The sequence below is a fragment of the Triturus cristatus genome, chromosome 4_1 (genome assembly GCF_964204655.1).
Source record: "Triturus cristatus chromosome 4_1, aTriCri1.1, whole genome shotgun sequence".
Classification (NCBI taxonomy): Eukaryota; Metazoa; Chordata; class Amphibia; order Caudata; family Salamandridae; genus Triturus; species Triturus cristatus.
The window spans coordinates 921,450,366-922,027,081 of NC_140585.1; the positions used below are offsets into that span (position 1 = coordinate 921,450,366).

The following is a 576,716-nucleotide window of genomic DNA, read 5'->3' on the forward strand; positions in this document are numbered from 1 at the left end:
AGACTACATGCCCGCACACCTGCTGAAGCACCTGGATACCCTCACAGGTGCACCATACAAATGGCCATAAGATAACGCTATTGCACAAATCATATTGAGTAGGTCCCCAGGACCTTACAGAATCCAATTGAGTTTAAATAAATGTCCTCCCGCCTCATTAACACAACCACTATTGGATATGTTTGATGAAGCTAGAGAACAGGGGAGGTATACGTCAGAACTTTGTGAGGTCCACATAGTGAACATTTTCAAACCTGTTGCCCCCCCAGACAGACGAGGCTCTTCCTGTCCAATATCATTAATTGATGTGGAGGTCAAAGTATTAGCAACTTATCATGTGACGGTGATCACTAATGCGATCAATCATTCCATGCCAGAGTGACTTTATGCCACATAGATGGATTAGACACAATATAAGATGTACATTTTACGCTTTGCATTTGGGCAGTAGGTTGCCTGCCCCGATGGCTTTGCTTTTTATAGATCTCAAAAAAGATTTGACTAGCGAATCTTTGTATTAATTGTTCATGCTACTAAAACACAGTGGAATTTGGTGCTTTTATACAAAGATCTGCGGGCACCGGTCACAGTAGTGGGGACATTGTTGTCTCCTTTCGACTTAGAAAGCGGGGAGTTAGACAGGGGTGCCCTTTGATTGCGATTGAACCATTAGCACTTAGGATTAGACAGGCTGAGCCAGCCAAAAGGTTCCGATGGTCAGACAAAACAAAAAGCTGTATGCTGATGATCTCCTTATCTGTACCAGTGATCCTGAGACATGGGGACCTGTAGTAATCGAGATCCTTGAAATATTTGGTCCTTATTCAGGTCTAGCCAGTTAAATGGTCCAAGTTGCAGCTCTTTCCCTTTATACCCGAGAGAACGGCTGGGAACATGGTTTGATGAACATGGGATTCAAGTTGCCACAAGCATTATCAAATACCTGGGAATCCAGCTCACTCATGATACCGTATAGCTAGGATTGATAACGTCGGCTCGATGCTGGAGTGTGTTCTTTGAGACACCCAAACATGGATGCCTCTCCCTCTCTCTATGATGGACCGAACAACATCATTGAAGATGGTCATGCTACTCAAAACTCTACATCAAAATTTCCCATTCCCTGTACCCCGTAGCTGCATGCACAAACTGACCTTGCTATTAAGATCCTTTTAAAGGTCACCTGTGAATCTCATTTGTTAATTGTTGTAAATCACAATTTGATGGAGGATTGGCAATAGTGGACCCTGAGCCACATTATTGTGCAGCACATTTAATACTGGTAAATGAGTGGATCTATTGCTCCAGCATGAGGGAGTGCCAGATACTGCAGAGCTGTGGGCTATGGAGGAGGGCTCTCCACTTTATTTCTTGTATGGTGGTGGACTTCCACCAGGGCCCACGCCGGTTAATCGGACGGTGTTAGTATCATGGAAAGCCTACAAAAAATGGATAGGTTGGCATGGTAAGCTCACACGTCAAACACGTTTATGGGTGGGAATGGTGCTTCCAGAAGTGACTTCACTGGAGGGATTTAGAGGGTGGAATATCCACATCAAGTGATGTGTGACGGGTAAGGCACTAAAAAACTTTTCAGAAATTAAAGATGTGTTTGGATTATTACATACACAATTTCCTAGGTGCTTCCAGTTGCAATATGCTAGTGGACCACATCTGCTAGACCACGAGGATGCACCCGAATATAACCCCATCTTGAGGCCAAGCTAACAATGTCCCCTCTCCCCTTTTTTTCTTTGTGGAGTTTTATAGAGCGCAAACTAGACCCGAAGGTATCAGAGCACTTTACATGAGCACCAGTTACATTACAGACGGACACATAAATTTTTGTTAGGTACGGGGAGAATAAGTGATTTGCCCAGAATCACAGAATGTTGAGTGTCCCTGCCGAGACTCGAACCTGGTTTCCCAGCTCCGAGGTCGTTCGCCCTAGCCGTTAGGCCACAGTCTCTCCCCTAATCTGGGGAAATATCTCACCTCTATAAAACTTTGATAGTTAATTCTTCAGATACATTTAACAAACTAAGGGAAAAGTGCTAGGTGGACATACACCCTCTGGAAGAGGAAGAATGGAGGTTTGTGCTCATGGCCCCGAAGGAGGCAGCAAACATGAACACACTGTGTCTGATACAATTCAAGTATCCCCACAGAGTCTACTTGACTCCCACACTTCTGTGGTGCTTCCAGAGAGGGCCTGGGCTTTAATGTCTGAAATGTGGGGCTGAGGTAGGGGATTTTATTCATATAACCTAGAACCAGTGTAGGAACTGAATAAAGACATTACGGTGAAATACTATAATAATGTCCTTGTTGAAGCTGTGTTGGGCTTGGTTAAAAAGTTGAAGCTAGCTAGGCTAGAGAACTGCCTTTGGACTGGCTGCTGGCCAAGGAACAGATAGCCATGTCTTGAAAGCCAGCTCACCGCCCTTCCCAAAGAGCCTTGATGAGAGAACTGCAGCAATGGATAGCGGTACAAGAAGATATTTATTTATTTATAAAGTTTTATATAGCGCGAACATGGCCCGTGAGGGTATCAGAGCGCTTTACAAGGGGCAGGAGTGAAAAACCAGTAAAGGCACAGTAATAAAACTTTGGCTGCCTTGCAGAGGCAAACCAGTGTAGTGGTGAATGTGTACAGGGATGTGACAGTTATTGTCTTAAAAAGCCAAGATGGATGAAAGACCACCTTGAGATGGAAGGCTTGGAAGTAGGCCAGGGCAATAAAGTGCACTAGAGAAGGGCATAAGGACCTGGATTACCTGCAAAGGAGACGTGTGTGGACGGAACAAGCTTCCATTTCTGCTGAATGTAACACTCTGATGTTGCTGGTGCAGTGGATAAGCTATCAAAATCAGAGCAGATAGATAAAGGAGACTTGTCAATGGGTTTCATAATAGGTGTGTTGGCCTACTTCAGACCGGAAATGTGTGTTAATCATATGTGAACTACCGCAGTTGTGTTGGTTAGGACAATATTTATGATGCTTTGCTAATTTCTTGATACCATAGTTTTATAGTTGGTTATTATTTTAGTATTTCTTGTTTCAAATCTGTTTATTGAGAATACAATTCAAATAAAACAATACAGCAATCAAGATTATCATGAAACATAAATTGTTTTAGTATTTCTATATATGTGCATCAACAATAAAATATCCCTTTTGTGAGACACACCCGCATGAATCCATCCTTAAACTCATCTTCTTATGAGAAAACACTCATCCATCTATAATTCGCACCATTATCTGCACACTGAGTCCAGAATGATGTAAAAATGTCTCCTTGCATTACCAAAAATAAGTCCTCAATTTGTAAAATGTTTTATGTATCACACTAAAATTGATACTCTTGTAATTTATTATTGACATTGCAGTGTGATATAAATTGTTACTCTTGGTATTTATTAGTGTTTTCATTGATATATTGTGTCTTAATTTTCCTTGTACTTCGAGGTGACAACTAGCATCGCAATGGTTTCCTTCTTGCGTTAATGATGAAAAAGTATCTGTTCAGTACGTTAGTGTCAAGAAGTCTATTGTGTGTTTGACACAATTAGAGAGGATTGTGTCTTTAATAATTTTTATGCTTTTTTATGTATTGTGACGATATATTGATTATGAATAATATTTTAAAGTATTTTTCTCTATGATACTGTAGATTCCTTTGGATCATTGTACTAAGCATATTTTTACGAATTGAGGACTTATTTTTGGTAATAAAAGAATACATTTTCGCATCATTCAGGAATCAGTGTGTAGATAATGGTGCGAATGATAGACGGATGAGTGTTTTCCCATAAGAAGATTAGTTTAACGATGGATTAATACGGCTGTGCCTCACAAAGGGGATCTTTTATTGTTGATGCATATTTAACCCTGTCCCTTTTTGCTAGAAGGGTATCTCCCTCATATTTGTTGGTTTCTATATATGTGAATAACATGACAATGTGCTGTTGAAACTGTCATGAAGGAAAATCAATAAAATACAAATGAATATTTAAAAAACACACAAATTCGACATGACTTACCTTTTCCAGGTTTCTTCCCCTGATAAGTTGCAGCACGTTTTACCTGCCAAAATCTGTAAGGAGAAAAGAGTGGAGTGTGATAATTATCACACACTCTAAAAGTGCCAACACCTGCACAAACTCCTGTTTCCATGGGGATAGAATTCTAGCCTTAGCTTGTAATTAAGGCCTAAATGTTTTGTTAGGTGTTGTGTAAGCGTTTTTCCAAACTTATATTTTTGTGCAATAAATACTAATTGTTAGACCTGGCACCATTGGCGTGGGTCACCGTTCCATTTTTCGCCGCTATCTGCTCTGTTTTTGCTGGTATTAGATGCTCTGGGCGCTGTGCCACTGCCATTCAGTGCCACAGCGCGAATGCTCCCTGTGTAAATATGACATGTGAATTGGTATATCCATGATTGGCTTATTTGGTTTACCTGTTAGTCCCTAGTAGCGTGGCCTGTGTGTGCCCAGGGCTGGTAAACCAAATGCTGTTGGTGGACCTGCAGCGCTGGTTTGCGCCACCCACAGAAGCAGCTTGTAAAGTGTGTCTCAGACCTGCCACTGCAGAGTCTGCGTGCAGTCCAGAACTGCCATCTTGGCTGTGAAGTGCACCCACTTCCCAGACCCTGAACCTTCCCTTGGCATCATGTGAGTCACCCCTATGGTAGGGTGCATTGTATGTGTAAGGCAGGACATGCTCTGATGTGTGTAGCATGTCCTCGTAGTGAATTACACCCAATTTCGTTTTTCACTACTGTAAGGCTACCTGTTCTCCATAGGCCAGAATGGGCAGTTTGACTATTACATTCTATAGTCCTAAACTGACCCAGAGAACATGGTAGAAAAACGAATTTAGTATGCCTGGACTCAGAATATTAAAATACATCTTTTAGTGAAATTTATTTTTAATTCTGTGTTTGAAAATACCACTTTTAGAAAGTAGGTATTTTCTTGCCTAAGCCTTCCAGTGTGCTCTGCTGTTATGTGTATTGGCTGTCTGGTTTTGGCGGGACAGGGAAGGCTGAGTCAGACCTGGGTTGAATAGAGAGATCTGCATTGGAGTATGGGGAGGGGTAGCTCCTTGACCTGAATAGGGCTGTGCCTGGCAAGGTGAATGCTGGCTCCACCTCCCACTGTGCATCTGATGGCAGACCCCCTCTTTCTGAAAGGAAGGATGCAGCCTGGTAAACAAACTGCTCCAGGGCTGGGCAGAACTGGTTCTGGCTGGGTTCAGTGACTTGTAGCTTCTGAAAACAAAGACTTTTGGGGTATAAATATCTGTGCTGAAACCCCTACAATTGGTATTGCTCCTGGACAACAAGAAGAACCTCTGTCCGTGTAACTGAAGGAATCTGCAGGAGGTGACTGTCCCTGTGCTTGTGCTGTTTCTTGGACTGGTCTGCAGTGGTTACTACTGGACTTGGAAGAAGAGGAAAAGGACTTTGAAGGAACTTTTATTTTATCTTGCTACAGCAATCACCCAAGGGCTAGAAGAGAGCTAGCCTCCTGCTGGAGTCTCAGGCACATCAGACTCCACCACCACCCTCCTGTTTACTCCCAGCGATGATTTCTATCTGCAGGTGAGGCTCCTGTGAGTTCCAGGGCCTCTAGTTCTACTGTGGAGAAGAGAGTGCTGAAAATCATCACTAACGCCCGTTTGCGAGCCGCCGCAGGTGAAGCGCATACGAAAAATCATCGCGCTGCTGCCGCTGGGTGCTCGCTACCGGAGATCATCGCATCACATGTTTGCGGGCTGCCAAATGCTCGCTGACCTCAAGATTATCACATCATCTGTTTGCGGGCTGCCAAAGGCTCGCTAACCAGAGATCATCGCATCGAGTTCATCGCTTCACGACATCGCAGCACGGATGCTGAGCGTCCGCCTTTTTCATCGCATCGCATCAGGATCGCCGCTCCCTCGCGGAGCGCCATTTCTTTTCATCGCAACAAGATCGCACACGCAACAGGCTTGGCGCATCATCCTCCCTTGCGGCAAGGATTTCAACGCATCGCCGGCTTAGCGTGGAGAAGTTTGTCGCTTTGTCCTGCATACAGATCAGCGCATCATCCTCCCTTGCGGCAAGGATTCAACGCATTGCTGGTCACGCGTGAGGAAAATCATCGCTACAGCTCCTTAGCGACATTTTGGTTGCTTTGCTACAGAATCCAGGTATTTTGTGAGTAAAAGGGTCGCAGAGACCACTGCCTTGAACTGAACTCCTCTTTGCACACTTTGAACTATTTTTGCAGCATTTCAAGAGTAACCCTATTTTTCTAGCATTGTGGATTTTTACTGTTATTGGTCTTGTGTTAAGTCTATATATAAAAATACTTATTTTTATAACTACTTGTGTGGTGTCCCTTTGTTGTGTTCCTCACTGTGTTACTATGTATGGTCATCAATGCTTCACACACTGCCTCTGAGATAAGCCTAACTGCTCGTGCTACATTACCACAGGGTTGAGCAGGGGTTATCAAAGGGTGTAACCCACTTACTCTGACTTAGGAAGAAGGGTCCCTACTTGGACAGTGGTCAGCCATTGCCAACTAGAGACCCCCATTTATAACACTAATGAACTGAAATCATTTTTATGTTGGATCCACTATGGAAATGAGGAGTTAATATGATTATAGTTGAAACAAGTTTAGTATGATGTATGGAAGTGCGTTTAATAATATTATTTACTTATGGCACATTTATATGGAAATGCCATCTTGGATAAAACGGATGCTGTTTCTGTCATTCACTTCTGCATTCACCCCCTCCCATCCTGTTCCCCTGAGCATTTTCCCTCCTCAAAAGCTCAGATGATGAGAAGACAGCTGATGCAATGCTTTATTCCTACTGTTATGAATACAAAGCTTTCAACGATTTTTTCTGTATTCTTTTAATGTTGCAACCTCCAAGTCCTTTCCACTGTAGTTCTGCTGCGTAGACCGGTTTTATTAATTTATGGGAAGTAATATTCATGAAATGTTTCATATTTTATTCGAACATCTCTGGATGGCAATAGCACGGGAGATGCTGGATGTGTTTTTAAAATGAGAAGGTGCTTATATGTTAAGATAAAGACATTCACATTGACCAAAAAAGAAAGGAATTTTCAGAAAAACACTTTTTGTCACAGTACCGCAAATTGTGAATGTCTCCGTTGTGTGTTCCCATCCCAGCCTTTCCATCACATTCTGTTTTCTAGGATCCTTTTTGAACTCTGATACCACACACATTACTGTTCTGTCAGGTGCACCAACTCATATTGATGGGCTCCTGCTACCATAAAGCTGTTTTCTGTAAAACATGCTTATTGGTGCGAGGTACATGATGTATCAAATCTCTATTTTGTGTTTTTTATTCGGCTCAATACACTCTTTGCAGGCCTAGTAGAGTCGAAAGGCTTAATCGTGTTCAGAACCACTCGCCAAGTCTTCATGCACGTCAAACTCAAGTCTAGAAATACCTTACCCTAAACTAAAGTTCACTGTTGTTGCCCATCCTGGCCAAACATGTGGGTAACCTCCACCTTATCCTTCGGCGGCCCTTGAAACACCTCACTTCCATCCTGCGCACACTCTAAAGTTGGTACCAGGCATTTATTCTCCAATGCCTCACATAACCAAAGCCTACAAGAAGCAAAGCCGCCTCCCACTTAATGGCTTCCCATTCCACGAGAGCATCATTGGCAAAAGACTCGGGGAATGGTTTATTGTGTCTTTCGTAGGAGAAATAACCACTTTTTTAATAATCTAGGGAAAATTAATGCAAGGGTATTACTTATTTGGGGGAAAAAATGCACGTTTGCTCATTTCGTTCTGGAAATCCAACGTAAATCTCTGATTTTTTTTCATGGTGTTTCTCTTATTTATGGGGGATACCCTTATGGCCTTAGCATGTTTCCCTTTAACCATTTTTTTCCATGCACCCTTTCTTATTTTTTCTACAGGGGAGTGCCCCAGTGTAGTTGTGTCTCACTTTTATCTTCTACTATCCTTTTTTTTTTAGTTCTTCTTTGGAGAAAGCTTTAGCGAGACTATTGTTTTAAAATAAAAATCATGCACACACAACATACATAGAGGGGCTTCTGGCTAGTTAGGCTTCAGCTATTGTTATGTTGAATTTTCATTCACATTTTGTTTCCGCCCACCACAGTATAGAGCATGTGGCGCTGGGTCAGCCCAACCAGTGACTCCCTGCACTTCAGTGGCACCACAAAGCTTTGGCTCAGTAGTCATCTCTGTTTTGGGTCCATTTGCTCGAATACAAATCTTTTCAATGCGTGCTTTTTCATTTTATTTTTCTATATTATTTTTTACAAAACGTGTTTTTGTCTGCACTTTAGGTGCCCACTCGGTTTGTGAATTATTTCCTCTTTTTTTAAGTTGCTGTTATAATATGTTTAAGTGACAGTGTAGCTGTGTTCAATTTTGTTGCAAACATATAGGCAACACATTTAGGTGGCTGCCTGTTTTTTACCCCCGTTTTATGGCATTGGCTTGCAATATCAAAAATGTAGGTAATAATAATAAGATTTGTAGCAGCGTGACTAGGCGAGACCTGTTGGTTTTGCCAATACTTTTATGTGGCCCAACCAGACTGCCTCTAAATCCACGTTTAACTCCTATCCCACCTCTGATCATCATTCCAATCCAGACAAGTGCTTCCATAGCACCCACCCGCTTGGTGGACCCCACCTGCTTTGGTTAGAACCAACTAGGCCCTATCACCCCAAGAAACAAAATATAATTGCTCCCGCTTGTTTATTTTACAAAAGAATGTAGTGTGTTCGGATGGCCACTCGCACCCGATCTTCCATAGAGTGACTTGTCATAAAAACACTCCCTTACGCCCCAGCCCGCCCCACTCAGACACGCACTCTTCAGCAGGTTGGAAATATGGAAGCTAGTTGGAGTAGGATATTTCACGCATACGCATGTGTGGCCTTCCTAAAATGGGGGCTTGGGGGGCAGCCGTGCATGGCGAGGTCTGCCCCCCGGGCAGATTGGGAGGGGGGGGAGTTGCCGGCTCGCGGCCATTTTGTATGATTTGGGCTACATTGGGAATAGCCCAAATGTAGCCCAATTTTCAGGATGTAGCCCAAGGGGTATGTAACGGTTTTTCGCGCCTCCCCAGCCACCATTTTAGGTTTGGTGACCTGGTGGCTGGGAGCGCTGTGTAGGACAGGTTTTTTGCAGGCCTAGTGGATCTTTTTGTTGGTGTAGTAGTCGGTGAATAGTGATTTTCGAAATGGCTGGTGCCGACTACCGTGTGTTGGAAGCACTGAGGCTTCTCAGTGAGGCCGGTCGTATGGATTTGGTGGTCGCGGATGTAGCAACGGCCTCGCGCCCGGTGAGGCACGCGTCGGACGGGGTGACGTCCGCCGTCGCGGCTTGCTCGCCCCCCCGGAAGGCTGGTGGTCCGCAGGTGAGTGTAAGGGGCCGCTCGTATGTCAGGAGCGCGGCCCCAGGGAGTAGGGGGGCGGCGGTCATAGTCGCGGGTGGCGCGGAAGGGGCACGCTGTGCGTGGGAAGGTCTCTGGGCGGGGGAGCACGTCGGGCGTCTCCCCGCCGCGTAGCCGATCCATTGGGGGCTGCTCATATGCCAGGAGAGCGGCCCCGGAGGCGGGAATAGGCGTGGCATTGCACGGTGTGGGCCGCGGGGATGTAAGCGGAGTGGCCCCCGTCATGTTGTCTGCGGTATTGGAGTCGGGCAGCGCGGTCCCGGTGAGTGCTGCCCGGAAGGCTGCGGGGAGGCGGGAGGGGCATGGAAAGGGTCTGGGGCTTTCTCATGTGGCGGGAGGGAGATGTCGGAGGGGGAGCGCGTCGGGTGGCTCCCCCCAAGGTCTCAAGCTGAGAGAGGCCGCTCCTCTACTAGGAGGGCGGCCCCCAGTAGTAAATCAGGGTTGGGAGGGCAGCGGGGGGTGAAGGGGGGGCTGCGCGGTACTGGTGAGGAGGATATGAGGGTCAGTGGGGTGGAGGTGTGCAGGCCTCCATGGTTGTGGGGAAGAAGGTTGGGGGCTTGGTGGGGTGCAGGCCCTGGGAGCAGGGGGGGTGGGCTCCACAGCTCAAGTGGGTATGGGGCTTACGTCGGAGCTGGGGGGTGGTGGTGTGTTGGGGGGATTCTCCTTTGTTGATAGAATCGGAAGGGAGTGAGTGGGACTGGGCAGGCCTGGACATTTTCGAGTCCTGGTCGGAAGGGGTGTCTGGGGTGCCTGGGGCGGGGGAGGAGTTTGGGGAGGTTGGGGGCTCCGGGGCAGTGGGGGGGAGGGGTGAAGTCCTTGCGGCGCGTTTCGCAAATACAGGGGTGCAGAGGGATTGGGGGTGTGATGCGGAGGATGCGGAGGCCGGGCAGAGCGTTCGGGGGGAGATGGGGCAGGGTTCTTTGAGTGGAGTGACGGGGAGTATGAGGCGGGTGACGAGGAAGAGGTGGTTGATCTGGGTGCAGTGGGTCGGGCTTGGGTAGCCAGTACGTTAGGCACAAGTAAGAGGGGATGGGATGGTAGGCAGAAGAGAGGTGGGCCCAGCACACCAGACCATTCCTTTTTGTTACAGGCGGTGGACCGACAACCTGACCTTCGCGGGGTGCCAGACTTGGTAGGGCTGGGAGCGGCCCAGTGGCACCAAGGAGAAGGGAGGGTGGAGCCTCGGACAGCCAGCCCAGTACCAGCGGGGGAACCGTGCGTGGCTGGCACAAGAAGGCCCGGGACGGGCTCGCCGGCCCCAACGCCCACGGGGTCGCAGCGCCCCGAGGGACAGCGCGGACGACGGAGCAACGCCGAAGAGGATTTTTTTGTCTTGCGTAGGGTTCAGTCTGCACCACCAGTGGGGAGCGCTGGGGGTGTGAGGCAGTAGGAGCTTGATTATGAAGAAGATAGTATGGAAGAGGGAGAGGTGCAGGATGTTGAGGAGGAAAGGGTGGAGGGGCCGAGTAATGTTGTGTCTAGTGTCTTACAGGTGTCACAACGCCAGGCGAGGCCCACGGGTCGGACATCGAGATGGGAGACCAGCTCGGCCCCTCGGCCAGGACACCGGGTGGAACGGTGGACAGAGTCCTTGGCGCCAGGTAAACGGTCTTTGCTTGGGCGCCCGGTGATGGTATCCGTGGGTGTGGGTGGGACTGACAGAGAAGGGAGGGTTGGGGGAGGTTGCGCAAGTGCGCTTAAGTGGTGGATGTGGGGGTAGGAACGGAGGACTCAGGTAAGGGCGAAGGGTCAGGTAAAGGGGCCAAGGCCATGGAGAGCATGACGGACAAGAAGGTGACGGTGGATGGCCAGACGGGGGAGGGGGAGACAAAATTGGAGAGTAAGGAGTTGAGAATAAAACGCTTGCCATACATGGGGGTGACCAAACCTTTAGGCGCGCATTTGATGCTGTCTACCAAGGAACGGATCTGGAAAGGGGAATATGTGGAGATGCTAAAGCTCCACCACAGGGAGGTGCGGGCAAAAGAGGGTTCGAAGGAAGAGGAGTTTGAGTTGGCTAAACGGCCTAAGGTGCCGTTGACGATTGAAAATTGGACGGCGACGTTCCTCATTTATGCTAGTGTGTATTGCGAAAAGTTCCCGGAGAGGTTCGTGGCCATGTTTAAATACATGGATGTGATACGGAAGGTGCAGATTACGGGGGATGGATATGTCTGGGCGCAATATGATGAAGAGTTCCGGGCGCGCATGGCGTGGGACCCGGAGGCGAAGTGGGGCGAGCTAGATACGGATTTGTGGCAGCATACGATGGGGCTAGCGGGGTCTGGAAAAACTATTTTCACGGCCAGCGGGCTCCCGCTCGTGTATCGGCCCTTTCGAGGAGGCCCGACCCACGCGGGGGTGGGGGGAGCAGGCAGGGGCAAAAGGGGCTTGCTGGGATTTTAATAAGGGACTGTGCGCCCGAGAGTACTGCCGTTTTCGTCACGATTGCTCCGGATGTGGCGGACGACATGCACTGGTCAACTGTTGGGGTGTCCAGAGTCAGTCGCAGGGATCACAGCAGTGGCAGTTGGGAGCAGGCAGGGGGTCAGCAGCAGCTGCCGGGAGGGGGGCGAGGGACTAAGGGGCCTGGGCCAAAGGGCTCGTACTCCGGTTAGGGTGGAGAATTTGCTGGAAGCCTTGCAAGGGTATCCAGAGAGGGAGGCTGCGTAGCGGTTATGACTGGGGTTTCTTGAGGGGTTCAGACTGGGGTACGAGGCTCCACGGGTGAGAAGGTGGGCAGACAATCTGAAATCGGCACGAGAGCACTCGCAGGTAGTGCAAGACAAGCTAGACAAGGAAGTGCATGAGGTCCGCATGGCAGGTCCCTTTCAGGAATGGCCGTGGCCAAATCTAATTGTGTCACCCATTGGAGTGGTGCCTAAAAAAGAGCAGGGTCAGTTTTGCCTCATTCAGCATTTGTCGTGGCTGGAAGGAGGGTCGGTGAATGATTTCATTGACGAATGGGAGGCCACTGTATCTTACTCATCTGTTGACGTAGCCATGTCACTAGTAGTGACCGCGGGCGCAACAGCAGAAATGGCAAAGTGCAACATAAAGTCAGCTTTCCGGCTGCTTCCAGTTCACCCTGATGACTGAGATCTTTTGGGCATCCAATTTGGCGGTCACTGGTACGTGGACAAAGCGTTGTCGATGGGCTACTCCATGTCATGCGTGCTTTTTGAATGTTTCAGCACGTTCCTACAATAGTTGTTTACGGAACGGACGGGTCACCAAGGAGTTACGCACTACCTGGATGACTTCTTTTTTGTGGGCACCTCAGGCTCCACGGACTGCCAGAGGGCTCTGGACAGTTTCAATGAGATCATGAGGGAACTGGGCGTGCCGTTGGCTCCAGAGAAAACGATTGGACCCAGTACGGCCCTTGCCTTTCTAGGAATTGAGTTGGATTCACGGTTGATGGAGGCACGCCTTCCTGCGGACAAAAAGCAGCAAATGGTGGGGCTGCTGGAAATCATTTTGGCAAAATCAAAGGTTACGGTAAAAGACATACAAGTTTTGCTGGGCCATCTCAATTTCGCCTGTCGGGTGGTCAAAGTAGGGAGGTCGTTTTGTAGGCGACTGTGTCGGGCATTGGCGGGGCAGAGGCCTCCACATCATCATGTACGTCTGTCGGCCGGGGTGAGGGAAGACTTGAGGATGTGCCAGTTTTTCTTGCAACATTTCAACGGGATACCTTTGATGAGGGAGGCAGACATGGTGTGGGACGTTCAGATTTTTTCGGACGCGGCAGGGAGTACTGGTTTTGGTCTTTACTGGCAAGGGAAGTGGTGTGCCGAACCCTGGCCGGAGGAATGGTTGGAAGGGGGCAGGAGCATTGCTTTTTTAGAGTTTTTCCCCCTGGTGGTGGCAATCACGCTGTGGGGGGCTCTGTTGGCGCACAAGAAGGTCACTTTCAGGATTGACAATATGGCAGTGGTGCACATTGTCAATCGACAGTCGGCTAGAGATGAACAGGTTCTGACATTTTTGAGGGTCTTCGTGTTGGGGTGCTTGAAGCATGATATTGCTTTTCGCGCGGTGCATGTGCCAGGTGTGGACAATGACATTGCGGATGCTTTGTCTCGTTCACAGTGAGGGAGATTCCGTGGGCTCGCCAAGGACGCGGACAGAACCCCGACCAGAATGCCGCACCAGCTGTGGTACGTAGGCAACACAGGATGTTGCAACTGGTTCTAGGCTCATTAGCCCACTCCACGAGGACAGCATATCGGGCGGCTTGGAAAGAATTTTTATGTTCCGGGGCACGGCGGCGGGCATCTGGGGTGGCTAGACAGGAGGATGTGATCCAGTTTATTTTGGACTTGGTGGAAAAGGGTCTTACGAAAGTCACGATTGTGGGCAAACTGGCAGGAATTGCTTTTGTCGGGAAATTGTTGTGGGGTTATGCCCCCTCCGCAGGGGAACTTGGGACACGGATTTTGGAGGGGTGGGCGCGGGAATGTGGGCGCGCTACCCGAGTGCGGAGGCCTTTGTCATGGGAACTGTTGGAAGGGGTGCGTGTTTTGATGTAGGGGAAACAACTCTTTTTTCCACGCTCATGTCCTGATGTTTTTCGGGGCCTTTAGGGTCTCAGAGTTGTTGGGGTCCAAGGGGGAGCGGGGTTTGTCTTGGGGGGAGGTTTCCTTCAGTGCAGAGGAGGTCCATATCTGGCTCAGGAAGGCTAAAACGGATCAGAGGGGCAAAGGGAAATGGGTATCTTTGAAAAAGGGGCGCACGTCGCCAACTTGTTCTTTCCGGTGGGGTTTGCGGCGGAGGTCCTTTTCAGGGGTGTGGGGAGGGTTGGTTTTTGCTCATGAGGATGGGCGGTGCGTCAAAGCTTCGCAGCTACTAGCGGTACTGCGGAAAGCGCTGGGGAGACTGGGGGTTGACGGAATGGAGTTTGGGACACATTCTTTTCGGATTGGGGCAGCTTCCGAGGCCCACTCTAGGGGCTGGGAACGAGGGGACATTAGACATTATGAGGCTGGGCAGGTGGTCCTCGGATTGCTATCAGCGTTATGTGCGTAGCGTCTCTGGGGGGGGTGATAGTTTAAGAAAAAAAAATATATATATTTTTTTTGTTTGTTGTTTCTTGTTGCTCATTCTTGTTTCTCATTGCAGGTTCGGTTATGGGTCCCTTCGCCAGGGAGATGTCCATCTGGATTGTGGGCCATTCTTTTGTGAAACGGGCGCAGGTCCAGGCCCGCTCAAGCTACTTTGGGGAAAGTTTGGGGTAAATATTTATTCTCGGTTGGTTGGTGGGGTAGGGGCGGTATGCGGTGGAAGGAGCTATTATCGGTGCTTAATGGGCTTTTGGTGGCTGGTAGGTGCCTGGATGTGTTGGTTGTACACCTAGGGGAAAACAACATGGTCAGGGAGACGGGCTTGGCGCTGATGCGGGCCATGAAAAGGGACTTGTCGTTGATAAAAGCTCGGTGGGCAGGGTGCTCCATTGTATGGACGAAGTTTGTCCCTCGTAGGGTTTGGAGAGGGGTGGTCAATCCTGGGGCAGTTGACAAAGCTAGGCGGAAGTTGAACACTGAGATGGTGGGATTTTGTCGGCAGTCAGGGATTTGCAGGATTGCCCATAGGGAGATTCGTTACGACACGCCGGATTTTTACAGAGATGATGGGGTCCACTTGTCTCGGCTTGGCATGGATCTGTATCTTTTGGAATTGCGGGAGGTGTTGGCTCGGTTGTTAGGTGTCTAACGCCGTTGATAGGAAAGGGGGACTGTTGGGGGGGCAGAAAAAGGGGGAGGCGGCGTATCCGCCTACACTCCCGCCTTTTTCTGTGTGGCGGGGTGTTTGACAGTTGGCCGGGATTGGCTGGAGTTTGTTGTTAAATGTTGGTAGTTTGTGAGCAGGAGCAGGGAAAGGGTAACCAGGTAGGATAAGTTTAGATTAGAGGTTGGTTAGTTACAGTAGCACAAAGGCAGGTAGGGATTACGGTCAGGGGAGGTTACGATTTGAAAAGGCTAGATTGTGTAGGATTGGGTTATATTATGGTTATGGAATGTTATGTTGTATTTGGTGGGGTGGGGGATCTTATGTGGGGATCGTAGGGGTGGGGGGGAGGAACAAGGGGTCAGGAAATTCTTGAATAGTGAGGTATTAGTTTTGTAAGGCAGTGGCCAAGGGATGAAATTGTGATATGCACCTGTTTCAATAAAGCGGCCTTTTTCACACACAATAAATTGGTCTTGTGTCGGCTCGCTCCCCCCCCTTATCTCCCAATGGGGGCTTGGGGGGCAGCCAAGCACGGCTAGGTCTGCCCCGGGCAGATTGGGAGGGGGGGGGGAGTGGCCAGCTCGTGGCCATTTTGTATGATTTGGGCTACATTGGGAATAAACCAAATGTAGCCCAATTTTCAGGATGTAGCCCAAGGGGTATGTAACGGTTTTTCGCGCCTCTCCAGCCACCATTTTAGGTTTGGTGACCTGGTGGCTGGGAGCGCTGTGTAGGACAGGTTTTTTGCCCCCTCCCGCCCTCCCTAGTTTTAGGTGTTGGGGGGGGTCTTTTTTGCTGTTTATCCTTTTTGCGTTGGGGGTTTTTGTGGGCGGCATTTGTTGGAACAGGTACATAGGAGGTATTTTGTTGTAATTGTCGCTTGGAACAGGTGCAGGCGGGGTGGTTGACAGTTGGCCGGGATTGGCTGGAGTTTGTTGTTATATGTTGGTAGTTTGTGAGCAGGAGCAGGGAAAGGGTAACCAGGTAGGATAAGTTTAGATTAGAGGTTGGTTAGTTACAGTAGCCTCAGGGGAGGTTACGATTTGGAAAGGCTAGATTGTGTAGGATTGGGTTATATTATGGTTCTGGAATGTTATGTTGTATTTGGTGGGGTGGGGGATCTGATGTGGGGATCGTAGGGGTGGGGGGAGGAACAAGGGGTCAGGAAATTCTTGTATAGTGAGGTTTTAGTTTTGTAAGGCAGTGGCCAAGGGATGAAATTGTGATATGCACCTGTTTCAATAAAGCGGCCTTTTTCACACACAATAAATTGGTCTTGTGTCGGCTCGATCCCCCCCCTTATCTCCCAAGGCCGGTCTGTTTGGGTGTGTTGCGGCATAATAATCAGAAGAATAGGCACACCCGGGCTGGCAGCTCAATCTATGCTCGGGTCGCGTGGTGGTTGCCAGCAATCATCTGCTTTTTGGCTCTAAAGGTCAGTGGCCATACATTCTCCGAATGGTAATAAGTCATTTTCGGGATTACTGTTAGGTACGTTTACATTTTCCATGCGTAACCTGTTGTGTATAATCACAGTGTGCGTCCTACCCTCTTCTTTCTCGTCAAGCCTGAGGACTGGAATGTGGTTCCGCCTTGGGCGAGTTTCTGATTCAACACAACTTTTGGCGCCTGTGTTTCATTCACAGGTTTTCAGAGTGTTTGCTCTTTTTCTAGAAGTCATTCTGCTTAGAGTATCGTTGGTAGTGTCTTTTTATTATTATTATTTTGAGAGCATATGTTGATGGTCCCATTTTTACGGAATCAAAAGTTATACACTTAGGGCGTTAAAGCACCCTAAATGGGCGCTAGTGGCTCACATTTCAGCTCCCAAAGGGCTTGAAGAGAGCTGGTCGTGTGCACCAGGCGCATAAACTCTGCTCTTTCACCTCTTGTATCCGGAAGGGAAGTTAGGAGGCTGCACGAGCCTTTGCTTCAGGGACACAGGTGTCTGATGTTGATTGGCATGTCAATGGGCTGGAGGCGGGACTGGGCTGGTGCCTTCCTTCTCGGCTTGCATCTGCTCTCTTTGCTGGGGAAGTGCAATGGCAGCAGCAACGACCTCGTCAGCACCATAATTTCACCAGCAACCCCTTTCTCCCACCCCAGCATTAAAACTGGACATCTTCGCAGGACAGGGATCCGGTACCACCATCCGAAGAGCCAGTAATATCACCTTTCAAAATGGCTGCCGCTACCGCTTCCACCTTGGAGGAGAGGTGGTTTGGAACTGGGAGAAAGTTATTGGCTCAGACGGAGGGGTGGCACAACTGGACTTCCAGTGCCTCAGGTTCACCCACAAGTGGGGCTTCGGAGCAGGTAAGAATCTCTGTCTTGGCGCACAGTTTTCAGGGATAGGCTTCTCAGTGGAGGGCACGTGTAAACCAGCGTGGTCAATTTACAAGTTTTGTTGGAAAGGACTTGTGCATGGGTTTCTATTGGTAAATAGCTACCACGGTTTGAATTACATCCGTACCAATGCAATCGGTACGTTGCAGGCCCAGTGTTCAGTCGCTGTTCTGTGTTTAATTTGCTCATTTATTGGGTACTGGGCACAGAAATGTGTGCGTGTCACTGTGGGGGAGCACGTTTTATTTCTGGACTGAAACCACCTGCATGTTTCAGAAACTATTCAACACAACCATGATTCAATAAAGCCGTGTCTAGATGCAGGCTTTGCAGAGCATTGGCATATAAAAGTATCTGTGGGCCACTAAAAATATTTAGGCATGTGCAGGGCAGTGGGCAGATACACGGTTCCGCAAGGAACTGTGCGCAGGCACATTTCTGTGGACGTTTGGCACATAAATAACTCCTCTCACTAGTGAGAGCTACAAGCCAATGAAGACATATATTTTTATATAGTTAGTGAGCACAAAGATGTCCTGCTGGTATTGAGGACGGTACAGACATATGGTTATATCGTCAGAAAGCACATACATGCTTCTGCTGGCATTGAACATAAAAATCATTTTACACAAAGAGTGCTTCAGGGAAGTAAAATCTCTTTGTTTACGTTGTCAGTAAGCACTTTCATAATTGTCATATATGCTGCTTTATGGGACTGTGTAGGCCTCCTTCTGCATAGCTTGTTTGAAACATAGTTAACACATGCATGTTTATGTGGGAATTGAGCACTTGGACATACGTGTTTTTGTGGACTTTCAACACATACATGTGTACCCAGGAATGCAGCATGTTCCTTCTGAGAAATTGGCAAATAAAGTGTTTCTTGTGGCCACACAGTATTCAATATTCCAGTATAATTTGCAGAGCATTTAACATATAGTGGTTTCTGTCCTTAGTGAGTCGCTGCAAATCAGATGCATACTTTGCATTATTCTGAGGTAAATGAAAAACAAATGTGCTGAACGGGTACTGGACAGCACCCATGTGTTTTTATCAGAAATGAGAACATGCATTTAGCTCTTGGCCCTGGGTGAGTGTTTCTGGCGGACAATCAGTGTACAGTGTTTCTGCTCTTCATATACATTTTCTGTTTGACCAATGATCCCCTTAGCATGTCTGCCAGAGCACTTCATTGTAACCCGCTCCATCGTTCTACACCTGTGAACCCTACCACCAACCAACCACAATAAAGAATTACAAAGAGACCCTGGTTGGAGAAAACAGGTCCCAGTTATATTAAATTCAGTTTTATAATAGCAAATCTCCCAGGAGACCATAAATCATGGTAAGCCAAAAATTATTCACAAGACCACAACTCATTGGCCGAGCCATAAATCACTAACAAAACCATTGCCAAGGTCCATAAATCACTGTCACCGTTTACTAGCGGAACTTCACTCTCTCCTCAGCATTCTCCTCGCCCGTGGGTTCAGCAATGCAGCTTCTAGGCTTCCCTTGTCTGACCTCGTAGGCCATTCAGGCCACGACTGCAAGTGCCATGTTTACTTTGAGACTCACTCAATTGCTTCTTTCCTTTTTTTGCTGTCTTGGTGTCCCTGCCGTAAGGCATCGCAAGGCCCACTGGTATAGCAACCATATCCTTTACTTCGGCCCTTCGGTCCCCTGTAGATGTTCCTTCGCCACCCCACCAACTTGAATGGGAGTGGAGATCTTGACTATGAGGCCCGCCAAAACCCATACTTCTCAAGTGTGGGAGGGACAACTTAGCCCAAAAAACGGTTCCGTTGCTACCCCACTGCTCGCCTTTTGTGCTTCCAAGCTCAGACACTTGCCCATCCTGACTGGCCCGTTTGAATGGCACAGCCAATCACGAGCCCAGGCTTTCACACACTTTTTATACCAGGGGGGCTGTGAAGGGGGTGACCTGTCCTTTAGTCACCATGCTTCCTCTAAAACCCCATTCCAGCCCTCCCACATTACTCCTTCATCCTCGCCTTGGTTATCCGCCCTTGTACTGGGTTACAAAGGTGTTTTACGTGTCTGTTGTCCTAGGGTGACGCCTGCAGCCACCATCTGTCCAGTTGGGCTACAGACCCATCACCGTGCATTAGGTTCGCTCTCTGAAGCTGGCGGTGCCAATGAGACCTGCTCTCCTTCTGTATGGCTCATGCATGTATCTGAGAGAAGTGGATGCAACACGTTTCGCCTCCAGAGATAAACTGTGTTCTTCTCTTGGACACATTTATTTACTCAAGGGCACGTGAATAATAAGAACCCCAATGATGATTGCCTGTTTCCTAATAATGGTATTCATTAACACCACTATAGTATTCTAGAAAGAAAACTGTCTGTGTTCGGTGTCTACAGGAGATATTAATCCCCAACTCAATGTGATTTATGAATCTCAGACTGATTCTTACTCATTTAACCATTATATGATAAAATAATTCTGTGAAGCGCCAGACAGGATAAAGATAAATAGTCCATAATTGCCTTAAGTGAAAGAGCTGAAGGGTTTATTCTCAGAAAAATAAACTCCAGCCACAGAAGTTAACAACTGGCAATCATTGTCTCAACTCAAACATAAACCTTTCATGAAGAACACTGAGGAGGATATACCATAAGTCTGTAGGGGGAGGGAATTAAGGTCAGGGGGAACAAACTAGGAGAAACGCTATGCTAAGAAAATATATACAAGATACCACACACCCACAAGAAAGGGGAGGGCCACCAGGTGTTGTGAGAACGAAAGGTGGTGGTGAGATATGTTGCATGATGAGTTGGAGTGCATGAAAATAAACAGAGAGAAATAAAGCAGAAGACGAGTAAAAGATACAAGGAAAAGTAAATAGATGACAACAACGAGGGATGAAAAATAGGAGAAGAAACAAAAAGGAAAAAATAAATGAATATAAAAAATTATTTAAAAAAGGAAATCTTAGTCTTAGTCTTTATTTGATCAACCAAAAGTAGATCATAAAAGATACACAAAAAGAAACAAACAAGTGAAGAAAGAAATATTAAAAACATCTACAATAACATTCATGAATTACTACATTCAGAGAAGTAGAAGATCTAAAAAATCAATAAAAGAATAACAGTGTATTGTTCAGATAAGCCTGCAACCCCGACAAGTGCTATAAGAGAGATAAAGTGCATTAATTCAGAAATTACATCATAGCAAAGAACCAAAAATTCATAATACATGTGGCTCTCTGTACAATAAAAATTAAAAGCATCATGCTCCTTCTTAGAGCTAAAGTGCACTAAAAAAAACACGCAACTAGGTGACATGTATCTCGATCATATATTTGTAATAAAAAGAATAGGGTAGCATTACACTTTGAAAATTCATGTCTGCGCAACAATGGTAATAAAAACCTCCTTGTGAATGGCAGATAATATCAACACAAAAGTAGAAAATGCTGTAAAGTTGGGCTAGAATGCTCATCGCATGGGCAAATACCAATGGTGACTGAGGAGTATTGGCCCAGCAGAAAGCATACTAACCAATGAAAGGAACCTAACATGAATCTAGCCAGTAAGGGTCTCTTGTACATGTTTTCCACGTATAATAAATAAGGGGCAATAGTTTGCAGTCTGAATGATGCAATAGTCTCTGACTGTGGGTTAAACCACTTCCATTAGATCCCTAGAAGCCTGCTTATGCTTGACAAAGCTATCCTGGACCCAATGTTTGTCCTTTTTAGGTCTCGGCTAGCGATGGCTGCGCGTGCGCAGTCTCGCTCGCGAGATTTAATGACTTGGAGAAGAGGGGCTTGAACCCGCCCCTCTTCTCTCCTTTTCTCCATTGGCTGGCCTCTTGAATGCTGGCCAGCCATTGGAGAAGAGGTTTGTCACTCCGAACAGGCCCCGTCCTTTTCGGATTCGGGGGCGTTTTTTTTGTTGCTTTTCACCCGGGCATGTTTTTCTCTCCTCCAGCCAATGGCAAGAGGAGAGAAAAGACAAACACGCCCCCGAATCCGAAACCGCCGCTGCCTTTCTCCGAGGCATTTCTGCTTCGCCTCGGAGAAAGGCAGTGGTGTGCTTTTTGTTGCCCACTTTGACTCCCAATTTAAGGCTCCCAGATTAAAGTTGTTTCAATTCCTGAACAATGATCCACGCGAATCCTCATATCACTTTCACTGCTGTTGAAATAAAAGTGTATTTTCCTTCCGCGATCTCGAAGGGATTTTTTCTGTCACACGGATTTTGATGACGAGATTACTTTTGTTGGGCCGGTGTTTCGAGGACAGAGGGCTATCTTCAACAACTCGGAAGGTCGTGCACTACATGACATGCGCGCCAGCCGTGTACACGGCCATGTGAACGAGACAAAATAAAACCCCTCATCCCTCCCACTGATCTCAAACAGGCCACCCAAACTCTGGTACTGTCAAGACTGGACTATGGGAACGCAGTCCTATCTGGAATTCCAAAATCGCACCTGGCTCCCCTCAAAACGACGCTGCATGCGGCAGCCAGAATGATCACCGGTATCAAGAAATTTGACCACATTTCTCCTGCACTCAGGGGACTTAAGTGGCTTCCGGTCGAAATGCGGATTAGCTTCAGAACAGCCTGCCTCACTCATAAAGCACTACATACCGGCAAACCCGAATATCTGGCAAAAAAACTCAAAAAAGCCGGTCAGGCTAGGAATCTCAGAAGCTCAAACTCCCTTCTACTCATCCCACCAAAAACTCGAAAACAAAAAACTGCAGATCGGTCCTTCGCCGGTAGCGCTCCAAAAATCTGGAACTCTATTCCCCCCCACATCAGAACGATTCCCTCCTTTGCAAAATTCAAAAGCCAACTCAAAATCTTGTTCCTCAACCGCTCCCTAGGGAGTGGATAGGATCAATCGGAGCAGCCAGCTGACACTGCGCTCTGCTCCAACGCCAAGGCTCCGAAGGACTACAAAAACTTAGTCTGTCTTGCACTGTTATTGTGTCACTCTACTGTTTTGTTTTGTTGAATCTATGCAATGTTTCCTGCTGTAAAGCGCTCCGATACCCTAGGGTCAGGCCAGCGCTATAAAAAACTTCTTAAATAAAATAATAAATAAAATAAATAAATAAAAACATGGCATGTGCCTGAGCGGGCTGCTGCCTGTCGGTCTGTCCGTTGGAGGGTGGGTCGCGGATCAAGGTTGCCTCCTCCTCCGCCTATCCCTGATGCCACCGGTGGTGGCAATAACAGAAGCACACCGTCCTAGAGGGGGAACGCGCTGGCCGCTGGTCCCAGACCGTGAGAGGAGAAGGTGGGCTCTGCCAGCTCCAAGGGAATGTACTCCCACTGCACTAACATGGCGGCCGCCTTGAGGAGCGTCGCCTTGAGGAGACTCAGCGAGCAGGGTAAGTCTGCCCTGCCTGGCGCGTGTGCTGCCCCGGTGGTGCTGCAACAAGCCTCGTGAGACAGACTGGTGGGCGTGCTGCTGCCTGCGTTTTACCTCTTCTGCGGTCATTCCTTCGGTTCACTTCTCTCTTACTCTGGGTAACCTGCTCGTAGTTGTCACGTGCGACACCTTTAGCCAGTCTTAGCTTTTTATAGCTAACAGGACATGGAATTCGGGGACTTGTAGTTTCACAGTAACATTATAAACGTGGACCTAAAAACGTGGGCTAAAAAGCAGGGCTGGTAGGAGTTGACACTTCTGACGCGGGCCCACTTGGCAGCTATGCTGGGGTACTGAGATGTGTGGTGGTTTGCTCTGTGATCTTCACAACTGCAGCTATTGGCTGCTGCTGCAGGGAATACAGCCTTATCTTTGTCACACGCTGTCCATCACAACATGCTTAGTGCCAAGTGTCCGCCTGTGAACTTAGCCGACGTTGCAAATAGCATAATTTGCATTTTGGGGTTTATAGTTAAGTTTCGCTTATTAGCTGTGTACCCAAAACGACCTACCAGGCTTAGTACTGTTGGTTAAATAAGGAGTGCCCGATTGTGTCCCGCATTAAAAAGGGACCCACCGCCTCCTAGTTAAGAATACATATTACCTGCATTTGAGAGTGATTAAGCTATTGATACTGTAAATAACAATGCAGTTTCTTTAAATGTTTTAAAAACAAAAACATAAACAAAAATAATGTCATGAGCAATGCCAATAGCTCTAACTTTAACAATGCCGAGACCATTGCATTGTAAATGCTTGTTCATGATAGTCTCCGGGTGCTCAAGCAGATGTGCACTGCCATAGGCTGAAAAGAAATCCTTCATATATTTTAGCCATGGAATAGCCAGCACACACTCACAAAATGAGCAATCTCTAATTACTACCCGATTGAGGCCAGCTTCCTTATTTGACCATAATGAGTATCAGAGAACCAAAGAGGAAGCATTAACGGTGTCCTGCATGTACTTCATGCCTCAATCCTGATGCAAGCTAAAATGTGGGGATGAAGGAGGGACGCCCAGTAGCCGACGACAAAATCTATTCTCCTCCAACTGCATGACACCCACAACCTTGCATCTCCAAATACCTATTCTGTAAGTTAAAATTGGCAGACGTTTCTGATTGTATATCTCCATATTCAGAGCAATATGTTTTTCATCAATAGTCATGGTGAGCAAAAAGGTAGTACCTACAGCTTGAGTATAATGAGAAATCCCATTGCTGGTGCAAGTGGACCAGGAACACCTCTTGTCGAAGTCCATACCCAGGTAAGAAAACAAGCTTACCCTATCTAATTTCTTGCCATCAATATTTAGGGTACGGGTTTTATTATTTCTGGGACCGCAGTCCACTGTAAAAGGTTTCTTCACGTTTGTCTTCAAATCCAGTCCTTTCAAAAAACTAATATAACTGGAAATTAAACCCTTGAGGCCATTGGCCGGCCTTGCAAGAATAACAGCATCTTCCCCGTATAAGAGCACAGGCACAGCCTTTTACTCAAAGTAGGGAACATCCGCCCGACAGATACCAATACTCTTTCCTGGTCATTAGCATAGAGCAAAAACGGAATCGTCGCAAGGTTACATCTCTGGCATAACCCATGCTCAACTCTAAATGGTTCTGTGCATTCACCAGCCTTACCAAATCTTACAGATGCGGTGAGATCTTAATGTAGCAGTCTCAGGAATGAAACCAAATCCCCATTGAAACCCATACTCTCTAAAACAGACCACAATTTGGATCTACATACACAATCGAAAGCTCTCAACAGATCCATAAATGCCAGGTATGTAGAGGCGTCCTTTGTATATTTATATTTTGCCACAATAAGATGGAGGTTAAGGCACTGTTCAATCGTCCCAAGACCCTCTCTAAACCCACAATGGGTTTGGGATAGAATGTTATTTTTATTTATCCAGACAAGAAGGCGATCCAAGACAACTCTCCCAATAATTTTTGCTACAGAGTCTAGGAGAGATATCGGGCGGTAGCACTTTACATCGTGGACATTTCCCTTTTTAAAAATAGGGATGATGACTGAGGTGCGCCACGATGTAGGTACACTCAAACAGCACACAGAATTAAATACACAACCAAGGACAGTGGTCGAAAACCCCAGGTTTTCCCTGAATAGATCGAGAGGGACGCTGTCCAGACCCGGCGACTTCTTGCACCGCCTGTCAACAATTGCCTTAAGCACCTCTTCCTCACTAAAATCAAGTTTTAGGCAAAAGAAGTCAGCCTTCGGCGCATCATCGGTAGGCCTGTGGTCAGTAGCATATATCCTGCAAAAATATACCAGCCAGGCCTCAGCCGCAATATGAACCGTTACTTTATCGTGGGGGGTCAAGGGAGATAAAATTGACCGCCATGCCTTCCAAAAGGCTTGAGAATCTTTGAGCTGACAGACTCTAACTATAGACTCCCTTTTCTCCTCCTTCATGGTCGACTTTCTTTTCTGTAGTGCCAGTTGATAAATGTTTCTGATTGTTACAAAAGGCACCTGGTCTCAGGGAGATTGTTTTAGGGCCCTTCGCAAAGATTCATTTGCCGCTCTACATTCCTTGTTAAACCAAGATTTAGCATAGGAATGAGTCTGAATACAGGGTCTAGATAACGTCCCTTTAATCCATGTTAAAAGGTCAATAAAATGGCTATGTGTAAGTGCTGAGTCTCCTATTTCTAGATTACAGTCATCTAGCAGTGCTGAACTTCTACAGACAACCTGGGACATAATGTGCTTCAGGTTCGCGGTTCGTCAAACCACCCTTCGTCCAGCATCCTTCACAGTTAGCGCTTGAGAAAGCAGGGTCTTAGGCTTATTTAACATTTGCCGGACTGCTATTTGCTTTGCGATGAGGTTGTGGTCGCTATCAATCTGAGCAAGCACCTCACTACTTATAATGGTTGATGACATACATCGGGAGGTAAAAATCTGGTCTAAAAAACTCCCAGCACTCCTTCCTATACAAGTTGGGAGATCTGAATCAGCAGAATTATGGATTTTGTTGACGAAATCTCGCTCAGCCAACAGGAAAAACAAAACATTCCCCCTAGCGTCCATATCCTTATGATCAACTTCTCGAGCAGATGGATCTAAAATGGTTGATGTCAGAGGGGGTGAATGCCCTAGTTTGGCGTTAAAATCTCCTGCCACCAGCAGGTTTAAGGGACATTCCGCCCGGACCTCCTTTTCTATTAACAGGTCAATAACAGAGAACAAACCCTGAAAATTACAATCGCCCTTCCTGGAAAAATTGTTATCATAAAAATTCATCATATAAATTCTATGATTACCTTTCCAGCAAAGGCAACACACCTGTGCCTCCTGCTGATCTAAAAGAAGGGGAGTAATAATACAGCCAATATTAACCTTAAACCAGGCTGATAGTCCCCCTTTAGCTCATCCAGAAGATGATGCTATCGCTGGCAGAGTGAAACATGTGTATCCGTTGAAGGCTACCTCTTTCAGATCCCAAGTTTCTTGCATAAAGACTATATAGTAATCAAGGATAAGGGATTGCCAGCCTACAATTTGGATTTTAGAGGCTAGGCCAGCAACATTCCAAATTAAAAGGTTAAGACAGGGAGAACATTCACCACCTCCAGTCTCTGGTATTCTAACTTCATGAATTTCTTGTAAAGTCGGGCAATTAACATGGACTAGCGCCCTAACCGGATTGGTAAAGAAGGGGGTATAGACAAGTGAGGGCCGGGTATCTCAGTAGTAAGCACACCTCCATTGTCCAAAGCGCCTGTACAGACACGTTCCTTGCAGTACAGTCAATCATTATCCTCCAATCCTGCAAGTGCTATATATCTATTTTTCAGGGGTACTGGTGGATGTAGCGAGGATCTAGGAAATTCTCTAATTGATGCAATGGGCCCTCTATACTGACATTGGGGGTAGCAAGATGCCTGTGAAAAAAAACACAAGTGGCAGGATCTTAAAAGGACTAGATTTAACCATTCCAGCCCTCAATAAGCCCAATATATTTTTTACAACAAAGGGGTTGCGGAAGTTCATCACAATATAATCACCATTGTACCGTTTGCCCAACCCACCAATCCCCCCACACGTCTTGCCTGCAAAATCTCTTTAGAAAAGTCCCAACGGGCACATACATTAGTGTTCAACCAGTGTATTGATTTGTTCATAAGGCCCCTTGTAGATTCCGAGCTATCAGCAGGGAAACTGGGATCATTAGCTAACACAATTACATAGGGAGAAGACCCAGGAGGGAGATCGATCACTGGAAGGGGGGCGAGCTTAGTTGGCAACTTCCAGCCCAGTTAACCACCTGCTTGGATATAAGAGGTTGCTCTTCATTTTGCCATGAGGCTCCATTTAGATCCAGACCATTGACAGCAGCAGAGTTTTGATTTACAATGAGCTGACCGCCCCTATTAGCGGGGGCTTGGGACAAAGGAGATGCTAGATGGTACTGGGTCCCCTGGGAGCAAGTTGTTACCCTAGCGGCTGATGACTCAGACAGTTTCGCCTCAATATAGGCGAGCCGAGCAATAATAATAATAGTTTAATATCCTAAATTACTGCTAAGGAGCTTCCATTATTCTTCTGTAATGGCAGATGGTTGTACAGGCAGTTACTCATTACAAGGCATTTTTGCGGAGCACAGGTGTTCCCTTGGCTATAGGAAATTTATTAGTCACAGTGCTCGCAGCTTTCCGCCCAAAATCAGGGTCATAGCCTTGGTCTGGGGCCTCCATACATGAAAAATTTGGCACATCTACTTCGCCTATGACTGAAGGATGTAAAGCACCACCCTAGCCAGCTGGCGTGGCAATGCTGGCTGGGCCTTTAACCCCAGGATCGGCCTCAGTAGTTGCCGATCCGAAGCTGTGGAACTTAATGCAGAAACAATAGGTAACCTCAAATAAGAAGACTCCAAAGGACCACCAGCGGCATTACAATTCACCTGGTTGAAGGGTCGGGCTGGTACGGAGTCCTCCTTAGGGAGGGAAAGTTGTTGCTCCGCCAACCTAATCTAATTTGAAACAATGTCCACGACCCGTGTCATGTAGTTGTCAATCGTGGAAGGAGTACATGAGGGAGGTGCTCTAGGTGTACCTGAAGTACCCTTCTTTTTTCCCATGTTCGCATGGCCAGTAGTGAGCTGATGTAATAAATAAGACAAGGGGAGACCCAGAGCTCCCAGGAGGCCGAAACAATCAAAACATATAAACACTACCTCTATTTAAGGGACTTTCTTGAAGATGACCCGGATCCCATATGCGAAACGTCAGGGAAATGGCCCAGCCTATTCTGGGCTTAGACGGGCCCGTCTCGGCCTGGTCTTGGCCTGAGCACATACTGTGCGTGTACAGCGTGCGTCCTGTGCAGTGGGATGGCTCCCATACTTTTAAGGCTCTCCGGCATCGAGCGGTGATGTTGAAGCCCCTCCTCCTGGGCCGGAGAAAGCAGCAACAGAACCTGGAGTCCCTGTGAACGATGCAGCAAGCATCCCACGCAGTGGGATGGCTCCCGTAGTTTTTAAAGGACAATCAATTGTGTGTCTTTGGCTTTCTCACCCTATGTGCGCCAGGTATGCCCAGACGTGGATCCTGGGCTCACTGTGCCACTGGAATCAAGCTATCCTGGCTGAAGAGGGGTGAAACCTCGAAACCTGTCCTAGGATGCTTGTTTCCGGTCCAGGGAGGACCTGGCTTGGCAGTTCGGGCTGGACTGTTCCAATGAGACACAGGGTCAAGACTGATTTGCATATGGCCAGGTCTAAACTGGGGTGGCATGGTGAGCAAAAGAATGATGGATTTAACCCAGATCTCTTGACTGGGGGTGAATGTTTTGATTTGTTCTGCAATCCGTCCATCAATTGTGTGTCTTTTGCTTTCTCGGCCTAAGTGCTCCAGGTATGCCGAGACGTGGGTCCTGGGCTCACTGTGCCACTGGAATCAAGCTATCCTGGCTAAAGAGGGGTGAAACCCCTCCTAGGAGGCTTGTTTCCAGTCCAGGGAGGACCTGGCTTTGCAGTTCAGGCTGGACTGTTTCCATGAGACACAGGGTCAAGACTGATTTGCATATGGCCAGGTCTGAACTGGGGTGGCATGGTGAGCAAAAGAATGATGGATTTAACCCAGATCTCTTGACTGGGGGTGAATGTTTTGATTTGTTCTGTATTCCGTCCATCAATTGTGTGTCTTTTGCTTTCTCGCCCAAAGTGTGCCAGGTATGCCCAGACGTGGTTTCTGGGCTTACTGTGCCACTGGAATCAAGCTATCCTGGCTGAAGACGGGTGAAACCCCGAAACCGGTCCTAGGATGCTTGTTTCTGGTCCAGGGAGGACCTTGTTTGGCAGTTCGGTCTGGACTGTTCCCATGAGGCACAGGGTCAAGACTGATTTGCATATGGCCAGGTCTAAACATGGGTGGCCTTGGTGAGCAAAAGAATGATGGATTTAACCGAGATCTCTTGACTGGTGGTAAATGTTATGATTTGTTCTGCATTCCGTCCACCAATTGTGTGTCTTTTGCTCCCATAGTTTTAAGGCGCTCCGGCTCCTAGCTGTGACATTTAGGCCCCTCCTCCTAGGCTGCAGAAAGCAGCAACAGGAACTGGAGTCCCGGTGAACAATGCGGCAAGCAAGGAAATCAACAGAAGTAACAAAAGGAATAAATTAGAATTATTGAAAGTTTTCCGATACACAAATTATTATCCTAAAATCCGTCTATGGAAGGAAAAGTTAGTTATTCGCTGAAAACTACGAAGCCCTTTCTTAATGTTAATGAGTTGAGTCAGAAAAAGAGTCCATATTCTCTGTTAGTGGTTGTGGAATGAGGCAGAGCCAGTCGGAGAAGCAACGTTGCAAACAGACAGAAAGCTGCTCGAGAAATGAAGACTAGATACAAAGGTAAAAATGTGTGCAGAGACATGACCCTCAAGTTGAGCATGTGCGGCAAGCCATCTGTGCGGGTGTATGGGCCCAACATACATAGGTAAGTGCATTTGGCTGGGAGGCTGATCACATGCGCTCGGGTTGAGCATACACGGCCAGCTGGTAACAATGGACGCTCAAGGGTGCAGGGGCTCAGTATAGGAAGATGAGAGCACGTTGGCAGGAAGCACGCGGTGAAAGGCGGGACTCCTCAGCTGCATGAGGGCGCTGTCATTCGCAGCAGCGGAGTAAAACATAAACAAAAGAACTGAAAGAAAAAAAAGGCAATAAAAAAATATCACAGGCTCCTCCGAGTGAAGTCCTGCGATACAAATTATCTACTGGCGGTCTCCAGTAGATAGTTATAGTTAGGACCGTGTTTCCATTGGAAATCCGCAACATTCTATTTTGAATAACTTTGGCGCCGATTGACGAATCCTCACGAAATTTTCAAAATAGGTGGGGCGTTCCGCTCCGCTCCTTCCCTGAAAGTCTCGGGGGGATTCGTCAAGCGGGGGCTGAGAAAAAGGGGGGGTCCCAAAACGCGTTTTCCCCATGCATTTTTCCATAGGACCTTTAGTCCAAGCTGCAGCCCGAACGGCTGAACAGAATTACTTGAAATTTGGCAGAGAGGTAGTCCTCAGGTCAGGCATGTGCCTTTTGCAGGTCTGGTGTAAATCTGTTCAGTATTTCCTGAGAAAATAGCATTTAAATCAATATATATATCTATAGGCGCGCACCGTGCGCGTACGGTAAACCTTACCGTACGCGCACGCTGACGTGGTTGTTAGATCTTAGTAAACATTCGAATCGGTCGAAACCAGGAAGTGTCGGCCGCCATTTTGTCTCTCACAGTCTGAGGGGGTGAAAAACTAAGGTGGATAACGTGAAAAGGGGGAAGGCTGGACAGTTCCTGACCCCCTAGCCTTGGTCACGGGGTCCCAGAAGGACCCCCAAGGGCAAAAATGTATTTTAATTTATTGACAAAAAATCGCGGAGTGCGCGTAGCGTACGCGCACGGTAGAAACGGAAAAATTCCGCGAACTACGTAACGTGGGCGCGCGGTGCGCTCACTGGGCGCGAAGCGCACCGCGCGCGCACGGTACGCGCACCGTGAAAAACCTTAAAAAATAAAAATAAATAAATACATAACTTAGCATTTAAAAAACCGTACAAATTCACTGAAAAAACCATAGGTTTCCCACACGTTATAGTTAGGAATTAGCATTTAAAAAACCTTGCAAATTCACTTAAAAACCGTAGGTTTCACACATGTTATAGTTAGCTGGGCATTTCACTCGTGAAAAACCATTGAAATTCCCACGTTATAGTTAGTGCAGGCAACTATAACTCACGCGACCGCAATCCTCTGCTGATGACGTCAGATATTACATCACTGATGACATATGTGTCTTTATGAAAAAAAAATATTTGTAATGTATGTATAGATAAAAATTCATGGAAGAAGACATGGGTAAATAAGTGTCTAAATACAGTATTAGCATCAGCAGAGGATTGCGGTCGCGTGAGTTATAGTTGCCTGCACTAACTATAACGTGGGAATTTCAATGGTTTTTCACGAGTGAAATGCCCAGCTAACTATAACATGTGTGAAACCTATGGTTTTTTAAGTGAATTAATAATATAGCCAGGCTCGAATTGGGATCACAATTTGGCAAGGACAGTGGACAAAAAAGTCATGGCATGCCCTTTCACGAATCATCATTTGGTTACTCTCAGAGGTCTAATTTGTAGAGAAATGTTTGGTAAATTAAGCATTATTTTTGTCAAAATGTTTTTATTGTACTTTTTCAAGGGTATCAACATAATACAACACATAGTATCAATTTAATAAGCCAAATACATTAGAATGCAGTAGGTAAGTTCAGCATGTCAAAAGGAACTCGGCATAACTCGGATGAAATATACCTAGCATTGAAGACTCCTTGCAATACATCACTTCTCATCATCATGTGCCCAGTGATAAAATTCGGTAAAAAAAGATAACAAAAAGTAAACAAAAAAAACCCCAGGTGAATACGAAAAACTTTGCAACTCACTTTGCATGTCAAGAGTAGGTGTGTGTAGATGGAAAATAACCTTTCTCCCTGCAGGGGGTGGAGGTGGACGGGAGAGCATAATGGTACAGCCATGGGGGGGAGGGGGGGATATATCTGGGGCGCATTGAGTGCCTATGGTAGCGACGCCAGTGGAGCAGAGTCTGGCTTTGTCTGAAAGAGGTGGAGTGCTCGTATTCGGGGCTGACAGGAGAAGAGAGGAAGTCCCTCTGACAAGGGACCCCATATATAGTATGAACTTTTCTGCGAGTCAGCCATAATATCCGTCATGCGTTCAAGCGCTAGGGCTAGCCACAGGGAGAGGGATGGGGCCTCCGGTTTCTTCCACACTGCGGCCACTGCCAATTTTGGTCGCCCCCAGACAACCCCACGTAATAGAGCAGTTACACAGTGTTTGATGCTTCAGACTGGGGTAATGCAGGCCCAGCAGGACATGCTCCGGGTTCTCTAATATTCCAATATCAATCTCCTATATCTCCCTAATCTGTGACAGGATTTCTTTCCAGAAAAATTGAATGGAGGGGCAGTCCCAGCATATGTGGCGGAAGTCTCCCAGCATCCCACAGCCTTTCCAGCACCAGTCTGATGTGTTTGGAAAAAGGTGTGCAGCCTCTTAGGGTATAGCTACCAATCGTATAAAATGTGTGGTGTGTTTCCCCTAAACTCACTGAATGGTTATACTTAGAAATATCTCAATAGAGTGTACACCACTGCTTATCTTGTATGGAAATGCCTAGTGTGGTTTCCCAAAAGAATACATGTTGGGGGCCAGAAGGGGTCTAGATGTGAGTAAGAGCACGTAGCGAAAGAATATGCAGCCCCTGGACGTACTTCCACTTAAATTAAGCTTTTTAAAGTTTATAGAGCCAGGTACATTGGTAACGACTAGGAGCACTGCACTTCTGAAAACTGAATACTTACTTGCAGCCTTAAGGTCCTGCACAATGTAGTTAGATACTCTTTCCCAACCAGCTATGTCCTTGACTCTGATCATCACATAAATCAGAAATTTAGTACAAAGTCAAGGGGAAAGAGTTAGACTGGAATCTCTGGGATTAGAACGTGTAATAACAAAAGTAGGCGGCCTTGGAGAATAGAACCTTTAATGACGAACAGTAAAGAAATACATTTTGCATATCAGCCATAAAAACATTTTGCAAAACGCTCAAAAGAAATGAAATCTAGCTCCCTCACATATTTTGCACTGTTCCCTGAATGTAAGTACCTTTTGCCGCCTTGTCCTACCTCCCCTCTTTCTTTGTGTGCACTACTCTGGCTACACAGTGATCACCAGTTCTGCTGGGTATTACCAATTGGTGGGCTGGGGAGAAAGAGCAGGTGAACAGAGAGGTAAAGAGACAGTATAATAAGAGAAGTGAAGTAGAACTAGAAATCAGATAGTGATAGGTGTGATGGGGAGAGACATAAGTTAAAGTCAGAAAGATCGGGTAGCCAGAAGAAAATGTACATAGCTATACAAAGAAGAAGAGGCCGGTGGATAAAAAGTGTAAGAGATATAAGTAATACTTTATGGTCATAGAAAAACACACCTTTTTCACGTTTCCAAAGAGAATATGTATAAATGCTACACATAATTCAGAAAAAGCAATACACACACTTTGTTCTCAGAATCACCGTTCAAGTGACCTGCAGATAATTAGTGATATTGGTTTAACTATTCCATCTGTGTAACAATCCCTCACAATTTTTCACATGCCCTCCATGTGTAAAACACTTGCTGTAGCACCAAATCTGAAACACGTTCTGTGGGCCACATGCATGATAACAAGACACAACTAACCAGAAAATGTTGTGCAATACCAAATGGGCCTCTTCTTGCAGGTAGAATAGATCCATATGTTTGGGCATACCAGGGCCTAAGCCCATAAACAGACCGGGTCAATTATCTTGCAGAAGAGCTCCTCAATGAATGGCAATAAACATGAAAAACATAGAAAATGAGCAAAACGGACATATAATCCCAACAGGCTAGAAAAGGCAATCCTGCTGCACAGAGAAAGAAGTGTGAAGTTTGCAATCTTGCTTAGGCCTCGAACATGGGCCTAGCTTAGAATAAGGCTCAAGCAGTTCTCTTTAGAGAAGGCACATTACACACATTCTTAAATATATCCTGAAATCAACACACACACACGTTGGCACATTCCAGCCTTGGACCTAAAACTGAGTCCAGTCAGGATGACCTACAAACTACAGCCAACAAACTGTAGTAAGGACTCCCTTAATACGTACATACATTGTTAAGTTAGCATAACCACGTTAGAAGTTAGAAAGCCATCTTGCTGCTTTTGCACACGACACTGCGTTCACATGTTATTGCTTAAACGAACTGCTGACTCGAGTTTTGCCTCACGCGAGAGCAATCTGTTGTTACCATCCCGAGCTCTGCGAAGCGACCTTGGTCTGCACACGATGTGACAAACAGTCTGAGTTGTTAGACAATGCATGTTTTCCACTCTAGGTTGATCGACCCACTATTTAGTCATAACACATACCTGAAAGTTGGTGCTTTTAATATCACGGACATCATGTTTATTATTCAGACCGAAGACGAGCCTTCCTGCGAGAAGTCTCCTGATGCTCCTGTGATGTGATTTCACTAAGCTGATCTTTGAGGTATGGGGTCCCCTATTCAAGCCTAAGAGACCTTCTGTTAGACTAATAATAATATTAGCTTCTTAGTAAAGGGAAAGTGGTAGTATCCACTGTCATTATAACATGATCACCCCTTTTATATTCTATGGAATTGTAACTATGTTAATGGTTTTGATTTTAATCATTTGTCTGCTTGTATTAGGCAAAGTACTGCATCTTAGGACACGTGGTCTATAAAAATAAACTCTTTTTATTTTCACCGTGTCTCTGTTGATTCTTGTTGTGGACTGATGTGAGAATAATATACGAACAGGTATTTCCGATTCCCACCATTCCTGAGTATGTACTGAGTCGCGTGTTCTGGGTTGTCTTTTCATTGGGACCGCCGAGCTAAATCTCGGATAACGAATGGGACACTTATGCTAGCCGGATACTGGGTTCTGGGTTCTGAGGTGAGTTTCTGGTACACCACAACTCACTGAGGTCCTGGGGTTCTACGCATAGTTCTGTGTATAAGCAGAATCCATGCAACATGGCGCACCTAACGTTTGGTCTATGAGTTGAAACGCCTTAGTAGTGCTCGCGTTTGTCCACAACACCCTCATTCTTGTTTCCGGATAACAAGTCTGACGAATTTAAACCTACCTAGGTCTATTGATATAGGTTCTTTCAAGCTTGATAATTAAAAAGGTTAGTGAACCCTTGTGCTACTGATAGTTTCACGTGTGTTGTCCTGATGTCGGTGGATATTGCGGCGCATAGCCGAGCGGCTCTAAAACGTCATTTGACGCAGTATGGGGTACCGGACACTGGTATGAACGTCATCTTTGTGGTAGGAGCCGATGCGGCTCATCCCTATGAGTTGTTCTACTCTTGGGTGACGATTCCAGCGGTGGGGGATGATGACACCTTTCATTCTTACACTGCCGCTGCAGTGCCGGCGAACTATACGCCGTATAGGACACAGGAAATACCAATATCTGCTTGGCAGCATCCCATGTGGTTATACCGCCGAGAATGGGCCCTTTGTCAATTGCAGGGGCCACTTGGCCGGTACTAGCCGGATTTACGCCTCATCCCCGTTACCTCACGGTGACGGTGGCTGAGTTGCGTGTACTACACACTGCCCTCATTACGGTATATAGGGCGTTGGTGCAGTATGTGTCGCGCAATATGCAGGCGGGGGCGCCTGCTGTTGCGGGGCAGCCTACTGATCATCACGCGGTGGTCATTAGTCCTGTTATGGTCAATTCTGTTATGGGCAAGCGCCCCCTAACTAGGGATGATTTCCCCTTTTGGCTTGCTGAGAAATTTGACCAAATAGAAGCGGTTTACCCGAATACTTCGCCTGTGGAGAAACACAGGATCCTCACCATTAGTTTGCCTAAGGACTTGGTCCCCCACATTGATGATTGTACAAATTGGGGCAAGGTCTTTGCAGCGACGTACGCGCAGTGCTATGGCACTCCGTCTATGTTGCAGCTGCCCTCCGTAATCAAAAGAGTTCAAGAGAACCATGGTGCGGAGTCTGCGATAGAGTTAGGGATGCGGCTCCTCGGGCAATTTGACCTGGCGGCTACCATGATAATTGGTAACCTGAAGGGTGATGCTTTGCATTTCCAGGTTCGTAATGAACTGAAACGAATTCCTGAGGAGGACAAACCGCAGGAATTTGCGAAAATAATCGCAGAGGCATATCGGGATTTGGGTCGTAGCTCTTTAGGAGTTAAGCCTGTCATAAAGAATCCCGATCTAAAGCAGCAGGGTAAGACAGAAACGTCTGGTAAGGACGACCGGCCCTTTTTTCCTAAACAAAAATGGCAGGTTAAACAACAGGGGAAGCAGCAGCAGCAGAAACAGGGCTCTCGGCCTGCCTCTCCCGTACAGTCTAGTAGTGAACGCACTTATGATCTGCGCGATCGTGCTGCTATAAAGTCTCCTGATCGATTTCAGGTTTCTGAACAGCGCTCTCCTCGTTCTTCACAGGAAACATCGGCTACACAGTCCGGTGGCGGAGGCGGTGGCAAAGGTCGGGGTGCTCCACAACAGCGTGACCAGCCCCGACAGACTGAGGGTAAAGGCAAGCAGGACGAATTTGCACGACAAAGACCCCCGTTTCAGAAGAAGAAAGTGGCGGCTCTGACGGCAAGGTATGCCTCAGATAGTGCGGACACAGCTTCGGAACCGGACATGGGCGCTGACGCTCCTGGACAGCGCAGCGGAAATTACCATAGTCCGTCAAGCTCTGCGTCCATTTCTGGCGGTGACAGCAACTGATATATCGGTTACTGTGGAAACAGCTGACACCAGAGTGGCTCCCCCTGATAGACTTTATGAAATAGTCTTATTAATTGAGGGTGACATACAACGTACAATAAAAGGGATTTTTTGGGATAATCTGACCACTACCTATGATATCCTCCTAGCGGAGGCAGATTGGCCCCCAGCTTTCATTTTAGAGGCTCCTAGAGGGGAGGAAGTAATCCTCCCGTCCTTTGCGCACACAGTGCCTAAGGACCAAGCTGAAGTGTATGCTGAGGAGTGGGCGCTTGCGCTTGCGCCGGCGGTGTATCGCACTCAGGTGGGATGGGACAGATTGTCCCCCTGCCATGAGATTCCATTGCGGTCTATGCCCCAGCCTCAACCCCAATATCCTATGCGTCGTGAAGCGAGACCTCACGTCGCGGCAATCCTTGAACAATTGGAATATCAGGGTGTTATTGAAACATGTGTGTCCCCTATGAATAACCCTTTATTCACTGTAACGAAGCCTGACGGCTCGTACCGTTTAGTTTTGGATTACCGGCACCTAAACTCCCACTGCCGGACCTGCGCGGTACAAAATACACATAGTTCGGCTTTGGTCGACAGTCTCGTGCGTAAAAGATTTAAAACGACACTTGACATTTCCAATGGCTTTTTTAGCCACAACCTGTCCACACTGAGTAGCCAGTGGACAGCGTTCACTTCGGGCGGAAAACAAAAACAGTTTACAAGATTAGCCATGGGTTACAAAAATAGCCCTGGCGTCTTTTCTGCTCGCGTGGTTTCTCTTTTAGAAAGAATAGACCCCGAAGCATACTCATATGTTGACGATATCTATCTTACGGATGATGAGCTGGTGCCGCATCTGTCTCGCGTTGACAATATTATCGTGAGTTTTGCAGACTATGGCTACAAATTCAATTTTGCGAAGTCACACATCGCAGAATATACGGTGTTGTTTTTGGGCTACGAGCTCAACAATGAAGGTAAGGGGTTGGCCCCCCACTTTCTGGAAAAGTGTGCACGCTTGAGTGCTCCTACGACACTGAAGAAATTACAATCTCTGCTGGGTTTTCTGAATTTCGGCCGTACGTATATTCCTGATTATGCCCAGCATATCAAGCCGCTTTACGCCTTGGTACAGCCTTCATTTTCGAAGTCTAGCTGGCAGCTAGAACACTCTGCTATTTTACAGTCTTTACAGGCTGACCTTCTTGCTTCACAATACTTGCTGACACGTGATAACCGCACTAACCTGGTGATAAGAATAGTACCAGGCGCAGTGGGGTTCACGTATTTGACGTTTAATGAGGGCGACACAGTCCCCATTGCGTACAAATCCCACTTGTACACCTCTGCTGAATTACGTTTTTCCACGGTCGAAAAAGTTTTGACCGCTGTGCAGATGGCGATCCTCAAGGAACGCGCACTGTCGCATGGGAAACAGATTCTGGTTGTAACACCATATCCTGCTTTAGAGGCAGTGACAAAAGCAAGTGTACCAAATTCTAAAGCTTTGCATCCACGGTGGATACAATGGGCTACAACACTGACGTCGCCAGACGTCACTTACATCTTTGATGCCTCATTACAGACTCAAGAGTACTTGCAGTATGAATTCGTTCATCCGGCACCTCTGTCTTTGCGCCCGCTCGAAGAATACCATTGTGTCATATACACTGATGGGTCTGCGCAACCCGCAATTGGATCGAAGCACGCTTATTCAGCGGCTTGCGCAATTGTCGTAGGTACATTCGTAAATGGTGAATTCCAATCTGATGCAGTGCATACGCAGTCATTGGGTGATTGTACCGCGCAATTGGCGGAGCTCCGGGCTCTAGTGCTTGCACTGGAGTTTGCTGATCCCCGAGTCACTACTCTTATAGTGAGTGACTCCTTCTACTGTGTCCAGTCCTACAATGACAATTTACACTTCTGGTCTCAGAATGATTACCGTGACACTAAAGGTAGCACAATTAAGCATAAAACGCTTTGGGTTCGAGTGGCAGACTTTAAAGAACGTCTCCCACTCGTAAGTGTTATACACACTCTTGGTCACCAGCGGCTTGGTGTCCATGCTGTCGGCAACAGCTTAGCTGACGAGGCAGCGAAAACAGCAGTGGCTACATACTTAGTGGCAGCAGTTACAAGATCCAAAAGTAAGATTGATGATGACATCTTGGCAGCTATTGCTGCTACAGAAAAGGGAGGAGATTACCCGAAGGGTTTTCCCTCTCGGTATATTTACCATTTAAGTCCTGATAACGTCCCGTTAGTGAGGATTAACGACGTTGGTGATAGAATAATTCCCAACGCGGACTGCAGACCAGCACTGATCTTGGCTGCACATGAGGGGTTGGCGTCTGCCCACGCCGGTGTGTCAGCTACAATATCTCTGCTACAACAACGTTACTGGTGGTTTGGTTTATATAAACAAGCGCGCGCTTATGTTCTTGATTGTGACATTTGCCAACAGATTAAACCTTCTACTGTTGCGCGCCCACCACAGACACAGCTGTACATCTCTAATAAGCCATTTGGTTGTGTTTATTTAGATCACTGCGGTCCTTTTTCTTCTGATACTGCGTACAAGTACATCTTGGTTGCAGTGGATTCGTGCACACGTTTTCTATGGGTGTGGCCACAAAGGAGTGCTGACTCGCGGACTGTCATCAGGGATTTGCGTGTCTTTGTGGGAACTTTTGCGTGTGGTACCTTCCATTCTGATCAAGGCCCTGCGTTCGCCTCTAAGGCTTACAAGGAGGCTATGAAAAATTTGGGGGTCCTTGTCAAATTTTCGTCTCCCTACCGACCTGAGGGTAATAGTGTGGTGGAGCGAATGAACCGTGACTTAAAGCAATCATTGACAGCACGTGTTTTAGGCACAGGCCGGAACTGGCTAGCCCATTTGTATAACGTTCAACGTGCACTAAATAATCTCCCTAGAAGGTCTCTGGGTGGGCGGACCCCGTACATGATGCTCTTCGGGATCAGAATGTTTGTTCCAGACCTTGATGGTCTAGACATTGCGGCGTCGACCGCACCCTTTGACGTAGATGATCACTGTGCTGTTTTGCAGACTCTACAAGAAGCCAGAGACTCTCTTTCGAAAGAACATTTGCCCTCCACGTCTGAAGCTGAGGTTCAGATTCCGGTAGTCGGCTGGCTACCCCGAGTTGGTGATCTGGTCCGTGAGAAGGTGGAGAACAAGAAGGAGTTCGGCCCCTCTTATCGTGCACCAGTTCCAGTGCTTGGAGTGCAGGGTACAAGAACAGTCATTTTACCTCCACTTCCTGGTCGCAAAGAAAACAGGTACATCTCTATTGACAATGTCAAACTTCAGCGAGTGGCCGATACTTCTTAGTATGACTCCGGCAGTTTCGTGCCAGACAATGCAAAGAAATTCAATGATGGTTCCTGCTACTACCACCTTGTCTGATGTTGCAATCGAGATGCATTCAGTTACCGATCCGTTGCTGATGCCACCGGCTGGTGGTTTGTCCGTTGAGACTGAGTATGCTTATCCTACACGTGGACCTTCGCCTGTTTTACAATCTACAGCACTTGGCCAGTCCCGTTTTTCCTTTGACACTAACTCTTTGCCCTCAACTCCCCCATCAAACATTGCTGTTTTTGTGAGCTGGTTTAAGAAACATTTTTTGATAGCTCCTTGGACATACATCTGGTTGATGCTTTTTGGTATTTTTTTGTTTATGTCCATTGGATTTGTTGTAGTTTTCTTCCGTTTGGTGGATGGCCATTATCTCAAAGAGAGATCGACAATTAGACTTATCAATGGAACTTTGGCCCCCCACTCCTCATCACACATCATGAAAAGGGACCAGACTTTTGTGAATATTACTGCCTGGCCCGTCATGGATGGAATCGCATGGGATGCTGTTAAATTTCAAATTCATGGGCCTACAGAGGTCATTAATGTGCCTAATGTATTTCGTGTTTCTATGGGTGATGTAGTTAAACAGAACATACGTTCTGATGATTGGGATGTACACGCCAGTGAAGCGCTGTTTTCAGATTTGAAATATTATGCCGCCTTTGATGCAGAGGATTTGTATGAAAATGCGGCTAATTATGCGGAACAGTATTGTTTTCAACATTATGGCAATCACTTCTTGCATAAATCAAATTCGTTTAGAAATTTTGTAAATTTTACCCAGTGGGAACATTGTCCCACCCCCTCGTTTGGCAGTTCACACACATTAGTTGATAAGTTTACTTATTTTACTGATTTCAGTGTTTCGGCCCCGGCATCCTTTTATTTTAAAGTTAAGCCTGAGTCTGCCTCCAAGGTTAGACTGACACACACCAAATTGCTATATTCTAAGTCCTTTATGGATGAGTTGTCAATCAAAGGTTATGATCTATGGAAGGCTACTATTGATCTTAAGTCGGTTTGGGGTTCCAAACCGTGGCAGGTTCAGGGAACTGAAGCTTTACACCGTGCCTGTCTAGTACCAAATCATATGTTGTTTTTAAATGCAACCATCTTCCAAACCACCTGTTTCGGATTGGCCACTTCTAAAAAACTAAATTCGCCTTCTGTGCCGGATCTGGGTGCTTACCCAAATTGGGATAATCACACAGGTCTGTCCCTTCCTGCTTTGCAGTTATTGGTTTCCAATTCGTCCTTCAACATTTCGAAATTTAATTGTGAGGGATGGTTAATTTGGCAAAGCAGTTCTGATACCTGTCAACGTCGTTTTCTAGGACTGAAACCGGGGTATACTCAAGATCGAGTGGACCCCCGGTTTGAGTCGTCACATACAGTAACTACATACTCTGTAGGGAAATTATGTCAGTCCTGGCTGCGACATTCCACCTTGGCATCTGTCAAAGTTCATTTATCAAAGTTACATGACAAAATAGATTTGAATGATTTTGTTAAAGGTCCTGTGGGTGGCAGATCCAAGAGATGGGCGTATGCTATTTACAACGAAGTATGGAAACTGTTGCAAATTGAGGCAGCTTCGAGATTGAGAGCTATTGACCAGGCTAATATGGAAAAAGTATTGGCAGTTATTGATAACAGCATTAACACTCTCTCTTCTCGCATTTATACATTAGATAATATAGTGTCTTCAATTGTTGATATTGTGCAGGATGATGTGTCTGTGTTGTATCATGGTCAAAACCAGTTGCGTTCTGTTATGCAGTTTGCTTGGACATTACAAACATTGAAGGCAGGGAAGGTCCCTTGGGACTATCTGAATACAACATCGTTATTTCTTCCTTTTAACCTTACTGACAAACAGCAGTTCATGTCCATGAAAGATGCTACATATTCCCTGCTCCATATTGAGAAATTGGAGCCGTTACCTTTTTCTGTTGCGGAAGTCGATTCCGCTGTGTGGCTCTTACACGGATTGATAAGTCTACCGTTTGCGCTTTTTAAGTTTACCTCTTGTATGAAACACTATGCTCTGGGTAGATATGAACAGCTGGGTACCGCTTTCATACATGAAGTCTGGTCCCTCCCCTTTACGGATAGATGTACAAGGGACGGTACTGAGGTTTATCTGAAGGGTGAAGAATGTACAACGTCACCTGATCATTCTGTTGTTTGTAGGCACATTCAATTGCACGGTGCATGTAATGTACACGCTCCGAATTTGGCCTGCGTCCTCAAGGGTATCCCAGTACCAGTGATTACGCCATCTTTCACGCTGCTTGCAAACGGTAGTTATTTAATTTTAAACCATGAAGCTTGCTGCGGGATGTTAGTAGGGATCCCGTATATAGTAACTGTAACACAGAGGGTTGTCTGCTGCAATAACGTCCTGTTTCCACCCCCACATGGGAGGCTGGATGCTTCTATCTGGCCTTCAATTCCAACCTTGAAAGCAGAGTTCGACAAAATGAGCAGAATAAGAGCGCTATTATCCCAAAAGGAGGTGCCATTGACTTCCTCCCGGGAAACATTTGTCCTTCACGTAGCAAATACGCGCACCGAGGTACAGGCGCTTTTGAATACTGACCTCCCCCTGCATTTTGGTGCTTTGATCCAAACAATTTTCAATGCCTCGTCCACGACTGGCCTGGCTCATTTTTTTAAACTTGTGGGCTCGGGCCTCGTGACCTCTTTCCAAACTATTTTTGGTGTGATTCCGGCATTTTTTCATTCTATTTTCTCCAGCGTCTTTGGAGGTGTCCCGTTAATTCTGGCTCTAGTGGCAGGTGTGCTACTTTTACTTTTCATCTTGCGGAATGGCTGCTCTTTCTGTGCCACACGTCAGCCTGTCCCGTCTGCAGTTTCTTCGTGACAGGATGCTTGCTAATTATGGTGTCCTGCCGTTGGCGACTTTGAGCCTGGCATATGGATTATCCTTCCGGTATTCCTACTTCACCTGTGTGCAACCTGTCTTCCACTGCCTAGATTGTCCCTTTGAATGGCCTATGGATTTGTGTTTAACCAACATGGTGTCTCCGGACCCGGATTTTGATCGGCTGATGAGGCCCTTAGTGTCTCACGAGTCTGCCTGTTCTGGAGTTCGGATTATGGCCTGCGGTGCGGCACATGGTATCCTGGGTAATTGGGACATCGTGAGAGCGGCATATGACTTCTTGAATATGAGTTACTTGGAAGTACACGATGGTTGCCCTCTGATGGTGCTAGAGGCTCCGCTGATAGAAGAACACGTATGTTCCTTTTCTTTACTTAACTGGATGGCTGAAACCTTCAGTGGCCGTGCCAATGATTTTCTGCTGGAAGCAGTGGCCACATATGCTGCATATACTTTTATGGATTAAGTGAACTTTCGTCCACAGTGTTTTCCTCACGTGTCTTGAACTGGCCCTGTACGTCTACACTTCTGCCCGGTGAGGCGTTTTTTCATTTTTTTCACCTCCCCGATTCCAGTTTGAATTTTTTTTGTTTTTCCTCTCTATTTTTGAGGTTTTTTCCTGTTCGAACTTTGCCTGAACTGACCAGTTCCTTTTTCAATTGGATACGCCTTGTTCTGCTCTGTCGTGCTTGAACTCTGCGTTCTCTCTTTTCTTGCATACTAAGTAGTGCTTCGATCAAGGGGGCATGTAGTAAGGACTCCCTTAATACGTACATACATTGTTAAGTTAGCATAACCACGTTAGAAGTTAGAAAGCCATCTTGCTGCTTTTGCACACGACACTGCGTTCACATGTTATTGCTTAAACGAACTGCTGACTCGAGTTTTGCCTCACACGAGAGCAATCTGTTATTACCATCCCGAGCTCTGCGAAGCGACCTTGGTCTGCACACGATGTGACAAACAGTCTGAGTTGTTAGACAATGCATGTTTTCCACTCTAGGTTGATCGACCCACTATTTAGTCATAACACACGAGCAGCTGCACATACCTGAAAGTTGGTGCTTTTAATATCACGGACATCATGTTTATTATTCAGACCGAAGACGAGCCTTCCTGCGAGAAGTCTCCTGATGCTCCTGTGATGTGATTTCACTAAGCTGATCTTTGAGGTATGGGGTCCCCTATTCAAGCCTAAGAGACCTTCTGTTAGACTAATAATAATATTAGCTTCTTAGTAAAGGGAAAGTGGTAGTATCCACTGTCATTATAACATGATCACCCATTTTATATTCTATGGAATTGTAACTATGTTAATGGTTTTGATTTTAATCATTTGTCTGCTTGTATTAGCCAAAGTACTGCATCTTAGGACACGTGGTCTATAAAAATAAACTCTTTTTATTTTCACCGTGTCTCTGTTGATTCTTGTTGTGGACTGATGTGAGAATAATATACGAACAGGTATTTCCGATTCCCACCATTCCTGAGTATGTACTGAGTCGCGTGTTCTGGGTTGTCTTTTCATTGGGACCGCCGAGCTAAATCTCGGATAACGAATGGGACACTTATGCTAGCCGGATACTGGGTTCTGGGTTCTGAGGTGAGTTTCTGGTACACCACAACTCACTGAGGTCCTGGGGTTCTACGCATAGTTCTGTGTATAAGCAGAATCCCTGCAACAAAACTACAAGTTACTAATTCATATTCCTGGCATATGGAGAAATAAGTCCATTGTCTGCATTTTGGGTGAGGCCTTCAAAATAGAGCTAAAAGGTTGACTGGCACACAAATGAATTAAGTTTAATTGTGCAAAACATTGCTTTAAAAATCCATAAAAATTGTTTCTACCTGTTCCTTCTTGCTACAGAGGAAGGGATCAGCTAGCAACACACTGCATGTCTGGGTGCTGGATGTGGTAAGTCAGTAAAGTTTTGGGGCAGACCTACTGCACTGAGCTTAGTGCAGGATTTTCTGGATGTGGTGAGACCGCGATTGAGGAGCTCTACATGTGGCTTTCAATATTGCTTTACTCAGCCTGCTTTGATTATCCCTGTGAAGAGTGGGGTGTCAAGGCGATTAGATGGCCCTCTTGAGTTGGAGCTTGGCCTTGTGGTACATCTGGTTAGATCAGTAACTGAATAGATAAGGCTGTAGTTCTGTGTGGGAGGGTGAGGACTGTCTTCTGCCTAAGACTTAAGAGTTGGACTGGGCCACTGAAGGCCTAAGAATGGATTCCTTCCTCCTGGGTAGGGAAGGAAAAGGCTGGGGCCTAAAGAGATGAAGATGTAGGCTTAAGCAGCAGCTAGTTGAAGCAGGTCTTCTGGGCTCATGAGAGCTGGGAAGGTCTTCGCTTTGACCTCCTGCTTCGCGACCTCTGGAAAATATCCTCCTGGTGGTGGGTGCTGTAGAGTCCAGCTTGAAGTTGTCTGATGCAAACTGCTGGCCAGCTGCATTTATGTCCCTCACCTGGCTGACGTGGGCGTGGTAATCAGGAGGCGGGAAGGAAATCTATGAATTCTCATCCCCACTCCAATCCAGAAACTGAATATTACTGGCTGACTGAGAAGGGGTGTGTGGTTGGAGCAGTGAGACAGAAACCTACAGGCCTGCTGGTTTTCCACTCGTGCAGGCAGTGAGGGAGGCATGTGGCCATATGGAGGTCAGGCAGGAAATTGTAGTGTCCCTTTCTGCTGGGGAGGGAAAGGAAAGCCACAAACATCACAAAAACAAAATCCCCCATCGCAGGCTGAGGAGGGAGTCACCAGAGAATATATGAACACAGCGAAATGTTATCTTATTGCAAGCTTAGATTTTCCCTGAATAACAAGAAGAACATAGAAGTAGAATGGTGCATCCAACAAGAGGCACAGAATGACTTGTGTCAGAGCGCAGCCTCAACAACATAGGAAATCCAGACAGTGAGGCACTAAAGGGAATTCAATGGAAATTTTGTATCAGTGTTCACGGAAACACTTAATTTGTCCCTATGTGAAAAATGAGACATTAATTACCTTTTGGTTAGGCAGGCGAGGTGAAATGGCCACAACACCTGATCTGGCTATCTTTACCACTTAGATGGTTTGTTACTGGAATGGCTGGTATTTTCATTTTCTGGCGGGTCCACAATGAACATAATCACCCAATCCGGTATTTTTTCAGTATGTACTTTGAACAGCAAACAAAAGGGAAAGCACCTAAAATGTGTTCTGAAGCTGCCTAAATGATCCATGACTGATAGTTAAACTAAACAAAGGCAAAAAAGCTGTGTTACCGCAGTGTGGCTGTGTTTTTAGGTTTCGCCTGGCGAAAGTAGCGCATGTGCTGCACTCGTCAGAGAGGACCTTTTGGAATCGATTCTCCCCGTGGGCTCATGCACGCGCCTGCATGGACAAAGATGGCTGCTCTCGCCATCTGTCCAAAGCAGACAGCATGCGCGGATCCGTGGGACAGTGGACAGTCCGCCGCCATCTTGTTCACGCCAGCTTCCTTCAACTCTGGCTCCGGCGTGCTTTCACTTTAAACAGTGCACGCTCGCACACGACGGACCCAAAGTTGAAGGAAGCCGGCGCGCAACAATTTACAGCCGAGCAATCCTCACTGTCAGTGTACATGCTGTGTAGATATGAAAGAACACACGCAAAGGTATTCGATCTACCCATGTGTCCTTCATCTATGCACTCAGATTGCTTTTCGCATTATCTACTTGTCTGTCTGACGGTCTGCATGGCTGTGAATCTCCACGCTTTATACTTTTACAATAACTATTGAAAGCGCTGCTCCCGGTGCCTCGAGGAACTTTACGTTTCATTTCTTTAAATATAGGTGCGCTTAAACCTGCGTGCATTTCACGCGAGATAACTCTACCGCGTTTTTCATTTCTTGTAAAATTGCGTTTATAAAGAGCGCTTAGTACCCCCCAAAAAGAGGGACATTTAGAAAATAAACGATAAACTGTAAGCAGTACATTAATTACAATAAAAAAGTCAATGGCTAGGTACGAAAATAGCGCCCAGAATACCCCGTGCTTTAAAGGACCGCTCTGCCGGGGGTGTTTTTTAAACATTACAGCGGCCGCCTTCCTGGACTCCAGAAGTTTGCAAATGGAACTCGCACGACGATGCCCATTGCGGGCTTCCGTACTTAGTACGGTAATGATGTGCTGTGCACTGTACATGGTCCGTCCTCAGAACATTTGTGGACACTGCTAAATTGGTCAATAACTACCAAATGTGAGAATGTATTATTTTTAGCAGACAAACATATTGTCCCTCGTTATGCGCCCTCGGAAAATATGGGGAAAATGAGCAGGCTCCCTCTTAATTAATATACATGTTACTAAAGCTGTTCTTATGTGCTGCAATACGGAGAAAAGCTAGGATACATTATTGTTTTCAACTATTCCACACATAGTAAATGTTTAAAGGCGCCTAATCTTGTATCACACCAGATTCACTTGAAAAAACAAAAACAAGTACTTAATGGATATTTAAGTTCGATATTATTTAAGTTTGATATTTAAGGAGAGTTCAGCTCACCTCACTTAAAATTAAATAAGTAATTATCAACTGTGTAGAGTGCAAAACAAAACGGTACAGCTCAGAACACAAACATAAATGCACACACGTTTGTAAAACGGAACACTCTTCTACGTGTACCTTAGACTGTGAAAGTGTGCTCGCTACACTGTAAAATTTTTATTAATTTCCGTCTTCCCGATTTAGAAACACATGCTAATGTGTAGGCCCCGTTTTAAAAGTTTTTTAATGGAACCATTAGATGCGTCCCCAGTTCGCTGTACTGAAAGGCTTTCTAAATAAATTAATTTACTCATGTCATCTCACCCCGAATGGGAACCCCAGTATATGTCTCCACGGCCCCTGTTGGCCAGGTGTGGTAAGGGCAGATGGGGAACAGTGCTGCCAGAAGAGGCGTGGCGTCACGCAGTTTACGTGCTAACCTCCCTCCAGGGAGTAATTGCGCTAAAGTTATTAGTGTTTGTAAATAGCTCTGGGCGCTAACCTCTATCTTCGCCCTGGTTTCCTCGATTCGTACACTCACACAGGAAAATGACACCATGTAGATATGCATACAAAGAAAACACAGTAACGTCAGTTGATTTCATTATATTGTATATTTGGTGGGAAACAATACTTAGTGCGACGCGCCAAAATATGGACGTGTTGAACATATGTAAAAACTAGTAGCACCCAAAAAAAAGCATAAACGCACAGAAAATACATACGCAGATGTTCCGAGTGTAATATGTTTTGAATTATTTACTCGATTTGTAGAGCGTTAAGTATGTCGCCAAAGCCGCTTCTCTGCACTATTTTTTTCTTTTTTTTTTTACGGGTCCAGGGATTGTTAGGCTGCTTCTCGTCTTCTTCAACAATTGAAAAACAAGCATTAAAAATGCAATAGGTCTCGCCTTTTATTAAGTTAAAGCCATTTGCTTTGCTATACCATACCATTAGCAAAGCAAATGGCTTTAACTTAACCAAAGGCGAGACCTGTTGCATTTTCAATGCTTGTTATAAAATGTCCTCTTTAATTATCATGTTCACTTTGCAGAATCATAAATCATGAACAAATGGTTATTTTTTATTGTTGTTCTTCTTTGACAGTTTTATAAAGTGTGAACTCAGCTGAAGGAAAAGGCTATTTGAGCGCTATTTAGGAGCACCAATTACAGGGCACAAGATCAGATGTTTTTTGTAAGGGCCTGGGAGATGAAGTGATTTGCCCAGAATCACAGGATGTTGAGAGCAGACGCCGGGACTCGAATCTGATCCTCCATCTGTGTAACTCTGACCTTCAGGCCTCATATTCTTATGCACACACAAGGCATGAAAGCCGTAGGATATTGTTTTTAGGAAGGACACTGGGGCCAAGGTGACAATGGCCTACAAGATGAGCAACTGGAAAACAGTGAGGCCCTTTCGATTACTAAATTACTCAAGCCCTCCCCAGCCCTCCACTGCCTCTGGGCTATGGTCTGGCAGGGGAGTAAATTAAGCATAAAACACTGCTGCTGGGCCAACCATAGGGGTGGGGGCTGAGGTGAAGATGGCCAAGTCCACAACATCACTTGGGCCCCACAGCGAGGCCCCAGCATAAGCCATGCCCTGAAGGAGAAGGGCCACTGGCAAAGTGTCAGATAAAAACACCATTTTTGGGCTGTGTGGGCCCCACGGGGGCCGGGGTGAGAATGGCTCAATGGCCTGAGCAACAGCTGGCCCCTAGAGGGGCCGATTCTCGCACAAATCTCCCGCGCCCCAGCCCACCATCAGAACTATTGCTTGGCAGGGGGTCTAGGAGAGGCCACAGCTGATGGTTCATTGCCCAATGGCATATCCCATAGCCCCCCAGCGAGGCTGCTTTACTCTCCCTGTCCAGTGCCCTCTGTGGGCAGGGAAAGAAGAAAAAGAAAACGTCCCACAGAGGGCACTGAGATGCCGGCCCTTTGGTCAATGCCCGACTACCTGCTATGCCAATACGTCCCTGAATATAGCGAGTAAGAAATACCTTATTGGTAGGTAAAGCCATACCTGTAGGTAAAGTCATCAATTGTAGAGTGCATCCACCGTTAGCAAAGTAGAGTAGCTGCCTAAGTCCAACTTCAAATCCAAATGTTTTTACGTTTCTATTCGCACGTGGGTGTGGCTGCTCGTGGCCAATGTGAAGCGCCAGACAGGATAAAGAAGAAAGAGTCCATAATCGCCTTAAGTGAAAAAAGCTGCAGGGTTTATTCCCAGAAATATAAACTCCAGCCACAGCAGTCAGCAAGAGACCTGGCAACTGGCACTTATTGTCTCAACTCAAACAAACATTCAAGAAGAACACTGAGGAAACTATACCATAAGTCTGGAGGGGGAGTGATAAAAGGGGGGGGGGGGTGGAACAAACCAAGAGAAACACTGTGCTAAGAAAATATATACAAGATGCCACAGTTTTTCATCATCAAATGTGCTCACGGGAGACTCCTGGGCATGACTGGATTTGAACTCGTGGCCTTCACAAGTTCACAGACCAGGCCTGGTTCTAGAGGGGGGCCCGGTGGGCCAGGCCCACCCAAACATGTGCCTGACCCACCCAAACTTAAACCTTGGCCCTCGCAAAGGCCAATCAGAATGGCATCTTTAATTTGAAACGTTCCTCCTAAGGTTGTTTTCCTTCATGTTCTGGGAGTTAAGTGATTGGGCCTGGGCTCTTTCTCACAGCCATCCCCAATCATCCAACTCCTTTTAGAAAGGTGGGCTGTGTCCTGCAGGAAAAATAGGGGTATGGCGAAGGGGAGAAATTCTTTATTTGGCACCGAGTAAGTTTTGCCTTCTGTCCTGCTGTGTGGATATTTCCTTTTCTGTTCATCGCTGGATAAAATAAGTTTGTTTATTCCTATTCACCTTTCCTGTCCCCTGTAGCTGCTTATCAGATGAGGCTGTGACACAGTTTGACTAACAGAGTAGGTAAGAGAATGTGTTACTATTTGTGTTTATGTTTTAAATCTGCACAGACCCCTCAAGGCACATACTTTGTGTATGCTTCATTTACATTGTTTTTATCATTATCATGGCCATGGATGCAAGACAACAATAAAAATGTCCAGATAACTGGTGATTAATGATCTTGCTGGAGAGCAATCCTTTGCCTGTTGGTAGTTTTGAAATGCAGATAAGCTGTATTTTATGTGGATAGCTCAGTGGGTTACTGCCTTTGTCACAGAGATTCTTTTGTAAAACGAGTTTGGGCCGATATACATTTTTATTAGTAAAGCCAACCCCCAACCACTGTGGTATGCTTTTAATCCTGAGTTTGTGCTTCCCCAGCCCAAACCCTCTTAAAATATACTGCCCACCAGTATGGATGACATTTGATTCCTACACCTTGTAATCCTCATTGGTTTATGTGGCATTCCCTATAACTGATTTACATACTTGTATGATTTATCGTCTCTGTATAATGTGTGCGTGGTGTAAAGTACTGCGACACCCTACACTGATATGAGCAGCGCTATACAACAAATGTAATGCATATGAGAGAGGGGCTTCGGAGAGATGAGGGGCACTGTTGGAGGCTGGCAGTGAGGAATCTGAGGAGGAGGTCATGGGGGGAGCTACGGAGAGATGAAGGGCACTGTTGGAGGGTGGTAGTAATGGTATCTGCGGAGATAGAGGTAATTGGTGGGGCGCCAAAAATGACTTTCGCATTAGCGCTAATACCGGCCCTGTCATGGCCTTTCTGGTTTTATTTAATTAGCAGTCAGGTTATTAGGGCAACTGTGGAACATATTAAAGTGTGTGCTAATTATATTTACTGCTATAGTCAATGTTTTAAGTTTGAAGGTGATTTTACTAATTTCTTTTGGGGGAATAAGCCAAGTGGAGGTGGATGGTGGCTGATATGGGGCTGGGGCCCAAGGTCAGCTGTGTGATAAGGTGCACAGGAGAGGGATGGTAGAAAAGTGGATAATCAGGCCTGGAAGCACTTGTGTTGAAACCTGGCCTGCTGGAATTTGAGGGTTTGCACTTAGGTCCAGACATTGCTCTTATTTTCAAATAACTCTCCACATGCTCTGTATACACACAGAATCGATCCATTGTATCATGGTGACTCTTTGCAAGTAGATATGATGACGTAATCTAGGGCTTATAGGCTACCACAAGAAGCAACAAATTGGGCCCTTAGTGGCCCACCCAAATGCATCCTTGGCCCACCCCAAAAAAAAATCCTGGAGCCGGGCCGGTCACAGACACACCCCCGCAGTGAGTGCCTGGGTCCACCGATACTCACAGACGCCACGTGGGTTCCAGCGTCATGGAGAGCTTGGAATGGGGGAGGGCGGCTGCTTTCGTGAGAACCGGCCCGTGCAATGCAGCTTTAAGAGTGCGTTTGCTGTGCGACTGACGGTGCGCCTCCGAGGCGGCATTTCTGGTTTTACTTGTAGGAAAAACAAACGGAAAGGCTGAAGTGGCTAGAGCGGTCTTTACGCAGGAATCCACTTCATTGTGCATTTCTTTCCTGCGGGGAGGAGTACTGGTTGGAAAGTGAACGCTCCTACGTAGCTAGCAGGGTACTCCTGTGTTTTAAATACCTCTTAACTGGCCGGCACTTCTTCACGGTGACATGCCAACTGACATTTCGAGCTCAGGAACAGGACCATTGTATTCAACCACATGAAAATAAACATTGGCAAAGCTATTAGGTCTCATCTTTGCGACCTGTTAGCTTTGGCAATGGTTTTAGCAAATATTACTGAGTATACAGTCTATAATTTACGTATTTGAAAAGATTCAAATTTGTTAACATTTGTAAACTATGATTTTGTGCAATTGTGTTTTGCAACTGGAATTTACTTTACTAAGCATTGGCAAAACCAAGAGGTCTGGTCTCTAAAATACTGAGCAGGTGAGTCTTCCAAGCCTTGTCTGGTACATGTGAGCGGGGTTGCATTTAGGTGTCCACGTGAATTCTGGTTGTGGGCTGGTGCTCATAATGGGGTATGATTGAGAGGTCTGGTACTAAGGATGAATGAATGCAGTGGGAGTCAGTCGGCCATGACAGTGTTCAGATTACGTGCTCATTCAATTCTTGGCCTCTCTCCAATGTGCATATTGTGCTGTTCACATCTGTACCATTTGTAATTACCAATTCTAATTATTTAAAAAAAAACATGTTATCCATTTATATCGAACTACTAGCAAGCACTTGCAATACTTGGCGAATCGAGAAGTGCTTAGAGGCCGCCAGCATAGATCACTACTGGACATCACATGTCATTATGCCAGTTTCGATCTTTTCAATTCTATGTTGTATTCTTCCAGAATAATTAAATATTTGTATCTTCTTTGGGGGGAAAAACATTACTAAAGGGAGCTCTTTTTCAGACTTTTTGCACTGTTACCTCTAACTCTGCAGCAAGGGGCAATATCCCTCTATAAGATGGAGCTGCAGCCCGTGCAGGTAAGAGCGGTGGGGCGGGGGGGATTTTGACAGGTGACAACGAGTGAAAATTAATTACTTACTTAATTTTCCTTCGTGGTCGTCTGTCGAATCCCCCCTTACCCGGCCCCACAGCTCTTACCTGCACGGGCCGCGGCAGATAAGATGGTAAAAGGAAAGCAGTAGATAATTGAAAATATATGATGAGCGATAATGATGAGCAACAGTGAACTCGCCACACAAGGACAGCAATTAGCAAAAATTCGAGATCACTTTGTGAGAAATGGAAGACAAAGAAAATTCCACTCAACATAGAAGGGGCAGAACTCAAAACAGCAGCACCAGAAGGAAGTTACATCAACAGACTTGTTCCATGAGAATGTGTTCAAGGAAATCATGTTAAAGTCAGTTTTGGTGGCATTTAACACAATGGTCAGCCTGCAAACCTCTGTGTGTACACCCACAGTAGAGTGAGATGCCACAGTGAAATGTCCCGTTGCAACGCCGCTGGGAGGGCAGGGGCACAGCTAGAATTAGCTGCCAGAGGGTGAATCCTACACTTCAGTGATAAAGGACAAGGCCTGATCTCCACAGTGGTACCCCAGGCTGTGACGATAGGTCCCTGGCTCTAGGACAAGGGCCTGATCTCCACAGTGGCACCCCAGGCTGTGACGATAGGTCCCGGGCTCTAGGACAAGGGCCTGATCTCCACAGTGGCACCCCAGGCTGTGACGATAGGTCCCGGGCTCTAGGACAAGGGCCTGATCTCCACAGTGGCACCCCAGGCTGTGATGGTAGGTCCCGGGCTCTAGGACAAGGGCCTGATCTCCACAGTGGCACCCCAGGCTGTGGTGGTAGGTCCCGGGCTCTAGAAAAAAGGCCTGATCTCCACAGTGGCACCCCAGGCTGTGATGGTATGTCCCGGGCTCTAGGACAAGGGCCTGATCTCCACAGTGGCACCCCAGGCTGTGATGGTAGGTCCCTGGCTCTAGGACAAGGGCCTGATCTCCACAGTGGCACCCAAGGCTGTGATGGTAAGTCCCGGGCTCTAGGACAAGGGCCTGATCTCCACAGTGGCACCCCAGGCTGTGACGATAGGTCCCGGGCTCTAGGACAAGGGCCTGATCTCCACAGTGGCACCCCAGGCTGTGACGACAGGTCCCGGGCTCTAGAAAAAAGGCCTGATCTCCACAGTGGCACCCCAGGCTGTGATGGTAGGTCCCGGGCTCTAGGACAAGGGCCTGATCTCCACAGTGGCACCCCAGGCTGTGATGGTAGGTCCCTGGCTCTAGGACAAGGGCCTGATCTCCACAGTGGCACCCAAGGCTGTGATGGTAAGTCCCGGGCTCTAGGACAAGGGCCTGATCTCCACAGTGGCACCCCAGGCTGTGATGGTAGGTCCCGGGCTCTAGGACAAGGGCCTGATCTCCACAGTGGCACCCCAGGCTGTGATGGTAGGTCCCGGGCTCTAGGACAAGGGCCTGATCTCCACAGTGGCACCCCAGGCTGTGGTGGTAGGTCCCGGGCTCTAGAAAAAAGGCCTGATCTCCACAGTGGCACCCCAGGCTGTGATGGTAGGTCCCGGGCTCTAGGACAAGGGCCTGATCTCCACAGTGGCACCCCAGGCTGTGATGGTAGGTCCCTGGCTCTAGGACAAGGGCCTGATCTCCACAGTGGCACCCAAGGCTGTGATGGTAAGTCCCGGGCTCTAGGACAAGGGCCTGATCTCCACAGTGGCACCCCAGGCTGTGATGGTAGGTCCCGGGCTCTAGGACAAGGGCCTGATCTCCACAGTGGCACCCCAGGCTGTGATGGTAGGTCCCGGGCTCTAGGACAAGGGCCTGATCTCCACAGTGGCACCCCAGGCTGTGGTGGTAGGTCCCGGGCTCTAGAAAAAAGGCCTGATCTCCACAGTGGCACCCCAGGCTGTGATGGTAGGTCCCAGGCTCTAGGACAAGGGCCTGATCTCCACAGTGGCACCCCAGGCTGTGATGGTAGGTCCCTGGCTCTAGGACAAGGGCGTGATCTCCACAGTGGCACCCAAGGCTGTGATGGTAGGTCCCTGGCTCTAGGACAAGGGCCTGATCTCCACAGTGGCACCTAAGGCTGTGATGGTAAGTCCCGGGCTCTAGGACAAGGGCCTGATCTCCACAGTGGCACCCCAGGCTGTGATGGTAGGTCCCGGGCTCTAGGACAAGGGCCTGATCTCCACAGTGGCACCCCAGGCTGTGATCGTTGGTCCCGGGCTCTTGGTGCCATTGCGCCCCTTTTGAAGTGGAGATGCATTATTCTTCCCCCATGAAGTTGATCCGAAAGTTGTGCAGGTCATTTGCTCCCTGACAAAGCAGATCCAAAAATTCTCAGGGAGTCAAGTGCAAAGGGAGAAAGGCGAGAGAAAAGCGGCAACATGGGCGCGAGGCTGCAGTAATATGGAGGGAGGAGGAAGAGGAAATCAATCGGAGTCTGGAAGCAACATGGGGGCACGCGTGGGGGAAGCAAAACAATATGGAAACACCGCAGTGTGGAGAATTGGGGGACAGGAACAATACAGAGGGCATGGGTGCTTAATCACAGAGGATGGGGGAAGAAACATGCGGGTGCAGGGGGCAAGTAATGCTGGAAAAGATGCAAATTGATTGGCAGAACGGCCAACATAGAGCAGGGGGAGGAAAAGTAAACAGTTGAGAGAGCAACGGGACCAGGCAGGGTGGAGAAACACATGGGCAAGAGAGAGTACAACACAGGGTGTGGGGGAACACACCAAGGAGACTCCTAGAAAACACTTAGACTCCTTTGAAGTCCTTAAATAAAAAGAGCACATTAGATGTTGAAAAGTGAAAAGTGGAACGACATAAGTAATGAGTGTATGCTCCAGGGGAGAGAAAACACAATAATAGGAAGGAAATCCCACACAAGTCAAGAAATAGGAAGCAATCTAAAAGAGTAACATAGAAGCCATCAAGTTGTAAGCAATGGGCAGAATCTAAAGCCCCTGTAATCTGACACTATGTCTTGCAACAGACAACGCGTGTGCTGTCTAATAGTCTTCAACCTAACAAAAACATACCAGAATAAGACTGGCATATATGAAGCATGGGACATTTGTCAACAGGTGGGCGCCTCTGAAAAGCTTGGAGGACTAGTAGAGTCAGCCCCTTCTTACACAAATCTGACATGGGACAAAGGACTCAAGCCGATATGACATTACAACTGGACTGAACTCTTGGGGAATTTTGTACTAAGCCATCGCAGTCGTCCTGGAGGGGCCCAGTGAAATAGTGCATGCGAGAAAACGAATTACCAAATTAAAAATATTCTTGACATTATTTTTGTTGCTAACAGTAGGCCTTTAAAATGTGCCCGACAAATACATGTGCACACGTTTCTTTCTCTCTGTGTAAAACACAAAAATATTGTGAATTCATTTTCATCTGCTGGTCTTGCTGGGCCGTGTCTCTTTACTTAGTGAATGTGTCCATTGTCTGTTATCTGCACTTCCTGTACCATGATAAGTGCGTAAGAATGGTGCAGCAAGAATGAAGGGACAATGTGCAAGAAATGAATACATGCAATGTGTTTTAAAGTCGTTATTTTACTTTTGGTGGAAGTATTATATGAATAATGAATGGACTACATAGAAATGAATAATGTGTTTTGTATTTTACCGATACATGTGACCAGACAGATATCAAGAGAAATCTTTTTTTCTTTTTGAAACATTTCGTTGCCTAAATCCATTACTGCCTAAATATGATGTCATTAAAATTGTTACAGTCTGTTTTGTAAACATGTATTGTTTGAAACTGTATAACTAGACTTCAGTTACTGTCGGTGGGGATTTTTCTGTTTTTTGTGGGGTTTCATTTTATGTCGATCTCTGTTGGTCTGCGCTATTTTGCTTTTTTCATATGGATCTATTTTTGCTAGGGCACTTCAGTTTTTGTACATTTACTCATATTTTTTATTTTTGCATTATTATTGTATTAGAGCCCTATTGATTGTAGGATCACTTTAACTTACTTGGTACTACTGCACTGTTGGCTTATTTTAACTTAATATCTAACTTGCTCAATAAGTGCACAACTTAATGGTGCTTTCTCTACGGGCACACGCTGTTATTTTTCCTTGTGGAGACCAATTGTTACTTATTTTAAATGACATAGTTATTTGATTAGGTCTTTTTATTCTGGACATGATATTGTTTCTTTAGACAATGTAAGTGCCAAGAACACAGCCGGATGTCTGATGTCTCTGGTTTACATATTTTAAGTTGTTAATGGTTACATTACATTAATACAGTATTTTCTCTATAGAGTTTTGATTTAAAGTTTTCATTTCTTTGTGTTGAATGATTGTTTTTCTATCTTTTGGGAACAATATTTATGAAAGCTTGATTGTAATTTTCTTTTCAAGATCATATCAATATTATTTTGATCCGTTGTCGCGGGGCCCCTAAAATGAGTGGGGCCCATAGGCCGGTGCCTGCCTTGCCTATTTGGTAATCCGGAACTGGCCACAAGCACACAACTGATTTTCATTTTTTTATTATTTTTGCTTACTGCGTTAATAAATCTAATGATAAAAATCCCAAATAAGAGCCTTTTGCTAAATTATTTTTGGCACAGTTTTGAATACACTTTGCCTCCTGCTAATCTTATGGATCGACCCTTTCTGATAGAAGGAAAGTGTCGACACATGCAGCCAGTCATCTCATTTATCCGAAGCCAGAAAACATGAAATGGAAACTTGCTGCAAAACCTTTTTTCATTCTTCTTCCCAAGGTGTTTTTAGCCTTGCTTTGCAGTTTCTCAGATCCACAAACCCTGCCGTAGGGTCTAATAGGCTTCTGTAGGAACTAACATCAATTGAAAGACGCAGTGTATTTCTTCATTAAAGATGACATTGTTAATCTGCACTTCGATGGTCTCTTCATCTGCACCGACCAGTTTAATGTCCTAACTCAGTTTGGGATTTCAGCCTATTTTTGTTAAGCCAGACTAATAAACTTTTTAGTCACTGGCAGCCAGGCACATTCATCGGGTACCATGAAAGACTTCCTAGTGTTCCCAGACGTTTTTCACAGTGTTTTAGCAGGATAAAGTTACTCTCCTGACAAGGCACTTTTTTCATAGTTTATTTTTCAGATTTTTACATTAACAAGTAAATATCACTGTCTTCTCTTTGTACCTTTTTTAGGATGCTGAGCGAGAATGTAGTCTTGATGTTAGGAGGGTGCACACATTTTGCCTGGCTCGATTAAATAAGTCTTAAGTCAGTCAGACAGCCTCTTTAGGTCTCACCTTAGATAGTCCATGCACTGTCTGTTGCGAGACATTTTGTTACCTTACAGCGGGCTTAGAGCCCACCCTTTGCTTACCATTGGTTGGTTTCATTTTTGCTCCCATTTGCTTGCTTTTAATTCAGCAGCACGTGTGGGCTTCGGTTCCTTGTTTTCTGTTTGCCCCTCCTCTGGAGCATAGACCTATTATTTCAGTCCTACCACTGCTCTGTTTGCAAGAGCATATTTTTTCTTTTTGTTTAATCACTCTATCAGAGTGCATGTATTTTCCTACTGTCTCCTTGTATAAATCTCCCCCTCCACCGTGCTCATAACATGTGTGTTACCCGCCTGACCTCATTTGCTTATCCCACCTTCCAAGTTGCTTTTTCACCAATTTGCTTCTCCCCCCTTCACTCTGCGCTCTCTCCCTCTCTCTCTGTTTTCTCTCCCCTCTGTTTTGCTTTCCCCAACCGAGTCCCCATCCTCTTGCTTTTCCCTCTCGCTGTTGTCCGCCTCGATGCTTCCGAGTCTCTAGCATTGATTTGCCCAACCCATCCTGTTGATTACCCCTCCTCAGTGTTGCTTCACCCCACTCTCCTATCCTATAAGGTAGCTGCCAAAGATCAATCTTTTGGTCTCCACTCAGACTCGATATAAAATAGAACATAACCTTGTAAATGGTCACGTTACAGCTCTAGTTCTCTATGGAGAAGCGTAGTCTTATCACACGTAGAAAATCTCCCTACTCTGCAAAGCAGTAGTTAATAAACCGATGTAAAAAGTACCTTTGCAAATGTTACGACTCACTCAGTAGCATAGAAAGTAAACATGTTGACAATGATGCACCTGAGGTGCTCGCTCCACACACCTTCGAGATTTGTGTCACCAGCTGGCAGGAGTGGCTCCTCCGCTAAGGCGGAGGAGTTTCATCCCACTACTCTCAGAGCAAATTAAAAAAAAAAAAAAAATGATAATAACCTTGTTATCATTTTATTTTCCTTTTCTACGGGGCGGGGTTAGGGCAGGAACCTAGGAGGAGTGGTGAGTGTACACTCTCAAAGTGTGCATGACGGTTTTGCCCATCCGTCTTGGCCCGACCAAACCGTCATGCTTACTTAGCATGTTCCCCACCAGGCTGCATTACAGAGCATGGTGGCGAACATGCCCAGGCTCCCTATCCCCGTCTGAGTGCCGAACCACAGCACTCAGACCAATCCCAATGCTGCATTTGCTGCATTGTGATTGATTTAGGGGAGTTCGGGTGCTTCCTGGTTCCGGACTTGCCAGGAAGAGAAGACTGAGAGATGGCAGCCTCGGAAAGTTAAGTGGGCTTTTTTGGTTGCTTTTGTTTCCCCAAATTCCCCCACCCCGTCAACTCCATTCCCCGCCAGCCACCACTGCCAGCTGGCCACAGGTTTGAACCCAGGGAAGGCAGCCCAAGTCATCATGCTTGTTATGTCGCTGAATGAGGAAGATTGAGTGGAGACAACAGTAGAATTTGTAAATATTTGTCTGCATCTCTTTCAGTCCATTTTCAATTGTGCTGCAGAAATATATTATTTTTTCATTAACCCAAGTGAATGAATATAGATGTTTTAGCGTGATATGCAATGTCTAAGGCTCCTATATTGTGTATTCAGGATGCTAAGCACAATGCTCTACTTCTGGAAGATTTCAATTTATATTCATGATTTTTTGGCTGCTGTTTCGAAACTCAGTCTTGAACACGCTTTTGAAACGGCTATTTAAAGCCATTTTTTAAAAAAATGGGCATATACTGACAGAAATAAATCAATAGTTTTCCATTCAATTTAATAAACGTGACATCTATGAAATTCTATACTATGCTCTTAAAACTAATTGTAGGAAAGTGCCCTTTTTGTATGGTCACACCGCACTTTTTTAGGTCGCGCCTAGTGCAGTGCGCATGCGCTGCCCTAGGAGATGACCTTTAGAAATCGGTCTGCACTTTTCAAGAACTCGTGCTTGTGGTGGCATCCACCTGGCGGGAGGAAGCAACGGCGCACAGGGGCCATCTGTTTGTAATTAACGTGGCCGCGCGCGCTTGTTTATATTTCTTTACTTTCCTTTCCACTGCCTGCCTCACCCTCCCTTGTCAAGCGGTTTCTTTTAAACAATTTTGTGGCTTTTTGATCTCTGCCAATTACTGTGCTACATATCTAGCAGCTGTACTTTGTTAAAAGTATCTGCTAGCATGTATTTTTGTATAATACATTAAAACAGGGGCTGCTATCTACACACACCATATAAACAAGCGCTCTCTCCTAGCACATGCTGCCTCTCTTCTCAAGTTATAGGAAGGATGAAACTTAGAGTCAGCCCTGCTTTCATTTGAACCTGTGGCTGCTGCATGTGCACAGATTTCTGGGGCCATCTACAATAACAACAGAAGTGCACAATACTGAAACATATCAATCTATGGATATTAGCAATGAACTTGTAATAGACAGGTTTATGATCAATACAGATGTGGAAAACTTATCAGATGCACTTATGCCATATTTACCGCAGACATGTGAAGTAATATTTCGCAATGGCATTATTACAAAAATATTAAAAGATATTGCAACAGAATGAATATATTTATAAAACATGTATAAATGTACATCATAAATATTTTTTTTCCCACTCAACTTTCTTTAAAGTACTAAAAATGTTCACTAAAAATGCAATAAAATTTAAACTAACAAACATTTGTCAGTTATTCCTGGACAAACCATTGCCAATATCTTTGGTTACACCCTTATAAGGTGCCAAAAAAAACCACATATTAGCAATGCCAATAGCTCAAAAATAAAATCTAAACTACCAAGCTCTAATTGGGTGTTTTATGTATGCTAAAAAAATATTACTGCACATTGCTCAGAAGGTATATTTTGTATTTTTAGCCTTCAGGCTACTTTAGCATTAAAACTAATTGTAAAGCTGTTCCACATTTGCTTTGTAAGCAAAAAAGCTAGAACAAGATTTTTCAGTAGAACACAATTCATTACTTTGTAGTAGTGTTTAGAAACATAGATATGCTATAAAAACATTGCCATAGCCAATACGTCTCGCCTTTCAGAACATACAAGTATTTAGTTATGCAGCACAATATCCTTGGTGCAACAACCTCAACTGTTGCATGTTGAAGCACTTATAAGGTCCCAAAGGCGAGACCTATTGGCTATGCCAATGCTTGTTCTCCAATGCCATGGTTTTGACCCTGAAAGTGCACTGGAGCCAGCTGCCCAAGCCCTAGTGCCAGTGATCGCTCCCTAAAATATGATGCATGTGAATTAGTAACCCAAATTTGCAAGAACTTTAACCCCCCTTATAAGTAAGTGGTACCGGTGGCACCCAGGGCATGGAAGCTAGGGTCACCAAGGCCTGCAGTACTCTTTGTGCCACCCTGTGTGACCCAAATAAAATGATGACAGCAGGCCCGCCATTTCAGAATGCAAGAGCAGTGTAAATTGCTCAAACTCAACTTTGCCCTCACCATGATTGGCAAGGTCACAGCATTACTTTAAATATATGTCAGTCACCTCTAAGGTAGACCTCCTGAGCCCAGGAGGCAGGGTGTATTATATTAAAGGTGTGGAAATATAAGTGCAAGTTTATATCTCCCCATCGTAGCCCCCTTCCATTAGGGGCGACTATAAGTGATCAGGGAACCAAAGGATAATGTGGGCAGGCACCTTGACATCCCGAGGTTGCCTGCTCCATTATGGTCCCACTGAAAAGTGTCATGCTTGGTATGGCAACAACTTTGTTGGTAACAACTTGTCACATCAAACCTGACTTGTTACCCATATTGTGTTTAATGTGGCATTCACCTGGGTGGCTACCTTAGAGATTGCAACACAAGAATTATACTTGAGGGTATTATTATGTCAGCCATATCCTATTTGGTTTACTGACTACTCTTAGATGTTGGTCATCAAAAGATTTTTGAGAAGTCATCTCACCCTCAACCTATCGAGGCATGCTTCATCATTTGACAACCTCTCACACCGGGGTAGGAGCAGTGTCGCCCGGCAGACTCCACTAGGGATAGCGAGTCTATCCCTAGGAGTTCTTATAAATCTCGGATCAGGACAGTACACTGGGTCCTGTTTTTTTAGGGGGAGAAAAAGTTAACATAAAATATACCTAGAGGTATACTCAAACTCTTATTTATTCTACAAGTACCTCTGGTATGTTTAAAAACCTTAAAAATTATTGGTTGTTAGGTGAAATGCAATGGATCACCTGACCTAGTAGTTACATGTTACCAACATGTTTCGACCTCTAGATACAGTGGCGGCCGGCATGGCTCGCGGGGGGCGGGCGGGGGGGAAGGGGGTGATTGCTCATTATAAAAAAAATGTAAAACAAATATAATTACCTTCCTGTTGGGTCCTGCATCTTTGCTCCTGCAGACCCTCCTGGTTTGCATGGAGAACGGGGAAAGTGCGCATGACTGGATTGGGTGGCCCCAGAGGGCCAACCTAACAGTCATTGCGCACTTAGGAATGGGCAAACCACTTGTTCCCTGCCCTGCACCGAGAGCAGAGCAGCCCCGCCTACCCACCCGTCTGCAAAGCAGCACAAACACAAAATGATAATAACTGAAAGTTATTATCATTTTATGTTTCTTCTTCTCGCAATGCTTGAAAGCAGTGGGGCGAGCTCCTCCGCCATAGCGGAGGAGCTGCCACTGTCTTTATAAGCCCAAAAGAGTCTGGGGTCTTCTTCAGGATAGAACAACTATAAGGCAATGGTGTGCATTCAAACCATACGAAAAAGGGAACAATTGCACCCTACCAGTCCCTCTTACGGTTCAGAGAATACCAGAAGGGAACAAAAGGAAGGAGGGAACGGGGTACGGAGAGATATAAATCAATGAGACTCATTTTTCTTCATTGGCGGCATATAATTGTAGCCCTAGGGAGTTTTGTTCCTCACAAAATATGCACATACTTTTCTCATGACATATTAATAAATAAAAGCCGCCTAGAGGTTAATTTAATATACAACATGATAGCTGTGGTTCTCACTATCTGTGGTGACTAACATTCAGCTATGTACCAATGCTATCTGTAGCATTTTTTAAAAAGAAACAACCGACGGGTGAGGGGTAGGGATGAGGGAATTGAAACAAATAATTATGGGGAAAAAGAGGTTAGTCGGCGTATAATACATGATGTCCAGTACACCACCTGACGCTTCTTGCGCATATGGCTTAGCGCTTTTACGTACCCCTGTCATATTAAACTGCGGGCTCCATAGCTAAATGTGGGGGTCGCCTCCTCCATAGTCACACACTAGTGGTACAAAATGGGTGTTACCAAGAAACAGAACAGTACACATTTATAACGTCATCCCAATCCCATGGTAGCATTCCTTATTTTTATAATTAGGTGGTACTGTGTTAACTTTCATTTTATTTCCCAAAGTTGCTTGTTTTGTAGTAAATTGCATACATTTATGGTCGGTTGGATATCAAAATGTTGGCGTAGGTCGCTGTATACTTGCTGAGACCAATGTACATTATGCTTAAAAGGATACCAAAAAACCAAGACAATAATACATACTGTGGAATGTGCCATTCATCCGTAATCACATTAAGCTGTCTACCAATTGAAACTTCATGTGTACAGTTGAGGTAATTTTTACGTAGAGGGGAAACCTCTACTAGATAGGTCTATCTCCATTCTATGGCACAGATGTGTGTCCCCCTGTGTGTGTGCTGATCATATGATGTGAAACAAAACAAAAGTGCAGCTGGCGGAGATTTGTATTGAAGTGCCCCGCCGCTGTTCACATACAGCTCCACTTACTTCGTCAAGAGATAGGCGAGGTGTAATCACTTATTACCCGGTCCACTGCTGTAATGTGAAGCTGGGGCCATGGGTTTGGGCTAGCAATAGCTGTTTGCCGGCGCGTTGAGTACGCGTCACTGTCGCCAGGATGCTTAGAACTACAGAGTGTGCTGGAATTTGTAGTTCTTTCTAGATTCTGCCGGGTATTTTGTTGACAACTCGGGATGTTTTTGTTATTCTCTCACCTAGAGAATATTGGATAGCTGAAGTTCATAGTTCTTATCGGTGCTTCCAAAATATGTATTTAAATTACTTATTTAATTTACTAAAATAACAACAGAGACCTCTTGTGAAATTACTCTCTTATTAGTCATGAGTCATGAGAGTCATATATTTGGTGTAATAGTATTGTAACAGTATTGTTGTTTTATAGCCGACACATACCCCGTAAGTGCACCGGACCTTGGGAGTATCATGAACTCCTTGTTTTTGCTGTTTCATAAGCGGTTTCCACCACCGCTTCCCAGTTGCACCCGCCGCGAGTTCGGCTGACCCTAGGTGGAATACTGTGTTTTGGACTCAATTTGGGCTGCTGAACCGCCGCTTACGAACTCTGTTGACCTGTTCAGGTTGTGGCTTATACAAAGCTAGAGTGCTTCACCATATGTGGGACACTCACAGTGTTTTCGTTTTTAATCCAGCGGCAGGCGAGGGGATGTACAAGCACAGTTATTACGGCTGCCAATACCATCTTTAGCGATGGGAGTGCCATAGACATTGCATCAGGCAATAAATAATGAAAACGGTGCCGCCCCATTGCTGACCCTTCATTGGCCAAGAATCCATCAACCATATGGCAGAACCGTTTAAATGACTGTCGTTTTATTGATGACTTTTCCGCACTGATGACGGCAAGAGCCAGAAACGCGTCTGCGGATGCTTTATAGCCGACACATACCCTGTGAGTGCACCGGACCTTGGGAGTATCATGAACTCTTTGTTTTTGCTATATATATATATGTGATCAAGGGCTCGTTGAAGCCAAAAACGTGTCATGGCGGCCAATGTACAAATAAAATAACAAGGCACAGAGGAAGTGGTGTCCGTTCCGTTTTTCTTTGGTGAATCAAGAAAAGGAGTATTCAATTATATATATATTCACTGAAAAAACCATAGGTTTCACACATGTTATAGTTAGCTGTACATTTCACTCGTAAAAAACCAATGAAATTCCCCCGTTATAGTTAGTGCAGGCAACTATAACTCACGCGACCGCAATCCTCTGCTGATGCTAATACTGTATTTAGACACTTATTTGCCCATGTCTTCTTCCATTAAATTTTAGCTATACATATATTACAAATATTTTTTTTTCATAAAGACACATATGTCATCAGCAGAAGATTGCGGTCGCGTGAGTTATAGTTGCCTGCACTAACTATAACGGGGGAATTTCATTGTTTTTTTACGAGTGAAATGTACAGCTAACTATAACATGTGTGAAACCTATGGTTTTTTCAGTGAATTTGCAAGGTTTTTTAAATGCTAATTCCTAACTATAACGTGTGTGAAACCTATGGTTTTTTCAGTGAATTTGTACGGTTTTTTAAATGCTAAGTTACTTTACGCCATTCGTGGCGTGCGCGCCCAGTTAACGCAGTTCGTTCCGTGCGCGCTCGGTGCGCTTTGCGCACCGTGCGCGCACAGTGAGCACGCGGTGTGCTTCGCGCACCGCGCGCCCACTTTACGCAGTTAGTGCCGTGCACGCACGGTGGTCACGCGGTGCGCTGCGCGCACCGCGTGCCCACGTTATGCGGGATGGGCCATGTACGCACGATGCGCTTCGCGCACCGTGCGCACATTTGTTAATTTCATAGCACTTATATGCCATGCACAAATGGTGCCCTTCGGGCACCATTTGCACACGGGGTGGGGAGAATGTGGATATTTTTTTTTTAAAAAATTTTTTACTGTACGTGTAATCGGCGATTTTCCGAAAAAAAAAAAAAATTTTTTTTGGGCTTGGGGGTTGTTTGGGGACCCCTATATCAATGCTGGGTGGTTAGGATCTCAAGAAACTGCCTCTTTAGACATTTTTGGGCTTCGTTTTTGCTGCCCAACTCAGAGAGCGAGAGAGAAAATGGCGGCCGCCGCTTCCTGGTTTCGACCGATTCGAATGTTTACTAAGATCTAAGAGGCAATCAAAATCGCGCTCGCGCACGCCACCGTACGCGTACGGTAAGCTTACGGTAAGCGCACCGTAAGCGCACCGTAAGCTGCCACAGATATATATATTGATTTAAAGGCTATTTTCTCAGAATCTACTGAACAGATTTACACCAAACCTACAAAAGGCACTTCCTTGACCTGAGGACTACCTCTCTGCCAAATTTCAAGTAATTCTGTTCAGCCGTTCGGGCTGTAGCTGTGTCTAAAGGTCCTATGGAAAAATGCATGGGAAAAACGCGTTTTGGGACCCCCCTTTTTTCTCAGCCCCCGCTTGACGAATCCCCCCGAGACTTTCAGGGTAGAAGCAGAGCGTAGCGCCCCACCTATTTTGAAAAATTCGCGAGGATTCGTCGACCGGCGCCAAAGTTATTCAAAATAGAATGTTGCGGATTTCCTATGGAAACGTGGTCCTAACTATAACTACCTACTGGCGACCGCCAGTAGGTAATATATATATATATATATATATATATATATATTCACTGAAAAAAACCATAGGTTTCATACATGTTATAGTTAGCTGGACATTTCACTCGTAAAAAACCATTGAAATTCCCCGTTATAGTTAGTTCAGCTAAATATAACTCGCGCGACCGCAATCCACTGCTGATGACGTCACATATTACATCACTTATGACATGGTCAGTGACATCACTCATGACATCACTGATGACATCTCAAATGACATCACTGATGACATCATCCAGTGAATATGTGTCTTTCTGAAAAATAAATATTTTTTATATATGTATATCTAAAGGTTAATGGAAGAATAAATGGGTAAATAAGTGTCTAAATGGATGTTTTTTTGGGTAAAATTATTTGTATAACTGACTTATTAACAGTATCTTAGTGAATACAGTTATGTAATATGTGTCATCATCAGCAGTGGATTGTAGTTGCGCAAGTTATATTTAGCTGAACTAACTATAACGGGGGAATTTCAATGGTTTTTTACGAGTGAAATGTCCAGCTAACTATAACATGTGTGAAACCTATGGTTTTTTAAGTGAATTTGCAAGGTTTTTTAAATGCTAATTTCTAACTATAACGTGTGTGAAACCTATGGTTTTTTAGTGAATTGGTAAGGTTTTTTAAATGCTAATTTATGTATGTATTATTATATTTTTTATATATTTATTTTACAATAAACTACCTATGTATATAGTTATAGATTGACTGTATCCTGTAATATGGAATGGCTCGTTTAAAATGTTTTGTTTTTTAAGGGTTTTTCACCGTGCGCGCACCCCGCGATTTTTTGAAAAAAAAATAAAATGTTTTTTTCACCCTTCGGGGTCCTTCAGGAACCCCCTGACAAAGGCTAGGGGGTCAGGAACTCTCTACCCTGCCCCCTTTTCACGTTCTCCACCTTTGTTTTTCACTGCCACACACAAAATGCCGTCCGACACTTCCTGATTTCGACCGATTCGAATGCTGACTGACATCTAACCACCAATCAGAATTACGCTCGCGCACGTCAACGTGCGCGCATATAGATATTTATGTACTTTTAACTGCAATTTTCTCAGGAACTACTGAACAGATTGACACCATATATGCAAAAGGCACATCCCTGACCTGAGGACTACCTCTTTGCCAAATTTCAAGAAATTCTGTTCAGCAGTTCAGGCTGTACCTTCGACTAAAGGTCCTATGGGAAAATGCATGGGGAAAACGCGTTTTGGGACCCCCCTTTTTTCTCAGCCCCCGCTTGACGAATCACCGCGAGACTTTCAGGGTAGGAGCTGAGCGGAGCGCCCCATTAGTTTTGAAAATTTCACGAAGATTAGTCAACCAGTGCCAAAGGTATTCAAAATAGAATTTTCAGATTTCCTATGGGAACTCGGTCCTAACTATAACTATCTACTGGTGACCGCCAGTAGATAATATATATATATATATATATATATATATATATATATATATATATATATATATATATATATATATATATATATATATATATATATATATATATATATATATATAATATATATATATATATATATTCACTGAAAAAACCATAGGTTTCAGGGGTGTTATAGTTAGCTGGACTTTTCACTTGTACAAAACCATTGAAATTCCCCCGTTATAGTTAGTTCAGCTAACTATAACTCGCGCGCCCGCAATGCACTGCTGATGGCGTCACATATTACATCACTCATGACATGGTCAGTGACATCACTCATGACATCACTGATGGGGCTAGTTAGACCCCAGGGGCCCTCAGTATTGAAGGAAAATTATATCCCCAATTTAAAACGTGCCATAGTGCGTGTTTGCACACGTCACCTCAGGCCCCGTCCCCTCCCTTCACCACTGTGTAAACGCGCCCTGTGGCTGTTCTAAGTTGAGAGATTAAGTCCCCTTGAATCCTAAGGGTCCCTAGGGTCAAACTAGACCACTAGGTACCTCCAGTAAGCGCCACAGAGCTGCGTTGCAGAGAGGTGTAAAAAGGGGCTTGGCCTCAGAACACCTGTCTGCAGCGCAGCTCCCTGGCGCATACTGGAGATGCCTGTTAGGCTAGTTGGCCCTCAGGGACCCTCAGTATTGAAGAGGAATTAATTCCCCAACTTACAACTCGCCAGGGGGCGCGTTTGCAGAGTGCTGCAAGGAGGGGGCATGGCCTCCGGCACGATGCCAGTCTTTTATTTATTTTCATTTTTTAAGAAGGGGGGCTGTGTGGTTCCCCTTCTTATTCTAATTTATTGGCCCTTATGACCCCATCCCCCAGGGCCTGGCTCCTAATTATATTTTTTTGACCCCAATCCCCAGGGCCGGCCACTGTTTTTTATTATTTTAAAAAAAAATATATATATAGACACACCTAGGACATGCTGGACAAACCGTACGTACCTATCACCATGACGATTTGCGTGATATTCATTAAAAGGCGACTATGCATACAATGAATACACGTGGAATGTATTTACACCACTAGTGAAGCTCTGACATGTCTGATGCCCTACCGTGCCTAATCCCGGTAGACACCCTTGTCGTTTATTTATACAAACATGGGTAGCTATTGAAGGTCACATTTAATACACATGCACACCAAGCCATTCAAAGGGGATTCGACAAAAATTCGACCAAAACTATGCAAGAAACCCCCCTCACGGTTAATAAAACACACATCCACTGCCGGATGTGTAATACTTTTTATTTTACTCTCTGGAAAGGGGACGAACATCACTTGAGAGTCACAGCGCACTCCTGGCAAAGCCCAATGCTGTGTTACACCCACCAGTGCCTGCTGAGTGCCACACACCTATGTGTTGTATTCCACTAGCTAGTGCATATGCTATGACACTCTCTAGCCCATGTGCACTGTAACACCACCCCGTGAATATGTCATGCCACACTTGTCTTCGCACGGGTTATTTTGCCCCATCTAACGTGCCTTCCTCGATGCCTATGTTATAACGCACAGTGCTATGCCATACATATTACAGTCTGGGATCCATATCTTTGTCACAGTGCATATGCAATGTTACACTCCCCAGCACATATTTTATATTACAACTTTAGAGACTAGTTAGGTTACACAACACTGCCCTGTGCATATTACACTCCAAGGCGCATATCGCATAGCACGCGCTAGTGCCTGTGCTATCTCGCGCTCTCCAATGAATCTGTCATTGCGCACAATGTATTGCATATTATATTTCACGCCCGGTTCATCTTATATCACACTTTTTGGTGCATAGTTTATACCATACACTATATCTAGTTTTCATTATCAATCATGCTTTCAGGACTATGTTCTATATAACACTGTGTTCACCTACCCTTTTCACGGACATTACATTTTGCGATACGGGGTGGAGGGTCAGGGGGTGTTTCTGCCAAGTGAGCCCGGAGTCACAGTCACAAACGTCCTCTTCTTCCTGAATAAAAGTGAGATTATGCTGCATACTTGTTCATATTTTAAGTAGTTCGCACAGACACACGTTTTAAAAACAATAAAGTTCCTAATACTCGCCTTCTCTGAACAGTTAGCTTGCTGCCCCATCCCCCTCCTCCCTATCCTCTGTTGTGTGAATCCATGGACTAGCCTCCTCCCTCCTGCCATGCATGGTCTGATGTGCTGCCACTGCCCTCAATTTAGTATGATGTACCAGTCCACTCCTCCTGCCCTCCATTGCCCAATTCTATGCCCCATTATTGACCTCCTGCTTAAACTCTGTGCTTAGCTTGCTGCCCCTATTCTCCTTCCCCCTGCCCTCCGATGTCTTTGTGCATGCCCCTGCTCCATCCTTTTTGCCCACCATGTTCCATGGACCTGCCACTCCTATCTACTCTGAGTGTTCTGTTGAGCTGCCACTCCCCTCCCACCTGCCTAGCATTGTCAGATGACTGTAACCTGTCCCTGCCACCTCCACCCTGCCTGTCCACATGCCATGCCCCTATCCTCTTCCTCCTGTCCTACATGGTCCATTGTACTGCCACACCCTTCTGCCCTCCCTGGTCTGTTGTGCTGCAACTGCTCCTCCTACCTGCCCCGTGCGGTCTGTTGTGAGGCTCCTTCCCCTGAACTTTTTTGTCTGTGCACAGGTCCTGACCCTCCCTTCTATCCTCCATCGTCCTTTGTGCATGCCCCTGCACCCTCCTTCTTGCCCATCATAGCCATTGTGCTGCCACTAACCTTCCCACTTGCCATGCATGGTCTTCTGTGCTGCCATGGCCCTCCCACCTTTCCTGTGTGGTCAGTTAGCTGCCCCTGAACCCCTCCCACCTTCCCTCCATGGTCTGTGTGTATGCCATCACAGTCTCACTGTTGCTCTTCATGGTGTGTCTTGCTTCTAGTGCCCATCCTGCCTGACCTCCATGGCTATCTTGCTGCTCCTGCCCTGCCCCCTTGCCCCCAGCCCTCTGTTTACATGTGCAGACCCCTACTCCCTCCCTCCTGGCTTGTCTGTTCCATTGTAATGCCCCTGATCCGTCCCTCCTGCCCTTTATGGTCTGTTATGCTGCAGCTTTCTCTCCTGTCTGTCCATTATGGTCAGCTAGCTACCATTGCCTCTTGCTCCTCTGTTCTCTGTTGTCCATGTGCATGGTCCTGTCCCCTCCTTCTTGCTTTCTATGGATTGTTGTGCTGCACTCCCGTCCCGCATGCCCTGTGTGGTGTATTGTGCTGCTGCAAACCCTGATGCCTGCCCTGCAGGGTCAGTTTGGTGCACTTCTCCATGTCCCTCCTGTCCTCTGTTATCCAAGTCCATGTCCCTACCCCATTTCCTTCCATGATCCAATGTACCATACTTGCGAACATTTTGAACTTGGTAAGAGGGAGATTTTGGAAAAAAACTGGGGTATTGATTTTCCCCTTTGAGTTACATTGAAAAAGAGGAGATTGTAGACAGGAGACAGATCAAATAAAGCCCATTTGAGCTTAAAAACATTGGACGTTTCCTGGCTGAATCGGGTCTGTTGGCATGTATGGTTGTACTACCATTGCCTCTTCCTTCTGCCCACAATGGTCTATTACATTGCCACAGCCTCTCTTGCAAGTCCTGTATTGTTGGTTTGTTGCCCCTGCCCCCCTTTCCACTGCCCTTCATAGTCTGTTGTGCTGCCACGGCACTTCCTGCCTGCTCAGTGTGGTTAAATTGTTGCCTTTGCACCCTCCTACCTGCCTTCAATTTTCAGAGTCCGTGCCCCTGGCCTCTGCCTCTCAACAGTATCCTAATGAACAACTACATTGCTAACATTCTATATTTATTAACAAAGTGTGGAACGCCTGACGTCATCTTGATATAATCAAAACTGTAATACCTAGAGCATTTCCTTTAGAAATTACATATATGAGAGGGTCTTATTGGCATCAAAATTATGGTTAGTGCTCTAAAAGACTAAAATAAGGACATATTTTCTGAGTTTTCAAATAGCGACAAAGCACTTTTAAATTATTTGTTACCATTATGTTTTTTTTATGCAGTTGACCACTTGATTAAATGTTGCACTTAGGGGAGAGGATGTGGTGTTACTTCCAGAACTGCAGACTTTGCAACTGGGGAACCAGGTTGGAGTTTCTGCTTCAGCTCGACATTCTGTGATTCTGGTCAAATCACTTAGTCTCCCCATGTCTACAACCAAAATGAATTTGTTCTTGTGTGATGTAACCAATGCTCATGTAAAGCACTCCAATACCTGACAAGTCTGCACTATATAACACTGCAAAAACATAAAATAATAAGTGTTTTGCACACTTCTGTCATTGGGCTATATTTGGGCTACATCTGGTTGATTTTGGGCTACATTTGGGCTCTTTTGTCTCCGGTGGCCATCTTGGGAGATTTATTTGTTATGAAGTTTCCTAATTTCCTCATGTACTGCAGTCTCCTCAGTAGGAAATGCTTTCAGTTTTTTACTTTGATTCCATCATGAAGGTATTCAGATATGTCACACATTTGCCATAAATTCTGAATGTTAGCACTCTAGTTGCTCATTAGATCACTGTAGTAAAACTACTGTTCACCATGGAAGTCTGCTCCTGGTATTAAAAGTGCATGTTTCAGTCTGCATGTCAGAATTTTTTAATGAAATAGAAAAGGATTTGAGAAGTCACTCAAAATGTGCCCTCATTTTCTTTCTTCAGCATTAATCATAATTTCTATGGCAAAATGAACCCCCTCATTGTGTTCCTTTTTAAATTAAATGTTTTAAGTGTTACCAGTTTATTCCAATCAAGATGGCTTCAGGTGTGCCATACTTTTGTCATAATGAAGACAGTAAGCGCTCTAGTTGTTTTTAAGAAGACTCTGGGACATTCTGTCATTGGGCTATACTTGGGCTACCTCTGGGTGATATTTGGGCTACATTTGGGCTCTTTTGTCTCTGGTGGCCATCTTGGGAGACTTATTTGTTATGAAGTTTCCTAATTTCCTCATTTACTGCAGTCTCCTCATTAGGAAATACTTTCAGTTTTTTACTTTGATTCCATCAAGAAGGCATTCAGATGTGTCACACATTTGCCATAAATTCAGAATGTTAGCACTCTTTTTGCTCATTAGATCACTGTAGTAAAGCTACTGCTCACCAGGGAAAACTGCTGCTGGTATTGAAAGTGCATGTTTCAGTCTGCATGTCAGAATTTTTTAATGAAATAGAAGAGGATTTGAGAAGTCACTCAAAATGTGCCCCAATTTTTCTTTCTGCAGCACTAATCAAACTTTTTATGGAAAAATGAACCCCCTCATTTTGTTCCTTTTTAAATTAAATGTTTTAAGAGTTACCACTTTAATCCAAGCAAGATGGCTTCAGGTGTGCCATACGTTTATCATAAGTAGGACTGTTAGCGCTCTAGTTGTTCTTTGGAACACTCTGGGAAGCTGCAATAGAACACAAAGGAATCAATTGACAGTCTCTGCCATTGTTGGATGTACATGTTTTACTGAGAATGTCAGACTTCATTCTCACATGACTGAGAAAGATAATGTGAATTTACAGAAAATAAGCTCTCAGTTTAGCTTATAGATCACCTTCCAAACCTCTGTGGGAAAAGCATGAGAAAATATTTTTCTCTCAATCATGATATCCCAGCAGAAGGCTTTTTCACATGGTGAAATCACCTTAGAACACACCACAATTCCTAAAATGAGTATGGTACCATCAACAAATGATTTATAATGTAACTAAAGTCTTAAAACCTTCTATTAACTGCAATGCTTTTTAATGAGGTGCTATCATGTATATTGGCCCCAAGATGGCTGCCAACACTTCTTGGATGAAGTGCTGACAGCCAATCAGATCTCAGGATGAGATGTGTGGTTAGGCTCCGCCCACATATGTATATGATTTTACTTTTGATTTTCTCAGGAACTACTGAACAGATTGACACCAGACCTGCAAAAGGCGCATCCCTGACCTGAGGACTACCTCTCTGCCAAATTTCAAGTAATTCTGTTCAGCCGTTCGGGCTGTACCTTGGACTAAAGGTCCCTATGGAAAATTGCATGGGTAAAACGTGTTTTGGGACCCCCCTTTTTTCTCAGCCCCCGCTTGACGAATCCCCCCGAGACTTTCAGGGTAGGAGCGGAGCGGAGCGCCCCACCTATTTTGAAACTTTCGCGAGGATTCGTCAACCGGCGCCAAAGTTATTCCAAATAGAATGTTGCGGATTTCCTATGGAAACACGGTCCTAACTATAGCTATCTACTGGCGACCGCCAGTAGATAATATATATATATATATATATATATATTATATATATATATATTCCTCTTCGATGACCCTTCTCCATGGGCCGCAAATGGGGCGCACACTTGGGGATTAAATTCTTACCAATTTATTTCAGCCACAAACAAACAACATCCGACAGACACGTTTCGGCTACACGCCTTTGTCAATGTAGGTAAGGTCAACATTACCATTCATTTTTTTAAATCAAATCATAGACATAGAAAGGGGAACCAGTTCATTCGAGTTGTGTATAGAAAGCAAAGAGGGGTTAGCAGTGTTTCATAGCAGGTCATAGGTTTTAGCGTCGGCCATCTTACGATGTTTTGTAAACCATACAATTCATTGACGCATACATATTATCTGCTGTGCATTATTTGGCTATACATTGCGGACATTTCTTCTATACAGCCTATATACAAATATTTACATTCTGTACAACTGATTATTCATTTTCTATATACATAAAACAAAAATACAAACAAAAAAAAAAAATATATATATATATATACATACCATATATACTGGGAGAGTGCAGCATGTGTATTGTGTTGGTGGAATATATATTATATATAAATATATTATATATATATATATATATATATATATATATTACCTACTGGCAGTCGCCAGTAGGTAGTTATAGTTAGGACCCTGTTTCCATAGGAAATCCGCAACATTCTATTTGGAATAACTTTGGCGCCGGTCGACGAATCCTCGCGAAATTTTCAAAATAGGTGGGGCGCTACGCTCCGCTCCTACCCTGAAAGTCTCGGGGGGATTCATCAAGCAGGGGCCGAGAAAAAAGGGGGGTCCCAAAACGCGTTTTCCCCATGCATTTTTCCATAGGACCTTTAGACACAGCCACAGCCCGAACGGCTGAACAGAATTACTTGAAATTTGGCAGAGAGGTAGCCATAAGGTCAAGGAAGTGCCTTTTGCAGGTCTGGTGTAAATCTGTTCAGTATTTCCTGAGAAAATAGCATTTAAAAGCATATATATATGTGGGCGGAGCCTAACCACACATCTCATCCTGAGATCTGATTGGCTGTCAGCACTTCATCCAAGAAGTGTTGGCAGCCATCTTGGGACCAATATACATGATAGCACCTCATTAAAAAGCATTGCAGTTAATAGAAGGTTTTAAGACTTTAGTTACATTATAAATCATTTGTTGATGGTACCATACTCATTTTAGGAATTGTGGTATGTTCTAAGGTGATTTCACCATGTGAAAAAGCCTTCTGCTGGGATATCATGATTGAGAGAAAAATATTTTCTCATGCTTTTACCACAGAGGTTTAGAAGGTGATCTATAGGCTAAACTGAGAGCTTATTTTCTGTAAATTCACATTATCTTTCTCAGTCATGTGAGAATGAAGTCTGACATTCTCAGTAAAACATGTACATCCAACAAGGGCAGAGACTGTCAGTTGATTCCTTTGTGTTCTACTGCAGCTTCCCAGAGTGTTCCAAAGAACTACTAGAGCGCTAACAGTCCTACTTATGATAAACGTATGGCACACCTGAAGCCATCTTGCTTGGATTAAAGTGGTAACTCTTAAAACATTTAATTTAAAAAGGAACAAAATGAGGGGGTTCATTTTTGCATAAAAAGTATGATTAGTGCTGCAGAAAGAAAAATTAGGGCACATTTTGAGTGACTTCTCAAATCCTCTTCTATTTCATTAAAAAATTCTGACATGCAGACTGAAACATGCACTTTCAATACCAGCAGCAGTTTTCCCTGGTGAGCAGTAGCTTTACTACAGTGATCTAATGAGCAAAAAGAGTGCTAACATTCTGAATTTATGGCAAATGTGTGACACATCTGAATGCCTTCTTGATGGAATCAAAGTAAAAAACTGAAAGTATTTCCTACTGAGGAGACTGCAGTAAATGAGGAAATTAGGAAACTTCATAACAAATAAGTCTCCCAAGATGGCCACCAGAGACAAAAGAGCCCAAATGTAGCCCAAATATCACCCAGATGTAGCCCAAGTATAGCCCAATGACGGAATGTCCCAGAATGTTCTTAAAAACAACTAGAGCGCTTACTGTCTTCATTATGACAAAAGTATGGCACACCTGAAGCCATCTTGATTGGAATAAACTGGTAACACTTAAAACATTTAATTTAAAAAGGAACACAATGAGGAGGTTCATTTTGCCATAGAAATTATGATTAATGCTGAAGAAAGAAAATGAGGGCACATTTTGAGTGACTTCTCAAATCCTCTTCTATTTCATTAAAAAATTCTGACATGCAGACTGAAACATGCGCTTTTAATACCAGGAGCAGACTTCCATGGTGCAGTAGTTTTACTACAGTGATCTAATGAGCAACTAGAGTGCTAACATTCAGAATTTATGGCAAATGTGTGACATATCTGAATACCTTCATGATGGAATCAAAGTAAAAAACTGAAAGCATTTCCTACTGAGGAGACTGCAGTACATGAGGAAATTAGGAAACTTCATAACAAATAAATCTCCCAAGATGGCCACCGGAGACAAAAGAGCCCAAATGTAGCCCAAAATCACCCAGATGTAGCCCAAATATAGCCCAATGACAGAAGTGTGCAAAACACTTATTATTTTGTGTTTTTGCAGTGTTATATAGTGCAGACTTGTCAGGTATTGGAGTGCTTTACATGAGCATTGGTTACATCACACAAGAACAAATTCATTTTGGTTGTAGACATGGGGAGACTAAGTGATTTGACCAGAATCACAGAATGTCGAGCTGAAGCAGAAACTTCAACCTGGTTCCCCAGTTGCAAAGTCTGCAGTTCTGGAAGTAACACCACATACTCTCCCCTAAGTGCAACATTTAATCAAGTGGTCAACTGGATAAAAAAACATAAAGATAACAAATAATTTAAAAGTGCTTTGTCGCTATTTGAAAACTCAGAAAATATGTCCTTATTTTAGTCTTTTAGAGCACTAACCATGATTTTGATGCCAATAAGACCCTCTCATATATGTAATTTCTAAAGGAAATGCTCTAGGTATTACAGTTTTGATTACATCAAGATGATGTCAGGCGTTCCACACTTTTGTAATAAATATAGAATGTTAGCAATCTAGTTGTTCATTAGGATACTGTTGAGAGGCAGAGGCCAGGGGCACGGACTCTGAAAATTGAAGGCAGGTAGGAGGGTGCAAAGGCAACAATTTAACCACACTGAGCAGGCAGGAAGGGCCGTGGAAGCACAACAGACTATGGAGGGCAGTGGAAAGGGGGGCAGGGGCAACAAACCAACAATACAGGACTTGCAAGAGAGGCTGTTGGAGGGAAGATCTATTACGGGTCAAGGAAGCTAGGGGCGGTCCCCAGATCCCCGGGAGCCACCACAGAACTGAGCAGGAGAGTGAGTCAGGGACAAAAGGGGCACCTTAATTTGAGCCGGGGTGCCTAGGAACGCTTGCTCCAAAAATGAAGAAAACAGACATATGAGACATGGAATTGGAGGCAGAATACAATGGCAGTTTAATGAGAAGATGCAACTTCAAAGAAACCGCAGAATAGAGACATAAAGTACAAAATACAGAATCCAGATAATCATACAGCTGTCATAATATTCTCTGTATCTCAATTAATGTACTGACAGAGAGAGAGAGAAAACACATCTATAAATGCATCATGGGAAACAAGTTACACCAAGGAAAATGTTACCTAGGAACACTCACGTTTACTCTTAGAGCAAGCATTCCTGCAATTACAATACAAAATCTTTTAAATGCAAAAGTAAAGAGAAGAATGGTTAAACATGACATGACATTTCATATAGGTAAAATAGAATAAGATACTTCAAGCAAAGCAGAGCAAGACATTTTAAGCAAAGGAAGACAAGAGCTCCCAGCTCTTGGGGAAAACCTGCACTGCCTGTTAACCTACATACAGACGGCGAGGTAGTCCGTCGATATCTGTGGGTGCTCCCTTTTTATATCATTTTGTGGGCTCCTTTGCACGCTACATCTACCTACGTATGCTACCCAAAAGCTTCGTCTGCAGATTTTACCAGACATTTCGTCATTTACCCACTTAATGCTGACAATGGACTGGGTGAAAAGGTCAGTCTCTCAGGCCAATCGCTTATCGTAAGTTCCATAGAGCAAGCAGAAAATAATGGGTATTGTACGGGAATTCAATATATTCATGTATAAAATCTCCTCAGTTCTCCTAACTTGACGCTCTGCGGTTGCCACTTCCTTAAAAGCGGGAAACCTGCCCAGGAAGCAAGTACCAGTCCAGGATGCAGCCTACTGTATGTCGACAGCTTCAGGGGGATGTTGAACTTTGATACCGAGCACGGAGCACTCGGGTAGGGTGGGGGCTACTAGTTTGGATCAGAAGGCCTCGCAGACCTGCCTTCAGACTGCTATACACTAAAATTGCAGAGCTATGGTCAATTTAACAAAGAGGCCTACATATTGAACAGAAGGGCCTACACAGGGGTTTTATGCTGGCTGAGTGGTAAGGATGTCTCAGGATAATTATATAGCAACACAGGACCCGCTGGTCAATTTAATACGGCCTACAAATGCAGCTGGCAGGGCAAGGACAAGGGTCTCATACTTCAGGTGTGAACAGAACGGGCCAGGGGCCCCCTGTGATACAAAATCTACCCTCCTTCAAGGCTGTGGCAATGTAATAGACCATTGTGGGCAGAAGGAAGAGGCAATGGTAGTACAACCATACATGCCAACAGACCCGATTCAGCCAGGAAACGTCCAATGTTTTTAAGCTCAAATGGGCTTTATTTGATCTGTCTCCTGTCTACAATATCCTCTTTTTCAATGTAACTCAAAGGGGAAAATCAATACCCCAGTTTTTTTTCAAAATCTCCCTCTTACCAAGTTCAAAATGTTCGCAAGTATGGTACATTGGATCATGGAAGGAAATGGGATAGGGACATGGACTTGGATAACAGAGGACAGGAGGGACATGGAGAGGTGCACCAAACTGACCCTGCAGGGCAGGCATCAGGGTTTGCAGCAGCACAATACACCACACAGGGCATGCAGGACGGGAGTGCAGCACAACAATCCATAGAAAGCAAGAGGGAGGGGACAGGACCATGCACATGGACAACAGAGAACAGAGGGGCAAGAGGCAATGGTAGCTAGCTGACCATAATGGACAGACAGGAGAGAAAACTGCAGCATAACAGACCATAAAGGGCAGGAGGGACGGATCAGGGGCATTACAATGGAACAGACAAGCCAGGAGGGAGGGAGTAGGGCTGGGGGCAAGGGGGCAGGGCAGGAGCAGCAAGATAGCCATGGAGGTCAGGCAGGACGGGCACTAGAAGCAAGACACACCATGAAGAGCAACAGTGAGACTGAGATGGCATACACACAGACCATGGAGGGAAGGTGGGAGGGGGTCAGGGGCAGCTAACTGACCACACAGGGAAGGTGGGAGGGGCCATGGCAGCACAGAAGACCATGCATGGCAAGTGGGAGGGTTAGTGGCAGCACAATGGCTATGATGGGCAAGAAGGAGGGTGGAGGGGCATGCACAAAGGACGATGGAGGATAGAAGGGAGGGTCAGGACCTGTGCACAGACAAGAAAGTTCAGGGGAAGGGACCTCACAACAGACCACACGGGGCAGGCAGGAGGAGCAGTTGCAGCACAACAGACCAGGGAGGGCAGAAGGGTGTGGCAGTACAATGGACCATGTAGGACAGGAGGAAGAGGATAGGGGCATGGCATGTGGACAGGCAGGGTGGAGGTGGCAGGGACAGGTTACAGTCATCTGACAATGCTAGGCAGGTGGGAGGGGAGTGGCAGCTCAACAGAACACTCAGAGTAGATAGGAGTGGCAGGTCCATGGGACATGGTGGGCAAAAAGGATGGAGCAGGGGCATGCACAAAGACATCGGAGGGCAGGGGGAAGGAGAATAGGGGCAGCAAGCTAAGCACAGAGTTTAAGCAGGAGGTCAATGATGGGGCATAGAATTGGGCAATGGAGGGCAGGAGGAGTGGACTGGTACATCATACTAAATTGAGGGCAGTGGCAGCACATCAGACCATGCATGGCAGGAGGGAGGAGGCTAGTCCATGGATTCACACAACAGAGGATAGGGAGGAAGGGGATGGGGCAGCAAGCTAACTGTTCAGAGAAGGCGGGTATTAGGAACTTTATTGTTTTTAAAACATTGTGTCTGTGCGAACTACTTAAAATATGAACAAGTATGCAGCATAATCTCACTTTTATTCAGGAAGAAGAGGACGTTTGTGACTGTGACTCCGGGCTCACTTGGCAGAAACACCCCCTGACCCTCCACCCCCTATCGCAAAATGTAATGCCCGTGAAAAGGGTAGGTGAACACAGTGTTATATAGAACATAGTCCTGAGAGCACGATTGAAAATGAAAACTAGATATAGTGTATGGTATAAACTATGCACCAAAAAGTGTGATATAAGATGAACCGGGCGTGAAATATAATATGCAATACATTGTGCGCAATGACAGATTCATTGGAGAGCGCGAGATAGCACAGGCACTAGCGCGTGCTGTGCGATATGCGCCTTGGAGTGTAATATGCACAGGGCAGTGTTGTGTAACCTAACTAGTCTCTAAAGTTGTAATATAAAATATGTGCTGGGGAGTGTAACGTTGCATATGCACTGTGACAAAGATATGGATCCCAGATTGTAATATGTATGGCATAGCACTGTGCGTTATAACATAGGCATTGAGAAAGGCCCGTTAGATGGGGCAATATAACCCGAGCGAAGACAAGTGTGGCATGACATATTCACGGGGTGGTGTTACAGTGCACATGGGCTAGAGAGTGTCATAGCATATGCACTAGCTAGTGGAATACAACACAGAGGTGTGTGGCACTCGGCAGGCAATGGTGGGTGTAACACAGCATTGGGCTCTGTCTGGAGCACGCTGTGACTCTCAAGTGATGTTCGTCCCCTTTCCAGAGAGTAAAATAAAAAGTATTACACATCCGGCAGTGGATGTGTGTTTTATTAACCGTGAGGGGGGTTTCTTGCATAGTTTTGGTCGAATTTTTGTCGAATCCCCTTTGAATGGCTTGGTGTGCATGTGTATTAAATGTGCCCGTCAATAGCTACCCATGTTTGTATAAATAAACGACAAGGGTGTCTACCAGGATTAGGCATGGTAGGGCATCAGACATGTCAGAGCTTCACTAGTGGTGTAAATACATTCCACGTGGATTCATTGCATGCATAGTCGCCTTTTAATGAATATCACGCAAATCGTCATGGTGATAGGTACGTACGGTTTGTCCAGCATGTCCTAGGTGTGTCTATAAATATATATTTTTTAAAAATAATAAAAAACAGTGGCCGGCCCTGGGGATTGGGGTCAAAAAAATATAATTAGGAGACTGGCCCTGGGGGATGGGGTCATCAGGGCCAATAAATTAGAATAAGAAGGGGAACCACACAGCCCCCCTTGTTAAAAAACTAAAATAAATAAAAGACTGGCATTGTGCCGGAGGCCATGCCCCCTCCGTGCAGCACTCTGCAAACGCGCCCCCTGGCGAGTTGTAAGTTGGGGAATTAATTCCTCTTCAATACTGAGGGTCCCTGAGGGCCAATTAGCCCAACAGGCATCTCCAGTATGCACCAGGGAGCTGCGCTGCAGACAGGTGTTCTGAGGCCAAGCCCCTTTTTACACCTCTCTGCAACGGGGGCTAACTAGCCCACCAAGTGCTTCCAGTAAGCGCCACTGAGCTGCATTGCAGAGAGGTGGTCCAGGCAGTGCCACTTTTTACACCTCTCTGCAACGCAGCTCTGTGGCACTTACTGGAGGTACCTAGTGGGCTAGTTGGACCCTAGGGACCCTCAGGATTCAAATGAACTTAATCTCCCAACTAAAAACGGACACAGGGGGTGTTTACACAGTGGTGAAGGGAGGGGACGGGGCCTGAGTTAACGTGTTCAAAAACGCCCTGTGGCCTGTTTTAAGAGGTAGTTTTAATCCCCCTGCCCTATTATATACTAGGGGCTTACAGAGGAGGTCATGCTAATCACAGGGGGACCCCAACGCATAATGTTCCCTAGTGTATGTAGGTGTTTTCACTGTATTCTAAGTGTCTTTTAACATAGCACTGGCTCTAGGACTGGTTAGTCAGACTCAGTTACCACCAGTATCCATCTGAAAAAGTTGAGGGTACAGGATGATTTTGCAACAAGGCTTTTTTCTGCTCTTCTTCTTGTTGTTCTTTCTGCACGTTATCCTTCTTCCTGCACTTTTCTTCGTCTTTGAGGACTACTGTTGCTTCTTTCTGCACTTCTTTTTTTTCTTTCTGTGCATTTTTTCTTCTTTCTTCACATGTCCTATCTCTGTAGGCATAGTTAGAAATTAGCATTTAAAAAACCTTTGAAATTCACAGAAAAAACCATAGGTTTCAGGCACGTTATAGTTAGGAATTAGCATTTAAAAAACCTCAGAAATTCACTGTAAAAACCATAGGTTTCAGGGGTGTTATAGTTAGCTGGACTTTTCACTTGTACAAAACCATTGAAATTCCCCCGTTATAGTTAGTTCAGCTAACTATAACTATAACTATAACTAGCACTTCATCCAAGAAGTGTTGGCAGCCATCTTGGGACCAATATACATGATAGCACCTCATTAAAAAGCATTGCAGTTAATAGAAGGTTTTAAGACTTTAGTTACATTATAAATCATTTGTCGATGGTACCATACTCATTTTAGGAATTGTGGTATGTTCTAAGGTGATTTCACCATGTGAAAAAGCCTTCTGCTGGGATATCATGATTGAGAGAAAAATATTTTCTCATGCTTTTACCACAGAGGTTTAGAAGGTGATCTATAGGCTAAACTGAGAGCTTATTTTCTGTAAATTCACATTATCTTTCTCAGTCATGTGAGAATGAAGTCTGACATTCTCAGTAAAACATGTACATCCAACAAGGGCAGAGACTGTCAGTTGATTCCTTTGTGTTCTACTGCAGCTTCCCAGAGTGTTCCAAAGAACTACTAGAGCGCTAACAGTCCTACTTATGATAAACGTATGGCACACCTGAAGCCATCTTGCTTGGATTAAAGTGGTTACTCTTAAAACATTTAATTTAAAAAGGAACAAAATGAGGGGGTTCATTTTTCCATAAAAAGTATGATTAGTGCTGCAGAAAGAAAAATTAGGGCACATTTTGAGTGACTTCTCAAATCCTCTTCTATTTCATTAAAAAATTCTGACATGCAGACTGAAACATGCACTTTCAATACCAGCAGCAGTTTTCCCTGGTGAGCAGTAGCTTTACTACAGTGATCTAATGAGCAAAAAGAGTGCTAACATTCTGAATTTATGGCAAATGTGTGACACATCTGAATGCCTTCTTGATGGAATCAAAGTAAAAAACTGAAAGTATTTCCTACTGAGGAGACTGCAGTAAATGAGGAAATTAGGAAACTTCATAACAAATAAGTCTCCCAAGATGGCCACCAGAGACAAAAGAGCCCAAATGTAGCCCAAATATCACCCAGATGTAGCCCAAGTATAGCCCAATGACAGAATGTCCCAGAATGTTCTTAAAAACAACTAGAGCGCTTACTGTCTTCATTATGACAAAAGTATGGCACACCTGAAGCCATCTTGATTGGAATAAACTGGTAACACTTAAAACATTTAATTTAAAAAGGAACACAATGAGGAGGTTCATTTTGCCATAGAAATTATGATTAATGCTGAAGAAAGAAAATGAGGGCACATTTTGAGTGACTTCTCAAATCCTCTTCTATTTCATTAAAAAATTCTGACATGCAGACTGAAACATGCGCTTTTAATACCAGGAGCAGACTTCCATGGTGCAGTAGTTTTACTACAGTGATCTAATGAGCAACTAGAGTGCTAACATTCAGAATTTATGGCAAATGTGTGACATATCTGAATACCTTCATGATGGAATCAAAGTAAAAAACTGAAAGCATTTCCTACTGAGGAGACTGCAGTACATGAGGAAATTAGGAAACTTCATAACAAATAAATCTCCCAAGATGGCCACCGGAGACAAAAGAGCCCAAATGTAGCCCAAAATCACCCAGATGTAGCCCAAATATAGCCCAATGACAGAAGTGTGCAAAACACTTATTATTTTGTGTTTTTGCAGTGTTATATAGTGCAGACTTGTCAGGTATTGGAGTGCTTTAGATGAGCATTGGTTACATCACACAAGAACAAATTCATTTTGGTTGTAGACATGGGGAGACTAAGTGATTTGACCAGAATCACAGAATGTCGAGCTGAAGCAGAAACTTCAACCTGGTTCCCCAGTTGCAAAGTCTGCAGTTCTGGAAGTAACACCACATCCTCTCCCCTAAGTGCAACATTTAATCAAGTGGTCAACTGGATAAAAAAACATAAAGATAACAAATAATTTAAAAGTGCTTTGTCGCTATTTGAAAACTCAGAAAATATGTCCTTATTTTAGTCTTTTAGAGCACTAACCATGATTTTGATGCCAATAAGACCCTCTCATATATGTAATTTCTAAAGGAAATGCTCTAGGTATTACAGTTTTGATTACATCAAGATGATGTCAGGCGTTCCACACTTTTGTAATAAATATAGAATGTTAGCAATCTAGTTGTTCATTAGGATACTGTTGAGAGGCAGAGGCCAGGGGCACGGACTCTGAAAATTGAAGGCAGGTAGGAGGGTGCAAAGGCAACAATTTAACCACACTGAGCAGGCAGGAAGGGCCGTGGAAGCACAACAGACTATGGAGGGCAGTGGAAAGGGGGGCAGGGGCAACAAACCAACAATACAGGACTTGCAAGAGAGGCTGTTGGAGGGAAGATCTATTACGGGTCAAGGAAGCTAGGGGCGGTCCCCAGATCCCCGGGAGCCACCACAGAACTGAGCAGGAGAGTGAGTCAGGGACAAAAGGGGCACCTTAATTTGAGCCGGGGTGCCTAGGAACGCTTGCTCCAAAAATGAAGAAAACAGACATATGAGACATGGAATTGGAGGCAGAATACAATGGCAGTTTAATGAGAAGATGCAACTTCAAAGAAACCGCAGAATAGAGACATAAAGTACAAAATACAGAATCCAGATAATCATACAGCTGTCATAATATTCTCTGTATCTCAATTAATGTACTGACAGAGAGAGAGAGAAAACACATCTATAAATGCATCATGGGAAACAAGTTACACCAAGGAAAATGTTACCTAGGAACACTCACGTTTACTCTTAGAGCAAGCATTCCTGCAATTACAATACAAAATCTTTTAAATGCAAAAGTAAAGAGAAGAATGGTTAAACATAACATGACATTTCATATAGGTAAAATAGAATAAGATACTTCAAGCAAAGCAGAGCAAGACATTTTAAGCAAAGGAAGACAAGAGCTCCCAGCTCTTGGGGAAAACCTGCACTGCCTGTTAACCTACATACAGACGGCGAGGTAGTCCGTCGATATCTGTGGGTGCTCCCTTTTTATATCATTTTGTGGGCTCCTTTGCACGCTACATCTACCTACGTATGCTACCCAAAAGCTTCGTCTGCAGATTTTACCAGACATTTCGTCATTTACCCACTTAATGCTGACAATGGACTGGGTGAAAAGGTCAGTCTCTCAGGCCAATCGCTTATCGTAAGTTCCATAGAGCAAGCAGAAAATAATGGGTATTGTACGGGAATTCAATATATTCATGTATAAAATCTCCTCAGTTCTCCTAACTTGACGCTCTGCGGTTGCCACTTCCTTAAAAGCGGGAAACCTGCCCAGGAAGCAAGTACCAGTCCAGGATGCAGCCTACTGTATGTCGACAGCTTCAGGGGGATGTTGAACTTTGATACCGAGCACGGAGCACTCGGGTAGGGTGGGGGCTACTAGTTTGGATCAGAAGGCCTCGCAGACCTGCCTTCAGACTGCTATACACTAAAATTGCAGAGCTATGGTCAATTTAACAAAGAGGCCTACATATTGAACAGAAGGGCCTACACAGGGGTTTTATGCTGGCTGAGTGGTAAGGATGTCTCAGGATAATTATATAGCAACACAGGACCCGCTGGTCAATTTAATACGGCCTACAAATGCAGCTGGCAGGGCAAGGACAAGGGTCTCATACTTCAGGTGTGAACAGAACGGGCCAGGGGCCCCCTGTGATACAAAATCTACCCTCCTTCAAGGCTGTGGCAATGTAATAGACCATTGTGGGCAGAAGGAAGAGGCAATGGTAGTACAACCATACATGCCAACAGACCCGATTCAGCCAGGAAACGTCCAATGTTTTTAAGCTCAAATGGGCTTTATTTGATCTGTCTCCTGTCTACAATATCCTCTTTCTCAATGTAACTCAAAGGGGAAAATCAATACCCCAGTTTTTTTTCAAAATCTCCCTCTTACCAAGTTCAAAATGTTCGCAAGTATGGTACATTGGATCATGGAAGGAAATGGGATAGGGACATGGACTTGGATAACAGAGGACAGGAGGGACATGGAGAGGTGCACCAAACTGACCCTGCAGGGCAGGCATCAGGGTTTGCAGCAGCACAATACACCACACAGGGCATGCAGGACGGGAGTGCAGCACAACAATCCATAGAAAGCAAGAGGGAGGGGACAGGACCATGCACATGGACAACAGAGAACAGAGGGGCAAGAGGCAATGGTAGCTAGCTGACCATAATGGACAGACAGGAGAGAAAACTGCAGCATAACAGACCATAAAGGGCAGGAGGGACGGATCAGGGGCATTACAATGGAACAGACAAGCCAGGAGGGAGGGAGTAGGGCTGGGGGCAAGGGGGCAGGGCAGGAGCAGCAAGATAGCCATGGAGGTCAGGCAGGACGGGCACTAGAAGCAAGACACACCATGAAGAGCAACAGTGAGACTGAGATGGCATACACACAGACCATGGAGGGAAGGTGGGAGGGGGTCAGGGGCAGCTAACTGACCACACAGGGAAGGTGGGAGGGGCCATGGCAGCACAGAAGACCATGCATGGCAAGTGGGAGGGTTAGTGGCAGCACAATGGCTATGATGGGCAAGAAGGAGGGTGGAGGGGCATGCACAAAGGACGATGGAGGATAGAAGGGAGGGTCAGGACCTGTGCACAGACAAGAAAGTTCAGGGGAAGGGACCTCACAACAGACCACACGGGGCAGGCAGGAGGAGCAGTTGCAGCACAACAGATCAGGGAGGGCAGAAGGGTGTGGCAGTACAATGGACCATGTAGGACAGGAGGAAGAGGATAGGGGCATGGCATGTGGACAGGCAGGGTGGAGGTGGCAGGGACAGGTTACAGTCATCTGACAATGCTAGGCAGGTGGGAGGGGAGTGGCAGCTCAACAGAACACTCAGAGTAGATAGGAGTGGCAGGTCCATGGGACATGGTGGGCAAAAAGGATGGAGCAGGGGCATGCACAAAGACATCGGAGGGCAGGGGGAAGGAGAATAGGGGCAGCAAGCTAAGCACAGAGTTTAAGCAGGAGGTCAATGATGGGGCATAGAATTGGGCAATGGAGGGCAGGAGGAGTGGACTGGTACATCATACTAAATTGAGGGCAGTGGCAGCACATCAGACCATGCATGGCAGGAGGGAGGAGGCTAGTCCATGGATTCACACAACAGAGGATAGGGAGGAAGGGGATGGGGCAGCAAGCTAACTGTTCAGAGAAGGCGGGTATTAGGAACTTTATTGTTTTTAAAACATTGTGTCTGTGCGAACTACTTAAAATATGAACAAGTATGCAGCATAATCTCACTTTTATTCAGGAAGAAGAGGACGTTTGTGACTGTGACTCCGGGCTCACTTGGCAGAAACACCCCCTGACCCTCCACCCCCTATCGCAAAATGTAATGCCCGTGAAAAGGGTAGGTGAACACAGTGTTATATAGAACATAGTCCTGAGAGCACGATTGAAAATGAAAACTAGATATAGTGTATGGTATAAACTATGCACCAAAAAGTGTGATATAAGATGAACCGGGCGTGAAATATAATATGCAATACATTGTGTGCAATGACAGATTCATTGGAGAGCGCGAGATAGCACAGGCACTAGCGCGTGCTGTGCGATATGCGCCTTGGAGTGTAATATGCACAGGGCAGTGTTGTGTAACCTAACTAGTCTCTAAAGTTGTAATTTAAAATATGTGCTGGGGAGTGTAACGTTGCATATGCACTGTGACAAAGATATGGATCCCAGATTGTAATATGTATGGCATAGCACTGTGCGTTATAACATAGGCATTGAGAAAGGCACGTTAGATGGGGCAATATAACCCGAGCGAAGACAAGTGTGGCATGACATATTCACGGGGTGGTGTTACAGTGCACATGGGCTAGAGAGTGTCATAGCATATGCACTAGCTAGTGGAATACAACACAGAGGTGTGTGGCACTCGGCAGGCAATGGTGGGTGTAACACAGCATTGGGCTCTGTCTGGAGCACGCTGTGACTCTCAAGTGATGTTCGTCCCCTTTCCAGAGAGTAAAATAAAAAGTATTACACATCCGGCAGTGGATGTGTGTTTTATTAACCGTGAGGGGGGTTTCTTGCATAGTTTTGGTCGAATTTTTGTCGAATCCCCTTTGAATGGCTTGGTGTGCATGTGTATTAAATGTGCCCGTCAATAGCTACCCATGTTTGTATAAATAAACGACAAGGGTGTCCACCAGGATTAGGCATGGTAGGGCATCAGACATGTCAGAGCTTCACTAGTGGTGTAAATACATTCCACGTGGATTCATTGCATGCATAGTCGCCTTTTAATGAATATCACGCAAATCGTCATGGTGATAGGTACGTACGGTTTGTCCAGCATGTCCTAGGTGTGTCTATAAATATATATTTTTTAAAAATAATAAAAAACAGTGGCCGGCCCTGGGGATTGGGGTCAAAAAAATATAATTAGGAGACTGGCCCTGGGGGATGGGGTCATCAGGGCCAATAAATTAGAATAAGAAGGGGAACCAAACAGCCCCCCTTGTTAAAAAACTAAAATAAATAAAAGACTGGCATCGTGCCGGAGGCCATGCCCCCTCCGTGCAGCACTCTGCAAACGCGCCCCCAACAGGCATCTCCAGTATGCGCCAGGGAGCTGCGCTGCAGCCAGGTGTTCTGAGGCCAAGCCCCTTTTTACACCTCTCTGCAACGCAGCTCTGTGGCGCTTACTGGAGGTACCTAGTGGTCTAGTTTGACCCTAGGGACCCTTAGGATTCAAGGGGACTTAATCTCTCAACTTAGAACAGCCACAGGGCGCGTTTACACAGTGGTGAAGGGAGGGGACGGGGCCTGAGGTGACGTGTGCAAACACGCACTATGGCACGTTTTAAATTGGGGATATCATTTCCCTTCAATACTGAGGGCCCCTGGGGGCTAACTAGCCCACCAAGTGATTCCAGTAAGCGCCACTGAGCTGCATTGCAGAGAGGTGGTCCAGGCCGTGCCACTTTTTACACCTCTCTGCAACGCAGCTCTGTGGCACTTACTGGAGGTACCTAGTGGGCTAGTTGGACCCTAGGGACCCTCAGGATTCAAATGAACTTAATCTCCCAACTAAAAATGGACACAGGGCGTGTTTACACAGTGGTGAATGGAGGGGACGGGGCCTGAGTTAACGTGTGCAAAAACGCCCTGTGGCCTGTTTTAAGAGGTAGTTTTAATCTCCATGCCCTATTATATACTAGGGGCTTACAGAGGAGGTCATGCTAATCACAGGGGGACCCCAACGCATAATGTTCCCTAGTGTATGTAGGTGTTTTCACTGTATTCTAAGTGTCTTTTAACATAGCACTGGCTCTAGGACTGGTTAGTCAGACTCAGTTACCACCAGTATCCGTCTGAAAAAGTTGAGGGTACAGGAGGATTTTGCAACAAGGCTTCTTTCTGCTCTTCTTTTTGTTCTTTCTGCACGTTATCCTTCTTCCTGCACTTATCTTCGTATTTGAGGACTTCTGTTGCTTCTTTCTGCACTTCTTTTGTTTCTTTCTGTGCATTTTTTCTTCTTTCTTCACATGTCCTATCTTTGTAGGCATAGTTAGAAATTAGCATTTAAAAAACCTTTGAAATTCACAGAAAAAACCATAGGTTTCAGGCACGTTATAGTTAGGAATTAGCATTTAAAAAACCTCAGAAATTCACTGAAAAAACCATAGGTTTCAGGGGTGTTATAGTTAGCTGGACTTTTCACTTGTACAAAACCATTGAAATTCCCCCGTTATAGTTAGTTCAGCTAACTATAACTTGCGCGCCCGCAATGCACTGCTGATGACGTCACATATTACATCACTCATGACATGGTCAGTGACATCACTCATGACATCACTGATGACATCTCAAATGACATCACTGATGACATCACTGATGACATCATCCTTGTGATAGAGTGGCAGACCTCCTCTCACCCTAATATAACCTTTGATACACACATTCAAAAATAGAGACTAAAATTTTCAAAACAATGGACATACCAATACCAGTTACAACAACCTCTTCAGTAATTCTAAGATCCACATACACATCCACTCATTCACCAACAGTCCTATACAGTCACTCATACATGTACTCACTCATCATATGTACTCATACACCTATACATCCTGTTACACAATGCCACTCATCCATAGAGTTACTCACACACATAGTCACTCATGCTAATAAAGAATCAAACATACATTTACTTGCATATACAGTTATACACACACCACCATACTTACTTCTACGGAAACTTACACATACTTAGTCTTTTAAACAATCACTTATAGAAACACATACTTATTCATACAGGAACTCTTTCAATCTCTCACTCTCACATATACTCACATATATACACCAATAGTCACATATACTAGTTTAAAACATATGTAGTTACTCATAAAGACACTATTGAGACAGTCATTCACTCACTAACACACCCATACACACACTCATCCACCCATACAGTCCTGCACACATGCTGTGTTCAACACATACAAACAGTGAGTCACTCATTCATGCACCTATGCACTACGTAATACCCCCCACCGAACCATGCAGACACTCAGACTGATACTCAAAAAACCAACTAATAACCTATATAGACACCCATGTAGCTACTCACCAACCCATGCAGCCACTTATACACAAAGTGAGAGACTGATACAGATATTTACATATTTAAACATTACTCACTAAGCCATGTATTCACTATGATACACTTAATCAGTCAGTTACTGTTAGACCTGTCAGCCCTTTGGGTGGTCCCTCCTCATCATTATTTATTTTGTCCCACTTTTGCCTCAAACCCTGTTTGAATTTTTCCTTTTTGGGAACCACCAGACTTTTTCGTGTTGCTGCAGATTCAGGGAGCCATTTTAGCTACCCCTGAAACTTCTGTCTGAGGGCCTGGAGCACAAAATGGTGGCCACCTGTGACATCACCAGCATCCACTGGAACCTACCAGCACCTTCCAGAACATTCCAGGAGATTCCAGAACTCTGTGACAGTTGGAGACCGTTTAGAATGTTGGGAGGATAAGAGAGGCAGTTGGCAGTTGGAGCTGGCAGTTGGCACCTGACTGGTGAAGAGAGAGCAGCACAACAGTGAAGGAGGAAGGAGTGAAGCAGCAGGGGTGGAAACTTGTGCCTGGAGTGGGGTCCATAAACCCACCCTTGATACTTGTCCCTACTGATGGATCCCAGCCTATAGCCCTGTGTGGGAAGAAGACAGAAGAAACTTATCCTAAGGACCTGGACAGCAGGAACAGGCCTTAGAACCAAGAAAGCAGCAAGATCCTGACCTGGAAACTGGTTTCCCTGGAGTCCGGCGTCGAGTAGCCTAAGACCTGGAGCCCGAGGTGGAGAAGCGGCGCTGACTGAAGTAGCAGACGTCGTACCCGGAGCCGCCTGAGGTCGTGAGAGGGCGCCGACGGAGGTCGTGAGGAATACCAGAGGTCGAGGAGGAAGTGAACCGAGGTCGAGCGAGCGGCGTCATCGGAGGAGTGAAGTCCGCCCTCCGGAGTCGTCGGAGACCGAGGTAGAGGAGCACCGGAGGTCGGGAGTGAGGATCGCACTCCGGAGTCGCCCGGAACCTGTGTGGAGGAGCACCGGAGGTCGGGGGTGAGGATCGCACCCCGGAGTCGCCGGAAGTCGACATCGAGGCCAGGCCGGCCGACGTCATCGGAGCCGAGAGCGCCATCGGACCGGAGCCGCCCGAAGTCGACATCGTGAAGAGACTGCCCGACGCCGTCGAATCGGAGGTCGAGATCGAACCGAGGCCACCGACATCGGACCGGAACCGCCTGCCGGCGTCGTCAAAGAACTGACATTGTGCCGAGGCCGCCGAGACCGAACCGGAACCGCCTCACGGCGTCGACACGACTCCAGCGGCGCCGGAACATCAGAAAAAGGGCAGTAAGTGGAGTAGAGGGCGCCTAAGGCCCTGTGGAGACCTGAGAGACTGCTCTAAGGGGCTAGGGAGGTGCTGAAACCCACCTGACTGTGCCTGGGGTGAACTGGGACTAACCTAGAGAGGTTGTGTGGAGAGAGAAAGCAGGGCACTGGTATACCCCCCTTGGATCTACCTCAGGTTAGGCCTCAGCCTTGTCCCAGCCAGGGAGTAGCCCCCCTCAAGCCTTCCACAACCCTACAAGCTGTGCCTGGGCAATATCAGCCCTTAAGAATTGAAGTGTCATCTGATTATATGAGGGTTGCGGTATACTTTTAATTATTTATTGGGGATACTGTATTTATTGAGTTTTTACCTATTTATTGCTGCACTATATTTATAGGTCCTCAGGACTTGATGGTGTACAATATTTATTGGTACAGTATTTATTGCCTCAAAGTATTTAATTGTCTGTATATATTGCACTTGTATTTATGCCCTGTTATTTATGATCACCCCTATTTATTTCATCAAACAGCCAGTATTTATTTGACCTGCACTAATTGAAACTTGTATATTGTGATTGACCTATTTATTTTTCCAATCAGCAACTAAGAGAAAAAGATAAAGAAAGAATATTTTCATAATTTTTACGGTGTAGAGTCGTTTTTGGAACGGATGCACGCATGGTTATTGTATGGGTATATTGTATGCTTAGCACTGTGCCTGTTTCCTGACCACTCGAGCCAAGCTACCACAGTGTGTTCGAGGAGTCCACCACCACCCTGCGGAGTGGGAGTGGGGCTGTTTCCAACATAAATTGGTGTTCAGCGGTGGGATAGAGCTGTGCCTACATATACTCAACAATAACTGTGGGTAGTCCATAGGCCTACACCGGGAGTTTTCTCACAGCGGCCTTCCTAATTGTGGGTTTTTGTTTTTTCCAAATTTACTCTGGTGGTGGGAGGAGGTATTACTAAAGGTACCACCCTACATTGTTACTGCACAAAACCTGTCCTCTAACCTGAGTGGGCAAGATGGAGTTTGTACTGGAAGATTTAGAAACGTACACTGTGGCCCAACTCAGGGAGTTTTGCCAGCGGGAGGGGGTGTACTGTCCCCCAGGAGCAAAGAAGGGTGCACTCCAAACCAGCTTAAGGGCTTGGGGGGAGGCACGCCGAGAAAGCAAGGCTGAGGAGGAAGACAGGGATGGAGAGCCTGACCCCGAGGGGGCTGAGATGTACCAACCTGAGGTGGGGAACCTGTCAGCAGGGCCCAGGACACTTTCTAGGAAGGGCAGCACTGTCTCTAGCGGGGGCTTATCCAGCGTGGAGTTAGCAGATCGGAGAGAGAAAAGACAGCTCACATGGGATTTAGCAAAGCTGGAGAAGGAGAAGGAGGAACAGAGGTTGGCTCATGAGACGGAGAAAGAGAGGATGGCTCATGAGATAAGACTGAAAGAGATAGAGCTTCAGATCTTAAGAATTGGGGCACCAACTGTTCCTAATGGTGGCAGCAAAGACCAAGAAATCACCAGGGAATCCAAACCTTACCTGCCAAAGGACATAGTAGCTAGCTATGGGGCGGGTGACGACATCGCCAAGTGGCTAGCCGCCTATGAGGTCTCGTTGAGGGCCCATGGGGTTCCAGTGAAGTATTGGGGAGGAGGATTGTATAGGTACATGCCTCCAGCTGGTAGGGATGCTTTATTGGCCCTCGAAGAGGATGAGCAGACCCACTACCCCACCATGAAACTGGCGCTCATCAGAAAGTTTGGACTAACACCTGAAAAGTACAGACAGAAGTTCAGGGGTAGTCACAAACTGGGCACACAGAATTGGGTGGACTTCCTGGACTATGCAAAGAAGGCACTGGAAGGTTGGATTCAGGGCAGTGAAGTAAGGAACTACGAGGAGCTGTTTGACCTAGTACTGAAGGAACACCTACTCGAGAAATGTTTCCCTGAACTGCGGCAACACCTGGTGGATAGCAAGCTGACCAGCCCCCGGAAGCTTGCTGAGGAGGCGGACATTTGGGCTAGTACCCGGGTGTCCACAAGGGGGACTGGAGGGGATACTCAAAAGGCCGGACAGGGCGCCCCCCAGAAGAAAGAAGGAGGGGAAAAGAAAAAGGAGTTCTCCAAAGGCCCCCAAAATAACTTCCAAGGGAAGGGAACAGGATTCACCTCTAAGGCTAACCCACCCAGAAACCCTAATCCTGGCCAGAGTCAGCAGCCAAGGGTTGTCCATTGCTATGAGTGCGGTGGCGTTGGACACTATAAAGGAGATCCGAAGTGTCAGAAACGATCACCCCCTCCCACTGGAGGAAAGCCCCCCGGAGTAGCTAGTGTAGTGCTCGGAGAGGAGATGCCCTTAACTAAGGGAAGGGAGTGGGCGGGTGTCACTTTAGTGTCCCTGGGAGAACGGGAGATGGTTCCTAAGATCCAGGTGCCCGCAAATACCGCAAAGTATGGGCAGTGGATCACCGTCAACGGCCAAAGAGGGGAGGCTCTGAGAGACACAGGAGCCAGTATGACTATGGTGCGTAGCCAACTGGTGTCTCCAGAGCAGGTAATTCCCGATGTACTCCACCCAGCCGCGATGGCTGACGGCAGAACAGGTCACTATCCCGTGGCCGAGGTTCCCTTTGAATGGGGGGGGGTTGCAGGTTCACTTCGAGTTGCCGTAAGCCCTGCCGTGCCAGTCGATTGTCTGCTGGGCAATGACATGGAGCACAACGCTTGGAAGGAGGTGGAATACCGGACTCACACCGAGATGCTGGGTACACCTGACTGGGCCTGTGTGAGCACAAGGTCCGAGACTACCCGAAGAGGGAGTTCATTCCGGCTGGAGCCTGGAACAAAGGCCCAGCCAGCTGCCAGTCAAGGGAAGAACCGAGGACAGGAGGAGCCTGCCTCGGCGTCTCCACCCCGTAGGACGGATAGGCCACCGGAGGTGGTGGGCCAGGAGTCTGCGGAGGGGGACGTTACCAACCTGGAGGACCTACCCATCCCGGCCGAGTGGCACGTGGAGGGAGGCCCGTCCAGGGAGGAATTCTGCCAGGGCCAGAGGGAGTGCCCTACCCTTGAGGGGCTGAGGCGACAGGCCGAAGCCCAGGCAGCAGGGAACGTTGAAGGGAACTACAGTGTTTACTGGGAGGATGGCCTCCTCTACAGTGAACCCAAGGCACCCCTACATGGATCGTCACGAGCCTTGGTAGTTCCTCAACGTTATCGAGCCTTCCTTCTGGAGTTGGCTCACGAGATACCATTGGCAGGACACCTGGGGCAAGACAAGACCTTCGCCCGTCTTGTCCCACACTTTTATTGGCCTCAGATGAAAGTGTCGTCCGATACCTACTGCCGGACATGTGTGTCTTGCCAAGCCAGTGGGAAAACAGGGGTGAAGCTGAAAGCTCCCCTGGAACCACTTCCTGTCGTTAGCACCCCCTTTGAAAGGGTGGGCATCGACATTGTGGGTCCATTAGATCCACCAACTACAGCTGGTCACAGGTTTATCCTGGTTCTGGTGGATCATGCCACACGGTACCCAGAGGCAATACCTCTGAGGACCATAACAGCACCTGTTGTGGCTAGGGCCCTGATGGGAATCTTTACCCGAGTGGGTTTTCCCAAGGAAGTTGTGTCCGACAGGGGGACCAACTTCATGTCAGCATATATGCGGGCAATGTGGAAGGAGTGTGGAGTGACCTACCGGTTCACAACTCCTTACCACCCCCAGACCAATGGTCTGGTGGAGAGGTTTAACAAAACCTTAAAAGGCATGATCAGAAGTCTGCCTGAAAGCCTGCGGAGGAAATGGGACGTCCTCCTACCCTGTTTACTTTTTTCATACAGGGAAGTGCCACAGAAGGGAGTGGGCTTCAGCCCCTTCGAGCTTCTGTATGGGCACCCTGTACGTGGACCTCTTAACCTGGTGAGAGACGGATGGGAAAGAACTCCCAGAAAGCTTCCCCAGGATGTGGTGAGCTACATGCTGGCCTTCCGGAGCCAAATGGCTAAGTTGTGGAAGCAAGCTTCTGACAACTTGGAAGCCAGCCAAGCAGTGATGAAGGCGTGGTATGACCACAACGCTCACCCGGTGGAGTTGGAGCCTGGCCAGAAGGTGTGGGTGATCGAACCAGGAGAGCTTAGTGCCCTCCAGGATCGCTGGTCAGGACCCTTTGAGGTGTTGGAGAAGAAGGGTAAGGCTACCTACTTGGTGGACCTGAAGACCCCTCGTCAGCCCCTGCGGGTGCTGCATGCCAACCGCCTCAAACCCCACCACGAGAGGCCCGAAGTCATCTTGATGATGGTGACTGACGGAGGAGAGGACGTGGAAAGCGAGCCTCTCCCTGATCTGTTTGCGTCTCAGGAAAAGGATGGGTCGGTGGAGGGAGTGATTCTCTCCCCATCTCTAACTCCTGAACAGCAGGAGGACTGTCGCCAGGCCCTGGGGCAGTACTCTGCGTTGTTCTCCCTTGTCCCGGGTAGGACTCACCTGTGCGTCCATGACGTGGACACAGGAGACAGCCCACCTGTGAAGTCCAAGATCTACCGGATGTCAGACAAGGTGAAGGCCAGCATTTATAGTGAAGTCACTAAGATGCTGGAGCTAGGAGTGATTGAACCTTCTAGCAGCCCCTGGTCCAGTCCGGTGGTGTTAGTACCGAAAGCTGCACCACCGGGTGCCCAACCAGAACTGAGGTTCTGTGTGGACTACCGGGGACTGAATTCAGTGACAAAAACTGATGCTCATCCGATCCCTAGGGCGGATGAATTGATTGACCGGCTGGGAGCTGCCCAATATCTAAGTACCTTTGACCTTACTTCGGGGTACTGGCAGATCTCTTTGACTGATGGAGCAAGGGAAAGGTCAGCCTTCTCCACGCCCAATGGCCACTACCAGTTCTGTGTGATGCCCTTTGGGCTCAAGAACGCACCTGCCACGTTTCAGCGCCTGGTAAACCAGATCCTCACCGGGATGGAGAGTTTCTCTGCTGCTTATCTGGATGACATAGCCGTCTTCAGTAACAGCTGGGAGGATCACTTGCGTCACCTGCAAGCTGTTCTCCAGGCCCTGAGACAAGCTGGATTGACGATCAAGGCCAGCAAGTGCCAGATCGGGCAGGGGTCGGTAGTGTACCTTGGACACTTGGTGGGTAGGGGAGCGGTGCAACCCCTCCAGGCGAAGATCGAGGCCATCATGGCCTGGGAACCCCCCAAGACACAGACTGAGGTCCGAGCATTTTTGGGCCTCACGGGATATTATCGCCGCTTCGTGAAGGGGTACGGTACCATCGTAGCCCCTCTCACGGAGCTTACGTCCAAGAAACAACCTCGACGGGTAGTCTGGACGGAGGCTTGTCAGCAAGCCTTTGAGAAATTGAAGAAAGCCATGTGCGAGGCCCCGGTCTTAAGGGCCCCAGACTTTTCCAAGAAGTTCATTGTCCAGACAGATGCATCAGAACATGGCATTGGGGCAGTGTTATCGCAACTCAACGAAGAGGGCCTGGATCAACCCGTGGTCTTCCTATCCAGGAGACTACTTCCCAGGGAACAGAAGTGGAGTGCAATAGAGCGTGAAGCCTTTGCAGTGGTATGGGCTCTGAAGAAGTTGCGGCCATACCTGTTTGGCTCGCACTTCCTGGTTCAGACCGACCACAGACCCCTTCGCTGGCTGATGCAGATGAAGGGGGAGAATCCCAAGTTGTTGAGGTGGTCTATTTCCCTACAGGGGATGGACTTTCAGGTGGAACATCGGCCTGGAGTGGACCACGCCAATGCAGACGGTCTCTCAAGGTATTTCCGCCTTAGTGATGAGAACTCCCAAGGGGTTGGGTAGCTCTCCCCACTTTCAGCTGGGGGGGACGCGTGTTAGACCTGTCAGCCCTTTGGGTGGTCCCTCCTCATCATTATTTATTTTGTCCCACTTTTGCCTCAAACCCTGTTTGAATTTTTCCTTTTTGGGAACCACCAGACTTTTTCGTGTTGCTGCAGATTCAGGGAGCCATTTTAGCTACCCCTGAAACTTCTGTCTGAGGGCCTGGAGCACAAAATGGTGGCCACCTGTGACATCACCAGCATCCACTGGAACCTACCAGCACCTTCCAGAACATTCCAGGAGATTCCAGAACTCTGTGACAGTTGGAGACCGTTTAGAATGTTGGGAGGATAAGAGAGGCAGTTGGCAGTTGGAGCTGGCAGTTGGCACCTGACTGGTGAAGAGAGAGCAGCACAACAGTGAAGGAGGAAGGAGTGAAGCAGCAGGGGTGGAAACTTGTGCCTGGAGTGGGGTCCATAAACCCACCCTTGATACTTGTCCCTACTGATGGATCCCAGCCTATAGCCCTGTGTGGGAAGAAGACAGAAGAAACTTATCCTAAGGACCTGGACAGCAGGAACAGGCCTTAGAACCAAGAAAGCAGCAAGATCCTGACCTGGAAACTGGTTTCCCTGGAGTCCGGCGTCGAGTAGCCTAAGACCTGGAGCCCGAGGTGGAGAAGCGGCGCTGACTGAAGTAGCAGACGTCGTACCCGGAGCCGCCTGAGGTCGTGAGAGGGCGCCGACGGAGGTCGTGAGGAATACCAGAGGTCGAGGAGGAAGTGAACCGAGGTCGAGCGAGCGGCGTCATCGGAGGAGTGAAGTCCGCCCTCCGGAGTCGTCGGAGACCGAGGTAGAGGAGCACCGGAGGTCGGGAGTGAGGATCGCACTCCGGAGTCGCCCGGAACCTGTGTGGAGGAGCACCGGAGGTCGGGGGTGAGGATCGCACCCCGGAGTCGCCGGAAGTCGACATCGAGGCCAGGCCGGCCGACGTCATCGGAGCCGAGAGCGCCATCGGACCGGAGCCGCCCGAAGTCGACATCGTGAAGAGACTGCCCGACGCCGTCGAATCGGAGGTCGAGATCGAACCGAGGCCACCGACATCGGACCGGAACCGCCTGCCGGCGTCGTCAAAGAACTGACATTGTGCCGAGGCCGCCGAGACCGAACCGGAACCGCCTCACGGCGTCGACACGACTCCAGCGGCGCCGGAACATCAGAAAAAGGGCAGTAAGTGGAGTAGAGGGCGCCTAAGCCCTGTGGAGACCTGAGAGACTGCTCTAAGGGGCTAGGGAGGTGCTGAAACCCACCTGACTGTGCCTGGGGTGAACTGGGACTAACCTAGAGAGGTTGTGTGGAGAGAGAAAGCAGGGCACTGGTATACCCCCCTTGGATCTACCTCAGGTTAGGCCTCAGCCTTGTCCCAGCCAGGGAGTAGCCCCCCTCAAGCCTTCCACAACCCTACAAGCTGTGCCTGGGCAATATCAGCCCTTAAGAATTGAAGTGTCATCTGATTATATGAGGGTTGCGGTATACTTTTAATTATTTATTGGGGATACTGTATTTATTGAGTTTTTACCTATTTATTGCTGCACTATATTTATAGGTCCTCAGGACTTGATGGTGTACAATATTTATTGGTACAGTATTTATTGCCTCAAAGTATTTAATTGTCTGTATATATTGCACTTGTATTTATGCCCTGTTATTTATGATCACCCCTATTTATTTCATCAAACAGCCAGTATTTATTTGACCTGCACTAATTGAAACTTGTATATTGTGATTGACCTATTTATTTTTCCAATCAGCAACTAAGAGAAAAAGATAAAGAAAGAATATTTTCATAATTTTTACGGTGTAGAGTCGTTTTTGGAACGGATGCACGCATGGTTATTGTATGGGTATATTGTATGCTTAGCACTGTGCCTGTTTCCTGACCACTCGAGCCAAGCTACCACAGTGTGTTCGAGGAGTCCACCACCACCCTGCGGAGTGGGAGTGGGGCTGTTTCCAACAGTTACACAATCAATTTTTCAAAAACAAATCATCCATTTAGACACTTATATACCCATTTATTCTTCCATCGACCTTGAGATATACATATATAAAACATATTTAATTTTCAGAAAAACACACATTCACTGGATGATGTCATCAGTGATGTCATTTGAGATGTCATTTGAGATGTCATCAGTGATGTCATGAGTGATGTCACTGACCATGTCATGAGTGATGTAATATGTGACGTCATCAGCAGTGCATTGCGGGCGCGCGACTTATAGTTAGCTGAACTAACTATAACGGGGGAATTTCAATGGTTTTGTACAAGTGAAAAGTCCAGCTAACTATAACACCCCTGAAACCTATGGTTTTTTCAGTGAATATATATATATATATATATATATATACATATATATATATATATATATATATATATATATATATATATATATATATATATATGAAAGCCAAAGTCCTGGAACAATCCATAATGGGATCCAACAAGCAGGTACGGACCACGATGTGGAGAGTAAATTCTTTTATTGAGTTAGCAGATTAAAGTGCATAGTGCATAAAAAGTCTCACGCAAGTGCTCAGCCTAAACATATATATATATATATATATAATATATATTTATATATAATATATATTCCACCAACACAATATATATGCTGCACTCTCCCAGGTGGAGAAGGAGTAAGGTGATGGCTTATTAAATAAATCTTTATTGAACCAACAAACCCTGGGAGAGTGCAGGGTGTATATTGTGTTGATGGAGTTCGAGGCTGGTCCAGCCTCGCCACGCGCACCAGCTGTGTAAAAGTGCTCCCTTCGTTTGAGACAGAATCGTTGGATTATATATATATATTTATATATATATATATATATATATATATATATATATATATATATATATATTCACTGAAAAAACCATAGGTTTCACACATGTTATAGTTAGCAGAAATTTTACTGATAAAAAACCAATGAAATTCCCCCGTTATAGTTAGTGCAGGAAACTATAACTCACGCGACCGCAATCTTCTGCTGATGACATATGTGTCTTTAATGAAAAAAAAATATTTGTAATATATGTATAGCTAAAAATTTATGGAAGAAGACATGGGCAAATAAGTGTCTAAATACAGTATTAGCATCAGCAGAGGATTGCGGTCGCGTGAGTTATAGTTTCCTGCACTGTGGATAATAGGTCCTAACTATAACTACCTACTGGCGACCGCTAGTAGGTTTTATATATATATATATATATATTCACTTAAAAAACCAGAGGTTTCACACACGTTATAGTTAGCTGGACATTTTACTCGTAAAAAACCAATGAAATTCCCCCGTTATAGTTAGTTCAGCTAACTATAACTCGCGCGCCCGCAATCCACTGCTGATGACGTCACATATTACATCACTCATGACATGGTCAGTGACATCACTGATGACATAAAGACACATATGTCATCAGCAAAAGATTGCGGTCGCGTGAGTTATAGTTTCCTGCACTAACTATAACGGGGGAATTTCATTGGTTTTTTATCAGTAAAATTTCCGCTAACTATAACATGTGTGAAACCTATGGTTTTTTCAGTGAATTTGCAAGGTTTTTTAAATGCTAATTCCTAACTATAACGTGTGTGAAACCTATGGTTTTTCAGTGAATTTGTACGGTTTTTGAAATGCTAAGTTACTTTACGCCGTTTGTGCCGTGCGCGCCCACTTCACGCAGTTCGTTCCGTGCGCGCACAGTGAGCACGCGGTGCGCTTCGCGCACCGCGCGTCCACTTTACGCAGTTAGTGCCGTGCACGCACGGTGGGCACGCGGTGCGCTACGCGCACCATGTGCCCACGTTACGCTAGATGGGCCATGTACGCACGATGCGCTTCGCGCACCGTGCGCACATGGAGGACGTATTATGCGCTTCCTTGTGATAGGTAATCTGTTGAAATTTTTTTGGGAAATGCTGTGCTCTTATATGCCATGCACAAATGGTGGCCTTCGGCCACCATTTGCACACGGGGTGGAGAGAGTGTGGATTTTTTTTTTTTAAATTTGTTTACCGTACGCGTACGGTAAGCGTAATCGGCGAAATTTTCGAAAATTAAAAAATTACCGTTTTTTGCCTTGGGGGATCTTTGAAGACTCAACTAACATGGTTATGTGCATGGGCGCTGTCTAAACAGCCCCTTTATATGTTTTTGGCATTTGTTTATCAGCTCCCCCCTCAGAGTGCGAGTGAGAAAATGTCGGCCGCCGCTTCCTGGTTTCGACCGATTCGAATGTTTACTAAGATCTAAGGGCCAATCAGAATCGCGCTCGCGCACGCCACCGTACGCGTACGGTAAGCGCACCGTAAGCTGGCTCAGATATATATATTGATTTAAAGGCTATTTTCTCAGAATCTACTGAACATATTTACACCAAACCAACAAAAGGCACTTCCTTGACCTGAGGACTACCTCTCTGCCAAATTTCAAGTAATTCTGTTCAGCCGTTCGGGCTGTAGCCCTGTCTAAAGGTCCTATGGAAAAATGCATGGGAAAAACGCGTTTTGGGACCCCCCTTTTATCTCAGCCCCCGCTTGACGAATCCCCCCTAGACTTTCAGGGTAGGAGCGGAGCGTAGCGCCCCACCTATTTTAAAAAATTCGCGAGGATTCGTCGACCGGCGCCAAAGTTATTCAAAATAGAATGTTGCGGATTTTCTATGGAAACGTGGTCCTAACTATAACTACCTACTGGCGACCGCCAGTAGGTAATATATACATATATATATATATATATATATTAACTGAAAAAACCATAGGTTTCAAGGGTGTTATAGTTAGCTGGACGTTTCACTTGTACAAAACCATTGAAATTCCCCCGTTATAGTTAGTTCAGCTAACTATAACTCGCGCGCCCGCAATGCACTGCTGATGACGTCACATATTACATCACTCATGACATGGTCAGTGACATCACTCATGACATCACTGATGACATCTCAAATGACATCACTGATGACATCATCCAGTGAATGTGTGTTTTTCTGAAAATTAAATATGTTTTATATATGTATATCTCAAGGTCGATGGAAGAATAAATGGGTATATAAGTGTCTAAATGGATGATTTGTTTTTGAAAAATTGATTGTGTAACTGACTGATTAAGGGTATCATAGTGAATACATGGCTTAGTGAGTAATGTTTAAATATGTAAATATCTGTATCAGTCACTCACTTTGTGTATAAGTGGCTGCATGGGTTGGTGAGTAGCTACATGGGTGTCTATATAGGTTATTAGTTGGTTTTTTGAGTATCAGTCTGAGTGTCTGCATGGTTCGGTGGGGGGTATTACGTAGTGCATAGGTGCATGAATGAGTGACTCACTCTTTGTATGTGTTGAAGACAGCATGTGTGCAGGACTGTATGGGTGGATGAGTGTGTGTATGGGTGTGTTAGTGAGTGAATGACTGTCTCAATAGTGTCTTTATGAGTAACTACATATGTTTTAAACTAGTATATGTGACTATTGGTGTATATAAGTGAGTATATGTGAGAGTGAGAGATTGAAAGAGTTCCTGTATGAATAAGTATGTGTTTCTATAAGTGATTGTTTAAAAGACTAAGTATGTGTAAGTTTCCGTAGAAGTAAGTGTGGTGGTGTGTGTATAACTGTATATGCAAATAAATGTATGTTTGATTCTTTATTAGCATGAGTGACTATGTGTGTGAGTAACTCTATGGATGAGTGGCATTGTGTAACAGGATGTATAGGTGTATGAGTACATATGATGAGTGAATACATGTATGAGTGACTGTATAGGACTGTTGGTGAATGAGTGGATGTGTATGTGGATCTTAGAATTACTGAAGAGGTTGTTGTAACTGGTATTGGTATGTCCATTGTTTTGAAAAGTTTAGTCTCTATTTTTGAATGTGTGTATCAAAGGTTATATTAGGGTGATGTCATCAGTGATGTCATCAGTGATGTCATTTGAGATGTCATCAGTGATGTCATGAGTGATGTCACTGACCATGTCATGAGTGATGTAATATGTGACGTCATCAGCAGTGCATTGCGGGCGCGCGAGTTATAGTTAGCTGAACTAACTATAACGGGGGAATTTCAATGGTTTTGTACAAGTGAAAAGTCCAGCTAACTATAACACCCCTGAAACCTATGGTTTTTACAGTGAATTTCTGAGGTTTTTTAAATGCTAATTCCTAACTATAACGTGCCTGAAACCTATGGTTTTTTCTGTGAATTTCAAAGGTTTTTTAAATGCTAATTTCTAACTATGCCTACAGAGATAGGACATGTGAAGAAAGAAGAAAAAATGCACAGAAAGAAAAAAAAGAAGTGCAGAAAGAAGCAACAGTAGTCCTCAAAGACGAAGAAAAGTGCAGGAAGAAGGATAACGTGCAGAAAGAACAACAAGAAGAAGAGCAGAAAAAAGCCTTGTTGCAAAATCATCCTGTACCCTCAACTTTTTCAGATGGATACTGGTGGTAACTGAGTCTGACTAACCAGTCCTAGAGCCAGTGCTATGTTAAAAGACACTTAGAATACAGTGAAAACACCTACATACACTAGGGAACATTATGCGTTGGGGTCCCCCTGTGATTAGCATGACCTCCTCTGTAAGCCCCTAGTATATAATAGGGCAGGGGGATTAAAACTACCTCTTAAAACAGGCCACAGGGCGTTTTTGCACACGTTAACTCAGGCCCCGTCCCCTCCCTTCACCACTGTGTAAACACCCCCTGTGTCCGTTTTTAGTTGGGAGATTAAGTTCATTTGAATCCTGAGGGTCCCTAGGGTCCAACTAGCCCACTAGGTACCTCCAGTAAGTGCCACAGAGCTGCGTTGCAGAGAGGTGTAAAAAGTGGCACTGCCTGGACCACCTCTCTGCAATGCAGCTCAGTGGCGCTTACTGGAAGCACTTGGTGGGCTAGTTAGCCCCCGTTGCAGAGAGGTGTAAAAAGGGGCTTGGCCTCAGAACACCTGTCTGCAGCGCAGCTCCCTGGTGCATACTGGAGATGCCTGTTGGGCTAATTGGCCCTCAGGGACCCTCAGTATTGAAGAGGAATTAATTCCCCAACTTACAACTCGCCAGGGGGCGCGTTTGCAGAGTGCTGCAAGGAGGGGGTGTGGCCTCCGGCACGATGCCAGTCTTTTATTTATTTTAATTTTTTAAGAAGGGGGGCTGTGTGGTTCCCCTTCTTATTCTAATTTATTGGCCCTGATGACCCCATCCCCCAGGGCCTGTCTCCTATATATATTTTTTTGACCCCAATCCCCAGGGCCGGCCACTGTTTTTTATTATTTTAAAAAAATATATATTTATAGACACACCTAGGACATGCTGGACAAACCGTACGTACCTATCACCATGACGATTTGCGTGATATCCATTAAAAGACGACTATGCATACAATGAATCCACGTGGAATGTATTTACACCACTAGTGAAGCTCTGACATGTCTGATGCCCTACCGTGTCTAATCCCGGTAGACACCCTTGTCGTTTATTTATACAAACATGGGTAGCTATTGACGGGCACATTTAATACACATGCACACCAAGCCATTCAAAGGGGATTCAACAAAAATTCGACCAAAACTATGCAAGAAACCCCCCTATCGGTTAATAAAACACACATCCACTGCCGGATGTGTAATACTTTTTATTTTACTCTCTGGAAAGGGGACGAACATCACTTGAGAGTCACAGCGCGCTCCTGGCAGAGCCCAATGCTGTGTTACACCCACCATTGTCTGCTGAGTGCCACACACCTCTGTGTTGTATTCCACTAGCTAGTGCATATGCTATAACACTCTCTAGCCCATGTGCACTGTAACACCACCCTGTGAATATGTCATGCCACACTTGTCTTCGCACGGGTTATATTGCCCCATCTAATGTGCCTTCCTCGATGCCTATGTTATAACGCACAGTGCTATGCCATACATATTACAATCCGGGATCCATATCTTTGTCACAGTGCATATGCAACGTTACACTCCCCAGCACATATTTTATATTACAACTTTAGAGACTAGTTAGGTTACACAACACTGTCCTGTGCATATTACACTCCAAGGCGCATATCGCATAGCACGCGCTAGTGCCTGTGCTATCTCGCGCTCTTCAATGAATCTGTCATTGCGCACAATGTATTGCATATTATATTTCACGCCCGGTTCATCTTATATCACACTTTTTGGTGCATAGTTTATACCATACACTATATCTAGTTTTCATTTTCAATCGTCCTCTCAGGACTATGTTCTATATAACACTGTGTTCACCTACCCTTTTCACGGGCATTACATTTTGCGATAGGGGATGGAGGGTCAGGGGGTGTTTCTGCCAAGTGAGCCCGGAGTCACAGTCACAAACGTCCTCTTCTTCCTGAATAAAAGTGAGATTATGCTGCATACTTGTTCATATTTTAAGTAGTTCGCACAGACACAGGTTTTAAAAACAATAAAGTTCATAATACCCGCCTTCTCTGAACAGTTAGCTTGCTGCCCCATCCCCCTCCTCCCTATCCTCTGTTGTGTGAATCCATGGACTAGCCTCCTCCCTCCTGCCATGCATGGTCTGAGGTGCTGCCACTGCCCTCAATTTAGTATGATGTACCAGTCCACTCCTCCTGCCCTCCATTGCCCAATTCTATGCCCCATCATTGACCTCCTGCTTAAACTCTGTGCTTAGCTTGCTGCCCCTATTCTCCTTCCCCCTGCCCTCCGATCTTTGTGTATGCCCCTGCTCCATCCTTTTTGCCCACCATGTTCCATGGACCTGCCACTCCTATCTACTCTGAGTGTTCTGTTGAGCTGCCACTCCCCTCCCACCTGCCTAGCATTGTCAGATGACTGTAACCTGTCCCTGCCACCTCCACCCTGCCTGTCCACATGCCATGCCCCTATCCTCTTCCTCCTGTCCTACATGGTCCATTGTACTGCCACACCCTTCTGCCCTCCCTGGTCTGTTGTGCTGCAACTGCTCCTCCTGCCTGCCCCGTGCGGTCTGTTGTGAGGCCCCTTCCCCTGAACTTTCTTGTCTGTGCACAGGTCCTGACCCTCCCTTCTATCCTCCATCGTCCTTTGTGCATGCCCCTGCACCATCCTTCTTGCCCATCATAGCCATTGTGCTACCACTAACCCTCCCACTTGCCATGCATGATCTTCTGTGCTGCCATGGCCCCTCCCACCTCCCTGTGTGGCCAGTTAGCTGCCCCTGAACCCCTCCCACCTTCCCTCCATGGTCTGTGTGTATGCCATCACAGTCTCACTGTTGCTCTTCATGGTGTGTCTTGCTTCTAGTGCCCATCCTGCCTGACCTCCATGGCTATCTTGCTGCTCCTGCCCTGCCCCCTTGCCCCCAGCCTTCTGTTTACATGTGCAGACCCCTACTCCCTCCCTCCTGGCTTGTCTGTTCCATTGTAATGCCCCTGATCCATCCCTCCTGCCCTTTCTGGTCTGTTATGCTGCAGCTTTCTCTCCTGTCTGTCCATTATGGTCCTGCCTCTTGCCACTCTGTTCTCTGTTGTCCATGTGCATGGTCCTGTCCCCTCCCTCTTGCTTTCTATGGATTGTTGTGCTGCACTCCCGTCCCGCATGCCCTGTGTGCCTTGTGCTGCTGCAAACCCTGATGCCTGCCCTGCAGGGTCAGTTTGGTGCACCTCTCCATGTCCCTCCTGTCCTCTGTTATCCAAGTCCATGTCCCTACCCCATTTCCTTCCATGATCCAATGTACCATACTTGCGAACATTTTGAACATTTTGAACTTGGTAGGAGGGAGATTTTGAAAAAAAACTGGGGTATTGATTTTCCCCTTTGAGTTACATTGAAAAAGAGGAGATTGTAGACAGGAGACAGATAAAATAAAGCCCATTTGAGCTTAAAAACATTGGACGTTTCCTGGCTGAATCGGGTCTGTTGGCATGTATGGTTGTACTACCATTGCCTCTTCCTTCTGCCCACAATGGTCTATTACATTGCCACAGCCTCTCTTGCAAGTCCTGTATTGTTGGTTTGTTGCCCCTGCCCCTCTTTCCACTGCCCTCCATAGTCTGTTGTGCTGCCACGGCCCTTCCTGCCTGCTCAGTGTGGTTAAATTGTTGCCTTTGCACCCTCCTACCTGCCTTCAATTTTCAGAGTCCGTGCCCCTGGCCTCTGCCTCTCAACAGTATCCTAATGAACAACTAGATTGCTAACATTCTATATTTATTACAAAAGTGTGGAACGCCTGACGTCATCTTGATGTAATCAAAACTGTAATACCTAGAGCATTTCCTTTAGAAATTACATATATGAGAGGGTCTTATTGGCATCAAAATTATGGTTAGTGCTCTAAAAGACTAAAATAAGGACATATTTTCTGAGTTTTCAAATAGCGAGAAAGCACTTTTAAATTATTTGTTACCTTTATGTTTTTTTATCCAGTTGACCACTTGATTAAATGTTGCACTTAGGGGAGAGGATGTGGTGTTACTTCCAGAACTGCAGACTTTGCAACTGGGGAACCAGGTTGGAGTTTCTGCTTCAGCTCGACATTCTGTGATTCTGGTCAAATCACTTAGTCTCCCCATGTCTACAACCAAAATGAATTTGTTCTTGTGTGATGTAACCAATGCTCATGTAAAGCACTCCAATACCTGACAAGTCTGCACTATATAACACTGCAAAAACACAAAATAATAAGTGTTTTGCACACTTCTGTAATTGGGCTATATTTGGGCTACATCTGGGTGATTTTGGGCTACATTTGGGCTCTTTTGTCTCTGGTGGCCATCTTGGGAGATTTATTTGTTATTAAGTTTCCTAATTTCCTCATGTACTGCAGTCTCCTCAGTAGGAAATGCTTTCAGTTTTTTACTTTGATTCCATCATGAAGGTATTCAGACATGTCACACATTTGCCATAAATTCTGAATGTTAGCACTCTAGTTGCTCATTAGATCACTGTAGTAAAACTACTGTTCACCGTGGAAGTCTGCTCCTGGTATTAAAAGTGCATGTTTCAGTCTGCATGTCAGAATTTTTTAATAAAATAGAAGAGGATTTGAGAAGTCACTCAAAATGTGCCCTCATTTTCTTTCTTCAGCATTAATCATAATTTCTATGGCAAAATGAACCCCCTCATTGTGTTCCTTTTTAAATTAAATGTTTTAAGTGTTACCAGTTTATTCCAATCAAGATGGCTTCAGGTGTGCCATACTTTTGTCATAATGAAGACAGTAAGCGCTCTAGTTGTTTTTAAGAACACTCTGGGACATTCTGTCATTGGGCTATACTTGGGCTACATCTGGGTGATATTTGGGCTACATTTGGGCTCTTTTGTCTCTGGTGGCCATCTTGGCAGACGCATTTTTTATGAAGTTTCCTAATTTCCTCATTTACTGCAGTCTCCTCAGTAGGAAATACTTTCAGTTTTTTACTTTGATTCCAAAGGCATTCAGATGTGTCACACATTTGCCATAAATTCAGAATGTTAGCACTCTTTTTGCTCATTAGATCACTGTAGTAAAGCTACTGCTCACCAGGGAAAAACTGCTGCTGGTATTGAAAGTGCATGTTTCAGTCTGCATGTCAGAATTTTTTAATGAAATAGAAGAGGATTTGAGAAGTCACTCAAAATGTGCCCTAATTTTTCTTTCTGCAGCACTAATCATACTGTTTATGGAAAAATGAACCCCCTCATTTTGTTCCTTTTTAAATTAAATGTTTTAAGAGTTACCACTTTAATCCAAGCAAGATGGCTTCAGGTGTGCCATACGTTTATCATAAGTAGGACTGTTAGCGCTCTAGTTGTTCTTTGGAACACTCTGGGAAGCTGCAGTAGAACACAAAGGAATCAACTGACAGTCTCTGCCCTTGTTGGATGTACATGTTTTACTGAGAATGTCAGACTTCATTCTCACATGACTGAGAAAGATAATGTGAATTTACAGAAAATAACCTCTCAGTTTAGCTTATAGATCACCTTCCAAACCTCTGTGGGAAAAGCATGAGAAAATAGTTTTCTCTCAATCATGATATCCCAGCAGAAGGCTTTTTCACATGGTGAAATCACCTTAGAACATACCACAATTCCTAAAATGAGTATGGTACCATCAACAAATGATTTATAATGTAACTAAAGTCTTAAAACCTTCTATTAACTGCAATGCTTTTTAATGAGGTGCTAACATGTATATTGGTCCCAAGATGGCTGCCAACACTTCTTGGATGAAGTGCTGACAGCCAATCAGATCTCAGGATGAGATGTGTGGTTAGGCTCCGCCCACATATATATATGATTTTACTTTTGATTTTCTCAGGAACTACTGAACAGATTAACACTAGACCTGCAAAAGGCACAACCCTGACCTGAGGACTACCACTCTGCCAAATTTCAAGTAATTCTGTTCAGCCGTTCGGGCTGTACCTTGGACTAAAGGTCCCTATGGAAAATTGCATGGGGAAAACGTGTTTTGGGACCCCCCATAATTCTCAGCCCCCGCTTGACGAATCCCCCCGAGACTTTCAGGGTAGGAGCGGAGCGGAGCGCCCCACCTATTTTGAAAATTTCGCGAGGATTTGACAACCGGCGCCAAAGTTATTCCAAATAGAATGTTGCGGATTTCCTATGGAAACACGGTCCTAACTATAACTATCTACTGGCGACCGACAGTAGATAAATATATATATATATATTACCTACTGGCGGTCGCCAGTAGGTAGTTATAGTTAGGACCACGATTCCATAGGAAATCCGCAACATTCTATTTTGAATAACTTTGGCGCCGGTTGACGAATCCTTGCGAATTTTTCAAAATAGGTGGGGCGCTACGCTCCGCTCCTACCCTGAAAGTCTCGGGGGGATTCGTCAAGCGGGGGCTGAGATAAAAGGGGGGTCCCAAAACGCGTTTTTCCCATGCATTTTTCCATAGGACCTTTAGACACAGCTACAGCCCGAACGGCTGAACAGAATTACTTGAAATTTGGCAGAGAGGTAGTCCTCAGGTCAAGGAAGTGCCTTTTGTAGGTTTGGTGTAAATCTGTTCAGTAGATTCTGAGAAAATAGCCTTTAAATCAAAATATATATCTGAGCCAGCTTACGGTGCGCTTACGGTGCGCTTACCGTACGCGTACGGTGGCGTGCGCGAGCGCGATTCTGATTGGCCCTTAGATCTTAGTAAACATTCGAATCGGTCGAAACCAGGAAGCGGCGGCCGCCATTTCGTGTGTTTCACTCAGAAAAAAAGAGTGATATCTTGAAAAGGGGGCAAGGGAGAGAGTTACAGACCCCCTAACATTTGTAAGGGGGTCAAAGAAGGACAGAAAAGTACAAAGAAAACATTTATTGATTTTAAAAAAAATCACGGGGTACGCGTACGGTAAGCTCAACGTACGCGTACGGTAGAAAAAAAAATAAAATAAAAGAAATTAAATGCAAATTTAAGAGTTTAGATATTAGGGGGCTCTAAAAAGAGCCGTTGTGTTTATGAAGTGATTTTTTAGTGGTACCTACAAGTAAGTACCGATGCAGAGTCTAAGGTTCAAGAGGAAGACTCTGTTCCCTTCATCATTGAAGTGCACACCATCTCCTCTATAAATGTCTTGCATGTCGTAACGCAAGTTGTTGTGGTAAATGGAACCCATACCATAGTCACGGAGGAAAGCAGAAACAGATTTGTTGACGTGCTTTCTTGCTTTGTCAATCTGCGGACAGAAATGATTGGACCAGTTCCATTTTTGCCTTTGGCATATGTTAGAAAACACAAAGGCAGTTTTAGGGAAAAGTGAAAACAGTTGTGCAAAGGTGTCCTTCATAAGCATTTCCAGACCTACCCCAGTCAAAGTGCCTAGGTCATTGCCACCACAGTGCACTATTATGAGGTCAGGGTGTTGGATTTGCATGAAGGATTTCACCAATGGCATCAATTGGTGCCACTTTAACCCTCTCTGACCAATCCATTTAATGTCTACATTTGGCAAAGCAAGGTCTCTCACCATATCTGTTTTCTCTGCATACTTTTCACTCCAGAAGATATAGCTGTGCCCTACAATCCACACTGTGAACATCTTCAAAGGAGAACTGGATGCACTCAGGAGGTGTAATTCAGTAGAATGGTGAAACGAAATGAAAGACAGTTTGGAAATGGAGGCATACATATTTTTTTTATAAAAAAAAGAACTGATTGGCTGTTTCATACCATTCTAGAATAAAAACTAGGCTGTATGTGTAAATTAATAGAAGCATGTTTTGTATTGGTACAGAAAAATGTGTTACCAAAGAACAGTACTATGGATTTGCTGTTAGGTTTGAAAAGTCAAGCACTCTTGCTCTGTGGAATTGAAACATTGTTTGGTGAACTTCTGACCTAACTCCACACAGCAGTGTTCCATGAGCTGTTGCTATGGTAGCCGCCAGAAGTCAAGTTGGGGGAAGGGTACTAGGCAGAAGTCAAGTTGGGGGAAGGGTACTTTTGGAAAAGGGTTGGTTTTCAACCAATAGAAATGTGTGATTACATTTGAAAAAAAGGGGGAAGCACTGAGATTTGAAATTAACATGTATATGTGTGGAAAAAGAGAGGGAAAGTTTGCCATTATCTGGTTCTGCTGAGAGGAGAGAGGTGTAAAGAACAGAGATCTTGGCTCTGATAATCTGCTGTTTGAGTGCCACATTTCTTTCACAGCTAACTAATTTTAAAGGTGAGTTTAGAGTTTGAGAGGGGATGTATATGGTAAATTAAGAAATGAATAATAGAAATGGAATTCCTTTTGTTGAAGTTGTGTTTATCATTTTCTGTTTTGGGAGAAATTTAAATGTGAGGAACATGTAAAATAATATGGACTATGTTTTCAAGATAAATTAAGGTGTACTGGTAAAAATAAGGAATACTTTAAGGGTTTGAGGTTGCACTCAGTAATGCAAATACATACAGCATCAGTAAGGCTGGTTGCCCTTGCTGGAGTGTAGGCAGTCACCCAGGTTACAAATGGTGCTGGTTTGAAAAAGCAGTTTGGACATGTGCTGTTTTCAGAATCTGAAAAGTGGATTCAAGATGTGTCAGTCTGTGAAAGTGTTTATCACTTGCCAAAAAAAAGAAAAGTAAGTGTGCTTTCAAATTGGCAAAGAAATTTCGTTTTGTGACTAATGTGAAAACATGACTCTGTGTGCAAAGAGGAATTACAGGCAGAGATTTATTGCGTATTGCTCTGGTGATTTCACAGTTGCATTAGATGGAAAGGGGGAGCCATTTTTTTGTGCAGAAACAGACTCTTAGCACACACCCAGCTGCTTATCCTGTGGAATCATGCACAGTATTCACAACCGAGTGGGGTTTGAGGTTTCAGTCAGTAATGCAAATACATTCAGCATCACTAAGGCTGGTTGCCCTTGCTGGAGTGTAGTCAGTCACCCAGGTTACACATGGTGCTGGTCTGAAAAAGCAGTTTGGACATGTGCTTTTTTAAGAATCTGAAAAGTGGATTCAAAATGTGTCAGTCTGTAAAAGTGTTTATCACTTGCCAAAAAAAAGAGTAGTAAGTGTGCTTTCAAATTGGCAAAGAAATTTCGTTTTGTGACTAATATGAAAACATGACTCTGTGTGCAAAGAGGAATTACAGGCAGAGATTTATTGCGTATTGCTCTGGTGATTTCACAGTTGCATTAGATGGAAAGGGGGAGCCATTTTTTTGTGCAGAAACAGACTCTTAGCACACACCCAGCTGCTTATCCTGTGGAATCATGCACAGTATTCACAACCGAGTGGGGTTTGAGGTTTCAGTCAGTAATGCAAATACATTCAGCATCACTAAGGCTGGTTGCCCTTGCTGGAGTGTAGTCAGTCACCCAGATAACACATGGTGCTGGTCTGAAAAAGCAGTTTGGACATGTGCTTTTTTAAGAATCTAAAAAGTGGATTCAAAATGTGTCAGTCTGTAAAAGTGTTTATCACTTGCCAAAAAAAAGAGTAGTAAGTGTGCTTTCAAATTGGCAAAGAAATTTCGTTTTGTGACTAATATGAAAACATGACTCTGTGTGCAAAGAGGAATTACAGGCAGAGATTTATTGCGTATTGCTCTGGTGATTTCACAGTTGCATTAGATGGAAAGGGGGAGCCATTTTTTTGTGCAGAAACAGACTCTTAGCACACACCCAGCTGCTTATCCTGTGGAATCATGCACAGTATTCACAACCGAGTGGGGTTTGAGGTTTCAGTCAGTAATGCAAATACATTCAGCATCACTAAGGCTGGTTGCCCTTGCTGGAGTGTAGTCAGTCACCCAGATAACACATGGTGCTGGTCTGAAAAAGCAGTTTGGACATGTGCTTTTTTAAGAATCTAAAAAGTGGATTCAAAATGTGTCAGTCTGTAAAAGTGTTTATCACTTGCCAAAAAAAAGAGTAGTAAGTGTGCTTTCAAATTGGCAAAGAAATTTCGTTTTGTGACTAATATGAAAACATGACTCTGTGTGCAAAGAGGAATTACAGGCAGAGATTTATTGCGTATTGCTCTGGTGATTTCACAGTTGCATTAGATGGAAAGGGGGAGCCATTTTTTGTGCAGAAACAGACTCTTAGCACACACCCAGCTGCTTATCCTGTGGAATCATGCACAGTATTCACAACCGAGTGGGGTTTGAGGTTTCAGTCAGTAATGCAAATACATTCAGCATCACTAAGGCTGGTTGCCCTTGCTGGAGTGTAGTCAGTCACCCAGGTTACACATGGTGCTGGTCTGAAAAAGCAGTTTGGACATGTGCTTTTTTAAGAATCTGAAAAGTGGATTCAAAATGTGTCAGTCTGTAAAAGTGTTTATCACTTGCCAAAAAAAAGAGTAGTAAGTGTGCTTTCAAATTGGCAAAGAAATTTCGTTTTGTGACTAATATGAAAACATGACTCTGTGTGCAAAGAGGAATTACAGGCAGAGATTTATTGCGTATTGCTCTGGTGATTTCACAGTTGCATTAGATGGAAAGGGGGAGCCATTTTTTTGTGCAGAAACAGACTCTTAGCACACACCCAGCTGCTTATCCTGTGGAATCATGCACAGTATTCACAACCGAGTGGGGTTTGAGGTTTCAGTCAGTAATGCAAATACATTCAGCATCACTAAGGCTGGTTGCCCTTGCTGGAGTGTAGTCAGTCACCCAGGTTACACATGGTGCTGGTCTGAAAAAGCAGTTTGGACATGTGCTTTTTTAAGAATCTGAAAAGTGGATTCAAAATGTGTCAGTCTGTAAAAGTGTTTATCACTTGCCAAAAAAAAGAGTAGTAAGTGTGCTTTCAAATTGGCAAAGAAATTTCGTTTTGTGACTAATATGAAAACATGACTCTGTGTGCAAAGAGGAATTACAGGCAGAGATTTATTGCGTATTGCTCTGGTGATTTCACAGTTGCATTAGATGGAAAGGGGGAGCCATTTTTTTGTGCAGAAACAGACTCTTAGCACACACCCAGCTGCTTATCCTGTGGAATCATGCACAGTATTCACAACCGAGTGGGGTTTTAGGTTTCAGTCAGTAATGCAAATACATTCAGCATCACTAAGGCTGGTTGCCCTTGCTGGAGTGTAGTCAGTCACCCAGATTACACATGGTGCTGGTCTGAAAAAGCAGTTTGGACATGTGCTTTTTTAAGAATCTGAAAAGTGGATTCAAAATGTGTCAGACTGTAAAAGTACTTTTCACTTGCCTAAAAAGTAGTAGAAAGTATGCTTTGCAATTGGCAAAGAAATTTCGTTTTCTGTCTAATTTCAAAGCATGACTTTGTGTGCACACAGGAATTATTTTTAGATATTTAATTTGTGAAGGTGTTATTGTGATTTTCATTTATAGGAAAGGGGTTTATAGTATTTTAAGATTTCTAAAGTACATAAAAAATGTAGTAATATATTTAAATAAAATAAAGGAATTTTTTTTTAGTTTTTTTCAGGTATTGCTGAAGAGCAGTGAACAAAATTTAAGATGCCTACAAAATCCAGAGTAAAGAAAGACCACAAAAAAAACCTATATTTGAAGACAACTGGAGGACCTAAGTTAGTTGGAGATGCTCATGTTGGGAAAAAGAAAAAATCTTCTGGTAAGCAGACAAAAGATTTTTTAAAGAACATATTCAAAAAAAGGAAAAATGTACAAAATGTCTGTACTGGAAAGAATGTTTTCAATAGAAAAGGACAGGAACAAATTGAGAATTTAGTTAATGCAAATATACCTTCTGCAACTATAAAGATTAATTTAAACAGAAAAACAGCGTTTAAAGAGATACGTAGAAAAATGTTTCAGAGAAGAGTTATGTCCAATTTGATAAAGGATGTGAAGAAATATAAGCAAAAGGCTAAATTTTACAAGAGAAAAAAAGACATTGAAGCCATTGCAGCAAAGGCATTAGAATTAAAAAGGAAACTATTCATTTTAATTTTGAATAGGATGCGTACATTAGATAAAATGGTTAATGTACTGAAATCACAAAGCAAAAGGAAAAGAGTAGTGAACAGAACAAACTTTTGTAAAGTGTTTTTAGGAAAATGGATGCATAGTTCAAGTAGTGAACCTTTTTTTAATGAAGAGAGCTATTTTCAAAGTAATAGTTTGCTGCATGCAGTTGACACCAGAGGTCGTGCTTACGAAGTGAAAAATGGTTGCATAATGGAGAAGGAGATAATGGTTCCAAGAGATGAGGTACAAGTGATGGCGGATGAGGCTATGGGGAGACGTCCTAAAGCCCCAGTGTACACTTGGAATTGTAGTAGTATTTGCACTGTGCGTCAGGAATCTATTGATAAATTTCGTGAGTTTCTAAGAGAATATAGTAAAAAAAGTGTAAAACAGAAGATTAAGGTGCTTCAAAGTCTAGATCCATGCAGAGTGAGAGAGAATACTGGTTTGCAGGGTCATTCTCTGGCTTGTCTATCTAGAAAAGTGTGTAATAGTGTTTTCCATCATTTTAGGATGCTGGCTGTTCATCATACTGAAATGAGAAAGTTTGTGAGACGGTTGTATTTTGCTAAAAGTCCAGCAATAAAGTTAGATGAATTGAATAGGGCTCTGTTCCGTGGATCGGTATCAGATGTAGAGAAGGTTGTTGATGAAATTCAGTTTTGTTACTTTGGTCCTGAACAAAACAGTGCAGAAAAGGACACAGTAAATGAGGAAGAAGTGGAAGAGAATGTAGAACCCTCTGTAAGTAAGACATTTAATGATCACATAACAAAATTTGCAATAATCTCTAATGAAAGACCAAATATTACTTGTATTTGTTGCCGCAGAACTCATTATAGGAAACAAACTAGGAATGTTGATCTCTACAGAAAGAGTGAAAATGAAGATAATTATAAGTGGAAGGATTTTGCCACATATATATTTCTTGAAAATTGTTTTGAATTGGGTGAAGATCAGCGTATTTGTAAATACTGTTACAACAAGTTAGAGGAAAATAGAATGCCGACCAGAGCTGTACATAATAATTTAGAATTGGATGCTATTCCTGCTGAACTTTCTGAATTAAATACATATGAGTCCATACTCATTCAATGTGTTCATCCGTTCCAGACCATAGTACGTATGGAGCCCAAAACTGGTAAATTACCTCCTTCAGATTTACTGAGAGGTTTAAAAGGTAGAGTGGTGTATTTGCCCTTGGATTTGAAAAACAATATGGAAACTATTGATGCGGATACTTTGGAAACTGAATCATTAAGTATTCTGGTTAATTGTGTACCTACAAAGAATAAGAAGATTTGGCAGGAGCTGGTAGATGTACGGAAAGTACAAAGAGCAAATTTGTATTTGAAAAGGAATAACAAATGGTATGAATCAATTTATATAGAAGAAGAAGAAGAAGAAGATTTACAAGAAGACACAGAAACACCAACTGGACAAATTGAAAAAGTGGACAAGTCAAAGGAAGAAGAAATTTATGAACATTTTAGCATACATCCTCTTCATTCAAAAGAAGTTATGGGAGACAATATTGATCTGTTTCAGATGAAGAAAGCAAAAGGAACTCCCGTGAGTGTATGGGAGGAGAGCTTGGAAGCTCGATGTTTTCCCCAGCTGTTTCCTAAAGGAAAAGGAGGACGATACGATGAACGTCCAGAACAGATTCCAGCTTCTGAGTATCGGACTACAAGACTATATGCTGAAGATCCCAGATTTCGACAAAGTATTCCTTATTTGTTCCATCTTTTATTTGAAAGCGACTTGTCTGCACTGTCTTATGCAGTAAATCACATTTTAAAAAGTGGAGTACATTTACAAAATGTGTCTGCTAAGGATTTTTTGGAGAAAGTGCAGCACCGAGATGATCATTTGGAAACACAACTGATCAATCTGATGGCTTGTCAGCGTGGGACAAATGAATATTGGTACCGACGCCATGGTGAATTAAAATGCATGTTACGGAATTTAGGAACACCAACATGGTTCCTTACCCTAAGCTGTGCTGAGTACGCTTGGGATGATTTACTGGATTTTCTACGAGAGGCAAATTCAAACATTAAAAACATCGAATACAAGACAGCAGGAGAACTGTGCTCATTGGATCCGGTTAATGTTTGCAGATATTTCAATCATAGATTTGAGGCTATGATGTCCTTCATCTGCAATAAAAAAAATCCACCTCTAGGAGAAGTAGTGGATTTCTTTTGGAGAAAAGAGTACCAGGCAAGAGGTGCTCCTCATATTCATATGCTGTTGTGGATCAAGGATGCCCCAAAGTTTGGAACAGATGCTGATGAAGCAGTGTTATCTTACATTGAAGAATATGCAACATGTGGTATACCAAAAAGCACAGAAGAGAAAAAGTTAAAGGAGCAAGTTTTACGTTTCCAAAGTCATCGGTGTGGAAAATACTGTCGACGGAAATACAAGAGCAAAGATAAATACTACACTAAATGTCGATTTGGATTTCCTAGACCTGTTCTTTCAAATGGAAGAGTAAACAGTTTTATGTCATCTGTGAGACATACTATCACAAGAAAATCACCTAAGAATACCTACAACCTTAAAAGAAAAGAAGAATCAAAAAATATAAATGACTACAACCCAGTCATTTTATCCATGTGGAATGCTAACATGGATATATAGTATGTAGCTGACAATTCCATTGCTGTTGCTCGATATGTAACGTCTTACATTACGAAATCAGAAAAAACAGAATTGAAGGAAATGTGGGAAGAGATTTCTCACGAGAAGACTGTCAGTAAGAAGCTGTACAGTTTCAGTTTAAAGATGTTATCGCATCAAGAAATTGGATCCTACGAATGTTCAGATAGGTTATCTTCTGCAAGTCTCTACTCGAAATCAAGAAGAATAATTTGGGCAAGTTTAGGCCTTGCAGCAATGAGAAATCGGGTACTGAAATCTGTTGGAGAAATTGAATATTTGGCCGAGAATGACCCAGAAAGTACAGATATTTTGAAATCAAACATGTTGGACACATATTATCCCAAGAGAAGTCATCATCTGGAGAACATGTGTCTCTATGAAGTGCTGCAGAACTACATTTATTCACGGAAAGCCGCAGAAGACATCAACAATGGAAAATATAAAGTCATTGGTGAGGAAGGATGTTTGGTGAAGCAAACAAAAGGAAGTTTGATAAATCACAGGAAGCTGAGTTGCGACAGTACTGACAAAAAGGAATTTTACTACTTGGCTCTTTTACAGCTGTTTAAACCATGGCGTACAGAGGATGAACTACTGGGAGAATTTCAAAGCTATGAAGATTCTTTTAATGCTTGCAAAGACAGCATACAATGCAGTACATTCTCAACTTATCTGCAAATGTTAAATGAAGAAATTGAACAGGAAACTACAATTGCAGCAGAAGTAGCTAGAGACAGTTCTCAGGACAGCCAAAGTTCAGGAACACTCAGTCAAAATCCCCTAGGACAACCAATCGTTGAAAATGAAGCATCAATAGCCATGAATGAAGTGGAAACGGCTATGAATCAAGCTCAAGAAGAATTTATAGACTTACAAAATTTGGAAAGACAACTGAACGAAGAGCAGCAACAAATTTATGAAGAGATCAGAAACAAAATTGATCACGGATTTCTACATGAAAAAAAAGAGTGCTCATGCACATCATTTCAACCAATCAGGATGTATGTAAGTGGACAAGCTGGAACTGGAAAAAGTTTCTTAATAAAAGTCATCAGAAACTACCTACAGCAAAAAACGGATTCTACTTTGTCTTGTGTGGTTACTGCTCCAACTGGGTTAGCAGCCTATAACATAAAAGGAATCACCTTACATCGTTTGCTAATGTTACCAGTGGAGCATGAGAACAAAATACAATACAACAAGCTAACTGGAGAAGCATGCTTGGAAGTTTCAAGAGTATTGAAGAAGATGCAAGTTCTCATTATTGATGAGGTGAGCATGGTATCAAACTTAATGCTTGCCTTTGTGCATTTAAGAATGCAGCAAATTCTAAGGACAGACTATGACGTGTTATTTGGTGGAAAACATGTCATAGTTTTTGGGGATCTTCTACAGCTTACTCCAGTTAAAGGACAACCAGTGTTTAATACTGTGACACATGAAGACACAAAGAAGTCATTGGGAAGCATTGGTAATGCAAATATTTGGTCCTTCTTTGAGTACAAGGAACTTACTACTAATATGAGGCAAGCAAACGATGAAGAATATGGAAGTATTCTGAAAGATATCAGAATTGGACTACTCACTGAAGCTGGCACAAAAGCATTACAGAGTCGGTTGCTACATAATTTATTTCCAAAGGAAGAAATAGTTGCAGAGAAGATATACAAGAACATTGCAGAAAAGAAAAGTGTCATCTGCTTAATGCCAACTCTACGTGAATGCTCAATATTCAATGAGGAGCTTTTGAAATTGGAAAAGGAAGATATCAGGAAATTGGAAGCAGTGGACAAAATTGAGGATGGAAGAATTACTATCACATTAACAGGCACACTGAAAAATAAATTGGATTCACTAGAGAAGAACATTTCCAAAACAGCTGGATTAGAAAAAAATCTATATGTTTGCATGAACTGTAGAGTATTTTTAAGGAGAAATTTGGATGTTGAAAAAGGTTTAGTTAATGGAGCTATGGGAAGAGTTGTGGGTTTTATTAATTATCAGAAAAAAGATGGAATTGAATGTTTAAAAATAAAATTTGATCAGATAGAAGAAGTTAAAGACATTTGTCGTTGTTCAGTTCGTTTCATGCTTGTGAAAGACTTATATGTACGTAGGAAGCAGTTTCCGTTTTCTCTAGCATATGCTGTAACTATTCACAAGTCTCAAGGATTGACTGTAGATTGTGCATTTGTGAACATTGGTTCAACTGTGTTCAAAGAAGGTATGGCATATGTTGCTTTGTCACGAGTGAAAACATTATCAGGTTTATTCATGATAGACTTTGATGACTCAAAAGTTAGTGCTGATACAAATTGTGTAAAGGAGTATAATAGATTAAGAAGAAGCTATGCTCCTCATTTAGGTCAGTATCCTGTGTTGGAGAAACGTGTAGTTTCTCGTAAAAGGAGAAATGAGAATATCTGTAATGAAGATGTAGAGAGGAGGAAAAAAAAGAGGAGTGATGTAATTGCAAGCAAAAAGAAAAAGGAAAATGAAGAACAGGTTGTAGGATGTCATTTTGAAAATAGCTCTGGTGTCAACTGCTACACTAATGTAGTGCTGAATGTTGCATTTTATCTGGAAAGTGTGCAAGAGCAGATAATAGTAAATCAGGGAAAAAGATTCTGTTCTGAGTTGAGTCTCCTTTTTCAAAAGCTGAGTAATGATAAAACTCAAATAGAAAGTGCTACTGAAATTAGAAAACTTTTAGATGTATGTTCAGGACGAACACAGTTTTCTCAAAATGTACAGCAAGACGCACAGGAATTCTTGATGTTTTTTCTTCAGGTACTGGAAGAAGAAGGGGTTCCCATTGAAAATGTATTTGGTCTCTCTTATAAATGGGAACATAGTTGTGAAAACTGTTATAATATATGTGGCTCTAATGTTGATTCTGAAAGGTTTATTTATTTAACATTGCCAGAAAGTAAAACAGTCACTTTTGCTAAATTAGTTAAAGATGCTAATCATAGCATGGAATGCAGTGAGTGTCAATCTGACATGTTTTCAACGTTAATTTTAAAGGAATACGGACAATATGTAATTTTAATGATGCAACGCTGTAAAGCTGATGGTTCAAAATTAGATACTTTAATAAAGAAGTTTACAGGACAGCAATTATCAATTTCAGGAAAAACTTTTGTAACAGTTGCAATAATTTTCCATGAAGGACCTACTGTAACTTCTGGACATTACACAGTTTATCTTAAATGTGAAAAAGGCTGGACACTGTGTAATGATTCCCAATTGATTTTCAAGCAACGTTTGCCTTTTGATTTAGCAAATTCCTATCTAATCTTCCTGAAACCTAAATTTTAGAGAGATTTGGCAACATCTGTACAAAACAATTTTACCATTTTATTGGATTACCATTGGAATTTTTAAAAAAAATGATTTTACAAATTATCATTTGGCCTAATGGAAAGGTAACCAATTGTAATGTGGACTTTTTCAATTTTTAATGAAACTTTGGAAAACCAAAAATTTAGACAAAATCGGTAACATCTGCACAATTTAAATTTTGGAATGTTATTGGATTGCCATTGGAAATTTATTCCAAAAAGATTTTTAAAATTACTATTTGGCCATGCGGAAAGGTAAACAATTCTATTGTGGACTTATTTAATTATTAATTAATCTTTTGGAAACCAAAATGTTACAGACAATCGGTGAGATCTGTACAATTTAAACTTTAGATTTTTATTGGATTACCATTGGAAATTTAATCAAAAAAGAATTTTAAAATTACTATTTGGCCTAAAGGAAATGGAACCAGATGTATTGTGGAGTTATTTGAGATATATTTTTCTGATTATACTTCTGAAACAAAAATATCAGACGGCATTTTAAAGAAATAAGTATTGATATTAGATGATATTTTTTAAGAATATTATGCATTTCTATAAAGTTATGTTTATGCAAAAAGAGATTGTGGGCTTTTTTAAAACAATCTTTGAGATTGTTAATTTTTTTTTTGCCCGCTGTTAAATGATGAATGCAATTGCTTTCACAATTTATAGTGAAATGCAATATATTCTGAAAACAGCAAAAAAAAGGCAATTTTTTTTTAAAAAAAATATGTAAATATGTGTACTGTATTATAAAATGTTTTATTAAATATTAATACTTTTTTCTTTTTTTTCAGATTGAGATAGAAAATTTTCGAAAACTAGAACCATTTTTAAAGCAAATAAAATTAAATTTAAATTAATAAATATTTTTTTCAGTGGGTATGGTAAGTCAAAAATGTCATGGTCCCTTTTTTCCACTTCTCCACAATCACATTTTCAGTTTTTCATTGTAGTCTCTCAAGGACCTTGTAATGTGATAATTGATTTTTAGTGTTTTTAAAAAAAAAAAAAAAAATACGCGTACCGTACGCGTACGGTAAAAAAAAAATTAAAAAAAGTTTTTAAAAATATATAAAAAAAAGTTAAAAGGTAAGGTTGGCTCTTAAAAGAGCCGTTGTGTTCATGCAGGGACAGAGGAAAGAAAGAATGGGAATATTAGTCGGTACGACAAATGTGCTGATCTATTTTAATGTTCACTAGGGAAATACTGGTCTCCCTATGACAAATTAGATCATGACAAGTGGCGCACCGTATTTCAACCCTCAGAAACCGAGGGTTGATTTCCAGAGGACGAGAAAAAGGAGATGCTCCCCCCACAGATGAAGGGCTCACCTGACCTGCCGAAGATGGACTCGGCCCTGCAGATGATGGACCAGGCTGAGCTGCTGTGGATGTGCTTGGTTGACTTACTGAAGGGTTACCTTCAGTATGTCGAGCATGTGTCCTTCCGTGTACATCTTTAAGGTGTCTCAACATGGTGTGATTCCCGAAGGAATACTTCTTGTTGGGATTCCCTCTTGAAAGTAAACGCTTGCACAGCTTACAAGTCACTAAGGGTGCATTTACCTTTTTCTTGTTCTCTGGAAAAGTAAAATACTCCCATATGAAAGAGGTCTTTTGTTTCCTCCTTCTCTGCCTCAAGGTAGTGCTGCTAGACTCACTCTCAGAAGAGCTCTGCTGTTCTGCCATCGTATCACAAAGACAACCCAGCTCCTTCTCCTAAGGGATCACAAGCAGAAATGAGGGGAATGGGTGTGGTGTAGGAGAGTTCTAGAACTGAAAGTAGTAAAAAGCAATCAAAAGTCTTGTTTCTTGATCACATGACCTACCGTGCGCGTACGTTATGCTTACGGTGCGCTTACGGCAAAAGTACGCATGCGCGTAAAAAAGACACGCCCCTTCACTTCCGCGTAACGTGCGCGTGCAGCGTACGCGTTACGCGCTGTGCGCGCGTGACGTGCGTCTACGCAAATTGCGTAAATGAACGCATACAGCGTAGAAATCTAACGTAATGAAAGCAAGACGTGCGCTTACCGTACGCGCACGTTAAAAAAAACAATAAAAAAAAAAAAATAAGGAAAAAAATAAAAATATGTTATACTAATAAATCTTACCTGTTTATTTTATAAAAATGGTAACAAAAAACATATTGTAGAATTTTTAAAATTTAACCATAGTCTTTAAAAAAGGATAGAAAATTAAAATAAAAATATGTTAAAAAAAAAGAAAAAAAAAAAAATTAGCATTTAAAAAACCTTGCAAATTCACTGAAAAAACCATGGGTATCACACATGTTATAGTTAGGAATTAGCATTTAAAAAACCTTGCAACTTCACTGAAAAAACCATGGGTTTCACACACGTTATAGTTAGGAATTAGCATTTAAAAAACCTTAGAAATTCAATGAAAAAACCAAAGGTTTCACACATGTTATAGTTAGCTGGACATTTCACTCGTAAAAAACCAATGAAATTTCCCCGATATAGTTAGTTCAGCTAACTATAACTCGCGCGCCCGCAATGCACTACTGATGACGTCACATATTACATCACTCATGACATGGTCACTGACATCACTCATGACATCACTGATGACATCTCAAATGACATCACTGATGACATCATCCAGTGATTGTGTGTTTTTCTGAAAATTAAATATGTTTTATATTTATGTATATCTCAAGGTCAATGGAAGAATAAATGGGTATATAAGTGTCTAAATGGATGCTTTTTTTTAAACATTTTTTTGTGTAACTGACTGATTAAGTGTATCATAGTGAATACATGGCTTACTGAGTAATGTTTAAATATGAAAATATCTGTATCAGTTTCTCACTTTGTGTATAAGTGGCTGCATGGGTTGGTGAGTAGCTTCATGGGTATCTATATAGGTAAATAGTTCTTTTTTAAGTATCAGTCTGAGTGTCTGTATGGTTCGGTGGGGGGTATTATGTAGTGCTTAGGTGCATGAATGAGTGATTCACTCTTTGTATGTGTTGAAGACAACATGTGTGCAGGACTGTATGGGTGGATGAGTGTGTGTATGAGTGTGTTAGTGAGTGAATGACTGTCTCAATAGTGTCTTTATGAGTAACTACATATCTATTAAACTAGTATATGTGACTATTGGTGTATATAAGTGAGTATATGTGAGAGTGAGAGATTGAAAGAGTTCCTGTATGAATAAGTATGTGTTTCTATAAGTGATTGTTTTTTAGACTAACTATGTGTAAGTTTCTGTAGAAGTAAGTGTGGTGGTGTGTGTATAACTGTATAAGCTAATAAATGTATGTTTGTTTCTTTATTAGCATGAGTGACTATGTGTGAGTAACTCTATGGATGAGTGGCATTGTGTAACAGGATGTATAGATGTATGAGTACATATGATGAGTGAGTGCATGTATGAGTGACTGTATAGGAATGTTGGTGAATAACTGTATGTGTATGTGGTTCTTAGAATTACTGAATAGGTTGTTGTAACTGATATTGGTATGTTCATTATTTTGAACATTTTAGTTTCTATTTTTGTATGTGTGTATCAAAGGTTATATTAGGGGAAGAGGAGGTCTGCCACTCTATCACAAGGATGATGTCATCAGTGATGTCATCAGTGATGTCATTTGAGATATCATCAGTGATGTCATGAGTGATGTCAGTGACTATGTCATGAGTGATGTAATATGTGACGTCATCAGTAGTGCATTGCGGGCGCGCGAGTTATAGTTAGCTGAACTAACTATAACGGGGAAATTTCATTGGTTTTTTACGAGTGAAATGTCCAGCTAACTATAACATGTGTGAAACCTTTGGTTTTTTCATTGAATTTCTAAGGTTTTTTTAAATGCTAATTCCTAACTATAACGTGTGTGAAACCCATGGTTTTTTCAGTGAATATATATATATATATATATATATATATATATATATATATATATATATATATATATATATATATTGTAGCAGTCCTGTCTTTAAACGTGCAAAACAGGCGCTGACTCCGTCGGACGTAGTTTATCAAAGAAAAATGTTTATTTCATATCGAACACCTAGACGCGTTTCGGCGGACAAATCCACCTTGCTCACTACATCTGGCTTCTCTTGGGTGTACTGCTTATATCTTACATGCCTGTGGCACAAACGAGAGTGGTTGTCACAGCAACCAAGAATTTCCAATGAACATAGAAAAGTTTTAAATACAAGACATGAAAAACAATTTGTGAAACACCCAACACTAATTCACCCATGTGACTTAATATTCTTAATGCACAACATAACCAATTTGAACTGCGTGCTATGTACATTTTGTGGAGGAGTATGCTAGAGGTTAAGCCACTGCGAATTAATTACTAACGTAGAGAATAACGAGAGGAAGCATGTTACCATCTCATGACAGAGGAGACTAAGAAGAGTCACTGCTGTCCTGCGACCCGATCTCACCCGGGTACATATGTGATATACACCTGATGATGCTGACATGGCTCCTGTGGGGTGATACAACACAAGTGTGTGGTGCTACAGAACAGTAAGCGGATATTCATAGCCTGTTGGTATATCGGTAAAAATACTATGTGGTTGCGGCGCGGTCACCTCGAGTCTCATATGTTGCAAAGAACTCGGGCATGTGGGTTAAAGAGGGTAGCGGACATGTTGGCTATGCAGCCCAAGTGGGCAGAGTGGGTGTATTATATGTCTCCTGATAAATGTATAAACGATGTGTGGCTAACATCTAAAAATTAAATTAAAAAACTCCAGTTGCAGTGTGGGAGTGAGGGTCCGAAGGCCGGTAAGTGGAAACAAATATAATGTAAGTGAAAAATTAAAATAAGATGAAATAAAATGAAATAAAATACGTGTGCCAAAGGGGAAACAATATAGAAAATAATAAAGGGGGAAAAAGGGAACCTAATGTTGCGGATTGGGTTAAGGTTTCAGGGATGAACAGCTCAAGTATGGGTGTTACACAAAGGCTAAGTTATAAATGTACGTTCAGTGCCTCGTCAGCGTTCATTCCATTAGGGATTTTGCAATCTAGTAGAATAATTTATCTTGATTCCAGTCTCCTGAGTGCTAGTTGTCTGTTTCCACCTCTTATGGTTTTGGTTATGCTGTCAATTACAAAATATGAGAAATCTTCTGCTTTACCCCCATGATGCGTGTTTATGTGTCGGGCTCCTGGATATGCAGGGTCATCATTACTGATTGCTCTTAGATGCTGCAATATCCTAACATGTACGGGGTGGATGGTGCTCCCCACGTACAGTTTTTTGCAAGTGCAACGCAGAACATGAACTGCGAAATCCGTTTTGCAAGTGTAGCTCCCCCGGATTTCGAAAGGGGTTTTTCTGAGGGGAAGAGGGACTGTTCTAGTGTTGACACCGTGTTTGCAGGCCTTACATTTTGCACATTTGTGGAAGCCTCTCTGAGGTTTAAGCCAACTCACTCCTTTGTCTTGTACAGGTGTGTTACAAACTAGTTCTTGTCTCATGGACTTTGCTCTCCTAAATGTAAGTTGGGGGAGCTTAGTGCAAAAGGGGCCTATCGTGGAGTCGCTGCGCACTAAAGGCCAGTGTCTGTACAATATTTTTTGTAAGTTGGAATGGTAGGTGTATCCTGTGATGAGTCTGGGAGTATGGTCTTATAACTGCTGTGTAACTTGGTTTTTACTTTTGTTTTTATTTTAGAAAATTAGATCCTCTCTTTTGATAGCTCCACACTTTTGTTCTGCTGTCGAAAGTGTTTTGGTATTGTAGCCTCTATTCTTTAGTCTCGTGAAGAGACATTCAGTGGAGTTCTTAAGACTGTCTTGCGTACAACAATTTCTCTTCATCCTCAGGCACTCTGCATAGGGAATGCTCTCTTTTATGTAGGCTGGTAGTTTTATAGTCCTCAGTAAACTACTCACTTGTTAGTGCTATCATGGGGAGGAGTGTATGTATAACTTTTGTGTTCTACTCATACCCATGTATACCTATTTATATTTTTATTTATTACAAGCAAACTTAGAGAATCTTTTGTGCCTGTAAGTTGTTGGCACTGCGAATCCTGCAGTCGTATGGTAGAGGGTAGAGGGTAGTATTCCATATTTGCTATCACAATCTTCACTACGTTAGAGACCGGACAAGTAGGAGATTACAGTTTGACTCAAGTGTGTCAGAAATGGTTCTCTATGTATTATCAGGGTGTCACACCAGAACTTATGGCATTTCTTACTTTTTTTATAGTTGTGTCTATTGTACATCATCGTTCAGACCCCTGCTGGAGGTCTCCAAGTGGTATATCCACCTTAGTTCAGCTGTGAATAGTTGTTTATTATTGATGTCTCTGGATTGGATTTGTTCGATGATGGTCCATTCAAAATCACTTTCCGAATGGTTTTTCTCAATGAAATGCCTCATCAACCTTGAGGTGTTCTTTTCATGCCTAAAGGTAATCCGCACTTTGGCTTTTCTTGTGGTCATCCCCACATATCTTTCACCACAGTTACATCTCAGGAGGCATACCATATTGGCTGAATCACAGTTTGTGAATGTCTTTTGTACCCATGGGGTTCTTAGGCCTAAATATATTTGTCTTTAGTTAGGGCACACACACTACAGTCTCCACAAGGGGCATGGCCTGATATTGGTGGAAAATTCCAGTGTGAGTTGGTTATTTTTTACTTCTTGTGATTTTGGACGGATGTGGACTAATTCATCTTTTATAAATAGCCCTCGTCTGAAAGAAAACATTGGTTTGGTGAAATTCAGGATACCAGGTGAGAGAATATTCCAATGTTTCTTCACTATTTTCTGTATTTCCTTAGAGTGTTGCCCAAAGGTGGTTACACAGATTAGGCGGTCTCGCATCTCTCTGACTGAGTTCTCAAGTAGGACGTCTCTCATCTTGGCAGATAATAGTTCTGCATGTTTCTGGAAGTTCTTTTTGCTGTGCAATTTCTTATCAATCACAGGAATTGTCTGACTGGAAGATTATGTTTTACTGACTTTGGCTGATTGCTGTCATGCTGTAGCAGGTTATTTCTGTCCGTCGGTTTGTAGTAAACCTCATTCCTCAGTTTGTTTCCATGTGGACTGAGCATTAAATCTAGAAAGGGCATCGTGAAATTCAGATATTCGTTCATACTATTAATCCAGACCATGAATTGGTTAGCCGTATCTAAATAGTGAAGATGTCATAGATATAACGTTTCCACACCTTGATGTGGTCCAGGAACGGGATTTCTTCATTATAGATGTTTTCCACTTCAAAGGCATGGACGTAGACACAGGCTACACTGGGGTGAATGTGCTGCCAATAGAGGTCCAGTTACCTTAGAGATTGCCCACCTGATTGCCCCACACTGTCCTGTGCCCTGGTTGACAGCTTGAAAGCTGCTGCCACCAAGACAGGAATCTGACCCCCTGCCAAGAGGTGTGAACACTTCCAGGAGTCAGAAACGAAGGCCTGCCTGGGCCGGAGGCGTCACCTTCCTGCCTGACAGGATGGCTAGTGAAGTGGCACATCAAGAGGGGAGCTTCAGTGCGCCCACTGCCTCTGATATGCAACGAGGCTTCCTCCTTGTTGGGGGATAAAATCCAACCCCTTGCCTCAGGCACATTTGAAACCCGGGCAAGTGGGAAAATTAGATAGTCAGGAGGAGTATAGCCCCAGAATGCAAGCCATACCCCTGGGCTGGGCTCTCTGGTCTGTACAGCTGAGAAAGGGTTTTGCCCCTTTTACAAGTGTCAGAATAGAGGCTCTGGGTACAGAAGGTGCACCACTCCACAGGAAGGGGCCACATCAGGGGCAGATTAGCCACCCGGGCCAGTATCCCTTTGGCTACTAGCATCCACACCTCTAGATCTAATATTTAAGGGGCTTCCCAGGCACTAAAACCTCAGATCTTATCGACTTGCAACCAAGGACAAAGAAGAGACCCTAGACTGTGACTTCAGTCCCTGCACAAAATAAAGGTGTAATAAAAAGCACCTGTGGTGACCACCCTGCAACTGCATGACTTCAACTCATCCTGGACCAGAAACTGGTTCCAAAGGAAAAAGGAACCCATCTGCAAGCCAAAGGCAACTCCAGAACTTTCTTGGACTAGAGGTACAAGTCCACTGCAACCTGCAGATAAAGCATGCTCCCAGAACCAAAAGCATCACTGGCCATCAGTACCACCGAGGGATCGCACATAGGTAAATGATCCAGTGCATTGTGGGAAATGTATTCCTGACCTCCAGCAAGTTTCAGGCAGTTACTGTTTTCCCCCAGACTCCAGCACATCAAAATACCCGAAGGCTCGGTTTGCTATGACTAAGGCTTGTTGGTGAATAGTCAGGCTACTACTACTACCTTAATTTGACATTCTGCCTTGAGGGAACTCCGCAGCATCTCACCCTATTCCCTAGTGGCACTGTTGTCGAGATTTTGTACCCCTTTCTTCACTCGCACTGTCCAACCAGCAAAACCAGCACCTGCGACTCCCGCGTTCAGCACCATGGACAGCCAGGACAACTTTGGACCCGGGCCCTACGAGCCAGATAAAATTAATCTGACTGTCGGACCCTGGGACCCGCATCACTTTACCTCCCAGTGGTTTCCACTGAACTCGACCTGCAAATGACCGAGTGTCACTAAGTGTAATTTCTGATTGACCAAAACATTATCGTTTTAATGCACTGATTTATTTTTCCTTTAAAAAACCCATAACTCCAGGTATACTCACCCGATTATCTTTGTTTTGGTGTCTAAAATTATGTAAAAATGTGCACTATTTGTAAAAATTGGTGTCAGATTTTTTTCGAATCGTGTCTTTTATATGTTTTTCTAGTAAAGCCGGACTGCTCTGTCCCACACTACGAGGACTGAGCTAGGGATTTAATAGTGTGAATCCAAAGGGCCTATTTGGGGTATTGTAGGATTATTACACAGTGAAGCCTAAATAGTTAAATCCATCGTTCTTTGGCCCACTACGCCACCCCAGTTTGGACCCAGCCATATGCAAATCAGTCTTGACCCTGTGCCTCATGGAAACAGTCCAGACCGAACTGCCAGGTCAGGTCCTCCCTAGACCGGAAACAAACATCCTGGGACCGGTTTCAGGGTATGTCACCCTTCTTCATCCAGGCTAGCTTGAATCCAGTGGCACAGTGAGCAAGGGACTCATGTCTGAACTGGGGTGGCGGAGTGAGCGAAAGAATGATGAAGGATTAAACCCAGATTAGTTGACTGGGGGTGAGTGCTTGCATTGTTCAATACTCCGTCCATCATCCCCTTTGGTTTTGTTTTGTTCGCCCTAAGTTGGCAGGGTATGCCCAGACGTGGGTCCCTTGCTCACTTTGCCACTGGATTCAAGCTAGCCTGGCTGATGACGGCTGATTAGCCAGAAACCGGTCCCAGGATGCTTGTTTCCAGTCCAGGGAAGACATGGCTTGGCAGTTCGGGCTGGACTGTTCCCATGAGGCACAGGGTCAGACTTATTTGCATATGGCCATGTCTGAACTGGGGTGGCGGAGTGAGTTAAAGAATGATGATGGATTAAACCCAGATCAGTTGACTGGGGGTGAGTGCTTGCATTGTTCAACACTCCGTCCATCATCCCCCTTTGGTTTTGCTTTGTTCGCCCTAAATTGGCAGGGTATGCCCAGACGTGGGTCCCTTGCTCACTTTGCCACTAGATTCAAGCTAGCCTGGCTGATGACGGCTGATTAGCCAGAAACCGGTCCCAGGATGCTTGTTTCCGGTCCAGGGAAGACATGGCTTGGCAGTTCGGGCTGGACTGTTCCCATGAGGCACAGGGTCAGACTGATTTGCATATGGCCATGTTTGAACTGGGGTGGCGGAGTGAGTTAAAGAATGATGATGGATTAAACCCAGATCAGTTGACTTGGGGTGAGTGCTTGCATTGTTCAACACTCCTTCCATCATCTCCTTTGGTTTTGCTTTGTTCGCCCTAAGTTGGCAGGGTATGCTCAGACGTGGGTCCCTTGCTCACTTTGCCACTGGATTCAAGCTAGCCTGGCTGATGACGGCTGATTAGCCAGAAAACGGTCCCAGGGTGCTTGTTTCCGGTCCAGGGAAGACATGGCTTGGCAGTTCGGGCTGGACTGTTCCCATGAGGCACAGGGTCAGACTTATTTGCATATGGCCATGTCTGAACTGGGGTGGCGGAGTGAGCTAAAGAATGATGATGGATTAAACCCAGATCAGTTGACTGGGGTGAGTGCTTGCATTGTTCAACACTCCGTCCATCATCCCCTTTGGTTTGGCTTTGTTCGCCCTAAGTTGGCAGGGTATGCCCAGACGTGGGTCCCTTGCTCACTTTGCCACTGGATTCAAGCTAGCCTGGCTGATGACGGCTGATTAGCCAGAAACCGGTCCCAGGATGCTTGTTTCCAGTCCAGGGAAGACATGGCTTGGCAGTTCGGGCTGGACTGTTCCCATGAGGCACAGGGTCAGACTTATTTGCATATGGCCATGTCTGAACTGGGGTGGCGGAGTGAGCTAAAGAATGATGATGGATTAAACCCAGATCAGTTGACTGGGGTGAGTGCTTGCATTGTTCAACACTCCGTCCATCATCCCCTTTGGTTTGGCTTTGTTCGCCCTAAGTTGGCAGGGTATGCCCAGACGTGGGTCCCTTGCTCACTTTGCCACTTGATTCAAGCTAGCCTGGCTGATGACGGCTGATTAGCCAGAAACCGGTCCCAGGATGCTTGTTTCTGGTCCAGGGAAGACATGGCTTGGCAGTTCGGGCTGGACTGTTCCCATGAGGCACAGGGTCAGACTGATTTGCATATGGCCATGTTTGAACTGGGGTGGCGGAGTGAGTTAAAGAATGATGATGGATTAAACCCAGATCAGTTGACTTGGGGTGAGTGCTTGCATTGTTCAACACTCCTTCCATCATCTCCTTTGGTTTTGCTTTGTTCGCCCTAAGTTGGCAGGGTATGCTCAGACGTGGGTCCCTTGCTCACTTTGCCACTGGATTCAAGCTAGCCTGGCTGATGACGGCTGATTAGCCAGAAAACGGTCCCAGGGTGCTTGTTTCCGGTCCAGGGAAGACATGGCTTGGCAGTTCGGGCTGGACTGTTCCCATGAGGCACAAGGTCCGACTGATTTGCATATGGCCGTGTCTGAACTGGGGTGGCGGAGTGAGCTAAAGAATGATGATGGATTAAACCCAGATCAGTTGACTGGGGTGAGTGCTTGCATTGTTCAACACTCCGTCCATCATCCCCTTTGGTTTGGCTTTGTTCGCCCTAAGTTGGCAGGGTATGCCCAGACGTGGGTCCCTTGCTCACTTTGCCACTGGATTCAAGCTAGCCTGGCTGATGACGGCTGATTAGCCAGAAACCGGTCCCAGGATGCTTGTTTCCGGTCCAGGGAAGACATGGCTTGGTAGTTCGGGCTGGACTGTTCCCATGAGGCACAGGGTCAGACTGATTTGCATATGGCCATGTCTTAACTGGGGTGGCGGAGTGAGCTAAAGAATGATGATGGATTAAACCCAGATCAGTTGACTGGGGGTGAGTGCTTGCATTGTTCAACACTCCGTCCATCATCCCCTTTGGTTTTGCTTTGTTCGCCCTAAGTTGGCAGGGTATGCCCAGACGTGGGTCCCTTGCCCACTTTGCCACTGGATTCAAGCTAGCCTGACTGATGACGGCTGATTAGCCAGAAACCGGTCCCAGGATGCTTGTTTCCGGTCCAGGGAAGACATGCCTTGGCAGTTCGGGCTGGACTGTTCCCATGAGTTCCAGGGTCAGACTGATTTGCATATGGCCATTTCTGAACTGGGGTGGCGGAGTGAGCTAAAGAATGATGATGGTTGTAACCCAGATCAGTTGACTGGGGGTGCATGCTTGCATTGTTCAACACTCCCTCCATCATCTCCTTTTGGTTTTGCTTTGTTCACCCTAAGTTGGCAGGGTATGTCCAGATGTGGGTCCCTTGCTCACTTTGCCACTGGATTCAAGCTAGCCTGGCTGATGACAGCTGATTAGCCAGAAACCGGTCCCAGGATGCTTGTTTCCGGTCCAGGGAAGACATGGTTTGGCAGTTCGGGCTGGACTGTTCCCATGAGGCACAGGGTCAGACTGATTTGCATATGACCATGTCTGAACTGGGGTGGCGAAGGGAGCTAAAGAATGATGATGGATTAAACCCAGATCAGTTGACTGGGGGTAAGTGCTTGCATTGTTCAACACTCCGTCCATCATCCCCTTTGGTTTTGCTTTGTATATACTTTGTGGGCTTACATCCCGCCCACTACTTTTCATTTGTTTATGTCAGTGTCCTTTATAAATTCTTGCCTCTGAGTGGTTAATCTTTCTTCTTTGTCCCACCTTTTTATCAATTGATTACTCCAACGGAGCAGCACCCTAGTAATTGCACTCTTCCACTTGTCCCATTGTAGCAATTTTAAAAGGGACTACTTTTTCTTTTGTTCAAGAGCACTGCACACGAGCGCTTGATCTTTTCAGTGCTTTATTACCACAGCACCCGTTTTTATGTGTCATCATCGCGGCCACATTATTTTATAGCGCAATCTCGACCCGATGGTATTCAAGCAATTTACATGAGATCACGGGGAGATTAAATGATTTGCGCATAATGTTGATCCGACGCTGAGACTCAAACTCTGATCCTTCAAATCCAAAGTTGGCAGCTCTGGCCGCTACGCCACATCATCTCCCCAATTCTTACCTTGGAAGACAGTCATTTCAAGGTCAGGTATATTATATGGCCACCATACTATATTGCATTTCATTAGAAAATACTGCTGTAAAGAAGAGGTTTAAATTACAATAACACACAGGAATTTAAATATCTGTGAACGATATTGAAGGTAATATCTTCAGAAAAGAAATCACTTGTCCTTTGTCTATTTCAGTATGCATATCACGTGATGTAATTGGCAGTCATATCTTTCTTTTGTTTCAATGTTTGCGTTGGGGAGATTAAATGATTTGCCCAGTATGTTGAGCTGACGCCGATCTAGTGAATTTTTTTACATGAGTTTGTGTAATTGCCAAAGGTTAAAACTCTCATAGTGTTCAGATTCCATATATACAACCAGGCATACTTCTTACATGGCGGCCCCTGTCGCAGTAACCTGGTGTGGCAAAACACAATGGCAAAACTAGTAGGTTTGCATTGGCATCCAAAAGGTGAGAACTATTGACTATGTCAATGCTTGTTTAAAAAAGCAATGCTGCAGAGCATCAGGATGCTATACATTATGGCAAGGACCATTGGCAAAGTCAATAGGTCCCAGAGGCAAGACCTATAGGTTTTGCCAGTGGTTGTTAGCAAGCAACTAGTTGCTGAGCCATCTTGAATCTTCTAGAATGTCACATTCATTAGGGCATTTCTCCACAAAAGGCTATGCATAAAGGCACATCAGCTTCAACCAATAAATATCTGAAGGCTCTATGGGTGATTGGGCAAAGACATTTTTACAACACCCTATTTGCAGCATTTCGATTAAATAACCACTACAATGGACAAAAACAAATAATTCATACTGAATTTTAAGCTCAAATAAATATACGAAAGATGAGAATGGCAAATTTACGACATTTATGAAATTTATGTCAGCTCAAGGTGGGACACTGTTTTTAGGAATTCTCGGTCATGTTTAGTTGTAAAACATGCGGCACAGAATCTAATTTCAACTTGGTGCTACAAAAGTAGAGACATCTTGATTACAAGGTTGTGCTGAGCTGTAGGTGGCTAGATTATTCAGTTTTTTTTAGTTTTTCACAGCAAATTACACATACGTAAAGTTGATATGATCATACAGACACAGCAATGCATTGTTGCAGTAATTGCACATACACATCACTTGTGCTGGCCTGTCCTTGACATTGAAATTTACAGTAGTGGCCAAGAGAGAGATAGTTTCCCGTCCCCACGCTTGGAATAGAGTTAGTTATCAGTAAACACATATATCTAGGATTTAACAATATAGAACTGTGGTTCTGCCTAACTAACCAAATCATACATATTTAGCTTCAAACATATCACAAACTCTCGGGTTATAGAGATCTTAATTCGAGACAAAGCATCTTGCAGCCAAGGTATCTTATAGGTTACATATCTTACATGCTCAGACACCCAATTTTCATTTCAAGAAATTGTAAGTGAGCCTCAGACATGCCCCAGAGGTTGCATGGTTTGTACTGGCTCAGACAGCATATAGTAAAGTGGACCCCTATGGGACACGGATGCCTTAAGGATCACACTGCAAACATATGTTTCAGGTAATAGAGATCTCACTGTGATGTGCTTTCACTGTGATGTGATGTGATGTGGTGAGATCTCACTGTGATGTGATGTGATTAGTTGCATTTGTAACACCCATGGCTACCCCACACAGGGTGTCCCAGCGTGCAAGACAACACAAAAAGAAAATAATGCAGAAGTAAAGTTAAAACAGCCAAGTCTTGAGATGTTTACGGAATGTCAGCATATGATTAATTGTATATAACTTAGGCGGGAGAGGGCCACAAAGCTTGGGGCGAAGGGTTCATAAAGAGTGGCAGATCCGTCATGCCAGTTTGAACCATGCTATGGTGGCCAGCCTAAGAGTGGAAGATAGAAGTGTTCTAGTGGGGTGGCAGAACTCCAGAAGGGGTTTGATAAGGCCAGGCGACTATCATTTAAGATTTGATGAGTGACACAGAGTGCCTTACCTTTCCCGAAGGGAAGCCATTGCAGGCCACTTAACTGATTGGATATTGACTGAGTTTTAGGAAGGTGTCCAAGCAAGCAACATTTTGGATCAGTTGATGCCTATTTCTGGTGGACTTAGCTGAGGCCAGATATAATATGTTGCCATAATCAAGGTGGGAGATAATGAGAGCTTGGATGATGATTGTCCTCTGCGTCAAGGTGGGCAAACTCAACAGGATTTTCTTCAGTCTCCTGATGTCAAAACAGCAGGTAACAACTGTCTTTGAGTGTCAAAAGATAGATTGCTATTGATTAAGACACCTAAGCTCCTTACCGCGCGCTTGGGGACAATGCAGTAGGCGAAATATCAGCCTAAAAGAATATTGCATCAACTACCACCAGATTGTCATGCTGACTATATATTGACATGTGTAATTTTACTGCGCTTAGATTCATATCTTAGATACCTTGACTATATAGGGGTACTCAATATTGAGAATGCAATATTTTTGGAGGTCGACATTGTTACTTCGATAATTTGACTCTTCCTCCACCGTCCCCAAGAATCCATAATTCTTCCAAACTCGGGCAGAGATCTTTCAAGTTTAGCCCTCTGAACTCTCCCTCGAATTATAGAAAATTAGGAAATAAAAATATATCAACAGTGTATTTCTTCCTATGACATATTGGCATACAATATTAAATATCTCTATACAGCATATGACATTTGTAAGATTCCCCACACACATCAATGTCCTGATTTCTACTTTTGTCCGGGCACTTCTCATTTACTGACCGCTACACTCTTCTTCGTTTTCTTGCCCTGGTGTGTCCTGTTCCAATGTCTGTAGATATTGTATCATTGGGTCCCATATATCTTTTGGCCTTGAGGTCACAGGTAGCTCCTCAGCATACGTTATTAATTATTCCTTGCACCAGATCCTTAAGCCCTCTTCTGCTTTAGGGGTACTTTTGCTTTCCCAATGGATTGCAATACGTCGTTTTGCTATCAATAGTGCCATCGCTGCTAATCTACGATTAGGTGGTTTCAGTTATGTTACCAGTCCCAAGATGCACATCTGCGGAGAGTCAGGAAGCGGTTCAAGCAGCATCCTACCTAGTATATCTGTCGCCTCCCTCCAATACTCCCGTACTACGGAACTGGCCCAACTAAGATGCATGAAATCTGCTTCCATATATCCACACCTTTTACAATTACCATTACTTCGTAGTCCATATCTGAATAATTGCTCTGGAGTCTAATACATCTGCTGGACAAACTTGAAATAGATAATATGTAGATTGCAATTTGGTGTGAGCAACTTAATGAGAGAACAACAGGGAATCCAGTCTGTCTCGTGTGGATACAGTAAGCAGAGTCTGCAGTACCTGCAGAGTAGGCAGATCGAGTGGGAAGGGTGGGTATAGTCCTTTAATAGTGTGTTTCAGTCGCATATACGTAAAGAGGTGTAGTGGTGTCTGTGTATCCTCTTCCGCTAACCCTGGTTGAAGCTAAAAAGGTTTTCTCTGGGAACGCATCCCCAAATGTGCATAGTCCCATTTCCTCTAGTATGTGGCACGCCATATTCTCTTGTGTGTTGCTTCAAAGGTAATGCCGGGGCATAAATTCATTCTTTGTGTGTCTGTCGCACATATTTCTTCCATGCTTCTATCGTACTCTGTACTGGATTTATTGTTATGTTGCGATATTCCCTTTCTTTTTTGTGATATTAACACTGAGAGTGTTATCAGGTATGCTTCATCTGATTCTATTGCAACGTGTGGGATGCACTCATGCAGCTTTTACCAGTAATGCGCAAAGTGCGCTTGCACACAAAGGTAGTATAGGTACATATTTGGCGCTCCAAACCTTCCTTGTGCATATGGCCTAGTGAGTTCATCCCAGCCTATTCTCTGCTTACGGCCTACCCACGTTCGTGTTATTTGGTATGATCTCAGTTTTGCAAAAAAGTGTTGTGGTAGAGGTATAGGTATGTTTATGAATAAATATAAGAACCTGGGCAAAACCACCATCTTTTGGATCGCAATTCTATCAGCGTGGGAGAATGATAGTTTAATCCAATGAGCTACTTGGTCCTCTAGTTTCGACAGTGCTTTGCCATACTTCTCACATACTACTACTTCTGGATCCCTGTGAACCTAGGTCCCTAGATATTTAATAGGGTCTGTACTTCATATCAGTGGAAACTCAGTTTCACATTGTTTTGTGCATGGGGTCAGCGGAATGATGACCGATTTGGCCCAATTTACACTCAATCCTGACAGTCTTTTGTATGTGATGTATTCCTGTAGCAGTGGTTCAGGCTTTTGAGCTGGCTCCCTTACATACAGGGCCATATTATCTGCATACATTGAGATACTAAAGGGTTGTAATCTAAACCCCAATGCAGTGTCTGCGTGTTTTTGTCTGATCCTACACGCCAGAGGCTTGAGCGTGATTGCGAACAAAAGTGGCGAAAGGGGGATGCCCTGTCTTGTGCCTCTATGAATAGCGAATGGTTCAGCTGTGTTTCCATTTATTCTCAGCCTCACCACTGGTTTCCATTCTACGTAGTATTACAAACATGCACCTCCATTCCACGGAATGGAATTTTTTTTTGCGTCCATAAGGGCGGTCGCAGCCGATAAGTCTGGATGGAACCGATGAAATATGGTGAATAGTGTGCGCAAGTAGTGGGTTGTAGATCTTGTGGGTACAAATACCGCTTGATCTGGGAGGACGAGGTGCTGCAACCTGCTCGCCAATATTTTTCCAATATTTTGCGTCGATATTTATAAGTGACAACGGTCTGTAAGACTCGCAAAAATCCGGGTTCTTGTCCGGTTTGAGTACAGTTATTAATAGGACTTCTCCGATTGACGGTGGAAGCAGGCCTTGTTCGTACGCTTCAGTATACATTTCCAGTAATTTCTGCACTAATAATTCCTGGAATTCCTTATAGAATTCTCCAGTAAATCCATCCGTGCTGGGGGATTTACCTCTAGGGGGAGTTCGTATGACATCTCTAACCTCTTCCTCTGTGATGGGTTGTGTAAAGTATTCCCTTTGCCCATTTGAGAGCCAAGCTAACGCAGTGTCTTGCAGAGTCCTCTATTTCTGATTCTGTGGCCTGTATTTTGGTGGTATATAATTGTGTGTAATATTCCGTAAACTCTTTGAGTATAGCAGGGGTGTCCTGCCCTGCTAAGCCCTGACTGTCTTTGATTTGCACTATATGGGTAGAGGGTCATGTGGTTTACAATTTCTGTGCCAGTGTTCGCCCCGGTCTGCCTCCTTACCCGTATGTTCGTGCTGTGTGCCTACGTATAAGAAAGCGCATCTCTCGATCTGCCATCACCTGATATTCCAACGTATTTATGCGAATCTTAGCTAGCAGTGCAATTTCCAATGTCTGTTCATGCTCTTTTTCTAGTCTTTGGATAACTCTCTCAAGTAATTACAATTGCTGGCGTATATCTTTCAGTTTTCCTGCCCCTTTGCTGAAACAGACCCCCCTAAGAGTTGCCTTAAAGGCCTCCCATAGCATTTGCGCGCTTGTTACTGTGCCAGTATTGTGTTAAAAAAATTCTTCTACGGCTTTGCCTTCTTCCGCTTTAAACACCTGGTCTAGTGGTGCCTCTGACGGGAACCGCCACATGAAGTGTTGGGGCATGAGAGTGGGTAATGTAAGTTCCAACCTGACGGGGCATGTTCTGAGAGTGTCTTTGGCATATGCTCTATCGATGTTGTCCAATTGCTTACTTGGATCCTAGCCAGAAGTCTATTCGGGACCAGGAGTTGTGTGTGAGGGAGGTACACATGCCCTCCCGCGCGTTCAGGTGCTTTACTCCCCATAAGTCAATCAGCCCTTGTTCTTCCATGCCCTCCCTCAGTTCTCTTGCCACCTGTTTCTCATATCGGGTAGCTTGTGTGCCTCTGTCTAACCTGGGGTCTATGCACGTGTTAAAATCTCCCCCCCCCCCCATATAATCGCTGTTGGTGCTATTTCCTGTAGGTGTGCCCATATGGCTGCAAAAAATCCCGGGTCATCTATATTTGGAGCGTATATCTTGACTAGTGTGAGCAGTGTACCACCTAAGTCTCCCTGAACTATTATATATCGTCCTTGTGTGCTAGTTTTGGTGTACTGCACTGTGAACGGAGTCCCGGAGTCCCTCTCTTAACTTATTGGAGTACACCTCTTGCATATGAGGAATACGAGGACGCTATGGGCGTCGTAGCCCATTTGGTTCCAATGCCTGCCTCAGTGTATTTGGCAAGGTGTGTCTCGTGTAATGGTGCTATCTGCACTTTATGTCTGTCTAAGTATGCTAGCACTTGTCTGATTTTTCGATGATTATTCAGGCCCCTAAGGCCCCTAATATTCCATGTCATTAGCATGAGAGCTCTACTTATCTGCGCCATCTAGTTACCCTTTAATCCTGTAGCTTGACTGGGTGTGTCTCATTTTCTACATTCTTATGTCATGTAGCAACTTTTTTGCCATTTAATATATCCTGTTTCCCACAAAATGCCCCTCATCCTCCCCCTCTCACTTTAGCGCCCCAAATCGTGCCAAAGACATCATTCTCTGCTGTTCACCCTCCCCACGTCTTCTCCCACTCCCCACCCTTCAGATAGACCCCTCTTAATATCTGTTTCGTGGTACACACTCAGGGGCACGAGTAGCCCACTAGACCCCTCTACATCTCCTGCACATGGGGCCACGATAAATTTCTAATGTTCAACTTATCTCCGTTTCTGTTCCACCTTTCCATTTTTGTATCCCTCTTTCATTTCTCTACCCTCCTGCAGGAGGCAATTACCTACCTTTTAAGGTCAAGCCTAGAGTCAGCGCGCATGCGCTGCTTTGCGAGGCATGGTGTAGTCCCTTAGTGAGGTTTGAAAACACCCCCACACACCCACCACTTTTCTATTCGTTGCTGGCTCTGCCTTTATAAATTCAATTGCAATGATTGGTGAACCATGTGCATTTGTCCCACCTTGTGGCTGGTTTGTTACCGCCTTGGCTATTGACCCTGCTACTTCGATCCTTTCACTAATGCCCATATGTTTTGTGTTAGAGCACTACTTTTTGTTTCTGCCCTTTCCTCACAGGTCGCTTGCATTTCTTGTTCCCTGGTCCTGCGTTCGGCACCCGCAGCTTCTCTCAGCCCTGCGCTTTCATTCCAGCTGTCGTTGTCGTGCAGGTCCCTGCCCCCTCAACCATGCTTTGTGCTCCCCTCTCTCCTCCATTTGCTTTTATACCGCCGCTATTCTTGCTTTTTATGTTTTGCAGATTTATATAGCGCGAACTCGACCTGAAGGTATTGCATCGCTTTAGATGAGCACCAGTTATATTACACAGGCACACATTCTTATTGTGTAGGCACGGGGAGATTAAGTGATTTGCCCATATCACAGAAGGCCGAGGCCCCGAACCTGGTTCCCCAACTTCAAAGTCGGAAGCTCTGGCCGTGAGGCCACATCCTCTCCTTTCCTTCCTAGTGTCTGAAGACTGCAGAAATCCCCTTTAATAATTTTTCTGTGCATTCACCAGAACTTGCATCCTTCATTACTGGGTCCCAATAAATGCTAATAACTGGCTCGGGCTGCATTCTGCTGTCTCCTTTCATACTTGGCAATGTAATTTGTGAAATATGTTTTCTTGAGCTGCTCAAAGTAATTGGTTTGTAAGCTGGTTTCTCCCTTGGGGCAGCGATAACTTGAGCACTTTTTCGCCCTAAATATATACATATCTAAGCACTAAAACAGTCTAATCCGGAATCAACACACAATGAGTCGATACAGAACTATTTTGTAACACAAATTAACTGGACATGTTTGTGAGAAAGTGCTATCTTTCTTGCATGGTATGCCCCCACTTTTTGCTGAATTGCTGATGTACTTTGACTGAGTGTGCCCTGGGCTCCTGCCAATCAGGTGCCAGGGCCTGTGTTCCTTCCCTAAACCTGTATTGAAACCTAAACCCAATTGGCATCTCTGGCCACATGTCAGCCACTGGTAAATGGTACCCTAGGTACCCAGGGCACTGTGACCAGAGAAGGCCCCTAAGGGCTACAGCACTTATTGTGCCACCCTTAGAGGCCCTGTACCCTGACACACACACACTGCCTTTGCAGGCTGAGTGTCTTGGTACAGAACAAAACAAAGAGTCGACATGGCACACATCCCTGTGTGCCATGCCCACAATGCACTGCCCTGGCATACCTCAGTCACCCCTCTAGCTGGGTGCCCTATGCCAGTGGTGTGGGTACAGGTGCATGAGCCCTGTCCCCCTACAGTACCCAGGTCCATTCCTGGGCACTGTAAGTGCAGTGCTGCCATTAAGAGTATATGGTGCTGGGAGGTCGTCATCATGAACTCCACAGCACCATGATGGCTACACTGAAGACTGAGAAGTTTGGTATCAAACTTCTCAGCACATTAAATCCACACTGATGCCAGTGTGGGATTTAATGTAAAATGCACAACAGAGGGCAATTTAGAGTAGCCCCCTGAAACTAACCCACAACCCTCGTCCTGACTGAGAGGCTGCCTAGGCTGCCACCCAGTAGACATGTTGCTGGACCTCTGGGTAGAGAACCATCCGCTCTCGTGGGCCTGCAACAATGCACATCCTGGGGCGAGGTGCTAGGCCTCCTCCCCCAGGATGGGCAGGGGAAGCTTCAAAGGCATGCCGCCTTTGTGAGCCTCCCCAGACCACTTGCTGTACTCAGCAACTGGTCTCCACCGGATCTAACCCCCACTCTGGCGGGAAGACTGGCGGGAAAACCCAAGTGAGGAAAGGGGGTGTGCCAGCCTCTGCCAACCCCACCCCTCAGGTGGGGGAGGCGAGGTGAAGCACAACTTCGGGCTCTTGCCATCTTGAGGATGGGGAGCCCTACCCAATCAGGACTAGGCTCCTGCCCCCCTCCCACTGGAGAGTGGCAGGTTAGGGGGTGTACTCAGCCCAGGAAAGGGCCCCATTGGTCCCTGACCTTTCCCTACCTGTAACGCCCCTACATTTTGTATTTAGGGGCACCCTGAACCTTCCTTTCTCAAATCCAGATTCCGAAACTACAAAGAAGAACAAGAGGAAAGAAGACCTGCTGTGCAGCTGCTAACAAGAGGACGACACCAACTGACTTGGCCCCAGCCCTACCGGCCTGTCAACCCTCGAACCTGCTCCTGCTAAACCCCGGCATCTCCTATGGTCAGCAACCTCAAAAGCCCTGGAGGACCTGACTGCCTTGCTCATCCAAAGACTGGGACTCCCACGAGCAGTGGTTCTGCTCAAAGATCTACAACCCCTGGTGCCAGCCAGGAACCGTAAATCCAGCACACTCTGCACCCGCCAACCCCGGCCCGTGCCTGAGTGGATAAAGACCACGAGGACGCTCGGCGACTGTGACCAAGAATCCAGCCCCCAAGGACCTCCCTCAATGCTCCTGACGATGCCTGCAGCCTCAACTCCAGGGACCCCCCCAACCTCTACCAGCAGAGGGTAAGATTTCCCGACGCCAAAAGACACCCCTGCACCCGGCGCCCCGCGGCCCCCTATGCCCAACTCTTGGGTGCCTACCTAACCTACAGCTTCCCAACTTACCTCTCGAAGTGGTGGTCGCACCTGAAGAATCTCCGTCCCCGAGCCTACAGCCTTTGTTTGTCTTGCAGCTTTCCAATTGAAGTCCATTGGGTGCCCGAAGGCCCAAGAGCACCCTGCACCCAGTAGCCCCAATGTCGCTGGGAGTGCAACCTCTGTTCTATTCTACTTCTCCACTTGTCCTGAGCCAGTGACCAGGAGCCCAGTTCCCACAGCCGCGTGGCCTGCCTGCTAGCAGCCACCAACCAAAGACCCCCTACCCGCCATAGGCTAACATTGGGCCTACTCTCTCTGCACCCGGCTGCCCCTGTGCAGCTGAGGGTGTAACTACTGTACCTACCTGAACCTGGGAGACCCCTGAGTCTAACCCCAGAACCTTAACTCTGCCAGTCGAGTAATTACCTGAAAGCCGATAACTTACATTTTCTCCATAGGGTAACATTGACTGGTCTTCACTTGGAAATTCTTCTGTCGAGTTTTGAAACTTTGAAATATTCACTAAAAATCATCCGATCAACGAAAACGAAATTACTCACATGTTACCAGGAGAGATCCCAGTGCTGGATCTTGGTGACCCTGAAAATTAACAAGGAAAGGCAGTGTTCCTAAGGCAAAGCCCCTGTGGCCAATGATAAGGCAAGCCTAAGCAGCAGGCATACGTTTCCGAACAGGATAGTGGAAATGGTTGTGAAAAGCCACAGCAATGTCTGCTACATCGCTTTGTGTCGCCTTTCCCCCTTGTGGCTCCGGATCGGGCACTTTCCCCAGTCCCTCAGCATCCCGGGGGCTGCCTGAGTGCTGGTAAATCTATGGGCAGACCGCTCTCCTCTGGCTTCGAAGGTTCCAGTTTGGGGCTGAGGGCGTTGAGTGGAACGTTGGGCTGCGGCGGTGCTGGGAACGTTTGGAGCTATGGGAGTCAGGATGGGCCTGGGCGCAGTCGCTCTGCCAGTGCGGGGTACTTTGGTGCTGCTGTCGGTCCGATGTTTGAATGAATGAATAAACATAGAAAAAGAATGCTTGTTTGCCCATAAAAGTCTCCTCTTATGCAAGGGTTCAGCATGGTGGCAAGTTGTCAGTAGGCATCAGTCGTGGTATGTGCTAGGGACTTAATTCGAATTTAGCACACTCAACGAAGGGCAAATAAGCTTAAAACAAAGTTTGAGTCTCATCCTTGCCTCAACATTCTGCGATTCGGTGTGTCCGATACCTACGTCATTCACAGAAGTACACTAGAAGGGATGTCCATGTCCTTGTTAAAGGTAATGGGGAGAAAAGCACCATGAGTCCTGATCTCGCAGAAGTTATAGGTGGCCCAGGGGCTGAACTGTTTTGAAATAAGGGAACAATTTCGAATCCCGGCGCCAGCTCGCAACACTTTTATCCTGGCAAATCAATGGATATTCCTTTGCCCAAAATCAAGATAGCCGTGTGTATAAGGTCCCCAGGTGTGACAGTTTATATTTTATATTGTAGACTTCAATGTCCCTCCCGCTGTGCTTGGGTCCTCCAGAGTGTTAATGCTGCTGAGGGTGCGGTTCAGTGCACGTATGGGCCAACTTTAAAGTAATCCGGTGGCTCTTTGAGCAAAAGCATCCACGGCGTGGGCTGGTGCTTTCATTCCGTGACGTTCCTCCCCTCGCCCTAGCTTACCCTTGTTGGAGGGGAGGACAGCAGATAACTTCTTGCCCTTTCTTTTTCCTGTGTTTTTAAATCCACACTGCGGGTTGCGGGATACATGATTACATTATTTAATTATGATGTCTTTGCCCGGCTCGGTTTTCTGCCTCATTCTGTGTGGCTTGCGGCCGAGCTGTACTGTGGCTGGCTGGCTTCGTGCAGCGGCTCACGGGCAGAGCGTGATTTTCAGTCGCATGGTGTCCGCGCAACAATTTTCTCCTACAGTGCTGCTCCTTAGTGCTGTGCCTTACCCGTGGCCTCCCTGAAAACAGCGGCGTTGGCGGTTTGCTTTGGCTCAGGGATAGATGATATCCACCGCTGAGTATTCAAAACCCTGAGGCAAACATGCTGAGAGTCAGTGCTGCAACCTGGGTGATACACAGCTTGTTGACTGTCAAGAAACCCTTTAGATTTCACATTCTTTCAAGTGTAAGAACACTTTTCTCAAGCAGCTTAGACAGAAAAAAGCAGAAGGGAATCGGGGCAAAAGTAACCCTGGGCATAGTAGTTTGTGTAGCACATAGCTACACGAAGTACACTTTGAACTAAGCTCAGATACGGCAAGCAAACTGCCTAGTGCCGTGTAGCTGTTAGCACTGTGTGCTTGTCTGCTCTGAGCAATAATTGCAAACAGCATCTTGCACAGTGCAAGTAATGATAAATTAGTATCTCTGTCTTTATATGCTAAAATGCATGTAGTCATTTCACATAAGTGAAAATGATAAATTAGCAAGAAGTGAGAGAGGTGATGATTTTGGGATCCTCCCTAACCTAAGGAGAGAACCAAGAAGATGCCTTGAAAACAAAAAGCACATCTTCTTGAACGATTCAATGGTGGTCCCATCCTCTTAGGACCACCCCAAGCATAGTTATTGGCAATCCCAACCAAAGGCCCTGCAAAGCATTATGGGACGAGATTAGCAGTGGGCAGTGAATATTATAGTGTCCATATGAAAATAATTCTACAAAGAGCTGCAGTTCAACTAGTCGTTACTAGATGTCCCTCACGAGTCAAATGCAAAAGCATTGAAATTATAATTACATCAAGCTGCAGTTCCACTAGTCATTACTAGATGTCCCTCACAAGTCAAATGCAAAAGCTTCATGAAAGGGTTTCAATGCTGTTGCATTTGACTCGCGAGAGGCATCTAGTAACGACTAGTTGAACTGCAGCTCTTTGTAGAATTATTTTGATAATGGACACTATAATATTCACTGCCCACTGCTAATCTCGTCCCATAATGCTTTGCAGGGCCTTTGGTTGGGAATGTATTTTTGCCCATAACTGTGCTTGGGGTGGTCGTAGGAGGAAGGGACCACCACTAAATCGTTCACCAGCATGATATGCTCTTTGTGTTCAAGGCATCTGCTTGGTCCTCCCCCTAGGTTAGGGGGGACCCCAAAATCATCACCTCTCTCATTGCTTAATATTTTCATTCACAGTTCACTTTTGTGAATTGGTTATATGCGTTTTAGCATGTAAAATTGCTTTATCAAAGCATTTGTTGATATTGCTGCTACGCTGTGGTGGTAGCACATTTATTGCACTGTTCTGGGTGCATTTAGGTGACCCTGATTTTTACCAACATCTGAACAGTGGTAATATATTGCCCTGTGGTGTCTGCCAGAAGGCGTTAAATGCAGGCACCAACACTTAGGACAGCTGCTCATTTTAAAATGAGCAGAAAATTAGTTGTTAAATAATTCAATATATGTTCAAAACAACTAATGCCACCCAAACTATGCTTACAGCTTGTGGGACTCGACCAGTCTGAATTGTCACACTTGCAGCAGTGTGATGGTTAGTAGTTGGGTAAGCTCTGACATTGGCAGCTCTGGCTGTGGCAATGTGTGGTGCAAATTGCAGTGGCCTCATCACAAGGGCTCAGGCACTTATTTCTTTACAAATGATGCACTGATATGGGGCCATAAGGTGACTGGGCCACCAGATGGCGCCTCTGCAATGTCGTTGTCCCCACCCCCCCCTTTTCACCCAAGTTCTCATATTTCTATTCCCTGATATGGTAAGCTCTCACTTTCGCAGTAAGGGCTTGAGGTTTGGGGCAATGGTGCTGCCATGGTGGGGAGACCTTCATTGGGATGTTTTGTTGCATTGTGTTCACTCGGGTCCAAACAGCGCTTGTGTCTCGAGCCTTGAAGGACCTAGGGGAGAAGAGTGATGTGACATGGCATTTGTCTGGATGGTGGGCCCTGGGGACGACACAGGCTGGTTGGGCTTAGGCATACATCTATATCTTGGAGCCGATGTACATTTTGTCCACAAGCAAACTGCAGATCCAGAATTTTATGTTTACAAGTTACTTGGTTTTCTCCCACGACTAATGAAAGCATACTGGGGCAGGAGCTAAAGCCCAAAGGCTGGGATTTGGTATTGGTGTTAGGGGCCTCTCTAAGGCAAGGGTTCAAGCCCCCACCAGGTGTGGCATGGCCATCTCTACTACACACTTACTCCAGGGTGATGCCTTTAAATTGTGTATTATGACCCAATAAGTGCTCCCATCCTTGTGATACCCTCATCAGATGGGGTCCTCGCACTGGCTCTAATCCGAGCAGAGCCAGCATCAGGTTTCTTTTCTTTGCGGTGAGGCGGCGTGGGGCCTCGTGTACCAAAAGTGATCCACAATCAGGGACGAAAGACACAGTTATGTGGCTAGGCCCTTTTCCGTTCCAGCCAATCTCCAGCCCGCATGCCACGTGTGCATGCTGTCGGGAGAGGGAGAGTGTAGTGATGTTATTTTGTTGAACTGACACTTCTATGCTTGTGCCACCTTGGGCGATCACATTCTATCTTTATTTACTTTATGGAAGGAATGCTGCCACGGTACAGATAGAGCAGAACGTTAATCTACTGTGACCAGAAGGGCGAAAAGGGAGGAATCTTTCTCGCAGTGGGGGTTCCACCTGTGATCAGGATATGTGAAAGGATTGATTTGCAGACCCTTACTTATTGCATGTGCAGGGATTATCTGGTCCTGGTATCTGCACTCTTTGATGTGAAAAGAGGAACTCTTGTTCTCGCGGCTCTGCTGCAAGACCGTGTTGATAGGTGACTTCCTTGAGCGACAGGCAAGTGCGATAAGGGAGAAGTATCTAGGTTTCTCTCCGTAAGGCACTAGGGTCCTTGCAGGACCCACTTTATGGTGGGCTGCATTAAAACATAAACTGGGAATCTTAGATTCCGACATTGATGTCATGGGCCACTCACAATGCTAATATGTACACAGCTGGGGGAGTGTGAGCAGATCAGTACAGTGTTGCCGCTCATGGGGGTGCAATTCCTCCACAGCCAGGCAACATCTGGACAACACAGAGCACTGAGCTCTCGTCTTAAGTTCAATGGGGTCACTTACAACGAAGCACATTTAGGTGAGTAACGTGGTAACGTCCTTGAGAAAGTTAATGGACGGATTGTAGTATACAGACATGCAAGTTTGCAAAGCCCTCTGGTATAAGCACTGGAAGCTGGGCAGGCAGGGAGCTTGGTGAGGACGGTCACAAAAGTATAATACCCTGGGGTGGCCACTGTGGCAAGACAATTTCACACTCTTCCCACCAGGACCCCCTGTCTGTGAAACGTCAAGTGGTGCCTGCCATTAGTGGAGAGGAAATTAGGGTTAGAGAGCATTGCAAGGACCCTAGAGCTTTTAGCAAAATGACTACTGCACAGGAGGATGGAGGGTGATTCAAGGGGCACAGGTGGTGTGATGGAAACGCAAGACTGTCAGCTCATACTGGGTAGAAGGTTCCGTATCACCGACCAGAAGGCTACTAGGTGCCAAAACCAGTAAATAGGTTTAACATATGTGTATCTCTGGCCTTATGGCTGCGTAGAGCCATTCTCATTAGAGGCATGTCCATGTTAAAATGTTGTGCTTATTAAGGTTCTCATGACCGATGCGGTCTGTTGTATCTTTTCAAGGGGAAGAGATATAAGTTAGGTACTTAATCGCTTACAACGTAGCACATTAAGGCGGGCGGTGTATCATTTCAAGTTGCAACGACAGCACCTGCTCACATGGCCAGCAGTAAGCAGCCTGGGAACGCTGGGGGCAAACACCATAGATTAAACGGAAACAGGCAAAATTCCTATAAAAAAGGAGGGATACATGGCAAGTACACAAGGACTCCCTTGCTTAATGTCACATATTTCCAAGCTCATCGGATAGTTGAGCCTTTACACATCAAGTGGGATAGTCACCAAGGTGGAACAGGCTATTGGGTATGCCTTGCCAGGACAGTGACACACACCTCACATGAACTGGAGCCTTTTTAAAGGGTAAATGACGAAAACATGGACTGGGGTACGTTTGGCTCAAGCATCCTCTTCACCAAGCTGCAGGGCGTCATGTTGTGGCCAGGTGTCTTTGAGTGATAGGCAAGTGCATTAAGGGAGCTGTATTAAGTAATGAGGTTACTTGCAGGGAGGCAGAGGGGTCCCAGGGGACCCACAAAAGGTGGGCTGTGGCACAACATGAAACTGGGAATCTTGGATACCGACATTATCATTGGATTAATAATAAGCAAGACTCTCTGGCTATGCGGGGTAAACATGTTCCACCATGAATTACAAGGTGACCAGAATGTAAGCCAAAACTAGCTTTGAGTCTGTGGAGGGCAATCAATTCCGGGTTGAACTGAGTGAACTAGCTCTATTGCTGGTTTAAGCAGCAAGGGTCACAGCTGGTTAGCAGGTAGGGTGCATCTGTGATCGAACGGCAGCTAAGCAAGCCTGGTGGGCTGCGTAAGTTGTCACTCCAAGAAAGGGTGAGGTGCAATAGTGGGCCCAATACGTACGTTCCTCAAACCAGATTTGACACCATTAATGTGTTCGCCATGGTTTAGCAATCAAGAAGGTGTGTGCAAATGTCTGGTCACACTCAGCAAAGTATGTGCATTCTGAAACCGATGGCATGTTACAGGTTGTTTCAGTTAAGCAATACATTCCCCACCCTGATAGCCATAGTAGCTAGGCTGGTTGTGGAAGCTGTTGTCTAACAAGTGTGCTGCTGTCCCAAAAGTGGGGTAAACAAGGGTTAAAGTGCAAAAAGGTTACAATGTATTAAGAATATTTGACATGTCCATTAATTCAAGAAAATTAAAGTTTGAAGGAGCAGGTAAATTTCCACTGCTAGTGCATTACACGGTTTCGGTGTGAACCCCCAATTTTAGGAATAATCACGTATGGGGGTAAACTAGGGCTTAGTCAACCCTGAATGTTAGGCACTATATTGCACACAGTGCACATGGATTAAATCAGACAGAACCAGGGTAACGAAGAGCAGTAGTTTTGCATTCCCATTTAGGAAAAAATTCTGGCCGGCGTGTACACCTAAAAAGGAGGAGGCCAGCTGGCAGAGAGAATGGGATAGTGTTGGCCACAAACAACAACTTGTTAACAAATACACTATGGGCCTGGGAGGCGAACTCCAATTGTTTTCCAGCGTATTCTGAAATCAGTGACTGGGCAGTGTTGGGTAATGCACAACCAGGCAATACCTAACAAGTAGGCCTGTATTGGCACAGTGGACCATAGGGTTTTAACCCTGAACTGCAGTCAAAGTAGAGAGCTGTTGTTTCATATCCGGGCAGGCCATCGAACAAGCCTACGGATGGGTAAATAAATCCATGGTTAAAACAGAACTGTGAGTGCGCTTTGGAGTACCATATGCAATTATGTGTGCAGTGTGATTTCTGAGCAAATAAGGTTTAATCTTACATGGTATTTGATTGCAATGGTGTGCAGTGTTTTCCCAAAAGGTGTTTTGCAACTCTGCATTTCTTTATTTTTCCAGGATCAAAGGTTTGGGTGATTGGCCATTCTTACATCGCGAAAGTGGCACGATAGGCCGAAAGCAGGAATTGGAGGCATGGGCTTTCCTTCACTGAGATAGTCTGGTTGGGTTTCCAGGCATGTGCTGGCTGGCACAGCTTGCTGAAGAAGCTGCCGTACAGACTAGTGGGGGCGGTCCCCTCCCGACATTTTGGTCATACACCTGGGAGGCAATGACCTGACTTTCATGGGTAGGAAGCGCCTGCTGCCATTGATGAAATCCACTATATGTAAGTTGAGCAACCAATTAGGCGCATGTGAATTATGGTGGTCTGAGATTACTCCACGTTTAGTTTGGCTTGGGGCCAGGTCTGGAAAGGCCGTAGAAATTTCTCCCATGAAAGTAAACAGCGACATGCGCAAGTTCACAGAACAGAGGGGTTTTGGATTTATCAGTCATTATCTCTTGCATGCCAAGTCCACGGGAGGTTTCGATGTGGATGGGGTACATTTGCCTTGAGTGGGCATGGACCTGTTTCTCTTGGTCCTGGGTGATGCCCTAGAAGCAGCCGGGTGTAAGTAAGAATCCCTGCCTTTATGTGGGGCCCTTGATGTGACGGACCACACCCAGAGCTATGGTGGAGTTACAGGGTGATCCAGAGGCTGAATGGTACATAGGGCACAACAAGGGTGCAAATGCCAAACAACCCCAGGAATTCCTTACAGCAGGACCCTGGAGGAACGACGGTGCCCCATTAGTCCTTCGGGCAGTTGTAAACCTGAGCAACCGGGGGTTTGCCTGGATACGCTCCCTCCCCCTCAAGGGGCATGAATAAATGGGCGGACTGGTGGTCCACAGGATGTAAGGGGTTATCCCCCAAAATGGTGAGCACCGATTGGTTAGGTCACGGTGCAACTTGGCACTTCAGGTGGGCAGGGCAGCTTAGGTGTGTCACTGCTGCCTGCCCTTGGATCGCCCGTTAAGTTGACCCACCATGTTGGCATATTTTGTATGCAAATAAACCTGCAGCAATGTTTTTTCCAACAAACAATGTGTCTTGTGTGTTTTAGTATGAAATTGCTGTACATGTGGGTGGGGTGTGTTGCCGATATTGGCCCTATGAGGCTGCCCGCGGCCCACACAAGGCGCCACAATAGGAGGGTGGCCACCTTTGTGCCAGATGAGGGCACAAACCCGAGGGTATAGTGTTTAGACCCACTCTGGGTCTGGCGCCTCCTAACTACGTCATTTCCGGCGTGCCAGGGGCCGGGGAGGCAGGTATATAGACTTCCCCTGCCCATCTGGCGATCCTTTTGCGCGCCGAGACTTCATGCCGTTTCCCTCCCTACTGCTTATTTGGAGTGTCGGCTGGAAGGGTGGCTAGGGTAGGAAGGCTGTTAACTTGTTATTTTGTGTTGCAGGCAGAGTTACAGGGCGATCCAGAGACTGAATGTACATAGGAGTACCCTCCTCAGGAGCACAACAAGGGTGCAAATGCCAAACATCCCCAGGAAGTCCTTACAGCAGGACCCTGGAGGAACGATGGCGCCCCGTTAGTCCTTTGGGCGGTTGTAAACCTGAGCAACCGGGGGCTTGCCTGGATACGCTCCGCCCCCTCAAGGGGCGTTAGTAAATGGGTGGACTGGTGGTCCACAGGATGTAAGGGGTGATCCCCAAAATGGTGAGCACCGATTGGTTAGGCTTCGGTACAACTTGGCACTTCAGGTGGGCAGGGCAGGTTAAGGGTGTCACTGCTGCCTGCCATTGGATCGCCCGTAAGTTGATCCACCATGTTGGCATATTTTGTATAAAAATAAACCTGCAGCAATGTTTTCTCCAACAAACAATGTGTCTTGTGTGTTTTATTATGAGATTGCTGTGCATGCGGGTGGGGTGTGTTGCCGATATTGGCACTATTCATTTTCTCCTCGCGGCTATCAACTTCTGTCTCCTTTCTGAGCTTGTTGCTGTAGGTATCGCTGTAGGCTTTCAGGGTCTCCGAATATTTTTGTTGTGCCGTCCACAGTGATTTTCAGATGTACTGGATTTAGCATGGCGTAGAGCATTTTCATACCTTGCAGCTTCCTTTTTGCTGTAATGAATGTTATTCTTGCTTCCTGAACGTGTGGGGTAAAGTCCGGGTATTGTGAGATCTCTGCCCCCTCGTATCTGAATGTGTTCAACTCCCTTGATCGCCTCAGGGCTGCATCACGATCCCTGTAGTTTAGGATTCTCACTATTATTGGTCGCGATCTTGCTCCTGGTGGTGGGTGAGGGGCAGGGATCTGTGCACTCTTTCAACCACAAACAAGTCGGGGAAAGTGTCTCTGCCCAGCACAACAGTCAGTAATTTTTCAACAAATATTTCCATGTTCCCAGTGTTGGTGGACTTGGCTACACCTATAATTCTTTCTCCTGGAGCGTGCCTCGAATTCTTCTGTTTTGGCTTGCAGTGTTGCTACCGCTTTCTTCTGTTGTTTCTGGGAGTCTTCCAATTTGCTCTGTGTGTCTTCGCTATCCGATACTCTGCGCTCTACCATATCCATAGCCATTCGTTCAACCTGTTTGTCCATTCTCTCTGATAGTCTGTCCACCCTGCATGTTAACGTATCTAATTTGCATTCAATTGTGGTTACAGTGGCAGATAAAATTTGACGTAAGACTCCTCCTAGCGCCAACTCTGCTGTTTCTGACTCTGGTTCCGCATCTTCCGTGTCATCTCTGCTTGTGCTGGGCGTTTTTCGCTGTTCAAAAGTTAATTTAGGCTCTGTTCTGTCTGTTTTCCCCATATTAGACACACAGCAGTGGTTGTCGGGTGAGCCTTTTTAGGAGCCTGGTGCATGTGTTACAGTATGTGCCTATCACCCGCTACGGAGGATTGCCCAATCTAGTGCTAATACTTATTGCCACTTTGTCTGTATATCTTTCTCTTTTGCCACTGCCTCTGCTTATGCTTGTTTTCGTGTTGCCCCAGCTCAACAATGACAGTTCACCGGCGTGATTTCAGTCAGTTCTCTTTCGATCCTTGAGCTATTAAGTGAGGATTGCCTTTATTCCAGCCAGCGGTTTGGTACACTGGCGGAGTGCACCACTTGCTTCCTGCTGGTCTTCCTTGTGGGCCGCACTGTGGTCTATTCTGCGACTGGGCCATGCTCTGTGTCTCCCTCGCGGCCTCGTGCGGTGCTCTGCAATCGGCGCGCACCGACCACTCTCCCAGTCGCCCCGGTATCTGGCGTCCTGCCTGGCTCCCCTCTGTTACGTCTTCAGTTATCCTTTGGTCTCCGACCTTGATCGTGCCAGCCTCTCGGAGCGCAGCCCGCTTCTCTTTCGGCGTTGCCCTCTAATTCAGCCCGCTTCTCTTGCGGCGACGCCCAAAACTCTACATTGGCTCAGCAGGCCTTCCTGCACGCTCTCTTCCTCCTCGCAGGCCGCTGACTCACCGCTTCGCTGGCCTCCTTTTCAGGCCGCTTTTAGGTCTCGCCTACGCATCGCGCATGGACGGCATAGGAGGGCCTTTAGCCATTGGTCTTCACTTTTCAAGCACTGCACTCGTGCTTGTGGCGGCATCCACCTTGCGGGAGCGAGCAGCGGTGCACCACAAGCACGAGTGCAGTGCTTGAAAAGTCAAGACTGCTCTCCCAAGCGCACGCACCACTCCCGGGCTCACCTCCTGCTCCCCCTCTCTCTTCACGTGGCCACTACCCTTCCTGTATTCGAGGGTCGTCGGAGCCGCGCTTGTTTTTATTGATTTTAGCGAATTGCTTTACTGTATTCCTTACTGTTTGTAAATCGCTGAGATCGCTGGGATGCCTCGAGGCGTCTACGCGCTATATAAAACGTGTGCTTCAGAAGTACAAAAAAAAGCTAAATAAATGAGCTGTCTGCCTTCCCCCGTGCCCATGCGCTTTGTTCTTTATCCTTTCCCTCTGTCCCGTGTCCGTGCTCTGATGTCTGTTTTTGACCCTCTGTCTCTGCCGTCTTTGCCCGCCTCCTTTTCCCGAAGGCTGCCGTGGTGCAGCAGCCTGGCTGAGCCCCCCTGGGCATGTTATGGGGCATTCATGGACCCCGAGGTACCAGCCCTCCCTGCTGCCAGCTCGTACCACCCGGCTGGCAGCTAATTAATATTCACAGCCATGGCGGGCACAGCTGCTCGTTTTTTCAAGTCTCTTCCTATGAGACCTGTCAGCTCAAAGCCCAGCACATATGTACCATGTGTGTGCATCAGTGCGTTCGCCATGTTTTGGCATCAGGGCCTGCGCCATGTATATGCAATACAGGGCCTGCGCATATGCCCAATGAGGGCAGGAGGTAATGCATATGCAGGACAGGATATGGCCGAGTACCATGTGTATGCAGCACGTGGAGCGGGCATATGCCATCTGTATAGAATATGTCCTGTCTCCTGTGTATGCCACGTGTGCCCGGTGCAGGGGATGGGCGTTTGTCAAATGTGTATAAAAGGCAGGCGTATGGAGAAACGTGGCACGCACTTTTTGCTGGCAGTAAAGGTGCAGAGCACGTACAATGCAGCACAGGGGCCAGGCGTGTGCCATCTGCGTGCAATATGTCTTGTCTCTTGTGTGCAGCAGAGCTTATTCTAAGCGTGCTCGATGCACTTGCTCGGCATGTGCAACTGTGTATGTAAGAACATGGCACATTCGCCATGGTTAGGGCCTGTCACTTGTGCGCATTACAGGTGCGAGGCGCGTGCCCTCTGTGCACAGTACATGGGCATGGCATGTGCCGCGTAGGTACAGTACAGGTGTAGGGTTCGTGTCCTCTGTGTGTACTACAAGACGCACATTGTGAGTGTGAAATTCCAATACATTTTCAAGTTTTGTATGTGCAGGAGCACGGTGTCTGCCGTACATGTACAAGGCGTTGACTGTGTGAATACAAGACAGGATCTCGACACTCACGTGTGTACAGGACATGTACTGCATGTGCAGAGGTCAGTGGCAGGACGTATGCCATGTGTATGGCGTACAGCACAGGACATGTGCCATGTATGAAAGCCAGCGGCAGGAGATGTGCCACGTGTATGCTGTAGACGAGCGGGCCATGTGCCATGTATTTGCAGGTCAGGGGCAGGACATTTGCCTTGTGTATGCAGACATTACATGTGCCACGTATGTACAGAATCACGGCCCGTGTCATGGGTGTCCAGCTCAGATGTGTCATGTGCGCCGTGTATAAAGGCCAGGGGCTCGAGATGTGCCACGTATGTGCAGTAAGGAAAGCAGAACGTGTCACGTCCACCACCACGTCCACCACCACCACCACGTCCACCACCACCACCACATCCACCACTACCACGTCCACCACCACCACGATGTCCACCACCACCACGTCCACCACCACCATGTCCACCACCACCACGTCCACCACCATCATGTCCACCACCACCACGTCCACCACCACGTCCACCACCACCACGTCCACCACCATGTCCACCACCAACACGTCCACCACCACCACATCCACCACCACATCCACCACCACGTCCACCACCACCATGTCCACCACCACCACGTCCTCCACCACCACGTCCACCACCACCACGTCCACCACCACATCCACCACCATGTCCACCACATCCACCACCACGTCCACCACCACCACGTCCACCACCACCACCACGTCCACCACCACCACATCCACCATCACCACCACGTCCACCACCACCACCACCTGTGACAGGTAAAGTGTCAATGGAGGGCAGGGGTAATAGGAGTGTCAACCCCGTCTGTATATGGGACATTTAAGGATGCATTGGGTGCGACAAGACGGGAATAGGGGCTATAAATATTACACCAGACCCAAGATACATTTTGAAGAGGTGCAATGTCACAGGGGTTCCTGTAAAAGCACTCGCAGCATCTCTACCTCACAGTGGCATACCTGCACGAGCCACTCAAAACAAGCATTGGCATAGCCAATAGGTCTCGCCTTTGGGACCTTATAAGTGTTTTGCCCTGCAACACTTGATGTTGTTGCACTAAGGATATTGTGCTGGATAACTAAACACGTATAAGATCCCAAAGGCGAGACCTATTGGCTATGCCAATGCTTGTTTCAGGTCTCCCCTGGTGCGCTGACTTCTCTATGCTGTACTGCTGTCTTGTGTCTTTCAGTATAGATGTTGTTGGTGACTAGTGTCTATTGACTTGCAGCATACCTTTCAAGACTGATTGATATGAAGTGACCTGAAGCACAGCTGTACAAGTGTACACAAACTCTCCTTTATTGCATCTGGGAACTAGACTTTACTACAAGAAGAAAGCATAAACCAAGCAAACATGCCTGTCATTGTTCCCTCTGAGGGATTTATTCAACCTGTATTTTGCATACTCTACTTACGAACAGATCAAACAGAGAGAACCAGAGTCTCTCCAGAGGGTGGTGTACATTGGATACCTCTGTACTGTGCGCTTACAAGGAAGAATAACGTGGATAAGATAAATGAATCCTTGTGAACCAGTGTGTGTGCATCAGGCAGTATAGATGGCTAGGCTTGCTATAGGTGGTCTTCTTCAGGACACTTTTTGATACTGGCTAGTTGTGACTAGTAGTATAGTTGCTGTTGGTGACTCATAGCGACATTCAGGATAGCTGCCGTAGCTGGCTAGTAGGGACCACCATTAAGCTGCCAGTTCCTACAGTAGTGGTCAACGTAGACCAATACAAACTAATAAATAACTACACAGAGGTGCCCTACACGGTCTTGTAAACTTGCTCAAAACAAAACCTTCTGAGTAATCATTTCATGGGTGCTGGAGAGCTAAGTTATCTTACTCATCAGAAACCAGAGATGGACTCTGGTGTCAAATTCTCCTAAAGGGAAGCTGATTGTTTGCAGAGTCCTCACATAGCAGACAAAGGTACCAGGGAATATGCAAACCAACAGAGTTTACCTGAGTTTACTACCCAGCATAGACCATGAGTGGTCACACTCAGGGGTTGTTTCTGAACTCCAAAGCTAACCTCAGTCTCATCTCAAATTTGACCTTTCTGGGCCTACTCACTTTATGCAGTTACCGAAGTGTCGTCTCTCAATCAACAACTGCATTCATATTTAGTGTGGAGGATAGGTACATAATACTTATTCCATGACATTACTGAAGGACTGGCTGGAATTCCATAAATGACTGAGGCTCAGGCAAACGTTGCTGGTTGAGTTTGTGGTCCTATTTGTCTAGTCGTACATGAGTGATGAAGTGAGCCCCACCAAGTTCTGTTATTCCTGTTGATAATCAGGGACAAGATGTGGCGGCCAATGGGTCCTTTGATTGCATCGGCGACTTCACCTATGAACTAGACTCAGTCACAGACCAGCAGTTGATTATGATGAGGTATTGTCTTGTTCATGCATGAATGGGCCTATTAACAGGTCGGTAGTGTATTTTGTAATATTCCTGAAACTGTCACAGGTCACTGTGCTGGAGGCCATGGCTGACAGTGTGTTCCCTGGAGTTGTATGGCATGTTGCTAGATATGGTGATGGGTTGGTAGTATTCTCTGTTAAGTTAAGTTCTGAATTCATGACCGAGATCAACAAAGCAGTGTACCTTACAAGACCCAGACTTCATATGGGTTGCTGAACACTGGGTCTCATCGGGCCCTGGTTTTTCTAGGGATGAATATGCCCCATACTCAGCTGGTAGTATGTCCTTTGTTGACATGGACGGTGACTGGCTAAATCTAGGCTGCTAGAGTGTTCCTTTCTCTTCTGCCTAGGGTACTGTAAACCCTGTTAGAGCGTGTCTTATTCTTAGCCTTTTTCTTACCTGAGATCCAGGAAGTTGGTGGAGTGCCATTTTCTTTGTTTCTTACAAGTGACTGGTTCTGGGATTGCTCGTGAGCACTTCACTGCCTACAATGGGTGACTGAGTCCCATTTTGTTACTGTGCCAGGTTCTTGAGTTGATATGGTTGACTGGGCTGCAGGGTAGCTGTAGTGTATGTCCGAGAGTGACCGGAGGTCTCTTTGGGTGACTAAGCTGGAAGATCCGCGTGCCATGTGCCTTATTGTACCTTTGAGGTCAGCTGAGTGCTGAATGCACGCAAGTTTGGTGTGGTGTATCTCCTAGCCTTGGCTTCCACTAGGACACATTACTTGCATCTGTAAGCAATGTGTCTTATTCTGTAATTTGCTTTGTGCCCACTATTTATCCACAGGTTAAGTACTGCAGTGAATGCAATTGTGTTCAGGGTTCTCGATGAGTCTCAGGAGTGGCTGGTAATGCGTTCTGCTGTATAACTGGCCTCCTTTGGGTTCTGGGCCCTGTTCCCAAGATGGTATTGTATCCTTTTGAGTCATGTGATGTCTGTGGGTGACAGAGATTTAGGGCTGACTGCTTGGGCATTCCATCTCAGGGTAAACGTGTCTCGGACTTGGGACAATTCTGAGTACTCTTGAAGCCTGGAATTTCTATAAGTAAATGAGGCGATAAGCCGTTGGGAATGTGTGCTGTTGTGTCAAAGAGTATATGGTGGCTCCATCCTAGATCGTTTAGGTGTTCTTTTCTCATCTGAGTTCCTGGTTTGCAGTTTATCCTTTTCTTAGCTTTTTATGGGCAGATGACGCCCTGCATTTTACTGTTCTTGGCATCATAGGGTATGTGGTTCCTCTAATTGGTATTCAACGCCCATTTCCTTTTATGAGCTGTGCTCAGGCTCATAAAGATGCCTTGTTTTGTCTATCGGATGACAGTCAGCCTACATCACCTTTTGTGGAAACTGTTTTAGGGCATCTGGGCACACATTGACCATTGGGCACCAATCGGGTCATTTTACCCTAATGTATGGACTACACCAAGGGCACCCTTTTAGCACTTGATTCTTTAAGAAAGCAAAGCAGAGAGATCCAAGTGAATCAGAGAGGTGGTGTGAGGTTTTAGACTCAGTATCAGGACAACAACTGTAGCACACAAATTTATGACTAACAAGTGTTTTATCTTTTAAAAAGAGAAAGCAATTTTTTCTGGATACAACTGAACACTACACATCTCATAACCAGATTGAGGTATTTACAAAATGTTCTGGTGCACTCAAAGACAGAGGCCAACCACAGTGGTTATTCCTCAAGGGAATTCTGGGGTCCCCTTCCGCAAGTGAACATGTAGCACCTTCCACAGTCCCTTTGTGCGGTAAGCTGCCATAGTTAATCCTGGGATTCATATTAATGGTATCTGTGTAGGGACTTCAGACACTGCATAACAATAGGGTACAATAAATAGAGGTCTAGCTTGTGCTTGGTATCCAAAAATGGAAAGTTATTTTTCCTAGCTGCATGTGATTACTACACGTGTAATAACCAGATTGAGGTGTCTGCATAATTCTGTGAGGCAGTCAAAGCCTGTGGCTAACGATAGTGGTTATTCTTCATTTTAATTCTGGGATCCCTTGCCTCTGGTGAACAGGTTAGGTCTCCCATTTTCTCTTTCTAAGCTTCTTCTGTGAACTGCCCTAGTGTACAGTGGGGTTTGTGCTCCATGGGGCGCTACTAAGAGACATTCGCTCTCACCCTCTGTGTTCATCCTCCCTCTTTGAAGTATCCCTAGCCAGGTGCCTTCCAGCCATATGAGTCCCTGGTCTCTTGACTGGTACTATGCCCTGGTCTCAGCATTTCAATGAATTTCTGATCTCGTGTTTGGCACATGCCTTCGACCTTCTTTGGGTTTCAGAATCTACCGTCATGATTGATATTGTACCATTTTCTTAGCTTCTTCCTATGGGTATCTAATTTCCTTGGGCTGTACTGTGCTTTGTTCTTAGTTTTATCCACTGGTGTCTAAGCCCCCTGTTCTTTGGTCCCTATGCGTGTCTCCTCCCCCCCCTCTGGCTTGTAGTGAGCCTTGCTCTTGCATACTATGGGTGTCTTATCCTATGGGTGGTAGTGTGTACTGTTCTTACCTCCTTATGAACCCCTGATCACAGTAGTGGTGTATCCTAATCTATGTTTTCTGCGGGTGTTTGGGCCACCTGGCAAGTAGTGTGTATCCTGTAATTGGTCTAAGGGTGTCAGATTCAAACTCTTCCGTAGATGGTGTGCCTTGTTCTCCTCTTCCCTTGTGTATCTGGCCCATGGCAGCAGTTCTTAACCTTTTGACTTTTGCGGACCTCCACTGAGTCACTAATGGAAGCCAGGGACCCCACCTAAAAAAACTTCTATGATTTCACCTTCAAAATAATACACAAAAATACACACACAGCGACACATCAAGCAAATATATTAAGTATGGAATATTTTAAACAAACAAAAGAAATACACGTAAATTCAAATTTTTCAATAGGAAAGTTGGATCTTTTCAAAATGTTGTGTTATTTCCATAAGACCAAGCAAAGGTCTAGACTCTAGCATATCACATTGTCTTTTTTGCTCCTAATGCATGATCCCTTTTTGCCAGCACGTACCAATGCCGCTTCAGTTGAGGCCACCAGTCATCCATATTAGATTCTCTTTGCTGTACATGCACTGCTCCCTAGAATCAGTTTTCAATGTTGTTTCTTTATGTATATGTATAAGTACTTTATTAGTCTGTTAATATTATTTGATTTCATAAACAGCCCCCAGTGGTCCAAGAATCACAGGTTAAGAGCCACTGGTCCATGTGGTTGGCAATGCACCCTATTTTCAATGCACTTTCAGTGCCTGATCCCCCTGTTTGTACCAAGCCAATCAGAGGACCAGGCACTGTACCACCACTATGGATGCCTTATCACGCAAGTTGGTAGTGCTCCTTATTTATTTATTTATTTATTTGAAAGGTTTTATAGAGCGCGAACAAGACCCTTGCGGGTATCAGAGCGCTTAACAGTCAAATAGAGTTTTTATACATAAATCACAGGGAAATTGTAACATCTATACAGAAAAACCATAATGCAAGAACACAATGAACAAGTACAACGGGCCTCTATCCTCTTGAAACAGTGAAACAGTAAGATGGGATGTCCAAAACTTAGCTGGATCCTTGTCATAGTCCGGGTAGTGGTAACACTATAGCAGATCACAAGTCCTCAATGGACAGTACTCAAGTGAATTTAGCCATGAGAATTAATTTTACTTCCTTTTTGAAGGATGCAGAAGAGGTGTTAAATCTGGTTTCAGGTGGTAGAACATTCCAAATTCTTGGTGCCATCCCTGAGAAAGTACGGTTGTAAGTCTTTTTCTTGTTGAATCTCTGTGGTTTTAGAATTAGGTTTTCCGCACTTCTAGAGGATCTGAGCCCTCCGGAGATTGTTAGCTTTTGTGATAGGTATCTGGGTGTATCGTGGTGTATGGCTTTGTGCGTCATGCATGCTATCTTCAAGTGAATTCGGGCTTCCAGGGGGAGCCAATTCAGGGATTTGAGGTCCGGTGTGATGTGTGTATTTCTTTTAGAACCAGTGATGAGTCTCGCTGCAGCGTTGATTGTGGCTCTTAGTGGTGCTGTGGTTGCCTTGGGTAGGCCACAGAGAGAGACGCTACCATACTCGACTCTGGGGATGACAAGTGCTTGAACTGCTTGCTTAAAGTCCTTGGTAGGCAGGAAGGGTTTCAGCTTCCTCAGTGTGTTTATCTGGTAGTTAGCTCCCTTCGTAGCGTTGCTGATATGTTTTTGCATACTGAGGTTACAGTCGAGAGTTATTCCCAGAGATTTCGCTGAGTCAACAATGATTGGTTGGACGTTGAGTGCCGTAAGGTGTTTTAACCATTCTTGTATTAAGGGGACTTGGGCGGGTGGAGCTATAAGCAAGAACTCGGTTTTTAAGGCATTTAGTTTGAGATGGTTTTTTGCCAGCCATAACTGGGTATTCCCCAGCATTGTGTTGAGCAGTTTGATATCATCTAGGGTGTGGATCTTGAGGTATAATTGAGTGTCGTCAGCGTACATGTGATATTGCACGTTAGAGGCTTGAAGAATTTCGGTGAGGGGTTCCATGAAAGGGTTGAACAAAGTCGGGGATAGAGCAGACCCTTGCGGTACTCCTAATGTTACTGGGACGGGTTTAGACACGGCGTTGTTGACCTTGAATTGTTGTGTCCAATTATGGAGAAATGAGGTGAACCAGTTAAACACTGTACCTATAGACCCATTCTGTGCTTCAGCAGGTCCAATAGATTCTCGTGTTTGACCGTATCAAATGCTGAGGATAGGTCCAGCAAGATGAGAAGGCATGCACCATTCTGATCCAGGATTTGTAACGCGTCATCAATTATGTGTGTCATGGCTGATTCTGTACTGTGACCTGCACGGAAGCCGGATTGGAATTTATTAAGCAGGTCAAACTGGTCGATATGCTTTGTCAGTTGGAGGAGTAGAAACAAAGGATATGCAGTTCCTAAAGTAGACGCAGGGTGTGTTAGATTAACTGAAGGGTACCAAGGTGATGTAAGGGATCTGATGTGAAGGACAGGAGTCAAGTTAACTCCTTATTGGAAAAGAAAACCCTCACACACCCAACAAGCGGGTGTCTTGCTTCATCACCGGGTCTTTGCTCCTTATCGGGCCGGCAGGTGCAATGCCCGATCAGGCACCCAATGGGGCCTTCCTAGCCGAGATCTTTATTTCCAACGCCGGTGAGTGAGGTGTGTGTGGGGGGAAAAAGTTAGTTACAATAGTGAGTGTAGGTGCAAATGAGGTGAGAGTGAGTGTATTAAAACAGGGGTAGGTGATCCACTAAATAATTTTAATGAAGCATGGTCACCATCCTGATTAAAACAAAAATAATCCGCACACTTATCACCTAAGTTATGTGAGTGAATGTGCTAGGGGGATCAATAGGTCAACATGTTTCTTGCCTTAGAATATATTAAATGGCAATTCTTCAGGACCGGGAAAATAATGCGGCTGCCTACACCTATTTGGTGGTGCCCACAGTCTCTAAGAGTTAACAATTGTGGACACGCATACAGCACCCTAAAAATGTGTGGTACCGTAGATAAAAGAGCACACCTGCGGAGAGAGAAAAATAACAACAAGTAAAAGCATTAAAAAAAAAACTCAACCGAGATATCAGGTTAATTCCAGACAATAGGTGGTGTCAAGAAATAAACAACCGTGACATGCATGGAAACTGAGCGATGTTAAGAGGACATGTTAAGGGCTAAGGGCAGCACAGACATAATCAATACACTCTGACACCAGTGCAAGGAGAACTGGGTTGATAGGACATAAGTCATTTATAGAACTCACCATCCTGGGCTGTGCTGTATTCAAGGCCGGGGTGAGAAAGCACTAAAATTAGTGTCCTACAGTAAAGAAAGCAAAGGAGACTCAGGACAGTCAGAATAAACAAAACAAGCTGAATGCGGTCGTAAAGCAAGAGTTGTTTGGCCCCTATGGGTTATCATGTATCCAGGGAAGCGACACACAACTCAGTCTTTAAACGACCCGCACCCTATGTAGCTAAAACTTAGCACAGGGGGACCCACGGAGAGATTGAATCGTTCACAAATTGGTGTGGCAAGTGGTGTTCTATAACGGAAAACAATCGCCTGGCCGCAAGCACAGCGCACATACGACCATTCTCAGTGGTGCAACGTGCAAGGAAATGCAGTAAATCGCAGTTTATGGTAAAAGCACTGTATCGAACACGGAAACTCGGCGTTGTTGAAGGACAATGTTTACGGAAGGCAGTACAATGTAACACGCTTGTTCGTGGTCGAATGTTGGGTCTATTAGTCAACTATTCAAGACATGTACTCAAGTAAAAAAGGAACTCGTGGTGGCAAGCGTGTGAAGCATAACTAGTGCACTAAGCCTCGCTACTTACGGTTCCGTAGTATCGGAAGCACCGTCCGCCTAACGTCTCACCAGCCACTGCAGTCTGGTGTGTGTATGTCCGGGCCGATCTTGTTTGTAGGCGCACAACGGCGCGGAGGGCGAGTGCGTAGGGGGCGGATACATCCGGACTTTACAAACGTGCTCACGCGGACAGAGCTAGAACGCTAACCTTAACGAAGGAAATCGGGCAAGGCGCGTTCATAGTTGTCATAGCGACACGTGTGCAGAGGAAAAAACCTTTTAATGCTCGAATCATCGAGCATGGTGCTGGTAAGGTTAAAGGTAACATAAGTTTAAAGAGAGACACCTGGGGCATCGAGATGAGCTATTTAGGGTCATGATAATAAGACACTTCCGATTGGCTCGAATGACACCAGATGATCGAGACGTTCAAAAATGGAACTTACAACTATAGGGTGTAGATGACCACAGGCAAGGGAAATTATTGAGACGGAGTAGGTCTGCTCAAGAAATGCTGTGGTGTACATGATTCAATTCTAATGAAATCACGTCAGCATGCTCCATGGAATGTCCTCGTTAAGGCCAGTAGTATCCGCATCCAATCTATGGACCCACCGCTGTTCGATTCTGAAGAGGGTTTTTTGTGACATTTGTGGATGAGCTTCAAGGACAACCCATTGGAATGAATTGGGGGCATGGTGTTCAAGTTGATAGTGGGATGTCATTTTGGTATTGGTTTTGGCGCATCTAAAACTACTTTTATGTTCCAACATGCGGGTCTTAACTGCACGGGTAGTCATGCCTATATAGGGTAGACCACAAGGACATGTCAACATATAGATGCAGTTAGATGAGTTACAATTGGTGTGCTTGGAGATGTTCCACGTCAATCCTTTAGGGAATGTCAATTCTTTACTAGTGCGTGTCTGGGGACACATTGAACATGACCCACAGGGGTAGTGATCCTTAACTGGGGGTAGATCCCACAACATTCTTTGTGATCTAATCTAGGTTTCTTTGGTCTGGTATGAATCAGTAGATCTTTAAGATTGCTAGTACGTTTGAATGCGCATCTAGGGGTAGTCAAATCCAAGTCACCAGTGTTGAGAATCCCCCAGTGTTTTTTTATAATGGATTTGATCCTGTTGGAATCAGGAGTGAAGGTGGTGACACATGTAATGGATTGATCAGGTTCCTTGATGTTGATGTCCAACAAACTCTCTCTGTTGTTGTTCCTTGCTCGTTTGCGAGCCCTCGCCACCACATGTTGAGGATAGTCTCGTTTGATAAGATCATTCATGAGGGTCGCTGACTCTTTCTGATAGTCTGTCACAGAACTACAATTCCTTCTGATGCGCAGGAATTGCCCAAACGGCAAGTTTTCCCTCAGTGACTTAGGATGAAAACTAATGAATAGGAGAAGGCTATTCCTGTCAGTTGGTTTATGGTATAAACTCGTGATGATCTTGTTGCCAACAAGACAGACACGGAGATCCAAAAAAGGAACTTCTGTGTCAGAGATCGTGTGGGTGAATCTCAAGTAGGGGTTCAAGGTGTTCATCCAAGTGCAAAATTCTGTGTATCTGGTGTAGTCTCCTTTCCAAAGGATAAGGATATCGTCAATGAACCTTTTCCAGAGCAGTACATTCGCTGAGTAGGGATTAGAAGAGTGGTGAATTTCCCTCGCTTCGAAGGCCGACATGTACATACATGCTAGACTCGGCGCGAATGTACTGCCCATGGATGTACCTTGGATTTGGTGGTACAGCTGGGTATTGTACTCAAAAAAGTTCTGAGTAAGGGCCAGACTAGCACATTCCATGATGAATGGTACAGGTGTACTGGAAGTATGTTCGCTGCTCATTAGGGCATCCTCGATGACCTGGAGAGTTGCTTGTTGGGGTATGTTGGTGTATAACGACTCAACATCAAGGGTCAATAGTAGGTCTATTTCCTGTGGATTTTGGAACCCCTCAAGGAGGCGTAGGACATCAGTAGTGTCGCGAATGTACGAAGGAGTAGTTGTCACCAGGGGTTGAATGAAATGGTCAACAAACTGTGACAATGGTTCCAAGATGGACCCTATGCCCGACACGATGGGTCGGCCAGGCACCGGTGTAGTACCTTTATGAATTTTAGGGAGACAGTAGAAAAAGGGAATCACCGGTTCTTTAGCTGTAAGGAAAAGGGCCTCTTTCTTCGAGATCCAGCCTTCTAACTCTGCTGTGGAGACCATCGAACAAATAGTTCTGGTCAACTGCGGGGTAGGGTCTTCCTTGATGGGGGTGTAGTATCTTGTGTTGTTAAGTTGTCTACGGCATTCAGTGTCGTATTCAACAGCGGACAAGATGACAGTGGCCCCGCCTTTATCTGCTTGTTTTTTTACAATCGTGTTGTCATTAGCCAGATCTTTTATGGCCAATGACTCGCTAGTGGACAGATTGTTGAAGGGCATGCGGTTGGTATCCATGTGAAGGTCCTTAAGAACTGCCTGTTCAAAAGTCAGTACTTCCGGGGGGACCATACTTCTAGTAGGTGTGAAGGTTGATGGTCTATGTAGCCCTGAATCATCTTTAGTAGGTGGGGGGCGATCTTGAAAGAACGCCTGTAGCCTAATCTTACGAAATAGATTCTGGACCTCACACGTGTCACGGAATCTGTCGATTTTGGGTGTCGGGACATAGCCCAGCCCTTTTTGGAGTACTCTCTCTTCCACAGGAGTGAGAACTCTAGGGGAAAGATTGACAATCAATCTCTCTTGTCCCTGGTTTGGCTCCTGGTTTCCACTGTCCTGGGGGGTTGTTCCTGCCATTGCACTATTTTTTGTTGACGCCCTCTTCTGCGCCCTCTTCCTCTGCCCCAGCCTCTGTCTAAAAAAGGTTGTTGCATACCGGGCGGAAAGAAGGGCGGAGGAGGGCCTTGGTTGTACATGGGATATTGCCAAAAGGGTGGTCCCTGGTATGGGGGCATGTTAAATGCCAGATATCCTGGTGTCTGGAAAGATCTCGTTTTCCTATTGTTGCTGTTCCAGCTCCCTGTGCTAGAGTCGCTGTTGGTTGAGGAACTCCGTCTGGAGGGTCCTGAACTCACATCTGACGAATACCCGGTAACTGTTGAGGTATAGTCCGCTTTGAGATAGGGATATACCTTTTCTGTTGCAAACTTCTTAATATCTTTCTGGAGATTAGATATCTTTTGCTTCATCAGGTACTCCCTATTCTCGGCAAGTTCAGCATTGATTTCTGCTAATTTAGTTTTGTATGCAGTAGTTTGGATGATGACTTTGATAGCACCCTCCGCTGTCTGGATCTTGATTAACTAGGCATCCGCTATTCTTTTTGCGGTGTTAATGATTAGGATGAGCCAGTCCCTGGTGCATTTCCATGCTACCAGGGACCACTCTTTTTTGAATAGCGCATCCTCTAAAAATAGGCGAGGGAAGTTGTTCACGATCAGCCCATTAGGTGCTATATTAGCTCTTAAATATTCGGTCATCATGGCACCATGGAGTGTCACTTTAAGCCACTCATGTTTAATATTAGATAAAGACGTCCAATCTTCTGCATGACTCCCAGAGGCAGAAGTACTGTCAGGGGCCAGCAGTGATGGAGTTCTGAGTATTGTTGCTGCTGCTTCATCATCAAAGCTTAGTCCTTAGAAGTCCTCCATATGAGGATTATGTGTAGGCCCACAACGGACCAAAGGTTCTAAAACGTAGAATAAGTCAGTACTGGACAAATTCTAATGGTTCATGGTCCAAGGGGACATTGTCTAACCACTTGGTATCCCGAGGTTCCCACGGGGGTCACCCGTGCAATTAATATCAAACAAATAGAGGGAAAGGAGGGCTTTTAAATAATAACAATCAGTCTTATTATTATCACAGGTCCAGCATACATGCCCATCAACGAGTGGAAACAAAGGATATGCAGTTCCTAAAGTAGACGCAGGGTGTGTTAGATTAACTGAAGGGTACCAAGGTGATGTAAGGGATCTGATGTGAAGGACAGGAGTCAAGTTAACTCCTTATTGGAAAAGAAAACCCTCACACACCCAACAAGCGGGTGTCTTGCTTCATCACCGGGTCTTTGCTCCTTATCGGGCCGGCAGGTGCAATGCCCGATCAGGCACCCAATGGGGCCTTCCTAGCGGAGATCTTTATTTCCAACGCCGGTGAGTGAGGTGTGTGTGGGGGGAAAAAGTTAGTTACAATAGTGAGTGTAGGTGCAAATGAGGTGAGAGTGAGTGTATTAAAACAGGGGTAGGTGATCCACTAAATAATTTTAATGAAGCATGGTCACCATCCTGATTAAAACAAAAATAATCCGCACATTTATCACCTAAGTTATGTGAGTGAATGTGCTAGGGGGATCAATAGGTCAACATGTTTCTTGCCTTAGAATATATTAAATGGCAATTCTTCAGGACCGGGAAAATAATGCGGCTACCTACACCTTTTTGGTGGTGCCCACAGTCTCTAAGAGTTAACAATTGTGGACACGCATACAGCACAGTTGGAGGAGTACACATTTTTCCAGAAGTTTGGCCAGTGTGGGGATGTTGGAAATAGGCCGATAATTATTTAGATCCGTGGGGTCGGCCGAGGGCTTCTTAACAATGGGTGAGACCTGGCCCACTTTGAGGGTGTCCGGAATGCAGCCTTGTTGAAATGAACTGTTTATGATCTTAGTCCAGAGAGGCAGCAGAAGTGGGGTAAGGGTTTTAACCGCGTTAGCGGGTTGGGGGTCGGAGAAGTGATTGGCAGGGTTCAAGGCCCCAAGTATTTTACCAATGGCTTCTTCGGAGTATGTCGAAAAGGATGCCCAGTCGGCCTTATTTTTTAGGCTAGGCTGTGATGGGGGATGGTGCGGTGCCGTTGGCCTATTTGGGGAGGTCATCTTGTGCTGTCCCGTGTGTAGGATTAGATCATTCAGAAGGTCCGTCTTAATATTGTCTGTCTTCATGGTGAAGAAGGCGGAGAATTCTTCACAGTTGTGTTGCTGGCAATCTATGTGTTGTGGACGTTGCGCAGGGTCCTTAGATTGGGATTTGATAAGTTCAAAGAGTTTTTTGGGACGGTTTCTTGCCTGGTCTAGTTGGTGGCTAAAGAATTCTGCTTTAGTGCGCTTGATCTTTCTGAAATAAGCGTTTCTCTTTTTCCTTAGTGTATTTAGGTGATTTGCTGAGGGAGTTGACCTCCAGGTACGTTCCGTGGCTCGAAGAGAGCGTCTGTCTTCGTTGAGCATTCCATTGTACCAAGGCTTGGAGTCCTTAGTGGAGGCTCTCTTCAATTGCAGGGGGGCTACCTCATTTATTATCCTGGTCATGGAATTAAGGTAGTGATTGGTGAGGACCTGGACTTCTGAGGATCCCATGGGGGGCAGAAGTAGGTTGTAACTGGAGGATGGAAAAGTAGTGGGGTTGATTTTTTTGATGTCTCTTTTCCAAATTTTCGGTCTTGTGGATTGCACAGAGATTGGTTTCGCTATTTCCTTGATAAAAAAGGTGATGACGTGGTGGTCAGACCAGTCACATGGTTGGATAGAGTCTAGCTGAATGCAATCTCTTTTAGAGATTATTAGGTCCAAAATTGAGCCTTTGTCGTGTGTGGGGCTATTGCAGCTTTGGGTGAGGTCTAGGTCTTCTAAGAAATGTTTGAGGCTGTTTACCGCTGCATCCTTGTGGTCGTTCCAATGTAGATTGAAGTCGCCAAGGAATATTTGGGTATTTTGGCGCCCAGTGTTTGTTGAAACCAGGTCCATGAAGTGTTCGGTGAAGGCCAGGTTGTCGCCTGGTGGATGATAAATCGTGTGTAGGGAGCATAGTGGTTTATCATTAATGGAGATGTTGAGGCAAATGTATTCGCAAGATGGAAATTCCGGAGCAATTGTTCTGCTTACTGAGATATTGCTTCTGTGTATGCAAGCGATGCCTCCCCCTGTTTTATCAACCCTGTCTAGTCTTATGATATCATAGTTAGGGGGTACTAGTATGTCCATGATCGGAGAGGAGGATTCTCAGTTTCCCATGGGCATCTGACTCCATGAGTGTTAGCATTCCTTATTCTCTTCTTCAAGAGAGTGCCTTGTGACCATGGTCGTGTGCCATGTTCTTGTTTCCAATAGGTGTCTGACTGCCCTGGTTGCACAGGTCCTTATCTCATCTATTGACCCTGTGTATGCCCGAATCGCCTAGTTGATAGTGTGTCCCGTTATTGACTATCATTGGGCGATTGGTTCCCCTGGTTGGTAGTGTGTCCTAACCTCATCTCCATATGACTGCTGGTGTTTAATCCCACAACCTGTGGTGTACCAAGTTCTCATCTTCCTGTGTACGCCTGAGTCCCCTGGTTGCAAGTGCATCTTGTTTTTGGCTCCTTTGGGTACCCGATTCCTTTTGTTGGTAGCGTGCCCTGTACTCGGCTTGTCACGGGTTCCTAATTCACACCTCTGTGTTTTATGTGTCCCCTGGTTCACTGTCTCTGGCTGGGGAGTGATACTGGGTATTGCAGGTCAACATGAGCTAGAATGAACCGGTCTTTGAGGAATGCATCTTGGCACCTGACTGCCAGCACTGACGCAAATCATACTGTGCAAAGGTTAGGCAGATTAAATCTCGGCCAAATAAACTGACCACCTGTCTGGCCTTTGCTGTTAATACACACCCCTCAAGCCTCAAAGTGCTGGCTCTGCTGCCACTAAAATCGAAATTGTGTAATAACTAAGTCACATGTTATCTTATTCAACAAAGAATTATTTTTCCAAGTGTACATGCTCTCTCTTTTTACCTTTCCCTCATCTTTCCTCCCTTGCAGACCTATCCTTAATACTACTCCTCCCTGGCAATTCATATTTCTTACCTACATTAACCTATAACAATCTATGTTATGTTTAGTTAATGTTATGTCCTATTTAGGTAATGTTTATTTGTAGAGCGCTATCACCTTTGAGGGCATCTTAGTGCTAAGCAGGTGTGATGCTAGCCTCGCCAAGTGGGGGAGGGGGAGCTATTTCAAGAGCCAGGTCTTCAGCTTGTTTCGGAATTCAGAAATTCAAGGGGAGACTGATGTGTAGAAGCAGGGCATTCCAGGCTTTTGGGGAAAAGTAAAAGGCCTGACCACCTGATGTGGTCCTGGGTGTGTGTTGGAGGTGTGCAAGAAGTAGTATTGCCGAGCGGAGGTATCTGAATAGTTTATGGAAGGGAATGCGGCTATTGAGGTGGGTCGGGCCGGTGTTGTGTAGTGCTTCGTAGATGTGTGGGAGGAGTTTGAACTGTGCTCATGTCTGTATTGGAAGCCAGTGGAGTGCCTCAAGGTGAGATTTGATGTGTGTACGGTGTGGGAGGTTAAGTGTGATTCTTGCAGCTGAGTTCAGGGTGGTTTTAAGTAATCCGATGAGTTGTTTGCTGATCTGGTGTAGAGGGTGTTCCCCTACTTCGGTTTGCTAGCCTTGAGGTCGGAACAAAGCCTAATCCTTTATTAAGTACTTTTTCTTCGATGATTGTAAAAGGTCTGGTCGCTAGGTTAGTTACTAGATTCAGCTGTAGCTTGTCCCTGCTTGGGTTTCCCGTGTCCTGCTCCGTGTATTGAGGCCCACTGGGTCCTCTTCTTCCCAATGTACCTGATTCGTGCCCTTCCTTCGGCCTCTTTAGCACGGCATCGAACTTGGTCACTAAATCAATCAATAAACATTGGACTATTCTGAATACAGGTAACTTAAAGTGGGAAAAACCATTCTTTTCCTTCAAGAAATCTAGAAGCATTAAAGACTCCATAGTGAACACGCGTCCAAAAGGAACGGTCCAAGACAAACAAACCACCGTCCTGAACGCATGGGGCCTACCAGACATTACTGGACACTACAAATGTGGGAACTGCAGTGTCTGTCATCTCACAGACAACGCTAAAACATTAGAACTGGAACCAGGCAAAGTATGGACTTTGAGAACACACACCAACTGTAATAGTGCCAATGTTGTCTACAGGATTATCTGTCCCTGCAACCTTCAGTACGTGGATATGACAAGTAGAAAAATCAAACAGAGAATCTGTGAACATCGGAGCACTATTAGGTGCAAAACATCAATGTCCAAACTCACCGAACATTTTCTCTTGATGAACCATACAACCAACGATATGAGATGGACCATCATAGAGCAAATAAAGACAGGAGACAGATTGCAACAACGTCTATTTGAAAAAGAACAACGTTGGATATATAGACTATCCACTCACAAAAGTGGATTGAACGATAACATTCCGTGGAATTCTGTCCTATCCCATTAGCCTTTTCCAAAGTTTTTTTCAGAAGTAACTATTAACATCTGACGCCCAGCAGAAATATATGGCTAACCATCAACATTAACGATAATCCTATATGGATATGTCACCCTGATGTCTGAGGAAATGCACTGCCCTCTTTTGGCCGTTTTTTGTAAACAGACGTCTTTTGTCTATTGTGTTTTGTGTTTTTAGGGTTACTATGCCCTCTAAACTCTTGACCTGTGGTAATTCCGCTTTTCATGTTATGTTATTTTCTCTCCTCTTTTTTTGTCTCTCGCCCCCTTTTTTCCTTCGCTCCCTCCTATGCTATAAATAGCATTAGTTAGCGCCTCACAATTGCAGTGACACCGAGCCATTAGCGTCTTTAACTACTGGCGCGCTTCCAACACTCGGGCGCTTTTTCATTATCCGCACTGGTCCGTTCCAGGACCCGCCCCCTGCCTTCGCTCTATGATAACACCACGCCTCTTCCGAGGCGAGCGTCACAGTTCCCTTGGTTACTCCATTGCGGGATCCACGCCCTTGATGCGTTCACGCCCCTTCACGCCCCGTCTAAGGCGAGCGCCATAGTCCTTCATGGTTTTTCCAATCCGGGTTCCACCCATGACACGTTCACGCCCCTTCACGTCACCAACCCATATATACCGAGGATTTATTTCCACACCGGCACTGCCTCGATGTCATACGGGTGCCGATGCGGGTCACGGTTTAGGCACAACAGCCGAGTCTGTTCCACACGCAGTAAGTCGATTGACCCGATGCGGGTGGGCACCGCGAGGTCTGTTCTTTTTTCCAAGGCCCCCATTGCCAATCCTCGACCGTACTGCTCTTTTCCTTTCTAGATCGTGTTAGGAACAAGCTCCCTGACCCCGGCACCCATGAGGCACGCGTATCTAGCGTCGCTAGTAAGGCTTGTACTTACAGCTTTGTCTTTCTGTCCTTTTCCCGCTTATGTACCACACCATTCTAATGAGCGTGCTCTTTTATGTTGATCTTATAGACTCACCAAGTAGAGTGAGTGCACAGACACCCACGTATAAGCTAATTATTAACAGTCAGTGTGTATTTGTTGAATGACGAGTGTGACTTGTGCTAGACACTAGACCACTCGCCACCTAAAGTGTGCACCCCAGTAATTCCTGTGAGAGTGCACATAAACACACATCTGTTTGAGTGGGTTGTATGTATGGATCACGGGTGAATTCCAGCCCAGCTGATTATACAAGTTTGAATTTACAATCAAATACCACTGATTTTAGGTGGCACTATTAGCATGACTGAAAGATTAGTCACTGGCAACGTCTACAAATACTGGATGTTGAATGAGAGGAGCCTGACATTGATGTTGTATACAGAACTGATTATGTTTTGCGTATATTGTCCCTGTTTTTGTCTTCACAGGCAGTTTTCCTTTCTAGGATTTCAAGGAAGGATGTTTCCCCACTGTAAGAACAGGAGGGGTTTCTACGTTAACCAAGGGTAGGGTACACCTTAGCGTGTGTAGACCGCCCTGGTTATCAAAACCGGTCCTGACGAAAACCTGGAGATTTTTTCCACTCGGTTGAAACATGTAGACCACCACCCTTTTTTCACTGTACTTCACTTATTAAGATACCTTGGGTCAGTCTAATCCCAGACGGTATCTCCTGATTTTTTTAACATTGTCCAGTTGCTCTAGATTAAAAGATTCTTTACTCGTAAAGAGTTAAACCTGGCCAATTTTTAAATCACCTTTTCACTGGCACACACCACAAGAACAAAACCAGCTCCACTGTAAACAGGTGTCGCAGCACACCCGGATGGCATTCGGCTATCCGGGTGGGACCCCGATGATGAAGCATGTCATCAACTAGGTTGGTGAGCGAGGGGTCTTCTAAATAAGGACAAACTCTGTCCTTTCAGTGCACCTCTCCGCAATCTGGAGGCACTTAGGTACCTCCTAGGGTGTACTCCTCATAGTGTTTAATTTGAACCAGTGGTTGCCGGTGGAGTCCAAAGCCATTTATTTTTGGGGACTGGCACTTACTTTTTCACATAAGACATTTACCTATCGCAGGAGAGGGAAAAACACACAAAGTGGAGAAAGACAGGGAAAAAATGTTACGAAGGGAGAAAGCAGGGACCTGCAAGGATGAGATAAAGGGACAGACACTGTCTGGTCTTGGATTAAAGAGGCCTGAGGTGAACTGATTATTATGCATCCTTGGTATTGAGTGCCCTGACATGTTATTACACCGGCTGCATTTATTTACAAATTAAGCCCCGGATACTGTCATGCCTTCCTACTCATATACACTTTCATACTTTTGTCACATGTTTTCTCCACCGTCCTCTGCTTACTTTCTTTTTCCTTTTTACAGTGTCTCTTCTCCTCTTCCATCTGAATGAAAATTGTGTCATTCATCTTTTTCTGTGTCTAACCTGTCTGGCATGCCTTCCCCACTCACACTCACCCCTTCCCCACTCACCCTGTCACCCCTTCCCTACATAATCGCCCCTTGTTTTTACCGCCTCTGTGGTCTCGTATTCTGTTATGGCTGCTAAAACCGGCCAATATCCTATGACAAGCATTGGCACAGTCAATACGTCTCTCCCCTGGGACCTCTTGAATTTGCCAGTGATTTTTAGCCATGCTGTACAGTATCCCAAATGTGTAATATGACTAAAGAAAACAAAGTAAAATAAAAAAGCCTGCTATGATACAGCAGTCACGCATTTTTGAAGGCACATTTATTATTTTTTTATTGTGCCGTGTTAGATCTGTAATTAACATAAAATATAGCACAAAAGTGATTTTTTTTCTTGCGTGGACGAGGGGAGCAACATGGAGGGTCGGAGTGGTGGGTAGCAATGTGAGGGGTGGAAGACACACGGAGGATAGGGGAGAGAAGCAGACGCAATGAACAGCAGCAAAAAAGGACGTGGGTGGGAGAAAGCAACATGGACGGGGAGAGGTGTGGAGGGGAGAAGCAACAGGTGAGAGATCCACAGGGTGGGATGTACATGAGAACAAGCACAACTAGTTGGCAAAGAGGCTATGCTTCATGGGAGGAGAAAAACAAGATTGACAAGCTGGGACACAAATAAAAAGCAGGCAAGTGAGAGGGACAGGAAAGCCAAGCAATGGTAAGCAATTGGTAAATCACAATACATCTCTTGCAACCTGACAACTGTGCTGTCAGATAGCCTCGACCTAAATAGCCTCAAAAATGCCCTGGAAATGCATCAGTTGAGGCAGCCTTATGATCCAAACACCTAAAACCTCTAAACATTCCTATTTATGGTTAGCTCTGCAGCTATAGTACTCCAAAACGATGCACTGCAACTGGCCTCTCATCATGAATAAAGGAATTAATATTTCATTGCTCAATGTTATTTTTTTATTTAACAGCATAAGGGATAAACGTACCGTATTGTAGAGCAAGAAAGTAAAAGAGACCCCCATCCCCCAGGCACAGTTGGTCAGCACTCGAGGTGCAGAACCATCATAAACATATTGTCCATCCGAACCCCGAGTTCGCAGCCACCCCCATGGTTATATCGTGCATCCTGGTTTACCACTTCATCAAGCCCACTGTTCGTCCTCAGGTTCTTACATAATAGTAGTTTTGTATAATTTAACCTTCACCTTTATTATCCAGGCTCCCTACTATAGGCCCATGCAGGAAATTCAACAGCTCTATAAGATTGAATGACATGGCCTATTATGAGCTGCCATGATGTGAGCCGGTGGCATGTCTGTTCGTATCGGAGGTGTCAGAGAGCAAGTTGAGCATTTCCTTCTATAGTGCCAAATTGGCCTTTTTAGGGGAAATTATCCCATAACGTTTCACTTTTTCTTCCTAGTCTTTGCTGCCTTATCCGTATAACCTTAGGAATCTGGGCACCTACACACTGTACTGCAGGGGCAAGGTGCGCGTGCCCGGCTTGCCTGCATTGGGCTGGGTGTGTGTACATGAAGGGATTAGGTACTGTATCTTTATGAGACCCCTAAACAGTACACCACATACCCGGGGAGGGGATGGCACTGGCTAGTAGTAGATGACGTAGCACTGATTGTGCCACCCACCAGATAGCCTGTCAACCCTTTATCTGGTCTGCCAGTGCAAGCCTGAGGGCACGCCATAGCGCCCCTATCTAGGTTGGCATCACTTACACCTCAGCCAACCCTGAGTGGGTCATCCCATACCATGAGGGCATCCCCCAGGGAAGCCCTGACTTGTGCCGGTGGGGGTGGGGGGGGTTGTTAGGTTGAAGGCTGGACAGGTAGATATGGATGTTCTCTGCCCAGGTAGTGAGGAACACCCCAAATGGGGATTTCCGTGCCTTAGAGTTTTTCTCACGGGATACTCCTGGGGTGTTGCTGATTCTCTTGTGTGGCCTCGGGGCCCTGAGCACATCCTCACTGACAATGCAGTGTGGAAGTGCGTGTGCTTTCCTACACAGATTAGGAAGAGGCATTGAAACGATGTTCCGAAACAAGGGCTAGTCTGCCAATGCAGGCTGGGATGTGCTCACCGGCCCTGGTGCTGTTTCGAATATTTATCCCGACTGTTGCAGGCTGGACGATGTGCCCTGGCATCTATGTCAATTTGGATAGTTGCCCGGCCTGCCATCGATGGCTGGTGAGCATATACCTGCATCCCCAGTGTTCTAGTCGCCGGGGAAGGCCTGCCGGTGCAGGCCAGTGTCCACGGGCTTGCATTCATGGTGCTAGTGGCACAGCATCCGGTCTGCCGTCGCTGGTTGAGAGTACGCAATCGCACCTATAAGGGGGGGGGTCCAAACATGTCCAGCTGGTCTGTGCAGGGTGGTGTGCGTGCACTTGCACCAAAGGTGCTAGGGCCTGGGTAAGCCATGTGCCCGTCCTGTTCTTGCCACGTGAAAATGTGTACGCCCTTCCTATCCAAGTGGTGTAGATTCAATGTTCTGAAACGTGGGCCGATCTGTCATTGCAGACCGGTGGGTGTGCACTGGCATTTATCGTAAGTAAACTCATGAGCAGCTTGCCATTGTGTGCCGTGATTGGTGCACATCCGCACCTATGGTGGCCATGATTGCGTGTGCTGCCCGCCAGTGTAGGCATGTGCGTGGGCAAAGACACACGTATTTGTTAAACTTGTGTTCAGTCACGGCAGACTCGGGCGGGCGCACTTGTACCCTTGGTGCATCCCACCTGTCATCGCAGGTCGGTGTGCACACTAGCGCCCATCCGCCCAAGTAGTGAGGAATACCTATATGTGTTTTCCCTACTGCTGAGGCCTGCTCTTCTCATAGGTTAACATGGGGTAGTGGTTGACATGACTTCAGACTGCAATGGTGGATTGCAGTGGAGCAGCCTCATGATGTTTCATATCAGTGGATTCACAGTGTCAAAACCTTTCTTTTTTTATTTTTTTTATTTTTTTTTATTAATGTTCCACAGACATCCACAAAGAGATAGTAATACAATTGACTGTCTGAAAACAAATTAAAAAGAAAAAGAGAAAAAAAGAAAAAAAGAAAAACCCAAAAAAGAGTTAATCAGTGAAATAATCAATTAACGGTTGCCAAATAGCAGTACCAAATTTCCTCTTACGTGGTTTTTTCAACATATACATGCTAATTTCCAAATTATAAAAATTAAATAATTTGGCCCGCCATAGATCAAAACTCGGAGCCTCAGGTTGTAACCAAGCAGTTGCAATAGTAAGTCGTGTTACAGCAGCAATAATAAACAGAAAATAACGATAATTACATAAAGATTGTCCCTCCGATAAATCTCCTCCAATCCCTAATAAGATCAAACTTGAAGAAACAGAGACAGGTTTGCCTAAGATATGAGACAAAAAACTTTCAATTTGATAAAAAAAAAGACGCAAAGAGGGGCAGAAATAAAAAACATGTACAATATCAGCATTGCCAGCTTGGCAACGAAAGCATTCCCCAGATTTAGGGAATTGAGAAGAGTTGCCCCATTTCATGATGACCGCTGGAGTGCGGTATAAATTAAACATAGCTTTAAAGTGCTGAGCTTTTAACGAGGCAGAATGCAAAATCTTATGAGCAATCCTGATAGAGTCTTCGACATGGATAGAAGAAGATGCTAACCGAGTTCTCCACTTCACATTGGTTTTATCCAAATCATCTGCTCTGGAATCCAATAATATATGGTAGATGGAACCTATTCGTAATTGAGAGCTTATAGCATCAATAATGCGAATGGAGACAAGATGAGAAGTGTGTTTATGGAGGAAGTCCCGGATCTGAAGAAATTAAAAAAATTGATTATTAGCTAAATCAAATTTCTTTTTAAGCTCATCAAAAGAAAGACAAACACCCCCTGCGGAAACGAAAGCCCCTAACCGTGAAATCCCTTTAGAATGCCATTGACAAACAACTGAATCACAGAAAATAGAAGGTAAAAGATGTGGTGCAACAAGAGGAGTATAAATTGTGTATTTAGAAATATGGAACATCTTTTTAAGAGTTTTCCAAGCAGAGAAAGCGGAGGAAATTATTTTGAAGAAGGTGCGCTTGTAATAGCTACCATCAACCTCAATTTGCAAACAGTTCTTAGCATAACAACCAAGCGCCATTTGATAGATTGATGGAGCTTCTGCTAAATTACCAACTTCTTCCCCCGTAAGAAGGATGCGCATCTTCAGGAGTAAACAAGACATTTGGTATAGCGCAAAATCCGGGATTCCCCAGCCCCCACGATCAAATGGTAATGTCATCAAGCGGGAAGCTCTCCGAATCCTCCCTGGAGCCCAGATATATTTTTCACATAGGGATTGAAGCTGTCGAATCTGTGGCTTGGAAACTAATAAAGGGACAGCACGGAAAAAGTAAAGTACTCTTGGTAGGATAACCATCTTTAAGAGATTTGATCTGCCCACAAGAGTAAGGTGGAGACTTTGCCAAGAATCCAAGGTGGATTTGGTTTTATCCAAAATATCATTCCAATTGACTGAGATCATGTCATCCAAGTTGGATCTAATCTTGATTCCAAGGTACACCACTTCTTCCACTACCCTAGGATCAGATACTGTGGCTAAATTCATACAGAGACATTGAGTCTTAGCGGTGTTTAGCTTATAGCCAGAGTATCTGCCAAAAGAGGTCGCGAGATGTTCGATAACCGGCAAAGCGACCTCCAAATTGGAGGTAACAACAGTAATATCGTCCGCATAAGCGAGAACAGTGTAGGGCAAGTACTGAGCTATAAAAGGGGGAATTTGGGCATTTAGCTCCAACATTTTCACAAAAGGATTAATGTAGAAAGCAAAAAGGAGAGGAGAGCAGGGACATCCCTGACGGGTCCCCCTGCAGATCTGAACCACCTCCGATTTGATTCTCATTGCGCATATCCTTGCTGTAGGAGCCTGATAGAACACCTGGAGAGCGCGAATGAAACCAGCACCGAATCCCATGCGCACCATTATCCCCCAAAGAAACCCCCATGAAACCCGATCAAAGGCCTTCTCGGCGTCAAGCAGGACGAGACCCAGAGATCTGGACTCGACCTGCGCGACGTCGAGAAGAGCAACAACCCGGCCAACATGGTCAACTGTACCTCGGCCGGGGACAAACCCATGCTGCAGCGGTGAAACCAGTTCAGCAACTAGCGGAGCCATTCGATTAGCAAGAAGCTTGGCATACAATTTACCGTCGCAATTAACCAAGGAAATCGGGCGATAAGACCCCGGCTGGTCAGTAGGCTTCCCTTTTTTAGGAAATATAACAATATGTGCTTCATCCCAAGAATGGGGGGGATATCCCTGCCTGGCCGCCTCGAAGGCATTCAGCATATCTTCCCGCAGTTCATAAAAAAATACCTTATTAACCTCCATAGGGAGAGAGTCTGGCCCAGCGGCCTTGCCCGAGGGCATTTTAAATAACGCCAAGTCAATTTCTTCTATTGTTACTGCCCTATCCATTATCTCGACATCCACCGAGTCCACCTGTTCCCAAGTCAAAGCAGGTAGCCCCAGATCGATAGGAAGATCCCCAGTGTTCGATTGGGCATTTAACTCAGAATAAAAATGATGAAAGACCTTCACGATAGTCTGGGGTTCGTGAACTAATATACCTTGAGCATCATACATGGCGTTGATCATTGAAGCCTGGCTTTTGGCACGTATTCTTTGAGCCAAGAATCTCTCTGAAGATTCACCAAATTCATAGAGTTGTCTCCTATAAAGATGGTGTTTAAGCGCGATCTCCTGCGCCCATACAAGGCTGATATTGGCCTTGCATTGTGCAAGTTTATCTAGGCTTGCTTTAGGCTCAGCTGCTGCCCGTAGCTGAAAAGCTAGATCCAATTCAGCTTTCCTCAGGTGAGAGAAGAGCTCTAGCATTTTTGTTTGAGTGATTTTTGTGCAAACAGACCAAAGCTAAGAACCTCACCCCTGAAGCAGGCCTTAAAAGCGTCCCATGCCCCCGCAGGGGAGGCAGAACCACGGTTGCACAAAAAAAAATCCTGAATCAATTTTTTCATGTGAACCAAAAATAAGGGGTCATATAACAGTTTCCTGTCAAAAGAAAAGGCCTTGACACCTCTAATGGCAGCAACGTGAAGAAGAGAGATGACTACAGGGGCATGATCAGACAAAAGTCTCGGGAAGATTTGAATTTGAGTGCTAGAAGCCCAAGCAGCTGGCACAAAAAAATAGTCTAAACGGAACAATTTGTTATGAGGTGAAGAAAAAAAAGTATACCCAGGATCCTGTGGATAAATCGTGCTCCAAACATCTGCCAATCCATGGTCCTGAATTAAATTCTTAAGTGCTTGAAAATTTTTGGGTTTGCGGCCTTTATAAACATAGGAAGAACATGCCCAATTACCGGTTAGATTAATATTCAAATCTCCACAGAGTATTAGTGGTGAAGGCCAGAGAGCAAGTTTCCCGTTTAGAAAATTTAAAATATCTGGTTCATCTAGATTAGGGCCATATACAGTGCATAAAGTGAATCTTGTCCCCCCCACCAGACATTCAAAGATTGCCCAAGGATCAACCGAGGAGCGCCCCGGAGGGACTAGGGAAGGTCGTGCTAAAATAGCCACCCCACGCTACGTATCAGACTGTTTGGAGGTAGCAAGTATGGAATATCCTAAATCAGCTAATTTCTGCCTATGAGACCAAGAAATATGCGTTTCCTGCATACAAATAATATCAGGAATAGTAATTTTCAGTTCTGCCTGGATCTTCTTACGTTTATCATAGTTGTTGAGGCCACAAACATTGTATGTACCTATTCTAATCCTTTTATTAGCCATAAACCAGCATATTCTAAGTTACCAGTAAATATAAACCTTCTCAATGAAACAGAAAATAAGCAGTGACAATAATAAAAAAAAGTAAGTCTAAACGCGTTATATACTCCCCCCAAACCCTTACCCTTCCCCCTCCCCCAACCCATGTCAAAACCTTTCCATTGGTAAAGGGGGTTTTGGCATGAGGTAGATGGCACCTCAGAAATCACACGCATTAGTCCTCCTTTAGTTTCCTCGACTGCAGTCGAGATTGGCGCCAAAAGATCCAATATTATTCTCACTGATTGGCTGAGTCAAAGATTATTAGGAAGCACGGGACGCGACATTGGCGTGCTTCCGGTACGCGGTTTGTGGTTTGTTGGTCAATTGGAGGTTTATGCGGAGAATAATGAGTTAGAAGGTAAGCCGTTTGACCTCACTAGCACATCGCAATGCAGCATATTCCTATTTTTTGTAATTAAATCTCTTGACTTACCGTTAGTTGGTATATAGCCTAGTTAAACTTGGGGTTATGTTTGGTTACTCCTAGATTCGACCACGGATATCGGATGGTATTTCAAGGTCTGATGCACGTATCTGTTTCAGAAAATCTCTTTAAAGGTTGGTCATGAGATAATAATGCCACTGACTTCCATTTATATCTATATAAATCCCTGCGCATTTACGTTTGCAATTAAAATAAATAGACAGTGTCGCTAAAGAAATTATAGATGACGCATTCAATGCTAATATTTTTAAAAAACAATCAGTAATAGCGTATTGATTTAAAGTTTTTCCCTTGTTTTCCGTCTTCCTAAAAAAACGATACTAGTGTCACAATTCAGGGGATTAGGTTGAATCGATTTTAAAAATTGCGCACTGATACAGACAGAGAAGGTTTATATCACCTTTCTCTAAATATGGGTATATCATTTAGGAAACTGCACACCTTATGCTTATGTCAACACGCAACTATGAAGAGCGCGCTATGCAGAAGAACGTAACTTGCTTCCCTCTTTTTCTAGAAATCTAAATAAAGACATTTAACCTCTTGATCTAAGTTGAAAACACAGCCATACTAGCGGGATAGTACCCAAAACCGAAAACTAGCAAACCGTGATCTTTTGGAGAAATTCAACCAATTCTCTTTGAGAAATAAATCAGGTAATAAGATGGTAAATTCTGTTAGTAATGATTAACCTGCAACTTTTGCTGCAAAACACATATTGTATCTCTTTGCACCTTTAATTAAAGGACATCTAAGGACACAACGAACCTTGAGAGATTGGATGTCCCAGTAAAGACGGGTCCATTAAATGGTTACTAATCTGTTAATAGAAATTCTAAGTAAGTCTTTTTGCTTCAACAACATGTGATAAAAATGTCACTAATTATAGGACCGCTTTGGTCTTACACTGGGTGCCTGGTGGTGGCTTTTGTTAAACTATTTTTTCCTGCCGTTCTACTTTAAATATCACGATGTGTTTGTTATTATACAAAACACATTATTTGCACAAATAGATAGAGAGTTACCATAACTAGTTGCCTGAAGAGGTAATAGTGAGATATCCTATGAGTGCTAATACTGGCATGGCAACTTGGCCAACCTCTCTCTTCATCTTTTACCTTACGAAGGATGCTGTTTGAGTAACTGGTGTTCACCCAACATGTGAAGCATTTTTCCTTTCTTTACGGAATAAATAGGGAAACTCTGGGCCAATTATTTATTGTCTTTTATCTATATGTTGTTTCAGGTTTTCCTGGGGTTTTTTCTGTTTTTGAAATACACACCTGGTCCTGATGAAGATGGCAACTTGGCCATCGAAACGCGTCGACCACTGAACTTGTGACATAAAGATCCTACCTTTGTAGTTGTCTTATCAATTTCAGATAACTCTGCTGTATTTCGTGTTCCAAATGCTTAATATATGATAGAACACAAAAAAAGAAGTCTTTTTTGCTTTGGTTTGTGCTTTTTGTGTGAATGTGGAATGTGTGGGTATGGATATGAATGAAAAGATGTGTTGTTACAATATGTTGTTTGTATAAATTCATTTGCCCTAGGAATACTGTTGATATGATGCTGTTTTATTTGCAATGAATTTAACTAGTGTTTATTATGTATGAATTGACTATGCCAAATGTATCGAATTGATCAATGACGAACTGAATAAGTTAAATAACAAAAAATAAAATTAACAAAAATTATTATATAAAGAGAATCTTTTGTTCTGTGTGTAGCATCATTGCTTTTAGCCCAGATTCTTTCCCTGGTAAAATCTGTTTGTTTCCAAGAAAAGAGGTCGCGAGGGAAGGTTTATTATTTGTTGGTGTCTATTTCCCCTTTTTCCTTGACCTTGAAGTTTATATTAAGGGGGTCCCATTTTTCTTGCTTTGCATTCACGGTTCTTCAACCGTGGGATATTGTGTTTGTATTTATAAAGTTTTTTTTGTATTAAAAAGAAAAAGAAGGAAAGGTCCTTTCTCTGTTGGGTGACACCGTGTGGAGTACTCTAGTAAGGTTTATATTCCTTTCTTTTCTTTATTATTAATTCTCCCTTTTCTTGTACATACTATCTTTTGATTAGATCTCTTAAGTTAAGTAAAATTGCTGCTTTCAGGATTAGTTCCTTGCCCAAAATTTTTTTTGAGACGATTAGATTAGTACCTCCTCATTATAGTATTAAGGATGGAGGGACTTAAAACTTTTGGTTTCACGGATGAAGATTTAAATACTTTGTTGGGACAGATGGCCACTAATGGTAATCCAAATCCCCCGAATATGCAGGATAATGTAGAGTGGAACAGTTTATTAAATCTGAAAAAGAAATCGAAACGTATGGATTCGCATGCACAATATATGCTCGAGTACCTCCGAGCAGGGGTGATACCATCAGGCCTAAGGGTCCGGAATGTTCCAGCCCTATTTGTAGAGATCCGAAAATTCCTGGAGCGGTGGTCACTCATTGCTAACCGCTGCTCCAGGGATTGGATGATCCTCATTATAGAGACTGCCAGAGAAGTACTAATAGCTTTGAATCAAGAAATTCTAACTTTAGAGGATAAATTGAAAAACTCGACTGCCTTAGAAGACGCGAAAGCGAGACTTGAGAGGATAAGTTCTGAAATGATGGATTTTGACGCCTATCTTACTAATAAAAAAAGTGATAAACTGAAGAAAGATATCAGATGGTACACAGAGGAAAAAGCATATCCTTACCTCAATGCTATGTACTATAAAGATTGGAATCAAAATCAAGATCATCAAAGTTATAACAACTACAACCCTAGACGAAGAGTAGTGAATTTCTCGGATACGTATTCGACAGATTCTGACAATGAGAATGCACAGGAACCATCAAGTACACACTACGAAACATATAGGGGTAGGCGAATGTCCCAACAATCATTTCGTGGCCAATCTCCTTTTTTAGGGAGAGGCCGATTCAGAGGCAGGAACAGGAGGTGGACGTCGAACAGAGAAGATTCTCATTCGACGGCCCCTCAACATCAAAATCAGCAACCATATATGAGAACCCGGAATCAACAATACTGGCGGTAGAGGATGCTAGAAATAGCTTGGAGGTCAGTGATAAGTTACCTATTTTCAATCTTTCCATTGTCCCCTTGAATGATGAAGAACGAGCTGTATTGAGTCGAGGACTTTCATTTGTTCCCTGTACCCGCCCAAATTTGTTTAAGCTACATGAGGATCTTTTTTCCTTTTTCAGAAAGGTTAGATTAAAGAAATTCTTCCTTGACCGTCCCCCTACTAATGTGACAGATAATCAATCCGGTTGTAAACCACCATCACAATTTACCCCCACCCTTGATATGGTGGGCCCGGAAGTCCAAATCTTTGAACAAAATGTTTTGAAAGAAATAACAAGAGTGACCAAGAAACCACCTTTTGTGAAAAACAATTTGACAATCACAGAGAATGATGCTTTACATAGCATCAAGACTAAGAAAGATCTAGTGATAAAACCCTGTGACAAAGGGGGCGGGATTGTCGTAATGGACAAGAAACAATACTGTGATAAGATGACTAAAATGTTAGCCATCCCCCATCACTACACTAGATCTCACCCTAAGGAATTGGTCAATCTCAAAAAAATTATTTTGGACATTACCAGTCAAGCCTTAGAATGTGGTGACATTTGCCAGGAAGAATTCAACTTTCTGAATAAGTCTTGTCCTGTAACGCCAGCTCTATATGGTCTGCCAAAAACTCACAAAAATATGGCAGACCCACCAATGCGCCCAATTGTTTCGACAATAGGCTCAAGTACTGAGCCACTGGCAAAATTTGTGGATTCATATCTCTGCCCTCTAACACAGAGGTACGCCTCATATATTCGTGACACGGGGGATATGATCAACAAAATTGAGGGCATATCCTTTGACCACAATCAACAGATTCTTGTAACGCTTGATATCGAAGCTTTGTATACTAACATTCCCCAGTACCAAGCGTTGCAGGCTGTGGCAGCTCTGCTACAGAGAACCCCAGGAGATAGACCAGATAAATTCATTTTGGAGTGCCTAGAAGTGGTACTCATGAACAATCTTTTTGAATTTGAGGGGACTCTCTTTAAGCAAATCAAGGGCACCAGCATGGGAGCATCTTGTGCTCCCAGTGTGGCCAATATCTACATGGGTGAATGGGAGCTTAGAAATATCTACAACGAAGCTGCCCCGTTTTTTGAGAGTGTCATCGGATGGAGACGCTTCATCGATGATATTTTCTTTATATGGACAGGTACTGATGATTCCCTCAAGGACTTTATACTTTGGCTCAATGCGAGCGACCACAATCTTAGATTCACAGCTAATAGTAGCACATCCCAAGTGGAATTCCTAGATATTCTTATCTCGGGATTGAATAATACTATTTCGGTTAGTCTGTTTAGGAAACCATCTGCTAAGAATACAATACTACATTACAAGAGTTTTCATCCTACTAGCCAGAGGGATGCTATTCCCTTTGGTGAATTCCTGCGCATTAGGCGTAACTGCACTAATATGCAGGACTTCCACGTTCATGGAGATGCTCTACGGGTGCGACTTCTGGCCAGAGGCTATCCCAATAGACTCATAAGACATGCCTATAAGAGAGCTAAGTATTATGATCGAGAGGCACTACTGGTAGGTTCTGCCCGTAAGTCTAAAGACCAGTTGGTCTGTGTTATCAACCACTCACCTCTGAATCATAAGATTAGGAATGTGATTATGAAGAATTGGAGAATCCTTAATAGCGATGACAACGATACTCAGTTGGAACAACCGATAATAGCTTATCGCAGAAATCGCAACCTTCGTGATCTCCTGGTACATACCAGATTAGACCAATCAAATACAACACGTCAGCTAACAATGACAGGTTTGCCTATGATTTTAGGCAATCACAGGTGTGGCTCCTGCCACGCCTGTGATAGTGCATTAGTCACTGACTGTTTTGAATATGAAGGCAAAACTGTGAAATTGAAAACCCTGACCAATTGTAGGAGTCACAACATTGTATATATGCTGGTCTGCCCGTGTGGACTAGCATATATAGGTGAAACAGCACGTGAATTCCGGGTAAGATACAGTGAGCATAAATCAGCTGTGAGAAACAAAAAACTAACAGCCCCACTAGTACAACATTGTATAGAGAAGAATCATCTCGAAAGCGATTTCAAATGGCTTATTATAGAGAAAGTCTATAATAAAAGAGGTGTAGCCATGGAAACTATTCGCAAACAACGCGAAACTTTCTGGATGTACTCTCTAAATAGTGTGAAGAAAGGTCTAAACCAAGAGATACAGTGGTATGTGACCAAGACCTGGTGAAACACTTTAACAATCTAGTTAGTATTCTGTTAGAGAACTATAGAGGGAGTGATTAAAGTAATATATTTTCCGGTTTTGAGAAGATCAGAAAATTACTGATATGTGGGGATCAGTTAAACTTTAAAAACTTTCGCATTAGTGGGTAATCAAATTGGCTATGCCTCATTTAAGGTAGACTTTTATGCTTACTCCCTATTTATATAACTTCTGGGTTCTTGCAATGGTCTGTGGTTTGTCGGCATGTTTACTAACTGGACCGACACATTTGCAATGGACAACCTCTGGGTGCTATGAGTCTTAAATGCATCAATACATTATGGGAGGTGGTTTTCTCTATTCTGTCATGATATTATGACTAGAATGAATGTTTAGATAAGACTGGATATACTAAATGGTTATCATATGAGGAACAATAAACTTCAACCAGTCTCAAAATATATCTTTCTTATATAAAAAAGTACCTTGATAAAAAATGTCTGGTTTATAAAGCATCTTTCGCGACTCTTATAGATAACATCGAATATTGACCGAACCTGATTAAACAACGGATGCAGTGAACAATAAAGTTACATTTGTTTCAATGTATATCTTTTTTTTTATATAAAACAACCCCTCGTATAAGAAATGTCTGGTTTACAAGACATTTTGCACGAATCTTATAAATAACACCTAAGATTGTTTGAATCATATTAAAGCATTGGATGCAGTGTACAACTTTCTGCACCGGAAAATTATGATCATGTAATGACAACATCGTATGAAACCCACTACAAGATGGCACCTCAGAAATCACACGCATTAGTCCTCCTTTAGTTTCCTCGACTGCAGTCGAGATTGGCGCCAAAAGATCCAATATTATTCTCACTGATTGGCTGAGTCAAAGATTATTAGGAAGCACGGGACGCGACATTGGCGTGCTTCCGGTACGCGGTTTGTGGTTTGTTGGTCAATTGGAGGTTTATGCGGAGAATAATGAGTTAGAAGGTAAGCCGTTTGACCTCACTAGCACATCGCAATGCAGCATATTCCTATTTTTTGTAATTAAATCTCTTGACTTACCGTTAGTTGGTATATAGCCTAGTTAAACTTGGGGTTATGTTTGGTTACTCCTAGATTCGACCACGGATATCGGATGGTATTTCAAGGTCTGATGCACGTATCTGTTTCAGAAAATCTCTTTAAAGGTTGGTCATGAGATAATAATGCCACTGACTTCCATTTATATCTATATAAATCCCTGCGCATTTACGTTTGCAATTAAAATAAATAGACAGTGTCGCTAAAGAAATTATAGATGACGCATTCAATGCTAATATTTTTAAAAAACAATCAGTAATAGCGTATTGATTTAAAGTTTTTCCCTTGTTTTCCGTCTTCCTAAAAAAACGATACTAGTGTCACAATTCAGGGGATTAGGTTGAATCGATTTTAAAAATTGCGCACTGATACAGACAGAGAAGGTTTATATCACCTTTCTCTAAATATGGGTATATCATTTAGGAAACTGCACACCTTATGCTTATGTCAACACGCAACTATGAAGAGCGCGCTATGCAGAAGAACGTAACTTGCTTCCCTCTTTTTCTAGAAATCTAAATAAAGACATTTAACCTCTTGATCTAAGTTGAAAACACAGCCATACTAGCGGGATAGTACCCAAAACCGAAAACTAGCAAACCGTGATCTTTTGGAGAAATTCAACCAATTCTCTTTGAGAAATAAATCAGGTAATAAGATGGTAAATTCTGTTAGTAATGATTAACCTGCAACTTTTGCTGCAAAACACATATTGTATCTCTTTGCACCTTTAATTAAAGGACATCTAAGGACACAACGAACCTTGAGAGATTGGATGTCCCAGTAAAGACGGGTCCATTAAATGGTTACTAATCTGTTAATAGAAATTCTAAGTAAGTCTTTTTGCTTCAACAACATGTGATAAAAATGTCACTAATTATAGGACCGCTTTGGTCTTACACTGGGTGCCTGGTGGTGGCTTTTGTTAAACTATTTTTTCCTGCCGTTCTACTTTAAATATCACGATGTGTTTGTTATTATACAAAACACATTATTTGCACAAATAGATAGAGAGTTACCATAACTAGTTGCCTGAAGAGGTAATAGTGAGATATCCTATGAGTGCTAATACTGGCATGGCAACTTGGCCAACCTCTCTCTTCATCTTTTACCTTACGAAGGATGCTGTTTGAGTAACTGGTGTTCACCCAACATGTGAAGCATTTTTCCTTTCTTTACGGAATAAATAGGGAAACTCTGGGCCAATTATTTATTGTCTTTTATCTATATGTTGTTTCAGGTTTTCCTGGGGTTTTTTCTGTTTTTGAAATACACACCTGGTCCTGATGAAGATGGCAACTTGGCCATCGAAACGCGTCGACCACTGAACTTGTGACATAAAGATCCTACCTTTGTAGTTGTCTTATCAATTTCAGATAACTCTGCTGTATTTCGTGTTCCAAATGCTTAATATATGATAGAACACAAAAAAAGAAGTCTTTTTTGCTTTGGTTTGTGCTTTTTGTGTGAATGTGGAATGTGTGGGTATGGATATGAATGAAAAGATGTGTTGTTACAATATGTTGTTTGTATAAATTCATTTGCCCTAGGAATACTGTTGATATGATGCTGTTTTATTTGCAATGAATTTAACTAGTGTTTATTATGTATGAATTGACTATGCCAAATGTATCGAATTGATCAATGACGAACTGAATAAGTTAAATAACAAAAAATAAAATTAACAAAAATTATTATATAAAGAGAATCTTTTGTTCTGTGTGTAGCATCATTGCTTTTAGCCCAGATTCTTTCCCTGGTAAAATCTGTTTGTTTCCAAGAAAAGAGGTCGCGAGGGAAGGTTTATTATTTGTTGGTTTTGGCATAACTCCCTTGGAAATGCCACTTATAGAATATGGAAATTCCTATACTCCAATAGTCTCGGGGATCATGGTGACTTGCTCCAGTGGATGCCAGGGGTCGGGAGGAGCACATCTGTGCATTCGCTGAACGACAGCCATAAACCATGGACATCCCATGGGAACGGCAGACCTCTGCCATTTGATGGCCGAATGGGATAAATTGAAGATAGAGGTTTTGACGCTTAGCCTCTAGGGGCCGGATCATGGCCCACTAAAGATTAAGATCTGCATTTCACAGCCCAATGGCAGACAGGCCTGCAATTTAGGAGAGACATCTGTGGATCATAGGCAACCCCTAACCCACCCCGAACTTCACAGACACACAACAGTATAACTACGGGTGCCATCCTTCAGAAAAGGGTGAGATACACTTGTGGGGACGGTGAATGTGGTGCACATTGGCAGAGGATTCTGTTGTGCACATAGAGGATAACTGTTGGAATAGTGGCTTGCCTGGGCCGAGGACCTGCTGAAGTGTGCTCTCCAAGGGCCCGACTGCAGTCCTACTGTTCTCCCGTAGATCTCAGGGACATCAAAGATTCCCCACGAGGGACCTACATCATCTACCTGTGAGATCTGGAGAGCGGTGCCCTCTCAAGTGCCCACCATGATGGAATCATAACTGGTAGCATGGTGTGAGCGTGGAACTAAGACTTGTGTCTGGAGACCAGATTGCCTAGTGCAGAGCCTCAGAAATCTTGCCCACATCTAAGGATAGTGGTTCCTTTACTGTGGGGACCCTGACACTCATAAGCTTCTAGAGTTGATGGTGAGCAGATTCACTAGTTGCGGGACCACCTCCCCCCCCTCGTGGCCCGTTTCGTTGATTGTGCCGCATCTCTCTTTTGTGATATGCTGACTGCATGCTCATTGCGTGCTGTGTCCGATTGATAGGGTGCAACTCTCAGAGGTGGGATTTACCAGTAGTAGTCCCGCATTCTACCTCATGTGGCTCTACTGAACTTGTGCCTGTGCATGTATGACCTGACTGGTCTGGTGCAACCTGTATAATCGTGCACCGGACGGTATGGATCATTTCCAGGGTGGTGTAGAATTGTATCTCTTCACTGTTTGCTTCTGGAATTGCCTGGTGCAACCAATCTCAAGGTACACCAGTCATTGTGCCTCATTTCCAGGGAGGTACGGAATCTTCTACTCATCGTGTTTGAAATCCGAAGAGCCTGGTGTAACTCATACCAACGCACATCAGGTGCTGTGCCCATGTTGCCTGGGCATGACCCAGATCATTGTGTACTGATCGGGGTGCCTCAAAAGACTCCCCTGTGTTACTTCCCATTCATGGGATGTTCCCTTTTTGAGCCTCATCGCGGGGGACTAACTGCCCTCTCCGCAGCTCGCCCCTCCCGAAGACATCTTGGTGCCAGGTAGTAGTGAGAGGGATTGGATTGACTGGTTGAAGGAATGCTTCTGAGACAGTTCAGAGGCAAGTCAAGAGACTGCATGACTCCTTCATGTTTTGAGACCTGTCGGTGAACTTCCAGAGTGGCTGCTAAAATCCCCTTGTTTACGTCTACCTCCTAAATAAAACTGCTACCTGTTCCCACCTGCTTCCTGAGGATCCAGACTAAGTATGACTTCTGCAGCGTGTGGCTCAGTGTCCGGGAGGCGGGATTGGTTATCTTCCATCTGGGAATATAGCAAAATCCATGTGAACTAGAGAGTGGAGGAAGACTTGGGCCACGGAGTTTGCAGCTTTTGAACCATTGACCTGCTCGGTACTAGTGGCACCGCATTAGGGTGCTGAGTACGTATGTGTGTAAAAGTGTCCGCACGGACTGGCTGGTACAGGTATTGTGTGAGTGGGAGTGATCGTGTGCGGACAGCCTGTGATTCACAACACTGGCTGGCTGTGCAGCTTCATACATTGATTGTATGCCAAAAGCACTATACATTTGACATTGTGTTTTTCCACAACTCTGGCCCACGGTTCTCCTAAAAAGTGTTCTATTTTCATGTATGTACACAATATTGATATTGCACACTGCATAAGGGTGCTTTCTTTTAATGGGGGTGGGTTAGATTATGAATTGTCCACAGTGTGCATACTATTGATATCATAACAATGTGTGTGGTCCTAGTACTGCTAGTAATATTTCAGAATGTGTGTTATGCCCGAAAGTATATAATGTTCATGATATAATGATTGCATATGTCTGTTGAATATAAACGTTTTGACATATATCCTGTCTGAAGTCTCTTTTGTGATACTCAGTGTATTTATCGCGTTTGGCTGCTGTGCTTTTGCTTTACACATTGCCTCCGAAATAAGCCTGACTGCTCAGCCACAATTTAGCCAAGGATGAGCATGGGCTGTACCGTGAGAGTAATCGCCTGCCCTTGATGGGAGCAATAGGTTCTGTCTGGCTGGGGGAATCCCTTCAGCCCACCAGACACTGCCGGGTCCAACAGAAATCCTCTGCAACTCTGTCTTCAGTACGCACCTCCTTCATCAGTCTCTCTTCAGCTAAGAAACATTTCATCAAATCCAGAAGCTCCACCGAGTAAATGGAGGCTGTAGGTGACATCCAATGTATGGCTATTCTACATTTTCCCATCAGGAAACCCAGAGAGGCAAACTTGTACTGAATCTCTCCTTTTTCGAGTTGCAGGACAAGACCCAATAGACATGTTTTACTGCGATCTCAAGTTTAATTAGCAACACCTGTCTTAAGCATGCCACCACTTCCCCCTAATACTTCAAGACAGAACCACATTGCCATGTCATGTGTTTAAGTGTAGCATTATTTACATTGCAGGGTACACAGGCGGGAAATCTATCTATGTATATTTTATGAAGTCTCACGGGGTGAGGTAAGTCGGTGCAGGAATTTGAAGTGCATCAACTTAAACCTTGTGTCGCTTGCAACTGTCTGCACTTGGGCACACACAGCCTCCCCCTTCGTATTGGGCAGTGACCCGAGGAGGTCCTCTTCCCATCATGGTCTGACTTTCAGTATAGTGTTGAGTGTATCTTTCTTGAGTGTTTTATACAATCTTGAAACTAGGTGTGAATTTTGTCCTGTCTCCAACAGGACCTCAAGGGTGTCATTTGGCTGTGGGGTGCCGGGAGACTACCCCATATTTCCATATCAGTATTAGTTAACTTTGCAAATTGAAGAAAACTTCTCCTGCCTACGCCAAATGCAGCACAAGCGGCCTCAAAAAATGGTGAACTTTTCGTCAGGGTAGATGTCCCCCAATGTAAGGCGTCCAACCTTTTTTTACAATGGCAAGGACATGCTCAGCTTTATCTTACGGAATGTCTGCAGCCACCACACTGGGAGAGCCCTGAAGAAGACCTTTTCAGTACCCTCTTGACCGCCGCCTTGCATATAGATGATACCTGCTGCACTAGCTGTGGAATCTCTCCGGGTTGATTGTCCTCCCCTCATCAAGTATACCAATTATAATGAATCCTCCAACACTCCTCTTGGGAGACTTTTTTCCAGTCATCGTTTTCACTGCACCATAGTGCTGCATGTTTGAGTTGCGCCGATGGCTCAATGTTATTTAAAACTATTACAAAGAAAGAACTTAAAACACGTTTTCAGTTTTCAAATCGCATATCAGTACCCACAATATTTCTTAACCCTAAAATAATACAGAGACCAAAAATTGGGACTCATCTAAAAACATACACATCACCAATTTTGGACACTGATGTTTAGGGAAATTTTAATGCAATTCCTCACCCACCCTTTCAGTCTGTATTCACCATTGATCACATATGCCAACTATTAAAATAAGCAACTAGTTATCCTCAGAAGGTTTGAGTGAGGTTGCGAAGTTCGTTGACTTAAAAAGGGAAAAGAAAGAGAGTTATAGCCTCCCTTTGAAGCAGTATGAAACAGTTCTGACAGCTGTAGCGGTGGACTGTCTCTGCCCCTCGGCAGCCTCCAGTGCTCCATTCATCCACCCAGCCAGCGAGTAGAGTATCTCCCTCTACACCCCGCAGCGCTTTCCCCGGCCGCCCTTTCATCACTGTGACTTGTTCCTTGTCGGTCAGCCTGGCGCTTGCTACCTCGCAATGTCCACTAAGGTCCTACCAGTGCTTGGAGTGACTGCTTCACTTGAGTCTCTTTTTCATTTCATAGACCATTTTGCATCACTAAATATAGAAGCCGGGCAGGCTTATAACCACGCCTTGATTGTGGGGCTTGTAGCCTTGTTTCATAACGAAATAAACAAGACTACAAGTCCCATAATAAAAAAAAAACCTGGACTGGAACAGCACATCATGCATGGACCTGGGACATTTTGCAGCTATGCCATCCCTGGCGCAGTTGAGAAAGCTTGGGTAACTTTGCTGCATTAAAGACAAGCAGAGATTCCAACTATGCATGTCCTTTTTTGGATGGTAAAAACAGGGTTGTGGAATTTCCTTTTAAAAAAATTGTAAAATTTCATTCAAATTATAAGTAATTAATCTTGCATTATATATTGCATGATCTTCAAACTATTTTACATACTTCACTTTCAAAAGTCCCGCCAGATATCGACAAGAGGACTCGCATGAATAAAAAAAGGCCCCTTATAATACATTATCTGATCGAACCAGTCTCCCGGCAGACATTTTCTGCCAGAGACATTGCCCTTCGGAGCAGAGATGTTTTAAGACATGGGCAAATCAGGCAATTCCCCCATCTTTTAAGTGGTCCACTGCTAAAGGGATCTTTCTTAGTTTCTCCCACTCTATCTCACTCTTATGGATTTCACTGTCCAAACTCTCTCCCTCTCCCTTCCTGCCTCTATCTCAGACTCTACCTCTGCCTGCCTAGATTCATGTATGTTAAAGATGTTTTAGCCCCAATAAAGACATATTTCAACTGTTTTTTGTAAAAGTTTTAGTATAATTTAATACTGTTTTAAAATATGCAGGCTTGAATTATTAGAACATAGGTAATACACTTCAAAGTTGTTCCAAGCAAGGGGTTCAAAAACAAGTATTGCAGATGGCCCCAAAAACCCTGGCACTTCTTTGGAAACAAAGTCTGTGAAACTTCAAATGGAAATGTTTTAGAATTTCATGTAAAAGGAAATTAATAAACTTTGCTACTTTCACCTGCGTAATAAACATTCTAAGTAAAATATCTAACTTGTTAAAAAACATACTCTAAATGTTCGCAGTTATCAGGATTATAACAAAACAATGCTGGCCACTGAGCTATCCAATGCTGAATTATACATAGGCCCTCCCACTTTTGCAAATTTCACCCAGAATTGTGTTGGCCTCAACGCCGCCTACTGATTTCCCCCCACCATGCCCAAGAGTCGGGAGGTTATTTTCTCTTCCCTCTTGTCACAGACTATGGGCTATGGAGAGGTAGTTGGTGACCCTGCCTTGCCAACAGTGGGTGGAATATGTTGCCTTCTGCATTATACCAGAGCAGGAAGGGCGATTGGTGCCATCTGCCTTGACCATTGTTGAGCGGGATTTGTTGCAAACCTTTCCTTGCCCGGGGGAAGGATGAATTCAATCCTCCCTCTCCCTCCACCCTGCCCAAGAATGGGGTTATTCATTGACTCCCGCCATGCACTATGGCTGCAGAGGTCATTGTCGCACTCCCTGCCTTGCCCAAGGGTGGGTGGATTGCATGGAACCTCTCACCCTCAACTTGCCATGTGGCAGACGGTGTTTGCTAGCCATCCCATTTTGTACAAATACAGGGGGGCTTCTTGCATGCCTATACTGCCACCAGGCGTGCACGGGGTGAAATTCATGCCTCTGGAATCTCCCCTGCCTTGCCAAGGGGTGGAAGCAGCGCTTTAAAAGGGTACTATCAGGGGCCCGTACCTGCCCTTCTTTCATTTGGAAGGGATAGTACAGTCAGTTCCCAGCACTGCCCCAAAGCATTTAATGGGAGAGTACCGGCACTTCTCAGCAGCGAGCAGGACTCTGGGACAAGGAGTACCTGCACCTCTATGTTTCCATTTCAAGCACTAGGTGGGAGGTAATTTTTGTCCCCAAGTTAGCAGCTGCCGGTTCATACTTTTAGGATTAACCGACATAGCTGTCAGCTTGTAGGGGCATCCTTCACTCGTGAAATAATTGTGGGAGGGGGACAGCTGTCCCTATATCCTGTTGCTACAAGAGCACTAGGGCAGCTGCTTGCGGCCCTTGGCCTCCTTCGTCTTCATTTTATATCTTCTTTTTAAGATGAAGAGGCTCGTGGCTGCCCCAGGGCCAGGTTTGGTACTAGGAATAGGGGGACACGGAAACTGTCCGCTCTCCCGGACCGCCATCATCCTCGGAAGAAAGAGAACAGAGAAGGCCCGGAACATGCAACATCTGCCCGGTGCCGTGATCGCAAAAACGAGGACTGCACAGGGACTGTTGTCTGGAATATTTTTTTTTAATTGTTTTTGTCACCATTACACCCTGAATTTGGGCAAGGGTGGCAAAACACACAGAGGACCTCCACCCCTGGGGACTGCAGGCGGAGGAGAGTGGTGGGTGCAAAATACCTCCCCACCCTAGGACATGGCAGTGAAACACCACCACCCCTATGCATGTCGAGGCGTGTGTGGCAACAGATGACCCCCTACCCTGAGGCAGGGCTTCCTCGTGCATGCATGTTAATTTTATTATCTCACCAGTATTTTCAAACATTGAGAGAGATTTAAAAACATGCATTGCACAACAGTCTCCAAAGTACAACACTTAAGTTAGAAGTGTTGCAGTTCTGCATCATTTTTTAATCTCTCCCAGTGGATGAGGCTCACATGCACTCAGTAAAATGCTCACATGCACTTAGTATAATGCTCACATGTAGGCGCAAGTCCTAAAAAAAGGAGTGGCGGACTAACCGAGTTAGGCAGTATGCAAGTGACATCACAGCACACTATGTCATGATTCTTGACATCTCACGTGGCATCACAGAAAGTCACCTCACAGGAAGTGACATCAGATATAAAGGCCTCACACATATGTTTAGCAGGTCTATTATGAGAACATTTAAGCGCATTATGCAATTTGGCAAAGGAGATTTTGCGTCTGGGTTGGCCAAAAAAGTGGCGCAACCCCAACGCAAAATCTGGGCCTCAACTAATACATTTTTTTTTTAACCTTGCTACAAAGAAATTGCCAACAAGGAGAAACATGGCAGTATATCTGTTTTGCTTAATTGGTTGCAAAGTCTGCATTTTAAAATATCTTATGGGGTTAAAGGCACCTGCTGAAGAGATCTTTGGGTGCCCACTAAATCTCAGGGAACAAGATTAATGGTAAAATTTATCTGGAGGTTAACGTATTTGCTGGAGAGATCTGTGTTTTGTCTAGTCCCAGAATTGAATCAAAGTAGCATAAAGGGTTAATAGGTCTCCTGCAAAGCATATTATTGTAACATGCAGGTGACAGATTCTTATTTTATGGAGCAAGGTAGGTGGGTTACTAATTTTAACACAGAGATCCTTTTGTTACTTGCAGTTCATAAATTATTATCCTCCTAATATAGCACAGTCTAACATAGTACAGTGAGCTACAAAGGACATATGACTCCTACACCTTGTAACCATCACTGTCCTATGTAACACATCCTGTACATTGATTTATAACACATACATGGTTTATTGTCAAAGTATATGTGTATGTTACGTAAACTCTGGCACTCCTCATTGTGACGAGTAGCACCATAACAGACACACATCTGGCATTCTTGCAGTGCATGCATATATCTTATATAGAGAGACAGGAAACAGCGTTTATAGCGCTGTTTCCATAACGCAGTGCTATTACAACGTGGTTGTTACAACGACCGCGTTGTTAGTATGCAATACAATCAATGACTTGCGATGTAAAGGTTTGCGTACTAACAACGCGGTCGTTGTAACGACCGCATTGTAATAGCATGCGATGTATTCGCATGCGTTGTACCATGCTATATTCAGAGAGACTGAACAAAGTCACAACCTGCCTTTCTTAAGTATTTGTGAAGTGATAACAAACTGTGTGCCTTTGTTTCACCTCCGTTGCATTTGCATGTGCGAGGCTGCAGACTGTGCCTTGCCAAGATCATACTGGAACATAAGAAGGCCTTTATCTTTGGCCCAGCTGGAGGTGAAAGTAAAAAAGTCCACTCCCTGCCTGCACATTGCTGCTGGGATGGAAAGCAGACAACATGCTGGCACTGCTGAACATGTCCCGGTATTTGAAAAATACACCAGGACAAGTTAAGCATATTTCAGTGGGGACCAACTTCTTGGCAGAGTGGATGGTGTCTGTGAAAATAGTGGGTAGACGCCTTCTACCCGCATGTACCCCTGACTGGTGCCCTGCTCACATGTTCAAAATATAATTCTTTCAAATGTGTTCAGCTCTCATAATGTGAAGACCTGGCATAAGTCCGGGGAAGCAGGTGGACACAGTCCCCCCACTTTTTCTGAAAGGGGACTCCGCTTCCCTTAGCCCCAGTTGTAAATGCAGCTGCCCGCAGCGCATGCAGGGTGCCCTTCTAAGGGGGAAGCCCCTTAGTGCTGCATTCGGGCACTGTGACCACTGCTCAACTCGTTGGAACTCCCCTAAGGGAGCCCCTCCCTTCTGGTGCTCTATGTGTCATTTCCGGCTCCTCAGGTGCTGGGGCCAGGTACTTATACCTGCCCAACCCAGATGCCGGCCTCTTAGTTACCCCACTGGACACACTGTACTTGACTTGTTGTCACGTTCGCTGCACTTGAAAGAGAGAGGTCGAATGTGGGGCTATGTCTTCTGACTAATTTCTCCTTAATTTTATTATGTAGTTATCATTGGGATTGGTGCTTACAAACTTCTTTTATATTGCAGTCGGAGAAAGAAAAGAACATGTAAGGTAGCAGCTGTGAATAACCGGGGCACACAGCAGTCAGGAAAGCAAAAATTAAGCTCATTTCTGGTTAATCTGAATTGTAATGGAAGCGGCGGGTTTATACGGGCAAACACATCATGGCACTTTACTTGGTGATGCACAAAAGACAAATATTTACTGAAACAGGGTTGTGACACATTATCTTGTTCAATATAGTTGTGTCAATAAAACTGGGGGTCTGCGCAAATTTAGTGGCCATTTCAATGGAAATGTGCTCTCAGTAACCATCAAAAAGCTTTTCCTCTTGTTTGCATCCTGGCAATACATTTACCAGCAGTTTGGGAGAGGCACACTTTAGCATCCATGAAAGTACATGACACAGCTCAATTCCTTGAGACATGTAATCAAATTGCCATGGTTTATGTAAAAAGAACAAATGATGGACAGAATGCAGAACAATGTCATACATTCACCCCAGTACAGAGATCTGGGCCTAAATCCATCGTTGTTTTTGCTCATCATGACATTCCAGTTTGAACCCAGCCTTATGCAAATCAGTCTTGACCCTGCGCCCAATGGGAACAGTCCAGCCCGAACTGCCGGGCCAGGTCCTCCCTGTACTGGAAACAAGTATCCTAGGACCGGTTTCGAGGTTTCACCCTTCATCAGCCAGGATAGCTTGACTCCAGTGGCATGGAGAGCACGGTTTATGTGGCACAAGTCTCCTACTGTTCCCTCCCAATGACCCTCTCCAGCGTGTCCCTATTTCACTTGCTGGTGCTGCATATAGTCACCAGTTTGAACCTTAAACTTGGGGTCTTGTCAGTGTGGGAGTAAACACAGGGCTTGGCCAATCCAGAAATATAAAGCCACAAATTTGCGCACAGTGAACGCAGCACTGTGGTTAATGAAGAGAACAGCAGTTGCAAATTGGTCCTTAGGGGACCGTTGATGCCGTTAACATTGTACACATATTTTACTCCATGCCTCCACCACCACAAAGCTTTTTCCTTTGCCTGCACTTTGGCAACACTTTTATCAGAATTTTGGCTGGGCTACCTATGCCAGAGGACGGGGGGTTTTAGCACGGCAACACAATATCAAAGGATCGCAGTTAAGTTGTGATGAGAACAGTGATGAGTTTGCAGGCAATAAGGGCATGAAATGAAGCAGATTACTAGGGGTACATTTATAGGGGAACCTGGGCCACACCCGCTGTGTCAGACCCACCCATGCCTTGGTTTAGGTGTGATGGGCCAGCCTAGTGTCCAATAAAGAACATGAAGCAGCTCCAATCTTTGGAGACAGGTGATTAAATTGCTCAGGGTTGGGAGGGCTACGCCTCCTGTGCCAGCCCAAGCAAGGCACTGGTACCATCTGAAGCTTACAAACGGTGGTAAAGCATGGTGCCAAGATGGGGGAGGCCATTGAACATTTCCGCAGAAGGGTAAATAGTGCCATGCGCAAGTTCACTGAGCAGACGGGCTTTGGTTACAGATGGTGCGGACTCATTAATGCAAGTACCACAGGGTACTTCTATAGGGACGGGGTACACCTGTCAGACATTGATATGGACTTGGACCTGCAAGAAGTACTGGCAACTGCGGGTTGCCGGAGATTATGGAGCCTGTCATGGTGGAGGGCCCTGGATGTAACGGTGGCCACATCCAAGGCATTGGCATAATTACAGGGCGATCCGGAGGCAGCTTGTTACAGAGGGCTACCATCTTAGGGAGCACAGCAGGGGTGCTTGATGCCAAACCTCAGGAGGCTTTACGTCAGGACCTTGGGATGTACGCAGCAGTGCCCCTGTGGTTCTTTAGGCAGTTGAAAGCCTGAGCAACTGTGGGTTTGCCTGGTTGACACTCCGCCCCTAAAAAGGTGTGAGTAATAATCCTGTACTGGTGGTCACAGATTTAAGGGGGAAAACTCTCAAAATAAATCAGAATAGCACAAAAATGATTTGCCCACAGTGCCATTTGGCTCATCAGGCAGTTGGGCATCTTAGGTCACTCACCGATGTCTGCATCTGGATCGCCCGTAAGTTAACCGACCACATTGGCATTTTTACTTATGAAATAAACCTGCAGCAAACTGTTTCCCACCAAACCATGTGTTGTCGGATTTATTCCATTTCTTATGTGCCCAGTAGCTATTTATCCATGTTTAGAGGGGAGAGTTTCCGATATCGGCACTATGAACTATACAAATATTTCAAAATGTTTCAGCAGAGAGGAAATTAAAAATGAGACATTGATTTTTGGTAATTCTGAAGTGGATGGAAACAAACATTTCATTAGGATCAAAACAATGCAGGCCACTTTAATGGAGTGGAGCGAAAATAATAACTATATGTTGAAATTAGATTTCCACACATTAAAACTGCACATCTGGTGCAAAGTTAGTGGTTATTTTATGGCAATGTGTTTTTTGTAAAATAGCGATAACCTTCCCAAACCATGCTTTAGTCATATATATGGGACAATGCGCTCCAAAATTCACCAAAGTACGCGCACTGCTCCCACACCACACTGCTGTTAAAATGCAGCTGCCCGCGGCGCTCGCAGTGTGCCCCTGTAAAAGGGTGGCCACCTTAGTGCCACATTCAGGCACATCTCTGCACACCATTTGCTGGTACCCCTTCCCACAGGATTCTCCAATATCCAGCACCTCCGCTGCGCCATTTCCGGAGCGCATTGGGCTGGGGCAAGGTACTTATACCTGCCCCCACCCACTGGCCATCCTCTTTGTTCCCCGCTGGACACGCTGTCTGCGAGGGAGAGCAGAGATGACACTGTTCCCCCACAACTTTGGCACCTATTGCATTGGACCAACGAGTAATGGAACTGGGTGAACTGTTGCTCGCCCCAGGGACAAGGAGGCGGTACAGGACCTGCGTCTCAACATTCTGCAATTTGGCAGGAGCATGGGGCGGGGAGACAGCACCGCTTGAACACAAGGTTGAACAGTTTTTACTATTGGCCAGGTATCAGGGCAAGAGTCACTCATGGATCACGGGACACTTAGCAGCAGTTATCCGCATTCCAGAAATGGGAGGGCAACAGGACCCTACCAATGCGTACCCCATGAGGGCGGCACTCAAAGACTGGGCCAGAGGAGAAGCACAGGCACCAGATAACAGGGCGCCCATTTTATTCCACATCCTACAAGGAATGATAGACTGGGTGTACAGTGTGACATTTTCTGATTATGAGGCCAGCCTATTTGCGGCAACGTTAATGCTTGGCATTTTTTGGACCTTCTGAGTCAGCGAGTTTGTAACTAGGTCAAAGAGGGATGAGTCAATGGATGCCAGAGGCATACAGGATAGCAGCACAATAGGGGGCGCCTTAAGAATAGTGTTGAGAAGATCCAAGACCGACCAGGTGGGGCATGGAAAAAGCGTAGAGCTCCAGCCCCTGGGTAAGAAGAAGTACTCTCGGTCGGGCTAGTCACAGACTACATGGCGCTACAGCCTAACACGGGGGGGGGGGTTACTTGCTACAACTCCCAGATCGCATGCCCCTCACAAGATAGCAGTTTGAGCAGGTGATGAGGTCTTGTTTAAGACTGTCAAGCAATTTAGGGGCTGTCCAGCGATACTTCAGCCATTCATTCTGTATCAGAGGGGCCACCTCAGCCTTCAAGGTGGGCCTCCCCGTGATCACATCAAGAGGGTAGGGCGTGGGGATTTGCAATGCTATAGTAGTTACATTCACCCATAAAGGGGCAAAAGGGTACATTGGCAGGAAACTGTGTAAATAGAGTGTGGGTTTTAAATATGTTTTCCTTGTTTGTTTTGTTTATTTCATTATCAATTGATTGTGGTTTGGTGATGTAGAACTCGGAAGGGACTAGCCCAGGGTTTGTGGTAGTTTATTGAGTGTGCAACCATTAAACAGTGTAAAAATCACACTTCTTTATCTTGTCAGGGTTCAAGGTGTGGGTGATTGGCCACTCTTTCATCGCGAGGGTGGCGCAAGGGGCAAAGACCAGGACCTGGAGGCACGGGTTGAACCACACACAGATAATATGGCTGGGTTTCCTGGGCAAGCGGTGGCACAGCTTGCTCAATAAGCTTCAGCAGAGATTAGGGCCCTCCCCACTTGATGGTTATCCATCTTGGAGGCAACGCCCTTATGACAATGGGGCGCTGTGCGCTATTAAAGGCAATGAAATCTACCATGGAAGAGATCAGCAAATGTATTGGGCACTGCGAGTTATAGTGGTCGGAGATTAACCCGCATAGCATATGGCATGGGGCCAAGCCAGGAGAGGCCATCGAACATTTCCACAGGAGGGTGAACAGCGTCATGTGTAAGTTTACAGAGCAGAGGGGCTTGGGTTTCATGAGACATGAACTGTTGAATGCCAGCACCCAGGGGCACTTCGAGGAGTTGGGGTACACCTGTCTGAGGTTGGCATGGACATGTTCCTGTTGAATTTGAGTAAAGAACTGGTAACGGCGGGTTGTAAATGAATAAAGTTGCCTGCCTTGGTGGGGGAGCCCTGGTTGTGACGGCTGCCCCATCCAGAGCGATGGTGGAGTTACAGGCCGATCCGGAGGTATATTGGTACATAGGGTTACCCTCTTCAGGAGCACAACAGGGGCGCCCTATGCCAAACCCCAGGAGTTCTTACAGGACCATGGATGAAAACATCGGTGCCCCACTAGTCCTTTGGGCGGTTGTAAACCTGATCAACCGGGGGCTTGCCTTGCAATGCTCCTCCCCTAAAAACCTTTGTTTTATCGGCTAGTCTATTTAATGACTGCGATTTGAAATACGTTTTTTTTCTTTTACTTATCAATTCTTAAATGGATGAACACTACTCCTTGATAATACACTCCTTATATACATAAAACGGTGACATATATTTACATTTATACAGTGACTTCATAACATGTCAAAATAACACTGCAGTTAATTTGAAAGCAATCAAAAAGCCGATTTTGGCGTGACAATAATCATTTGTCCGATACTGTTTGATTTTCAGAACTTGAGCCGGTGAGCTCCTATAGTTCTAGCTACTATTGCGGTCCTGGGCAGAGTCGCCAGAAGAGTGTCCAGAGCCGAGAAAGAGCAAGAAGAACAAGAAGCAGCGTACCAGACACCGAGAGCACCAATGAGCAAAGAGAAAGAAACGAGCAAGACTTACACGAGACAAGTCATTCCCTGCGAGCTGGCACCTCACACAACACGGCAAGACAAAGAAGACAAGCCCCCTTGTCTCAGAATGAGCGAATAGAAGTCCGATTACAACTCCATATCAGCCCTGACGACGACCTCATAAACACCCCACAGGTCCTTAATTACACTGGTTGAAACGCGTTGGCGAACATGCAGTGATCGTGAACACCTATGTGGGAGACGAATTTAGAAACCAGCTCGTCCCCTAAAGCAAACAAATAGAACGAATGTAATCTATATGCTTGGTTGAATTCTTTACAGTCATAGGTATCCGACTCTGCCCAGGACCGCAATAGTAGCTAGAACTATAGGAGCTCACCGGCTCAAGTTCTGAAAATCAAACAGTATCGGACAAATGATTATTGTCACGCCAAAATCGGCTTTTTGATTGCTTTCAAATTAACTGCAGTGTTATTTTGACATGTTATGAAGTCACTGTATAAATGTAAATATATGTCACCGTTTTATGTATATAAGGAGTGTATTATCAAGGAGTAGTGTTCATCCATTTAAGAATTGATAAGTAAAAGAAAAAAAACGTATTTCAAATCGCAGTCATTAAATAGACTAGCCGATAAAACAAATGTTGTGATCAATGGTGTCAGAGGTAAAATGTATGATGTAAAAAGATAGTCCAGATTCCAGCCTCTGTTTCACCATATTGAATCCTCCCCCAATTTCATATCCTCCCCTAAAAAGGCGTGAGTAAAGTCGGACTGGTGGTCCATGGTAATTAAGGGGGGAATCCCCCAGAAAAGGGTAGCACGAATCGGGTTGGCCAGGGTGTTGTTTGGCTCATCAGGTGGGCGGGCCGCTTAGGTTACTCAAGGCTGCCTGCCCTTGGATAGCCCGTAAGTTAACCCACCACGTTGGCATACTTCATGCATGTATGAAATACACCTGCAGCAAACTGTTTACTAAAAAACTGGTGTGGACTGATTATTTATTGCAGCGTGACCAGTTACTTGCTAAACGGGGGGAGTGGTACCGACATAGGCACTATGCTCTGGCTTATGCACTACACTTGATCATTGTGTAACTCCCCACTCTGAAAACGGTTACAGCACCCCCGCCGCAGAGGGTATCCAGGGAGTGTTAAATGCCCCGCAATGTTCTATTTGGCCGCTTTAAAGTGGATATAAATTGTTACGTCAATGAAATAACCAGCGCTGGGACTTTGTAAGAGGCATTATTGCTCTTAAAATTTTAAGCCAGAGCTTTATGATTGGTAGACGTAGACCACAGGTCTGACAAACCTCCAGAGGTTCGGAAAGCAAAAAACACAGACGTGGCGACTAGAAAAGTGGGACTGTACATGGCAGGGGCTTAACACAAGCCCCTGCGCCGCAGGGTTAGGGTGGTCCACCCTTTAGGACCCCCCAGACCTTCAGAGGGACCCTATTCCACCGAAGGCCAATGTATATTTGTGAGATATGCGAGACCTGGGGGACCCTCTTCAAATTTTGCACTGGGGTCCAATCATTTTGCGTCACGACACTGGTGCCGGTGACTGGTACTTAGGCACTTCTGAGAGGGGTCGGTTGTTCTGTAAACAAAGCACGCACTCTGTTATTTTGCCCAAACACAAGCACATGACGTGGGAGCAAAGGGCACACAAATACCTAAAATGTGAAGGAATTCCAAGCATTTCATGCGCAAATACATGCGAACAGCTGATATTGATTTTGTGATTTCGAAATGTTTACAAGAAACGGTGTGACCTTTTCGATTCGTAAATCGGTTGGAAATTACGGGAAGTCACTCAGAGGGTGCAGATGACATCACACGCCCCCCAGATACACCCACAGGAAAAGGGCAGGGGTCAGTTACTTACGAGTGCAGTCACCTTGCTCAGCATCACAGGTCAACAGCGCTCAATTCAGACTTAAAAGAGAACAATTCAAAGAAGAAGTTGGAGTGTTTCAGCTGGGCTGGCGCTGGGCATGGGCAGTGTGGGCAGCTGCCCAGGGCCTCGCACTCAGCCTACCAGAATGGAGCCCTGCACAAGTGCAATATGCCACCGATCCTCTTGTGCCCATTGCCGATCCAATTGAAAGAAAGGTGTCTCTTTGAAATTGGGCTTACAGGGATGGTATGGGGAGGCCTAGGGGAGAGGGACACTTCTTGTACCAGTTGCAAGGAGATGCATTTTGCAGATTTGTCCTGCAATTAGGCCCCCTGCCAGCTGCCCATTCAGAGACACTGCAGGGACGCCCATTATCAGCACTTTAGGGTCCCTACAGTTTAAACTTTCAGCCCCCAAGCAATTCACACCCCTTCAGCCCAATGTGAACCATAAAAGAGGTGCTTGTAGGTGGCTGAGAGGAGAAGCTGCGGCCCAGGAGGAGTCTGCTCAAAGCAGCTTTGGGAGCCCTGAATGTATCACTTTGCCAATTAGAGGGGCCTCACACATTCCCTCTTGGCCCGGGCCCCAAAAATCTTAGAACCGACCCTGTGTTTTAGTTGACAGTGTGCACCTTGGTGAGCGCACTGTGGGTGAGCACATAAGGGTATATGTTTAAGATAGATCAAATGCCCCAGGTTGGAGCAGCACATGTTGTATTACGTCACCCAGTTCTGTCTTCCCGCATAATGAGCCCACCGTCAGTCCTTCCCTCTACTGACACTAACGGGCATCATTGTATTAGAGCGCGGACCCTTCCTAAGGGCTTGTCATGAGTCTAAACATGTCTCCAGTACCCTACCCAGCTCAGAAACCGCAGCGCAGGAGACCAAGTACAGGGGACTCATCCAGCATATTAAACAATCAATCAATCAGGAGTTTTTAAGCACCAGATATCACCCGTGAGGGTCTCTATTTGCTGGAGCAGCTAGCTTCCTCGAGGAAATCTATCATTCGACCAGCCAAGCGATGAGACGTTCCTGAGGTGCAGTGGAAGGAACATAAAAGAGCAAGCACAGCAGAGACGACCAAGCTCATGAATAGGAAACCAGTGCAGAGGCCCTAGTATAGCACTGGAGGCCCAGCATTAGAGGGGCCAGAACCAAGTACTCGGCCCAGCAGAGAAGACCAATCACAGAGTATAAAGAAACTAATGCAGCATCCTTCTCATCAGAATCCGTTACCAGGCTACAGATGAACATGAGTACATTAAGCATCTTGCACAAACATTCCCTAATCCAAACTATCCCTTCCAATACTCACAGAATTACACAATCCTAGAGGTATAGTTGAAAACAACCTTAGGAGAGTCCCCCTCACACAAGAACCCAACACAACCCTCAACAAGCCTCATCTTAAATGCATACTTCTAAACTGTAGATCTGCCTCAAGACATGCAGCTGGTTTAGCTGACCTCATACTCACGCATGAACCTGACCTACTAATTCTGACCGAAAGAAACCTGGTTAAATGAATCTTCTACGCCCATACTCAACATACTGGTACCCCCAAATCATTATATCATCAGACTAGACAGAATTGATAAGCCAGGTGGTAGTATTGCCTGCATACACCGGAAAAATCTCTCAGTGAACCGCTTCCAATCTCCAGTATTCCCCTCTTGTGAATACCTATTCATAGACATCACTAGTAATAACAAACCAGTTTTTTATCTGCACACTCTCTATCACCCACCAGGTGATAACCTCACCTTCATCGAACATCTCATGGATATTGTTTCTACTAATGCCGGACATCAAAAACACCCAAATATTTCTGGGAGACCTCAATGTCCACTGGAATGAACCTAATGATTCAGCGGTCAATAGCCTCAAAGCCTTCCTCTCGGACCTTGAACTCACCCAAATCTGTAACAGCTCCACACATGATAAAGGCTCAATCCTTGACTTAGTCATTTCTAAGACCGAATCCATTCAGCTCGATACGATCCTACCATGTGATTGGTCGGACCATCACATCATCACCTTCTTCATCAGCGAAATAGTAAAACTTAACTCTGCTCAACCCACGAGAACCAAAATATGGAAGAGGTATCTGAAAAAAATCAGTGCTGGCTTAATCACAACCTCCAGCTCCAACATCCTTCTCCTCCCAGTTGGACTATCCGATGTTCAAGATCCTACCAACCACTACTTCTACTCCATGAACATGGTATTAGACAAGGTCCCCCCCCTACAACTGAAGAGAGTCTCCGCAAAAGATTCAAAACCCTGGTACGATGGAAAACTCAATGAGGACAGAGGATCCCTAAAATTAATTGAACGGAGATCAGCACCATCCGCTAACCACCTCAAATTGCTAAGATCGAAGAGAAACTCTTACTACAGAAAGATCAGACGATCTAAAGCAGACTTTTTCAGTAATCAATTAGACCAAGCCAAGAATCATCCCAAAAAACTATTCGACCTAATCAAAACACAATATAAGGGTGCTCCTCACCCCCCCACGCTATCACGAATATAGCACTTTACAACGCGTGCTATTACCACGCAGTAGGTTACAACGCAGTCGTTACAATGACCGCTTTGTTACCAAGCGTGGCTTTAGATGGCGCGCTGGACTTAGGAATAGTATAAATTACTATTCCTACTCCAGTTAGCGCAACAGCAAGGAAGGTTTTGGATTTAAAATCCAACACATTCCCTGTTGTTGCATGCCACCTAGCACAAGTTGTAGAAACTACTTGCGATGTAAAGCCACGCGTGGTAACAACGTAGTCATTGTAGCGACAGCGTTGTTACCTACCTGCGTGGTAAAAGCAGCGTTGTAAGCGCTGTTACCCGCTAACACAGGCTCACTACCCAATTGCGAAGCGTTTGCCTCCTTCTTCACTATGAAGACCGAAAACATAAAGAAGGACCTACTCAATGATTTAATAACTCATACTTACATACACATGAACACTTCATCATCTCCTCCAGGAGTTCCACCCCGAGGTTCACCAAAGTTCAACTTCAAAAATAATGCCTCCTGGTCCTCCTTCAATACTTACAGTGAAGAAGTAAAGCTCATGGCTTTGAATCCTGCCAATCACTTCACAGACCCTCTTCCCACAAACTGCATAAAAGACTTCATTCCACTGTTACTGCCTCTATGGACCAAGATTATAAATACCTCTCTCCTTCAAGGAATCATCCCTGAAATCCTTAAATCTGGGCAGGTGTTCCCCATCCTAAAGAAGCCAACGGCTGACCCCTCAGACTTATATAACTACCGCCCACTATCCAACATCCCTACCCTGGCCAAACTCTTAGAAAAATGTGTACGCACTCAGCTGGGCAACCACATAGACCATTTCAACCGTCTCAACCAATACCAATCCGGCTTCCGGGCAGGGCACAGTACTGAATCAGCCATGACCCACATAATAGATGATGCACTACAAAAATCCCTGACCAAAACAAAGCCTGTTTGTTAATCTAGCTTGACCTTTCTTTGGCTTTTGACACCATCAAACACGACAACTTGCTAGACTTACTGAAACACAGAATGGTATTATATGGATCTGTTCTAAATTGGGTCACCTCATTCCTTCAAAACAGATCGCAACGATTCAAGGTTAATCAATCCCTCTCCAAACCCATCCCAGTCACTTTAGGAGTGCCGCAGATATCATCCCTCTCTCCTACACTTTTCAATTTATTCATGGAACCACTCACCGAAATACTCAGCTCCTCTAAAGTACAGTATCATATGTACGCAGATGATACACAACTATATTTAAAGATCCACTCACTAGAAGACATCAAATCTCTCAACTCAACGCTAGAAGACCTGGCTGACAGAAAACCATCTGAAACTAAATACCCTCAAAACCGAATTCCTCCTAATCGCCCCTCCCTCCCAAGTAACCATAATTCAAGACTGGCTGAAAAATCTAACAGCACTCAACTGCCAACCTCTTATTATCGACTCAGCAAAATCGCTGGGAGTAACTCTGGACAGAAATCTAAATATGCAGAAACACATCAGCGCCGCAACAAAAGAAGCAAACTTTCAGATGAGCACCTTGAGAAAACTAAAACCCTTCCTGCCCGCAAAGGACTTCAAACTGGCAGTTCAAGAACTAGTTATCCCAAAAGTGGAATGTGGGAGTGTCTCTCTTTGCTGTCTTCCCAGATCTTCGAATGCCCCTTTAAGAGCTTCAATCAACGCACCAGCTAGACTTATTACTGGATCCAAAAGAAACTCCCACATCTCCCCGGACCTCAGATCCCTTAACTGGCTACCTTTCGAAGCCAGAATTCAACTAAAAATTGCATGTTTGACGTATAAAGCCATACATCACAACACTCCTAGCTATCTGGCATAGAAATTGGTGCCTTCATGTGGCAACAGATCCTCCAGAAGTTGCAGTAACCTTCTACTGAAACCACAAAGATTCTTCAAGAAGAAAACATACAACCGGACCTTCTCTAGGATGGCGCCCAGGATCTGGAATGCACTGCCCCCAGAAACTAGGCTGAATCCCTCCACTGCATCTTTAAAAAAAAGAAGTGAAATCTCTTCTCATGTCTAAATTCACATGATACATGTTTATAAGTTGTTATACGACTCTTGATTTGTATTGAACATTATGGTATTTACTATATGCCTGTTTGCTTCCTATGTTTACCTTGTAAAGCGCTCTGATACCTGCAAGGTTCTTGTTCGTGCTATAGAAAACCTTCAAAATAAATAAATACATCTCTGCCTCAGCATTCCTCCAACCCAGCTGCTCACCAGATCCTCAGGATCCATTTTGTGTATCAATGGTTTCCAGCTGAGTCTTCTGCCTTGACTCCTAAGACTGGCTTCGCTCTCAAACATAATTAACTTATGTTTGTACACTATGGAGCGTCATGGGGGCATTTTTTTAGGGGCGAAGGAAATGTAGTAAAACCTATGCCAAGATCCACCAGCTTGTGGTACCAACCAGTGAAATGTGACAGTGGTGGGGCGTAAACCCCTATCTGGAATTGCAAGAGGCGGGCGATCAAAGCAAGTGAGGTCAATTCAATTAACAAATAGGCTTATTAATAACATGTTGATGCCTCTTTTGAAAGGTTTCTGAAACTACGCCTTGGAGTAATCCCTATACTCCCACATTTGCCACCCTGGGAGGGGAAGAACTCCTTAGAGCAGTGCCGACTGTGCAAAACTGGCAAGGAGGACATTGTCCACATAATCTGCATTTGCACCAAATTAAATGATTTAAGGCGTCACCTATTACATCCATTCTTCTAGTAGCATGGCGTGCGGACTTGCAGACAAGCTGTAAAACTGTGTTTTAACCTGAAACATACTAAACTGAATTGCCAGGTTGTAAAGTTCTTTGATCTAATAGGAAAAAGACTTAAGAGACTTGATGATAACTGAAAAACGTTTCTAACTGATCTTAGATAATCTTTTAAAGTAATGTATTAACGACTTTTTTAAACATTTTTTTTTCTCTCTTCTTTCTTTCAAGTTTTACAATATTTGTAAAGATTTTAATTAATCGTGTACAAATAAACAATTATCTTTTGAAAGGCGCTCTGCTACCTGGAGAGACACTAATAGTAAATTGCTTTCTTTGCAATACTCCATTTTCCTGATATTCAAAACTGATCAAGGTCTTCTGATTTCCACAGTGCACGTTGTGTGTACACCCTCCAGCCCTTCTACTCTATGCACAATTCACAATGAAGCACCAGGCTGTCACTGCCATTATTCATATTTTTAACTGTTCCTCGCTGAGAAGGACACAGAAGACTCACTAACAGTGACATGTATATCACATATTTCAGTCCAGCAGCTCTTATTTCAAATGAGCCCCTTAATATTCCTGAGCACAATGAGAGAGAGAGAGAGAGAGAGAGAGAGAGAGAGAGAGAGAGAGAGAGAGAGAGTGAAGGGTGGAGTATGTGCACGTAATTGCAAAGAATAATTGCGAAGAAATGCTGATTCGTTTGCCAGTTCTTTTGTCATCGTTAGCAGCTGCATAAATAACATAGGTATCTATTTCAGATATCTGTCTTCTTTCCTTTCACGTTATGTAAGCAATGGACTTTCTTTCCATTGCCTACTTTACCATTATTTGCTCCTACTTTCTTTCCATTGTTTTAAGATTTTACGTAGACAGTGCATGTGCTGTCTCTGCGAGACTTTGGTTTACATACAACGAGCTTACAGCTCACCCAAAGCTTACCATTTGTTACCATTTGTTAGCTTCAGTGTCCCTCTTATTTCCTTCATTTCCTCTTCTTGTGTTTGGCCCTCCCCTGGAGCATGGACCAAGTACTTGTGTCCATCCACTGCTCTCATTTTTGGTGCTACATTTTTGTGTTCAAGCACTCCATATGAGTGCTTATGTTTTCAGTCCGTCTCCCATATCCCCGCCCATGCAGCTTCTATTCCCTCCCACCCGCCTACCTTCCATGTTGCTTCTTTGACTTCCCACCCCCCTACCATGTACTCTACGCCACTCTACTCTGTGCCATTGCACTCTACTCTGCACCACTTTCCTCTATGCCACTGTACTCTACACTTCACCACTCTACTTTACACAACTGCATGTTATGCCACTGCACTGTACGACAACATACACTGCACCACTCTACTCTGTGCCACTGCACCATACACCACTTTGCTCTACTCTGTACCACTCTACTCTAGGCCATTGCACTCTATGCCAGTGCAATCTACGCCACTCTATTATACTCTGCACCTCTCTATGCTATGCCAATGCACCCTGCGGCACTCTACTCTGCACCCCTCTACACCACTCTACTCTGCAACACTCTGCTCTATGCCACTGCATTCTACGCCACTTTACTCAGCACCACTCTACACCACTCCACATCACTCTACTCTACTCTGCACCACTCTACTCTACGCCAGTGCACTCCACACCACTGTACTCTACACCACTGCACTCTACGCCACTGCACTCTACGCCACTGCACTCCATGCCACTGCACTCCATGCCACTGTACTCTACTCTACACCACTCCACACTCCTACACTCTATGCAACCACACTCTACACCACTGCACTCTACGGTGAACCACTCTACTCTGTACCAATGCACTCTACACCACTGCACTCAATGCCACTCTACTCTACTCTGCACCACTGGACTCTATGCCATTGCAATCTCCACCAATGCACTTTACGCCATTCTACTCTACATCATTCTATGCCACTGCACTCTATGCCACTCCACTCTGCACCACTCAGCTCTGCGCCACTTTACTCTACTCTGCAACATTCTATTCTAGTCCACTGCATTCTACACCACTCCACTCTGTACCACTCTGTTCTAGGCCACTGCACTCTATGTCACTCTACTCTACTTTGCACTGTATACCACTGCACTCTACACTACTCTACTCTACCACTTTACTGTATGCCACTGCACTCCACACCACTCTAGTCTGCGCCACTGCACTCAACTGTACACCACTCTACTCTGCACCATCTACTCTACACCACTGCACTCTACACCATTGCAATCTATGCCATGTGTTCTACCGCACTCCACGCCACTCTACTCTACTCTGCACTGCTTTACGTGACTGCACTTTACACCACTGCAATCTGTTCCACTCTGCTTTATTTTGCTCCACTGCACTGTACAACACTGCACTCTATGTCACTCTAATCTACTCTGCACCACTTCAGTTTATGCCAATGCACTCTACGCCACTCTACTTTACTCTGTGCTACTTTACACCACTGCACTTTATACCACTGCACTCAATGGCACTCTATTCTGCACCACTCTACGCTACGCCACTGCAATCTATGCCACCAAACTCAATACCACTCTGGGCCACTGCACTTTATGCCACTTTACTCTGTACTACTACACTCTACGCCACTGTATTCTGCACCACTTCTCTATGCCACTGGACTCTGCGCCATTGCACTCTATGCCACTATACTCTATTCTTCACCACTGTACTCTACACGAGTACACTCTACACCGCTGCACTCTATTTGGGAAACAGCCTTTACAATGCGGCAATTACCACACAGTGCCTTTACAACGCAGGTCCTTAACATGCATAGGCCTTTACCACGTATGTTTTTACAACAAAATGTGAAATGGTAAGTAGTATATATCAGGTAAGTAAATAAGAGAATATATATATATATATATATATATATATATATATATATATATATATATATATATATATATATATATATATATATATATATATATATATATATATATATATATATATATATGTGTGTGTGGGTGTGGGTGTGGGTGTGTGTTTGTATGTTACCTACTGGCGGCCATGGGCTCTTGAGCTTCATTTACTTTAGGCATCTGGGTGGGCCAGGTACCGGGAGCATTAAAGATGTGGGGGGACACGCAGCCCCCACAGCCCTGGGAACCACACCTCTCTGGGGCTATACTGAAATAAGATGCGTGGGGGGGTTTTGGCTCGCCCACGCTGCCCCGGGGAACACCACCTCCCTGGTGCTATTTTAAAAATGGAGGGGGGCCATGCAGCCCCTGTCCTGGAGCTGCAAATGGCCCTGTGGACTGCTACCCACCAGGGCCGACTCCCGCAATGTCCCAGGGTGCCCACCCCGGGACATTGCAGTTTGCTGTGGGATCCATCCCATAGCAAACAAGTGCTCCCGTTTGAAAAAGTGAGAGCATTTTGCTCTCGCTTGTTAAAAGTGGAGCACTTTGCTTTTTACACCCAGGGTGCTGCATGTCAGCAGCTAACTGGGTGTAAAAAGTAGTGCTGGCTCCTGCAGGAGGCAGTTGATGGCCGGGACCTCGGTGGTTTCAGACTATCCCTGCGGTCCCCAACTAAGCTGGCCATGCCCTGGGAGATGAGGTCCCCAGGACTGAAAATGGCCCAGGAGGGGGCCACTCAGCCGCCCCCCTCCCTTAAAATAAATTTGAAAAAAGAAATGGCCTGGCCCCTGGAGATGGGGTCCCAGGGGCTGGAATCGGCTTGGAGAGGGGGGACGCATGGCCCCCTCCCCTTCAGAAATTAAATATAAACAAAGGCCTAGCCCTGGTAGATGGGGTCCCTGGGGCTGCTTTCGGCCTCGGGAGGGCGTGACCACCAAAACCTCTCAGCAAACCCATTGCATGGAACTTTCTGGAGGTAACAGGAGGGGTAGTTGCCCCCCAAAGACCCTCAATAGAAAAGGGAACTTCATCCCCCTACTAGTAGTGCGTCAGGAGGTGCATTTGCAGAGTGGTGGAGAAAGGAGGCGTGGCCTGCTATCAGATCTCAGCAAACCTGCTGTATGGGACTTACTGGAGTTAATAGGAGGGGTAATTGTCTCCCAAGGACGTCCTTGAGGGCCAACTACCCCTCCTGTTAACTCCAGTAAGTCCCACATAGCCGAATTGCTGAGAACTTGTCAGAGGCCACGCCCCCTTTCTACACCACTCTGCAAACTTGCCTCCCGGCGCACTACTAGTTGGGGAATAAAGTCCCCTTGGCTCCGGAGAGACCTTGGGGGCCAAAAAACCCTCCTGGTACCTCCTGTAAGTCCTACGTAGAGGAATTCCTGAGAACTGGCAGGAGGCCCAGCCCCCTTTCTCCACCACTTTGCAAACGTGACTGCTAGTTAAAAAACCGTAGAAATTCACTAAATAAACCAGAGTTTACTGAGACGTTATAGTTAGGAATTAGCATTTAAGAAACCTTAGAAATGCGCTGAGAAAAACAAAGGTTGCAAGGACGTTATAGTTAGGGTCATATTTTACCCATACAAAACCGGAGAATTTCAGGCATTATAGTAACTATAACTCGCGCCCCTGCATTGCACTGCTTATGACCTCACATATATCACTCATGGCATGGTCAGTGACAACGTCTCTGTAACCTATGTTTTTTGTAATGAATTTCTAAGGTATTTGTAATTCTATTTGCTAACTATAACGTCCTTGTAACCTTTGTTTTTTTTCAGTGACAAAAAAACTCACAAATATATATATAGTTATTTTGTGGTTGATATGGTCCGGCCACTCAGATGTGGCGGTGACCGAGAAGCCTTGTTGAGGAAATTAGAAACCAGATATATCCTCGAGCTGGACACCAAGACGCCCAATGGGTTGAACTCGAATGAAGATTTCTTCACATGCCTGTAAATCATATTTATATCAGTTTTGTCAACTTCGGGCACATTTTCTACAACATTAATTTATATGCCTGACCTCCTCGATGCAGCTAGAGGCATTTTTATAATGCATTTTAACCACACTTTTTTATTTTGGGCACAAGCACTTTTCTAAGCAGAGCACATAGAATAGCCTACCAGGCATGTATATGGTGCTACACATAGCACGATGAAGAGCAGTGATTGATCCACGTAATTAGCAAACTAAACATGAGTTGAATCTGATTTTAAATATTTATGGGTTAATAAATATTTATTAGGTTTTTTGGCTTCTATTTATTCAATTGTTTTTAGGATTTACAAGACAACAGTAACAACCAATTTTGTAGTTATTTATGAATTAATAGATATAGAATGCAGTTTGCACAGTTATGTAAAGGCCATCACTGCCATTTCTTTTCTTTTGTCTTCTATACATACATATGATTTTATTACAGTACCATTCTTTAGTTAGTACATCTATATTCGATGTTAATATGAGCAAATTGGACCCAAAAGACTCTGCTACCCTAATTAGTGGGTGAGGTCTATTCCGTTTAGTGCACATGCGATCTAGTGTCGAGGGGACATACTTTCTATTGATCCAGTCTTTGATAGGACGTGAAATGGACAATAGCATATATGAATATACCTTTGCACAACAGACGCTGGCATTACAATCCTAAGGAGCCACAATCACTCTGCCACCAATTTACACACTTTGTATTCCATTTCACGTCCTATCAAAGACTGGATCAATAGAAAGTATGTCCCCTCAACACTAGATCGCATGTGCACTAAACGGAATAGACCTCACCCACTAATTAGGGTAGCAGAGTCTTTTAGCACTTCATATCCCAGGGGACACCACACGCAGCACGAGGCAATGCAATCAGTAAGGTGATAACTTACACGGACAGCTCCATTAAACATGCAATGCCAATTTGAGCCAGTGCGCATGGGTCACATAATTTGGGCTTTCCGATCTCTCTGGTTTTAAACGCCGACATATTTGAGTAATGTACTTTAATTTGCACAATGTGAAACTTTGTGAAATGTCGCCTATATTTACATATACAATTGTACTACTACAAAATGGCGCCTAAAACGGACTTCCCGGTCCTCTGTCTATGCATATGTGAGAACCGGAAATGTTTGTTAGCCTAGGCCGGTGGACGTATCGGTGTGTGAACAAGCCCCCAGAGGGTGAAATTCATCACGTTTGGTTTATGACAAAAATAAACCCCTTTGAATGATCCCTGGTCTTTGGCGATTTTTACACAAGATCCGAGCGCACAATTGGAACTCCGTTCTTCTTTATATATATATATATATATATATATATATATATATATATATATATATATATATATTCACTGAAAAAACCATAGGTTTCACACATGTTATAGTTAGCGGAAATTTTACTGATAAAAAACCAATGAAATTCCCCCGTTATAGTTAGTGCAGGCAACTATAACTCACGCGACCGCAATCCTCTGCTGATGCTAATACTGTATTTAGACACTTATTTACCCATGTCTTCTTCCATACATTTTTAGCTATACATATATTACAAATATTTTTTTTTCATAAAGACACATATGTCATCAGCAGAAGATTGCGGTCGCGTGAGTTATAGTTGCCTGCACTAACTATAACGGGGGAATTTCATTGGTTTTTTATCAGTAAATTTTCCGCTAACTATAACATGTGTGAAACCTATGGTTTTTTCAGTGAATTTGCAAGGTTTTTTAAATGCTAATTCCTAACTATAACGTGTGTGAAACCTATGGTTTTTTCAGTGAATTTGTACGTTTTTTTAAATGCTAAGTTACTTTACGCCATTCGTGGCGTGCGCGCCCACTTAACGCAGTTCGTTCCGTGCGCGCATGGTGCGCTTCGCGCACCGTGCGCGCACAGTGAGCACGCGGTGCGCTTCGCGCACCGCGCGCCCACTTTACGCAGTTAGTGCCGTACACGCACGGTGGGCACGCGGTGCGCTACGCGCACCGCGTGCCCACGTTACGCTAGATCGGCCATGTACGCACGATGCGCTTCGCGCACCGTGCGCACATGGAGGACATATGATGCACTTCGTTTTTAAAGGTAATATTTTAATTTTTCGCAATAGTTATAAGCCATGCACAAATGGTGCCCTTCGGGCACCATTTGCACACGGGGTGGAGAGAGTGAGGATAATTTTTTTTTTTAATATATTTTTTTTTTATATTTTCGTATTTCACTTCGGTGATAAGCAATGCACAATTGGTGACCTTCGGTCACCAATTGCACACGGGGTGGGGTTAGTGTGGATAATTTTTTTTTTTAATATATTTTTACCGTACGCGTACGGTAAGCGTAATCGGCGAAATTAGCGAAAAAATAAAAATTCCGTTTTTGGCCTTGGGGGATCTTTGGGGACTCCCTCTACATGGCTATGTGTGTGGGAGCTGTCAAAACTGCCCCTTTAAATGTTTTTGTGCTTTGTTTGTTAATCATCTCTCTCAGTGCGAGAGAGAAAATGGCGGCCGCCGCTTCCTGGTTTCGGCCGATTCGAATGTTTACTAAGATCTAAGAGCCAATCATAATCGCGCTCGCGCACGCCACCGTACGCGTACGGTAAGCGTACCGTAAGCGCACCGTAAGCTGGATCAGATATATATATTGATTTAAAGGCTATTTTCTCAGAATCTACTGAACAGATTTACACCAAACCTACAAAAGGCACTTCCTTGACCTGAGGACTACCTCTCTGCCAAATTTCTAGTAATTCTGTTCAGCCGTTCGGGCTGTAGCCCTGTCTAAAGGTCCTATGGAAAAATGCATGGGAAAAACGCGTTTTGGGACCCCCCTTTTATCTCAGCCCCCGCTTGACGAATCCCCCCGAGTCTTTCAGGGTAGGAGCGGAGCGTAGCGCCCCACCTATTTTGAAAAATTCGCGAGGATTCGTCGACCGGCGCCAAAGTTATTCAAAATAGAATGTTGCGGATTTCCTATGGAAACGTGGTCCTAACTATAACTACCTACTGGCGACCGCCAGTAGGTAATATATATATATATGCATATATATATATATATATATATATATATATATATATATATATATATATATATATATATATATATATATACATATATATACATATATATATATATATATATATATATATATATATATATATATATATATATATATATATATATATATATTACCTACTGGCGGTTGCCAGTAGATAGTTATAGTTAGGACCTATTTTCCATAGGAAATCTGCAGCATTCTATTCCCAATAAGTCTGGCGCCGGTTGACGAATCTTCGCGAAATTTTCCAAACTTTTGGCCAGCTCCGGTCCGCTCCTATCCTGAAAGTTTCATGGTCGATTCGTCAAGCGGGGTCTGAGAAAAAAGGGGGTCCCAAAACGCGTTTTCCCCATGCAATTTCCCATAGGACCTGTTGACGCAGCTACAGCCCGAACTGCTGAACGGAATTACACCAAATTTGGCAAAGAGGTACTCCTCAGTTCAGACTCGTGCCTTTTGCATAAATGGTGTAAATCCGTTCAGTAGTTCCTGAGAAAATTAGAGTTAAAAGTATAGATATATCTATGGCACCAACATTCCAATGTGTCTTTGTTCACAGCTCTGGCTGTGAACAAAGACTTCAGGGACCCTGAGGGGATTTCAATCCCCTCACGCTCCCTGAAGGCTTTGTTTTGTTAGAACATTCTGCCCTCTAGTGGTAGAATGTTCTAATAGCCTTATAGCCCTTCGTAGCAGGGCTATACCAGCTTTTAAAGTCCCTCTGCTTTGTTAAAGTCCCTCGCCTTCGGCTCGGGCCTTTAACGCTGCAGCGGGCCTTTAACAGCCGGTATAGCCCGCTACGGCTGGCTATAAGGCTATATTATAAACCCCCAAAGTAAGCTGAACCTGTAATCCTTAACAGGCATGGACATGACAGGCTGTGGCCTCGGGCTCGATCAATAACAAAGAGCATCTATGAGTGATGGGTGGATGAATGGATGCGTGAGTAAGCAAGTCCTTGCGAGAATGTTCTTTCACAAGGCTGATGGCAAAAGCTGAGATGACTGTGACATTCAGTACCCTAGCATATTTAGGTATTTGGTGTTAAGGAAATACATTGGACGCAGAGATCAAAGTGGGCAGGATCTATGGGGAACAACGTACCCATACCTTTTTAATTTCACAAGAACAGTTCCCCTACTTTTTAGGTTGCAATCTAGGTTTGCAAAAGACATCTTGGGGACATTCAGTAAGTTGACATAGGAATGCATTACGTCTGTTGCTTACCATTGGCTTTGAGATTCATAACTCAAATTTTCTGGCTTTCCATTTGCTGGTTTTATTTGCTTTAGGCTGTCCAGCTCGAGTTGATCCCTCCCATTGCCCAATCTTGTTTACTGTATTCTTCCATGAACATGCTTCCTATAACCAGCTCTTTAAATCTTGTTCCCATCTTGTCACATTTGCTGTGCATTCAAAGAATGAGGTCAAATGTCTTCCTGTGTCTTCCAGGGAGCTTGGTGTTTATTTTTCCTCCTCAGACTTCAAAGTGAGAGGATTTATGTGACAATCATGCTGGCTAGTGGGGGTCTGCTTGAGAAAGGCTGTACAGATGTTATTTTGTTTCTAGCACAGAACAGAATTTAAATGCCTGTAAATAAACTATGCTGACAATCATATCAATACCTTGGATGATGACATTTCCACACGTTATTGTATGTGCACTGTATACATCTATCAGTAAAACTGTATGTGAGTGCAAATGTAATGGCCATTTCAAATGAAGTAGTGTTGTCTATAATGGCGCTACACCTCCATAACATGCATACTCCACGCTACCCCGCGCGATTCCACTCCACACTGCATCACTGCACTCTTCTCTGCACTATTCCACTCTACACGTCTCTACTTTTCACCACTCCAATCTATGCTATGCCATTGCAATCTATCCCACACTTCTCTAGTATATAACACTGCACTCTACACCACTCCATGCCACTCCACTCTATACCACCCTACTCTGCAACACTGCACTCTTTCCCACTGCACTCTACGCTTGTGCACTCTACACCACTTTACTCAAAGTCAATGCACTCTATGCCAGTCTACTCTGCACCAAATCACTCTACGCCAATGCCCTTTATGCCACTCTACTCTACTCTGCGTCACTGCACTCCACGCCACTCTATTCTACTCTGCACCACTGTGCTCTATGCCACTGCTCTCTACACCACTCTACTCTGTGCCACTGCATTCCACTTTACTCTGTGCCACTGCACTCTACGCCAATGCACTCCATATCACTCTGCCATACACCACTGCACTCTATGACAGTATACACGGCTTTACTGCACTCTCTTCCATGCTACTTTATGCCACTATACATGACTGACTCTACGCCACTGAACTCTATGCCAATCCACTCTAAGCTACTTTAATCTACTCTGCACTACTGCACTCTACAACATTCTGCTCTATAGCACTGCACCCTGCTCCACTTCATTCTACTCTGAAACAATATACTCTACTACTGCAGTCTATGCCATTCTATTGCACCCTGCACCACTCCACACCATGCCGACTCTACACCCTTTTACTCAAAACCAATACCCTCCACACCATTGGACTGTATGCCAATATACTCTGCAGCACTGCACTGTATGTCACCATACTGTACTCTATGCCACTGCTCTCCTGGACACTCTACTCTACACCATTATACTCTCTGCCACTTTACTCTGCATCCCTGAATGTCACTGCACTCTACACAACTGCACTCCACGCCACTCTACTCTGCAGCACTGCACTCTGCCACTGAACTCTCTGCCACTCTACTCTGCACCACTATATTCTATGCCACTGCACTCTACTTTGCACCACTGCACGTCGGTCTTCTGCACTCTATGCCAATGTGCTCTACGCCCCTCTAATCTACTATGAACCACTGCACTCTACACCACTTCACTCAATGCCTTCCAACTCTACTCTGCACCACTCTACTCTATGCCAATGCAATTACCCCACTGCACTATGCACTACTGCACTTTTTGCCACTGCACTTTACACTACTACATTCCACTATGCAGCAATGCATTCCATGCCAATGCACTCTACGCCACTACTGTATAACACTACACTCTACCCTGCACCACTCCACTTTACGCCACTCCACTCTACTCTGAAAAAATCTGCTCTACGCCACTGCAGTCTATGCCACTGCACATTATGCTACTCTACTCCCCTCTGCACCACTCAAAACTAAGCCACTGCAATCAACGCTGCACCACTCTACTCAATGCAATTCTACTCTGCACCACTGTGCTCTACGCCACTACTCTATGCCACTATACTCTACCCTGCACCACTTCACTCTACTCTGAAACAATCTACTCTATGCCACTCTACACCACCCCACTCTACACCACTGCACTCTACGTTAAGTCACTCTACTCTAAACCACAGCACTCTACACCACTTTACCAGTGCGCGCAATGCCACTTTACCTATGCCAATTACTTTGCACCACTGAACTTTACGCCACTATACTCTACAACATTCTACTCTATGCCACTGCATTCTACGTCATTGCACGCTACGTCACTCTACACTATTATGCGCTATGTCAATGCACTCCTCGCAACTCTGTTCTGCTCTGAACCACTGTACTCTATGTCACTGCTCTATGCACCACTCTACTTTGCACCACTCGACATCACTGCACTCGAGGACATTCTGCTCTGCATGGCTGCACTCTACACCATTGTACTTTATGCCACTACACTCTACACCACTCTACTCTGCACCACTCCACTCATTTGCCACTGCACTCTACCTTGCACCACTCCACTCTGCTCTGCACCACTCCACTCTATGCCACTTCACTCTACGTCACTCTACTCTGCAACACTGCTCTCTCTCCCACTGAACTATACGCCATTCTACTCTGCATTGCTCCATTCTACGCCAATCCACTCTAAGCCACTCTAATCTACTCTGCACCATTGCACTCTACTCCACTTAACTCCGCTCTGAAACAATCTACTCTATGCCACTGCATTCTAGGCCACTCCATTCAACTCTGCGCCAATCCACTCTATGCCACTCCACTCTATGCCCCTCAATTTTATACCGTTGCACTCTATGCCACTGCAGGCTACACCAGTGCTCTCTACACCACTTTACTGAAAACTAATAACCTCTACACCATTCCACTGTATACCAATCTACTTTGCACCACTGCACTGTACACCACTTTACTCTATTATAATGCACTCTAAGTCTCGCTACACCATTGCACTCTGTCACTTTACTCTGCAGCACTCAACGTCACTACACTCTACACCAATGCACTCTACCCCACCCTACTCTACATCCCTGCACTCTACGCTGCAGCACTGCACTCTCTGCCACTGAGCTGCATGCCACTCTACTCTATGCCACTCTACCTTGCCTGAATTTACTCTACCCTGCACCACTCTATGCCAATGCACTCTATGCCACTCTAATCTACTGTGTAACAATGCACTCTATACCACTCCAGTCTAGGCCACTCCACACCACTCCACTCTGCAAAACGACACCCTATGCCAATGCACTCTATACCTCTACTCTATAGCACTCGATTCTATTGTGCACCACTCCACACCACTACACTCTACTCTGATGCAATCTACTTTACACCACTGCACTCTATGCCACTGCACTCTACGCCACTCTACTTCACTCTGCGCCACTCCACTCTATGCTACTGCAATCAGTGCTGTGCCATTCTACTCTAAACCCCTCTACTCCAGGCCACTGCACTCTACTCTGCACCACTATACTCTACCCTGCACCACTCCACTCTACTCTACTCTGAATCAATTTACTCTACACCCCGGCACTCTACGCCACTATACTCTATTCCAGTGCAGTCTATGCTATACCACTGTACTCTATACCACTGCACTTTATGCCAGCCCACTCTACACCACTTTACTCAAAACCAATGCACCCAATGCCACTGCACTTATGCCAACTACTTTTCACCACTACATTATACGTGATTATACTCTACAACAGTCTACTCCATGCCACGGCATGCTACATCACTCTATGCCACTGCACTCTATGTCACTGCACTCTACGTCACTCTATTCTACTCCGCACCACTTTACGCTACTTTACTGCTCTCTGCACCAGTCTACTCTGCACTCTCCGACCATGCACTCTGAAACTCAACTCTGCATGACTCTGCATGACTGCACTCTATGACACTGCACTCTACTCTGCAGCACTCAACTCTATGCTACTCTACAGCACCCTACACCACAGCACTCTGCCACAATGCTATACGCCACTGCACCATTCCACTCAATGCCGCTTCACTCTACACCACTCTACTCCACTCTGCGCCACTCTACTCAACTGTGCACCACTCCACTCTATGCCATTGCACACTATGCCACTGCAGTCTACTCTGTACTGCTCTACACTATGCTACTGCACTCTACACTACTTTGCGTCACTGCACTCAACGCCAATGCACTCTGCACCACTACTGAAAACCAATGCACTCTATGCCACTGCACTCTATGCCAATCTACTCTGCACAGCTGTACTTGATGCCTTTTCACTCTAGGCTACTCTACTCTGCTACTCTGCACCACTCCACGATTCTACACTCTATGATGCTCTACTCCATTAAACTCTGCACCACTGACACTCTACAGCTCTACTCCACTCTATACCATTCTACGACATTACTCCACTCTACGAATCTCTACGCAACTCCCTCTATGCCACTCCGTGACACTTTACTCCACTCTATTCTATGACACACTACCCAACTCTAGTCCACTCTGCTCTATGCCATTCCACTGTATGACAATCTACTCCTACTCTACAACACTCTACCCAACACCCTTTATACAATGCAATACAATGCATTTCTAAAGCGCATAGCTATCTAACAAGATGTCCCTGCACTAGCAGAAAGGATCGCCACACTTTCAAAATGCAAGCGACAGAAATAAGAAAAGGTTAGAGCAGAATCAAAGAGAAGCGTTTTGATTTCTTTTCTGAAAACCATTTCAGAAGTGCAGCTTCTCAAGGCCAGAGGAAGAGCATTCTAAAGTCTGGCCATCAAGAAGGCAAAAGAACGGCCTCCTCTTCTCGACTTAAAAATGCGGGGAGTTTGAAACAATTTGAGGTTGTTAGAATGCAATGAGCGTGCCTGAAAGGGCAACTTAAACCAGCCAGGCAACTTAAACCAGCGCCTAAGATAAAGAGGTCCCTTTAAATTAAAAATTCCAAAGGCAAAAGTGAGGGCCTTGAATTGGATCAGTAGACAATGAAGCTGTTGCAATTGACTTGATATCGAACCCCAGGGTGGAATTTTTAGGATCAAATGGGCAGCAGCGTCTTGAATAATCGGAAGATCCTGAATAAGTAAAATAGGAAGCCTGAGGAACTGCTGAAGAAGTCCAGTGTCGAGGTGATCATGGTATGCCCAATAGGCTTTTGATGTTCCATGGGAATAAGGTGTAACATATGTCTCAAGGATCTCAGGATCAAAAGACAAGAACTGGACAATGCTTTAATCTGGGGCTCAAAAGTGAGCTCAGCATCAAATTTGACCCCAAGATTCCTTACCACAGGGAAAGGGCATCAGGGAGCTCCAATTTCAGATTGCCATTAAAGGTTAGGATCAGTGATAGAACTTGTCCCAAAAAAACAGAATGTCAGTTTTGTCTGAGTTCAGCTTTAAAAAAAACTGGTATTCATCCAGTCCAAGACAAATCTAAGGGAAGACTTAAAAGAACTCAATGAGGAGGGAAAATGTTCATGAAAAGCCAAGAGAAGTTGAGTGTCATCCGCATAGGAAATTACTCCCACTGACTCCGCAATATTGGCCAGCATCATTGAACGCATCATTTGAAAGGACCCAGTTAAGCATAGGGACCCAGAACAACATGGTAGCATGGTAGACCAACATTAGAGGGCCCGAGCTGAGCAGCCTGCCCAGCAGAGGGGACCAATCAAACAGGCTTTAGGCAATATTGAGCTATGCAGCATAGTATAGTAGGCTTTGCATCAGAATCCATTAACAGGCTTCAGATGAACATAAGCGCATTACACATCTCAGCCTCAGCATCCCCCAAAGCCTACTGCCTACACTATCAATTTCCTGTCTCAGTAGATTCCAATTGTGCCCTGCTGCCCTACCCCCTATGAGAGGCTTTGCCCTCAAACAGTATTAGTGTGTCTTTCTACAGTATGTAGCTTCACTAGAGGCATTGCTCCTGGGGCAGGGAAGAGATGTAGTAAATCCTATGCCAGGGTCCCCAGTTGATCACCAACATCATGAGTTTATGCTATTATTTATTTTGTTGAAACTATTACCTCTGCAACAATATCTTTTTTCAGGTCATAAAGCCATTGATGTTTGGAACAGCAGATGTTCCCAGGCCATCTCTGTGGTATACTTAGCCAAAACCATTGCTAGGTTTCGCAGCTTTGCCAGTGATTTTCACTTTTATTTCAAGGGTATTGAACAAGAAACCACATCCAATATTCATCCTATCTGTTCATCCCGAAATTCTATTGATTACTTATTGGCAGAGAGGATGCACAGCTCCACACAGAATATATGTACCAGGCTTTTTTCTTGTTGCATTTTCTATCTCCCATCAATGTCTTTGAGTTCATCGTGTGCAACACTGGGCAGAACCCAGTAGCAAGGATCAGCAAAGAGATGCAGGCCAGCAGAGAGGACTCAACAGAAATGACAGAATCCACTAGAGAGCCTAGCAGAGCAGTCAGAGTCCAGAGGAGAGGTTAGAGCTGAACAAAGAGTATGGAGCACAGGGCAGAGGACAGAGCTCAGCACAGAGGACAGAGCCCAGAGCTGAGGCTAGAGCCCAAGAGAGAGAACAAAGTCTGGCAGAGAGAAAAGAGCCCAACAGGGAGTAAACCCCAGTAGAGAGGACAGTGTCCGGCAGGGGTGAAAGTGAGGAAAGAGCCCAACAAAGTGGTCATGGACCATCAAAGTTGAAGAACTCATTGGAGATAACAGTGCGGCAGAGAGGACAGCCCATCAGAGAGGACACAGCCCATCAGAGAGGACACAGCCCAGCAGACAGGACACAGCCCAGCAGAGAGGACACAGCACACTAGAGAGGACACAGCCCAGCAGAGAGGACACAGCGCAGCAGAGAGGACACAGCGCAGCAGAAAGGACACAGCCCATTAAAGAGTACACGGCCCAGCAGAGAGAACACAGCATAATAGAGAGGACACAGCCCAGCAGAGATGACACAGCCCAGCAGAGAGAATAGAAGACCAGCAGAGGGCACACAGCCCAGCAGAGATTACACAGCCCAGCAGAGAGGACGCTGCCCAGCAGAGAGGGCACGGCCCAGCAGAGAGGACACAGCCCAGCAAAGAGGACACAGCACAGCAGAGCTAACACAGCCTAATAGAGAGTACACAGCCCAGCAGAGAGGGCACAGCCCATCAGAGAGGACATAGCCCAGTACAGAGGACACAACACAGCAGAGAGGACACAGCTGAGCAGTGAAGACATAGCACAGTAGAAAAGACATCCCAGCAGCGAGGTCTCAGCCCAGCAGAGAGGACACAGCCCAGCAGAGAAGACAGCCCAGCAGAGAGGACACAGCCCAGCAGAGAGGACACAGCTCAGCAGAAGGAACACATCCTAGTAGAGAGGACACAGCCCAGCAGAGACGACACAGCACAGCAGAGAGGACACAACCCAGCAGAGATGACACAGCCCAGCAGAGAGGACACAGCATAATAGAGAGGGCACAGCCCAGCAGGGAGGACACAGCCCAGCAGAGAGGACACAGCACAGCAGCGAAGACACAGCCTGAGAGGACACAGCATAATAGAGAGGACACAACTCAGCACGGAGGACACAGCACAGCAGAGGGAACACAGCCTAATAGAGAGGACACAGCCCATCAGACAAGACACAGCACAGCAGACGGGACACAACCCAGCAGAGAGGACACAGCACATTAGAGAGGACACAAACCAGCAGAGAGGGCACATATCCCAGCAGAGAGGACACAGCCGAGCAGAGAAGACACAGCCCAGCAGAGAGGACGCAGCCGAATAGAGAGTACACAGCCCAGCAGAGAAGACACAGCAGAGCAGAGAGGACACAACCCAGCAGAGAGGACACAGCCTAATAGAGAGGACACAGCCCAGCAGAGCGGACACAGCCAAGCAGAGAGGCCACATCATAGTAGGGAGGACACAACCCAGCAGGGAGGACACAGCCCAGCAGAGAGGACACAGCCTAATAGAGAGGACACAGCACAGTAGAGAAGACACAACCCAGCAGAGAGGACACAGCCCAGTAGAGAGGACACCGACTAATAGAGAGGACACAGCCTAATAGAGAGGACACAGCCTAATAGAGAGGACACAGCCCAGCAGAGAGGACACAGCCCAGCAGAGAGGACACAACCCGGCAGAGAGGACACAGCCGAATAGAGAGGACAGAGCTGAATAGAGAGGACACGGCCCAGCAGAGAGGACGCATCCTAATAGAGAGGACACAGCACAGCAGACAGGACACAACCCAGCAGAGGGGACACAGCCAAGCAGAGAGGACACAGCACAGTAGGGAGGACACAACCCAGCATAGAGGACACAGCCCAGCAGAGAGGACACAGCCTACAGAGAGGACACAGCACAGTAGAGAGGACACAACCCAGCAGAGAGGACACAACCCAGCAGAGAGGACCCAGCATAGTGAAAGGACACAACTCAGCAGAGAGGACACATCCCAGCAGAGAGGAAACAGCCCAGCAGAGAGGACACAGCCCAGCAGAGAGGACACTGAACAGTAGAGAAGACAATCCTACAGAGAGGACACAGTTGAATACAGAAGACACAACTCAGCAGATAGGACACAGCCCAGCAGAGAGGACGCAACATAATAGAGAGGACACAACCCAGCAGATAGGACACAGCACAACAGAAAGGACACAGCCTAATAGAGAGGACACAGCCCGGCAGGGAGGACACAGCCCGGCAGAGAGGACACAGCCTAATAGAGAGCACAGCCCAGCAAAGAGGACAGAGCTGAATAGAGAGGACACAACTCAGCAGGGAGGACACAGAACAGCAGAGGGAACACAGCCTAATAGAGAGGACACAGCCCAGCAGAGAAGACACAGCATAGCAGACGGGACACAACCCAGCAGAGAGGACACAGCACAGTGGAGAGGACACAACCCAACAGAGAGGACACAGCCGAGCAGTGAAGACACAGCCCAGCAGAGAGGACGCAGCAGAATAGAGAGGACACAACCCAGCAGAGAGGACACAGCCAAGCAGAGAGGCCACAGCACAGTAGGGAGGACACAACCCAACAGGGAAGACACAGCCTAATAGAGAGGACACAGCACAGTAGAGAAGACACAACCCAGCAGAGAGGACACAGCCCAGTAGAGAGGACACCGCCTAATAGAGAGGACATAGCCTAATAGAGAGGATACAGCCCAGCAGAGAGGACACAGCCCAGCAGAGATGACACAACCCGGCAGAGAGGACACAGCCGAATAGAGAGGACAGAGCTGAATAGAGAGGACACCGCTAAGCAGAGAGGACACATCCTAATAGAGAGGACACAGCACAGCAGACAGGACACAACCCAGCAGAGAGGACACAGCCAAGCAGAGAGGACACAGCACAGTAGGAGGACACAACCCAGCAGAGAGGACACAGCCTAATAGAGAGGACATAGCACAGTAGAGAAGACACAACCCAGCAGAGAGGAGACAGCCCAGCAGAGAGGACACAGCCTAACAGAGAGGACACAGCACAGTAGAGAAGACACAACCCAGCAGAGAGGACACAACCCAGCAGAGAGGACACAACCCAGCAGAGAGGACACAACCCAGCAGAGAGGACACAGCCCAGCAGAGAGGACACAGCATAGTAGAAAGGACATAACCCAGCAGAGAGGACACAGCACAGTAGAAAGGACACAGCCCAGCAGAGAGGACACAGCCCAGCAGAGAGGACACAGCCCAGCTGAGAGGACACAGCCGAGCAGAGAGGACACTGCATAGTAGAGAAGACAATCCTGTAGAGAGGACACAGCTGAATACAGAGGACACAGCCCAGCAGAGCGAGCACAGCCTAATAGAGAGGACACAGCCCAGCAGAGAAGACACAGCACAGCAGAGAGGACACAATCCAGCAGAGAGGACACAGCCCAGCAGAGAGGACACAGCCCATCAGAGAGGACACAGCACAATAGAGAGGACACAGCCTAATAGAGAGGACACAGCCCAGTAGAGAGGACACAGCCCAGCAGAGAGGACACAGCCCAGCAGAGAGGACACAGCCCAGCCGAGAGGACACGGCCGAGCAGAGAAGACACTGCACAGTAGAGAGGACACAGCCCAGCAGAGAGAACACAGACCAGCAGAGAAGACACAACCCAGCAGAGAGGACACAGCCAAGCAGTGAAGACACAGCACAGTAGAGAAGACAGCCCAGCAGAGAGTACACAGCCCAGGAGAGAGGTCACAGCCCAGCAGAGAACACACAGCCCAGCCGAGAGCACACAGCCCAGCTGAGAGGACACAGCCGAATAGAGAGGACAGAGTTGAATAGAGGGGACACCGCCCAGCAGAGAGGACACATCCTAATAGAGAGGACACAGCCCAGCAGAGAAGACACAGCACAGCAGACGGGACACAACCCAGCAGAGAGGACCCAGCCCAGCAGACAGGACACAGCCCAGCAGAGAGGACACAGCCCAGCAGAGTGGACACAGCCCAGCAGAGTGGACACAGCCCAGCAGAGAGAACACAGCCTCATAGAGAGGACACAGCCCAGCAGAGAGGACACAGCCCAGCAGAGAGGACACAGCCCAGCAGAGAGGACACAGCCCAGCAGAGAAGACAAAGCCCAGTAGAGAGCACAGAGCCCAGCAGAGAGGACACAACCCAGCAGAGAGGACACAGCCGAATAGAGGACAGAGTTGAATAGAGGGGATACCGCCCAGCAGAGAGGACACATCCTAATAGAGAGGACACAGCCCAGCAGAGAGGACACAGCCCAGCAGAGAAGACAAAGCCCAGTAGAGAGCACAGAGCCCAGCAGAGAGGACACAACCCAGCAGAGAGGACACAGCCGAATAGAGGACAGAGTTGAATAGAGGGGATACCGCCCAGCAGAGAGGACACATCCTAATAGAGAGGACACAGCCCAGCAGAGAGGACACAGCCCAGCAGAGAGGACACAGCACAGTAGAGAGGACACAACCCAGCAGAGAGGACACAGCCCAGCAGAGAGGACACAGCCTAATAGAGAGGACACAGCACAGTAGAGAAGACACAACCCAGCAGAGAGGACACAGCTCAGCAGAGAGGACAGAGCCCAGCAGAGAGGACACAGCCTAATAGAGAGGACACAGCCTAATAGAGAGGACACAGCACGGTAGAGAGCACACAACCCAGCAGAGAGGACACAGACCAGTAGAGAGGACACAGCACGGTAGAGAGCACACAACCCAGCAGAGAGGACACAGACCAGTAGAGAGAACACAGCCCAGCAGAGAGGACACAGACCAGCAGAGAGGACACAGCACAGTAGAGGGAACACAGCCTAAAAGAGAGGACACAGCCCAGCAGAGAGTACACAGCCCAGCATAGAGGACACAACCCAGCAGAGAGGACACAGCCCAGCAGAGAGGACACTGCACAGTAGAGAGGACACAGCCCACAAGAGAGGACACAGCCCAGCAGAGAGAACACAGCCCAGCAGGGAGGACACAACCCAGCAGAGAGGACACAGCCGAATAAAGAGGACAGAGCCGAATAGAGAGGACACAGCACCGCGTAGAGGACGCAGCCAAATAGAGAGGACACAGCCGAATAGAGAGGACACAGCCGAATAGAGAGGACACAGCCCAGCAGAGAGGACACAGCCCAGCAGGGAGGACAAAGCCCAGCAGAGAGGGCACAGCCCGCAGAGAGGTCACAGTGTAATAGAGAGGACACAGCCCAGCAGGGAGGACACAGACCAGCAGAGAGGACACAGACCAGCAGAGATGACACAGCACAGTAGAGTGGACACAGCCTAATAGAGAGGACACAACCGAGCAGAGAGGACACAGCACAGTAGAGAGGACACAGCCCAGCATCGAAGACACAGCCCAGCAAAGAGGACACAGCATAGTAGAGTGGACACAGCCTAATAGAGAGGACACAACCCAGCAGAGAGGACACAGCACAACAGAGAAGACACAGCACAGCAGAGGGAACACAGCACAGCAGAGGGAACACAGCCCAGCAGAGAGGACACAGCCCAGCAGGGAGGATCAAGCCCAGCAGAGAAGGCACAGCACAGAGAGAGAACACAGCCCAGCAGATAGGACACAGCAGAGCAGAGGGAACACAGCCCAGCAGAGAAGGCACAGCCCGCAGAGAGGAAAAGAGACCAGCAGAGAGGACAGAGCCCAGCAGAGAGGACACACATAATAGAGAGGACAGATCCTAACACCTAGTGTAGAGCCCAAAGGTGAAGACAGAGCTCAAGAGAGAGGCCAGAGCTCAGCAGAGAGGACAAAGCTCAGAGTGAGATGAGAAAGTGCAGAAGAGAGAACAGAGCCCAGCAGAGAGGACAGAGCCTAACAGAGAATATATCACAGCAGAGAGACGAGATCCCACCAGAAAGGGCAGGAGCAAGAGATAGCACAGAGCACAACAGGGCCCAGCAGTGAAGAAAGAGCCCAACAAAGAGAAAATGGACTACCAGAGAGGGCAGTGTGCAGTAGAGTGCACAGAGCCCAGCACAAAGGACAGAGCTCAGAAGCAAGCCCGCTGCGCTTTACTCAGTGACCATTCAAAAGACTTGTAGGCTCTGCCGGACTAGGAGCGCGCAAACCAAACTTCTAAAAGTAAAAGAATTTAGGAGCTAGGAATCTCTCCAAATCAACGGTCTATAAAAGGCCCTTCCCTTCAAAGGTATTTCTGCGCAAGTACATAACAGGAAAGCATTCTTGAATGTTTTAAACCTTTCCTTTTTATGACTGTGAATAACAATCATTATTATTTCTCGTCAATCTTTAAAATATTTTCTTTTTATGACTCTAGTTTTATAGGCATTCTACTTTGCCCCAATCATAAACATCATGTGCTTTTGATGACTGCAGATTCATAAACACTGGTGCTTCCCCAATGTGATGTGTGTAAGACATATATTAATGAATAGTCAAGGTAGTCCTTAAATTCAAGTTACCCACAAAAACATGGAATTTGTTTTTGTTCTTATAACTCTGGAATCAAAGCAAAACAACAGTGGACGGACATTGTAGAAACGGACATTGATTTTTTTTAAACTACTCAAATTCTGTACAGAATTTGTTTATGGTTGTTGGAGAGCTTACTAGTGCCTCTTGTTTACTCAGTACATTATTTCCTGTTAGAGATTTTTTTGCATTTGTTTTTTCATACATGATTAATAATGTGCAAAATGTAGTTTTACACTTGATTCTATATGTACACACTGATATTGTGCAGGTTTCTTTTAAAAAAAGTTGTCAATGATATTTAGAAGGGTGTTTTGTTGACCTTTGTTAACTAGACCTCAAGTAGGGCCTGCCAGACATTTTATTCAAAATTGAATTCTCCTGGGTCTTCCTCCTTCCCCTCTTCACCATTTCTGCAGTACACAGTTAAACTGGGATGCACTTGTTTATTCCCAGTGTAATTGTTTATGCTCCTTGTAAGAAAAAAGGCCTTTTTGCAGATGTCCCCCCACTTTTTCCCCCCCTTAGGACTACTGGATGCTGGTTTTCAACTCTGACAGTGCACTGGAGCCTGCTAACCAGGCCCCCATGCCAGTACACTCTCCCTAAATCTGGTATATGTGAATTGGTAACCCCGGTGAGCAAGGACTGTAACCCCCTTATAAGTCCCTGGTAAATTATACCAGTGGTACCCAGGGCATGGGTGTTAAAGGGATCACCAGGGCCCGAAGCACTGTTTGCGCCACCCTGAGTGACCCAAGTGCAGCGGCGGTGCGTCCATTGGGGCGCAGGGGCGGAGCCCCACTTACCGTCCGACACGCACGCAAATCAATCCCAGACCGGCAGCAATGGCAATGCAATGATGCGTTGCGTCGGACATGAAGGGGGTGGGGCCGGGGGCGAGCACTGACACAGTTGACAGGCAGCGGCTCGCAATTTTATTGCGCATGCTCGAGTTTGTCTCACGACAAGCACGAGCATGCGCATTCGCTGCACTGTCTGCTACTGACTACTACTGAGAGGAGGGGGCCGAGAAGCCGAGGGTTGCCTCATGCAGCAGCCCCCCTCTCGGTATCCGGGCGAGCCCTATCCATGCTCTTTCGCCAATCCAGGGCAGGCGCTGCTAATGCAGCGTCTCTGGATTGGCTGAGAGCCTGATACAGTCTCTCAGACCCGTGGCAGCCTACGAGTAACCGCTAATTGGGTGCCGCGCAACTATGGCCATTCACTGTGGCTTATGTCTGAACACAGTGACAGTGATTGGCCATGAGGTGCGCACTCCAGCAGTCGGTCGCGTCATCACGCACGCGGTGGTGCCACACTGTCTGTGTCTGCATAACCTCGTGGCGGCGGTGCGTACAGGAGTCAGGATCCGTCGTGTGACTGAGTGACTCGTGTGTCGTCACTGTCGTGGTGTGGTGACTGACAATTAACTCTTGTCACCTTGCGTACTCTACTGTTCCGGACTTGTCCATTGGTGGTGAGTACTAGTGCAGTGATGCCCCGGGTCTGCAATACTCTCGGATCTGCATAATGCCCGCTGCACTCTTGCCTTCCTGTCCCGTGTCGGTGAAAATCCATACGTCACTTTATTTTAATCAAGGGATGTGCCGTGCATTTCCCAACCGAGGCGAGGCGTGCACGGCTGCACTGAGTGCACCGGCGAAGACTGTTTCACCCAGGTTTATGCGCCGTGTATCATTTGCCACCCCCCCTCCCCCCCCCAAAAAAAAACCATGAATGGGAGGCTTTTCCAGAAGCTTATGTGGTGACTGCGCACTCCTCAAAGAAGGCAAACTGAGGTGGTGTGACATCTCCGTGCACACTGTCACCAGTACAAGAGAAGTGCGTGTGTGTGTGTGGGGGGGGAGGGGGTGTTGTGGCGTTCAGATAATTAATAGGGGTTCACTGACTGCTTAGGCCAACCTCCGAGTCCCAGCATGTGCTAACAGGCCAGTTTCCAGGCTGGCTTGTTTATAATGAGATATAACGTCACGCGTGCCCCTCACCTTTCACACAAAATACTTCTTCTGTCCTTGAAATGCAAATTCAGAGAACTGGCGACATCCTGGTCTCGTGGTCACTGCACGCGTGACACTGTTCACTGCCTGCACGCGTGACACTCCGACCACTGCCTGCACGGGTAACACTGTTTACTGACTGCACGCTTGACACTCTTCACTGACTGCAGGGGTGACACCCTTCACTGTCTGCACGCTCGTCGCTCTTCACTGCCTGCACGGTGACACTCTTCAATGACTACACGCGTGTCACTCTTCACTGCCTGCATGCGTTCACTGTCTGCACGCGTGTCACTCTTCACTGTCTGCAACTGACTCTGTTTACTACCTGCACGCTTGACACTTCACTGACTGCACGGGTGACACTTTTCACTGACTGCACGGGTGACACTCTTCACGCAGTGGCGGTGCGCAGAGGCATCCGCCATTTTAGGGTTGGCAGTGGCACGGAATGGCGTTGTTGTCGCTGCACGGATCCCTGCGGCTTTCAAAAGTGAGATGCTGAATTTGCAGCCCGGGCCGTGCTCTTTATGAATATGACGTTCGGTTCGGAGAGAGCTTTGCTGGCCGGTACGAGTTATTGCTCTGGGTCTGAGGAAATGGGGTACAGCTGGCTGTGAGGCAGTTCCCTTGGGCTTCTCTACCTGGGCACTAAAACACAGTGCTAGCAAGTTGTCTAGTATCACGTGTGAAAACCTTTCTCATTGCTCGCTCATACTTTGTATTCTTAACTGTAGCCTGCATGAGATGGACACAGTAAATGGGGGGGGGGGGTTAAGAAGGTGGCAACTGTGCACGTAAATTATGCTCCGCTTCAGCTTTGATACCAAAATTAGCACGCCGATTTTCCTACTGTTCAGATTCTTTAGCTTACATTTTTCTGTAAGTCTGCGTCAAGGTGCAGTTTCTTGGGTGGGTTCAAGGCTCTGTTTTGTGTTATCTGTCAGTGACCAAGCTTTCTGTGGAAAAATAAACCCATGGTACTGCACACTTTTGTTTTTATGCAGATTTATATAGCGTGAACTCGACCCGAAGGTATTGGGGCGCTGTACATACGCACCGGTTACATTACACAAGGACACATTCAGGCACGGGGAGGTTAAGTGATTTGCCCAGAATCACAGGATGTGGACGCGAACCCGAGGCTCGAACCCTGGTTTCCAGCCCCAAAGTCGGCAATCAGACTACTAGCCTCAATTAGTTAAGCCCGGTGTTCTATTTGTTTCAGGCACAGAGGAATTTACTGACGCAAACACACTTACACAATACACTCGCTGCCTGGGTTCTGTAGATCCGCCTACACTGCTGGAGCGGAGACTGAATAGGTTCTTGCACATATTTACACTATTTCACAAGTTATGGTTCTCTGCTGCACTTCTTAATGTATTGATTAAAGGATAATTTGAATTTAAAATTGTGATCTATTATATTCCATAAAGATACTGAAAGCTAAAAATCATATCATTATTACATTTAAATGTAAGCAGATTCCAATGGATAATTTTAACGTAGCAGACTAAAAAAAGTCTGGTTTCCCCGAACATCAAACAAAATAAATATTTTAAGAACACTGTAGTTATTTTATGTTAACTTGAAGAACTGACGCTGGTAAAATTCATTGGGATTACTTGTATTTGAAAAGCAATGCTTGTCTAGTTACAGCACGTTATTTTTATTTTCAGCACCTTCCAAAGCTTGACAACCCTTACCAAATTTTTGGTCATATTTCCGGCGAAGAACAAGACCTCCTTTGCTGCTCTTTCACCCCGGCTACGACCCAGCAAACACCAGAGTTAAAGGTAAGGAAACTGATGCTATTTTTTTTTTAGATTGGAGTTAGAGGTATGTGTGTGGTCACTGTACATGGTGGTTGGGGTAGGCACACATTCTGAACATTGTACCCTCAGTGGATGGAATTTACTAACACCCTTAGCCCTGTGATTTGGGCAATAACGGTTGTTAACAGCCCTATCTATCCCTTGCCTTGTTCAAAGCCCTCAAGCAGTGTCTGTTTCAGTGCCTTCAGCAACCACTATGGCACACAGAGGCAGCAGACAGTAAGGCTGTATTTTTAGCAGTCATGTTGTGCAAAGGGGAGCTGTTGGAGATTTATTGCGATACTGCACAAGATATATGTATTTATACTGCAATTTTATATCATTGCACCGCACCTTATATGTTGTACTTTGATTATTGGCAGGTTTCTTTAATATATATTGGTAAGGCCAGCATCGTCATCATGAATACAGTACAAGAGCTGATTACAAGGTCATTCCAGGCACGGCCACTTCAAGAGAAAATAGATTTAAAGCAATTGGGACCTCATCGGCCTGACCTAAAACTACAGCAAACTTCCCAGGACAGAGGAAAAATGTCCACACGTACATTCTCAAACGCCTGGTACACAAAAGCTGATTGGCTTACAGGGTGCCCATTAAGAAATTCTCTGTTCTGCTTACCCTGCTTGCTGTTTGGTGGTGAGTTTACTTGGACAAATCAAGGAGTAACAGACTTGAAGCATTTATCTGAAAAAATAAAGAAGCATTCACGCACAAGAAAGCATATGGAAAACCTGACTAGACTGGGGATGTTGGAGGAAGATGCTCCGATTGAGCAGCAGATAAGTGATGCATACCGCAAAGCAATACAGAAACACAATGAAGCAGTTGATAGGAACAGACAGATTCTATCCAAAATAATTGATTGCATTCGTTTCTGTGGTGCTTTTGAACTGGCATTACGAGGTCATGATGAATCGGAAGGTTCCCCAAATCCTGGAATATTCAAAGGCCTTGTGGATTTAATAGCAAGCATAGACAAGGATATGGAAGCACATTTAGCACGTGCTACAGTCTTTAAGGGCACCTCTAAAACAATACAAAATGAACTTCTTGAGTGTATGCTCGAAATTATGAGAAGCCATATTGTGCAAGAATTGCAAAACACAGACTTTGTGGCTATTCAGGCTGATGACACCACTGATGTGGCCACTAAAACACAGTCCGTATTAGTGTTTCGATACATTGACAATGACAGACAAGTTGTGGAGAGGTTCTATGGTTTCACACATTTAAGAGACTCTAGTGCAGAAACCATTACTGCAGCTATACTGCGTCAACTGAGCTTAATTTTTCCAGAGCTGCCTCAAAAAAAAAAACTTATTGCGCAAAGCTATGATGGTGCGTCCGTAATGAGTGGAAGCCTTAGTGGAGTTCAGAAGAGAATTCGAGATGTGTACCCTAATGCTCATTATGTGCACTGTTACGCTCACCAACTTAATCTTATTATGCAACAGGCAGTATCAAAGATCACCGAGACACGGATTTTCTTTCAGGATATAGGAGGCATGGCAGCATTCTTCTCGCGTTCCCCCAAAAGAACAGAAGCACTTCATGACATTGTAGACAAAAGCGTTCCAAGGGGATCCTCAACTCGTTGGAACTTTAACATCCGTACAGTCAACCTAATCTATGAACATAGAGAGGACCTTCTGAAATGTTTTGAAGCCATAGAAGCCAATGATGAGTTTGATTACAAAAGTCAGATTGAAGCCCATGGCTTTGGTAGAACACTACAAGACAGAGAGTTTCAGTTCTTACTGTATTTATTTCATGATATAATGGTAGCTGTCGACCTGTTATACAATCAGTTACAAGCACGAGAGATAGATACTGTCAAAGTGCAAGTATATACTACTATGTTTGTACAAAGCATAAGCAAAGTGAGAGATGGGGTTGACAATTTAGACAGCAAACTGCCAGAGAAATCTTTTTTCACAAACCGCAGGAAAAGCATCACCACTATGGTCCGAATTGCAAAGGAGATCTGTGACATTGTAATTGTGCAGGCACGAGAGCGTTTTTCTTTCACTAAACATTTGGTGAGTGCCACATTATTGCAAAGTCAACAGTTTGCCAAATATGATGAATCCTTCCCGGAGCGTGCTCTGAATGAGGCTGTGGGAGCTTATCCTATGCTAAATAAAGAAGAGCTGAGAACTGAGTTGACTGTACTGTACGGAATGCCTGTGTACCGGAAGGCCACAAGTGCCTTGTCTTTGCTGGCTTTAATACATAAACTTAATATGGAAAAGTCACTTGGACAGACAGTGGCTTTACTTAAAATTGTCATAACCACTCCTATGACAACAGTCGAGGCAGAACGATGTTTTTCAGCCTTAAAGAGGATTAAGACATTCCTGAGAAACACCATGCTTGAGGAAAGACTCAATGCTTTGGCAATGCTCTCTGTAGAGAGCAAGCTAGTTCAGAAAATCCCGGACTTTAACACTAAAGTTATTGAAAAGTTTGCTGCTCTTAGAGAGAGACGTGCTGATTTCATTTACAAAAAGTAAACAATGTTGAATGCTGCTACTTTGCAACCAGTTTAGTTTGTTAAATAACATCTGTGAGTGAGGTACTCAGAAATGCATTGTATCTCGAAGTCTGTTATGAAGCTCTGTGGTTATACACTGAATAAGCAGCTACCTATGTTATATGACATCTCTTTATTAATGTTATAACTGCACTTTCACAATTGCTTTATTAACCTTCCTGCTTTCTCAAATTTGCTTGAAAATGCACCATTTCTCTTCTCTTTTTTCAAAATTTTCTCGGGGGGAGAACCCCCCCAAACCCTCCTTATAGGGATTCGGGCTCGCTCGCTACGCTCGCTCGCAACGGTGAAGTATACCAATCATTTTACACCCCACCACTTTAAAATGTCACCAGCCGCCCCTGCCCAAGTGACTATTGACAGCAGGCCTGTCATTGCAGACTGCAAAAGCAGTGCAAACTGCTCGAACTCTACTTTGCCCTCACCATGGGCCATATGTAGGTACCTAAATACCGGTCGGTAACGGCCGAAAATCGGTAAATATCCCGTTACCGACCGGTATTTAGGCAATTGAGATGTAGGTGGCTGGATTTCAGGATTCGGTAATTTACCGAATCGGAATTTTAAGAAATTGGTAAAATACCGATTCGGTAAATTACCGAATCCTGAAATCCTATGTAGGGGGCACTCAAGTGAGTGCATTTTTGGTTTCTGGATTCGTTATTTACCACCAACTACAAGTTGATGGTAAGTACCGAATACCTTTTAAAAAGCAATTTTGTGCTTTTTGAAAAGTGCCATGTGGCAGACATACATGTGCGCCACATGTGCACACATGCACGATTCAGGGGTGCAACAGGGTGTCAATGTGACACCCTGCCACCCATGAATATGCTCCCCCTATTACCGATTCGGTATTTACCGAATCGGTAATAGTGAATGGCTTCCCATTCATTCCTATGGGCCTCCAGGCCTATAGGAATGAATTGGAAGGGATGCATTATTACCGATTCGGTAAATACCGAATCAGTGATACCCAATATTAACGATTCGGTAATAATTACCGAATGCTTACCTACATTCTATTTACCCATTCATAAATACCGAATCGGTAAAATTCGGTATTTATGAATCGGTAAATAGAAATTATCTACATATGGCCCCATGTGTGGCAAAGTCAATGGACTATTTTTAATATATGCCATTCACCCCTAAGGAAGGCCTCCAAAGCCCAGGAGGCAAGGTGCATTATATTAAAGGTGTGGACATGTAAGTGCAAGCATATATGTCCCTATAGTGGCCATTAACATTAAAGGCTACTATAAGTGATAGGCGGTCCATAGGATAACATGAGCTGGCACTATGGCAAACCCGAGGGTAGCAAATCCATTATGGTACCACTGAAATATGTCATGTTTGGTATCAAACAATGTGCCTCCTCACCCCTGAATCAAATCTCATGTTGAGGATGATGTGGCATGCACCTAGGTGGCTACCTTAGTGGTTGCCCACCTGGTTGCACCAGCCTTTCCTGTGTTCTGGATGCCAGCCCGCAGCTGCTGCCAAGACAGGAATCTGACCCCCTGCCAGGAAGTGCAAACTCTCCCAGTAGTCATAAACAATGGCCACGACAGGAAGGTGGACCACCTCCCACCCTGACAGGATGGCTAGTGATGTGGCACATCAAGGCTGTGAGCTTCAAAGGCTTCAACGCCTGTGATATGCAACAAGGCTGCCTCCCAAAGGAGGAAACAGTCTTCTCTCTGCCCCCAGGCACATTTGCACCCAGGCAGGTGGGGAAATGAGGCAGTCAGGAGGTGTACACCCCAGAATGCTAGACACTCTTCTAGGTTGGGCTACCTGCCCTGTACAGCTAAGGAAGGCTTCTGCCCTTTTTAAAAGGAGTAGAATAGAGGGTTCTGGGTAGAAATGGTGACATACACCCCCGGTTGTAGTTACCTATGGGGCAGATTAGGCGCTGGGGCTAGTAGCCCATTCACCACTTGCAACCACACCCCTAACGTCCCTAAATCTAGGAAGACAAAGAGGAGACCTGTGTCTCAACAACAGGATCTGCACAAAGCAAAGGAGTGGTGATACTCTGCACCTGTGGCAACCTTCCTGGAACTGCACAACTGCGACCCGTCCCGGACGAAATCTCGGTTCCCCCCAGACAGAGCAACCCCCTGAGAGACAAAGAGCACTAGTCCCCTGCACAACGCAGGTAAAAATAATATATCAGAACTAAAGAATCGCTGGCCATCAGGCCCTCCGAGGGATCACCCAAAAGTAGATGGTCGAGTGCATTGAAGGAAATGTAGTCCTGACCTCCATGAAGTTTCAGGCAGCTACTAATTTCCCCCAGACCTCCAGGGGTCGAAATAACTTTCTGCTGACCTTACCACTGCCATGGCATGTTGGTCACCAGTCTAGCAACCATCCTCTTTACTTGATGCTGCAGCTCGAGAGAACTCCACAAAACCTTCATTGAACATCAGCAATGGCTTTGTTGTTGACTTTTTGCACCCGGTTCCCCACCTGCACTGTATGACCAGTAAAACCAGCTCCCCCGCAGCTCCTGCTACAGCACCACAGACAGCCAGGACAACTCGGCACCCAGGCATCTCGAGCCAGGTCAAATTGAACTGAATGTCGTGGCTGGGTCCTGGGATCAGCATCATTACCCTCCTTGGGTTCCACGCAACTTGACCTGCAAAGGACCGATTGTCACTATTGCTTTTTTACCATAGACCGGAATGATAACGTTTTGCGGTACTGCTTTGCACTGATTTAATGTTGCTTCTAAAATCCATAACCCCAGGTATACTTATTTCATTTAATTCATTTTGGTGTCTAAATTTACTTACAAATCTACTTTATTTTTATAAATTAGTTTTGGATTTCTTTCGAGTCGTGTCAATTACTTATCATCCATGTTGGTACTCTGAAATACTTAACACGTTCCTCTAGTAAAGGCTGACTGCTCTTTACCACATTATCAGGAATGAGCTAAGGACTTATTTATGTTGAATCCAAGGACCAACTTTGGGATATTGTGGGAGTATTGCATGGTGACGTCTAACCAGCATCACCACATAATACTCCACCTTCCTACACTGCTCTCGCTAAACTTCCCCGGCTCAGTTGCAAACTGCAACTATAACCTTGAGGCCCTTCTACTGGTTCACTGTGGCTTATTCATTCATATAGCAAGTTATTGTTCATGTACCTAGTTTGTTCCGCCATCTCCAGATGGCATTAGCATAGAAGGGATAGAATTATTATTCATATAGTGGAAAGTGCTTAGGTATAGATATTGATTAAGAATTGTGCTGTGATTTGCTAAAGAAGTATCTTTTTCCATCACACCACAGTACTTATGCAGCTTTCTTAGTTTTAACATGTACAAAAAATGTATAAAAACCCTTAATTTTGGGGCGAGCCAGAACTTCAGAGAGATGTGTCCAATGCTACCAGGGATGCTGACTGATTCCCTCTTGATTCTACTGCTCACTTGAGACTTACAATAATTTTTGACTTAGGGCTCCTCTGCAACGCTCTATTTGCTGAAAGCCTTCATGTCACTGACCCTGAATTGCTTATTTTCACGTTTTTTGTAATAAAATCCTATAACTATTCCATTGATCTAGAGCTCAGAAATTGGGCTGATTCTGTGTTTAATTAACTGTTTTTCTGAGATTTTGATGTGTTGGAAGGTGCCTTAACTTAGAGACTCAATGCCTCATGAAATTGAGTTTTAATACCGACTTGATTCATCAACTTGTGGGTATTCTGTATAGGAAATAATTTGAGGTGTAAACTGTTTTGGGGTTCCCACTGCCAACACACCCTCAGGAACTATGTGAGAAACTATCCTCAAACATTGTCAGCAAGATCCAAACAATTTACTACATCAGAAATTATCTAAATTCGCATGTAGATTTACTAAATTCTTGTCACAGGCAAGAGATGTTTATGATCTTTCTGACAGGTGAGAAGTCCAGAGGGTTAATTCCACTCTAGCTGTTCCGGAGTCTCTCAAACACCAATTACTTAAGCGCATTTAATCAGATTCTCCAGATGACCTCTGCCCTCCACGAATTCCCCCTGGCTTTGCAGAATTGGTAAATCATGCAAGTAGTTATTCTGAATCATTCCTTTGCTCTGGCCAGGTTCTAGAAAAGAGGTAAAAAAAAGTGTGGTGAGATTTCTGATGAAAAAACTAATCTAGAACCATCTCTTGCATGTACCTAAAAGGCTTCCTCTTATCTCAAAACCTAGGGAGAAATGTTTTGCCAAACGGTTATAGACCATCTACAGTAAAACAACTTTCTAGACCTGTCGCAAGCTGGCTTTTGAATGCTGAAGGGTAATGAAACCACATTGACCTCTGACTTAAATGAAAGAAGGTTGGGCATGGCCAATGGACACCGCCCAGGTCTAATCCTTAAGGACCTCTCGAGAGCATTTAATTCCGGCAATCATGCTTTATGATCAACATTTGGCAGATGTAGACCTTACAAACACTGCTCTTGCCTGGTACTCTTCCTTTCTTGCAGATTGAAGCCAGTCACTATCAATGACACCATTCAGGTCCAAAGCGAACCTGGTTAGATGTGGAATTTCTCATGGTTCGCCATTGTCTCCGATCCTGTTCAACATCTATAAAACTTTTGATACTTCTCATCTCTCCCCATGGCCTAGTTTCTATGTCGTATGCCTATGGTACTCATTTTCTTTTCTGCTTTTACCACTCTATATAAATGATACAGCCATTTCTTAAGCCTTGCCATTCTCCTGTTCATTCCTGTCTGAGCAACAATGTTGACATTAAAAGCGGAAAAAACGTAAATTCTGATGTGTGCACCGACTTCCTTTGCAGCGGTAGCTTTTGGCCGATAAGCAAGCATAGGGTCTCCACATAACCCAGTTAGTTTTGTAAAAAATCTGAGCTTTGAATTTGACAAAGGATTCCCTCTTGAAACAGAGGTCAATTCTGTGGTATCTACACATTCTTATCCTGCACGAATTTTGTACCATGGTAGTGGTAGTATCCGTCCTCTTCCGGCTTGACTTTGCCAATGCTTGTTACCTGGGTCTGTCTGCAGAATTTGTCTCCAGATTGTAACTGATGCAGAAATTAGCCTGGAGGTGGCCGCTTGGACTGCCAACATTTGATGGCATCCCTGAGGCCAGACAGGGAAACTGTATAAAAGAGAATAGGTTTCAAAAAGATGTGTTTGGCCCTCAAACTAGGGGTGTAGGAAATTCGCATAATCTGTGTTCGCAAAATGACATGACATTTGGGGGAAATTAAGCGAAATTTTATGTAATTATGTGAAATGCAAATCCATCGTTAAATGCCTCATGTAAAATGCTCCCTCATATAGGGGCATATCAGCAACAACCGGCAATAATTATCGCTAAGCGCACTTAGCGCTAGGATAATTATCGCCGGCTAGCGTGGATTTTTATCGCTGAGATAGCATGCTATTAGCAACGCTTATCTCAAAAGCAATAAAAATCCTAGCGCTAACTGCCAAACGTGAGATTATCGCTGGAAACCCAGGGATAATCGCACGAAATGTGGCGTTAGCTTGTTGATAGGGCCTCACAAATTTAGCCATGATATCCACCCTCCATAGGATACCATGGCTTAGTCAGTCCTGAAGCAGGCGTAAGGAAAGTAGCGATAACAGGGGTTATCACTACTTTTCTTGCCGCTATGCTTCATAGCGTGGGGCTTGATGATAGGAGAAATGTCGCTTAGCGACATTTCTCCTGTCATGTTAGGTCAGGAACGCCCACTTTGCATCTCATTAGAAATGCAAAGCTGGGCGTTAAGATTTCGTACGCTATTGCAAAGTTTCACGCGTTAGCGTGACCTTGCTGATTAGGCGATAAAATTATCGCCGCTTTTCGGCCGAAAACGGACGCAAAAGCGGTGATAATTTTCTATCGCCGCCTTGTAAATATGCCCCATAAATTTTAGAGACAAGGGGGCATATTTACAAGCTGGCGATAAAAAATTATCGCCGCTTTTGCCGCCGTTTTCGGCCAAAAAGTGTAGATAATTTTATCGTCTAATTAGCAAGGCCACGCTAACGCGTGAAACCTTGCTTTAGCGTCGAATTCCTAAAGCCCAGCTTTGCATCTCTAATGAGATGCAAAGTGGGCGTTCCTAACCTACCATGACAGGAGAAATGTCGCTAAGCGTCATTTCTCCTATCATCAAGCCCCACGCTATGAAGCATAGCGGCAGGAAAAGTAGCGATAACCCCTGTTATCGCTACTTTCCTTACGCCTGCTTCAGGACTGATTTAGCCATAATATACTATGGAAGGTGGATATCATGGCTAAGTTTGTGAGTCCCTATCAGCAAGCTAAGGCCACACTACGTGAGATTATCGCTGGATTTCCAGCGATAATCTCACGTTAGGCAGTTAGCGCTAGGATTTTTATTGCTTTTGAGATAAGCGTTGCTAATAGCATGCTATCTCAGCGATAAAAATCCATGCTAGCCGGCGATAATTATCCTAGCGCTAAGCGCGCTTAGCGATAATTATTGCCAGTTGTTGCTGATATGCCCCAAGGATTCTTTTCGAACTAAAAAAAACTTGAAAAACACAGTCCTGCAAACAACAGCCGCTCACGTTCTGGTTGTTTGCATTGCTCCCATGCTTCCACACTATACTTTAGTTGTGAATGGTGCCGTAATTACACAATGTGACGTCATTGAGTAATTTTGGGGATTTCTGTTACGAAGCTCAGTGCAAAATCCAAGAAATTATGTGAATTACGCAGGCATAATTTACATTTTGACCAGGCCTACTCAAGACCTATTTTACTAAACACACTCCTATGCGGCTCTACATTCTGCTTCACAAGGCAGGACAATTGTTCAGCAATTTAGAAAAGCCTGATCTGGGGGAAGGTACTTTACAGTTTTGGCCTCGAAATAATGGAATTACAGCCATGGGCTCTGCGAGCCATTGCTGACCATGGAACTTTCCGTAAAATACTAAAAAACATCTTTTTGTTTAAATAAGTGTCTGAACAAGCTATTTGGAATAGCTCTTTGACAGTTCTTACAATGGCTGCAAAGTCTCGTCTTCCTTTTTTCTTCTTTTCTCTAAGTCTTGTAGCAGCAAGAAGCCTTTACGTTTATGTTTTACAGTTTAATAGTATTTTCATGTATCCATTATTGTACTAATAAATGGAATTGTTTTTATTCATCATGTCTTTATTTATCTGAATCTGTGGATACTAATCCACATTTTATGTGGTAATCCTTCCCTCCATGCTTCATATTAACAGAAAGCTACAAGCCACAAGGAATGGTTTTAAAAATTCAAATTACTGATTTAAGTAAATAAAGTAATTTCTTCAGCATCTTACATGCATTCAGTGAATTGGAAAATGGCTGACATGGCCACACAACTAAGGGGCATATTATCAAGGGGCTGCGATACAATTATTGCCGCTTTAGCGTCCGTTTTTGGGTGAAAAGCAGCGATAATTTTATCGCATTATCATCAAGGACACGCTAGCGCGTGATTCCTTGACTTAGCGCTCGTTTTTCACATGCCTCGCATCGATAATGAGATGCAAAGGAGGCGTGGCTGTGAAAACAACATGGATTAATACCGCAAAGGCAGCTTCGCGATATTATCAACGAGGAGTAGCGATATTTGAAATCGCGTTAAGTATGCCTTAACGCAGGAATTAAATTCCTGACTAAGGCATACCTAACATGGGGGGTGGATTGTGTGGCTAAGACCACAGGCCCTATCATCAAGGATATGGCCGTTTTCCATGGAACATTGCTGGAAAACCAGCGATGTTCCATGGAAAACACCGCTATTGCTGGAATAATAATCGCCATTGCACTATGCGTTGTTAATACAGCGCTAACATGGCGATAATTTCCGGAGATAAAAATCCTCACGCTAAGAGCGGCCAGCGATAATTATCGCTGCCGCTTGATAATATGCCCCTTGGTAATTTAACTGGCCTCTTTGTAACTTTAACTTTAAAATAAGAATGGCGGATTAGCATGTGGAAAATGATCACCAAGACCACCTACCTCTCCACAATTTACCTTAATATATGGTGTATATTTGTGAAGTAGTAAACCACACTTCCATTAAACGACCACCCCTTCTCACATTAATGAGACACCAATAACAGAAATAAAACATAATAATATGTTCAGTAACTTTAACTCTTTTGCTATTTGACAAGAACTCAAACTTTTGGCCTCGCATTGAGGAGCTTGTCACATTTAGGCAGGGATTAATTTGAGCCGGGGTTTCCGTGCTCGGCACTAGTGCTTAATTGGTATTGGTTGCTCGGCACAGGCAGTTCATTGTCATCACAACACTTACGACATTCTGCTTCATGGTGGCGCTGCTCATCTAATTTAGAGATGAGCAGAACAACGGTTGTTTATAAATAAAATATACATTAAAAAATTCTAATACCTGCCTCCCCAGCCATTCCTTTAGCTTTGGGGACCTGAAATAATCTGAACTGTCGCACTTGCAGGCGAGAGAGATGGTTAGTAGTTGTTTTGGCAGCGATGACGGGGCAAGGGGTGGTGCGAGCTGCAGTGGCCTCCTGGTCAGGGCCCTGGCACTTATTATTTCACAAATTAAGCACTGCATTCTGGTTGAATCCATCCGGGGCCAGCAGTGGCCAAGTGTTGTACCTAGTGACCACTGCTCTCAGAGGGCATGTGGCCTGCTGATTTTATTTAGAAGGGTCATGGCGTACTTTTCAATGAAACAGAAGCAAATTGGCAGTTGGAAGTGTCACTATTGAAGCAATGAAATGTGTGGAGTAGAGTGGGTCATTACTCAGTATCAGGCTATAGTTGAAAAGAAGTACCTGATTCAGTTTAGTGCAAGCATTCGAGGGGCAGCTGAATGATACAGCCAAAAGTTTTTGTGAGAGGTAAATACTCCACCAAGATGTGACGAGATGAGATTGACAAAAGTCCCAAATAAATGGCTGAAAGAGTCCTGTGGATAAAAGCCAAAGGTTGAATGGGGCACACCCGAAGCCCACTCTTTATGAGTATTGGAAGCAACTGGTCTGTGTGACAGCTGTGGGATTAAAATCAGCTGAGAGGAATGCTCTGCTGGGCTGAGCCAAGATATGTTAGGCAAAGTCTCAAAGCAATGACTGGAAGAGACTGTTCAAAGAGAGCCAATGGCTGAGGGGTGGCGGACCCAAAGCCTACTCTCTGTATATATATGTTTTGTTTGTCTCCAGGATGAGGGCTCACCATCATAGACTATAAACGGAATTAAACATTTATTATCTTGCCGCAGGCTTTTCAACAAATGTAGCTTGTTTTGTCTTCTTAGAAAACTGCATCTTTATTGTTTGTGGAAATGAAGTTGCCATTAGCATTCCTTGGCAGGCGCTCTATACCTTCTCCCTGCACCACGAACGCGCCCTGCTCAGCGCGAGGCGGCAGTGTTCCAAGTTCACACTCACTTCACGCACGCGAGGCTGCCAGACAGAGCGACATCTAGAGATGCGAGAACAATGGAAAGTTCTAGTAAAAATATGATAAGCCCAAACCAAGAACAGAAGCACACAAATACAGACAAATAAAGAGCGGGTTTCTGCTGCTAGATTAACTCAAACATAAACACACAATGTAACTCTGTTTAGTTTAGGCATCTTCTCCGTTTAACGATGTTGACCCTGTTTTAACATTCGCTCCGTTTCTCTTTTCATGATTTAAATGTGCAGTGGACATTCCAAACACCTGTTACTAACTGCTTTAAAGAGCCTTTTCGGCGAGTTGTTCCGCCCAGTCCTGTAATCCACCAACCCCCTCCCCCTTTGCTGTTCACGCATGGCCTACTTGCCTCCTTTTCACTAAACCTGAAATGCACGCTGCTCCGCGAATTTTAAAGGACTGGCTGGAGTCAGAAAAATACGGAGCCCAAACCTTTAATTTTACCAGGCAGGGAATTCGCTTCTCATCTGATAGTTTATGTTTTCAAAGTTTAATTTGCCCCATCTGATTCCGTCTGGGTAAAAAGCTATTGACTAGAGACAGACATGGGTGAACCACCAGCATTAAAGTTGAATTAAAACTCCTATGTAAGCCCTGGTGTGTTTGTTTCGGCGGGTGCGTCAGTGGGTTACTGTCGAACTTCACAGGTCGAAGTGTGAACTGTTGCCCATAGGGGGCGCCCTGGCTGGGAGAAAAAAAACATACATAGTGTGGGAGAGCTGTGATGTCACTGTCTACGCTCTCGGGGATCCGACGTTGTTCAATTCTAATCAGGCCTTTGGTAAAGCATTTATTTGAGACTCTTATGGTAAAATCGTAAATTTTTACCACAGTGGAGCAGAAGCATATGTCAGTTTACTTTTTTTCATTAAAGTTATTGCACACAGCTTAATGTTACAACTGGACAGTAATATTGGCCAAACTTGGACAAGAATCAACAATTGTTTACTGTTGCAGTAACACGCGCTGTTGTGCTAAAACAGCCGCTAGCGCCATTTTGCACTAAATGGCGTGTAAGCGGGATAGCGGAATTCCTCCCTATTCGAGCCTGATGAATCACATTCCGTTCATTCATTCAGAGTGCATTCTGATGTTTTGTTTATGTGTGCAAGCAGGGCACAATGATATAGTGAATGCAGTGTGATGTTCTGCCCTGTGATTGGCTGGTAAATTATGGTTATTTATGCTTGTAACTAGAAGATACGCCATTTCTTAAATCCTGCATCAAGAACTGTTCCTTTACAAGTAGGTGTAGCCCACTTACAATCAGGTGTCAATCTATAGTCTCACTGTTTCATGCACAACAGCAATTGTTATAATGACACTGGCAGTAGTGTATAACCATAGCAGTTGATTTACATCACATTGTCCTCCAAAATAGATCATTATTAACCAACCCTTAAAACTTCTGGAGGTAAGGAGTCAGGTGTTAGTTAGAAATATATTCTGCCAATACCGCTCTATGTTTATGTTTCAGTTTGGTAATCGCTCCAGTGTCGAAGCTTATTGGCGCTACTGCAGCATCACGCACAGTGAAAGTAACCTAGAAAGTACTTACTGATTAAAGAGCAAGGCTTTGGGCCTTTCATAAAGAGCAGTAGACGAGGCTCGTGGCAAAGAGTTCCAGGCTTTAGCAATAACAGCTGCAAAGGCCTTGTCCCCAGTGTAACATAATGTGAGGAGAGAGTAACTAACCGGCCTTACTATGCTGATCTGAGCGGATGACAAAGTAAGGATCTAGAGACTTCCCTTTTAATTTAAATCTCAGCATTGCATCATCTGTATAGATAGAACATTTCACAACATTCAGCATAAAAGTGAGGACAATGGCCTCAAATACATTTTTTAAACTGAATATGGGCAGGAGGGATCCTTGTAGGTCAGCGCTTGCTCTAACTGGTTGGGTAAGGAATGGTCAGTCGTGTTGAATGCTGCGGACAAGTCTTCTAGATTCAGCACTCCAGCACCACCACCATCATTGGTGTTCCCGAAAGTAAACCCTGCATGAAAATGCCCCTACAGAGGATTAGCAAAGCTTTGGACTTGCTTTATGAACACTTTTTCAAGCAGGTCAGCAGAAAAAGGCAGCAAGGAAATAGGTCTATATTTGTTTACATTGGAAAGCATCATGGATGGTTTCTTAAGGAGGAGTTGAATAACATCCTCTTTCCACTCCTCACTCAATGGCCCAGGTGGCAAACAGTTGGTAAAAAGAGGTACCAGCTTACTTACCAACAGCAAAGCCATGCCTTTAAATACCCTTGCTGGATAGATAATCGTAAAGAAGCCTTAGGGACGATTTGCCGCAATCAGTTTTATTAGGTCAGCTAGTCATGCACCTGTGTCAGAAGAATACATTGCAATCTGATTGGTCCCTTGTTTTTCTTAGGGTGTAATTGGAAACTCACTTTGAGTTTCTGACCTTCCTTGTGTGCATTTCTTCTGAAAATCATGAACAGTGACCATCTATGCATAACTCAAATGAACTCCAATAAAAACCAATCACACTGGTATAGTGTTGAAACTTCTAGAACCGTGATTGCTATGTCAAAGTGAAAACACTAGTTTGCAAGACATATACTTGTCAATCAAACCAATGCTGACGTACTTGATAAATTATATTCAAATGCAGAAATAAACAATGCTCCTCCTAGTGTGAATCCTGAGAAACATCACTATCAGAATTGAGAAATGCCATTGGCAGTCTAAGACCCTCACTCACTTCACTGATCACATGAAAGCATCTACCATTGAAGACCCAATACCACTCTTATGGCATTTTGATTCAATCTAATACATTATTCACTATACAAAGGTGTCTGTCTAAGGACTGGACAAGTCACCTACCTGCTGAAAAAAATTAAGCTGACCCTAAATACTTGAACGACTACTATCCAGTACCAAACCTACCCATACTAGCCAAAATCCTGAAAAGCTGCACTGAATCACCAAACCAATCAATGTATGAATAAAACAACTTTCTCGATGACTATAACTGGGGATAGTATGAGGAATACCACTGGACAAAAAGCAAGATACCCTGAAAGAAAACCCCAAAACATCCAATGCACAATTCCCAGGATACCGCATTTCACCCTGAAAATATATTGCCCTTGTGACAGAACCACGGCCCCAAGGGTAAGGAGTGATGTCACCATACGTGTTGCTTTGGTCTCTGTCCGCCAAGTGAATATCAAAAACAGTTTCCCAGTATTCATGATAGCCCTCAGAAATTCCAAGACCAATTGCAGCTGTATGTGAATGTTATAACTCTAGTCCGGCTGATGTGAATCAATTGCTGTGTCTAATTGTGCTGAGTGGAGTTGAGGATCATTTGTTAGAAAAGAGTACTTGGGTTCGACAGGCTCCTATGATGCAGTGGCCCTCATTGTTGAAAGAGGAGCACTGGGAAATGCTGTTATGAATGTGTTTCTGCTCAAGACTAAAACCAAAAACCAAAGGAAATGAAAAAACCAAAGGAAATGATGGACGGAGTGTTGAACATTGCAAGCACTCACCCCCAGTCAACTGATCTGGGTTTAATCCATCACCGTTCTTTAGCCCACTCTGCCACCCCAGTTCAGACATGGCCATATTCAAATCAGTCTGACCCTGTGCCTCATGGGAACAGTCCAGCCCGAACTGGCAAGCCATGTCTTCCCTGGACCTGAAACAAGCTTCCTAGGACCGGTTTCTGGCATTTCAGCCGTCTACAGCCAGGCTTGCTTGAATCCAGTGGCAAAGTGAGCAAGGGACTCACGTCTGAGCATACCCTGCCAACTTATGGCGAACAAAGCAAAACCAAAGGGGATGATGGACGGAGTGTTGAACAATGCAAGCACTCACCCCCAGCTCAAGACTGACTGGACAAAAATGAGTAATTGTAAACAGACTAAGGATAAATCTAATGTGGATTATCTTGATCATTTGAAAGTTGAGTTAGAACATTATTGGGGGTCGGGCGGAATCAGGGGAGAGGTTGAGGTGATTCAGATCTACTCTGTGGTTCATTATGGTTTAGGTGTGGGTAGGTGGGACATTGGAGAAAAGATTGTCCTAACCTACCCACAGCCAGCACTGACAACCTGATTTTGCCCAAATCTCCTAAAAGCTATGCTCTAACTTTTAGGACAGCCAAAGAGACGCCAACTGCTCTGCAAACACTTTTATACAGGCAGATCAATATGGGCTCTACATTCAATGTGTTGCTAACAGAAAGCCCACCCCATACCAAATTGACACAGGTGCTAGCCGCTTTGCTCTTAAGACTTCTCATTTCAATTATCTACCTCTCTCGGCCATGTCCATTGATGCAGGTGGCATTTCAAACACGTGTGTCCCTCCATATCTCCAGGTCACAGATTCCTTTCAATCACCCTGCTTCACATTACAGACCACCATGCCTTTATGTTAAGCCTCATCTCTGTCTCTAACTCTATCTCTGAAATTTTTCTCGGAAATAATGAATCACGTACCCTCTACCTTGTGGTCTGACGTGAAGTATGTGCATTGTCTTAACTGCTGAACCATTGAAGATCAATGTAAACCCAATAAAGAAATTCCCTTGCAACCTCAGTACCCTTAACACCATAAGGCAGAGGAAGAAATTTGATTTTGTATTTGTGCACTGATAAAACAAGGGGGTCCTGGTGCCCCCTGTAGAAGCATGTAGTACTGTCATGTTAACAATCAAAAAGTCTGGCAAAGATATGTAGATGTTTGTGCAAGACCTGAGTCTGTCATGAAGCGGACTAAGAGAACATTGTTTTTGCAAAAGATTACCAAAGATAATCCACCACTGTCCTATCTGAAGGGAGAAATTATGCAGAAGAGAAAACGTCCATGCAGCCACTCTCACTCCCGGGGAAGATGAGGGTGTAGCATGAGAAAGAGAGAGAAACATTGCAGGAGGCCCATCCAATCAGTTTGTTTTTTTACCAATCAAAGGACCATCCGTCCCAAGCTTAATTTGTTTCTCAACAATCATCCAGAAACTCTTCTCCAATGCTCGTATTGGATGCAGGCGTCTCACATATGTACCACTTTAGAAATATAAATGAACAAGTATTCATGGTATTGTTCACACACATTGAGCATGTTGCTAACTGCACTAAAACTCCGCCTTTGCTGACTTGATGCTCTGGTGAAGCTGCCACTAACAAGCACTGAGCGTTCCAGGAACTCTTTCCAGACCCTGGAGCACGAGCAGCTGACACATGAGTAAAATACCAACAGTGGGATTAATCATTAAAGAAGATGCAAGTGCTCTGCAAAGCAGGTAACAAGAGGGAAGAGGGTAAACGTAGGAGAGAGGGAAGGAAACAAAACAAACGTGCAGGGAAAACTTCAAATGGTAAAAAAGCCAATGGCTGTGGGTAGCCCTACAACAAAAGATGTTATGAGCGAACTGGGGCTTTCTTGACACTACTCTTGTGCTCCTCTTGGTCTTCCACCTGTTCCTTTCTTTTCACTCCCTCCTCCATTTCTTCCTCACCGCTCTCTATAGCGGCCACTTCCTCCATTCACTCAATGCTCTTTTCAGCAATACCATCACTTTCTGCCGACTCAGTTGATATGCTTCTACTTTTTTGACTCTCTGTTCTCTCACAACCCTTTGCCTCATGTTAGTATAGTAGTAGTAGTAGTAAAACTTTATTCAACTTTTCTTGAAAATCTCAAAAGTGAACATATAAAATGCATAAAATAACTGAAGAATGGGTAGAAACCTAAACAGCTGCAGAGCCAGCTATTGGTGAACAGGAAGCCTCCTCATGTTGCTACTCTGGTGTGAAATATCAGAGGTACTGCTCTACGGTCTGACCGAGTTTTCCTGTTTGACCATCTGTCCTAGAATGATAACTAGTGGACTTAAGAAAATAGTACGAAGTCGCCCTAAGAGGGCGACTTGGACAGAACCTGGACATGAAGTGGTAACTTCTATGTTGTGTTTTTATGGCTTCTGTAAATCCATGGATATAAAGTACCTCTTCAGAAATGTGGCTAATTCAACTACGATGAGACGTTTCTGAAAGGGAACAAAATGTGGCAACTTTGTCAGGATAATTTGCTACCACCCATTATGCTCTACAATGCATCCCTGGGACGGAAGCAGTCTACAATAAATAACACACACACATATATATATATATATATATATATATATATATATATATATATATATATATATATATATATATATAATTACCTACTGGCGGTCGCCAGTAGGTAGTTATAGTTAGGACCTATTTTCCATAGAAAATCCGCAACATTATATTCCCAATAAGTCTGGCGCCGGTTGACGAATCTTCACGAAATTTTCCAAACTTTTGGCCAGCTCCGGTCCGCTCCTATCCTGAAAGTTTTGGGGTGATTCGTCAAGCGGGGGCTGAGAAAAAAGGGGGGTCCCAAAACGTGTTTTCCCCATGCATTTACCCATAGGACCTTTAGACGCAGCTACAGCCCGAACTGCTGTACGGAATTACACCAAATTTGGCAAAAAGGTAGTCCTCAGTTCAGACTCGTGCCTTTTACTTAAATAGTGTAAATCCATTCAGTAGTTCCTGAGAAAATTTGAGTTAAAAGTACATATATATCTATGGCCTCGGAGGATCCGCGCACCCTATGTGAACCGTGCGCGCACCCTCCCGATCACGCGCTGAATACTAATTGGCTGTCAAGTGTCTGTCAACATTCGAAAGCAGGAACTGTTGGCAGCCATTTTGTGCCTCGGTAGAAGCGAGGCTGAAGAAGGGAAATAAGTGTGTGAAAGATATAAAGGGGGCAGGGTAGAAATACTCAGACCCTCTAGAGTTGCTTAGGGGGTCCCAGAAGGACTCCCAGGGCCCCTTTTTTTTAAACGGCAAAATGCGCGCAGGGTGCGCGGATCCGGCTGTAAAAAAACCCAAAATGAAGCGCGGCCTTTCACGTTCCTTAATAATTAGCCCCCGAGGGGGCCAAATCCCGGGGACAAAATGCATAAAAAATTAATGGGGGGCCCATCCCCGGGGACCGCTACCCCCCGGGGCTAGAAAATAAATAGGGTGGGGGGGCTGAATGCCCCCCCCAAGCCCCGGGGACCACCACCCCCGGGGCTTTATTTAATGAGGGAGGGGGGCTGCGTGGCCCCCCTCCTGGAGCCTTCGAGGGCCCTGGGGACCGCCACCCCCCAGGGGCGGCTCCTACAGTGTCCTGCGGTGCCCACCCCCAGGACACTGTTGTTTGCTATGAGAGGGCGGGAGTCTCCCACCCTCCCATAGCAAACTTAATTTGGATTTTGAAAGAGAGAGCAGGAAAACCTGCTCTCTCTTTCAGAATCCAAACCATATTGCTTTTCCACACGGGGGGCTGCATTTCAGCAGCTCCCCATGTGGAAAAGCAATGCCGGCTCCCGAAGGACATGCCGGCTCCCGAAGGACACGGGGAGCCGGCTGGGACCGTTGGGGCGTTGGGGCTCCCCCCCCACGGTCCCCAACATTTTTTATAAGCCCCGGGGGATGGGGTCCCCGGGGATAATAAAAATTAGTGATAGGGGCTGTTTTTTTTTTTTACGGTAAAATTAGGAGTCGCGCATCCTAACGCGTCGGGTGCACGATTTCTCTTGCGTAGGGTGCACGGTTCCTAACGCGTTGGGTGCGCGACTCCAAGGAAAAAAAACTGAAATTTTTTGGAGATAAACATCAAGCTTAAGTGTTTTGTTCTTGAGTGGCTCTAAAAAGAGCTGTTGTGTTCATTGAGAGTTTTTGGTACTTATAAGTAAGTACCTATACAGAGTCTAAAGTTGTTGAGGAAGACTCTGTTTCCTTCATCAGTAAAGTGTACTCCATCTCTCCTATACATCTCTTGCATATGAAAGCGCAGATTGTTATTGAAAATGGACCCCATTCTATTGTCTCGGAGAAAAGCAGAAACAAATTTATTCACATGTTTCCTAGCTTTCTCAATCTGTGGACAAAAATGATTGGACCAGTTCCATTTCTGCCTTTGGCATATGTTAGAATACACAAAGGCAGTTTTGGGAAAAAGTGAAATCAATTCTGCAAAGGTGTCCTTCATAAGCATTTCCAGACCTAGCCCAGTCAAAGTGCCAAGGTCATTGCCACCACAGTGCACTATTATGAGGTCAGGGTGTTGGAGATGCATAAAGGATTTTACCAATGGCATCAATTGGTGCCACTTTAACCCTCTCTGTCCAATCCATTTAATGTCTACATTTGGCAAACCTAGGTCTTTGTGAATGCCTTTGTTTTATGCATACCTTTGGCTCCAGAAAATATAGCTGTGTCCTGACAGATCTTACATGTCACTAAGGTGGCATTAGTTTTGGTTTGCCCCTCAGGAAAAGTGAAAAATATCCAAACCACAGATGTCTATCTTTATGAGCGGGGTGGTTCTTCCAAAAATTCATCCTCAGATGAATGAGCAGATGCTGGTGATGCCTGCTGCCCTGAAGCCATTGTTTTTCAAAAAAGTTTGAACTAAGTGTAAACTTAGCCAAAAAAAGTTCTTCTCAGCAGAGAGATGCTCCTCCAAAGAAGGTCAAAGAAGAATGATTGAAATGGGTGGGGTCTTTCAATAGTTAGAATAGGAAGTGTAATGAACCAATCAAATCTCTTTTTTTCAGGTCTCATGGGATCCGCGCACCGTGCGCATAGGCAGCAAGCACCGTGCGCGAATCTGCGAAATTGCATTTAAAAGCAATATAGGATTAGAAGTAAAAATATATTAATTTTATGAGTAGCTTAGATTATGTCTTCATTTAATATTTACATGAAATACATATATATATGTTTTTTGACATTTAAAATATTTCGCGGCATTCGCGCACCCACCGCGTCAAACACGCACATGACGTTTCGCGGAAGCGCGCGAGTGTCGCGTAACATACTTCCTACGTGTCGCGTATGGGCTTGGAGTCATGTACCGGTCGCATAGCAATCGCGCACGAAAATACGTACCCAACGCATACCGTACGCGGATCCTACACTGTAATCGTAAAATGGCGACTATGTTCCGCGCAGGGATCGAGAAAGGTGCAAAACTTGTAAAAAATAATAATAACAAAGTATTAAAAATATAGTTTAAAAAATATTTAAAAAAATATAAAAAATAGTTTACAAAAAATTTACTAATATTTTTTTTTTAAATTAATTAAAAACAAATAATATTTTTTCATTTTTAAAAGAATTAAGTGGAAAAAAAACTTTAAAAAATAGTGAAAAGCAATATAAAAAACATAATTAAAGGAATAGATACAATGAAATATAAAGATTTAGAAATCCTATGAAAATCATTAAACATCATAGGTTTAGACATAAGTTATAGATAGGAATTAGCATTTAAAAAACCTTTGAAATTCACTTAAAAAACCATAGGTTTCAGGTATGTTATAGTTAGGAATTAGCATTTAAAAAACCTTTGAAATTCACTGAAAAAACCATAGGTTTCAGGGGCGTTATAGTTAGCTGGACATTTCCCTCGTACAAAACCGTAGAAATTCCCCCGTTATATTTAGTTCAGCTAACTATAACTCGCGCCCCCGCAATGCACTGCTGATGACGTCACATATTACATCACTCATGATGGATATTTCCCTCGTACAAAACCGTAGAAATTCCCCCGTTATAGTTAGTTCAGCTAACTATAACTTGTGCCCCCGCAATGGCTTGGGCTTGAGCCCCCCCACACGCCCTGGGGACCGCCACCTCCCCGGGGCTCTAAATATTCAAATTGGGGGGTCTGTGATGGACCCCCAGCCCCGGGGACCACCACCCCCTGGGGCTTTGTAAATTGTGGGAGGGGGGCCATGCGGCTTCCCTCCTGGAACCTTGTCATGGCCCTGGGGACCCCCATCCCCCAGGGCCGCCTCCTGCAGTGTCTCGGGGTGCCCACCCCCGGGACACTGTAGTTTGCTATGGCAGGGCGGGAGCCTCGCGGCTCCTGCCCTGCCATAGCAAACTTGGTTTGGATTTTGAAAGAGTGAGCAGGGAAACCTGCTCTCTCTTTCAAAATGCAAACCAAATTGCTTTTCCACACAGGGAGCTGCATCTTTGCAGCTCCCCATGTGGAAAAGCAATGCCGGCTCCCGAGGGACACGGGGAGCCGGTGTGACCGTGGGGGTATTGGGGACCCCCCCACGGTCCCCAACAGAGAGAGGGCCAGCTCCGGGGGATGGGGTCCCTGGGGCTACAGGTGGCCCGGGAGGGGGGCCACGCGGCCCCACTCCCTAAAGTTTTATTAAAAAACAAATTAAATAAAAATCAAAGGCCGGCCCCGGGGGATGGGGTCCCCGGGGCCATAAGTGGCCAAAGGAGGGGGGCAACACAGCCCCCCTCCTAAAGAATATATTTTTTTTTAAAAAGGCCATGCCCCGGGGGTTGGGGTCCCGAGGGCCGATTAAGGCCTCGGGAAGGGGGGCCTCGCGGCCCCCTTCCATTTTTTTTTTTTTTTAATTAGGGGGCAGGCCCTGGGGATAGGGTCCCCAGGGCCAATAAATTAGAAAAAGAAGGGGGGCCACGCAGCCCCCCTTCTTTAAAAAAATGCCCCCTCCTTGCAGCACTCTGCAAAAGCGCCCGCTGGCACATTTGCAGATGGGGAACGAATTCCCCTTGAATACTGGGGGTCCCTGGGGGCCAACTAGCCCACCAGGAACCTCCAGTATGCGACAGGGGGCTGTGTTGCAGAGAGGTGTTCTGAGGCCACGCCCCTTTTTACACCTCTCTGCAATGCAGGTCTGTGGCGCTTAATGGAGGTAGCTCACCCGCAAACTTCAGAACGTTCAGAACGCGCCGCTAGACTAGTCCTCAACCTACCACGCCACTGCCACATCAGCCAACACCTACGGATCCTACACTGGCTCTCCGTCGTGAAGAGAATCACCTTCAAGCTTCTCACCCACGCACACAAGGCCCTCCTCGACACTGGACCCGCCAACTTGAACCACCACCTCGCGTTTCACACTCCCCAGCGCTCTCTCCGCTCAGCCCAGCTCTCCCTTGCAACGGTTCCTCGGATCAAGAAAAACAGAACAGGAGGGTGCTCCTTCTCCCTCCTCGCGGCCAAGGCAAGGAACTCCCTACCTCTCCACCTCCGACAGACTGCATCGCTCTCTAAGTTCCTAAAGGACCTCAAGACCTGGCTCTTCGATGGAACTCAGTGAACCAACAGGATCTGCAGAACCCTCCCTGCCTTTCCCTCAGCACCTTAAGACCCGTTCCGGGTGAGTAGCTTGTGCTTTATAAACTCCCTGATTGATTGATTGAATGATGCATCCCAGGTATCGATCTCAACGCTGTGGGACGCGTTTAAGGCTGTAGTGCTGGGAACCTATATAGCATTTGCAGCAATGCTTAACAAAGAGCACAGGACCAAACGCGCGGAGCTGAAGGGGCGGTGGCAGCATTGGAGGAAACAAACAGGCATAAAGGGACACATAAGATAAGGCAACAATTGACCATTACTAGGAAACAACTCCAAGCCTTAGAAATGGATGCAGCCGAGTACGCTTTACTCTGTACGTTCCAGAAATATTATGCAGGAGGGAACAAGGCAGGTAAATTGCTGGTGCATAGGCTATGCACACAGACGAAGGCTCACCACATACATGCTTAGACGGACCACTCCCTGAATACTCTGACAAAAGATGTTGAGATTGCGGCAGAGTTTGGTCAGTTCTATGCACACATTTATGAAGCAGAGGCACAGCAACACAGGTATCACACCCCTTATATAGAACGGGCACCCCTGACCAAACTGTAGCCACACCCCTAGAACTAGACATTACATTACAGGAGGTCCTTGATGCGATCGGGAGACTTCAGGTTGAGAAGGCCCTGGGCCAGGCTGGATACACTGCAGCTGTCTATACACTATTCGCAGCGCAGCTGTCCCCGGTGCTGGTGTGTCTATATAACTCCTTTAGCTCCTCGGACAAGAAAAAATGAAAACAGATATAATATCAGTGTTACCGAAGCCCGGAAAAGACCCACATCAATGCACCTCATACCGCCCCATATCCCTCCTTAACATAGACGCCAAACTGTTTACAGGCATCTTGGCCACCAGACTGGGGAAGTATATGCCCGGCCTGATTGACTCAGACCAATCGGGCTTTATTCCAGGACGCACATATGGGGACAACACTAAGCGAATACTCCACCTCATTGATAAAACCAATCGGTCGTAGATGCCCACTTTACTTTTATCCATAGATTCTGAGAAAGCGATGGACCGCGTGCATTGGGCCTTCTTATGTAAGGTGCTGGTGGCAGTGGGCTTGGGTCCCTGTTTCTGCAAGTGCAGCTATGCAGACCCCAAGGCACTCGTGCGAGTTAACAATGCCATTTCCCGTGTGTTTCTGATTTTGAGAGGGACGCGGCAAGGGAGCCCTCTTTCCCCTCTCTTATTCACGCTCTACATGGATCCATTGACGGAGCGAAAATGAGGGCAACCTCTAGTGGAGGAGGTGCGGATGGGTGGTCAGGTGCATAAAATAGCACCATATGCAGATGATGTTCTGCTTACAATTACTAAGCTTCGTAAGTCATTCACTCCGCTTCTTCAGAAACTGGCAGAGTTCGGGGAAGCTTCCGGATTCAAGATGAATGCTGCCAAGTCACAGGCCCTTGGCATCTCTATCCCGCAGGAAGAACAGACTTTTTTGACAGACACATTCCCCTTGTCCTGGGCTACACGGGGTATCTCATATTTGGGTATCCAATTATTCTCCACTACCGATAAGGTGGTGTCGCAGAACTATGCAACCCTGCTGGCTACGGTGCGTTCTCTCATACAATCATGGCATGGAGTTCCTATCTCGTGGTCAGGGCGGATTGCGGCAACCAAAACGACTCTATTGCCAGAAATTCTGTATTTAATGCAAGCAGTGCCGCTGCAATCAGGCAGCTCAATGGCTGTCCTACTCCAATCCAAAACAATCTGACCCACTCCAAACCAAAGCAATCTGATCCTCTCCAAACAAAAAAAATCTGCCCCTCTCCAATCAAAAACAATCTGCCCCACTCCAATCTGCCCCACTCGATTCTAAAACAGTCTGCCCAACTCCAATCTGCCTTACTCTAATCCAAAACAATCTGCCCCACTCCAATCCAAAACAATCTGCTCCACTCAATCTAAAACAATCTGCCCCACTCCAATCCAAAACAATCTGCCCACTCTAATCCGTCCCACTCCAATCTGCCTCACTCTGATCCAGAATAATCTGCCCACTCCAATCCACACCACTCCAACCTGCCCCACTACAATCCAAAACAATCTGCTCTATTCCAATCTATCCAACTCCAATCTGCCCCACTCCAATCTAAACCACTTTGCCCCACTCCAAATTGCCCCACTCCAGTCTGCGCACTCTGATCTGCCCCACTCCAGTCTACCTTACTCCAATCCACCTCACTCCAATTCGAAACAATCTGCCCCACTCAGTCCAAAAAATTTGCTCAACTTCAATCCATAACACTCTACCCACGCCAATCGTCCCCAATCCAATCCAAATTAATCTGCCCTACTCCAATCCAAAACAATCTGCCCCACTCCAATCTAATCTGCCTCACCCCAGTTTAAAACAATGCGCCCACTCCAGTCAGCCCCACTCCAATCCAAAACAATCAACCCACTCCAATCTGCCCCAATCCAATCCAACATAATCCTCCCCATCCCAAACTGCACCACTCCAATCTAAAATATTCTGCCCCACTCCAATCTGCCTCACTCCAATCCAGAACAATACACCCCACTCACATCCACTCCAATCCAATCCACCTCACCCCAATCCAGTCCATCTTTCACCACACCCCGATCCAATCCATCCCAATCCAGCCAAATCCAATCTACCCCACTCCAACCCACCCCACCCCACTACAATTCACCCAATCACAATCCAATCCACCTCAATCCAGTTGACCCCACCCCAATCCAATCCACCTCACTCAATCCAATCCACCTCACTCCAATCCAGTCCACCCCACTGAAATCTAATCCACTCCACCCCACACCAGTCAAATTCACCCCACTCAATTCCAACCCACCCTACTCAAATCCAATCCACCCCACTCAACTCCAATCCACCCCACCCCATTTCAATCTGCCCTACTCGAACCTAATCAACCTCATTTAGTCCACCCCACTCCAGTCCACCCCACTCCACAGCAGAACAATCCACTCCACTCTACTCCAATCCACCCCACTCTACCCCACTCAACACACTCCACCCCACTCCAATTCACCCAATCCCAATCCAATCCACCTCATCCAATCTACCCCAATCCAGTTTACCCCACTCCAATCCACCCCACTCCAATCCAATCCACCCCTCTCCAGTTCAATCCACCCCACTCCAATCCAATCCAATCCACCACACTCCAATTCAATCCATCCCACTCCACTCCACCCTCTCCAGTTCAGTCCAATCCACCCACCCCACTCCACTGTAATCCACCCTACTCCAAACCACCCTACTCTAATCCATCCACCCCACACAATCTAATCCACCCCACTGCAATCCACCTCTCATCATTTCAGTCCACCCCACTCCAATCCAGTCCACCCACTCCAGTCCACCCCACTCCACTCAATCCAACCCACTCTACCCCAATCCAATCCACCCCAATCTACTCCAATCCAATCCACCCCACTACCTCAATCCACTCCAACCCACTTCTCCCTATTCCACCCCACTCTATGCCACTCCACTCTATGACATTGCACTCTAAGACACTGCACTCTATGGCACTCACTGCCACTGAACCACTAAACTCTACTCCCCTCTACTCAATTCTACAACACTGTAGTCCCCCTACTCCACTCTACGACAGTCTACTCAAATAAATATTGTATACAACACTCTATTCCCCACTTCACTCTAGGACTCTCCACACCGCTAACTTTTAAGCATGCTGAACAGCAGCCACATTAGTGTACAACATGGCAAAAACACATTGCCAATAGCTCATGCATAGCCGAGACCTATTGGCTTTGCCAATGCTTGTATGAAAGGCAAATGAATCTTGGTAGCTCTAAGCTTTGCTGGTAGGGAATTTCATAATTTGGGACGCTGAATGGTGAAAGTAATGCTACCAACAGTTTTCTTCCTGTAAACTTAATTGACTAGACCTGACCTGAAGAGTCCCTCCAACTCGAAGAAACTACTCCGGTGTCTCTTACCATTAAAATCCCCTTGCGCACCACCTCTAGAGTGACCCCCCCTACCTTACACCAGTTCATTGTTTTTCAGCCTGGTTTGCACTATAGAACTACCTAACATAAATACACACAAATGTGTGGTACCTATTCTGTCTGTGACCTTGGACTGCTTGTTCTGTATCAATTCTGTGTGTGAGAGGGATTTGTGCTGCACATACTGCACCTACCCTGCGTAATTAGCAGGCAATCGTTTTAATTTTTTCATACAGCGACGTAAATAATGTTGCTGCACTGCATTGCGTGAATGCAGAAATCAGGACAGCAGCATGTCTACAAAGATATGGTGTTGCTGCTTTTTTCTCAAAAAGTGGTGCACTTCCTGGCTATCTAGCGCCACACACACCTTTGCACCATAGTCTAAAGCGGAGTGTCTGCATGCGTCAAGCATAGGTTTTCATACTATGTTTTGACTAACATTAACACGTTTCCCCCTTTGCATGCATGCTGTACTGTATAGCACACATGCAAAGTTTAAACATTTTGGAGAAGAGTTTTCTCCTTTACGTCTGCCTGTAGTAGGCGTAATTATTTGGCACAAACCCCTTTCTTTAAATGTTGCTATAGGGCTTTGCGTCACAAACCATGGGGAGCTACATTGAAACACCCATGGGACACCCCCAATAATGCAACGGAGTGCTTGGTGTTATTGTTAGGCAACTTTCCAGGGCAAACCTTGTGGGTAGGAAAATAATGAAAAAAATCAACAATTTGCACCAGTTTGCGTTACTTTAGATGACTTTGCACTGGTGCAAAGTGTTGATAAATCTGGCCCCAGATGTTTGCCCTGCATGTGATGTATTTAGGGTCATATTTATAAGAGCTTTGCGTGATGCTTGCACCATGCAACATAAAACATGTGTGAGGCAAATCTCTAAGTCAGATTTATGAAGCCACTCAAAGCCAACTTTGCGTGGCTTAAAAAATATGGAGTAAGGCAACACAGCACAGATCTCTGCGTTGCATTACTCAGTGCAAGGGAGGTGTTCCATGGGTGTTGCAGTGGGTGTGCCCAGGGCACTCTCATGGTTTTTGACACATTCCCAGATTTACAAGAAGTAGTAAACCTGAGAATGAGCCAAAAAGATATGCCTCCCAGGAGAGCCATAACGAGGAGAAATATGTTTATTTTTCCTCGTTTTTTTCCCTCTTTCTATGTGTGCTGCAATCCTGGCTCTCAGGATTGTTTTTGTTCAGGAAGGTGCCCCTTCCTGCACATAAACAAACCTGCTTACAACACTGCAGGTGCAAGAGTGCCTGCGTTGGCGCTAGGCTGCCAAAACAGCACCCACACAGGAGGAAAGGACAGAAATGTGGTGTTTTGGATAAATACGGCGCATTCCTGGCCTTTTCCTGTGATGCAGGGCAGCACAGCACGGTGACTTCCTTGTCTGCCCTGCGCCACCACGCATTTAATAAATATGGCCCTTAGTGTGCGTGGGAGGGAGGGATTGACACTTGCACTGAACTAAGTGTACCACTTATAAGTGTGACCTTACAAGGTATGTGCTGTGCACGTTCTTTGTATGAGGGAAGCTTGCAAACCACATGTGCTGTACATATTGTGTATGTAAGCGACCCTTCCACTGAACATGCTGGGCCTGTGCGGGGGTGAACGTGGCTAGTGCACTCAGCTGACATGTAACATTAAACAGCACATTCATCACGGTGCAGATTATGAGGTGAGCTCCGCAGATCAGAGGCAACATCTAATCACGTGAGACACAAAGTTGTAAAACAAGATAAAATAGGGCGGGGGGGCAATGCTGAGCCCAGTAGACTTCTCAGCGGCGTCTGCCCGAGTTCGCCAAGATGCTGACGCGGGGAGCATGTGACTGACCACAATGTGGTGTCACGGCGCTTAACATTCCTTCAAAGAAGTCATGTATATCTAACGTGACAGTGAACGCAGTGCACGTACCCAGGGCTTGGGTGCAGTGTCATCTTAAGGATTTGGGGGGCCCTTGGCAAGAAATACTTTGGGGGGCCTTTGTTTGGCACAACTTCGAGTTTAATTGACCGCTTTCAGCGAATTGAAGCCCTATGTTGCCTAACAATATTGAATTATACCTTGAATGAAAAGATACAGAAATATACAGAAGTAAGGTAGAGAGAAAGTTCATTTAGCAAGGGGCCCCTCGGAAGGCCGGGGCCCTGGGCAATTGCCCACTTTGCCCATGCCTTAGAACGTCTCTGCTTGGGTGGTTTCCTGAACCCCGTAATATCTGCAATAGCCTTTGGTGCCAGGGAGAAACTCTCATCCTCAAGGGCAGGGGAGCAGCTACCATTGGTGCAGCAGGGGAAGTGACCCTAAGGGAGCCTTGAAACCTGACAATGCTGCATTGTACTAGCCCAACAGCAGTCAGAGGGGCCCTGCCCTTGCTTGCACCAGGGCCCATTCAATCCTTGCAACGCTGCTGCTCAAATGTGTGCAGACAATACATTAAGGCTGGGTACAAGGATTGTTGGTGAATAAGACATACTGCCTGCCTGTGAGGGTACAAACACACTGCGTTACGTTTGGGTGCAGGGAGGGCTGGTGAGCGGGTGAAGCTCCCTGTCCCTGAGGGTGCAAGCACACTGCATGAGGCTCCTGTGCTGGGATGATTTATTAGTGAGTGAATGATTTACTAGTGAGTGAATGATTTACTAGTGAGTGAATCTCATTGCCCCTGAGGGTGCAGGCACACTACATTAGGCTCTGGTACTGGGATGATTTATTAGTGAGTGAATGATTTACTAGTGAGTGAATCTCATTGCCCCTGAGGGTGCAGGCACACTGCATGTGGCTCCGGTGCTGGAATGATTTATTAGTGAGTGAATTATTTAATAGTGAGTGAATCTTATTGCCCTTGAGTATGCAGGCAAACTGCATGAGGGTCCGGTGCTGGGTTGATTTATTAGTGAGAGCTTGCTGCTAGGAGAATTTATTAGTGAGTGAATTGGCCCTGAAGGTGCAGATTTATTAGTGAGGGTATATCATTGGCCCTGAGGGTGCAGATTTATTAGTGAGTGAATATCATTGGCCCTGAGGGTGCAGGCACACTGCGTTAGGCTCCGGTGCTAGGATGACGGAAAGTTCCTGCCTCTGAGCGGCGCAGACACACGAGATGAGTTTAGTGCTTAGATGGTTTGCACTGCATGTGTATATGTATGTAGTATTTGTATGGTGTAAACCTTACCAGGGCAGCGGGTGCTGCACAGGGTGAATGACAAGGATACAGTCAAAAAGTCATCTGAAAGGAAGTTGGTTTGAGGACTGGTACTGCATCAGGGTGTGGTGTTCTTTAAAGAGGTGCATCTTCAACTCTGTCCTAAATTGGAGCAGGTTTGGGGGAGTGCTCATGGACAGGCGGTGTTCCAGATCCTGGGCCCATAGAGAGAACAGAAGTGCCTTAGGGATCTGTAATGACAATAGGTCTAGCACTGATCTTATAAAATGAACTGGATGGTAACTGTGCCAAGGTTAGACTGGGCGGCACCATTAACTCAGTTAATCCAGGCAGAAAGGCGTCGAGTATCCTACACTGTACCCTTTATTGTAGTCAAAGAGGAAAATATTTGGATATTCTGAGAACCAATCAATACAACGATTCAAGCACTACAACTCTGTGGACTTTTTGCACACACAAGAAGCTCGAACACAAACGTGCAACAGAACATTTTACCTTCAGAAACCCATAAGCATGAATGACTGAGCGAAAGACTTGTCGTCTAGTGCTATTCTCTTGTGACACTCAAACAAACAAGGACCTGGAGACACAACGAGTCTCTCAATATGATCCTCTTTGGCCACAACACAAGCTGCTGTGCCCGGATACTCTTCATTTGCACAGGTGGAAAGGCATCTTGCATTATTTCCCTACGCCTGCTGTTGAACATAGGTTCAGTTGATGAGATAAAATCATTGGAAACAACTCCCTCTCACTGAAGATGCAGGTACACTGCACTAAGCTTGGAGACAGGGATGGCTGAATAAGAGAAGGCCCCTGCCACTGAGCGTTAAGGGATGGTTGAGTGAGAGAAGCCCCCGTCCACTTAGGGTGAAGGGATGGTTGAGTGAGAGAAGCCCCCTGCCACTGAGGGTGAAGGTATAGTTGAGTGAGAGAATCCCCTGCCAATGAGGGTGAAGGTATAGTTGATTGAGAGAACCCCCCTGCCACTGAGGGTGAAGGGATGGTTGAGTGAGAGGAGCCTCTTGCCACATAGGGTGAAGGGATGGTTGAGTGAGAGAAGCCCCCTGCCACTTAGGGTGAAGGGATGGTTGAGTGAGAGACGTCCCCTGTCACTGAGGGTGAACTGATAGTTGAGGGAGAGAAGCCCCCTGCCACTGAGGGTGAAGGGATATTTGAGTGAGAGAGGCCTCCTGCCAATGAGGGTGAAGGGATAGTTGAGTGAGAGAATCCCCCTGCCACTGAGGGTGAAGTGATGGTTGAGTGAGAGAATCCCCCTGCCACTTAGGGTGAAGGGATTGTTGAGTGAGAGAAGCCCCCTGCCACTGGGGGTGAGGAGATAGTTGAGTGAGAGAAACCCCATGCCACTGAGGGTGCAGGCACACTGAACCATGCTTGGGTACAGGGATGGCTGAATGAGAGAAGCCCCCTGCCACTGAGGGTACAGGCACACTGCACTAAACTTGGGAACCGGATGGTTGAATGAGAGAAGCCCCCCTGCCACTGAGGGTGAAGGAATGGTTGAGTGACAGAAGCCCCCTGCCACTGAGGGTGAAGGGATGGTTACATTAGAGAAGCACCCTGCCACTGTGGGTGAAGGGATAGTTGAGTGAGAGAAGCCTCCTACCACTGAGGGTGAAGGGGTGGTTAAGTGAGAGAAGCCCCCTGCCACTGAGGGTGCAGGCACTCCTCAATAAGCTAGGGACAGGGATGGTTGAATGAGGGAAGCCCCCTGTCACTGAGGGTACAGGAACACTGCACTAATCTGGGTACCAGGATAGTTGAGTGAGAGAAGCACCCTGCCACTGAGGGTGCAGGCACACTGCACTAAGCTGGGTACAGGGATGGTTGAATGAGAGAACTCCCTGCCACTAAGGGTGAAGGAATGGTTGAGTGAGAGAAGCCCCCTGTCACTGAGGGTGAAGGGATGGTTGAGTGAGAGAAGCCTCCTGCCACTGAGGGCGAAGGGATGGTTGAGTGAGAAAAAAACCCTGCCACTGAGGGTGCAGGCACACTGCACTAAGCTGGGTACAGGGATAGTTGAATGAGAGAAGCCCCCTGCCACTGAGGGTGACGGGATGGTTGAGTGAGAGAAGCCCCCTGCCATTGAGGGCGAAGGGATGGTTGAGTGAGAGAAGCCGCCTGCCACTGAGGTCGAAGGGATGGTTGAGTGAAAAAAAAACTGTCACTGAGGGTGCAGGCACACTGCACTAAACTTGGGAACCGGACGGTTGAGTGAGAGAAGCCCCCTGCAACTGAGGACGAAGGGATGGTTGAGTGAGAGAAGCCCTCAGCCACTGAGGGTGCAGGCACACTACACTAAGCTAGGAACAGGGATGGTTGAATGAGGGAAGCCCCCTGCCACTGAGGGTGCAGGCACACTGCACTAAGCTAGGTACAGGGATAGTTGAGTGAGAGAAGACCCCTGCCACTGAGGGTGCAGGCACACTGCGCTAAGCTGGGTACAGGGATGGTTGAATAGGAGATGCCCCCTGCCACTGAGGGTGCAGGCACACTTCACTAAGCTTGGGTACAGGGATGGTTGAGTGAGAGAAGCCCCCTGCCACTGAGGGTGAAGGGGTGGTTGAGTGGGAGAAGCCCCCTGCCACTGACGGTGAAGGGATGGTTGAGTGAGAAAAAAAAACCCTGCCACTGAGGGTGCAGGCACACTGCACTAAGCTGGGTACAGGGATAGTTGAATGAGAGAACCCCCTGCCACTGAGGGTGAAGGAATGGTTAAGTGAGAGAAGCCCCCTGCCATTGAGGGCGAAGGGATGGTTGAGTGAGAGAAGCCCCCTGTCACTGAGGGTGAAGGGATGGTTGAGTGAGAGAAGCCCCTGCCACTGAGGGCGAAGGGATGGTTGAGTGAGAAAAAAAAAACTGCCACTGAGGGTGCAGGCACACTGCACTAAGCTGGGTTTAGGGATGGCTGAAGGAGAGACGCCCCCTGCCACTGAGGGTGCAGGCACACTGCACTAAGCTGGGTACAGGGATAGTTAAATGAGAGAAGCCCCCTGCCACTGAGGGTGAAGGGAAAGTTGAGTGAGAGAAGCTCCCCTGCCACTGAGGGTGCAGGCACACTACACTAAGCTAGGAACAGGGATGGTTGAATGAGGGAAGCCCCCTGCCACTGAGGGTGCAGGCACACTGCACTAAGCTAGGTACAGGGATAGTTGAGTGAGAGAAGACCCCTGCCACTGAGGGTGCAGGCACACTGCACTAAGCTGGGTACAGGGATGGTTGAATGAGAGATGCCCCCTGCCACTGAGGGTGCAGGCACACTGCACTAAGCTTGGGTACAGGGATGGCTGAGTGAGAGAATCCCCCTGCCACTGAGGGTGAAGGGGTGGTTGAGTGGGAGAAGCCCCCTGCCACTGACGGTGAAGGGATGGTTGAGTGAGAAAAAAACCCTGCCACTGAGGGTGCAGGCACACTGCACTAAGCTGGGTACAGGGATAGTTGAATGAGAGAACCCCCTGCCACTGAGGGTGAAGGAATTGTGGAAATATGGATTTTTCTGATCAGTTATGTCCCCTATCTTGGACCCCAACGGTTTCATGTATGAATCACAAGTACATGTATGTTCCCTCCAGTTCCAGTTATGAAGACGCAAACACATGTGCGTCCACCGTCGACATGTCCTCTTTCAGATCAGCCATGAATGGGCCGGATATTCCATTCCTAAGTACGAAAGGCCACCGGTTTTATATGGTTCATTTATGCCATTTTACAGTCCAGGCAAGTAGGCCCTGATTCTGTCATCAAGCTTTTCTTGCTTTCTCCCTCTGAAGCTCCAGTCCGAGCCTGCATCTGTGACCATGAACTTTGTCTCATTCCCTGCGCGGCTCATGAAGCCTGACATCAGCCTGTTGCCTGCCAAGAAACTGTATTTCACCTTCGAAATTATCTGCTCCGCTCCCTGCCCAATGCATTCCTGTCTAGTAGTTTCAGTAAACATTCTTCCAGCTACCGAGCAAAGGCCCGGCTTCTCTGTCTTTATGCAAGTAATTCATAGCCTTATTATTATGGAAGATTTCTGCCCTCGCATCTAGTGTAGACACTTAGACGCTTGTACACGCACTAACAGTCAGTATAGTCAGTATAGAATAAGATTCTACTCTAAGAGACCTCTCTTCTGGATAACATAGTTCTTTAAACATAGGATGTTAGATATGATTTGGGATTAGGTTGACTTGACCCTCCAGACTTCTGTCGCCACATGTAGGGCTAAATGTCAAGTCCCCTTCACCCCCTAGTTGCACGTCAATCATACGTCATGCTGCTGCGCGCGCATCTCTGCCAAGTATTTCTGCTGACATTGCGAAATTATTTCATAGGTCCACCCATATGTGACATCACAACCAATGACGTTTCCTTGTTACTCCCACTTACGCCTCCTTCAGCTACGCATGTGAAATGTTATCTTTGTTATCAATTGTTATGCCTCTTGCATTTGCTTCACTGTAATGCCTATTGTATAAAAGTGATTAATTATCAATAATGTATGTACTTCACTTCCTGAACCTTCGTGGTGATGGAACTTGGAGCAACCGATTCGAATCGTCCATTGGAATAAAGCCCATTCCGAACCTCTAATACCACGGATTCTGCCTCTTATTTACTGAGCTATTTTTATTATGTTTCTGTATCAAATTAAGTCCCGGTAATTAAATTATTTACCACAAGAATGGCGCCCGAACAGGGACACTTTCTCATCTCACGCGCCGGCGGTGCGTTGCAGGCCCGGTCTCCTGCCACGGCTGGACGGACAACAACGCGTACCAGCAGGATTTCCTGTATCTCCCTACGGTTAAGCGGGGGCGACTGAGGCTGCGATCAACACCCAGACGAGGCGGTGAGAAGTGCGAAGTATCCCGACCAGAGCCTAGCTGAGAGAGCAAGATCCGAGGTATACAGAGGCCCACCAGGTTTCCGAAGCTCAGAAGTGTCCGAAGTTGTCGAGTCGAGTCCAGTCCGGTCCAGTTCAGTTCAGTTCCGTTCCGAGGCCTTCCGTTCCGAGCTACCCGGTGAGTACCATTACTGGGGAGGCGTTCTGGCGTGCACATAAGTTGTGCCGGTCCAGACGGGTTTGGGTACACAAATCCGGTCTGCACTGTTTTAGCAGTGTATCTGTACTGTTTAGCAGTATATCTAGTATATCAAGTATATAAATTCAGAATAATTCAGATAATGCCGAGTATTATGTTTAGTGATTAAGTTTCCTTAGATCGTTATCATCATTGTTTGCTCATTTAAATGTTAAATGTTAAATGTGTTAATACGTTCTGCATATTGTGGTATGAATGACTGTTCATTATCGTGTTTATTGTATTAAGTTTGTTCAAGATCAAGTATCAGATCAGTTCTCAAAATGCCGCTCTTTTCGAAATTAAGACAGATCACAACTAGAAAAGGGGTACTCGAAGAAGCTGTTCCTATTCCTCCTAGGGACACTCCAGGGTACTTCATGTATCATAAACATGGCCTAGACGCCATATTATTTCTTGATTTATGGGTAGACTACACTAAGGAATTACCAGAAAGTCAGAGGTGGCCCGCAGCTGGGACCTGGGATGCAGAGTGCATCGTGAAAGTAGAGGAAGAATTATGGAAAAAGAAAGCTAGACAATCACAGAAAGACGCCATTGAATTATGGCGTAAAGAATCGTATAGACGTACAGAAAAAGCACGTAGACAGGAAGAGAAGAGTAAAGAGAATTCAAATGAAGTCCGAGAAAATCTATTAATTGAAGAAGGTACACGAGTGAAATCAGAACAAGTAGACAGACAAAGAAATGCCCTTATGAAGGGTATGTATCCCCTTCTGGCCGAGGGATTACCTAAGGCTACTGCGGGGATACCAAAAGACTTGCCACCCCCATTGTTTCCAATAAAAGTACATCCTAAAGGGCATCCTAGAACCGCAGAAGATGTTTTTCTTTCCTCATATTTAGATGACGCAGCTCCCGAGTATGCTAACCCCGCCCCGCATAGACCGTCGGCCGGGGAGGTTCAACGCCAAGATCCTGTATCTGTATCTCTACAGCACCAAATCCTGACACAAGTTCCGGCAAGCACATCTGTTTCCACGTCTGTTCCTACAGCTGCTTCTACAGCTGTGCCCACACCTATAGTTGCTGTATCACGTTCTACGAATCCTTTCACGCCCGATACCCCAGACGGGGCTACCGGAGGTGCTACCAATATTTTTTCTACGCCACCCAGAATAAATAAACTTACTTTTCAAGAGTCAGCACATCCACGTACCCCCAAACTCATAAATGCCCGCACGCTTAAGGAACTTCTTATAGATTGTAGATATGACCCTGTGCCCGGCAAAGAGGACGAAATGATCCTGGCATCATTACGTATCAGACGAGCCGCGGTGTATTTAGGGAAGTTACCAGGAATGACTATGCATCTAGATAATATATATCATTTTGTCCAAACAGGGCGAGATTCTGAATGTATTAACAGAGCTATGGAATACCAGAAAGTGGAAATACAGGGGGAACTGTTACGTTTCCTCATAAATTGTGTGATCAGAAATCAAGACCGACCGGGGGTAGACCCGGAAGCAATGCAAATTCTTACCAGATGGAGCCAGAATATATCAGAAGGGAGACATGATAAGCAAAACTGTATAATAGCCATGTGCCGAAAGATCCGTAAAGAAATAGAACGCCTACACGAAGAGAGAGTAGCGGTAGACCAGTTCGAACAAAGCGAGGAGGAAGGATCAGGACTGCCCACAGGACAGTCAGAAACCATAGCCTATGTAGGTAGAGGAAGATCTTGTAATAGTACTAGATGTTTTACTGACCCGATACGTCCGATATGTCCAGATAATAACAGGAATTTCCAAACACCTATAATAAATATAAAGTCCCCCGAGCATTCGTTCCAAGCCACTGACAAATTACTCCGAGAACGAAGGGGTTATCATTTTCTCGATTCTATGGATGAACAAGAATTAGCCAGGTCAGCCGTTCATTGGATTGACAGTCCCGGAAAGTATGATGATGATACAGTAGCACACACATTTTTGAATCTCACCCCAGATGAACAGCGTTTAGCTGGGATTTATATGATTCAACAACTTCTTATACTATATAAAAGCCAACATTCAGATCCTGGTCCCTTACCTGATATATTGACTTAATTACTCACGAATAGATGGAGAGGTTCAGGTACTAAGCTAATTAAAGAAATACTAGAATCAAGAAAGCAGTACATTCTTTTTGTATGTCCAGAACATGTCTCACTGCCCATCAAGGAAAGACCGATGTATTACATGGACAGACAGAATCCCTTACGAGAAGTACACCCAATAAAGGGCGAGGACAATCAGTTTAAACGTGTATTTGTATATACGCCCATATCGAAAATAGAATTGTTAGAAATGAAGAAAGTGGTACCCAGTCATGACAAAGACCCAGCGGGTTTCCACCGAGAAATTAAAGACATGTTACTCATGGGAGAGTACACCTATCCCGACATTATGACAATATTAAAGGTATTAATGCCTGCTGGCATTTATGAAAAACTCAAGGAAAAAGAGTGGGAGGTGGGAGACCAAAAGATAGACTGGACAGCATTAGAAAATGAAGAAAAGGCCCGAGGTCCAGGTTCGGGGCTTGGGGACAAAACTAAAGCACTACCAGGTTTACTAGTACAGGTACTGCCACGTTTATTAACTACGAAAAAGGAAGACTGGGGTGCAATTTCAGCCTGTAAACAAAAGCAAGATGAAGACACTAGTGATTTCTATGCACGATTTGAAAAATGTTTTGGTATAAATAGTGGTATAAAAGCAAGTAGCGAATCATACCCACATCTGTTTGTGACAAAATTAGTTGAAAATTCCTTGCCCCAAGTGAAGAATAGAGTATTAAAATTCGAGAGTACATGGCAAGGTAACACCCCATCACAAATGTTACAAATGTTACAGTATCATCACAATAGAATTAGAGAGGAACAAGATCATGAACAAAGACGCATGAAAGACACGAAAATGAAAATGCTAGTCTCCCAGACAGTTCCAGCTGAAGGACATAAAAAGGGTACGACACATTCCGGTGATTCAGCAGGACCTGTAAAAGGGACATGCAACTACTGTAAACAACCAGGTCATTATATACACGATTGTCCAGTCCTGAAGCGTAATATCGCCACAGGTATTACAAAAGAAAGACCACGGCCACTTAGACAGGATCAGAATGAACAAGGAGCCCCGCAGCATGCACAGTCCATGCCAGCTCCACAACAGTCTATAGAGTTTGTGCCAGCTGCACCAGCGCTGCCTGTTGCTGCCACACAAACCACGACACGACAGCTGTACCAGACCGCACAGTATGACTATCCTGATTATCAACGATATGCATGAAACAGCCTAGAGAGGGAAGTTGACTTACCCCTTATCGAGGTCCCTGTAGACCAAGAAGGACCTTATGTACATAGTGAATTATTAGGCCAAGATAGAAAATTTTTACTCGATACAGGGGCAAGTCGAACAACCATAAAACGTAGTGAAGTTCCAGGGGCACCCCTCTCAGGCTCACAGAATATTTCCCTTGGTTTTTCAGGAAAACCTATTGTTAATGAAGTATCACAGCCTCTTCCACTTACGATAGGACCCTTGACCAGAACTACAGATTTATTGCTTACTAAATCATGTCCAGAAAACTTGTTAGGTATAAAAACACTGAAAGCTCTAGGAGCTATAATATGTTGTTCTCCGGAAGGAGTAAGATTGTTTTTACGTGATTTCAAAGGTCACTATGTGTCTCGAGACATGGATCCCCGACTGCAGACTTTACCTACACATCTATGGGCACAAGGCCCTACTGACGTTGGTTGCATGAATATTACACCATATCGAGTTACACTAAAGGCAGGAGTGGTACTACCACGAATGCGACAATACAAGTTACCACCAGATGCTGTAGTGGCTTTACTGCAAATCATTGACGAGCTCATTGCCCAAGGAGTGGTTGTAGAAACAGACTCCAATGTATGTAATTCACCGATAATTCCGATTCTTAAACGAACAGATCCGAAGGCCCCGCCAGTATATCGATTGGTTATTGATCTGCGCGAATTGAACAAATGCATTGTGCCACAATTCCCTGTGGTCCCAGATATCTCGTCATTACTGACAGCTATTGATTCTGGAGCAACATTCTTTACTGTAATTGATCTCAAAAATGCCTTTTTCAGCGTCCCTATAGATCCGGAAAGCCAATACTTGTTCGGATTTAATTTAAATGGACGTAGCTTTAAATTCTCACGCGCACCTCAAGGATTTACAGAAAGCCCCAGCATCTATAGCCAAGCACTGAAACGAGAACTCGACAGTATCCACATGCCAGTAAACACTGCCCTGCTTCAATATGTCGATGATCTGCTGATCACCGCTAGAAGCGAACCTGAATGTGAGAAAGCATCACTGACAGTTTTACAATTTCTAGCCGAAAAGGGGCACAAGGTGTCCCCTTCTAAGCTGCAATTCTGTGTCCAGCGAGTTGTTTATCTTGGACACTCGCTGTCCAAGGAGGGAAGGCAGCTTACACCCGACCGCATTCAGTTAATAGCTAACATGCCAATACCCAAGACACAAAAGGAGGTGCGGGCTTTTATAGGCCTCACTTCATATTGTAGGCAGTGGATCCCTCAGTATGCATTTCTAGCAAAACCACTCATTCAGTTGACAACACAGGAGGCAGCCACATCGACTGTTCTCCCTTGGACTCAGGAACATACACAAGCTTTTGAAAGCTTAAAGAAAGCTTTATGTGAAGCACCGGTTTTAGCAACACCATGTTACAATAAACAGTTTACACTCTTTGTTACAGAACGCGAAGGTACTGCCTTGTCAGTACTCACACAGGAACAGGCAGGATCCCACAAACCATGTGCTTATTTTTCTAGTACATTAGACCCCGTAGCTCAGGCTTTGCCTGCATGCCTAAAATCGGTGGCAGCAACAGCTTTAGCAATAAGACAAAGCGATGCCATAGTGTTAGGACATCCATTGACAGTTCAAGTACCACATGCAGTAGAGGTTCTTTTGAATCGAACGCAAACACAACATTTAACTATAGCGCGACTTACAGGGTATGAATTAACATTGTTCCAACCACATATAGAAATCAGACGTTGTAACACATTGAATCCTGCCACACTTTTACCCGTAATTGGAACAGACCCACTAGCGCATGACTGTATTGACGTTATTACAATCACGACGAAACCCAGACAAGACTTGACAGATGTCCCATTGTCAGACCCAGACCTAACGTTGTATGTAGATGGTTCATGTATGAGAACAAGTACAGGAGAGTTAGTGGCCGCTTACGCAGTCACAACAGACACTGAAATCATTGAAACAAATTGCATAAATACCTTGTCCGCTCAAGCAGCAGAGCTCGTTGCTCTGACACAAGCCTGTATTCAAGCCACAAATAAAAAAGTCAACATATACACTGATTCACGTTATGCATTCGGAGTTGTACATGACTTCGGCGTGCTGTGGCGAGAGAGAGGTTATTTAACTTCTCACGGTGCCCACATTCAGCACGGACCCCTCATTCATGCCTTATTAGATGCAATACATCTACCCACTGCAATATCAATTATGAAATGTAAAGCTCATACGAAAGTTACTGATATCATTTCTCAAGGCAATGATCTAGCTGACAGAACAGCTAAACAGACGGCTCAAACTCAAACATCCGACATAACAAAGACAATAGTCCCGACGCCAACACATTGTATGACGATTAAAGATCCCGCTCTTGATGTAATTGACATACAGACGCATGCTACACCAGACGAAATAAAGAAATGGACTGAATTAGGAGGGATTCAAACGGACCAAGGATGGATGACGAAGGAAAAATCTGTGTGGTTCCTTCCTGATTCAATGGTCCAAGTTATTATTAACACTATACATAGTCCAGCGCATCTAGGAGAAAAAGCTATGCTAGACAGCATCCAACACATTTGGTTCAATAAACATTTACGAGCAGCAGCCAAGCAAAAAGTTCGTACCTGTATGATCTGTTGTCAGTTCAACCCAGGAAAAAGCGTTCCCGTAGAACAGGGTGGATTTCAGTCTCCTGATCACCCTTTTGAAGTCCTCCAGATGGATTATATCCAGATGGAACGATGTCGAGGATTCAAATATGTTCTCGTAGTTGTCTGTGCTCTTTCCCGTTGGACAGAGGCATACCCGGTTTCAGATTACACTGCCCCGACTACTGCCAAACAGTTAGTTCGAGAATTCTTCCCACGATACGGTTTACCACGTGCTGTCTACTCAGATAACGGCCAGCCGTTCTCATCCGAACTAATGAAACACGTTTCACTTTTGTTAGGCTATCAGTGGAAATTCCACTGTGTCCGACACCCCGAGGCAGCAGGTCTCGTAGAAAGACATAATCAGATTCTGAAAATCAGATTGTCCAAGATATGCAGAGAGAAGGGTGTCGACTGGGTAGTAGCCTTACCAGTTGCACTCTTTTACATGAGAATGGTAGCACACTCTCGAACAGGGCTATCCCCGTATGAGGTGATCTTTGGCAGACCACCAAATATGTGGGGGACGCCTATACCACGTAAAATAACTGATATTGACTGTAATATGCTGACAGATTACCTGGCTTCCTTGATGTCTGCACTACAATCTTGTCGTTCACAGGTAGCTGCAGCCTTTCCTGACAACACTGAGGTGAAACCCCATGACGTAATTCCAGGGGATCTCGTTTTAGTGAGGAACTTTGATCGAAAGACTCAGCTGGATCCTAGGTGGAAGTCGCCGCAATTGGTCCTGCTCACCACAAGGACAGCCGTGAAGATCGAAGGCAGAAAAGGCTGGATACATTCAAGTCATATCAAGAAATTTCATGGACTACCATCGGACGTAAACACCACACCTTGTGTGTCTTCACCCATTGACTCAAAACTTCCTTTTGTTGAAACCAGTAGTCACGAACAATATAAACTAAAACTCAGATCTAACCGGTCGGGAAATTTGATTGTTTAAGTCCTCTCCAAGGTGAAGCGGTTGAATTTGTCCCTGACATGTATCCCTTAGATCTGAATAGAGAAAACACCCGAAAAATGTTGAAACGACATGCATACTGTAAATCACTGCGTAGTCATTGCACAGTGACGTTATTAATTTTGTTTTTCCTAAGTCTTTTAATAATTACTGCAAGTATATTGTTGCACATATATTATCCTATTTCTAGACATGTTTATAATGTTACTGCTGAACATTCTTTTAGTGAATTACCTCCGCATGAGTTGTCTTATAGATTTGCGCTGCGCAATAATACGTTTATTAGTATGTTACATCATTCCCATCAGGTTAGCAATGCTACAAATTGTTGGATATGTGGCCGACTCCCTCCCTATCAGAATTATAAAGGAATTCTACCTCTCTTTCCATACCCGTTCACACACAACGGCTCCTGTGGAGCATGGTTTAGTTTAATTAATTCCCTAGATTCAAATTCTGCAGTTTATCAAGACAACTGGGTATGGGGAAATTTAAACTTAGTTTTACTTAAAGTCTGCTATCCTAATAAGGAGGGACTTCCCAAGAGAACAGGAACTGATCTAGAAAATGAAGTATATGGATTAGGTAATTTTACGCTTAATCTTATGATCCTAAATGTCGAATCCGAAGCTACTCCAATTTTGCCCGCCATGTCAGTATTTCCAGTAAAAGGTGAATTATGTGTAAGAAAGAATGGTTCCATACATATGGGCCATAGTAGATGCACCACTGTAATAGAATTCAGTGATCAAGGCAAGTCGACATTTAGAGCTTCCCGCCATTCCTATTTTATATGTGGTCAGACGGCATATGTACGTTTGCCTCTAGATTGGGATGGTACCTGCTACATTGGATTTCTTTTGCCACCTGTTTTCCTAGCTCCTCCCGATTATCACAGAAATACTCATTTAGTACACAATAGAGAAAGGAGAGATCTCCCAATTGTCGATTACACTGAAACAGCATGGGAAAAATACACAGATTTCAATAAAGGTCTCTTTCCCTATATAGGTACCGTTACTAATAGTAAGCTGATACGTAGATTAACTAGAACCCTTGAAGCAGTAGTGAACGAAACTATTTCCGCCTTAGGCAATTTAACAGAAGAACAGTCTGCTATGCGGATTGTTGTGCTTCAGAATCGTCTTGTCCTTGACGTCATCCTGGCCGATAGGGGCGGAGCTTGTAGGGTCATCGGATCAAGTTGTTGCATTTTCATACCAGAAAATTCGCCATCTGTATATAAAGCCATAACTCGCCTTCATAAGATTGTAAGCCAGATACACCAGAATCCAGGCACCTGGACTTGGTCCGGTTGGTTTTGGAGTGTATTATCTACCTTTGGATGGAAGGTCCTATCCTTCCTAGGTATTGGCTTCCTCATACTATTCAGTTGCTGTCTATGCCTACAATGTGGACCAGCAATTTGTGGTCTGTGTGCCACATCGTGTATTCCATCACCAAGATTTCATTCGTCCCAGAAGAAAAAAGAAGAACAAATGATGCTATATGAACAGATCAATGGATTGATGAAGATTGATATCTCTTGACGGGCAAGTAGGGGACAAGGAGGGAATGTGGAAATATGGATTTTTCTGATCAGTTATGTCCCCTATCTTGGACCCCAACGGTTTCATGTATGAATCACAAGTACATGTATGTTCCCTCCAGTTCCAGTTATGAAGACGCAAACACATGTGCGTCCACCGTCGACATGTCCTCTTTCAGATCAGCCATGAATGGGCCGGATATTCCATTCCTAAGTACGAAAGGCCACCGGTTTTATATGGTTCATTTATGCCATTTTACAGTCCAGGCAAGTAGGCCCTGATTCTGTCATCAAGCTTTTCTTGCTTTCTCCCTCTGAAGCTCCAGTCCGAGCCTGCATCTGTGACCATGAACTTTGTCTCATTCCCTGCGCGGCTCATGAAGCCTGACATCAGCCTGTTGCCTGCCAAGAAACTGTATTTCACCTTCGAAATTATCTGCTCCGCTCCCTGCCCAATGCATTCCTGTCTAGTAGTTTCAGTAAACATTCTTCCAGCTACCGAGCAAAGGCCCGGCTTCTCTGTCTTTATGCAAGTAATTCATAGCCTTATTATTATGGAAGATTTCTGCCCTCGCATCTAGTGTAGACACTTAGACGCTTGTACACGCACTAACAGTCAGTATAGTCAGTATAGAATAAGATTCTACTCTAAGAGACCTCTCTTCTGGATAACATAGTTCTTTAAACATAGGATGTTAGATATGATTTGGGATTAGGTTGACTTGACCCTCCAGACTTCTGTCGCCACATGTAGGGCTAAATGTCAAGTCCCCTTCACCCCCTAGTTGCACGTCAATCATACGTCATGCTGCTGCGCGCGCATCTCTGCCAAGTATTTCTGCTGACATTGTGAAATTATTTCATAGGTCCACCCATATGTGACATCACAACCAATGACGTTTCCTTGTTACTCCCACTTACGCCTCCTTCAGCTACGCATGTGAAATGTTATCTTTGTTATCAATTGTTACGCCTCTTGCATTTGCTTCACTGTAATGCCTATTGTATAAAAGTGATTAATTATCAATAATGTATGTACTTCACTTCCTGAACCTTCGTGGTGATGGAACTTGGAGCAACCGATTCGAATCGTCCATTGGAATAAAGCCCATTCCGAACCTCTAATACCACGGATTCTGCCTCTTATTTACTGAGCTATTTTTATTATGTTTCTGTATCAAATTAAGTCCCGGTAATTAAATTATTTACCACAGAATGGTTGAGTGAGAGAAGCCCCCTGCCATTGAGGGCGAAGGGATGGTTGAGTGAGAGAAGCCCCCTGTCACTGAGGGTGAAGGGATGGTTGAGTGAGAGAAGCCCCCTGCCACTGAGGGCGAAGGGATGGTTGAGTGAGAAAAAAACCCTGCCACTGAGGGTGCAGGCACACTGCACTAAGCTGGGTTTAGGGATGGCTGAATGAGAGACTCCCCCTGCCACTGAGGGTGCAGGCACACTGCACTAAGCTGGGTACAGGGATAGTTGAATGAGAGAACCCCCTGCCACTGAGGGTGAAGGAATGGTTGAGTGAGAGAAGCCCCCTGCCATTGAGGGCGAAGGGATGGTTGAGTGAGAGAAGCCCCCTGTCACTGAGGGCGAAGGGATGGTTGAGTGAAAAAAACTGCCACTGAGGGTGCAGGCACACTACACTAAGCTGGGTACAGGGATAGTCGAATGAGATAAGCCCCCCTGCCACTGAGGGTGCAAGCACACTACACTAAGCTTGGGTACAGGGATGGTTGAGTAAGAGAAGCCCTCTGCCACTGAAGGTGAAGGAATGGTTGAGTAAGAGTAGCCCCCTGCCACTGAGGGTGAAGGGATAGTTGAGTGGGAGAAGACTCCTGCCACTGAGGGTGCAGGCACACTGCACTAAGCTTGGAAACCAGATGGTTGAATGAGAGAAGCCCCTCTGCCACTGAGGGTGAAGGGATGGTTAAATGAGAGAAGCCCCCTGCCACTGAGGGTGAAAGGATGGTTGAGTGAGAGAAGCCCCTTGCCACTTAGGGTAAAGGGATGGTTGAGTGAGAGAAGTCCCCTGCCACTTAGGGTGAAGGGTTGGTTGAGTGAGAGAAGCCCCCTGCCACTGAGGGTGCAGGCCCACTGCACCAAGCTTGGGCACAGGGATGGCTGAATGAGAGAAGCCCCCTGCCACTGAGGGTGCAGGCACACTGCACTAAACATGGGAACCGGATGGTTGAATGCAAGAAGCCCCCTGCCACTGAGGGTGAAGGGATGGTTGAGTGATAGAAGCTCCCTACCACTGAGGGTGAAGGTATGGTTAAATGAGAGAAGCCCCCTGCCACTGAGGGTGAAGGGAAAGTTGAGTGAGAGAAGCCCCCTGCCACTGAGGGTGAAGGGATGGTTAACTGACGGACGCTCCCCTGCCACTGAGGGTGCAGGCACACTACACTAAGCTAGGAACAGGGATGGTTGAATGAGGGAAGCCCCCTGCCACTGAGGGTGCAGGTACACTGCACTAAGCTAGGTACAGGGATAGTTGAGTGAGAGAAGACCCCTGCCACTGAGGGTGCAGGCACACTGCACTAAGCTGGGTACAGGGATGGTTGAATGAGAGATGACCCCTGCCACTGAGGGTGCAGGCACACTGCACTAAGCTTGGGTACAGGAATGGTTGCGTGAGAGAAGCCCCCTGCCACTGAGGGTGAAGGGGTGGTTGAGTGGGAGAAGCCCCCTGCCACTGACGGTGAAGGGATGGTTGAGTGAGAAAAAAAACCCTGCCACTGAGGGTGCAGGCACACTGCACTAAGCTGGGTACAGGGATAGTTGAATGAGAGAACCCCCTGCCACTGAGGGTGAAGGAATGGTTGAGTGAGAGAAGCCCCCTGCCATTGAGGGCGAAGGGATGGTTGAGTGAGAGAAGCCCCCTGTCACTGAGGGTGAAGGGATGGTTGAGTGAGAGAAGCCCCCTGCCACTGAGGGCGAAGGGATGGTTGAGTGAGAAAAAAAACCCTGCCACTGAGGGTGCAGGCACACTGCACTAAGCTGGGTTTAGGGATGGCTGAATGAGAGACGCCCCCTGCCACTGAGGGTGCAGGCACACTGCACTAAGCTGGGTACAGGGATAGTTAAATGAGAGAAGCCCCCTGCCACTGAGGGTGAAGGGAAAGTTGAGTGAGAGAAGCCCCCTGCCACTGAGGGTGAAGGGGTGGTTGAGTGGGAGAAGCCCCCTGCCACTGACGGTGAAGGGATGGTTGAGTGAGAGAAGCCCCCTGCAACTGAGGGCGAAGGGATGGTTGAGTGAGAGAAGCCCCCTGCCACTGAGGGTGAAGGGTTAGTTGAGTGAAAGAAGCCTCCCTGCCACTGAGGGTGTAGTCACACTGCATTAAGCTTGGGTGCAAAAATGGCTTAATGAGAGAATCGTCATGACACTGAGGGTGTAGGCACACTGCACTAAGCTTGGGTACAGGGATGGTTGAGTGAGAAAAGTCCCCTGCCACTGAGGGTGAAGGGATGGTTGAGTGGGAGAAGCCCCCTGCCACTAAGGGTGAAGGGATGCTTGAGTGAGAGAAGCCCCCTGCCACTGAGGGCAAAGGGATGGTTGAGTGGGAGAAGCCCCCTGCCACTGAGGGTGAAGGGATGCTTGAGTGAGTGAGAGAAGTCTCCCTGCCACTGAGGGTGTAGGCACACTGCATTAAGCTTGGGTGCAAAAATGGCTTAACGAGAGAAGCATCATGACACTGAGGGTGTAGGCACATTGCACTAAGCTTTAAGCAGGGAATGTTGGTGATCGAGGGAAGCTCACTGCCTCTAAGGGGCAATCATCCTTAACTCGGCTCCAGCGTTGGGATGATTTGTTAGTGGGAGAAGTGGTGCATGCGGGGTCTGGTACTGGGCTATTTGCTGGTGATGGAGCTGTTCATTGCATGTGAGCTGTTTGTTCTCACAGCATTAAACTCTGCTACTGTGATTTGTCCTTGAGAGAAGTTCCCATGCTCTCATCTGTGCAGGCACATGGCATCAGGTTCACTGCTGAGATGGTTTGTCATACCCTACTTTGTTTCCCCTGAGGTGCACAGACACAGTGCAGTAGGCTCTGTTGCTGGGGTGGTGTGTTATTGAAAATACCTCCTTACGTATTAGGGGCACAGGCACACTGCTTTATGCTTTGGTGATGGGGTGGTGTGTTATTGAAAATAACTCTGTGCACATTAGGGGTGCAGACACACTGCAGAAGGCTCTATTGCTTGGGTGGTGTGTTATTGAAAATACCTCCTAGGGGCACAGACACACTGCAGAAGGTTCTATTGCTTAGGTGGTGTGTTATTGAAAATACCCCCTATGGCCGCAGACACACTGCAGAAGGCTCTGTTGCTTGGGTGGTGTGTTATTGAAAATACCTTCTTCCGTATTAGGGGTGCAGACACACTGCAGAAGGCTCTGTTGCTGGGGTTGTGTGTTATTGAAAATACCTTCTTGCGTATTAGGGGCGCAGACACACTGAAGAAGGCTCTGTTGCTGGGGTTGTGTGTTATTGAAAATACCTCCTAGGGGCACAGACACACTGCAGAAGGTTCTATTGCTTAGGTGGTGTGTTATTGAAAATACCCCCTATGGCCGCAGATACACTGCAGAAGGCTCTGTTGCTTGGGTGGTGTGTTATTGAAAATACCTTCTTGCGTATTAGGGTCGCAGACACACTGAAGAAGGCTCTGTTGCTGGGGTTGTGTGTTATTGAAAATACCTTCTTGCGTATTAGGGGTGCAGACACACTGCAGAAGGCTCTGTTGCTGGGGTTGTGTATTATTGAAAATACCTTCTTTTGTATTAGGGGCGCATACACACTGCAGTAGGATCTGTTACTTGGGTGGTGTGTTATTGAAAATACCTCCTTGCATATTAGGGGCGCAGACACACTGCTATATGCTTTGGTGATGGGGTGGTGTGTTATTGAAAGTACCTCCTAGGGGTGCAGACACACTGCAGAAGGCTTTGGTGATGGGTGGTGTGTTATTGAAAATACTTCCATGCGCATTAGAGGTGCAGACACACTGCAGTAGGCTTTGGTGATGGTGGTGTGTTATTGAAAATATCTCCTTGTGCGTTAGTGGCGCAGGCACACTGCAGAAGTTTCTGTTGCTTGAGTGGTGTGTTATTGAAAGTACCTCCATGCGCATTGGAGGTGCAGACACATTGCAGTAGGCTTTAGTGATGGGTGGTGTGTTATTGAAAATATCTCCTTGTGCGTTAGTGGCGCAGGCACACTGCAGAAGTCTCTGTGGCTTGAGTGGTGTGTTATTGAAAATACCTCCTAGGGGTGCAGACACACTGCAGTAGGCTTTGGTGATGGGTGGTGTGTTATTGAAAATATCTTCTTGCGCATTAGGGGCGCAGACACACTGCAGTAGGCTCTGTTGCTGGGGTGGTGTGTTATTGAAAATACCTCCTTGCGTGTTAGGGATGCAGACACACTGCAGTAGGCTTTGGTGATGGGGTAGTTTGTAACTGGATGCCCACTGCCTCTCGGGTGTGCAGATACATTGCACTAAGTTCTACTTCAGGGATGGTTTATTGGTGACACCAAAGTGTATTTATTGCCTTGGTGGTGTGCAGACGCAATGGATTAGTTTAGAATGCTTCATTTCTTTTGGAGGAGCTGAGGTGTGCCTACACATTCTATGATGATATGTTGCTTGTATTTAGTGGTGTTCTGTTTGTTTATTTATGAGAAGGTTTTATAGAACACTAATCACCTCACCACTGCCACTTCTCAGAGATGTAGAGGAAGGCCTCACTGGCAGGGCCAGTGTGTTGCCCACGTGTCAATCAGGCCAACATGCCAGTGGGCTGTGAATATGCCCAAGAGAGGTCTGGGCAGGGTGCTGGAAGGCTGGTGGGTCAATGGTGCTAAAACCGTTTTGAGGGGTTGCTGGCCAGAGACATAAACTCACTAAAGGCAAGGCTGTGAAAAATGAAAATGCTACTTAAAGAGCAAGTGTATTTAAGGAGGGGTTCGTGTTTAGTGCAAGGACAGAGTGGTATGAGGTCCATAATGGATTTTGGAGCACGGGTTAACACATATCTGTCTAAAATGTGAAGTGTAGGTTATTGGCCCGAAATTCGCTCTTGGATCAGGATTCCAACTTGTGTGGAAATACCACACTTTTTCCCAGCACAAATTTTGTCCGTTAAAATGTTGCAGAATTTGTATAGGAAAATACTGCAATATTTTGAGTTTTGCAGGTCACAACAGGGGAAACGTGTTATTAGCATGTTATGCCTCATTTCAAGGGGTAGAGCTCACACTGGGTAGGTAAAACCACACACTGTAAATACCACACTGCAGATGTATTTCTTGGGTGCAGTTATACGTCATCATGTACCGTGATTCTCGTACTATGCCTCGCTGTGTTCAAATGTTGATAATGTTTTTGGAAACACTGGACACGTTAGTTTGTAAGCCAAGCGGATGTTTTTATTTACATATGTGTTGTAACAAGTTGACATACTCCAGCTTTCACCTTTCACAATCTCCTGTACACAGAAAAGAGGGTCACTAGGGTCAAGGTACAAAATTCCTTTTTTAGGTCGAGCATAGAGCAGCTCATGCGCTGCTGCTTGCTCGACTTTTAGTAAGGGGGTTTTAAAAGTGCCATCCACAAGCTTTTCCTGGCCTAAAGCTTGTGTGCACGCTCGTGTGCACGCGCGCCATCTGCCTTTCTTATCTCATTAAGCCGTCATGGCTCAATGCTTGTCAATTAGAGGCAATCACTGCTGCTTAGCCCTGGCCCAAAAGTCAAACAAATGTCTGCCTTTCCACGTGTACGTGTTTTGGGATGTACCAAGTCATCAAGCAATCCGTTCCTCATTACACAGAATGCCTTTTGCAGCACACTGAAAACTCGGGAAAAACGTCGGTACTTTCTAATTAAGGTTAATACTGCTGATCAGAGGCCCACCTGTGTCTAGCTCCCGCTGATCTGACTGTTCAGACGCAGCAGAAAGTCCATGGTTCTTTTGGGATGCAAAATGTGTACATTAAGATAGTGTTTCGTTTCAGTCACTTGCTGCTGCTGGCCTCACGGCTTGCTTTTCTCCGACAACCAACCGCATCACTAAACATTTTGACTCACGCTATTTCATGGCCTTGGTGGTAAGATCCTGCTGCTAGGTGCAAGCGTCTTTTACCGCCACATCATGAAAGCAGGTTTGTGTAGGTGGTAATATGTGGCAAGACTATCTCTGCTTATTTGTTCTATTGGTTTTGATGTGTTCTGTAGTTTTAATTTAGTTTATTTGTGCTATATTATTGCTATGTTGTACTGTACTTGATAGTATGCGTTATTTTGTGATTGTTTTTTGCATTGTGTCCTGTTAGGATGTGTTATTTTGTTTTTATTGATGTTATTTAGTTTTTTTATATATGTTATTGTGTTCTGTTATATCACTGCTCCAGCTCTTTAACTACTTAGGACGCCTGTCAGACCAAAATTACGCCTTAAATGATCACGATCATTGCTCAGTTACGCGCTACAGCCCAACACATCAGCACCAGTGGCCTTTCTCTGAAGACTTCAAGTGCCCTTCGAGCAACTGACAAGAGGAGTTTAGATTTTTTCCAGCATAAAAATGCAATAAATGTCAATGGCACATAGAAGTGATGACACTCCTCTTGGGTGCCACTTTCTAATATCTCACAGCAGATGGGCAATGCGATTTGAGCTAGCGCCAGCAACTGTGTGGGGGCAGAGAGCGCATGTAACAATCTCTGCAAATACACAGTTACTGCACTATATGTTAAACGTCCTTTTTGCTTATAGGCTATCTCTAAACAGGTTACCACCAGAGGCCCAAATGATTAGGAACTGAGCATCATGCAAAGCAGTTTATGAATGTACAGTACGAAAAAAGGCAGCTGCTGCAGCACACAGACAACGCAAGCTGGGCCTAAGCAAACAAACTAGCATCAGAGAAAAAACTTGCAAAGAGCATTCACTCTGATTAAGCACACCTATTGGCAACTGACGAAACAAACAGAATTCAATTGAAGGGACCAAAGGATATGTTAAGCTTCCTTCTCACAAAACAAAACTCTGTACATTAAAGAAGGGTCTTTAAGCGATTGATTAGTTTGGAGTTCTCTTGAAAAATCTATGGAGACCATCATCTTTAATTTTATGTGATTTCTCCATGGTTTCTTCTCCTGTTTCACAATCTGGTCCAGTTTACTTTATAGAAAGCATGCTGGCTTGCAGCCATCAGGCTATTTCTAAGACTAGGCAAGGGATTGTTTTCTCCAGTAGGATTGTAACTCCTGCCAGCTGGTTCCTAAATGCTGTCCTCCTTGCTTGGGAGCAACTAAAGCCCCTCCCCCCATGTCAGGACGACGCGTATGTGGCCAGCAATGGCCGCGATCGAGGAGCCCGAGCCTGAGGAACTACAACCCCTTCCTCACCACGGGTGCTAGATTATGTTAAAAGTTTTGATTAATCTTGGGAAATTCGACTGCATCTTCCCAATGGATGTTTGCCGTCACAGCTGAAAGCTGAAAAAACATGCATTGGCATAGCCAATAGGTCTCGCCTTTGGGACCTTATAAGTGTTTAGCCATGCAACACTTGATGTTGTTGCACCAAGAATATTGTGCTGGATAACTAAACACTTATAAGGTCCCAAAGGCGAGACCTATTGGCTATGCCAATGCTTGTTTGATCCAGAGAAAGGAAGAGTAAATGCTGTGTTGAAAGAATTATCGGTAGATGGTCAGAAGAATTTAGGTCTGACTTTGAAAAACCTTACATGTCGCAAGACAAACATGCAAGGGTCTGACGTTTATTTGGGGGTACTGCAGCACCCGGCACCCCTAGTTCTAGTCCACTGGATGGGATATATGTGTCTGTTGAGGCCCTGTTTCTGCAGAAGGGATTAGCAATGCTACTGAGTTGTTTCATTAGCTTTCAGCAACTTGGTGTTGCCTTTAAAGTCGGATGCAGTTGTTCCAGAGAGCTAGAGTCTTTGCTCCCAGGGTTCGTCCCTGTGTTTTATCATCCTGCTTTGTGGTCCCGAGAAGGGTTTGTGCCTTCATCTTAAATGCATGGTTGGTACACAGCAGGGGGATCCTTTTTGTAGGTAGGTGGACATACTGCTCAGTGGGCTTTGTGCATGTTGCACAGCATTTTTAATCTTACTCTTCATTTGATTGGATTTCCAGCCACCTAGTCTGTACCCTCTGCAGTTTAATGATTTATGTCTCCATGCAGAGGATGTATGAGTAGCCTAGCCGTGAAGGAACCATTTCTGGTCAGCTCAATGTGGTGGTTGGACTGCAGCAGAGGTCACAGCAGTCTTAACATTAAGGGTGGGCGTAATGTCCGTAAGGGACCAACGCGTAGAGGCACGGAGATGAAACCAATCTCCGCACTCTCCGCATAGTTCCCTTAAGCACATCTCGCCGCCCGCCTCCCACCCGCAGTCTTAAATACATTACAAAAGCAATTGTTAAGTAACCTTACCTTATCGGCGGCGTCCCCGGACTTCAATCCTTCTCCAGTGCGTCTTCTTCTGGGAACTGCGCATGCGCGGGCTCCCGCGCATGCACAGTTCCCAGAAGAAGACGCGCTGGAGAAGGATCGAAGCCCGGGGACACCGCCGATAAGGTAAGGTTACTTAACAATTGCTTTTGTAATGTATTTAAGACGGGAGAGAGGCGGGCGGCCAGCTTCCGTTATGCCCCGAGTGTGCGGAGATTTGCCCTGTTTCTCCGCCTATTATCGCGGAAGGGCAAATCTCGGCACATTCCGTGGGCGGAACGGAGTTGTCCGCCCACCCTTACTTAACATGCTGATTGTGCAGTCAATCCCACCAGCCATCATCTCTGCATTTTGGGCCAAAGAACTCCTTAGCAGGAATATGATGCCCAGGCTATCTCCTTTTTGCTCTCTGCCTCTAAGATGCAGCCACACTAGTGGTTTGTTAGAGACAGAGAGGGTCTTGGCCACTGAGGTACAACCGGGGCCACTTGGCCTTGCACCAAGGCCATGTGGCTCAGGGCAGTCGGTATGTCTTGTCATCATCCCTGCAGGTAGATCAGTCTTCTCACATGTGCACATGATCTGGACCCTGATATCTGGTTGGCTCTCAGACCTTCCCTGCAGCAGCAGGTGTTTCTGGGTATTGTTGGCACACATTCTGAAATAAAGATGGTGAGGTGCGAAGATCTAGCCAGCGGATGCACACACCCTTTACTAGAGGAGGCCGTAAGAAAGGCTGCAGCGTCCTTAAAGCATAGTAAGGCAGAGATCTTATGGCACCACCAGCAGGCGGCACAGCTGCAAATACACGGCTTTTACTGAGGGGATACCAAGGACCAACATTTATTATTTGCCAGTGGTGCAAATGATCCTCACACTGTTCCTGATGCTGATATAGAGAGGAACCCAATGACACCTATACATACTTTTTATGCAGGACCGCTCTGAATCTACACAAACCTGTTTATGTTGTGTTGTTATGTTATTTTGATCTTACTATAGCGCAAGACTCATCCCCGAAGGGACATCTGGGCGCACGAGCGGCAGGTAGATGAAGTAGAAGCAGCATTAGAACAACCAGATTGTAAGGTGTGTTTTAAAGCCAGACAGACTGGTGCATGCACGGATGAACAGGGGAAGTTTGTTCCAGTAGTACGGGCCAAGGTAAGAAAAGGCTCGGCCACCGTGTTTAGCTGTGCGGATACCACGCGGACATCGTAAATTGCGGATCAGAAGCTGCAGAGTAAGTCTGTCCTGGAGGTATTTTGGGCCAGAGGCTGACATGCATTTATAAGTCAGGCAGAGCAGTTTTAGCAGTGCTCTCTTGCAGCTTAATCAGTTCTTTAGTGCCTAGGCAAATAGTCATACAAAATTTAGAACTCAAAACAAAATTCACATACCAAAATTATATCACAAATAAAACCACAAAGAATATTGCGAAACCATTTTTGCACTTCTGCAGCAGTTTCCCCGTAAACAGCCACGCGGACCACATGTCCGAAGCCCCTGTCTAACAGATCGAGTTCTGTAGCAAAATGCCATAGCTTCCTCCTAGTTTACAACACCATGAGCCCTAAACAGAGGCCACAATCTTTTCTTGTGTCTGCAAATACATTTTGCCCAGAAAAGTATAAAGTAAGCAGCAGTTTCCCTTCCACCAATCCTACAGTTGCAGTGGCTTTCTCTGCCAGCTAGTGTGAGGTGCTTGGGCTCAGGGATCAAGCAACAAATACATTAACTCCTATGTCCAGCCAAGTGTTTATCTTTTTAAATACAGTACTTTTAACCACAAAGTTGTACTAAACACTGCACAGGGCAATGTATTTTACATGTTAGTGTTCCTGGGTGCGATTCGTCTTCATGATGCAGCATTCTGCCTGTACTAATCATTTCCAGGGATGCCACACATCTGCTGGGTACACCCCTCTCTGTTGAGAAAGTGTGCACCAGAGGGAATCAAACGCCAATGTAGCCTTGTCTTGCTCACAGTCAAACGTGCATGCAGTGTTCAACGTTACTCCCGTGGAGTACTGGTGGACAGGTTAAACTCCTTGATCACCCCTTGAAAGCTAGTGTGTCCTTCCTGCACCTCTACTGTGGGGGTTGTGGTGAGAGACAAGTTTGCTTGGCTGCAGAGGGAACCCAGCTGCCAGCCACGTCCATCGTTGTGCCCACCTATCCTCAGTCCTTTGAGTCCATAGCACCGGCATCAGTGCAGACGCAGGAACGGCAGACTCCGATAGATGTGGTGATGCAGCCCTCCCTGGGTTGAAGGTAGCCCCAGCCCAGATCGGACCAATGGTAGTCACGGTAGTTGCTGTCGCCCATTGGACCAAAGGTGGATGAGGCCCTGAATGGGCCTAAGATGAGCACTGTAGCTGCAGTCCCCATCAGTGCCTACAATGATCACAGCAGTTTCAGCCCCCATCTGAGCCCACAATGATATCATAGATTCTTCCCTAACTCAGCCTAGGCAATCATGAGTTGCAGCCCCAACTGGGCTTACGACGATCATGCATTTACAGTCAGACCGAGCATACGATGATCACAGCAGTTGCGGTTCCCGCTAGGAACCGGGATGAGAGACCTGGGGACCAGTTGTCACGCAGGTCTTCCTCAGTTTGTGCTGGTGCACTCAGTTGCCTCTGAATGTCCCACAGACACTAGGACATGCTGGGCCTCTCTCCTCCTGGACAACTCTTCCTCTTGCTGAACCAAGCAGAATGGTTCCCTTTCTCAGCAACAGTAAGGCTTCTAGGTGCCTCAATACAGATCCACTGCTCTTCCAGCAGAAACTGCAGACTTCAGGTGGTGTCCCCTAATTTCTGGGAGACTGACTGTTGAGCAGACTCCACCTCTGGTTGCACATCAGTGCTTTCAGTGCTCTGCAGGGCACTCTCTTCCCTGATCATAAAGGACAGGGGACAGAAAAATCGGGTGGTTTGGGTTCCCACTTGGTATGCTATATTTCCAGACAGTTGATGTGCTTCCACTATCTCAAAGTGTAGAACCAGTTTCAGATGGGTCTTTTTTCAAGTGTCTGCTTTAAGCTGCTCACCAGACACATCCTTTGTGTATAGCAATCCTTCTCACAGCAGGTAGCACCTGCAGCACCCAAAATAGAGCCACGGATAGGGGTGACGTTTCTGCATATATATGTAATGAGACCAACTTAAGGAGTAATGAGGGACAGACAAAGGGAGGCCTCACCTAGAAATGTCCTCACCTCTCACAGCACAGACAGCAGTTCTACCTCTCACCCTTACTATCTACCAAATGGCAGTGCTCAGGAAGAGTAATCAACACCTTCTTGCTACTAAAAGGCCTCATTAAGGTGCATATTAACAAGGGCTTTATCTCTGCTTTTTTGGCTTTAAAAGCCAAAGAAGCGGAGATAAAAATATCGCCCGATCAACAACAGGGTGCTAACATGCAAAATCGCATGTTAGCACCCTTTTTCACTACTCTTCCCCTTGCATCTCTAATGAGATGCAAAGTGGGCGTTCCAGAGCAAAATAATTGGAGAAATGTCGCTAAGCGACATTTCTCCTATTATCAAGCTTCACGCTAACCCTGTTAGAGACAAAAAAAGCAGTGCTAACCACGGTTAACGATGCTTTTTTACATCTGCTAATTTTCAGACTTAGCCATGTAATCCAATGGGAGGTGGATTACATGGCTAAATCCACCATGGGCTATCAACAAGGATATCCCTATCCTTGTAGTTTTATCGCTGCATTACCAGTGATAACCTCCAAAAATGCCACTATCGCTGGATTTTTTATCGCCTAGGCGGTTAGCGTTGTTAATAACGCGATTACCAGGCGATATTATGCAGCGATAGCGGGCGTTAAAAAAATTAACGCTAAACGCCCTTAGCGTTAATTTTCTCTGTTCCTTGTTAATATGCCCCTAAATTTCTAAAGGTATGACTGTGTTAATCATCGTAATATACATGTCTGGTTCTCTTCCCTTCAGTTACAGAAATGCAGGTAATACACTTTGACTGTCTGGGACAACTGTTCTCACCCTTCAGCTTGTTCTATGCCAGATCAAGGGCATCCAAAATGGATTCCACTAGCCACAATTACCCAGGCTCATTCACAAGGACTGTTCCTGACTACACATGTGTAAGGAACTACACATGTGAATGCACTTGACATACACTAAGGAAATCAGCGCAGGCATCTGGGCACATACATAATAATGGATTTATGTAACTAAACATAAGTACATAAGTAGGCCACTGTGTCTCAACATCAGTTACACAGATGAAAAGGTCTTGTCGCACTACCAATCTCCTCTTAAAACAGGGCATGATGCCACCACCACTTTATGTGTTGTACTCAGGAAGTGGACAGTAGTCCATTGCCCAAAGAGAGGACATACTTGGTGTGCACATCCAGGTCAAAGGGCAGGTTCAGGACTACACACAGTCAGGGACAGGAATAGGTACCTGCTCACATGCTACATTAGCATGATGTCTGGACCAAAATAAGTCATATATAAATGCAGACTGCTAAAACACTCTCAACCTCAAAACCACCACCTTCAGTACCACTATCACAACTACAACCACCCTCTCCACCACTCCCACCAACCTCACCACCACCCTAACCACCACTGCTTCCCTCGCCATCAGCCTCACCACCACCTCCCTTTGACTCAACATAACTCCCAATTTCTGAAGAAGCTCTTCCTTTTTCAACACTCATTTTCAAATTATTGGTTTGTTGTTTGTCTGGAAAGTTGTGGCCTACATTTGTTTCTAGTCTGAAACTATGCATCTTGGTATCTATTACAGCTAAGTCATATCAAAGATTAAGAAACATTTACACATTGTCTATAACTATCCATCAACCTGTTGACCCATTCTATGAAAATCAATATGTGAACATTGAGAAGGAACTCTATGGAAGGATGCTGCTGTGCTCGCTAGGGTGAGTACTCGCTGGGCAGATTCACATTTGCATAAACTTCATATTTGATTGAATTGTACATTGTAATTGCTGTGCAGTGGGAATAAGAAAACGGAGTGTTATTAACATTACCTGGCATGCTTTTAATAAAGCAACCTATGAACACTGTCAATCCAGTTTTAAAGACTGGTTGTGCTGCTTTCCCTTCTCTTCTCCTCTTCTTCTTCCCCTGGAACATGCCCTCATTACTTGTGTCCTTCCACTGCTTACTGTTTAGGGGAACTCCTTTTTTGTTATTGGTTAAACACTCCATGAGGGTGCATGTGTTTTCAACCTGTCTTGCTCGTGAACTTGTCTTCTCTTCTCTGCCCCGCTCCATGTTGTTTTTGCCTGTATGCCCCTCCCCATCTCCGTCCGTCTTGTGCTTGCCCTTGTGTGCTTCTCCTCCCACAATGCTTTCTCGCCCATGTACCTCTCCCCTGTTCCATTTTGGGCTCTCTCTCACCTGTGTGCTTCTGTCTCCCGGCACGCCCTGTTGCTGTCTCTCACCCATCTTATGTACTTCTCCCGCTGCCCTATGTGTTGTTTTAGACCCCGTCCACTGTGACCCCACAGCGTCCTGCATGTTGCTTCCGTCTCCACTCTCCTTGTTCCAACCCACCCACTTTTTAAAAAAAACGCTTTTACACAACCTTTTGTTTTCTTTACCAATCCAATTTGGATTTGTAAACTAAAACAAAAAAATCCATGCATTTATTTTAGATGCACATGCATGTGTGGCGCATGAATCTACAAATCAATAAGGCCGCAGTGGTTACACCATACCACAATTTTGGGGGGTTTCCTCTTTAGCCATGCTGCACAGCATTGTTAAAAACCATTGACAATGCCAACAGGTCACAAAAGCAAGACCTTTTGGATTTTCCAATGCTTAATTTGTAAATTACCTACACTACCAAAGCCTTACCGCTGCACCACATAAAGAACTGATGCTACTGTTTACATTATAAACTTTAATGATGACGCTTATCATTTAAAGCCTTTTCCCTTTCCACTCAAGAGCAGCCCCCGTGTTCTCACTTTCAGTGCATATAGCTTTCAGGCTTTGGCAGGTCCATGACAGCTCTGGCTCAGAGTGCATGCACCCTTCAGGTCCTGGTAGGTCAATGACAGCTTGCAGTCTAACCTAATACCGATATAAATTTGGAACAGTCGTTCACATGGAACTCATGCTTAGACAAAGATGCAATACGACAGAAGATACCTGTCTAAAGTTAATCTAAGTTAAAACCTATATTGTGAGACAGAAGATATCTGCCAAGAATCAATCTAGGTCAAAACAAATGGAGAGCAAACAGTATGACATAGCTAAATTCAATTCATCCGAATTGAAATGTACTTTAGACTTAAAATGTAAAACATGATGCAGTTCAGTGAAATGTGACGACGTATTTTGAGAAGCCCCAAGTGGAAAAAGACATAACCAAGAAGATCACAGTGGTGACAAATACTTGAAAATCAAAGGTACATTGGTATTCACGAAGACAGCCTAATTAGGTTGTGATATCAGTTAACACAGTGTATAGCTTGAAGAAGAGGTCTGTCTATGATGGTATTGATGGCGTTTCGACTCTACGCTGGGTATGAGGGTCTCATCAGGACTGGGGATTACCATGGGTGGGGGCTAAAGAGTCGAGCAAAGTTAGCACAAGTGCTAGTCATATTAACAAGCAGATGTATGTAGAGTATAGATGACATGGAATACATACTGGTTAGTCTAGTAAATGGAGCCTGGGTGCAGGATGTTGCTTCAGGACACCCGGAGAGGCTGCAAAAATCAGTGCCTCAGGAGGTGTCTTTATGGGAAATCTACATGGCTGACAGATTATTAAGGTGAATGTTTACACTCTTTTAGTGTAGCTCTAATAACATTGCTGCTTACCTAGGACTCCTAAGAATGGTGAAAGACAAGCACAAAGATTCTAGAGTGGAGTTTCACCAAGGTGTCAGGTTAAGTAGATTAATACACATGGGACTGACCCTAGAATGGTGGGTGACAAACAGAATGCATGTTCAAACGGGTGGGGCGTGCCAGCTAGGGTGACCAGATTTTCAGATTGAAAACCCGGGATGGGCACAAACATAGAAATAGGACTAAGGGCCATATGTAGGAAGCCAAATACCGGTCGGTAACGGCCGATTTTCGGTAAATATCCCATTACCGACCGGTATTTAGGCTTTTGCTATGTAGGGGGCATATTTCAGGATTCGGTAATTTACCGATTTGGTAAAATTACCGAATCGGTAATTTTACCGATTCGGTAAATACCGAATCCTGAAATGATATGTAGGTAACACTCCAATGAGTGATGTCTAGGAAAAAGAATTCGGTATTTAGCACCAAATATAGGTTGGTGCTAAATACCGAATACATTGCAAAAAGCAATATTTTGCTGAAATACGAGTGCCATGTGGCAGACATACATGCCCTTAGGGCATGTATGTCCGCCACATGTGCACACATGCAGGAATCAGGGGTGCAACAGGGTGTCAATGTGACACCCTGCCACCCTTGAATGTGCTCCCCCCATTACCGAATCGGTATTTAACGATTCGGTAATGGTAACTGGCTTCCCATTGATTCCTATGGGCCTCCTGGCCCATAGGAATCAATGGGAAGGTATGCATCATTACCGAATCGGTAAATACCGATTCTAAATTACCGACCCTTTCCGAATCGATAAATATTACCGATTGATTACCTACATCACATTTACCGATTCATAAATACCGAATCGGTAAAATTCGGTATTTATGAGTCGGTAAATGTGACCCTACCTACATATGGCCCTATGTCATATTACGTCTCAGGGCATTAGGGCATCATATATATAGCTACAGTAAATAAACTGATTTTGGACTTACCTGGAGTGTGGGCCTTTCTTGCGGCGCGGCGGCGTCAGCAGGGATTTTCAAGCATATATGTATATAGATAGATAGACAGACAGACAGACAGACAGACAGACAGACAGACAGATAGATAGACAGATCGATAGATAGATATAGATAGATATTGTTCATATTTCCCCCCCCTGCCTGTGAAGCGCTCCAGGGTCCGAGTGCTGGGCCCGGCTCTGCAGTCCTGATTCACACCTCATTAATTCCTGCTGTTCTGCTTGAATGAGGCGAGGCAGCACAGCAAGAGAGTCTAAACAAATGAACATCTGTCCCCAGTTTCAAGGACGTGGGGAGTCCACACTGAGGGTATGGGAAGGGGACATAGATTGGTCCATATTTCGATTAAAAAAACGGTGTAAGTCACAAGAGGATACCCCAGAAAATGGATACAAATGTGGGGGAAATGGAACGACTATAGAGGTACCATATGCGAGCCACCCATGTTATCGGCACAGACGCCCCTGTAGGATCTAATAACTTAACGTTCTATCGTGCACTGTAAAGAATACTTCGCAGGATATTGTGGAATTGTTTGCAATGTGTCACTAACTACCATTCCTTATGATTTCTATCAAATGTAAACTGTGACGGTGATTTAATTAACAAAAAAATAATTTAAAACACATAGAGTGCAAGTGGATCGATAAATGTGGTTTCATAAAAAACAGACTGAACTCCATGGAGGAGTTGCGCTAATTCATTGCACTCATGAACTAGGACTTGCTCAATCTTTACCCCAGTATACGTAACCTCTGGCTGTGCCTCACATAGGAATCGGTAGTTACTTTCGCCAATGTTTTTTCCTTCTGCCTAATGGTTTGGTTTTATGTCACACTGATTAGTCATGCAGTTTTACGCATCTCTGTTGTGTATTTTGACTGTGTAACGGTATAAATGTCTTTATATGTTAGCCGAATGTTTTCCATGTTCCAAGTGGCTCTGCCCTTCTGTACCATCTTAGTTTAAGCTGTTGTGTGAGTATGCCAGTGCTTGTCTGATCAATGCACTCACTTTACTGGTACTGACACATCTATATATTAACATTGCAGAAAACTGTGCCAAGACTGTGCATCGCACACAGTAATCACAATGTTTTCCAAATTTAAAAGAAAATATCATGTCAATGCAGATTGATGGTTATTGCACAGTGATTCCGATTACATGTATGGCTTCCTCAGCAATCCTAATAGGCCACAGGATTATCCCATTTGTGACACTCTGTAGTACTGATTTGCAATCAGATAACAAAGGTGACCAGAATACCTGCCAACTTGAAGAACAATCTCACTATGTGAGGAGGGGGCGGGGCCTTGACAGAGGCGGAGCCTCGTGCAGAGAAGTACCTACAGGACAATTTTGAACCCCATCCCCAAGCCCCCTTCTCACAACAACAACAAAAAGCTTGCTGAGGCTGGTGTCAATACCCTAGGATGTTCTCAAACCCCTTAATGGACGTCAGCAGTTCAAAGCCTCCGAAAACGAGTGGAAAACCACTATGTACAGTGGTTTTCAGCTCGTTTTCACTGCCGCTGTGTAATATTGACTCCTCACTGGGAGACCGTGTGATGGGGGCCGATATCGTGTGTCACATGGTGGCACTGTGTGAGTTGGCAGGTATGGACCAGTACTGTGTACTCACACGAGCACCAGCAAGCCTCCGACCATGTCCCCCCCTGCCTGCCACGCCTTCTCCCCACAAGGATGCAGTGTGTCCTGAGCCTCAGATTGGAGCATAACTCTATTTATCTGGTCCGATTACAAAGACACTGACGAGTCTCCCTTCCTCATTTAATGGCAATTCTCAGATCTGGAGTCCGCCTGTGTACCACTAGTTCCATTGCACTGCCTTGAAATTGATCCGCAACGGGGCCTCAAGCTGCATTTTGTGATCCTGTACAAAGGGTTAAGGGTGCCCTTCAAGCGCAATAGATTGTTTTGGTAATTATCATTATGTCCTTGAGCCGGCGTGCTCGCCCGTTTTAACATACATTCTCTTTGTCACCTACCATTCTAGGGTCAGTCCAGTGAGTATTAATCTACTTAACCTGGCACCTTGGTGAAACTCCACTCTAGAATCCTTGTGTTTGTCTTTCACCACTCTTAGGGGTCCTAGGTAAGCGGCAACGTTATTAGAGCTACACTACAAGAGCGTAAATGATCACCTTCATAATCTGATAGCCATGTATATTTCCTATAAAGGCACTTCCAGAGGCACTGATTTTTGCGGCCTCTCCTGGTGTCCTGAAGCAAAATCCTGCACCTAGGCTCCACTTACTAGACTAACCAGTATGTATTCCATGTCATCTATCAATCAGGGAATTATAATCAATCAGGGATTTCTAAGCGCACTACTCACCCGTGAGGGTCTCAAGGCGCTGAGGGGCGGGGGTGGGGGGGGCGCAACTCCATTCAGCCGAAGAGCCAGGTCTTGAGGGTCTTCCTGAAGGTGTTCAGGGAGGGGGCGTGTCTGATGTCTGCCGGTAGCTCGTTCCAGGTCTTGGCTGCGATGTGAGAGAACGATCTTCTGCCCGCTCTGGCTCTGTGGATGCGTGTGGTTTTGGCCAGGACGATCGTTGGTTTCTTTTGGGTACGTGGAAGTTTATCCTGTCGTTGAGGTATTTGGGTCTGTTGTTGTGCAGGCATTTGTAGGCATAAGTGAGGATTTTGAAGGTGACTCTCTTCTCCACGGGAAGCCAGTGGAGTCTTCGCAGGTGTTGGCTGATGTGTTTGTGCCGTGGGATGGAGAGGACGAGTCGGGCCACGATGTTCTCTATTGTTTGGAGTTTGCGGAGCAGCGACTTGTTGATGCCGGCATAGAGTGCGTTGCCATAGTCCAGTCTCCTGGTGAGGAGTGCGTGGGTGACTGTCTTCCTCAACTCGGTGGGGATCCATTTGACGGTCTTGCGGAGGATGCGGAGGGTGTTAAAGCAGCTAGAGGTGACGGCGTTGACCTGTCCGTTCATAGCAAGTGATGAATCGAGTACGATGCCAAGGTTTTTTGCGTGGTCTGAGGGGGAGGGTGGGCTTCCGAAGGCGGTGGGCCACCAGGTGTTGTCCCATGCTGAAGGGGTGGCTCCAAGGACGAGGACTTCTGTCTTCTCAGCGTTGAGTTTTAAGCAGCTGTTGGTCATCCAACTGTGACTTCTTGCATTCCTCCCTGGAAGTTGAGTTTTGCGGTGGCGGGGTCTCTGGTGAGGGAGGGGATGAGCTGGGTGTCGTCGGCGTAGGATACTATGTTGAGGCCATGTTGTTGGATGATGGCTGCGAGGGGGGCTATGTAGATGTTGAAGAGGGTCGGGCTCAGTGATGACCCCTGTGGGACTCCGCAGGTGATTTCCGTTGGGGCAGATAGAAAGGGCGGTAGCCTGATCCTCTGGCTTCTTCCGGTGAGGAACGAGCGGATCCAGTCCAGGGCAGTTCCTTGTATGCAGGTGTCGTGTAGTCTGGCCACTAGTGTGCGGTGAGAGACGGTGCCAAAGGCTTCAGACAGGTCAAGGAGGATGAGGGCTGCAGAGTGGCCTTGGTCCAGGAGGATGCGGATGTCGTCTGTGACGACGTGTAGGGCGGTCTCGGTGCTGTGGTTGCTTCAGAATCTTAATTGGGACGGGTCGAGGACACCATGTTCTTCATTGAGTCGTGTCAATTCCCTGTTGACTGTTCTTTCTGCTACTTTGGCTGCAAAGGGGAGCAGCGAGATGGGCCGGTAGTTTTTGAGGTCAGTGGGGTCGGCCATGGGCTTCTTAAGCAGGGGCCTGACTACTGCGTGCTTCCAGTCGTCTGGGAAGGTGCCTGTGCTGAAGGTGGTGTTGCTGGTGTGTTGCAGTTCAGGTGCAATGGTATCCGCGGCTCTGTGGTAGATGTGAGGGGGTCAGTGGGGGTCCGAGTGGATGCCTTTCATGGTTGTGGCGGTGTCCTCGGTCATGGCTGATGTCCAGTTGGAGATAATGGGCTGGCTGGTGTCTTGGGGAGGCGGTGAGCCGGCTGTGGCATCTCGTGGGCGGTTGTCGAAGTTGTCGTAGAGTGTTTTGATCTTCAGGTGGAAGTAGGTTCCAAGCTTGTCGCAGAGGTCTTGGGACGGGGTGATGTCTATGGCTTCGCTGCGTGGGTTGGTGAATTCCTGAATGACACTGAAGAGTTCCTTGGAGTTGGTGGAGTTGGTGAGGATTTTGTTGTGGATGAAGTTCCTTTTGGTTGTTCTGATTTGGTTGTGGTAGTCCGTCACGGCGTCCTTGTATGTGGAGTGGTTATCGATAGTCCTGGTGTTCCTCCAGTTTTTTTGCAGGCGTCTACAGGTTTGCCTGGCTTCCTGGAGATTGGTGGTGAAGCAGGTGGCTTTTCTGGGGCGTTGTTTGCTGGGGTGGAGTAGCGGGCGAGCTCGTCTGCGCAGTTGGAGATCCACGTGTGGAGTCCTCTGGCTGCGGTGTTTGCGTTGGACGCCCAGGTGTGGTTGTATCGGGTGAGGGTAGAGTTCAGTTGCTCGTTGGTGACCTTGCTCCAGTTCCTTTGGGGAGGGTGGGGGGCTGGCTTAGGTACCTTGGGTTTTCCGACGGTGAAGTGCACGCAGTGGTGGTCGGTCCTTGGTGGTTGCGTTGTGTGGCTGAAGTGAACGCTGTTCCCTGCAGCGAAGATTGGGTCGAGGGTGTGTCCTGCTCTGTGTGTAGGTGTGGTGACGAGTTGGTTGAGTCCGATGTTGGTGAGGTTGTCATGAAGGATGGTAGAGTTGGGGTCGGTGGGGTTGTCGAGGTGGAAGTTAAGTTCTCCGATGAGTATGTAGTACATTGATGCGATGCCGTGTAATGCGATGAAGTCGGAGATGGTGGCGCCGAAGGGAGTCTGGGGGCAGGGGGGTCTCTAGATGAGTGTTCCTCGGAGTGTGGTCTTAGGGCTGGTCTGGACCTGGAAATGCAGGTGTTCGGCGGAAGGAAAGGTTTTGCTGGAGGTGGTGAGGCGGAGGGTGCTCTTGTGGGCGATGGCGATGGCGAGGCCCCCTCCCAGGTGGTTGGGGCGGTCCTTCCTCTTGATCTTGTAACTGTCCAGGATGGCGATGTTGATGTCGGGGGCGGCGTTGGTCCAGGTCTCTGTGAAGAAGGCAATATCGGGTGACAGAGAGTCGAGTAGGTCCTAGATTTCCATGGCGTGTTTGTGTACGGAGCGCACGTTCAGGAGGATGCATCTGAGGGTTTTGTCGGTGCTGGCGTTGGTGGAGCTGGCGTTGGTGGTGTTGAGGGTCTAGGTCGCGGTGAAGGTCCTGCAGCAGTGGCGGCAGGAGAACTGGCCATGAGTCGAGTTCGGTGAGGCCTGTTGGCAGTCTCTGGGTCTTCCGGGGTTGAGTGCGAGGAGGGTGGTGGAGTTGTAGTAGTGGATGGTCGGAGAACCAGGGTTCCTGGCGCTGGTCGCGGTTGGGCACAGACGGGCTTGCCTTAGGCATGCCTTCGGCGCACCAGTGGCGCGCCCGCTGCACGCGGACGTCATTAAGAAGGGGAGGTGTGATCAGCTGAGAGGCGGGAACGGGCGGGAACAGGGAAGAGGGGCAGCAGCAGCGGGAGTGGGGAGCAGGAGGAAGTACAACGGGCGCAGTGAGAGGCAAATAAAAATACAATGCCAGAAATACAGTACAATATAAATTCAAAAACAATGCCAGTATAAGCCAGCAACAAAGTACAATACAATTACCAATGACGAACAATGAGGCGCAAGCACGCAGGAGGCAGTGACGGGCGACACGCGGGCCTACAGTGGCTGAGAACACCTCGCAGGAGGGGCCGGAGGGCTCAGCGGCAGGGAAGTAGAGCGGAGCTGCTGGGGAGAGAGCAGGCCAGTGGACTTACTCACACTTCCCCGCAGCGGCCGCCATTAAGAAGGGGATGTGGGAGGGGCGATCAGCTGGGAAGCGGGAACAGGGGGAGTGGCCGCAGGGGCAGCAGCAATAGCGGGTGTGGTAGGAAGTACAACGGGCACAGGGAGAGGCAAATAAAAATACAATGCCAAAAATACAGTACAATACAATTACCAATGACGAACAATGAGGCGCAAGCAAGCAGGAGGCAGTGACGGGCGACACACGTTCGTACAGCGGCTGAGAACACCTCGCAGGAGGGACCGGAAGGCTCAGCGGCACGGAAGTAGTGCGGAGCTGCTGGGGAGAGAGCAGGCCAGGGACCGAAGGTCAGTGGTCTATACTCTATGTGCATCTGCTTGTTAATATGACTAGCACTTATGCTAACTTTGCTTGTTTCTTTAGCCCCCCAGGTCATTCCCAGGCCTAATGATACCCTCATACCCGGGGTAGGATTGAAACGCTGTTGACACCATCATAGACAGACCTCTTTTTCAAACCATACACTGTGTAAATGGCTCAGTGTTGTCTCATGTAACAAGCTAATTGGGCTGTCTTTCTGAATCCCAATGTACCTTTGATTTTCACTTATTTGTCACCTCTCTTCTCTTTTTGGTTATGGTTTTTACCACTTGGGATTCTCAAAAAACTTCCTCGCTGTTCACAGAACTGCGTAATTTTGTTTGTGCATTGTTTACATTTTAAGTCTAACATAAACTTCAGTTCGGATGAATTGAACTTAACTATGTCATACTGGTTGCTCTGCATTTGTTTTCAGCCTAGATTGATTCTTGTCAGGTATCTTCCGTCTCACGATGAAGGTTTTAACTTCGATGAACTCTAGACAGGTATCTTCCGTCATGCTACATCTTTGCCTTAGCATGAGTTCCATGTGAATCACTGTTCCAAGTTTGTGCTTGATACCCGCGTTCACATGGACATTTGGGTTGCTCCTGTATTTTCGTACTACTAATACCAACACAGTCTCGCCAGCCTGCCCCTCGCATTGATCATCAGGGTTTGGTTGTAGGTCTCAAAGCCTCTCAATCGGTGGTGCTTTGAGTTTTCTGTTAAAGATCAGAGGATTGCAAAATGATGGCAATCTGGTTGTCCTCTATTTTACTTCATTTAAGCTAGCTAAGTCTACCCCTGCGTCATCTGCAAACAGGCTGTACAACTGGGGAGCTGTAACATGCCTGGCCTTTACTGGGAATTCACTGATGCGTTTGCCAACTCTTCCCTCATGACCCTGGCTGTCTTTTGATTGTGCAAGCACCACGAGACCTCAATCAATGAAGCATTCTGGCATCCATTGCTGTTGTACTGCAGCCAGAAGGGATATCTGTTGACAGTATCAAAGGCCCTTTTTAGAATACTAAAGGTCATAAATCACGTTTTCATTAGCTTGGCATATTTTGCACAGGTAAGATACCATTCCATGCCCTGTTGAGCTGTATGTAATCCTTTTCAAACTCCACTCTGGATGCTGCTTAATGCATTTCTGCTCCCCTCCCAGTCCTAAATATGATTGAGTAAGATTTTCCCTACACCATCCAGCAGTGAAATCGGTGGCAATTAGCATGGTCATGGTGGTTTCCTTTTGCAGTGTGGGGCCGCTGCCTTCGATCTCCGTGAGGCTAGGTACATAGCCACTTTGAATCACTGCAGTGAACGCAGTACACAGGACCGGGCTCAGGTTTGGGCGCCCATACAATGAAGATCTATGGCCAGTATGTCTGGCCCTGGAGCCTTGTATGAATTTCAGAGGACCAGTGCCATGCATATAACATTTCCATAGCCTGGCCCAAAGCCGAGGGCCCTTGCGCCTTCTACCTATTATAGGTGGCTAAAATGCCTTTCCTAAATATTCGCTCCCATGCCCAGTCCTGAGCAGTTGTGATCGCCCCGGAGCCCCCCTGCCACAAGCTCCCAGAATATTTTGGTGTTTTTGACTTGTGGCTTCCAATGCTCTTTGGCAGGTTTGATTCTTTTTGATTCGCATAAGTTTCATGAATTTTATTTTGCTCATTTGAAAGAGCTCCTCCACATTATACCTGGCAATTCTTTATCTCAAAGCTCTAATTAGCTTCAGTTTCTTGAGAGAACAAGGGCTTATTGACTGATAGGAAGGTTTTATACACCTTATTTTTTGGCCTTTTCTGTCCAATATTGCCAAACGTTGGCCCAACGTTCTCATTCGGCTGCTCAAAATCCTCGACAAGTGTATGCCTCTTACTACCCTTAGCTGTGGTCAACCCTTTAACATATTGCTCTAGCAGCCCCATTATGCTTGTAACTAATTTAGCATAGTTTTCAGGTTTTCCACTTAATGGTCCTTTCATTACTAGAGGGAAATAAGTGAAAGGCTAGCAGAAAGTTGTGGAAATAATAAGTAATAGGGGCTTGTGATCATTTCTCACCACTAGGTCAACTAACATTGCGTAAAAGTGGCGAAACGTCCATATTTTTTGGACCTGTTACCGGTCCAGAAGGTGTCCCTGGCAGGCAAATAAAGCCTAGTAATACATTTAGGGCTCTTAGGCCACACGCAACCATATCTAAGATTTGGTTCCCATTCCTTTATGATCTTCGCTAGGTCATCTCTGACGCTGGTAATCCCCATGCATTTTCTACTTCAGTTATCTCTCTCTCTCCGCCACTCCATGTACAGATTTAACACTAAAATTCCTGCACACAGCATGACATGGCTTCCATATGGTGTGTTCTTTCCTTTCATTTCATTACTTCGGCCTTAAGTAATCTCAACAGAGAATCACTTTCGATGGTCTTCCCAGGCATAATGAATACATTAAATATGTCCATTATTTTGCTGACTATCGTATAAACAACACCCCTGAGCAACTATGAAGACATACATAGTCCATGATTACGATATACATGGGCAAATAGACTGAAACTTACAAATGTAATATATTTTATTATTAATCCAACATCTCTTTAAAATCCTAATACAAAATATATTAATTAATCCATAATACTGCATAAATTGAAAAGACAACAATCAAATCTCCATACAATCACACATTCATACAACAATACACCATCAATGTGCTATGATTTTGGTATCTTCGTGTATCTTATTATACTCAATAAATTCAAATTCAGTCCAACATCATGATTAACAATACATTTCTTAATTCAGATAATGTCACATGAACATGATCATTATTGGACAGAGATCGTGGCCTAGTTTATTGATGAGTCTTCATGAGACCTAAGCGCGTTTTGGCGCCAATCGCCTTCATCAGGAAAGCCACAATTAGAACTGTAGGATACTAGGCGTTAGGTTGGAAATTTCTTTGAAATGGCTTCAAACTAGGAAATGTCGCTCCTGAACAGTTACCTGCTACAGTAGTCCTAAAGTCAATGAGTTACAGTTGTTTTTCTAACGCTCAAGGATGCTCTTGTAATGGTTTGTTACTTAATTTTGTCTGATTTGTTCTTTCTCATATTACTGTTCCCCTGACAACCTACATGTATTAATGTACTGCCTTTGCTTTTTCATCTTACATACTGATTAGGGTGACCAGATTCTCAAAACAAAAAACGGGGACAGGTCATAGACATAGAAGTAGAACTATGGTTTGCAGTAACCATCGACATAAAAGTAGGACTATTTGACAGCTGTCATAGACATAGAAAAGGGACTACAATTACAGCTCCCTCCACAGACCGAGATGAAGCATTACAGACAACAAATCCGCGGTCTTTTATTGGCAACCCTCTCCTTCACACAGCAGCATTAGTACTTTTTATTACATTTACACTTTTAAGGACTATAGCATATATTTGCCAAAAATCAATAAAACATCACAGGCTAGCAAACGCCAGATTTACTAGCTTTATCAATGCTCGTTTCTATAGCTGCACGTCAGCACCACATAAAGTACAACTCACCAATGTTGCTTAGTTGCTCATGACAGAAAAGCATGGGAGGTAAACTGCGGAATGCTAAATTGCCAAATGGCAGCCATGGACCAATGTACAAAAAAAAACTTCTCTCCATGTATTACTGCCTTAGGGTCTTAAGGGTGGCAAAGGTTGGCCGACCACACTGTCCTCCCACATTTGCGTAGTTACTGCTGAGATGTCATGTTACCTTACTGGGGTATGTATAGTGCACTCTAGCCATTGGTATCATCTCATAGTGCAATAGTGTGAAGACCTGAGCAAAAAGCTCAAGCAGCGCTGCTCGCCTCTCCCACAGGCGTTAACCCTGCTCTTTTAAGTCCTTTCCAGCTAAACAGTTTGCCGTGATCTGAAAGGTCAGTCAAAAGGTCAAGTCATAGCTTTGATAAGGAGAACACAAAGCATGCATGTAAAATGTCTCTCTTCAAAGGATTTCCCTTCTTGCTACAGCGCTCACCTCAGTGATGACACATGCCGTAAACAGTGCAAAGAGAGCATGCGCGCGCATGCTCAACCGGAACAATGAAAAACAGGGACATTTCTGTGTTTAACGGGGACACTGTGTGAAAACAGGGACATTTGAGTCACTTGGAGAAAAGTGTCGGGACACGGGGACACTTCCCCAAAAACGGGGACCGTCCTGGGAAAACGGTTGACGCCTTCTAATCTGGGCAAGGAGGTTTTACCAATAAATTTCATATCCAATCGCTGTAATCCCATCAACGGCCCATGTTCCCAGAATACAACATATGTAATTTTAGTTCACATAACCCATCCAAATATCATCTTCTGTTGTTCGGGCCAGACCAGCAATCTTCCAGCCTAACGTCGGGCACGTGCCCCCTGTACAAGAGCTAGGTTGCCTTGCTTTCAATGGATTCTTGAATAATAGGGGTAAATTTACTTGTGATTTCTATAACATACTGTTGGCATACACATAGAATTACAATACAATACAACATATAACCCTCCTGGCCCACACTAATACCACAACACACTGTGGCGGGCAGAGTACTGTAGTTCCATTCACTTATACTGCTTGGCACTTTCACACTTAGATAAGGCAGATCTGCTACGGGTTTTGTTCGTCACCCAGTACTTTACCAGCTCATAAACCAGCTGCCACCAACTGATCAGGTATGGAATAACGGAACAGATCTGCCTCCTACTGCTGGTTAATCGGAGGACTCTGATCTAGTCCACTACAGTCGGCCCCGACAAGCTACATACAATGACTGCTTCTTGACATATCACAATGACAATCGGATATGAGATGATACTGACAAAATCCATCCCATCGGATCGCTCCACCATATCTTCCTCCAACATATGCCTGCTGGGGACCACAAACCCTACATAAAATATCTCAGAATGGAAATCCCAGTGCAGTCACCAGCCAAGCGGACAATGATCATAAGAAGTACCGTAGAGGGACCTGCAGAGCTGTCCAAAGCTACGAGCTTACCCGTAACCATTAACCGGGCGCCTCTCTCATACCCTTCGCCATCCACCACACTGCTAAGGGCTGTATCTCGCAACACGATAGCCACACCTCAGTGTTCATCACACAAAACATGGAAATATTTCCCAAATGAGAAAAAACTAAGACAACGCACTGCCAGCCATACACCCTGCGCGGTGTAGAGCGTTAGTCATGTAGGCAGGCACTACAGCGCCCCACATAGGTGTATTAAGCTCTGTGTAAATATGTGAGCCATGAAGGCACTCCCTATTGGTGTATTACTCACTCTATAAATGTTGCACTACAAAACAATAAACCTGACTGCAGTTTGAAAGGAAAAACATGATCCATTGCTGTGCGAATCCAGCGCAATCTCATTTTCTAATTGTGTCACCTCTTGTAAACGCCCTGCTTTGAGCTCTGGCGCTAAGAACAGCGGGATGTGGAGAAACGCTCCCCAATTCTAAGGTTGCAGACATGTTGATGCTTTGTTAGAGACATAAATGGACACTGCCACGGAGGTGCCACTGAAGTGCGAAGACAGAGAAGTTCCCTGCCACTGGGGTACCACTGAGGAGAAGACACACTGGTGGTTTGTTAGAGTTAGAGAAGGTCCCTGCCACTGAGGTACCACTGAGGAGAAGACACACTGCTGGTTTGTTAGAGAAGGTCCCTGCCACTGAGGTACCACTGAGGAGAAGACACACTGCTGGTTTGTTAGAGAAGGTCCCTGCCACTGAGGTACCACTGAGGAGAAGACACACTGCTGGTTTGTGAGAGAAGGTCCCTGCCACTGAGGCACCACTGGGGTGCAGACTCACTGGTGGCCTGTTCGAGGCAGAAAGAGTCCCTGATCCTGAGGTTCCAGGGAGGTGCAGACACACTACTGGTTTGTCAGAAAACATGATTGCCACGGAGGTGCAGAGGCACTGTTGGTTTATGGAAGACAGAGAGCGCTCCTGCCACTGAGGTGCTGATACACTGGACTAGTTGCAGGAGCTGGGGATAGTTTATTGGTGAGATTAAAACTCCCTGCCTCTGATGCCCAGAGACAGAGCAGGTCCCTGTCACTGAGAGGTGCAGACACACTGCATGAGGCTCTAGTGCTGGGGATGGTGTGTTCATGAGAAGCTCTGCCTCTGAGACACAGAATCACTGCATTAAGCGCTGGTGCTGGGGTGGGTGTATTCTAAAGAATGGATCCCAAACTCCCAGGTGCACTTCAACACTTCACTGCATCAAGCTCTGGTGCTGGAGTGGGTTTATTCTAAAGAATGGATCCCAAACTCCCAGGTGCACTTCAACACTTCACTGCATCAAGCTCTGGTGTTCGGGTGAGTGTGTTTGTAAGTTGACACAACAGACGAACCGCATTAGGATGTGGTCCTGGGGAGATGTGTCAGTGAGAGAATCTCCCTGCTTCATTGTGTGGACTTCACATTAGGCCTGTTGGTGGGGGGGAATACTGTGTTGGTGACAAGGAAGGTGTCTGCTTTTGAGGTGTGCATAAACTCTGCACTAGTTTCTAGTGCAGCAGATGACATGTTAGTGAGAGATGCTCTCTGCCTTGGGTGTGTTGAAACTAAGTGATAGTAAATGTGCTATGGATGTTTTTAGTGAGAGGTGCTCTCTGCCTTGGGTGTGCATATACTGTGTGAGAGTCTGGTGTGATGGACGGTTTGTTAGTGAGAGATGCTCTCTGCCTGTAGTGTGCAGAAACTGTGTGAGGGTCTGGTGCTATAGATGGTTTCGAGTGAGAGATGCTCTCTGCCTCCGGGGTGTGCAGAAACTGTGTGAGGGTCTGGTGCTATAGATGGTTTCGAGTGAGAGATGCTCTCTGCCTCCGGGGTGTGCAGAAACTGTGTGAGGGTCTGGTGCTATAGATGGTTTCGAGTGAGAGATGCTCTCTGCCTCCGGGGTGTGCAGAAACTGTGTGAGGGTCTGGTGCTATAGATGGTTTCGAGTGAGAGATGCTCTCTGCCTGTAGTGTGCAGAAACTGTGTGAGGGTCTGGTGCTAGGGATGGTTTCTAGTGAGAGATGCTCTCTGCCTTGGGTGTGCATAAACTGCCTGAGAGTCTGGTGTGATGGACGGTTTGTTAGTGAGAGATGCTCTCTGCCTGTAGTGTGCAGAAACTGTGTGAGGGTCTGGTGCTAGGGATGGTTTATAGTGAGAGATGCTCTCTGCCTCCGGGGTGCGCAGAAACTGCATTGGACTCCAGGGATGCAAACCATCTACTAGTGATAGAAGATTCTGCCTGCAAGACAACTGCAGCCAGCATCGCAGCTAGGCATGATTTGCCATTCAGTTGCTCCGCGACCCCGTAAACACTGCACGCAGCTCTCTGTCTCACTTTGCAGGCCTTGGCAGTGCTGTTTTGGTTGCATGGGAGATACCTTTGAACATGGGTAGGTACCGTGCAATACATGTATGTTGTTTCTGCCGAGTGTGGCAGTAATCTTTCAGTTTAGCTGAAGTTCTTCTTTTGCAGTGGCTCTGGGTGCTCACTATGCAGAGGTTGGAGGCTCCCTTCATGCAGAGTTTGACAGTGAAGACAATGGTGCAGCGGCGCGGGAAGGATGGGCGCGACTGGTGCTGAACCCCCTAGATACAGTGCAGACAGTTTGCCAAAAGAATGAAAAATGAACTAACAATTTAACGTGGCGTTTCCTTGTAGTGACTGGTAAACTTTAAACCACGGTGCAGCTGTTTGCCACAAACTATTGTTAAATTCTATTGCTATTGAGGTTTATTTTCACAACAGTCTGGCTGCAAGCTTTGTGTATTTTATTTTAATCCACACTTGTTCATTGAGATATCTCAATATCTGGCCTTCATGGATCTATCTAGTGCTTTTGATACTGTCAATCGAGATAAATTATGGGCTATGTTGGAAGGTATGGGTGTGGAAAAAGCCTTAGTAACCCTACTCTGCAGGCTTCACTCCGGCACCTCAGTCAAAATAAGATATTGCAGTAAAGGGGGAAAAACACACCCAATAATTTCTATGGAGGGAGTCAGGCAAGGATGCACCCTAGCCCCCTTCCTGTTTTTAATTTATACAATGGGTTGGAGGCTTTCTTATTAAGTAAGGAACTTGATTTTCTCAAAATTAGCAATAAACCTGTCCCTCTTTTATCTTATGCAGATGACATGGTTTTATTAGCAAGGACAGCTATGAGTTGGCAGACATCTCTTGATGCTTTTACCAATTTTATGACCTTGCTTGATTTAAAAGATAATTTTATAAAATCATATACAATGGTATGCGGACTTAAAACGACTAAAACCAAAACTTTTACTGTGCAGGGAAAGACGATAGAAAAGGTCAGTAATTCCTCATACTTGGGCAATCTTTTTAATAGGCAGTTCAGATGGGAACCACTTTTAACCTTAAGTGCACAGCAGACAAGGAGGGCGATGGATGCACTATTACATTTTGCTTGTAAATTGGGGCATAAGCCTGTGAAGGAAGTAATTACCCTTTATAGAGCCAAATGTCTCTCTATTGCCATGAATGGAGCTGGGGTTTGGGGCTACGCTAAAAGCCAACAGCTTGTGGTAATCAAAAATACATTTATGAAAAGGTTACTGATGCTCCTGAAAAGCGCCCCTACCCTTCCACACTGAACTTGGCCTAGAATTTATAGAAGACCGTATAGGCAGTGCCCCTTTGCTCCTAAGGGCCAAGATATGGACTTCTGTGGATTTAACATTTTCATGTGATGTTATTAAAGACTGCCTAAAATTAGACATAGGTTTTAAAGATTCCATGGGTTCAATATTTAAGGAGGAAATACCATGAGATTGGTCTGGAATGCTTTTTTGAAAACTCTGAAGGAATTCCCTTGAATGCCGATGGTATTATCAAGGAGGCGTACTGCTCCAGGGGCGATAGGCTTATTAGTTACCAACATGACGATATGGGAGACCCCCGTTTCCCTTTTTTCCCTGCACAATTCTACCTTTTTCTATTAAGACTCAGTTTCGATTTTATCTAACCAGGTTCCGTTAATGCACTGTGCACTTTTTGCTGGCATTTCCTCGCCAAGGAGAGTGGTCAAACAGGCTTATGCCCTGCCCATGTGATAATGCCTCTGTTCAAAGCACTATGCGTTTTATATTATTTTGCACATTGTATAAATCAGAGAGAACTAGATTTCTGCTCCCATTACTAAGGAATGTTCGCCCTTGCTCGTCGTATATTGATGGTTTTAATTTTTTCCAGTCTTTGGCTTCGGCTGAAATCTGTATTGCAATAGCTAATTACATAAGAGGCTCTAGAGCGATCAGAAAGCATTATGAGTATAATTTGCATAGAGACTTTAACTTTTTATTGTGAATCTTGTATGTACTGTATTTAAATCTTTTTGATCTGTAAATCTTTTTATGGTTCTCTGAGCCAAAATAAAGTTATTCATGACTGACTTGAGATATCATCTGTAACAAAAGTCAACAAATCTAAGGATTAAGACATTTTTGTAAAGTGTTAGTCCTAAAAAGAAGAACAAATTGGACAGCGCAACTCAATACTGCAGTGAAAGTGAAGCTTCTATTATAATTAATAACAAAAACAACTGAAGACCCATTAACTGCTTGCGTGCTCATGACGAGCCCAGCTCGTCATGAGGCACAGTGGAACTGTGCTCATGACGAGTTGCGCTCGTCATAACGGCTGCGGCCCGCCCACGTACGATTGATTCCCCGTCTGTTCAGGAGAATCAACCAGTGGGCGGGGTGGTGACGAGCTCAGCTCGTCATGAGCACAGCTCCATTGTGCCTCATGACGAGCTGGGCTCGTCACGAGCACAGCGGAGCCACGCGCGCCCCTCCCCCATGCCGTGGGGGAATTACCCCCGCGGCGAAGGGGTTAAATAAAGGCTAACACTGCTGTGGTGTGATGTTCCTCTTTTGTAAATATCTCCTCTTTGAGATGAAATTGATACAATCGCAGGTCTACAGTGAATGCTTTGTGTTACATGGACAGATCCAATGAATTACTGGCATAGATTGTTCATTCATTATCTTCATGCACATGTGTATGTTTTTTCAGGGATCTCATCCTGAAATGTCCACATTCTGTTCTGTGCATATCTTGTCGTGCTTTATTTGTTAACTTAAGACATTCGATACTGCACACGCCAAGCTCCCAGGAGAAGTAGACCACTTCATGGAGAATGTTTTCAGTGCAGCAGGAGCAACTCAAACATGAGATACTGTACATAGGACACTGTGGTTTGTACAAATGACCAGGCACAACTGTGCCACCCACCCTGTGCTATTTTACCAATGCTCCAAATGCACAATGGGAACCCATGTTTGCATATATTTCTTTGGGAAACCCTCCACATCCAAGAAGAGAGTAGAATGGGACATTTGCTGCACTCACTCACTCGGTAGTAGGTATTTTTCAAAATATCTTTTTTTATTGCGCTGTCACCAATGGTGTTGGATACTCGCTCTTTATATGATATATCGAAATTAGATATATCATGCAAAAAGTCCAGGGGTTCCCTTATAAGTGGACAGGGGCTTGCTATGGCAATCCCAATGTGCTCCTCTAGGGGACAGTGTGGTCTACCAGCCTTAGGCTTATTAGTGGGGAGTGTTAGACATTCACAAATACACACAGTGGTCAGTAAATGAGACAAACAACTCAATAAGGCAAACCACACCAATTTATAAAAAAATAACACATATCTTTATATATATTTAGGTACCAGAAGCAATTTGTTTAGGTAAGTACGTTTTTCAACAGAAATACTTTTGTATTTAAAAAGTTGACAGTGTAATTTTAAGAATCTGCAATTTTATCCTATGGGAGGAAAAGAAGTTGCAGCATTCAGGTACAGTTTAGCAACTTAAGGGACCAGTCTCCAGGAGTTAAGGTGAGAGGAGGGCAAGGTCCAAGGCAGCAAAAGCAGAACACCACCAATGACACTAGGGCAGCAAGGTGCAGGATACAAACAGCATTGGGTGCACAATGTTACTCTATGGGGATTGGCCTACATGTAAAGAGACTGCAGGTTTTGAGTGGGAGGCCAGTTGAGCTGAACCAACGGGGGAGGGGGGCGGGGGGTCAGACCTCATGATGTGCGGGGACGTAGGGACACCTTTGGTCATCTTCTCCACGGTCCAGGGGCAACGGGTGCAGAGGTGACTTTAGGTGTCCAGTTTTCCTTACCGGTAGCAGTTACGGTAGAGGGGGCCTGCATGCAGAGGCTACAGGTGACGTATGCAAATTAATTGGAGCCAAAACCACAGCGGACTCTGTCTCTGGAGGGCTGGTGGACCACGATGACAGCTTTGGCTCACTTCAACTTGGGCTTGGGCTTGGGCTTGGAGCGTTGGGTGCAGTGGTGTCTTCAGGCGTCAGGTTTCTGTGGTCACAAAGTCCTCACAGGGAAGCAGGGCCACTACTTCTCTGGAGGTCTTGGTTCCTGGGTGAAGTGCTGGCAGGTCTTCCAGGCTTTTGGGCTCAGCAGCTGCAGGACAAGTCATCTATTGCTGCAATTCTCAAAGTCAGCAGGCAGTCCGTCGGGGTTGGCACCAAGTCAGTTGCTGGAGCTTCAGTTCTTGCTCTTTGTCACTCTTCACATCCGTCTACTTCTTTCAGGTCAGCAGGATCTGTTTCTCTGGGGCCAGGAGCTTCCCTAAATACTGCATTTAGGGGCATTGGGGGGGTGTAGGGCAGTAGAAAACGGGTTACTTACCCTTGGGGTCAATACACCCCCTATATAACCACTTCCTTTGGGAATTGGGCATAGCTCTGTCCCAGAATTCTCAAGTTTGCCATCACAAAGATGGGCAACTCTGAAAAGGCGTGGTCACTTCAATTAGCCAACCTCAGGGGTGGTACTAGCCTGGGGTGGGCCCGCCTACCTGACTGACTAATTTTCCCACCTACCCAGGTGCCAAAGGTCTCTGGACAAAGGGGGTCTGCTTCCTCTCCTGTGAGAGGAGCCAGATGCGCATTTCAAAGGTAGGGGGTTCTTTGAAGCTTCCCTGCCTTGAAATGCTAAACAGCAGGTTATTCTGAGTGAGGGTGTGCAAACGTCCTCTTCCTGTGCAGGCTTTGTTTCTGACCGCCTGAGGGCAGAGGCCTTCACCCTGGTAGGTCAGAAATCTGTCTTGGGTGGCAGGCTGGCAAAGACCAACCAATCAGTCAACACACCAGAGGCTGGTGGGTTTTCGGGGGGCACCTCTAAGGTGCCCTCTGTGTGCATGTATTCACAAGTCCTCCAATGGAATATGGGTGGGTTTGTGAATATGAAATGTTAGATTCCAAATATCCCTATTTTCAGTGAAGCCATCATGTAGCTGGGGAACTGGTTTTCACCAGTGTTTAGGACATGGGTTAAAATGGCTTCCCTGGAGGAGGAGCCTAGCGCGCAACCAAGATGGCCGCGTAGGTGCGAGGCTCCCGAGGACCTCTGCATCCTCCTACGTTTATCCTGTCTTCATCCTGCATCGGTTGAGGGGACTGTGTCGGTGAGCCTGAGCCGAGGTGGTACCCGTTTCCCGTTTTCGAATCGGACCTCGGGTGCCGGAGTGAGCACCGATTGAAGTTTGCGGCCTACTTCTCTCCTGACCCCGGATTCGCGTTTGGGGGCGACCCAGTGGCAAAGTGAACAACAACGGCGGGCTGGGCCTGGCGAGTCGCGTACCCCACACTTTCACTTTCACTTTTGCGCCCCCTTGCCGTTTTCGCAAGTGGGATCACGGCGCTCTTTGTGTTGGGGTGGCCTCGCTGGGAGACCCTGCCTGCCTGCCTGCTGTGGCCCGCTCTGCCGTCCTGGGGTGGCCCCCCGGAGTTCGTGGCCTTGATTGCTTGCTCTTCACTGCGTGACTGGTGCGGGTGTGAGACCCGCGACGATGGCCACGAAGCAGGATGGGGATCGTTTGAAGGCCAAGTCAACCCGGCGTGGCGCCGCACATCAGGCCAACATCATGGACCGCTACACCCTCCCGAAGGGGTCTCCCGGCGGATCGCACAAGTCCTCTGAGTGCCCCCCGGATGCCCCGGACTTGCCCACGGATCTGTCTTTGCAAGACGTCATGAGCGCCATTGCTGAGATGAAGGCCTCGGTGGGCCAGCATTTCGACACTTTAGCGCACAAAATCGACGCGGTCCTCATTGATGTCAACCTTGTGAGAGCTGATCTCTCTAAGACCAACGACCGGGTCGACTCTTTGGCCCACACCGCGTCGGGCCTCACGACTGAGGTGGCGGCCCTTCAAACGGAGGTGCACCGGCTCCGTCAGGCGAGTGCGCTCATGGATCGGTGCCTGGAGGACTCCGAGAGCCGGGCCCGGAGGAATAATATCCGCATCATCGGAGTGCCCGAGGGACGGGAGGAGTCGGCGGCGGATCTCTTCGTGGAGGACCTGATCACTACCCATCTCCAGCCTCGAGGGCTGAGTAAATTCTTTGCCGTGGAGAGGGCCCATAGAGTTCCCGGGGGCAGACCGAAGGTTGGAGCCCCTCCGCGGCCTCTTATTGCCCGTATCTTTAACTTTCGGGACCGGGATGCGATTTTGCAAGCTTCCAGACTGCAAGGACCGATTAAACTGGAGAACATGGAGGTGAACTTTTATCCTGACTTCACCCAAGCGGTCCAGAAGCAGAGACGAGTTTCCTGGGCGTCAAGCGGCGGCTTCGAGGCATGAACTTAAAATACGCCATGCTCTTCCCGGCCAGGCTGCGGGTGGAGGTGGATGGTCGCACTCACTTTTTTGACCGTCCTGAAATGGCCGGGGACTGGCTGGACACTTTGTCTGGGGGTCATGATCGGGATGGCGGGGGGGGGGGCTGCGGGAGGAGATTGCCCACTGGACCGGGTCTGAGGTACTGATGCCGGGGCTCACTCCGGATGACGCGGCCACTTTCGGCCAAGCTTAGGGTCTTTTGTTTGTTGTACTCGTCCCCCCTCATTTGGAGGCTGTGCGGGGTCTTGAGGGGGTACTCTTTCCTCCTCTAGGGGGTCTAGCTAGTTCCACTTATATAGGGGCGACAGGCACACTGCAAGTTGGGGGGGCTGTCTGGGCTCATGCAGGGGTGCAGGGAGGGGGGAGTTTTGTTGGGGCGGTTGGGTTGGGGTGGGGTATTGTTCATTTGTACCACAAGGCAAAAGTATTGTTGTGCTATTCCTAAAGTGCTCTCGGGGGGACGATTGATCGCTTTCGGCTATGATGGGGGGTAGGGGACTGAGTCTTTTGTCCTGGAATGTCAATGGACTGGGGGACAGGATAAAACAGGGTGTGGTCCTGCAGTTTCTGAAACGAATTTCACCTGATATAGTTTTTCTGCAGGAGACGCACCTCATTGGCAACTCCTTTCGTGCTATGAATCGACGGGGCTACCGCCTTCTGGCCCATTCGGGCTTCACGTCTGGTTCCAGGGGTGTGGGCATCATAGCTAAAACCTCGCTCCCATTGGAAGTTGATGAGGTGCTCCATGATGACAGGGGACGTTATACGGTTCTGGTGGGTAGAATGGAGGGCAGAGTGATTGTTTTTGTTTCTGTCTATGTCCCGCCAGGGTTGCAAACGACTACTTTTGCGGATCTGGGGCGCCTCCTCCTTGGCCTTCCGGAGGGGATTCTAGTGGTTGGGGGGGATTTCAACGCGGTGGTTTCCGGAACTGAGGACCGTCACCCCCCTAGGGATCTCCCCCGTGCCCAAGCGTGGTTATCTGGCCTCTTGGATACTTTGGGGTTGGTGGATTGTTGGCGTTTGAAACACCCTACGCAGAAACAGTATTCCTTTCATTCCGGGGCCCATGGCAGTCTCTCAAGGCTAGATTATGTCCTGGTGCCGGCGGCGCATGCGGGGAGGATCGGGGAGGTGCGCCATTTGGCGCGGGGTATTTCAGACCACTCCCCGCTCCTGTTGCACTTCGACATTCTCCCGAGGGGGGAGGGTAGGGTGGTCCCGATTAATCCCTGGTACCTGCGTGACCCCACCATTCACGCAGAATTGGTTAAATCCCTTAAGCGATATTTTGACGATAATGTGGGGTCAGTGTCATCGGCGGTCTCCCTGTGGGAGGCTTTCAAGACGGTACTCCGGGGGGAGGCCCTGTCCCTTATTTCCCATTCCCGGAAGCGCGAGCGGGAGGAGGTGACCCGTGTTGAAACTGAGATAACCGAGTTGGAGGGTGACCTGGAATGTGGGGTGACGGATGACAAACTACATGTTCTCCGACTCAAGCAGGCGGCCTATAAGGCTCTCGTCACGGAGGCGGCCAGGGGCCTCAGTAGAGAGCAACAGGGGAGACTGTATGATGTGGGTGATAAGGCTGGGAAACTGATTGCGTGGCTGGATAAAAAGGAGAGAGCGAGTCGAGTTGTCCCGTCGATTGAGAAACTGGATGGTGTGTGTGTCACTGAACCGGAAGAAATTGTTGATTGCTTTGCAGAATATTTCCGTGGGGTGTATTCCCCGGTGTCCTCCCGCTCGGAAGATGATTCCCATGCCCTGCTCAGGGATATCGTGCTGCCTTCCCTTTCGGAGGAGGACAGGGTGTCGTTGGACGCCGCCCCAACATCTGAGGAAATTGCCCTCGCCATACGTTCGGTCGCTTCCGGCAAGGCCATGGGTCCTAATGGTCTTCCTATCGAATTGTACAAGCTGCGACCGGATACGCTGGCGCCGCATCTCCGTGCTATGTTCCTCGCAGCCCGTTCGGCGGGTTCCCTCCCGCTAGACCAGCGTCTGGCTACTATCGTGGTTATTCACAAGGAGGGGAGGCCGCGGGACCGGGTCACGTCCTACAGGCCCATTTCGCTGCTGAATGCGGAACCCAAAATTCTCGCCAAGGTGTTGGCCAATCGGCTGGTTGGCGTGGTGTGCGATCTGATTCACCAGGATCAGTCCAGTTTTATCCCTCATCGCAACACTGCGCTCAACCTGCGGCGCTTGCATGGGGTGCTCGCGCGTGTCCCGTTCATACGGGAGCCAGCCATTTTGGCGTCCCTGGACGCCACTATGGCGTTTGACACACTTGAGTGGCCATATATTTGGGCGAAGCTGGCGAAGTTTGGGTTTGGCCCGGGATTCATCGGTTGGGTGAAATTGTTGTATTCCGGACCGCTGGCGCAGGTGGCTGTAAACGGTAGAGTGTCGGCTCCGTTTGAGCTGGGCAGGGGCACGCGGCAGGGCTGCCCGTTATCGCCGCTCCTCTTCGCGCTTGCCTTGGAGCCCCTGGCGGAGTGGCTGCGGTGGCATCCTTCTATCCGTGGTCTCCGATGGACCCCCGAGTATGAGGACCGCGTATCTCTTTACGCTGATGATATTCTTTTGTACCTGGCTTCCCCGCGTAAATCGCTGATAGTGCTGGTTGATGTATTGCACTCATTTGGCCTCAACTCCGGCCTAGTCATCAATTGGGCTAAATCTTGTGTGTATGTCCTCTCTGGGGAGGCTCCTATCCTTCCGCGGGGTTGTCCTATCCAGATTGCCCCGCGGGGATTTAGGTACCTGGGTATCTTCATTACCCTGGACGCGGAGGCCCGGTATAAACAGAACTTGCTTCCCCCCCTCCAGCACCTGAAGGATGATGTCGCGCGTTGGAGGCGCTTGCCGCTCTCGCCGCTCGGCCGGGCGGCATTGTTTAAGATGATGTCGCTGCCACGTTTCCTGTACGCCTTACAGAACACAATGGACGTTGTCCCGGCGCGCTACTTTCGCGAGGTGGAGAGTTTGCAGCGCCGCCTGTTCTGGGAGGGTAGACCGCGTATCGCCCTGGCGAAGCTGACGCTCCCGTGGTACGACGGGGGGGTTGCCCTCCCAGACATCAAGCGATATTACTGGGCCTCCCAGCTGGCTGCGATAAATCACGGCCTTTACGGGCCCGCTCTAAACCCGGCCTTTGAGATGGATAAAATGTTACTGCCGGGCGGCGACTATAATCGGGCGCTTTATTCTAGCTCGCTCGACGCACGTCTGACGGGCCCCACGCGGGTCATGGTGCGAGTGTGGCACGCGGCTAACTTGGCGATGGGGTGGAAGGATCGTTTGACCCGGGCGACGCCACTATACGCATCTGAGCGGCTGGGCTCCCTGTGGACCTCGAAGGGCTTTGAGAAGTGGGACATGATAGGCATCAGCAGGGTGGGCGATCTCTGGACGAGGGGGGGATTCAAAACGTTCGATGTGCTGCAGACGGAATTCCAGTTGCAGGACAGGGAGTACTTTCGATATATGCAGATCGTCATGCGTTGTGCTCCGTATTCCCGGACGTTGCCTCCATCCCGGAGTACTCCCCTCTGGAGGATAGAGTGCTAGATGGGCATGTACCGGACGCCACGATTTCATTAATTTACAAAAAACTCATCAATGATCGCTCGGGACTGCTGACTGGCCTTCGTAAGACGTGGGGGGCTGATGGATTGGAGCTGGATGACGAGGACTGGGTGTCTGCGGTGGCCTCCCCGAAAGAGGTGGCCATACCCGCTCGCCTTCGCTTCGTCCAGCTCAAGATACTCCATAGGGTCTATGTTACGGGGCCGAGTCTGATGCGTATGGGCTATGCTGTGGACGGGTTGTGTAAGCGTGGGTGTGGTTCTTTGGGGACCTTTCTCCATATATTGTGGGAATGCCCGGAGGTGGTGCGATTCTGGCGTGGTGTGCACGAGGTCTTGCAGGCAGTTACGCATGTGCCGCTGCTGCCCGAGGCGAGGAGATGTCTCCTGAATGTGTGGGAGCCAACCGACTACTCAGTGCCGCAGACGTGGTGGGTGACTCTGGGATATATGGTGGCCAAGCGTGATATTGCGCAATTGTGGGGTTCCCAGAGGTCACCGACTGTCTCGGCGTGGAAGGACAACATGGATTGGTGTATGTTTCGGGAAAAGGTGGTGTATGTTGCGAGAGGTAAGCCTGGGAAATGGGTGAAAGTGTGGGGCCCCTGGAACGCCTACCGTGGGGGAATCTGTACCCCGCCGCTGACGCCTGATCCGTCACCGGCCCCGTCTCCTTAGCCTGCTTGTCTTCCTGGTTCTGGGCTTGAGTCCACTTTGTCTCCGTCCCGACCTATCCCCCCCCCCTTGATATTCCTGTGGACCGGTAGGGTCCCCCCCAGGGGAGCACATGCTATTGTTTCCGATTGTGGGTTGCCTTGTGGACTTGTTTTCTTCGTTATTTATATAAAAATGAAACCGTTGTGTGGGGTCCGGATGGTGTGGCTGCCAACGCTTCTTTCAACTCCTGTGATCTCTCTTCTGCCGCAGCGTGTGTTCTACTGTTTGTATTATATGCTCTTTCTGTCTGCTAGCGGCCGGCCTGAAGGTTGTAGGCCCATCTTTGTATATCTTTTGGATTCTGTAATCGGTTTAAAAAAAAAAAAAAATGGCTTCCCTGATCACTTGTGCTGGTACCAATGGAACTGACCAGCACAGGGGCAGTCCTCATATGTAATATAAGGAACTCTGCGGTTGGGCTGTAAGGCCTAATGTATTGGTAATTTATAAATATTCCATGGAATATTAGGGGACAAGGCACACAGGGAAGTGCATCATGTTGTGTTTGCACTTTTCTCTGCACCAAAACACGCAGCCTGCAATGGTAGCCCTGCATGAGTTTGGTGAGGGGTCCCTTAGTGTGACACACCTCATGCTGCAGCACTTAAAGACCCTCTTCAGTACCACAGGCCCCAAGTACCAAGAGTACAATTTACTAAGGACTTACAAAGAGTGCTAAAGGTATTGACAATTGGGGGACACAATTGTACAGTTTTAGGGAAAGAGATCTGACACCGGGGACCAGATTAGCAAGAACACAGTGCACTTCCAGTCGAAATCACATCATGTACCAGGCAAAAAGCCGGGGATGATCACGTCAAAAATGCACACTTTCCTACAAATGGCCAGCACCCGCACTCTAAATATTTTTCCACTACCATTACAATGGTGGTGCCCCTTATGTAGATGTTGGAAGAGTTCTGGATCCAGATGTTCCTCGGGATATTTATGCATAGGTCATTGGTTATGTAGGATTTGGTGAAACTCTTTATGCAGAATTTGGAATTGCATTTTATAAAGAGGTTGGTAAAGCTTTTCAAACAAATGTTGACAGTGCTCTCTATGCAGTGGTTGATGGTGATATTTTTGCAGACGTTGATGGTGCTCTTTCTGCAGAGTTTGGCAGAGTTCTTTCTGCAGAGTTTGGATGTGGTCTTTATACTGAGGATGGTGGTGCGCTTCAGATAGAGGTGTACAGTGCACATAATCTGATGATCTTTCTGGGCAGCAGGAGACCTGGGGATGTGCATGTTGTTTTTGCAAGTTTTTAGTGTTTTTGCTTTCTTGCTGCATAGCTGGAGATGATCTATACAGAGAGTTCGGGATAGCCTTCATGCAGAAGATGTTGGTACTTTTTCAGGCCAGCTGCACACAGAGCTAAAGAAATTGTTTCTGCAGTTTTTCTGCGCCCTTTTTAGGTCTCGCCCACCCAGCGCTTGCATTGTCTCTTCGAGTACCATTTTTTCTGCAGTTGAAACCTCCTTTTGTTAAATGGTAGCGGCAGTTTCAGTCGATAACCTTTCAAGTATTTGCCCGGCGATAATCGCCTCTCTTACCACTCGATAATTTACCAATGAAAGAGGCAGGCGCCGGAGACTGGAAGGCAGGAAACAAAGTTTTATTCCGTCGGAGCAGAACACATCAGATCAGACAGCAAGGTATCGTCACGAGGTGCTCTAACTGCATCTCTGAGACCTGGTCTCTTATTCACTGGTTTATTGCTTTATTACACATAGTACATTCTTGAGGTTCCCTTGATGTATGGGAGAATATCCCCTGAAGCCCCGGTTCAGATCCGATCCCACACATAGATACAGTAGAAGTTCCCACCCCACCCACAGTAGGAGATGGCTATTGCGCAGCAGGGTATTCCGCCAATTCCTGGGGGTGTGTGTGACCGGTCGGGTCTCAGGGGGTAGGGGCTTTGATCTACTGTAATCCCTTTGATGTGGGGTGTTTCCCTTACAGTAGGGGCAATAAACTGCATCCGCAGGGCTAGGTGATGGCCTGGGACCAGTTCAGACAATGGGGCGCAGAGGAAGGGGGTTATCAAAGGAGAGGCATGACCATGTATGGGATGTCGGTCGGATGTGGTTCCGTAGCAGGGTCGCGCAGAAAGAGAGGGTTTATGGCCTGTATGAGAGAGCGGGGGTGGCCAGCGCGCGGGGGATGCTCGCAGCGCCAAGGGGAACGCGCTGGCGATTGACAATGAGCGGGGAGAGAGTGGGGTGCCTAAAATGGCGGCCGTGTATTCGCTGTGCGTGGCGCTGGGGAGAGGCAAGATGGCGCAGATAATGTTCAGTTTGCAAGCTAAATTTCCACAGTCCTCCCTTTTAACATATCTCGCCAGCTTGTCTAGTTCGGATTTATCCCCATAATACTACGGACTTCCACCTCATAAAGGGCTTTCATCCGTTCTGTTTCAAAGTTCAAAGTCTTAGGGCAGATGCAGTTCATAAAAAGCGAACATAAAGGTGGCAGACACTGAATCCCCAAACAACATCCACATAGTACCACAATCGGTATTAGGATAAATGAAAACAGCCTCCATCCCCAACTTTTAATAGCGTCCCAAAACCAACTCCCCAGCGACCATTCTTCTTGCTCTTGATGGACCTCTGTGGACAGTCTGTGGAGGTGTTCAATTGCTTTGTAGACTGAGGGTGAGTTATCTGGTACGTAGGTACAACAGCTGGACCCAATGATGCGGCATGCTCCTCCACGATCTGCCAGAACCACGTCTAGAACGAGGCGGTTCTGAAGAGCCACTAAGCGGACGGCCTGGAGCTCGGCGGTGTTGTTGGCGAGGGCGCCAGCCGTAATGTTCATTGCCGTTTCGACTGCCTGGGTTAAGTGGCGGATGGCACGGCTGTTTGCCATTGGACCCCAGAGTGGAACAAGGCCTTTTACTGCGTCCATGAACTGCGCTCTGGTGGAGTCGGCTTGTACAATGTCTTTGGCACGTTTCTGTCGGTGATGGTTTGCTGGAGCCACATATGTCGGGGGAAGGACAAAGGCGATGTAGCAGGTGCCTCCCCAACCTTTCGGGAGCCAGGTGTAGGCCTTAGTACCACAGATGAAGTACATATTCGGGGAGGCAACAAAGGAGGGTGGGTCAACTGAGTCCAATGTTCGGGTGATGAGGCAGGAGCTGTGGCCCACCAGCTGTGCCCCCAGGCCTTCGAGGCATACAGATCCAGTGATGTTGATGACGGACAGGGCCACTGTTAGGGTGGCGGCCGTCCGTTTTCGGAGGTAAGAGAAGGTGGGTCTGGCTGGATTGTTGAACACTTGCATTTCAACTCGTTCTTTGGCAGGGATGTCCATGTGAAAGGAAGTGTTCGATCTCAGAGGGCAGAAGAGGGCGGAAGTTCTACCAGTTTTGTTCAGCCAGAACCCATGGTAGAAGTGTGACATGGTTCTGCCGGAAGTGGCATTGTCCTTGTAGCTCTCCTGCAGGAGGATCAGCCAGGCGAGGCAGGAACCATGGACAGAAAAAGGTGAAGGGATGAAAGGGATTGAGTGCCCAGTGGCATGTGGTAGCAATCCACAGATCCAGCAGTTAGTGGCGTTGGTGGCAAGATTATGTTGGTGGAGCAACTGCACAAAAGAGTTATTCCAGAACTCCTTACGCCTTTCTCGGAGTTGGGGTGAAAGTGAGATCAGATGGTGTTCCTTCGTGGTGGTAGGTTGAACGGTGGTCAGCAATGTCTTATGAGCGGGTGTGTTCTCCTCCATGATCCAGAAGAGGAGAAGGCAAAAGAGAAGGGTAATGAAAAGTGTAATAGTCTTTAAGCTGTGCATTCGGTCAGTCTTTGGGTTTCTGTAGTGGATCTTCGGACGTCCGGTTGCTTCCATCATCTTCATGTTGGGCGCTTCCATCACCTTCAAGAGACTCGGTAGCGGGCAGAACCACAGACTTTGTTTAGTTTCTCTCCTGGTGGCCTTTGAGGTGACTAGGCTACCGCTCTGAGATTTCCACTTAGCCTGTGGTCTGCTTAGCCGAAGTTCTCTCCTTTCGTCGCAAGTTATACCCTTCTTTGGATGGCACAGTGGGATCGGGATATTCAATCAATTCAAGTGTCTCTGTATCCGGGCAGCGGCTCAGGGATGGTCGGTCTTTGTCCAGAAGTTCCTCTTGGGCGGTGACGTTGTCCGTGGTTGTCAGGGTCGGTGATACCTTCTTGCAGTGGTGTGCATGCAGCCAATTGCGTTTCCCCTCCACTCGAAGAGCTGTTCGGGTGGTGATCAGGACTTGCAGGGGGCCCGTCCACCGGGGCTCCAGACTCTTGGTGCGCTGGAAGTTACGCACTAAGACGAAGTCACCAGGTTGGATGTCGTGCCCGGGGCCCCTGGAAACATCGGGAATGGCGTGCAGCACCTGCTGATGGATGATAGACAACGTTTTAGTTAGATTGTACAGATAATCAGACATGAGGACGTCCGGGACGTCGTGGATGGATGTCGGTTTTGGTGCAGTCCAAAGGTTCATGGGCCGCCCGAAGACGACCTCGTAGGGGGTTAAGTGGTGTTTGGTGGGGGTGGAACGCATTGATAGCAATGCTAGTGGGAGAGCGTCTGGCCATCTTAGCCCTGTGGTGGCGACTATTTTTGCTATCTTAAGCTTCAATGTGGCATTGTGTCGCTCAACCAGGCCTGCAGATTGGGGATGGAAGACCGCATGGAATTTCTGTTTTACACCCAACCCTTTTAAGATGAGTTGGATAACTTCGGCTACGAAGTGGGGGCCGTTGTCGCTCCACAAAATTCGACAAAGGCCGTATCGGGGGAAGAATTCCTTCAGTAGTACTTTTGCGGTAGTCATAGCGGTGTTGTCATGGGTTGGGTAGGCTTCCACCCACTTGCTGAAGGCACACACAACGACAAGTACATACTTTAAACCTTGGCACCTTTCTAGCTGGACATAGTCCATTTGTAGGACTTCAAAGGGGTGATTGGGGACCCCAAACCCTCCCCGGGGTACAGCAGTTCCTTTCCCAGGGTTGTGTTGGAGGCATACTAGGCATTGTTGGACCAGACGTTTGGCTGAGTCTGGTATTCTGTCGTTGTGCCAGACTTTGGAGATGAGTTCGATCATGGGGGCAGACCCTATGTGTGCGGGGGAGTGTGCCATGGTCAGCATGGGGATCAAGTATGAGTCGGGTAGCAACCATTTGTTCGAGTCTTTAGTTCGCCAACAACCGTCATCGTCCTTCAATCCCACCCGGGCCCATTCAGTTAATTCGTGTGGTGTGCTGGCTAGTTGGATATCCCTAATTGTTTCCCTAGCATCCTTCCATTTCTCAGTTTGTGACCTGGTCACGTACATACGGGTCGTGGACCTATTCTCGGCTGTGGTTCGGGCAGTAATGTCAGCTAGTGCATTTCCCTGTCCTATAATGTCTGTCACCTTCTTGTGTGCCTGGCATTTGATCACAGCTAACCGTGTGGGGAGGAGGACTGCTTCGGTTAGGGCAGAGACTAGATCTCCATGCAGGATGGGTGTGCCATGAGAAGTCAAGAATCCCCTCTCTTTCCATAAGAGCCCAAAGTGGTGAACTACCCCAAAGGCGTACTGACTGTCTGTGTAAATGTTTGCGGTTGTCCCTGCTGCCAGGATGCAGGCTCGTGTGAGGGCAATTAGTTCCGCCGCTTGCGCGGATCGCTGTGTGATGCGGGCTGTCTCAACAACTGTTCGAGCTGTGGTGACTGCATAGGCAGCTGAGGTGGTGCCATCGGGGAGCTTGATGCATGAGCCATCCACCCATAGTTCTCCGTCAGGGTCCGGGAAGGCAGTATCCCGGAGGTCAACCCTACTCTTGGTTTGTTCGTCGGTGAGGGTCACGCAATCATATATAGGGGATGCATTGGGGTCAGCGTCAGGGAGAGGCAGTAGTGTAGCTGGATTCAGAGTGGTGCATCGTTTCAATGTGATGTGGGGTGCAAGCAGAGTCAGTTCATAACCAGTCAGTCGTGCGCTAGTCAGGTGTTGAGTCTTGGTTTGGTTCAGGAGGGTATCAACAGCATGGGGTACCAATACTGTGAGGGGGTTCGAGAGCACGATCCCCTCACTTTGCCGGATAGAGACAGCAGCGGCGGCTACTGCTCGAAGGCAGGCGGGCAAAGCTCTGGCTACGGGGTCAAGAGTGGCAGAGAAGTAGGCACAAGGGCGTTCCTTAGGGCCTATGGACTGGGTTAGGACAGACAACGCACATCCCTCCCTTTCGTGGGTGTAGAGGGAGAAAGGTTTAGTGTAGTCTGGGGTTCCTAGGACTGGGGCCGAGCAGAGGGCGTCTCGTAATTCTTTGAAGGAGGATTGACATTCGGGTGTCCAGGAGAGGGGGAAGGGGGTATCTTTAGCCAGCAGGGAAAGCAGAGGTTTTACGATAAGACTGAAATTTGGCAACCACTGACGACAAAAGGAGGTGAGGCCCACTAGGGACCGCACTTGCTTCTGAGTTTTGGGAACAGGGGTTTCTAGGATGGTTTGAATTCGGTCAGGGGTAAGTTTCCTCCCGTCTTTGGATAGTAGGTGGCCTAGATACGTTACTTGGGGCTGGCAGAATTGCAATTTCTTTCTGGAGACCTTGTGACCGTTCTCCGCAAGGAAGCGGAGGAGGTGAATGGTGGCTGTGACGGCAAGTGGAGTGGTGTCGGCCGCCAAAAGAATGTCATCGACATACTGTATCAACACCACTCCATCGGGTAGTTGGACTGCATCTAGTTGCCTCTTGAGGGCTTGGCTATAAATACTAGGACTCTCAGTGTAGCCTTGGGGTGCCCTGCAGAATCTGTACGAACGGGCTTTTAAAGTGAAGCCGAACAGGTAGCGGCTGTCTGGGTGGATGGGGATGGAAAAGAATGCGTTCTTGAGATCAATAACGGTAAAGATGGTGGCAGTGGAAGGAATCAGGGTGAGGATGGTGGTGATGTCTGAGACCACGGGGTACTGGGGTACGACTACTTTGTTAACCTCTCGCAAGTCAACAATGAAACGGTAGGCTTTCTCATCCCCCTCGCCTTGCTTTTTCACAATGGGTAGGATAGGGCTGTTGCAAACATTACTGACTACTTCTTCTACCACTCCTGCCTCGACTAGGGACTCGATGATTTCCACCAATGCCTTCTCGCCTTCGGGTGATATCCGATACTGTGGAAGCTTTGGGAGCACTGCATCCGGTCGGACGGTTACGTGTACCGGGTCGATCACCATGCGCCCTACGTCTGAGTCGGTTTTAGCCCATAGATGTGAAGGTAATGTGTCGAGTAGGGACATATCAGCATCAGTTATAGAGAGCATACGCCGTGTGTGACAGGGTCTGGACTGATCTGGGTTATCGTGTAGGATGACTCGAACTCCGTCTGGGGAGCATCTGATGGTAGCTCGAAAATGTTTTAGCAAATCAAGTCCCATAATAGCATCGGGGGTGTTGGAGGAGAGCAGAAAGGTCGTGTCGGTGGTGTTATCTTTTAAGTCAAAGGGGATAGGTGCTGATAAGGGGTTCGTGGAGGGCGTTCCGTCAAAGCCTATTGAGGTTACGTGTGAGCCAGACAAGGGTGCCCTAGGAATCAGTCGTTTAGATAACGCACTACGTGTCGCCCCAGTATCTACCAGGAATGGAGATTTTGTGCCCAAGACCTTAGCGGTGACGTAAGGACCTTGCTGGTCAACACGGAGTTCGACTGGATCCCTCCCTTGCCCCTGGCGGTCCTATGCGAAGTCATGAGTGCTTTCGTAGTCGGACTGCTGACACTGGTTTTGTCGGGGGCGATCAAAGGTGTTTGGTCTGCCTGGCCTGTCGTTGATGGCGTCGTTCGTGTGCCCTCGTCCCCGTCCTCTATTTCTGGGGTCATATGCTGTGTCTCTGGGGTCCCTATTTTTGTTCATTTCCAGAAGGACCGGGCACTGGGATTTCCAGTGTCCGAACCCTCTACAGAACGCACATTGATTCCCATCTAAGTCTCTCCGTCCGTTGTAGGGTGTAGGTGTATGGTCTCTAGGGGGTAGCTTTCTAGGGGCGGTTGGTTGGTAATTCTCTTTCGGGGGTTCCCTACCTATTGTCACCCCTTGCAACTGTGCTATCATCACCCTCTCCTTTAATTCCTTTTTCTTCTTCTCTGACGCCCTATCGTTCTCGTTCTTCTGGTTTTCGTAGTATTGGGCCATCTGGAGAATTGCTGCGGGCTTGGAGGCTGCCCAACTACTCTCGCTGGTCTGTAGCTTCTGGGAAACCTCTTGTGACAGACCCTTTACATAATTCTGGACAAAGAGGTGGTGTCCGGTTGCGGTGGTCATGTCTTGGCCACTGTAATCGGAAAACACAGTCTCGAATCGGGAGAAGTATTCAGACACATCTTCCTGGGGTTTCTGGCGGCAAGCCGTCACTATCGACCAGTCTACCTTTCTTTCTGGGATTAGAGTCTTCAGCTTTTGTACAATCTTGTCTGGGAGCTCTAAGATGGCTTTCGGGGGTTTCTGTCCTGGTTCTCGCTGTTTATCTATGGTATCGAGTTGTACCCAGGTATATCCGAACGGCTCAGCGTGGTCAACTTTCCGGATTTGTTTCCACACATCAGCCGGCAGGCATAGCCCAAAGAACAAGTCGATATCTGCTAACGTCATTATCGTTGAGCCTAAGGCTGTACCCAATTCTGTGTAGAAGGCAGTCGGGTTCTTTCTCAAGTCGGGTAGAGTCTTTCTAAAAGTCAAAATATCTTGCCGGTCCCACGGCTGATAGACCCAGTTATATACAACCCTTCCCTTCGCATCTTGGTGGTTGATGTCGTCGTGTGTTCCCTGACCCCGTGGGGGGACCCAGTAGGGGGCAGCTTCTTTAATGGGCATCATGGCATCAGCCCTTCCTCCCTGGGGTTTAGTTGCTATGGGGGTTCCTGTTTTGGTGGTCTGTCCATGTTCTTTAAGGTGTCGGTAGACCTCGAGTGTACGAGTGAAGAGGTTCGTTACATCGCCCTCTCTTTCTTCCCCAATGTCTACCTTCCTATATAGGGCCGCTAAGCCCTCGGGACCTTTATCGTGGTACCTATCCTCATATGTATTCAGGGCGTGATAACAGAGCCGTACGACGAAGTGTCGTCTGCGGCTGTCGGCATACGAGTTATACACGTCTGTTATATACTCCTCACTTTCTTTTCGCTCCACCAGCGTCCCTACTATCTTATCAATTCCTGCTCGTTCATCCTTAGTTAATCGATTCATTCTGGTGGAATCTTTCTTTCTCATCTCATGGTCATCTAGCGTTATAGCCGACGTTGGGTTCGGCACAAGAGGCTCAGCCGGCGCGGAGGCCGTGAGGGCCGAGGCCCCTGTACTGCTTTCGCTCGTGTTCGGGGGTTGTGGGTGTTGTACTACTGATTGGGAGGGTGCATACGGAGGGGGCATGTAAATGATCGGGGGACCTAACAGTAATTCGTCATTCGTTCGCTGCTTGGAGGACAACTCAGGGTAGAGCAAAGAAGGGGTCCTAACAGCGTACTGGCCTGAGGTTTCGGGCTCCTGTCTTAGTTTAGTTTCCCTTCTCTCTTTTATGTCTTCTTCTAACCTTCTAGCGGCAAGGTGAGCTGCCTTTCGTAATTCCTTTTCTGCTTTTACTTCTTCCCTCTTTTTCCGTTGCGTTGCTTCTTTGCGCCACATGCCGATACTGTCAAGCATAGTAGGCGTCGTCTTATTGCTACGCAGAGCTATTTCTAGCGCTTCTATCTTATGGTCGTCGAAGGATCCCATCAGTGGCCACTGACTCTCGGGGTCCTTCTTTGTATATTTATGCCATAGCTTGGTATAAGCTACGGCGACTAGTCCATATTTAGTGAACATGTCCTTATTAAGGGTGCCTTCCAGTGGAGCCGGATGGTTCACCTCTAATAAGCGGTCCGGGCAGAACCAACTACCAATCAGTGGGGAGAAGATAGGCATGACGGGTTTCAACGGGGACAAAAGTCAGCACTACCTATCTTTTCACTGCTTGCAAAGACTAGACAGAATATCTCTATTCTTCGTTATTTGTAAGCAGAGAATACCTCTAAAGAACCAATATTGAACAACTACTGTTCGGACAATCAATCAATCAATCAATCAATGGGAGATAAAGATAGGCATGACGGGTTTCAACGGGGACAAAAGTCAGCATTACCTACCCTTCACTATTTGCAAAGACTAGACAGAATATTTCTATTCTACGTTATTTGCAAACAGAGAATATCTCAAAGAGCACTATTCTTCAAAACCATCAATGTTCGGACAATCAATCAGTGGGGAGATAAAGATAGGCACGACGGGTTTCAACGGGGACAAAAGTCTGCGTTACCTACCCTTCACTATCTGCAAAGGGAGAGAGAGAGAGAGAGTATTTCTACTCCTCCCCGTTTGTAGACAGCGAATATCTCAAAGAGAACAATCAATGAGCACAATCAATGAGTAATACTAGTATTCAAAAAGTTTCGGACAATCAATCAATTATTTCGCAATTTGTCGTGTATCACGACCTTACCCGGACCGCGTGGACAGTTTCTCGTCTTCCGCCTCCAGCGCCCGATCGTCCTCTACTCTCCGTTATTTGCCGCGGCACTCCTGATGGTTCCCAGTCAGGACCGTAGATCACTCGAGAGAGGTCTGCTCGGAACCAGTGAAGTTCGGATGATCGGCTGCCAGACGAGGGTCTATTGGGCAGGAGCTCTCCCGATCGTTGCAGTCGTTCACTCTGTCGTCGGGACCTCTCCCACTGGATCCACGTGTCGCTGATGGGCCCCACGTTTGGGACGCCAATTGTTAAATGGTAGCGGCAGTTTCAGTCGATAACCTTTCAAGTATTTGCCCGGCGATAATCGCCTCTCATACCACTCGATAATTTACCAATGAAAGAGGCAGGCGCCGGAGACTGGAAGGCAGGAAACAAAGTTTTATTCCGTCGGAGCAGAACACATCAGATCAGACAGCAAGGTATCGTCACGAGGTGCTCTAACTGCATCTCTGAGACCTGGTCTCTTATTCACTGGTTTATTGCTTTATTACACATAGTACATTCTTGAGGTTCCCTTGATGTATGGGAGAATATCCCCTGAAGCCCCGGTTCAGATCCGATCCCACACATAGATACAGTAGAAGTTCCCACCCCACCCACAGTAGGAGATGGCTATTGCGCAGCAGGGTATTCCGCCAATTCCTGGGGGTGTGTGTGACCGGTCGGGTCTCAGGGGGTAGGGGCTTTGATCTACTGTAATCCCTTTGATGTGGGGTGTTTCCCTTACAGTAGGGGCAATAAACTGCATCCGCAGGGCTAGGTGATGGCCTGGGACCAGTTCAGACAATGGGGCGCAGAGGAAGGGGGTTATCAAAGGAGAGGCATGACCATGTATGGGATGTCGGTCGGATGTGGTTCCGTAGCAGGGTCGCGCAGAAAGAGAGGGTTTATGGCCTGTATGAGAGAGCGGGGGTGGCCAGCGCGCGGGGGATGCTCGCAGCGCCAAGGGGAACGCGCTGGCGATTGACAATGAGCGGGGAGAGAGTGGGGTGCCTAAAATGGCGGCCGTGTATTCGCTGTGCGTGGCGCTGGGGAGAGGCAAGATGGCGCAGATAATGTTCAGTTTGCAAGCTAAATTTCCACACTTTGAGAACTGCCCCTGTTACATGTGTTGTTACTCTACATGGTTTAGTTACAGCCTGTGAGCACACGCTCTCCACCAATGTTTTTTTAAATGCTTGCGCACGCCTTTTTTTCTATTTCTTTGCTTTTGTGTCAATCACCCCACCCTCGCTTTATCTTTAAACATCTTAAGCTAAAGCGGGGCTGCCGTGATTGCTTCAGTATTAAATAAATAGAAATAAATGCATCTTCATGCCTTTTTTTTCAATTTCTTTACTTTTGTTACAATCGCGGCACCTGCACTTTAGCTTTAAACATCTTAAGCTAAAGTGCGGATGCCACGATTGCTTAAAAAGTAAATAAATTGAAAAAAAGTGAGCCGCTGGCCTTTGTTTACTTTTGTACAGGGGTGATTCCTGCGTGAGAGCACTGGGGGATTGCCCCACTATATCCGTGGCCCCTCCGGACCATATTTGTGGCCCCACGACCCCCAGTATTAAATTTTAAAGTGCAAATTTTTTTTTTTCTGCCCAGGGCAATCAGTTCTTGTCAGCCGCGAGCCAGCTCTGTTGTCACACACATGATCAGGCTCACCTTACGCTGCGCTGTTGCTTTCACCCTCACCACAGTCACTCTTGAGAAAGAGACAGGCTTGCAGTACGCATGTCGGGTTGAACGGCAGCCTTTGTGCGGCCAGCCCAGCATGCACACTAGAGGTGCCTCTTACATGCTCAATTAGTGAGCCATGGGAATCACAGCTGCATCCCCCTGGTTTCCTAATGAGTGCTAACTTCACCTGCTCAAGCCAATCATGGCACTGGTCTCATGCTGTGCTCGACAGCAAGAGAGCAGTGTCTGGATTGGCTCTGAGATGCGGTTAGTAGGCATTTCTTAGCGCGGGTTGGGAGGTTCCGTAGTCGTCACTCAGAACATTTACGGCCACCACTTTCAAGTGTCACCAGCCGCCACTGCTTTTGCAGCAATGACGGCACCTGTGCTTTAACTTTAAACATCTAAAGCTAAAGTGCGAGTGCCCTGATAGCTTCAAATGTCAATAAATAGAAAAAAAAAATTGCCCGCATTCCTCTTTTTTTCTATTTCTTTACTTTTGTTACAATCGCGGCACCCGCGCCTTAGCTTTAAACATTTTAAGCTAAAGTGCGGGTGCTGCATTTGCTGCAAAAGTAAATAAATTGAAAAAATACAACTGAACACCTTATTTTTTCTATTTCTTTACTTTTGTTGCAATCTCTGCATCCGCCCTTTAGCTTTAAACATCCTAAGCAAAAGCGCGGGTGCCACAATGGCTTCAAAAGTAAATAAATAGAAAAAAATGTGACTGCACGTCTCTTTTTTTCTATTTCTTTACTTTTGCTACAATTGCGGCACACGCGCTTCAGCTTTAAGCATCTTAAGCTAAAGCGCGAATGCTGCAATTGCTGCAAAAAAAGTAAATAAATAGAAAAAATACGATTGATCACCATTTTTTTTCTATTTCTTTATCTTTGTTGCAAACTTGGCACCTGCACTTTAGCTTTAAACATCCTAAGCTAAAGCACGGGGGCAGCGATTGCTTCAAGAGTGAATAAATAGAAGGAAAAAAAGTGTGCACCAGCCATTTGATTTCTATTTGTTTTCTTTTGTGGCAATCAGCACCTGCGCTTTAGCTTAAGCTAAAGGTGGCTGACGCTATTGCTTCATAAGTCAATAAATAAAAATGCAGCTTCATGCCTTTTTTTTTCTATTTCTTTACTAATGTTACAATTGCAGCATTCCCCACTTTAGCTTTAAACATCTTAAGCTAAAGCATAGCTGCCACAATTGCTTCAAAAGTAAATAAATTGAAAAAAAAGCATTTGCAATGCAATAGGTTTTGCATTACTGAAAGTTTGAGCTATTGGCGTTGCAATATTATTAGCAGCGCAAATAGTTCAAACCTTCAGTATTGCGAGACCTATTGCATTGCAAATGCTTGTTGTTTCTGCCAAAGGTGTTTTTTAAGCAGAGGTTGTTGATCTTTCTGAACTGCTGGAGGGACAGGGCTAAAGATTTTGTTTTTACAGAGTTGTATTGTGCCCTCTTTTTCTGCCTGTGATTTAGCTGGGTGTTGGATCAATATTTTGAGGTTTGTGGTGCTATTTGCACAAAGATTGGTCATGCTCCATAGGCAGAGGTTAGCGTTGCTCTATATGCAGAGGGCAGTATTCTCTTCATCTAGAGCTTGGTCCTGCTCTTTTACAGAGGTTGGTAAGGGTCTTCATGCAGAGCTCTGCTGTCCTCTTTATGAAAAGGTAGGTAGTACTCTTTTTATACGGTTTGGTGATGCTCCTTAAGCAGAGGTTAGCGTTGCTCTTTATGTAAAGCATGGTTCTGCTCTTTTGGTGTAGTTAGTGGTGCTCTTTGTGCAGAGATCGATCTGTTGTCGTCTTTATGATGAAGTAGGTAGTACTCTATGTAGAGGTTGGTGGTGCTCTTTGTGCAGAGATTGGCTGTACTAATAATGCAGGTTCTGCCATTGCTCTTCATGTATAGGTGGTTCTGCTCTTTATACAAGAGCTGATAATCGATGTGCTCTTTGTGTAGTGCTATAGGTATTGCTCACAGAGAGCTAGTCAGTGCTCCACATCAGAGCTTGTTGAGGGCAACTGAAACTGTTCAGCCATGCAGAAGCGCCTACATTCCTCTGATGTAGCTCCCATTTCCGCTCCAGTCATTATTTGCAGTAAAGCCCAGACGTTCTTCCAGCCAAGACCTCGTGCATTGTGTCACTTGTTGAGCTTGACCTCTTGCTCTCGAGTTACAGAGTAAACCAGAGGTGGCAGATAAATGTTGTGGTGGACTTTGGACCTCTGGACCACGGTGCTGTTGCCATTCTGGGTCTGGCACTATCCCTATAGACCCAGGCTCGATCGTAATGGTTAATAGATCATCCAGCATCAAAAAGTCCTGAAGTTGGTATATTGTCTCTCGCCCTGGATGGCAGTGGCTGTGGCGGTGCCTCATACGCAATGGTTAATGCGTCATCCAGTTCCACGAAAGCCGGATTCATCAGGTTGAGGTCAACTCTACAGCCATGTCCTAAGATCACTCACCCCTTGCACAACCTCTCGACTATATTAAGAGGATGCTCCTCACTCCCTGCACACAGGTGGTCCCCTCCTTCCGTTCCCTCTATCCTCACACGCCTCGCATCCCCTGACACCAAGACAGCAGCAGCATGAAGATTATTATGGTGAGTAGACCCCTATCCATTATCTACTTTGGCTGCCCAAGGCATTGTTCTGTTTTACCTTTTGATCTCAAATGTGTAGTATAAGGCTGGAGGGTGAGACTAGCACAGGCAGCACTCTGTCAAATAATGTAGAATTGTCTGCCTCACTACTCAATAATATTAGAAATCTGCCTGGGCTGATATATGCTGGTGCTCTATACATCCCCCGATGACAATGTGTTTGAATGAGACATCCTTTGGGTCTGACTCTGGCCTCCCCATGGCACGGCTCTCCCGAGACCTGGATACATGTGGCTTCTTGAGTGATTACAGCCATGCTCCTTAGGTATGATCAGCTAATGACATTGGCCACACAGGGTATATAGGAGAAATAAACTCATCCCACAGGATACACCTGGTTGTAGACGTTCCATAGCTTTTTAACCCATTTCTTTATTGATCTTACACTACACCGTGTGGGGCAGAAACTTGGAGGAAAGCGCTGTAGTATCTGGGCTGGGCAGGGCTCAGAGTATTAGGTGAGAGAGTGTGCGGTACAGTTCCGGATTACCAAATAGGCACCCGCCTATGGGCCCCACTCCTTTTAGGGCCCGCAACAATAGATCACAATAATATTGATTTGATCTTGAAAGAAAATTACACTCAAGCTTTCTTAAATTATTTCCAATTAATTTTTATTTAATAACATTAATAATTGTTCATGTTTAGTTCTGTGTAATAAAATTGGTTTATTTAAATTGCTGTTTGGTAGAATAAAAAAAAAGTATTAGCAGATAATTTGCTATAGGGGCCCCGATATTTCTACTGCCTCAGGCCTCCACAGGGTTTGATCCGGCTCTGGTGCAGCAGAGAAGCACACGTAGGCTTGGCTCGTGTTTGATCACAGGGCACAAGGGGACATTGAGCTCCAGTTTGCTCGGCCCCTCAGTGACTCAATCACCTCTGATTCTTTCCCAGCAGTATTAGCTCTTCGGAGGCACAACCTGGCTCGAAAGCTTCCAAATCTCTGTCTATGCAGCCTGCGTCTGTATAGCAGTGTTTAGTCGAATGGCAAGCATTGTACTGTGCAGACCCTAGAAATCCTGGCTATAGTCTATTGGTTTGGTGCTTTTCTGGGATAGCAGTAGCTACCTGAGTTTTCTCTACAAGCGCTAAGAGACCTGCAGGTGATTATGCTCTATATAAGTTACAATTAACATAGCATAACATCCTTAAATATAAACGCGCCCCTGTAACTTGGCATCATATAATTTACATGTGTTTGGTGGGCTGAGTGATTATTTCAGCACCTAGCTCTGAAATTCAAAAAGTCCTCCATTGTGCATGGGCCTTATCAGAGAAACTTTATACCATAGCTAAATACATTTTGCACTGTTTTGCTCCTCCTGTAATAGTGAATGAACCAAGCTAATCTTGCCCCAGTCCATACTACAAAAAGGTTTTTGCACGAGGGAAAAATATGAAAACAAATTATTGTTAGCAATTGGTAAAACCTATATAACACGTTTGCTTATAAGTAATTTTATTTATGTTATGGAGATTTTGCTCAGTTAAAAATGCATCTAAATCACTTACCACTGTCCTTGGAATTTGTATACTCAAACTTTCCACACTTTGATTTCCAATGAAACATTTATAAAAGTGGAAGACATGCTAACCTTTATCTTATGCTTGTGTTGTCGTTATATTATAGTCAAACCTCTTATTTTGTAAGCAAAGCAAAAATAATGTGGAATCAGTTTGTGCCATGTCTACCCTGGTGCAAACGCTATTTGCTCAATTGACATTCCTCAAAAGTAAGCAGCTAATAGGTGCAAAGGGGTGTACTCACCAGTGCAATGTTTCTGTAGTACAGGCCCAGAAGGGAAAGCGCCATCCTAAAACGGAACACGGAATGCTATTGACTGACGTGTGATTGGTTTTATTCCACAATCTTATGCTCATGGTTTATTTTACTGCCAATAATTATGTACCATTCCATGTAGCTAGCGTACAGCATGTATCTGTATCAGAGCAGCATTTAAAAGAGGAAGAGTGTACTATGCAAGGAGTATTTATGGACTGTGAAGTTCTAAGTCTAGATTGTTTATGTTGAACGTTCTTTAAAAGTGCTGCGGTAGAGTGGTATTAAAAGATTTATGCATAATTTTAGCCTCCGGTCTTGAAATGAAATCCAATAAATACAAATATACAGACTGCAAAGGGTGAAGGTCTGTGGGAACAAATGAAGCCACCTTTGAAGACAGATCTTTAGATTTTAGGTCCCATTAGATTACAGGTTTGGGGGTTGCATCTTGGGGTGTTATGTACCCTCTTTCTGTAGAAAGCAATGCACTCTCCCCTCCCTGTCTTCCACTTACACATCTACGTTAAGGTAATCCCAATATTTCGCCTCGTTTCTAATGACTGGTTTGTTTCCACATTTCTAGGGGCCCGATCCTTCTCTGGTCTATCGGCCGGATATTGATCCAGATGATGTCACAGACAAAGAAAAGTACAGGAATTACACAGTAAGAGATTTCACTCCATTGAGGGCACAACTGGTGAAAGGTTCAGGACCGCAGGGCGATGGAAGACCAGAGATGGCAGTAATTGGTAGAACAGGGCTTGGAAGTCTGTGGGTGTACTGTACACATTAGAGGGGGATCTGTGCACTGAGAGCACAAGAGGTAAGAAGTGAGAGGGGGCAATGTGGTGTATTTTGGGAGATGATACGGAGAATGTACAGAATGGAGACGCATGAAATGTGGCAAGCCAGAAAAAGCATGGCTAGGGTGAGGGCGAGCAAGTGTGAAGCTAGTGGCCTTGCAGAACATTTAAAGGCTAGGAATATTGAGGCCCAGACAGTCACGGAGGGTGTGATAAAAGGATTTGTGACATTGCAGTAAATGTGAGATTTGGAGCCATTTGGGGAGTGGGATGAAACTCATGTTAAATAATTCAGACAAATTAAATTAGGGATAATTGGAGGAGCCGGGAAATATCCAAGGTCAGTGGGATGAAAAAGTAGACAGGAATGTGGAACAATAGCAGGTGGGTATTAAAGGAGAAGAGATTGAAGTATGATGAACTTACTGTCATTGAAAGAGGCATTATTGAAGGTTTTCATTATTATATCACATAATGCAAATGCAAATTTATTTGAGAGGGTTTCATCCTTAAATATATCAAGTGAAGAAAAATTGTTATAGACCATCAATAAATAAACCATTCATTGAGAAATTTGAGTATTGATCTCTTACCCTATATTACATCATCATCATTACCAAACAATAAGGGTTCCAGAAGGTCCCTATGAATGATGATGTCTGTGGGGTTATTGAAGCTATTGCGACATCATTCAGTAGATGGCTCCTTTAATGGCCATGTCTTCTAAAGTATTGGGAGAGACTGCCACTAAAGGGGTTGATTTGTTTGGAAAAGGCAGCCATGAAGGACAATGAGTTTGAAAGAATTAAGGGCTGCTGCTGAAATAACTGGGAGAGCCTGCCCTTGAAGACGCTGAGCGTGAAGCAGTTGACTGCGCCTGCCGAGGGCAACGATGGCTTTAGAATGATGGGATAGACTTCCTGTAAGGGCCTAGGGTTTGGATGTTTAGGGAGAAGCTGCTATTGAAGGCTTTGGGTTTGCAATCACTCTTGGGGAAAGTATATCAATAATGAGGTCGATTTTGGAAGAATTTTGAGGGGTTGCCATTGAGGGCATTAGTTTGGAAGACTATGGAGAAACTGCATTTGAACAAGCAGAATTTGAAAGGATGGGAGCGGCTGTCATCGAAAGTACTGGATATGGAAGGACTGAGAGAGATGACTTACAAGATTTTGCATCTAGGAGAGTGGCGAGCGGCTGCTATGAAATCATTTGAAGCTGCTGATGCGAGTGAGTGGCATGTTCCACCAGTATTATGATGCGATACACAAGAAGAAGTCACTATTGAATGCGTTCAGTTTTTAAGTGGTAACTGTTGAAGTTGGAAGAATTTTGAAGGGCTGCCATTGTGGGAGCTGGATATGAAGGAATAGAGAGAGTCTACCATGATAGGTCTCTACTTTGGAATGACAGGGAGAAGCTGTCATTCGGGCCTTTGGTTCAGAAGGATGTGGAGAGGGCGGCTTTGAAAAGTTGCCTTAAGCCCTCATTTTAGGCATTGCATTTGGATGAGTTTTTTTGGGGGGGGGTGCCGTTGAGGGTTATGGGTTATGGGCATGAATGGAATGGGAAAGATGTCATTGATGACTTTGGTCTGGAAGGACAGGGATTGCTTTGAAGGGGTTGCCTTTAAAAGGATTGGCTGAGATTGCCACTGTAGATGCTGCATTTGGGAGAATTAAGAAAAGCTGCGTTTGAAGGTAATGAGTCTGTAAGGAAGGAAAAGAATCAAAATGAAAGCCTTTGAGTTTGAAATATTGGAGGAGTCAGGAGGGATTTGAATATACTGATAGTATCTAAGCGACAGGCTACGAGTCAAATGTGACTGGATGGAATAAGCTGCTACTGGAGAAACTGGCAGAGGTTGGATTTTGACAATGGAACATGTTGCAGCATCAGAGATTACTGAAGAAAAATCGAGACTTTTGTAAGTTGGGATCGCCTGGGACTTCAGGTTTTTGGAACGGTTGTAACGACTTGACAGCATTGAATGCAATCGATATAAAATAAAATACAGGGGTGTGACGGTGGCAAAGCTTGCGCAGGGCCAGCACTAAACACATGCCAGTAAAGAACTAATGAATGCAAAATGTAAAAGAGACTCGGTATGTAAACAATCTGTGCATTAAGGTTGATAGCATAGAGTATCTGTTGTGAGGGAGAAGCTTTGAACGAAGCCGGTCTTTTGGGAGCGCCACTTCAGTGGCCAGCTGCCTCCACGGTGGTGCATTAAGTGTGTGACCCTTCACTTCCCACAATGCATGCCTTATAGTTGGGGCACTAACCTGATGAGCCTGTGTTACTGCTCCTACTCAATGTAAGTGCTGCTTTATAGAGCTGCTGGATAGCTTACGCTCAAGATTGACACCTGTGATCTGCTCAAGCCTGGATGAGGTGGCGAGGAGCTTGCATGATCAGACCACGCAAGAGCACTTTACTGCCAAGTACCAGGATGTTAGCTCCAAAGGTTTTGAGCACCTCCTTCTTTAGGAGCAATGATCTGGCATGTAAAGTGAACTCAGAACCCACAGGCAGGGATAAGTCTTGACAGGGGCGGTGTGGGGTCATGAGAGATTAGGGACAGTTATTGGCAATGGGTCAAGTTTCAGAAGAACATGGAATAATTGAGAGTGAAATTTAGTTGTCGGGATTATCCATGCCTAATTTGGGAATACGGATCTCTTGTCGGCTGTCATGGGGATGTGATCTCACTGGAGCCAAGAGAGTGTGCGATCAGTAAATAGTGGCCTCTTAGGGGTTGTGAGATTCGTACACTCGCGGCAGTTGCGAGAGCGACAATGGATAAGATTAAAACCAGAGTGTGCTGGCTGCAGGAATGTGTGTAGATGACTCCAGAAGTGTTTCTTAAAGTATGCCTCCCTGTTGCTGATACCCCTCACCCACCAGCTCTCTTCTTTTCCGTTTCAGAATGGGCCTCTCCAGGAACGTGTGTTGAACACATACACCCTGATGCACACGCACCAGACGGTGGAGTTCGTCCAGCAGAAGGTATGGCTCTACTAGTCAGGCTTGTCATCTGTGTGATTGTTGCAACAGTGGTCTTCAAACTGTGTCCCTCTGGGTGGGATCTTCCAAGGACAAACCCAAGAGCACTAACAAGACACACAACGTGACTTAGCCCTCTTCCATGTGACCACCCAGTTCCTAGGCGGCATCTGCTCCATCCTATTTTCCCACTGGACCAATTATGTGAATGGGTTGGAGGAGACGTCTCCACTGCTGGCACGCAAAATGGGTGCATTGGCAAGGTTCACTAGTCAAGGCGCACTGGCCTACAAGTTGAAAGACAGATTGCCCCATTGGTCCATGCCTCCAAACTGCCTGAAAGCCTGGGGCAAATTAGGCACGTGCCATGTTTGTCAGATATTTTGCTGTCATTCCCCACCTATTGCACACTTTCAGATATAACAGGCCATTACCTTACGGCAGTGTCTGAATGAGGTTTTAACATGCAGATCAGGGCTTAAGCTGTTGTGTTCTCTATGACAAAATCACTGCATTCCTCTAAAGTCTGCTATTGATATGAAGGTGGTGGGGTCAAGCATGTTCCCACTCACCGATTTACTGAGCTCCCCTACCCAGGACAGGAGAGAAAGGGGGTGATTTATTTTTCCTGGCCTGCCATTCCCCCATAGGGTTGGAGGAAATGACTATGTCCCCATGGTGGAGAGGCTGCCCATCTAACTTATAAATGGCCACCAAGCAGGCGTTCATTTAAAAAAAAAAAAAAAAACTGTGCCAGGAACCACCTTCACAGCAGTTCCTGGCAAGGCATATTAGTCTGTGCTACGTCAGCAGGATGCAGCCCTGTAGCACTGAGTACATTTTTTTCTTTACAAAAAGAAAATCCCGAATAGGGAGTTTCTTTATGTACATAAAAAATATAATGCTCTCATTGCCATGTGAGTCATCTCCCATGGCGGGGTAGGCATTATAATGTTTTCACTGTTCCTTACTGCCATCCTCTACCTGGCGGTAACAAACAGTAAAAAATAACGTCTGCCTATCTGAATTGGGCAGGCGAACATGTAGCCATTTCTCTGATAATCCTTACTCCCCAGGGCTGTCAGAGGAGTTTGTTGGTGGTATGAATACTCTGTCGCTGTCGAGCTGGAGTATACATACTAGCAACATATAAATCACCCCTAACATCCCTTGCATGAAGAGCAGTATCTCAGTACTAGCATCAGGTCAGCCAGTGGTCTTACTTTTTGAGAAGGCAAAAGTAGTTTTAGACTTGTCAGAAGGAGTGGGGCAAGGAAGAGGAGAAGTGAACACGACTTGCAGTAGGGCGCGTGGCCAATGTCTTTCAAGGAGCTCTGGGCATGCATGCTCCTTGTATTTGCTTGTAGACATGTTCTCCTATTAAGTTATCTGGTCTCCCACAATCCTGGTCTGTTTTTTAGCTTGTGGGAGCTTTCTCTGCTTACATCATATACCAGTCATGGAAGATGTTTTTTTTAAATAGAGATCATCTCCCGTATACCTCCTTCAGTGTCAAAGTAGAACTTATATTTGCTACATAAATAACCATCGATCATTGTATCATTGAGAAACAAATCCCCTCCCATTGCTGAACCCACAATACCAGCCACGCTGTAAGGTTGCCCAGTTCTTGACTTCCATCTTTTCCACCAATTATTTATCCTGATTCACACACTTCTGTTTCTGTGGATGTTGCCCCTAATTCAGTACGTGCCCTTTCCTTGCAGAATGCAAAGTGGTGTTCCTTCAAGCACAAACAAATGTCCATCATGGAGGCACTGAATCTGCTGGACGATTTGGTAGATGAGTCTGACCCAGATGTAGATTTCCCAAACTCTTACCATGCCTTTCAGACAGCAGAAGGCATCCGGAGGATACACCCAGACAAAGGTAAGGCTCCATCACCATGTGCATCACACAGCAGAGGGTAACAGGTGAATGCACCTGGACAAAGGCATTATTCTACCACCATGTGCATCTCACAGCATAGGGTAACAGAAGGATACACATGGACAAAGGTAGGAGACTATCACCTGGTACATCTCACAGCAGAGGGTAACAGGAGAATGCACCTGGACAAAGGCAGTGCTCTACTACCATGCCTACCAGACATCAGAGTAGCAGGGAAAAGGTGTTAAAGGAAACAGTTTCAAAGCAACATTGAAGGGAGAAGCAGATTCATTAGAGTCCTTGCATGGTAATAATTTATTAAATATGGCATTGTTGTGTATAGAGGTACAATTAAACTATTTCTAATATGAGGTTGAAAGTCATCACATATTTGCTTTTTTAAGAGAGATAATATCTGTTTTGTTGGTCGCGATTTACTAATTGTCCCTGTCGATGTGGCGATCAGGGTTTGACTCTTTCTACAATGTAATTTAGAAGCCACAGCTCAAAAAATTATGAAAGCTGTTCAATTTCAGCGTTGACATGATAGAATAAAACCAAGATCATTTGAACTGTAAGCATCCTGTATGATAAGTAAGGACCATTTTAATTTGACTTTTCTATTTTTTTATAATTTTTGTTGTGCTCCCAATATTGGTGCTTGTAATTTACATAAATAGGCTAAATGATGCTTTATATTTCTCAAATAGAGTTGCAAAGAACAAGTGAGCTTATATGTAAACAAAAATAAATTATACTATTGAGGCAGTGGTACTAACACCGTATACTGAAGTATCATAGAAACTTATAAAGCAATTTGTGCAGCTTATGAACTATTAAACAGTGTGCCAAATTATAAGAATAAGCACAAAGCTATGAAATGATTACTGGGTAATGGTTACTTCTTTAAAAAATCATCGATTTGTGTTTTTTAATGAAGCATGCACAGAATATGCGTCCTGATGAAGACCTGTTGAGTTACAGATGTGGCTGAAACACATTACTCACACAAACAGCTTCAATACGAGAATAATGACAGACTAATAAAATTGTATCTTTCTTTAAAAAAACACTGTTGAATATTTTCAACTATATAATACAATTAACTTAATACTATCTTTATGTGTGAGATTTAGGTAACACCAGTAGCAAAAACACCTCTCTGTGTTTCAGCAGATGAAACATTATTATTATACCAAAACAAACTGCACACATTGCTTTCCACGATTTTGCTATATAACCAACTTGTGTGTAAAGATAACCAAAGTGGAAACTAACATATTTGACAAACAAATGGTCCTATACTCAACATTTTACTAATATGTAAAACAATTAGCATTTATTTTTTTAAACATTCTAATTGTAAGACCTTTTGATCCCTGTATATTGCTATACAAAACTACAGGACCTCCAGGGACGCATTTACCCTTACTATATTATACCTATACCTATTCTTGCAGCATTACTGGGGCACCTTATACCATGTATATCATAAAAGAGAGGGAATCTGAAGGAGGCACCTGGGCAAAGGCAGGACTCCGCTACCATGCTGACTAAAGAGTATCAGTAGCTGGTACCTAAAAAATTCACTGAAAGTTTTTATTATATTGTATATTTAATGTCTTGCGTATTATCTGTCATGTTTCATTAGAGCCTTCTTTCTCCCACAGATTGGTTCCAACTTGTTGGTTTGCTACACGATGTTGGGAAGATTCTTGCTCTTTACAATGAGCCACAGGTAAATTATGGGTTAAGTTATTTAAAAGAAAATAAAAATAGGGGAAGGAGCCAAAATAGTCCTTTCATCTTGTCCATTGCACAAATGTAACAAAGTCCTAGCCGGCCAAGCAAAATACGGAAACTGTCTGACTAGCATCTCATTCCAGAATAGAGACCAAAAACACAGAGCAATGGGAGAACTGTGCTGTGAACATGTTGATGGCACGATAGAACATAACAATGCATGTTACTTTTATACTAAAGAGGTTGCAAAATCCCACGCTACCTCTTACCACACATCAACTGCCGGTCCAAGGATATGAAACTAGTGCAAAATCTCCACGTTGGCAATTAATTTGAATTTGAATTTGAATTTGAAAGGGCATTTGTATAGCGCATGGCTACCCGGGGGCTTCCCAGTGCTGAACATGACTGATCAGATAGGACTGAGGTGGATTAGGGGAACAGGATAGTTTTTAATTGTCTTCGAAAGACTAGGTGGTTGGGTTCCCTCTGGAGCTGGAGTGGCAATGCGTTCCATAGTTTGGCAGCATTAGGAGAAAAAAGACGGCCACCACTTCTAGCCCTCTTGACTCTGGGGACCGCCACCAAGTGGAGGTCATCCGACCAGAGTTTCCTATTAGCTTTATGAGGACGAATCATAGGTAGAAATAATGGAGGTCCTTTCCCTTGAAGGGATTTATGAACAATACAAAGGGCTTTAAAGTTTACCGTTTCCTTCACCGGCAGCCAGTGCAGTGAGCGAATAGATGGTTTAGCTGAGGTGCGGTTGGATACACCCAGCAGCAGTCTAGCTGCACAATTTTGGATCTTTTGTAATTTAGTCGTGACTGCCATCGGGGCTCCTAAATAAAGTGCATTGCCATGGTAAATCCTTGAAAGTATCAAGGATTGAACTAGGACTTTCTTGGCTAGTGGAGGCAGGAGAGGAAGCACTTTCCTAGCCATTCTGTTATGTTATGTTATGTTAACCTCATTTTGCAAAGCGCACAGATACTAAAGCTTTGAGATTCTGAGCAGGCCGAAGCAGGTGGCAACTGTCTTTCTTGCCTGCACCTTGAATGACAGGTTCTGGTCAAGCCAGATGCCCAGGCTCTTTATTTCAGTTTTAAAAACTGGAAGTGGGCCCATGCATGCTGGCCACAGGGACTCCAATATCGCTGGGGCGGGGTGACCCAAAATCATGATCTCTGTTTTATCCCGTTGAGCTTCAACTGGGAAGCATTCATCCATTTAGAGACCTCGGTTAAACATAGATAAAGGGCATTGGTCTGGTGAGTTGCTTGGTTAAGAGCCACGACCAATTGGGTGTTGTCGGCGTAAGTTACCATTTGGATTCCAAATGGGGCAATGATTGCTGCCAAGGGGGCCATGTATATATTAAAAAGAGTCGGACTTAATGACAAGCCCTGGGGGACACCACATAGCAGAGGCTGGGGCAGTGAGCTCACATCTCCTTCAAAGACCTGAAAGAGACGACCTTCTAGGAAGGAGCAAAGCCATTTCAGGGGCGTAGCAGCTATTCCTATTTTTTTGAGACGGTGGAAAAGGATACGATGGTTTACCGTATCAAATGCTGCGCTCAGGTCGAGAAGGATGATGGCTGCCGACCCTCCGGAGTCCACAATCTTTCTACTTTCCTCTACTACAGCTACCAGAGCGGTTTCCGTGCTCTGTCGTGGGCGGAATCCGGTCTGAGAGGGGTGCAGAACGCTATGAGATTCCAAAAAATTGGAGAGTATATAGTTCACATGTTTCTCTGCCACTTTGGCGATCCCAGGAAGGAGGGAGATAGGGCGATAATTACCCAACTCCACCGGGTCCAGATTAGGTTTTTTCAATAATGACTTTACTATTGCCCTTTTCCAAGGGAAGTATTAATCACATTTGTATCAACAGGGGCGTACTACCTTTTCCAAAATGTTCATGGGTGCCGGGTCTCTGGGTGAGCCACTTTTCACCCGAGAGAATAGGGTCAAAAGGGTTTCTTGGGGAAGAGGGGGAAAGGACTCCAACAGGTGACTAGGGAGAGTGGCGCATTGATCATCGCGTTCGTCCTCGACATAAGACAGCGATTTCAGGATGTTATGAATTTTAGTGCTAAAAAACTCTGCCTGTTTATTGCATCGTTTACCTGATATATCAGGGGCGATAGGAGGAGCTGGGATTTTAATGAGTTTCTTAATGATAAGAAAGGTCTCTCTAGGAGAGTTTGATGCCAAAGGATTTTTTTCTCATAGAAAGATGCTTGGGCCTTTTTAATTTCTGCTCTGTATTTGCAGACCGCTCTTCTATGATTGTTCTTCTTACTGGCAGAGAAGTCTTTCCTCCAACTTCTCTCATGCACTTTGCAACATTGCTTAAGAGCCCGCAATACCGCGGAGTACCAAGGAGATTTATATGAGCTATTTTTTTTCTTAATCAAGGTTTTTGGCAAAACCTGATTTAGTGAGTCTTCAATCCAGTTGCAGAAGTCCTTATTAGCTGCAACTGGACAGGAACCAAGTACAGGTCTGGTCTTATCCAATACTTGAATCCATTTGTCTAGATTGAGCCGGTAAAGTAATATGGCAACGAAACATGTCGGTTTTTAAATGAGCAGCGACACAGCTGAGAATAAAGCACCGTATAGCCAGTGTAGTGCTGCTCGGTTTTATTCCTGAGTGACTTGAGTCCTGATCAGGCTCAACTCACCAAATTTGGGTCGACACTTCCTGTTTTTGTAGATTAGCACACACCACTGCAACACATAGGTTGCACTGTAGATAGTAGTCATTAGGACTATCACGAAGGTTTTTAGTGACGCACATTACACATTTCTGTTCCACCTTTACTGTTTCTGTTTGGGCGGCAGCGACCGATGATGACAACAGGAGGTAGTAGGCGAGTACCTGTCTACACACACCTCGTTGGGGCTGCTTCCGTGAGGCGCTGTCGTCCTATCACACCTTTTTTACCTCTTTTACTTTCCTTGAACTTGAACTGATCACCAGTAGGTTTTTACAGCACCATTGGACACAATTTTTTATACACATGCGGTAAATATACCAGTGAATGAGAGTAAGGCAGGCACTACAGACATTGAGTACCTGTACACTACATAAGAATTTTTATAAATTTGTGTACGGGGTAGGTCTTGTTGTATTTCTAGATTGAGCTTAGACCAAGGCCGACTCAAGGTGGTTAAAGGTTGGACATGGGAGTTGAGGCTCCTGGGGCACCATGAAAGGGGAATAAGGAAGTGGTCGGACCAAGAGATGGGAATGGGATCATCTCCTATAAGGTTCTCTAGATTGGAAAACACAGAGTCAAGGCAGTGTCCTTTGATATGAGTGGCGTGTGAGACCTTTTGCGATAGCTGCAGGGTCGCAAGGTCTGCTACTAATTCGACGGGAGGGTAAAATTGGCGGACATGCTAGCTAGGTTAATAGCAGTCTCTACCAATACTTTGCAAAAGGAGCCTTCCGCTCCTGGGGGATGATAGATCAGAATGCCAGAAACCGAGAGAAGAGGGGAGAACTCAATTGAAAAATGCATATTCTCACAATCTGTAAGAGGGTTTCCGAGTAGGCGACAGGTGAGATGGTCCTTATAGAGAATTGCGATTCCTCCACCCTTGCCTATTACTCTGTCCACCATCTGTATTAAATATCCCTGAGGGAGTGTCTCCACAATGTCTGGCTCTGAGCTGGAGTTGAGCCAGGTTTCAGTTAAAAACAGAACATCTGGGGCGAGTTCCTGAAGCATCATTGAGATCTCAGTACTGTGTTTAGACATGGATCTACAATTAAGTAAATACAATTTGTAGAGGCCTGTACCTGCAACGGGAGTGGCGGTCAGAGGAGAGAGTGTAAACGAACAGTGTAAGCAGCTCTTCACCAGTTTATCGCACTGAATCTGATGATAGCATTGGGTTGTAGGTGCCCTGTGGAACTGGTGGAGCTGTGCGCTAGTGTAGTAAATACGATCCGGTGTAAAAGATGCAGGGGTCCTGGACCCGTTTGGGCGCGGACGGGCGCAGACGGGCTTGCCTAAGGTGCGCCTTCGGTGCGCCATCGGTGCGCCCGCTGCGTGCTTGCGCCATCAAGCGCTAAATACCTTCTTCCGGTAGGGTGAGTGGAGACTAGCCCGCAACCCTGCCCACTCCCAAAATTTTCCCCAAACACCCTCCTGGGTGAGTAGGTAAGTGCAAAGTGCAAGAGTAGCTCCTAACTTGTACAAGACATTTACTAGTTGTGCCAAATAAAACTATGTCAACAATTTAAAAAGCGGCGAAAAGTTAAAAAACACCTCTGCTCCCGGCTCAAGCCTCAGGAGGATCAGGCAGTCGGCAGTGTTAAGGGACATGAAGGTGGTGTACAATCTCATTGCTGATGCTCCATGAAAATGGAACTGTTGGAGAATCACATTGATGTTGATGTAGCTACATGGAACGAGGGTAGAATCTTACTGCTGACGGTCCATGTACATGGCATTGGTGCAGCATGTCATCGCTGACAATCTATAGACATTCATCTGGTGCAGAACACGACTGCTGATGGTCCACGGACATGGGACTAGGTCAGAATCCCATCACTGATGGTCTATGAACATGGAACTGTGACAGACTGGCGTCACTGTTGAGCTAAAGACATGGATCTGGTGTATAACCCGATAGATGATGATTCATGGACATGGAACTGGTGCAGAATCTCACCGCTGCCACTTTATGGATCTAGAGGTGGTGCAGATTCCCACTAATTATAGTCCATGAACATGGAATTGGTGCGCAATCTCACCACTACAGTTATATGGACATAGAGCTGGTGCAGAATCTTGCTGCTGATAGTCCATGGACATGGAACTAGTGCAGAATCTCACTGGTTCAGATTATGGAGAAGGAAGTAGGGAGCAGGCCTTGGCTGCTGGTCCAGGGACATACCATACTATAATATACTAGTTGCATTTGTATAGCGAGTGGGACCCATAGGCATCTCAGCACAGAAAGGATGATACTGGCTTACCTGATAACTCCGTCTGGGGTTAATTCTCAAACAGTCTTCATGTGCTCTGATCTGTTTCCATCAAACTTCAGAATTACAAAAAAATTTGCTTTCATTTGTGCTTCCATAACTGCTGATAAATGTTGAAATGCGTGTTAAGTTCATTTCCAGGCATATAAATGTTGTTTGTTAGAAAAAAGAATTACATTAAAGCCTTTCCTTTTACACTCCTAGTATCCCTTCATGATCACCACATAGTTAACTTTACAAAACACTCACACTTTGCAGTCAGAAAAAGAAAAGTGAACACCAATCTCCATTTTAAAAGCATAAGCAGCAATTTGCCAGCAAACATACCTGACAAAGCCAAGCCAAAGACATAGCCAAGCTTAAAACAAACAAAAAAGACATCGTTATCACTCATTCGCCTTTTGAACTCCAGCATGATTATTTTGGGGATGCTGCGGCACCTCGCGCACCACTACTTCCAGCAGCTGTCACTCTGATCTGAGATCACCCTTAAAAGCATTTCTGAAGTGCGTCACAGATCGCAAGCACCCCTCTGTGGCAGTAAATACCATTTACAAATGGGCAGGTTGTTTAACGGAAATAATGCATGCTCGTATACATTAACATAAAAAGATAATGAGGCGTTTCCTGATCTCAGGGGTATCCTACGTATTTCCAGGATCACTGGACAGCCTAATAAATTATTATCCTCAATCACGCATTTTTCAATGTTTTATGGAATTAAACATATTGTATTGTACTATGAAACAATCAATACTTTACTCTAGACAATAAATGTTTTTTGTCTTTATATAAAAAAACTTCCTCTATGTTATTTCGAAGAAAGAACACGAGTACATAAATTTAACAATATTCCAAAGCTTAAAAATCATTAACTGTTGCCTAGTGTAGGGTCATTCGCGATACAGAAGCGTGCAGAGCCACCTACTGGCAGCATACTGAAACACTACTAAAACTGTTCTCCAATGTGGAGTAGTTCTTAATGGGTGAGAGAAATTGCGCAAAATCACAAAAATTATGACCTAAAAGTATGCGTTATTATGTGAAATGCCAGCTTCGGCATTTGGAACTATTTTTAGCCAGAAAAATATCCTTACGTCTATTTCTGACGCGACAGTACATTTAAAATGGCACGAACAGCCCTTGCATTCACTTCCGTCGCCTTATTTCGTGCGATATGATTTTTACCCAAACAAGATTAGGGCAGTCCTAGGTTTAATTCCCATTAAGGTGCAAAAATAAACAAATTAATAGAATTCTTTTGCACTTTGAGGAGCATGTCTGGTTATCGTCTGCTGATGCTCTGTCTCTGTCCGCAGTGGTGTGTTGTGGGGGACACGTTTCCTGTGGGCTGCAAGTTTCAAGATTCAATCGTCTTCCGAGACTGCACGTTCGAGAAGAACCCGGACTACAAACACTCCGAATACAGGTGAGTGACGGGGCACGCCGCACGCAGGGTCCCCCTACGTCTCGCAGAATGAGGAAAGCCTACTGAACACAGTCAAAAGCACGTGCATTGTATGGAAGATTACCAGGATTCTCCGGAGATATTGAGGGGCCAGGATCCCTCTCATGATTTAAGAGATAAATCGTCTCTATCAAAATAGAGCCAAATGTAAATTTGAAGGTTCCTCTAGCATATGGCGCCATCTTGTGGCAACTGCAGTTGCCGGCCTTAATTCGAATTTATCGCATAAGCAGGCAAGCCTGTTTTCATGGTACATAAAGCAGACGTTGAGTGCTAAAGTGTGGGAACTATGATGAGTGCAATAGGGATGCGTCAGCGAGTTTGGGGGCGAGGCAACAAGAAGTATGGAAACTGTTAATGTTAAATTAAGAAAGATTGGGGCCGTCTTTCCCAATAGATTCCGCCTACTTCTACCAGTGCATCCATTCACTCAGCAGCAATTACACGGGCCCTGAAAAGTGTGGGGCTGTGGCAGACAGCCCCCGCCCCTCTCCCCCAAATATCGCGCTTGGCATACATGAGACCCCCCCCCCCCCACACACACACACACACAATGCACAGAAGGGATCCCTATATTTTGATGATATATTCTGGCGGTTGCATACCTTTGGGAGAGTATCTGTATCCATCTCCAGTGGGTAAAAAAGGGGTGGTAACCATGGACGTGATTTAGGGGTCACCAGCTAATGATAGAATGAGTGTGAATAAGTGAATGTAAGTGAGCACGTGTTGTTGTGCTTGCAGATCCGCTGTTGGACCTGGCCTGCTTCTTGGCTTATAGAAGCACCCTTAACAAAAAGTTAGCACTAGAATACTGGAGGCAATACTTGCATATGGGGTACCCTCTGGAAAATGGTACATTTTGGCATAGAGCACCCTTGAAAAAATGCCAGCACTGGCCTCCTGGAGTGAATTCTTGGCATAGTTGGCATCTGTGGCAAATTGCTTGTGATGGCACATTGGAGGATGTTCTTGGCGTATGGGAAGACAACCGTGGCAAGGTCATGGGGCCATCCATGACAAAATGTGGCCCATGACATATTAGACATAACCTTTGACATGAGGGATCACCATAGTGCAAGAGAAACAGTATTAGGAGAATTCTGGCACTGGCATATTGTATGTAATGTACGGGCAAAAGGGGCCACCATGGCAAAATGCTGGTCCTTGCAATGGAGGAAATTATTTACATAAGGGGGCACCCATAGGACATTTTAAAAACATAATTGGGTGAACTCACGGGGACTGTTAGATTTCAGTAGCTTGGCACACCATGAAAGGACTTGAATATTTAGTGAGTGTTTTCTTAGAGCCTATAGCTTTTTAGCACATTTATGTGAAAATTGTTCATTAAAATGCACTAGTAAAGCCAATTTTTTCAGAATTTCCTCAGGGAAGCAAAACACCCACCCGTTGTTCTCCCCTAGAATAAGATATATTAATTATGCAATTATGTAACTCCAGCAGTTAATCATTGTGATGTCATCAGGATTAAGGTTATGTGACATCACTTCTTGGGACTGTGCAGGGTCAAAGGTTATATGATGCCACTTCCGCTACTCCACGCATTTTAGTGAATCGACGTCCATGGTGCTTAACAATAGAGTTTCGTCAGTCTGTAAACTGTCTTGCCATGCGACGGATCCAAAAAGATGTGATGGGACAGTGAGAGCTACCTTTGGGTGTCTCTAGCACCGTAGAGTATAGACAAACGTATGTCTGCGAGACTCTGAGAGGCCCCACTTACTCTCATTTCCTTCAGACAGTGAGGCTGAGATGAACCTGAGGGCACTCTCTAAAGGTCTCTATCATCTCTCTTCCTAGCACAAAGTACGGGATGTACACTCCTCACTGCGGACTGGACAACGTGCTGATGTCTTGGGGCCATGACGGTAAGGAACTTCCAGGGCTCTGTCTCTTTCAAGGGTAAGACTTCGTCTTGGGGATCAGTCTCTTGGGTCAGATGAACCCTCAAGAGTTCTTCTCTAACAAAATTACCACTCTCTGTCCGGTAAAATCTGCCCACGAAGTGCACAACACACAGGGATTTTGGGCCCCAGGGTTCTCTCACAAGTAAGATTTTCTGGCAGAGCGGGTTAGACAGGCACTTCTCGATAGCATACGTTGGTACATAAGGTGCTCTCAGTAGCAGTGCGGGTAAGGCGGGTCCAACTTCTGGCCTGGCCCCTCCCACTGTTTGCTGCTCTTCTGTCGCCTTCACATCCCTCCACTAAGTCATTCTCTTCCATCTCTGTCTCTACAGTCCCAGTCCCCTCCTTGCAGCCTCTTTCCCTCTCTCCTACTTTCTGTCCTTCTTCCCGCGCAGACACCCCTAGCTGTACCTCCCTTCTCAGCCACACCTGTTACTTTGTTGGTCTGAAATCTCGTAAGGCTCAGCCCTGCCCCGGGTCTTAAATCCCGCCCTTCGGCCTAGCTCGTTTACCTCAAACAGTGACATTAAGAAGCTGTTGACGCCACCATTAGCACCAATAAGCTGCTTCTCGCTGCTGTGACGTCAGTGCAGTAACTAACAGCATCTTCAAACGCCCGCTTGGGATAGTAGACGGGTATGGGACCCAAACCTAATAAAGTGGGATAGCAGGCTTGAGGCTGCATGCACTGACGTCCCTCTCTTTCTCTTCCAGAGTACATGTACAAAGTGTTGAAATTCAACAACTGCTCCCTTCCAGAAGAGGTAAGGTCAACGGGTATACAACAGGATATTAGGGCAAATGCCACTGCCCCAGTGAAAGGGGACACCAGTGAGCCCGAGTCAGGCCCATCTGAGGCAGACCAGAAGCATTCTGTTGTGGGGTGATGCCAGAAGGCTAGGTTGGGAGAGGTGCCCTCAACCTGCCACTGAGGGTCTCTCAAGAGAGGTCCTACTCTCCGACCACCCAATAGACTCACATGAGGGCTCTAGCTTCTTGCTGTAGGGCCTCAGAAGAGGTCTCTAGCACTCCAGGGCCAGAGAAGGACAGGTCATGAGACCCTCCAATGAATGGCCGCTCTGGAAGGCTCTCCGGTGCTTAAGTTGAGACTGTGGTTGATGAAGAGGGCCACTCATTTTTGAGGATCATCACTTTTTTTTTCATCAGTCATTTACTGAAAGAAAGAGGGGGCAAAACAAGGGGGAAGAAGTAGGAGGAGAGAGAGGGAAAACCGTCACCAAGGGAGAAAGCAGGAACCTGCAAGACAGAGTGAGCTAAGAAGGCAGAAGTGTCTTACAGTGAATTAAAGAGACCTCTGGTGCCTGATCCAAACTTTGCAGCCTTGTTATTCATTGTGCCAACATGCAATAGCACCAGCCGCAGGCTTCTAAGTAGAGCTCAGGGCCCGGTCCTTAATCATTTACAAATTAGGCACCGGTCTCTCCCCATAATACAGGAAGCATCTCAAGAGAGCTTGGACTGACCTGGAGCTTAGGGCCTTCAGGGTGGAGTGAACAGTAGACAAATAGAGCACTGGTGAAGAGGGCTCTAAACAACATTAACATCTCCTTCAGGAATGTTGGGCAACTGAGAGGCCTCGGACCTTCCCGACAGATGCTAACTGTAGGTTCCCGCCTTTCTTGCAGGGTTTCTATATGATCCGCTTCCACTCGTTCTACCCCTGGCACACGGGCGGGGACTACATGCACTTGTGCGACAAGAAGGACCTCCGCATGCTGCCCTGGGTGCGGGAGTTCAAGTAAGTACGTGCGTGCGCGTGCGTGTGTGCGGGGCAAGAGTATGTAACAGCAAGGCTAGGAAGGCGCTGCTCTGCACAGAGGCAGTGACAAGCGGGGAGAATCGCCAGACATACAGACAGCAGGCAGTGCCCGCAAAAAGCGAGAGTCATGGAGTGGGTAAATAGGGGTCACGGTCAGCCCTGAGCAAAGGCGCAACTAGAGCCAAATTTCGGGGGGGGCGGGGGCTAAAAGAAATTTCGCGGGAGGCTAATTCTTCCAGCAATTAGCAGAGTGGAGATGCAGGGGCTCTAAGAAGGGGTGAAAAAACATCAAAGCCTCGTTAACAAGTAAATGGTCTTTTAAAGACCTGTGAAGTACTTGGGTGTGGCTGCAGTAAGACGGACGCCAGACCACAACATCTCAAAAACTCTGTGTGTGCTGACACACAAGACGGGGGCTGAATCCCCTTGAGCCCTATGGGCGTTGTGCACCTGGCCTTGGGGATGAGTCCAACCAGTGTAACTAGTGTTGTTGTAGTCATGAGACACAGTCATGGAGTGAGTACATAAGTACAACACACAGCAGGTCTGCAGAGGGTGCACTTCAGGCAGAGTTAAGGGGTACAGGGTGTTTGACAGACAGCTGGGTGTAGCAGGGTCTTCACACAAAGACAGCCTGAGGTGGGCACGAGGGTTTTTAGGGTGTGCAAGTAAACCACTGGTATGGGGAAGTAGAGCGAGGACCCTACAGGCAGAAATGGGGGAACAAAGACATGTCTACAGCTGATGGGGCAGACAGTGCGTAGGCACGACCAACAATCATGAGAACAGGCAGTGAGGAGGGCAGAAATGTCCAAAAATATATAGTGTCCCGCAAAAGCCCCATGCAGAGGCGTTCTGCGGCCCGACAGGCAGGGACAGGTCTCCATAGACAAGTCCCAGGGACTCCAGTGTGCCGCTCAGAGAGGCCATCTTAGTGAGGGGACCCGGGCAGGGATAGTAGTCCTTCACAGTGATAAGGAATACTTCGTGTTCACAAAATAAACTCTCTTTTTATTTTATTTATAGTAAATTTGACCTCTACACCAAGACGGAAGACATGCCAGATGTGGAGAGCCTGCGACCCTACTACCAGTCTCTGATTGACAAGTACTGCCCGGGCATACTGTGCTGGTGATAAAAGCAAGGCTCAGCCACCCGGAAGACACCAACACGGGGATGGGGGCCGAGGAGAAGGAGGGCAGCGGCCATTCTGTGAACTCAGAAACACTTGTAACTGAAAAACTGAGATGCAATCATGCATTAGGAGCAAACCATAGCTGCAGAGACAGGGGAGTCTCCAGTGTGTGGGGAGGCGGGCAAAGGACAAACCAACTGGGCCCCATCGGAACCTACCTACTCAGACTTGGATGGAGGTGGCCCTACAGCTGACATCATGACAGCGTCCGGAACGGAGTCGGACGTCCTGTCACTGACTGTGGCACTTAAGGGTCACTGAGAATACGAAACAGACTCGAAGTAACATGGCCTGTGCGGGGAAAGTGTCCACCCCCCAGCACTGCACTAAAAAAAATGCCCACTCCCAGCCAGAGCCAACTAGCCTCCCAAAGGGCCCAAGGATTAAGTCCTCTCTGTTGTTGTTGCCAATATGCAAGTTTACTTTTGCTTCATCTTGAAACACTTTCTTAGGTCAGATAAATAAATGGAGATTTGTATGAGGTCAATGCCACGTGCAAGAAGTTGATGCCACATGACGGAAACGTAGGGGAAGGGTCAATTAAACCCAGTAAGTCTCCGATGCTTCTCTGGCATCTGCTCCTTCCTTCTTGACTCCAGCCCTTTGGAGAACTACGCGATTCTCGGTTGGCTGGTGCCCCTACAAGCTGGGATGGCATCAGGTAACTGCACTTACTACTTACTCTGTCCGTTCCCCCAGCGCCATGTTATTGGAACCACTGGACTTCTGGAGCAGAGGGGGGTGTTCTACAAGGCACGTTGCTGCGACTCATTGAAAAGGGCATCTGCAGTTGGACATCCTTCATTGCAGATTTTTTTCCTCAGTGTGTAACTTGCGTGTCTGATTGAATAAACCTCAAATTGTATAATATTGAAGGCGGTGTTGTTGGTACTCACCTTTTGCTTTGTTTATCTGACTTGTAAGTAGCACCACCATCCCCAGTGAGGTCATCAAGCTCGAGTGTTTACATGAAAGGACACAGAGCATCATTTGATTAGATACTAAAGAGCCAGCATTTACGTCATCGGATACCCACATTCGCCTTTGCCAGGAGCTTTGCTGATGATGAGAGTGAGTTGAGTTTGTGAGTGGTGGGGTAGGTCTTCACCTGGCAGAAGAAACTCCTTATGGTTAGGAAGGTCTGTTGTGCTTTTAGGTGGGTCGAGAGTTCAGGGTAAGTAGCAGCTGCTATGAAAGAAATACTCCATGCTCTTCGAAGAAACTTCAGGGAGCAGGATAGCTTCCTTTTTTTTTGTGATACGCCATTGTAGCAAAAAGATCCAAGGAAGTGATTTCCTGTGTGGAGGAATTCTCAATCCAATATTCCTGCTAAAGTTCCACCTTCTGATTGTTTTACTTGCTTGAAATTTAATTTATTACCATTTCTTGCACGTGGTTGTAATAACTTTATTTCGGTCCATCGACCATTAAAAGTACAGATACATAAAATGAGAATAAAAAACATTTAAAACCATTAAGTTAAAAAAAAGTTCTGCCTAATGCGCCACATGTACAACAAATAACGGGAAACAGCAAACACAATGGGAGGATGGGTATCATAAGTCAATATCCTACAAGCATATGTGTAATGCGAAAAACCGAGAATCCTACAAATAGGAATCAACCAACGTTTTCTGGGTACAGAGTAGGCGGGACAAAAAAATAAAACGTGGGAAATATTCTCAGTATGGTAAGAACATGCAGGGCAGGCTAAAATATTTGACTTAGTCCACTTAGAGGTAAAAGATCTAATAGGAAGGGTGCCATAACGTAGCTGAACATACAGCTTGCGGGCCACTGGGGGTTCAATTAGGTCCATAAAGGCCTCAGCCCTGGGCTCTGTCTTTATTAAAAGGAACTCAGATGATAACCTCCCCACAGAAGATGAATTCATTAACGTCTGGAGATTTGACGTATAAATGTAGGAGAGGAGTGTTTTCTTGGATAACCCAGCGCAATTAATCTCCGGTGTATCCCATAGTCCAAGGAAACCAAGCCGGATGCAAAGTGCTTTAATATGCCTAAGCCAGGGAATCATTTTGGATCTAAGAACAGGCCAAATCTCAATAAATTCAGCTCTATAATCAGCCAATTCGGGGACAGACCATAGCCTCTTCCAGTACATGATTGGCCTTGCGCCTATCAACTCCTCTATTGGAATAAGTTCAAGATCAAATCTCAAAGGGATCAGCGGAGTACTAGACGGTAGACCAATCAAGTTTCTAACAAAAGACTGCTCCACCCTCTTGAGATCACCAGACATGGACTGCATATGCCCCCAAAGTTCAGCCCCAAATACTGCTGACATCCTTGCTTGACGACTATATATAGTAAGGGCAGGGGAGACCGGCCTATATGTGGATTCCTTAAACTTTGGTTAGTCCACCTGCTAACTGGGTGAGCCTGAGTGTTGATCTAACAATATGTTTGTGCCATTCAAATTTCTCTGTAAGGGTAACGCCCAGATAAATGAACGTTTTAACCCTTTCCAGAGGGCTACCAAAGACCACAGGATTAGGACGGGTACATTTTGGTGGGTTGAAAATCATAAATTTTGTTTTTCCTATGTTGATTTCCAGCCTCCGAAGATGACAAAACTCTACAAATGCGTCAAGGATGTTTTGAATGCCCGATGATGTTTTGGACAACAAAAGAGTGTCGTCCGCAAACATCAGAGCGGGCACTCTGCCTGTAACCAGTCTAGGGGCATCGATGTTAGGTGCACCCTTCAGATGTTCAATAAGGCCATTAATGTAAAGGCTGAAAAGAGTAGGAGCCAAGACGCACCCTTGGCAAACTCCTTTCAAGACTGGAAATTGGTTTGTGAGTTCTCCGTTCCTTCCAGACCTAACCTGAGCAAAGTTATTTTGATGTAATTTTATGAGAATGGCTAACAGGTACGGCGGGAGACCCAATTCCGCAAGGACTTTCCAAAGTTTCCCACGCGGGACCAGGTCAAAGGCTGCCCGCAGGTCCACAAATACAAGGTAGAGGCTGCCACCCTCGACCTTGGCTGTTTTCCAGTACAGGACCTGCAGGCGAAATATCTGATCTAAGGTGGAAATGCCGGACCTGAATCCTGCCTGGAGAGTGGATAAAATCCCCTTTTTCTTGATCCACCCGAGGATCCTATCCAAAATAACCCTCCCCATCAGTTTTTGAGAAGTATCAATTAAACTGATGGGTCTGTAATTTGAGGGGATTAGAGGACAACCCTTTTTAAGGATCGGCACAATTTCGGCTCCTAACCAGGTGGGCGGTAAATCATTACCCAACAAAATCCCCCAAAAAACTAGGTAAGGAGCTCAAATTTTTGGTTGTGTCCCAAAAAGGTCCCCAGGCAGTTTATCCAAACCAGGAGCTTTTTCAGGGAGTAAATTTCCCAGGGCAGTCTCAACCTCCCGTAAGGTAAATAATTCATCATGGGCAAAACATTGGCTAGCAACACTTGACCGGGTAAGGTCTTCAGGCATATTAAAGGTATGGAGTTGCTGGGATTCAATATCATTGTTGGCCGTATCACCAGACTCAGAAGTGCCATAGAGGGCGCAAAAATGGCTTTCCCAGGCAGAGGGGGCAATGTTAGGGGCAGGGGCCAAACTGTGGCCGCTAAGTCCAGAGGCTACAATAGTCCCAAAAAGTTTCGAGTTGTTGGTGCCAAGTGCAGAGCCCAGATTCTCCCACTTGGCAGCTTCCCAGTCCTTTTTAGCATCGTTGAGCACCTTCTTGTACGCGGAGCGATGTAGCTTAATGGCCTCCCTATTTCTGGTTTTTATGGCGCTAAAAAGAGCCTTCCTGGAGGCTCGACAGGAAGCATTGAACCACTGAGGGGACGAAGTCCTTAATGGATTGGCCCTCCTCACAGTGCAGAGAATATCCTTAATTGCTGCCACCAGATTAACATGGATATCCGATGCCCTGTCTAGGTGTCCAACTTTTTCCATTGCTTCAATATATGGGATAATGATCTTATATAGGGCAGCTAACTTTACATCGGACAACTGGAAAACCGGCCACTTAACTCTTCGCCTACAATTTGAGATAATTAAGGGCACGGTGGCAGAATGTTCAGCCACAGTTTGACACTTAAGCCCAAAGCTCCCTATCCTAAGTGAAAGTACCAAGGCATTATGGTCGCTATCAGTTCTTTCAATAACTCTAAATTCATGCGCCTTGTCCCAATGCCTAGCCTCTATAAATAAATAGTCAATTATAGAGGATTGGTTGTGCCGATTAAATGTCACATTTCCCGGTCTATCAGGTTCCACCCTTCCATTGCAGGCACGAAGTGAAGTTGTTAATACAAATGACTGCAGTTGTAGAACTAGCGGTGACCAAACCTTGACCCTGGAGACCAATGGACAGGGAATCGCCCACAGTGAATCAATGTCATCTGGATCGTCAAAGGAGTAATCCATAAGTGGCTCAAAGTGGCAATTGAAATCGCCGCCCACAATTAACACAGTAGATGGATCCATTGTGTGGATTAGGGTCAACAGAGTCTCAATGGCCACTGAGACAAAGCCCCGCCTAACTGGCCTTGAATACACATTAAACAATGCAATATTTTGCTGGTCCAGTGTAGTCAGCAATACACACTGGACGTCCTGCGAGTTAGTGCTTATTTGTGACGCAGTTACTCCTAAGTGCGTACCGACCCAGATAGACAAACCCCCTATCGGTCTACCCCTCTCACCCTTGCTAGCCACGATATCAAATGTAGCAAAACCCTGGGCTAACCAAATGTAGCAAAACCCTGGGCTATTACCATTTCTATTATAATAGCAAGTTTGGTAAATGGCTTAATCCACTATTTTTTGTGGACTACCTTATCTACCAAGCTCTAAATAAGGCCCTTCACTCCTCTAGTTTTTATATTGATCTTGATTAAAAAAAGACTTATTTTTGGATACAATATTTCTGGTTGATACAGCATTTTCTCATATTCCTCACCTTATGACTACCCCCAGGTCAGACTGAATACAATTGTTTTTTTCTTCTAGCAACAGATCTCCAGTAACGCCAGATGGTGCTACATGATTCCAGTCAGTAAAGGAATGTTACCAGCCCTTATATATGGTGTTGCCCGACGTTCTGACATCAGTTCCTTGATAAGGCATACAAAGAGGCCGACAAACAAGCATTGGCTGAAGAAATAGTGGCAGCTAGTAAAACTGAATCACTGCACCACCAAGTATAGTTACAACAAAAGTTTCTCTCTTTTACTTTCTTCAACGCTATTGCCCACCTCAAATGACTAGCTGCCAGATGGCCATAACAGATATAACTCTGAACACTGAGATTGAGAGACAGCACATAGAATAACATAGCACATGCAACATGGAGTTGATTAACAAGAACAATTCCATAATTATGGAAAATATTCTTAAAGAGATTGTTCTTATTTCTTCTTTATTATTCACTACCTGCTTAAACACAGACGCGGCAGGCCGGACGGCGCTGCCAAAAAGAGTATTTTTTAGCACTGGGATTTATATTTCATGAACACAAAAATTTGACTGTATCGATCTTAAAATATTCGATCTGAATACTGTGACGGACTTACTTAATCTCAGGGTGAAATCCTACAGCGGGTAGTGAATATACTAGAACCTTGGTAGGACTTGCGCTACTCAGTTACAACTTTACTTCAACATTGGCATTTGGAAAGCCCTGATGAAGCCCTTTTCTTGGGCAAAACGTGTTGGTTACATCGATTTGTAACAATCACAAGATCGGAAAAAAAAGAAGAAATAATAAAAAATCTCTTTAAGAATATTTGTCCATAATTATTGAATTGTTCTTGTTAAAGAACTCGATGTTGCATGTTTATGTTAATCTATGTGTTGCCTCTCAATCTCAATGTAACAAGCAATGGCATAGCCAATAGGTCTCGCATTTGAGACTTTATAAGTGTTTAGCCATGCAGCACATTATCCTGGGTGTTGTGCAACTTGGGATTGAAGAGCTGCACAAATTTTATGTTGCAAGGTAGAATAGAAACAAAACACCACTGAACAACGTTTTATTTACCGATTCTAGAGATTGGTTAAAAGAGAAACGTGTAGTAATGCCTGTAGCGATTGTTTGGCTTGACGCAGCCTTTCATACGCAGCCTTTCATTCATCCAAGGCTGAATAAGGGAGTACCGAGCACCAATCATTCAAGCTTGACCTAAAACAATCCAAGAAAGGAATGAGGAGGGGGGGGCTGCTCTACCCTAGGAGGGCCTGAACAACAGGCTGAGTAGATTTAGACAGGTTGAGCAGGCAGACATTACACAGCAATGTTGACCTTTTCACAGTAAGCTTGCATCACGGGTTGGTTTGTGTGAGGGGGTGCACTGCAAGAGGGTTGGGAATGCCTGGGAGATCTTGGTATTGTATGAGAAGGAACATATTAAAGCAAAGGTTTGCAGTATACAAGGAGAGATCATCGAAAGAAAGGTACAGTCCAGAGCAAATGTGGCAGCGCAGAGAGGAGGAGTGCACAGTCAATATGCGCATTATACAGTGAGTGGTAATGTGTAGGGACAGAGTAATCGAAGGTGCACTGGCGACGGAAACAGAGCAGAATAATGACCTGGAACTATAAAGAGGTAAATGCATAAGGGTAGAGTTTCGTACACAGTGAGGAGAAACAGTACACTGGGAGAGACGCGGAACTGTGAAGAGTCACTGTTTAAGATAGGAACATGCAGATTGAGTGGGTACAGAGAAGTGAAAGGGGGACAAGTGCATAGGCTGGGGGCAGTGAGTAGCAAAGGACGTTAGCGGAGAGGGAAAGATAATGGTCTGAAAGGATAGGTTGCAGAAGAGAAAGGGGACACTGCGCTGGGGAAGAGGATGTGCTGTGCATGACGACGTGGAAAGGAGGAGCATGAGGATGTGCATTTGTGGTCAACTCAGATACACTGTTAGGAGAACTTATGGGATGCAGTAAAGCACCCACCCCTCCTTAGCAATATTCACAAGGCTGAGCTCCAACCGACCTTAATAACACAGCCCGCAGCAACGTTTGATGGATGGTGAAGGGGACTATTGGACGCAGAAATTATATAGCAAAATACCTGTAACCATCCCCTTCCTCTGTTCCCATGCCATTAGATGTCTACTCACCCATGGTATTGCCCCAGGTGGAGGGCGGCAGTCCCTGGTGAGGTATGTGGGGTTTAGGCAGAAGGAGTTTTGATTACACCCAGCTCTGTTGCTGCAGCACATGAAACCACAGGCCATCACTAGAGGTTCCTGGATAGGAATATACAGGGCTGGGAGAACTACGGTGCACTACCACAGGCCGTCGCTCGAGGTCATTTTTCAATAGTAGCTTCCGAGCAACAAAAGTACTACCACGGCAGGATATTAGATCAATTATTCCAGGCTCATAAAGTAGGTTAATGTGAGATAAAGTCTTCCAAGTTAGATCACAAGCTTCCAAACGGGGCGAATAATTAAATGTTATCCTTCCTCTTCAGACAACATTGGCTATTGAACGTTAAACTGTGGTCCAACAGACCAGATACATTTGTTGATACTTCTGTCATACAATGAATGATGGGTCAGGGCTTGATATAGGATTACAAGATAGATGCCTAATGAAATATCGCTCTTTGCTTTTGAAAATTCTCTCACAGATCCTGCAGGACCACCTTAGCCATCAAACATGCCTTTGCTATCTGCAGAGACTCCTGTGAACATTCAGAGCTTTATGGTCCTCGTAATGGGAGACCTGTAAAGTCCAAAACAGACAGTAACTCCCACAACTTGCTGCAATGACATTTTCTCCCAAGTAAGCCACTTCTCCCTTTTACAGAACGTTTGTAATGTTAGAACAAACGCGGAAAAAAAGAAAAAAAAAGTGTTGTGCTAAGGAATTAGAAAAGTCGCTGAGATACTGCAGCCTGAACGGTTTGCACTCAGACATTTCGACCGCTGAAGGCAGGTGAACCTATTCAAATGTATGTACAAAGGTCCATAAATAAGGAACACCATCAATTCAGCATACAAAAACAATGGCCAATTTGTTCCTGATTTCTTGTAATGGCCCGGTATAACCATAAACTGGAAATACCAATACATTTTTTTTTTTTAACTTTGTTTTTATTGTTTTAGTTAACAAATAACATCTTTACATCCATATATCAAATCACGAATAATTCCCAAATCCGTCAAGCTCCCCAACAGCCTAGCTAGTAGTGCCTTCCCACCCCTGCTCCCCCCCCTCCCCTTCCAGTGTGCTCCGCTCCATATACCATGTTGCAGTCCGCCCAAATCTTATGGGTATCAGAAAGGTGCCTTCTCTATCGTACGGCCTCCCTCCCCAATTTGCCTGACGCTTCCCAGTCTAGTGCTCTTCCTGGTCTCGCGCTCCCCCCACTGCTCCCTGTGATCCGCCATCCATAAGAGCTGGGTCATCCTGCAAGTCTCTGGCAGGCCTCCGCAGCGCCTCTACCAACGCCTCCCAGGCCCTTGCTCCTTCCAGCATTACCTCATTCTGCGACCTATGCGCCAGCCTCAGTTTAGTTGCACTTTCGCTCACCGCCCACTTAAGAAATTCGTGCAGTTTCCTGCACCACCAGTGATGGGGTCCTTTATATTCTGCAAGCTGCCAGAACGAACATAGTGACCTCTGCCTGAGTTGCAAAGGCCTGAATGCAGCGTCCTAGTGCCTGGCATGCTGAGTCTACAGCCATTGGAGACCAGTTCTAAGCCAGCTATTCTGAACTGGGCGGACGCACTAGAGCAGGCTCCTCCAACGGGTGGCTCATCGTGAGCTGCTGGTAGCCCTCCAGCTACATGGAAGTAGCTCTCCTCAGTCCAGCTTTCTAAGTTGGAAGCTTATGCCTGGTTGAATTAATCAACGAATAACAACATTTAAACTGAACTGTGTATTTAGAACAAACATTTGTGTATTTTCAGAATTTATAAGATGATGTTTGAAGAAAAATGGTTGAATTTTCAAAATATGTTTAAATCTGATAGTTAAGTGATAAATCATGGAGATGATAACTAACATTATTACCCTGATGCACGGGGCACTGCAGCTGTGGTTGTTATGTATTATCCAGGTAAAGGCATTTCAAATTGACAAAGCCTTTTTACATTATTGCTTGCAACCCTCCTGATGCACTGGCGTGATCACTGCAGGTAATCCTACATAGGGTGGCCACTAACATAATCTTGTCTTACGTTGCCCAATTACAACCCTTATACTAATAGCTCTGGATGATTCCCAATGAACAAAAGTAGCTCTCATTACAGAAAAGGTTGGAGACCCCTGCACTAGAGGTTCCCGAATAGGAATATACAGCGCTGGTTGCACTATGGTGCACTACCATAGGCGGTCACTGGAGGTTCCCAGGTAGAAATGTACAACGCTGTGTGCACTGTGGTGCACTACCACAGGTCATCACTAGGGGTTCCTGGATAGAAATATACAGCACTGGGTCCACTATGTTGCACTACCACAGGCTGTTTCTAAAAACAAGGCAGATGGTTGAGGGTTGAGTGTCATAGGGTTTTCCATTCATATCCTCCTCAATCATGCCACTCCCCAACCTGCAAACACTAACTTTTGCTGCAGGTGATGTGTTCACTATAAGCAGCGCCATCTGTCAGCATCGGCTTTTACTCTCTGACGCCAGGCCACACATGACCCTTTTGGAAAATGTTTAAAAAAAATCCAGCACTGCCAGGCTTCTCAATTCTCACACCTTCTGCGGCCATATTTGTTTTTAAAAGATGAATGTGCAGCCAGAGCAATAACTGGAACCCGCAAAGCAGAATTCTGCAACATGTCAAACATTAACTAAAGCCATAATAGAAAGAACCCAGCATGCAGGCTCTGTCCGCCTGCTTGGAGAAACGTTTTGGAATGATTGCAATCATTGTCTTGGCACAAGGGCTTGCGTTGTTCGAATCCCACGTTGGAGCCAACCACAGCCCAGACCACTACTTCCTGGATGTCTCCCAACGATGACGTAAAGTGTTTCCAGAGGAAACCTAAACTAGACACAGAGGGGGGACAAGGAGGCGTGTCTTCTGCTGTACTTTAGCACCAATGGACCATAAAATGAAACACGTAACGTGGTGGGAGGAGTGATTAACGGGGTGGGAGCACCAGGCACACAGAGGAGTGAAGGGGGCATGTAGCCACATGGGAGGGGGAGGGACAAATGCAGCATTAAAATGCAAGCAGCCATGGGTGCCGAGTTGAACACAGGCAAACAATAAAAATAGCAGAAAACCAAGAAAAAAAATAGTCCCCCAAAAAACAGATAATCAACCAAAGCTTAAAGATACAGTACTTAGTCCCTGCTCTGTGGGAGGAATGAAAGAGAAAAGGAGGGACAAAGGGGCAGGGCTGTCCACTAGCAAGCAAGGAGCAGACAAATCAAAATCAGGGGGAATGACTTTAAGCCCAAAAGAAGTATATACTAAAGTATATAGAAGAGGTCTCGAATGCTCAACCTTAAAAATCAACACATGCAAAAAGAAAGTTGGATACTCTGGAACCTTTTTATAAATGACACTACCTCTGGAGAGAATGATGGGAAGTGAGGAATTTGCAGGTAGGTCTAGTATCCACAACAAATATTATAACCAAACTTAAATAACTTTTCACTTTGACGGATGATTCCACCAGATTCTTCACCTTATGAATGAGTCCCAAAGCAGTACCAAACAGGAGGCAAGGCTGAGTAGTGAAGAGTAGCCAAGGAAACCAGGTAGCACAGCCCTTGTGCAGTATCCATCACTCCATGCCTGAACCACCAGGAAATTATGCTTGGCAAAGGAATGAGGGAGGAGCCAGAGGCCTGATGAAAATATAAGCCACCAGCACTGTTCCCTCTTAGCTGCGTATGTGGTCGCCCTCCCAACATGTCTCTATGCCGCGCACAGAGACTTTGAAACTGCACACTTTAGAAGCCTTGTAAACCAAAGGCATCAATTCTCACCGTCAAGGGGTGAACTTTGACTAAAGCCCCCTTGGAACATACATTAAAGAGTTAAGGGTGGATCCCTTGCGGTTTTAGTAGCTTTTCTATGTGTCATCACCTTTTACCTAAATAGCATTTCTAATAAAAATTAATTTTTACAATTAAAATTTAGTTTACGTAGTGTGCTTATGTCTGGGGGCGTCTTGGCACTGTCAGCTGTGAAGGCATACAAGGAAGAACGGAAAAGCTCAAAAACGAACAATTTAGAAGCAGCCTATAAAGATGGAAGCCCTATCTTCAGTTTCAAGAGCGAAACACCGCTCAAGCGGTATGCTTTCTGATAAGGAGGTCAAACAGGAGCATGAGGGCAGGCGAGATACTACAGATCAGCAATATCTTGGGTCCCTCTTGGTTTTTCTATACACTTTATATCTATTGTGAATCGATTGAGGTCTTAATATGTATGTTTGCTAGCACAATCACCTAATGTTCACTAACTGTCTAGTGTACAACGTCCTGCAGTTTCACGGTCCTCTATGTTTGTTATTCATATATTTTTATATTTCTTATGTACGAATTGACACTTTTCAATGTGTGAATACCACCCCATCCATTTATGTTCTGAGACTGTAAAGCGCTCTGATACCCTCGTGGGTCACGTTTGCGCTATATAAAACTTAATAAATAAATAAATCTTATTTTAAGCACCTGCTCCAACACCCTATAACAGTATCAAAGGTTCCATTCTTTGACCTTACAGGGCTGTGACGGAATAGTACTTTGAGTTTTGACTGTTGACGAGATTTCCAAGAGGGCCATATTACCTTCTGTAAAGTAATGAGTGCCCAAAAGTTCGGGTGACCAGATGTCCCGTATTTCCCCGAACAGTCCCGGTTTTCGGAAGACTGTCCCGGCGTCCCGACACTTCACTTAATTTTAAATAAATGTCCAGATTTTTGGGACAAGTGTCAACTCATCCTGCAAAACAGAACAGAAACTTAGTGCCTCTGACGAGTGAAATAACATAATTAACCTTTTTGTTTCAGGCATCACAGGAAGAAGTCAGCTGCATACGCCCAACAGACAGGAAGGAGACAAAGTGGGGAGGAGAGCCGGAGGATCAGGGGTGGGGGGGGGCTCAAGGGGAAGGTCGTGGTATGACAAATGTTTTGTAAACATAGACCTGTAAATGTGTGCCTATTCAAATATAAGCACACATTTACAAAACTATATTTACTTCTGGGCCTCCTCCTGCTCTGCCTGAAAGAAACGGGATATGTTATGCAAATTTCAGGCCTTCACACACACAAAGGGGCATATTATCAAGGACGGCATTAAAATTATCGCCGGTTTAGCGGTAGAAAACTGCCGCTAAAGCGGCGATAATGAACTTGATAATATGCCCTTGAGAATTCCAATAGAACCCCATGTTCACACCAGAACATGGACTTCTATTGGAATTCTCAAGGGCATATTATCAAGCCCATTATCGCCGCTTTAGCAGCAGTTTTCTGCCGCTAAACTGGTGATAATTTTTAACGCCGTCCTTGATAATATGCCCCAAAATCGGGACAGGCCAGATATACAGAGATTATTAGCAGCCTTTAGTCTTACTTCAATGTCTGGCCTGTCCCAGTTTTTTGCTTCTCTAAATCTGGTCACCCTATCAAAAGTGTAACGTCTGTAGTTGATGCAAACAGATGAGGCATGCCACAATAAAGTGAGTGAGGTGTCTAATCCAATATCTTTGCATACCCAAGAGGCATAAGGAGGGAACCGGCCCCCTTCTGATGATAGGGTCTATTCTTCTTTGTTCATCTCATTGAAAAATTCCAATTGTTTTTTGTGTGTTATTGTGTTTTCCGCTACTAAACATGGGCCTACAAGTACAGGCATTAAATGGCTTTGAGCTATAAACCCAAAACTGGATAAAGGTGCGCTTGATATAGTGTCAACTTTCACGGCTGTGGATGTTCTTTTGCGGTGTACAAACAGTTTAAGCATGGCTGCTTCCAATGTAGACATAGAAGGTACTTCAATAAACCAAATTCATAGCCCTACAGCTAGGGTTGCAGAATATTTCTCCCAGAATGTCCGGATCACCGCTCCAATGATAGATATTTTCTTAACAATAACGTAGAAATGCCCTACTGAACCAACATTGATGACTGTTTTAGGAGAAGCATCATTTACGTATGTGTAATCCTAAAGAAACCGAGCTTTTACATTCAAGTATAAATTACTCCCAAAGTGACTTTTGTACTCAAAATCAAATGTACACTGCTTCATAGAGGCTGGGTTTGGTCTCGAACCGGAGGACAATGCTTTAGAACGTTACTTGTGCAGCAGTTTTGTGTGGCAGATGTATGCGCCCCAAAATGTCAGCATCTTAAGTTATTTATTTATTTTAGAAGCTTATAAAGCACAGGACTCACCCCTGTGGAGGTATCTCCGCGCTGTGAACAGGCAGTGCTCGGGCTACAGACAATTAAGCCACAAAGAGTACAGTTTTCAGGAGTTTCCTGAAACACAAGTGGTCCTCACAGCTGCGCAGTGTAAGGGGTAGGGAGTTCCACAGCCACGGAGCCCTACAAGAGAAGGCTTTGCCGCCAGAACACGATTTCTTCACACAGAGAACAGTGAGTAGATTTTTCATACCGAGCATAATACTATGCTGGGCTGGTAAGGAATACGTTTCTGAGATAAATAGCTAGGTCCTTTGCCATTTAAGGCTTTGTGGACCTTAGAACATACTTTGAATATAATTCTCTGGTGGATGGACAGCCAGGGAAGTTGCTGTAGGAGGGAAAGAGAGGCCGTTCTAGGCGGCATATTAGTAGCCAAACGCGCCGCCGTGTTTGGACGACCTGTAGTCTATTTAGCAAAGATTCGCTGGCAGCATCCAAAAGCACATTATAATAGTCCAGGCAACTAATAACCAGAGGCTGGACTAAGGGTTTGTGCACTGCCAGCGGGAGGAGGGCAAAGACTCTGTGTAGTAAGCATGACATATAGAAGCAAGTCTTGAAGGTCGCCCCCACTTGGTCTTGCATGGACAGTGTCTGATCTATGTAAACACCCAAGCTTTTTAACCCCATCTTTGGGATGGGGCAGTCCCTAAGTCCGCTGGCCACCAATCCGTGGAACAAAATCTCTTGCCATTACCGAACAACATAGTCTTATCAGCGTTTAGCTGGAGGTAGTTGTCTGACATCCACGTGGAGATCGCTTTTATACCCTCTGAGAAATGGGATATTGTGGTTGGAGAATTATTATTGAAGGATAACTACATATGGGTATCATCCGCATAGCCTAAAACCATTGGAGAGCAACGTCACAAATTCCAATCTCTTCCAGTCTTCACAATAAGATGTGGGGAGACACAGTGTCAAAAGCTGTGGATAAATCCAACAGCACTAATAACACAGAGAGCATTTGATGTAGTCAGATACTGCAATCAGGGCTGACTCTGTGCAATGCATGGGTCTAAAACCTGACTGCGAAGGGTCTAGACAACCAATGAACTTTGTGTATTCAATGTGTCTTTTCAATAATGTACTCATCTGAGGAAGAAGGGAGATGGAGCAATAGTTCGATAGAACCGATGCAGATATGTTCTCCTTTTTTGTCACCTGTGCTGACTTCCAGTCCTGGGGAAGTGAACCTTCACTCATTGAAAGATTAAATAATGTACACACGGCTGGAGAAAGCAGCGCAGATAGAAGGGCAGCAACCCTCGCTGGTAGAAAGCCTGTAGGAGAACCAGGCTTGGCTGATTTTAACATTTTCTCCACCGTTTACATTCATCTGCCGCCACATTTAATCCCTTTAAAAGGCTTAAGGGAATCTGTGGGTTAAGGAGACAAGAGGATTTATACACTACCACAAGTGCCCCGATGGCGAGGAAGAATAAGTTATTTGTAATCCTCGAGCCCCGTCACAGGAAGCCTCCTTAAATTCATAAATCTTGATAACCGCTGCCTATTTGTGGGAATATCAATCAAAAGTCCCCCTCCCCTTCTCCCCAGGCTCACTGAAAACTGAAAGCATCAATAGACACATCACACATGTAAATCACTGCAACTGAACATCAACTCACATGAGAGATTGAGAGTAGCACCCAGAGGGGATTTGGCTCCACGTTTGTTGATCAGCTTTGTTGCGTCACCTCAGCCTTTCAATGACCAGTAGGTGGATTAATCCACCAAACCGGTGCTTTAAGAGCACAGATTGGCAGAGAATGGCACCGAGAGCACACCAGACTATCTGTGAGCACAGTAGACACTGCTTTGCCAATGCATGTGGCATTCTACAGAAGAGCCGGGTACAGCAGCGTACATGCCTTTTACCTGCATACCTGGCAGGGCAACTGCTTACTGGCCCTCCCCCATAAATCATCATCCAATATCTTCATCGTGGGCATCAAGCGCTGGTGCTGGAGTGGGTTTATTCTAAAGAATGGATCCCAAACTCCCAGGTGCACTTCAACACTTCACTGCATCAAGCTCTGGTGTTCGGGTGAGTGTGTTTGTAAGATGACACAACAGACGAACCGCATTAGGATGTGGTCCTGGGGAGATGTGTCAGTGAGAGAATCTCACTGCTTCATTGTGTGGACTTCACATTAGGCCTGTTACGGGGGGGGGATACTGTGTTGGTGACAAGGAAGGTGTCTGCTTTTGAGGTGTGCATAAACTCTGCACTAGTTTCTAGTGCAGCAATGACATGTTAGTGAGAGATGCTCTCTGCCTTGGGTGTGCAGGCACTGTGTGAGGGTCTGGTGCTATGGGTGGTTGTTAGGGAGAGATGCTCTCTGCCTTGGGTGTGCATATACTGCATGAGGGTCTGGTGCTATGGTGGTCTTTATTGAGAGATGCTCTCTGCCTTGGTACTGCATGAGGGTCTGGTGCTATGGGTGGTTGTTAGGGAGAGATGCTCTCTGCCTTGGGTGTGCGTATACTGCATGAGGGTCTGGTGCTATGGTGGTTTTTATTATGAGATGCTCTTTGCCTTGGGTGTGCATATAGTGTGTGAGGGTCTGGTGCTAGGGTGGTTTTTATTGAGAGATGCTCTCTGCCTTGGGGTTGCGTATACTGCATGAGGGTCTGGTGCTATGGTGGTCTTTATTGAGAGATGCTCTCTGCCTTGGGGTTGCGTATACTGCCTGAGGGTCTGGTGCTATGGTGGTTTTTATTATGAGATGCTCTCTGCCTTGGGTGTGCGTATACTGCATGAGGGTCTGGTGCTATGGGTGGTTGTTAGGGAGAGATGCTCTCTGCCTTGGGTGTGTGTATACTGCATGAGGGTCTGGTGCTATGGTGGTTTTTATTGAGAGATGCTCTCTGCCTTGGGGTTGCGTATACTGCATGAGGGTCTGGTGCTATGGTGGTTTTTATTGAGAGATGCTCTCTGCCTTGGGTGTGCATATAGTGTGTGAGGGTCTGGTGCTATGGTGGTTTTCATTGAGAGATGCTCTCTGCCTTGGGTGTGCGTATACTGCATGAGGGTCTGGTGCTATGGTGGTTTTTATTGAGAGATGCTCTCTGCCTTGGGTGTGCATATAGTGTGTGAGGGTCTGGTGCTAGGGTGGTTTTTATTGAGAGATGCTCTCTGCCTTGGGTGTGCGTATACTGCATGAGGGTCTGGTGCTAGGGTGGTTTTTATTGAGAGATGCTCTCTGCCTTGGGTATGCGTATACTGCATGAGGGTCTCGTGCTAGGGTGGTTTTTATTGAGAGATGCTCTCTGCCTTGGGTGTGCGTATACTGCATGAGGGTCTGGTGCTATGGTGGTTTTTATTGAGAGATGCTCTTTGCCTTGGGTGTGCATATAGTGCGTGAGGGTCTGGTGCTATGGTGGTTTTTATTGAGAGATGCTCTCTGCCTTGGGTGTGCATATAGTGTGTGAGGGTCTGGTGCTATGGTGGTTTTTATTGAGAGATGCTCTTTGCCTTGGGTGTACATATAGTGTGTGAGGGTGTGGTGCTACTGATGGTTTTTAGTGACAGATGCTCTCCGCCTCTGTGGTGTGCAGGTACTGCATGAGGGTCTGGTGCTAGGGTGGTTTTTATTGAGAGATGCTCTCTGCCTTCGGTGTGCGTATACTGCATGAGGGTCTGGTGCTAGGGTGGTTTTTATTGAGAGATGCTCTCTGCCTTGGGTGTGCGTATACTGCATGAGGGTCTGGTGCAGGGTGGTTTTTATTGAGAGATGCTCTCTGCCTTGGGTGTGCGTATACTGCATGAGGGTCTGGTGCTATGGTTGTTTTTAGTGAGAGATGCTCTCTGCCTTGGGTGTGCGTATACTGCATGAGGGTCTGGTGCTATGGTGGTTTTTATTGTGAGATGCTCTTTGCCTTGGGTGTGCATATACTGCATGAGGGTCTGGTGCTAGGGTGGTTTTTATTGAGAGATGCTCTCTGCCTTGGGTGTGCGTATACTGCATGAGGGTCTGGTGCTATGGTGGTTTTTATTGTGAGATGCTCTTTGCCTTGGGTGTGCATATAGTGTGTGAGGGTCTGGTGCTATGGTGGTTTTTATTGAGAGATGCTCTCTGCCTTGGGTGTGCATATAGTGTGTGAGGGTCTGGTGCTATGGTGGTTTTTATTGAGAGATGCTCTTTGCCTTGGGTGTACATATAGTGTGTGAGGGTGTGGTGCTACTGATGGTTTTTAGTGACAGATGCTCTCCGCCTCTGTGGTGTGCAGGTACTGCATGAGGGTCTGGTGCTAGGGTGGTTTTTATTGAGAGATGCTCTCTGCCTTGGGTGTGCGTATACTGCATGAGGGTCTGGTGCTAGGGTGGTTTTTATTGAGAGATGCTCTCTGCCTTGGGTGTGTGTATACTGCATGAGGGTCTGGTGCAGGGTGGTTTTTATTGAGAGATGCTCTCTGCCTTGGGTGTGCGTATACTGCATGAGGGTCGGGTGCTAGGGTGGTTTTTATTGAGAGATGCTCTCTGCCTTGGGTATGCGTATACTGCATGAGGGTCTCGTGCTAGGGTGGTTTTTATTGAGAGATGCTCTCTGCCTTGGGTGTGCGTATACTGCATGAGGGTCTGGTGCTATGGTGGTTTTTATTGAGAGATGCTCTTTGCCTTGGGTGTGCATATAGTGCGTGAGGGTCTGGTGCTATGGTGGTTTTTATTGAGAGATGCTCTCTGCCTTGGGTGTGCATATAGTGTGTGAGGGTCTGGTGCTATGGTGGTTTTTATTGAGAGATGCTCTTTGCCTTGGGTGTACATATAGTGTGTGAGGGTGTGGTGCTACTGATGGTTTTTAGTGACAGATGCTCTCCGCCTCTGTGGTGTGCAGGTACTGCATGAGGGTCTGGTGCTAGGGTGGTTTTTATTGAGAGATGCTCTCTGCCTTCGGTGTGCGTATACTGCATGAGGGTCTGGTGCTAGGGTGGTTTTTATTGAGAGATGCTCTCTGCCTTGGGTGTGCGTATACTGCATGAGGGTCTGGTGCAGGGTGGTTTTTATTGAGAGATGCTCTCTGCCTTGGGTGTGCGTATACTGCATGAGGGTCTGGTGCTATGGTTGTTTTTAGTGAGAGATGCTCTCTGCCTTGGGTGTGCGTATACTGCATGAGGGTCTGGTGCTATGGTGGTTTTTATTGTGAGATGCTCTTTGCCTTGGGTGTGCATATACTGCATGAGGGTCTGGTGCTAGGGTGGTTTTTATTGAGAGATGCTCTCTGCCTTGGGTGTGCGTATACTGCATGAGGGTCTGGTGCTATGGTGGTTTTTATTGTGAGATGCTCTTTGCCTTGGGTGTGCATATAGTGTGTGAGGGTCTGGTGCTATGGTGGTTTTTATTGAGAGATGCTCTCTGCCTTGGGTGTGCATATAGTGTGTGAGGGTCTGGTGCTATGGTGGTTTTTATTGAGAGATGCTCTTTGCCTTGGGTGTACATATAGTGTGTGAGGGTGTGGTGCTACTGATGGTTTTTAGTGACAGATGCTCTCCGCCTCTGTGGTGTGCAGGTACTGCATGAGGGTCTGGTGCTAGGGTGGTTTTTATTGAGAGATGCTCTCTGCCTTGGGTGTGCGTATACTGCATGAGGGTCTGGTGCTAGGGTGGTTTTTATTGAGAGATGCTCTCTGCCTTGGGTGTGTGTATACTGCATGAGGGTCTGGTGCAGGGTGGTTTTTATTGAGAGATGCTCTCTGCCTTGGGTGTGCGTATACTGCATGAGGGTCGGGTGCTAGGGTGGTTTTTATTGAGAGATGCTCTCTGCCTTGGGTGTGCGTATACTGCATGAGGGTCTGGTGCTAGGGTGGTTTTTATTGAGAGATGCTCTCTGCCTTGGGTGTGCGTATACTGCATGAGGGTCTGGTGCAGGGTGGTTTTTATTGAGAGATGCTCTCTGCCTTGGGTGTGCGTATACTGCATGAGGGTCTGGTGCTATGGTTGTTTTTAGTGAGAGATGCTCTCTGCCTTGGGTGTGCGTATACTGCATGAGGGTCTGGTGCTACTGATGGTTTTTAGTGAGAGATGCTCTCTGCCCTGGGTGTGCATATACTTCATGAGGGTCTGGTGCTAGGGTGGTTTTTATTGAGAGATGCTCTCTGCCTTGGGTGTGCATATACTGCATGAGGGTCTGGTGCTACTGATGATTTTTAGTGAGAGATGCTCTCCGCCTTTGGGGTGTGCAGAAAACTGCATTGGACTCCAGGGACAGTGCACCCTATGAAGATAATGGTGCAGCAGCGCTGAAAGGGTGGGAGAGGGGGTGCTGAACCCTCTAGATTAAGTACAGACAGTTTGACAAAAGTGTGGACAATAAACATACAATTTAACGTGGCTCTTTACCTTGTAGCGAGTGGTAAACTTTAAAGCACGGTGCAGCTGTTTGCCACAAACTACTGTTAAATTCTATTGCTACTGAGGTTTATGTTCACAATTGATTGCGTGCAAGCTTTGTGTATTTTACTTTAATCCACACATGTTCATTGAGCTATCAGCTGTAAGAAAATAGTCAACAAATCTAAGGATTAAGACATTTTTGTAATCATTTATAACATTATGTGATATTCAAAGACACACATGATGCCCAGAAGAAACAGAGAGGCCGCAGCAAAGGACTGCAAACCCCCACATAGTTGAAAACATGTACTGACTTCCTTTTCACAGTTCAGAAATATTTTTTATTATTTGCCCTAAAAAGAAGAACAAATTGGACAGCGCCACTCAACACTGCAGTGAAAGTGAAGCTTCTATTATAAGCAATAACAAAAACAACTGAAGACTCATTAAAAATAGGCTAACACTGCTGTGGTGCGATGTTCCTCTTTTGTAAATATCTCCTCTTTGAGATGGAATTGATACAATTGCAGGTCTATAGTGAATGGTTTGTGTGACATCATGGGCAGATCCAATGAATTACTGGCATAGATCGCTCACTATTTTCATGCACGTGTGTATTTTGTTCAGGGATTTCATCCTGAAATGTTCACATTTTCTTCGGTGCATATCTTGTCGTGCTTTATTTGTTAATTTTAGACATTTGATACTGCACACGCCAAGCTCCCAGGAGAAGTAGACCACTTCATGGAGAATGTTTTCAGTGCAGCAGGAGCAACTCAAACATGAGATACTATACATAGGACACTGTGGTTTGCACAAATGACCAGGCACAGCTGTACCACCCACCCTGTGCTATTTTGCAAATCCTCCAAATGTATAGTGGGACCCCATGTTTGCATAAATGTCTTTGGGAAACCCTCCACATTCAAGAGAGTAGAATGGGACATTTCCTGCACTCACTTGCTCGGTAGTAGGTATTTTTCAAAGCATCTTTTTTTATTGAGCTGTCACCAATGGTGTAGGAAACTCGCTCTTTATATAATATATCAAAATGAAATATATCATGCAAAAAGTCCAGGGGTTCCCTTATAAGTGGACAGGGGCTTGCTATGGCTATCCCAGGGTGCTCTTCTAGGGGGTAGTGTGGTCGAGCAGCCTTAGGCTTATTAGCGGGGAGTGTTGGACATTCACAAATGCACACAGTAGGCAATAAGTGAGAATCATGACTAAATAAGGTGAACCACACCAATTTGTACAAAATAACACATATCTTTATATATATTTAGGCACCAGAAGCAATTAGTTCAGGTACGTACGTTTTTCAACAGAAATACTTTTGTATTTAAAAAGTTGACAGTGCAATTTTCAGAAGCTGCAATTTTATCCTATGGGAGGAAAAGTAAGTGCGGCATTCAGGTACAGCACAGCAACTTACAGGACCAGTCTCCAGGAGTTAAGGTGAGTGGTGGGCAAGGTCCAAGGCAGCACCAGCAGAACACCGCCAGTGGCACTAGGGCAGTCAGGTGTAGGGGTGCAAAGCAGCATTGGGTGCCCAATGTTACTCTATGGGGATTGGTCTTTACGGTAGTCAGGCTGAACCAACAAGGGGGGGCTCAGGGCTCACGATGCTCAGGGACATAGGGACACTTTTGCTCATCTTCTCTGCAGCCAAGGGGCGATGGCTGCGGAGGTGTCTTTAGGCGTCTGGTTTTTCTTACCGGGAGCAGTAGCGGTAGAGGGGGCCTACGTGCAAAGGCTACACGTGACTTCGGCGAATTTACAGGGGGCGAAACCATAGTGCACTTGGTCTCTGGAGGACCACGATGACAGCGTTAGCCAACTTCAACTTGGGCTTGGAGCGATGGGTGCAGTGGTGTCTTCAGGCGTTGGTTGTCTGTGATCAGGAAGTCCTCTCAGGTTTTGGTACTTGGGTGAAGTGCTGACAGGTCTTCCACACCTTGGGGACTCAGCAGCTGCAGGACAAGTTGTCTTTGGACGCAATTGTTGAAGGCAGCAGGCAGGCCGGCAGGGTTGGTGCCAAGTCAGTTGCTGGGGCTTCAGCTTTTGCTCTTTGTCACTCTTCACGTCCGCCTACTTCTTTCAGGTCGGCAGGATCTGTTTCTCTGGTGCCAGGGGCTCCCCTAAATGCTGAATGTAGGGGCCTTAGGGAAATGGAGTATAGTAGCCAATGGGCTACTTACCCTTGGGGTCAATACACCACCTATGTAACCACTTCCTGTGGGAATTGGTCATAACCCTGTCCCAGAATTCCTAAGTTTGCCATCACAAAGATGGGCAACTCTGAAAAGGCATGGCTTCTTGAGTTAGCCCACCACAGGGGTGGTACTAGCCTGGGGTGGGTCTGCCTACCTGACTGACTAATTTTCCCGCCTGCCCAGGTGCCAAAGGACTCCCCTGCCTTGGAATGCTAATGAGCAGGTTATCCTGAGGGAGGGGGTGTGAACATCCTCTTCCTGTGCAGGCTTTGTTTCTAACCTCCTGAGGGCAGAGGCCTTCACCCTGGTAGGTCAGAAATCTGTCTTGGGTGGCAGGCTGGCAGATACCAGTCAACACACCAGAGGCTGGTAGGTTTTCAGTGGCCACCTCTAAGGTGCCATTTGCGTGCATGCATTCACAAATCCACAAATGTAATCTGGGTGGGTTTGTGAATACGAGATGTAAGATTCCAAATATCCCTATTTTCTTTTTTTTTTTTTTTTACTTTTTTTTTCCTCAGGAAAGCTTAGCACTCAATCAGTTTACAGCCAACAGTATATATAACATGATATCATACATGATCTGAGAAAACAAAACGAATAGACCGAAAAGAGACTATTGTTCAATTAGTGGACGCCACACTTGTATTCCCCTCTTCCTCGCCCTTTGACCTTTACATTTATACAAATCCATCTACAAATTGAATACATAAAACAACTTGGCAAACCAGGCTTGATATGTCGGGGGATCCGCATCTTTCCATTTTGTAGCAATCACTATCCGTAAAATTGCAGTTACCATAAAACAAAAAGGGACATGGGATGAATCCAACTGTAGATTTTCATCACATCCAAATAACATCAAAGTTGGAGTTAATGGAACTGGTTGTGTAATGGTTTTAAGCGGGAAGGATTCGACCACCAGGTTTAATTCAGGTCAGCAGGATCTGTTTCTCTGGAGCCAGGGCTTCCCTAAATACTGCATTTAGGGGAGTTAGGGGAGTGTAGGGCAGTAGGCAATGGGTTACTTACCCTTGGGGTCACTACACCTCCTATATAACCACTTCCTGTGGGAATTGGGCATAACCCTGTCCCAGAATTCTTAAGTTTGCAATCACAAAGATGGGCAACTCTGAAAAGGCGTGGTCACTTCAATTAGCCAACCTCAGGGGTGGTACTAGCCTGGGGTGGGCCCGCCTACCTGACAGACTAATTTTCCCGCTTGCCCAGGTGCCAAAGGGCTCTGGATAAAGGGGGTCTGCTTCCTCTCCTGTGAGTTGAGTCAGATGCGCATTTCAAAGGCAGGGGGTTCTTTGAAGCTTCCCTGCCTTGGAATGCCAATCAGCAGGTTATTCTGAGTGAGGGTGTGTAAATGTCCTCTTCCTGTGCAGGCTTTGTTTCTGACCTCCTGAGGGCAAAGGCCTTCCCCCTGGTAGGTCAGAAATCTGTCTTGGGTGGCAGGCTGGCAAAGACCAATCAGCCAACACACCAGAGGTTGGTAGGTTTTCAGGGGGCACCTCTAAGGTGCCCTCTGTGTGCATGTATTCACAAGTCCACCAATGGAATCTGGGTAGGTTTGTGAATACGAGATGTTAGGTTCCAAATATCCCTATGTTCAGTGAAGCCATCATGCAGCTGGGGAACTTGTTTTCACTGGTGTCCAGCACATGGGTTAAAACGGCTTCCCTGATCACTTGTACTGGCAGCAATGGAACTGACCAGCACTGGGGCATATCTGCTCATGCAGATATGTCCTCACATGTACTATAAGGCGCCCAACCTTTGCGCTGTAAGGCCTGATGTAGGGGTGATTTACAAATATTCCATGCAATGTCAGGGGACACGGCACACAGGGAAGTGCGTCATGTAGTGTTTTCATTTTTGTCAGGACCAAAATACACAGTCTGCAATGGCAGCCCTGCATGAGATTGGTGAGGGGTCCCTAAGTGTGGCACAATTTGTGCTACAGCACTTGGGGACCATCTTCAGTACCACAGGCCCTAAGTACCAAGAGTACTATTTACTAAGGACTTACAAAGAGTGCTAAAGGTATTGACAATTTGAGGACGCAATCGTACAGTTCTAGGGAAAGAGATCCGGCACTGGGGACCTGATTAGCAAGAACCCAGTGAACTTCCACTCAAAATCACATCATGTACCAGGCAAAAAGCCAGCGGTGACCACGTCAAAAAAGCACACCTTCCTACAAATGGCCAGCACCCACACTAAATATTTTTCCACCACCATTGGAATGGAGGTACCCCTTGTGTAGATGTTGGAAGAGTTCTGGATCCAGATGTTACTGAGGATATTTATGCATAGGTCGTTGGTTATGTAGGATTTGGTGACACTCTTTATGCAGAGTTTGGAATTGCATCTTATAAAGAGGTTGGTAGAGCTTTTCAAACGTATGTTGACAGTGCTCTCTCTGCAGAAGTTGATGGTGATGTTTTTGCAGAGGTTGATGGTGCGCTTTCTGTAGAGTTTGGCAGAGTTCTAGAGTTCTTTATGTTGAGTTTGGATGTGGTCTTTATGCTGAGGTCGGAGGTGCGCTTCAAAGAGAGGTTAACAGTGCCCTTTACACAGTCTGATGATGATCTTTCTGGGCAGCAGGAGAACTGGGGATGTGCATATTGTTTTTGCAAGTATATAGTGTTCTTGCTTTCTAGCTGCATAGCTGGAGATGCCCTATATGGAGAGTTTGGGCAACAAACTGCACCAGCATGCCTTTTTTACTATTTCTTTACTTTTGTTACAATCGCGGCACCTGCAATTTAGCTTTAAACATCTTAAGGTAAAGCGCGGGTGCCGCGATTGCTACAAAAGTAAAAAAATAGGAAAAAAAAGCGTGCGTCGCCATTTGTTGTCCATTTGTTTACTATTGTACAGGAACAGTTCCTGCGTGAGAGCGCTGAAGCATTGCCCCACTATATTTGTAGCCCCCCCCCAGCCCATATTTGTGGGCCCACGACCGCCAATATAATTTTTTTTAATGCAATACATTTTTTTTTCTACCTGTGGCAGTCAGCTTTTTTCAACCGTGGGTCAGTTCAGTTGTTTGTTATTTTCTCCTGAGGAAGGTGGGAGGGGCTTAAAAATAACAGCCAGAGTCACACACATGATTAGGCTCATCTTGCGCTGTTGCTTGCACCCCAACCACAGTCACTCATGAGAAAGTGGCAGGCTGGCAGCACGCATGTCGGGTTGATCGCCAGCCTTTGTGCTGCCAGCCTGACATGCGCACTAGAGGTGTCTCTTACATGCTCAATTAGTGAGCCGGGGTAATTACAGCTGCATCCTCTCGGTCTCCTAATGAGCGCTAACTTCCCCCGCTCAAGTCAATCCTGGCAGTGGTCTCATGCTGTGCTCGTAATATGACAGCAAGAGAGCAGTGTCTGGATTGGCTCGGAGATGCTGTTAGCAGGCCTCTCTTAGCACAGGGGTAGGAGGTTCTGTCGTCATCACTCAGAACTTTTTCGCACACCACTTTCAAATGTCACCAGCTGCCGCTGTTTTTGTAACAATGGCGGCACCCGCGCTTCAGCTTTAAACAACTTAAGCTAAAGTGCGGGTGCCGCAATTGCTTCAAAAGTAAATAAATAGAACAAAAGTCGGCTGAATGCCTTTTTTTCTATTTCTCTACTTTTGTTACAATTGCAGCACCCACGCTTTCGCTTTAAACATCTTAAGCAAAAGAGTGGGTGCCGCAATTGCTTCAAAAGTAAATAAATAGAACAAAAGTCGGCTGCATGCATTTATTTTCTATTTCTTTACTTTTGTAGCAATGGCGGCATCTGCGCTTTAGCATTAAACCTCTTAATCTAAAGGTAGGTTCCGTGATTGCTTCAAAAGTCAATAAATAGAAAAATAAAAATGCGGCCACGCGCCTTTTTTTCCATTTCTTTACTTTTGTTACAATAGCAGCACTCCAAGCTTTAGCTTTAAACATCTTAAGCTAAAGCATGGGTGCCGCAAAAGTATATACATTGGGAAAAAAAGCATTTGCAATGCAAGACTGCATTACTGAAAGTTTGAGCTATTGGCGTTGCAATAATATTACCGAAGTCAATAGCTCAAACTTTCAGTGATGCAAGACCTATCGCATTGCAAATGCTTGTTGTTTCTGCTAAAGGTGATTTTTAAACAGAGGTTGTTGATATTTCTGAACTGCTGGAGGCACAGGGCTATAGATTTTGTTTTTACTGATTTTTATTGGACCCTATTTTTCTGCCTGTTACTTAGCTGGGCGTGTGATCCTTATTTTGAGGTTTGTGGTGCTATTTGCACAACGTTTGGTCATGCTCCTTAAGCAGAGGTTAGCGTTGCTCTATATGCAGAGGACAGTATTCTCTTCATGTAGAGCTTGGTCCTTCTCTTTTACAGAGGTTGGTGGGGCTCTTCATGCAGAGATTGGTTGTCCTCTTTATGAAAAGGTAGGTAGTACTCTTTTTGTAGAGGTTGGTGATGCTCATTAAGCAGAGGTTAGCGTTGCTCTTTATGTAAAGCTTAGTTCTTCGCTTTTGGTGTAGTTAGTGGTGCTCTTTGTGCAGAGATCGATCTGCTGTCCTCTTTATGATGAAGTAGGTAGTACTCTTTGTTTCGGTTAGTAGTGCTCTTTGTGCAGAGATTGGCTGTGGTGGCATTGCTCCTCATGTATAGGTGGTGCTGCTCTTTATGCAAGAGCTGATAATCGATGTGCTCTTTGTGGAGTGCTATTGGTATTGCTAACAGAGAGCTAGTCAGTGCTCCACATCAGAGCTTGGTGATGCCAACTGGAACTGTTCAGCCATGCAGAAGCGCTAACATTCCTCTGATGTAGCTCCCATTTCCACTCCATTCGTTATTCGTAGTAAAGCCCAGACGTTCTTCCAGCCAAGACCTCGTGCATTCTGTCGCTAGTTGAGGTTGACCTCTTGCTCTCGAGTTACAGGGTAAACCAGAGTTGGCAGACCAATGTTGTGGAGGACTTTGGACCTCTGGACCACAGCGCTGTTGCCATTCTGGGTCTGGCACCATCCCAATAGACCCGCGCTCGATCGGAATAGTTAATAGCTCATCCAGCATTACAAAGTCCTGAAGTTGTTGTACTGCCCGCTGCCCTGGATGACAGTGGCGGTGCCTCAGTCTCAATGGTTAATGCACTTCCACGAAAGCCGGATTCATCCGGTTGAGGTCAACTCTACGACCATGTCCTAAGATCACTCACCCCTTGCACAACCTCTCGACTATATTAAGAGGATGCTCCACACTCCCTGCACACAGGTGGTCCCCTCCTACCATCCCCTCTATCCTCACACGCCTCGCATCCCCTGACACCAAGACCGCGGCAGCATGAAGATTATTATGGTGAGTCGACCCCTATCCATTATCTTCTTTAGCAGCTACTGAGTTGACTGCCCAAGGCATTGTTCTGTTTTACCTTTTGATCTCAAATTTGTAGTATAAGGCTGGAGGGTACGACTAGCACGGGCAGCACACTGTCAAAGATTGTAGAATGGTCTGCCCGGCCACTCAATAATATTAGAAATCTGCCTTGGCTGATACACGCTGGTGCTCTATACATCCCCCGATGGCAATGTGTTTGAATGAGGCATCCTCTGGGTCTGGCTTCCCCATGGCACGGCGCTCTTGAGACCTGGATACATGTGGCCTCTTGAGTGATTCCAGCCATGCTCCTTGGGTATGATCAGCTAATGAGATGTTGACATTGGCCACACAGCGTATGTAGGAGAAATACACGTGGTTGTAGCCTACAGGATACACCTGGTTGTAGAGGCTTCTGTAGCTTTTTAACCCCTTTCTTCTTTGATCTTCCACTTTACCATGTGGGGCAAAAACCTCGTGGAAAGCCCTTTAGTATCTGGGCTGGGCAGGGCTCAGAGTTCATCTGACATGTTAATCTGGCTGCTTAGTTAGTTTTCTATCTTCAACCCCTTTTCATGTGTTATTCCAGCTCCTGGGCACGTCAGAGGAAACAATGCTTGCTCAGAGCTTAGGAGTCAGAGAATTTCACCCCTTCGGATGAGTTCAACCACTTAGCACTGCCACTTGTCCGAGTTTCACCCCAGCAGTACAGTTTATGTAGATTTGGGCCATAGGTACAGTCTGCCCCATAGCAGCATGTAGTGGGTTCACATCTGGTTTAATCTTAGCTATGGTCAGAGGAGAATATACCTTCCTGCTAGGGTCAGCGATGTGTTGGTGTCCGGTGAAGACTCCGGGCAGCATTTTTTAGGTCTAGCTTGAAAAATGGGTGAAATCCTGCAGCAGGGCTGCATCATAGCACTGCATTTGTGAGTTATGTCAAACACTCCGTTTCCTTTAACTCTTTAAGAAGGCAAACTCATTATTGGCGCTATACAGGATAAACTCTTCAAGCCACTACTTTCATCTCCTGCCCATCCTTAACCCAGAAGTACAAAGAGACAGGAGTAGGACAGGAGACACTCTGGAAAGATCCCACCTCATTTCCCTAGAGTCAGCCGGGAGCAGGGAGATGTTTATACTTGGGGTTCTGGTGGCTGAGTGCTAAGAGTGCTGTGAAAGTGCTGCTCGGAGAGGAACTGCTGGAGAAATCACTCGCCACCCCCCCCTCCCAGTGCGTTCACAGCACTCCCACAGGTGTTCACTACCACCCTCCTCTTAAAAGATCACAGCCCAGAGCTGGGCAGCATCCTGCTCGCAGGAGGAGTGGGGTGGACCAGTGGAGGGAGCTGAGAGCATTAGGTGAGAGAGTGTGCAGTACAGTTCTGGAGTTTCAAATAGGCAAAGTAGGCACTGGCCAGGTGCGCAATTCCCATTGGGCAGAAAAGGCTTCAGCCCCCCCCTTCATGTGTCTCAGCCCGGACTGTTGCAGCTTCAGCTGCTGTGGTCTCGGCTGGGCAGTGTCTGGAGCCTTATCTCCGGCACACCAGAGTTTTTCACAGGTCTTGAAAGAGCATTTGCATATTTACATGGCTTTGTTAACTGGTTACCAAGGCTTTGTTTTTTTCTGGTTCCAGTATCCCATTGGCCCCCACTCTGCCTATTCGTTTGCCATAGTGTGAGAATACTTTTTATGAAAAGGAATATAAATTAGAGTTGCCAAAAGAAAAATGCCAGCCATGTGTTGTTTAAAGAGCATACAAAGACCTTGTCTTGACACTTAATAGGGTTATGACTAAAAACAGTATGGATTTATTTGTAATGTGACTTTTCTATCTTTGTTCCCTTTAATTATCAGCCATGGATCATTCAGGCAGCCCTAGAACACCATTAAAAGTGCTTTATAGTTATATTTGCTTTTCGAAGTATACAAGGATAAGTTTATTTTTGTACCATCTGGGACATTAAAATAATGAGCTGGCAACCCTAATCATAAGACTGCAAGTTTGTTGCAGGATCAGCACATTATATATTTCTTCCAACCTCGATCCCTGATTAATGCCATAATAGCAATAGTTTAACTTATTTCTTAAACCCTACGCCGCCGTCAATAATATGCTGAGTTACTTCAAGTGTCTGGGAATGCACCCTGCATACAGACAACACACTCCTCATTCTCACCCTTCACTTTAACGCTCACCCTGCACTTACAGCAATCACAATGCACTCACACTGATCACCTGCTCACCTGGCACTCACATTGATCACTCTGCACTCACAATGCACTAGTGCTGTTCACCTTGTACCTCAACCTGCAGTCACACGAGCACACTACTCACCCTGCACTCATGTGACACTTCACGCACCTGTCCCCCTCACTGCTCAATCTGCAATCCCATTAAAAAAAGCCCATCACTAACCATGCATTCATTCGTCTCACTGTGCACTTACATCTGCACCCAAATTCATTTGGTCACCTCACTCACCTTGCAGTCACTCCTCTTACCCTACTCTCACACTGTTGCATCGCTCACCCTGCACTCACATGGGCACTCCTGCCACCCACACAGCACAGAGGGTTAATGTTCCTGCTACAAAGGACATGTACCATGCAGGTCACAGAACTGAGTGTGAGTAAACTGGGAGTAGCTCTATGAAAACATGAAATGTTTGTCATAAAGGTGCTATAGAGAGATGAGGTGCATTGTTGGTGAGTGGTAGTGAGGGAATTCATGGAAAAGGAGGAAATGGGGGAGATTGCCAAAAAAGACTGTTGCACCGTGTGCGACCAGTGCTAGGGCCAGCATTGGCTGGGAGTGTTAGCCAATTGCACAATGACCGTTTAGTCATGCACACTCTCCCCTTCTCCATGCAGGCTGCATTACAGCTTGCATGGAGAAAATGCCCACCCCTACAGCCCCTGCCTGAGCGCCATGTCAGGGCACTCAGACCAATCACAACATTGCATTGCAGCGTTGTGATTGGCTTTGGGGAGGGAGCCTGGCTGCCTGTTTTCTGTTCCTGAAGTTAGAAGCGGGAGCAGGACTAGAGACGCTGGACCCGGGACCCAGCCGGCGTAAAGGTACGTTTTTTTCCCCTAGAGTGACCCTCCACCTGCGCGACACCCCTGCCACCTGAGAGATGCCGGCCGCCCCTGTTAATCCCCCTTCCCCCGAAGTTCAGGTCTAATTGCGCCCTTGGCACCGGCCTATGGGCCCCACTCCTTTTAGGGGCCCCACGACAACGGATCAAAATAATATTGATTTGATCTTCAAAGAAAATTACAAGCAAGCTTTCTTAAATTGTTGTCAAATCATTTTTGATTAATAATTGTTAATGTTTAGTTTTGTGTAATAAAATTGGTTTATTAAAATTGTTGGTTGACAGAATAAAAAAAATAATTAGGAGATAATTTGCGACAGGGATCCCGACACTTCGACTGCCTCGGGGCCTCCCCAGGGTTTAATCCGGCTCTGGTGCAGCAGAGAAGCACACGTAGGCTTGGCTCGTGTTTGATTCCAGGGCACAAGAGGACATGAGCTCCAGTTTGCTCGGCCCCTCAGTGACTCAATCACCTCTGATTCTTTCCCAGCAGTATTAGCTCCTCAGAGGCACAACCTGGCTCAAAAGCTTCCAAATCTCCTTATATGCAGCCCGCCTCTGTAAAGCAGTGTTTAGTTGAATGACAAGCATTGTACTGTGCAGTCCCTAGAATTTCTGAAATATAAACGCGCCCCTGTAACTTGGCATCATCTCATTTAGATGAGTTTGGTGGGCCGGGTGCTTATTTCAGCACTTTGCTCAGAAATTCAAAATGACCTCTATTGTGTATGGGCCATATCAGAGAAACTTTATACTGAAGCTAACAGAGGGCAAAACATGTTGCACCGTTGTGCTACTCCTGTAATAGTGAATGAACCAAGCTAATCTTGACCCTGTCCATATTACAAAAAGGTTTTTTTGCACCAGGAAAAAAGTAAACAATATATTGTTATCCATTGCTAAAACATATATAACACATTTGTTTAAAATCATTTTATTCACGTTATGGAGATTTTGCTAAATATGTCCTAGACCATGAAAAATTCAGATAAATATGCATGTAAATCACTTACCACTGTCAATGCAGTTTGTGCCATGTCTACACTGGTGCAAACGCTATTTTCTCAATTCCCATTCCTAAAAAGGAAGCAGTTAATAGGTGCAAATGGGTGTCCTCTCCTGCACCAGTGCATTGTTTCTGTAGTACAGGCCCAGAAGGGAAAGCGTCATCCTAAAAGGGAACACGGAATGCTATTGACTGACATGTGACTCGTTTTATTCCAGACTCATACTCATGGTTTATGTTACTGCCAATGACTATGCATCATTTTTCATGTATTCTGGTTGAACTACCTAAGAATCCAATAAATACAAATATACAGAGGGCAAAGGGTGAAGGTCTGTGTGAACAAATGAAGCCACCATTGAAGAAATATCTCCAGATGTTAGGTCCCATTAGAGTGCGGGTTGAGGGTTTGCATCTTGGGGTATTATGTACCCTCTTTCTGTGGAAAGCAATGCACTCTCCCCTCCCTGTCTTCCACTTACACATCTACGTTAAGGTAATCCCAATATTTCGCCTCATTTCTAATGACTGGTTTGTCTCCACATTTCTAGGGGCCCGATCCTTCTCTGGTCTATCGGCCGGATATTGATCCAGATGATGTCACAGACAAAGAAAAGTACAGGAATTACACAGTAAGAGATTTCACTCCATTGAGGGCACAACTGGTGAAAGGTTCAGGACCGCAGGGCGATGGAAGACCAGAGATGGCAGGAATTGGTATAACTGGGCTTGGAAGTCTTTGGGTGTACTGTACACATTAGAGGGGGATCGGTGCACTGAGAGCACAAGAGGTAAGAAGTGAGAGGGGGCAATGTGGTGTATTTTGGGAGATGATACGGAGAATGGAGACGCATGAAATGTGGCAAGCCAGAAAAAGCATGGCTAGGGTGAGGGCGAGCAAGTGTGAAGCTAGTGGCCTTGCAGGACATTTAAAGGCTGGGAATATCGAGGCCCAGACAGTCACGGAGGGTGTGATAAAATGATTTGGGACATTGCAGTAAATGTGAGATTTGGAGCCATTTGGGGAGTGGGATGAAACTCATGTTAAATAATTCAGACAAATTAAATTAGGGATAATTGGAGGAGCCGGGAAATATCCAAGGTCAGTGGGATGAAATAGGGGCAGTCTGAATAGACAAAAATGTGGAACAATAGCAGGTGGGTAAAATTAAAGGAGAGATTGAAGTATGATGGGCTTACTGTCATCGAAAGAGGCAACTGCAGAAGGTATTCATTATCATATAACTGAGGGGGGGGGCTTTCAATGTAGTTGTCAACATATGAATGTGAGTCAAAGAGTGTCATTAACAGGATTTGGTGTGAATTTATTTGAGAGGGTTTCATCCTTAAATATATCAATTGAGGAAAACTTGTTGATGGCCATCAATAAATAAACCATTCATTGAGAAATTTGAGTATTGATCTCTTACCCTATATTACATCATCATCATTACCAAACAATAAGGGTTCCAGAAGGTCCCTATGAATGATGATGTCTGTGGGGTTATTGAAGCTATTGCGACATCATTCAGTAGATGGCCCCTTTAAAGGCCATGTCTTCTAAAGTATTGGGAGAGACTGCCACTAAAGCGGTTGATTTGTTTGGAAAAGGCAGCCATTAAGGACAATGAGTTTGAAAGAATTAAGGGCTGCTGTTGAAATAACTGGGAGAGCCTGCCCTTGAAGACGCTGAACGTGAAGAAGTTGACTGCACCTGCCGAGGGCAACGATGGCTTTAGAATGATGGGATAGACTTCCTGTAAGGGCCTAGGGTTTGGATGTTTTGGGAGGGACTTCAATTGAAGGCTCTGGATTTGCAATCACTCTTGGGGAAAGTATATCAATAATTAGGTCTATTTTTGAAGAATTTTGAGGGGATGCCATTGAGGGCGTTAGTTTGGAAGAATATGGAGAAACTGCATTTGAACAAGCAGAATTTGAAAGGTTGGGAGCGGCTGTCATCGAAAGTACTGGATATGGAAGGATTGAGAGAGATGACTTACAAGATTTTGCATCTAGGAGAGCGGCGAGCAGCTGCTATGAAATCAGTTGAAGCTGCTGATGCGAGTGAGTGGCATGTTCCACAAGTATTATGATGCGATACACAAGAAGAAGTCACTATTGAATGTGTTCCGTTTTTAAGTGTTAACTATTGAAGTTGGGAGACTTTTGAAGGGCTGCCATTGTGGGAGCTGGATATGAAGGCATAGGGAGAGTCTACCATGATAGGTTTCTACTTTGGAATGACAGGGAGAAGCTGTCATTCAGGCATTGCATTTGGATGAGTTTTTTTGGGGGGGGGGGTGGGGTGCCGATGAGGGTTCTGGCCATGAATGGAATGGGAAAGATCGCATTGATGACTCTGGTCTGGAAGGACAGGGATTGCTTTGAAGGGGTTGCCTTTAAAAGGATTGGCTGAGATTGCCAGTGTAGATGCTGCATTTGGAAGAATTAAGAAAAGCTGCATTTGAGGGTAATGAGTCTGTAAGGAATGAAAAGAATCCAAATGAAAGATTTTGAGTTTGAAATATTGAAGGAGTCTGGAGGGATTTGAATATACTGATAGTATCTAAGCGACGGGCTACAAGTCAATTGCGACTGGATGGGATAAGGTGCTACTGGAGAAACTGGCAAAGGTTGGATTTTGAAAATGGAACATGTTGCAGCATCAGAGATTACTGAAGAAAAATCGAGAGCTTTGTAAGGAGGGATCACCTGGGACTTTAGGTTTTTGGAACGGTTGTAACGACTTGACCGCATTGAATACAATAGAAATAAAATACAGGGGTGTGAAGGTGGCAAAACTTGCACACTACCAGCACTAACCAAATGACAGTAAAGAACTAATTGAGGCAAAACGTAGAAGAGACTCTGTATGTAAACAATCTGTGCATCAAAGTTGACAGCATAGAGCATGAAACGGTAGTGCCAGCAGATCACAAATGATACTGTTGTGAGGCAGAAGCATGGAATGAAGCCGGTCTTTTGGGAGCGCCACTTCAGTGGGCAGCTGCCTCCACGGTGGTGCATTAAGTGTGTGACCCTTCACTTCCCACAATGCATGCCTTATAGTTGGGACACTAACCTGATGAGCCCGTGTTACTGCTCCTACTCAATGTAAGTGCTACCCTTGGAGAACTGTTGGTCACGATACTCTCAAGATTGACAGCTGTGATCTGCCCACGCAAAGAGGAGGTGGCGAGGAGCTTGCATGATCAGACCACGCAAGAGCACTTTACTGCCAAGTACCAGGATGTTAGCCCCAAAACGTTCTGAACACTACCTTCTTTAGGAGCAATGATCTGGCATGTAAAGTGACGTCAGAACCCACAGGCAGGAATAAGTCTTGACAGGGGCGGTGTGGGGTCATGAGAGATTAGGGACAGTTACTGGCAATGGGTCAAGTTTCAGAAGAACATGGAATAGTTGAGAGTGGAATCTACTTTACGGGATTATCCATGCCTAATTTGGGAATACAGATGTCTTTTAGGTTGCATGGGGATGAGATATCAGTGGAGCCAAGCAAGTGTGTGATAAGGAAATAGTGGCCTCTTTGGGGTTGTGAGATTTGTACACTTGCGGCAGTTGTGAGAGCTACTATTGATAAGGTTAAAACCAGAGTGTGCTGGCTGCAGGAATGTGTGTAAATTACTCCAGAAGTGTTTCTTAAAGTATGCTTCACTGTCGCTGATACCCCTCACCCACCATCTCTCTTCTTTCCCGTTTCAGAATGGGCCTCTCCAGGAACGTGTGTTGAACACATACACCCTGATGCACACGCACCAGACGGTGGAGTTTGTGAAGCAGAAGGTGTGGCTCTACTACTCAGGCTGGTCATCTGTGTAATTGTTGCAACAGTGGTCTTGAAACTGTGTCCCTCTGGGTGGGATCTTCCAATCACAAATCCAAGAGCACTAACAAGACACACCACGTAACTTAGCCCTCTTCCATGTGACCACCCAGTTCCTATGAGTCTTCTACCCCTCCTTGTTGTCCCTCAGGAGCAATTATGTGAATGGGTTGGGGGAGACGTCTACACTGCTGGCACGCAAAATGGGCGCATTGCTGCAGTTCCCTAGTCAAGGCACACTGGCCTACAAGTTAAAAGAGAGATTGTCCCAATGTTTCATGCCTCTAAAATTTCTGAAAGCCTAAGGCAAATTAGGAATGTGCCATGCTTGTCAGATATGTTACTGCCACTCTCCACCCATTGCACTCTTTCCGATGTAACAAATCTCACACAGGGGGTCAAAAGGAAGTATATGCTAAGAAATAGAGTGATCTATCCTATACTACTTCCAGATAAATATTACTCACACAAGATATAGGGTAGCAGGGTGCAACTGAGGAAAGGCTGTGGCAAGAGGGGCACAACAGGAGTTTGGATGAGAACCCTCACTCACCCGAGGGTGACATCAGAATAATTTGTATTGCCAGGAACCACAGTGACGGCCGTTCCTTGCAATGTTTTTAAAAATGGCCACATGAAAGCAATGTGAGACATGGTTATGGATATGTGTACCCTGTAGTATGGTCAACATGTTTCTGCCCTATTTGACATATAAGTTCAATGAAACAAATTGCTCCTGAGGCGGAAGCCGGGAGATAGCTTAGCGCTTTTTAAAATTATATTGTCTTTTACTTTGTGGCATCACTTACTGCTATATTTTCCTTGGGCACTCTCCCTCTCTGGAATACTCGCTCTAGATCCCACCGCACAGCTGATCAACGCTGTCACGAGGAAAACCTTGCCTTCGCCGCCATAGCCTGAAGCGAGGCCACGCCCACCACCGCGAGGCCACGCCCCCCCGGAAAGCATTTTAGGCGCGCGATACCTCCCCCAGATACATTGAGATTGAATCAAATTGCTCCTGAGGCGGAAGCCGGGAGATAGCTTAGCGCTTTTTAAAATTATATTGTCTTTTACTTTGTGGCATCACTTACCGCTATATTTTCCTTGGGCACTCTCCCTCTCTGGAATACTCGCTCTAGATCCCACCGCCCAGCTGATCAACGCTGTCGCGGGAAAAACCTTGCCTTCGCCGCCATAGCCTGAAGCGAGGCCACGCCCACCAACGCGAGGCCACCCCCCCCCCGGAAAGCATTTTAGGCGCGCGATACCTCCCCCAGATACATTGAGATTGAAACAAATTGCTCCTGAGGTGGAAGCCGTGAGATAGCTTAGCGCTTTTTAAAATTATATTGTCTTTTACTTTGTGGCATCACTTACCGCTATATTTTCCTTGGGCACTCTCCCTCTCTGGAATACTCGCTCTAGATCCCACCGCACAGCTGATCAACGCTGTCGCGGGAAAAACCTTGCCTTCGCCGCCATAGCCTGAAGCGAGGCCACGCCCACCACCGCGAGGCCACGCCCCCCCCCGCCCCCCCGGAAAGCATTTTAGGCGCGCGATACCTCCCCCAGATACATTGAGATTGAAACAAATTGCTCCTGAGGCGGAAGCCGGGAGATAGCTTAGCGCTTTTTAAAATTATATTGTCTTTTACTTTGTGGCATCACTTACTGCTATATTTTCCTTGGGCACTCTCCCTCTCTGGAATACTCGCTCTAGATCCCACCGCACAGCTGATCAACGCTGTCGCGGGAAAAACCTTGCCTTCGCCGCCATAGCCTGAAGCGAGGCCACGCCCACCACCGCGAGGCCACACCCCCCCGGAAAGCATTTTAGGCGCGCGATACCTCTCCCAGATACATTGAGATTGAAACAAATTGCTCCTGAGGCGAAAGCCGGGAGATAGCTTAGCGCTTTTTAAAATTATATTGTCTTTTACTTTGTGGCATCACTTACTGCTATATTTTCCTTGGGCACTCTCCCTCTCTGGAATACTCTCTCTAGATCCCACCGCCGAGCTGATCAACGCTGTCGCGGGAAAAACCTTGCCTTCGCCGCCATAGCCTGAAGCGAGGCCACGCCCACCACCGCGAGGCCACGCCCCCCCTCATTGCCATAAAGGATGTGCCTCGGCCGGACATGCAGCGGGCGAGCGCAGCGGGCGCGCCGTCTGCGCACCGAAGGCGCGCCTAAGGCAAGCCCGTCTGCGCCCGTCCGCGGCCGGCCGGGGCACGGGGCACGTCCCCCTGCTGGTATAAGGAAATACTCCTCCATAGATTTGGTCCGACTTCATTCATATAGGGCCCCCCCCCCCCTTATTCTGTCAAACTGTGAGTCACTGGGACTTCTTTGCACCAGAGACATTTTTCCCGAGATAACAGGTTCACTCCTAACTTCTCTCCCTAACACTTCTAATACTCCTAACACTCCTTTTCTATCCAATAATCAGACTTCATCCAATCAGCTGACCGTGATCTACCTTAACACACGATCACTGGTAAAGCATCAGCTGGAAATCTTTGCACTGCTAGACTCTGAGCAGCCGGATATACTCTTGCTCACTGAGACTTGGTTGAACGATGACTCTGCTCCTGATTTACTTGCTGCAATCCCTACTGGTTAGTACATACTCCATGTAAATAGAGCCTCTGGAAGGCCGGGAGGTGGGGTAGCAGCAATTATTAAAAATCCCATTCGATTCTCCGCTTTGACCTTAATCGGTATTCCCTCAGTTGAATTCCTTACGCTAGACTGGAATCCCCTACCACCCCACTTATCTGTGTGTTAGTCTACCGCCCCCCTCAACATATGCAGAATTTCCCTCTGCTGTTCGGCGATATGCTATCCCAACTCATCATTAATAATTCCAGAATCTTGGTTCTGGGCGATTTTAACTACTGGCCCTCTCATGCTAAGGAGAACACCTGCTCCATATCATTTACTGAGCTCCTGTCCAGCATGAATTGTATTTCACACATAAAGACAGCTACTCACATCAAGGGCCATATTTTGGATCAGGTTTGGACATCTAACCTGGACATCTCTATCCCCCTCATTTTCCCCTGCCTCTGGTCAGATCATTTTATAATTTCCTTCTCTATTATAGTCAGTCCCAGTCCTAGTAGACTCAAGGAGGAAAACCTCTTAGCCCGGAATTGGAACAGGGCTAATCTCAACGACTTTGCCACTTTACTTAAAACCTCCATCCCCTCCAGTCTGGGATCTATTAACACCCAAGCCTCTGCCCTTACACACTGGCTAGAATCAGCTAGCGACATCGTGGCCCCTCATAGACAATTAAAACTTAGACGCCCTCATGATGCCCAAAAATGGTTTACGGACGTCCTTAAAGCCCTGAAGTTGGGCCTTAGGCAGGCTGAGCGCCAGTGGCGACGAGGCTATGCCCCTGACAAGAAACTACATTTCGCCACCCTGCTCAAAGGTTATAAACTAGCAGTCCTGCGAACTAAATCCACGTATTTCTCAAATAAGATTGCCAGCCCCGCCACTAAAACCAAGGACATCTTTTCTATTGTCGAGGAGCTGTCAAACCCAGACAGGATCACCCCTAAACCCCTCCCATCTCGGGCACTCTGTGACTCTCTAAACCTTTTCTTTGTCGAAAAGATAGTTAACATTAAGAACAGCATTCTATCCTCAGCCCTTTCTTACCATCATGGGTCTGAGCCCTCTTTGCCTTTTCTCAATCCCAGGCAGCTGACCCAGATCCCTCTAATTTCTGAGACAGAATTCTTAGCCCTTCTCAAGAAGGTTACGTCAGGATCCCCTACTGACTGCTTCCCCTCCTCAGTCCTTCGTGAGGCCTTTACAGCTTGCCCTTCTCCCCCTTTGGCATTGCTGAATAACTCTCTTTCCTCTGGCACTGTTCCCGGATCATTTAAACCAGCTGAGGTCACGCCTATCTTTAAAAAACCCACGGCAGACCCTGCAATTATGAGCAACTTTCGACCCATTTCCCTCCTCCCCTACCTCAGCAAGGTCCTTGAGGCCCATGTGACCAACACTTTGAGTACTTTCATCGAGGACTCTCAGTTCCTCGACCATCAACAGGCTGGATTTAGACCCAACCACTCCACAGAATCTGTCATACTTTCAGTGATGGAGGAACTACGGAGAATGGCGGACTCTAACATCAGTCAGGTCCTGGTGCTCCTGGATTTGTCGGCCGCCTTCGACACGGTCGACCATGATATTCTGGTCGGCCGTGTTGGGGAGGCCGGCATCCAGGGCCCTGCGTTGGCCTGGATCCGCTCCTTCCTGAGCAACCGCCATCAGGCGGTCCGGCTCTCTCAGTTCTCTGCGGATGAGGTTAAGCTAACCTGTGGTGTCCCGCAGGGATCTTCCTTATCCCCTCTCCTTTTTAATTTATATCTCACCCCCCTTATCCGCTCGTTACAAGGCAGTGGTGTCACCGCGTTTAATTATGCGGATGACATCCAGCTGGTTTTCAACATTAATTCCACGGCCCAGTCCATCGACAATTTCCAATCCACTCTTTGTCATATCAGCGACTGGATGGGGGTGAACCATCTGAAGCTTAACCCCGACAAGACTGAACTTCTGCTTGTCGGGGGCATAGTCAACCCTTGGAATTCCAGCTTTTGGCCCTCCAGGTTGGGCACCCCCCCTAACCCCGTCAGCTCAGTGAAGAGCCTCGGGATCATCATCAGCAATGATCTCTCAATGAAATCACAGATCAGTGCGGTGGTGTCCTCTGGCTTCTTTCAACTGAGAAAAATCCGTAAGATTGCCCGCTTCCTGACCATCGAGGCCCTTACCCTGGTATTACTGGCACTTGTTATCTCCAGGTTAGATTATGCCAACTCTCTCTATGATGGTCTACCAGTATACCAACTGAAGAGGCTCCAACTGGTCCAGAACCAGGCAGCACGGCTCATTTACCACCAACCCAAACACCAGCACGTACGCCCTCTTCTGAAATCTCTCCACTGGCTCCCCATCACTGAGCGGTGCAAATTTAAACTGGGCTGTATTATTTTTAAGTCCCTTGTTGGTACAGGACCCCTGTTTATTTCTTCACTTCTGCACCCATATGTCCCTTCCCGTAACCTTCGTTCTTCTTACCTGGCCCTACTTCAAATCCCTATTTTCAAACGTAAAAAACATGGAGGACTAAGGTTCTCATTTCTTGCCCCTTCCTTCTGGAACGCCCTTCCATTAAGTCTGAGACTGGCTTCCCCTTTAACCCATTTTAGGTCTCTCCTGAAAACCTATTTGTTCCGTATAGCTTGTAATTAGAATCTCCTAGCCCCCTGGACTGTTTTGTTCTCTTTCTCTCTGCCCCCAGCGCCAAGAAACCGTCTGGTGTTAGTTGCGCTTTATAAATTCTTTTTACATTACATTACATTACATCAGGACCAGGATCTTCAGTCACTCTGCTGGAAAAAACGTGCAAAAGTAAAATAAGAAATATACTCAGGCCTCTATTCTTGACCAACCATGCGTAGCAGTAACAGTCAGTGGGGTAGGTCAGATGGTCCTATGAACAACATGTACAGTCCGACTCTACCAGCTACAGAGTCTCTCACCATGCAGATTCCTTTTACGTATCACGGTGGTGCTCCGTCATAGCCTCACATTGCTTTTATCCCCTATCCCGTAGGACGTAATAATAAAGTTGCTTTCCCTACTGAGATAGTTTTAAACATACACTTTTTTGTTGCACTCTGCCCTTCACTTTCACCCTTGAGGTATTGAAATCTGACGTGCTCTATATAAAACACTCCTGCTCCTTCCCCGACGGGAAGTTGTAGCCCACACTGGGCACCTTGCGGTCCTAGTGTGTTGGAGGAACCCAATGATGAAGCATGTCACCCTCGGGTGAGTGAGGGTTCTCGTCCAAACACCTGTTGTGACCCTCCTGCCACAGCCTTTCCTTAGTTGCAACCTGCTGCCCTATATCTTGTGTGAGTAATAACACTTTCAGATATAACAGGCCCTTAACTTACGGCAGTGTCTGAATGCTGTTTTACCCTGCAGATCAGGGCCAAGGCTGTTGTGTTCTCTATGACAAAATCACTGCATTCCTCTAAAGTCTGCTATTGATAGGAATGTGGTGGGGTCAAGCATGTGCCCACTCGCGGACTTACTGAGTTCCACTACCCAGGACAGGAGACAAAGGGGGTGATTTATTTCTTACCAGGCGCCCTGCCTTTCCACCATAGGGGCAGACGAAATTACTCCATCCCCATGGTGGAGAGGTCGCCCACCTAACTTATAAATGGCCGCCAAGCAAGTGGCCATTATAAAAACATTGCCAGGAACGGCTGTCACAGTGGTTCCTGGCAATACATATTATTCTGATGCAGCCCTGTAGCCCTTTAGCACAGAGTATTTATTTATTTATTTACAAAAAGAAAATCCGAAAAATTGAGTTTCTTTTTGTAAAGAAAAATATAATGCTCTCCTCGCCATAAGAATCATCTCCCATGGCGGGTGAAGCATTATAATGTTTCTACTGTAAAGCCTGGTGTTAAACAACTGCAAAAAAAAAAGTATGTCTGCCCTTCTAAATTGGGCAGGCAGACATGTAGCCATTTCACTGATGATCCTTGCTCCCCAGGGCTGTCGGAGAAGTTTGGCCATGGCAGAGACAGCGTAGTCTCCTCCGTGGCCAAACTGAAGGTCCACCTACATCTAGATTGGACGGGCAGCCCTTCATGTTCGTGGTAGGAATACTCTGTCGCTGTTGAGATGAAGTATACATACTGCCAACATATAAATCACCCCTAAAATTCCTTGCCTGAAGAGCAGTATCTCAGTACTAGCATCAGGCCAATCAGTGGCCCTACTTTTTGAAAAGGCAAAAGTAGTTTTAGACTTGTCAGAAGGAGTGGGGCAAGGAAGAGGAGAAGTGAACACGACTTGCTGTAGGGCGTGTGGCCAATGTCTTTCAAGGAGCTCTGGGCACGCATGCTCCTTGTATTTGCTTGTAGACATGTTCTCCTATTTAGGTATCTGGCCGCCCAACAATCCAGGCCTTTTTGGAGCTTGTGGGAGCTTCCTCTGCTTATGTCATATACCAGTGATGTAAGGTGTTTTTTTTAAAAAGGGATCATCTCCCGTATTCCACCTTCAGTGTCAAAGTGGAACTTTATATTTGCCACAAAGATAACCATTAATCATTGGGAAAAATCCCATTGCCGGAATCAGAGTAACAGTAATGACAAAAATCCTAGGCAGTGTCAATAAAGTAAACAAATTATACAATATCTATGACAATAAGAAGACCAAGGAAGATGGAAAAAATATGTTAAAAGTTGTTACTATTTTAATAATTTCTTCTCATATTATTTAAACAAATGATATTTATACAAAACCTTTACAAAAATGAAACACAATATTTAACACATTACATTTAATCAATATGTATAAATAAAAGGTTAAAAAGTGGCAATATCTTTATTAACTCGACGCGCGTTTCGGCGTATACAACGCCTTCTTCAGGAAAGCCACACAATTATAGATCCTGTTTCAATGTGATGAGTTCCTAGTGATTAAAACCTGCAACTCCATAGTTGGTGGATGTCTTTAATTCTAATAAATGGCTGATTAGAATACAATGCACCGAATGTGCAACGATGTCTTATTAATTTTAAAATCAACGGTTTCACCAAAAGGTCTGATGTCTGATTGTCAAACAAGCCTCGTATAGGTATATTGGAAAGGCGGCCAGGTCCTACTAAATGTTAAAATCAATAAAATGATATTCTGGAAAGCCTCTTGCAATAAAAGAAATTCAATGAAGAAACTGGAACAAGTGCTGGATATGTGATAGTGTCGGATAAGTCCTTTACTGTGTATGCTTATTGAGCTACATATTTGGAACACTATCACATATCTAGCGCTTGTTCCAGTTTATTCGTTGAATTTCTTTTATTGCAAGAGGCTTTCCAGAATATCATTTTATTGATTTTAACATTTAGTAGGACCTGGCCGCCTTTCCAATATACCTATACGAGGCTTGTTTGACAATCAGACATCAGATCTTTTCGTGAAACCGTTGATTTTAAAATTAATAAGACATCATTGCACATCCGGTGCATTGTATTTTAATCAGCCATTAATTAGAATTAAAGACATCCACCAACTTTGGAGTTGCAGGTTTTAATCACTAGGAACTCATCACATTGAAGCAGGACCACGAGTCTCCTGAGGCGGAAGCCGGGAGTGAGCCTAATTCTTTTAAAATTGTCTGTGCATTACTTTGTTTTTAAAAATACCTACTCACCTCCTGGTCACGAACAGCGTCTTCAGCGCTGCAACGATTCCTATCATCGCCATTACCGAGGGCCAGGCGCGTCCTTAGACACGCCCACCTCAGCTGGCCACGCCCCCTGATACCGGCTATAAAAGTGCGCGTAGCTGATAGCGCGACACAAGAGAACCACGAGTCTCCTGAGGCGGAAGCCGGGAGTGAGCCTAATTCTTTTAAAATTGTTTGTGCATTACTTTGTTTTTAAAAATACCTACTCACCTCCTGGTCACGAACAGCGTCTTCAGCGCTGCAACGATTCCTATCATCGCCATTACCGAGGGCGAGGCGCGTCCTTAGACACGCCCACCTCAGCTGGCCACGCCCCCTGATACCGGCTATAAAAGTGCGCGTAGCTGATAGCGCGACACAACAGAACCACGAGTCTCCTGAGGCGGAAGCCGGGAGTGAGCCTAATTCTTTTAAAATTGTCTGTGCATTACTTTGTTTTTAAAAATACCTACTCACCTCCTGGTCACGAACAGCGTCTTCAGCGCTGCAACGATTCCTATCATCGCCATTACCGAGGGCCAGGCGCGTCCTTAGACACGTCCACCTCAGCTGGCCACGCCCCCTGATACCGGCTATAAAAGTGCGCGTAGCTGATAGCGCGACACAACAGAACCACGAGTCTCCTGAGGCGGAAGCCGGGAGTGAGCCTAATTCTTTTAAAATTGTCTGTGCATTACTTTGTTTTTAAAAATACCTACTCACCTCCTGGTCACGAACAGCGTCTTCAGCGCTGCAACGATTCCTATCATCGCCATTACCGAGGGCCAGGCGCGTCCTTAGACACGCCCACCTCAGCTGGCCACGCCCCCTGATACCGGCTATAAAAGTGCGCGTAGCTGATAGTGCGACACAACAGAACCACGAGTCTCCTGAGGCGGAAGCCGGGAGTGAGCCTAATTCTTTTAAAATTGTTTGTGCATTACTTTGTTTTTAAAAATACCTACTCACCTCCTGGTCACGAACAGCGTCTTCAGCGCTGCAACGATTCCTATCATCGCCATTACCGAGGGCGAGGCGCGTCCTTAGACACGCCCACCTCAGCTGGCCACGCCCCCTGATACCGGCTATAAAAGTGCGCGTAGCTGATAGCGCGACACAACAGAACCACGAGTCTCCTGAGGCGGAAGCCGGGAGTGAGCCTAATTCTTTTAAAATTGTCTGTGCATTACTTTGTTTTTAAAAATACCTACTCACCTCCTGGTCACGAACAGCGTCTTCAGCGCTGCAACGATTCCTATCATCGCCATTACCGAGGGCGAGGCGCGTCCTTAGACACGCCCACCTCAGCTGGCCACGCCCCCGTGACGCCCCCCCCCTCAGGCATAAACTATGTGCCTCGCTAGGAAGCGCAGCGGACGGGCGCAGCGGGCGCGCCGTCAGCGCGCCGAAGGCGCGCCAAAGGCAAGCCCGTCTGGGCCCGTCCGGGCCCGGACCGGGCCCAGGGCCAGTCCCCCTGTCTGTTCCGCTGATTCCGCTCGCACGTGCTGGACCAATTCCCAACTTCATTCACTCAATCCCTCCCACTGCGCGGCCACAACCCCCTGCAACCCTAACCACTTAGAATCCGCTCCTTTTCATTGCCCTCAATGCAACTTTACTCTCCCGCCCTATCCTTTTCATTTTCCTTCTCATCCCACGCCGCAGCTCCCCGCATTTAACCACCGGATGCTGAAAGCAGGCTTGGTCAACTGCCGGTCTCTCCCCCGTCATGCCAACGACATCTGGCTGTCGATTTCCTCCGACGAGTGGGATATTTTATTTCTCACTGAGTCCTGGATAACTGATTCCTCCTCTCCGGACATCTATCTGGCCATCCCACCAGGCTATGACATAAAATGTATTAACCGGGCTGGGGGTAAATCGGGAGGCGGACTAGCAGTCATTTTCAAATCTCATCTTCAGCTGACCACCACCAAACTTACCAACATTGGTATAATTGAAGCCCTATACTTCTCTGTATCCGATTCTGCGGCAGTTATACTGGCTGGTTCACTAATCTATAACCCCCCCACTGCTGCTTCCCTTTCTCTTACCGCTCTCACCCACCAGCTGGCCGATCTATCCCTTAAACATCAATGCTTTCTAGTTTTAGGCGATTTTAACCTCCACGTTGACAACCCTCTCTGCGCGAAAGCGAATAATCTGCTGGAAATCATGGGTAGTCTTAACCTCACTCAACTAGTCACCGGTCCTACTCATGTGGCTGGTCACACCTTAGATCTTATTTTCGCCAATTTCTCCACTATCACTGTCTCCCCTCCCCTCCCCCTTACGTGGTCCGACCACTACCTCATCCCCTTTTCTTTGGCCTTAGACCGGAAATCTGTTCCTCCTGCACCCAGGAAGGAGCTGGGAAGGAAGTGGCACAAAGTAACATGCGCCACCCTGGACCCGGTATTCCACTTCCAGACGGATCATCTATCCTCTGATATCGACGGAAATATCGCCAGGCTTAATACCGCCCTCATCAATGCTATCGACCACATTGCTCCCCAGAAAATCATTGCCTCTACTAGATCTCGCCCCTCTGCTCCTTGGTTCTCCACCTCTCTCCGTGAGGAAAAAAGCAGATGCAAAGCACTCGAACGGATGTGGAGACTAAATTACGACCCTGAAGCTAAGCTTGCCTACAAAGCTGCCCTGAAAAAATTTCTCAAACATAAAAAAATCACCATGAAAGATTATTTCTCGCTTCAAATTGCCAAGGCCAAAAACTCTTCAAAAACCCTCTTCACCATCGTTAAAGATTTCATCAATCCTCCGGCCAGGGCCACTCAGAACTCAGCTAGTCAGACCCTGTGCGAAGGACTGTCGGACTTCTTCCTTGAAAAAATCAACAAGCTATGCATCTCCTTCCCTAAAGGGCCAATATCCCGGCCTCCGTCCATAAGTCCCCCTGCTTTACCGTCCTTTCTCGCTTTTAATAAACTCACCCAGGAGGATGCCATCAGACTACTCATTCATTGCAAGTCTGGTGCACCCTCTGACCCTGTCCCTGCCAAACTCATGGGTGAGCTGGCCCCCTCGTTAGCCGACTCTTTCCTCACCATCTGGAACGCCTCCCTGCACCATGGCTTTTTCCCTACCACTTGGAAGGAAGCCTTGGTGATCCCCATTCTAAAAAAGGCAGATGCTGATCCCACTGTCTTCTCCAACTACCGCCCCATTTCCCTTCTCCCCAAACCCGCAAAGGTCTTGGAAAAAGCCGTGCAGTTGCAACTCACGGAGTACTTGGAAAGCAACTCACTACTGCACGACTCACAATCTGGATTTCGGGCGGGATACAGCACAGAGACGGCTCTGCTGGAAGTATCGGAGACAATCCGGGAGTGCGTGGACAGGGGCGAGGAGGCCATGCTAGTCCTCCTCGACCTGTCCGCTGCATTCGATACGGTCTCTCACCCCATCCTCCTTGACCGACTAAAACAGATTGGCATTGGCGGCACTGCCTTTAGCTGGATCGAGTCCTTCCTCTCAGGAAGAAGTCAGAGGGTATTGTTGCGGCCTTTTAAATCGGAGGAAAAACCCCTGTTTTGCGGTGTGCCACAGGGCTCTGCCCTCAGCCCTCTGTTTTTTAACATCTATCTTGCCCCACTGGCCGGCCTGGTGGAGTCCTACGGAGTCAGGGTGGTCTCCTATGCTGATGATACCCAGCTAGTGTTTTCCTTCAGAGACCACTCTGACTCCGCGTTCTCCAACTTCCGCCTGTGCCTCAATAACATCAGTGGTTGGATGTCTGAAAACCATCTAAGACTCAATGCAGACAAGACAGAGGTGCTGTTTTTTAACCAGAAAAACTCCATCCCATCCTCCTGGTGGTGGCCCGCGGCACTTGATCCCGCTCCCTCTCCCGTCCACTCGGCCCGCAACCTGGGTTTCCAGTTTGCCGACTCCCTCTCATGCAAGACTCAGATTAATAAAGTGACCTCTGCTTGCTTCCTGAAGTTGCGCATGATTAGAAAAATACTTCCCTATCTCCCTCTGGACTCCCGCCGTACAGTTACCCATGCCCTCATCACGTCCCACCTGGACTATGCTAATAGCCTCTATGCTGGTGCTCCCCAATACCTGATTGACCGGTTGCAGATTGTTCAGAATGCGGCGGCCAGACTGATTGGCAATATTCCCTACCGTCAATCAGTAACCGCATATCGTAAGGAACTGCACTGGCTACCTGTGGCCAGCCGTATCCAGTTCAAGATCCTCACTCTGACTCACCGAGCCATCAACGATCGCGGACCAAACTACTTGAAAAAACGTGTCTCAATATCCCGTTCCATCAGATCTTTGAGATCCAATGACCTACGCCTTCTGATTTCTCCCTGTTTCAGACTATCCAGAATGGGTGGCAGAGGGTTCAGTGTCATTGCGGCAAAACTATGGAACGCGCTTAGATTCTATCCCTCCGAATCCATCTTCCGGGCCAGACTCAAAACTTGGCTCTTCTCTGGACTCTGATTTACTACGCTACTTCCCCTTCTTGCTCCTCTCCTCTCCTTTGGAGGTTCAGGTTCTAGCGCCGGGACACCCCTTCGGGGGTAGCTGTGCGCTCTATAAACTACATAAAATAAATAAATAAAATAAATCTGTAATTGTGTGACTTTCCTGAAGAAGGCGTTGTATACGCCGAAATGCGCGTCAAGTTAATAAAGATAATGACACTTTTTAACCTTTTATTTATACATATTGATTAAATGTAATGTGTTAAATATTGTGTTTCATTTTTTTAAAGGTTTTGTATAAATATCATTTGTTTCAATAATATGAGAAGAAATTATTAAAATAGTAACAACTTTGAACATATTTTTTCCGTCTTCCTTGGTCTTCTTATTGTCATAGATATTGTGTAATTTGTTTACTTTATTGGCATTGCCTAGGAGTTTTTGTCATTACTATTCAAGTCCCTGTCCTAGAAATTGAACTATCCATTGTTCAGGGGGTCCTTGTTTTTTTCTCATTCGGAATCAGAGTAACAGCCAGGCTGTAGGATTGCCCAGTTCTTGGCTTCCATCTTTCTCACCAATTATTTACCCTGACTCACACTTCCGTTACTGTGGATGTTGCCTCTAACTCTGTATGTGACCTTCCCTTGCAGAATGCAAAGTGGTGTTCCTTCAACCACAAACAAATGTCCATCATGGAGGCACTGAATCTGCTGGACGACTTGGTGGATGAGTCTGACCCAGATGTGGATTTCCCAAACTCTTACCATGCCTATCAGACAGCAGAAGGCATCCGGAAGAAGCACCCGGACAAAGGTAAGGCTCCATCACCATGGGAAGCTCACAGCAGACTGTACACGTGGGCAAAGGTAGGAGTCTATCACCAGGTGCATCTCACAGCAGAGGGTACGAGAAGGATACACATGGACAAAGGTAGGAGTCTATCACCTGGTGCATCTCACAGCAGATGACAACGGGAGGATGCACATGAGCAAAAGTAGGAGTCTATCACCAGGTGCATCTCACAGCAGAGGGTAACAGGGGGATGCACCTGGACAAGGGCAGTGTTCTACCATCATGTGCATCTCACAGCAGATGGTAACAGGAGGATGCACATGGACAAAGGTAGGAGTCTATTACCTGGTGCATCTCACAGCAGATGACAACAGGGGGATGCACATGGGCAAATGGAGTATATCACCAGGTGCATCTCACAGCAGGGGGTAACAGGAGGATGCACCTGGACAAAGGCATTGTTCTACCACCATGTGTATCTCACAGCAGATGATAACAGAAGTATGCACATGGACAAAGGTAGGAGTCTATCACAAGGTACATCTCACAGCAGAGGTTAACAGGAGGATGCACATGGACAAAGGTAGCAGCCTATTGCCATGTGCATCTCACAGCAAAGGGTAACAGGGGATGCACATGGGCAAAGGTAGGATTCTATCACCATGTGGATCTCACAGCAAAGGGTAATAGGGGAATGCACATGGACAAAAACATTGTTCTATCACCAGGTTCTTCTCACAGCAGATGGTAACAGGGGGATGCACATGGACAACGGAAGTGTTCTACCACCATGTGCATCTCACAGTAGAGGGTAACGGGGGTATGCACATGGACAAAGGCAGTGTTCTACCACCACGCCTAACAGACATCAGAGTAGCAGGGAAAGGATTTCAATGAAAGGAAACAGTTTCAAAGCAACATTGAAGTGAGAAGCGGATTCATTAGAGTCCTTGTTGGGTAATAATGTAATAAATATAGCATTGTTGTGTATAGAGGTACCATTAAACTATTTTCTAATATGAGGTTGAAAGTCATCACATATTTGCTTTTTTAAGAGAGATAATATCTGTTTGTCAGTCGCGATTTACTTATTGTCCCTGTCTGTGTGGCCGTCAGGGTTTGGCTCTTTCTACAATCTAACAGGCCTCCATCATTATGTAAGTCAAGGACCTGTAGCATAATGAAGGTTTTTTTTTTTTTAAACAACAAGCGAGATAACTCCAATAGGTTAGTTTAGAAGCCACCGCTCAAAGAATAGTGAAAGCTGTTCAATTTCAGCATTGACATGATAGAATAAAATCAAGATCATTTTAAGTGTAAGCATCTTGTATAAGTAAGAACCATTTTAATTTGACCTTTATATTTTTTTCATTTTTGTTGTGCTCCCAATATCGGTGCTTGGAATTTACATAAATAGACTAAATTGTGATTTATATTTCTCAAATAGAGTTGTGAAAAACAAGTGAGTTGATTATTTTCAACCATATAATACATTGAACTTAATACTATCTCTATGTGTGAGATTTATGTAACACCAGTAGCAAAAACACTTCTGTGTGTTCAGCAGATAAAACATTATTCTTAGACCAAAAGAAACCGTACAAATTGCTTTCCCTGATTTTACTATATAATCAACTTGTGTTGAAAGACAACCAAAGCCACTTTTGGGTGGAAACTAACATATTTGACTAACAAGCTGCCCTATACTCAACATTTTACTAATATATAAAACAATTAGAATATTTTTTTTAAAACACTCTAATTGTAAGACTTTTTGATCCCTAAAAATTGCTATACATAACTACAGGACTTCCAGGGAAACATTTACCCTTACTATATCATACCTATTCTTGCAGCATTACTGGGGCATCTTAAACCACGTATATCATGAAAGAGAGGGCATCTGAAGAAGGCACCTGGGCAAAGGCAGGACTCTGCAACCATGATGATTAGAGAGCATCAGTAGCTGGTACCCAAAAAATGCTATCGGAAGCCCGAATTCTAGTCCTTCACTGAAAAGTTTTTTCTTATTGTACATGTAATGTCTTGAGTATTATCTGTCATGTTTCATTAGCGCCTTCTCTCTCCCACAGGTTGGTTCCAACTGGTTGGTTTGCTACACGATATTGGGAAGATTCTTTCTCTTTACAATGAGCCACAGGTAAATCATGGGTTAACTAATTTAAAAGAAAAGAAAAATAGGGGAAGAAGCCAAAATAGTTATTTTATCTTGTCCACTGTACAAATGTAATAAAGTCCTAGCCGGCCAAGCAAAATACACAAACCGTCTGACTAGCATCTCATTCCAGAATAGAGCCCAAAAACACAGAGCAATGGAAGAACTGTGCCGTGCACATGTTGATGGCACGATCGAACATAACAATGCATGTTACTCTCATACTAAAGAGGTTGCAAAATCCCAGGCTCCCTCTTACCAGACATCTACTGCCGGTCGAGGGACATGGAACTAGTGCAGAATCTCCCCGTTGGCAGTTAAGGGACATGAAGGTGGTGCAAAATCTCATTGCTGATGCTCCATGAAAATGGAACTGTTGGAGAATCTCGCTTATGTTGATACATGGAACTAGGGTAGAATCTTACTGATGAAGGTCCATGGAAATGGAATTGTTGCAGAATGTCATCGCTGACAATCTATAGACATTAATCTGGTGCAGAACACGACTGCTGATGGTCCATGGATATGGGACTAGGCCAGAATCCCATTCCTGATGGTCCATGAACATGGAACTGGTGCAGATTGGCATCACTGTCGAGCTAAAGACATGAATCTGGTGTAGAACACGATGGATGATGGTTCATGGACGTGGAAATGATGCACAATCTCACCGCTGACAGTTTATGGACCTAGAGGTGGTGCAGAATCTGACTAGTTATAGTCCATGGACATGGAATTGGTGAAGAATCTCACCACTTCAAGTATATGGACAGAGAGGTGATGCAGAATCTTATTGCTGATTGTCCATGGACATGGAACTAGTGCAAAATCTCACTGGTTCAGGTTATGGACAAGGAAGTAGGGAGAAGTCCTTGGCTGCTGGTCCAGGGACATGGCATACAATAATATACTAGTTGCATTTCTATAGTGAGTGGCCACCCATAGGCATCTCAGTGCAGAAAGGACGATACTGGCTTGCCCGATAACTCCGCCTGTGGTTAATTCTCAAAAATCCAACTTTGAAGCAAGTTACAGAAGGACAGTTCATTGGCCACAATCCGCAAGGCCAGGGGAAGGGAATTCCAGAGCCTAGCAGCACTGTAGCAAAAGCACCCTCCTTCATGTCTTTATCTTCTGATAGGAGAGAGTAAGGCTTGTTGTGCAATGGAGGTCCGGAGGACCCTCTTGGAAATGTAGGGGGTTATGAACTGCCAAGATATAGGTGGTCCTTGCGTTCGTTCAAAGGGATCTGTGAGTGATGCACAAGGCCTTAATTTTGATTCTTTGGGCGATGGGGAGCCAGTGAGGTCTGCCAGACCTTGTCTGACTGAGGTGTGTCTGGGAATCTTTAGCAAAGTGCATGCTGCTGCGTTCTGCACGAACTATAACTTGCTGACGACTATTTTGGGTGCACCCAAGTAGAGTGAATTGGCGTAGTCCAGACGGGAGAGAATCAGTAACTGAAATGCTAGCCGCTTGGATGATGAGGAGAGCAGGTAAAGTATTTTATGTAGCATTGGAAGGATTCCAAACCTGCAGACGAGAGCTTGGTTGTCTGTGTATCATAGCTAGTGAAGTGTCCAGCCATAACCCCAAACTTTTTATAACTGTTCTGAGGGTAGGGGGTGGTCTAAGCATTCTGGCAGCCCAGGCACCATTGGGAGTTAGGGTTGTTCCCTAAGGTCATCAGTTCTGTCTTATTCCCATATAGCTTGAGGCACGACTTTTCAATCCAGCTGGCTTCCTATTCCAGACAGGTCCCAGAGTGGGAGCTGCAGGGTCCTGGTCTGGGGTGACCGAGAATACCAGCTGGGTGTCATCTGCGTAGGATACAATTGAGATCGCAAATAGTGTTACCATGTTCATGAATGGCTGCAAGTAAAATTAAAAAGCTTGAGACTGAAGGATGAATCCCGAAAAACTCCACATTTGTGAGGAATGATATCTGAGAAGCAGGACTTGTTGATACCTGGAAGGATCCATCCTTCAGGAATGAGATGAGCCAGTCGAAGTCTTTCTCTGAGACTCCAGCCCTGTGAATCCCTTTCTGGAGAGAGTTGTGGTTAAGCACGAAGGTCAAGAAGTATAATGACTTCCATGTCTCCTTGGACAAGCTACCTTTATGCATCCTCCACAATGGCAAGAAGGGTAGTTTCAGTGCTATGTTTATGTTGAAAACAGGTTTGGGTGGTGTGAAGGAATCGGTTGCTTTGATGAATTCAGAAAGATGGATATTCCAACACTTTACTTAAACGTTTAGGATGGCTTGACCAAGGCGTGTTTCCATGCCAAGGGTACTATTCCCTTTTACAAGGACAGGTTAACCATGTTAAGGAGGATGGGAAAGATAAGTTGACATGAAATTAGTGAATAATTCCATTGCTACACATTTAGAGAGCCCACCTTTCAAGGGGTCCACTGTTAAGGTGATTGGGACAGTCGAAGAACCCTCCAACATAAAGGTGTGAATAAAACAGGATTTTATTTTTAATTTGGGGTCTGAGAATGCTTAACAGACTCTTAGGGTGCATGCCTGGCCTGGACAACCTTAACCTCCACTCTCAGCCAGTTGGTGGCAATTAAATGGAAAAATAATATTTGTGATTGATCACTTCTTAGTTCACCTCACCAGTCTCTTTACTTTTCTCTCTACCTGTCTCTACATCTCTATGTACCTACACTCTGCAGCGAAGTATGTCAGTGAGCGGTGAACAGCTCTGTCCCTGACACACTCTACAGTGGTGCTGGAATAATATTCAGAGGGAAGGGTTCTGCCATCAATGGTACATCGCTGATGTCACGGGGACTGTGAAAAATCCAAGAATCACCCAAAGAATAACTATAGTAAATGAGCCACATCCATTCAGCATGAGAGTAGTATGGATGTGTATGTAGCCTCTGTGGCACATATATTACTGAACCATGGTATAATAGTGCACTGTCATTTACAGACAGCACATTTTCCACTAAAATGAACCCTAAATTTGCATAGACGTGCAGTTTCACTGATAAAACTATACAGTGCACAAACGATGTGTGGGAATTGGGGTTTCAGCAAATATTCATCATCTCCTCTCCACCGAGTAGAATGTCTTCATGTGCTCTCATCTGTTTCCATCACACTTCAGAATTACAAAAAAAATTGCTTTCATTTCTGCTTCCCTAACTGCGGATATATGTTGAAATAAGTGCTAAGTTCATTTCCAGTGTTGTTTGTTAGAAAAAACAATTACATTAAAGCCTTTCCTTTTACACTCCTAGTATCCCTTCAAGATCACCACATAGTTCACTTTACAAAATCCTCACACTTTGCAGTCAGAAAAAGAAAACACCAATCTCCATTTTAAAAGAATAAGCAGAAATTTGCCAGCAAACATAGCCTGACAAAGCCAAGCCAAAGACAAAGACATAGCCAAGCTTAAAACAAAAATAAAAGACATCTTTATCACTCATTCGCCTTCTGAACTCCAGCATGATTATTTTGGGGATGCAGCAGCACCTCGCGCACCACTACTTCCGGCAGCTGTCACTCTGAGCTGAGATCACCCTTAAAAGCATTTTTGAAGTGCGTCACGGATCGCAAGCACCCCTCTGAGGCAGTAAATACCATTTACAAATGGGCTGGCAGTTTAAGATAATGAGGCTTTTCCTTACCTACAGGAGTATCCTATGTATTTCCAGGAACACTCAACAGCCTAATAATTTATTATACCCAATCTCAAATTTTTCAATGTTTTATGGTATTAAACATATTTTTATTGTAATATCAAACAATTAATACTTTTCTCTTGCGAATAAATGTTTTTTGCATGTTTATAAAACACCTTCCTCTATATTATTTCGACAAAAGAACAACGAGTACATTAAAGATAACATATATTCCAAAGCTTATAAATCATTAATGTCTAGGGTCATTCACGATATAGAAGGGTGCAGAGCCACCTACTGGCAGGATGCTGAAACACTACTAAAACTGTTCTCCATTGTGGAGTAGTTCTTGAAAGGTGAGAGAAATTGCGCAAAATGACAAAATTACCTGAAAGTATACGTTATTATGTGAAAAGCCAGCTTCGTAGTTTTAAACAATTTCTGACGCGACAGCACAATTAAAATGGCGCAAACAGCCCTCGCATTCATTTCCGTCGCCTTGTTTCGTGCGATATGATTTTTTTACCCAAACAAGATTAGCCCAGGCCTAGGTATAATTCCCAATTAGGTGCAGAAATAGACAAATTAATAGAATTCTCTTGCACTTTGAGGAGCATGTCTGGTTATGGTCTGCTGATGCTCTGTCTCCCTCCGCAGTGGTGTGTTGTGGGGGACACGTTTCCTGTGGGCTGCAAGTTTCAAGATTCAATCGTCTTCCGAGACTCCACGTTCGAGAAGAACCCGGACTACAAACACTCCGAATACAGGTGAGTGACGGGGCGCGCAGGGTCCCCCTACGTCTCGCAGAATCAGAAAAGAGGCCACCCACAGATCACAGTCAAACCCACGTCCATTGTATGGAAGAGATTACCAGCCTTCTCCGGAGATATCGTGGGGCCAGGATCCCTCTCATGATTTCCATCGTCTCTATCAAAATAGAGGCAGAGGTACATTTAGAGGTTCATCTAGCATATGGCGCCATCTTGTGGCGACTGCCGTTGCCTGCCTCAATTCGCATTTATCGCCAAAGAAGCATACCTGTTGTCATGGTACATAAATTAGACGTAGAAGCGCAAAAGTGTGGGAAGCGGGACTATGATGAGTACAATAGAGATGCGTCAGCGAATTTGGGGGCGAGGCAGCAAGATGTATGGAAACTGTTAATGTTGAATCAAAAATTAGCTAGCATTCCCGCCAAGAATTTTCAATTCTATTAAGGACACGGAGGCGAGGATTATGCTTCTCTTTCTATTTATTGCTACTCACAGCAGCCAATGAAAACTTGTGTTATATGAAAAAACAACATTTCTCATGATGCATATATCACATCACTTCCTGCAGGGCCCCATAAGAGCCAGCCACACCGGAACTAGTCCTCTTTCTTTGCTCCGAACAGAAGTCCAATAAGTATTAAAGTTCAACAAGTATTAAAGTTCAACAACAACAGCTTCCAACGTGGAAGAACACCAGACCAGCTGGGAAACACGCCACTCTGTACGCCGGATCAATCCATCTTCTTGTCAGATCCTGAAAGAATAGAAATAAACAACCCGTAACTTCTGTCAATGCAGAGTATATACAACACGGGTGGGCAAAAATTACATGACAGTAATTTAACCGGGTGGGATAATCCTCGCCTCCGTGTCCTTAATAGAATTGAAAATTCTTGGCGCGAATGCTAGCTAATTTTTGATTCTATTACAGGACCGGAGGCTTCGTATTATGCTAGTTTAACGCTGATTAAAGACAACAGAGGATATATCACCCACCGGTTTATAATAAAATTGTTTAAACGTGGATTCAGACGACCAGTCTGCAGAACGCATGATATCTTGCACCGTAGAACCCAGCATGAAAGTCTTAGAGGCCATGGCGCCTCGAACCAAATGTGCACCAAACACTTGGGTATTCACCCCTGCCTCTTGCATAACATTTTTTAGCCATCGGGCTATAGTAGCCGCAGTAACAGGTTTATACGGTTTTTGCAGAGCTATTAACAATTGTACCACACCTTCAGGCCTGAGAGACCTGGTACATTCCTCGTCAGTCTTGAGACATTGAACCACACAAAGTTTAGCATTATCTGGAAAAGCATGATAATCCACACTACGTGACAAGGTTTTAGTTCTAGACGTAATATTAAACGAAACTCCCTCCGGAGGAAATACTCTACCTGTAATATCGAGCGCTTTAACATCCGAGGAACGTCTGCAAGCCGCTAGGCAAAGTAACATAGCCAGTTTGGCCGACAGCTGTTTCCTGGACAACATATTGTTGTCCGGCCAAGTATTGAAGAGGGACAGAACCAGCGAGACGTCCCACAAAGAGGAATACTTTGGTTTGGGTGGATTGGCTACTCTAATGCCCTTTAGGAGTTTACAGATTAAGGGATGCATCCCGACAGGCTTGCCCTCGATCTGAGAGTGGCCTGCCGAGATGGCGGAGCGGAAGTTATTAACCGAGCGGTAGGCTAAACCCTGCGACGCCTTCTCCGAAAGAAAATTTACAATATAGGGTAATCCTGCCCCCACGGGATCCACATGTCGTCCCATGCACCAACGAACCCAGCATCCCCAGGCTGAAGAATATCGTTTCCTGGTAGAGGGGGCCCACGCTTGATTGATAAAGCTCGCAGCCTGGTCCGAAAATCCTGGCATTTGCCAACGCTGCCTGAAAGTCTCCAGGCCATCAGGGTTAGGTGCCCCGATAGCACCATCGGGTGTGTCTCCCCCTGAGGGCCCTGGAGCATGGTCGAGGACCAAGGGATCCGCCTGGGGAAGTCGCAACTCGCCTCCATCAGCAACGGGAACCAAGGCTGCGACTTCCACAGGGGAGTCACCAGTATCACTTCTGCTCTCTGACGCATCACCTGAGTAAACACTCGGGGAATGAGGATGAACGGTGGAAACGCGTAATTCAACTGCTGAGTCCACTCCTGTGCCAAGGCATCTGTCCCCAACCCCAAAGGCTGGCGTCGGACTCTATGACCACCTCTGGCAACGAGCCGAAGATTGCTCTGCCGTTCCATGCCTCGACGTGGGCCAACCACCATTGCATCTCCTCCCTCACCTCCTGGGTCAGAGGGACTACGTCCGTGTAAGAAAGGCCCTTCTGTAAGTGTTGGATCTTTAGGCGTTGAAGGGCCCTGTAGTGCAAGGGGCCCGGGAATATCGCCTGAATGGACGACGCAAGGAGGCCCACTATGCGGGCAATCCCCCTGAGCGAGACCATCTGTTTGGACAGGAACACGCGTAGCTCTTTCTTGATATCTCGTAGCTTGGAGCTCGGAAGGCAGAGAATGACGAACCCCAGAAAGTCTATCGTCTGCGTGGGAGAGAGGACTGATTTCGGTTCGTTGATCACGAACCCCAGGTTCTGCAAAATATGAATGGTCATGCGCAGATGCCGAGCCACTAGCTCTGGAGATTGCGCCATGATGAGCATGTCGTCCAAGTAGACAATCATGCGAACCCCTTGTTCTCTGAGGTAGGCCACGACCGGCTTCAGCACCTTGGTGATGTACCACGGTGCTGAGGAAAGTCCAAAAGGAAGGACCAAATACTCGTACCACCGGTTCCGCCATTGAAACTGAAGGAATCTGCGGTGGGGACGATATATGGGAACGGACAGATAAGCGTCCTTCAGGTCCAGACGGACCAACCAGTCCCCTTGTTTCAGTAAATCCGCCAGCAGATGGGTGCCCTCCATCTTGAAATGTTTGTAAGTCAGAAAGTGGTTGAAATCCTTCAAATTGAGTACCAACCTGTAACCGCCTCCTTTCTTCTGTACCAGAAAAATATTGCTGCAGAAACCGCGAGGGCCCTCTTTGCAAGGAGCTATCGCGCGTTTCTGCAGCAATGCGTCTATTTCTGAATCTATAAAATCGCACTCGAGTTGGGAAAAAGAAAGCTGCCTGGGGCGCTGTACCTGACGGGGTGTCTGAAAAAACTCTAGGTGGAACCCTTGAACAGTCTGTAGTACCCAAGCGTCCTGTGATATCTGAGACCAATTGTGAAAGAAATACCGAATACGCCCCCCCAAGGGAAGAGGAAGTAAATCTGGAGCGCTCACCTGAGGGATCGGCAGCCTGGAATCCTCCACGGTAGGAGCCTTTGTTAAAGCGCCGCTTGTTGAAGCGCTGTCTGGTGGGGTAGAAAGTGCCACCACGGGTGGAGTCCCAGTCACCCCTGCCGCGTCCGAAATCTCCTCGCTGGGGACCTTGGGAGTGCTGACGGCCAAACGAGCGTCCCCGCCCTCGTCCGGCCCTATTGAAAACACCGGCGTGAAAAACGCGCTTGATCCCGGCTTGAGCCTTGTCCAGGGTAGTGAACGTGCCCACATACTTCGCAACGTCCTTAACAAATCGGTCACCAAAAAGGTTCCCGTCCGCCAACGGTCCAGGTTCCGACGCGGCCAGCTCCGTAAGGTTGGCATCCATCCGCATTATTATCGATTTCCTGCGCTCTGTAGATATCGCGCAGTTGGCATTCCCTAGCAAGCAGATAGCCCGTTGGGTCCAGCCTGCTAGCACGTACTCCCTGATTCTTGCGCCTCCAGGGCCATCTCCAAAACCTTTGCCAGGGGCCCGACCACGTCTAAGAGCTTATCTTGGCAACCCCTCCAAGCGCAATCAATCCTTTTCTTGGGATCCTTGGCAAACTTTTTCAGAAACGTTAGCATGCTGGGGTCAATGTCCGGCGTCTCCGCCACTTTGTCTGAGAGGTCCGGTCTTGGGCATTCTGATCTTAGCCTGTTGCGTACCTCCTTATCAAACCCCTTGCGTAAGTTCACGTGCAAGTACGCAGCCACCTCCGGAGCCGGTAACCAGTCCGATGATCTGGGGTGCACAATGTCTGCGGGGTTGAAAGTAAAGGGTGTAGGAGCCGGGGAAGGCTCCGCATGCTTAGTCTTCCTGGACTTCTTTTTAGGAGGGGAGTCATCCGGGGTGTCAGAGGAGGTGGACGTAGACTCTGTGTCAGTGTCCTGAACCTTCTCACGCTCTCGATTCGGACGCGGAAGCGCCTCGTAGGACTCTGAATGCGACCAAGACTGACCCCGGGAGTCACCTGACGTCCCCTCTGTTTGTTTAGGAAAGCCATGCTTCTTTGCAAACCTCTCCAGCTGCTTAGTGATGGGCTTTAAAGCCGTCGCCAGAGCTTGTTGTACAGTCCCCGGGACTGCTTTCTCTAGGGCCTTGCTGACCGACTCCGGGACAGAAGCATCCAGGGCCTCAACAATATTGTCTTCAATGGCAGGACCTCCTACCTCCTCTTCATACAAGGTGTCATCCTCCTCATAATGCACCCACGTATCCATCGTGGAACCACACTTGTAGCGGTATGTACTCATAAGCAATAGCAGGAGGGACAATCCAAAGGGCGAGCCAACCCACAGTACACAGCACCGGTACCTAGCTCCTCAGCAACAGCTGTAGAGAGATTGTTACAGCCCTCAGGGCGTAGTGGAGCCAAGAGCAAAATTAAATCCCAGGAGGTGTGCTCCCTCCAGGCCCAGGTCGTTTTTGCAGCCAGCCAGGCGTCAGCAGTGCTCTTCTCACGAAAAAACAACCTAAATGCCTAAAACTGAAAGTAATCGGGCAGTTTCGACGTGCGTAGCCCAAATCCTACTAAAAACAACCAAATTGGGCTACGCACGTGGGAACACGATCGAAAGCGAAACTAACTAACTAGCCGGCTCCAGGCATCATAGGCATATCAGGGGAGCCTCAGCGCCACAAAAATCATGAATTCATACCCACCGAAGGCGGGGCGGTACCGTGTGCCAATACGAGTTGAAGCGCATACGCGCTGAGCGGAATAATGAAGCGGCCGAGCGCCACGTTACCAGTGCCCAGATTTGAATGTGCGCTTTAGCGCCACAAGCGCAATCGCCTGCCAAGCCTACCGCACGCAGCGGGGATCACCAAGCGCCGCCACGCGCTGATCCGACACAACCGAAGGGTAGAGTCACTGATGCGCACTCGCCAAGCGATCGCAACGCGATCCTGACATCCCCTAGAACAGCTGAAAACAGTCGCTATGCCAACCAAACAACAGTGGAACACCGTCAATAAACCAACATCATAGTATAATCACAAAATCACATAGCATATCGTTAGCATAACAAATGCACAAATGGAGCTTTCAACTTAACTGTCTGCGTGAGCCCTGCAGGAAGTGATGTGATATATGCATCATGAAAAATGTTGTTGTTTTTTCATATAACACAAGTTTTCATTGGCTGCTGTGAGTAGCAATAAATAGAAAGAGAAGCATAATACGAAGCCTCCGGTCCTGTAATAGAATTAAAAAACATTGGAGCCGTCTTTCCCAATAGATTCCGCCTACTCTTATCAGTGCATCCATTCACTCAGCAGCAATTGCACGGGGCCCTGAAAAGTGTGGGGCTGTGGCAGACAGCCCCCGCCCCTCTCCCCCAAATATCACGCTTGGCATAAATGAGTACCAAGAACACAGGAGTGTCTCGAATTACCAGTCAGGATCTAACCTCGTTTTCTGTTCATTACATTAATAGTGAATAATAGTTTATTATTCAGTATTAGTGTAATAAAAAGTGAAGCACCAAGATCTGGGCCTTCAATGGTATCTAAGACAAGAAAAACTAAAATGGTTTTAATGTATGTTGTGTGTGTGCATGTGAGTGAGAGTGAGTTTTGGCGAGAGAGCGTCTATATGTGAGATCATGTATCTCTGTATGTGGGATTGTGGATATGTGGGTGTGAAAATGAGAAAGTTTAAGTGAGAAAGAGTGAGTGAGTGAGTGCGAATGAGTGATTCAGGGTGAGTGAGAGCAAAAGAGTAGGTGAAAATGAATGAGTGCAAGTCAGTGCTAATGATAGAATGAGTGTGAATAAGTGAATGTAAGTGAGCACGTGTTGTTATGCCTGCAGATCTGCTGTTGGACCTGGCCTGCTTATTGGCTTATAGAAGCACCCTTAACAAAATGTTAGCACTGGAATACTGGAGGCAATACCTGCATATGGGATACCCTCGGCAAAATGCTACTGCTGGCACTCTGTAGGTACATTTTGGCACGGAGCACCCATGAAAAAATGCCAGCGCTGGCCTCCTGGAGGAAGTTCTTGGCATAGTTAGCACCTGTGGCAAATTGCTTATGATGGCACATTGGAGGAAATTCTTGGCATATGGGAAGATAAATGTGGCAAGTCATGGGGCCATACATGACAAAATATGGCCAGTGACATATTAGACATAACCTTTGAAATGTGGGACGCCATAGTGCAAGAGAAGCAGTATTAGGAGAATTCTGGCACTGGCATATTGTTTGTAATATTTCAGCAAAAGGGGCCACCATCGCAAAATGCTGGTTATAGCAATGGAGGTAATTATTTACATAAGGGGCACCCATTTAAAATTCTAAAAACATAATTGGGTGAACTCATGGGGACTGTTAGATTTCAGTAGCTTGGCGCACCATAAAAGGACTTGAATATTTAGTGAGTGTTTTTTAAGAGCCTATTGCTTTTAGCAAATTTATGGGAAAATTGTGCATTGTAATGCACTAGTAAAGCCCTTTTTTCAAAATGTTCTCAGGGAAAATAACCCCCCACCCTTTGTTCTCCCCTACAAGAATGTACAATATTAATTATCTAATTATGCAACTTTAGCAATGTTAATTATTGGGATGTCATCAGGATTAAGGTTATGCGACATTACGTCTTGGAACAGTGCAGGGTCAAAGGTCAAACGATGTCACTTCCTGTGACATCATTAAGGCCAAAGGGTATATGATGTCACTTCCACTACCACTGGCATTTTGGTGAATCGAAGTCCATGGTGGTAACAAGAGGGGTTTGTCAGTGTGTAAACTGTCTCCCCATGTGACAGACCCAGAAAGATGTGATGGGAAAGTGGGAGCTTTCTTTGGGTGTCTCTATCACCCTAGAGTATAGACAGACGTATGCCTGAAAGACTCTGAGAAGATCCACTTACTCTCATTTCCTTCAAACAGTGATGCTGAGACGAACTCTAAATGTCTCTGTCATCTCTCTTCCTAGCACAAAGTACGGGATGTACACTCCTCACTGCGGACTGGACAACGTGCTGATGTCTTGGGGCCATGACGGTAAGGAACTTCCAGGGCTCTGTCTCTTTCAAGGGTAAGACTTCGTCTTGGGGATCAGTCTCTTGGGTCAGATGAACCCTCAAGAGTTCTTCGCTAATAAAATTACCTCTCTCTGTCTGGTAAAATCTGCCCACGAAGTGCACAACACAAAGGGATTTTGGGCCCCAGGGTTCTCTCACAAGTAAGATTTTCTGGCAGAGCGGGTTAGACAGGCACTTCTCGATAGCATACGTTGGTACATAAGGTGCTCTCAGTAGCAGTGCGGGTAAGGCAGGTCCAACTTCTGGCCTGGCCCCTCCCACTGTTTGCTGCTCTTCTGTCGCCTTCACATCCCTCCACTAAGTCATTCTCTTCCATCTCTGTCTCTACAGCCCCAGTCCCCTCCTTGCAGCCTCTTTCCCTCACTCCTACTTTCTGTCCCTCTCCCCGCACAGACAACCCTAGCTGTGCCTCCCTTCTCAGCCACACCTGTTACTTTGTTGGTCTGAAATCTCGTAAGGCTCAGCCCTGCCCCGGGTCTTAAATCCCGCCCTTCGGCCTAGCTCGTTTACCTCAAACAGTGACATTAAGAAGCTGTTGACGCCACCATTAGCACCAATAAGCTGCTTCTCGCTGCTGTGACGTCAGTGCAGTAACTAAGAGCATCTTCAAACGCCCGCTTGGGATAGTAGTCGGGTATGGGACCCAAACCTAATAAAGTGGGATAGCAGGCTTGAGGCTGCATGCACTGACGTCCCTCTCTTTCTCTTCCAGAGTACATGTACAAAGTGTTGAAATTCAACAACTGCTCCCTTCCCGAAGAGGTAAGGTCAACGGGTATACAACAGCATATTAGGGCAATTGCCACTGCCCCAGTGAAAGGGGACACCAGTGAGCCCGAGTCAGGCCCATCTGAGGCAGACCAGAAGCATTCTGTTGTGGGGTGATGCCAGAAGGCTAGGTTGGGAGAGGTGCCCTCAACCTGCCACTGAGGGTCTCTCAAGAGAGGTCCTACTCTCCGACCACCCGATGAACTCATGTGAGGGCTCTAGCGTCTAGCTCTAAGGTCTCGGAGGAGGTTTCTAGCCCTCCAGGGCCATAGAGTGACTTTTTCAAAAACAAAAGGAATCCACCATAGGGACATCTCTTGAGGCAATTAGACCCTCCAATGAATGGCCGCTCTGGAAGGCTCTCCGGTGTTTAATTTGAGCCGATGGGGGCACTAATTTTTGGGGGTCATCACTTATTTTTCTTCATCAGACGTTTCCTGGAAGAAAGAGGGGGCAAAACAAGGAGAAAGAAGTAGGAAGAGAGAGAGGGAAAACCGTCACCAAGGGAGAAAGCAGGAACCCGCAAGACAGAGTGAGACAAGCAAGCAGGTGTGTCTGGCAGTGAATTAAAGAGGCCTGTGGTGTAATCCAAACTTTGCAGCCTTGGTATTCATTGCGCCAACATGCAATAGCGCCAGGCGCGGGCTTCTAAGCAGTGCTCTGGGCACCAGCCCTCAATCTTTTAGAAATTAGGCACCGATCCCTCCTCCTGCAGCCGGAAGCGTCTCAGGAGAGCTCTGACTAACCTGGAGCTTAGGGCATCCAGGCTGGACTGAACTCTACACAAATAGAGCACTGGTGAAGAGGGCTCTAAACATCGTAAACATCTCCTTCAGGAGCGCAGGGCACCTGAGAGGCCTCGGACCTTCCCGCCAGATTCTAACTGTTGTTTCCCGCCTTTCTTTTAGGGTTTCTACATGATCCGCTTCCACTCGTTCTACCCCTGGCACACGGGCGGGGACTACATGCACCTGTGCGACAAGAAGGACCTCCGCATGCTGCCCTGGGTCCGGGAGTTCAAGTACGTGCGTGTGTGTGCGTGCGTGCGGGGCGAGAGTATGTAACAGAAGGGCGAGGAAGGCGCTGTTCTGCACAGAGGCAGCCATAGGGAAGGGAGAACGGAACTCTGGAGACACCACCAGACAGGGAAAGGAGACACCATGGTGGACAGAAGCATGGACAGGTGCAGGGGTCCACACCCAACCATGGGGGTAGAGCAGAATGGGCTCCAACTAGAGTGTTGGGTGCTGCGACCCTACTGGCAGAGGGGCCGATGAAGGACACTCAGTTGACAGCAACAGAGACCCAAAAAGGAGACACCATGGAGAGAGAGACATGGGACGGGTACAGGGGCCTGTAGTCTTGGGAGGCGAGTGGAAGATACCCCACAAACAGCCATGGGGCAAGTACAGAGAGCAGTGGGGAGTGAAGAGGAGCTTTTGCAGACAGGGACAAGCGGGGAGAATCACCAGACATACAGACAGCAGGCAGAGTGCCCACAAAAAGCCAGAGTCATGGAGTGGGTAAATAGGGGTCACGGTCAGCCATGAGGATGAGTAAAGCCGGTGTAACTAGTGTTGGGGTAGTCTTAAGACACAGTCATGAAGTGAGTACATAAGTATTACACACAGCAGGTCTGCAAAGGGTGCACTTCAGGCAGAGATGAAGGGTACAGGGTGCTCGACAGACAGCCGCGTGTAGCAGGGTCTGCACATAGACAGCCTGGGGTAGGCACAAGGGTTTTGGGGTGTGCAAGTCAACCACTGGTGTGGGGAAGTAGAGAGAGGACCCTACAGACAGAAAGGCGGGAACAAAGACATCTCTACAGCTGATGGGGGAGGCAAGAGTGCGTAGACACGACCAACAATCATGAGAACAGGCAGTGAGGTGGGCAGGATTGTCCCAAAATATATAGTGACCCACGAAAGCCCGTGGATGAGGCGTTCTGCGGCCCAACAATTAGGGGCAGATGATCTCCACAGACAAGTCCCAGGGACTCCAGCGTGCCGCTGAGAGAGGCCATCTTAGTGAGGGGACCCGGGCAGGGACAGTCGTCCTTCATGAAATAAATGTTCTTTTTATTCTATTTTTCTTTAGCAAATTTGACCTCTACACCAAGACGGAAGACATGCCGGACGTGGAGAGCCTGCGGCCCTACTACCAGTCTCTGATTGACAAGTACTGCCCGGGCATACTGTGCTGGTGATAAAAGCATGGGTCAGCCACCCGGAAGACACTAAAGTGGAGCTGGGGGTGAGGAGAGGGAGGGCAGCGGCCATCCTGTGAACTCAGAAACACTTGTAACTGAAAAACTGAAATGCAATCATGCATTAGGAGAAAACCATAGCTGCAGAGTCAGGGGAGTCTCCAGTGTGTGGGGAGGCGGGCAAAGGGGAGACCAAATGGGCCCCTTTGGAACCTACCTACTCCGACATGGATGGAGGTGGCCCTACAGCTGACATCGTGACAGCATCCGGAACAAAGTCTGGCGTCCTGCCACTGACTGTGGCTCTTAAGGGTCACTGGCAACATGAAACACACTCTAAGTAACATTGCGTGAGTGGAGAAAGTGCCCCCCCCACCCCCGGCACTACACTACAAAATGCCCAATACCAGCTCTGGTAAATACATGGAGAGTAGCATGAGGTCAATGCCACGCGCAAGAGGTCGATGCCATGTGACGGAAACGTAGGTGAAGGGTCAGTCAAACCCTATAAGTCTCTGATGCTTCTCTGGCTTCTGCTTCCTCATTCTTGACTCCAGGCCTTTGGAGAACTAAGTGGTTCTCGGTTGGCTGGTGCCCCTACAAGCTGGGATGGCATCAAGTAACTGAACTTACCACTTGCTGTGTCCAGTTGCCCCAGCGCCAGTTTATTGGAACCCCTGGACTTCTGGAGCAGAGGGGGGTGTTCTACAAGGCCCGTTGCAGCGACCCATTGAAAAAGACATATGCAGTTCGACACCCTTCATCGCAGCTCATTTTGCTCAGTGTGTAACTTGCGTGTCTGATTGAATAAACATCTAATTATGTAAATATTAAAGGCAGTGTTGTTGCTTTGTTTATCTGACTTGTAAGTAGCACCACCATCCCCTGAGTGACGTCATCAAGCTCGAGTGTTTACATGAAAGGAAACTGAGCATCATTTGATTAGATACTAAAGTGCCGGCATTTACGTCATCGATACCCACATTCGCCTTTGCCAGGAGCTTTGCTGATGATGATCGGAGTGAGTTGAGTTTGTGAGTGGGGGGGTAGGTCATCACCTGGCAGAAGAAATTCCTTATGGTTAGGGAGGTCTGTTGTGCTTTTAGGTGGGTCGAGAGTTCAGGGTCAGTAGTAGCTGCTATGAAAGAGCACCCTCCAGGCTGGTTTATTCTTTTTCATGGAGAATACCAGTGTCATTGCAATATTGGATTTAGCGGTCGTAATATTATACTTCGAGTACAGCGTTTTTGCTGAAATGGTTCAATATGTTGGCCAGATGTTTTTTGTATGTGAATTATCAACCGCCCCACTCCCAGGGCCCCCATAGGAGTCCAAGGTGGGCTCTAGCACGTCATGGGGGAGCAAGGGCTATTTTTTAGTAATAAAAAGGTGAACTCTCAAATTGATCTCCCACAAATAAACAATGATGGCACAGTTGGATTGTTATGTAACCCTTTTAAGAAATGGGCAACAACTGACAGATGAGAAATAAACGCCTGCTTTAGCAAACAGACTAGTTCAGACATTGCCATTAAATAAGTATTCCACAGCGCCCACTTTACAGCATCTCTGGCCAAGAGTCAGCACACTGCAAAACATCAACTACAAAAGGACTTCTTGCTGAACACAGCATTAGGAAAACATTGCTCACCTTCTAGAACAGTCAGACTTCATGGAGGGGCATCTGGCCTGCAGGACAACTGCTACTATTTCTAGATCGCAGAGAATAAGATGTTGAGGGGTTTTCCTCGATCTCCACACCTGGAAGGGATGGTTTTCCAGGTGGGTGAAATGATTTGGCTCCCTACTGCAACAGGCGACCCCTCCACAGAAGCAACCACAAGGCGGAGAAAGGCAGATCTAGAAACAAATTCCTTCCTAGGAAGAGCAGGATAATCATAATCTTGGTGGCTTTGTGACATCCAGTCTTCAGAATTACTTTACGTATGATAAGAACCAGTGGGTACCCACAGTATGGCGGGAAAGCTGTGTCCAATCTTAAACCATCTTTCAGAAATACTCCATGCTCCTCGAAGAAACTCCAGGGAGCAGGTTAGCATGCTTTTTTGTGATACGCCATTGTAGCAAAAAGATCCAAGGAAGTGATTTCCCGAGTGGAGAAATTCTCAATCTAATCTTCCTGCTAAAGTTCCGCCTTCTGATGGTTTACCATTTTTCTTATGAATGCAAGTTTGGGAGATGCCTTACCCCCCAGTTTTTAGGTCTCGCCTGACCCTGCGCATGCGCTGGTTTGGCGAGACTTTTTGTGAGGGCTCAAAAAAGTGCTACCACTGTAGCCTAGAGCTACAGCGCATGTGCGCGGGCGCCTCACTTTCACAGCCGGTTTGATGTTTGATCGCGATCACTTTCGCGGCCGCTTTGATCTTCTCCGTGAGCCAGGTTTTTTTTCTTCCAGTTTATTACTTCTATGTAGTAATGGTGGCACCCGTGCGCCGCCATTACTACAGAGCATTAATAAACAGAAACAAGCATTGGCATAGCCAATAGGTCTCGCTTTTGGGACCTTATAAGTATTTAGTTATACAACTGTTGCATGGCTAAACACTTATAAGGTCCCAAAAGCGAGACCTAATGGCTATGCCAATGCTTGTTTTGTAGAGTACCTTATCTGCCAAGCTCTAAATAAGGCCCATGACTCCTCTAGTTTTTATATTCATCTTGATAAAAAAAAAACTTATCTTTGGATACAATATTTCTGGCTGATACAACATTCTCTCATATTCGTCACCTTATGCCTACCCCACAGGTCAGACTGGATACAGAAACATTTTTTTTCATGTAGCAACAGATATCCAGTAACTCCAGAAGGTGCTACATGATTCCAGTCAATAAAGGAATGACACCAGCCCTTATATTGAATATGCTACTTACCAGTATGCATCTGTTCTTGGCATGTAGGGCTGCTGACATTCATATCTGTGCATAGATCGCCGCCTAGTGTTGGGTCCGGATGATTGCACATTGTTGTCCTGGAAGAGTCTTCGAAGTATCACGAGATAGGTGGCTCCTCCCCTGGACTACAGTGCGCATGGGCATCCTCTCCATCCTTAGATTGTTTTTCGCCATTGTGGCAGTGATGGAGTAGATACAGTAAGTGATAACCATGCTATACAGTAATTCTGAGTGCTGCAGCCGCTACAGGCGCCGGGGAGGAGGGTGGGCGATATGAATGTCAGCAGCCCTACATGCCAAGAACAGATGCATACTGGTAAGTAGCATATTCAGTTCGAGGCATGTGGGCTGCTGAATTCATATCTGTGCATAGATTATATAGCAGTCCCTCCATTAGCGGCGGCTGCCCGTGCCAGCTGCAGCAGTCTGAAAAAGAGTTTTGAGAACAGCCTGTCCTACAGCTGCCTGCTGTTTTGAAGGCTTTGATGGCAGGCACTCTGAATAAAGAGAGGTGCTGCCTGTTTTGAAGATAGGCTGCTATCGCGGTTAAATGGATACGTATGGAGTTGTACGCCAGATTGCATCGGTATAAGTGTAAGAGATAACAGATGATGTTTTGAATGGATGCGTCCAGCGGGTTAATGTCATTGTTGTTGCAGTAAATGACAAACCTCTTCCATTTAGCCGCATAGCAAGCTCTGGTAGTGGGTCTTCTGGCCTCCTTGATGATGTCCATACAGTCAGGTGGCAGGTTTAGGTAGCCAAACTCGAAGACTTCAGGAGCCAGATTGCCAGGTTCAGCTTTTGCAGATCTGGGTGCAGAATTTCGCCATGGTTCTGCATTAAAAGTGCGGGTTTGATCCGCAGCTTTTGATGCGGCACCACGGAAAGTTCTAGAAAGGTGGTGTACCATGGTTGGCGTGCCCATGTGGGAGCAACTAGGATGAGTGTCAGTGAGTGTTGTCGCAGTTTGCGTGCCACTAGCGGTATTAATGGCGCTGGGGGAAAAGCGTACGCAAATCTGCCGGACCAGTTCATCCATATCGCATTGCCCTGTGACTGCAGATGTGGGAACCTGGCGGCAAAGCTTTGGAATTTTGCGTTTTCGTTTGTGGCGAATAGGTCTATCTCTGGATGACCCCACTGTTGGAAGTACGGTTGGAGTACTGATGGATGTAGCTCCCACTTGTGCATCTGGTGGCTGTGTCTGCTGAGCAGATCCGCCATCTGGTTGTCATTGCCCGGGAGGTGTTCCGCCATGAGGAATATGTTCCTCTGAATGGTCCACTTCCACATGCTCTGAGCCGGATGAGACAACTGTGGAGAGTGCGTTCCTCCCTGCTTTTGTATGTAGTACATGGCAGTCATGTTGTCCGTCCGGATCAACACGACTTTGTTGCACAAGTGTACTTTGAATGCCTTCATGGCTAGGAAGATTGCCATCAGTTCCAGAACGTTGATGTGCATCTTCTTTTGATGTGTCGTCCATAGTCCCTGCACTGTATAATTGAGTACATGAGCTCCCCATCCCTGGAGAGAGGCGTCCGCTGTCAGTATTATTTGTGGAATAGGCTCTTGGAACGGTCGGCCCTTGCAAAGGTTTTGTGGATTCCACCAATGCAGAGAGTTGTATGCCCGACCGCTCACCAACACTAGGTCTTTTAATTGTCCGTGAGCCTGATTCCATTGACGTGCCAAGCACTCCTGAAGCGGGCGCATATGTAGTCTCGCGTGCGGGACTATGAAAATGCAGGAGGCCATCATGCCTATTAACTGCATGAACACTCGGGGGGCGTGGCCGAGCCGAGCTGCAAGATGGCCGCCGTGTAACGGGGCTCTGCCGGCCGAACGCCTAAATCCGTCAGTTCATGCGTTTTACGCCGACATCCTGTCCCGACAAAGCTGAGGCGGAGGGTGCCCGGACGTAGAGGCATTGATCCCTGCAATCCGGACCGAAATCGGTGGCGGCGATCCGGAGCGGTGCTCCCTTGTAGCCCAGGCGGTGGCTCTCCTGACTCCCGGCCGGGGATCCCAGCTACGCAAGTCCCGTGTCGCGGGCCAGAACACGACGTGCAAAGGCCGCGGCTGCCGGAGGGGGGACGAATCCTGCTGTCCCTGGCGCCCCGGACGGCCCGGACGGCCCTAATCTGCGGCGATCTCCCCGCCTCCTGACAATCTACGTGAGCACTGACGGGACGGCCCTGGGGCTGCGATAGCGACGCCAATCCTGTTACCCTCGACGGTGACCCGGGTGGTGGAGTGCGCCCTCCTTCAGCCTCCGCCCGGTGCATAACTATCGAACTACAGAGGATCCAGGGACTGCGGAGTGTGCCCGCTGTACGGCCGCCCCAACTACTGGTCACTAGCGGTGTGCCCATTTGGAGGGCCTGTCCCGGCCTCGGACCCGCACGTGGTGAGAGCTGCAGGCCTGCTGGGCCCGACTGTGCGTTGTAGACTCCCGCTGGCGGCGCAGACGGCCGGGCGGCCTTGGGAGGGAGCAGATTGGGCATGGTGGACCCGTGACTTTGTCCGGAGTCGAAGGCCTGTGCATACTCTGTTGGGCCCATCTTTCCTACCCACCCTCCCGCTGAGACTCTGATGGTGTGACCCCTTTGCTGCGCCATGGGGAAGACGGATGCTAAGCAGAGGAAGCTCCAGTTTGGGAAGCACATGGCTCAGGACACTGAAACTGTCCCAGCGTCCCAGACGGTGGTCCCTGAAACGCAGCTGGAGCCGACGCAGGACGCCGAAGATGTCAAGAGCATGTTTCGGGAGTTGAAGGGCTGCCTAAAGGAGATAGACGGCAAGTTGGACTCCATGGCCAGGCGGCTGGACGGAATATCGCACAAGGTGGATCAACACGAAGAACGACTGGCGGCGGTAGAGGCGCGGGTTGCCGACTGTGAAGAGAGTAGCGGTGATACCCGGGAGCAGCTGTTGTGCATGGACAGGGTCCTGGAGGTGATAAAGAGTCGCAACGAAGATTTGGAAGCCCGCTCTCGCAGAAATAACGTGAGAATTATTGGTATTGCGGAATCCACGAACATTGGCACTATGGAGCACTTCGTTGAAGGTATGTTCCGCGACCTGTTTGGTGAGGCCCTGTCGGCCATGTTCCTGGTTGAGAGGGCACATCGCACTCTGGTGCCGCGGCCGGTGCCGGGGGCGCTGCCGCGCCCGATCCTTGCCAGGATCCTCAACTATCGAGACAGAGACACGATCCTATGGCTGGCACGTGAAAGAGGTGAGCTAACATTCCAAAACATGGCAATATCACTGTTTCCCGACTTCACTCAGGCTGTGCAGGCCGCCAGGCGTGAATTCCTCCCGGCGAAGCGGATCTTCCAGAAAGTGGGGACAAAATATGCGATGTTCTATCCTGCTAAGTTAAGGGTCCACCACGGGGGGAAATCGATGGTCTTCACGGCTGCGACGGAAGCACTCAAATTTGCGAGGCAGGCGGAGCGGACGCTGAGAGACAAACGTTCCGGGCAGGGGACACCGCCGCACGACCAGCTTAGTGACGTTGAGTAACTAGGCCTACATTTTATGTACTCGTTGAACTGGAACGTATAAAGACGCCGGACAGCTCGGTTGTACCGTATCACTTGTTGCCCTATTACGGAGACTCTGTACTTATAGAGTGTCGTGGCTGCCGTGGGGAACGGAGAGGTCAAGGGCTGCGAGGTTCGGGGACTACTCTTGCACATTGACTGAGAACCTGTGAGGGGATCGGTGTTGGGCTTACCCCGCCGCAGGCAGATAGTGTATATGTTAATGGGCGGTAATGTTCGGCCACCCTGTCGCCTTTTGGACAGGGGAGTATGCCGGTGACCCACGCCCTCACAGGGATAATTCCCGTAATTTCACTGATGCAATATAGTTGTTGGGTGGGGGGGGGGGGGGGGGGGGGGGGCGAGTGTCTCAACCTGATTGGGGGGTTGTGTGGGTGGTGAGGGGATTTGGTTAATGTTGTTTGGTTTTCTTACACTGCACTATTTGTATGTAATACTACAGGATGTTGTGGCCCTGCCGCTGACCGCTGCCATGTTCTTCTTGCTGTTACGAAATTCAGAGCGAGAGCTCTTCCTGCGGACCACATGCGCGCTGCCGCTACTGAACCCCTTGCTGCGTAGGAAACACCACCGCACACATACCTGACCGCGCTGCGCTATTTTACTTGGAATATTCGTGGTCTGAATGACCATCGCAAGATCAGATTGACCCATGCATATCTGACACGACACCAAGCTGACATCTGCTTCCTTCAGGAAACGCATTTGCCCCAAGTAGCCGGGGTGAGGCTTCGACATGCTAGATGGGGCGAAATACACACGTCTGGCTACTCCAGCTACTCCCGGGGAGTGGCCATTTTAATACGGCGAGGCCTACCCTGGCAAACATATCGGGTGCATGCCGACACTGAGGGGCGCTACATAATATTGCAGGGGAAGCTTTTTCACATGCCAATGACACTAGTCAACATATATGGCCCTAACTCGGACGACCCTGATTTCTTCCGACACGTCTGGCACAAGACACAGTCGCTGGGAGAGGGCGCATGCATGTGGGGCGGCGACTTCAATGCGGTAATCTCGCAGGAACTAGACAGGGAGGGAGCGGCCCGCGTGCATCATCCGCATGTGGCTGATCTCCTCCGTGGCCTACTGACGGACTATCAGCTATTAGATTCGTGGCGCGTTCTGCACCCCGAGCTGCGGGAGGGCACCTGCTTCACCCCACACAGGGGAGCTTGGTCCAGGTTGGATTTTTGGCTTTTAACCCCACAGGTACATGCATGGGTGTCGGACGTCGCGCACAGGGCGCGCACCCTTTCTGACCACTCGCCAGTGGAACTGATGCTACGCGTGCCACAGCCATATGTGACGCCCTTCGCGTGGCGCTTACCAGCACAGGCCCTGACCGATCCGGTGTTTCGGGAAGATATATACCAACGCGTTACGGAATATTTTGAACAGAACACTGGCTCTGTTACGTCGGAAGGCACCCTGTGGGACGCTTTCAAGGTGGTAATACGAGGTCACTGCCTCGCGGGACAGGCCGCGGTGCTGAAGACCATCAGGGGAACGCTGAAGCGGCTGGAAGACAGCCTGCATACTCTGGAGGTGCAGTACTGTTCGGACCCATCGGCGTCAACTCTGGCGGACACACGCACCAAGCTCACGGAATACCAGGCTGAAGCCGATAGGGAGCTTAAGTTTCTGACTAAACAGGCGGTGGCCCGCAGATATGGCGAGGGGGACCGACCGGGCAGGACGCTAGCTCTGCTGCTGCGCTCGCAGCGGCCATCCCCCTTCATCTCCTCGGTGGCGACACCGGAGGGCGGGCATGCGTATACTCCTCCAACAATTCTAGATACGTTTCGGACTTTTTATAAAGAATTGTACCGCACCCGGGGTGCGCCGCCGCTGTCGGAGCTGTCGGGATACTTTGATACGATCCAGCTCATTTGGTTCAATGCACACCAAAAGGGGTACTTTGATCGCCCCTTTGAGATAGACGACGTTAAAGAGGCGATAGGCGCATTGGCGGCCGGGAAAGCGCCGGGACCGGACGGGTTACCGGCACAATTCTATAAGGAATATGCGGATCTGCTGGCCCCCAAACTACTGGCAGTATATAATGAGGCCATTGAAGCGGGTGTGCTCCCGGAATCGATGAGAGAGGCGGTCATTATCGCCCTCTTAAAACCGGATAAAGACGCGCAACACTGCGACTCCTATAGGCCGCTGTCCTTAATTAATACGGATGCAGAGATTTTCGCGAAAATGCTAGCACTGCGGTTGCAACCGGTACTGCCACTCATGATACGGCCTGACCAATCGGGCTTTGTGCCGGGCCGCTCTACGTCTCACAATCTTCGAACTTTATTTGGGGTGCTACACTACTTGGCCCCGCATGTACAAGCCGTAGCGGTGCTGTTGGACGCAACAAAAGCGTTCGACTCCCTGGAGTGGGGATTCCTGTTTCCCTTGCTGCAGCGAATGGGTATGAGTGAGGCATTCATTGGCTATATTCGCTTGTTGTATACCAACATCACTGCCCGGGTACGGGTTAACGGGCTAGTCTCTGCGCCCTTTGCCATCGGGAGGGGTACGAGACAGGGCTGCCCCTTATCGCCCCTGCTATTTGCCATCGCCACAGAGCCCTTGGCAAACCGGGGCATAGGCTTTTCGTCGAGGGCACTGACCGTGTCTCTGTACGCGGATGATATTACCTTGTATGTAACCGACCCGCGGGAAAACCTTTCGCCCATGACAGGAGAATTGTTAGAGTATGGCTTGCTATCAGGTGTAACCATAAATTGGGAGAAGTCGGTTATTCTGCCTTTGACGGCCGGGACGACTTGCTTTTCCCCGAATTGCCCGCTGAAATGGGCAGACGGACCGGTGCGATACTTGGGGGTCTGGATCAGCACTGATATGCAGCAAATATGGTCGGAGAATTACGGGCGTACACTGGGCTGGGTCGAGGAGCGGGTCGGCCGCTGGAAGCATTTGCCCCTTTCGCTGGCGGGCAGAATTGCGGTGGCCAAGATGGTCATCCTGCCGAAGCTCTTATATCTCTTCGGGAACATTCCGCTGCCCCTGACTGCTAGTTTTTTGCGCCAATTGCGCTCGCAGATGGTGGAGCTGGCGTGGGGCGGTAGGCAGCCGAGGGTGGCGTGGGAGACCCTCACTCTCCCGCAGCGACAGGGAGGCCTGGCGGCGCCGGATTTCCCGCTCTACGACTACTGCGCGCAGGCACAGTTTTTACACCACTGGGTCCACCCAACGCCGTTCCAGCCACATGTGGCGATAGAAACGGATAGAGCGGCACCGTTGCCACTCGCCGTGGCCCTATATGCACCGCACAAACGGAGATGCGCTGACATAGACCCGGTGCACGCACTTATATGGGCCTGGGATGGGCTGCGACGCAGGGCTGGACTGGACCTCTTATATGCCGGATCGATGCCGCTGCGACATAACCCGATGTGGTCCCCGCTGCAGAATATGCGCACTGGCGAGCGGGCTGCGGCGCACGGCCTTCGCACAGTAGGTGACTTGTTCCCGGGGGGCTCCTTCATCACGCTGGAGCAGATGTGTGGCGAGGAGGCTCCGACGCTGTTAGACACGCTACTCTACTGCCAGTTACGCCACACAGGTCAAAAACTGTTTCCCACGTTTCCGGCTCCTCCGCCAGATTTACCAGCCCTGGAGAACGTGCTGGCGGTGGAATCAGGACACAAGCTTATATCCAGATTGTACCAACGTATGCAAGCTAGCCATCCTGTAGTGATCCCGGCGGCCCGTGAGCTGTGGTCTGCGGAATTGGGTTCCGACATTTCTGATGAACACTGGGATCTATGCTGCAGGCTCCTGGGGGTCCTATCCCCTAATTACCGACTTCGCCTGATACACTTTAAATATATTCATATGATATATCGCACCCCTCACCGGCTCCACCGCATGGGACTGAGAGATTCCGCTGCTTGCTGGTGGTGTCGCGCGGGTGGGGCGACCTTCATACATATGGCGTGGGACTGTCCCCCGTTGGCGGCTTTCTGGGTTAAAGTGTTAAACATAGTGGGAACGATCACTGGTCTGCAGATCCCATGCACCCCGCAGGCTACACTGCTAGGTATATTGCCTATGATCAAGCCCAAACACCGTAAGTTGCCAGCGATGCTTATCCTACTAGCCAAACGCCAAGTTGCGATGCACTGGGGGGTGGCTACAGCGCCTAATATCAGGGACTGGGTGCGAAGCGTAGTATATTGCCAGTCGCAGCTAGCGCTATATTGGGAGATGATGCCGATGCGTTCCAGGCCAAAGGATATCTGGGAACCCTTTACTCACTGGTTGGCGCAGACAACGCTTCAAGAACTGTAATTTTCAAGTTCATTCCCTGCTATTGCTGGGGGACGGATGCGGGTCGGATGGCATGTAGGGCACGCTGGACTACATAGATGGGTCGGGAGACAGTACGGCGGGAGGGGATGGGCGTATGGTTGGGTCAAGCGCATGGGGTTCAAACACTATGTTAGGGAGCATATCTATAGTATTACTAGCGGTGAGGTGGGGGGCGGCAATCTCGTCCATAACATGTTATATGTACACAGCAGTGGATTGTATTGTTTTCTGTTGTTTAAAAATGCAAATAAAAAGAATTAAAAAAAAAAAAAAAACTGCATGAACACTCGCGCAGGAAGGGAGTGTTGAGGTTTGAAGTTTGTGATCAGCAGTTGCATGCTGTTGATCCTCACTAAATTTGGCTGAGCTGTGGCTGCCAGAGTGTTTATGGTCGCGCCCAGGTACTGTCGTACGTGTGCGGGTTGGAGATGTGATTTTGGGTAATTTAGTGAGAATCCCAGACTGTGAAGAAGGTGAATGGTGAGGGACATGTGGCTGGCACATTGCTGTGCTGACTTTGCCTGAACAAGCCAGTCGTCCAGGTAAGGGAAGACGTGAATGTGTTGTGTCCGTAGATGTGCAGCCCCTGTTGCTAGGCGCTTGGTAAAGACCCTGGGTGCCGTGGTTACTCCGAAGGGGAGAACTTTGAACTGATAGTGATGCCCCTGAATAGTGAACCTGCGATATTTTCTGTGTGATGGGTGTATGGGTATGTGGAAATACGCATCTTTCAAGTCCAGTGTGGCTAGGAAGTCTCCCTGACTGAGTAGCGGTAGAACCTGTTGTAGGGTGAGCATATGGAAATGCTCTGAGAGAATGTAGTGGTTGAGGGGTCTCAGGTCTAGTATAGGTCTGAGCGAACCATCCTTTTTTGGGATTAAGAAGTACAGAGAGTACACCCCTGTCCCCTGTTGGTTGACGGGCACGACTTCTATTGCACCTTTTTGCAGCATACTTAGCACTTCCTGCTGCAATAATGCCAAGTGCTCTACGAACATAGGACGGTGCTTTGGCGGTATGTTGGGTGGAGTGGACGTTAATTCGAGACAGTAGCCGGACTGGATAATGCCCCTGACCCACCTGTCTGTGGTGATGGTTTTCCAGACTGACAGGAACTGCTGGAGTCTCCCCCCGACAGGTGTTATGTGGTCGGGGGGCAGGGAGAAGGCGTCACTGTTTGTTTTTGGGGGAGGACCTGGTGTTGCCGTACCCATGTCCTCTGCCTTTGGTGCTGGATCCACGATATCCACCTCTGGTGGTTTTATCATGGTTACTTTGTGTGCCCCCTTTATTGTACTGCTGCTGGGACCCCTGACCTCTAGCTGCTCCTCTATTCCCGGGGCGATGAAAGGAGCCACTACGAAACTGCTGCGACTGCAGAGCCCCCATTGATTTTGCAGTTTCAGTGTCTTTCTTAATTTTTTCGAGGGTGGTGTCAACTTCAGGGCCAAATAAATAGTCTGGGTTGACCGGTTGATTTAAGATATTGTTCTGAATCTCAGGCTTGAATCCGGAGATTCTCAACCATGCGTGCCTCCTCAACATGACGCTTGTGTTGATCGCCCTTGCTGCAGTGTCGGCTGCATCCAGTGCGCATTTGATGGACGCATTGGTAAGGAGTTGTCCCTCTCTGATAAAGAGCTCCGCTGCCTCCTTGTATTCATCTGGCAAGTGTTGTAGCAGTGATTCTAGTGTGTCGTAGTGGGACCTATCATAACAGGCCAGGAGTGCCTGTGTATTGGCAATGCGCCAGATGTTCGCCGCTTGCGCTGCTATCCGTTTGCCTGATGTCTCCAGCACTTTGGACTCCTTGTCGGGGGGAGGAGCATCACCCGTTGTTTGTGAGTGGGCTCTTTTGCGAGCATTAGCAACAACCATGGAGTCTAAAGGTAACTGACCCCTAATGTACATAGGGTCTCCGGGTGCAGGCTTGTATTTCTTTTCGATTCTGGGGTTCAGCACCCGTGCCCTGGTTGTTTCTTTAAAAATGTCTTTTGCAGGTTTTAGAACTCCCTTCAACATTGGCAGAGTTTTGACAGTTTTCTCAGAGGAGGCGAAAGTGTCCACTAAGAAGTCTTCTTCTACAATGTCAGAATGGAGTTCTACTCCATGATTGGCAGCAGCCCGTTCTATGAGGGCATTAAAGGCAGCAGTGTCCTCTGTGGGAGATGTCTTTATATTGTAAAGCTGCGTGTCAGGAGTATCTGGTGCGTTACCCTGGTCGGTGGGGTCATCCCATGCCTGATCTGGGTCTTGCAAGTGATCATCAGGATCGATATCCCCAGGGTAGGTGGTATCATCCCCTACATAGTCCTCTCCTGCGTCTGCCTCTGAATGCGTAGGAGAAAAGGACGGTGGATCCTGATGGAAGGGTTGGAAGGGTTGAAAGTGTTCATGAAGCACTGGTTCTGATCCTGCCGGCAATTTGTGTTTCAGAGGAATTTTGTATGAGTCCAAGCCCCTCTCTGGCGTGATTTTCCGCTTGCGGAGCATCAACCTACCAGTGTCGGAGTCGATAAAGTGTGCCTGTGAAGGCTCGATATCGGTTTGTCCAGTGGATAGGGACTGTGTTTGGCGGACACGGGTCCGAATCTCGAACATTTTCGGCGCCGTGGGTGGCGGCAATCTAAATGTATTTGTACTTCCGCGTCCTCCGGCTACGGGATTCCAATCGGGAACCGCACGGAGAGTTCATTTCCAGCGAGAGACAGCATATCAATTTCAATTCCAGCGAGAGACAGCATATTATGCAAGGTACGTCTTGCTACGTAGTCTCCGGCCTTGTTTTAGAATTATGAAAGGCCCGCTTTTGTCGTCTAGCGCGCCATATTTATAGTTCTTCACTTTTCCCTCCTTGTTAGATCGGTATAGATGAAAGGATTATTACACGACGACAGGAGACATTGGCCCTGCACATAGTGATCTGACTGTGTTGGTTTGTGCCCAATAGGTAAGACTTGGGTCCTCGCTCTTGTAACGTGCCTTTAATAATTAATATATATTGGCTATGTTGCCTTGGTATACAGATCTGATTTAGTCCCCCATTTTTCTATTTAGATTATTTCTCTCGCCATAGATATTTGGCTGCTTTTTAAAGAGACTACTGGAATTGCTGCGGATTTTGGTAACTTTCAAGTACTTTGTATACGGCGTCTTCACGTATCTGAAGATTTTACACGTGTTTTTGTTTGGCCTGATTTTGGTTTTCTAATAGCTTCCCTGGTAAAGATGAGACTTTACTGCACGGGTGTCAGAACTTCTTTGGTGGTAGTTTCTTTCTATTTATTATTTGATTTTCACAATTGGTGTTAAGTGGTGACTTCTTGATACTGCCACCCTTAGAGAGGTTCTACATATCGTTGAGATTTTGTATATAATTAATGTAAATATATAGATAGGTGTACATATTGTAAAATATGTCTGTGTTTATATTTTAGATATTGTTCCAGGAGATATATCCTTATATACCCTAGTCCTGATGAGGCCCCCAAGCAAGTTGGGCCGAAACGCGTCGACTATTGTTTAATATTAAGAGCCCCGGAAGAATTTAAACGTTTGATGGAATTGAGACATAGACAGTACCAATAAATTACGTTAGGGGTGTAAAACCTTTTTTCCTCTCCCCAGTACTGTCCCATGGGGCGACTAATACTATGGAATGCTTATGATAATAGTGGTTACATCCATTATATTTTTTGTAGGGGAATAAGGAATGGATTAAATGTCCTCTGTTTTGTATGTTTTTTTCGAGTAATGGACTGTTGCTTATTTAATTTTGTATGAGATGAATATTTGAAATCGTCTTGATAGGTTGATAAAAAGAGATTTATCGAGCAAAACTGTGTCCGAACAATGATATGACTAATGGATGATTTATTTCAATATATAAGTAATTTTCTGTGAAGGAGTAATTTATGGTATCCTTCATGTTTTGAAAGAAATATCATTTTGATCTGTTCCGTCGCATCACTGTTTTTTGTTAATCTAAATGTGATGTGCGCCGAGTGTGATTTTGCGGCCTTGTGCGTTTCGGGACCCGACGTATAGTGGAGGGTTGCCCGTTCCCTGATGCGTTGCAACGATGCTGAGACCTGTTGCACGGTGAACGCAGATGGCGCCTTGGAACCGATCGGCACCTTGGAGGTAGGCATCGAAGCGGCATCCGACTTATTTCCAGTCTTTCGGTCGTCGATCCGAAGGGAGGTATCGATGCTCGTCGGAGTCGATGACTTGGCAGGCGCCGCCGTCTTCGACGTCGACGGGTCGGCCACCTTGACCTTGGTGGGTTGGGCCGTAATCTTCGGTGCCATAGGCCGAGGCGCCGTGTGGGGACCGAGGGCCTTCTTCTTCGGCTCGGCGCCCGGACTCGTTGCGGTGAGCTCGGCACCGAAATCTCGTTTGGCGCGGTAGGAGCCGATGACCTTTTTCAGCGTCGAAGGAGTAGAGGGCTTCGAGGCCTTCGAGCCGATCGCAACCTGTTTCACTTTCGGTTTCGATGGAACCGGTGCGATGGACGGTTTCGGTTTCACTGAAGGGAATCCAGTCGTCTTCGATAATAATGGCTCCTGTGAAATGTTCGAGGCCGGGCCTTGAGGCGGGGCCGAAGAACTGTGTGATCGATCTTGGGTAAGGCCCGCAGGCGATCCCTCGACCTGATTCTTATGACGACTTAGTTTCTCGGCCTCCGTATCGACGGGTTGGCCTAGCTCTTTGCTGGAGCTATCTTCCTCGGCCCCAAGGGCCTCAAAGTAGTCTCCTACCTCTTCGACGACGTCTTCGCCCTAAAAGATCACCTCATCGTCGTCTTCCGATCGGGAGTCGTGTTCAGAAGCGTGGCTGGAGTCTACGTCTTCTACGCTCTTGGCGTCTTCGTCCTTGGTGCTAAAGATGTTGGCCTGGGCAGGCGCCGATTGCTGCGCCTCCAATCTCGCTGCCCGTCGATTCTGGAGAGTCTTTTTCGAGCGGAACCGGGCGCAGGCCATACATTTCGACTCATCGTGATCCGGTGAGAGACATTTGTTGCATACCGGATGGACGTCGATGTGTGGGTATTTCGCGTAGCATAGAGGACGTCTCTTGACACTAAAACACTAAAGAAACTGGTCGATACCGAACGGGAACAGTACCGACGAGAACTAAAGGCCTTTTGGCCTTAAACTAAAGTTTCCTAACTTGAGCTAAGATAAGCACATCCGAACCCAATGGCGGAAAAAAACAATCTAAGGATGGAGAGGATGCCCATGCGCACTGTAGTCCAGGGGAGGATCCACCTATCTCGTGATACTTCGAAGACTCTTCAGGACAACAATGTGCAATCATCCGGACCCAACACTAGGCGGCGATCTATGCACAGATATGAATTCAGCAGCCCACATGCCTCGAACATAGTGTTGCCCGACGTGCTGACATCAGTTCCTTAATAAGGTATACAGAGAGGCCGACTAACAAGCATTTGCTGAAGAAACAGGGGTAGCTAGGGAAACTGAATCACTGCACCACCCAGTTTAGACACAATAGAAGGTTATCTCTTTTACTTTTTTTCCAGTGCTGTTGCCACCTCAAATGGCTAGCTGCCAGATGGCCATAACAGATATAACTTCAAACACTGAGATTGAGAGGCAACACATAGATTAACATAACACATGCAACATCGACTTCGTTAACAAGAACAATTCCATAATCATGGAGAAATATTCTTAGAGATTTTTTTTATTTCTTCTTTATTTTTCACTACCTGCGTAAACCCAGAAGCGGCAGGCCGGATGGCACTGCCAAACAGAGTACTTTTTAGAGCTGGGATTCATATTTCGTGAAAAACATTTGACTGTATTGATCTTAAAATATGCAATCTGAATACTGTGGCGGACTTCCTTAATCTCAGGTGAAATCATACATCGGGTAGTAAATATACTGGAACCTTGGTAGGACTTGCGCTACGCAGTTTTAACTTTACTTCAACATATACATTTAGAAAGCCCTGAAGAAGCCCTCGTCTAGGGCAAACCGCGTTGGTTGGATCTATTTTTAACAACATCGGGAAAAGAAAAAAAAATAATAATTAAAAATCTCTTTAAGAATATTTGTCCATAATTAAGGAATTGTTCTTCTTAATGAACTCAATGTTGCATGTGTTATGTTAATCTATCTGTTTCCTCTCAATCTCAATGTAACAAGCAATGGCATTGCCAATAGGTCTCGCCTTTGGGACCTTTTAAATGGTTAGCCATGCAACACATTAATCTGGGTGTTGTGCCACTAGGGATGGCAAATGCAAAAACAACAATTGATGGACAGAATGCAGAACAATGTCATACATTCACCCCAGTACAGAGATCTGGGCCTAAATCCATCGTTTTTTTGCTCACCATGCCGTTCCAGTTTGAACCCAGCCATATGCAAATCAGTCTTGACCCTGTGCCTCATGGGAACAGTCCAGCCCGAACTGCCATGCCAGGTACTCCCTGGACTGGAAACAAACATCCAAGGACCGGTTTCGGGGTTTCACCCCTCTTCAGCCAGGATAGCTTGATTCCAGTGACATGGAGAGCAAGGGACCCGCGTCTGGGCATACCCTTCCCACTCGGGGTGACAAATGCAAAAACAACAATTGATGGACAGAATGCAGAACAATGTCATACATTCACCCCAGTACAGAGATCTGGGCCTAAATCCATTGTTTTTTTGCTCACCATGCCGTTCCAGTTTGAACCCAGCCATATGCAAATCAGTCTTGACATATACAAATCTTATGTTGCAAGGTAGAATAGAAATAAAACACAATTGAACAACATTTTATTTAGAGATTGGTTAAAAGAGAAACATGTAGTAAGGCGTGTAGCGATTGTTCGGCTTGACTCAGCCTTTCATTCATCCAAGGCAGAATAAGGGAGTACTGGGTACAAATCGTTCAAGCTTGACCTAAAAAAAATCCAAGAAAGGAATGGGGGCTGCTGCTCCACCCTAGGAGGACCTTAGACAGTAGCTGAAGGGATTAAAGACAGGAGGAGCATGCAGACATTACACAGCAAAGTTTACCTGTTCGCAGTATGCTTGCATCACATGGGTGGGCATGTGTGTGGGGGGTGGGGTGCACTGTAAGAGGGATGGGGATGCCCAGGAGATCTTGGTACTGAATGAGGAGGAACATATTAAAGCAAAGGTTTGCAGTTTACAGGGAGAGATCATCGAAAGAGAGGTACGGTACACAGCAAAGGTGGGAAGCATTTTGGTGGCAGTGCACAGAGAGGAGGAGCGCACAGTCAATGTGTGCATTATGCAGTGAGTGGTAATGTGTAGGGATAGTGTAATGGGAGGTGCACTGGCGACGAAAACAGAGGAGAATAATGACCGGGGACTAGAAGGAAGTAAATGCGCGAGGAGAAAGTACAGTACACAGTGAGGAGAAACAATACACTGGGAACAGCGAAGAGGCAACGTTTAGGGTGGGAACATGCAGACTGAGTGGGTACGGGAAGGGGGACAAGTGCTTAGGCTGGGGGCAGTGAGTGGCAAAGGAGGTTGGTGGAGAGGGAAAGATAATGGTCTGAAAGGAACGGCTGCAGAAGAGAAAGCGGATACTGCGCTGGGGAAGATGTTCAGTGCATGACAACGTGGAAGTGAGGAGCACAAGGATGTGCATTTGCGGGCCACTCAGATACACTGTTAGGAGAACTTATGGGAAGCAGTAAAACACCCACCCATCCTTAACAATATTCACAACGCTGAGCTCCAACTGACCTTAATAACACAGCCCGCAGCAACTTTTGATGGATGGTGAAGGGGACTATTTGACGTAGAAACTATATAGGACAATGATCGTTACCATCCCCTCCCTCTGATAACATGCCATTGGCTGTGTACTCACCCATGGGGTTCACCCACAGGAGGACAGCGGCAGTTCCAGGTATAGAGAAAGGGGGAAGAAAATGGCAGCGGCAGTAGGGGAGGGTTTGAGAAGGTGGTGTGATTCTGTTGCTGTGGCACATTAAACCACAGGCCATCACTAGAGGTTCCTGGATAGGAATATACAGCGTTGGGAGAACTATGATGCACTACCATAGGTCATCACTCAAGGTCATTTTTTAGGTCTCGCCTGACCCAGCGCATGCGCTGGTCTGGCGAGACATCTAGTAGGTGGGTTAAGAAAATGGTGGGTCAGGGCTTGATATAGGATTACAAGATAGATGCCTAATGAAATATCGCCCTTTGCTTTTGAAAATTCTCTCACATATCCTGCAGGATCACCTTAGCCATCAAACATGCCTTTGCTATCTGCAGAGACTCCTGTGAACATTCAGAGCTTTATGGTCCTCGTTATGGGAGACCTGTAAAGTCCAAAACGGACAGTAACTCCCACAACTTGCTGCAATGACATTTTCTCCCAAGTAAGCCACTTCTCCCTTTTACAGAATGTCTGTAATGTTAGAACAAGTTGCAAAGGCCTGAATACGGAGTCCTAGTGCCTGGCACGATGAGCCTACAGCCACTGTAGACCAGCTCTAAGCCAACTATTCTGAACTGGGCGGACACACTAGAGGGTTCCCGAATAGGAATATAAAGCACTGGGTGCACAATGGTGCACTACCACAGGCCGTTAACAGAGGTTCCCAGGTAGAAATATATAGCGCTGTGTGCACTATGGTGCACTACCACAGGCCATCACTAAAGGGTTCCTGGATAAAAATATACAGCACTGGGTCCAATATGTTGCACTACCACAGGCGGTTACTAAAAAGAAGGTGGATGGTTGAGTTGATGGTGTCATGGTGAGTTTGATTCATATCATCCTCAATCATGCCACACCCCAGCCTGCAAACAGTACATTTTGCTGCAGGTGATGTGTTCGCAATAAGCAGCGCTATCTATGTCGACATCAGCTTTCCCTCTCTGATGCCAGGCCACACGTGTCCCTTTTGGGACATGCTAAAATAAAAAAACCAACTGCCAGGCTTCTCAATTCTCACGCCACCTGCAGCCATATTTGTTTTTAAAAGAGGACTCTGCAGCCAGAGGAATAACTCAAACCAGCAAAGCAGACTTCTGCAACATGTCAAATATTAACTAATGCAGTAATAGAAAGAACCCAGCGAGTAAGCTCCGGAGGCTTGCCATGGAGAAAGGTTTCAGCATGAGTGCAGTCATTGTCCTGGCTCAAGTGGTTGTGTTGTCCAAATCCACACTGAAGCCATAAACAGCCCAGACCACTAATTCCTGGGAGTTCCCCAACAATGAGGTAAAGTGTTGCCAGGGGGGAACGAAACTAGACAAAGAAGAGGGACAAGGAGGCATGCCTTCTGCTGTACTTTAGCACCAATGGACCAGAACAGGAAACAAGTAACGTGGTGTGAGAGACAGGGCAGGAGCACCAGGCACATGGAGAAGTGGGAGGGGAATGTAGCAACATGGGAGGAGGTGAGAGGGACAAATGCTGCATTAAAATGCAAGCAACCATGGGCGCCGCGCTAAACACAGACAAACAGTAAAAATAGCAGGAGACTAAAACAAAATAGCCCCCCAAAGAACAGATAAACCACAGCACTTGGTCCCCGCTCTGTGGGAAGAACGAAAGAGAAAAAGGAGGAACAGAGGAAGGACTGACCACTAGCAAGCAAAGATTTTTGAAGGCCAGTAAAACAAACAAATTGGGGAAATAGCTTTAAGCTTAAGAGAAGTATATAGTAAAGGATATACAAGAGGTCTTGAATGCTCAACCTAAAAAAACATTTGCACAAAGTAAGTTAAATACTCTGGAACCTTTTTCTAAATGACACTTTCTCAGAAGAGAGGATGCTGGGCAGTGAGGAATTTGCAGGTAGATCTAGTATCCACAACAATAACCAAACATAAATAACTTCACTGTGACAGATGATTCCGACAGATTCTTCATCTGTACAAAACAGGAGGCAAGACTGAGTAGTGAAGAGTAATCAAGGAAATCATGTAGCACAGCCCTTGCGCAGTATCCTTCACTCCATGCCTGAACCACCAGGAAATAATGTTTGGCAAAGAAATTCAGCGAGGAGCAAGTGGCCGGATGAAAATATAAGCCACCAGCACGGTTACCCCCTTAGCTGCGCACATGGGAGCCCTAGCAACATGTCTCCATGCCGTGCACAGAGACTCTGAAATCGCACACTTTAGAAGCCTTGGAAACAAAGGCATTGATTGTCACCATCCAGGGGTGAACTTTGACTAATGCCCCCTTGGAACCTACATTAAAGAGTTGAGGGCGGATCCCAAGCTGTTTTAGCAGTTTTCCTGTTTGTCATCACCTTTCGCCTAATTAGCATCTCTAATGAAAGGAAAATGCAACTTACCCAGTATGCATCTGTTCTTGGCATATAGAGCTGTAGAGCCATATGCTATGCATAGATCGCCATCTAGTGTTGGGTCCGGATGTTTGCACTTTGTTTTTCTTCGAAGAAGTATTTCCAGTCACGAGGTAGGTGACTCCTCCTTTCGGTGATAGTGCCCATAGGCATCAACTCCATTGTTAAGATTGTTTTCTCGCAGAGGGTGATAATGGAGATAGTAGGACAAGGAGATGTCCATGAATGCATGTATCTAAGTAAAATGTTACTTTAACAGGTATAGGTACCCGGGGAGGTGGGTGGGTGCATAGGACTATACAGCTCTATATGCCAAGAACAGATGCATACTGGGTAAGTAGCATTTTCCATTCGAGGCATACGAGTTGTAGATCATATGCTATGCATAGCCTATACGTTTATAAGGAACAAGGAGACCCTAGGAGTCAGAAGGGACCAAGGGTGTAAATATTATTATAAAGGAACAGTGGTCCCATTCAATTCGAGTAAATTAAAGTGCCACAATTAGTTCAATGAAAAATTGGGTTTTATGTTTAAAGACAATGCAAAAATAACTAAAAAAATTACTGTAAATAGTGAGAAAATTAATAAACCAGTGAGTGAGTTGGTGGCAGGGTAATAGGAAATCAGCCGATTTCCGGTACCCAGGCAAGTGATTTTAAAAGGTGACTTTTTGGTGCTCAAAGGTAATTGTTATCAAAAAGTCAATAAAACATTTCATACTCCGACATTTCAATTTTGTAATACACTGGAGTTTAGAAATGATTGTCGACGACGTTTCGATCCCTTAACACGTAGTGGGATCTCTTCAGGACAAGGAATTGATAAATAATTGCCTGGGAGAAAGCCTAGTGGGGAGGGGGAGAAAAAATAAAAATATGCAAGGTTAGGAAGAGAGCATAGGAAGAGTAAAGAGGGGCAAGAATAGCTAGAGGGTAATATGCGAGAAGGGAGGGATGTAGAGGGGGTGGTACAAAAATTAAAAATTAATAAGGGGGGGTCGGAACTTACAGTGAGAGGATGACCCAATCAATTAGTAACTGTTGCGCAGCCGCGCCAGCCAAAACTAGACGATCCTAGTGTTGTAGTCCGGAATGAGGTATAGGCAAGAAATAGAGCCTGTGGGGAAGAGGGAGAGTCAATGCGGGGGAGGAGTGTGGGAACGTAGGGTGCAGGTGGAGGAAGGTTATGCAAGGGCTGCCTCGGAATTCCTATCGGTTGTACATCACAGACCTGACTCGCCCTCTTGGACCAATCCTCCCTATTCTTCGCCGCTCCCCTGGTAAGCCGTAACCCGCTTGTCTCCCCTTACTCACACATTCAGTCACTCCCTCACCCCCTCCTAACCCTCCTATTCTTCTCCAGGCTCACCTATCAGCCCACACGGAATTTTGACATCCGTCGAGCCCAGGTTGTGACGGTTTTTGACGGGGCGCTTCATCCTAATTGTTTCCCGCTTTTTATCGCTGGTAAGCCCTTGCATAACCTTCCTCCACCTGCACCCTACGTTCCCACACTCCTCCCCCGCATTGACTCTCCCTCTTCCCCACAGGCTCTATTTCTTGCCTATACCTCATTCCGGACTACAACACTAGGATCGTCTAGTTTTGGCTGGCGCGGCTGCGCAACAGTTACTAATTGATTGGGTCATCCTCTCACTGTAAGTTCCGACCCCCCCTTATTAATTTTTAATTTTTGTACCACCCCCTCTACATCCCTCCCTTCTCGCATATTACCCTCTAGCTATTCTTGCCCCTCTTTACTCTTCCTATGCTCTCTTCCTAACCTTGCATATTTTTATTTTTTCTCCCCCTCCCCACTAGGCTTTCTCCCAGGCAATTATTTATCAATTCCTTGTCCTGAAGAGATCCCACTACGTGTTAAGGGATCGAAACGTCGTCGACAATCATTTCTAAACTCCAGTGTATTACAAAATTGAAATGTCGGAGTATGAAATGTTTTATTGACTTTTTGATAACAATTACCTTTGAGCACCAAAAAGTCACCTTTTAAAATCACTTGCCTGGGTACCGGAAATCGGCTGATTTCCTATTACCCTGCCACCAACTCACTCACTGGTTTATTAATTTTCTCACTATTTACAGTAATTTTTTAGTTATTTTTGCATTGTCTTTAAACATAAAACCCAATTTTTCATTGAACTAATTGTGGCACTTTAATTTACTCGAATTGAATGGGACCACTGTTCCTTTATAATAATGCATAGCCTATACAGCAGTTATCTCCCAAACCGGTGGCTAACCTGCATCTGTCGCAGTGATCTGAAATAGTGTACGTAAAACTGCCTGGCCCACTCTCGCTTTTTGTCTTGCTAGCACATCTACACAATAGTGTTTTGTGAATGTGTGCGGTGTAGACCATGTTGCAGCTTTGCATATGTCATCTATGGGTATATTTCCTAAGAATGCCATAGATGCCCCCAGTTTGCGTGTAGAGTGCGCTCTAGGGGGAACGGTAAGCGTTGGTTTTGCTTTTACATAGCCTATTTGAATGCACTTCACTATCCACCTTGCAATTCCTGATTTTGATATGGGATTGCCTTTGTGAGGTGGAGCAAAAGCAACAAAAAGTTGATTTGTGTTACGGAAAGATTTTGTCCTTTCTATGTAATAAAGCAATGCTCTCTTCACATCTAATGTGTGTAGGGAATGTTCTGCCACTGAAGCGGGTGAGGGAAGAACATGGGTAACTCAACCAATTGTTTGATGTGAAAAGCAGAAATGACTTTAAGAAGGAATTTAGGATTAGTCCAAAGAACCACTTTATTTTGGTGCATTTGTAAAAAGGGTTCTTCTATAGTTAATGCCTGAAGCTCATCCACCCTTCTGAGTGATGTGATAGCCACGAGGAAAGTAGTTTTCCATGTGGGAAATCGCAGTTCACATTTGTGCAATAGCTCAAAGGGTAGACCTATTAGTCTGGTGAGAACAATGTTGAGATTCCATACTGGAGCAGTTGGACGTCTTAGGAATTACTCTTTTGAGTCCCTCCATAAAGCCTTTGATAACAGGCACTCTAAAAATAGATATATGTTGCCTATTCTGGAGGCATGCAGCTATTGCAGCAAGGTGTAAACTTATTGACATGTATGCTAAATTGGAACATTGTAGATGTAACAAATAGCATATAATGTTGTGGACAAAAGAATCAAGCGGGTTGATGTGGTTGTTAATACAGTAAATTACAAACCGCTTCCATTTTGCTGCATAGCACGCTCTTGTGGTGGGACATCTAGCTTCCTTGATAATATTCATTCAATCTGGCGGTAGATTGAGATCGCCAAACTTTAAGACTTCAGGTGCCAGATCGAGTTGACTGGGGTCTGAGTGTCTTATGTCTCCATGGCTCTGTGTGAGGAGATTGGGTGCAAGACGTAGTTTAATGAGAAACTACTGAGAGTTCCAACAGGGTTGTGAACCATGATTGACATGCCTATGTGGGAGGAACTAGGATTAGTGTCAGGTACACTTGTCGGAGTTTCCGAACCACTTATGGAATGAGTGGGAGAAGCGGAAAAGCGTAAGCAAATATCCCTGACCAATTCATTCATAGTGCATTGCCTTTGGACAATGGGTGTGGATACCTGGACGCGAAGTTCGGGCATTTTGCATTTAAGTGCGTGGCGAACAGGTCTATGTCCAGAAAGCCCCACATTTGAAAGAATGGGAGGAGAACTTGAGGATGTAGTTCCCATTCGTGGATTTGCTGTGTCTGACGACTTAGCAGATCTGTCATCTGATTGTCTCCTCCTGGGAGATGTTCTGCTAGGAGATAGATTTTGTGATGAATGGCCAATCTCCAGATGTCCTGGGCTAGGTGGGACAGTTGGAGGGAGTGTGATTCCCCCCCCCCCCCCCTAATTTTGTATGTAATACGTAGCTGTCATGTTGTCTGAACGAACCGGGACAGCTCCGTTCGCTAGATGGGTTTGAAAAGCCTTGAGGGCTAGAAATATGGCTCTAAATGGTGGATGTGGAGCAACTTTTGTTGGTGACTCCAGAGGCCTTGTATTGTGTGTTGCTGTAGATGAGCACCCCAGCCAGTTAGAGACGCGTCTGCTGTTAGTACGGTCTGTGGAACCGGGTCTATGAAGGGCCGTCCTTTTGACAGATTTTGTGTGTTTCACCACTACAGAGAGCAATGAGTACGGCCACTTACCTACACTAGATCGGTTAATAGACCCTGAGACTTGTTCCACTGACTGGGTAAGCATTCCTGAAGCGGACGCATGTGGAGTCTGGCATATGGGACTATCATGATGCAAGATGCCATCATCCCCAGCAGTTAGTTGCATGTAAGACCGAGCTGGAAGAGACTGATTGGGTTGAAACTAAAGAACCAAAGCCTGAATGTTGTGAATTCTGGCTGCGTTGGGAAACACCAGAGCTTTTTGAGTATCTAAAGTGGCTCCTAGGTAGTTTTGAATATTGGCTGGCTGAAGATGTGACTTTGACACACTGACTGTGAACTCTAGTCGATGTAGTAACTTGATGGTTATGGAAGTGTATTTGAGACACTGTTGGTAGGTGCTGGCTCTGGTGAGCCAGTCGTCTAAGTATGGGAAGACATGGATGCTTGGTCTCCTTAGATGAGAAACTACTACTGCCAGACATTTTGTGAAGACACTGGGGGCAGTGGGGACTCCGAAAGGGAGTACCTTGAACTGGTAATGTTGGCCCGCTAGCACAAACCTGAGAACTTTGCGATGAGCAAGGTGGATTGGAATACGAAAGTAGGCATCCTTTAAATCTAGAGTGGACAGAAAGTCGCCTTTTTGCAAAAGAGGTAGAACCTGTTGAAGTGTTACCATGTGAAAATGGGTTGACTATGTAAAAATTGAGTTCAAGATCTAATGTTGGTCTGAGAGACCGGTCCTTTTTTGGTATTAGGAAGTAAAAAGAGTAGACACCCGATCCTTGATGTTGTAGTGGTACGGGCTCTATAGCTCCTTTTAAAAGTAGAGACTGTACCTCTTGTTTGAGGAGGAGTAGAAGATCCGGTGAGAGTTTGTGTGACTTTGGGGGAATGTTTGGTGGAGTGTTGATGAACTCCAGGCAGTAACCAGAACGGATAATTTGTACAACCCACTTGTCTGTTATTGACTGCCAAACTGGTAGGAAATTTGACAGTCTTCCCCCGACAGGTGTTAGATGGTCGGGGGACTGAAACGCCCCCATGGATTTGGCCACCTCAATGTCTTTCTTCATCTTTTCCAGTGAAGAGTCTACCACTGGGCCAAAAAGGTGTTCCTTTTCAAAAGGTGCGTTTAATATAGAGGTTTGAACCTCAGGTTTGAATACAGAGATACATAGCCAGGCGTGCCTTATTAAAATGACAGTGGTATTTACTGCTCCGGCAGCTGTGACTGTAGCATCGAGGGAGCACCTGATTTGATTGTTGGAAATAAGTTGTCCCTCCCTTATCAGGTCTTCAGCTTTAGATTTATGTTCCAGGGGTAGATATTGGATCAACTGTTCCATCTTGTCTCAATGCACACTGTCATATCTAGCTAGCAACTCTTGTTTGTTGGATATGCGCCAGAAGTTTGCTGTCTGAGACGCGACTCTCTTCCCCGAAGCATCAAGAAGCTTAGATTCTTAATCTGGGGGTGAAGCATCTCCTGTGGTTTGGGAGTTCGCCCTCATGCGTGCATTAGACACTACGAGCGAGTGCAACTGTAATTGTCCCCCAATGTATGCTGGGTCCAATGGTGCGGACTTCTATTTTTTGTCTACTCTAGGGGTAATGATACGTGCCCCGACTGGATCACTGAAGATATCCTCCACATGTCTTATCATACCCTTGAGCATTGGTAAAGTGTGTGATGACTTGAGTAGTACGAAGGGTCTCGAAAAGGAAATCCTCTTCAGGGGAATCTTTGTGGAGCTGCACCCCATGGTAATTGGCAGCCCTACTCAGCAATTCAATGTAAGCTACACTGTCTTCTGGAGAGGGTTTGGTAAGATACAAGTCAGGATCATTGCCTGATGGCGAATTAATGTTATAGTCGTCCCATGGGTATGCAATTGGCTATCATCATCCCCATTATCTCCATCATCCTGGTTGTCAGGTGTATGTTGTGAATGCGGAGGTGAAGTAGTGAATATGCTACTTACCAGTATGCATCTGTTCTTGGCATGTAGGGCTGCTGACATTCATATCTGTGCATAGATCGCCGCCTAGTGTTGGGTCCGGATGATTGCACATTGTCCTGGAAGAGTCTTCGAAGTATCCTGAGATGGGTGACTCCTCCCCTGGACCACAGTGCGCATGGGCATCCTCTCCATCCCCAGATTGTTTTTCGCCATTGTGGCAGTGATGGAGTAGATACAGAAAGTGATGACCATGCTATACAGTAATTCTGAGAGCTGCAGCTGCTACTGGCGCCGGGGAGGAGGGTGGGCGATATGAATGTCAGCAGCCCTACATGCCAAGCACAGATGCATACTGGTAAGTAGCATATTCAGTTCGAGGCATGTGGGCTGCTGAATTCATATCTGTGCATAGAATACACAGCAGTACCTCTTATTAGCGGCGGCTACCCGTGCCAGCTGGAGCAGTCTGAAAAAGAGTTTTGAGAACAGCCTGTCCTACAGCTGCCTGCTGTTTTGAGTGTACATCTACACAGTAGTGTTTGGTAAATTTATGTATAGTGGACCATGTGGCTGCTCTACATGGCTTTCCTGGGAATGTTTTCCAGGAAAGCCATGGACGCCCCTAACTTTCGTGTTGAGTGGGCTCGTGGTGGAATCGTTAATGTGCGTTTAGCTTTTTGATAACAAATTTGGATACATTTAACGATCCATCTGGCTATACCTGCTTTGGAAATGGCGTTGCCTTTGTGTTGTGGAGAGAAGGCAACGAAGAGTTGTTTAGTCTTCCTAAAGTTTTTAGTTCTGCCAATATAGTACATGAGGGCCCTCTTTACATCTAGTGTGTGGAGCATCCTCTCAGCGACATTTTGTGGGTTTTGAAAGAAAACCGGCAGTTCAATGGTTAACTGCGATATTACTTTAGGCATGAATTTGGGGTTGGTACGTAGTACGACCCGGTTTGCGTGAACTTGTATAAATGGCTCCTGAATGGTTAGTGCCTGGAGTTCACTAACTCTTCTTAAGGAAGTGATGGCAACCAGGAAAGCCACTTTCCAGGTGAGGAATTGAATCTCACAAGAATGGAGAGGTTCAAAGGGTGGACCCATTAGTTTGGTGAGGACCAAGTTGAGGTTCCACACCGGTGCTGGGGGGTGCCTTGGGGGAATCACCCGTTTAAGTCCTTCCAAGAAGGCTTTGATGGCAGGCACTCTGAATAAAGAGAGGTGCTGCCTGATTGAGATAGGCTGCTATTGCTGTTAAATGGACACGTATTGAGGTGTATGCCAGATTGCATCGGTATAGGTGTAATAGATAGCAGATTATGTTCTGAATAGATGCGTCTAGCGGGTTAATGTGATTGTTGTTGCAATAAATGACAAACCTCTTCCATTTGGCAGCATAGCAAGCTCTGGTAGTGGGTCTCCTAGCTTCCTTAATGATCTCCATACAGTCAGGTGGCAGGTTTAGGTAGCCAAACTCTAGGACTTCAGGAGCCAGATTGCCAGGTTCAGCTGTTGCGGATCTGGGTGCTGAATTTCTCCATGGTTCTGCGTCAAAAGCGCGGGTTTGATCCGCAGCCTTTGATGCGGCACCACGGAAAGTTCCAGAAAGGTGGTGTACCATGGCTGGCGTGCCCATGTTGGAGCAACCAGGATGAGTGTCAGTGAGTGCTGTCGCAGTTTGCGTGCCACCAGCGGTATCAACGGCGCTGGGGGAAAAGCGTACGCAAATCTGCCGGACCAGTTCATCCATATCGCATTGCCCTGCGACTGTGGATGGGGGAACCTGGTGGCAAAGCTTTGGCATTTTGCGTTTTCCCTTGTGGCGAATAGGTCTATCTCTGGATGACCCCACTGCTGGAAGTACGGTTGGAGTACTGATGGGTGTAACTCCCACTCGTGCATCTGGTGGCTGTGTCTGCTGAGCAGATCCGCCATCTGGTTGTCCTTGCCTGGGAGGTGTTCCGCCATGAGGAATATGTTCCTCTGAATGGCCCACTTCCACATGCTCTGAGCCAGATGAGACAACTGTGGAGAGTGTGTTCCTCCCTGCTTCTGTATGTAGTACATGGCAGTCATGTTGTCCGTCCGGATCAACACGACCTTGTTGCACAGGTGTACTTTGAATGCTTTCATTGCCAGGAAGATTGCCATCAGTTCCAGAAGGTTGATGTGCATCTTCTTTTGTTGTGTAGTCCATAGTCCCTGCACTGTGTAATTGAGTACATGAGCTCCCCATCCCTGGAGAGACGCGTCCGCTGTCAGTATTATTTGTGGAACAGGCTCTTGGAACGGTCGGCCCTTGCAAAGGTTTTGTGGATTCCACCAATGCAGAGAGTTGTATGCCCGACCGCTCACCAACACTAGGTCTTTTAGTTGCCCGTGAGTCTGATTCCATTGACGCGCTAAGCACTCCTGAAGCGGGCGCATATGTAGTCTCGCGTGTGGGACTATGAAAATGCAGGAGGCCATCATGCCTATCAACTGCATGAACACTCGCGCCGGAAGGGAGTGTTGAGGTTTGAATTTTGAGATCAGCAGTTGCATGCTGTTGATTCTCACTAAAGATGGCTGAGCTGTGGCAGCCAGAGTGTTGATTGTCGCGCCTAAGTACTGTTGTACGTGCGCAGGTTGGAGACTTGATTTGGGGTAATTTAGTGAGAATCCCAGATCGTGAAGAAGGTGAATGGTGTGGGACATGTGGGTGGCACATTGTTGTGCTGACTTGGCCTGAACTAGCCAGTCGTCCAAATAAGGGAAGACGTGAATATTTGGTCTTCGCAGATGCGCGGCCACTGTCGCCAGGCACTTGGTAAAGACCCTGGGTGCTGTTACTCCGAAGGGGAGAACTTTGAACTGATAGTGATTCCCTTGAATAGTGAATCTGAGGTATTTCCTGTGTGAAGGGTGTATTGGTATGTGGAAGTATGCATCCTTCAGGTCTAGCGTAGCTAGGAAATCCCCCTGACTGAGTAGTGGGAGAACCTGTTGGAGGGTGAGCATATGGAAATGCTCCGATAGTATGTATAGGTTTACGGGTCGCAGGCCTAGAATAGGTCTGAGCAAGCCGTCCTTTTTTGGGATCAAGAAGTACAGAGAGTACACCCCTGTGCCCTGCTGGGCGATGGGCACTACTTCTATGGCCCCTTTTGCTAGCATAGCAAGCACTTCTTGCTGGAGTAAATCCAAGTGTTCGGCTGACATAGGACGGTGCTTTGGTGGTATGTTGGGTGGAGTGGAAGTTAGTTCCAGACAGTACCCATGTTGAATGATGTCCCTGACCCACCTGTCCGTGGTGATGTTCTTCCATGCGGACAGGAACAGATGGAGTCGTCCCCCAACAGGTGTTAAGTGGTCGGGGGGTAGGGAGAGGGCGTCACTGTTTGTTCTTTGGGGAGGACCTGGTGTTGCCATATCCACGTCCCCTGCCCTTGGTGCTTGATCCACGATATCCACCCCTGTTTTTGTCGTAGGTGGTTTGTGTGCCACCTTTAGCATACTGTTGTTGTGACCCCTGACCCCTTGACGTTCCCCTATTTCCAGTGCGACGAAAGGAGCCACTACGGAATTGTTGCGTTTGTAGCGCCCCCATAGATTTGGCAGTGTCTGTGTCTTTTTTTATTTTCTCTAGGGTAGTGTCAACGTCTGGGCCAAATAAAAATTCCGTGTTAACCGGTAAGTTGAGGATATTGTTTTGGATCTCGGGTTTGAAGCCTGAGATGCGTAACCAGGCATGGCGTCGCAGCATGACACTTGTGTTTATTGCCCTGGCCGCTGTGTCAGCTGCGTCTAGGGCGCATTTTATGGACGCATTAGTGAGGAGTTGTCCTTCTCTAATGAGAAGTTCCGCTGACTCTTTATACTCCTCTGGTAGATGTTGGAGCAGTGACTCCAGCGTGTCATAATGTGACCTGTCATAACGTGCCAGGAGTGCCTGTGTATTGGCAATGCGCAGGATATTCGCTGCTTGCGCTGCAACACGTTTGCCCGATGTTTCAAGGACCTTTGACTCTTTGTCTGGGGGAGAAGCATCACCAATCGTCTGTGAGTGGGTTCTTTTGCGAGCGTTGGCGACCACCATAGAGTCTAATGGCAACTGACCCCTAATGTATTTAGGGTCACCAGGTGCAGGCTTATATTTCTTTTCAATCCTGGGGTTTAACACCCGGGCTCTTGTGGTGTCCTTGAAAATGTCTTTGGCAGGCTTCAGAACCCCTTTAAGCATGGGCAGAGTCTTGACAGTCCTTTCTGAAGATGCGAAAGTGTCAAGCAGGAAGTCCTCCTCAATGGCGTGAGAATGTAGCTCCACCCCATGATGAGCAGCAGCCCGTTCAATAAGGGCATTAAATGCGGCCGTGTCCTCTGTAGGAGACGTTTTAATATTGTAGAGTTGCGCATCCTGAGTATGTGGCGTGATACTTTGGTCTGTGGGGTCATCCCATGCCTGATCAGGGTCTTGTGGTTTTTCGGGATCTGCGTCCCCGGGGTAGATGGTATCGTCCCCACCATATTCCTGCATCGGGTCCGATTCAGAAGGGGTAGGAGAAAAGGACTGCGGATCTAGTTGGAGGGGATGGAAGTGTTCTTGTAGCACTGGTTCCTGCTCCGCCGGTAGCTTGCGTTTAAGAGGAATTTTGTATGGCACCGCTTCCCTGACTGGCGTGATTTTGCACTTGTGGAGCATTAGCCTGCCAGTGTCGGCGTCGATAAATTGTGGCCCTGAAGAGTCTTGTTCTGTTAGGCCAGAGGTGGTGGACTGTGTGTGGAGGACACGTGTCCGAATTTGAAATAGTCTCGGTGCCGATGTCGGTGGCAGCCCAAAGGTAATGTTGGTGGGCTCCGAGTGCACTCTACCTCGGGTCCTGACACAACCTCACCCTGTAGAGTGGAGGGCTACCCGGTCACGGATGCGTTGTAGGGATGCAGAGACCTGCTGCACAGTAAACTGAGATGGTGGTTTGGTGGGCATCTTGGTAGTAGGCGTGGCGGCCGACCCCGACTTTTTTGTCGGAAGGGGGTCACTGGTCTGATGGGATGCATCGATAGTCGACGTAGTCGAGGACTTATTCGGCATCGGTGCTTTAGGCGTCGACGTAGCCGAGGCGGCCATTTTGACTGCGGAGGTTACAGGCTTCGGTGTCGGCGCCGAAGGTGTCGGTGCCTTGTGGTGCCCGAGGGCGCACTTCTTCTGTGCGTCGACCGCGTCTGCTGCGGTGAGTTCGGCGCCGAAGTCTCTCTGTACGCGTTCGGAGCCGACGACTTTTTTCGGCGCCGGGGCAGTGGACTGTTTGAACGCCCTTGATCCGACCACCACCAGTTTCACTTTCGATTTTGAAGGGACTGGAGCGATGGATGTGTTTGGGTTTAACAACCCGGTCGTCTTAGGTAATAGTGGCTCTTGCATAGTGTTCGATGCCGGGCCGGAAGGCGGGGCCGAGGAACCATGCATTAGGTCTTGGGTAAGGCCCGAAGGCGATCCCTCGACCGGAGCCTGACGACGATGTACAATTTCGGCCTCCGTTTCGACGGATTGGCCTAGCTCCTCGGGAGAGCTGTCTTCTTCCCCATAGGCTTCGTCGAAGTCCCCTACCTCGTCGACGGCTTCTTCACGTCGAAAGAGCACTTAGTCATCGTCGTCCGATTGGGAACCATGCTCTGAAGCGGGGCTAGATACTATTTCTTCCACGCTCTCGGCGTCCTCCGTGCTGAATATATTGGTGGGTGCGGGCGCTGCCTGCTGCGCCTCGAGCCTCGCTGCCCGTCGGTTCCGCAGAGTTTTCTTGGATCGGAACCGCGCGCAGGCCATGCATTTAGATTCGTCGTGATCCGGTGAGAGACATTTATTACAGACTGGGTGGACGTCGATGTGAGGGTACTTGGCGTGGCACAACGGACACCTCTTGAACGGAGTCCTCAATTCCATCGTCGATCGAGCGTCGAAGTTTGGACCAATTGGGTCCGAAAATTGGAAGAGGGTGTGGAGCACTAGAACTAGTAGTAGACACCGAACGGTAACTGTACCGACGAAAACTATAGGCCTTTTGGCCTAAAACTAAGTATTCCGAAGTTGAGCTAAGATAGTTGCATCCGAACCCAATGGCGGAAAAAAACAATCTGGGGATGGAGAGGATGCCCATGCGCACTGTGGTCCAGGGGAGGAGTCACCCATCTCAGGATACTTCGAAGACTCTTCCAGGACAACAATGTGCAATCATCGGGACCCAACACTAGGCGGCAATCTATGCACAGATATGAATTCAGCAGCCCACATGCCTCGAACGCACAGGTATAGACTGTGGAGAAGGAGGAGATGGGATAGGAGAAGGAAGAGGGGAAGGGTTAGTTCCAACAGTTCTCTTTTTTAAAGGAATGTGAAATTCCTCAGTTCTTTTTAGAGTCATTGTGGTGGTGAGATGTCTAGTTTTTGGATAAATGTACAGCATTTTCTGTTTTGGGTCTGGTTTATCGAGCGGATCATCAACTCTGTGCTTTTTTTAGTGATTACGGTGCCTGCGGCGGTTTCGGCGCCGAGGGTTTAGAGGCTGGTGTTTTCGGATCCGAAGCGTACTTTGGTGCAGAGTGTTGTGGGTCGGAGCCAGATTTAGATTTCGATACCTAAGATTTCGTCTCGATGCCCTTTTTGGCGTGAGGTTTTTCGGAGCCGGAAGGCTTTTTTGTAGGCATCGGTGCCGGGCCTGAAGGCGTGGCGTCGGATGTGTGGTCTCGAAGCAGACAGGAGCCCGAGGGCGCAGGTTGGTCCGGAGCCTTCTTTTTCTGTTGGGGTGGATTTCGGGGCGAGGGAGGATCTATACTTACAGTACGCTGTCCATGTGGGATGTCTTCATCCTGGTCGGAGCCTTACTCTGAAACTGAGATTGGTTCCTGTTCCTCCTCGGCCCAGATAGCATCTCAGGCTTCTTCCTCCGATTCAGTTCTGAAGAGGTACGGAATAGAGCCTGTGTGCTGGCTCTCCATGTCGCGACATCGAGCCAGACGGTCGTGAACAGTCTTCTTGGAGCGGAAAGCTTTGCATGCATCGCAGTCCTGTTCACTGTGCTCTGGGTAAAGCACAGGTTACACACTTCGCGTGATTCAGCGCGCGTGTATTTGGAGTGGCACAGAGGGCAGAATTTAAATGGAGTTCGTTCCATCGACAGAGTTGAACCAATGGGGTAGGCCAGACGGCCTACCACGAACTCTCCGAATGAAAGAGGGTTTTTGTCAGTAAACAACACGCGAAGAATGGAATACGCGATCGTAAACAATACCGTCGAGGTAGAATGTCTTGCGCACAGAGGGAAACCGAAGGTACGGTGTAGAACCGGAGCGCATCGACTAACATCCGAACCCGATGGCGGAAAAAAACAATCTAACAATGAAGTCGATGCACATATGCACTATCACCAAAAGAAGGAGTCAGGTACCTACCTCATGACTGGAAAGACTTCTTTTATGAAAAACAAAGTGCAAACAGCCAGACCCAACACTAGATAGCGATCTATGCATAGCATTTGATCTACAGGCTCATATGCCTCGAACATTTATTTTTGCAATGAAAATTTATTTTATGTAGCACGCTTATGTCTGGGAGTGTCTTGGTGCTGTCAGCTCTGAAGGAAAGACAAGAAAGATCGAAAAAACTCAAGAACTAACAATATAGTAGCCGCCTATTAAGAACAAAGCCCTATCTTCAGTTTTCAAGAATGAAACACCGCTCAAGCTGTATGCTTTCTGATAAGGAAGTCAAACAGGCGCATGAGGGCAGGCGAGGTACTACGGATCAGCAATATCTTATTTTTAAGCACCTTCTGCATCATCCTATAACAGTATCATAGATTCGATTCTTTGAACTTAAAGGGCTGTGACGGAAGAGTACTTTGCGTTTTGACTGTTGAGATTTCCAAGAGGGTCACATTACCTTCTGCAAATTAAAGAGCGCGCAAAAGTGTAACGTCCTTCGCTGATGCAAACAGAACTAAAAAAAACAACATTTCAGGTACAGCTGTTCAAACCACAGGCAAATCAGTCACCTCTCACAATCAAGCCTGACAAACCAATGTTTGAAGGTTTTATTTAGAAAAGTATAGGAAATGTTCTACTGAAGCAATTTCAAAGTCGAGTCCCAACACACGGAGATAATCCTCCTAAAGCACATCGGAAGCATATATTAAAAAATGGCCTAGTGGCCATGCAACCTGTGGTTTCCCCTCCTTCACCCTGGTGGTGCAGTCTAGGTCCATAGATAGTGGTCTGCAAACCTACTTAACATGATCTGAACTTCCCAGGAAGCTACAGAAAATGTTTCAAACGTTGTACCTCCCTCCCACAAAAACATTCTGAAAATACACCACAGAGAACAGACAGTGCCAGAGATCAGTAAAATCAGACAAAGAAATATGGACAATATTTCTCTAGCGATCAGGGGGGCCTCAGCGGAAGGTCATGTGAAAGGTCGTAGTAATCCAGCTCAAACAAAAAGTCCAATTGCAGGCTCTTCTTTACTTCAAGATGTCCAATGGGCATGGGCTTGGCGTTTAGCAATTGCTCACTTAGGTGCTATACATGGTTCTAGAAGTAAAAATCATCACAGCGATGTTGGGGCATAGAAGTCACTCGTGCTGTGTGACCTAAAAACCTTAGCTGCAACACCTTCCTGACCAACACTGAAATAGGGATAATAAAAAGCATACCAAGCCAGTGAGGCATGGACCAGAGATGGGTCTAAACAAAACAGATGACAAAAACAGCACATCCGACTCAAGTCCTTAAAGCACAGACTGGGCATTGGTGGTGATAGCATGTTAACATGGATGCATGGAGTTCATTGTCCCGCCTCTAGGCATAGTCTATGATGTAAAATATGACCGCATAATACTACAAGGGAAAACTAAATACAAATAGAAGGGCAAGTAATTTGGAGCAGACAGATACCATACATACTGGCCTAACTGATCGATGCGGATAGAAAACCTTGGTACCAAGGAATGCAGGTAGAAACGGCCAAACCTGGCCCATGACCAGCAGAAGCTTGTGACTAATGCATGTAGAAGCAGAATAGGTTTTTCCACAGGTAGGGTCTCAAGGTCCATCGATGAGATGCAAGCGCTGGGCTCAGATTGCCTAAGCTCTGCCACAATCCACTATGTCCGACAGAAGATGGCCACAATGGAGAAGATGGAAATGAAAGGCAGCATTCATATTCCACATAATGCAAATATTACAATATAAAAAATGGCTAAAAATGACTGAGCCCAGACTGTGATTGATCCAGCAGTAACAGCGGTTCCTGAATGCAGGAGGAGGAGGAGCTGTACACAGACTAACTTTTTTCTGCTTTCTTCCTCTTGACACTCTTTAGACCATCTCCGGCAGCAGGCCTTTGCTTTGGTTCTAGTTTATCATCTATGGTTTCTGCTGCAGGTTCTTCTTTCTTTCTGTCTTGTTGGTTTTTGTCTCCTAAGTTCTGTGCCACAGCAATGTCAGGCTGCTTTGGGCTTTTTGGCTTGCTGGAAGACGTCCGACCCATGAGCGCTCTTAGAAGGCTGATTGTGGCTACTGTGAGGAGAAGTGACCACAGCACAGCAGGTGCACTGTACTGGTGGATATAGTCCTGGATAGTCTTAAGTGCAAATGGCAGGGGTGCATCCGTAGCTCGCTTAAGAGTCCCTTTATCCTGCAGGAGAGTTAATTAAAGATTATTATGTGGTGAATTGCAAAAAAACAATTGAACTTGTGCAATAATGCAGTGAGTAAAGCGATCAGACTGATAATTAACATTTCCTGAAATAATGTCACCTGGACCTTTATCTAGGCATAGCCTAGTCACCAACAGCATTTGCATACTTGGATTTATAATTTTGTGTTTTCCGCTGTTCTCACAAAGGTAGAGAGCGAGAGATTATAAAATCAGTTGCACTCTCCCGGAGGCAATAATCACACACAAAAAGAACTGGAATTTTAGAGCAAGATAAACAAAGAAAATAGAAGTAAGAGAGGGGGTCCTTTCTTATGCCTCTTGGCTATCGAAAGATATTGGATTAGACGCCTCACTCACTTTATGGTGACATGCTTCATTATCAGAACCTGTCCACACTCTGGTAAAATGGTACCACCAGGTTGGACGCACCCAAAGATAGAATGGGAGTTTACAGATAAATCAAACTGAATAAGCAGGGAGCCAGAAGAAAGGTGTATAGTAAAAACAAAAAAAACTAAAAAAAAAAAAATAAAAAAAAACTACTGGTATACCAATAGAACTCCTTTATTCATTGGGTACCTGTGGGTTTATTATTAAACACACTTGTTCAATTAAACCCGCTATATTTGTGCCAACATGTTTCGGCTCCCGCTAAGAGCCCATCCAGGTCTGGGGCTTCAGGCCTCACAAATGTGCATGGTGTGCATGCGTAGAAAAGCAGGGATACATTCAACAAGCCCTGACAAAAGGCCCCAAACCTCTCAAACCTTTTTATTAATACCCCCAGGTACCCTATGAATAACTATAAACATTTCTTCTGGACCACTGCTTATCTAGTTTAATTTATTGAAGAACTCCCATTCTATCTTCGGTTGAGTCAGGGTGTGGGTAGGCGCCGATGATGAAGCATGTCACGAAGTGAGTGAGGCGTCTAATCCAATATCTTTGGATACACAAGAGGCATAAGGAAGGACCCCCCTCCCTCCTGATAAGGTCTATTTTGCTTTGTTAATCTCATTGAAAAATTCCAGTTTTTTGTGTGCGATTGCGTTTTCCGCTACTAAACTTGGGCCTACAAGTACAGGCATTTAAATGGCTTTGAACTATAAACCCAAAACTGGATAAACGTGCACTTGCTATAGTGTCAACTAGCACGGCTGTGGATGTTCTTTTGCGGTGGACAAACAGTTCAGGACATGGAGACTTCCAATGTCGACAGAGAAGGTACTTCAATAAACCAAATTCATAGCACTAAAGCTAGGGTTGCTGAATATTTCCCTCAAAGTCCGGATCACCACTCCAATCATACATATTTTCCTAACAAGAATATAGAAATGCCCTACTGAACCAACATAGATAACTGTTTAGGAGAAGCATCATTTACTATGTGTGATCTGAAAGACACCGAGCTTTTATATTAAAGTACAAATTAATCCCACGTTGACTTGTGCAGCAGTTTTGTGAGCCAGATGTCTTCGCCCCAAAACGTCTGCGCCTTTACATTCACCCACCCCCACATTTAATCCCTTCAAAAAAGGCTTAAAGGAAACTGGGGTTAGGAGATAAAATGATTTATACACTACCACAAGTGCCCCTACAGTGAGGAAGAGCAAGTTATTTGTAATCAAGCTCCATCACAGGAAGTTTCCTTAAATTCATAAATCTAGACTACCGCTGCATATGTGTGGGAATATAAATCAAATGTCCACCTCCCATTCTCCTCTAAAAACTGAAAGCATCAATAGTCACATCACACATGTTAATCATTAAAGTAAAGCAATTTCCTTTATAGTTGACTGACCAAACTAAACTAAACATCAGCTGACATGAGAGATTAAAAGTAGTACGCAGAAAGGGGATTTAGCTCCACTTCGGTTGAGCAGCTTTGTTGCAGCGGCTCGGCATTTCAATCACCAGTAGGTGGGTTAATTCACCAAACTAATGCTTTCAGAGGACAGATTGGCAGGGCATGGCACAGAGAGCACATCATGTTTGTCTGTGAGCACAGTAGACACTGCTTTGCCGATGCAGATTTATAAAGTGGCATTCTACAGAAGAGCCCGGTAAAGCAGAATACATGCCTTTTTACCTGTTTATCTGGCAGGGCAACTGCCTAGTGGTCCTCCCCCATAAATCGACATCCAATATGGCCATCGTCTGTAAGAAAGAGCAGGGAGAAGGAGTGCATAGAGGGGGGGGGGGGGGGGGAGAGGACAGGGACCGGTAAGATGGCATTCGGTAAAGTGGCATGGAGAGCACAGGACCCACGCCTGGGCATACCCGTCCCACTCGGGTGACAAATGCAAAAAGAACACTGTGCCACTGGATTCAAGCTATCTTGGCTGATGAGGGGTGAAACCCCACAACCGGTCCTAGGATCCTCGTTTCCGGTCCAGGGAGGACCTGGCTTGGCAGTTCGGGCTTGACTGTTCCCATGAGGCACAGGGTCACGGCTGATTTGCATATGGCCAGGTCTAAACTGGGGTGGCATGGGGAGCAAAAGAATGATGGATTTAACCCAGATCCTTTGACTGGGGGTGAATGTTTTGATTTGTTCTGCATTTCATCCATCAATTTCTTCCTCACCCACACAGGCAGCCTTTCAAAGATGTCTCAGACCTGCCACTGCAATGCCTGCATGCAGTTTTTACTGCCATGTCGACCTGGCAAGTGCACTCACTTGCCAGGTCCAAACCTTCCCTTTTCTTACATGTAAGCCACCCCTCAGGTAGGCTCAAGGTACCCCCATGAGCAGGGTGCAGTTTATGTGAAAGGAAGGACCTGTACCGGTGTGTTTTACCTGTCCTTTTAGTGAAAGACTATTTTGTTTTTCACTATTGCAAGGCTATGTGTCCCATAGGCTGACATGGGAGTTGCTTTGTAACATCTTACAAGCATAGCTTTCTATTGGGACAAGATGGAGTAATGGAGTTTAGGCTTTCTGAACTTATGATTTAAAAGTACATCTTTTGGTAAAGATAATTGATATTGTGAGTTTGAAAATACCACTTTTAGAAAGCGGGCATGTTCTTGTCTATGTTATGAACAAAAGGAACCAGGAGCTTTATTTTAACAGGTCATGCACACGTGCTCCAAGACAGCAGTAGAGAATACTAGGGTGTTCAGTTACTATGGGAACGGAAGACCGGTCTTTCCTATAGAGTGCCCTCACACACCCAGAGGGATGTCATGCTTCATCATTGGGCCTTACTCGTCGGGCCGGCGCTACAATTCCAGACGGGCATCCGCGAAGGGGCTCTTTGGCGGAGACCTTTTGGATGAAGCCGTAGGGTGAGTGAGGGTGTGTGGGCTTAGTAGTGCTGAGTGACTTTAAAATAGGTCTAGGGTCGTCCCTGCTAAATGTATTTATTCTCATGGGGCACTGGCCTAATTAAAAGTAATCTGCCCCAACTGGATGTAATGTTCCTATAGGGCTAGTGTGGTGCATAAGGTCGACATGTTTCATGCCAGATAGCCCCTAACGGGTGTGGCGGCACTTCATCAGTACCAAAAAGGTGAAAAAATGGGTACTTGTAGCACTCATCTGGTTCTGTGAATTCCAAGCTAGTAACCAGATGGGATGCTTCGGGTTGAGTGCTCCAGAGGTGAAAAACCCCTGGGTGTCGGGACTTGTGCCGGCGGGGATGTCAGAGCACCTTGTTGCTCTGCTGGCTGGGAGGCAGTGTGACTACTGGCTGTCCTACCCGTGCTCCGGACCCCATGTAATCCCCGCGGGCACAAGCCCCGACACCCGTAGGAGCTTCATCCAAAAGATCTCCGCCAAAGAGCCCCTTTGCGGGTGCCCGTCGGGCATTGCAGCGCAGGCCCAGGGAGGAGCAAGGCCCAATGATGAAGCATGACATGTTCTTGGGAGAGGCTAGAGCTTTGAGCGTCTATCGTGGTTCTCAGGTAAGTTTGTGTGTTGGAAGGCCGTAGAGGAGACTTCAACACATTTACTGTAAACCCTAGTTGGTGAAGTAAGTGAAGAGTGGGTTCAGTGTGTTGGAGACACATTTGTTAAGTGCTGGCTTTGATGAGCCAGTAGTCCAGGTATGGGAAGATATGGATGTGTTGTCTTCTCAGATGTGCGGAGACTACTGCTAGACAATTGGTAAATACCCTGGGAGCAGTGGTGACCCCGAACGGTAGTACTTTGAATTGGTAATGATGACCCGCTATCATTAATCTGAGGTATTTGCGATGAGCAGGATGAATTGGAATGTGGAAATATGCGTCTAAAGTAGACATAAAATCACCCTGTTGTAGAAGTGGGAGCACTTGTTAAAGTGTCACCATGTGAAAATGCTCAAAGAATGAAGGTTTAGTTCTCTGAGGTCTAGAATAGGTCTCAAGGAGCCATCTTTTTTGGGTATGAGAAAGTAAAGAGAATACACGCTTGTCCCTTGATGTTGTACACAAGTTCTAAGCTCCTTTGGATAGGAGCGATTGGACCTCTTGCTGAAGTAGATGTAAATGTTGCTGAAGTAGATGTAAATGTTCTAGTGACATTTTGTGAGAACGTGGTGGAATGTTTGGAGGATTGTTGGTAAGCTCCAGGCAGTAACCATGTTGTCTGTGGTGAAAGATTGCCAAATGGGGAGGAATAGTAGAGTACATCCCCCGACAGGTGTTAAATGATCGGGGAGGGGGGGGGGGGGAGTAGGCAAGTCTGTTGGGGGAAGATGAATTAAGTGGTATGGAACCCCTGCCTAGACCATTGCTGTTGTTGCCTCTTTATCCTCCTCTAAAGCATCCCCTTGTAGAGAGGATTGATTGTTGCCTTTATAGGAGAACATGGTTTTCAACCCTAAACGGTAGAAGGAGCGACAAAAGGAGCCCCGATTAGAGGGAGACTGCAGAGCTCACATAGACTTGGCTACTTCTGTGTCTTTTTAAAAAATGTTCTAGTGATATATAGACTCCGGGCCCGAAGAGATGTTCCTTGTCAAAGGGAGTATTTAAAATGGGCTGTTGGACTTCATATTTTAAACCGGAAATCCTTAACCATGCAGGTCTCCTTAATAACACACTAGTGTTGATCTCTCTAGCTGCGGTGTCTGCAGGATCTAAAGCGCATCCAATTGAGGAATTGGATATGAGCTTCCCTTCCTGGACTAAATCCTGGGCTTTTGATTTGTATTCATCTGAGAGCTGTTGTAGCAATGGCTACGTTTCGTCCCAGTGTGCCCCATCATGCCAGTCTAGGGGATTGCCAACACCAGGGTGTTGGCAATGCACTAATGATTTGTTGCTTGGGCGGCTACTCTTTTACTGGAGGCGTCTAATAGTTTTGACTCTGTCTGGAAGGGGAACATCCCCTGTAGTCTGTGAATTGGCTTACAGGCATTAGAGACCACCAGAGTCTAGTGGCAACTGGCCTTTAATAAAGACAGGATCTGAGGGAGCAGGCTTATATTTTTATCAATTCTGGGGGTGAGAATGAGAGCACGCACTGGATCTTTAAAGATCATCGGCATGTCTCATCATACCTTTAAGCATAGGTGGAGTGTGGCTAGCCCTTTGTGTGCTACTGAGCGTTTCAAATAGGAAATCTTCCTCTAGAGATTCCTTGTTTAACTGTACAACATGACATTCCACAGCTCTAGCAAGTAGTTCTAAATATCCTACATTGTCGTCAGGAGGGGAAGGCGGAGAAGAGGGGAAGGCGGAGAAGAGGGATAGGCGTTTGGAACAATACCGACGTGGGTAGAGTGGATTGCGCACCGAGGGGAACCCGAAGAAACTGTTTCGAACCGGAACGCAGCACTACACGTCCGAACCCGATGGAAAAAAACAATCTAACAATGGAGTCAATGCCCATGCATGCTATCACCGAAAGGAGGAGTCACCTACCTCGTGACTGGAAAGTCTGCTTCGAAGAAAAACAACTTCCAAACATCCGGACCCAACACTAGATGACAGTAGTACGCAAAGCATGTGATCTACAGCTCACACGCCTCAAATGTAAAGTCTATTTTCGCTTTATTGGTATTGTAGATTACTGGATGGTTGATTTTGGTCTCGTTTTACACAAATAAATATTGGATATTTTTCTATAACTGGTGTGGTGTCCTTTTGCAGTGTTTTCACTGTATTACTGTTTGTTCTGTGCAAATTCTTTACACTGCCTCTGAGATAAGCTACCAAGGGGGTGAGCAGGAGTTATTTCAAACGTGTAATCCCCTTATTCGGACTAGAGTGGTGGATTCTGTCTAGCTTAGGTGCAAACCCTAGCTAACCAGAAAGGAATATGCTACTTACCAGTATGCATCTGTTCTTGGCATGTAGAGCTGCAGATCTATACACTGTGCATAGATCGCCATCTGGTGTTGGGCCCGGATGTTTGCAGTTTGTTTTTCTTCTTGGACAGTCTTTGGAAGTCACGAGTTCGGTGACTCCTCCTTCGTTCCGTACTGCACATGGGCTTCGGCTCCATCCTCAGATTGTTTTTTTTCCGCCATCGGGCTCGGATGTTATACTTCGTGCTCCGGCTTCGAACCTTTCCAGTTCGACCTTCGACGAAAAATCCTCGTCCATCGAGACTCTTCAGACGAAAATCGGCTTCTTCAGCTCTCTCTTCGGCACTTCCTCGATTCCAGGCATCGGCCTTCGGGCCTAGCTTGACTCCGGTCTCGGCCGATGGAAAGGACTCCCTTCAAGAAGTGCCCAAAATGTGGGTCTAAATTTTGCCACACCGATCTCCATCAGGTGTGCAACCTCTGCCTCTCTCCCGAACACGAGGCCCGAGACTGCCCCGCCTGCAAGTCTTTTCGATCGAAAAAGACCATTCGGGATCGACTAGCTCGACGCACCATGGCGCACTCATAGACCTCTGCTCCACCTGACATCTTCGGAGAAGACACCGGAGCTTCGGGACAGCAGCACACCGAACAGGAGGACGACGTCGTCAGCACTTCCGTGCAAACCCTAGCTAACCAGAAAGGAATATGCTACTTACCAGTATGCATCTGTTCTTGGCATGTAGAGCTGCAGATCTATACACTGTGCATAGATCGCCATCTGGTGTTGGGCCCGGATGTTTGCAGTTTGTTTTTCTTCTTGGACAGTCTTTGGAAGTCACGAGTTCGGTGACTCCTCCTTCGTTCCGTACTGCACATGGGCTTCGGCTCCATCCTCAGATTGTTTTTCGCCAGCAGGGAAAAGATGGAGCGTAGTGATAATAGTGAAGAAACCCATGTGTGTTGTATCTAAATAAGATAGCCTGGAACGGATACAGGTAGCCGGGGAGGCGGGTGGGCGTGTATAGATCTGCAGCTCTACATGCCAAGAACAGATGCATACTGGTAAGTAGCATATTCCGTTCGAGGCATATGAGCTGCAGATTATACACTGTGCATAGATTATATAGCAGTACCCAACCCTAGCGGCGACTACCGGTATCCGTTGCAGTGGTTTGAAACAGTGTCTTTAGTACAGCCTGGCCCACACTAGCTTGTTGTTTGGAGTGCACGTCTACACAGTAATGTTTTGTGAAGGTGTGCGGTGTTGACCATTGGCTGCTTTGCAGATGTCATCTAAGGGTATGCTCCCTAGAAGAGCCATAGAAGCCCCTATCTTTCTTGTAGAGTGGGCTTTAGGTGGAACAGATAATGTTTTTTGCTTTGTGATAGCAAATTTGTATGCACTTTACAATCCACCTAGCTATCCCTGATTTTGAGATGGGGTTGCCTTTATGCGGTGGAGAGAAGGAGACAAACAACTGTTTAGTCTTTCTGAAAGGTTGCATTCTTTGTATGTAGTACAGTAAAGCCCTTTTAACATCAAGTGTATGTAGAGCCCTTTCCGCAACAGATTGAGGTTGCGAGAAAAAAACCGGTAATTCCACCGATTGATTAAGATGGAAGGGGGAAATGACCTTGGGCAGAAATTTTGGTTTTGTGCGAAGTATCACCTTGCTGTGATGCATCTGTAAAAAGGATTCTTGTATAGTGAACGCTTGTATCTCACTAACCCTTCTAAGGGAAGTGATAGCTACGAGGAAAGCTGTTTTCCAAGTAAGGAACTGTAGCTCACATTTATGCGTTGGTTCGAAAGGCGGACCCATTAGCCTTGTAAGAACTAAGTTTAGATTCCACACAGGTGAGGGTGGTGCCCTGGGTGGAATTACTCTTTTAAGGCCTTCCATGAAGGCTTTAATAGCAGGTACTCTGAAAAGTGATAAATGCTGTCTGTTTTGCAGGTAAGCAGCAATTGCTGCTAGGTGTAGACGGATGGATGAGTACGCCAGGTTACACCTTTGAAGATGGAGCAGATAGCATATGATGTGCTGTATGGATACATCTAAAGGGTTGATTGTATTGTTACGGCAGTAAACAACAAATCTCTTCCACTTTGCGGCATAGCATGCTCGAGTGGTAGGACGTCTGGCTTCCTTGATAATGTTCATGCAATCAGGGGGAAGATTAAGGTATCCAAATTATAAGATTTCAGGAGCCAGATCGCAAGGTTGAGCTGAGCTGGGTCCGGGTGCCTGGGTTAGGAGGCATGGGGACAGGTGCAGTTTTTGATGTGGTACCACCGAGAGTAGTAGTAGTGTGGTGTACCACGGCTGCCTGGCCCATGTTGGGGCCCATGTTGGGGCTACCAGAATGAGTGTGAGGGAGTGCTGTTGTAGCTTCCTTACCACTAATGGAATTAACGGGAGAGGTGGAAAGGCGTATGCAAATTTGCCTGACCAGTTCATCCATATCGCATTGCCTTTGGACAATGGGTGTGGGTATCTGGCGGCTAAGCTTGGACATTTTTTGTTTTCGTGGGTGGCGAAGAGGTCCATCTGAGGATGCCCCCACTTGTGAAAGAATGGGTGAAGAACTTGTGGATGCAGTTCCCATTCGTGCATTTGCTGCGTTTGTCTGCTGAGCAGATCTGCCATGGTGTTTTGTATACCTGGGATGTGTTGTGCCAGGAGAAAGAATTTTTGTGGGATTGCCCATCTCCATATGCTCTGTGCTAAGCGAGAGAGCTGGGGAGAGTGTGTCCCCCCCCCTGTTTTTGAATATAATACATTGCAGTCATATTGTCTGTGCGAATGAGGACTGCCTTGGCTGAGATTTGTTTCTGAAACGATTTCAGGGCTAGAAAGATCGCCAATAGCTCCAGATGGTTGATGTGGAGTAACCTCTGTTGTGGCGTCCATAGGCCTTGCACTGTGAGGTGTAATAGATGTGCTCCCCAGCCAGAGAGCGATGCGTCCGTTGTTAGAATCACCTGAGGAACCGGGTCCAGGAACGGTCGCCCTTTGGAAAGGTTTGTGGTGTTCCACCACTGCAGAGAGCGATGGGTGCGACCGTCCACCAACACCAGATCCGTCAGCTGTCCCTGGGCCTGGTTCCACTGGCGTGCTAGGCACTCTTGAAGTGGACGCATGTGAAGTCTTGCATGAGGCACTATGAAGATGCAAGATGCCATCATCCCTATTAGTTTCATGAACACTCTTGCTGGGAGAGAGTGCTGCAGAAGGAATCTTTGGCGCAAGACTTGTATGCTTGCGATTCTGGCTGAGTTGGGATAGGCTAGGGCTCTTGAGGTGTCTATACTGGCACCGAGGTATTGCTTTGTGTGAGACTGTATCAAGTGGGATTTTTGGTGGTTCACCGTGAAGCCTAGCTGGTGGAGTAGTTGGATGGTAGTGTTTGTATGCTGCACACACTGGTGGTAGGACGCGGCTTTTATGAGCCAGTCGTCCAGATAGGGGAAGACGTGAATGTACTGTCTTCTGAGGTGTGCCGCCACTACTGCCAGGCATTTGGTAAACACCCGTGGTGCGGTTGTGACCCCGAAAAGGAGAACCTTGAACTGATAATGTTGGCCGTCCACCACAAATCGGAGGTACTTTCTGTGAGCAGGGTGTATTGGAATATGAAAGTATGCGACTTTCAAGTCCAGTGTAGTGAGAAAGTCGCCCTGACAGAGGAGTGGGAGAACTTGTTGGAGAGTTACCATGTGAAAATGGTCTGAATGGATATATGCATTTAGAGGCCGGAGGTCTAGAATGGGCCGCAGGGTCTCGTCCTTCTTTGGTATTAGAAAGTACAGAGAGTAGACCCCTAAATTTTGCTGATTGACGGGGACTTGCTCTATAGCTTGTTTTTGTAGGAGGGAGAGTACCTCTTGTTTCAGAAGTGTGGTATGTTCTTGTGACATCGCACGGTGTCTGGGTGGAATGTTTGGGGGGGGGGGGTAGAAGTTAGTTCGGGACAGTACCCTGACCGAATAATTTGGGTCACCCTTTTTTTCTGATGTTATGGTCTTCCAGGTTTGAAGGAAATCTTGTAGTCTGCCCCCGACCGGAATGGAATGGTCTGGGGGGAGCGGGGGAAAGTCATTGTGTGGGCGGTGTGGCAGAACGGGCGGTGTTGGTTTTGCCCCTGCCTTTATTATGGTTTCCTCGATATCCACCTCTTTGATAGCCCTTTGTGAAGGTATTTTGAGGAGGGGACTTATAGGATGTGGAGGCGTTAGCAGAAGAGTAGCCTCTGCCAGAGCCTCGAAAGGAGGAACGGCAAAAGGAGCGTCTAGGGGTGTGTGATTGTAGTGCTCCCATAGACTTCGCCGTATCTGTATCCTTCTTCATTTTTTCCAAGGCTTCGTCTACTTTTGGGCCAATTAAGTGTTGTTGGTCAAAAGGGTGGTTTAGTATAGACGCTTGGACCTCTGGTTTAAAACCTGAGATTCTGAGCCAGGCGTGGCGGCGAAGCAGAACACTGGTGTTTATAGCCCTGGAAGCAGTGTCTGCTGCGTCAAGGGCACATTTAATAGAGGTGTTGGTAATAATCTTTCCCTCTTGTATTAGTTCATTAGCCTTATTTTTATATTTCCCTGGGAGGTGTTGCATAAGAGCCTCCAGTTCATCATAGTGTGCTCTGTCGTAACGCGCCAGCAACGCTTGCGTGTTGGCGATGCGCCACATATTGCCAGCTTGCGAGACAGTGCGTTTGCCTGACGCGTCTAGGAGCTTGGACACCTTATCGGGTGGCGGAGCTTCACCTGATGACTGAGAATTAGAGCGCTTCCTAGCTGTGGACACCACTAATGAGTCTAGGGGCGCAGGTCCTTTAATATAGACAGGATCTGTGGGGGCTGCCTTGTATTTCTTTTCTATTCTGGGGTTTAAGACCCTAGCTCTGACGGGGTCTTTGAAAACCTCTGTCGCATGTTTGGTCACCCCCTTAAGCATGGGTAATATAGCGGTAGATTTATCGGCTATGTCAAATGTGTCAAGTAGGAAGTCTTCCTCAACTGGATCACTCTGTAACTCCACCCCATGATAGTGTGCCGCCCATTGTAAGAGGTGGTGGAACCCCAGGGAGTCCTCTGGTGGAGATGGCCTGGATGGATAAAGATCATCCTGAGGCACATCTGGGACATCTGGATTGTGATATCCTCCCATGGGTCAGGTGTTCCCGGAGGAGTGGGGTCCGGTGGGGCATCTGTGGGATCATAGAATGGATCTCCTTGGTCATCAGGGTCTGGAAACGAGGTTGGAGAGCGATGAGGCAAGGGTGGAGAAGGTGGGGGCGGAGATGGAGGGAGTGGAGGAGGTGGAGGTGGTGGGGAGGGTACTCTGAATGGGGATGTGGCAGAGTCCTTCCGTTTTGGGGGTGGAGGAGGAGCTGGCTTGTCTAAATGTCTTTTCTTGGAAGACAAAGTCAAATGTCCAGTCTTTGGATCCTTGGTTAAAGTCTTTTGAAGAGGATCTGGTGTGAAAAGCTCCTCCGGCACAGATTCCTCTACCGGTGCCGATGTTTTCGGAACAGAGGGCTTCGTTGGTTTATCCGCTCCATGCTTTCTCGAGGCCTCCGATTTTTTGTTCGGCTTATGTTTGGTCGGCACCGAGAGGCCAGGTTTCGACACCGATGGCTTCGGAACGGAGCTGGTTTTCTTCGGCGCTGAAGGGTGTTTTTTGGCGCCGCTAGGAGGCTGGCTCGAGCCCGAGCCGCCAGGAGACTTGATGCTTTTTCACCGGGCCCGAAGGCGGGGTGATGGAAGCGGAAGGTTTTCCCTAGGCCCGGGGGCGAAGGGGTAACCGGAGTCTCTTTCGGTATGGGCGCGGGAGGGGGTAGAGTACTCACGACCCTCTGCGCCGGTGTGATCTCCTCCACGTCGGAGTCGTCGGCTTCGGAAGCGCCGACGACGTCGTCCTCCTGTTCGGTGTGCTGCTGTCCCGAAGCTCCGGTGTCTTCTCCGAAGATGTCAGGTGGAGCAGAGGTCTATGAGTGCGCCATGGTGCGTCGAGCTAGTCGATCCCGAATGGTCTTTTTCGATCGAAAAGACTTGCAGGCGGGGCAGTCTCGGGCCTCGTGTTCGGGAGAGAGGCAGAGGTTGCACACCTGATGGAGATCGGTGTGGCAAAATTTAGACCCACATTTTGGGCACTTCTTGAAGGGAGTCCTTTCCATCGGCCGAGACCGGAGTCAAGGTAGGCCCGAAGGCCGATGCCTGGAATCGAGGAAGTGCCGAAGAGAGAGCTGAAGAAGCCGATTTTCGTCTGAAGAGTCTCGATGGACGAGGATTTTTCGTCGAAGGTCGAACTGGAAAGGTTCGAAGCCGGAGCACGAAGTATAACATCCGAGCCCGATGGCGGAAAAAAAACAATCTGAGGATGGAGCCGAAGCCCATGTGCAGTACGGAACGAAGGAGGAGTCACCGAACTCGTGACTTCCAAAGACTGTCCAAGAAGAAAAACAAACTGCAAACATCCGGGCCCAACACCAGATGGCGATCTATGCACAGTGTATAATCTGCAGCTCATATGCCTCGAACACCCATTTCCAACACTGCTCTAGTCTTGTAACCAGATCATGGGGACCCTACCAAGTGACTGATCCATTGGGACCAGCTTTAACTAGACTTCCTACCTGGGAAAAATCCTACCAAGATCTGGATAAAGACCAATGATGTGTGTGATACTAGGTATCCTGGATGTGTGCCACCACAGAGTAGTGAACAGCAGCAGCAGGCTATTTTTATTGTATATAATTTCAGATTTCTCCCTGTGCGTAGCTCAGCGCAACTTTGGTTGTTGCGCTAAAAACGAATCTGCTCCCCAATAGGATTGCCTTACTCCACATACTTTCAAGCAGTTGATCAAAATAATCTTGTTCTTTCTTCTTCCTTCATCACGCCTCTAACATATCCCTCGCTCTTAAAACTCTCTCTATCCCTACTTCTCTATGTACCTTCACCCTTGCATTTTGTCTCGGCTCTCTTCCTCACACCTCTATATATTCAAACCTCGCTCCATTTCCCCTCTCTCACTCATGACCTTGCTACTCCCTCTATCTCCATCTCCATCTCTGGCCTACATCTATTTCCATCACTCTCAACCTCTATCTACCCCAATGATTTCTCTACATCATCCCTCTATCTGTACACAATTGAACCTTATTTTAATCTTCCCTCCCTTAATCTCCCTCCACCTACTTTACAATGTCATCTCTAGCTGCCGGCTCACAGAAAACCATAAACTGCGCACTTGTCTGACACTTTCTCCATCACACAGCTAAGCCCATAATATGATAACCGCCCTTTGGTAGTCATCATGCACGACATACAACACTTCCCACACAGATTAAAAAACAAAGAACATACTTCCAACCACACTCCCTACACTGTGTAGTGTGCTAACCATGTAGGTAAGCAAGCATTTTAAGGTTCTACATAGGGTTAGTAAACAATACATTAAGGTTGAAGAATACCCACAATTGGCAAGGCAGACTTAAGGGGTCACCCATGAGGGAGTGACTTGTGGAAGAGTCATGCAATTCTGGCACCCAGTCTGGACACAATTCCCCCAAAATCTTAACCTGACAGTGAAGCTAAAGAGATACTTTCCTGCCAACATTCATTGAAAGGAAGCACAATTCTGGACTCTCCTGGTACCCTCTCCTGTCTGCAATTTGTCTGGACACAGAGGTTTATTTTCTCTTTGTCCCTAACTATAGGACATGTGAAATTGGCTGCAGTGATTTGTCCTTAATCAGGAACCATTTGAACAATCTTTCAAAGCAGGATAGTGAGGTTGGATTCTACCTGTAAATATACATTTGAATTTGAGACTAAGTTCAGTCTATGCTACTGCATATGAAAAATTATGACCACAAGTCTTGTAGATACAATACCCTAATAGCGGTTTCTGCTGGGGAATGAATCAGTTTGCATTGACTGACTCCAGCAACTGCCCTTCCACTGTCACATCCCAAGCTGGATTATTGAGAACAATTGTGCAAAATAGATTCTGAAAGACATTGGTTTGCCCCACCTGCCTCCACATATCTCAAGCAAGCGAGAAGCAAAATTAAATGAGCCACAGGAGTCATCAGTAGAAAGGTGACTGATAAGATTGGCAGTGGGAAGGAGGTTTGGAAACAAATTAAAAACATTAAATTATTCAGAAGCAGCATGGTCATCCCTGCCTATAAACAATTTCACCAAATAGGTACCTCTGGGTAACCATATCATGTTGCTTGTACCCCAAGCTAGGACTTTGGAGACACTTTGTATGTTCTGGAAAATCTGCCTGATCAGTAAAAATGTTTTACTTGAAAAAAAGTATTTGAGATCACCTAGACTAATCTTCAGGACAGAATTAGATTATGGATTTAAAAGGTGCTACCTGGAAAGTCCAAGTAAACAGGAGCATTTTTAGGATTACATGCTTTGGGTTTTAATGCAATCACTATGCAGGAATTAAATGCCAGATTACAAATCCTCCTGGTTTCTTCTTGCAAGAGTGAAAAACCTCATACAATTGCTTACTAACAATTCCTGGTAAGATGCAAATTAAACCATTTGAAATATGTGATCTTTAAGAATTGGAATGCATGCCTAAAAGCTGAACATTATTGGTTGAACAAACATGCAAAATGCACTAAAAGGGTGTAGTGTGTGCTTTGCTTGCAAAAATTAAGTCATTTTCCACTCAGCCTTCTGCTCACTTTGCATTCCCCATAACCCCCAAATTCTGCTCTGTCATTAGAAATGTACCTACATTGGCTTCAGCTGTGCCAAGTTAAGGATTGTGCCGGTATCTCAGTACAGACCTTCTTACGAGTTAAAACACATTATGAACTTCATCGTGATAGTAGGCTGAAGACATGGGATGCTCAAAGTCCTCCTTCTCGGTTTGTATTTAGGCTATTCTTAATGTTACTACCCCAGATACTACTCATTCAACCATCACAACAATTTTGAAGTAGCCTGAAACAATGGTCCTCTGTCCATTATGCAAAGATTTTGACTAATATCCCCACAGTCTATTGAGCACCCTTTTCTTGATGAATTTGCCAACTTAGAGAAAGTAACCCCACGAATGAGCGTTCAAACAGAAAATCTTTGCAGGAGAGTTTAGAAAAGCCCATGACAAACAATTGAATTCAAGGCCAGGGCCCTTTTTTCCACAAACAAAAATACGTAGAATACTTATCAAAATAAACTGGGCACAGAAAATGTAATTGTGGAGTGCGACATTGAACACAACTGCAGGTCATACAAAAATCGGCAAAACTCAACCCACAGTGTACAGCCTTAACTCACTTTAAATGGGCACTAGTCCCCCTATAACTATTAAGGGTACCGTAAGCGTTTGCTGAAATCATACATATAGAAGTAAAAACAAACTACAAAAAAATACACAAATCCCGCTCCTGGACTGGCCTGCATTGATGGCCTTCATAATATGGTTCTAAATATACTTGCAGCTGCTAAAACAGCCCAGGATCCCCATAATGTTTGTTCTGGATGGTGCCTGCGATATGTTACCACCACTTGGACACCCTGTCAGGGCTACATCTAACTACAAGCTTGGATATGCTTGCTTGCCAGGGGTTTGAGGTGGCTTTATCCCCACAGTGTTGTGAGTCTTGTTTCAATGCAGTCTGGGAAGCGCCTGAAAGAACTGCCCTGTCATCTAAACAATGCACCATGTAATGGGTCTCACTTACCTTTATACCGTGTTGGGCTAGCATTGCCTCAAGCTTGGCATCACCCAGATGCACAGTAGGATAGAATTCTTCCACATGCTGCCTCCTCCACCACTGTCTAGGCAACTCTCTGTAGAAGAAGAGATAGAGGATGAGAAAGTAAACAACATAGCCACTTTCAAGAGCTGCTAACAATCCTAGTAAAAAATGAAAAAAATCACCAGCAGTATCCAAGAATGATGCAAACAAAAATGTATGCCTCTTGCTACATGCAGCGTACCACCATGCTCTAAAATATCCACATCTTCCCTGATCCAAGCCATGACATTAAATCCACTCAGACTGGCAAAATGGTATGTGCAATGTGCCCTATGGACAGTAAACTGGTACATAATTTATTTTCAGGGTTTGAGGGATGAGTGCTGGAAAAACATAACTTAACAGTCCAGTGTCAAATTTCCACACTTTCCGCAAGGAACCAAGCCCAAACAACTGCTGAGGCTTACCATGCCAAGTCCCAGAATGTGTGTAAATCTTGAACACTGAACAGTAACCTTAAATCTAGTGCCAACTCAATGAATTTATGGGGTTGATTTCACCCTTGCTTAAGATTCCTCATTATGTTCCTAAAGCATATTTCCACATTCTGATAATATGAGATTCAAGGAAAAGAATGGACACTACCAAAAAAAAAAAAATACACTTCCATTTATACTAAGTTCTGCACTCCTTCTGCCCCCTTTTGTGAAAGTGTAGGAAAGGGCCTCTTTTTGTAGGATACCACCCCCACCGCTTGCCCCCTTTTGGATTAATGACTGTTTTTCTGACTGTGAAGGGCACAGTCCAGGCCCCAGTGCGTGTGCTCCGACCCCTAAAGTACATGTACGATTGGCTAATACCCTACTGGATCGTTTAACTTATCTATAAGTCCCTAGTATACAATACCAGAGGTACCCTCCCTGGGCCAGTTACTTACATTTCACTAGTTGACTGCAGCACTTAATTGTGCCACCACTGCAGTGACACAGTGAAATAGGACTCCCGGCCTGCCGCTTCAGCCAAGACAAGCAGCTTTAAATCTGCCAACTTGCCAAGGCAAAGTAAATCCTTTTGCCAGGTCATACCCGTGGTAGCCCACCAGGCAGGGTGATTAATATTAAAGAGGGCATGTTCCTTTTGAGTTTAACATGCCCCGATAGTGATAAACGAACTTGCCGTTTTCACTGTAGCTTGGTCTGTGGTTCTATTGGCTAAAGCGGAGTTTCACTAGCCACTGCGCTAAGTGCCAACTTCCATTTGGGATCACCAAATATTTTACTCCAAGGAATCAAATTAATTCTTACATTAAAATAAAAAATAGTTTCCCACCTGTAGGTGTAGTTTTACAACTTGAAGAATGTTCTGGACTCACATGTGCGTTATTCTGCCATCTAGTGGTCGAGTCTGGAATTCTCAATTTTTTCCACAGTCGTACTTTTTGTTTGGTCGACCCTAGACAGCACTTGCGCTGTCTACAAGATCTGTTGTATGTACTTTGTGTGGGCTTTGGAGCATTGCCCAAGGGCTCGTATGGTTCCGCTTAAGGACTACTTCTTTTCTAGCAACTGCCTCTATTTAACTATCTGGACAGAAAACGACTAGCAGAGATCAGTAAAATACCAGAATAGCTGTACCCAGGATAATGTGCTTCAGAGCTAAAAACTTATAAGGTCCCAAAGGAAAGACCTATTGCATTGCAAATGCTTGTTTTTGTTGGGCGTCGACGAACCGCCCACTTTCGTGCTTCCTGTGCCATCGTACACCCTCTTGGGCGCCATCTTCAAATACTTTTTTTTTCCCTTTGTCTGTTTGTAGCTCCTATCTTAAGGTGGGGGTGGCTAGGTCGCTTGTGAATCCAGAAACCTTTACTAGCTGCAAAACTAAACCTACAGGTAAGAAACCATTTCGTTTTGCACGGCCAGTCTTTTCCGGATTCACATGTGGTGTATAGATTTTGTAGCGGTTATGTCAGTTTTGCGGTGGATGGGTTGAAAATGAGCATAGGTTTGTTAACATGTTTTAACACCTTTTGTCCCACTTGAGCTTCATTGTTCATTTAAATGGATATGCAGTAGTAGTGAATTGAGGAAGGGTTAACGGAGGACTACGTAGATGCCATACAGATGTCCTGTACGTGTATATTTGCTAGAAAGGCAATGGTTGCTCCTTTCTTCCTGGAGTGTGCTTCTTAGATTGAGATTAGTTTTCTCCCCGCACTTGTGTGGCAAATTTATATGGTTTGCGAGATCCATCTGGCAATTTTGCCTTTAACTGGTTTCCCCACATTGTTGTCTGCCAATGAAACAAATAGTTGCTTTGTTTTCTTGATTGACTTTGACTTCTCAACATAGTACACTATTACTGGTCTTGCGGCCAGCGTGTGCAATGCTCTCTCCGGTTTTGGAAAACATTTGGAATTTATATTGTTCGATTTATGTGAAAGTGTGAAACTGCCTTCGGTAAGAACTGTGGGTCTGTCCTCAAGACTATTGTGTCCTTGCGGCCCTGTAATATGGTTCCTGAATTGTGAGTGCAAAGTGATGTTATAGCCACCAGAAATGCTTTATTTAGTGTGAGCACTTTTAAAGTGGCCTTATGTAAAGACTCAAAGGGTGACTTCATTATTTGAGTTAGCACTACATTTAGATTCCATGTGGGTGCTAATACTCTTCTTGGTGGTGTAATTCTCTTTGCTCCCTCTAAAAGACACTTTATTACTGGAGTGGGGAAGACACTTCTTCCTATACGACCTCTTATGCAGACCACAATTACAAATGCAGCTAAATGTACCTTCAAGGATGCATACGTCATTGCAGTCTAGTAGGAGTGTAAGAAATTTTAGCACAGTTGCGAAATTGTTTTTCCTATAATAAGCCAATTTTATGGCACCATAATGAGTATCTTGTCCATTTGGCTATGAAGCACTTCTTTGTTGAAGGCTTTCTTGCTTCTCTAAGAACATACATCATGTTCTTCAGGAGCCCCAGATGACTGAATTCTAAGACATTAGGACCCAGGCTGAAAGACTGGTTCTGGCTGTTGAACCTTCCTATCTTCCATTGACAGCAGGTTTTGTTTTAGCAATTTCAGAATGTTGTCCGTAGCAATTTGTTAGTTGTGAAAAACATGTTTGCCTCACTTAGAGAGGGTCAATGAGTATTAAGACAATTTTGCTCTTTTTGCATTTGTTGATCATTCGGTGTAACAGTGGCATTGGGGGAAAAGTATATGCAAATATTCCTGACCAGCCTATCAATAGAGCATTCCCTAAGGATTGGTGGTGTGCCTGTATGGATGCAAAGTTTTGGCCTTTTACGTTTCTTGGGGTTGCAAAAAGGTCTACATTTGGAGTTCCCCAACTCCAAAAAATGTTTGAATACCGCTTGATTGAGTTCCCATTTGTGAGAGCATGGTGCTTGTCTGCTCAGTCTGTCTGCGTCTACATTTTGTAGGGAGCTGGCTCTGTATATACTATACCAACGTAAGGTAGAGTGTGCACACAGTCCAGTGGATCCCCCAAAGGTTTACAGAGGTAAAAGTAGATAATATCTTATTCTCCATTTGTGGTAGTGTGGGCAAGCAGTAAGGCTTTTTCAGAGAGCAGTGTTAAGCATTTATTGTACACACAGGCAAGAAATAATTTCACACACTCAAAGACTGAACTCAGACCAATTGTTTGTGTCAAAAATATTTCTTTGTTGTATTTTATTTATAGAACCAAGAACGACTTAGTACAGATAAATATGATTGTACTTTTCAAGACAGTGTGTTAAAAAAGCAAGTTGGAGGAATAATGACTTTTCTTACGGGTTTGTAAAAATGAGCAAATACCATAATTACTTTTGGATAACTTTTTCTACTTTGTATGATATGCCAGGATATCACACTGGGACATTTCCTGGATAAAAGGCAAAACAGTTTCTCAAAACACACTGCTTAGATTTACATACACTTTTCAACTCCACACTAAGAACTTTTTTCCACAGAAAAACAGTCAATAAAGTCCTATGGAAGAAAATCAGGTTGTCTGTCATTGGTCTTGAGAGTTGAGTTTCTGGGGCTAGAACCAGGGTTCCCTCAGGGTCAAGGATGCACTCTAAGAGCGCACTCCGCGGCATTAGGGTGGCCAGGTGCAGAGTGCTGAGGCCCAATGTTATCCAAAGGGGATAGGGGACTCCGATTGGTGGCTGCTCACGGGCACGCCACTTGGATGTGGGAGCAAAGCTCCTAGAGTTTAGCTCAGGGCAAATGGGGATCAGAGTTAGCACACAAGGTGCACCCACAGCGGCACAGGTGCAGCTGGGTGCAGAGTGCTGATTTGGCATTGAGTGGGCTGTTTTCAATGAGAGTTGCCAGTTTTGGATTTTGGCTGCAGCACTGGTACAGGAAATCTTCTGAGACGAACCAACAGCTGGGCAGGTAAGCTGGAGGGCTCGGGGACGTAGGTGCACCTCAGGTCCACTTCTCCAGGGCGGCTGAATGCAGGGGAGTCCTTTGAGGTCGGATTTCACCTTACCGGGGCACTCGAGGTTGGGGGGGGGGGGGTGCTCCGTGCAGAAGCTGCAGGCGACTTCAGGGAGTTCTGGAGGGGTCAACCCACTGTGGACTCAGACCCTGGAGTGCTGGGAGACCTCGTTGGGACCTTTTGACTCCGGCCGATGGCTACGGCTGCAGTGGTAGTTCCAGGCGTCAGATTTCTTTGTCTTCAGGAGGCTCAGAGTCTCGCTTTGGGGATTCTTTTGAACAAAGCTGCTGTTCACAGGAGATCTGGTCTTTGTTGGAGGCTCCCAGGGGTTCTGGAGGTCGCTAGCCGCAGGACAAGATTACTTTTGGCACAGATTCTCTGGGAACTGCAGACAGACCGGTAGGGCTGGGGCCAAGTCACTTCTTCGCTGCAGTCTCCTCTGCTGTGCATCTTCTTTCGTCCTTCTTTGGAGGTTGCGGGAATCTGCCTTCTAGGTTCAGGGCTGCCTCCTAAATGCTATATTTAGGGGGAGTTTAAGGTGTCTCGAAGGTAGTAGCCAATGGGCTATGGACCTTAGGGGGACTACACCCTTGGTGTGCTCACCGCACGTGGGGAAGTGGGAACAATCCCTAATCCGGGTTGGAGAGTGCCTGCCATCTGCAAGATAGCAGGACCTGAAGAGTGGGCTTCACCTTGCCTCCCCTACCTGAGGAGTGGGGTTGGCAGAGGTAGGCACACCTTCTGGGCTACTCTAATTTTTCGCGCCTGTCCTCCCACCGAAAAGGGGGTGAGACTGGAAGGGGGCCTGCTCCTGATAGCAGGAGAGGCTGGGGTCATGTTACAAAGGCAGTCCCCGTATGCGAAAAAAACAGTGTGAGAGAACCCAGACACCTTATGCTCCATGTTTGTAATCAGTAACGTATCCCAACCCACCCCCCGCCCCCAACATATATGGTGTTGGCATCTCTTGCGCAACATTAAAAACGTTACATTGTTATGGTCCGGTGTCTGTGGTGGCTTTTGACAAGGAGAGACCAGCTTCTGCCGTGACTGGCTGCCCGCCCAGGGTAATGGAGTGAGACGCAGCTAATTGCATGCGGTTCCTGGGCTGCAGGTATTTGGTGAGGTGTGCCTGCACTTTCCCGACGTGTGGTGTGTGTTTGTTAGTGAATTAAGAGATGGCTCCTGGCAGGATGCATGAAGTGCTCTTACTCAAGCGTGTTACTTGCAGCAGGCAGGTTGGGACCAGGGTGAGTGTGCGGTCCCTTTGACAGGAGCTTGCTGCAATCGTGACGGGTCAGGAGAGTCCTAACATCCTCTGCGCGGAGCTTGGAGCAGATGGGTGCTGGACCAGAAGCCCCTCGATTACCCTGATGTGGTTTAGGCTCCTCCCCCCAGACAAAAAGATCAGTGGGTGTACGAGAGTGACAGCATCCTGCTATGTAGGTGATGTCAGAGGTGCCCAGAGATCTCCAGTTGCCTCCTTTCTGGCCGGAGTAGTTCATACGGTGTATGCAATATAAATTAAGGTTGCTCTTATCAGAATGCAAGGGAAATCGAACATCGATAATACTGTTCTCGTGTTCTTTTTTTTCGATAGTAGTACGCTTGCCTGGCGCGAGGCACTGGAGATCTACATGTGAGGACTAAAAGTTGCCGCCAACCAACAATATCTTCAGGGGTATCTGCAGTGTCCTGCCTCGAGAATCTCAAGGTGCTCTGACTGACGTGGGCTGCCCCTGCCATCCTGCCTTAACATTGTGTCTGGATAGTGCTAAACAGATCCAGTTACCCATATAGGAATGAGATAAACAGCTGAAACAAAGTACCCGCTGGCCACTATAATAAGACTTTCTAAACAGCGAAAATCTGCCAAAAAATCTCCTCTTCTATAAGGACAATACCCAATGTTATCAGAATCCCTCGGCATTACCGGTGCGTTCTTGATTACTAGTAACATACAATTTTATGCAGTGGAAAATTGCAGGTTTTCAAAACAAATAAATAAAAGGCATTGCCATTTACAATGCCAATAACTCAAACTCTTGCAAATGCAAGACCTATTGCATTGCAAATGCTTGTTGCCTTATGTTGATGATCTTTTGACAAGGTATACCCTGGTTTCCTGCCAACCAGTTACCCAGGGCCTGTGTTCTTCCCTTAAAACGGTACTGTTACACACCCAATTGGCAACTCTGAACCCATGTAATTCCCTAGTAAAAGGTAACATGGGTACCAAAAGCCCTGTGACCAGGGAAGGCCTTTAAGGGCTGCATCACATATTGTGCCCCCTTAGAGGCCCTGTACCCCGACACACGCACTGCCATTGCAGGCTGCGTGTTTTGGTGCAGAACAAAGTGAAGAGTCGACATAGCACACATTCCTGTGTGCCATGCCGGCAACCCACTGCCTATCGTATATGTTAGTCACCCCTCTAGCAGGGTGCACTATACCAATGGTGAGGGTACAGGTGTACGAGACCTGCACACCTACAGTGTCCAAGTCCATTCTTAGACATTGCAAGTGCAGTAAAGTCATAAAAAGTACATGGTCTGGATGTTTGTCATTACGAACTGCACAGCACACTAATGGCTTTACTGAAAACTGGGAACTTTGATGCCAGTGTGAGATTTAATGCAAAATGCCCTCGGAGGGCATCTTAGAGATGCCCTCTTAAAAACAACCTGATTCTCGTGGCTGACTGGCTGCTCGACATGTTTCTGGACCCCTGGGTCGAGAGCCTCCCTCTCTCAGGGTACTGAAACAAAGCACATCCTGGACAAAGGTGCCAAGCCTCCTTCCCCAGGATAGCCAGAGCCACAAAGGGGGAAGCTTCAAAGGTTTGCCGCCTTTGTGAGCTGACCCAGCCATTTGCTGCTCCCAGCAACTGGCCCCCGCCGGTTCGGACCCCCACATTGGGTGGGAGAATCAGCTGGAAAACCAAGATAGGGGGAGAGGTGTGACCACCTTTGCCAACCCCACCCCTCAGGTGGGGGAGGAAAGGCACGACTCTCAGTCCCCGCCATCCTGAAGATGGGGGGGGGGGGTGGGGGGACACAGCCAACCAGAGAGAGGCTTATGCCCCCCTCCCACTGGAGGGTGGCATAATAGGGAGTGTACCCATCCCATGTAAAGGACCCATTGATACTAACCTGTACCTACCTGAAACACCCCTAAATTTAGGGGCAATTCCAAACCATGCCTCCTCAGACAAGCAAGAAGGACCAAAGAGCCTTGCTGAAAGAAGAAGAGGACAACACCAACTGACTTGTTCCCAGCCCTACCGGCCTGGCCCGACATCAACCTGTTGCAGCAGAATCCTGGTGTGTCCAACAGCCAGCAGCCCCCTGAACCCGGAGGACCTGCTCTGCTTTCCCCAACAAGACTGTCTCCCTTGAGCATCGGATTTGCTCACCAACAGACTCTGGCCAATTCCGGGAGTCTGCATCACTCTGCACCCAACACCCATTGCCCGAGTTAGAGTGGCAAACACCACAAGGAGGTCTCCCCGGCGATCCAGACCTGGGATCCGGTGATCAGTGACCTACCTAAAGTCTCCAGACGCCTGCAGTACCTACTTGGCGGATCCCCACGACCTCAACCGGAGCCTGTAAGGAAGACCCGATGCCAAAAGACACCCCTGCATCCGATGCCCCATGGAACTGGGTGGCCCAACTGACCATGTCCAGGCATCCCACGACATCCCAAATTACCTCTCCAACGGTGGTCGCCCCCAGAAGATCTTCGTGCCAGAGTCTGCAGAGTTTATTCTGACCAGTGCTTCCCCACTGGAACCAACAGGGCTCTCGACCGGGTGAAGGATCCAGCACCCTGCACCCAGCTGCCCCTGTGCTGCTGTGGGTGCACCATCTTGGATCATCCTTTGCCCCAAGCTAAACCCCAGGAGCTTGCTCCCACATCCAAGTGGCGTGCCGGTGATCAGCCACCAACCGGAGGCCCCCTATCCCCCATTGAATAACATTGGGCCTCAGCACTTTGCCACTCTAGTGCTGCTTAGGGTGTTATTTGAGTGCACCCTTGAGCCTGGTGAACCCTGGTTCTAACCCCAGAAACCCAACTCCCACAACCAAGTACTAACCTTTAAACTGATAACTTGATTTCCTCCCATAGGATTGTACTGACTGCTTTTCTGTGAAAAAAGTTTAAAATTTGTGGAGTTGGACATTATATGAGAACTTAACGTATAGTTTAACCTTTCAGTGTAGTTTTGCAGCTTGAAGACTTTCTGGATACACTATGCTGTGCATTATTCCGCCATCTAGTGGTTGGGTCCAGAATTGTAGTCTCTCTTTTCGTGGCCCAGGTGGGCCTTGACATACCACTATTTGGTGTCCTTCGTGACGTCGACATGCTTCTTCCAGAAGTTCCCACTTTTAGTCGCCATCTTCGGATTCTTTTTTACTTGTCTTTTGTTAAGACTTTACAAAGCAAGAGAAAAAAAAAAGACTATCTTTTAATCACTTTCCTCCTGTCTCATCTTTCTGGCGGAGGAGGGTGGGTTAGCTAGTGAATCCAGAAAGTCTTCAAACTGCAAAACTACACCGAAAGGTAAGAAACTATACTTTTGCAGCATGAATGGATTAGTTACTTACCTGTAATCCTAGTTCTCTTCCAGGGGTATCCTCATCAAAGTCATAAGCATTAGAATATTCCCGCCCATGTGCGGGATCCCGGAAACAGTATATTATATGTGCCCCACATATATATATCCATACATATATACCTATATGTATACACAAGCAATTGCAGCCCATAAACCCTAGAGCTGAACCATGCTGTAAGTAATTTCCACTACACATAAGAAAATAGCATTATAAACATGAGAAACAACATTATAACTTGTTTGGAAACTGTTTTAATGCTTAGAAAACAGCAGAAATTCTTAGAAAACACTGAAAGCATAGGAAGCTCCCAGGCTGCATTGCAAATACCCAGTCTAAAAAGACTGAAAAGCTAACTCATAGCTGCATAGCAAAAAACTGACACCGTGCCTTTAAGGCACACCTGACCCCCACCTTCCCATCATGCCTCAGGGGTGGCAGTTAGGTCAGTTGTTCTTTGCGGAGACTGAAAAGTCATGGCACAAAGAAATAATAACCTCTGAAAACTATCACACCTTTGCCCGGGGAGGCGGGAGGGTTGCTTATGACTTTGATGAGGATACCCCTGGAAGAGAACTAGGATTACAGGTAAGTAACTAATCCTTCTCTTCCAGGGGATCCTCATCAATAGTCATAAGCATTAGAATAGAATAGCGAGCCTCACCTCATCCCCCTGCGGGCAAAGGAAAGAAAAACAGAGAAGGAACAGTATGCTCAGATAGACCCAGCTACCCAAACAGGTTCCTCAAGGAGGCTTGGCCTACTTGGGCATCCGCCCTGGAATCGGATTCGAGGCAGTAGTGCCTGGTAAAGGTGAGAACAGATTTCCAAGTGGCCGCCTTGCAGATCTCTGCCATTGGAACGTCATGCAAGAAAGCTACTGTGGCCGCTTTCCCCCTAGTAGAATGAGCCTTAGGGGCCAAAGGTAAGGGCCTTTTCGCCAGCTGGTAGGCTAGGGTAATGCAGGAAACAATCCATCTGGAAATGGATCGTTTAGCCGCTGGGAAGCCTGTTCTCATGGCGCCATAGTTGACAAACAGCTGATCCGTCTTCCTAATGCTTCTGGTACTTGCCAGGTAGAATTTAAGTACCCTCTTGAGGTCTAAGGAGTGGAGCGACCGCTCAGCCGGGGTCGCTGGATTCGGGAAGAAGGATGGCAGAGAAATGGACTGATTAATATGAAAATCAGACACTACCTTAGGGAGAACAGATGGATGTGCCCTTAAGACCACTTTGTGCTGGTGAAAAACTGTGTACTGCTCTTTAGTACACAGAGCCTGGATTTCGCTTACTCTGCGTGCCGATGTAATGGCTACCAGAAAAGCGGCCTTCCACGACAGATGCTGTAAAGAAGCTTTGTGGATCGGCTCAAAAGGTGGGCCCATCAACTTGGATAACACTAAGTTCAACTCCCACGGAGGAGAAGGGTTTCGAACAGGGGGGTAAACTTTTTTCAACCCCTGCAAGAAGTCCTTGACCACCTGCATCTGGAAAAAAGAAGGTTGACTGGGAGACCTCCTGTAAGCTGTAATGGCAGACAAATGGACCCTGATGGATGCATACTTCAAGCCTGATCTAGCTAAGTGAAGGAGGTACGGAAGGATGACGTCCTCCTGCCCCTTTGTAGGATCAAGGTGATTCTCCCTACACCAAATGAAGAACCTCTTCCACTTAAACGCATAAGACGCTCTCGTGGAGGGTCGCTTCGCTTCCTTGAGAATATGCATGCAGTCAGGTGGTAGACCTAAATGTCCGTATTGCAGGACCTCAGGAGCCATGCTGTTAAGTTCAGTGAGGGAAGGTTGGGATGCAGAATCCTCCCGCCCATCTTGGACAGCAGGTCCGGACTGCAAGGCAGCCGCCTGCGAGGTCGAACTGAGAGATGAAGAAGGTCCGGGTACCACCACTGGCGCGGCCAGTCCGGAGCTATGAGGATCATCTTCATGCCGGATCTGAGCAGCTTGGATACCACCTTCGGAATCAGAGGCAGGGGCGGAAAGGCATAGGCAAATGTCCCGGACCAATCCATCAAAAGAGCATTCCCCCTGGTCCCTGGACGGTGGAATCTGGACGCGAAGGCGTGGCATTTTGAATTTGTCGTCGTCTGCAAACAGATCGATGTCTGGACGACCCCAACAACGGAACAGGTCTGCCACCACGTCGTCGTGCAGCACCCAGTCGGGCTGATCTTCGAAGTGCCTGCTGAGTGCGTCTGCCTTGATATTCAACTCCCCTGGAAGGTGTACTGCCACTACCGAGAGGTTCCGGGCGAGCAGCCAGTGCCAGATAGCCTGCGCCTCCAGGGAGAGGGGGAGTGACCGAGTCCCGCCCTGTTTGTTCAGGTAAAACATGGTCGTGGTGTTGTCGGTCTGCACCAGGACTGAGTCGGTCTTGATTGCTGGGAGGAACGCCTTTAGAGCAAGGTGGACTGCTCGAAGCTCTAGCATATTTATGTGGTAGCCCTGTTCTTTTGCAGACCACCGACCTTGTATTTGGAGGCACCCCATGTGGGCCCCCCATCCTTGCAGCGATGCATCTGTCACCACCGATTGCACCGGAAGTGGCTGGTGAAACGGGACTCCCACCAACAGATTGTCCTGACGAGTCCACCATGCTAGGGAAGATTTCGCTACCTGGGAGAGAGGGAGATTCGATCTCCCCAACGGCCTGTGGACTGATCCCATTGGTCCTCCAGGGCCTGCTGCAAAGGTCTCATTCGCAGTCTGGCGTTGGGAATTAGAAAAATGCAGGACGCCATGGAACCCAGCAGAGATGCTACCTGCCGAGCTGACGGCCTCCGCATCTCCTGCATAAGCCTGCATTTCCTCTTCATTGAAGACAGTCTCTCCCCCGAAGGATACGCTCTTCCCACGCGTGTGTCCAGAACGGAGCCAAGGTAGTGGATGGACTGAGTGGGCTGCTGCACGGACTTTGCCATGTTGACGTGAAGGCCGAGAGCGTGCAACTGTCTCAGACAGATTTGGAAGTCTTTCTTCACCTGCTGCTGGGATGGAGCCTTCAGCAACCAGTCGTCTAGGTACGGGTAGACGAAGAGACCCTGCTTGTGTAGGCAGGCTGCCACCACTGCCATACATTTGGTGAAGACTCGCGGAGCCGACTTGAGTCCGAATGGGAGGACTTTGTACTGGTAGTGCTTGCTTCCTACCACAAACCGCAGGTACCTGCGGTGATGTTTCGCTATTGCAATGTGAAAGTACGCATCTTGGAGGTCCACCGAACACATCCAATCCCCGACTTGCAGATGTGGACATATTTGGTGAAGCGCCAACATACGGAACTTCTCCTTGATGATGACTTTGTTTAGGAGACGAAGGTCCAGAATCGGCCGAAACTTGTGCTCTTGATCTTTCTTGGGCACCAGGAAGTACCAGGAGTGCACTCCTTTTCCAACCTGCGAAGGAGGAACTCTTTCTATGGCCTGTTTTTGCAGAAGGGCCCTCACCTCCTGCTGGAGCAGTTTTAAGCGGTGAGGACTTTTGGTCCTCCTTGGGGAGCTTGGACTTGAATCGCTCCATCGAGTCCCAGAGAGCCCTGTCGTATCTGCCCAGAAGCGCCGCCGCGCCGGAGATTTTGAGGGCCGTCGCCGCGGAAGAGCAGGCCCTGCGTCCCCATGAGTCCTGGGTTCTGCTCTCCTTATCTGGAGGGACGGAAGAGGAGGCCGACGCCGTCTGACCCTTTCTTGCAGCTGCCACTATGACGGAGTCCGCAGGCGGGTCCATCTTCACAAAGACGGGGTCAGAGGTAGCTGGCTTGTATTGGAGGATACAAGCCGGAACCGCTTTGACGGTCGCCGGGGTGAGAAAGGTGTCCATGACTGGTTCCATGATTCCTGGGACCAAAGGCAGCAGTGGACGAGAGGCAGACTTCTGGTGAAGTGTTTCAAAAATCACCGACGTGGTGACTTGGGGGACTGACATCTCAATCCCCAGCTTCTGCGCTCCCCGCTGCAACACCTCCTGGTAGGTGTTGATGTAGTCTATGGGCGAGACCCTGGACACTGGGCTGCCCGATAGCGTGGGTGAATAGTCCCTGATGGAGGGCCTGGAGGACGAGGAAGAGGACGATGATGGAGTCCTCCGCTTCCGGCGATGATCACGAGCCCGTGACCCAGATGAACGCCCCTCCCGTCTGGGGGAGCGCGATCTGCGTCGCCTGTCGTCCGGCGATCTCTGACGTGCTGGCCTGGGGGGACTAGCTCTGTCCACAGCCGCCACCAGCCGTTGCAGCGGAGAATCATGCACTGGACTGACGTATTCCCGCAGCCTCCTTGTAGCCCCTGAGTCCTGCCAATGATGTGCTGGCAGCAGCCATCTGGGCGACAGATTAATTGTCCCCCGAGTCTGAGGAGAAGACCTACGGGGTTGACCTGCAGGTTCTCGTGGAATTGCCGGTCGTGGAGATGCCCCTGAGTGAGAGGAGGAATGGCGCGACGCCGACTCGGTCACCAGGACCACCGACCTGTCCGAGGCCTGTCTCGACGTCGAGCGCGGCCTTGACGTCGATCCGTGGCGTCGTCTCCTTTCTCGCCGGGACTCTTCTCTCGACGTCGAACGACGCCTCGATGTGGACCGGCGGCCATGTTCAGTGGGCGAAGAATGACGCCTCGACGTCGAACGGCGATGTGAAGCCGACGACGGAGGCCCTCTCTCCCTCGACGCCGAACGCCGCGGGGACGCCGGCGGAGATGCTGCCACTCTCGACGTCGACGCGGATGCCAACCTAGACGCCGAACGCCGCTTGGATGACGACGGCGGAGGATCCTGCTGTCTCGACGTCGAACGCCGATGGAGCCTCGACGACGGAGGGGATCGTGCCCTCGACGACGGAGGGGTGACACTCCGACGCCGGTCGTCGCCTGGTTGACGACGGTGGAGGGTCCATGCTCCTCGACGCCGATCGACGTCGAGGGTTCCCTGCTCCTCGACGCCGATCGCCGCTGGGTTGGCGACGGCGGAGGTTCTCTGCTCCTCGACGCCGATCGTCGCCGGGTTGACGACGGCGGAGGGTTGGTGTCTCGACGCCGAACGTCGCCGGGTTGACGACGGCGGAGAGGCTCTAGATCTCGACGCCGATCGTCGCCGAGTTGACGATGGCGGTCTGGACTTCGACGACGTACCTGCTCTCGACGGCGAGCCTGCTGTCGAAAGTCTCTTTTTGAAAACACGACCTACCGGAACATCTTTTCTCAGCGCCGAGCCCGACGCTGAGGCGGAAGGACGAGAGGACTTACTTCTAGATGAATCTCTAGGCCTCTTGGAGCCCTTCCTCACCGGAGATCGGCCTCTTGATGGTTGTGCCAGGCCATAAACGCGAATTCGCTCTCTGTCCTTCTAAGTTCTTTTGGACAGGCTCTGGCAGTGAGTACATGTCTTGGAATCATGATCCTCCGGTAGACACAGGATACAGACCCTATGAGAGTCAGTCCTGGCCTTCTTCTTGCCACAAGCAGGGCAAGGATCGAAAAGAGAAGGCATTTTAAGTTGGAAAAAATGCCCAAAAATGCCTAAAAAAGGCAGCCTCTTACTGACTTAGATGTAAAACGTCGAGGTAAGGGAAAAAACAGTTGAAAAACAGACAATATTTTCTGACAAACTCAGAAAAAAGTGGAGCTCTGTTGCCAGGATCCTTCCAGAAGGAGCCGGAAAGAACAACTGACCTAACTGCCACCCCTGAGGCATGATGGGAAGGTGGGGGTCAGGTGTGCCTTAAAGGCACGGTGTCAGTTTTTTGCTATGCAGCTATGAGTTAGCTTTTCAGTCTTTTTAGACTGGGTATTTGCAATGCAGCCTGGGAGCTTCCTATGCTTTCAGTGCTTTCTAAGCATTAAAACAGTTTCCAAACAAGTTATAATGTTGTTTCTCATGTTTATAATGCTATTTTCTTATGTGTAGTGGAAATTACTTGCAGCATGGTTCAGCTCTAGGGTTTATGGGCTGCAATTGCTTGTGTATACATATAGGTATATATGTATGGATATATATATGTGGGGCACATATAATATACTGTTTCCGGGATCCCGCACATGGGCGGGAATATTCTAATGCTTATGACTTTGATGAGGATCCCCTGGAAGAGAACTTTCTGGATTCACTATGCTGTGCATAGACTTTGTAGCGGTTTGTCCTTATTGTGGTGGCTGGGTGGAAGATGAGCACTGGTTACTGAATATGTGTTGAAAGAGCTTCTGTCCTGCTTGCGCTTCCTTGTTCATTTGGATATCTACACAGTAGAGCTTAGTGAACGTGTGCACTGAAGACCATGTTGCAGCTTAGCAAATGTCTTGAATTGGTGTGTTAGCTAGAAACGCAATTATTGCTCCTTTCTTACTTGAGTGAGCATGAGCTGCTCCTTGTATCGGTTGCCTTGCTTGTTTGTGGCATAGTTGTATGGTGTGTGCAATCCACCGTGCAAGGGTATTTTTGGTAACTGGTCATCCCAAAAATCTGTTGGCGAAGGAGACAGAGTTGCTTTGTCTTTCTGCACTCCTTTGTCCTTTCTATATAGTGCATCACAGCCCTTCTGGCGTTGTGTGTGCACAGTCCTTTCTGTGCTAGTTGTTGGTTTTTGGAAAAAAAAAAATAGGTATTTGGATTGTTTGGTTGATGTGGAACCGTGACACCACCTTCGGTATGAAGTGTGGGTCCGTTCTCATTACAATCCTATCACTGTGTATCTGCGGGTAGGGCTCTTGAAGTGTTAGCACCTGCAACTCACTTACTCTTTGTAGTGATGCGATAGCCACTAAGAAAAAAGTCTTTAGCTTGAGCACGTGCAGTGTAGCCTTGTGAATTCGCTCAAATGGCGCATTCATCAGTTGAGTTAGCAGTACGTGGAGGTTCCATGCCGGTGCTGGCATTCTGTTTTGGAGGTGCAATTTTCTTTGCTCCTTCTAGAAATCTTTTTACTACTTGGGAGGAAAATAAACTTTTCCCTGTTTCTCCTCTTGTGTAAGCCACTATCGCCGCTAAGTGTACCCTTAGGGGTGTAGCCTAGTTTACTTTGCAGTAGATGTGTTAAATATTTCAGTACTGTTGACTCCTTTGTAATTTTCCTTTGCAGTTTCTCCCTAATGCACCATTCGGAGAATCTTTACAATTTTGCTACGTAGCATTTCCTTGTGGTAGGTCTTCGCTTCTCTGAGCACTGCCATTGTGCTCGCCATTAGTTTGAGGTGTGCATGCCATTGTGCTCGCCATTAGTTTGAGGTGTGCAAACTGTAGGTCCTCGGGAGCCATGCCGCTAGGCTGAGGCTCTCTCTGGCTCTGGGTGTAGCACCCTTCCGTTCTGAATTGTTAACAAGTCTCTTCTTTTTGGGAATCTGTGTGCTGGTGCATGCACCATCTCTACTATTTGTGAGAACCATGACTGTCTGGCCCACTGAGGTGCTATTAGTTTTAGTGACATGTTGCTGATCCTGCATTTGCAGAGTACACTGTGTATCAGTGGTATCGGGGAAAAAGCGTATGCAAAGGTCTTTGACCAACTTATGCATAGCGCATTGCCTTGTGACCGATGGTCTGGATGCGAGGTGTTGGCATTTTTGTATGTTGCAAATAGGTCTTTTTGCAGTGTACCCCACTTCCGAATACCTTCTGTATTTCCTGTTGGTTGATCTCCCATTCGTGGGATGCGGACGTCTGCCTGCTTCCACACTGTCCTTTCCCGGGAGATGTATTGCTAGTAGGTCTATTTTTAGTGGAATGGCCCATGTCCACATTTCCTGTGCTAGCCCTGATAGTGCTACTGATTGTGTTCCTCCTTGTTTGTGAATGTAGAACATGGTCGTGGTGTTGTCTGTTTGAATCAACACCCTGTTTCCATACAGCTCCTTCTGGAAGGCTTTTAAGGCTAGGAACACTGTCTTTAGTTCCAGGTAGTTGATGTGCTTGACCGCATCCTGCTGCGACCATGGCCCCATTCCCATCAGCTTGCTCACTGTCCTCACTGTCAGAAATTGCTCCTTGCGGTAATGACACGTTTCCTTCAGTATTGCCTATGTTCTTTGGCCTGTATGGTATTGATCTTCGCCCCCAAGAATATCTTGATTTGTCCCAGTTCTGTTGACGATTTTTCCCAATGGATTGAGAAACCCAGTTGCGTCAGTGTTGATATGACCTGCTGGATGTGTTGATGGACTGGCTGTACAAACTTGCCTTTACAAGCCAGTCGTCGAGGTAGGGGTATACGTGTATCCCTTGCCTTCGTAGGTGCGCTGCAACCGCTGCTAGGCATTTTGTAAACACCCTGGGTGCAGATTTGAGTCCAAATGCCAGTACTGTGAACTGGTAGTGACTTTGGTTGATCACAAACCTTAGTAGAAGTTTGTGCTTGTGGTTGATGGGGATGTCTAAGTACGCTTCCTTTAAATCTATAGTGGCCATGTAATCCCCTTGTTGTGGTATTGCTTCTTGTAGGGAAGTCATTTTGAACCTTTGAGTTTTTATGAATTTGTTTAAGAACCTCAGATCTAGGATAGGTCTTAGTATTTCGTCCACCTTTGGCACGAGGAAGTAAGTTGAGTAGACCCTCTTTGTTCCTCTGGTTGTCCGGCACCATCTCCATCGCCTCCTTGCTGAGCAGTTCTTGCGCCTCTAGTCGCAAGAGCCAGCGGTCCTTTGCAGAGTGTGCCTTGCTTCTTTATTTTCTGTTTGGAGGTTGTTTCTCTAGCTCTATACAGTATCCGTAATGTATGCTGTGTAGTATCCATTTGTCTGTTGTGACCTTCCTCCACTCCTGGATGAAGTTTCTTATTCTGCCACCTACTGGTGTTATTTGTTCGAGGTACTGTTTGTCGTGGAATGTCTGGTTGCTGTTTTTTCTTATGTCTTTGTGCCCACCCGTGGTGTTGCTAGGGGGGGGGGGGGGGGGGATTTGGCTTCATGGCGAAGTCCCTTGGAGGGAGGCTGTTGGCCTCCTCTTCATGTCTGTCCTCGTCCGTTTGTGCGCCCTCGAAAGGACTGGCCTCGGGGCTGGTACTGCCAGTTCTGCTGCTGCTGGCCTTGGTTGTTCCCTTGGTAGCCTTGTTGAAACGCTTCGTGCGATGTAGTAGGCACGTTGCCCCCCATCCCCCCCAAACCTGGTCTCATTGTGGGTGTACCCCTTCTCATCCCCCTGAACTGCACCGCTCCCATGGACCTTGCTGTCTCGTTGTCCTTCTTAAGCTGCGTTAACTTGTCTGCAACTGGTGCGCCAAACAGTTGCTCTCTGTTAAAAGGTGTGTTCAGGATGTTGCTTTGCACCTCTGGCTTGAATCCAGAAATTCGGAGCTATGCGGGTCTTAGTTACTCCTATCATCATTAGTCTACTGGATGTCTCTGCAGCATCCAAGGCTGATTTTAAGCATGTGTTTGCCATGCTTTTGTCCTCTTCTACCAAATGAGCCGCTCTTTGTTGGTACTGGTCTGATAGATGCTTTAGAAGTTGCCCCACTTCCTCCCAGTGCTGGTATGCGTGCCTGTTGATCAGGGCGTTGGAGTTTGCGATGCGCCAATGGATTGCTGCATTTCTCTTCACCTTTCTCCCTGTGAGATCCATCATTCTACTCTCCTTGTTTGGTGGTGGTCCGGCATTAGTGGGCACATTGGCCCTCTTCCTAGCCATTGCTGCAATTATGGAGTCAGCTGGTACGGACCCTTGGATGTATGCAGGGTCCTTGGATTAATGTTTATACTTCTTCTCCGTTCTTAGAGTCTGAGCCTTGCATACTGCTGGTTCCTTAAAGGCATCTCTTCCTTGATCCAGCACACTAGGGAGAATGGGCGGGAACTGGCTCCTAGTTTGTTGAGGCAGCAGAGTTTCCAGGAGAAAACATGCCTCGGGCTTCTCCTCTTCCATTTTCACTCCATACGTCTGTGCAGACCATATTGTAGATCCCTAGATCGTCTAGCGGCAAGGGCCTCGAAGGGTAAGTGTCTACCCCTTCTTCCAGCGATTCGGTGTAGAGATCCTGCCATTCAAAGTCTTGTGCCGCCGAGGACGTAGAGTCCCAGTAGGGTTGCTGACCATCGTCACCTTTGCCCTCGAAATAGACTTCGTACTCTAGTTCTCGACCAGTTCGGGCGTTTGGCAGTTCGGCGACCTAGTCGTCTTTCAACTTAGAGAGCGGGTTTCGGCAGGGTGGTGCATTTTATTTATTTATTTATTTATAGCATTTGTAGAGCGCTACTGTAACCCTACGGGCATCCTGGCGCTGTGTACATATTGCTGAAAATACTGCTCATCTTCTCGTTGAAGTCCCTTTTCCGCTGCAGGATGCTCGTCATTTCGGCCTTGAGCCTCCTCTTCTTCCTCTCCATCTCAGCGGCATGTTCTGCGTCGAGGGTTGGAGCGCCTCACTTCGAGGCCGTCGACAGATGTAGGCCCTTCTTTTCTCGGCGCTGAGGTGTCCTTTTCGGGAGCAACCTTCGACTTCCTAGGTTTTTCAAGGGCTTTCGCCGATTGGGAGTCCTTTTCGAAGGATCCGCTCGGCTGACTGTCCTTGGTTGCTGTTGCCTTCGTCGAGTGTTTCGGCGGCAATGCTCCCTACGAGGATTTGGCTTCACTACGAGTGTCGCTCGGAGCTTTAGCTTCACCCTTTTGAGTGTCTCGACGACCGTGCAGTCCTCTGGTCCTTCGGCGAGGTGGTCTTCCTCTCCACTGGAGAGGCCCAAGTCTCGGAGCGATGGAGGTGGCCCCTATCCCTGTATGGTGTGGTTCGCCCTGCTCTGCCTCCCTCTAACTCGGAGTGTCTTGGGTGTGAACGCCGAGCACGCGTTGCAGTCCTCGCTGTTGTGGTCAAGCTCCAGGCAGAGGTTGCAGACTGGATGCTGGTCCTTCTGGGCCTATTTGTGGTGGCAATTGGTGCAAAACCTGAAAGGTGTTTTGTCCATTCAAGCACTCAGGGAGCCCCCTGCAAGCGCATTCTCCGTTGAACCTCAAGATCTCGTCGGAACCTTCTCCCTCGTCGTCCCGGTTACCGGACCTGAAGTTTGGTGTAGCTGAAACTTTGATTTTCGCAGATTTTCTTCTCTTTGATTCCTCTTCCAAAACACTGGAACTCTTCGATAACGATCCAGACTCAATGGCGGAAAAAAGAATCTGAAGATGGCGACCAAAAGGTGTGTCGACGTCACGAAGGACACCAAATGGTGGTATGTCAACGCCCATTTCGGCCACGGGAAAAACAAAAAATGAAAAAGAAATCCAGAAAGATTCACGCTGCAAAACTGTGTTTACAACTGACTTACTTACCTTCTATTTAGGAAATGTCCAAGTGGGATATCTAGGCATAGCACACTGAGCAGAAAAGTCATCTACAAAGTAATCACAAAGTAACAAAAGAAATTTCAACTGTTTCTGAACATTGAAGGGAGTGTTGAAGTACGAATTTTTGTCGCAAAGCCTGAATGCTTGCAATCCTGGCCGGATTGGGGTAGGCTATTGCTTTTGAGGTGTCTATGGTGGCACCGAGGTATTGTTTCATGTGGGATGGTGTTACCTGGGACTTTTGGTGGTTCACTGTGAAGCCTAGTTGGTGAAGTAGTTGAATTGTAGTGCCGGTGTGGTGTACACATTGGTTGTATGAAGTGGCTTTTATCAGCCAGTCGTCCAAGTATGGGAAGATGTGAATGTGCCGTCTTCTGAGGTGTGCCGCCACTACCGCTAGGCACTTGGTGAATACCCGTGGTGCTGTTGTGACTCCCAATGGGAGCACCTTGAACTGGTAGTGTTGTCCGTCCACTACAAATCTCAGGTACTTTCTGTGAGCATGGTGTGCTGGAATGTGGAAGTATGCGTCTTTCAAGTCCAGTGTGGTGAGAAAGTCGTTCTGGGAGAGGAGCGGAAGCACCTGCTGAAGCGTTACCATGTGAAAATGGTCTGAGTGTATGTATGTGTTTAGGGGCCGGAGATCGAGAATAGGTCGTAGAGTCTAGTCCCTTTTTGGTATTAGAAAATATAGGCAGTAGACCCCTAAATTTTGCTGATTGACGGGAACGTGTTCTATTGCCTGTTTTTGTAGGAGGGAGATTAACTCCTGCTTTAGTAATGTGGAATGTTCTTGTGACATTGGGCGTTGCCTGGGTGGAATGTTTGGGGGGGGTAGATGGTAATTCCAGGCAGTATCCTGACCAAATAATTTGGGTCACCCATTTGTCTGAGGTGATGGTCTCCCAGACATGAAGGAAATTTTGAAGTCTGCCCCCGACCGGAGTGGGATGGTCTGGGGGGTGCAGGGGGATGGGGGTGGGGGAGGGGTGGGGGTCATTGGGTAGGCGGTGTGGCAGAGCGGGCGGTATTTGTTTTACCTCAGCCTTTATTATTGTTGCCCCTGTAGACTCCTCTTTGATAGCCCCTTGTGAAGGTGGACTGAGTGGGGGATTTGTAGGAAGTGGACGCGTTATCTGAGGAGTACCCTCTAGATGTACTCCGAAAGGAAGAGCGGCGAAAAGAGCGCCTAGGAGGGTGAGACTGTAGGGCTCCCATGGACTTCGCCGTATCGGTGTCCTTCATTTTTTCGAGGGCCTCATCTACATTTGGGCCGAATAGGTGTTCCTGGTCAAAGGGATAATTCAGGATGGAGGCTTGTACCTCTGGTTTAAATCCTGATATTCTTAGCCAAGCATGGCGATGGAGGAGGACGCTAGTATTAATGGCCCTGGAGGCTGGGTCTGCTGCATCTAAGGCACAGCGTATAGAGGTGTTAGTGATGGACTTACCCGCTTGAATTAATTCATTGGCCCTAGTTTTATATCTTTCAGGGAGGTGGTGCATTATGTTTTCCAATACATCATAATGTGCCCTATCGTATCTGGCCAATAGTGCTTGGGTGTTGGCGATACGCCATATATTGGCTGCCAGTGACGCAGTGCGCTTTCCTGATGCGTCCAGTAGCTTTGACTCTTTATCAGGTGGTGGTGCTTCGCCTGGGAATTTGATCTTTTTCGTGCAGTGGAAACCACTAGGGAATCTAGTGGCGCTGGCCCTTTATAGGCGGGATCTGTGGGGGCAGCTTTGTATTTTTTTTCTATGCGTGGGTTAATGACCCTGGCCCTGACTGGGTCCTTAAAAACCTCTGGCGCATGCTTTACCACCCCCTTAAGCATAGGTAGTATGGATGTAGTCTTGTGTGTGGTATCAAATGTGTCGAGGAGGAAATCCTCCTCCACTGGGTCAGTGTGCAACTCTACCCCGTGATAGTGTGCCGCCCTTTGAAGTAGATGGTGGAAGCCTAATGAGTCTTCCGGTGGAGATGGCCTGGAAGGGTAAAGGTCATCTTGTGGGACGTCGGGAATATCTGGGTTATTGCAGCCGTCCCATGGGTCTGGGGATTCTGTAGGGGTGGGGTCTTGGGGCACATCCCCTATATCGTGATATGGGTCCCCCTGATCATCATCGTCTGGAGACTGGGTCGGAGAGCAATGAGGTGGGGGTGGAGAAGGCGGAGGGAGCGGAGGTTGAGTGGGTGGGGGAGGTGGAGGAGGTGGGGAAGGTATTCTGAAAGGAGAGGTAGCAGAGTCCTTCCTCTTTGGAAGTGGAGGCGGAGCTGGTTTGTCCAAATGTCTCTTTTTGGAAGAGTGTGCCATATGTCCAGTTTTTGGATCCCTGGTGAGAGTTTTTTGTAAGGGATCCGGTGTAAATAGTTCCTGTGACAATGGTTGGTCCGTCGACGCCGAAGTTTTCGGGGCCGATGACTTTTTAGGCTTGTCTGTGCCAGTTTGCTTAGCACTGGGCTTGGGAACCTCCGATTTCTGGATCGGCGCCGAGACGGGCTTCGGCTTGGAAGTGTCGGTGCCGAGGGCCTTATGGGGTTTGGTCGGTACCGAAGATGGCGTTGGTACGGAAGCGCTGGGTTTCGACCCAGAGGGCTTCCGTGTGGAGCTCTGTGTCAAGGTAGAGGCTGGTTTCTTTTTCGGTGCCGAAGTGTGTTTCTCGGCACCGCTGGCAGGCTGGCTCGAGCCAGAGCCGCCGGAAGGCTTAGTTGGCTTCTTCACCGGGCCCGAAGGTGGGGTGTGTGAAGCAGTGTCTCTGGTCTTGCTTAGGCCCCGAGGCGAAGGCATGACCGAAGCCTTTTTGGGTGTTGGCGCGGGTGTGGGAGGGGGGGTGGGGGGGGGGGGGGGGGGTAATAGTACTCAGAGTGATGTCTTCCACATCTGAGTCGTCGGCCTCGGAAGCACTGACGAGGTCCTCTTCGGTGCGCTGCTGTCCCGGATCTTCAATGTAGTCTCCGAAGAGGTCGACTGGAACGGAGGTCGAGGAGTGTGCCATGTTTCTTCTGGCTCTTCGGTCCCGAATAGTCTTTTCGATCGGAAAGACTTACAGGCCGGACAGTCTCCAGCCTCGTGTTCAGGGGAGAGGCAGAGGTTGCATACCTCATGAAGATCGGTGTGGGGGAATTTGGACCCACATCGAGGGCACTTCTTGAATGGAGTTCTTTCCATCAGCCGGGAAAGGAGCTTGGGTAGGCCCGAAGGCCGCCGTCGATGACTGGAACCGAAGATTTGTCGATGAGAAGGTGCGTTGATTTGAGGAGATCGCAATCGAAACAATACCGCGATGTGAGGTGAGGATTCCGCTTCAATCGTCGAACTGGAAATGTTCGGAACCGGAGCGCGAAGATTACATCCGAGCCCGATGGCGGAAAAAAAACAATCTGAGGATGGAGCCGAAGCCCGTGCGCAATACGATCCAAAGGAGGAGTCACCGACCTCTTGACTTCCAAAGACTTTCCAAGAGGAAAAACAAACTGCAAACATCCGGGCCCAACACCAGATGGCGATCTATGCAAAAGTGTGTAATCTGCAGCTCATATGCCTCGAACACAATTTTTTTCCCCTGCAGTATCCGTTAAGCGTTTGTACTGGAGCCTAATCTGGTTTGTGTTTTCCAGACTAGAGGGGCGTACTACCAACTTATCTTCCTGTTTATAATTGCCTGTCCCTGAGGTAGCTTACCCTCACAAAGATGGCACATCGGATCACAGCACACCTGGAGAATGCCCCTCAAAACATGCCTGTTAAGAAAAACGCGACGCTCAGAAAACTGGTGGCGTTAAACACCCGAGCCCTCAGCTCTCGAAGTTAAGTGTGACTACATTTGATGGATACAAGAGAGCAATCACCCTTGTCTCCTGCATGGTTTTCAGAGGAAGAGACCAATTGGCTATGCCACTGCTTGTCAATTCAATTCAAATTAAGCTTTATTCGATTTTAGTCAAAAAATCACAAAAGCAGAAATAACAGTTAAAAAAAAAAAAACATTCTAAAACACTCTTAAAATACGTAAAATGATTCATTGTTAAAAAGAAATCACGTAGCATAAAAAGGGCCCAGGAAGTAAAATTGACTCAGCTGTATAGAGGTCAGGTGAAAATATTATGCATTTTATAAAACTTGCGGACCATTGCTCATGATTTACTCAATTTTGGTTAATTCTGACAGTTAGCCCCTAACAATCTTCCTTACTCCAAATACACTTTTTTAAAAGTGAGCCATTGCACTTACACTATAAAATCTATCAAGTAATTGCAGGTATAGGAAGGCTGGTCGGCAATGCCTCCAGCCCCCACCTTTTAAAAGCTGCAAAATCCATCTAACTTTTTCTTTTGCATATAATTTACAAAAAAGCACCACATGAATTGTAGATTGTGGGGATAAATCACAGGGGCAGCAACTTGGCTGTCTTGACCAGTCATTTCTGTTAGGATAGCTAATAAATCAGTGGAAAGTCCCAAATCTAAAACGCGTTTGCACGTATCTATCATAACCTTAAAATCAATTGATGCTTTACAACAGTTTGCTTGTTAATTTCCAACGTAAATCTGTTTTCTTGCAGATGGCTCATACAGATTAATTTAAACTCTTTCCTGGATATACAGTTAATTGACTCAGGGCAATTATAATACTATGGATGCCCGAGATCACACATAATTTAATTCTTTTAATGTATTTCAACCAAAGGATCTTAGTCGCGTGATCCAGCTTCATCTAGTCCTTTATTATTTCTTGATTTAAAGCTGTACTGGTTGAGGTCCAAATCCTGTGCCAGAGTAATACTGGTTGGGCTTTGATGGTGTCCGCGATATATGGACTGCCCAACTCACTGTGGCAATTATAAACAGGAGTACTGCTGGGTACAGCTGAAATAAACCTTATAAAAAACGTTTTCAACACGCTGTATACAGTCTGCGTCACTAAGACCCTACACGCCTGCCCCAAAAATAGCAATGCTCACACATTTGGCGTTATATATCTTTAGGAGCATCTCTGGGGGCCTTTTTCCTAGTTTCTTTGCAAAGTTGACCACCGCAGCGGTGGATTTCATAAAAAGAAGACTCCTGCTTTTAACAGCCTCCCGCCAAGAACTGGAGCCATCACTCAAGATCCCCAGGTATGTAAACATTTTGGTGGATTCCACCCTACTTTCCCCAAGGCGAAGGCCCGTGCATTTCTGTCTTTTTACCACAGCTCATTTTTTTGGCATTTAGTTTTAATCCCAGAGTATCCATAAAGGTAGTATAGGAGGCAAGGGCTCTTTGTAGGCCTAACTGTGTACGGGCCATCAGTACCTCGTCGTCTGCATGGACAGAGAAGGGAGACTACTGGTCGTTTGTCGATATACAGTGGGTCTCTTGCGCTTGCTACCATTATCTGTTCCAGATTGTTTGTGTAGAGTGTAAACAGGAATGGAGCAAGGACGCAGCCCTTTCTGACCCCCCCTCTCTACTGTGAACGACGCAGTACATTCCCCCTTGATTCCATAATGAACCTTGGTGGTCGCCCCACTATATAATGGTCTTAAAAACTCTATCTATAGTGGGTCCACTTTTAATTCTGCCAGGATATCCCAAAGTTTACAGTAAATACACAGACAAAAGCAGCTGTAAGATCAACAAATGCTAAATAAAATTCCCACGTTTTAGCCTGAGTTTATTTACCCATTAACACACTAAGATTCAAAACCGGTTTCGTGGTCCCTAAGCCCTGCCTAAAGCCGTACTGGACATCAGTTAAAACATTAGATTCATCCTCCCACACTTGAAGACTATTTAAAACTATCCTACCCGCAACCTTCATCGATGAGTCTAATAAGGAGATAGGGCGATAGCAAGCAGGGTTTTCCTGGTCCCCCTTTTTAACAAGCATTGGCATAGCCAATTGTTCTCGTTTGTGGGACCATACAGGTATTTAGTTATGCAGCATAATAGCCTTGGTGCAACAACATCAACTGTTGCATGGCTATAACACTTATAAGGTCCCAAAGACGAGACCTATTGGCTATGCCAATGCTTGACAGATCGTGCCAACATTCAACAAAAGCTAAAGCATTGTGGGTTTTACCATAAGAGGTGACTAATGCCACAAATAACTGTTTAAATCAACTCTACGCTGGCACTGAATTAAGACTATGGAACTCCTCAATGTTTTCAAAAGGACGGGAAACGACTCGTATAGAATATGGAAAAAGTGAGGAGTATTTTGATAATATTAATGCAAAGAAGTACCGAAGTTTTTGACCACAAGAGTGTTTTTTTTATCCTTTAACAGAGGACCCAGAACTTGAAAATGGATGTGTGTGGAAAACAGCTATTTTGAAGTTTTTATATTTGTATCACATACAATTAACTAGTTTCCCTGATAAGGTTCCAGCATAAGGCGATGGTTGTTACTGCCCTGGGCAAAAAGAGCTCACCATCTCTTTATGTGGCACCTTGTAGAATTTAAAACAAAATTATAACACTTACGAACATTGATATAAAAAAATAAGCAAATCAATCTAAACAGAACACAAATCTGCCACTGAGCTCATGCATAAAAGGGCTAAACTGTTCTGCTATTCAAAGACTGAAAAAAAGAGAACTGTTTAAAAAAAATGCTTTTAAAACCAATTGCAGCATGCACTGTAACAAAATGAAGTAATTGGGCTGCCAAGAGCTACTGCAAAGTTTTAGAGATAATTCTGTGGATGAAAATCAAGTTATTCATTATAAGTGTAGGAGTCCTATCCCATACGTATGATCTGCACCAATAGATGTTCAGTACAATAACAATTTCAAGTTGAATAATACGTTGCTTGCTCTATTTCACTAGTAAATCAGAAGTTTAGTTGTGGGGGCGTAGTGTTAATTGCTCTAGCTCTGTTAATTGTAATATAGATTGTTAGAATGAATAGTGTCTGTTTTAAAGAAGAGAGTGTAATGTTTTGAGCAAATAGGGGTAATGTTTGGCTGTCTGTATCCTAAAACATTTGAGGGGTTGATAGATTGATCCAGTCCCCCTTGTTGGGTTATACCTTATGCCAATGCAAAAAGTGGGTCTGTTCCTGCGCCTGGGTGGGCCAATTTGTATTCCTCGAGTGAGGGGAGAGAGAAAAATAGTTAACGTATAATGTAAATTGCTAACTGACAGTTTAAGGCAGAAGCACCTTCCTTTTAAATATTTCAAGGCATAAAAGGGTTATTGCATACGAATAAATAAACCTCTGAGGCCTGTGGTGACCAACCAGCCCATGTTGGCTCCTGCGCTAGGCAGTTCTTGGTAGTGAGTGGGTGGGAGGGTTAATCAGTACACATTTGGAATTAGGGACTGAGTGACAGGCAGAAGGTGTGTGCAGAGTTTGGGTAGGAAAAGTAGGCAAATAGCTATTTACGGTTTATGCATTGACTGAATGTCAACCAATGCTGGTTTTGTAGGGTATTCTTGGTTTGGGCAGTGGGTTTACGTAATGGTTTTAAGTTGTGCAGGTTGGTCAGCTCTTGTCTGAAGAACTGACTGCGGATTTCGATTGGGCAGTACGTGCAGCACGATCGTCCGCGGTCGGATGGAGAACACAGGTTATTGTAATTGTTGTCACCACAAACCCCCAAACTTGTTGGTTGTGGGCTGGGCAGTATTTGATTGTTGTGGTGTTTTCAGGGTTGAGTGTTAGCAGATGTAGGCGTGTTTTTAGCTAGGGTAATATATGTTGGTTTTGACTTAGGCACTTGTAAATTGTTAGTAGCTGGTTGAAAGGCATGCATTAACTGATCACTGTGTTGTGGAAGGGCTGTAGTTGCTGGATGTCCATTAACTACTTATTGGCTAGCACTGTGAACAGGCTGGTGCGGTGGACGGCACTGGTGGCTTTGGGTTGGAAACCAATGCAGTTTGCCAGCATTTGTCGAGAAGTAGTAGTTACTTGGGCACAGAGTGTATGACGAACAACACTTTTTGGATGCAGAATTATGGGAGGGACGTCGGCAGTAGCTGTTCGGTGTTGCTGGGGTAGTCGAGCACCGTTTGTGGGATGGGCTTTAGAAGGAGGCTAAACTGCAGTGGCTGTTGGTAGTACTTGTTAAGTGTGTAGGGCGGCTGCGAGACAACCAGTACATTCACTGTCAGTGTCTAGTGGCAGCACTCTGGTTTTGCGCAAATAGCTGCAGTGTAAATCTGTGCACTCATGCTCTTGTCTAGCTCTATCTTGACCTTCTCTGTGCCATGCTATTCTGGATCCTCTTGCTAAAACTTGTGTTGCAGGGAACACGACAGCAGCTTTCTCCTCCCTCCTCCCGCAGACAACAAATCTGCCCCGCTCCAGGACCAGGGGCGGGTAGTTCGAGACCCGCAGCGAGCACCTCTGTTTTGTCGCTGCCATCCTCAGCCAAGGAAGCAGGAAATCCATTCATATTTCAACTTGATTCGGCATGATGTGCATCTGCAAACTGAGCTGAGCACGAACTTAGTCGCATACGAAAGCGGTGACTAGGATGCCAGTCTGTGCAACGGTTCTGCAGCGTAGCACCCTTCTCTTCCTGCAGCTCTGTTTGAGAAGATTGCTTACAATTCAGTTCAAACCAAAGGAAATGATGGACGGAGTGTTGAACATTGCAAGCACTCACCCCCAGTCAACTGATCTGGGTTTAATCCATCACCATTCTTTAGCCTACTCTGCCACCCCAGTTCAGACATGGCCATATGTTACCTGGACCGGAAACAAGCTTCCTAGGACCGGTCCAGGGAAGGCATGGCTTGGCAGTTCGGGCTGGACTGTTCCCATGAGGCACAGGGTCAGACTGATTTGCATATGACCATGTCTGAACTGGGGTGGCAGAGTGGGCTAAAGAACGGTGATGGATTAAACCCAGATCTGTTGACTGGGTGTGAGTGTTTGATTGCTTCTGATGCTCCGTCCATCACCACCCCCTTTTGTACCAATTCAGTTCAGAGCAACGTCACTGCGTCTACCGAGACACTGGTGTCTATAGAAATGCAGGTTGAGACCCAGGAAGCAGAGGGCCAGCCAGCCATAGACACTGAAGAGGGACTAACAGTTCCAACATTACCGCTTCAAAGAGCTGTTTGCACCCAAAGACAGTAGACTGAGACTGAAGGATTAAGCGCTTTTCGGGTAAAGCCGTCAGTATGTTTTTATTCAGTTTTTTACCAAAGACAATATTGATCTTTATAGACGTCCCAGTTAAAGTAGGAAAAAATGCTTCATTGCTACATTTACGGCTTCTGTAAGGGTATATCAATTGTATGTCTTTCTGCAATATAGTTTTAGATCTCTTTAAGATAGCGCTGTCCACAGTTCAATATTTACCACTGCATGAAGGCTGTTAAAGGTATACCATAACAACCTGGTGTTGTCAGTTTGTAGTTGCGAGCCGTCGGAGACCAGCCATGTTAGAAAAGAGGCGAGAGAGCGACTCTCCATCTGTTAAATCTACAGTAAACAAGACTGGCAGAAACCAACTAAACAAGTTTGACAAGGAGAGGAGGAGGCAGCAGGGGGAGGGGGGAAGAGAGGGGGCCTGCGCCTGTTTCCCTTACGGGAGCGAGCAGGGGCACCATCTGTTTGAAAGTTAATTACAAACAGATGGTTTCAAAGCTCGCTCCCGCAAGGGAATCGACAAACGTGCACGCGTTGCCATTGAAAGCAATGCAAAGTGTGCACGTTTTTGGCAGAAAAAGCGAATCGATTCCTAAAGGTCTCCTCCTATGCAGCACATGCTGGCTGCGTAGGCAAGACCCAAAAATAGGTACTATTATTGACTCTGCCAAGGTCTTTAAAAAAACCTTTGCACAACATGCTTGGAGGACCCGTGTTATTAAAGGTGTGCACAGTGGGGGATTAGATTTAAATAAATCAATAGGCAGCCCATCTGGACCTCTTTCCGCTTTTGCTGTCGTTTATGGCCCCGATCACTTCCTCATGTGTGAGTTGTAGGTTGATTAGTGGGGAGATCTGAGGACAACCCTCCTGTGGATTAAGAGGGAGACTGTCGTTTTCTGCATCTCCCTGTAAGCTATACACGCTAGAGAAAAAGCCGATCCATTTCTGCTCCTCTATTGCCACCACTAATGACGGGTTGTTTAGTTCACCAAAAAACGGTGCGTTCACTGCTTGCCAGAAAGAAGCACTGTCCTTCCTTGGGGAATCTTCGTGAAGATTGACCCATGCATTCTCCTTTAGTTCCCTTCTTCTAGTGCTCCAAGCTTGGTTATACTCCTTCCTGCATTCTCTAATTTCCTCCTTATCCCTCTCAGTTTTATGTAGGACCTTCCTATGTTAGTATAGAGCCAGTCCTCTCTGCGGGTAGATGCTTCTTTTCTTTCCACCCGTAACAGGTTTTGAATGGCTACAGTGATTTAAGAGAATGTTACAAGTATGTCTTCATGTGATTTAGTTTCCCTTCATCTGGCAAGGATTGATTTATAGGCCTGGGTCCATACTATTTGCTGGGAAAGTTGCTGCTCTGACATAATTGGAAGTCTAATATTGATACTTAGTGGAAGATTATCACTTAATACGTTTTTGTGAACTTTGTAGTTTTCAATGAGGGAGGCATAACAATCCGGGGCGATTATAAAATCCAATTATAGATTCAAAGCCTCTACCAATAAAGGCATGCACAATGTCTTCACTAGTGCGGCATAAACAGTTAGCAAAATCAAGGTCATGCAAAAACAGAGTCTCAATTAGACTGTGCCCCTGGTCTGAATGCAAAAAGTGGTTCAATGGGTCATTATCATCAATTGTCAGGGTCTCTCATAGGACATAAGCCAACATTAAAATCCCCACCCCATATGATAATCACAACGTGATCACTAATTTCCTTTATTTTTGCCAGGTCTCAATTTAGTGTCTCAAAAATTGTCCCGAATTGCTCTTTTTGTGCATTATTGTAAAAATTAATCAGGGCCATATGCCGGAGAGCGCGATCTCTCTCATCTATAAGAAGCTGATTAATGTCCGGGCTGACCTTCTTCGGGGGTTGCGGGATCAATGGACTAGGGATGGCCTCGAACTGGATGACGAAGACTGGCAATACGCAGTTTCTTCTCCTAGGGAGGTTGCGATTCCGTCGCGTCTGCGGCTGGTGCAGCTCAAAATACTCCATCGAGTCTACGTGACAGGTCCTAGGTTGGTCCGTATGGGTTTCTCTGAGGAGGGTTTATGTAAGCGAGGCTGCGGCATGGTGGGTACCTTCTTACATATCATCTGGGAATGCGGCGTGATCGTGGAGTTTTGGAGGCGAGTCCATGCAGTGATGGGAGAGGTGACTGGCATTGTCATGCAGCCGGAGGCGCGGTGTTGTCTCTTGAACGTCTGGGGTCCTACCGATCTTGATGACGCACAGACTCAGTGGGTGACCCTGGGGAACATGGTGGCTAAGCGGGACATCGCGTGCCTGTGGGGCTCTGCTGGGCCTCCTGCGCTGGCAGCGTGGAAGGAAAATATGGATTGGAGCATGCTCAGGGAAAAGACAGTGTATTGTGCTAGAGGGCGCCCGCGGAAATGGCATGCATTATGGGGGCGATGGAACCACTACAGGGGGGACACATGTCTGCCCCCTGATCCGGATCCGCCTGAGGAGCAACTTTCCCCCTGACATTTTTTCCGGCTATGTATTTATTGTTGATGACTGATTGCCTTTTATGGGTCTCTGCTTTCCCCCTCCCTCCTCTCATAGCGTGGTCTCTGGTCGACGAAATGGGACTAGCTCCCCTGATGGGCACCCCTCATGTGCATTCGAAGCTTATCGCCTTGCTAGTGTTTGGTTTGTGTTTATTTAAAACTGAACCTTTTCTGATTCTCCTTTCGGTGCAGTGCGAACGCTTTTCTGTGTTGCTCAACTTAAGCTGCCGAACCTCCGGGTTGTCGGCTGAATAGCTGTGTTCCGGATTTACTGAATAAAGGTTTATAAAAAAAAATAAAAAAATAAAAAAATTAATCAGGGCCAAAATACACTTATTGTCTGTGTAGATTAAAACTATTTGATAATAGATTTCAGATTTTGGCATATCTAGCTTTCTTGCCTTTATCAAGTTAGAGACAAAAGTACAAATTCCACCCTTGTGTCCCCCATGTAATGAGTGAACTGCAGGGGTATAGAATGTCTTATAGCCATTTAAATGGATTCGTCCACTACCCAAGTTTCTTGGAGACACAAAACTGTAAATTTCTCTTAAAATCCACATCCAGACAGGATTGTTCAATTTCTTTTGTAAACCTGCCACGTTCCAAAAGAGTACACGTAATGTGACCCCCTTGTGTAATACTGATTCCATCCCCAGTTCAGCCTGTTTTGTAGGTGCAGGGTTAGCCTGTGCAACTTCACTACCACGACTATTTCCAGACTGTACAGATGTACCACTAACAGTACATCTTGGACCAGGTATCCGGTGTACTAAAGTTGAAGGTGCGGATTGCTCAGTAATTACTGAATCAGCCTCATCGTTCCTATGTTGGTCAGGGGTGACCTGTTTATGGGTCCCACTTCTGACCTTGCTATACCCGACTTTACTGGGTAGTCAATCGCTCTCGTCCAGCGTCTGAAGGGGACTAAATCTATTCGAGACCTCTAAATTAAAAGTAGGACCATGTGAACTATTTATAGTTTGATAGTTTTCATATGGTCTTATACCGTGCTTTGGCTGACTTGGGATTCCATAGCGATTGCTAAATGCATTTCCATCTCTTCCCGGTCTAATCCAGGGAAATAAATGTCAACTCCCCCCCCCCCCCCACCCGACTGCCATGGTGCTTGTCATTATGTGATCTGCTCCACCACACCATTTCCTCCTGTATTTTCTGCGTGACAACCACTAGATCATCCCAACTCCAAGTTGCTTGTGCCCATTGGTTTTGAAGCCATTCCTGAATTGGCCTCATATGTAATCTCTTATATAAAATCAAAGGGATGCAAAAAGTGTGAAAAAGTGGCTCTATATATACTGTTCCCAAATAGGTACAGGGTGTACAGAGTCCACACTCCCCAGAGGTTTGGCAGAGGCTAAAGTTGGATATAACCTTACTCTCTAAAGTGGTAGCTTGGTCGAGCAGTAAGGCAGTATCAGAGGACAGTGTAAAGCATTTGTTGCACACACTCAGCCAGCAAATGGTCTCTCACACTCAATAACTGAACTCTAGGCCAATGGTTTATATATAAAAAAAATATGCTTGTTTTATTTTAGAACCAACAATAGGTATTAAAATATATTTCTCAGAATGAGAGGCTTGATATAAATACTTTTGCAATATGCAATTGACTTTTGTAGAAAGTTACAAGTTGTTGCAATAGGCAACACAATTTTAAACACAATAATGCATTGAGTTCAATGGAAGTTTCAAGTTATTTGCAACAGATTACTTTTGGGGTTCCAGGACTGAATCCTAGATTCAGTCCTGGGTCAGTACTTAGAAAGAAGTGATAAAAGTCGATTTGGTTACTGTTATGATTTTTAGGCAATATTTTGCTATTTTAAAAGTTGACACTTAGTCAATGATTCCCTATGGAAGAAAATTCAAGTTGCAGGTACAGTATGCCCGTTACTTTTGTAATCCAGTACTGGGTGCCTAGACGCAGTACTGGGACCTTTATCCAAAACCGGTAAGTAATTACGTTTTCATAACTTATACGATTTTTAAAGAATATTTAAAGTTTGCAGAAATCGACACTTAGAAGAAACTTCACAGAAAAAGAGTCAATGGTTTCCTATGGAAGAAAATTAAGTTACTGGTAAGTACGGTTGTGAATATTTTTCAGAGTCAGTGCTGGGTACCAAGATCCAGCACTGGGAGCTCACCTAATAGCAGGTGAGTATTTTCGTTTTCGTTACTCGGCTGATTTTTGGTGAATATTTTAAGTTTTGAAAAGTCCACACTTAGAAGACATTTCTGGCAAAACCAGTCAATGTTACCCTATGGAGAAAATTGAGTTATCGGCTTTAAGTTAAGTACTCGACTGGCAGAGTTAAGGTTCTGGTTATAGACTCGGGGGTCTCCCAGGGTCAGGTAGGTAGAGTTGTTACACCCTCAGCGGCACAGGGGCAGCCGGGTGCAGAGAGAGTTAGGCCCAATGTTATCCTATGGGAGGCAGGGGGCCTTGGTTGGTGGCTGCTGACTAGCAGGCCATGCAGCTGTGGGAGCTGGGCTCCTGGTCACTTGCTCATGGCAAATTGGGAAGTAGATAGGTGTAGAGGTTACACTGCCAGGGCCACTCGGGCGGCTGGGTGCAGGGTGCTTTTGAGCCTTCGGGCACTCAATTGATTTCAATGGGAAAGCTCCGGTTTAGAAAAAGACTGTAAATCCCCAAGGAAGGACAGGGGGTGTGCCAGCCTCTTCCAACCCCACACCTCAGGTGGGGGAGGCGAGGTGAAGCACGTCCCCGGGCTCTCGCCATCTTGAAGATGGGGAGCCCTGCCCAATCAGGACTAGGCCACTGGCCCCTCCCACAGGAGAGTGGCAGGCTAGGGGGTGTATCCACCCCAGGGCAGGGACCCAGTGGTCCCTGCCCTTTACCTACCAGTAACGCCCCTAAATTTTGTATTTAGGGGCACCCTGAACCTTCCTTCCTTAGATCCAGATTCGAAAACAAGCAAGAAGATCAAGAAAACCAGAAGACCCGCCGCACAGCTGCTAACAAGAGGACGACACCAACTGACTTAGCCCCAGCCCTACCAGCCTGTTGATCCTTGAACCTGCTCCTGTGGAACTCCGGCGCCTTTAGTGGTCAGCAACCTCAAACCTCGGAGGACCTGACCACCGTGAGACTCTACCAAGACTGGGACTCCCACGAGCAGTGGTTCTGCTCAAACAGCAATACCCCTGGTACCAGCCAGGAACCGCGCATTCAGCACACTCTGCAGCTGCCAAGCCTGTCCTGTGCCAGAGTGGACAAAGACCCTGAGGACGTCCCCCAGGTGATTCTGACCTGGAATCCAGTGCCCAAGGACCCTCCAACGACCCAGACAAAGCCTGCAGCCTCAGAACCAGGGACCCCTCCAACCGCGACCAGCAGGGTGTAAGATTTTCCAACGTCAAAAGACACCACTGCACCCAGCGCCCCACGGCCCCCTGTGCCCAACTCCTGGGTGCCTACCTATCCTCCAAGATCCCAACTTACCCCTCGAAGTGTTGGTCGCTCCTGAAGATCCTCCGTCTCAGAGCCTGCAGCTTTTGTTTACTTTCCAAGATCTCCATTGAATAACATTGAGCGCCGGACGGCTCAAAAGCACCCTGCACCCAGCCGCCCGAGTGCCCCTGGCAGTGCAACCTATGTCATAATCTACTTCCCCATTCGCCCTGAGCAAGTGACCAGGAGCCCAGTTCCCACAGCCGCATGGCCTGCTTGCCAGCAGCCACCAACCGAAGGCCCCCTGCCTCTCATTGGATAACATTGGGCCTAACTACCTCTGCACCTGGCTGCCCCTGTGCCTCTGAGGGTGTACCAATTGTACCTACCTGACCCTGGGAGACCCCCGAGTCTATGCCCAGAACCTTAACTCTGCTAGTCGAGTACTTACCTAAAAGTCGATAACTCACTTTTCTTCCATAGGCTAACATTGACTGTTTCACTTGGAATTTTGGAACTTTAAAATATTCATCTAAAACCAGCCAAACAACGAATTCCGCTTTACTCACCTGTTATCAGGAGACACCTCCGTGCTGCATCTTGTAGCTCAGTACTGACCCTGAAAAGTCATTTTAACCGTACTTACCAGTAAATTGAATTTCCTTCCATAGGATATCATTGCCTGCTTCTTGCTGAAAAAGTTTCCAAGTGTCGATTATTGAAACTTACAAATATTCTTTAAAAATCGTACCAACTGTGAAAACGTAATTACTTACCTGTTTTAGATAGATGCCCCAGTACTGAGCCTAGTAGCCCAGCACTGGATTACAAAAGTAACGACAACATACTTTACCCGTAACTTGAATTTTCTTCCATAGGAAACCATTGACTGTTTCTCTGTGAAATTTCTTCTAAGTGTCGATTTTGCAAACTTATAAATATTCCTTAAAAATCGCCTGTATAACTGAAACGCAGTTTAACTGCTTACAGGTGGTACACTAGTGCTGGATCCAGGATCCAACACTGACCTAGAAAAAGTAACCCTAACCTGCTAAGTGAATTTCCTTCCATAGGATAACATTGGTAATTTGATCAGAAAAAGTTTCCAAGTGTCAACTTTTAAAATAGCTAAATATTGCTTAAAAATCAAAACAGTAACTAAAACATATTTACTCACTTGTTTTCAAGAACCGTCCCAGGGCTGACTCTAGGATCCACTGGACGGAGCAGAAAGCAGCAGTTCTCTCATCACGAAGATCGCGAGCCCTTATCAAGGAGGCCCAGGCAGGCAATCAACACGCTCTTATTGCGTACGAGATGACACTCATTCTTATGCCCTGAAGAAGTTCACTGTTATGAACGAAACGCGTTGGCTGACAATTTCCTGAAAATCAAACCTTTTTGCAATAAAAGACTGTTTGAAAATCCACTAAAAGACTTTGAGACTTATTGAAAAACAACTTTGTTTATACTTTGGTGGTGCACCACTCCAAACCTTGGATTCAGCATCTCTCTGCACCGCAGTTAGCACCAAACAACGGCAGGTGCTGGAGTGGCTAATGCACACCTTTTCTACACAAATTGCGGATCTTCATACTAAGGGTACACAGTAGGATAGTGCGGTCACTGTGTCCGCCGTTGTCTGTTACTGTACACTACTGACTCTAGGATCCAGTCCTGGAGTTAGAAAAGTAATCCTGAAAGTAATCCATTGCATATAACTTAAGATTTCCACTGAGCTCAATGTATTATTGTGTTTGAAATTGTATTTCCTATTGTAACAAACTAACTATTACATTCCAAGTCAATTGCCTCTTGCAAAGTATTTAACTAAAGCATCTCATTCTGAGAAAGTATATTTTGATACCTATTGTTGGTTCTAAAATAAAACAACCATATATTTTTTATATACAAACCATTGGCCTAGAGTGCAGTCTCTTGGGGCCCGTTGCCAATGTTGAAGTGGCCTATGGCAGCCCTGCAAGAAAGAAAAAGCTCACCTACAGGCAACTGCTGAAGACCGCTGGAACCAGACCAGTGGCAACAACCTTCACTGACTTACCCCTGTCCTGCACTGTTGGAGGCTGACACCTGAGGCAGAGACAACACCGGACTGTCGTGGATACCAGGGAAACCCCAGGAATACTCACTGCATCTCCAACACCTTAAAAACTCTGCATCCCCCAGCATCAGGGACACTTTTTGATTTGGCACGTTAAAGGAGGAAAAAATGCGGAGCACCCAAAGACATCTGAAAAGCAACAGGTAACGGTCTTCCTGGACCCATGTGGTTCATGTGACTAGCCTCCATTCCATGGTGGCCAGTCAAAGCTAAAAGGAGTAGCCCTGCTCTTCAAAAGGCTAAGATCTGCTCAACCAACTACACCGATTTATTGCATTAAAAAAAAAAATAATAATAATAATTACCTTTCCCTCAATTGATTTGTCATTTTGGTGTTTAATTTAGGATAAAAATGCACTCCTTTTTAAAACTGGTGTTGGATTTTTGTGTCGAGGTACTTATTTTGGTACTTCTAAATGCTTCACACTGGCTCCTTTGATTAGGCCAGACTGCCCTGTGCAACAGCTACACAAGACCGAGCAAAAGGTTTACTTAAAGAAATCTAACTGGATTTGATAAAGATTGTGACATTATTAAATGGTGAGGTCTTACAACTACACAGCATATTAATCCACTGGGGAATATATCCATAAAACCAGATGCTCTCATGCTCTGTAAATAGACATGCCATGTAAAGTTAATGCAGCTAACCTTGCATAACCTCCCAACACCCCACAAAACTGTATGCGATTCTTTCACCATAATTTTTAAATCAGACTCTGTAGTCAGTCAGTGCATAGATTATCAGAACCATAGCCCAAAAAATATTGATCATGCGTTATTTCAAAAGAAAGGAGAAGCTACAATCTCAAACACTATTAGATCTGAAGGCGGTTAATGCAACAAGCATATATGATTATGTATGTGTGAAGGCCTCACCACATAAGCTATAGTGGTTCCCTGTATGATGACATGCACTTATGTCATGACACAACAGCCATTTTAGCTTTTGGCTCCAGCCTGTTAACACAAGCAACCGTCTTAGAGTCATAAATAAAAAATATATACAAAAAGGGAGCAAAGGCACATTGTTTAGAAAAAAAGAAGCTGAGGGGCAAATTGCAGATGCAAAGCCTTAAAAGAAATTCATCAGGAAGGGTCAAGGGATTCAAAGGATTAAATAAAAACAATAAAAATTAATAAGTCACTCAGGATAGGCTAAGCAAGGAACAGACAAGCTTTAGAGTAGAAATAGGTCTCGCATTTGCAGATCTTTTGGCTTTGCCAGTGCTGAGCGGACAGAAAATAATACTTATTGCTGATGCTTATGATTAAACCGTTGGAGTCTGCTGCTATTAGAGCTAATTTTAAGTTACAGAAAGAAAAAAGAAGATCTAAATGGGTTTTATTTCTCGCCCCAATAAAGAGAAGGAGGATTTTTACACCTCCACTCATGGGTGATGCCCGAATGTCCAATATAACTGTAAAGAAACAATATGATCACTCTCCTGACAATTGTGCATGCCATGAAACCTGTTAACCAAATTATGAATCACCTAACAAAAGCACTTTGTCAATAGTCCAGCATATGTCAGTAGTCCTAGTCTGGACACTTCTATCGAGAGCATCATGAAAAATCAGGTGGCTAGAAAATTTTAGGGAGTCTTATAATGTTGAAGTTGGTGTTATGTTTAACCCTTTGGAACGTTTTATATCTGTCAAAGATACAGCAGACTCCAGGCTCTGCAGAGTTTCAAATTTCCAAGTACTTACAATTGCGCATATAGTCGAAAAACAGAGTACAACTTTGTGATGGGACGGATCTTACTCTCCTCTTTTTTGTCAAGCATTCATAACACTACACTCCCAAGCTGGCTCAGTAGAGAGAAGAAAGTCTCAAAATTGAGGATCCATCACAAACACTTCTGTTTTCCACACAAAGCTCTCGGGAACCATCTGCTTTTGCATTACACAGTTCTAAACAATAAACCATGCACTTCCTTACCCTTTCTCATTGGCCTCTGTGAACCAGTATTTGTAGAGCTGGGCTCTGATGTATGTAGGAGGTCGGGACCAGAAAGGATACATGGACTCCTCCACCTGCAGCAGGTCTATCACTGTCAGAAAACAAACCATGATGAGCATGAAACCCTGCACACACAGCTCTACTCTAATTCAGTACATTTCATTGGCTCAATAGGACAGAGCATGAGGGAGTAGCAAAACAAGAATAGTGCCCATAAGAACAGCTGAAGAAGCATGGGCCAATTAGCAAGGCAAATCTCATTTGTGCTAATACTACAAGTTTACTATAAGCCTATCGGTCTAGTCTAACAATGTAAGCAGAGTGAGTGAACTCGTGGCATATCCCAAATCTATATCACAGCCGAGTGTCTTTTAAAGAGAATAAAACATGTGTTTCAATTTTCACCACAAGGGTCACACATTTGTTTTACCCTGCTGTCATTCCATCACAGTTCCACGCAGGGTTCACAAATAAAATACCATGTGCACCCTGTATGCCTATAATCTCCTCATCAATGTGCCTCCCACACTTACCATCTTTCTTCCCCTGTAGCAGTCGATAGACGAAGCTGGTGAACCAGGGACTTTGTGACTGGTGTCCCAGAGCAGCAAACCACATCTGCCAGTCAAGTCGAGGCTGGTGAGGAGCCACGAATGGCGGTGGAACACTGATGTTTCCCGGTTTGTACATAAACTCAATCTCCTACACAGGAAAAGGCAAACCAGCAATTGGGAAAGTGTGTATAAAATACATAAATAAATATATAAAACACATGCAGACAAAAAATAATATTACCTTCCAGGATTCATTGTCATAGCTTCCTTCAACTATGACCTCAGGACGGCCCCCTACTCCAGTCATTCTTCTGAAAAGCCCATAAGAGTTTGTCAACTGGTATCGGTCTACCAAATTGTACATCTGGTGGAAACCAGGCCAAAGCTTCCCATTAGACTCAAACTCCATATAGGTAAAGGGAACCTGTAACACAACAACCATAAACAATCAGTCAGTAAATTGGATCCTTGGAATGGCCAATGTATGCTTTGCCCAGGAGGAGCACAACCTGTGAACCCTAGGCCTAGTTGAACAAGCATGAACACAAAAGCATAATCCAGTGTTCTCAGGAAGGGTATTAAACTACACACTCCATAAGGGCATTATGTTTGAATCCTCATGCCAGATCAGAGCACGATCTTGAAGGCATAATGCTGAAAGACCTAGGCAGGTTGGTCACACATACCATTCACAGGAGCACACTGTTGGGATTATTAAGTGTGTAGGCACACGCACAGTATGCTGGGGCAAAAGCATGTAACACCCACCCCTCAGTCATGGTCAGCACATGACCCATAGACAAGGGCAAAATATGGTCTGTCCTAGGCCAGGGTTAGAAAATGCACCACACGTATGCAGATTATGCAGTAAAAAGATGTGATGGTCAACTTGTACCCTCAAAAGTAACATATGCTAATTTCCTATACAAAACACCCCTGAATACATGCCAAAAGAACAACAGTGACCTAAAGGTATACATTTCAGTTGAAGGAAGCAAACACATACTCATCTCTTTCCTGCTCCAACATAAATACACACACACCATAATTAAAGAAACCTCCCTGCAGGACCAACTGAAAGAAGAACGGTTGCTCTACATGCCAAGCACGGTCCTATGGGTCAGTACACACATTCTTCAAAGCACGAGGCAGTCTATTCATGTTCTAAAAAAAGATGAAGCACTTTTTGGAGTTGATGGATGCATGGAGATCAAATGTTGGCAGTGTGAGTGGAATTGACGTGGGGCGCAAAGTTAGGAGAGGGAGTTTTAAGAGGGATAAACATTGTGAGCGTCTTATAGGACTCAAAAAATGTTTCCCAGTAATTTACAAGTGGGGGAGAGACTTGTTTTGACCATGGTCTTTTGTTTTAGTTGGGGGGGGGAGTCTTGAAAAAGGAAAGATGCAAAAAGGTTGGCATTTGAGTTTTCTTCTGAATAAGAGGATGTCTAGCACCAATATTAACTGGATAGCTAGCGAATTCTAGATGGCAGGGGCTGAGCCTGAAAACTATGGTCTATGACCTAGATTGGTTAGGTCAATGTGAAAAGCTTGGAGCATAAGGTAAATTTTAAAATGTATCTTTCTGCCAATTAAGTTCTGTGAGGATAGGGGCAATGTGGTTACATTTTCTTTTAGGTCACCTGAACTGCCTAATGTAGGACTGCTTTAAGGGGCTACAGGGTTTTGGCAAAAGGCCAGATAGGAGAGCATTGTCTGCATCTGCTCTGGAAAGTAGTAGCTTTGTGAGCGGCTGTCTAGAGCGGCTCAGAGTAGATTTGTATTATTTGTAATTGATGTAGATGGAAATTAGCTATCTGGGCAAGCTTGTCAACGTGGGTTTCCAGTGAGTTGACAATGATGAATCCCAGTGATTCCACGGCTGTTGATAGGGTGGGTGGATAAAGGTTTACATTCAGTGCTAGCATTAAGACCAGGTCACGCCTTTCATTCAAGTTGCGTGCAAGTAATATAAATTTGGTTTTCTATGGGTTCAGGTTAAAAAAGTTCTTGGGTGCCCAAGAGAAGGAATATGCTACTTACCAGTATGCATCTGTTCTTGGCATGTAGAGCTGCAGAGTCACACACTGAGGATAAGATCGCCATCTGGTGTTGGGCTCGGATGATTGCAGGTTGTTGTCGTCTTCGGAAGAAGCCTTTGGTCACGAGGATGGTGACTCCTCCCCTGGACAACAGTGCGCATGGGCATCCACTCCATCGTCAGATTGTTTTTCGCCATGATGGGAAAAGATGAGTGTATAGAAATGAAAGAAAGGATGTCCATGTGTAATGTCTAAGTAAGACGGATGCTGGAACAGATACAGGTCCCGGGGAGGCGGGCGGGCGTGTGTGACTCTGCAGCTCTACATGCCAAGAACAGATGCATACTGGTAAGTAGCATATTCCGTTCGAGGCATATGAGCTGCAGATCACACACTGAGGATAGATTATACAGCAGTGCTTCCCCTTAGCGGTGGTCGCCTGTATCCGTTGCAGCAGCTTGAAATAAAGTTTTTAGGACAGCCTGGCCCACGGAGGCCTGTTGTTTGGCCTGCACGTCAACACAATAGTGTTTAGTGAAGGTATGCGTGGTAGACCACGTGGCTGCCTTGCAAATGTCTTCTAAGGGAATGTTAGAAGGCCATAGAAGCCCCTATTTTACGCGTGGAGTGCGCCCTAGGGGGAACTGTAAGTGTACGTTTAGCCTTGAGGTAGGATATTTGGATGCATTCAACTATCCACCGGGCTATGCCTGATTTGGAGATTGGGTTGCCTTTGTGTGGTGGTGCGAAAGCAACAAAGAGTTGTTTTGTCTTTCGAAAGGGTTTTGTCCTGTCGATGTAATAAAGCAAGGCTCTTTTGACATCTAAGGTATGTAGGGCCCTTTCAGCTACGGAGTCTGGGTTTGGGAAAAAGACTGGTAGCTCTACTGATTGGTTAAGGTGGAAAGGGGAAATCACTTTTGGAAGAAATTTAGGGTTTGTCCTAAGAACCACTTTGTTACGGTGTAGTTGTAAGAAAGGTTCCTCTAGTGTAAGGGCTTGTATTTCACTTACTCTGCGCAGGGAAGTGATTGCGATAAGGAAAGCTACCTTCCATGTTAGGAATTGCAACTCACATTTGTGCATCGGTTCAAATGGGGGACCCATGAGTCTTGTTAGAACCACATTGAGATTCCACACTGGTGCAGGTGGCAATCTTGGGGGAAGAATTCTTTTGAGACCTTCCATAAACGCTTTGATGGCTGGTACCTTAAAAAGGGACAGGTGTTGCCTATTTTGCAAGTAGGCTGCCAAGGCTGCTAGGTGTAAACGTATAGAGGAATACGCTAGATTGCATCTTTGCAAGTGTAGTAGATAGCAAATGATGTTTTGGATGGAAGCATCCAATGGATGTATGTCATTATTAGCGCAGTAGATGGCAAATCGTTTCCATTTCGCGGCATAACACGCTCTAGTAGTAGGGCGTCTGGCTTCCTTTATGATATTCATACAGTCTGGAGGGAGATTGAGGTAACCGAACTCTAAGACTTCAGGAGCCAGATCGCTAGGTTCAGTGTTTGAGGATCTGGGTGTCTGATTTCTCCATGGTTCTGGGTTAATAGATCCGGGGAGAGGCGTAGCCTTTGATGTGGAACTAAAGATAGTTCCAGAAGTGTGGTGAACCACGGTTGACGTGCCCAAGGGGGAGCCACTAGTATTAGTGTTAGTGACTGTTGTTTCAGTTTGCGTACCACAAATGGAACTAGTGGGAGAGGCGGAAAGGCGTACGCAAATCTGCCTGACCAGTTCATCCATAGGGCATTGCCCTTCGACTGTGGGTGTGGAAACCTGGCGGCGAAGGTTGGGCATTTTGTGTTTTCGGGAGTGGCGAACAGGTCTATGTCCGGTTGTCCCCAGTTTTGGAAGAAGGGGAGTAGAACCTTGGGGTGTAGTTCCCATTCGTGGATTTGTTGTGTGTGGCGACTTAGGAGGTCGGCCACTTGATTGTGGATCCCTGGGAGATGTTCTGCTAACAGGTAGATGTTTTGGGGAATTGCCCATCTCCAGATTTGCTGTGCCAGTTGGGACAGTTGGAGAGAGTGTGTCCCTCCCTGTTTCTGTATATAATACATTGTCGTCATGTTGTCTGTGCGTATGAGGACAGTTTTGTTCTTGAGGTGAACTTGAAAGGATTTTAGTGCTAAGAACACTGCTAAGAGTTCCAGGTGGTTGATGTGGAGCAGTTTTTGTTGACTGGTCCATCTGCCCTGAGTGGTATGGTGAAGGAGGTGGGCTCCCCACCCTGTGAGAGATGCGTCTGTAGTTAGCACAACTTGTGGAAGAGGCTCTAAGAACGGTCGCCCTTTGGACAGGTTGATGGTGTTCCACCATTTCAGTGAGCGAAGTGAGCGACTGTCCACCAACACCAGATCGGTAAGTTGTCCGTGAGCTTGGTTCCACTGTTGTGCTAAACATTCCTGTAAGGGACGCATTTGAAGTCGTGCGTGTGGGACTATGGAGATGCATGACGCCATCATGCCTAGGAGCTGCATGAATACTCTTGCTGGAAGAGATGGATGAGTTTGAAATTGAGAGATGAGATTTTGTATACTGGCTATCCTGGCGTTGCTGGGATAAGCAATGGCTTTGGAGGTATCTATGGTTGCTCCTAGATACTGATGTAAGTGGGAGGGTTGTAGGTGGGATTTGGGGTAGTTGATAGTGAATCCCAAATCGTGGAGAGTTTGAATTGTGCGATGAGTGTGGAGTACGCATTTTTGGTATGTGTTGGCTTTTATGAGCCAATCGTCCAGATAGGGGAAGACATGGATCTGTTGTCTTCTGAGATGCGCTGCCACGACTGCTAGGCACTTGGTGAACACTCTGGGTGCCGTTGTTACTCCGAATGGGAGAACTGTAAATTGATAGTGTTGCCCATCTACCACAAATCGTAGATATTTTCTGTGAGCGGGATGCATAGGGATGTGAAAGTATGCGTCCTTGAGGTCTAATGTGGCAAGGAAGTCTCCCTGTTGTAACAGTGGGAGGACTTGTTGGAGAGTGGTCATATGAAAATGATCCGAATGTATATACTGGTTTAGTAGTCTGAGATCCAGTATGGGCCTTAGTGTTTTGTCCTTTTTGGGAATGAGGAAGTATAGAGAATATACCCCTTTTCCCTGATGTTGAAGGGGAACTGGTTCTATCGCATGTTTTTGTAACAGGGATTGAACTTCTTGTTTGAGGAGAGAGAGATGATGTAAGGACATTGGACGTTGTTTGGGTGGTATGTTTGGGGGGGATTGTATGAGTTCGAGGCAGTAGCCAGACTGGATAATTTGTCTTACCCATCTGTCTGTGGTGATGGAAGTCCAGACAGGTAGGAATTGTTGGAGTCGCCCCCCGACAGGAGTGGAATGGTCTGGGGGGAGTGGTGGCAAGTCACTGTTTGGTGGCTGGTGAGGTGCGGGTGTTGTTGTTGTTGCCCCGCCCTCGACCTTTGTTATTGTTTCCCCTATAACCTCCCCGGAAATAACCTCTGTTAGGGGATGTTTGTCCAGAATTTTTAAAGGTGGACGTGGTCTCAGTTGATGTGTTTTCGGAGCCTCCTCTATAAAAGGAGCGACGAAATGAACCCCGGTTTTGAGGAGACTGCAGTGCTCCCATAGACTTGGCAGTTTCATTATCCTTTTTCATTTTTTCTAATGCAGTATCCACTGCAGGGCCGAATAGCTGCTCCTGGTTAAAAGGTTGAGCTAGTATTGCGGTTTGAACCTCCGGTTTAAAACCGGAAATACGGAGCCAGGCATGACGTCTGAGTAAGACGCTAGTATTGACCGCCCTAGAAGCAGTGTCTGCCGCATCTAATGCGCATTTAATGGAGGCATTAGATATTAATTTGCCTTCTTGAATGAGGTCAGTGGCCTGGGACTTAAAGGGTTCAGGCAGATGTTGGATGAGGTCCTCAAGTTGGTCATAATGTGCCCTGTCATACCGGGCTAACAGGGCTTGGGTATTGGCAATACGCCAGTGGTTCGCCGCCTGTGCGGCGACTCGTTTTCCTGAGGCCTCTAAAAGCTTAGACTCCTTGTCTGGGGGGGGCGTTTCTCCAGTAGTCTGTGAGTTAACGCGCTTCCTGGCATTTGATACGACCAAGGAGTCTAAAGGGAGCTGGGCTTTAATGTATGCAGGGTCCTGCGGGGCTGGTCGGTACTTTTTTTTCGATGCGGGGGTTGAGAACCCTCGCTCGAACAGGGTCTTTAAAGACGTCAGTGGCATGCTTTATAACCCCTTTAATCATGGGAAGTAAATGAACAGTTTTTTGTGACTGTTCAAAGGTATCGAGGAGAAAATCCTCCTCAAGGGGGTCTGTGTGCATAGTGACACCATGGAATGTTGCTGCCCTGTTTATCAGTTGGCCAAACCCTAGGTGGTCATCAGGAGGGGAGGGCTTGGAGGGGTAGGTAGTGGGGTCAGGCATGTCAGGTATTGGATAAGACCAGTCATCTACCGGTGCTGTGTCTGGCAAAGTAAACGGGTCGGTTGGTTCAACAGGATAATTAAAGAAATCAGGGTCCGCCCCTCCCCCTAAGTCATCATCATCATCCTGTGGAGGGGGTGAATGACAGGGAGAAGGTAAAGGTAAAGGAGAATCAGGAGGAGGAGGGGGGGGGACGGGTTAGAAGGTAATACAGGAGAGGAAGGACGAAGTGGTGAAGTGGCACAGTCCTTTTTCCGTATGGGAGCTGGGGGAGGTGTAATGTCCAGCTTCCGCTTTTTATATGGGATGGCAGTCACATGTCCAGTGTCAGGATTGATGTAGATCCGCTTTTGAGTAGGATCTGGTCGAAAAAGTTCATCTGGCTCCGAAGGTGGGGGCTGCGATGTCCGCTTCGGGTCTGTCTGAGCTTTTTTCAGTGTGGGCGTAGTTTTCGGTGCCGATAATGTTTTCGGTGCCGAAGGATGTGTTGGGTCCGATGGATTTTTCGGAGCCGACTGAGTTTTCGGTGCCGATGTATGCTTCGGTGCCGATGTATGCTCCGATGCCGAGGGACTTTTAGGCATCGATGTCGAAGAACGTTTCGGTGCCGGTGGAGACTTCGGTGCCGAGGAACGTTTCTGTGCCGAAGGAGATTTCGGTCTTGGAGCCTGTTTCGGTGCCGACAGTGGTTTTTTGGGTGTTAAAGGCACAATCAGGTGAGGTTTGCTCGAGCCCGAGCCACCTACAGGCTTAGATGTCTTCGGAGCCGGGCCCGAGGGCGGGGCTTCTGAAGAGGATTTCCGGTCGCGACTGGGCCCAGCTGGCGGAGTCTTGACCAATGGTTTTTTGGATGGGGCAGGGGCAGGGGGGGTGGTACTCACACGCTGCCCTGGAGTGATGAGGTCATCGGAATCGTCGGCCTCGGACACGACCTCGAGGTCTTCGGTGTCGTCTTCGGGAACATCTTGAGCAAAGATGTCCTCCGGTTCTGGAGCTGGTTTGGCCATAATATGGCGTCGAGCTCTTCGGTCCCGGAGGGTCTTCTTCGAACGGAAAGCGGAACAAGCTGGACAGGTGGACTCGTTGTGTTCCGGCGACAGGCAGAGGTTACAAACCTCGTGGTGGTCACTGTGGGGGAACTTCGCTCCACACTGGGGGCATTTCTTGAAGGGTGTCCTGTCCATCAGCCGCTTGCGGAACCGGTCCGAGTTGATGTCGACGTCGATGGAATGAAGATTAAGGAGTTAAATTGATTGCTAGAAGTTTTCTGCTGGAGCGGAAAAAAGTTCATCCGAACCCAATGGCGGAAAAAAACAATCTGACGATGGAGTGGATGCCCATGCGCACTGTTGTCCAGGGGAGGAGTCACCATCCTCGTGACCAAAGGCTTCTTCCGAAGACAACAACAACCTGCAATCATCCGAGCCCAACACCAGATGGCGATCTTATCCTCAGTGTGTGATCTGCAGCTCATATGCCTCGAACATATTTTTCATGCCTCTGGAGGATAAGAATATGATTCACAGAGGAGAGTTAAGCAAACCTGCATATCATCCACATATCGAATAAGTTGGATGCCAAAGTTTTCTAGAATTTGACTTGAGGGTTTGACATACAGATTAAATAAGATGAGGGGCAAGATTGATCCTTGATGCACTCAAGATCTTTTCAGTTCTGGAAATACGGGATCATAGTTTTACCAGTTGAGAAACTGTTTAGAAAATTTAAACCATCAAAATATGGTCTCTTTTAGCCCCTTCCTGCTTTCGAGTGTTTTTAGAAGGGTTTCATGATCAACAGTATTGCATATGCTACCGTCAGGGTGAATAGAATTAGAACGATAGTGTCTTTTGTCCAGCATTTGGAGGATCACACCAAGGACCTGGATAATTTCAGTGCTTTGCCCTGTTCTGAACCCCGGTTGGGAAGGGGAAAGTAGTAGGTTGCATTTGACAAATTTAAATGCATTGCAACGCTTCTTACAATGGCTTTGCCAAGACAAAGGAGATCGTGATGGGCCTGTAGTTCTCTTAAGCTTTAGGGTAAGGGTTGGCCTTTTTTAAATGTTATACTTCAATTTGCTGTCTGTGCTTATAGTAGCTTAGATATACAACTTGAAGGAATGCGAGAAGGTGGTTCTGATCATCTTATCTCCCCAGAGGTTTTGGGTTTTGACATTTTGTTGTGGGCCAGCCTCATACCCTGAGACTCATTCACAGTAAACTTGTGGTACCGCCAGTGTCTACCTTTTAAAATAAGGCCCCTGTGGTGCAACAAGGGTAAGGGGCACTTGTGTGGTTACACGTGTGCACATGTAAGAGGGCTGCGCGTAGGAGACTCCTGTCGGGCGCACCCGAGAAACTTTACACACATAGACCGGCGCAGAAGGGACTATGCAGATTTTGATAGGGACCTAGAATAGGCCTTATACTGTGGGTATACACATGTAAGGGGAAATGTGTGCTTTACTGTTTGAATGGAGGGACACCCCATTATACTCCTATGGAAAAGTTTGCCTTAAGGCGCAGCTCCAGTTCTGAGGTAGAAACTCCAGACTCGCACCAATGTACACTGTAACCTGTGTAAAAAGAACAATTCTGTTAAGTACAAAAGCATATTTGTGCAGCTTATGGGTCATCCACGAATGTAATTTTTCTCTGACTCAGCTAAGGATCAGAGTCCAGGCCTTCTGTCACCATGCTGGGCTGGGTTAATTACTTTTCCCTCCAGCAGCAGGAACAAAGTTTCACCAAACAGGTGCAATTATCCTTGATTAGGTCAGCTCCTTAGAAGGAAGGGGTAGGGTGAACTGCTCTACATCAATCAGCCAGCTGTCATCCTGTGCCAGGACGGTGGTCTGCCCCAGGCTACTCAAAGGAGAGAGTCCAGACTACTGGAGCACAACCAGAAGGGGGGGGGGGGGGGGCGAGGAGCTCCTTGTAAGGTTTGCTGGGGTAAGGCCCTGGCAGGGATTTCAGCGAAGGGTGGAGCTGAGGACCCCCCCCCCCCACGCCATTGTGGCATGTGACCCCTGGGTGACGCCCTCTTGAGCCATCTCAGAAGACTCTGCAGGGAGGTTGGAGATGGGGCGGAGAGATGATGTGGCACATCAGGATAGGCCAGAGGCAAAGGCCCTGCTGAACATGCCCACCCCCACTATAAAGATCCTGCACAGGGGGAGAACTCCTTTGGTTGTACTTTTCTGAGGCGGCCAACATGGACAATTGGTGGTGGGGAGAGGGGGGGGGGGGGAAAGAGTGGGTGGCCTCATGACTGACCCCAAGAGTACCTCCCAGGATCAGGCAGGCTGGTCACCCCCTGAGAATTAGTTGGGGGAAGGACTGGGCTCTGCACATGGAGAGGTAGGCCCAGAGAAAGCCGACTGAATGGCTGGTGCAGGGAGCCAGAGAAATCCGCTCCCTGCAGTGTTCCCTGCAACCAAGGCTATGTGCATCGGGAACCAGACCGCGTGTATGCGCTGCAATTAACATGAATACTCCAGCCCTACCAAGTAGCACTCATTAGGCGTGGTCCGCAACACTGCACTAAAATGCATTAAACATGTATTTTTGTGCCTTGACAATGCCTGTGTAATAGGAGTCAGTGACTGCAAGTGTTGGAGCGGAATTTAAGCAAGAGAAACAATTGATGGACGGAATGCTGGACAATGCAAACATTCACTCCCAATCACAAGGATCTGGGTTAAATCAATCATTCTTTTGCTCACCACACTACACCAGTTTGGACCCAACCATACTTCTAGCAGTGCGGCAAGTGATATTCTGCAGCTCTACAAGCCAAGGACAGATGCATACTGGTAAGTAGCATTTTCCGTTCGAGGCATATGAGCTGCAGAACTTACACTGTTGCATAGACTGTACAGCAGTGTCTCCCCTATCGGTGGTCACCTATATTTGTTGCAGTGGTTTGGAAAAGGCTCTTAAGAACATCCTGGCCTTCAAAAGCCTGTTGCTTCGCCTGCACGTCTACACAATAGTGTTGGTGAAGGTGTGTGTAGTAGACCATGTCGCTGCTTTACAAATGTCTTCTAGGGGAATATTCCCTAAGAATGCCATGGAAGCCCCTAGTTTGCGTGTTGTATGCTCTCTAGGGGGAATTGTTAATGTGCGTTTTGCCTTCTGGTAGCATATTTGAATGCATTTCACAATCTACCTGGCAGTTCCAGCTTTGGAGATGGGATTTCCTTTGAGAGGTGGGAGGTGGCGAGAAAGATACAAACAGTTGGTTTGTATCTTTCTAAAAGGTTTAGTCCTGTCAGTGTAATAAAGTAAAGCCCTTTTGACATGAATTGTGTCAAGAGCTCTTTCTGCTACGGAGTCTGGATTATGGAAAAACACTGGTAACTCTACAGACTGATTAAGATGGAAAGCAGCGATTACTTTGGGAAGGAATTTTGGATTTGTTCCAAGAACTACCTTGTTACAATGTATTTGTAAGAATGGTTCTTGTATGGTTAAATCCTGGATCTCACTTACTCTCCTGAGTGAGGTGATTGCGACGAGGAAAGCTACTTTCCATGTAAGGAACTGCAATTCACATTTGTGTAAAGGCTCAATTGGGGGACCCATGAATCTAGTCAAGGACAATGTTTAGGTTCCACACTGGGGGGTGGCAGTCTGGGTGGAATTATTCTTTTAAGGCCTTCCATAAAGGTTTTTATTGCGGGTACTCTAAACAATGACAAATGTTGTCTGTTTTGCAGGTAGGCGGTGAGGGCAGCCAGATTGTAATCTTATGGATGAGTATCAAGATTACATCTTTGTAGATGCAGTAAATAGCAAATGATGTTCTGAATGGAAGCATCTAGCGGGTCAATTTTGTTATTGCAGTAAATGACTTCTCGCTTCCATTTGGCTGCATAGCAAGCTCTACTAGTAGGGCGTCTGGCTTCTTTGATAATGTTCATAAAGTCTGGTGGGAGGTTAAGGTACCCGAACTCTTGGACTTCAGGAGCCAGATTGCTAGATTCAGTTGTGCTGGATCTGGGGGTCTCATCTCTCCATGGTTCTGCGCGAGTAGTCTTGGGGAGAGACATAGCTTTTGGTGTGGAACTACTGAGAGTTCAAGGAGTGTTGTGAACCACAGATGCCGTGCCCATGTGGGAGCAACTAGGATCATTTTGAGAGACTGTTGCTTGAGCTTGCGTACTACTAGCGGAATGAGTGGGAGTGGCGGAAAAACGTACGCAAATCTGCCTGACCAGTTCATCCATATCGCATTGCCCTTGGACAACTGGTGTTGGAACCTGGCGGCGAAGGTTGGGCATTTTGCGTTTGCATGTGTGGCGAACAGCTCTATGTATGGGTGACCCCACATGTGGAAAAATGGTTGAAGAACTTGAGGATGAAGTTCCCACTCGTGTATCTGCTGTGTCTGACCACTTGGAAGATCCGCAATCTGATTGTGCACTAGTGGAAGATGTTCTGCGAGAAGATATAGGTTTTGCAGAATGGCCCATCTCCATATGCTTTGCGCTAGGTGAGACAGCTGCAAAGAATGTGTTCCTCCTTGTTTCTGTATGTAGTACATTGCTGTCATATTGTCCGTGTGGACCAGGACAGCTTTGTTGAGGAGATGTGATTGGAATGACCAACGCTTGGAATATTGCCAGTAATTCCAGGCGATTGATATGGAGCACTTTTTGTGGAGTGGTCCACCTACCCAGAGTTGTGTGGGTTAGGAGATGGGCTCCCCAGCCGGTCAGTAATGCGTCTGTTAGCACTATCTGTGGAACTGGCTCTAGGAACGGCCGCCCTCTGGAAAGGTTTTGCGTGTTCCACCACTGCAGAGAGCGATGTGTGTGGCTGTCCACCAACACCAGATCTGTAAGTTCACCTTGAACCTGATTCCACGGACGTGCTAAGCATTCCTGTAAGGGGCGCATCTGAAGTCTTGCGTGAGGTACTTTGAAAATGCAAGAGGCCATCATGCTTATGAGCTGCATAAACACTCGAGCTGGAAGGGAGTGTTGGGGTGGACATTTTGTGGAGAGTCTGCCTACTGGCTATCCTGACTGGATTGGGGTATGCTAGAGCTTTGGAAGTGTCTACGGTGGCCCCTAGATACTGATGTAGGTGGGAGGGCTGTAGGTGTGGTTTATTGTGAACCCCAAGTCATGTAGCAGCTGAACTGTTTGGTAAGTGTGATGAACACACTGACTGTGCGATTTGGCTTTTATCAGCCAATCGGCCAGGTATGGGAACACATGGATCTGCTGCCTCCGCAAGCGTGCGGCCACTACCACGAAACACTTGGGGAAGACCCTGGGTGCTGTGGTTACTCCGAATGGGAGAACCTTGAACTGATAGTGTTGGCCGTCCACTGTGAACCTTAGATATTTCCTGTGAGCATGGTGTATGGGAATATGGAAGTAGGCGTCCTTGAGATCTAGTGTGGCAAGGAAGTCGCCTTGTTGAAGCAGTGGAAGGACCTGTTGGAGAGTGATCATGTGAAAATGATCCGACTGTATGTAGAAGTTGAGGTCTGAGGTCCAGTATTGGCCTGAGAGTACAATCCTTCTTGGGGATTAGAAAGTACAGGGAGTAAACCCCTGTCCCTTGAAGTTCTAGGGGAACTGTTTCTATTGCGTGCATTTGAAGCATGGAGAGAACTTCTTGTTTGAGGAGCGTTAGATGTTCCGTGGACATTGGACGCTGACTGGGTAGTATGTTGGGGGGGATTTGCAGTAAGTTCCAGGCAGTAACAATACTGGATAATTTGTCTTACCCACTTGTCTGTAGTGATGGAATTCTAGACAGGTAGGAACTGGGAGTGTCTTCCTCCGACCGGAGTGGAATGGTCTGGAGGTAGTGGAGGGAAGTCACTGTTTGTTAGTAGGGGAGGTACGAGTGTTATTATTTCCCCTGTACCTGCCTCTGAACTATCCCTTGTTGGGGGATGTTTGTGCGGGACTTTTATAGGAGGAGGAAGCAGTGTGTGCCGATGTTTTTGGATGCGCCACAATAAAAGGAGCGACAAAAAGAGCCCCGTGTAGATGGAGACTGTAATGCTCCCATTTATTTTGCAGGCTCAGTATCTTTTTCATTTTTTCTAAGGCTGTGTCTACAGCTGGGCCAAAAAGTTGTTCCTGATTGAAGGGCTGATTCAGGATAGTAGTCTACACTTCTTGTTTGAACCCAGAAATGCGCAACCATGCGTGCCTTCGTAATAACACACTAGTGTTGATTGATCTAGATGCATTGTCTGTTGCATCGAGGGCACATTCAATGGATGAGTTTATCAACTTGTCCTCCTGAATCAGATCATTGGCTTTGGCCTTGTACTGGTTAGGTAAATGCTGCATTGGGCTCTCAAGCTCGTCAAAGTGAGCCCCGTCGTACCTGGCAAGTAATGCTTGTGCATTAGCTATCCTCCAGTGATTAGCTGCCTGGGAGGCAACTCTTTTGCCTGAAGTGTCTAGTAATTTAGACTGTCTGGATGTAGAGCATTACTGGAGGTCTGAGAGTTGGCACACTTCCTAGCATTGGTCACCACCAGGGAATCTAAGGGGAGTTGGCCTTTAATGTAGGTGGGATCATTAGGGGCGGGTTCATATTTTTTCTCAATCCGAGGACTGAGAATCCTGGTCCTGACAGGGTCTTTGAAGACGTCTGGAGCATGTTTGATGACACCTTTCACCATGGGTAATGTTTGTACTGTCCTTATTGACTGTGCAATAGTGTCTACGAGGAAATCTTCCTCTGTGGGGTCTGAATGCATTTGGACGCCATGATATACATCAATGAGCTGACTAAACCCAATGTTGTCATATGGGAGAGATGGCCTTGTTGGGAATGTATCTGTATCAGGAAGGTCTGGAGGATCTACAGGGTCATTGTAGTCGACCTATGTTTCTTGTGGTATGTTAGTGTCATCATCAGGATCATTGTAAGGGTCATTATTCCACCCCATCCCCTAGGTCATCATCCTGTGGTGGTGGCGAGTATGGAGGATGTATGGGAGACTTTGGAGGAGAAGGAGGTTTAGTAGGAAGAACAGGAGAAGAGGGTCTTAATGGTGAAGTTGCACAGTATTTTTTCTTTACAGGCACCTCAGGGATGTGTGGGGTGTCCAATTTCCTCTTGTTCCGCGGGATATTGATAATATGGCCTGTTGGTCCACATGCAATCTTTTTTTGTTTTGGATCGATAGAATCCAGGCAAAACAGTTCTTCCTCTTCAGCATCTCCCTTCGGCGCCGACCTTTACGGTTCCGAACATGGTTTTGATTTCGGATCTGGAGCCTTAGAAGGGGTTTGAGTCCTTCGGCTTCGGTGTCAAGTCCGAAAGGTTGTCGATGTTTTTTCGGATCCGAGGCCGTCTGTTCTTTCGGTGCGTGGCCTTTTTGGGGACAGAGGGAGTAGGATGGGCTCCCACTATCGGCATCGACGGTGTTTTTGGGGCACCGACATGCGGCTTGCTCGGTCCCGAGCTGCCGGAAGGCTTCTCCTTTGTCTTCGGAGCCGGGCCTGGAGGCGGGCTTCTGAAGTTCTTTCAGTCGAGACTAAGGCCTTCAGGCGAAGTCTTGACCGGAGCCTTTGTTTTGTCGGGTGGGGTTGGGGCAGGGGCAGTTGTACTCACTCGTTGACCTGGAGTGATGTGGTCATCGGACTCATCTGATTCAGATACGATGTCGAGCTCCTCTGAATCCTCTGCCTCTGGAACATCGGGGCCTTCATCGAAGATGTCTTCGGGCACCGTTGCAGCTTGTTGTGCCTCGATGTGTCGTCGAGCCTGGCGATCACGGATCATTTTCATGGATGGAAGGAGGCACAGGCTTGGCAATCCTTTTCTTCGTGTTCAGGCAGGGACAAAGGTTGCAGACCTTGTGCTGGTCGCTGTGCGGGGATTTAGCTCCACACTGGGGGCATTTTTTGAATGGAGTCCTTTCTATTAGCCGTAGGCCCGAATGACGTCGATAGGCCCAGCGACCCGTGTCGAGGACCGGAATCGAATTAGGGTTAGCGCGTCGAAAGGCACGCAAACTAAAACAATACAGTCGAGTTTGCTATGGTTTACGAGTCGAAAGGTTAGGAAAACACGGTACCGAACCAGAGCGCTGAAGTTACATCCGAACCCGATGGGGGGAATAACAAATCTGAGGATGGAGTTGATGCCCATGCACAATATCGTCCAGGGAGGAGTCACCCATCTCGTGACTACAAAAGACTTTGTAGAAATGAAAGACGTCTCGTAGACAAATCTAGTATTAAGTTATTTATTCTTCAGTTACATCTTAATAGGTTCCAATGTGAGTCTCAATGTAAGCCCCACCAGGAGCAGCCTCCTGGCTCTCAGCCCATCTTCTCCAACTGCCCTTCCATCAGTACAAACATTCCTCACATTCCAAATGACATCATACTGTAAGGGCATCAGACAGGGAACAAAGGCAGGACAGATGGATTACTTAATTAAAGCAGATTACTACACACTTCTTCCAAGACAACAACAAGGTGCAAGCATCCAAGCCCAACACCAGATGGCGATCAATGCAACACTATGAATACTGCAGCTCATATGCCTCGAACATGAGTGTTCATCTTGTGGCTTTGATGCACCCACCCGCACCTGCAGCCTCAGAGTGAGTGTTCATTTTAAATGCACTTGCAAAGTCTCTGCTTGAAGCGCCTTACTGGACACAGGCATTCAAGTCAATCATGTGTGATATTTCCTTTCAGTTAGTTGTCAAATAGCCCGCTTTTTCCACTTTCAGCTACGAGTTTCTAGGACTTTTGTGTGTCAACGCACAAACTGTAGCCATCTACTCTATTCGGCATCATCGAATTGTTCATTGGTTTGCATAAGTTGAATTATTCACTATCAGGTTTTCTAGCCGCAGTACTTTAATAAAATAGTAGTATTCTATTAAGTACATTTAGTAAATCAGCAATTTTTCAAATTTGAGTCTTTATTTTTTAAGTCAATGGGAGGCTTGCCCTTAAGCCAAGTTGCAGTGGCCATCTTAAGGTTCCTCTTGTATATCATACAAAAGGGTGGCTGCCTTGAGCAAAGCTGTAATTATAAATCGCTTATAGATTCACAAAATATTTTACAATCACTGATATAATAGCATGAATGTACCCTGGTGCCTGTCACATGCCTCACCTTTATGCTATTCCTATGTAAAGTCTGACGTCTCAGTGAGGGTGTAATGCCCAATATTTGTGTTTCCCTTGTTGTCATTGCTGGATTTTTGACAGCAAGAAAGTGACTCATAGTTGTTGAATGTCACTGATAATTACCCTCAGATAATGAATATGTCACACATGAGCAATCTGAAACCTTGGCAGCTAGGATATTCTCTCAAAGGCCCACCATCAACCCTGCAGCCGTGCACTATTAAAGAAATGCAGAGTCTCAAACACGAAGTGTGCTTTCAGAATCTGAAAGCACACGTCATGCTTTAGATTTACTGCATTCCTTTTCCCAGTAGTGCGCGGCTGATTGTGGGCCTTTGCAAAAGTATTAAGGTTAATTGCAGCGTAGGACGGTGCTGCGAGTAACACTAAAACTTTCACAAAGGCCCACAATCAGCCAATAGGTGTACTTTTTCCTTTATCAAAAGTAAAAGCACAGACTGGACAATCGTTTATTGGGTGTTATTGTTTGGATCTGTGAATGGAGATTAATAGCCCACACAACCTCCCTTTAGTAAGTCTTGGACTGCTCTGCATCGCTACTTTATGAGAGTCAAGCAATACAAAGAGGTGCTTGGCTCCAACTACTGGATAAGTGTGTACCCATTACTTGTGCAGGCCACACAACTAATGACCCATTTTCCTACAAGTAATAACTGACTAAAGCTTGGCTTGTAAGGCAATAATAGATCAAATGTATTTCTTACTATTGAAGCTGGTAAGAGGTCACTGAAACAGTGTGTTTGGCGCAGTGTTTAATTAAAGGATCGACTTCTTCCAGAAATAATAGGCATGAAGAACTCCAAATTGTCGGATTTGGGAAATTATGCTGCATTAAGACATCCAGATTTAGCTCCCTCTTATGCAATACCCCTTTCATTCCAGGCCTCTGCCTGGGGAAGGAAGATTCATATTTGCCGTGGATTTTAAGACATTCTAATAAAGATTGATTTTAATGCACTTAAAAAGTGCTGGGCTTTACAGTTTAAGTTGGATGCATTGCAGTGAACTGGTGACTGCATTTACGTGCCCTGATAAGAGGTGGGCTGCTAACGTTAGGAGCTCAAAGTAAGTACTTACCAAGCTAATGCCGAACATGCTCACAGCAGCTGCAGAAAAGACAGCCATCTGCAAAGTGGTCCACAGTTTCCAGAAAAAGCCCCTGACAAAGGCACACCTAGAATGCATAAGGTGAGCGGTGAGATTAATTAACTGCGCACTCACTACATTAATTTCATGGACATTAAACGCATTGCTCAAAAAAAGTAAATCTGAATTGAAGGAGTGGAAAGGAGCTGCCACACTACAGTCCATCAGTTCTTGAGACTAATGGTAAATCAGCTCATGTAATCCTGTTAACTCTGAAAACAGGGTTCATACACAGTCTTTGATAAGGAAAATGCTACTTACCAGTATGCATCTGTTCGTGGCATGTAGAGCTGCAGATCTACACACTATGCATAGATCGCCATCTGGTGTTGGGCCCGGATGTTTGCACTTGTTTGTCTTGGAAAGTCTTTGGAAGTCACGAGGTAGGCGACTCCTCCTTTGGATCATAGTGCACATGGGCATCGGCTCCATCCTCAGATTCTTTTTTTTCGCCAGCAGGGAAATGATGGAGCTTTGTAAGAAGCAGGAAAGATGCCCAATTATGCTGTATGTAAATAAGATAGTACTGGAACAGATAAAGGGAGGCGGGTGGGCGTGTGTAGATATGCAGCTCTACATGCCAAGAACAGATGCATACTGGTAAGTAGCATATTCCGTTCGAGGCACATGAGCTGCAGATTACACACTATTCATAGATTGTATAGCAGTATCCCCCTCCTAGCAGCGACCACCAGTATCTGTTGCAGTAGTTTGAAATAGTGTTTTGAGTACAGCCTGGCCCACACTAGCCTGTTTAGTATGCACATCTACACAATAGTGTTTTATGAATGTGTGCGGTGTAGACCATGTAGCTGCTCTGCAGATATCGTCTAAGGGAATGTTCCCTAAAAATGCCATTGAAGCCCCTATCTTTCGTGTAGAGTGGGCTTTAGGATGAACAGATAATGTACGTTTTGCTTTGTATGCATTTGACAATCCACCTAGCTATCCCAGATTTTGATATGGGGTTGCCTTTGTGTGGTGGTGAGAAAGACACGAATAGTTAATTGGTCTTACGAAAAGGTTGTGTTCTCTCTATGTAGTACAGCAGTGCTCTTTTGACATCTAAGGTGTGAAGAGCTCTTTCTGCGACTTTGTGGCTGCGAGAAGAATACAGGTAGCTCCACAGATTGATTGAGGTGGAAGGGAGAAATGACTTTAGGGAGGAATTTAGGATTAGTTCGGAGAACAACTTTATTATGATGCATCTGCAGAAAGGGTTCCTGAATGGTTAGTGCTTGTAGTTCGCTAACTCTTCGTAGAGAAGTAATGGCTACTAGGAAAGCAGTTTTCCATGTTAAGAATTGTAGCTCACATTTATGTAGAGGTTCAAATGGACGCCCCATTAGTCTTGTGAGAACGATGTTTAAATTCCACACAGGTGAAGTTGGTACTCTGGGGTGAATTATTCTTTTGAGTCCCTCCATAAAGACCTTTATGGCAGGTACACTGAAAAGTGATAGCTGTTGTCGATTTTGTAGATATGCTGCTATGGCAGCAAGATGCAGTCCGATAGACGTGTAGGCTAAGTTGCATCTTTGGAGGTGTAGTAAGTAGCCTATGATGTGTTGGATAGACATCTAGGGGATCAGTGCTGTTATTACAGTAGATTACAAATAGTTTCCACTTGGCTGCATAGTATGCTCTAGTGGTAGGCCGTCTAGCTTCTTTAATGACGTTCATACAGTCAGGAGGAAGGATAAGGTAACCAAATTCTAGGACTTCAGGAGCCAGATCCCTAGGTTGGTTGAGCCGGGTCTGGGTGTTGGATCTCTCCATGGTTCTGGGTTAAGAGGCATGGGAGAAAGGGGTAATTTTTGGTGCGGAACAACGGAGAGTTCCAGCAATGTGGTGTACCATGGTTGTCTGGCCCCAGTTGGAGTGTTAAAGAGTGTTGCTGTAGTTTGCGCACCACTAGTGGAATGAGTGGGAGAGGCGGAAAAGCATACGCAAATCTGCCTGACCAGTTCATCCATAGCGCATTGCCTTTGGACAATGGGTGAGTATATCTGGCAGCGAAGCTTGGGCATTTGGCGTTTTTTTGGGTGGCGAAGAGGTCTATCTGTGATTGCCCCCACATTTGAAAAAACGGTTGAAGAACTTGCGGATGAAGTTCCCACTCGTGGATCTGTTATGTTTGACGGCTCAACAGATCGGCTACTGTGTTTTGGACTACTGGGACATCTTGGGCTAGGAGAAAAATGTTCTGAGGTATAGCCCACCTCCATATGTTCTGTGCCAGCTGAGAGAGCTGCAGAGAGTTTTTGTATACAATACATGGCTGTCATGTTGTCCGTGCAGACTAAGACAGCTTTGCCTGATACGTGTTTTTGAAATGCTTTTAAGGCTAGCAATATGGCTAGTAACTCCAGGTGGTTGACGTGGAGTAACTTTTGTTGAGGTGTCCACCAAAACAAAGTCGACATGGCACACATCCCTGTGTGCCATGCCCATCACCTACACTGCCATGGCATACATCAGTCACCCCTCTAGCTGGGTGCCTTATGCCAATGGTGTGGGCACAGGAGCAGGAGCCCTGTGCCCTTACAGTGCCCAGGTCGATTCCTGAGCCCTGTAACTGCAGTGCTGCCATTTAAGAAGTACATGGTGCTGAGAGCTCGTCAAACACGAACTCCACAGCACCATAATGGCAACACTGAAGACTGGGAAGTTTGGTATCAAACTTTTCAGCACATTAAACCCACACCGATGCCAGTGTGGGATTTAATGTACCCAGCACCCCAGAGGGCATCTTAGAGGTGCCCCCTTAAACCTAACCTACAATCCACGTCTGCTCTGAGGCTGCCTAGGCTGCCACCCAGCAGACATGTTGCCGGACCCCTGGGTAGGAGAGCCCCTGCTCTCCTGGTCCTGCAACAATGCACATCCTGGGCGAGGTGCTAAATCTCCTCCCCCAGGATGGGCAGGGGGAAGCTTCAAAGGCATGCCGCCTCTGTGAGGTTCCCCAGGCCCCTGCAACCCCCCACTCTGGCGGGAAGCTCTGGCCGGAAACCCCAAATAAGGACAGGGGATGTGCCAGCCTGCCAACCCCACCGCTCAGGTGGGGGAGGCGAGGTGAAGCACATCTCCGGGCTCTCGCCATCTTGAAGATGGGGAGCCCTACCCTATCAGGACTAGGCTACTGCCCCCCTCCCACAGGAGAGAGGCAGGATAGGGGGTGTACCCACCCCAGGACGGGGACCCATTGGTCCCCGTCCTTCACCTACCGGTAACGCCCCTAAATCTAGTATTTAGGGGCACCCTGAACCTGCCTTCTCCAGATCCCAGATTCGAAACTACAATAAGAGCAAGAAGAACAAAGACCTGCCCTGCAGCTGCTAAAAAGAGGAAGACACCAACTGCTTTGGCCCCAGCCCTACCGGCCGTCGACCCTCGAACCTGCTCCTGCTCCTGCGCAGCATCCCGTGGCCAGCAACCTCAAACCCCGGAGGACCTGGCTACCTTTGAACTCTGATTCCCTGGGACTCCCATGAGTAGAGGCTCTACTCAGAACCTACCTTTCACCCCTGGCAGCAGCCCGGAACCGCGATCCCAGCCCACTCTGCACCAGCCAAGCCTGGCCGTTGCCGGAGTGAACTAAACTCACGACGACGACCCCACGGCGACTGTGACCCCGAGTCCGGCACCCAAGGACCCCCCTCGACAATCCTGAAGAAGCCTGCAGCCTCAGAGCAGTGTGCCACCCTAACCGCGATCAACAGAGGGTAAGATTTTCCGACACCAAAAGGCACCCCTGCACCCGGCGCCCCACGGCCCTCTGTGTCCAATCCCGGGGTACCTACCTATCCTCCAACTACCCAACTTACCTCTCAAAGTGATGGTGGCACCTGAAGAGTCCTCGTCCCCGAGCTTGCAGTCTTTTCCCAAACCGGAGATTTCCCATTGAAATCCATTGAGCGCCCGAAGGCTCAAAAGCACTCTGCACCCAGCCGCCAGAGTGGCCCTGGCAGTGAAAACTCTACACCTACCTACAACCCCACTTGCCCTGAGTAAGTGACCAGGAGCCCAGCTCCCACAGCCGCGTGGCTTGCCAGACAGCAGCCACCAAACAAGGCCCCCCTATCCCTCATAGGATAACATTGGGCCTAACTCTCTCTGCACCCGGCCGCCCTAGAGCCGCTGAGGGTGAACCAAACTGTACCTACCTGACCCTGGGAGACCCCCGAGTCTGTGCCCAGAACCTCAACTCTGCCGGTCGAGTACTTACCCTTAAACCGCAAACTCTATTTTCCTCATAGGGTAACATTGACTGGCTTTTTCCTGAAATTTCTTCTAAGTGTGGACTTTTCAAATCTTCAAATATTCACCAAATATCAGCCGAGTGGCAAAAACGAATTTACTCACCTGTTCCTAGGTGAACTCCCAGTGCTGGATCTTGATGCCCACCACTGACTCTCTACAACTGTACTTACCCTTAACCCAATTTTCTTCCATAGGAAACTGACTGTTTTTCTGTGAAATTTCTTCTAAGTGTCGATTTCTGCAATCTTTAAATATTCTTCAAAAATTCTTCAAAAATCGTATGATATCTGAAAACGTAATTGCTTACCTGTTTTGGATAAAGCTCCCAGTACTGAGTCTAGGCACCCAGTACTGGATTACAAAAGTACCGAGAACGTACTGTACCTGCATTTTCTTCCATAGGGAATCATTGACTGTTTTTTCTGAAATATTTTCTAAGTGTCAACTTTTAAAATAGCTAAATATTGTTTAAAAATCATTACAGTACTTAAGTCGACTTTCATCACTTGATTCTGAATACTGACCCAGGACTGAATCTAGGATCCAGTCCAGGAATTCCAAAAGTAATCTAAAAAGTAATCTGTTGCAAATAACTTGAATTTATCATTGAGCTCAATGCATTGTTTGGTTTAAAAATATAGTTGGCATTGCAACCACTTATAACTGTTTACAAAAGCCAATTGCATATTGCAAAAGTATTTATATGAAACATCTCATGCTGAGAAAGTATATTTTAAATCCAAGTGTTGGTTCTAAAATACAACAAACATAATTTTTTTATATATAAATCATTGGCCTAGAGTTCAGTTATTGAGTGTGTGAGACCATTTGCTGACTGAGTGTGTACAACAAATGCTTTGCACTGTCCTCTGGTACTGCCTTACTGCTCGACCATGCTACCACTTTAGAGAGTAAGGTTATATCTAACTTTAACCTCTGTCAAACCCTGGGGGACTGTGGACTCTGTACACCCTGTACCTATTAGGGAACAGTATATACAGAGCCACTTTCTCACATCCGTCCATCATTTCCTTTGGTTTTGCTTCCTAGGTGTGCTGCCACCACCGCTAGGCACTTGGTAAACACTTTTGGTGCTGTGGTGACTCCGAATGGGAGTACTTTGAATTGATAGTGCTGACCATCCACTATGAATTTGAGATATCTTCTGTGAGCGTTGTGAATGGGAATGTGGAAATAGGCATCCTTGAGGTCTAGGGTAGCAAGGAAGTCGCCCTGTGAAAGCAGAGGGAGGACCTGCTGAAGTTTGACCATGTGGAAATGGTCTGAGTGTATGTATAGGTTTAAGGGTCTGAGGTCTAGAATAGGCCTCAGAGAGCATTCCTTTTTTGGTATGAGAAAATAGGAGGGAGTAAACTCCCTTGTTTTGTTGGTGCAGAGGAACTGGTTCTATTGCATTTTTTTGTAGAAGGGAGATTACCTCCTGCTTTAGCAGTAACGGATGTTCTTGTGACATTGGACGCTGTTTGGGTGCTATGTTTAGGGGGGGGGGGGGGGGAGTAGATGTTAGTTCGAGACAGTAGCCTGATTGAATTATCTGTTGCACCCACCTGTCTGAAGTGAGGTTTGCCCAGGCAGGGAGGAATTGGTGAAGTCTTCCCCCGACTGGAGTGGAGTGGAATGGTCTGGGGGAAGTGGAGGAAAGTCATGGGGTGGTGGTAGAGCAGGAGTTGTTGTTTTTGCCTCTGCCTTTGTTGTTGTTCCCCCTGTAACCGCCTCTTTGGTAACCTCTAGTAAAGGTAGATTGGGTGGGAGCCTTGTAAGAAGTGGAGTGGCCATCAGAGGAGTAGCCTCTGTGGGTGCTTCTGAAGGATGAGCGACGAAAGGAAAGTCTGGGAGCTTGCGGCTGCAAGGCTCCCAGAGATTTTGCAGTGTCTGTGTCCTTTTTCATTTTTTCGAGGGCTACGTCGACATTAGGGCCAAACAGGTGTTTCTCATCAAAGGGGTGGTTGAGGATGGAACTCTGAACCTCAGGTTTGAACCCTGAAATGCGTAGCCAGTCATGCCTACGCAGAAGGACGCTGGTATTTATTGCCCTGGAGGCGGTGTCAGCTGTATCGAGGGCACAACTAATGGAGGTATTAGTGAAGGTTTTACCCTCCTGAATTAGTTCATTGGCCTTATTTTTGTATTTGTCAGGGAGGTGTTGCATTATGGACTCCAGCTCGTCATAATGTGCCCTATCATATCTGGCTAGAAGCGCTTGGGTGTTAGCAATGAGCCATATGTTGGCCGCCTGGGATGCCGTCCGCTTGCCGAGGTGTCCAGGAGTTTAGACTCCTTTTCTGGCGGTGGAGCCTCACCTGATGCCTGAGAATTGGCACGTTTCCTCGCATTGGAGGCTACAGGGAGTCTAGTGGTGCGGGGCCTCTAATGTAGGTTGGATCTGTTGGGGCGGCCTTATATTTCTTCTCAATGCGAGGGTTGATGACCCTGGCCCTAACTGGGTCTTTACAGACCTCTGGTGGGTGCCTAATAACCCCCTTAAGCATGGGCAGAATTGAGGTGGACCTCTATGCAGTGTCAAATGTGTCTAAGAGGAAATCCTCCTCCAATGGGTCAGTGTGGAGATCAACCCCGTGGTAGTGGGGAGCCCTATGGAGTAGCTGGTTAAAGCCCATTGTGTCCTCGGGTTGGGGAATGATGGGGTGGGGGAGAAGTAGGAGGAGGAAGTGAAGGAATCCTCAAAGGGGAGGTGGCAAAGTCTCTCCTTTTTGGTGGTGGAGCTGGTGCAGGCTTGTCCAGTGGTCTTTTTCTGGTGCTAAGCGTTAAATGCCCAGTCTTTGGATCCTTTACGAGGGTTTTTTAGGTCGAGGACTACCGGTCTGCCGAAAGGCAGAACCGGAAGTCGGAGATTTAATGACTTGGAGAAGAGGGGCTTGAACCCGCCCCTCTTCTCCCCTGTTCTCCATTGGCTGGCCTCGTAAATGCTGGCCAGCCACTGGAGAAGAGGTCAGTCACTCCGATTAGGCCCCGTCCTTTTCGGATCGGGGGGCGTGTTTTTTGCGAGAAGTCTCAAGGAGGAGACAACAGCAAAACACGCCCCCGAATCCGAAAAGGACGCTGCGTTTCTCCGAGGCATTTCTGCTCTGCCTCTGAGAAAGGCGGTGGTGTGCTTGCCTCTCCCGCATCTCTGACCTGCTCTTAATCTCGCCACGGTTATAAGAGAGCGTGTGTTCTTACTGCCAAGAACAGTAAGAACTCAAACCAGGCGACGGCGGCAAATAGTAAAAAAACAACAACAATAAAACATAGTAATCACAAAAGCGTCGTAGGCTCCAGGCAGTCTTTCTAGTTTTCAGAAATTAAATAAAAACGGTTTACAGTTCCTCCACGTCTTACTTTACTGGGGAGGGGTGAACGAGTGGCAACGCATTACATCAGCAGCGGTTACACCCACCCTCCCTTCAGTGCTTAATCACAGCTTTGGAAGGAAGTGACATGCAGTGGTGGGGAGACGCCGGGCGAGGACCACTTTTTTTTCTGAGCCCTCCCCTGAGGGTGGAGTCAGGATTTCGTTTCAGTGCTGGCTGATGTACAGCTCCCACAAAGTAGTTGCAGTTTCAGTGGCTGTGCCGCCTTTCTCCCATTCAGTCTGTGGTACATTCTAAAGTACACATGTCAAGGTCTGGCAGACACAAGGTACGTAGCATCCTTCAACAGAAGTTTCCGTCTTGTTAACGTGGTCGATTCAACAGATCTTTACTTGTTGTTGCGTTGGGTCATTGATAGCTGTCAGACCGAGCAGACGTTTACTGACAGAAGCTTACCCCTGTTTGTGCACAAACCTAAACATGGGGAACAAGTTTCACATTTAATGCGTGTGTATCGTAAAGGGGGAGGGGAGGCGAGTTTAAGGCAGGAAGTTGTACCTTTATCACTTTGCTTATTTCTTGAATGCATATTGCTTTACGTCGGAGTGCCTGAAAGAGACTAGAATGTTCTCATTACAGGTTTCACCCGCGTGTCTCATGCAGCTTGGGCTCCCGTGGTGTTTCCATGGTTACCACAAAAATACCGTGAACACTGCCCTATAAAACAACAAGGAAACGACCCATGCCACATTTTCAATGTGAAACCTGTTTTACCCAGATGGGGTGTGGCGTTGAATGTTTATAAGCCATGCTGGTTTTTGCCGTTCTCTGTCCTGTTTTGCGCTGCCTCACCCCATCCCCCTCGAGGAGTTTGAGCTTGATATGTGGGAGAGGGGGCACAAGCACACATGTCTTTTAAGATGAAAAATTGCCAGCCAGGGAAAGCAATAGGGGGGTGAATGGTAGAGAGTAACAGAGGACAGTCCAGAAGGGGACAGACTGCAAGCTGCACCAAGTCCTAGCGGAGGTGGCTGCATTGCGGGCGGCAGCGGTGGTGGATCAGGCCGGAGACCGGGGCTGCAGCCTCAACGGAGACCGACGCACCCCCTCTCCTTGCGCCTGCCATGAAGCACAACCCGCTCTGCACCGATGGCCCCTGTTCATGGAGGTAAGGGCCCGGCTACAGCACTGCGCGCAGGGAACGCTCGGACAGGGGTTCTCTGTTCCTGCTTGTGAGTGGTGGGGGGAGGGGGCAGTTAAAGGTGTTCACTTTCAACCCCTGGTCTCCTCATGCCCCCCCCCCCTAAAGTCTACAGAAACCAAATCCTCGTTTATTTTTGTTGATAACATCTGTTCATGTATGAATGTATTGACTGTTTTTGTAGCGCCAAACATACCGCTGACATTACGCAATGCCAGAATGCACACTCCAATCACGTAAAGGGAAGGAAATAGCCCCTCCTCTCGCCCCTGAGCTGCGACAAGCGTGAACTGCCCTAACGGACTGCTGTGCGCCGGCCATAATCTGCTGTAATCCCAGAGAGTGGTGGGTTCGCTGTATTGTGCCACGGGGAGACTGGCACGCCATTTCTAAGCCCCCTCCCCATACTTTTATCTGGTTTGAAAGGGGCCTTGTGCTCATGCAGCGGGGCAGATACGGAGCTACTAACATTACGTATAAAGTGCTAAGTCTGGCACATTAGCAGGGCAAAGGCTTCACGGGGGCATCTGGCAACACTGGCCGCGGTTCTATGACGGAGCTCCTCTCTTGTAATCCACGAGTCTGGTGGCGTGTGGCAGTTGTAAGCATTTACAATGCAATGGTCTCGGCATTGGTAAAGTTAGAGCTATTGGCATTGCTCATGACATTATTTTTGTTTATGTTTTTGTTTGTAAAACATTTAAAGAAACTGCATTGTCTTGAGCAATGCCAATAGCTCTAACTTTAACAATGCCGAGACCGTTGCATTGTAAATGCTTGTTTGGTAAGGATCGGGTCGAAACAGTTGATCTGTAGGGGGCAGATACTTCGGTGCCGATGGTGTCGGAGCCGTGGGTTTTTTAGGCGTCGATTCGGCACTGGTTCTTTGTTTGGAACCGTGGGGTTTAGAAATGTCTTTTGGCTTCCCTGGTGGGTTTCGGCTTCGAGGCTTGGGATTCGAGGCTCTTCGGTTTCTTGCTCGGCTCCGAGGATGTTATCTGTGCAGAGGAGCCGGTGCCAGTCTTCGGCGCCGAGTGCTTCGGTGTCGAGCTCAGCGCGGACGAGGAAAGGGCAGTTTTCTTTTTCGGTGCCGGTGTCGATGAGAGTTTTTTGGCACCGAGGGTAGGCTGGCTCGAGCCCGAGCCGCCTGAAGGCTTGGTGGGTTTCTTAACCTGGCCCGGAATCGAGGTATGGGAAGCAGTCTATCGGTGGATACCTAGGCGCGAAGGCGTGACCGAAGCCTTTTTCAATGGCGTGGAGGGGGGTTTGGGGTCCGGGTAGACGTCTGTACTGACGCCCCTCTGTGCCGGAGTGATGTCCTAGACGTTGGAGTCGTCCGCTTCGGAGGTGCTGGCGAGGCCTTCTTCGGTGTGCTGTTGCTCCGGAACATCGACGCCTTCTTCGATAATGTCATCGGGGATCGAAGTCAACGAGTGAGCCATTGTTCTTCTTGCTAGTCGGTCCCGAATAGTCTTCTTCGATCGGAAGGAGGCACAAGCTGGACAGTCCCTTGCCTCGTGTTCTGGAGAGGCAGAGGTTGCACACCTGTGTGGGGAAACTTCGACCCACAGAGGACACTTTTTATTAAACTGTTTATTGGTTTCATTGACAGCCATATGAAATAAGTAGACAACACTTTATCAAATCAATCAATACATTGCATGTGAATACCGTACGTGAGGTGAATATCACAGATTCCCCACGTTCTACGCATCTCTAAATCTTTCATAGGGGACACACAGATATCTCCCCGATATTTGTTCAACTTAGACCATTTCCGATCCCATTTTTGGGTTCACCTTCTAGCCACAAAAACTTCTGACTCTGCCAACATGCATCTGTCAAGCTCCTTTGCCCACGACAAGATGGATGGCGGGTTCGCTCCACCCCAACCTCTTGCCAGTTCCCGTTTAACCAAAGTGTATCCCAGTATGGTGAATTGTTGTTCTACTTCATTAATATCAGTGGCGTCCCAAATATTCAGCAGCCCCAGTTGTGGAGTCAACACTATCTCCTTTCCTAAGGCTGTCTGCATACATTTCGTTACACCCTCCCACAGAACCCTCAAGGCAAAGCAGCTCCATAGAATATGATAGAAGGTGGCTTGATGACCACATCCCCTCAAACAAAGGTCATCAGGTCTGGATCCTATTTTTGCAAGGGTTATCCCGGACATGTATGATCGATGAAGTATTCTTAGCTGAATAAGCCTAAATTTAAGCGGGATAGCCGCCACCCTGGGGGACATAAGAGCCAATTGCCAATCTTCATCACTTATCGGGCCTAGGTCGTCCGGCCATCTCTCTCCAAGCCTCGAGAAGGTGTCTGGTAAATTATTGATCAGCTTTTTATGTGTGAGAGATATCGCTTTAGATTGAAGGGGTCCGTCCAGCAAGCGGTCTTCCAAAGGGGACGATTTCGGTATATCTGCTAGGGTCAGGAACGCCAAATGGAGTGCGTGCCTTATTTGCAAATATCTATACAACTCTCCCTGGGCCAGGTGGTATTGGCTCTGCAGGTCTTCAAATGTGAGTATCGACCCCTTTTTGACCAGATCTTTTACTGCTGAAATTCCCATTAGGTCCCACTTGTCAAACCCAGGCTGATGACACAGCATACCTAGCTTCTGTGTATACCATAGTGGCACTGCCCTAGATAGGATACCCGCCCATCCCAAACGAGAATTTGCTGTGCGCCATATTTCGAGTGTGTTGGGTGGGTCCAAAAAGTTGCTGCTTAGTCTTCGTTATTTATGGAGTATAGGACCCCCAGGTAACCAGATCGATCCAACTGATATCTATCTAAGACGAACGCTGGGTCATCGGGGGATGGTATATCCAATGGTTGACAGTCACCAACTGGGCCGCCCATTAGTAAAGTTGCAGGTCAGGCAACGCTATGCCTCCGTCATACCAGCTCTGTCAATTTCTTCATCGCCACCCTGGGAGCTTTCCCATCCCACAGCAAAGTGCGGAGTTCGCCATCCACTGCTTTAAAATAGGAGTCTGGGACTTTGTACGGGCAATTATGGAGTATATATAGAAACCGGGGAAGGGCCAGCATTTTAAAGAGGGCAGCCCGACCCACCAGTGACAGAGTAAGGGAACTCCAGTGCTTAACGTCGACACGAAATTTCGCCAGTGGGGGAGCCAAATTGGAACTGTAAAAAAGAACCGGATCCGAGGTGATAAAGACCCCCAGGTATCGAAACCCTTCCACCGCCACCTCTATGGTACAGTGGGACCTGGCCCCGCAACATGAACAAAGTAGATTTATGCCAGTTAATCGCATACCCAGAGTATTTCCCAAAATTAGTGAAGATGTCCAACACTACTCGTATAGACTTGTATGGGGAAGCTAGAAATAGCAGTATATCATCCGCATATAGGGATATGCGCTCCTCCACTCCATCTGCCAATCTCAATCCCCTCACCATACCATCCCGGCACACCCGGGTACAGCGGACATCCCTGTCTGGTACCTCTAGGTAGGCTAAATGTCCGGGACGTATAGCTGTTGACCTTTACTTGCCCTATCAGGTCAGTGTATAGGAGCTTTACCCAGGCTATAAGTTTAGGGCAGAGTCCCACCTTTTCTAGGACAGCGAACAGGTATGGCGACTATTGAATCAAATGCCATTGAGGCATCATCGAGACAGCACCGCCGCATCTTCTGCGATAAAGTTCCTGCGGCCCATCACATTATGTAATAGTCTTATATTGAGGGCAGTATTCCTCCCTGGCATAAAACCGGTTTGATCCGGATGTATCAGGGAAGCGACAACAGTCACCAGCCTATTTGCTAGAACTTTTGCCAAAATGTTGCCCTCCGCGTTAATCAAGGAAATTGGCCTGTAGGAGCTACACCTTTCTGCTTGTTTTCCCGGCTTGGGAATAACTACAATGGTAGCTAGCCGTTGGTCCACAGTTAACCTGCCCATCTCCAGACTTTGAGGACACTTTTTAAATGGCGTCCTTTCCATCAGCCAGGACAGGAGGCCCAGGAAGGCCCGAAGGCCTTCGTCGATGACCGGAATCGAAGACTTCGATTGTTGAGTCGCGTCGAGTGTGGAGAACGCGATCGAGACAATACCGTTGAAAGGGGAAGGATTGCGCGCCGAACAGGAAACTGGAACGATTCCGAACTGGAGCGCGAAGAACACATCCGAGCCCGATGGCGGAGAAAAACTGATAATGGAGCTGAAGCCCATGCGCACTATAATCCAAAGGAGGAGTCACATACCTTGTGACTTCCAAAGACTTTGCAAGACAAAAACAAGTGCAAACGTCCGGGCCCAACACCAGATGGCGATCTATGCACAGTGTGTAGCCTGCAGCTCATATGCCTCGAACAGTGGGTTTCTGTACCAGTAACTTCCCTACTTTTTGCTAGACTACTGATGCACTTTTTCTTGGTGTGTCCTGGGTCCCTGCCAATCAGGTTCCCATGGCCTGTGTTCTTTCCCCAAAACTAACCCAATTGGCATCTCTGGCCACAGGTCAGCCCGTGTACACACGTGTACACACGGGTGTACACACACTTTTTTGCAGGCTGCATGTTTTGGTGCTGAACAAAGTAAAGAGTCGACATGGCACACATCCTTGTGTGCCATGCCTACTGCCCTGGCATAGATCAGTCACCCCTCTAGCTGGGTGCCCTATGCCAGTGGTGAGGGTACAGGTGCATGAGCCTGTACCCCTACAGTGTCTAAGTCCATTCTTAGACATTGTAAGTGCAGTGCTGCCATTAAGAGTATTTGGTGTTGGGAGCTTGTCATTACAATCTCCACAGCACCATAATGGCTACACTGAAAACTGAGAAGTTTGGTATCAAACTTCTCTGCATATTAAACCCACACTGATGCCAGTGTGGGATTTCATGAAAAATGCACACAGAGGGCATCTTTGAGATGCTCCCTGAAAAACGACCAGCCTCTGGTGGGTTCCCTGACTGATACACACCAGCCTGCCACCACGAGACATGTTTATGGACCCCCAGGGTGGGAGCCTACGCTCCCTGAGCCCAGAAACAAAGCCTTTCCATTGGCAGAGGTGTTCACACCTCCCCAGGCCAGGAAGAGCCAACTGTGGCAGGGGAGCTTCAAAGGCCTGGCAGCCTTTGTAATGCGACCCCCAGCCTCTGCTGCTATCAGGAGCAGGCCCCCTTCCTGTCTCCCCTCACTTTCGGCGGGAAGACAGGCGGGAAAAACTAGCCAGCCCAGGAGGTGTGGCCACCACTGCCAAATCCACCCCTCAGGTGGGGGAGGCGAGGTGAAGCCCACTCTCCAGTGCTCGCCATCTTGCAGATGGCAGGCACTCCCCAATCAGGATTAGGGATTGTGCTCACTCATCCACGTGGGATGAGCACACCAAGGGTGTAGTCACCCTAAGGTCAGTAGCCCATTGGATACTGACCTCAAGACCCCTAAAATGCCCCTAAATACAGTATTTAGTGGGCAGCCCTGAACCAAGAAGTCAGATCCGGACAAGAAAGAAGATAAGGTCTGAATAGCCGTGCAGAGCTAACAAGAGGACGACGCCCACTGACTTGGCCCCAGCCCTACCGGCCTGTCTCCCCCTCGAACCTGCTCCTGCGAAATCCTGGTGTGTCCTGCAGCCAGCAACCTCAAGAATCACCGGAGGACCTGCTTGCCTTCACTTCTAATTACTGCATCTCCCGTGAACACCAGATTTGTTCAAACTGCAGCTTCTGGTACCAGCCGGACACTGCAAATCCAGCCCACTTTGCACCCGCCAAACCCGGCCCGAGTGGAAAAATACCACGAGGAGGCCACCCCGTTGATCCTGACCCGATAACCGGCGACCCCTGACCTGCCTCAAGCCTTCAGCCGACGCCTGCAGCCTGAATCCAGAAGGCCCCCCTAACAGCGACCAGGAGCTGGTAAGTAGATCCGACCCCAAAAGGCACCCATGCACTCGACACCCCACTGCCTTGTGTCCCCAAACCGATGGTGCCTAACCAACCCTTAACTTCCCAGCTGACCTCTCCAAGTGGTGGTCGCACCCAGAAGTCCTTAGTCTCCCTGCCTGCAGTGCTTTTGCAAACCGGAGGTTCTCCATAGAATACAACAGGGCACCAGACGTCGAAACAGACTCTGCACCCGGCCGCCTCAGTGCCATTGAGGGTGCACCTTTTGTGCTCCTTTGTTTCCCCATTTGCCCTGACCTTAACCCTAGGAGCTTTGCTCCCACAACCCAGTGGCCTGCTTGCCAGCAGCCACCAACCGGAGGCCCCCTATCAACCATTGGATAACATTGGGCCGCAACACTCTGCACCCGGTCGCCTATGTGCTGCGGAGGGTGCAACAACAGTGCATCACCTGGGGGACCCCGGAATCTAACCCAAGAACCTTAACTCCCACAGTCAATTACTTACCTGTAAACAGATAACCTATTTTTCCACCATAGGATAACTTGACAATTATCTTTCAAAAAGTTTCTACGTGTGGAGTTTTGAAATCTAAAGATATTCATTAAAAATCGCACAAATAACCAAAACTTATTTATTTACCTGTAAACAGGAAATGTACCAGTGCTGAATCCAGGTATCCTGCACGGAGTAAGAAAAGTAACGTACAAAGTAACTTACCTGTGATTTACTGAAAAAGCCTATTCATTTCAATGTATTGTACTTGGTAAGTGCTGCAACCTACTACATCCCCTGTAAATCAAACAAAGTACAATTTCTATTGCATTTTCAAACTGTTCTATATCCAGTAACGTATTACTGAAAAGTATTTAATGCTTACCTGTGCCAGGCTTGCTTGGTTCTAAAAATAAAACAGTATATATTTTTATACAACCTCAGTTGGCCTAGAGTTCAGTTTTTGAGTGTGTGAATTCATTTGATGACTGAGTGTATACATCAAATGCTTAATACTGTCCTCTGATACTGCCTTACTGCTCAACCACTCTACCACAATTAAAGAATAAGGTTCTATCTAACGTTAACCTCTGCCTACCTCTGGGGTCACTTGGACTCTATACCTCATTTTGGTGTAGTATATATAGAGCTAGTTTCTTACAGGAAGGCCCAGTCCTTCCCCTTTATTAATTTGGTGGGCTCCTTCAATATGCGGCACAGTGGTGCGCTGAGGGGAGATACACAGATTAGAAACTATTGGCCGACTGAAGCACAGAGGCAGACCTTCCAAGATACCTTGTGATGGGCTAACGGACCTCCCTGGATTGTCCATTTGTAGCCCGTTAGGTTGCCTGGGCACGTGTGGTCACTCTTGTACAGCAAAGGGTCCCATACGCCCGATCACATCCCCTAAAATGGCTTCACAGTTTCCGACACATACAGACTGTGATGGACTTGGACCGGATGGTTTGGCAGTGGATGTGAGGCGACAGGCGGCCTGTACCTCAACGAGAATTTCCTCTCCTTTGCTCATGCAATAAAATGTTAGTAGGTCCTTGTGGGTCATTTTCTACAATACGCAAAAATATCACGCACTGCACGTGAGCTATAGATCACATTATCTGAGGAGCCCAAGGAATCTCACACCCTGCTGACTATCATGGATCCCGGTTCCTTCAGGGGATTGATCTCCCGTCTGTATAAATGCTTGAAGGCGGACCGCGGGGTCGATGTCTCAAGGGTCCAGAGTAGATGGTTGGAGGACCTACCGTCGCCTATCACAGACAGAGACCAGAAAAGGGCATTCGCACAGATTCAGGAAGTGGCCAGCAATGCTCGCTTTAAACTGACTCAATTTCATTACCTACATCGCACCTACCCGACCTCACACCGACTATCGCACTTTAATCCAGCACGTGCATCAGCTGGGTCTGCACACTTAAAGCATATGACCTGGGCTTGTCCTCCCCTCCAGACTTACGGGGAGGAGATGCTGGAATTATTGCGAGACATTAAAAAAGAATCCAAGTTGAGGCATCGATCAAGCAAGGAGTTTTGGTGACCCCCAAACTGAAGACCAGTATGCAGTATAAATTGTTTCGTTTGGCTCTAGTGTTGGCAAAACGACGTATTGATATACACTGGACACTCTACGGCGTCTTGTTTTGCTAAATGGAAGGCAGACATGTGTGAATGGGAGCAGCGGAGAAGCGCTGTCTACACTCAGCTCGAACAGATGAAAATGCCGACCGCGACTTTGAGATGTGGGGTACCATGCTGGTGAGGCTGCAGGCAGATGACCAGCCGGGTAGGGATGCGCTGGACCCAACACCCTCCTTGCAGGTACGGATGCTGGAGGCCGCTCAACTGTTTGAATGATGGTTGCTGACCATGCAGGAGTGGTTTGAATGTCAGTAACCCTGGTGTAGAGCCTCATACGGATTGTGTCAAGCTTAGACATCTCAAATGAGTGGATTTTAGGAAAGAATGCTCAACTGAGCAGCATTAGATTACAAGGCAGGCCAACACCAAGTCCGGTCAACAAAGCAACATGCAATAAATCAAAAAAGAAACTAAGAGCATGCCGAGAGTACATGCCACTTTGTCTCTAAAACAGGCAGCCTAACCAACATGTAGCATGTTTAAGAAGCATGTTTAAGAAGTTAACACTTTATTTACATGTCTATTGAATTTTAAAGGACAAAAGAATGTCCCTCACCTGAAGGGCCCCCTTCACCTTGCACCAACAGTCTTTGCAGTCCCACCCCTCCCCTACCATCTGCCATGGGGCAGTCCTCCATGAAGTTTAATCAGCTGGCCCTGGCTAACCAAGGGAGCCCAGTCACCATCCTCCCTCAACTGAGTGTCTGCTTTCCTCACTCTCTACCTTGTGCCATGCTATGACAAGGCACTCAAGTACACAAAAAGTATATAATACTTTAGTGTGTCACCCTAAGTGGGACAGATATGGTAGATGTGGGTCTCATGCACAGTGTGTCACCGAACCAAGCTTTACGTGGAGGATGAACCCTAACTAGGGTGAAACTGTAGGAAAGTGTATACTGTTCCCAAATAGGTGCAGTGTGTACAGAGTCCCCAGAGGTTTGATAGAGGCTAAAGTTAGATATAACTTTACTCTCTAAAGTGGTAGCTTGGTCGAGCAGTAAGGCAGTATCAGAGGACAGTGTAAAGCATTTGTTGTACACACTCAGTCAGCAAATGTTCTCACACACTCAAGAACTGAACTCTAGGACAATGGTTTGTATATAAAATTATATGGTTGTTTTATTTTAGAACCAACAATAGGTATCAAAATGTACTTTCTCAGCATGAGATGCTTTAGTTAAATACTTTACAATAGGCAATTGACTTTTGAATGCAATTGTTACAGTTTGTTGTAATAGGCAACACAATTTCAAACACAATAATACATTGAGCTCAATGGGAATTTTAAGTTAAATGCAATTGATTACTTTCAGGATTACTTTTCTAATTCCAGGACTGGATCCTAGATTCAGTCCTGTGACAGTTCTTGAAAACAAGTGAATAAATAGTTTTGTTACTGTTGTGATTGTTTATCAATATTTTGGTATTTTAAAAGTTGACAAACTTGCTCTAATCAAATTACCAATGTTATCCTATGGGAGGAAATTCACTTAGCAGGTAAGTGGGGTTATGGTTACTTTTTCGGGATCAGTGTTGGATCCTAGATCCAGCACTAGTATACCACCTGTAAGCAGTTGATAGAATGCGTTTAGGTTATATAGGCGATTTTTAACGAATATTTGTCAGTTTGCAAAATCAACACTTAGAAGACATTTCACAGAAAGACAACCAATGGTTTCCTATGGGAGAAAGTTCAAGTTACCGGTAAAGTATGTTCTTGTTACTTTTGTAATCCAGTGCAGGGCTCCTAGGCTCAGTACTGGGACATCTATTTAAAACAGGTAAGTAATTACGTTTTCACAGTTGGTTTGATTTTTAAAGAATATTTGTAGTTTGCAAAAAGCGACAATTCGTTAGTCGGTTGATTTTAGGTGAATATTTTAAAGTTTAGAAACTCCACACTTAGAAGAAATTTCAAGTGAAACCAGTCAATGTTACCCTATGGAAGAAAAGTGAATTATCGGCTTTTGGGTAAGTACTCGACTGGCAGAGTTACGGTGCTGGGCATAGACTCAGGGGTCTCCCAGGGTCAGGTTGGTACAGTTGTTACACCCTCAGCGACACAGGGGCAGCTGGGTGCAGAGTGAGTTAGGCCCAATGTTATGCTATGGAAGGCAGGGGGCCCTTGGTTGGTGGCTGCTGACTAGCAGACCACTCGGCTGTGGGAGCTGGGCTCCTGGTCACTTGCTCAGGGCCAAAGGGGAAGTAGGTAGGAGTAGAGGTTGCACAGCCAGGGGCACCCGGGCGGCTGGGTGCTTTTGAGCCTTCGGGCGCTGATTGGAATGGAGAAGCTCAAGAACGAACAAAGGCTGACTCGGGGACGAAGATTCTTCAGGTGAGACCACCACTTCGAGAGGCAAGGTGGGTAGTTGGAGGATAGGTAGGTACCCAGGAGTTGGGCACAGGGGACAGCAGGGCGCCGGGGTGCCTTTTGGTGTCAGGAAATTTTACCCTCTGTTGATCGCGGTTGGGGGGGTCCCTGGTTCTGAGGCTGCAGGCATCGTCAGGGGCATCGAGGTGGGTCCTTGGGTGCCGGATTCGGGGTCACAGTCACCGAGGGGGGGGGGGGGGGGGTTGACGTCCTCGGGGTCTCTGTCCACTCCAGCACAGGCCAGGCTTGGCGGGTGCGGTGTGCGGGGTTCGCGGTTCCTGGCTGATGCCAGAGGTCAGTTACTTGCTTTGAGCAGTGCCACTGCTCTTGGGAGTCCCAGATGCTCAGAGTCACAAGGTAGTCAGGTCCTCCCGGGTTTGTGAGGTTGTTGGCCACGGGAGCAGGTTCGAGGGTCGACAGGCTGGTAGGGCTGGGGCCAAAGCAGTTGTGTCTTCCTCTTTTTAGCAGCTGCGCAGCAGGTCCTTTCTTCTTGATCTTCTTTGCTGTTTTGGAATCTGGATCTAAGGAAGAAAGGTTCAGGGTGCACCTAAATACTAAATTTAGGGGCGTCACAGGTAGGTAAAGGGCAGGGACCACTGGGTCTTCAAGAAGGAGAGAGCCCGGAGATGTGCTTCACCTCGCCTCCCCCACCTGAGGGGGTGTGGTTGGCAGAGGTTGGCACACCCCCTCTCCTTCCTTGGGGTTTCCGGCCAGTCTTCCCACCAGAGTGGAGGTTTAGAACCGGTAGGGGCCTGTTGCTGAGTACACCAAGTGGCCCGGAGAAGCTCACAAAGGCGCCATGCCTTTGAAGCTTCCCCTGCCCATCCTGGGGGAGGAGACCTAGCACCTCGCCCAGGATGTGTATTGTTGCAGACCCAGGAGAGCGGATGGCTCTCTACCCAGGGGTCCAGCAACATGTCTGCTGTGTGGCAGCCTAGGCAGCCCCTCAAACAAGACGTGGCTGTAGGTTAGGTTCAGGGGCATCTCTAAGAAGCCCTCGGTTGTGCATTGTACATTAAATCCTGCACTGGCATCAGTGCGGGTTTAATGTGCTTCGAAGTTTGATACCAAACTTCTCAGTCTTCAGTGGAGCCATCATGGTGCTGTGGAGTTCGTGTTGACGATCTCCCAGCACCATATACTCTTAAATGGCAGCACTGCACTTACAGGGCACAGGAATGGACATGGGCACTGTAGGGGCACAGGGCTCATGCTCCTGTACCCCACACCACTGGCATAAGGCACCCAGCTAGAGGGGTGACTGAGGTATGCCAGGGCAGTGTGTGTTGTGGGCATGGCACACAGGGATGTGTGCCATGTCGACTGTTTTGTCCTATACCCAGCACTCAGCCTGCAATGGCAGTGTGTTTGTGTTAGGGTACAGGGCCTCTAAGGGTGGCACAATAAGTGCTGCAGCCCTTAGAGGCCTTCCCTGGTCCCAAGGCCCTGGGTACCTAGTGTACCATTTACCAGGGGCTGACATGTGGCCAGGGTTTGCCAATTTGGGTTTTAGGTTTCAGCACAGTTTTTAGGGAAGTAACATAGGCCCTGGGCACGATTGGCAGGAGCCCAGGGCGCACACACTCAGTCAAAGTACATTCAGAAATGCAGCAAAAAGTGGGGGCATACCATGCAAGAAAGATGGCACTTTCTCACAGAAACCAGTCCTGGGCTGCTTGTGGTCTGGTTCAGAGAGGAGCTGGACAGGCAGTTCAGGCTGGAGCAGAGTCGAGACTGATGTGCATATCACTGGGTCCAATGTGAGGTGGCCTGGTGTGCCAAGTAACCATGGATGGGATGCAGCTCCAAGTGTACCAGTGGCTGAAATTAAATCAAGCATTCCCATACATCACTTTTTTCCCCCCTATGTTAGTATGCTAAAACGAGGGGCATCCAAAGGGAACATATCTTGCTTCTATAATTAACACTGCGAGCTACACTTGAGGATGTCCGTCACAAGCCATCCAATGCAGCATTAGCAGAATCTACTTTTCAAGATTTGCATTACTTACCTGTATATTTTTTCACACTGCTATGATCAGGAGGTTACTACTTCATTTGAGAATAGTCTAAAACTCGTTATCTCCCAACATATTCATCCAGCCATCACTTTGTACTTCTATCCCCGGAGCTGATCAGCTGACCTTTCTGGAGAGGTGGTCTAGTGATAGCCTAGCAAGAGTCAGACTGTTCAACTGATTGTAGTGCTTTTCAGAAGTATCTGATAAAGCTTTATCTTTGTATGCTTATTATGCGGTTTCTCTTTTTCTTAAATTGCACACGGTCTTAAAAAACAGTCTCCATATTTCTAAATCCTGTACGAAAAATTGAACTTTACTTTAAACTTCTGACTTCACTCTCCTTTTTTTGTTAAAATGACACTTTCCTTCCCTTCCAGGCATGCCTCGTCTCTCGAATACAGTATTTTTAAGTCACATGCATCTTTGCATGAAGGTCTATTCATGTGATCTTTGAAATGAGCACTGGGCAATTTGCAGAAATAAGTTTCCTTCATTGAAACTCACACCCCTCCAACCTAACAATACCTAATTTCCTCTAGCTTATCTTTTAACCTCACTAAACATCTGCACCAACTTACATACCCCCTTTCCCCACTAATGATCACCCAAACTCATTCATTTTAATCTACTAGAAAGAATCTGGAATGAATGCATGGAATGGTTTGCTCCTGCACTCAAGGTTAATTCCATTAACTAACGCAGGACTAACCACAAACCTTGGTTTCTTTTTCAGTGGGCTGCCCGGCATAAAGTAATTTAAAACGTCTGGGGTAGTAAGCACTATATGAATAAAATTATGATAAAATTAACTGCACTTACAAACATCTGCAGAGCACATTAATGGAAATTAACACCCTGCAGTGAGGGCAATACTCCTAGCATGAAGTTGGTGGGAAACCCCAATTTAAATGTTCATGCATAGAATCCAACAAAATGTTTTACATCGGTCTTTAGTTTCTCACAAAAGTCACATTATGCATCAGTGTCATGCTATTTAGCCATTCATTACTGCTCAATTAAACAATGTCTGATAAGTATTTGCTTTCAGACCGTTAAGCCTCTAATCCACAAGGATCTGATATTTCTTACTAATAGTGAACATCAAGTTTAATAGGATTATTTGATCTAGTTTAATTTAAGCAGTGGTAACAAATGTGGTTTATAATGTCCAAAAAAGTAGTCTCTTCAATACTTATGTCTGGTTCTTTTAGCAAAATCAGGTCTGGTTTTCTAACAATGGGAGCCAAGCTGCCTGGTCTCTAATGCTCGCATTTGAGAAACTGACACATCAGACAATGTTAGGCAGGATTGTCCTGGTGATGAAAGGTTGTGCGGATTATCGCCTGCCTATTTTTTGTGCATTTTTCATGCTGACAAGAGGATTAATAAAGACCTATTGTACATTGCTCAGAACGCTATTGCCCAAGACAAAGCTGAGGAACTTTCATTGAACATCCCACATACGTACGATGAAATATACAGCTTCTTAACAGTGGCAGCTTGTCCCACTGCTGCAGGCGACTTTATCCTACTTAATGTGATACTTGACGCGAGCAACTAAATTCTCCAGTTAGAGGAATCGGCTATATTAGAGAAAAGTACAGTTGTGCCAATAGCCCCAACTCTACACTGAGCAGTGACCTCTGTCTGGAAGTAAAGAGAACTTCAAGCTGCTGCTGATCTACTAAAAGTTCTGGAGCCTGTGTTTATTGAAATTAATTAGGAAACTGGGTAGAAATGAACTGGTAGGACAGCAGTTTTGGGTAATGTTTCTCCACTAACTCAGATAAGGGTGTAAGATAGTTGTCAAACATCTGGGACTATCTAACTAAGGAGGATGGAATTGGTACTGTTGTCATGTAGTATTAGAGACCAAGCATGCTTGCCTGCCTGCGCTATTAGCAGTTGGATACGGACAGGCGCTTTGGCATTGGTTTGGAGTACATAAAGTACTTATTGGTCAGTATCCCAGTATTACCCAATTACAAACTAAGATTTTTAAACAAATGGGAGAGGATTTTATGGATTTCTAGACTTTAAAATATGAAAATATTTATCAAATTGGCAATGGCTAGTCTATTCCCACAGTGTTTGTGCATTTCAATACATTCACAGTGAGTGAGATGCACAAGTTACTAAGAGACATTAGTTAGTGATAGATTCCTTACATTAGAATATCCCCAGGCGTCAGACTGGATCTGGAAAGTTTGTCAGCAGTACCCCTGCGCGTCGGAAGGTGGCGTCGTGCGGCTCCACGTCCGTCGCTGGCGTCTTAAGCGCCGAGATGACGTCATGGAGACTACTTAGGCCCCACCCATGCAGCCGACTACAGTTCTGTACAAGACTTTCTGCGCCAGGAACGCAGAGACATGCAAGACACTTACCACTGGTGCCATGAAACTAGGGCCCTGAAAGGGAAGACCTTAACCATAGAAAATCAAATCAGTTCGCAGAACAGGGAGGATGGGTGGGGTGGTAAGGAATCTATCACTAATGCCTCTTACAGATATATCGTTACACAAGTAGTAACTTGTGCATCTGAAAGAGACACATTAGTGATAAGGATTCCTTACCTTAGAATAGATACCCCAGCAATACCTACCCCAGAGGTGGTTCTGCAAACCAAAATCACCACAAAGTCCTGGAGAACCGAACGGCCAAAGAAGCCGTCTCTCTGGACTCAGCTGTATAGGCAGCAGTGCTTGGGAAAAGTGTGCAGCGAGGCCCACGCGGCTGCCTGACAGATGTCCTGCAAGGGAACGCCACGTCTCTAAGCAGTAGTGGCTGCCGTTGCCCTGGTTGAATGGGCACGCAGCCCCACAGGAGACTCCTTCTAGCCAACGAGTAACAGGCTTTGATGCAGAGAACGACCCATCAAGAGATGGTCCATATGTGCACGGCCGGACCTTATTGGGCACCCACGTAGCCAACCAAAAGTTGGTCAACTACCCGGAACCATTGTGTGCGCTTCAGACAGAACGAGAGCGCGCGTTTTGGGTCTAGACGATGGAGCCTTTGTTCTTCTTTTGAAGGATGCGGAAAGAAGGTGGGCAAAGTGATGGTCTGCCCGATGTGGAAGGGCGTGACAAGCTTGGCAAGAAAGAAGGACAAGTCCTTAAAACCACTCTGTCCGGATGAACGGAGAGAAAATGAGGTTTAGAAGAAAGAGCCTGGAGCTCACTCACTCTACTGGCAGAGGAAATAGCTACCAGGAAAACAGTCTTCAAAGTGAGATGATGGAAGGGATAGTTATGAAGTGGCTCAAAGGGAGCACATTTCAGATAAGTCAAGACAAGATTTAAGATCCATTGAGGCATTAGGAAGGGCACGGGAGGAAACGTGTGTGTGCGTGTAATCCCTTTCAAGAAGCGATTAACAATTGGGGACTTAAAAAGAGAAGGCTGATCTGGAAGCCGTAAAAAGGTGGAAATGGCCGAGAGATAAACTTTGCTAGTGCCCACGGCACAGCCCTGCTGGGCCAAAGAGAGAAGTAACAGAAGGACCTCGGAAAGAGGGGCAGCAAGGGGATCCGCAGCCTTTGCTGTGCACCATGCAATACATTTATTTCCTCTCCTCCAGGCATATACCGTCTCAGTGGAAGGAAGTCTGGCTGCCAGAATAATGTCACAGACTTCGGAAGGAAGGTCGAAATCTGTCAACTGTCGCCGCTCAACCTCCACGCATGGAGGTGGAAGCTGGACAGGTTCGGGTGGAGGACCGTCCCCTGTTGCTGCGACAGAAGATCCTCCCAAAGCGGCAGTCGAATCGGGGGAGCGATCGCCATGCTGAGTCGCACGGGATACCAGTACCTTCGTGCCCAATCCAGAGCCACAAGGATGACTTGGGCCCGGTCACGCCAAATCTTCAGCACTTTGGGCAGAAGTGGTATAGGCGGAAAGGCGTACAACAGACCGCAGCTCCAATCGTGATGAAAAGCATCGCCGAGCGAGTGCCGCGTCGGAAATTCCAACATGCAGAATTGATTACATTGCGCGTTCTCTTCGGTGGCAAAGAGATCTAACCAAGGATCTCCCCACTGCAGAAAAAGACCGTGCGCCACCTCCAAGTGAAGATGCCATTCGTGAACCAATATGCACTGCCGGAGTTCGTCCGCTCTGGCGTTCATAGAACCTGCCAGGTGGTGAACCACCAAGGGAATGCCTTGATGTTCCAGCCATGTCCAGAGGCGGAGAGCCTCCGGATATAGCGTCCACAAACACACCCCGCCCAGATTGTTGCAATACTACATGGCGGTGGTGTGGTCTGTGAACACCTGCACTACACTCCTCCGGACAGAGGGAAGGGTCATTGACCCAATCGCGATGCGTGAGCCACCACTGCAATTGTCGTGCAGTGCCCTCCGAGATCTGGACGTGATCGGCCAGGTTGCCCAGATGATGTGCCCATTGGAACTTCAGGTCCCACTGCAGAGTCCGCATATGCCACCTGGCATGGTGCACAAGCAGGATACAGAAGGTCGGCTGTAGCCTGGAGGTGGGAGACGACAGCCTGAGGCGAACCTGCCTTCAACAACCAGTTGTCAAGATAAAGGAAGACTGGAATCCCTGAGCTGCGCAGATGAGCTGCAACCACCGCTATCCCTTTCGTGAACACCCGAGGGGCACTAGTAAGGTCAAAGGGAAGCACAGCAAACTGAAAGTGCTCTAGGCCTACCGTGAACGCCGTTGGGCCGGCAGGACGGGGATATGAAAATATGTGTCCTGCAAGTGCAACGCTACGATCCAGTCTCCAGGGTCGAGGGAAGCCAAGACCTGAGCCAGAGTCAACATCTTGAACTGCTCCTTCCGGAGGAAGCAAGTGACGTTCCTGTGATCCAAGATGGGACGCAGGCCTCCGGTTTCCTTCTTGGGGACCAGAAAGTAGTGGGAACTGAGGTGGCATGGCTGGAGAGGTAGTCTCGAAGGGGAGTAGCCCCTTTGGGCGACATGCCCGGGAGTCCTTAAAACGCTCCAGCGCACAATCCGCCTTATCGGCAAACAGGCGAGTACCATCAAATGGCATGTCCATACGGGAACTTTGTACATCCCCTGAAAAACCCAGTGGACCGCAACCAGGCGTGACGACGGAGGGCCACTGTTGTGGAAAATCGCCCTACCCAGTGAGTCCGTGGTGGCTAGTCCACACCTAATGGCGAACTATGCTGCATCTTTCCCCTCACCAACAGCTTGGGAAAGCATTGTCCACGCCCCCTCCGGACACTGAAGCAGCACCTGCGCAACCGTGTCCCACACAGCATGGGAATAGTGGCCCATGAGGCATGTGGTGTTCACCAACCGCAGCCCTAAGCTGGCAGATGAAGAGTTTCTTGCCGAACTGTCCCAGCTCTTTGGATTCCTATCCGGCGTAGCGGAAGGGAATGCGACTTGGCAAAGCGGAGGCCTGGAGGACCAGGCTCTCCAGGGTTGGGTGGGAGGACAAAAGCAGGGTCACCCGGGGCCGGGCGATGGCGCCGGGCCACAGACTTATCCACGGGAACCCCTGTGGCCGGTCTAGACCAGGTGCTCATCAAGACGTCAGGTAATGCCCCACTGAACGGAAACAGGGGCTCCAAAGAGCGTGGCAGTGGCTGAAGTACTTCAGTGAAGAGGTTAGTTTGGAGGGTCCCTGTAGGCAGGTCAAGGGCCTCAGCTGTTCTACAGAGCACCATAGTGTATGTGGCGCCCTCCTCCATAGCCACAGCAGGAGGAGAAAGAAAACCAGGGTCAGAGAAGAGGTCAAGACAGCCGGCATAATCTAGCTCTTCCGTCCATTCCTGTTCTGACCCGCACTGCCATGCGAGAGGGTCCTCAGACCCCTCTGTCGTCCCCTTCTTCCACTGCCCGTGGAACAGGCTGCGGTGGTGGTGGTGGTGGTGGTGGTGGGGTTTGGGGAGTCTTGGGGGGGTGAACAGGGGAATACAAATGGTTGAACGGTGCCGGGAACGGCCCCGGTCCAGCTCCGTGTCCCAACCAAGAGAAAAATGGTCCGTGAACCCAGGCTAGGGTGGAGGTCGAACGAACGGAACTCCACTGCGGTGCCAGGATCGGACGGCACCGGCGGAGGTCCCTGCAGCGCCGAAGCAGTCAGGGGAGGTCCCTGCGGTGCCGGGTTCGGAGCTGCTGGCAGCAAGGGAGGGCCCTCAACGGGGACCGTGGGCCGAAGGCGCACCGGCGGGAGCGGGATGCCTGAAGAGGAGGTCTATGGCTGCAAGACAATCTTGCACCTGGGCAGGAGTCGCCGACGGACCCGATAAGGTGGGTAGGTTGTGGGACTCACAGGCTCCAAAGGAACCGCGGGGGTGGTACCCCTGGCCCCCTCGTCCGCATCCGGAGACCGATGAGGGGACGTCGGAGAGCGGAAACGCTTCGACGTCTTAGGACGTCTCTTACCCGAATCTGAGTGGGAAGACATCGATCCCGGGGAGCGATGACGATGGCTCCGCGAGCGATTTCTCGAGCAACGCCTGGACCTCAAACGGTGGAGACGACTGCCGGGCCTCCAGTAGCTTACGGGACTGCCCATAGGGCTTCAGAGTCATGGCCAGACAGTCAGAACATGACCGGGAGTCATGGTCGCGCTCCAGACAGAAGAGACAGACGCCATGGGGGTCGGCCACAGACATCGTACGGCGACTGGCCCCGCAGGCATCCCTACATGGCACCAGGAGCCAAAGACTCAAAAACAGAAGACAAAAAGTCTCAAAAGTTTAGTCAAAAAGTGACTAGGGTACGTGCTCTAACCGGATCTGCACTTGCTGGTGTGGAAAAAGAAAGAACTGACGTCAGCGCGCATGGGTGGCGCCCAAGTAGTCTCTGTGACGTCATCTCGGTGCTTACGCCGCCAGCGACAGACGCGGAGCCGCACAACGCCACCTTCCGACACGCAGGCGTACTGCTGATGAAAACTTTCCAGATCCAGTCTGATGCCTGGGGATATCCGAAGGTAAGGAATCTGTTACTAATGTGTCTTTCAGATTGTTATCTTGGGCATCACTGAGGGGTTCCCTAGGGTAAGGTTACATGTTTTGCAGAAAGACTTACTGCTTATGTATACCACTTCACCTACACTAAAAACTGTGTGAGTATCAGCTAGTTAATGATTGATATACGGGTGCCTTCCTACCGCACGTTTGCAGAGTAAAGTGAGCGCTACGCTGGCAAGCCGTTTTTAACCTTCTAATCGTTTTAATTTTTGATTTGGATAAACTGGGGAAACTGTTCACTCACTTGCACCTCTTCACCATCACACCTTCACCGCGAGGTTAGCTCTTTAGCGTGAAGCGGAGCCTGTCTCAGGGCAAGTGGGAGGTTAGCGCTCTAGTGGCTCGACCTCACTGCATAAAACAGGATGCTCTCCCAGTCGCGCAGCGGGGGCGCCGGCAGCGCGCCAAACGCAAGCCCGTCTGCGCCCTGGAGTTTCCAGGAGTCAGGGACCCTGGTCAATTATTAGTAGATGTTCCCCCACCGAGATGGTCGTACTCTATCACAGAGCTGTTGGAGCTCAGACCCCATGCTCTGCTCTTCCGAATGGTTTGATACCTGGCCACTCCCGGAGGATCCTTTTGCTTGCTTAGCCTGCCGATTTCAGGGTTCTGTGGGCGAGAAGCTTCCAACCCTATGTGCCCCAGTTAACACTTTCTGTAGGCTTTCATCCTGCTCCTACTGAAGATTCTAACGCAGGCTTTGACATTACTGAAACAAGTAATTGGCCCACGAAGCAAGGCTGGAAAAGCCTATTATGCAACGTAAGATCACCTCCTAAGCATTCTGCTGAGGTTTGGGATCTTTTATAAACTGTGCAGCCGAACTTTGGGTTTCTGACAAACCTGGCTGAAGCCCAACTCTGTCCCCTCCATCACCTTCGCCCTACCTGAGGGTTACAGGCTTGTTCGCCTAGATAGACAATCTATGAGGGGGGGTGGGGGGGGGGGTGAATGGAGGGAGGGATTGCCATAGCCCATATAAGGAATATGCTACTTACCAGTATGCATCTGTTCTTGGCATGTAGAGCTGCAGAGTTGTACACTTAGCATAGATCGCCATCTGGTGTTGGGCCCGGATGTTTGCAGTTTGTTTTTCTTCTTGGACAGTCTTTGGAAGTCACGAGTTTGGTGACTCCTCCTTCGGTCCGTACTGCGCATGGGCTTCGGCTCCATCCTCAGATTGTTTTTCGCCAACAGGGAAATGATGGAGCGTAGTAATAACAGTGAGAAACCCATGTGTTGTATCTAAATAAGATGTACTGGAACGGATACAGGTAGCCGGGGAGGCGGGTGGGCGTGTACAACTCTGCAGCTCTACATGCCAAGAACAGATGCATACTGGTAAGTAGCATATTCCGTTCGAGGCATATGAGCTGCAGATTGTACACTTATTATAGATTATATAGCAGTACCCAACCTTAGCGGCGACCACCGGTATCCGTTGCAGCTGTTTGAAAAAGTGTCTTTAGTACAGCCTGGCCCACCCTAGCTTGCTGCTTGGAATGCACATCTACACAGTAGCGTTTTGTGAAGGTGTGCGGTGTAGACCATGTGGCTGCTTTGCAGATGTCATCTAAGGGTATATTCCCTAGAAAAGCCATAGAAGCCCCAAACTTTCTTGTAGAGTGGGCTTTAGGAGGAACAGATAACGTTCTCTTTGCCTTTTGATAGCAAATTTGTATGCATTTTACAATCCACCTAGCTATCCCTGATTTAGAAATGGGGTTGCCTTTATGTGGTGGAGAGAAGGAAACGAACAATTGTTTAGTCTTCCTGAAGGGTTGCGTTCTTTGTATGTAGTATAGCAACGCCCTTTTCACATCAAGTGTGTGTAAGGCCCTTTCCGCAACAGATTGGGGTTGCGAAAAGAAGACAGGTAATTCCACTGATTGATTGAGATGGAAGGGGGAAATGACTTTGGGCAGAAACTTCGGATTTGTGCGAAGTATGACCTTGCTGTGATGCATTTGTATGTAGGGTTCCTGTATGGTGAACGCTTGTATTTCACCAACCCTTCTAAGGGAAGTGATAGCTACAAGGAAAGCTGTTTTCCAGGTGAGAAACTGTAGCTCACATTTGTGCATTGGTTCGAAGGGCGGACCCATTAGTCGTGTAAGAACTAAATTTAGATTCCATACAGGGGAAGGTGGTGCCCTGGGAGGAATTACTCGTTTAAGGCCTTTCATGAAGGCTTTAATAGCGGGCACTCTGAAGAGTGATAAATGCTGCCTGTTTTGTAGATAAGCAGCGATCGCTGCTAGGTGTAGGCGTATGGATGAATATGCCAGGTTACACCTGTGAAGATGGAGCAGATAGCATATGATGTGCTGTATGGATGCATCTAGAGGGTTGATTGTATTATTACGGCAGTAAATTACAAATCTTTTCCACTTTGCGGCATAGCATGCTCTAGTGGTAGGATGTCTGGCTTCCATGATGATGTTCATGCAATCAGGGGGAAGGTTAAGGTATCCGAATTCTAAGATTTCAGGAGCCAGATCGCCAGGTTGAGCTGAGCTGGGTCCGGGTGCCTGATTTCTCCATGGTTCTGGGTTAGGAGGCATGGGGATAGGTGCAGTTTTTGATGTGGTACCACTGATAGTTGTAGTAGCGTGGTGTACCACGGCTGCCTGGCCCACGTCGGAGCTACCAGAATAAGTGTGAGGGAGTGCTGTTGTAGCTTCCTGACCACTAATGGAATTAGTGGGAGAGGTGGAAAGGCGTATGCAAATCTGCCTGACCAGTTCATCCATATCGCATTGCCTTTGGACAATGGGTGTGGGTATCTGGCGGCGAAGCTTGGGCATTTTTTGTTTTCGTGGGTGGCGAAGAAGTCTATCTGAGGATGCCCCCACTGTTGGAAGAATGGGTGAAGAACTTGTGGATGCAGTTCCCATTCGTGTAGTTGTTGCGTTTGTCTGCTGAGCAGATCTGCCATGGTGTTTTGTACGCCTGGAACGTGCTGTGCCAGGAGAAAGATGTTTTGGGGAATTGCCCATCTCCATATGCTCTGGGCTAAGCGGGAGAGCTGGGGAGAGCGTGTCCCCCCCTGTTTTTGTATATAATACATCGCAGTCATGTTGTCTGTGCGAATGAGGACTGCTTTGCCCGAAATCTGTTTTTGGAAAGATTTTAGGGCTAGAAAGATCGCCAAGAGCTCCAGATGGTTGATGTGGAGCGATTTTTGCTGTGGCGTCCATAGACCTTGCATGGTGAGGTGTAGGAGCTGCGCTCCCCAGCCGGAGAGCGATGCGTCCGCTGTTAGAATCACCTGAGGAACCGGGTCCAGGAACGGCCGCCCTTTGGAAAGGTTTGTGGTGTTCCACCACTGCAGAGAGTGATGTGTGCGGCCGTCCACCAACACCAGATCCGTCAGCTGACCCTGGGCCTGGTTCCACTGTTGTGCTAGGCACTCTTGAAGTGGACGCATGTGGAGTCTTGCATGGGGCACTATGAAGATGCAAGACGCCATCATTCCTATGAGCTTCATAAACACTCTTGCTGGAAGAGAGTGTGGAGGAAGGAATGTTTTGCGTAAGGCTTGAATGCTTGTGATTCTGGCTGAGTTTGGATAGGCAATACCCTTGGAGGTGTCTATAGTGGCCCCGAGATATTGCTTTGTGTGAGATGGTATGAGGTGGGACTTTTGGTAGTTCACCGTGAAGCCTAGCTGGTGGAGCAGTTGGATGGTGCTGTTTGTATGTTGCACACATTGGTTGTAGGACGCGGCTTTTATCAGCCAGTCGTCTAAGTAAGGGAAGACGTGAATATGTTGACGTCTGAGGTGTGCTGCTACTACTGCTAGGCATTTGGTAAACACCCGTGGTGCGGTGGTGACCCCGAAGGGGAGAACCGTGAATTGGTAATGTTGCCCGTCCACCACGAACGAAAAGTTTCTTACCTGTCGGTGTAGTTTTGCAGCTTGAAGATCTTTCTGGATTCACTATGCTGTGCATTATTCCGCGATCTTGTGGTTGGGTCCGGATTCGTAGTCTTTCCTTTGTTTTTTTTTTTTTTTTTTTTTGTAGCCCAGGTGGGCGTCGACGTCCACCATTTGGTGCACCTCCCGTGACGTCGTCGTGCTTCCTGCGGAAGTCCCACCTTTGGGGCGCCATCTTCGGGTTCTTTTTTCCCTGTTTTTTTTTTTTTTTTTTTTTAACCCTAGGCGATTGATTAATCCTTTTGTCCATATTTCTGTACGTATCCACCTATTTGATCCTATCCATTTCACCCCCTCTTCCTCCAGCCTCATCTTCCTGGCGGAGGTGGGTGGGTTCGCTAGTGAATCCAGAAAGATCTTCAAGCTGCAAAACTACACCGACAGGTAAGAAACTTTTCGTTTTGCAGCGTGAATCTTTCTGGATTCACTATGCTGTGCATAGACTTTGTAGCGGTTTTCCTATTTTTGTGGTGGCTGGGTGGAAGATGATCGCTGGTCGTTGAAAATGAATATGCTACTTACCAGTATGCATCTGTTCTTGGCATGTAGGGCTGCTGACATTCATATCTGTGCATAGATCGCCGCCTAGTGTTGGGTCCGGATGTTTGCACGTTGTTGTCCTGGAAGAGTCTTCGAAGTATCCTTGGATAGGTGACTCCTCCCCTGGACTACAGTGCGCATGGGCATCCTCTCCATCCTCAGATTGTTTTTCGCCATTGTGGCAGTGATGGAGTAGATACAGAAAGTGATGACCATGCTTGCAATAATTCTGAGAGCTGCAGCTGCGACAGGCGCCGGGGAGGAGGGAGGGCGATATGAATGTCAGCAGCCCTACATGCCAAGAACAGATGCATACTGGTAAGTAGCATATTCAGTTCGAGGCATGTGGGCTGCTGAATTCATATCTGTGCATAGAATACATAGCAGTGCCCTCTATTGGCGGCGGCTACCCGTGCCAGCTGCAGCGGTGTGAAAAAGTGTTTTGAGAACAGCCTGTCCTACAGCTGCCTGCTGTTTTGACTGCACATCTACGCAATAGTGTTTTGTAAATGTGTGTGTAGTGGACCATGTGGCTGCTCTGCATATATCATGCAGGGGAATATTTCCTAGGAAGGCCATGGAAGCCCCCAACTTGCGTGTTGAGTGGGCTCGTGGTGGAATAGTTAATGTGCGTTTTGCCTTTTGATAACAGATTTGAATACACTTAACTATCCATCTGGCTATCCCTGCTTTGGAGATGGCGTTACCTTTGTGGTGTGGGGCAAAGGCAACGAACAGTTGTTTTGTCTTCCTGAAGGGTTTAGTCCTGTCGATGTAGTACATGAGGGCCCTCCGTACATCTAGTGTATGTAATGCCCTCTCTGCAACAGTTTGTGGGTTTTGGAAGAAAACGGGCAGTTCAATAGTCTGGTTCATGTGGAACTGCGATATTACCTTGGGCATGAATTTGGGGTTGGTACGTAGTACGACCCTGTTGGCGTGAACCTGAATAAATGGCTCTTGAACGGTTAGTGCCTGGAGTTCACTAACTCTCCTTAGGGAAGTGATCGCTACCAGGAAGGCTACTTTCCAGGTAAGGAATTGAATCTCGCATGAGTGTAGAGGTTCAAAGGGTGGACCCATCAGGCGTGTGAGGACCAAGTTGAGGTTCCACATTGGAGCCGGTGGGTGACTAGGTGGAATGACTCGTTTGAGTCCTTCCAAGAATGCTTTGATGGCAGGCACTCTGAAGAGAGAGAGGTGCTGCCTGGTTTGCAGATAGGCTGATATTGCGGTCAAATGGACACGTATAGAGGTGTACGCCAGATTGCATCGGTATAGGTGTAAGAGGTAACATATGATGTTGTGGATGGATGCGTCCAGCGGGTTAATGTCATTATTACCGCAATAAATGACGAACCGTTTCCATTTGGCTGCATAGCAAGCTCTTGTAGTGGGTCTCCTGGCCTCCTTGATGATGTCCATACAGTCAGGTGGCAGATTGAGATAGCCAAACTCTAGGACTTCAGGAGCCAGATCGCCAGGTTCAGCTGTTGCGGATCTGGGTGCTGAACCTCTCCATGGTTCTGCGTCAAATGCGCGGGTTTGATCCGCAGCCTTTGATGCGGTACCACGGAAAGTTCGAGGAAGGTGGTGTACCACGGCTGGCGTGCCCACGTGGGTGCAACTAGGACGAGTGTCAGGGAGTGTTGTCGGAGTTTGCGAGCCACCAGCGGTATCAACGGTGCTGGGGGAAAAGCGTACGCAAATTTGCCGGACCAGTTCATCCATATCGCATTGCCCTGCGACTGCGGGTGTGGGAATCTGGCGGCGAAGCTTTGGCATTTTGCGTTTGCTTGTCGCGAATAGGTCTATTTCTGGGTGACCCCACTGCTGGAACTACGGTTGGAGTACCGATGGGTGTAACTCCCACTCGTGCATCTGGTGGCTGTGTCTGCTGAGCAAATCCGCCATCTGGTTGTCCTTGCCGGGGAGGTGTTCCGCCATGAGGAACATGTTCCTCTGAATGGCCCACTTCCACATGCTCTGAGCCAGATGAGACAACTGTGGAGAGTGTGTCCCTCCCTGCTTCTGTATGTAGTACATTGCGGTCATGTTGTCCGTCCGGATCAACACGACCTTGTTGCACAGATGTACTTTGAAAGCCTTCATGGCCAGGAAGATTGCCATCAGTTCCAGAAGGTTGATGTGCATCTTCCTCTGTTGTGTCGTCCATAGTCCCTGCACTGTGTAGTGGAGTACATGAGCTCCCCATCCCTGGAGAGACGCGTCCGCTGTCAGTACTATTTGTGGAACAGGCTCTTGGAACGGTCGGCCCTTGCAAAGGTTTTGTGGATTCCACCAATGCAGAGAGTTGTATGCCCGACCGCTCACCAACACTAGGTCTTTCAACTGTCCTTGAGCCTGATTCCACTGACGTGCTAGGCACTCCTGAAGTGGGCGCATATGTAATCTCGCGTGCGGGACTATGAAGATGCAGGAGGCCATCATGCCTATCAACTGCATAAACACTCGCGCTGGAAGCGAGTGGTTGGGTCTGAACTTGGAGATCAGCGCTTGTATGCCGTTGATCCTCACTAAATTTGGCTGAGCTGTGGCCGCCAGAGTGTCTATAGTCGCACCTAGGTACTGTTGTACGTGTGCGGGCTGGAGATGAGACTTTGGGTAATTTAGTGAGAATCCCAGACTGTGAAGAAGGTGAATGGTACGGGACACGTGGCTTGCACATTGCTGGGCTGATCTCGCTTGAACGAGCCAGTCGTCTAGGTAGGGGTAGACGTGTATGTGCTGTCTCCGTAAATGTGCCGCCACCGTAGCTAGGCACTTTGTGAAAACCCTGGGCGCTGTTGTCACGCCGAAGGGAAGGACTTTGAACTGATAGTGCTGCCCCTGAACAGTGAACCTGAGGTATTTTTTGTGTGAGGGGTGGATGGGTATGTGAAAATACGCATCCTTGAGGTCCAGTGATGCTAGGAAGTCTCCCTGCTGGAGAAGCGGAAGGACTTGCTGTAGCGTGAGCATGTGAAAGTGCTCCGAAAGAATGTACTGGTTCAGGGGTCTCAGGTCTAATATAGGCCTGAGCGACCCGTCCTTTTTTGGAATTAAGAAGTAGAGGGAGTAAACCCCCGTGCCCCGCTCGTGGACGGGTACGACCTCGATAGCGCCTTTTAGAAGCATACTTTCTACCTCTTGCTGTAAGAGCGTCAAGTGCTCTGAGGACATAGGACGGTTTCTTGGTGGTATTGTGGGTGGAGTGGAAGTTAACTCCAGACAGTAACCGTATTTTATAATATCTTTGACCCACCTGTCCGTGGTGATGGAGTTCCACGTGGACAGGAACCGTTGTAGCCTTCCCCCGACAGGTGTTATGTGGTCGGAAGGGAGAGGGCGTCACTGCTTGTTCTTGGGGGAGGACCTGGTGTTGCCGTAGCCACGTCCTCTGCCCTTGGTACTGGAGCCACGATAGCCACCTCGGGTGTTCTTATCGTAGGTGGTCTGCGTATTACCCTTGTTATATGTTTGTTGTGACCCCTGTCCTCTGCCTGCTCCCTTGTTTCCGGGGCGACGAAAGGAGCCGCTCCGAAAGGACCGAGTTTGTAGGGCGCCCATGGACTTTGCAGTGTCCGTGTCCTTTTTTATCCTCGAGGGTGGCGTCAACCTCAGGCCCGAACAAAAAGTCGGGGTTGACGGGCTGATTAAGGATATTGTTTTGTACCTCAGGCTTGAATCCTGAGATACGTAGCCAGGCGTGACGTCGTAGGATGACGCTAGTGTTGATGGCCCTGGCAGCCGTGTCAGCAGCGTCTAGTGCACATTTGATGGCAGCATTTGTGAGTAGCTGTCCCTCTCTGATAAGGATTTCTGCACCTTCTTTGTAGGGGTCAGGGAGGTGTTGAAGGAGTTTCTCCATTGTGTCATAGTGCGCCCTATCGTAGCGAGCGAGGAGCGCTTGAGTGTTAGCTATGCGCCATATGCTTGCAGCTTGTGCGGCAACTCGCTTGCCGGAGGTCTCCAGCACCTTGGACTCCTTGTCCGGGGGAGGAGCGTCACCCGTTGTCTGCGAGTGTGCCCTCTTGCGGGCATTCGCCACAACGATGGAGTCGAGTGGTAATTGTCCTCTGATGTAAGTAGGATCTCCAGGTGCTGATCTGTATTTCTTATCGATCCTGGGGTTTATCACTCGTGCCCTGGTGGGTTCCCTGAAAATGTCAGTGGCTGGCTTAAGGACCCCCTTCAACATTGGCAGAGTCTTTACATGTCTTTCTGAGGATGCAAAGGTGTCCATTAGAAAGTCATCTTCGATGATATCAGAGTGAAGCTGTACATCATGGTTGTTCGCCGCCCGTTCAATCAGAGCGTTGAACGCCGCAGTATCCTCTGTGGGTGACGTTTTTGCCCCATATAGTTGTGGGTCCTGTGCATCAAGAGGTGCACTGGGGTCTGCAGGGTCGCCCCAAGTTTGGTCAGGGTCCTGCTGGTCATCAGGGTCCGTGTCCACATGGTAGGGGACTTGTTCACCCATGTAGTCCTCCAATGCATCCGTGTCGGAGCGTGTGGGGGAGGCCCGGTGTGGATCCTGGTAGGGTGAATGAAAGGGTTCATACAGGAGAGGTTCTGTGTCCACAGGCAGCTTCCTCTTTAGCGGGATCCTGAAAGGTTCCAATGGCGGTTCCGAAGTTATCCTTCGGTCGTGGAGAATCATCCTGCCAGTGTCGGCGTCGATGACGCGTGACGGAGACGGCTCGACAGGCGTAACCGCAGTTTTGGTGGCCTGTGTCCTGAGTTGAAACGCCTTCGGGATTGTGGATGGAGGCAAGCCGAAGGTAATGCTGGTCGGCACCGACGAAACCGCTGGATCGATCGAACCCGACTGGTCCTGGAGGGCAGCCTTGGTTTTGCAGCCTGGCATTGCGCCAGGCCGTACTCGGGGCGCCTTAGAGGTCGTGGCCCCCGCCAGGGTCGTCGAGGCGGCTGCAGATATCTTCTGCGCCCGTGGTGCATCGAGCCGAGGTGCGGAGATCACCGTCGACGTCTTCGACACGTAAGGTTTCGGTGTCGTCGAGGGAGTGCTGCGAGGCGTAGCAGGCGGGACGGCCCTCGGTGTCGGTGGCGTCGACGCCGGTAACCGAGCAGGTTTTTCGGCGCCGATGGCCTTCTTCCGTTTGTCGACTCCCATGTCGCCCGTCTCGAGTTCGGCACCGAAGTCCCCCTTGGTGCGGTCGGTGCCGACACGGTGCGCCGGCGTCGAAGGTGTTGAAGGCCTCGATCCGACTAGCGCCACTTTCAGTTTCGGTTTCGTAGGAACCTGAGCAGCTTTCGGTTTCGGTTTCGTGGAAGGGAAACCAGCTGGCTTAAGCGGTAATGGCTGCCGCTGAACGTCCGAGGCCGGGCCCGAGGGCGGGGCCGAAGGACTGCGTGATAGGTCTCGGGTAAGGCCCGAAGGCGATCCCTCGACCGGAGCCATAGTCTGTGGCACTGGTGAATTCTCGGTTTGAACAGGTAGGCCTTGTTCATCATCGGAGCTACTCTCTTCGGCCCCTAAGGCCTCCTCGTCGTCTCCTACCTCGGTGTCGTCTTCACCTCTGTGGAAGAGTGACTCGTCGGCCTCGTCCGATCCGGGTTCTTGGTCGGAAACGGGACTGGAGGGTAAGACTTCTACTTCTTCGACGTCGTCCGCGTCGTCGAAGATGTCAGCTGGGGCCGGTGCCGCGTGCTGCGCTTCGAGCCGCGCCGCTCGACGATTCCGCAGAGTCTTCTTTGAACGGAACCGGGCACAGGCCATACATGTCGACTCGTCGTGGTCCGGCGAAAGGCATTTGTTGCACACCGGATGGACGTCTATGTGTGGGTACTTCGCATTACATACCGGACACCTTTTGAATGGCGTCCTCGATTCCATCGTCGAAGTAGTTGATGGACAGGTAAATGCGAACAAAGTCGGTGCTGAAAGTTAGTAAACTAACAGAGTATCGAAAACCGATCGATAAACAGTACCGACGCGAACTAAAGGCCTTGTGGCCTCGACAAAATTTTTTCCTAACTTGAGCTAAGATAGCACATCCGAACCCAATGGCGGAAAAAAACAATCTGAGGATGGAGAGGATGCCCATGCGCACTGTAGTCCAGGGGAGGAGTCACCTATCCAAGGATACTTCGAAGACTCTTCCAGGACAACAACGTGCAAACATCCGGACCCAACACTAGGCGGCGATCTAT

The 576,716-nt window shown here is 46.4% G+C and overlaps 3 protein-coding genes across 5 annotated transcripts in view; 2 read left to right on the top strand and 1 right to left on the bottom strand.

Moving 5' to 3' along the window:
- Positions 1–17,243: 17,243 nt before the first annotated feature.
- LOC146855817 (inositol oxygenase-like) lies at positions 17,244–362,160 on the top strand. Of its 2 annotated transcripts, XM_085653748.1 has the most exons (11): positions 17,244–17,533; positions 239,991–240,107; positions 343,044–343,124; positions 346,192–346,272; positions 347,997–348,159; positions 349,830–349,897; positions 356,231–356,340; positions 358,204–358,271; positions 359,025–359,074; positions 359,957–360,069; positions 361,117–362,160. In XM_085653748.1, exons 1-11 carry the CDS (start codon positions 17,399–17,401, stop codon positions 361,223–361,225), a joined length of 1,095 nt encoding a protein of 364 aa, XP_085509874.1. In that variant the 5' UTR covers positions 17,244–17,398; the 3' UTR covers positions 361,226–362,160. The 2 variants fall into 2 exon arrangements, with proteins under 2 accessions (XP_085509874.1, XP_085509875.1); XM_085653749.1 differs by lacking the exons at positions 17,244–17,533; positions 239,991–240,107 and adding an exon at positions 340,273–340,614.
- Positions 362,161–388,462: 26,302 nt separating this feature from the next.
- MIOX (myo-inositol oxygenase) lies at positions 388,463–427,895 on the top strand. 2 transcript variants are annotated; one of them, XM_085653750.1, is made up of 10 exons: positions 388,463–388,590; positions 393,268–393,348; positions 396,446–396,526; positions 409,974–410,136; positions 412,209–412,276; positions 416,597–416,706; positions 423,978–424,045; positions 424,799–424,848; positions 425,763–425,875; positions 426,952–427,895. In XM_085653750.1, exons 1-10 carry the CDS (start codon positions 388,576–388,578, stop codon positions 427,058–427,060), a joined length of 858 nt encoding a protein of 285 aa, XP_085509876.1. In that variant the 5' UTR covers positions 388,463–388,575; the 3' UTR covers positions 427,061–427,895. The 2 variants fall into 2 exon arrangements, with proteins under 2 accessions (XP_085509876.1, XP_085509877.1); XM_085653751.1 differs by having other exon boundaries at positions 388,501–388,590; positions 393,268–393,507.
- A 34,492-nt stretch (positions 427,896–462,387) lies between these two features.
- LMF2 (lipase maturation factor 2) overlaps positions 462,388–576,716 on the bottom strand; it is a 197,991-nt gene continuing 83,662 nt past the window's right edge. Inside the window, exons 9-14 of the mRNA XM_085653752.1 lie at positions 537,772–537,868; positions 520,315–520,497; positions 520,053–520,221; positions 519,499–519,610; positions 479,992–480,100; positions 462,388–464,005 (exon numbers count right to left, since the gene is read on the bottom strand). Coding sequence (XP_085509878.1) covers positions 463,652–464,005; positions 479,992–480,100; positions 519,499–519,610; positions 520,053–520,221; positions 520,315–520,497; positions 537,772–537,868 — 1,024 coding nt within the window. The 3' untranslated portion in view covers positions 462,388–463,651. The remainder of the gene's footprint in view (positions 464,006–479,991; positions 480,101–519,498; positions 519,611–520,052; positions 520,222–520,314; positions 520,498–537,771; positions 537,869–576,716) is intronic.

What these genes read in the sequence shown, in the direction of transcription:
- LOC146855817 (XM_085653748.1), top strand. Translation starts at nt 17,399, where the DNA reads ATGGCTGCCGCTACCGCTTCCACCTTGGAGGAGAGGTGGTTTGGAACT. An exon ending in GAGGATACACCCAGACAAAG is followed by an intron (nt 348,160 to 349,829) that starts GTAAGGCTCCAT and finishes TTTCTCCCACAG; the next exon opens with ATTGGTTCCAACTTGTTGGT. An exon ending in CCCTGGGTGCGGGAGTTCAA is followed by an intron (nt 360,070 to 361,116) that starts GTAAGTACGTGC and finishes TTTTATTTATAG; the next exon opens with TAAATTTGACCTCTACACCA.
- MIOX (XM_085653750.1), top strand. An exon ending in TACAAACACTCCGAATACAG is followed by an intron (nt 416,707 to 423,977) that starts GTGAGTGACGGG and finishes CTCTCTTCCTAG; the next exon opens with CACAAAGTACGGGATGTACA. An exon ending in GATGTCTTGGGGCCATGACG is followed by an intron (nt 424,046 to 424,798) that starts GTAAGGAACTTC and finishes TTTCTCTTCCAG; the next exon opens with AGTACATGTACAAAGTGTTG.